At 61.2% G+C, this 538,467-nt stretch overlaps 27 protein-coding genes and 6 long non-coding RNA genes across 85 annotated transcripts in view; 17 read left to right on the top strand and 16 right to left on the bottom strand.

The window, feature by feature from the left end:
• The window catches only part of TLE6 (TLE family member 6, subcortical maternal complex member), a 7,525-nt gene extending 2,237 nt beyond the window's left edge, over positions 1 to 5,288 (top strand). For 2 of the 6 annotated variants that reach the window (XM_082736286.1, XM_082736287.1), the window contains exons 2-13: positions 1,100 to 1,162; positions 1,249 to 1,504; positions 1,584 to 1,612; positions 2,066 to 2,126; positions 2,218 to 2,333; positions 2,430 to 2,467; positions 3,034 to 3,631; positions 3,885 to 4,026; positions 4,228 to 4,322; positions 4,414 to 4,564; positions 4,794 to 4,870; positions 5,030 to 5,287. In XM_082736286.1, coding sequence (XP_082592412.1) covers positions 1,100 to 1,162; positions 1,249 to 1,504; positions 1,584 to 1,612; positions 2,066 to 2,126; positions 2,218 to 2,333; positions 2,430 to 2,467; positions 3,034 to 3,631; positions 3,885 to 4,026; positions 4,228 to 4,322; positions 4,414 to 4,564; positions 4,794 to 4,870; positions 5,030 to 5,134 — 1,731 coding nt within the window. In that variant the 3' untranslated portion in view covers positions 5,135 to 5,287. Of the gene's footprint in view, positions 1 to 433; positions 554 to 1,099; positions 1,163 to 1,248; positions 1,505 to 1,583; positions 1,613 to 2,065; positions 2,127 to 2,217; positions 2,334 to 2,429; positions 2,468 to 3,033; positions 3,632 to 3,884; positions 4,027 to 4,227; positions 4,323 to 4,413; positions 4,565 to 4,793; positions 4,871 to 5,029 lie in introns of those variants that run through there. The other 4 variants (XM_082736288.1, XM_082736291.1, XM_082736289.1 and 1 more) reach the window with 4 other exon arrangements.
• Positions 5,289 to 6,818: 1,530 nt separating this feature from the next.
• On the bottom strand, positions 6,819 to 26,546 carry TLE2 (TLE family member 2, transcriptional corepressor). 2 transcript variants are annotated; one of them, XM_082736832.1, is made up of 19 exons: positions 26,394 to 26,546; positions 26,222 to 26,319; positions 25,735 to 25,798; positions 25,278 to 25,322; positions 23,176 to 23,238; positions 20,983 to 21,057; positions 20,551 to 20,752; positions 17,898 to 18,022; positions 16,682 to 16,726; positions 15,965 to 16,114; positions 14,415 to 14,553; positions 13,178 to 13,338; positions 12,591 to 12,667; positions 11,631 to 11,880; positions 11,129 to 11,376; positions 10,860 to 11,007; positions 8,995 to 9,145; positions 8,396 to 8,472; positions 6,819 to 7,128 (listed from the first exon to the last, which is right to left on the bottom strand). In XM_082736832.1, exons 1-19 carry the CDS (start codon positions 26,415 to 26,417, stop codon positions 7,021 to 7,023), a joined length of 2,250 nt encoding a protein of 749 aa, XP_082592958.1. In that variant the 5' UTR covers positions 26,418 to 26,546; the 3' UTR covers positions 6,819 to 7,020. The 2 variants fall into 2 exon arrangements, with proteins under 2 accessions (XP_082592958.1, XP_082592959.1); XM_082736833.1 differs by having other exon boundaries at positions 20,551 to 20,749.
• Positions 26,547 to 39,579: 13,033 nt separating this feature from the next.
• On the bottom strand, positions 39,580 to 51,296 carry TLE5 (TLE family member 5, transcriptional modulator). 2 transcript variants are annotated; one of them, XM_082736734.1, is made up of 7 exons: positions 51,228 to 51,296; positions 46,702 to 46,799; positions 44,049 to 44,112; positions 42,726 to 42,770; positions 42,148 to 42,210; positions 40,800 to 40,874; positions 39,580 to 40,715 (listed from the first exon to the last, which is right to left on the bottom strand). In XM_082736734.1, the coding sequence occupies exons 1-7, from the start codon at positions 51,279 to 51,281 to the stop codon at positions 40,494 to 40,496; spliced, it is 621 nt and encodes a 206-aa protein (XP_082592860.1). In that variant the 5' UTR covers positions 51,282 to 51,296; the 3' UTR covers positions 39,580 to 40,493. The 2 variants fall into 2 exon arrangements, with proteins under 2 accessions (XP_082592860.1, XP_082592861.1); XM_082736735.1 differs by lacking the exon at positions 51,228 to 51,296 and adding an exon at positions 47,880 to 48,074.
• A 9,130-nt stretch (positions 51,297 to 60,426) lies between these two features.
• On the top strand, positions 60,427 to 65,125 carry LOC309847778. Its single transcript, XR_014302599.1, has 4 exons — positions 60,427 to 60,666; positions 60,955 to 61,107; positions 63,014 to 63,186; positions 64,303 to 65,125. It is a non-coding gene; the product is annotated as an uncharacterized lncRNA (long non-coding RNA).
• A 5,357-nt stretch (positions 65,126 to 70,482) lies between these two features.
• GNA11 (G protein subunit alpha 11) lies at positions 70,483 to 91,532 on the top strand. The gene is made up of 7 exons (XM_082736606.1): positions 70,483 to 70,684; positions 81,953 to 82,137; positions 84,183 to 84,337; positions 84,770 to 84,898; positions 87,647 to 87,776; positions 87,873 to 88,026; positions 89,109 to 91,532. The coding sequence occupies exons 1-7, from the start codon at positions 70,549 to 70,551 to the stop codon at positions 89,297 to 89,299; spliced, it is 1,080 nt and encodes a 359-aa protein (XP_082592732.1). The 5' UTR covers positions 70,483 to 70,548; the 3' UTR covers positions 89,300 to 91,532.
• LOC309862453 (uncharacterized protein) lies at positions 73,979 to 75,832 on the bottom strand. Its single transcript, XM_082726309.1, has 2 exons — positions 74,957 to 75,832; positions 73,979 to 74,683 (listed from the first exon to the last, which is right to left on the bottom strand). The coding sequence occupies exons 1-2, from the start codon at positions 75,395 to 75,397 to the stop codon at positions 74,144 to 74,146; spliced, it is 981 nt and encodes a 326-aa protein (XP_082582435.1). The 5' UTR covers positions 75,398 to 75,832; the 3' UTR covers positions 73,979 to 74,143.
• LOC309867826 lies at positions 89,488 to 94,498 on the bottom strand. 2 transcript variants are annotated; one of them, XR_014313339.1, is made up of 2 exons: positions 94,392 to 94,498; positions 89,488 to 92,227 (listed from the first exon to the last, which is right to left on the bottom strand). It is a non-coding gene; the product is annotated as an uncharacterized lncRNA (long non-coding RNA). The 2 variants fall into 2 exon arrangements; XR_014313340.1 differs by lacking the exon at positions 94,392 to 94,498 and adding an exon at positions 94,085 to 94,378.
• Positions 94,499 to 97,866: 3,368 nt separating this feature from the next.
• On the top strand, positions 97,867 to 117,252 carry GNA15 (G protein subunit alpha 15). Its single transcript, XM_082736596.1, has 7 exons — positions 97,867 to 98,412; positions 104,601 to 104,785; positions 109,070 to 109,224; positions 109,822 to 109,950; positions 112,228 to 112,357; positions 113,417 to 113,570; positions 116,353 to 117,252. The coding sequence occupies exons 1-7, from the start codon at positions 98,268 to 98,270 to the stop codon at positions 116,577 to 116,579; spliced, it is 1,125 nt and encodes a 374-aa protein (XP_082592722.1). The 5' UTR covers positions 97,867 to 98,267; the 3' UTR covers positions 116,580 to 117,252.
• On the top strand, positions 100,961 to 102,590 carry LOC309867849. Its single transcript, XR_014313348.1, has 2 exons — positions 100,961 to 101,195; positions 101,430 to 102,590. It is a non-coding gene; the product is annotated as an uncharacterized lncRNA (long non-coding RNA).
• A 4,880-nt stretch (positions 117,253 to 122,132) lies between the features above and the next one.
• On the top strand, positions 122,133 to 128,708 carry S1PR4 (sphingosine-1-phosphate receptor 4). The gene has a single exon (XM_082736595.1). The coding sequence runs from the start codon at positions 125,674 to 125,676 to the stop codon at positions 126,829 to 126,831; it is 1,158 nt and encodes a 385-aa protein (XP_082592721.1). The 5' UTR covers positions 122,133 to 125,673; the 3' UTR covers positions 126,832 to 128,708.
• A 2,435-nt stretch (positions 128,709 to 131,143) lies between these two features.
• Positions 131,144 to 147,293, top strand: NCLN (nicalin). 2 transcript variants are annotated; one of them, XM_082736337.1, is made up of 15 exons: positions 131,144 to 131,487; positions 135,225 to 135,415; positions 136,153 to 136,297; positions 137,038 to 137,132; positions 139,623 to 139,703; positions 141,421 to 141,524; positions 141,883 to 141,971; positions 142,057 to 142,196; positions 142,347 to 142,525; positions 143,848 to 143,935; positions 144,018 to 144,056; positions 144,136 to 144,296; positions 145,289 to 145,342; positions 145,428 to 145,506; positions 145,683 to 147,293. In XM_082736337.1, exons 1-15 carry the CDS (start codon positions 131,304 to 131,306, stop codon positions 145,740 to 145,742), a joined length of 1,689 nt encoding a protein of 562 aa, XP_082592463.1. In that variant the 5' UTR covers positions 131,144 to 131,303; the 3' UTR covers positions 145,743 to 147,293. The 2 variants fall into 2 exon arrangements, with proteins under 2 accessions (XP_082592463.1, XP_082592462.1); XM_082736336.1 differs by having other exon boundaries at positions 131,165 to 131,487; positions 144,133 to 144,296.
• A 10,275-nt stretch (positions 147,294 to 157,568) lies between these two features.
• CELF5 (CUGBP Elav-like family member 5) lies at positions 157,569 to 359,027 on the top strand (the record flags this gene model as incomplete). 15 transcript variants are annotated; one of them, XM_082736440.1, is made up of 12 exons in its annotated part: positions 157,569 to 157,876; positions 177,601 to 177,683; positions 187,810 to 187,858; positions 189,765 to 189,893; positions 192,259 to 192,338; positions 194,094 to 194,240; positions 194,859 to 195,000; positions 195,096 to 195,242; positions 196,720 to 196,782; positions 197,360 to 197,443; positions 200,309 to 200,452; positions 202,629 to 205,976. In XM_082736440.1, the coding sequence occupies 12 exons, from the start codon at positions 157,618 to 157,620 to the stop codon at positions 202,754 to 202,756; spliced, it is 1,455 nt and encodes a 484-aa protein (XP_082592566.1). In that variant the 3' UTR covers positions 202,757 to 205,976. The 15 variants fall into 15 exon arrangements, 12 of the variants coding, with proteins under 12 accessions (XP_082592566.1, XP_082592568.1, XP_082592576.1 ...); XM_082736442.1 differs by having other exon boundaries at positions 157,571 to 157,876; positions 200,350 to 200,452; XM_082736450.1 differs by having other exon boundaries at positions 157,573 to 157,876; positions 187,810 to 187,861.
• On the top strand, positions 247,297 to 313,118 carry NFIC (nuclear factor I C). 8 transcript variants are annotated; one of them, XM_082736392.1, is made up of 11 exons: positions 247,297 to 247,463; positions 262,557 to 263,088; positions 288,574 to 288,645; positions 292,095 to 292,169; positions 292,933 to 293,056; positions 293,665 to 293,789; positions 298,353 to 298,478; positions 299,881 to 300,065; positions 300,667 to 300,814; positions 302,668 to 302,753; positions 306,873 to 313,118. In XM_082736392.1, the coding sequence occupies exons 1-11, from the start codon at positions 247,461 to 247,463 to the stop codon at positions 306,888 to 306,890; spliced, it is 1,494 nt and encodes a 497-aa protein (XP_082592518.1). In that variant the 5' UTR covers positions 247,297 to 247,460; the 3' UTR covers positions 306,891 to 313,118. The 8 variants fall into 8 exon arrangements, with proteins under 8 accessions (XP_082592518.1, XP_082592520.1, XP_082592517.1 ...); XM_082736390.1 differs by lacking the exon at positions 247,297 to 247,463 and adding an exon at positions 253,347 to 253,614; XM_082736394.1 differs by lacking the exon at positions 300,667 to 300,814.
• On the bottom strand, positions 315,386 to 317,222 carry LOC309862529 (small integral membrane protein 24-like). The gene is made up of 3 exons (XM_082726514.1): positions 317,069 to 317,222; positions 316,836 to 316,947; positions 315,386 to 316,137 (listed from the first exon to the last, which is right to left on the bottom strand). Exons 1-3 carry the CDS (start codon positions 317,202 to 317,204, stop codon positions 316,011 to 316,013), a joined length of 375 nt encoding a protein of 124 aa, XP_082582640.1. The 5' UTR covers positions 317,205 to 317,222; the 3' UTR covers positions 315,386 to 316,010.
• On the bottom strand, positions 318,410 to 322,361 carry LOC309867719 (small integral membrane protein 24-like). The gene is made up of 4 exons (XM_082736786.1): positions 322,194 to 322,361; positions 321,708 to 321,819; positions 321,368 to 321,430; positions 318,410 to 318,967 (listed from the first exon to the last, which is right to left on the bottom strand). Exons 1-4 carry the CDS (start codon positions 322,264 to 322,266, stop codon positions 318,823 to 318,825), a joined length of 393 nt encoding a protein of 130 aa, XP_082592912.1. The 5' UTR covers positions 322,267 to 322,361; the 3' UTR covers positions 318,410 to 318,822.
• On the bottom strand, positions 323,594 to 326,129 carry SMIM44 (small integral membrane protein 44). The gene is made up of 2 exons (XM_082736776.1): positions 324,242 to 326,129; positions 323,594 to 324,088 (listed from the first exon to the last, which is right to left on the bottom strand). Exons 1-2 carry the CDS (start codon positions 324,540 to 324,542, stop codon positions 323,850 to 323,852), a joined length of 540 nt encoding a protein of 179 aa, XP_082592902.1. The 5' UTR covers positions 324,543 to 326,129; the 3' UTR covers positions 323,594 to 323,849.
• Positions 326,418 to 334,803, top strand: DOHH (deoxyhypusine hydroxylase). Of its 3 annotated transcripts, XM_082736683.1 has the most exons (6): positions 326,425 to 329,045; positions 329,261 to 329,729; positions 330,272 to 330,897; positions 331,728 to 331,804; positions 332,844 to 333,084; positions 334,005 to 334,803. In XM_082736683.1, exons 3-6 carry the CDS (start codon positions 330,624 to 330,626, stop codon positions 334,340 to 334,342), a joined length of 930 nt encoding a protein of 309 aa, XP_082592809.1. In that variant the 5' UTR covers positions 326,425 to 329,045; positions 329,261 to 329,729; positions 330,272 to 330,623; the 3' UTR covers positions 334,343 to 334,803. The 3 variants fall into 3 exon arrangements, with proteins under 3 accessions (XP_082592807.1, XP_082592808.1, XP_082592809.1); XM_082736681.1 differs by lacking the exon at positions 329,261 to 329,729 and having other exon boundaries at positions 326,418 to 326,612; positions 330,546 to 330,897; XM_082736682.1 differs by lacking the exon at positions 329,261 to 329,729 and having other exon boundaries at positions 326,424 to 326,586; positions 330,546 to 330,897.
• Positions 342,964 to 364,145, top strand: FZR1 (fizzy and cell division cycle 20 related 1). Of its 6 annotated transcripts, none has more exons than XM_082736241.1 (15): positions 342,964 to 343,189; positions 354,260 to 354,397; positions 354,862 to 354,984; positions 356,088 to 356,213; positions 356,321 to 356,384; positions 356,475 to 356,602; positions 357,109 to 357,191; positions 357,605 to 357,788; positions 358,307 to 358,372; positions 358,855 to 358,957; positions 359,044 to 359,228; positions 359,356 to 359,589; positions 359,855 to 359,959; positions 360,513 to 360,605; positions 361,003 to 364,145. In XM_082736241.1, exons 3-15 carry the CDS (start codon positions 354,916 to 354,918, stop codon positions 361,042 to 361,044), a joined length of 1,482 nt encoding a protein of 493 aa, XP_082592367.1. In that variant the 5' UTR covers positions 342,964 to 343,189; positions 354,260 to 354,397; positions 354,862 to 354,915; the 3' UTR covers positions 361,045 to 364,145. The 6 variants fall into 6 exon arrangements, with proteins under 6 accessions (XP_082592367.1, XP_082592365.1, XP_082592366.1 ...); XM_082736239.1 differs by having other exon boundaries at positions 360,513 to 360,614; XM_082736240.1 differs by lacking the exon at positions 354,260 to 354,397 and having other exon boundaries at positions 342,978 to 343,189; positions 360,513 to 360,614.
• A 301-nt stretch (positions 364,146 to 364,446) lies between these two features.
• On the top strand, positions 364,447 to 367,379 carry TEKTIP1 (tektin bundle interacting protein 1). Its single transcript, XM_082736718.1, has 4 exons — positions 364,447 to 364,756; positions 366,633 to 366,871; positions 366,957 to 367,082; positions 367,177 to 367,379. Exons 1-4 carry the CDS (start codon positions 364,674 to 364,676, stop codon positions 367,353 to 367,355), a joined length of 627 nt encoding a protein of 208 aa, XP_082592844.1. The 5' UTR covers positions 364,447 to 364,673; the 3' UTR covers positions 367,356 to 367,379.
• Positions 366,145 to 376,318, bottom strand: MFSD12 (major facilitator superfamily domain containing 12). The gene is made up of 10 exons (XM_082736557.1): positions 375,888 to 376,318; positions 371,955 to 372,165; positions 370,419 to 370,557; positions 370,141 to 370,323; positions 369,863 to 369,955; positions 369,681 to 369,773; positions 369,169 to 369,339; positions 368,998 to 369,092; positions 368,037 to 368,167; positions 366,145 to 367,933 (listed from the first exon to the last, which is right to left on the bottom strand). The coding sequence occupies exons 1-10, from the start codon at positions 376,183 to 376,185 to the stop codon at positions 367,911 to 367,913; spliced, it is 1,437 nt and encodes a 478-aa protein (XP_082592683.1). The 5' UTR covers positions 376,186 to 376,318; the 3' UTR covers positions 366,145 to 367,910.
• Positions 376,319 to 378,321: 2,003 nt separating this feature from the next.
• LOC309843941 lies at positions 378,322 to 379,200 on the bottom strand. Its single transcript, XR_014300428.1, has 2 exons — positions 379,046 to 379,200; positions 378,322 to 378,665 (listed from the first exon to the last, which is right to left on the bottom strand). It is a non-coding gene; the product is annotated as an uncharacterized lncRNA (long non-coding RNA).
• Positions 379,201 to 384,171: 4,971 nt separating this feature from the next.
• LOC309867841 lies at positions 384,172 to 385,212 on the bottom strand. Its single transcript, XR_014313345.1, has 2 exons — positions 384,956 to 385,212; positions 384,172 to 384,273 (listed from the first exon to the last, which is right to left on the bottom strand). It is a non-coding gene; the product is annotated as an uncharacterized lncRNA (long non-coding RNA).
• A 435-nt stretch (positions 385,213 to 385,647) lies between these two features.
• HMG20B (high mobility group 20B) lies at positions 385,648 to 390,753 on the top strand. Of its 4 annotated transcripts, none has more exons than XR_014299491.1 (10): positions 385,648 to 385,718; positions 386,000 to 386,055; positions 386,394 to 386,502; positions 386,995 to 387,198; positions 387,819 to 387,939; positions 388,212 to 388,255; positions 388,532 to 388,604; positions 388,870 to 389,371; positions 389,602 to 389,734; positions 390,084 to 390,753. XR_014299491.1 is itself a non-coding variant. In XM_082686048.1 (10 exons), the coding sequence occupies exons 2-10, from the start codon at positions 386,018 to 386,020 to the stop codon at positions 390,094 to 390,096; spliced, it is 951 nt and encodes a 316-aa protein (XP_082542174.1). In that variant the 5' UTR covers positions 385,648 to 385,718; positions 386,000 to 386,017; the 3' UTR covers positions 390,097 to 390,753. The 4 variants fall into 4 exon arrangements, 2 of the variants coding, with proteins under 2 accessions (XP_082542174.1, XP_082542173.1); XM_082686048.1 differs by having other exon boundaries at positions 388,870 to 389,085; XR_014299492.1 differs by having other exon boundaries at positions 385,666 to 385,718; positions 388,209 to 388,255.
• Positions 390,754 to 393,314: 2,561 nt separating this feature from the next.
• Positions 393,315 to 400,707, top strand: GIPC3 (GIPC PDZ domain containing family member 3). The gene is made up of 6 exons (XM_082719456.1): positions 393,315 to 393,768; positions 394,569 to 394,754; positions 394,896 to 395,076; positions 396,849 to 396,961; positions 397,197 to 397,278; positions 397,388 to 400,707. The coding sequence occupies exons 1-6, from the start codon at positions 393,544 to 393,546 to the stop codon at positions 397,537 to 397,539; spliced, it is 939 nt and encodes a 312-aa protein (XP_082575582.1). The 5' UTR covers positions 393,315 to 393,543; the 3' UTR covers positions 397,540 to 400,707.
• Positions 400,708 to 401,083: 376 nt separating this feature from the next.
• On the bottom strand, positions 401,084 to 411,399 carry TBXA2R (thromboxane A2 receptor). Of its 2 annotated transcripts, none has more exons than XM_082719428.1 (3): positions 410,812 to 411,399; positions 405,758 to 406,626; positions 401,084 to 401,779 (listed from the first exon to the last, which is right to left on the bottom strand). In XM_082719428.1, exons 2-3 carry the CDS (start codon positions 406,541 to 406,543, stop codon positions 401,534 to 401,536), a joined length of 1,032 nt encoding a protein of 343 aa, XP_082575554.1. In that variant the 5' UTR covers positions 406,544 to 406,626; positions 410,812 to 411,399; the 3' UTR covers positions 401,084 to 401,533. The 2 variants fall into 2 exon arrangements, with proteins under 2 accessions (XP_082575554.1, XP_082575555.1); XM_082719429.1 differs by lacking the exon at positions 410,812 to 411,399 and adding an exon at positions 410,109 to 410,176.
• Positions 411,400 to 415,143: 3,744 nt separating this feature from the next.
• On the bottom strand, positions 415,144 to 428,519 carry CACTIN (cactin, spliceosome C complex subunit). Its single transcript, XM_082735881.1, has 10 exons — positions 428,064 to 428,519; positions 425,192 to 425,672; positions 422,704 to 422,799; positions 422,087 to 422,232; positions 421,060 to 421,222; positions 420,863 to 420,977; positions 417,545 to 417,737; positions 416,829 to 416,951; positions 416,429 to 416,712; positions 415,144 to 416,315 (listed from the first exon to the last, which is right to left on the bottom strand). Exons 1-10 carry the CDS (start codon positions 428,228 to 428,230, stop codon positions 415,825 to 415,827), a joined length of 2,259 nt encoding a protein of 752 aa, XP_082592007.1. The 5' UTR covers positions 428,231 to 428,519; the 3' UTR covers positions 415,144 to 415,824.
• Positions 427,161 to 430,501, top strand: LOC309867844. The gene is made up of 2 exons (XR_014313346.1): positions 427,161 to 427,717; positions 427,979 to 430,501. It is a non-coding gene; the product is annotated as an uncharacterized lncRNA (long non-coding RNA).
• Positions 429,816 to 478,546, bottom strand: PIP5K1C (phosphatidylinositol-4-phosphate 5-kinase type 1 gamma). Of its 4 annotated transcripts, none has more exons than XM_082736197.1 (19): positions 478,335 to 478,520; positions 457,018 to 457,049; positions 455,639 to 455,731; positions 454,525 to 454,655; positions 453,694 to 453,811; positions 450,623 to 450,775; positions 449,149 to 449,448; positions 448,310 to 448,515; positions 446,916 to 446,999; positions 445,200 to 445,248; positions 443,647 to 443,731; positions 441,858 to 442,019; positions 440,923 to 441,061; positions 440,793 to 440,825; positions 439,055 to 439,159; positions 436,882 to 436,996; positions 435,491 to 435,568; positions 432,860 to 432,943; positions 429,816 to 432,633 (listed from the first exon to the last, which is right to left on the bottom strand). In XM_082736197.1, exons 1-19 carry the CDS (start codon positions 478,426 to 478,428, stop codon positions 432,631 to 432,633), a joined length of 2,064 nt encoding a protein of 687 aa, XP_082592323.1. In that variant the 5' UTR covers positions 478,429 to 478,520; the 3' UTR covers positions 429,816 to 432,630. The 4 variants fall into 4 exon arrangements, with proteins under 4 accessions (XP_082592323.1, XP_082592324.1, XP_082592325.1 ...); XM_082736198.1 differs by having other exon boundaries at positions 449,149 to 449,388; XM_082736199.1 differs by lacking the exon at positions 435,491 to 435,568 and having other exon boundaries at positions 478,335 to 478,546.
• A 4,617-nt stretch (positions 478,547 to 483,163) lies between these two features.
• Positions 483,164 to 509,680, top strand: TJP3 (tight junction protein 3). Of its 2 annotated transcripts, none has more exons than XM_082735767.1 (21): positions 483,164 to 483,381; positions 493,945 to 494,001; positions 494,122 to 494,231; positions 494,936 to 495,038; positions 495,281 to 495,605; positions 497,030 to 497,133; positions 498,119 to 498,284; positions 498,555 to 498,663; positions 500,059 to 500,117; positions 500,358 to 500,424; positions 500,651 to 500,807; positions 501,263 to 501,371; positions 501,448 to 501,685; positions 501,801 to 502,012; positions 504,362 to 504,457; positions 507,026 to 507,096; positions 507,380 to 507,590; positions 507,673 to 507,773; positions 507,953 to 508,216; positions 509,011 to 509,057; positions 509,434 to 509,680. In XM_082735767.1, the coding sequence occupies exons 2-21, from the start codon at positions 493,954 to 493,956 to the stop codon at positions 509,534 to 509,536; spliced, it is 2,700 nt and encodes an 899-aa protein (XP_082591893.1). In that variant the 5' UTR covers positions 483,164 to 483,381; positions 493,945 to 493,953; the 3' UTR covers positions 509,537 to 509,680. The 2 variants fall into 2 exon arrangements, with proteins under 2 accessions (XP_082591893.1, XP_082591892.1); XM_082735766.1 differs by lacking the exon at positions 483,164 to 483,381 and adding an exon at positions 489,875 to 490,097.
• APBA3 (amyloid beta precursor protein binding family A member 3) lies at positions 509,639 to 517,465 on the bottom strand. 2 transcript variants are annotated; one of them, XM_082735789.1, is made up of 11 exons: positions 517,004 to 517,465; positions 515,758 to 516,363; positions 515,630 to 515,669; positions 512,460 to 512,605; positions 512,227 to 512,313; positions 511,976 to 512,137; positions 511,361 to 511,537; positions 511,069 to 511,281; positions 510,326 to 510,445; positions 510,077 to 510,217; positions 509,639 to 509,982 (listed from the first exon to the last, which is right to left on the bottom strand). In XM_082735789.1, exons 2-11 carry the CDS (start codon positions 516,334 to 516,336, stop codon positions 509,911 to 509,913), a joined length of 1,737 nt encoding a protein of 578 aa, XP_082591915.1. In that variant the 5' UTR covers positions 516,337 to 516,363; positions 517,004 to 517,465; the 3' UTR covers positions 509,639 to 509,910. The 2 variants fall into 2 exon arrangements, with proteins under 2 accessions (XP_082591915.1, XP_082591916.1); XM_082735790.1 differs by lacking the exons at positions 512,460 to 512,605; positions 515,630 to 515,669 and having other exon boundaries at positions 517,004 to 517,143.
• Positions 517,466 to 517,898: 433 nt separating this feature from the next.
• MRPL54 (mitochondrial ribosomal protein L54) lies at positions 517,899 to 520,880 on the top strand. Its single transcript, XM_082735831.1, has 3 exons — positions 517,899 to 518,029; positions 518,661 to 518,826; positions 519,421 to 520,880. Exons 1-3 carry the CDS (start codon positions 517,912 to 517,914, stop codon positions 519,551 to 519,553), a joined length of 417 nt encoding a protein of 138 aa, XP_082591957.1. The 5' UTR covers positions 517,899 to 517,911; the 3' UTR covers positions 519,554 to 520,880.
• A 792-nt stretch (positions 520,881 to 521,672) lies between these two features.
• RAX2 (retina and anterior neural fold homeobox 2) lies at positions 521,673 to 523,485 on the bottom strand. 2 transcript variants are annotated; one of them, XM_082735806.1, is made up of 2 exons: positions 522,857 to 523,485; positions 521,673 to 522,140 (listed from the first exon to the last, which is right to left on the bottom strand). In XM_082735806.1, the coding sequence occupies exons 1-2, from the start codon at positions 523,328 to 523,330 to the stop codon at positions 521,802 to 521,804; spliced, it is 813 nt and encodes a 270-aa protein (XP_082591932.1). In that variant the 5' UTR covers positions 523,331 to 523,485; the 3' UTR covers positions 521,673 to 521,801. The 2 variants fall into 2 exon arrangements, with proteins under 2 accessions (XP_082591932.1, XP_082591931.1); XM_082735805.1 differs by having other exon boundaries at positions 522,869 to 523,395.
• Positions 523,486 to 526,484: 2,999 nt separating this feature from the next.
• On the bottom strand, positions 526,485 to 533,610 carry MATK (megakaryocyte-associated tyrosine kinase). 6 transcript variants are annotated; one of them, XM_082718878.1, is made up of 14 exons: positions 533,347 to 533,462; positions 532,731 to 532,841; positions 531,931 to 531,990; positions 531,467 to 531,580; positions 531,239 to 531,354; positions 530,916 to 531,135; positions 530,265 to 530,358; positions 528,975 to 529,040; positions 528,144 to 528,243; positions 527,970 to 528,054; positions 527,808 to 527,881; positions 527,507 to 527,702; positions 527,026 to 527,112; positions 526,485 to 526,932 (listed from the first exon to the last, which is right to left on the bottom strand). In XM_082718878.1, exons 2-14 carry the CDS (start codon positions 532,734 to 532,736, stop codon positions 526,693 to 526,695), a joined length of 1,458 nt encoding a protein of 485 aa, XP_082575004.1. In that variant the 5' UTR covers positions 532,737 to 532,841; positions 533,347 to 533,462; the 3' UTR covers positions 526,485 to 526,692. The 6 variants fall into 6 exon arrangements, with proteins under 6 accessions (XP_082575004.1, XP_082575003.1, XP_082575002.1 ...); XM_082718877.1 differs by lacking the exon at positions 533,347 to 533,462 and adding an exon at positions 532,167 to 532,239 and having other exon boundaries at positions 527,979 to 528,054; positions 532,731 to 532,800; XM_082718876.1 differs by lacking the exon at positions 533,347 to 533,462 and adding an exon at positions 532,167 to 532,239 and having other exon boundaries at positions 532,731 to 532,797.
• Between the last annotated feature and the right edge of the window lie 4,857 nt (positions 533,611 to 538,467).

The raw sequence follows: 538,467 nt of genomic DNA, 5'->3' as shown, positions 1-538,467 counted from the left end.
TGCCCATCAGACCCAGAAGAAGCTTGGTCTCTCTGTTCTGGATTTCTGGGGACACTGGCCAGGAGGCTCCCACATCACCGACACTACCCACCGCCCGGCCGCCAGGCACGCGCTGGGCACCTGTGCTCTTGGTGCCTGTGTCGTCCGTGTGGGCGGCCACTGGGCCGACGTGGCCGTTGAGCACTTGAGTGGGGCTGGAGACGCTGCCTTTTTAACCGGACTTCCCTGTATATCCAGTAACCCTCTGCGGCTGGTCGCTGCGTCTCGAGGGTGGAGCGTGTCTTCTAAAGGCCCAGGTCGATGCCTGCGGGTCAGGTTGGGGGGACTTAGAGCCCTCAAGCCCTTCGAGGCCCATGGAAACTCTTCACTTAGATTTGGAATTGCCGCTAGTCACGTGCCCTGATTTTTAAGTATAAAATAAAGGGCTGTGACCCTCCCACGGGGTCCCCTATTGGCCTGCTACTGGCCCTCCTCCCCGAGAAGTGATCGCTGGTTTCTGAGTGTGCTCCCCACACTTAAGCAAGTTCAGACGTCCGCACACAGAGCAATACAGGTACCGACGACTTTGCTTCTCGAAGCCATTTTAAGCGAGGGGTGTTGAAGCTTTTGCTTGATTTCTTTCTAACAATTTTGTTTATTTATCTGAGAGACAGAACATGAGTGGGGGGAGGGGCAGAGGGAGCAGCAGGCCCCCCGCTGAGCAGGGAGCCAGACATGAGGCTCATCCCAGGACCCCAGGATCGTGACCTGAGCCGAAGGCAGAGGCTCCACCGACTGAGCCACCAGGCGCTCCAAGGCTTTAGTCTTCAAACCCCCTAAGAAAAGCAACTGGAGGGGAACCCAGATGGGACCCCACTTTCTACCCCTTGAGGGTGATGGCCGGCCTTCAGGGTTCGGCTGGGGAGTTCTGAGTATGAAGAGCTAACGGCTGTAGGCTCCGCATCATCGTGAATCCACCCCCAGAACCTTCAAGGCAGGCTGTGTGGTGTGTCCCCGGTTCACACACTGGGAGGCCGGCTTGCTTGCTGGTCGAGGAGCGCTCAGGCCTCGTAACAAAGGCTTAGATGGGATGTGTCCCCCCCTCCCCTTCCCCATCCAGATGGAGAGCTTCCTGCGGACAGTGGAGACCTGGAGCCAGGCCCTGGGCTTCCAGCCTGCGGAGGTGGGTGCCTGGGCCCTGGAGGAGGGAGGGACCGGCTCCGAGGCCCAGCCTCCCGTCCCCTGGCAACCTCGCACTTTGTGGGACAGGCCAGCCCCGAGGCTTCCCTGCATCCAGAGGCCGAGACCCCACAGCCCTCCGGGCTCCAGGGGCCACCCTTCGAAGACGTCCTGGCCGCGAGGTCCTCAGACTGGCTGCGGCAGCCCTCCAGAGCAGGCACCGGGCCCCCCATGCCGGACACGCAGTCCCCCTGGGACCCCGAGCCCCGGTTTTGGCAGGACGTTCTGACCGAGCAGCTCTGGCAGATCTTTACGGGGACCCACAAGAGGGACCAGCGCCGCAGAAGTGAGTCTCCTTGGGGGTGGGGGATGGGGGCGGCCTGGGGACAGCACCACTCAATCATGTCGTCCTACCCCACCCCCAGTCCCAGCGACAGAGCGGCTGCCAGGCCTGGTGAGTACCTGGTACCCCGAGGCGGGGATCCTCAGGTTGGGGTGTCCGGGTTCCTGCGAGGTCGTCCATGGCTTCCATCCTCCGTCCCGGGTGCCCTGAGAGGACTCAGGCCAGTGCCCAACGTGGGACTTGGGGCTGTTGGCAAGTCTTAAGAGTCTTATCCACACTGCCTGGGCCTTCCCAAGGTTTTCCAGGTCTAAGACTACTGAACTGGGGCGTCTGGGTGGCTCTGTGGGTTAAGCCTCTGCCTTCCGCTCAGATCATGATCTCAGGGTCCTGGGATGGAGCCCCGCATCGGGCTCTCTGCTCAGTGGGGAGCCCACTTCTTCCCCCCTCTCCCTCTGCCTGCCTCTGCCTGCTTGTGATCTCTGTCAAATAAATAAATAAAATCTTTTAAAAAAAAAGACTGAACTGAACTTGGTCTGAACCAATCAACCCAATTCCCGTGGGCAGGAGAGCCAGGACGCAGGACCACAGGACTCAGGACTGGAACCACGGAGCGGAGATGCTTTGGGTAACCCCAGAGCCGTGAGGGGGCACGGGGGGGGGGGGGGGGGTGCCCCAGAAGCCCGCACCTGCCACTCATCTGCCTTGTCTCCACCCAGTGCCCCGCCCACCCGAGCCCTCCCCCAGTTCCCCCGAGGGCTCCGGAGAAGAGAGCGCAGAGCCAGGCCTGCCAGGCCTGGACACTGACCCGACGCTCTCCCGCCGCGTGGCCCAGGTGAGGTCCCGTCCCCAGCTGCCGCCTCCATGAAGGCTGAGAGGGCTGGGGCGGTGGGAGCTGACACGGCCCCGCATGATCCCGGTCCCACCGCAGGCGCCTGCTGCGAGAGCCTACGGGTTCCTGAAGCCCATGTGAGTCTCTGTGTTGTCCCTCCTGTCACGTAGCTCGGTTCCTGGCAGAGGGGACGGGGAGAGTGTGTCTCCGCTCTACCCCGCCACCCTGCTACTGTCCTCGGTACCCAGAGCTGAGGGGGCTAGTTACAGCCAGGCCAGCGTCACTGTCTCTCCCCACATGACTAGCTCTGGGTTCCAGGGATTTGAGGAGAGAACTCCCACAGAAAGAGGGTGTTGAGGGAGATCCAGACCATCCCAAGCATGTGGTTGGAGGCTGGCGGAGCCCCGGGGGATGAGAAGGCTTTCCTGGAGGGAAGGGGCATAATGGTTAGGGTCTTGACAGATGAGTAGGAGTTTGCTAGGACGGGCCATAGCATTCTTGGTGGAAGGCAATGATGTTTGGTTCTAGGAGAGGGAGAATCTTCGAAGGGGCTTCCCCTGGGGGACGTTGGTGTAGTTGGGAAGCCGAGCCTGAGTGAAAACCCCACTTCTGAAGAATGAAGCTCCTCAGGCTTGGTGGAGGGGCCTCTGCGGGCAAAGAGACTCACAGGCAGGCCGGTGACCCTGAGGCCTTCCCTCCCAAGATGCTGGGACCCTGAGGATTTCGAGGACACGTGGAAGAGACCAGATGCCTTGCCCTGGCAATCCCAGAAGGCAGCCATCCCGCGCAGAGCGGAGAAGATGCGGACGCTAAAGCACGGGGAGCCGGTGCTCGCCGCGGCCGTCAGCAGCTGCACACGACATGCGTTCACCTGCGGCCGCGGCGGTGTCAAAGTGTGGAGCCTGGTGGGCGGGGGGCTGGAGGACCAGCACCCCGAGACCCACCTGCGTGTACAGGTAGGGGAGGGGCTGGCTCTGGGGCAGAGCTCGTGGGAGCCGGGAGAGCCCCAGCCACCGCAGAGGACGGTCACCTGCCCCCGTGCCGCCCCAGACCCCCCAGGCCTACCTGTGCACCTGCCTGCTGTCCCCAACCAGCACGACCCTGCTGACGGGCGGCCACAACCTGGCCGGCGTGAGTGTGTGGGACCTGACCGCGCCCTCCCTGCGTGTGAGCGGCGAGCTGCCCTGCGCAGGCCTCACCTGCCAGGCCCTGGCCTCCGGCCCCGAGGCCCCCCTGGCCTTCGCGGGCTTCACCGACGGCACAGTCAGGGTCTGGGACTTGCGGGACCAGAGCATTGTCAGGTGAGGCCCGGGGACGCGTGGGCTCATCCCCAAAACCCCCTTCCGACCCCCGGCCCCAAGCAGGGATGCAGCGGTCCAAAGGCTAAAAGCCCCTGACTGCTTCGGGTTGCGTTTGAGAGAGTGGGAGGCCTGAGTTCCAATTGTGGCCGCCGCTTCCCCATCGGTCACCTGGGTGTGACTGGCTGGGTGGTGCTCCCGGGGCCCAGGCTCAGAGTCTCGGCCCTGCCCCCTTGCCGGTACCCCTTCTGGCCAGGGACCTGCCGGGGCCCCCAAACGGAACCAAGAGCATTGCTGTCAAAGACCAGAACATCTGGACGGGGGGGCTGGACACCTGCCTGCGGTGCTGGGACCTGAGGACCCCCGGGGAGCCCCTGGAATACCAATTCGAGTCTCAGGTGTGTGGGCTGGGCTGGGCCTTGGGCTAGAGACGAGGTGGATGTTGGGAGGAGAGAGGTAGTGGGACCCCACGTCTGCTCGGTGCTGGCAGGAATGGGGCAGGAGGAATGTCCTCCCCCCAGGCCCCGATAACGTTAGATGTGTCTGTGCTCTGTACTGGGTGCCCGTAGCCCCATTTAGTCTCTGCGATACCCCTTAAGGCAGAGAGGACCAATCCACTTTACAGATGAGCAGACTGAGGCCCAGAGGTGTGAAGTTGCTTGTCAGGGCCAGGAAGCCAAGAAGCTGGCCGGAGGTCAGCCCCCAGGGCGGGTCCCTGTGCCCCTACCACCTCCCAGGCCCGGCCGCGACCTGACCGGCCTCTTCCCTGCTTCCCGCCCCCCCAGATAATGAGCCTGTCCCCCAGTCCCCAGGAAGACTGGGTGCTGGTGGGCACAGCCAGTGGCCAACAGTGGCTACAGCCCGCCCGAGGGGGCCAGAAGCACATGGTGGGCTGTAAGGACGGCCCCATCTTGGGTCTCAAGTTTTCCCCATTCGGTGAGTGGCTGGGAGGGGCCGGGGGAGTCCCCTGTGGCCCCCAGCCTCCCCTGGGGGCCTGCCCCACCCTCCCTAAGCCCCCCTTGCCCTTCATCAGCAGAAACCACTCAGTGAGGCTCTCCATGGGGGCGTGAGAGAGGTGGGGTCTCCCTCTGGGCCCCAGGTCCCCAGAGGCCCTGCCCACAGCTGCCAGGTTTCCCACGACCCTGTCCCCTCCTCCCCCTCCCAGGCCAGTGGTGGGTGAGCGTCGGGATGGATGACCTGGTCAGCATCTACGGCATGCCCGGGGGGACCGTGGTGTTCCAGGTACCACCGCGGCCCAGACGCGGGGCAGGGGGGCCGTGCTCAGCTCTGGGTGCTGGGTGCAGGGCTCCTGCGACGGACCAGGCTTGAGCTGCGGGGCCGAGGGTAGGGGCAGGGGTGGGTGAACTCCCGTCAGCTCATCCTGGCCCTCCACCTTCCCAGATGCCCGAGACCTCCTCCATCCTGTGCTGTGATGTGTCCCCCAACAACCGCCTGGTCGTCACGGGGTCGGAGGACCACGCCTCAGTGTACCAGATCACCTACTGAGGGGCCTGGCCCTGTCGTCCGGACTCAGGACCCTTTTTTTTTTTTTTCTGTCCTTTTCCCCCAACACGGTGGAGGGGTGGCGGGGGCGGGTCTCTTCCCCACTGCACGGGTAGTAAAGCAATTGGAAGAAGCAGAGTGGGTCTGGGTGCGTCCTTCCCTGCCGCCCGCCCGTCCTGTAGCGGTTTGCAGCCCAGCCCGGAGCCCACGGGCACGGAGACTCTCCTCAAGCCGCGGACCCCTGTTGGGAGTGGGGGTGCACGTGCAACGATTTCCCTGTCCCACTTCCCAGAGAGGGGGTTTCCGATCCAGGGATGGGGTCCCCCCTTCCCAAGATATCCCAGTGCATCTCACCTGGGGGTGAACCTATCCCTCAGGGGGGACATGTGGCAACATCTGTGGACACTGGTCGTCATGACTTTAGGGGGTGCTGCTTGGCCCCCCAGTGCCTGGGACGGCCCCCCAGTGAGTGATGGGTCCTTGTTGGCAGTGCCCTGCGGGAGAGGGTCGCCGACAGCTTCTCCTCCAGCCTCTCCGCGCTGGCGGCTCTCGCACCTTTGCTTACCTGTCCCTCCAGGAGAGGCGTCCCAGAAGGCGCCCACCACTCTGCTTTCCTTACCCAGAGAACTACCCTCTCCCCAGAGTGTCTCTAAACCTCCACCCGGGTGCGACTTGTTTCCCCTGGGGTCCCCACCATCTCCCATCTCCGTCCGGGAGGTTCCCAGCAGCATCCTGGCTTCACACCCAGCCCCTCCACGGCGGCCCAGGCTCATGGGAGCTTCCAGAATAGAGTATATGGCTCTGCCCTGCGCCCCGACCCCGCCCCCCGCCCCACCCCCACTAGCCACCCCCCCACCCCTCTCTGCCGCTGCTGGCTCCTGGCCTCCCACTGATGCTGACCGTGCCCCCTGGCTGGCCACGTCCTGTAGGCTGCTTCAGCCTGGGCTGGAGGCCTCTTTCCAGGAGGAGGAGTACTCGGCCCGCCTGGTTTCCACCCGGCCACACTCATCTCCAAACCTTTGCACATGCTGCTCCCTGTTCCTACACAGACCTGCATGACCCCCACAAATGGCCGTTCTCCGGGTCAGCTCTCGCTTACCATCCCCTCCTCTGGGACCGTGGGCTTCACTCAGACCCTCAGGGTGGGCCTGGAATCATCTGGGGGTCTCCAAGGCAAGCACCCCAAGAGCCATGTGGTCCCCTGTGTTCTGCAGCCCCTTGTACGTGTGCAGCATCTTGGGAGGACTCTGTCCAGAGAGCGGCCGGTAAGAGACCCAGGCAGCTCTCTCTGGGGCCAGAGCCCCGAGTGCCCGTGTGACTTCCTCTCCCTGTGACACTGGACCCCCAAGCTGTCTGTCATGACGGCAGGAAGTCCACCATCCTGGAGCCCCGGGTGTCTACTGGGAGCCGAGCCCCACCAGCCCGGGGACAAGAGTGAGTGATCAGGGTCCGTGGTGTTCAGCCACGGAGGTCCGCGGGTATCCCTTAAGCCGTGCTGCCCTGCACCACGCCAGCTGCTCACGGCGCACCCCGCGCTGTTTGAGGCAGGACCGGCTCCTTCATCATCCAGGAAAGGAACGGGAGGCGGAGAGGAGGAAAGCCACTCGCCCGCAGCCACTCACCCCTCCCCAGTGACAGTGCGCGAGAAAAGCCACAGTCGCTGGCTCAGCCCAAGACAGAAAGGCAGTTGTGATAAATACATTTATTTCCCCAAAGTCCACCTGCCCGTCCAGCCCCACATCCAGCCAGGGAAGGTGGGAAGGAGTCGGCCAGAAGGCAGACGGGACTTAGCACTCACAGGTATGAATGGAGAGGGGGTGTCGGGGTCTCTGTCCGGGATGCCCCTTCCCCAGGAGCCGGGCCAGGGGTGCCGGGAGATGGCGGGGGTCTCAGTAGACCACCTCATACACGGTGGCCTTCTTGTCCCCTGAGCCTGTCACAATGTACTTGTTATTTCCGGAGATGTCACAGCTCAGCACGGAGGATGATTCCTTGGACTGTGGGCAGGGACGGGGAGAGGGCGAGAAGGGGGAGGTGAGACGGGGCCCTGCACGATGTGCAGAGGGAAGAGACAGGGCGACTGGGTAAGGGCCTGCCCGCAAGGATGAGCCGAGCCAAGACGGGACATGGGACACCGGAGCCCACGGTGGGGCGCCAGGACTCTCCCAGTTAGGGGAAGGGAGGGTGACACACGTTTCCAGAAGAAGGTCCACTAGAATTGAGCCTCTGGACAGGTGACCGTGCTCCTGGGAAGGGCAGGACCTCTGTGTTCTTGACCCCGAGAGGGAGGGAACTGCAGCCCTGCCCCTTTGGAGGAAGCTCAGAGAGCGTGTGCCGCGGGCTTGAGGCCACACAGCACTGCAGAAGGCCAGCTAAAGCTCACGGCACAATGACCAGCAGCGCCAAACCTTCCCTGTAAAGGGCCCAGCATGAAGTTCTCAGGCTGGTCCAGATCCATCTCTAGCCAGCAAGTCCAGAGGCCAAATCTGTGTCACATGATTCCCCTTTTGTTTTCCTGCCCTTAAAAAATGTAGAAGTCCCCCCCCCCCCCACCCATTAGGACGGCTGGGACCAAAAAAGACTCACTAACAAGTGTCGGTGAGGATGTGGACAGGTTTGAGCCCGCAAGTGCTACGTTTCCATTGACAGGTAGACAGATAAACACCGCTAGGTCCGTCCCCACACGGGAACACGGCCCAGCCTCAGGAAGGGAAGGACCCTGACCCCTGCCATCACGCGGAGGGACCCCAAGGACACGGCGCTCAGTGAGAGGAGCCAGACCCAGAAGGACCCGTCCCGCAGGACCCCACTCCCAGGAGGGCCCCAGAGGAGTCCTGTCCACACAGACCAGAGAGGAGGGGGTGGGAGCGGGGGCTGGGGCGGGGTGGGGAGTCCGAGCTTAGTCGGGACAGAGGCTCCGTGTGGTGGGATGGAAAGTTCTGGAAACGGGCAGTGGGGGAGGCTGCAGGACGGTGCTTATGCACTTAGTGCCACTCAACAGTACACTTGAAATGGCTAAGATGACAAATTCTACGTCTTAAAAAATTAAGTACACAAATAATCAAAAAAAAAAAAAAAAAAAAAGAACCCGGGCTGCAGGCAGGTGCAGACCCTGCTTTAGTGCCTGCTGGCCGGGGTTGGTGGGGGGGATGGGAGGACCCGGGGAAGTTCTCCGGTTTGCCCCCCCAGCGAGGCCACCCTGGGGCCCCAGGCCCGTGGCGACCTGCCCGGCACTGCCCGCCCGCCTGCCCGGCGCTGCGCTACCTGGAAAATGCTGGCCCCGTACGGCGTCCTCCAGGCGTTCAGCAGGTTGTCCTTCCCGGTGCTCACAAACCAGCGCCCTGGGGAGGGGAGGCGGGCATGTTGAAGACCACCGCGGGCTGGCCGCTGGGCTCGTTTCTGGCCCGGGAACACTGGGCCCCCCTGGGGCTCCACCTGGCCTTTGAGAAGGGGGAGCCCCCAGGAGAGGGCGGCCGGGTAAAATCTGGGATGTCCGGTTACGCTTAAATCTCCGAAAAAAAATCATAAATCGCTTTCGGTACAGATGCACCGTATCTTACGATGTATTATTTATTTTTAGCGTATGTGTGTGTCCAGGGCAATCCTCGGGACATACTTACACTAAAAATCGTTTCGCTTTTTTTTTTTTTCCCCAAGTGTAAGTATATCTCACGCACCGTTTAGGATCTATTTGTGCGAACAAACAAGTGCAATACTTGGGAAAAACTTACACTAACAAATGATCTGCTAAGACTCAAATCCCACCGGCATCCTGCGTTTGGCCGTGTGGGCTGTCTGTGGTGTGCTGGTGTTGGCAAGCCCGCCCCAGCGCCCTGGAGCCCTGCCCAAGCCCGAAGACCCACCGCAGGAGGCAAATTTGAGGGCGAGCACGCAGCTCTCGTGGAGGTGCAGCTGGTACTTCTCGGGCTTGCGGACGTGCAAAACCTCCACGTTGCTGCTCTCCATGCCCACGGCCAGCCAGTCCTGGTTGGGGCAGTGGCCCAGGGAGAAGATCTGGGGGGTGCAGAGGGAAGTGGGCAGATCAGAACCCCCTTCAGATGGTGGAGGACGCCCAGGAGGGGAGGGGAGAGGCCCAGCGCTCTCCCGCCGCAGCCCCGCACGGAGAGGCAGCTGGCCCGGGGCCTGGGACGCAGCAGGCAACTGCATGTCGAATCATTAATATTAATCAGAATTACACGGAACCCTGGGGCCTCACATCCATTTTCCGCTCCAAACGCACAACAGCTCCGGGAGGGAGGGAAGCGGGGAGAGCACGAAGCCGGGCGAGGACAGTCGTCGCGTCCCCCCGCCCCCCGCCCCCCGCGCCCCCGCGAGCAGATGGTGGAAGCAAGCTGGGACCCCAGCAAGCTCAAGGTCATGGATCCGTGAAGGATCCGGGCCTTCGGACTTCCAGCTTCGAGCTCTCCCCGCCTGCCAACGCGTCCTCTGACTTTGATCTGAAAGGGCTCAGTGGCCTCACCCTGCCGTGCCCGAGGCCGAGGGAGGCACAGGGAGGTGTAAGGCCCTGTTCCCCCCAGAAACTTCTCAAAGTCTTACTGAGAGGACACTTGTGGGAAGAACCATAAACTGAGAGCAAAGAGAAGACTGGGCGCGCTTACAAGTTCTTTCCTGGCCACATAGATGTGTTCCTGTATAAAGACAGGGGGCGGGGCACCTGGGTGGCTCAGTGGGTTAAGCCTCTGCCTTCAGCTCAGGTCATCTCAGGGTCTTGGGATCAAGTCCCACATCAGGCTCTCTGCTCAGCAGGGAGCCTGCTTCCCCCCACCCACACCACCGCCTCTCTGTCTACTAGTGATCTCTCTCTCTCTGTAAAAAAAAAAAAAAAAAATAAGGCAGGGGACCCCACGGGATGGGAGACACTCACCATGGGATCCCCAGAGAACCACCCATCTAAGTCTCAGGGACAAGGGACAGACACGTCCCCCTGCACCCCAACTTCCTTATCAAAGCAACTTTCAAGCTGAAGAGAAGAGAAGGTAGAACCAAAGGAGTTTGGGAGTTAGCTACCCCCAGTCTTCAAGGAAGGGGGCAAAATGGAGATGGGTTTTGAAGGATGAGTAGGAGCTCACCCATTTGGCAAAAGGAACAGGAACGCATATCAGCTCAGCTAGAGGTCGAGGTGTGGCAGGGCATGCTGTGGCTGAGACCAGAGCGTGGAGGCCTTAAATGTCAAGTCAACGAGCTCACGCCCTGCCCCCAAGGCAGGGGGAAAGAGGATCTGGGTGACTCTGCTCAGCCCTGAGGAGCCCCTTGGTTCTGTTCAGCCCCTTCACCACATCGTTCAGCCTGGACTCCCACGATGCCCTCAACAGAGACCTCTCTGCCCAACTACCATGTCAACCTCTACCTGTCCCCCCAATCAGTGGCTTCCCTATGGCGAGCCCCAGGAGCGGTCAGACACTCTTGGTAGGGCCAAGAGATTGAAGGCCAGGAGGAGAAAGGAAGGAATAGGGGAGTGGCTTGGCACAAGCATCTGGAAAAGCGATCTGAGGGTCTTAGTAGGCCCACAGCTTAAAAATCAATCAGTTCCTTTGTGCTTCCCTCTGTCCCTGGAGAATTTAGGGGGAAGGCCTGTGGATCTGTCCGAAGGACAGACAGCAGGCCTTTGGTCCCACTCGGCCTGTGGAAGTGAGTGCCTTGGGTGGGGAGGAGGGGTCTCCGGATTCCTGAAACTTCTATGGCCCTCCCAGCCAACCCACTGCAGCACCTGGGAGCTGAAGTCGTGCTGCTGCAGCTGGCGGCCCTCCCGCAGGTCCCAGCAGCGCACCGTGTTGTCCAGACCCCCGGTCCAGAGCCGAGTGCCATAGTCGGAAATATCGATGCAGCTGGCGCCGTCGGTGTGGCCCTGGAACTGCCTGCAAGGAGAAGGGCCAGGGTCTTTCGAGGAGCGGGGCCCTCCCAGGCCACTCATCTGCCCCCCGCAGCGTACAAGCCAAGGCGGGTGTGTGTGGGGGGGAGGGGGGTCACGACGCCCACCTGACCATGGTCTGGTTCTGCAGGTCCCAGACCACGATGTTGCCGTCGCTGCAGCAGGAAAAGCAGACCTTGGCGTCGGGGCTGACCGCCAGGGCGTAGCAGGCTGGAGCCGAGGAAGTAAGCTCTGCCTTGATGCGCGGGGTGGGCGCTGCCAGGTCCCAGATGGACAAGGTGCTGGCCTCGCCGCCCACGATCAGACTCCGGCCGTCGGGCAGCAGCTTGCAGGAGCGAATGTAGTTGTCCCGGTTCTGGGACGGAAGACAGCCCAGGGTGTAGGCCTGGCCCTCCCACCAGGCCTCCGGGCGGCCCCCGCCAGGTAAGTTCTCAGAGGCTGCGAGTCCCGCCCCCCCCCACCCCCACCCCCCGTCTGGCCCGCGAGCCCCGCCTCCGCCGGATGAGCCACGCCCCCGTCCCAGCCGACTCCCGGGCTCCGCCCCCATCGGACCAGCCCCGCCCCGCCGGCAGCCAAGCCCCGCCCCCAGGCGGCGGGCCGGGCCCTCACCAGGCAGTCGAGCTGCGCCACCGGGGTCTTGGCGCCCGGCTGCCCCACGTCCCACACTTTGACGCAGCCTTTGCCGCCCGTGTACACGTGCTGCGTGGAGCCGCTGATGGTGACGGCGCAGACCACCTCGCCGTGCGCCAGCGTGTGCAGCTGCCGCGCGTGCCGCGGGATGCCCGCGCCCACCAGCGCGTCCGAGGGGAAGGGCACCGGCTGCATCTGCCCGTCGGCGGACACGTGGAAGGAGTAGGCCCTGCGCCCCAGGAGCAGGAGGACGGCTGTGACGCGGGGGAGCGGCCCGCCCGCCGCGCCCTCGCCCCCCCTCCCCCTGCCCGGTGCCCGGTGCGTTTGGGGAAGGAGCCCCGTGATCACTGGTGACCCAACAGCGCTGTACATGGGGGCGGCGGTCCTAGCCCTCACCCGGCGTCCCACCCAGTGCAGAGTAAGCGCTGGTAGAGGGGACCCAGGGAGATGCCGGGAGAGCTCCAGAGAATGGGACCCAGGGGTAGCCACCAGCCACAGGGGCCAATCAGATGTCAGTACATTTACAACTTCAGTTCCTCCATGGCAAGAGCCACAGGTGGCCGGTAGCGATGGCGATCACTGGACAGCTTACGTCCAGAGCATTCCCACCGCGGCAGAAAGTTCTGGGCACCCAGGGCTGGGTCCATCCCTGGGTCCACGCACTGCAGGGTGGGCAGCCGGACCATCGGCCCCCACCCACTAGGGGTCAGTCGTGGGTGTGGCAACCACAAATATCACCAGAAGTGCCAAATGTCCTGGGCTGGGGCAGGAGGGGGGGGGGGCGCAAAATCCCTCCCCTCCAGTTAAGAAAGAGTGGTCTCCATTTTGCTTGTTACACACCTCTCTCTCTCCAGGGAGCTGCTCAAAGAGACCTTCCGGAAAGGCCGCCAGGGAACCCCAGGCCCCACCCCGCAATGGGGGCCCAGAGCCAATACTCACGGCTTTCCACCAGGGATAGTGGGCAGGGAGGAGGAGACAGAGGACCCTCGGAGATGCGGGTGACACTCAAATGCCATCTGCCAAAATGCCAGAGGGGGTGTCACGGGTCAGGGGACTCCAGCCCACCTGTGCCTTTCCCCAAGCTCACCTGCCATACTTCTCCATTTATCAGAGGATCCCCAATCTGTTCATGGGCCCCTCCCCAAGAGGCCAGAGATGCCCTGTCCTCCACCCACACTGCAGCTAGGAGAGCGGAGGCTTTCACTTGCGGGAACCCCAAAGTCTCTGCCCAGGGATTCCTAGAACCGCAGAGTCATAAGGACCCAGAATGGGACCCTCAGCCCTGTGGCTGGGGCTCTCTGCTCCTTACAAGGCAGCATGCTCACTGTTGCCTCTGCCGGTTATAGGTGCGTCTCTGTATTAAGCTTGTGGGCTACTGAGACCCTCAGATCACCTCCCCACATGCACATGGACTCCCATCCCTTTCCCTAGTCCCTTGTCTCTCCTTACGTAAGTGGTTTCTTGTCCTGGCCCCCAGCCCCTGCACCCTGCTGGTACCTCCTGGTGCCCCCACGCCAAGGACTCACCATGGGAGACCGTCCATACACTACAGAGCCGCTGACCTGGGGGGACAGGTGGAGGCTGACGTAGGAGCTGGGCACAGAGAGGTCCCCGTTAAGGGCGCTGTGGGAGCTCAGGCTGAAGGACGTGGTGAAGGGACCGGACAGCGTGAGGGGGCTCCGCAGGGCTGAGTGAGAGAGAGGAAGGTCTTCAGACACCTCCGGCCCAGATCCCGCTTTCCACAGCCGTGGCTGGTCATTCGGGGCTGCCGTGCTCTGGTCCGGCATCCACCACAGCCTCTCCTGTTTCCAGATGTTTGGGAATATATTGTTCCCTCTGGCTGACATGCTGTCCCCTTTCCTTCCTCAGCGGCGAAACTCCTACTCACCCTTCAAAACCTAGACCCAGGGGTGCCTGGGTGGCTCAGTTGTTAGGCGTCTGCCTTTGGCTTAGGTCACAATCTCAGGGTCCTGGGATCGAGCCCGGCGTAGGGCTCCCTGCTTAGCAGGAAGCCTGCTTCTCCCTCTCCCACTCCCCCTGCTTGTGTGCCCTCTCTCACTGTCTCTCTCTCTCTCTGTCAAATAAATAAATAGAATCTTTAAAAAAATTTTTAAAAAAACCCAACAACCTAGACCCAATGTCCAACCATATCTCAAGAACATCACTGAGCCTCCTCCTCTCACCCCCCCTCTAACCTTGCCCACGCTGGTTCCCTCCCTCTACCCTAGCCACCATCACACAGGACGGCCAGTTTTGGGGTCTGGGTCTCCTTCCCCACCATCTGGGAGCATCTCGAGGGCAGGCTCCAGGGCTGATTTTTGGGGGGACCCCAGGACCAGCACAGGGCCTAGCCATAAGACAGAAAAGGGGAACACTGTCGTCCCAACATTAACGACGGGGAACCTGAAGCTCAGAAAGGTTGAGCCACTTGCCCACGGTCACACAGCTGCTGAGTAGCCAAGGCTGGCCTCAACCCAAGGCTGCCTGAATCCAAAGCCCGTCTTGCCAGGGCTCACTAGGCTAAAGCTCTTGAGTAAATCACTTCCCCTCTAGGGCTCAGTTTCCCCCCCCGTTAACCCAAGACCATAAGGAGAATGAGGTCCAGAGGGAGTCAGTGTTGGGCTCAGAGGCATGGAAAGGTCCAAGGCCAGGCCCCAGCTGGATTCAAACCTCCTGCTTCCCCCACTCCCTACCATTTTCTAGAACCACCCCTCCACCCCCGCCAGAAGAGACCCGTTCTGACAGGCCCCAGCAGAGGCTCACCAACACTGTCCGTGCAAGGCGCTGGCTTGGCAGCAAGCTGGCGGAGGTGCCCGGCTGAGCTGGGCCCGGGGGTGGATGCATCCTGGGGCGGGGAGGAGTCGCAGGACTTGGGGGCAGGAGTGCTGGCGGGAAGGTCGTTCTGGGGAGAAAGGTCAGGACCGATCACCCCCTGGCACCCGGCACCTGGCAGCCCACGAGGGGGTGGGAAACTAGGTGAGAGCACAGAGCGGGGGTATCCGCGCTAGGCCAGGGCGCCAAGCAGCGCCCCTCTGCGGTTCCAGGGGCGCGGGCCCCTCGGCTGGTCCCCTGAACATGGGGACACGTGAGGGTCTGCACACGGGAGCACCAGGTGCACGTGTGAGCGGAAGGGGCGGGCATCTGCCCACAGGGCTGCGCACAGGCGGGGGAGGGGAGCCGGCACCTGCGGCCAGGCTGTGCTCCTGTATAATAAGATACCCGGTTAGGAGTGCGGGTGTAGACTGGCCTTGAGCAGGGGCACGCCTGCAGGGAGAGGGGGACAGGAAGTCAGGAGGTTGTCCCGTCCTCTGGGGACAGGGAATGGGAAACTCCCCGGGGCAGAGGAGCTCCCGGATGAAGGACCAGCACCCAGTACAGGTGCCCGGCCCCTCACCTGCTCCCAAGGGTCCAAGGGTCGGGGTATGCCTCCTCCCACCCCTCCCCACCTGCCGCAGCTGTGGCTCTGGAGGGGAAGCCGGCCTTCAGGGACCAGCCCCCCCCCCACCCCCGCACTCTATCTGCTGCACCTCCTTGGCCTTTCAAGAACTTCCCATTCTTGTCCCCTCTTTCCACTAGACAATCCCACATTTTGTACCCGCCACAGGCGCACGCCCACGATGGGGTGTGGGTGGCGACCACGTGGGACAGGGAGGCCTTGGGGGGGGCGCTTCTCTGGGAGAAGAGAGCTGCCCCTCCCCCTCTGGTCTCCTGGAGTGGAGGAGGTCACCGAAGATGCCTCGGGAGCCCCAGCCTCTGCGGTTGCCATAGCAACCTGCTGGGAGGGGAGGCCTAGAAACCGACACACTGTCTGGGTAAGTGCAGGGCAGGGGTCTGGGGAAGATTTGGGGGAGGGAGGGGGTGGGACAAACGGACCTCGACTGTGTGTGGGGGGGGCGTCCTACAGCTGGCACGGACAAGATTGTTCCCATAGTGATCCTCTTGCCTCTGGGGACAGCTCAGGTGGGGCTGGTGTGTCTCCAGCACCTGGCAAAGACTTTAACACTTGGGGGGCTGGAGTGGCCCTCGCGAGAGCCTCCCTCCTCCAGGTCCCTGTGTTCATCTCCAGGGGGCTTCCTAGTTCTTACGAGAGATGCCTGGCTTCTCTACAAGGCGGTGGGTGAGTGGTCTCTTCCTACCCACAGAGCCAGTCCACTTGGGAAATACACTCAGATAGAGGAGAAGCGGTGTTTCAGAAGGTGGCAAAGAACCTGAGCCGGGCTGCTTTCTGTCCACTCCGTATCCTGCGTGGTGGCATCTGTTTCCAGGTCCCCAGGATGAACAAAGTGAGTTTCAAGGCCTCCCCTGCTCCTTACCAGGACAAGCTCCTTGGCTCTGGGGAGTGGAGAGCCGAGGCTGGAGGCCAAGGACGCCGGACTGTCCACGAGGTCCCGACGGGCAGGGACGCAGATGGGTGCCTTTCCACAAGGGGTGGTAGCTGGGCTGGGGGGCTCCGAGGGTTGGTCCTGGGTTCGACGAGGTGACGTTAAGTGGAGATGAAGTGGGTGAAGGAGGAAAGCCCCTCTCTAGACCCCTTCCAAACCACATCCCACACTCCAGACTGGGCACCTACGGTCCACCTTGAGAGGATTATGATTCCCCTGGCTCCGTGCCTTACTTTACTCATCTGTAAAATAGGACTGATCGTTCCCAGCCCATAAGCACACAGAGTCACGGCTACGTCAGGACTTGCTTTCGTCACCCGCCTCGAACAGATGGGGAAAAGTGAGACCATAGCAGGGGGCGCACTCCCCCAGCCACACAGTGAGCCAGGGCTTAAAGTCACTTCTGCTGCCCATCCTCAGGGTCCTCTGGGCCTCAGTTTCCCCACCTGCACTATGGCGAGGAGGTCGGCCTGAGGTGTCCCCCATCTCCTACTCCCCTTCTCCCGTGCCACCCTCATCCCAGCCATGCACGGTGGGAGGGGGGCAGGACCCTTCCTTCCCCCAGGCCCCCCAGCCCTCAGGAAAACCGGCCGCTCACTGTGCCCCAACCTCCAAGTCCCGGAAGTCAGAGGTCGGACTCCGACTCACCTCGTCCACCACCAGGTTGTAGTCACTCTTGTCTTCATCGCTCTCCTGGAGGGGTACGGGGCGGAGGGAGCTTACCCTGGCCGTGCCTCTGCCTGCCCTGCCTCCCGGCCTCTGACTCATTCTCGGGGGCGGGGGTGTACACAGGGCCAGCCCCCGTCTGACCAGGAGTCCGGGGCTTCAGAGGCCCATGGGCTTGGTTCAGGAAGAAGGCTGCCATTAGCTCAGGTGCGGCGGGGAGGTGGGGGGGGGTGTCCCTCGTGGAGAAAAACAAGGGGACGGAGCTGCGCACCCAAGACTTGCTGCGGGGCCCTGAGCACCCCCAGCCCTCCCTGGATCTGTTTCCTGCTCGTGCAGGGAGGGGAAAGCCAGAGGCCAGGACTCATCCAGTCCTGTCAGGGTGGTCTGTCTCGTCTACCCATCTGCCAGAGACCTCACCCCTCCTTTCTCCCGGCCTTCAGCCTTGCCCTCTCCAGGAAGCCCTCCAAGCTTGCCCTGGAAGGATTTTCTTAACACCTATCCCCACATCTATTCTACCTCCTTCTGCGGCTGCTCCCTACCGCCCTTGCGAGGAACAGTGCTGTCTGGGGCCGCCCTCTGGGCTAGCTGAGAAGCCCAGGAAGACCAAAGCCCGCCTGAAGGCCGCATCTTCCCAGCAGGGGGGTGTTTCTTTAACGGCCCCCCAACCATCCCCAGTTCTCTTCTCTAAGACAGAATGAGTTGCTGACACGTAGAACAAGCTGTGATGATGGTTGAAGACCAAAGGCAGCTCTGGTGGAGACGGCCTGACAGGCGGCGGGGACCAGGGGGAGGCTGTCCCTACCGATGGGATAAGTGTCTCCTCGCCAGCCACAGTCCCGGCCCCCACATTTCCGCGGGGGCCCTGGGTGCTAGAGGCAGAAACTACAGGTGCAGTGCTCCTCCAGTGAGGGAGGGGGTCCGGCCCGGGACAGCCCCCTGCAGCAGAGAGCACTCTGGGCCTCACAGAGAGGCGGGGGGAGGGGGAATTGCAGACAGGCTGAGCCAAAGCCAGGAGGGGGGAAGACGGATGCCCCGTCCTGGGGCTCCAGAGACACAGCACCCAGAGCTGGGCCCGGCCCCACAGGGCTTCCCCGGGCAATGGTGCGCTATGGAAGGCTGCAGAGTGAGCTGGGCTCTGGGAGGCTCTGAGGAGCCAGACTGGGGGCCCACCCCAGACTTCTGCTTGCCCCCCACTTACGTAAGGTCCCGAGAGATCCTTGTCCTCAGGTCGCTGCTTCCCACTGCCCCCTGGGCCGCCCGGTCTTTCCTCTTCCACCACACTCCCAGGGGGTGAGGGGGATGCGCTCTGCAGAGAGACGAGAGCTGGGTGGGTCGAAGGGTCAGGCTCCTGGGGCCCCAGACTCCATCCTGGCTGAGCCAAGACTGGGGGTCCCCAACACTGTTATAAGGATCTGTGCCTCAAGCTTCCCCATCTGGGAAATGGGACCTTCCAAGGCTGGACTCAGTGCTAAGCCCTTGACTTAGAGAAAGGCCAAGGCCGCGGCCACGCGCCGTGCTTGCTTTAGTTCAGTGATACACGTGGCCAGCTTTCCACGTTGCCACGTCTCAACTTTCTTTCTTTTTTTTAAGATTTTATTTATTTATTTGACAGAGACAGACAGATAGTGAGAGAGGGAACACAAGCAGGGGGAGTGGGAGAGGGAGAAGCAGGCTTCCCCACAGCAAGCCTGTGGGCAAGTGATGGTTAATTGCATGGTACAGACAGGGAAACTCAGCCTAAGGGAAGACAGGGCTGTACAGTGACTTAGGGGCCGAGACAGGACTCAAAGCCAGCCCACACACACCAGCAATACGATCTCTGATAATAAAGAAATAAATCTCAAATAAATAAAATGTTAAAAAGAAAGAAAGAAAGGCGCCTGGGTGGCTCAGGCATTGAGGGTCCGCCTGGGGCACAGGTCATGATTCCAGGGTCCTGGGATTGAGCCCCGCATCGGGCTCTCTGCTCGGAGTGCCCCCGGGGCTCTCTGGAGGACCAGCCCGTGTGTGTGCGGACACAGAAACCCACATAGCACACCAGGGTCTCTCGCCTCGGCCTTGTGGGGCCGCCACCGGCACGCTGGGGGGGCTGAGCAGCATCTCGCCCCCCGTCATCCCCTCCATGTCCGGTGCTCCCCGAGTCGCAAGAGCCACAGATGTCCCCATACAGGGCCTGGTGTCCCTGAGGGCATAATGTCTCATTTGACATCCCCTCTTTCCTGTGGGGCACACTTGACAGTGGGGAGAAGCAGCCCTTCACACTGAGGACAGGAGTCGTTTTAGGAAAGGGGACTTGGATGGGGGGTGGGGGGCGCCACGGTCCCTTTCCTGGGCTGGGCAGCATCCCCCACAGTTACGTGTCCAGCCAGAAGCTCTAGATGGGGCCTTATCTGAAAACAGGGTCTTTGCAGAAGTGATTGGTTCCTGGGATGCCCACCGCACGCTATCGCCGTGAGAGGGAGGCCTGGTCTCCCACACAGTCTGTCAAAGGAGCAGGACCCCCAGGGCACCTGCTACCTCCTGTCTTGGACTTGAACATGTGCGAACACGCGTTTTACATGTAACAGAGGGAGGGACAGACGCCCATCCCCGGGCGCAGCCCAGACGGAGCGTCCCCACCGCGGTTCTCCAGAGCTGGGCCTCCAGCTCCGCATCTGCGAAATGGGACCGTAGGAGGGCGGACTCACGGCCGTCGCGGGCACCACGGATGGCGGCGCGGGCCGGGCGCGGGCACAGGCTGGGACGAGCTCTGAGCGCAAAATGCGTTCGGATCTTGGAGCTTCGGCACCACGAAAAGAGCGTGACCCGTGCGGGCAAGAACCGGTGCGCGCCGACGGCGACGGCGGAGACAGCCTGGACACGCGCTGGGCCGACAGACCCGGAACGGACTCCGAGTCCACAGCCTCTGCCTTTTTTAAACCGGGCTCCTGGAAAACCCGCAGGCGCAAACTCGGTTGTCACGCAACTGCGTAGACCCGCCCAGCGCACGCGCACCAGAACAGAGGTGGCCGCAGGACGCGGGAAGCGGAGTCGGTTGCGGGGCCTGCACCGGATGCTGCGTTTTATAGGAGACTGCACCGCGGGGGCGCTGGGCCAAGGGGCTTTTCTTTGCAACCTCCTGTGCATTTATAATTGTTCCAAAATTAAACACTTCCTTAAAAAATGACCCACGGGGCTCACTGGCTCTACCGGGCAGCAGTCCGGCGGATACTCGCGGAGGGAGGTCGGACACACTCCCGGACGGGCGGCTGCGCGGATGCCACCACCGCCCGCATTCGATTCTTCATTGCAAGAAAAGACTCGAGCTGGAAAACTCGATCCCTAACACTCTGGCCTGAGGGGCCCCTCCCACAACCACGAGGCTCCAGCGGCCCAGCGCCTGAGAGACCCGGCTTGGGTCTGCTACCGAGCCCCCCATCAGCTCAGAACCATCGGCTGCAGCCACGTGCCCGTACAAGGCGAAGATCCCCCAAGTTCCCCGCCGTCCTCAACTTACCCTGCTCAGAGCTCTCTCCACTGGCAGGTCGCAGGGGAGGCAGAGAGAGAGAAGACAAGACGAGGGTTTCATAGCCCGTGGTGCCACAGGGCGCACCCCTCCAGAGCTTCTAGAGCCTTCTCCCCCGCTCAGAACCTCCCTTCTCTTTCCAACACCCTGGCAAAGCAGTGGGTTATTCCTCGCCCCCAACCATCCAGATAGATGCCCAGAGACGGGCAGTAACTGGCCCGAGAACACACAGCCGCTGGGGGTCGCAGGCCCTATCGTTCACTCCCTCACGCTTCGGTGCGTCTGGTGCTCTGGACGGGGTGGCCTGCCGTCCCCCTCCCCACCCTTGTCCCCCAGCCCCTGCCACTCTGTGCTGCCCACTTACCTCTGGGTCCCTCGGCCTCCCCACCTGCCCGGTCCTCCTTGGCGGCTGCAGCCAGCTGAGCCTGGGCGGCCAGTGCTCCGGACAGGGCCAGCAGCCCCGTGGCGCTGCTGCCCACCAGGCCAGCAGGGCGAGGGGTGAGGGGCACCGGGGGAGCATGGTGGGACAGCGGCTGGAGCTGCTGCTGCTGGAGAGAGGAGGGGTGGGCCAGGGCCAGGCCGCAGCCCAGCAGCGCCCCTGGCCTCGGGGGCAGCCCAGAGCCCGCACAGAGTCTGCGCCCCAGAGTCTCCGGGGAGGCCAGAGCTCAGGCCGGCTGCCCACCCGGCACCCCCAGCTTGAGCACCCACTGGGTGCCACCCACTGAGGGCCCTGGGGGTGGGGTGTCCCGAGGGCAGGGGAAGGGCAGGGGGGACTCACCCCGATGAGGCTGTTCAGCTCCCCCACAGTCACCTGCTTGGCCCGCTCCACGGCCTGTAGCACCTGCTGCTGATGCTGGGGGGGGGGTATCGGGAAGGGGGTGCTCGGGCTCCCCATCTGCTGACCACCCCCGGCCTCCCAGGCAGAGCCCCCTGACCCCCAGCTCGCCTGCCTGCACCCATCCTTGTCCCCAGCGCTCGGTGTCTCTCTCCCCTCTCTCCCCTTTTCCATTTTAAGTCGTGAGTCAAACACAGAGACAAAGAAAGCATGTACGGGGCAGCGAAAACCAGTCAGTGTAAGTCAGGGCCGAAGGATCAGGACGTCCCTGGGCACTGGGGACGCAGGGTCGTTCTCTGGGGGGCGGGGGGAGTCCCGGGAGCTGCGGGGGGCCGAGCAGCATCCCCAGCCCCCACCCACTCCAGACCCTCGTCTCGGACACTGCCCAGCGCCCCCGGCAAAGAACTGCGGTCTAATCAGCACCAGCTAAAGGACCGGGTCGAAGAGAAGAAACAGGCAGCCCGAGAGCCCGGTGACTCCGCCATGCTGCCGCCCCTCTTCCTGCCTCTCCCTACCTGGAGCAGTGACAGACGGTGCCCGACCTGCGTTGCTGGGTAAGGGAGCCGCCGGCCACACGTGGCCACTGAGCACTGGAAATGTGGCCAGTGCAAGTGAAGAACGAAACGTTTCACTTAATTTAATACAAATGTCCGCAGAAACTTAATATATTGAAATCGAAATACAGACGAACGCATAGCAAGGGCCCACACGTGGCGGGCAGCTCCCGTGGGAACCCACGACCTACGGCTGTTCACGCACACTCCCGAGGCCGGGGATTCGGGTTGTCCCCACCGAGGACCTGTCAGAGGCGACCAGGAAGCTGCTGTGTGTGGCACACCCGTGTGTAAGTGTGTCTAGGCCGAGGGTTGGTCAACTTTCTCTGAAGGGTCCCAGACTAGGTACTTTCAGCATTGCAAGCCTGTCGCAGATTTTCTATCTGCCATTTGATGGGGAACGCTGCTCCAGAGATCACGCACATGAGTGGGCATGATGGTGTACCAATAAAACTTTATTTACAAAACAGACAGAGGGTGGGACTTGGCCCTCAGACTACGGTTTGCTGACTCCTGGCCTAGTATGGAGTCGCCAGAGTACACGTGTGTGTCTTCATTCACTTCCTAGTCTTTTCAACCTCCTTTCTTCCCATGTTGCTGTTCTCACACAGCCACCCTGTCCCTACCCTTGGCCTCAGACATCGTCTCTACAGTCTCAGTCTAGCTGGGATATCCCTCCATCCCAAGCTTCCGGAAAAATCTCAGATTCAGTGGGGTCCAAAGTGAGATAAGCATCTGTTCCCCATCACAACAAAGCCCCCCCCCCCCAGTTATCCCTCCTGCAGTAGAACCTGCCCTCACACCTCTTACAGAGAGAATGCTCCAGACAGAAGCAGGGACAGCTGGTGCAAAGGTCCTGAGGCTGGCAGGTACTTGAATTCTTACAAGGGCGAACATTTTTTTTAAGATTCAGGGAGGTGTTCATACTGCCACCTGCCATGGCTCTATCTTTTTAAAATTATTATTGTGGTTATGGATATTTAAGAGTCGTCACTGTCACGGTCACTGTCTCTAAGGCCACAGCTCAGCGGCATGAAGCAGACTCACTGTCCTGTGACCACCCCAACCCTCCATCTCCAGAACTTTCCACCTCCCCAAATGGAGACTCTGTCCCCCCAAAACACTGACTCCCCGTCTCCTCCCTCAGTTCCGGCTCCCACCATCTCCTCTCTGTCTGGACCATGGGTCTCCTCCAGGGACTTCCTGAGGGAGGAAGTGGACAGTACTTGTCCTCTGGTGACGAGCTGCTTTCACTGAGCACACAGAAGGGCTAACTTTTTACCGGGTGCTTACTTAGCTATCACCCTGCTGTGTTCATTTGTCTAAACATCTCCACAAAGGCACAGACAAGGCAAGCAGCCAAGGGCACACAGCCAGGACTGGGACCCAGCAGGCCTGGCAGCAGGGCTGGACCCCCCACTCCTCACCCTCAGCCACCAGCCCCCTCAGTCCCTGAAGCCCCCTGCTCCAACCCAGTGCCCCCCTCCCCCGGGCCACCCAGCGGAACCAGTGCCCACCACTCTGAGCCGGCCGCCCTCCTCCAAGCCTCCAGCTCCCCTCTGCCCCAGCGGGGCCCACTCACCTCCTGGGTCAGGAAGGGGATAATCTGAGCACAGATACCACTGAGGCGTTTCACAATCTCGGCCTGGCAGGAAACAGTGGGGAGCAAGCTTGGAGGGAGGACCCTCGGTCCAGACCCTCCACTCCAGACATAAGAAGTCTTGGTAAAGCCAGGAGGTAGGGGGCCGTCCCCAGCAGGTGCAAACGGGGGATGCGGCAGCTGAAGAGGCAGAGACTCGGGGCAGACCAAGGGGCTGCCGGGGAAGCAAGCGGTCTACTGAGCAGATGCCCAGGGCAACCGAGAGCCGGAAGGCGGGGACAGATCCACCAGCCGCCAGACTCAATCAACAGATTCCCGGGAAGCAGCCACACAGCCGCCCCACTCAGAGGGGCCTGGGGGTCATCACGAACAAAGGAGTGGCCCTCCCAGGCCGTCTCTCCTGGGCACAGGCTCTCTCTGGGTCTCCTCTGCAGCCTGGGGCCACAACCAGGCAGAGACCCCCCCAGCGCACCACCCTCGGGGAGGGGCTTTGTGGTGGTGGGTTCATAAGAAGAAATCCGTCTTTCGCTCTTTGTCCCCAGTTCCTGGCGAAGAGCCCCTAAAACTCTTGGGATTTCTGTGATGGGTAAGGGACCTGGTGGGGGCAGGACATCATTTGCTGCTCTCAGTAACCCCCTTTCAGCCATACCTGCTTTTACTAGAGGGATGGAGTTAATCACCAGTGGCCGAGGATTTCAGGCCTATGCAGTGAGACCACCATAAAAACCCCTAACAGAGTTGATGGAGAGCTTTGGGCCGGTCCAAGTATGGAGGTGCTGGGAGGGGGACGCCCCCAGGGAGGCCACGGGCGCTGTGCGACCCATGCCTGGTCTCTGCCCTCTTCCGTCTGGCTGAGCTCCGTCCTGTCTAATAAGCGGGTAACCTAGTAAGTCAACTGCTTTCCTGAGTTCTGGGGACTGTTTGGGCAAATGATTGAGCCCAAGATAGGGATTATGGGAACCCTCAATTTACACAGAGTTGGGTGGTCAGAAGTTTGGGCCGGAGACCCAGACTTTTGCTTGGTATCTGAAACAGGCCAGGCCAGTGGGACTGAGCCCTGAAGCTGGGGTCTGTGCTGACCAGGCACACAGGGTCCCAATCAGGCTGGACATCTGCTGGTGTGGGAGCTGGAGAACTGGTCGGTGTGCAGAAACCCACGTGTTTGATGTCAGAATAGGGACTGGAGTGGAGACATTGCGTTTTACTTGTAGGTTTCACCGGGGACTGGGTCTGGGCCAGGGGTACCGAACAGAGAGAAGTGGGGTGGGGTCAGCTTTGCTTGTGCTTGGGTTGGAGGGGTGCTGGACGGGGTTTGAGTTCCCACTGGGAGGGCGGAGACTGGGCCCTAGCACCTGACCACCACTCGGGGCCCTATAAGGAGTTCTATTTCATGGACCCATGCGACCACACCCTACTCCTGCCGGATCACCCCTCTCCAGCCCATACCAGGGTCAACAGAGCCCACATGGACCCAGAAAGGCACCCCCCAGGCAGCCCACACTCTCAGCCCACCCACTACCCCTTCCCACCCACCTGGAAGCCACCTTGTTTTAGGCTCTACCCACCATTCTGATATCCTAAGGGACAGAATCTAAGAGTCCATCAACTTCCCAATCTTTCAGGGCTCCTCTATCAGAGAAACTTGAGGTCCATGTCAGGTTCTTGGGGTTAATCTTTTTTTTTTTTTTTTAAGGAGGCTCTGTGCTGGGTGTGGAGCGCAATGTGGGTCTTGAGTTCAAGGCCCAAGACCAAGATTAAGGTCTGAGCTGAGAATCAAAGAGTCGGATGCTTAACCGGCTGAACCATCCAGGCGCCCCATCTCAGGGTTGATCTTGAACAGCTGGAGTCCACTTCAGGACCTCCTGGTCTAACTTAGAACCTTGAATCCCACACAGAAACTGACAAGAATCTCAGAACCTCAGAGCATTTGGGCCCATGTCACATCCTTCAAAGCACCAACAGAAGCTTGAGTTCCACCTCAGACCATCAGGATCTATCTCCAAACATCAGACTCCCTGAGCTGAAAGGGACCTCCAAGACCCTCGCCCTTCCTACTGGACACTCTGACCCCCTAACACAGTTACCTGTTTGTGCATTTCAATGTTGAGCCCGTAGGACATCTCATAGTACTGCAAAGGAAAAGCCAATTGGGAATGTCTACAGGGCCAGTCCAACGCTGGCTCTTCCAGGAGTCCCCAGGCTCGGGGGAATCACAGAAGGGCACAGAACCTCCCAGCCCCATGGGAGCCCAGAGGGGAAGACCAGGGGAGGAAGCAGGGAGGGGGACAGGAGGAGGTGCCCGGAGACCCTGGGCCCTCAAAGATGCCCACGGAGAGAGAGGACATCCTTGTGTCATTGTTTGTACGAGTTGGGAAGGCCGGCGTAAAGGCAGCCTGGAATCCCAACCAGCCCCATTCACAGACACGCAAAATGAGTCCGGGAGTGGCAGTGTGAGCCGGATTCACACCCCTCCCGCTTTTACTCACAGCTGAGCCCCCCCCCCGCCCCCCTGCCCAGTCCTGGCAATGATGAACTCCTCACCATGACATAATGTCGCTGCATTTCTGTCTTCTCACTGGCCAGCTTCTCGCATTCCAGCTTGAGGCTGGAAAGGAGATGGGGCATGGGGTCCCGCTGGGCCCTGCCTCTATGGCCACCCTGCCCCCACCACACCCCACCCTGTGAAGGACACGGGGACACCCCCTCTGGGCCACTTTCCAAAGTGACGGGTTTGGCTCTTTCCCCTCTCCCCACTTCCCTAGCGCCGCCCCACCTCCTGCTCCCAGTCCCTTCCCGCCCCTTCTCAGGCTCAAAGTGTCCCAGTACTGAGTGTCCCCATGCACCTCACCTGCCTTCCACCTGGAAGCCATTCCTCCCTCCTGGGGGGGGTCCCTCCTCCCCGCTCCCTGGAGGCCCCGCCCCCGCCTGGCTGCGCCCCCGGGGGTCCCCAGAGGCCGGCTCCTCTCCCCCGGGCTCCCAGGTGAGCTCCCGGGGCCCCCCGGGGCGGGGCGCCCCCGCCCCCCCTCACCTGTGGTACTGAGCCTGAAGAAACTGAAATTCCTCTTTGATGCGGTCGCAGATCTCCAAGATCGAGAACTTGAAGGGCTGGCCGGACTGAAGCGGGGTCTGGGGGGCACGTTGGGGTCTGAGCTCCCGGGCGCCCGCGCCCCCGCCCGGCGCAGCCCGGGCCCCCCACTCACCGGGTGCCTCCCCTGGGGGTACATCCTGCCGATCCGGAGGCCCCCCGCGCCGCCGGGGCCCGACGATCCCGAGGGGGGGTAGTGGGGGGTGACGAGGAGGTGGCGGGGCTGCGGGGGGAGAGCCGGGGGGCCGTTCGGAGAAAGGAGGGGGCGCGGCGGCGCGGGGCCGGGACCCCGGAGCGCCCGCGCCCCCCCGAGCGCGCGCGGGGGGCGGGGACGCGAGGGGCGCGGGCCGGGCGGGGGGCGCACGGGGCGGGCGCGGAAGGTCGCGCGAGCCGCGGCCGGGTGTCGGCGGAGGCGCGGGCGGCGGGCCCCGCGCGGAGCCGCCTCCCTCCGGCGGGGCTCGGCCGGGAGCCGCGGGCAGAGCCGCCTTAAGGTGGCGCCGCCGCCCCCGGCCCGCCCACCCGGCCCGCCCGCTGCGCCCCCGCCGCCTCCGGCTGGCGCCCCCGGGAACCCGTCCCGCCCCTCCACCCCGGCCGGCGCCCGTTGGGGAAACTGAGGCTCGCGCCCGGCTCCCCACCCCCCACCCGTCGCCGCCCCCTCCCTCTCGTAAAGGGCCCCAAAGAGAACCGAGAAAGCGTAGAAATACCTGGGGCCCGCTGTGGGGAGCAGCGTGATGGGGTGGGGGCAGCTGGGGTCAGAATGGCCTTTCTGAGGGAGCAGGCTAAGCCCTGAAGATCCCGAGGAGACCCCGAAACCCGCCTCCCAGGGGACCGGGAGGAGCCCGGTGCGGACACCCGAGGAGGCTCCGGAGCCCTAGCCCCCTGGGGTCTCAGTATTCCCATCTGTACAATGGCAGAGACGGGGCCATTTTTAAATGCGATGGTACCTGAGCAGCCCTCGGCCTGGCCCCGCACAGAGCAAACTCCCAGAGACTGGACTTGGGGCTCCCCTTGCCACCGCCAGCGGACTGGGCTGTCTCCCCTCTTGGACTGTGAGCGCCTAGAAAGCAGAATTCCCGTTGACAACGGCCAACTGAACGCCTGCCATCAGACTGTGGTCTCCGAGGCCGAGGCTCTGCTCCCACCTTAGACCACTGACGTCCAGGGAGCGTTGTTTACACTCAGCTTGCCGGTGGGACTTTCTCCTTCCCATCTTGCTCATAAAAAACCACAGGTCCATTGTTAAGTCAATCAACAAGCATGTATTGAGCACCTCTTAGGGACCAGCTAGAGCTCTAGACAGCCCTGGCGCAGCAGAGAACACAACAGAGAGAACCCCTGCCTTGAGCATTAATGCCCGCATCTGGGTCCGTAGGGTGAGGGCACAAAAGTGTACGAAACCCTTTGGGGCTGAACAGCATCGCCTTCCAGCCACTGGATATTTATGGAACATCTATTATACGCCAGGCATCCTTCCAGGTACCAGGAATATTAAGGTGCGCGAAGAACCCATTCCTGCCTCCTCTGCGCTCTGGGAACCAGACAAGATCAGGACCTGCTCATCAGGCAACTCTGTGCGTGTAGGAAAGAAGAGTTTGGGGGCAGGACAGGAGCTGCTTATCTGGGGTGTCTGGGAGCCGCCCCCTGGGAGAGACCTGAAGGATGCCAGGGCATGGAGAGAGAAGAGGCATCCTGAGGACAAGGATGTGAGAGTGTGTGTGTGTGTGTGTGTGTGCGTGTACTGGAGTATTCAGAGGCTCCCTATGGCCATCAAGCTAAAATCCAGATTCTTCCCTTTTCCCTGGGCAAACCCCCTCCCTGTCCTTCCCTCCACGGTTGCAACAGCCTTCACCTTTGCCCGCCTCCCTTCTGCTTCAAATACTCTGGCCTCTTCACCGTTTTCCCAACCGCCCGATAGGAGTCTGCCTCAGGATCTTTGCATTGACTGTTCCCTCTGCCTCACATCCTTCAAGTCTCAGCTCAAATGTCACCTCCTAAGAAAGCCCCCTCTTGGCCAACCGTTTAAGGGGGGGCTCCCTCATCCCACCTACTGCTTCTCAAAACACTGCATCCTGTTTTCTCTCCTTCTAGGTCCCACCAGAGTTTGTTGCCTTTCCTTTTGGCATGATCCCGTTTCTCGGGGGGTTGTCCTATTTGATATTTGTCTCCCTTGCTAGGCTGTGTGCAGGCAGAACCGGTCTTTTGCAGAGCCTTGCATACAGTAAGTGCTCAATAAACGAACAAGCCATGCGTGCCAGGGGAGAAGCAGCAGCTGATCCAGATAAAGCCGGGAATCACTGGCCACACTCCTGCTGGGAACGTCTAAAAAATGAGAGTGTCCAGGCTCTATAATGCCAGGAAGTCCAGGTTCCGGTGTGTGTGTGTGTGGGGGGGGGTTCTGTGAAGTCCTAATTCCAAAACTTTTCCACGAAGTGCCATACCTCCCCAGGATGTCCCCCAGGCCGCTGCATGGAGCACCTCCTCTCAGACCTGTTCCTCACCCCATCCATCCTGCTACCCCAAGACCTCCATCAACCTAGCCTCTTCTGGCCTCCTCACCCGCCCTGCACCCCTGCTCCCTATCCGCACAGTGCCCCCCTCTGGGCCGTGCCAGCTCTCCCGGGTCTCCCCTCTGAGCTCCAGCTACCCAGCTCCCCCATCCACACAGCTTTGACTTTTGCCATCTTTTGTGAGTCTGGCCCTCCCCCACCTAAAACCTTCCCATGGCTCCCTATGGCCCCTTGGGACAAACCCTCAGACCCCGGGGCTAGCATCAGTTGCCCTGCACTGCCTGGCCTGGCCTGGCCTGGCCTCCCTGCACCTGCTCCCATACTGTCCCTGCTCCTGTTGCACCACCTGCTCCGTGTTCTCTCCCGCTTCTGGGCTTCTGCTTGCACGTTACCTCTTCCTGGAGTTCCCTCCTGCTCCTCTCTGCCTGGAGAAAAGCCATTTCTTCAAGGCCCAGCCCCGAAGCCTCTCCGGCAGGCATCTCCTCCAGGAGTCTCACCCTCTCCATGCAAGGAGCAAGGCTGTTCCAGCAGGAAGTTACTCTCCAACCTACCTCCTGCTGATAGACTCTGGGCTCCTAGACAGGGCCCACCCCGAGGCTGGGGGCCCGGGGGCAGGGTTTCGGACTCAGGCCCAGGCCAAGGCCCAGGGCGCTGGGCAGTCAGCTCCAGGACAGAGCAAGCACCTGGAGGTGGACAGGGACTCTGCCTGGTGAGTCCAGAGAAGGCTTCCTGGAGGAGGTGACCTTTACCCAACAGGCTTTAAATGTTTCCACCAGGCATATACCCCCCCCTCCGGGGAGCATGGGGGGGGCAGTAAATACAGATTTGTGGATTGCCTGAGAAGCCACAAGACACACACACACACACACACACACACACACACACAGGATCGTTTCTGTGTGTGTGTGTGAGAGAGAGATGACAGGAAGGAGCACACGCTTTGCTCTGAGCACCGGCTTTGGGAGCAGCTTTGAGAATTTGGGGAGACTCAGCGGAGGGAGGCCCTGAGAAGAGAGACCCCGCCGAAATGCCCCACACAGCCAGACGGAGGCGATGCACCACCCGCCGGGGCGAGTCACAGCCCAGGCAGGCGAGCACAACCTTCTCATGACCCCCGAGAAGGCCTCGCCCAGCTAACTTGGCTGCCCGCCAGGACTTCGCGCCCCACATCTCTCGGCCTCAGTTTCCCCACCTGCCCCATCCAGGAGGAAGCCGCAACGTGGGGGAAGGGGCTTAGCTTCTGATCTCTCTCCTCCCACTGTACAGAAAGGCTCAGCCCCGGTTCCTGGCTGGGTTTTTATGATGTGGGGTTTTTTTTTTGGTTTTTTTTTTTTTTTTTTGGTTTTTGGTTTTTTTTTTTAAAGGAAAAATCTGAGAAGCAGCGCTGGGACCCCGGATTGCTCAGACCACCTTAAATCAGCCTCGCCGCCTCGGCTACTGTGGAAATTCCTTTCTCCGCGGTGGTTGGCTGGGTGCGCCAGCCAATCCTCCGGCGGCGCACCCACATGGGTCTGTGACGTCACGGAGGCCGATGACCAATGGGGAGCAAGAAGCCCGCAACCAATGGCAGGAGGCGCTAGGATGGGCTAGGCCAATCAGAAGGCGGCCAGCGCGGTCTGGAGAGTGTGCCCCCCCCAGCTCCGAGACGCGGAGAGCCTCGTGGACGCCAGAACTCTGTCTTGTTGGCTGGGGGTGGGAGGGGGTCCAGTCCGATTAGTATCCGAAAACCCCGAGGAGCGAGCCACCCCCTGAGCCGGGCGGGTCTCTCTTTAAATGCAAGAGCCCCTGGTCCGCCACGCCACTTTGCGAAAGCTCGGCCAGCTGGCGGGGCCGACCGGGCGCCCTTCGCCCCATTTCACAGATAGGTAAACCGAGGCAGCCTTAAATCACGCTGGACAATCCCCCGCCCCCCGGGAGGGGCGGAGACTCGCACCCGGGACTGGCGGCCCCCAGCACGCGTCAGTTTTCGTCCCCGGGTCGGAGCGGGGAGGGACGAGCCGACGTGTAGGCGGAAGGGAGGGAGGCGCGGGTTCCTGTGCCTCAGTTTCCCCGAGCGCAGACGGGAGAGGAGGCGGGAGCGGGGTTCTCGGAAAGACTACGAGCCCCAGAAGCTCCCGCGCTGCGTCCGCCGGGGCTGTCAATCAAAGTAACGTGGGTCCCTCTCCCGGCCCGCGCTCCCCCGCCCGCCGCCTCTCGCCTGCCAGCTCCCGCTCCCTCCCCGCCGGCTCCGGGCCCGGCGCGGTATAATTACAGCCCATTGATCCGACCCGGGCCGGGAAAGCGGCTCCCTCGGGGAGGCCAAGCCTTTGGCTTCTGACTTCGCCAACCTCTGCCTACCGCTCCCCCCGCCCCGGCCCCCCGGCCCCAGCCGAGCTGCTGGGCCACCAGCCAGGCCTGTCTCCTCCTGCTGGCCAGGGCTCTCAGGTGACCTCTGAGCCTCTGTTCCTGCCAAGGTTGGCGGCGAGCCCCCGTCAGAAGAGTCACACACGTTTCCTTCCACCTGGGAACATGGGGAGCCCTCCCCGGGCTTCTAGCGCCCCCCACCATGACCTTAAGACCCTTGCGGGCTTCTCTCTGGACCTCAGTTTACTCACCCGTGTGGGGAGATGGTTGGACAAGCCTTGTTCTCGAAACCCTTGCTCTCGGCTGTCCCCTGCGTGCGCAGTCTGGCTAGGCCATGCTGGGGATTCAAGGAGGGGTTCCCCAAGTTTGGAAAAGCAGGGGAGACCTGGCAGCACCCTCTCCGCCCCCTGTAGTCAGGGCTGAGGTGCAGGGAGGACCAGGACTGCTGGCCGGGGCAGACACAGAGCAGAAGTGAGGTCCCTGCTCGGGAGGTTGGGAAGGCTCCCTGGATGGCCAATGGAGGTGTGGAGGCTGGGGTTCTGCAGAGCACATAGGAGTTGCCTCCTTTGAGCGGTTCATTTACACCTTCCTAACCCAAAGGAGACTCAGCTGTTCATTCCTCCCCTGGGATGGAGGAGTCCCGGAGGCTCCTCCTTGCCTTTCAGGGGGGACCTCTGACCAGGCCAGGCTGTGAAGTTGGGGAAGGTGGACACGTCCATGACCTGAGAGGCCCTTTCACCTACTTGGCAAGGGTGGCTCTCAGGAGAGAAAAGAAGGGGTCACAGGAATCCACCGGGGCCCCTACTGGGCAGAACAATGGTTGACGACAGAATCTTCCAGAAGTGAAGGCTGAGCAAGTATTTATTTATATATTTATTTATTTTTTAAAGGTTTTATTTATTTATTTGACAGACAGAGATTACAAGTAGGCTGAGAGGCAGGCAGAGAGAGAGGAGGAAGCAGGCTCCCCGTTGAGCAGGGGGCTCCATCCCAGGACCCTGGGATCATGACCTGAGCGGAAGGCAGAGGCTTTCACCCACTGAGCCACTGAGGCGCCCCTGAGCAAGTATTTAAAGACTCCTAATAAACGCTCCACGGGGGGTAGCCACTGTCCCACTGTCAGGCCATTATGGCCCAAAGGCCCTCTCTCCCACCCCAGCTTCATACCTCACAGGGGGACTCTGCGCAGCACTCTCCCTTCCTCCCACAACTCTGACCACTCACTAAAATGGCTCAGTTAGTAGAGTCGAGTATGTGACTCTTCTTAATCTCAGGGTCCTGAGTTCAAGCCCCATGTTGGGCATACAGATTTACTTTAAAAAAAGTAAATACACACAGACATTTATATTTCTTTATTTCAAAATAAATATATACGATCAGACCCCATCCTTCCTCTGCTCAAGAATCTTCCAGAGCTCCCAGTCACCCAAACTCCCCACTCCGACCGCATGATCGGGCCCCAGTCCGCTGCCTCACGCCCCCTCAGCCGATCCGGCCTCTCACTCGTTCCTCTAACACACCAGGCAGGGGCTTGCCCCAGGACCTTAGTATGGACTGTTTCCTCTGCCTGGACCATGACTGACTCTTCCCCCCTCTTCCAGCCCTGGCTCAAACGTCACGTCTTAGTGAGGCCTGGTCTGGCTGGACATACAGCAGCCCTCAACCTTCCTACTTGGTCAGCCTCTTTCATTTGATTTCCTTCGGCAAAGCCTCGTCCCCCTCCGGACACTTACTGCTGATTTCATGGTTGGCCCAGACCCAGCACAGGGCCTGCCCCCCTCTGTATTTGTGGGGAGGACGAAGAGGCAAGCTTAGGGAGGGGCTCCACTGCTAACCTAGCTTGCAGGGACCCTTGGCCACCTGTATGCCCGGGAGCCCTGCCTCCTTCCCTACTCTGGCGCGGCGGGGGGCGGGGGGGAGGGTGCTCCTGGCTGGACCCCAGATCCGCCCAGTCCTCAGTAGGCCTTGCACAGATGTGCGCGTGTGGAACAGACAGTGTGGGCATTTTGGATCTTGCTTTTCCAGTCGCTGGTTTGCTGTGAGACCTTTCATGGGCCTCAGTGCTCTCATCTTGCAAAGGGGCTAACTGCAGGGCCTCCTGAGGCCATGGTCGCTGGGCCGCCAGGGTTATTCTCTTGACTTAGTGTCTGAGGCTCACAACAGGACTGCAAAGTAGGGGACGCGAACCTGCCAGCTGCCTCGGGGCTCTTGCCCTCACCCTCCTCCCTGCCGGAAGTCCCCCCCCCCCCCCGCCCCCTACCAGTCTTCCCGGGCGGGTTCCTGTCATCTGGGTCTCAGCTCCGCGGAGAGGCCCCTGCCATTCTCTTGTCTCCTGCCCCCGCTGGATTTTTCTTTGTAGCGTTTGACTCTGCTTTGAAATTTTCTTATTTGCCGGTTTGTTATCTGCCTTCCCTAGACGCTGTGGGTTCCAAGAGGGTCAAGAGGACCTCTGTCCCGGGTCCCTGCGCAGCCACCGCAGGGCCTGGTACACAGCAGGCCTCCAATAAAGGCCGGTGGCCAGTCGGTCTGGCTTGAGAGCCAGTAGAGTAGAGGCAGCCGAGCCCAGAGACGCTTAAGGGCCTGCCCAAGGTCACACAGCACCGGTGCTTGGGGTGCGCTCACCGCGGCTGCTGTTCGGGGGCCCCGAGGCCATCCCCTTCCCCGCCGCCCGGGTTGGCCAGACCTAGTGCCTGGCGGCCCGCCCCCGAGGCCGGGAAACCCAGCGGGAACCGGGCGGGCCGCGTCCTCTCCTAACCCGACAGGCCCAGTCCGGCCCGGCAGGGCAGAGGGAGCGCGGGCCCCGCCCCTCCCCGGGGCCCGGATCGGGAGGCGGGGAGGGGAGGGGAGGAGGAGAGAGAGGGGTGCGGGGAGGAGGCAGCGCTGGGGACAAGGGGAGGAGGGGGAGAAAGGAGGGGAGGCGGGGGGTGGGTAGGAGGGAGGGGAAGGGTGAAGGGGGCGGAGAAGGAAGGGGCGGGCGGACTGGTGGAGGGGCGGACGGGCGGGGGAGAAGGGGTGGGAGCGGGGCGGAGGGTCAAGGGCGGGGGAGGGGCGGGCTTCCAGGTCTGGCTGGCGCCCAGCTCCTTGGCCCAGGGGCAGGGGTGGGTGGGAGAGGCCCGGCGGAGAGGCGGGGGGTGGGGGGGGAATCAAGGGCAGGGGGCGGCTTCCCGGCGGGGATGGCGGGGAGGGGGCACAGAGCGGGGGGCACACGGGGAGAGTAGGAGGGAGAGATAGGGAGGAGAGAGAGATCTGGAAAGACCTCGAGGACGGTGGGGGAGGCGGGGCGGGTGAGAGAGAGAGAGACGGGGAGACAGAGACTCTGGGACACCGAGAGCCAAGGGCGGAGACACACCGAAGGGCGAAGATACTGGGAGGGACCCTGGCGGGGACCGGGGGCGAGGGGGGGGGGGTGCAGCGGGAGGGCGTCCCTGGCGGGCAGGGCTGAGTGCGTGGGCTCTCCTGCAGCTCCTGCTGTCAGAAAGCGGCTAAATGCACTAGGCGTCCTCCTCAGCCACTGCCTCGGTCTCCCCTCCACGCCCCTCCGTGTCCCTGGGTGTGCCCCTCTTCCCTTCAACACCTGCCATGGCTCCCAGGGGCCTTTTCCTCTGCCATCTTGTCTCTTGCTCCCTAAATCCTCACTGAACACCTACTGCGTGCGGGCGGGGGGCGGTGGGGGTGGCGGGGACGGGGTGGGGTGCTAAACCTGGAGATTTCCCTAATGACCAAATCAGACCAAATCCCTTTTGTCATGGAACTCAGAGAACAAGGGACTCTGTGTTGACTTAAGTCGTGTGCAGTGGTTGATGCTGGGAAGACAGAGCGGACAGCAGGGTGTGCTGGTGATGGTCATGGCAACGAGTGTCCGGCGCTGGGAACAGTGTGTTCCAGGCTTGAGGTCTGAGGCCTGAGGTCCTATCAGGCTTGGTCACCCCCAGGCACAGGAAAGAAGCCAAGAATGGTTAGGATGAAGGCCTCCACAAAGGGGGGGCAGTTCCTCAAGGAGCACCCCGTCTACCTCCCACACCCTCCTCAGCCCTGCCCCCGCCTGCTGTACCCTCACCGGCCGGCCACCTCTATCTAGCCTTGAAGCCCTCCCCTCCAGAACTGGCTCCAGAAGCTTCCTCTTTCTCTTGACCCGCCAAGATCCTGGACCCTGTTGTTCGGGCCTTCCTACATCGGGACCCAGGCTCCTGGTTGTGTGCTCTCGGCAAGTCATTACCTGCCTCAAGCCTCAGTTTCTTCGTCTGTAAAACGGTCCTTCCTTCACAGCTATTTTCAAGAAGTAATTGAGGGATGGGGCACCTGGCTGGCCCCGTCAGAAGAGCACGTGACTCTTGCTCTCTGAGGTGGTGGGTTCAAGCCCCACATTGGGCGTAGGTTTGAATAACAATAAATACATAAATGTCCAAAAAATAATAATAAAGGAATTAACAGAGACTACTCCAAACCCTTAGCCAAGGCCGGTGCGGAACAGAGGTTCAAAGCATAGCCGTTGATGATTTCTGTTACCCTTAGGACCCGCCTGGCCTTCCTGACTATTTCTGGTTGCTCCTCAGTAGGGCCAGGAGCGCCTTCAGTGGCAGCCAGGGGACCTGCCGTGGCTCTGCCCTGTTTTGTGGCCTTGGCAATTTGCCGCAGTTTTGTTGTCTGCAAAATGGGCAGAGTGACGTCATCTCCAGGTCCCAGACTCCACCATCGGTGGCCGCCGGGTTCCTTTCTGCTTCTCCCTCAAGACTGTGTCCAAGCTGCCCAGAGAACTCAGGAAGGAGGAAGGCAGCAGGTGTCCCCGGCCAGCCTGGACTGTGGCCATTCCGTGCGTCATGCGGGGAGTTCCAGCTCAAACCAGAAGGAGGAGGAGGAGGAGGAAGAGGGCTGGCTCTCTGGGGCTGGGGTGCTCAGATCTCGGGATCTATGGACATGCCCCGGAGGGGTGTAAGGGGCCGGGGGCTGGGTCCAGCTCAGACCACTGGGGACTGTGGGACACTGAGGATGTTAGGACCATTGTATGGACAGGAAATGGGGGGCTCACACCCCTGAGGCGCCCAGATCCCCCTGCTAGAAAGACTCTCCAAAGGGGAGTGGGAGGAGAAGGGGAGGAGCTTTTGAGAAGCCGGGACCCCCGAAGGGGCGGTGCCAGAGTGGGGCTGAGGTAGTCAGAATGGGGGTTCGTCCATCCCCACGGCTCCCCTCTCCGCAGGTCCTAGGCCCAAAGACCTGGGGGCTTCGCCCCTCCCCCCTCTCCTCCCTGGGCCCCTCCTCCAGCGTCTCGGCCCCTCCCCCCCCCACCGTCTCCCCGTCTCTCCCGCGCACCACCTTCCCTCCTCCCGTCCTCACCCTCCTCCCGGGCCCTCTTATCTCCTTTCCCCTCCTCCGGCTTCTTCCCCGAACCCCCTCCCGTGCCTTCCCTCCCTTCTCTCCCCCTCCTCTTCTCCCCTCCCCCCGCCCAACCTCCACCGCCCCTCCGTTCTCTCCTCCCCCCACCCTCTCACCCCTCCCTCTCCTCCTCCTCCCGCTCCCCCTCCTCCCCGCCTCGCCCCCACCCCTCCCTCCTCGCCCCACTCCCCCTGCATTCTCTCCCGCCGCCCCCTCCTCCTCTCCGCACTGCTCCCCCGAACCCCCTCCCCTGCGCTCTCCCCACCGCCCCCTCCGCCCCCTCCTCCCGCCTCATTAGGCGCGGCCGCGGCGCGGGGCCCATTAGCGGATCAATTAGCCGAGGTCGCCGGCGGCGCGGTCGTTAAGCGCGGGAGGCCGCGGCGGGGAGGGGGCTCCGGAGGCAGCGCCTCCGCCCGCCCCGGCTCCGCCGCCGCGATCGCGCGCCCCCAGGACCTTCTGGTCCCCATGTCCCACCGGGGGCTCCTGGACCCTCGGGGGAGCCAGCCCGACCCTGCAGGCGGGATTGGGGGGAGGGTCTCCGAGGCCCACAGGAAGACCCCTCAGGTCACACACCCTTCGCGGCTGGGCAGGGCGCCCCTTCACCTTGGTTTAGGGGTGTCGGTTTTGTGACCCCCACCCACCCACCCACGGCGCCCTTCCTCTCCCAGCAACATCAGTAATAACATCAGCTGACAGCCTGTGAGCCCTCGCACGCTTCCTGCTAATTCCTGGGAACAATTTCCCAGAAACAGATCAGACAAGTGACTTCACTTGCCTCAAATCACTAGTTAGGGTCTGAGACGGGTACAAACTCAGGTCTGCCCTCAATAAATTTGCTAACATTTACTGAGTTGCTTCTATGAGGAAATTAAAAAAAAAAAAAAGCAGCCAACACTCCCCATCCCTTCTCTGCCTTGCTGTCTATCAACAGGAGTGCTGACACATTCTGGATTTTCCTAGTTATCTGTCTATTCCAGCCAGAGGGCAGGAATTTCTGTCTTCTGCGTCCCTGGGGCTCAGAGGTGGTCCCAATGAATGAATGAATGAATGAACATACTAGGAGCATTTCTGTGGCTTAAGTAATTTGGTTTTCATAACAATGGTTTGTTCTGAGATCATACCCATTTTACAGATCGGGAATCCAAGATCCGGAGAGGTCAAGAGCCAGAATTTAAATCAAGGCTGGAGAGGCGGCTGGGTGGCTCAGTCGTTGGGCATCGTCCTTGGGTTCAGGTCATGATCCCAGGGTCCTGGGTTGGAGCGCTGCATTTGTCCCGCTTGGCCCCAGCATGGGCCCACATCGGGCTCTCTGCTTGTCCGGGAGCCTGCTTCCCGCCTGCCCCCTGCCTGCCTCTCTGCCTGCTTGTGATCTGTCAAATAAATAAATAGAGTCTTTTAAAAAAATAAAATAAATCGAGTTTGGAGGCCTGGTGCTCACAGCCATCATGTGACATACGGGACCCGGGTGGAGGGATCACGGACCCCTGCTTTAAGGTAGGGTCTGGGGAGGAGTTGAGGGAAGCGACATCTGGAAGTCTTGGAAGCTTACTACCCTGGGGAGGGGGAAAAAAAGAGAGAGAGAGAGAACACTGTTCCAGATAGAGGGAACAGCATATGCAACACTCTCCAAGCAAGGAACAGCAAGATGTTTCGGTCTGGAGTCACTGGAGGAGTGAGAAGCAGTACCACTGCCGTGGACACCCCCCAAATCCACTTTGTAGGATTTTAAAATTGTGAAATGTAACACACCAAAGAGGGCGCACATTGCAAGTGAACCACCAGATGATTAAAGACTGAACAACACACTCACCGGCCCCGAGTTAGGAAACAGCCGGGTGGGAAGCCCCCTCTACCCCTCCGCCTCCCTCTCCAAAGGTGACCCCATGACACCTAACACTATAGGGCTCTTGGGCTTGATTTTGTTCCTTATATAAATGGAATCACTCAGCAGGTGTGCTTTCGTCCCTGGCTTCTCTGGGTCAGCGAGCCGTGGGCAGGATGGCGAGACCCAGGTGTTGAGCAGAGCGGTGCCTCCCTCTTTTTCGTGGCTGCGTAGTGTTTTCCAGGCCTGCCATTCTGCTGTTGATGGGTGGTGGGTGGTTTCCGGGGGGAGGAAGTCAGGAGGGACAGCAGCTCTGAGCACCCTTGTCCCATGCCTTTGTGGAGGACCGGCACGGTGGCTCTGGGGGTGGACCCAGAGGGGAAGCGCTGGGTGCCAAACAGCCTTCCAAGAGGGTGTGACAGTTGGCGGTGTGAGTTTTTACTCCGAGTGTCCTGGGTGAGTTCTGGTTTTGGGCCCAAGGATAAAGGCTAGGCAGGGAGGGACCCCATCACACGGGCTTTTTTAGAGCTCGGGTTGCCGTGGAGGTGCGGTGGGACGCGGTGGGAGGCTGGTGGGACCCACCCAGTCGTGCTCCCCCTCCTCTTCCCCTGCGAGCCATTTCCCCAGAGGGAAGCACTCCATCCTCACACCCCTGTGCCCTGGGTCCACCTTGAGAAGCCACTAGATGAGGCGGGGGCAGGTGAGAATTTCTTGACTTTAGCAGAAGTCCGCAGGTGCCCAGGTCCTTGGGGTAAGGAATCCCAGACTGTTGGGCCTTATTCTCAGCCTGGCCCCCTGTCCTGGTGGGCCGCCTGAGGCATCTTGGCCCAGAGCCAAGCTCTCTGGGGGTCTCTCCTTTCCTTCTGGCTCCCCCAGGTGGCCCAGCTGGGCTGTGGCAGGGAGACCACCAAGAGGTCCTCGCGGGTCAGGTTCAGCTGGGGGTGGGGGTGTCTGTGTTCTCAGATTTGGATGAATTCTGCAGTGTTGAAACCTTCTAAGGAAAGAGAAGGCCACTTGGGAGCCCTCTGGCCTGGCGATCAGAGATCAGCTCTGCTCCGCTGCACGCCCCAGACCCTCTCTGGTCTGCGCATCAAGCTGGGGAGACAGACCACGCTGGCAAGGCGGACTCCGGGGGCGGGGAGGTTCTCACTATCCAGTCCTGTAAGGAGGAGCTCAGACATGAGGGAAGCCCCCTCCTCCCCTGGGAAGGGGGCACCGCGGCGGCAGCCCGCAACACAGAGGCAGGAACAAGGCAAACCAACCTTCTCACATCTTTATTTGAAAGGCACAGCTAAGCCCACCCTCCATACAGCATTCTCCCTTCTCTCCGCAGCGATCAAACGACTGAACACAACAAAAGCTGACAGTCTAAGAGGCTATATACAGACACAGGTGTGGGTGTTGCTTGTTTTTTTTTTTAAACATTTTTCTGTCTTTTTTTCTTTTTTTTTAATATCCCTTTTCTTAAAAGACAAGCTAGTATACTGGAAAAAGGGAAAAAAAATAAAAATAAAAACCAAGACAACTTGAGTACCCTCATCTTTATTCGGGGAGGGGAGAAAGGGAATTCTGGGACGCCCGCCACCCCCACCCCTGCTCCTGGCTAGGCTCACTGTCTCCGCCCCCTCTCCGGGAGAGGACAGGTGGGCGTGGGCTCTGGAACTAGTGGAGGAGGTGAGTGGGGAGGGGCGTGGGGCGCGGGGCGGGAGGGGGCAGCTAGCAGTGGTGTTTGCATGCAGTGCCAGGGTGGGAGGCTGGGGGGCGTGTGCCCTGAGGGGCCTGGCGGCCCTGCGGTCAGGTGCACGTTTGCGGAACAGGGCTGTGCAGAGGTGCTGGGCTTCTTGAGGCTTTGCTGTTTTCTGACCTGGCCTCCCATTTGTGCCTCCAGGCCTCAGCTGGCCTCCTGCGTGGAATGAGCGGGCATTCGCCCACTCAGGCTGCAGGGGAGGAGGATGGGGGAGGGCCGAGAGGAGAAAGGAGAGGAGTCGGGAGGCCGGGAGCTGGGGGTGTGAGCGAAGCTAGGGGTGGCGCGGGCAGGGCTAGGACCCCAGCAGGCGGCTACCATAAATACTACCACGTTCGGCCGAACCCGAGCTACACTGTGTCTTGCACTAAACATTCCTCTCTCTCCGTGTCTGTCTCCCCTCTGTCCCCCCCACCCTCCCTGTCCCCGCTAATCCGACTTCTCGCCGTCATCCTCCTGGTGGGTGTCCCCGTCATGCCCATTCTTGTCTTCCTTGGAGAGGTGGGCCTGGGAGCCCAGCGCCGACAGCGAGAGGAGGCCGGTGCCAGCGCTGACCGCGGGCAGCGAGGGCGGCTGCAGCCCCACGGGCAGTGGGGTCAGGGGCAAGGCCAGAGCCTGAAGCTGGGACAGCTGATGGGCTTGGAGCTGCTGCTGCAGGGCAGACGGGAGGGAAGCATGAGCTGCCTGGGCCTCCCACCCAAGACCCAAGATCCAAGACCCAAGACGCAGACATACCCGGATGATGGAGTTCAGCTCAGGAGCGGTGACCTGCTTAGCCCTCTCGATGGCTCCCAAGACCTGCTGCTGGTGCTGGAGGGGAGATGGGGTAAAGCGAGGAGCCAGGAGCTATATGCCCTGATCTCTGTGAGGGTTTGAGGCACAGAGCCCAGGGGAAAGCCCCCCCCCTCCACTATGGGGCTTTCCATCCCACCAGAAAACCCCTCCCTCCAGCCACTTCTGTTCACCAAGCCAGATTCGCAGAAGACTCAGAGGGACTGGTGCCAGATACTTAAGAAAACGCCATTGTGCGAGTCTGAGAGAAACCCTGGACCATGACCTATTCAATGCCAAGTACAAAGAAGTAAATGTACAGTGCACAACCTGGCCAACTGTACAGGGAAGTCTTGATCCTAAGAACTTACACATTGTGCTGAGATTTGTTAATCTAAGCTCCTCTCCTCCTACAACTGGGGAAGGCCCAGTGGATTCTGGCAGTACAGGGTAAGAGTCTAGGTTCAGGACAGTCCCTCCTGGAGCAATCTGCCACCCACACCCCAGCCCTCCCTATGAGTCCATCTCTCCTGCCCTCAGATGCTGGACTCTGCCAATCTCCCCTTTCGCCTTGCCTTCCAGGAAGCCCCTGTCATGAAAGGAAAGCACAAGTCTAGGTCTTCAGGGCCTCAAGAACCTCCTCCTCTAGGGTTTTCATAGTGTCCTTCTGGGCATGCAGGTCACCCGCAAGGACCCCAAGATAAAGTCAGGGATTAAAGAGGAAACGATGAATAACAGACAGGAAACCTGGCGGAGGGCAGGAATGGCAGCACGGGGAATGCAGAGTGGACCTCACACCAAGACTCAACATCCCAAAAAAACAAAAGCAAAGCTCGGCACGTGGTTCCCCAGGGCACACATGTCCCCGCGGTCTGTGTTGCACCTGCACGTGTCTGTCTGTCTGTCTGCAGACACGAGCTGAGCGCCCTCTCGACACACCTGGCCTCTGGTTTCTGGCCTAAGGCGGCTCACAGAGCCTGGCAGGCAAACCTCGGGCGGGTAAAAGGCAGAATCCAGAAGGGGAAAAAAAAAATCTCAGTACTGTCTTGGGCATATCCGACATTTTTACCCGTGGAATGACTCACTCAGGCCGGGAACTCTACAGCAGAGTGAGGCCCCTCCCTCCAGCGCCCTGAACCCTGGGGTTTCTCCAGCCTGGGGATTCTTCTGTGTCTGGAAGGTCCACAGAGTGGAGGTGTGTGCCCCAGAAGCTGCTGGGGGGGGGGGGAGCGGAGGAGGGGGAAGACAGGCCCTGGGGCAAGTTCATGGTCCAACTACCTCCTCTTCCCGGCAGCCCCAGGGCACCACTCACCTCTTGGGAAAGGTAGGGTAGGACCTGGGCACAAATCCCATTCAGCCTCTTGACGATTTCAGCCTGTAACACACACACACACACACACACACACACACACACACACGCCTCAGCCCAGGGCCGCAGCGGGGGCAGGTGCAGACCCGTCCCGAGAGGCCTGTGAGGTGCTCCCTCCGAGGAGGCCAACTCAGCCCCGGGTCAGACCAACACCCGGAGCCCACGGGCACTGGGTCAGCAGCCAAGGTGGGGTCCAAGGCCAGCTCTCAGCCCCACAGCTAAGAGGGCAGCTTGTGGGTGGGTGGGTGGGTGGGGGGGGCAGGCAAAGAAAGGCCGGAGGGAGCGAAGCAATCCGGGAGCTGGCATGTCCCCCCCCCCACTGCCAGCAAGGGGAGTAAGTGGGTAGGAAAGGTCTGGGCCCCCCCTCAGGGAGGGAGAAACCTCCCAGGGAGGCCTGAGAAGCAACAGGGGGAGGGGCTGGGAAGGTCACAGGATCAGGTGTGGAGGCCTGACTGGCCTTGGGGCACAGCCAAGGGGCCGGGCCCACCTGTCTGGGGTTGCAGGGGGTGGGGGGAGCGTACCTGCTTGTGCATCTCAATGTTCAAGCCGTAGGACATCTCATAGTACTGCGTGGTGGAGAGACAGAGAAAGAGAAATGGGGGTGGGGCGAAGACTGGGCTGTGTGACAGAGGGACAGAGACGCACATGCCCGGGGGGCGGGAGCAGGAGGGCAAGCACGAGTCCCCCACACCTGGAGCAGGAGCCCGGGCACCTGGCGGGGCTGCATGTGGGGGGCTTCGGGGCCCCAGCCAGGCCTGGTTCCCTGGTTTCTGGAATAACTCTCCAGCCCCCTCTCCAACACACATACATTCCAGGACTCCTAATCTTTTATCTTTATGTGTCTTGTCTGCGGGTGGCCCCAGACTCCGGGGAAGTTTGCCTTCCTGGATATAAATAACCAGGATAAACGAAGCCTGCGGGGTCTGGCTCTGGGGTCAGCAGCCCCCCCTCACGCCCTAGATCTGACCCTACCTCCTCCCCTCCTCGAAAGCCCCTCGTGGTTCCCCATCATCCCTGGGGGTGGGGCTGGGGAAGCCAAGTTCATTCCCAGGACTTTCTATGGTTTCTTCTCCTCTGCCCAGCAAGCTCCTACTCATTCTTCAAGACCCTAGCCTCAATGCCCCATCCTCCATGCAGCCTCCTGGGCAGGGTGCCCCCCCCCCCCCCCGCCAAACACGCCCATCCTGGGTTGCTCTCTGTCCTAGCCCCAGCCCTCCAGAGCTAGGAGGGTCAGCGTCTGGCTCTGCCTCCCCGGCAGCCTGGGAGAGCTGGGCTCTGGGCTGGACTGAGGCAGGGGCTTTTTGCTGTAGAACTGCCACTGGTGGGTAGAAATCCCAGCAGGGGATTCTGGTATGGCTCACAGGCAGGGTCTCAGATGTCAAGCAAAGAATGCGGGTGTCACCCCTTCCCTCCCTCCAACCTCAAAGGATGTCAGCTTTCTGCCCGATGCCCCCCCAACCCCCAGGAGTCCTCGTTCTGAAGCTCGGGCAAGGAGGGGTTAAGGGCTGGGATGCCCGAACTGTGGGGGCAGGGAAGGATCCGGCTGCTACCCCAGTCAGTTCCTGGCTTTGGCTTACACAGCGGCTGCCTCCTCTGCTGCCAAGGACAGCCGGGGGACCTGGCAGGCCCGGGCTGCAACCCGGTGGTTTGGCACCTGGGCCACTGCCTGGGCCGGCGGCCAGGCCAGCAAGGCGGCCTCGGCCAAGCCCCAGGGGCCCAGCTGAATGGAGAGCAGACCCCGCAGCCTTGTCCATCCCACAGGAGGTGGCCAGGGTTCAGGCAGCTGCCAGGGCTGCAGGAGGGTCAGGGGTCTCCCTTCCCCTCCCCACGGGAGCCCAGCTTACCATCACATAATGACGCTGCATCTCTGACTTCTCGCTGGCCAGCTTGTCACATTCCAGCTTGAGGCTGAAAAAGAACAAGGGGAGAGGGACCAGGGGCCCATTGTGCGGAGCGGGGGGGGGGGGGGGGGGCACAGAGCTTTGGCGACACGAGGGGGCTGGGGGGCGCGGCTCAGGCTTCCTAGAACAGGCAGACTCCGGTTCAGCCAGGGACTCAAAGAAAAGTCTTCCCTGTCCAGAGACTCGATGAGATCAGTCCTATTGGTGTCACCCTCATTTCCCGATGATGCAATGGATGCCCAGAGAGGCTGAGTAATTAGCTCAAGGTCACACAGCCAGAAAGCTGGCTTCCGAGGCCACAGTCCCAATCCCTGGGGAAAACTATCCAGCCAGGGAGGAAGGAACGGAAACCACAGAAGTGGGGAGAGGGTGGAGGGTGGAAGGCTGGGCTCTGGGTCGGATTCACCAAGGAATCTCCAAGGGGGTCTGGTCCGTCTCGTAAGCCTTGATTGCACTAGGGGATAAAAGTTCCCACTGTTGGGAGCCGCAGGCCTCTCTCAGGCAGGGATGAGCTTAGGCCATTTCTCAAAGCCTACCCACCCCTGTCCCCAAGGAGAAGGGCAAAGAAAGACCTAGAAAGCTGACAGCACGGACTCAAGCCAGGCACACTGGATTCAAAGGTCAGCCCAGACCCCTTGATGCTGTGTGGCTCTAAGCAAACCCCTCTACCTCTCTGTGCCCTGGTCTCTGCATCGCCAAATACCAACCTCCCAGGGTGGGGTGATGAGAAGGAAATGGATTAAGACAAGAAAATCTGGGGATGCCTGGGCAGATCAGTCGTTAAGCCTCTGCCTCTGGCTCAGGTCATGATTCCAGGGTACTGGGATCAAGCCCCGCGTTGGGCTCCCTGCTCAGCAGGAAGCCGCCTTCTCTCTCTCTCACTCCCCCTGCTTGTGTTCCCTCTCTGTCAAATAATAAAATCTTAAAAAAAAAAAAAAAAAGATGAAAAAATCTTCTAGAATGATGCCTGGTATACAGCAAGCACCCAATAAATGCTTGTTCTTAAAGTCCTGCTAGGGGCCTGGCGCTTCACTCCACCAAGCTGACTTGTACGCCCAGAGTCAGAGATGAGCCATAGTTTCTGTTGCTGTGGACCCCCCCACCGTGAGTTTGTTTTCTCTCATTTTCTTTAAAAAACGCTATTTGTTGACACCATTAGCAAAAAAAAAAAACAAAAACAAAAACAAAAAACCAACAACAACAACAAAAACAACAAAACCCCAATCAGGCAATTTCAGCCCAAACTCTGAATTTCTGGCGCTTCTTGAGGGTCTGGCAAATCTTGGGTGTGCCCCCAACGCGGCAGGACCCCTCACTGTCCCAGAGAAACCCAGGCCCAGTGGGTGGAGACCCCAAAGTTCAGAGAAGGTGTCTGGCTTCCCCAAAGTCACCCAGCACAGGACAGCACTCTGACTCGGAGCTACGGGACTGGACCAGCGCCAGTGCTCACTGAGATGGGCCTGGGCCAGGCTGGGAGCGAAGCATCCCCTGGAGGGGCTCAGAAGAGCCAAGTTCGCCAAGCCAAGTCCCTAACCAACCAGGGGCCCAGAACAAAGTTCATGGGGCCTTTCAACTGCCTGTGCCTCAGTTTCCCTGTCTGAAGAACGGGCACATTAACAGGACAACAAGGAAGAGTGAACAAGAGAATGTCAGTTCAGTATTTAGGGCGTGGGGAGCACAGCCAGTACCCCCCAAAAGGTGGGGTTTTTGAAAATTTATCTATAAATCTGTATCTTGTTATTTCTCTTTCTTCTCAGGAGAAAACCCAGGATCCTTCTTGGAACACTTTGGTGTTGGCAAACTGAGGTCCCGAGAGGGCCCAAGGCCCGGTGGGGAACTGTGACTGTGACCAAGGACTCCCTTCTGATTCCCAGGCACAGCCCCCCGACTCTGTAACAGAGCCTTGAGAATCTGCATTCTTCAACCCAGAGATTGGCTGCAAACCTGAGTCTGCCCCTTCTCTGCTGTGCAGCCCCCAGAAAATCTCTAACCTCTCTGGGCTTAAATTTCTTTAACAGTGAGATGAAAATAATGCTAGGTCCTTCCCCTCAGCTCTGGCACGTGGCAAGCCCTTTACAACGCGAGAACCTTAAATTATGGAGGAAGAGCCGCCTCTGAGAATCTGTTAGGACTTTGAGAATCTGTTAGGACGCCAGGAACTCCTTCTCCAAAACTACGAAGAACTCCTTCTCCAAAACTACGAAGAAAGATTTTAACAGGCTACAGAGGGTTTTCTTTTGGGGGTGGGACGTGGCAAGGTCCATCCATTCCCCAACTTCTTGGGAGGTCTTTTAACCAAGGGGGACTGGGGGAGGGGTGGTGGGCTGGGGAGAGGAACTCTGAAGCCACACAGATAGCGGAGTCTCTGGGCAAATAATTGTAACTTTTTGCGCCTCAGTGTTCTTACCTGTCAAATGGGCTGCCTTGAGGTCTATGCGAGTTTAATATTAGAACGTGCTCACGGCAGGGCCTACCACATAATAGGACGCTCTCTACCTACATTTTTTTCAGATGTGAGTATGTAGCTGTGGCCACAACCTCCCCTCCAGGCTGGGGGGTGGGCCGTCCACCATGCCCGCTGGGGGCCCCTGCTCACCTGTGGTACTGAGCCTGCAGCAGCTGAAACTCGTCTTTGATGCGGTCGCAGGAGTCCGAGGTGGTGAATTTGAGTTGCTGGGGTAGGTGAGACGAGCCCTGCGGGGCGGGGGAGCGGCCCCGGTCAGGGCCAGGCGGGGCGGGGCGACCCCCAAGGCAGCGGCCAGTCGGCGCAGCTGCAGCGCGGCCCCCCCTCTCGCCCCACTTCCCGGGCCCGTGTTTACAGCCCCTGGCGCGGCCCCCGCCCTCGCTTCCTGCCCCCGCCTCTCCCGGGGGAAGGCGAGGGGGTGGGTGCGCCCGGAGCCGCCTCGTTCCCCGCCACCCCCTGGGGCTGTGGGGGTGCGTTTTAAGGTCCGCCCTTGGTGGGGGGCAGCGTGCGCCCTCTACCGCCCCTCCAGAGCGCTGGGGGGGGTGCACATCCGAGAACCCCAAGTGCCTCTGCGAGGGGGGAGAAGGCGTCCTAGAGTCCCCCTCCCCAAGTTGGTGGGGGCGCAAGGCCTCCCCGCAAAGTCGCCTTGGGGAAGGATCCTCTCCCAGCGCCCCAAATTACCCGAGGGGGGCCTCCACCCCAGATTCCCAGCACCCTTCTTCCCGGCCGCGCTCTTCCGGGAGGGGTGCGCCTCGGATCTCCCCCACTCCCAGGCCCCAAAACCAGCTGCGGTGCTCGAGGTGCCCGGTGGGGCTCCCCGGGTGCCCCAGGCCCGAGGCCAAGGCCGCCCGAGGCCCGGCCTGGCTGGGGTGGGGGGGGGTAAGCATGCCCCAGGGGCTGGGGGAGGGGGAATCCGGGCCCGGAGCTGGAGGGGACCGGGCCTAGGAACTAGGGGGCGAATCCGGGTCGCGAGCTGGGAGAGGGACCGGGACCTACGGGGCGTCGGTGGGGGAGAGCCCGGGTGGTGGGGGCGGGGGAGTAGCGCTGGGCCGGGAGCTGGAGGGGACCCGGCCCAGGAGTTGGGGGAGGCGCCGAGTAGGGAGCCGGCGGGTGGGGGGGGGGGGTGGCCCGGCTGGGAACTGGGGTGCCAGGCGCCGACCTGGGGGAGGTCCGCGGGGCCCGGACCTGGGTGGGGGGCGGGGAGGAAGGGCCCGCACGAGAACTGGGGGTGCCAGGCGCGGACCTAGGGGATGCCGGGCCCGGACCTGGGGGTGGGGGGTGGGGGCGCCGGGCCGGCGGGCCCCGCTTACCGAATGCCTGCTTTGTGGAAACATCATGTCAGTCGCGGCGGGGGGCGCGGGCTGCGCCCCGGCTGTGCGCCCCGGCTCGGGAGGCTCGGGGCGCCGGGCGGCCGCGCCTTTGTCCCGGCGCCGATCGGCAGCTCCCGGGGCCGCCGCCGCCGCCTCCCGCGCCCGGCCTCGCCCGCTTCCTGCGCCCCCTCCCCGCGCGCCCGGCCCCGGCGCGCCCCGGGCCCCGCTTCCTGCGCGCCCGGCGCCCCTCCCCGCCCCTCCCCGCCGCCCGCCTCCCCGCACGCCCGGCCGCCGCTCCTATTGTCTAATGGCGGCGACGCCGGCAGTGGCCGCGGCCTCGGCTGCGCGGAGGCTCCGGCTCCACCTGCTGCCGCCGCCGCCGCCGCCGCCGCCGCCGCTGCTGCTTCCCGGGCCCCGTGCGCGCCGCCGAGGGGGGCGCGCGCCCGGGGAGGCCTGCGGATCCCCACCCAGCCCGCCTCCCCCGCCGGCCGGCGCGGTGACCTTGGGCACGGCGCGCCCCGCCCCGGGGCCGCGGCCCCTCCCGGCGGGGTGGGCCCGGGCCGCCGCCGGGCCTCGGTTTCCCCGTCCGGCAGAGAAAGGGCCCGGCCGCCCCCATCGAAACCGCCGACTCAGTCATGGCGCGACCTGGACGCGTGCCAGGGACATGCTCTGTAACCTTGGCTCGCCGGCTGTTTTCTCTCCGAGCCTCGGTTTCCTCTCCTGCAGAAAGGCCGCGGTAACCCCGCCGACCTCGAGGGCGCCGGCCCTTCGACACGCATGGATTGAGCGCCTACTGTGTGCCAGGCCCTGCCCCGAGACCTGGGGGTGGCATGGGGGTGGGGGGTATAAAGTCCCAGCGCCCCCGGGGGCCGAGATGACAGGAGACACACAAATGCACAGGCCAAAATCCCTGGCAGGTCAGCGGGTGGTAACGGCTCTGGGGCAAATGAGGCAACACGGAGGTCAAGAGGCCAAGAGGCCTCCTGGACCTGAAGGTGAGAGAGAGCCCCCGCCAGGGGTGGGGGCAGGAGAGGCTTAGTCAAGGAGGCAGGCATAGCAAGTGCAAGGGCCCTGAGGCAGCTCGGGGAGCCAGGGCCAGCAGCTTCATGCCTTGGCCCAGGGGGCCTGCACTCAGAAGGGTCTGTGCTTGGGTTCATGACCTGCCCTTGTGTGCTGGAAATTCCTTAGTTTTTGAACAAGGGGTCTGGCGGTTTTGTCTTCCATTGGGCCCAGCGAATTCTGTGGCTGGTGCCAGGGGCATGAGCAATGATGTAGGGCTTTGGGGAGTGGGGGGAGACTTGGGCTTTTACTCCAAGAGAGGCAAGGAAGCGGAAGCCCTGGACAGGGCCGGCCCAGCCGGGATTTTGATAGGATCTGTCTTGCTGCCATGTGGAGCGCAGGCCCCAGAGAAGCTGGTGAAGGAATGTGCAGTTAACCCGGCAAAGGCTAAAGGCAATCTCTTAATTACCACCACCATCGCCATCATTATCAGTTCCGCCGCGTGCCTCCCCCTCCTCCCCGTGCGTATGACTTCTTTGGGCCTTGGGTTTTCCGGAACTGTGAAACAGAGAGTTAGGACCCCAGACACCCTTCCTGGGCAGATGAAAGGCTGCACAGGAATGAGATGAATATGCAAAATTTAAGGTTCCTCCTATCCCCCCTGCTCCCCCCAAACAAAACCCTTCCAGATAAATGCTACTTGGATGTTTTTTAAAATAAAAATTCCTACAAAAAGATAAAAAATCACTATGAGCAGAATATCAGTGTGTTAATTGAAGATGGCACCCGATGGGGGCAAAGATAAGAAGAAAAATGTGGGTCCCCCTCGTCCCGATGCCATAAGAAAAGAAAGGAAAACCTTTTTGGAAAGTTCTTCAGTATTCCTATTGGGTTCTGGAACACGCAGGCCCCGCAAATTGTACCAGAGTCCCTGAAGCAGATGGGCTATCAAATTTTGGGGCAAGGCAAAATGAAAATTCAGGGTCTCCTGTTGGAAAGTTATTAGGAATTTAGGAATTTTGAGATGTTGACAAGAGCATTAAACAGAGTTCAGGTCCTGTGGGACAGCATGAGTCCCCATGCCACATACCCTTTCTCCCGGGACACCCTCTTTCAGCCCGTGTCTGAGCCTGACGTCGTATTTAGCCATTTGGGGACCAAACTCTCCCATTTTTGCAGACCCCAGGCGAGGCTGGCAGAGGCTGGCAGTGGCGGAGCCGGGCACAAGAGACTGCCCCCGCCCCCCTGCCCCGCCTAATGTGGGGTCAGGCCTGGGCCTCTCTGCAGGCAGACAAGGCCCAGAATTGTGTCCCGGACCATGAGTAGGATTCAACCAATCAACCTCACATGACTTGACTATGTCCCAGGCTCTGCTTTAAGGATTTTAACCGTAGGTATTCGGACCGTTTGAAAGACGGGGAAAGGCAGGCGCCACAAGGTAGAGACCTGGAAAAATCACACAGCTGGAAGGTGACAGGGCCAGGGTGTAAAAGTCAGGTTCGGGTGACTGGGTGGCTCAGTCAGTTGGGCGGCTGCCTTCGGCTCAGGTCACGATCCCAGGGTCCTGGGATTGAGTCCCACATCGGGCTCCCTGCTCAGCGGCGGGGGGAGTCTGCTTCTCCCTCTCTCTCTGCTGCTCCTCCTGCTTGTACTCTCTTTATGTCAAATAAATAAATAAAATCTTAAAAAAAAAAAAAAAGTCGGGTCCTTGGGTCTTTAGCCCTGGGTGACGCAGCTCCTCCAGGTAGGGCTTGAAGCCGGGGCATAGTGGGGTATGTCGGTATGAGGGCCAGGCGGCTGGAGGAAGCAGGACCCTGCATTCTGGACCGAGACGTTGGCTTTTTGCATGGAAGGCACTAGGGAGCCATGGAAGGTTTTAGAGCAGAGTGTCTCAGTCAGCCTCTGCACATCTGGCATTCTGGCCCAGCTCTTTCTCTGTGAGGGCCCATCCTGGGCACTTGGGGTGTTGAGCCGCATCCCCAGCAGCACCCCCCCCGGACCCCGCTCCTGGCACGGAGCCCAGTCTTGACAAGCAGAAGCGTGTGCAGACGTCGCTGAGTGTCCCTGGGGGCCAACTCACCCCCATCTGAGAAGCCCTGGCTTAGAGCAGCACCGAGGGTCTGCCAGGCAAAAGGCGCTGCTGGTTGCCAGAATGGAGGAAGGCAAGGCAGGAGGGGGCGAGGGGGTAGGACGCCCCGCACTGGGGTTCAGGAGAGGGGCCAGGCCCGGCTGGGCCATGCGGGGAGGCGCGGTGGGTGAGGGCAAGGCAGGGAGAGTGCCGCGGCCCAGGACGGAACCGTCTTGACTAGATAATTAATATGGGGGGTTTGGGGCTTCTGAGGACCTTACTGTGTCCGGCAGCATGCCCCTGGGCTCCCGCCGCCCCCGACTCCGGGCCTGCATCCTGCTTCCAGGGCCCTATCTGGGAGCAGGGCGGGGCGGGGATCTGTCTCATGGATCCAACCGTCTGAGACCAGGCTTGCAGCCTGCTTACAAATGAGCGCAGGGCCCCACAGGCTCCGGGGCAGAGCCAGGCACTGGCTGGTGCGTGATGGATGGACTGCGGCGTCATTAATCACAGGCTGGGGAGGAAACAGGTGGCCACCGGCGGCTCGGCTGGGGACCTCCCTCTGGTGGGCCTGGTGGGGCAGGGGCCTCAGCTGTCCGGGCTCTGGGTTTGAGCCTCTGGCCTGCCGCAGCCGGGCTTGGTGGCTGGGGGCGGTGTGAGTCGCCCACCCCGTGCTTCCCCCTCCCTCCCCACGTCCACGTGGGGCTCTTCGTCCTTCCCTCCCTCCCTAAGGATCTGCTGCACCTTCCGGGTACCAAGTAGGGTTCTAAGTGGAGGTTTAGGGCGCTGACTAGGGAGGAAGAAAATCCCTCCCCCTGCAGAGCTAACAGGCCTTAAAAACTTGACTCAAGTCCTGTCTGTCTGTCCTCAGCCTGCAGCCCTCCAGGACTCCGACCTCCCTGGGATAAAAGCCCCCAGGACCCTGCTTCAGCTGGTTCATCCTCTCCCTACGTTCCTCTCCTCTTGGTCTCCCTCACTCACTCTGCTCTAGCCGGGCCTCCTTGCTGTGCCTCCAACACGCCAGGCCTCGTCCTGCCCCAGGGCCTTTGCGTGGGCTCCTTCCTTTGTTCCAATAGGCATCTCCAAATGTGTTTTGGCCAGTTCCTTCCGTGAGGCCTCCTTGTGACTTCCCGACTTCATTCTGGCAGGGCTGGGACTAGGGTAAGCGCCCTTCCTGGTGAGGAACTCCCTTCAGGCATAAAGTCGCAGGGGCCACCAAACATCTCCATCCACGAGACACACTATTTTAGGGCAATCTATTTTTCTGGATTGTGGTAAAATATCCATAAAATTCACCATTAGAGACATTTAATCCATTCACCATGTTGTGCAGTGATCATCTCTACCTAGATCCAGAACATTCCGTCACCCCAAAAAGAAGCTCCATCCCCATCAGCCATCCCCTCCCCAGCCCCCAGCCCCCACGAGCCCCCTTCCTGTCCGTGGAGGAGCCTGGACGTGTCACACGCGTGGACTCACACCCCGTGTGGCCTCCTGTGTCTGGCTTCCCACGTCGCTCACCCCCCCCTGCTCCCGGCGGAGAGACCTCCTCGGCGGGGGTGCGCAGGCCGTGCTTGTCCATCCACCAGCTGACGGACACGGGGGCCGTTCCCACTTTGGGGTCCTGTGAATCCTGTGGCTGTTTGTTTCTGTCTTTACGGGGATGAATCATTTCATTTCTCTTGGCTATACATGCAGAAGTGGGATTGCTGGGTCGCCATGGTAATTCTGCTTGCAATAGTGAGGACTGGCTCACCTGTTTCCCCGCAGGGTGGCCCGTCTCCGGCCCTACTCCGCCCCCCAGGCTGGCAGGCAGGTTAGATTTCTCCACATCTTTGCCAACACTTGCTGTTTCCTCTTTGTTTTTATTTATTTATTTATTTTTTAAAAATGGTTTATTTATTTATTTATTTGACAGAGAGAGAGTAAGAGAGCCCAAGCAGGGGGAGCCGCAGAGAGAGGGAGAAGCAGGCTCCCCTCGGAGCAGGGAGCCCGAGGACCCTGAAATCACGACCTGAGCAGAAGGCAGTCGCTTAACCAAGGGAGCCACCCAGGTGCCCCGTGTTTTACTTTTATTTTTTAAAAAATAAATATAAATATTTTAAAAATATATATTTAACATATATTAGGGTATATATATATATCTAAATAATATGTATAAAATAAAATAAATATTTTATTTACTGATTTGTGAGAGAGAAAGAGAAAAACCAAAAGCAGGGGGAGTGGGAGAGGGAGAAGCAGGCTCCCCACTAAGCGGGAAGCTGGATGCGGGGCTCAGTCCCAGGACCCCGCGATCATGATCTCTGCCAAAGGCAGATGCTTGACCAACTGAGCCACCCAGATGCCCCGTTGTCCTCTTTTATTTTAATTTTTTTTATTTTTCTAAAGGCTTTTATTTATTTATTTGACAGACAGAGATCCCAAGTAGGCAGAGAGGCAGGCAGAGAGAGAGGGGGAAGCAGGCTCCCTGCTAAGCAGAGAGCCCAATGCGGGGCTCGATCCCAGGACCCTGAGATCATGACCTGAGCCGAAGGCAGAGGCTTAACCCACTGAGGTGCCCCTGTTGTCCTCTTAAAAAAATATATACAATAACCATTTTAGTGGGTGTAGAGTGGTATCTCATTGCGGTTTGACTTGCGTCCGGCAATATCTGAACAAATCAAAGTTAATGGAGAAATGTCCATGATGAACAAAATTTCAAAATTTTATTTATTTTTTAAAAGATAGTTATTTGGCAGAGAGAGAGTGGGGAGCAGCAGAGGGAGAGGGGGAAGCAGGCTCCCCACTGAAGAGGCTTCACTGACTAAGCCACCCAGGTGCCCCTTTAACGTTCACTAAGTACCAAAAGCAGGTAAGCTGTTCAGATCCACGAGCGACCCCCTGGACCCCAGTGGGTCCAGCTTCGCAAATACACCGAGAATCAAGTTGTCCCCGACTCTGTCCCCACTGGGTCATGGGATCTGGGGTCCACTCTCTGGCCCCTGCTTGTGGCTCCCGCCCTGCTCCTGGCCTGGGCCCTCTCTCCAAGAGCCTGCTTCCCTTTCCTGGAGAACGGTGTTTGGAAACCGAGAACCAAGAACGGGGAGCTGGGTGAGCTCGGTCTTCAGGGATTGGCTGTTCCCGGACGTCTCTGGGGAGCAGAGCGGAGTTCACGGGTCCACACGCTCCTGTTCTCCCTCGACGACCTGCCTGTCAATCTGTCAGTCATCTTTTGATTTTATCTGTTGTCCATCACGTGGTTAAGGACCACCTCTGCGGCCACCGGCCACTGACCGTATTATCTGTTGCCCGCTGGCCGTCCCTCTGTCGCTCGGCTGTCTGTCTTGGGAACAGCGAGTTCCCACTGCTCACTGCAGTCCTACTGCCCGGCCCCAGGATGACTCCTACCCTCCCTTCCGTAGTCTCACCCCTTCTCCGGCAGGGGGACGAGGCGCCGAGGGAGCGTCTGGAGCACAGAGACGAGGCGGCGTCCCTCCCTGGGTCCCTCCTAGGTTCCATGACTTTCTTTCCTTTTGACCAAATACCTGATTTTGCTGTGAGATTCTCACGGAGGGAAAACGAAATGAATATTTATCGCATCCATTTCATTATACCATGTGTCGTAATGGGCTGTTTAGTGAAAAATAAAGAAACCTATAATTTTTGGCTTAAATTTTTTTTTTTACTTAAATTTTTAAAAATGTGGAACATTTCATGCGTCTGCGTGATGTTCCTGGGCAGGGGCCCTGCTGATCTTCCCTGTATCCGTCCGGTGTTAGTGTGTGTGTTGCCGAAGAGAGCGCCCTGATGTACCTACAGCGAGACCCAGAGTTCTCCCCGCGGTCCCCAAGGCCCCTCAGCACACGGCCCGTCCCCTCCCTGCCTTCGCTCACCCTGTTCCAGCCACTCGGATCCCTTCGCTGTTCCTCCAACCCACCAGGTACAGTCCTGCCCCAGGGCCTTTGCACCAGCTGTTCCTGCTACCTGGGAGCCTCTTCCTCTTGAGATCACCTCGGGCACCCACACCTCCTCACGCAGGCCACCGTGATCCTCCCTAAAATAGCCTGACTTGCATTCAGTCCCCTGTCTCTATATTTCTTTCTTTCTTTTTTTTTTCCTGTCTCTATATTTCTTGATAGGAACAGCTAGCTCTGTCTTGACATTTTCCTGTATGTGTTTACTGTCTCCTCCACGAAGTCAGCTCCCCAAACGGGGGGGTTGAAGCTTTTTCATTCCCCGCACAGAGCCTGTCACACAGTAGGTGCTCAGTGAGTCTTGATCGATAGAAGATCATCTTCCTCAGGATGAGGCCTTGCAGCAAAGCCGGCTGAGTCTCGGTCAGCCTAGGCTGCCCGCGCCCTCCACCCGCCCCCCGGCTGTAACAGAGTGCTGCAGCCCGCCTGCTCGACAACTGTAAACTGATTTCTCACCATTTGGAGCCTGGAGAGTCCATGATCAAGGTGCCTGTGGCCGGTGAGGTAGGTGGAAAACTCAGTCCCCAGGGGGTTCTGCCTGCAGGACACGTTTGGCAACATCTGGGGACCTCTGTGGTTGTCCCCCTGGTCCGGGCTCCTGGCACGACAGGGGTGGGGCCCGAGACGCCGTTCGGCCGTCCCGCAGCCTGGTGTGCGCCCCAGAGAGGGATCCTGCCGGTGTCGGCGGCACTGGAGTGGGGTCCTTGTGGTTCTAGGGAGAGCCAAATTGCAACTGAGCGAAGGGGGCCGTGGGGCAGGGCGGGGGGGCTTCTTTCCAGGAGAGTTTATGACAGTGGAACTGACCTTGGCTGTGGGCTGGAGGTTGGTGGGGAGTGCTTCCCCCAAAATGAAGGGCGTGGGGGTTACGTAGGTGACAAGTGATGGGTTGGAAGAGATGGCTTGTGCCAAGGCCCAGGGGCAGCAGGAAGGCCTGGAGAGGAGTGGGCAGGGGGGCCAGAGAGAGGAGGAGACGGGGTTGACAGGAGAGGAGGGGACAGGCCACTCAGGAGCTTGGACACTGCATTCCTTTGGAGGCTGCTGGGGAGCCACGGAAGGTTTTCAGGTGTCAGGAGGGCAACACAGTCCCTCTGGCTTTCGAAACCTCCCTCTGGCTGCTTCCAGGAGAGCAGGACGCAGGGAGCGGGGCTATCAGGACTTCCGCGGGTCCCTGCCCCCACATAATACATTAAAGATGGTGTTTCATGACAGCATCCGAATATACACAGAAGCAGCCCAGGGCGGATGTGTGATGATAGACTCACGATTACCGTCTTCACTGTTGCCTCCGATTCTGGAGGAAATGAAAGCGTTTTCATAGGCCCCTAAATTCTCATGAGCCCCGGGCACTGCCTCGTGGACCTGCTGGGCCGGCAGGAAGGGCGCCCCGAGAGCAGAGGGGAGCGGGTTGCTGGGGGGGCGGCACAGGGCACAGGGAAGGGCCGGGGTCATGGAGATTCAGCGCGTGCTGGGAGGCCCTGAGGGGCCGGCAGGAGGCAGGTGGCTGGCAGGGACAGACAGACGACAGTCCGAATGATACGGGGGCCTGGGTCTCCTGCGTGCCGGGAGCCTCTCTCAACTTCCCCTCCGTGTGTTAATTCACCCACTAGTAACCCGTTTTGCACGTGAGAGCCGTAGAGGCTCAGGGAGAGTGTGGCCCAGCTGGGGGCCACCCCACCTGGTTGGGGGCGGTGGGGGGCACCGAAGCCTCTAGGGCAGCTGCCACCAGCCCGGCTGCCCTTGACAATGACTGGGCTTTGTTTTCCTGCCTCCGCCTTTCCCTGGAGCTTCTGGGGGCACCCTCGGGAACCAGGCGTAGGCAGGGCCGGGAGCTGCTCTTGGGGTGCTTAAGAGCCTTTAAAAGGTGTTCCCAGCATTTCCCCGGGGCTGTGGGGTAATTAGGCACAGCGATTAGGAGGCTGCTGCCAGGGGCCCGGTCTCTGGGGACCTGTGGGGACATGCGGGGATTGCGGGGAGCAGGAGGCGTGGCTGCCCACCTGCCCTGCCCTCCAAAGGGCCTTGCTGCCTCCCCAAAGACACCACGGGCAAGGGCCACCTGCAGCTTTGCGACTGGTGGGCTGTGTGGCTCTGGATAAAGGTCTGTCCCTCTCTGGGCGTCTTTCTCAGCTACCTAGTGGGTGAGAAGCCAGTGCTTCTCCCGCAGGACCCCGTGCCCCACTCCTGGCTCCCTGGTGCCCAGACGCCCTCCACCCGCCCCCAGCCCGTGAACACCCCCTCCATCGTAAGTGCCCACGTAAGTGCCCGCAGTGTTGTTCCAAGTGCTCGAGGTGGGCACAGTCTTCTCTCCCATTCTGCAGCTGAGGAAACCGAGACCCAGAAGCCCAGAGAATTTGAGCCACGGGCCGGGCCGCAGAGCACACGACTGGTAAATGGAAGAGCCAGGATTAGAACCTCAGTTACCGTGCCAGGCCCACCAGCCTGTGATGCCTACGGAACGTGGTCAGCCGTACACGCGCTGTGTCGTGAATTATGTCCCCCACCATGGGCTTGTGTGGAAGCCCTGCCCCCAGGGGGCTGGTACTTGGAGGTCGGGCCTTTGAAAGGTGCTGAGGTTCAGATGAGGGCATGAGGCTGGGGACCGGTGGCGATTAGCGCCCTGGGAAGGGGATGAGGGACCCCTCCATGTGAGCACACAGCGAAAAGGCAACGGCCCTCTGGGCTCCTTGACCTCCAGAACCAAGAGGAAACAGATGTTGGTTGTTTAAACCACCCAGCCTGGGTTATGCTGGCCAGCAAACTAAGACAACGAGTTATCTGATTTAATCCCCAGAATAGCCCCAGGATCGCATGGTTACAGTTGAGGAGGCCCAGCGGCTCAGAGAGGGCAAGACGCCTCCGTAAGGTCACACAGCTAGGAATTGACAGAGGCGAGGTTCCAACGCCAGTCGGCCTCGTTCTCGGTCCCATGTGTGTACCCCCCCACCCCCACCCTGCGACCTTCCCCAGGGCCCTGCAGACCACTCCAGGGAGGCAGGTAGCGCCATGGTTAATAGACTCGTGGGTAATCCTCCCTCTGGCACTGTTTTTTCTTTCTTTTCTTTAAAAAAAAAAATTATTTTTAAGTCACTTCTACCCTTAACATGGGGGTCCAACTCACAACCCCGAGATCAAGAGTCGCACACTCTTCCGACCACGCCGCCCAGTGCCCGTCCCGCGGGCCTTCTGTCTGCCGAGCGAGTGGGCCCCAGTCTCCCCTCTGCTAAACGGGAGTCATCCCCGTAGCCCCAGAAAGTCGCGGGATGGAACGAAATAAGCCGGAGGGTTAGACCCGAGGCAGGAGCACTCGGGCTGCTGTCCTCTCTGACACTCAGTTTCTCCTTCTATAAAATGGGCGTGTTGTCAGGGCTTATCTGAGTCGAGACGTGAGGTGATGGGAGTTCAGTGCTCAGAACACCGTCTGGTTCCAGGGCGCGCAAAATATAGAAGAATTCCAACACGTGGGTCCAAACGCACGCGTGTCTGCCACCCCGGGACGCCACAGCCACACACACACACGTAGACCCCGGCTGCCCAGGGGTGAACGTCCGCTTTCCGTCTGCTTGGGTCCCCACGGCCCCCCCCCCCCCCCGGCTGTTAGCCCTTAAACGTCCATGAATGGCAATGACAAGAAATTGAGAACTCAGGGGCGCCTGCGGGGCTCAGTTGTTAAGCATCTGCCTGCAGCTCAGGCCATGATCCCGGGGTCCTGGGATCGAGTCCCGTGTCCAGCTCCCCGCTCAGCGGAGTGTCTGCTTCTCTCTCTTGCTCCTCCCCCCTGCTCCTGCTCTGTCTCTCTGTCCCTCTGTCTCTCTCTGTCTCAAATAAATAAAATCTTAAAAAAAAAAAAAAAAAAAGAATGGGGCGCCTGGTGTCTCAGTGGGTTAAAGCCTCTGCCTTCGGCTCAGGTCATGATCCCAGGGTCCTGGGATCGAGCCCCATATCGGGCTCTCTGCTCAGTGGGGAGCCTGCTTCCTCCTCTGTCTCTGCCTGCCTCTCTGCCTACTTGTGATCTCTGTCTGTAAATAAATAAATAAAATCTTTAAAAAAAAATTAAAAAAAAAAAAAGAAAGAAAAAGAAAAGAAATTAAAAGCTCAGTTCCTCAGTTGCCCTGGCCACATCGCAAGGGCTTGGCGGACACGAGAGCCCAGCATGTAGGACAGACAGCCTGGAGCTGGATTATTTCCATCCAGGGAGAAAGGTAGGGGCAGTGGGGTGGGGAGACCCTCCCCAGGTCAGGCCGTGCAGGCGGCGTGTGCATGACTGTCCACACGGGGGCAGCGTGGCACAGCGACCGGAGCCTCCCGGGTTGGCGCAAGCCTGGTGGGGGCTCCATGCTGCAGGCAGTCTGGTCCCGGTCCTCCCCTCTGCACTTGGACCCTGGGGCTGGGCATCCCCTGGGGTGGGCCCTGGGGAGGACGGAGCATCATCGCCCCCCACCGGATGCCTGGAGCACCCCAGTCGTGACGACCGTGGATGTTCCTGGACACGGTGGCCCCAGAGTCCCCAGCGGGCAGAATCAGGAGGTCAGAAGGTCACCAACATCGCTGACTGTCTCTGCAGAGAATCACCATTTGAGTGAGTCAGCCCGTCAGACGCGGGAGGATTAAGTTCTGCAAGAAGAAGCTGGGGGGCGGGGAGCCTCCAAGCTGTTCTCCGCCAGGCCTTCTCCGCTCAGTTAAAAATGTGTTCACGCAGGGGCACCCGGGTGGCTCAGTTGGTTAAGCGGCTGCCTTGGGCTCTGGTCATGATCCTGGAGTCCCGGATGGAGTCCGGGATCGAGACCCGCATCGGGTCCCGCATCGGGTCCCTCTCTCAAATAAACAAAATCTTTAAAATATGTGCACACACATATATACACGCCTATGGGCACTCACACGGGGCGTACATTTCAGCACATGGGTCACCCCAGGAAGAGTTACATGAGACGCCGCTTGCCCTGGTGCTGCTCGACGCCCTGGGGTGGTTTCTCGTCTTATGTCATTTCGAAGAGAAATGGTGGGTCTCGACTCACGACGTATATCCCTTGACCAGCAGATGGACAAAAACGACGGCTCGGCGTACAGGCTGGGACCCCAACGGGGAGCCCAGGCCAGAAGCTCTTTGACTGCAGGAGAGGCCGGCGTGACGGGGCGACCGCGTGGACATGTTCTGCACACAGGACGTGAAGGCACGCTGGCTGCCCCGTGACCCATTCGTGAGGTTCGAGAGCAAGTCGGGCTAACCCGGTTAAGATGCACGCGAGGAACTTTCCTCCAGAGGGATTACTAAGGTCCGAGAAGCACGCGAGAAGATGTTCACTACCATGAGTCCTCACGGTAGGGATTCCACCTCGTACCCACTAGGGCAGCTAGAGAAATAGTAATAATAATAACATGATAAAAACCAGAAAGGATGAAGGGTTGGTGAGCACCCAGAGTCCCGGGGACGGAAAAGCACGCAGCGCTGGGGAAAACTGTCTGGTGGTCGGTCTCTCGAAAGAGTGAGTAAACAGAGTGACGGTCTGACCCGGCAGCTCCGGTCCGGGTGTCTACCCACAAGACAGCGGGGACTTGAAGACATATTTGCACACCTGTGTTCACCGCAGCATGACTCACAACAGCCGAGAGGCGGAAGCAAACCATGTTTCCGTCGACAAGTAGATGGACACACACGGCGCGGTGTATCCCACGCAGGTCCAGCCTCAGAAAGGAAGGGACCCTGACCCCTGCCATGACGCGGAGGGACCCCGAGGACACGGGGCTCCGCGAGAGCGGCCAGGCCCAGAAGGTCTCATCCCGCAGGACCCCACTCCCGGGAGGGCCCCAGAGGAGTGTCGTCCACACAGACAGCAGAGGGTGGGAGCCAGACTGGGGCAGGAGGGGGGGCAGTCTGTGCTTTGTGGGGACAGAGTCTCCGTGGTGGGGAGGGGTGGAAAGTTCTGGAGACGGAGGTTGGGGGTGGTCACAGGACGGTGTGAGGGAGCTCCTCGCCGCTGAGCTGTGCGCTTAGAGGTGGTTAGAGTGGTAAGTTTGGGTGTTTTTTTTTTTTTAAGATTTTATTTTATTTATTTGTCAGAGAGAGACAGCGAGAGTGGGAACACAGCAGGGGGAGAGGGAGAAGCAGGCCCTCTGCCGAGCAAGGAGCCCTATGCTGGGTCGATCCCAGAATCCTGGGATCATGACCAAGGCAGATGCCTAACGACTGAGCCCCCCAGGCGCCCCTAAAGCGGTAAGTTTTACGTTATGTATATTTTACTACAACTTAACAGTATTAAGAAAAACTATCACAAAGAAGAAGCCCAAACCCTTCTTGGGTAGGGGAAAAGAGCTGTGTAGGACTCGGGCTGGTTCGAGGGAGGGGCTGGGGTTGGGGTGCGGCTGGGGCGCGGCTGGAGTGGGGTGCCCGCGGGGCAAGGACTTTGCCCGGGCTTCTGGCTGCCGGATGGGCTACGGGGGACCCGGTTAAATGAGCAAGGGAGGTTCTTACTCGAAAGCATTATTCACTGCTTATCTGGAGTCGCCCTGTAACTGGGCGGCCAGTAGATTTTCCGGGCTCGGGCCAGCGGTCCTCCCGAGGCTGCACTGCGCCCACCCGTGCACCCACTCCGCGGGAGCCCCTCGCGGGCCTCATTCTCGGGCAAGAAGGGAAGACCGGCCGCTGCCCGCGGCGGTCCGCAGGACGAGATGTGGTTGTGGGGAAGGTGGCCGGCGGGAGAGCTCCGGGTAAGCTTGCGACAACAGGGCGCAAGGGTCTGTCCTTATCTGGGCGCCGCCCTGCCCGCGCATGAACCTCGGTGACTTGTAGGGGTCACAGATAAGGAGTCCTAAGGAAGCCCAGCACCGAACGCCTTTGCAGTCACACCCTGGAGAGCTCCCAGGCCGGCCAGCTGGCTGGGGACGGATGCCGGGCCAGGCCCAGGTGCCCCCCTCCGTGCCTCGGTTTCCCTCCCTGGAGAATGGGGCAGGGCGAGACCACTGTGCTCTGGGATGAGCGACGGTTATCCCGGAAGCGCAGTGTTGATTCTGATGCACACGGTGGTGGGAGGTCGGTGGGGGTTTAGCAATTGTTCTGGGTCGTCCCATAGCCAGACAAGATGTAAGTAGGGTCCGTGCTTGTGATTGGCGGCCAAGTCCAGTCGCTGCCCACACAGAATAAGTGAGTGTGGACGAAGAGCTCCAGAAGGAGGTTTGGGGTGTGCTTCCGATGAGCCTCTAGTCCCAACACTTCGTCAACCCATCGATATGGAACCTGGGGTCATGTGTGCGTCTGTTTAAAGAGTCCCTATTTAAGGCGGGTTGTGCGTTCTTAACCCCAAACCTGCGGCCAACAGCGCGGCTGCTCTCCATGAATGGAGCTTGTCTTGGGGTGGCACTTTCTCTGTAAGACAAGTCACAACCTTCTGGAGCTTAGGGACACCAGCTAGCATGGTGGCAGCAAAATCACCCACAAAAAGCAGAGAAATGCAAACAGTTTAGCACTCAGCACCATGAAAAGGAGGCTGGTTTACAGTCTGGACTGGAAAAACAAGGAGGCAGGGGCGCCTGGGGGGCTCTGCGGGTGAAGCGCCTGCCTTCGGCTCAGGTCATGATCCTGGGGTCCTGGGACAGAGTCTGGCATCCCGCTCCCTGCTTGGCGGGGAGTCTGCTTCTCCCTCTGCCTGCGGCTCCCCCTGCTTGTGCTCTCTCTCTTTCTCTGACAAATAAATAAATAAAATCTTAAAAAAAAAAAAAAGAAAAGAAAAGAAAAAGAAAAAGAAAAAGCAAGAAGGCAGAGTGTCACCTTTGCCCACCCCAGGTGGGCATATGCCTGTGGGGCAGCTGCTGCGCTTTGCCTCTCTGTGCACACCTGCAGGTGACTGAGAAGTGCCTTGAGCAGTGAGTTTAGGGCTGCCAATGAAAGGTAGTGAGTAGGCAAATTTGCAAGCATACAATATGTGAATAAGGAAGACCAGCTCTGTATACATTTATTTCCAATGATGTGTTCTCCAGCTCTGTTCACTGAGACGGCCTTGGGAGAGATACCCCAGGACCGATGAGCACCCTGAGTACCCAGAATTTGGGCTCTAAATACCGCCCTCCCACAAAAGGATCCTAGATTACATTAATCGTGTCCCTTTTTTTTTTTTTTTTTTAAGATTTTACTTATTTATTTATTTGAGAGCGAGTAAGCAGGAGGCAGGGAGAGGCAGAGGATCCCAAGCAGACTCCACGCCAGCGCGGAGCCCGACGTGCGACGCCTGAGGCTGGAGAGATTCCACGGAAAGAATGAAACAGTTGTCAGAAGGAGACTGGCAAAGATGATGCAGAGGTCGGTCCATTCAAGTTGGGGTTTTGAAGGGTAAATAAAAGTTCGCCACTTCTAGCTATTGAGAAACCCAAGTCAGTCACAGATGCTCCCAGCTCTGCAGGGTGGGGCCTAGAGCAGAGGGTGGGACTTGGGGCTGGGATCCTCAGGAGCGGACGATTGGGTTCTGTGTGCAGGGGTAGGGAGGGAAGCCTGCCTGGAGGAGGAGATGTGGAAAAGGAGCTATTGGATGTTGGCAAAGCAGGGAGGGTGAAGGGGATGTTCCCGGCAGACGGAATAGCATATGCAAATGCTCAAAGTATGAGCCTGTACGGAGAGTTTGTGGGGACTGTAGTAAGTTCAGTCTAATTGAGAGGAAAGAGGCTAGGAGGGGAGTTTCTGGGGGATGCTAGGGTGGTAACGTTCTCGGGAGCTTGGTCATGCAGGACTGAGGTGGAGGGAGGGTCTGGGGTTTAGGGAGTCTGTGGGGAGGGGATAAGTTTCTGCCAAGCATTTGAGCCGAGGTTTTGAAGGATGAGTAGGAGTTTGCTAGTCCCTCTGAGCAGCCTCTGAACTAGGGAGGAAGTTTGTGTGAAAAGATCCAGGATAGAAAGGGACCCAGGTGGGGTCTGGTAGGGGCAGGCAGGGCTCTGCTTGCAAGAGTCAGGGGACACCTCCCTTCCTGCCGTGCCTCCTTCCCGATACTGGCCCAGAGTTGAGGGCTGGGGACACTAAAAGGACAAAGCTCCGGTCTTTGTCCTCCAGGAATTTGCCTGGGAATGGTCTTTGAAGGCTCCCCAGGAGGCAAATTGAGGGAGGAGGGGTCAGTGTGAGCCAGGTCCTGGGGTGATAGCTGTACCACTGACCTTAGGAGTGGTTACAATCACGATCATTATTATTATTGGAACAGAAACAACACTTGCAGCCTGTTTACTGTGGACCAGGCCTTGTTTTAAGCATTTTGCAAAATTAAATCTCCTGAGATAGGTAACTGCTCTATCTGTTTTGCCAAAAAGGAAATGGAGAGAGATTGAGGTCTCAAGGTCATGGCTCAAGGTCATGGAGCTGCGATGTGGGTCGAGAAATTGTGGGTGCAGAATCTGGGCCATTACTGACCAGTCCACTTCCGGTCGTTCCCAGGTCTCTTCCTGGTCCAGCCTCATCCTCACCAGCCTGTACCAGCAGCAGAGTCGCCTCTATCCTGATCCCACTCGGCGCCACCACGGTGTCCAGCTTCCCTGCAGCAGCAGCCAGCAGAGGGCGCCTGCGGGCCTCTGAGTCCCGTTCCACCCTTCTGTGTCTACAGCCCTCCAGGGCTCCCACCCCTTTGGGTGAAAGCCAAACCCTCCCTGAGGCTCCCAAGACCCTATAGGACCTACCTGGGCCCCTCCCTGCCTGCCCCTCCTACTTCTCTCCCCCTTTTTCACTGTGCTCCTCCCACAGGGGCCCCCTCACGCTTTCTCCAACACGCCAGGTCCAGTCCTGCGCCAGGACCTTTGCACTGGCTCTTTCTGCTACTAGAATGCTCTTCTGCTAGATATACTCGTGCCTGGCTTGCTTCCTCAGAGAACCCTTCCCTAATCCCAAGGATAGACTGTGTCCAAGGATAGACTGTATTTTTAATTATTTATGTTTATTATCTGTGTGTCTCCATTAAGGAAGCCAGCCCCTGGGCGCCTGGGTGGCTCAGTCATTAAGCGTCTGCCTTCGGCTCGGGTCATGATCTCAGGGTCCTAAGATTGAGCCCAGGATCGGGTTCCCTGCTCCGAGGGAAGCCTGCTTCTCCCTCTCCCACTCCCCCTGCTTGTGTTCCCTCTCTCGCTGTGTCTCTCTCTGTCAAATAAATAAATGAATAAAATCTTAAAGAGAGTGAGAGAAAGCAAGCCAGCTCCCTGAGGGCATGGATTTGTGTCCCTAGCACCCAGCTCAGCAGGTGCTTAATAAATATTGGTTGAATTAAAAACCGGCTCCACTCTGTTCATCCAGCCCATCGTAATGGTAATCGTGAGCATTTATTGCGTGCCTTCTGTGTGTGAGGCCGTGTGGGAGGTTTTCTTTTCACCACTGATTTGTATATATATCTGTTTTTAAGCTATCATTTAATATAGTTTACGTACCATAAAATTCACCATTTTATTTTATTTTTAAAGATTTTATTTATTTGTCAGAGAGAGAGAGAGAGAGAGCACGTGCCTGAACGAGCCGGGGGAGGGGCAGGCAGAGGGAGAAGCAGGCTCCCTGCTGAGCAAGGAGCCCATCTCAGGACCCCGGGATCCCGACCTGAGCTGAAGGCAGCCACATCACCAATGGAGCCCCCCAGCTGTTCCAAAATTCACCATTTTCAATAGTACAATTCAGTGGGTTTTGGTATATTTACTATGTTGTGCAACCATTACCAATAATTCCAGCACATTCTATCGCCTGAAAAAGCAGCCCTGTCCCCATTAGCCATCCGCTCCCCAGCCCCTGGCCACCACGAACCCCCTTCCCGTCCATGGAGGAGCCTGGTCTGGGCGTGTCACGGGCGTCGTGGGCTCGGGGTCCGTCCCTGGGGCCGTGCGTGGGGGCCTCGCTCCTGCTCCCAGCAGAGGGGTGTGCCCACGCACGGGGAACCCAGTATTGAGGTGCTCACCCTTTGATGGACACTTGGGGCCCTTATGAATCGCATTGTTGGGGACACGCGTGTGCCCAATTCTGTTTGCACGACTGCTTTCGATCCTCGCGGATAGATGCCTAGAACCGGAGTTGCTGGTGGGACGCTAATCGCGCACATTACTCCTTCTGAAGATCGACCGAATTGTTTCCCGCGTGAGCTCAACTTTTTCCAGTCCCACCAGCAGGTCCACAAGGACTCAGTTTCTCCACCTCCTCCTCAGCACTTGGCGCTATCTGTCTTTTTGATTATAGCTCTCCTCGGGGGTGTGGAATGGTGTCTCAGTGCGGTCCTGATTTTTATTTCCCTGATAACAAATGATATTGGGTATCATTTTTTTTTTAATCACACAAACCAGCATTTATGGGGTGTTTACAGTGGGCAGAGCTCCTTTTCACGTGCTTATCAGTAGGTGGAAATTCTTATCACCACCCCCACCCCCTGCAATGTTAACAGAAGAAGAAACAGACTCGGAGAAGGACAGCCACTTCCCGAGTGTCCCACAGCCCGCAGGGATGGACGGACAGTCTGACTCTCATTCGCTGACCACTTAACGTGGGACGGCCCTGAGGATCCTTGGGCAAGTCTTTGTAGGGACAGATGTGTTGACATCTGTCGCTGGCAAATCGAGGAATGAACCAGTTCGATCCCTTGAGAGGTCAGGGGTCCACCTTTTTAGATCCTACCCAGCCGTTTCCCACGTGGCTCTACCACCTTGCACGTCTGCCCGCTGCCGATGGGATGTCCCGTTCCCTCCTATTCTCGGCGGCACTTAGGATGGTCTCGGCCTTTTGGAAAGTGCAGGGGTTTTTTCTTCTCCAGAGAAAGTGGAGAGCATGCACTTTTCGTCTTAGCCTTTCTGGGAGGTGACATCTCATTGTGGTTTTAATTTGCTTTTTCCTAAGTGCCCCTGGGCCCTCTGAATGTCTTTCTTTGTTAAAGAGCACAAACTCAGGTTTCCGGAGCTGTGCAGGTGCCCTGCGTGCCTGGCACGGACCCGGCCGAGGGTTGGGTGCTGGGAGCACCCACAGACGCAGCGCCCCTCAGTCTTTAGTTCAGTCTTTATTTCAGGCATTATCTTTGGTGGGGGGGGGGGAAGTAAACAAAGCAGTAGTCTCCATGATAGCGGGTTGGGGACGCTGCCGAGGGCATGGCAGGACAAGGATACGAGGCTCCCGCAGGCTCCTCAGATACCAAGTGTCCACGTGATCCGGATGATTTCGTTCATAGAAAGTCAGTACCGAGCCCTGGAGAAGGTCAGGCACCGGGGTGCGGGAACACCTGTCGCCCAATCTCAGGGCTGGCACAGTGAGCCTGGGGGGCCCCAGCAAACTGCCTGCCCCCGCCTGGGCCCCCTCACCTTTGCTCCGTGCCAGGAGACAGGCTGCTCCCCAGCCTCTGGATCCCTCATAAAACTGAACTCCTCAAGGCATGAGAGGCCAACTTCCAAGGACAGAGGAGGCCAGGAGGCTCCAGGAAGGCAGGGCCTCGCAGCCATCAAGGTGCGGCAGCCGCGGACTTTGTGTCCCTGGGCCTCTGGGTGGGGAAGCCAAAGTCAGCGTTTAGCCACTGGCTGGGCCCCGGGCCGGTTCACCATCTCTCCGCAGACCTCTTTTCCGTATCTTACCCATCGGGGCCTTCCTGGTGCCTGCCCAGCTCCCGGCCCCGTGGGAGGCATGCAGCAAGTGGATGAGAAGGAGGAGACACTCCCCAGCCCTCCCAGCCCCCCCAACCCTGTGGATCTGCTCCCTGCCGCCTCTCCCACTTCCTCCTCCCGGTGTCCAGGGCAGAGCTGAGGCGGGAGAGGCTGGCGTGAATGAAAATGCAACGGCTCTCCCTGCTCCTGCCTCAGGATTCATGTAAACATCTATTAAGCACCTACTGTGTACTCTCCAAGTACCACCTCTTCGGACATTCCTTGTTTCTGCAGCGTTATAAAGGTGTAACTGACGGGCAATGATTTGCCCATGTGTAAGAGCCACCGTCAGTGGGGTTCTGCCCTGTGTCGACTCCCGTGCCACCACTGGCATAGTCAAAACGGGGAAAACACTTGCATCACCCTAGAGCGTTCCCTTGTGCTCCTGCCTGTCCCGACTCCCATCCCCAGGCAACCAGAAACCTGCCTTTTAGTCAGTGTGGATGTCCGTAGCGAAATCCACATTTTTCCAGAATTTTGTTTTATTTTTTTAATTTAAAGATTTTATTTTTACTTAATTATTTATTTGATAGAGGGAGACAGAGAGTGTACCAGCAGGGGGAGCAGCAGAAGCAGAGGGAGAGGCAGACTCCCCACTGAGCAGGGAGCCGGATGCGGGGCTCGATCCCGGGACCCTGGGATCATGACCTGAGCCAAAGGCAGACGCTTCACCGACGGAGCCCCCCAGGAGCCCCCCGGAACCCAGAAATATTTGGTCACCCAATCGTTGAAGTCCCATCTTTCATAGTTGTATCAGAAGTAAATCACTACATTCAATCCACATCCTAGCTGGGCAGGTTGCGGGGAGAGGGGTTGGCCATGAATACCGGGAAGCAGGTCTCCCTGTGGGTCAGTCTAGAGGTTACCTACCACCATCCCTTAAGACTGATATATTGAAGCAAACATTAAACTTCTACTACTCAAGAATCTCCTCCTTGGTTATTTACCGTAGCTCTCTCAGCAAGAGCTAATATTATGCCCCACTTGGCAGGTGGGGATACAGGCCTGGGGAAGGTGAGCCGGCCACGTACAGACTGACCCAGAGTAAGCGGCAAAAGGAGTCCGTGGTGAGGTTTAGGCCCTGGACGAGGAGGAGGCCGACCGCAGCAAGACCAGGAGCACAGAAGGGAAGAAAGTACAGTGATTTCTTCTTTTCCAGAGAAAGACGAGAAGCATGCAAGACAGCGGGGCTCCCTCTCTGGTTTCAGGAATGTTTACAGAGCACAAATACGGAGTATTTGCCAGGTGCCGTGTTAGGGCCGGGGACGCCGCAGAGAACGAGACGGACAAAGTCCCCTGCATGCGTGGGACTTGCACGAGGGGTGAGGGGTTCTGCTTGCCTCCCTCCATCTAGGACCTGGTGCTCGGGAGTGTCGCTGCAGAGGGGCAGAGGACCCCTCCGTGACCTGGACCCCCACAGTCGCTGCCCTCCTGGAGCTCATGGTCTGCTGGTCACTAGGAACAACCCTCAACACGTGGAGTTTCTGTTTGTGGGGGGAGCCCCACGCCCCCACCCCCCCGTGCCCTGGCTGTGTGTCCAGCAAGGGGCAGATGCAAGCCCCAGAGGTGGAAGCTTCAAGGAGCGAATCTTCACACACCCCCTTCACACACCCCCGCTCGACTAATAAATGGAGACTTTGACCCTCTTCTTACCTCCTATCTCAAGATAAGCAAGAACAGCAGGTGCAGCCTGGAAGGTGTGTGATGGGGTCTGGGCACGGCCAGGTGTGGGGGGGCGTCCCACCGGGTCAGGGCTGGGAGAGGGGCCATAGCAGAGAACAGTGCCCAGGGGAACCTCAGCTTCCTTGTCTGTAGAATGGGTTTGCTGTCCTAGGAACCCTGCAGGCTCTCATTCTCTTTCCGTCATTCAAAACGCATTGATTGAGCACCTTCTCTGTGCCTTCTCTGTGTCTGAACCTTGCTCCAGGTCGCTTTCTGTGTGAGGCCAGATGGCAAGTGGTTTAGGGCTGTTGAAACCGCACGACTGGGCGGGTCCCGGGTGAAAGCCTCGGGCTCCGTGTGCACAGGGAAGGGCCTGGCGACGTTCCAATAAAATCAGCCGGGTAGTAGGGCTGGTTTAAAGGGCTTAAAGCGGGGCTTGATATAAAGTAGGCACCTCATTAATGCTTGTTCCCCGCCTGGAACACAGCAGGCACTGCACTAATGCCTGGCCCATGCAGGGTTTACAGTAGTCACTCCCTAAGGCTTTGACCGTGTCTGGTAGTTCACGCCTTCACGCCTGGACCACATCTGGTAAATAGCAGGTGCTGCATTAATGCTGGACTCCGGCCCGGTATACAGGAGGCGTCCCCTTAATGCTTAACGGACAAGAGGAAGGTTCATTTCCGGTCTGGCCATGCCAGGGCGCCTCCCCGGAGACCTTGAGGGCTGATGCCCCAGCGCCTCCCGGGGGAGAGAAGCGCGAGGTCCCCCGGTCCCGCTACTGCCGCGGCGGGGTCCACACCTCTCGGCCCGGGGCCGAGGGACCCGAGCGGGGCCGAGCGGAGCCGAGCGCCGCCGAGCCGGCCCGCCGAGTCCGCCACATTCCCACAATCCCGGGCGGCCCCGCCCGGCTCCCGGCTGCGCGTCCCCCTTCCCACGTCGGCGCAACCTAACCCGCGGGCGCGCCCGCCGCGCCGCGCCCCGCCCCGCCCGCGCGTCGCCCCGCCCCGCGCCGCCGCTAGTCCCGCCCCCGCCGCGGGCGCGCGGGCCGCCGGCCCCTCCCATTGGCCGCGCCGCCCGCCCGTCGGCGCTGTCCGGGCGCGGGTTAGGTTGTGCGGCGCTGTCGCTCGGTCGCGGCGGCTGCGGTTGGCGGCGGCGGCGGCGGCGGCGGCGCGGGCGCGGGCGCAGGGCGGCGGGGCGGGAGTGCGCGGCGCGGCGGGGACCGGCGCTCGCAGGCGGCCGAGGTGGACCGGCCGGCGCGGGGGGCCGAACGCCGAGGGCCAGGCGGGCGCGGCCGGGGCGGCTCCGGGCCAGGCCCGGGCCGGGGGGCGGCGGCGGCGGCGGGGGCGGCCGGCGGGCGGCCGGGGCCGGGACGATGACTCTGGAGTCCATGATGGCGTGCTGCCTCAGCGACGAGGTGAAGGAGTCCAAGCGGATCAACGCCGAGATCGAGAAGCAGCTGCGGCGGGACAAGCGCGACGCCCGGCGCGAGCTGAAGCTGCTGCTGCTCGGTGAGTGCGGCCGGGCCTGCCGGGGTCCCGCGGGCGGCGCGGGCGTGGGCGCGGGCCGGGCGCGGCCGCCCCCGCCGTGCTGCCCGCCGCCCGGGCCGCTGCCCGCCCGCGCCGTCCGCAGCGCGCGCCGGGCTCCGGGGGGACCGGCCCCCGCCCGCGCCGTCCCCCGCCAGCCCCGGCCCCTGGGGGAGGTGTGCGGCGGGGGTCGGCCCTGCCGGTGCCGCGCGGGTCAGCCCGGGCGCCTCCAGGGTCCGCCGTGCCTGCGCTGCCCGTGTGGGGCTTCCGGAGTCCCCCCGGGGCCAGCCAGCCCGGCTTCTGTGTGCACAGCAGGCGTGGGCACGGCCCTGCCCCTCTTGCCCAGATTAGGGCCCCCGCACCTTCCACCGAGGACCCCTGCCCCCACTGTCGGGGGTGGGGGCTCCCCAGAACCCTGGAGCGCGGGTCCTATGCCACTTCTCAGCCCGCAAGCCCCTTGCCCGTGCAGAGCCGGCCCTTCCTCCCTGGGCTGCGGGATGTCCCCTTCTCGCTGGCCCCGCATCTGCTCAGGGCCAGACCTCTGGGCTGCAGTCCACCAGCCGTCCCCCTCACCTCCCAGGATCTCGCCTTGGTTCTTCCCAGCAGGTGGAGCGCTGTTCGCACACGCAGGGTCTGTCCCCCCGGAGCACCCCATCCCCACCACCTGCGGGAGAGGACAGCCCTTCCTTCCCTCAGGGCTCCCGTTTGGGGCGGGGGTCCTCAGAGCCGGCCAGCTCATCACCCTTCCCCAAACCCATTCCTTTCGTCTTGCAGGGAGCCCCTCTCCCGGGTCCTCCCCGTCCTGGGGAAGATTCCTGTCCCGGTCACCAGGGTCCCAGTCTTCGTCTCCCCAGGGCACACCTGTTGTAGGGAGCACGTCGGCCCAGCTGCTGGCAAAGTGCTGTCGCCCAGAGGAGGGTTGTTGAAGGACTCTACTGCCCAAGGCAGGAAGGTCGTTTACAAAACAGAAACCCTTGCCCTGCCCTTCTGAGCTCTGCTCGGTTCCCGCACTGCAGGGAAGGCTGGAAGTGCTCACACGCCCTCAGAGGAGCGTGGACGGGCCCAGGGTGGGAGGAGGCGCTGGCTCAGAGGGCTGTGCTGGGGGGGTGGGGACCGTCCAGAGGAGCCGAGTCTGCCTGTGAACGAGCCGTGTCCGTGGCCGCGTCTGCCAGGGAACGGGCCGTGGCCGTGGCCGCTGGTCTTGGCGGGAATGCCTTGCTTCTCCTGGCTGCAGTGGCCCTGCTGGGCCCTCCGTTTGATGAAATATCTTCCTTGTTTTGTGTGTGTGTTTTTTTTTTTTTAAACAGACGCGTTGAGTTTACCCAAAGACTATAAAATACGCCAGCTTTGCAGAAAATCCAGGCAGAGAGTAAGCTCCGAGTTTGGAGGAGACTTGCAGTGGGTTCTGGGGGGCCTCTGGGGAGGCTGGCGTGGCTGTGGCTGGTTTTGCAGCATGACGCGGACTTTATTACGGGAAGGGGACCGGAGAAGTGATTGGCGTGTTAAGGATACTGCCAGAGGGCCTTTTCCTGGGGGCCTGTGAGCCTCTGGATGCCCCGCCACTCGTCCTGAGCACCCGAGGTTTGGATGGACATGGGGTTCCGGGACAGTGCACGGCTCCCGCTCCTGCAGCCTTGGTGTGTGTCTCCAGTCTGCCTGGACTGAGAGACCCAGCGGGGCCACCTGCCCAAAGGGTCCCAGTGCCTGCCTGGGGGAGGGGGTGTGGACAGCAGCACCACCTGTCTCTGGTCCCGCACTGCCGCTGCCCTGTGACCCTAGAGAGGCACATGGCCCTCTCCCTGCCAGCCTGCGCTATGGGGAGTCATGCCCCCGTTTCAGGGGATTGATTGTTCTGAGTATGGGGGGGGCGGTGGGAAGAGGAGGAAGAAGTGAGCTTGCAGGTCCAAAGCGGGGGGTCTGCGGCAGGAAGACGGGCGTGAAGGCTGGAGTGGGGGGCTGAGCAGCATCCCTGGCCCGACCCACTGGACGCCAGGAGCACCCACGGTGGTGACAGCCACAGACGTCCCCGGTACTGCCTGGAGTGCCCTGGAGACAGAATCGCCCCCGTCTGGGACCTGTCCACCCCCACCCCCCCGCCCCCCGCCAGCCGGTGCCCCGCGGGAGTACGGGGTCTCAGGTGCGCTTTGTAGAGCTGGGGTGTAGACCGTGCACGTTGTCTTGTTGGCTGTTTCCTGCTTACAGAGTGGGCACGGGCGTGTGTGTGCAAAGCCGTGTGTGTGCACGCGTGTGTGTGTGCACGGGGTTCGCACTGTGCGTGTGAACATGTAGAAGGCAGGCGTCCGGCTCTGTAGGTGCTGTTGTTCAGGCGGGGTCTTGCTCGGCTTTTGTCTGCTTGGGGACGGGAGTAGAGGGCACGGCCGGGCAGCGAGTGCGCCCTGCCAGGCCCCGGATCTGCGGTCCTGAGAACTAGCTACGGTTCCCCCCGTTTTATGGAAGAGAACTCTAGATTGGGGAGCGGGGGGCCGCAGACCCGGTGAGGAGCTCCTGGACAGGGGTCCCAGGCCGGCCTGGCTGGCTTCTGCCTCCTGTGACCTCTGCTGGGCGAGGCTTTTGCTGTCGTGGGTCTGTCACTTGGTAGAAAACCACGGCGGAGGCGCCTTCTCTGTTCCTTAGGGCAGGCTTCCTGTCTGGAAACCGGTCTTCATGGGAACCGGTTACTGCGGGGGTGCAGCGTGCTGGCCCGGCCGAGCCGGAGGCTCTGGGACTTCTAAATAAAGCAGGGCGGTCAGTTCCACAGGCTTCCTGTCGGCTGCGCCGGCCCCCAAAGCACAGTGAAAAGGCCCGGAATCTGGCATGGGGTGTGGTGGCCGCGGTGGGAAGGGCGCGCCTCCCAGTGCTTGGAGGCTCGGAGGACCGTGCCGCGGCGCTGGCTCTGGGCGGGGGGGGGGGGGGGGGGGGGCACGACTCTGCATCTCCCGCTGCCTGGGAGAGCTGGAAGCCCCCTCAGGGAGCCTCTCGTGCCCCCTTGGCTTACCCCTGGGCTGAGGTAGGACCGTGACCTCCCCCGGGATGTGCCATGTGCCCCTGAATTTAAATTTTGTTTTTTTTTTTTTTTTTTTTTTTTTTAAAGATTTTATTTATTTATTTGACAGAGAGAGATCACAAGTAGGCAGAAAGGCAGGCAGAGAGAGAGAGAGGAGGAAGCAGGCTCCCTGCTGAGCAGAGAGCCCCATGCGGGACTCGATCCCAGGACCCTGAGATCATGACCTGAGCCGAAGGCAGCGGCTTAACCCACTGAGCCACCCAGGCGCCCCTAAATTTTGTTTTTTTGTCCAAATGGTCCTCTTTCTTTGGGGACAGGGTCTGGAAGTGTCGCAGAATTGCCCTGAGGTCTCCCCTCCCTCAGTTTCCCTGCGTGAACCCGGAGGAGGCCGGCGCCCGCGCACAGCTCTCTCCCCGCCTTGCCGTGGGGCCTGGTAGAGGTCAGCTAGCGTGGGGCCCCCTGGGCTCAGCTGCCGGGTGTGTCCTGCCGCTGGGGTCGCTGGGGTCGCTGGGGCTGCTGGGGCCCGGCCCAGCCTCCGAACTCCGCTGGCACAGTGATCTCTCCCTGCTTCCTGCTCTGCCCCCTCCCTGCGTGCCCGGGACCGCTCGTGGGCTGGTCGCTGCGGTGGGCGGTGAGGAAGCGTTCTGTCTTGGATACTCGACCGCAGAAGGTTTCACTTTCGTATTTTTGCGGTGGAGCCCTGCTCTGAGCAGCCCGGCATCGTGGCCCCGGGCATTGCGGCGGGCGGCCCCGGGTGTCTGGGGCGCAGCCGTGAAACCAGACAGAGCTTCTAGGAGCACTCGGGGAGGAGGGTGGGTGGTGTTTGTCCCTCTCCGTCCCAGATGGCGCAGGGTGCAAAGTTCAGCCCCGGGTGGGCGGGGTGGCCAGAGCCTGATGGCCATCGGGCAGCGGGACGAGCGGTCGCCGCGCTCGTGCCCTGCTGGCTGCTGCTGTCCCAGCCGGTGGTGGTGGCCTGTCAGCTGAGGACATGCGGCCTCGGTGGCCTGCTTGCCCGGGGCCCTGACAGCTGGGAGGGAGACGAGGGGCGCCCCTCTGTGGGGGGCTTGGCAGGACTCAGGCTGCTCCCAGAGGACCCCAGCCCCAGCCCCCAGGCTCGCTGGTTCGGGGAGTTTGTGGCCCCACTCACAGCGGTTTGTAGTTGCTGTGCTCCCGGGCCTCCCTGTCTTCCTGGGGGGCCCGTGTGTCTGTCCTCCGGAGGGCGTCTGACCGGTCGTCCTGGTCCCCCTGCTCACCTGCTGCAGGGCTCCTGCTGGTTCCTGCCGCGGTTCCTCGCTTCCGGGTCCCCGCCAGCCTGGCCCCCAGGGCAGAGCTATCCGTGACCAGTTAGCTAGTGGGACTTGAAGCCCCCAGGGAAGTGGGGTGGGAGTGACGTGGACCGCCGCTGCCCCTGCTCGCAGCCCGCCGGGATGCGCGACTCCTTGCGCGGGCATGCCCGTTGCCACCGTGTGTGCGGCGCTCTGCTCTGATGCAAGCAGACGGGGCCGCTGGGGACACAGCTTCCAGCCGCCTTCCTCGCAAGGCCCTCCTGCCGTGGGGGGGGCTGGCTTTGAGGGCTCCCCGTGGAGCCGGCTCGGAGCAGTTCGGGCGCACTCGCTCTGGGGTGAGGCTGTGTCTTCCAGCCTTGCTTCCTGTCCATCCCGTGGGATGGCGCCCTGGGCCCAAAAGACGGTCATGGGGTTAAGTGAGATGGTGCCACGGACGCCCGTGGGCCACGGCGGGCACTCAGCAGGTAGAGGGAGCTGTTTTGTCTGGTCACTGCTAGTGGCAGCCCCTTGCGAAAGCCACCACGACCGCCCTGGGAGGCGTTATGCCCCACCAGGGCCGAGCCAGAAAGTGCTGGAATGCGGTGTCTGCTCCCATCTGACTCCCGTGACATGGAGAGAATCCCGATGACCTTCCAGAATGATTGCGAGGGTCAGTCGGGGTAGGAGGTGCCCCCGGGATGGTCCGTCCTGGCCAGCAGAACCCTCGGTGCCTGAGCAGGGCCTCCTGTCTCGAGCTTGGTCGCCAGAGGTGAGGGAGTCTGGCTGCCCTCCCTCCTCACGGGTTCCGGCTGCTGCCGGCTGCTGGTGCCCAGTGCGGGGCGGGGGGGGCAGCGTAAACCCCTCCAGTGGGGAGCAGCGGGCGGGAGCGGACGGGTCTGCCCGCTCAAGGAGGCCCTTGGGCCGAGAGTGTCAGCGGGGGGCCGGCGGGCTCCTGTGGTCGCGCTCTCTGTCCCTCAGCCACACCTCCGAGGAGGTGTCGTGAGCTCTGTCCCCACGCCTCAGCTGGGTGGATGGGGGTCTGGGCCGGACGGGGGGGGGTCACAGTACCCCGGCTGGCTGGGTGCCCCAGGAAGGGCGGCAATAGGAACCTGGGGACAAAAGTGTGGGCTCAGAAGACATGGGCCAAGTGAAGGACACCCACCCAAACCAGCAGGGACAGCCACTCCCACTTTTGGGCCTCGGGTACAATAGGCGTGGTGGCCTACCCGGAGGGCGGCCGCTGTCAAGGCGGAGGGCCCCCCCCCCCCCCCCCCCCGCTGACACGGATGGGTGTCCAGCGCCCCTCCGTCCTGGGGGGGTTGCCCCCCCGCACCTGTGCTCTCTCAGGAGCTGCTGCCGGAGGGGTGCTCCGCCCAAGCACCCAGGCCAGGTGGCTCTTTGTCGGTCGCTGGTGTCGTGACCTCAGCCAAGCCACCCACCCTCTCTGCATTTCGGTTCCTGCACCTCCCCAGAGGCAGTGCCGTGACAGCTCCGTCACCGAATGAATGAGTGCGTAGGGGCGTGTGACCAGGGAGGAGCCAGGAACCGCCGTCCGAGTCCTGTCGGTGATCGTGATCGCAGGCCTGTCCAGACAGCTCAAGGTCCCTGTTGGATTTCAGGAGTCCCAGGTCCCCGGGGGGCTCTCATTGTCTCTCCATGGTCCTGGCTGCTACTGGCTTCACCCCACACCCCACAGTCATGGGCAGCCTGGCTGCCTGCCCCTGGGGTCCAGGGCTCCGTGGCTTACTTTGAGTCTCAGGGAGATGAGACAAGCTTCCTGCCCTAGAGGCCCCGGCCCTTGGCGTCTGGAGTCCGTTCCCTGCCCGCCTGGGGCTTGGGTTCGGACTCCTTCTCCCCAGCAGCCCCCACCCTGGAGAGGGTGGGACAGTGGGTTTCTGCTTTCCTCCATCTTCGTCAGCTGGTCTCTGCTGGGCACACATCACTCCTGAGGTGGATGTGTCAGAGCGTGCCCAGAGGGCGTCCACTGCCCCTGCTGTGTCCCACTGACCCCGCGGGGCAGGCGCCAGGCTGGGCTGTATGCTAGGGTCCTGCTCTTGGAGTGACGGCCCATCGAGTCCCCTGCCCGGCGCAGGGGTGCGGAGGCCCCGTGGGGGATGCTTGACGAGCCGGCGCGTCGGGCTGGGACCAAGTTCATTCCACTCATTCATAAAACACTCGTGCTGCGCCTTCCATGAGCCGGCCTGCGCTAGGGGCCGGGGGCGGGGGCTGCGAGCAGAGCCCCAGCCCAGTGTGCACACCGGGAGGGGCAGACCTCACGGAGGGGCGGCTGGGCTGGCGTCCTCTGGAGAAGGATCAGGTGCGGTGCCGGCTGCTGGGGGGCTTCTTGGAGGCCGGAGCTTGAGTTTCTATGCAGGAGGTGCCAGTCATGCTGGGAAGGCTGTTTCCCGGTCGGGTGGGGGCCGCGGATGTGTCTGTGAACGCCAGGCAGCCCGGCGGTGGGATGTGCACAGCCGGAACCTGGAGCCCCACGGTTCCCTCCGGGGAGGGGCTGGGGTTTCACCACCCGTCCCGGTGCATGCGTCCCCCCACGGCAGGGGCCCTCCTGTCATCCTTCTCTCCACAGCACCCCCGTCCCGGGCCCCCAGCAGCATGTCCTCCACGCCCTCCCGCATGGCAGAGGCCCCTGGGCCCCATCTGGCTGTCGCTTGTGTCCACGGGGCTCCTTTTCGGGACTGAGCAGCACCCCGCGGTACGGCTGGGCCATAGCTGTGACCATCTGCCTGGACTGAAGGACCCTTGGGCCGACGCCACGTCTCGGGCTCTGGGAACACTGCTCTGACGGTCACACGTGTGCTGGCGTGGACGTCGGTGTTGGCTGAGCGCACAGTTCGGGAGCTCGCACGTCCGGGGCAGCTGCGCCGGCGGGGCCGGGGGCCTGTGCGCATAGTGAGGCTCGGGCGTGGGAGCCTCCCATATCTCAGCTGGAGGGGGCTTGCTTTTCTACTTGTTGGGCAGCCGTCAAGGGCTCTGAGCTGGAAGGGCACGTGGGACCAGGTCTCTGCGGGGGGGCGTGACCGAGGGTCAGGCAGGTTGAGTTGGAGGCCGGAGGCCGGAGGCGGAGGGCCAGGGCCCCACGCGTGTCTGCAGGAGACAGCCCAACGGGAGGCGAGGGCAGGGGTGGCCGGGCCCCAGGGGGCGGGTGAGTGGCGGCTTGCGGGGGGCCCGGCCATAAGGTCCAGGCAGGCCTTGCCCCGAGACCCTTCTGGGCAGGTGGACACTGGGTCACATGTGCGGCAGTTCCCGGGGCCAGGGATCCTGTCAGAGGCCTGAGTCCCAGCTCCCAGATGACTGATATGGCCGTGGTTCAGCTGGCCCGGGAAGCAGGGCATCTGGAAAGCTAACTGGGTTGCTCTGGCCGACTCAGCCTTGCACCGAGCCCAGTCTCCTTGTCTCTCTCCCTCCCTCCCGGACGCTGCGATGGCCCAGCGCCTCGTGGGCAGCAGGCCTGGCCTGTGCCAGGGTGGAGGGCCCCCTTGCCCGCCACGCCCGTGCACCTGGCCTTGATGTTGGTCCGGAGCGTACTCACCGTGAGATGCGCTTCTGTCCTCCCAGGGTGGCGCCTCCCTGCCTCCGCCCCCTCCACGCCCTCCCTTCTCTGTCCTTCCCCGCAGAGGGGTGGCTGCCCCGGGCGGGGTCACTGATCAGACGGGAGACGGGGGCCTGGTGTGCCTGCTGGCATCCTCCGTCCTCCCGCTTGATCGACATTTGATTGACATGAGTATCGCGCGAGTTCATGGGGTGTGATCCACGGATTTGATACGTGGAGGTGCCGGGGGACGGTCACCTCCGTTAGGTCAGGCCGCACACCTGTCACCTCCCACGGCCGCGCCGTGTGTCTGCGTTTTGGTTCTTCCGCAGGCCAGCCGTGGCGGTGGTCTTTGCTGTGGCTACTCTGCCGCGTGGGGGCCTTTGCAGACCAGACGCCGCGTGACCTCGGCCATGCCCCTTGTCCAGGACCCCCTGACATCTCCAGCGGCTGATCCCGCATTTCAGGCTTCAGTTTTAGGGGAGTGCCCCAGACGCCCGTTTTCCTTTGACCCTCTCTCTGGCCAGGCCGGGGGCCGCTTCACAGACGTGCCTCCCACACCTTCCATGGCCTCCTGGGGCCCAGGGCAGGCGTCACGCTGACCGACACCACTGCGTGCGTGTGCGCGACCCCTCCGCGGGCGTGCACTGCCCCTGGAGTGGTGCAGCGGGGGCTGTTTCTATCTCCAAGGTTTCTTTTTCCGAGAGAGCAGCTCACGCACTTGAGGGCGAGGGGCGGACGGAGGGACAGAAGCCCAGGCGGACCGCCCAGCCTGGGGCTCGATCTTCGACCCTGAGATCATGACCTGAGCCGAAACCAAGAGTAGAGCTTAACCTGTGGTGCCTCCCAGTTCCTTTTTGAAAAGCAGGGGTGAGGCCAGTCCCTTTCCCACCAGACGTGCTCGCAGACCCTCTTCGGTGGGTCTTCCCCACCCCCCGTGGCGAGAGCCGTGGCCTGCGTTTCCCAGTGGCGAGTGGCCTCCGCCTGGGACCTGCCTCGTCTCGCCTTCGGCCTGACCCGTGGGCTGCGTCTCGGGGTTTGGCTCGCGTGTGTGCATCTGTTCGGCCGTTGTCTGAGAGGGACGTGGCCTGACGGAGCGGCGGGGTGGTTTCCTTTCTGTAACAGAGTTTTGTCGAAAACGAGTTCGACCCTCGGCCAACCTGCCTCACAGAGGACCCTGGACGGTATCTGGGAAGGTCTGTGTTTGGCACACCAGTGGTGCTCCAGGCGTCCTGGGCTGGGGCTGGGGGCGCTGCTCAGCCCCCCGTAGTACCCGGGACATTCCGCCACACCCCCAGAAGAATGACTGTGCCTGGGGTCCACAGCGCCAAGAGGGACAGACCCAGGGGTACAGACCCGGGTGAAGAGGAAACTGCATTGGAAATTGCATTCCTGGAGTCCCCACAGTGTGGGTCCCTCTGGGGATATGTGGGGTCTTGTGCACGTCCCTTCCACTTCTTCTTGTCCCTGGAACTCTCAGGGGTGTTGGTCAGAGCGAGCAGGTGTTCTGTGTCACCTGGAGAGCAGAGGTGAGTTGTCTGAAGTAGGACAGACAGGGGATGGCGCGAAGGCAGCCACTTTCCTTGATGATGGACCCACGGTCATTGTGCTTATCCCGGGAAGGCCCTGAGGCAGTTGGTGAAAGCACCAGAGAGGCGCGGGCGTGACAGCCCAGGCCCCTGGGGCTCAGGTCTCCCCGAGTGTAGTCGGTCCCTCGGGTGTGGACCGAGTGCCTCCCGGCTGCAGGATCGGGGGACACGTGAGGCCCACGGAACTGGTCTGTCCCGGAGGCCGTGGTCAGTCGAGCAGGCCAGCGGCAGACGCCTGCAGACGGGCTTCCCCTTCGGGCCACGGTCACAACTCCAGGGGCCTGGGAGGGCTGCCTGCCCGCGGGGCGCCGGGGCCTTCCGGAGTGCAGTCCACGTCACGGGTGTGGGAGCCAGCAGCGGCCGCACGGAGGACCCCGCCCAGGCCGTGCAGGGCCGTGGGCTGCCACGGGGCTGATGGGGGCTCGGGGCGGAAGGAAGCCTCGGCAGCAGGTGCGGTGAGGCGGGGGCTTCTGAGCCTGTGAGCAGGGGGATCCGGGCGGCCGTCGGAGGCCACGCGCGCTTGGACGTTGGACATTGTCTCCTGCTCTGCTGTCACTTCGCTCCCCAACTCGGCCTCCGCGGCGGACAGTCTCCGAGGGTCCGGGGTCTGGGCCACCCGGGCTCCGGGGTCCCTCCCGTGGTTGGAGTAGCCGCGGCCCTGTCCCCAGCGCTGCTGCAGTCCTCACGGCCCGGCGCTGCCCTTTCCCATCCTCCTCTGCCCGTGGTGCCGGACAGCGTGGCGCAGGCCGCCGTGCGTCTTGTGACCCAGTCTCGGAAGCGACACCCGTCGTCTGTCCTGCTCTGCCAGCTGGCAGCGAGTCGAGGAGTCCAGCCGCCCTCCCGCGGGGGTCCGTCTCCGCCTGGGCCCAGCGGTGTGGCATGGAAGACCCTGTGCCGCTTGGCCCCTGGACCAGCGTGGGGAGGGGCCGCCGGGCCGCACTGTGCGGGAGCGGGAGCCGAGCAGCGCGCGTGGCTCAGGGCGCCGGCGGGGCTGGGTGAGGGCACAGTGGATGGGTGGCCGCTTTCCGGGCCTTCCCGCCTGTCGGCCGATCCCCCGACCCCTCGAGGCTGAGGTGGGGGTCAGCGTGCGGCCTGGAAGAGCCCGGTGAGCCCCGCACCCCTCGCGCCTGCAGAGGGAGGGGGTCCGACACATGTGCACCGGCGGGCGGGAGGGAGCAGACACCGGGCTCAGGGGTAGCTGGGGGCCTCGTGCGTGGACTGCGGGCCTAGGACTCGTCCGGGAGGGCGGGTCTGTGAGGTCTCCGCTAACGAGGAGGGGCAGCTTCTGTCCTCAGACCACCCTGGCTTCCGTGCAGAACTAAACTCTTGCCCCAAAGTGAAGGTGACCCTCGTGGGGCCCCGGATGAGGAGTGTGGTTGGGGTCCACGGAGACGTTGTCAGACTGGACGTGCCATCCACCGTGGGCGTGGGCAGGTCCTACGGGGTCGGTGGGCCTGACTGTCAAGGAGGCCATGGCGCCTGGCGGAGACGCACGGCGGTGCCTCACGGCGGCCTCTGGGGCGCTGAGTGCGTGTGGAGGCCCGTCGTCTGCCGTGTGACCGGGCTGGACGCCTGGGGTACCCGCCTGCTCCGCACCTCAGTGCTGGGTGCCCTGCAGACACCCACTGCCCGCGCTGGGCCTCGGTTTCCCGCTGGGTCAAAGGGCCGTCCGCTTTGGGGTGTGACCAGGTTGCAGTGGGGACGCCCCTTGCAGAGCGGCCGCTGCTGGCCAAGGGTGCCCCACGGCCCCCTGAGCGCCGAGTCCCCGGGCTCCGACCCCTCGTGACCCTGCTCCACGAGGGGGCGGGGGCGGGCTCCGGCCTGGCGCTCACACGGCCCCGTCCGCAGGCACCGGCGAGAGCGGGAAGAGCACGTTCATCAAGCAGATGCGGATCATCCACGGGGCGGGCTACTCGGAGGAGGACAAGCGCGGCTTCACCAAGCTCGTGTACCAGAACATCTTCACGGCCATGCAGGCCATGATCCGCGCCATGGAGACCTTGAAGATCCTGTACAAGTACGAGCAGAACAAGGTGAGGCCCGGGGCCCGCCCCGCACCCGCCGGCACCTGCCTTCCCCACCGCGCCTCGGGCCTCCGGCCGGGAGCCCTCAGCGCCGTGTCCGCTCCGTGTGCCTCCCGGTAGGCAGGGCCTCTCCCCTCCTGTTTCCAGAGTAACGGCTCCTCGAGACCAGAGTCACTCACGGGGGCAGGTCTCCCCGTAGTGTGTAGTTCACGGCTTTCTGACACACACAGCTGTGCAGCCATCACCTCTGTCTAGTTCCAGAACATTCCATCACCACCAGGCACCCAGGTCCCCGTCACCTGTCAACGCCCCTCCCCCAGCCCCCAGCCCTCATGAGCCCCTTCCTGTCCGTGGAGGGGCCTGGTCAGGGTGTGTCGCACGCGTGAATTCACACTCCATGTGGCCTCCTGTGTCTGGTCCCCTTCCTGTGTGTCGTGGGCTCGGGGTCTGTCCTCGGGGCTGTGCGGGGGCCTCGCTCCTGCTCCGGCTGTTCTCACACGTCTGTCGGTCCGGCGCCCGAGGGCTTCATCACGCTCCGTGTGCAGGTGGACGTGCTGTGCACATCCGCTCGCCCGCGGACGGGCGCCGGGTTTCTGCGTTTGGCTCCTGGACGGCTGCCGCGGTGACGTTCACGTGCAGCATCTGTGTGCACACCTGTCGCCACTGCCCCGGCCGTGTCCCCGGGAGATGGGGACTCACAGGGCAGCAGGGGGTCTGCCCTCGCGAGGAGCCGCCGGCCCCTCCGTGCAGTGTGCCCCCGGCCGGGCGGCAGTGGGCTCTCGCTGGTGGCCCCTCTTGCCTTGGCTTTTGTAGGTCTGATTTTGGGGGTTTCTTGGTCAGCCCTGGAGGTTTGCCCTGGGCTGCCGTGAGGCACGGGAGTCCGTACTTCCACGGGGCGCGTTCAGTGAATCCGTTCGCTTTCAGGCTTAAGAAGGGCCGTCCGCCAGGCCACTGCTACATTTCCACTTGGCACCTTCTTCCCTCTGTCCGCAGGTCGCAGATGACCAGGGACCCCCAGCCGGGCCCGGTGTTGGGTGGGCGGCCGTCTGGGGCGGGGTTTGGGTTGTGTGCTCGGCTGGGGTCCGCTGCAGCGTCCGACCGCAGGCCGGTGTGTGGACCATCCGTGTCCCTCCGTGTCTCGCAGCGGCCGCCCACAGCACCCTCTTGGTCCATACGGTGTTGTGGCTGCACACGGTGCCTGCTCCTTGACGTGTCATGCCTGATGGCATTGGGTCCAGGGACGGAGCTGGGGCCACAGAGCCGAAGGCACTGTCCTCTGGGGTGTTCGAGGCTGTCACACGGCGACAGCTGGGGGTGTCTTCCTGGGCCGGCGTCGGCCTTTGCAGGTCCAGACTGGGGGGCAGGTGAGGGCTGGAGGCCACGGCTGCAGGCACCGCTGCGGGGCATCTCTCCTGGCTTTCAGAGCGCGGGCTAGGGCTCCCCCACTCCCCATTTCGGCTTCTGCCCAGGTGTGTCTCCCCAGACCCTCCACTGTGGCCGGCTGGGCTGCCCTGTCCCGACAGGCACGTGGACAAGCGGGGTCTCCCGAGTCTCGAGCCCCGGAGGTTCCCTGGCCAGCGCCCTGCCCTGCCCCCACTCCCTTCAGAGGTTGCTGGGGTTTGAGGGGCCGTGGGCCGGGGGTGGGGGTGCAGGCCCGACGGACATCGGAGGTGGTCCTGTTGCCTCACCTGCGAAACGGGGCGGGGGGCTGCTGCGGGGGTGGGTTCATTGCGGTGCCTGTTTTGTTTCGGGTCTGACCCTCGGTCACTTTTCGCGGAGTCTGCTTCTTCGTCTACGTGGTTGCTCCCAGCCGCCTGCCGCCCCCACACTGGGGCACGCGTGTGGGGCACACAGCCACGCGGCCCGGTGCCAGGAGCCCCCTCACTCCCGGGCTCTGGCACGGGGACCTCCCACTGAGGGGCGGCCCCTGCGGCTCCCTCTTGCTCCGTGCCCACATGTGTCCGTGCTGCTCTGGGGCGGAGGTCCCCGCTTGGTCGGGCGCCCCGTGGGGCCCAGGCGCCGGCGAGCCCACGGCTCTCCCTCCTTCCCCGCAGGCCAACGCGCTCTTGATCCGCGAGGTGGACGTGGAGAAGGTGACGACGTTCGAGCACCGCTATGTGCACGCCATCAAGACCCTGTGGGACGACCCCGGCATCCAGGAGTGCTACGACCGCCGGCGGGAGTACCAGCTCTCCGACTCCGCCAAGTAGTGAGTAGGCCACGGGGGCTCGGGGACGCTGCTCAGGGCCGGAGGGCCGGGCGTGCTTGACGGTGTTGGTGGGCCCCTCTCTGAGCCCACGCCGGCGCCAGAGCAGGGACGTTCATCTGGAGAAGCGAGGCTGCAGCCCGGCTGCCCGGCCAGTCCCCTTTCTCCGCCGCCGCGGCTGTCCTCGGGTAGCCCCGTGGGGGTCCCCCGGAGCCAGCCTGACTCCTGTCCCATGAGAGCCGGGCCGGGGCGGGGAGGCCTCTGCAGGGTCCTGGGTCCACCTTATCCCGAGTGCTCCCGGCTGTTCCGCCCCAGCTGGCGAGGCTCAGCGCTGGGCCCCTTCCTGCTGCTCAGGGACCACGGTGGCCGGGCCGTCCCCCCCAATCCCCTGCCTTGCCTGCCAGCCCGCGCAACCCGGTGCCTTCTGTGTCACAGCTACCTGGCTGACGTGGACCGCATCGCCACCTCGGGCTACCTGCCCACCCAGCAAGACGTGCTTCGGGTCCGTGTGCCCACCACTGGCATCATCGAGTACCCTTTCGACCTGGAGAACATCATCTTCAGGTACTTGTGGCCTGGTGGCCGTGTGCGGGGGGTCCATGTGCCGGGGTGGCCGTGCACGGGAGGGCCATGCGCCGGGGCTGCTGTGGGTGCCGTGCGCCATGGTGGTGGCTGTTCGCACCTGCGGTGGGGACCACGACAGGTTGGCTGGGTCTCGGTGTTTGCTCTCGGGGAGCTTCCGAACCAGGACGGGAGATAGACTCGTGAATGTCGCTCGGTTTTGCAGTGAGCCATGTCCCGGAAGCGGTAAGGGCCATGGCGGTTCTGGCCAGAGCCAGCCTGGAGGGGAGGGCCTTCTGGGGGACCTCTGTGACGGGCCTGTGGCTGGGGCAGGGCGCCAGGGTGTGTCGGTGGGGCAGGGGGTCTGGAGTTGGGCCGGAGCTGCGGGTGCCACAGGTGGTAGAGGGACCTGGGGACCCGTGCGGAGCCAGGTGACGGGTGGTTGCAGACTCCGGCTCCTGGGCCCGTGGGGGTTCCTGGCATGTGGGCAGGACGGGGCCCCGTCCCGGCAGGGGGTGTGGCTGGGTAGACCCGGGCCATCCTCGAGGACATGGGCCCGCCATGCAGTGAGGCCACGGAGCCGCTGGGTGGTGAGGGCGAGCGTGTCGCCTGGGGCCACCGCGCGTGACCACAGATGGGCGTTTTGAAGCCACAGGCATTTCTGTGGTCCCAGCATCAGAAGCCGAGGATCAGGGCGTGGGTGGGGCCGGCTCCTTCTGAGGCGGCGAGGGGCGTCTCCTGGCTCGCCGGGGTTGTCAGCCGCCCTCCGTGTCCCCTGTCGCATCCCTGCCCCTGCAGTCACACGGCCTGTTTTTGTGTGTCCGTGTCCGGAATTCCCTCTGGTGATTGCAGGGCCACCCCACTCTAGCCTGGTGTCGTTTAACTGATGACATCCGCGGGGACTCAGCCCCGGGTTCTGGGGGCACTGAGTTTGGAGGAAAGGTTTCAGCCCGGTGCCCGGAGGCCCAGGCGGGGCGGGTCCTGTCTGCCTGCCGGGAGGGCCCCGCAGCACCCCATCATGATGCCCCCGCTTCCCTGCTTAGGCTCCCGCTGGGGAAGGAGTTGGTGCTCCTGGAGCAGGGGTCCCAGAAGGGTGGGCAGCTGTGGCAGCTGTCGCTGGCCATGGCCTTCTGCCCTGTGGCCTCGGAGCGCCGGCTCTGGAGAGCACTGAGGAGCCTTTGGCCTGAGACACCCCCCCCACGACAGGGACCTGCCGGGACAGAGCCGGTGCCCCTCTGGCCCCCTGCACCCTCCCTCACCGGCTGGGCCTCTGCCGGATCCCCATGTGAGTCCCTGGAGCCTCGGAAGCCCTGCGCCCCCGCCCTGTGCGGGTGATGTGCGTTTTCCTGGGGAGGGTTCGGGGTTTGGGTTTTCTTTCTTGTCTAATTGGGTCCTTGGTGGGGCTGCCACCTCTGCATTCGGAGCTGAGGCCTGTGGGGCACAGGCTGGGGCTTGGGCCGAGCACGCCCCCGGCCCCCGTGTGGGCTCTCCCCCGGGCCTCCCCCTGACTGCGGCGCCGCCTCTGCCTGCTGGTCCTGTGCCCGGAGTGCCCGGCCCCCGCCCTTCCCCTCTGTGAGCTCAGGCTGTGCGCGTCACCTCCTCCCGCCGGGATTTCCCTGCCGCCCCTCCCCGGTCTGCACTGGGCTCTGTCGTGGGTCCACACCCCCTGGCACTCCCAGTCCCTTGCCGGCCAGTCCCTTCCCTAGCTGGGCGCCCATAGGGTCCCCTGACCGGAGCGGGATTGGGTCATGGCCCAGCTGCCCTGGCCATGTGAGGAGATGAACCTGGTCCCGGACAGGGGACCTTAATTGGAGAGACATGTGGCCCAGAAAGGCCGTGGGCCCAGGGCCTGTCTGCCCCCGTGGCCTGCCCCAGACCGGCCACAGCTGCTGCTCACATGGGGCCCTTGGCCCGTCACCACCCTCTCCTGTCACCACCCAGCCATCCCTTCGGTGTCCCGGCACCTCCCCCGTCCGCCTGTGCTTGGTGGAGTCTCCTCGGGGCAAGCCCCGGCAAGCGGCCGCACTGCTGTTGGCTGTGCCCCAGGCGACCCTGATGTCCACCAACCCCCCACCCTTGGCAGGGCCTGGCTGGGGGGACCCCTGCCTCCTGTGGGCCACCCTGCCTGCCTGCTCTTGGCGTCTTTTAAAAAGTAGCGTCTTCCCACATCGTAGAGAGCCGAGGAACTGCCCCATAGCAGGCGGCAAGCCCCTGCCCGTGTCTGTGCGGCTCCTGTCCCCGGCTGCCCCTCAGCCCAGGAGCCCAGCTCCGGACTATCAGATGGCATGTGCTTTTCGTGCCAGCGGGAGCTGCGACCTGCTGTTGCTCCTGGCAGCAGGGGAAGCGTGTCGCTCCGTGGGCCACCCCCTCGGTGGCGAGGCGGGACCGGCGTGGCGTGCGGGCGTCCTTGGTTTGTCTTGTTCTGCTGCGTTCCACGGATGGTGCTTGGCCGACGGTCATGCATGTAGCCCAGGCGAGGGGTTGGGTCTCCAGATGTGGGACCTCGGGTCCAGGGGTTGGCCTGTATCTGGTCCCCGTAAGCGCCGGGTTCGCGGACTCCCGTCCTGTGACTCCTCCGTCAGGCGCGGCTGCTGGGGGCGGCGTGTCCTCTTGGCTCTGGCACATGCGGGCGCGGGGGCTCTGCTGGCTCTCACAGACTCGGGGGCCTTCCAGGCTCTAGCAGACGCCGGCTTTGTTGGTGGCAGGGGTTGGTTGGGGGGGCAGCGGCGCTGAGCCCCCCGTTTCCTGCAGGATGGTGGATGTGGGGGGTCAGCGGTCTGAGCGGAGGAAGTGGATCCACTGCTTCGAGAATGTGACGTCCATCATGTTCCTCGTGGCCCTGAGTGAATACGACCAGGTGCTGGTGGAGTCGGACAACGAGGTGAGGTCCCCGTCCCCCCGTCCCCCCGTCCCCCCGTCCCCGCCGTCCCCACCCTGCGGCCTGGGCGCCCCTGGTGCTCACGACTTCCTCCCGCAGAACCGCATGGAGGAGAGCAAAGCCCTGTTCCGGACCATCATCACCTACCCCTGGTTCCAGAACTCCTCGGTCATCCTGTTCCTCAACAAGAAGGACCTGCTGGAGGACAAGATCCTGCACTCCCACCTGGTCGACTACTTCCCCGAGTTCGACGGTGAGCGGCGCGCCGCGGGGGCCGGGGCGGGGCCGGGCTCGCCGCCCCCCCCCCCCCCCCCCCCGTGCTCTCTGGGCCTCGTGTGCTGGTGACTGGGGGATGCGGACCCTGGTGGAGGCTGGTGGCACGGCCGGTGGGGGCCGGGGAGCCTCCGTGTTCCTCCGCACCTCAGTGCCGCCCCCACCCAGCCTCGGTGAGCGGAAGGTCTTTGTGTTCCCAGGGGTGCAGCTTCGTGGACATGGCCGCTGGAGGGGTGCCCGGGGCCACTCTGCTCCCAGGTCCCTGCTTGCCTGGAGCCTGGGTGGGGGGGAATGAGGCCCTGGGACTGGGGGGGTGACCCAGGACCCTCTTCCCCTCTGAGTCAGCCTGAGCTCTAACGGAAGCCAGAACAGCACGGACCACCCCCAGCCCCTCTCCGGCACTCTCACTGTGTGGCCTCGCCGCCGCTGCCTCCACACACGCAGGACGGGGAAATGACACGGGACTCTAGGGCAGTCCAGGCCTGGTCAGTCCAGAGCCTCAGGGACATGCCCATGGCCCGATGGCTGTGTGCGCAAGGCCAGGGCAGCAGGGGCACGTGGCTCCGTGTGTGCCCGCGTGTGGGCACCCGTGCGTGTTTGGGTGTGGGGGTTGGGGGGGAAGCCGTGGGAGTGCAGTGGGGGGGCGTGGGGCTGGGCAGGAAGCTCGCGGCAGTTTGGAGGTGGTCAGGGGTGTCTGTGGGCAGCTGCCGGCTGAGAGGCCGAGGGCCCCCGGGTGGAGGCCGGCCGGCGGTGGCAGAGCAGCGGCCTCGGGGGACAGCAGCTCCCCTATGGGCCTGGCCATCAGCCCCGGGGCTCCCACTGGGGAGGCAGGAGGCGACACCCCTGCTTGGCCAGTGCCCTGTCCGTGCTCGGCGAGTGTCAGTCCATAGACCACGGGTGTCAGTCCTCGCACTGCAAGTCTCTATCCCTGTGTCTGTCCGTGCCCGGTGGGTGTCTGTGCACGCGCCCAGCTATCAGTCTGCGCCCCGTGGGTGTCTGTGACCACCCCCCCGGCAGGTGCAGGCCGGCCTCGCTCACCCGCCCCTGCCTCCGCCTCCCCAGGGCCACAGCGGGACGCGCAGGCCGCCCGGGAGTTCATCCTGAAGATGTTTGTGGACCTGAACCCCGACAGCGACAAAATCATCTACTCCCACTTCACCTGCGCCACCGACACGGAGAACATCCGCTTCGTGTTCGCGGCCGTCAAGGACACCATCCTGCAGCTCAACCTCAAGGAGTACAACCTGGTCTGAGCCGCCGCCGCGGGGACAGCTCGGCCGCCGCGGGGACAGCTCGGCCGCCGGCCGCCGGCTCTGCTCGCCGAGGAGTTGATTTTGTTTGCATATTTTTAACAAAGGGTTTTTATTTCACAGTTATCAGGGGACCTACGTCTTTCTTTCTATACACCTCGTGCACCTTCTCACCTGTGTCAGCGGCGAGGCCGCCTTTTCCTGGCCTTGACTCGTGGCTCGCTTTTTTCTATTAAAAAAAAAAAAAAAGAAAAAAAGAAAAAGAAGGAAAAGAAAGACGAGACCAGCGAAGAGACCCACGAGTGCTGCGCCCCCGCCGCAGCCGCAGCCCGGGCCGGCGGCCCCCCGGCGCTCCGCGGGGACAGAGCCACCCGCCGGCCCGCGCCCCCCTCCTGGCCTTCACCCCGAGGCCCCAGGACTGTGACTTCTCTTTCTCTCGCTCCCTAAGTTATTGACGTCCTGGACTCCAAGAAGTGGGGGTGGGCGGCGCCCTCGGCTGCCCGCCCTGGGAAGTGCCTAACCTTTGCTTCTGGTGAGGAAACAAGGCAGCGCTTAGGCTCCGTGGTCAGGAGACGTCGGGGCCTGGGGGCTCTCCTGGGGCCCCAAAGGCTGCTGTCCAGACACCGCCGAGGGCCGTGGGCACCCCGCTGCGCCCAGGGAGCCGGACTGGGAGTCGGTTTTGATGTGTTCTGTTTTGAAGCCAACTTGGAAGCAGTGGGGGCAGGGGCTCTTTCAGAATATTCTCAGGTCAGTCCCCGAGCGGCAGAGAAGGGACTTGCCCGCGGCGGTTCCCAGGCGCGGCCTCCGGCGCAAACCCTTGCTCCCACTTCTGCCCCCCGCGCCCCCGGCCCCCCGGGAGGCGAGCACGCAGCACGACGCGCACTTTGCCTGGAGCCGTGGAGGGCCGCCGGCTGCTGGTGCCGCGGCCCCGCGTGGCTTCCAGGCCTGGCCACGGCCACGCACTGAGCCAGAGCCATGGGCTGCCTTGCCTGGGCCCCCTCCTTCTGAGGGTCTTGGAGGGTGGGAACAAGTGGGGGCTGTGTTTGGGGGGGTGCGTTTTTATCTGACGCAGACTGAGCACTACAGTGTTTTTTGTGGGTTTTGTTTTGTTTTGATTTGCACAACGTAGCGGGAACGAGCTGCCAGTGATGCCTTGCCCCCCCCCAACCTGGTCTGGGCCGCCCGCCCACAGGAGAAGCAACTCGGACAGCAAGCCGGACGCCAGGACGCCAGGCCTGGCCTCGCTCCCTGCGCTCTCCTGACGCTGTCACAGGAAGGAGGGGGCTGGCGGCGACTGCGGGCAGCTTCTGCAGGGTGGGGCGGCGACATTCCTAGTGATCAGTCCTCTCTGGGGACAGTCCTGCAAGGGAGGGGGCGTGCCAAAGTCCGCAGCGTGTGCCCTGGGTGCTGCTGGGGGGGCCTGCCCAGGGACTTCGGGGGCCTCGCAGGGTGGGCACCTCGAGGTCTCAGCGCCTCTCGGGCCCAGATCACAAGGGAGGTGGATTGGGCCTCGGGGGCGCAGGGTGTGACTGGGCCAAAGTATTCATTCTTCCCGGAGGGAGCAGTGTGCCAAGCACCCCAGAGCCAAAGTCTGGCTGGACCGCCACGCCACCCCCGCCCGGCGCTTCTGGAACCCCGAGGGCCCAGGGCCGGAGGATGGGGACACTGCTGTGTGCCATAGAGGGTCGGAGACCCACTCTGTGCCAGTGCCAGTGGGGCCTGGGTGGCCCGGGCCCCTCCCTCGCCCATTGTGTGGGATTTGTTTTTCTCATTTTCCACCTTGGGGAGCTCCTCCCCCCCCCGACTGTGTCAGGTCCCAGCAGAGGGGCCCTGGTCCCCCTTCCCCTGCTCGCCCGAGAGACAGCCTGGTGCCAGCGCCCCCGAGCGACCGCCGCTGGCCCCCTCTGGTTATACTTGTATATTATACAGTCCTGATTTCAGACGGTTTCAACCTTAACCTATTTTAAAGAAGAATATTATATAAAAATACTGTTTTTAAACCTTTTGTCATTTGAAATGCATGTATTGTTGTGCGCGCTGGCGGACAGGCCCGTTAGCTCAGTGCCAACCTCCCGGGGCCAAGGCTGCCATGTGGGGGCGGGGGCGGGGCAGCAGGCTCCGCTCCGCGGTCGGGGCCCTGACCCCTTAATCCAGAGAGAGCTGATGGAAATTGACTTTTCATATCTTTCTCCTGAAATGAATTCTGTTTTAAATTGGAATAAATTTTGTTCCTAAATGCTGTGGCCCCCTCTGGCTTATTTCCTCTCACTGGCCATAGCAGGTGGGCGGTGGGCACTGCAGGGGCGCCCGAGCTCTGGAGAGTCTTGCCTGGTCCCCGCGTGGCCGGCTGCTGTGTGAGCTCATGGGTGCGGCGGCCACAGCGGCCCTGCTCGGGCTCCAGGGCCCCCTGCTCTGAGGTTCTGTGACTTGGCCCCGACTTCCGCTTCATTCGTCTAGACTGCGGGGCTGGAGCATCTGGCCAGACGTGCCTCCTGACTGGGGGTCGGGGACCGAGGAGCCTGCGTCCTGGACATTCTGTATTTACTTATGTAAACTGAGGAGGTTGGGTCTGTCTCGGTGATCTTCTCTCAGACCTTTTTCCTTCTTAAAAAATGGTGAGTACACATAACAGAATTCACCACCTTAACCGTCTCCAAGTGCAATGCCCAGCGGTGTGAAGCACTCCCACACCCCCACCCTCCGTCTCCAGAACCTTCTATCTCCCCCCATGGAGACTCTGTCCCCACGAAGCCCGGACTCCCCACCCCTGCCTGAGTCCCGGCACCCACCGTCTCTTCTCTGTGCGAATGGGACTCCTCTGGGGCCCTCCTGGGAGTGGGGTCCAGTGGGATGTGTCCTGTGTCTGGGTCCTCTCAACAGTGTCCTTGGGTCCCTTCGTGTCGTGGCAGGCACTTATCACCAGGGCTTAATCTATGAAGAAAAGTAGAGTAGCAGGGCAGGATGGGCAACAATAGTGACATGAGGACAGGGCATTCCAGGGAGAGGGCATAACCTATGCAAAGGTCCTGGGGCAACATTGGGCTTACACAGCCAGGGGCCCTGTGTGTCTGGAGCAGAGTGAGCGAGGGCTAGAGAGGGAGGAGGGGAGGGCGGACGGAGAGGGCAGGGTCAGGTCGTGCAGAGCCTAGGGGATCACAGGGGAAGGACTTGGGCCCCAGGAGGTGGGGAGCCTTGGGTGTGGGCAGAGCCGGGGTGCAGGAAACCTGACTCGGGAGCTCGTGGGCGCCCTCTGGTGGCCGCTGCGGGGAAGCCGGACCGGGGGCGAGGGCGGGAGCCGGCGATCCCGGGCGAAGGGGACCGCGCCGGTCCTGGAGGGCGCGGTGGGGGCTGGCCCGGTGCAGGCAGAGGACGGGGCAGGATCCGGGCAGTGGGCGGCGGGGAGGCGGAGGAGGCCCTGCCCCGGCGTCCGCGCACCTGGACGTCATGCCCCCCGCGGCCGGCAGGCGCCGCTCGCCAGCCTCTGGTCTTCCCCGCCCTCCTGCAGCCTGACCGCGTCTTTCCGGGGAGCGCCTCTCCTCCGCTCCAGCAGGGAAACCGAGGCACGGAGGGGCCAGCCGCCTGCCCCGACGGCGGGCCCGCGGTTGCGGGACTTGCGCACCAGCCGCGGCTGTCCCGCCTGGCGCAGGTCGGGGCTCAAGGGCCGCGCGGGGCCTTTGTCCAGCCATCAGGAGAATTTCAAGGCGGGAGGCCTGCAGAGCCGCGTCCCACGCCCCCGAAGCCTGCCCTGCCGGCCGGCGGACGGACACCTGGGCTGCTGGGAAGGATGCTTCCAGGAGCACAGGTGTGCGAGAACCTGTCTTTAAAGTGTAAAACTAGCAGTGGGGCCACTGGATGAGGACTTCTTGTCTCCTCCAAAGAAATGATTCATCCACTGAAAACCTGGTATCCCCCGTTGCCTCTGGGCCACCTCGGCGGCGCATGACCTCAGCTGTGGCCAAGGACAGGGTCCAGGGACGGACAGCCATGGCCCTCAGGGGCCATACACCCAGCATCCGAGGAGTGGGAGGTACTTGGAAATGATGTAAATATCTCATTCCTCATTAAGTGGAAAAGACTTTTTTTTTCCTTCAAAGATTTTATTTATTTATCAGAGAGAGAGAGAGGGAGAGAGAGCGAGCACAGGCAGACAGAATGGCAGGCAGAGGCAGAGGGAGAAGCGGGCTCCCTGCCGAGCAAGGAGCCTGATGTGGGACTCGATCCCAAGATGCTGGGATCATGACCTGAGCCGAAGGCAGCTGCTTAACCAACTGAGCCACCCAGGCGTCCCAAGACTTTTTTTTTTTTTAAAGATTTTATTTATTTTTTTGACACGGAATCAGAGATCACAAGTAGGCAGAGGCAGGCAGAGAGAGAGGGGGAAGCGGGCTCCCTGCTGAGCAGAGAGCCCGATGTGGGGCTCCATCCCAGGACCCTGAGATCATGACCTGAGCAGAAGGCAGAGGCTTAACCCACTGAGCCACCCAGGCACCCCCAGAAAAGACATTTGAAAGAGATTATTTATTTGAGAGGGAGAGGGAGCACGGGGGGGGGGGGGCAGAAGGAGAGGGAGAGAGAATCCCAAGCAGACTCTACTGAGTACAGAGTCCCAGGGCCTCGATTCCAGGACCCTGAGATCATGACCTGAGCCGAAACCAAGAGTTGGCCGCCCAACCGAGCCACCCATGTGCCCCAAGCAGAAAGGACATTTTTAATACCAGAGAAGCAGCGAGGAGTATGTTGTCTATGAGTAAGAGAGAGAGGGAGTAAGTGCAGCCTAAGAAAACTCACCAGAGCCAGTGGGAGTGCAAATCGGTGCATGCACTTTGGCAAAAGATAGTATCTGGGAGGGCGGCAGGGGGCTCAGTGGGTTAAGCAGCTGCTTTTGGCTCAGGTCATGATCCCGGTGTTCTGGGATCGAGTCCCGCATGGAGCTTCTTGCTCGGCAGGGAGCCTGCTTCTCCCTCCGCCTCTGCCTGCCGCTCTGCCTGTGCTCGCTCTCTATATATCTGACAAATAAATTTTTTAAAAAATCTTAAAAAAAAATAGTATCTGGGAAATATCTCATAACCTAGCCCTGCCACACGTCGATATTTACCCCCAGAAAGTCAGATGGAGGACGGTCATCAGACGGTGTGTGCCGAGTGCCCACGGCGGGTTCCTCAGGGCAGCCCCAAGCTGGAATTTAACCAGGAGGAAGGGGAGGAGGAGGAGGGAAAGAAGAAGTGGTATAGAAAGAGGTGGGGGGGGGGGGGAGGAGGAGGGAGAGGAAGAGGAGGAAGGGGGGGAGGGAGAGCAGAGGAGGTACAACAGGCAGGGCAGGGGGGGGGGGTGTGGGAGGAAGGAGAGGAGGGAAGCAGGAAGAACCTTGACCTACACAAAAATGAGCAGGAGGATCATAGATCCAAATGTCACCTGTAGGGGCACCTGGGTGGCTCAGTGGGTCAAGTGACTGCCTTCAGCTTAGGTCAGGATTCCAGGGTCCTGGGGTCCAGTCCCACCCTGGGCTCCTGCACTGGGAACCTGCTTTTCCCTCTCCTCCCTGCTCACGCCCTCCCTCTCCCTCTCTCTCAAATAAATAAAATATTAAAAATCAATTAATCAATTAATTGATTAAATTCATGTGTAAAATGGTAAAACTCCCAGAAGAAAAGAACAGAGAACATCTTCATGGCCTTGGGTTTGGGGAAGAGTTCTCAGAAAAAACACCAAAAGCATGATCCACAGAGTTTAAAAAATGGGTACCTTGAACAGCATAGACATTGAAAATTTTGCTTTTGCTCCACTAAAGACAGGGTTAAGGGGATAAAAAGCCCCCCCCCCCAGACCGGGAGGAAATATTTGCCGACGGCATACCCAATAAAGGACTTGTATCCAGACCATACAAAAACTCTCCAGACACAGTCATAAGACAACAACGCACAAAAGAATCAGTACATGACACGACTAGATCCTTCCGCGAGGAGGATGCACGGATGGGGCCCACACACCGTTAGCTGGTCGGGTAGATGAACTCCCCAAGGAGACGCCATCGCGCATGTCTTAGAAGCGCGAGAATGAAACATGCGCGCCCCACCGCGTGTTGAAGCGGACGCCGAGCAACCAGGGGTGTCCTCCTTCCCGGCGGGCCACGCGCAGTGGTGCGGCGGCTTTGGGAAGCCCTGAGCGGTGCGGGGCAGACCCTGGACCCCCAAATCCCACCTCGAGGGATTTATCCTGGAGAAACGAGCACAGTGTTGGTCGTAGCCGTCTTCATCATTCCGCACGGGAGACATTGCGCCGTCTTCTGCGCGTAAACCTCGCTGGGGGGTGCCCCACGCCCCGCTTGCAGGAGCGAGGGGTCCTAGACGCTTGGAATCTCAAACGCTAAGGGAGAGAAACCAACCTGAAGAGCTACCTAAGACTAGGCTTGCCTTGATACGACAGCCTGAAAAATATTTTAAACATCATGGCCACGAAGATCAGTGGTTTCTGGGGGCTGGGGCCCAGGGTGAGAGTCCGGCGACCCAGGAGGGGGTACCCGGAGGGAGATTTTCAGGGGCTGGAACCACATTCTGGCCACTGTGCAGGTGATAATTCCTATACTCTGACCTTAGTCGAAACTCCTAGGACGGCACACCCAAGAAAGTGAAGACAGTGCCACGTCGATTTTAAAAATGAAGGACAAGAGAAACCTTATTACCAAAAAGTCTTCCTTGGCCACAGAGCGCCATGGAAGTCGGGGCCGTGGGGGCCGTTGGGCAGAAGGAAGGAACTTCCGGGCACCCTCCCGGAGCTGATGACAGCCTTCACCTTCTCCTGGGCGCCGATCACGTGGCTGTCGGTTTCCCAACAGTTTATTAGATGGTACATTCATGTTTTATGCATTGTGAGTGTCTGCGTGCGTCTTAAAAACATGGACACAATTCCCGAATGAACCAAAAAGTGACAGACACCCTGAACGGCGGCCTGCATGGGGGAAAGGAAGCAGCTCGCCTGTGTTAAGGGACCGGAAGGGAGATTCTTTTCAAGCTGGAGAGAGTCACAGAGACCAGGCCCCTGGCCGGCAGAGGGGCTGGGGGGGTTGGAGGAGTTGGGTCGTTTTCTCTGAAGCCCCTGGGAGCCTCGGAGGATGGTAAGCCAAGGCCCCACAGCCTGGTCCTGTTGTGACATGTGGGGGACTGGTGTCCCTTTGGGAAACACTCAGTGGGGGGCCAGGGGGCCCTCCGTGTCCTGCACCTGGCACTTGCCTCCGCTCCTGCTCCCGGGTCCGTGACTCAGCCGGGCCTCCCAGTTTTGCCAAGCTGGTTCTTTCTGTTCCGCGGCCCTCCCAGCGCTGCCTGGCTCAGACTTATTTCTGCTTTTCTTCATCTGCCACAAGACTGGGAAATCAGTTGCTCAGGCCTCCTGCCTCAGGGAGCACCTCTCCTCACAGCCATCCGGTTGTGGGCGGGAGGGCGGGTGAGCAGGGCAGCGCCTAGCACCCCGGTGACCCATTGGGGGCCCCTATCGAACTTCCCATCTGCCATTCGTTATGAATCAACAGCAGAGAAAACCGCATGATCTCGCCGGCCGGGCGGGGGGGAAGGGCTGTCGGCGGCTGCTGTGTGATCCAGGCGCTTGGCTCACCCTCTCTGAGCCTTGCTGCCGCCATCTGAGAGGTGTCCAGAGGCTCCCGATATCTCCGGGGGCAGGGGTTTTCACGAACTTTCTAGAGCTTTCTAGAACTTCTCAAAGGGGATTCTGCACCCAAAGATTTCTGGGATTGGAGACAACCCAAGACCTTCCCTTTTGCTGTGAGTGTCCGTCCAGGAAGCAGCTGTGCACTCCCCCCTCCACCTGTGTCACTGTCCTGCTTCTAGTGGCCCCGTGACCTTGTTGGGCGAATCCCTGAACTCTCCCTGCATGACTTAGACTCCCAAGGCCCCCCTGTGCCCAGGCTGCCTGTCCAGCTCCTTCTCCTAGTGCCGCGGGTCATCCGGTCAAGGTGACCTTCCTTGACCCCCTATTTAACGCCCCCAGCCCCAGCACCCCAACATCCCCTACCCCCTGCCTGCTCTGCTTTATTTCTTGTTCAGAGACTTGCACCATCCGACAGGCTAGAATATGTCTGAGAACTGGGTTGGGTTTCGTCTGGGTCTCTATCTAGAATGTTAGGCGGGGAGGCCGCAGATTTTGTCCTTTTGTTCCCTGTCGTGCATACAAGGTGCATACAACGGTGCCTGGCACACAGTCGGCGCTCAATAAATGTCCTCAGGAAGAAGGAAGGGTCCCTCCCCAGGGCTGCTTGGTCAGCGTCTAGAGCCTGGGGCCTCACCAGCTCCCAGGCCCGGGTGTCCTTCGGCCACTGCCGCGGGGGCCGCCCCCGCAGGGCACTTCCTGACCCCGGGCCCCAGTTCACTTATCCGCACACGGCGGGTAACGGGAGCCCCCGCACATGGGAGCCCCCAGCCTTGACCGCTTTTCAGAAAAGATCGTTATTGGCGTTCTGATGATCTCTCCTAATTGGCTCGGAGGAGGGGAAGAAGGGGTGGGCCTGGGGCCAGCCTGGAGGCGGCGTCAGAGGCCGGGGAGGATGGAGTCCACGCCTCCTCCAGAATGAGGAAGGAGGACCCAGCGGGCGCTGCGGGAGGCAGACTGCGGTCCCGTCCGTCCCTCGCAGGCAGCCCGCCCTCCCCGGGGGCACCCACCCTCAACCAGTTTGGCAGGGCCGGGCAGGCAGTTCTGGAGATGGGCGGGGAGCCCTGAGCCTCCACACCTTCCCGGCTCCTCCTCCTGCCCCCACCCGCCTGTGCCCGGCACTCAGGCCTCGCCGCTCAGGGCGCCCGGTGCCCAAGGCCGGGACGTCAGGGGTCTCTAGGGGTGACCTCCCCCAGAAGAGTGCGCCCCCCCACCCCACGGGCCACTGCCAAGAGCCCTCTCCAGGGCCGGCTGGGCGGGGCGCCCTCCCCGGGGGCCGGGGCCATGCGGCCTCGTGCCCGCTGAGACCCCCGCCATGGCCCGCTCGCTGACCTGGCGCTGCTGCCCGTGGTGCCTGACGGAGGATGAGAAGGCGGCCGCCCGCGTCGACCAGGAGATCAACAGGATCCTCCTGGAACAGAAGAAACGGGACCGTGGGGAGCTGAAGCTCTTGCTGCTGGGTGAGCAGGGCGGGGCCCGGGATCGGGACTGGGACGGGGACACGGTGCCGACCAGACCCCCCCCCACCAGGCCGGGAGCGTCTGGGAGCCCGTTTCTGGGCGAGGAGACAGAGGCACAGAGACATCCGGGTCCGGCCACCTCGAGGGGCAGGTGCTGCAGTGGAGGTGGCCCCCGGGGCAGCAGGCCCAGCCCGCCCTACCGGCTCCGGCTGCGGCGGCCTCGGGGGTGGGGGTGGGGGGGGCATGAGCTCCGCGCTGCAGCCCGCCCAGGCCCTCCCGGCTGCGTCTCCACAGGCCCTCCCGCCCTCTCCCCGGCTGCGGGCCTGCCCCACGGAGGGCTTGACCATCCGCGGAGTGCCCTGGGCCCAGCATTGCCAGGGGCTGTGACTGACGGACGGATGGACGGATGGACTCATTCATTCGTTCATTCGTTCATTCGTTCATTCAAGAGACAGTGAGTGACTCTTGGGGCACAGCAGCCACGGGCAGGGGCAAGGTCCCAACCGCCGTGGACCTCATCTCTTGCCACGAGGGAGACCGAGGTTAGCCCAGACACCAACAAACAGAGAAAATAATTTGCGGCAGCAAGAAGAGTGAGGAGGAGGAGAAATCAGGGTAGAAGGGAGGAGCGACCGGGCTGGCGGGTTGGAAGGGAGGCCCGGGAGAGCTCGAGGTCTCGTCCAGCTCCCGGGTCCACCCCCACAGGCCTGACCCTGCGCGGGCCATCCTGAGCCCTAGCAGGGACGGGAGGGGGGTGGGCTGGGCAGGTGTGGGGTGTCCCGGAGTCAGGGGGGCCGGCCGGCCGGCCCTGGGCCAGGAGGCTGGCCATCTGTGCCGGGGCCTCGCTCTTGCCTGGCTCAGTGGGCGGGGCCCGGAGCGGTGGGGCCATGGGACCCCGGGACGGCACCTGCACAGGCCCTTCTCAGTCTAGGCTTATACGTAGTTCTGGTAAGAGACAATTTAGTTTTCCAAGGCAGCTGGCCGTCCAGGTCCAGCCTCCGGCCCCGTGGCCTCGCGGACCCCGGCTCCTGCCTCTCCCTCCTGTAACCCGCAGGCGGCCACTTGGGTTCTTTGCTTTTCTTCATGGACTATTTTGTTTTCCTTCAATGTTGGTAAAATCGCCAATGAGGCTGTCTGAGCCTGGAAGCTTTTAATTAGGAATTTAATTGCTTTAATAGCTGTCTCGGATTTCTTCAGCCCGGGTAGGCTGTTCCAGTAATGGTAGGTGTCGTACGTGATGTGTGATAGATTGATTACCTTTTAATAATAATATGATTAGGGCTAGCTAGGCTATTTCTTCTCCAGTGAGTTTTGGTTGTCGGTGCCTTTCAAAGCCCTTGCCCGTTTCTTCGAACCTGTCGAGGTTACGGGCGTCCAGTCGTCCACCAAACCTGTCATCATTCCTTCCAGGCCGTGAGCCTTTGGGGCGGTGCCGTCTCTTGGGTCCTGTCTGCCGGCTTCCCTCCGTCCGTCAGGCTCGGGCTTATCGGCGTCGGTGAGCTTGTCCTTGCACACCTGAAGTTCACATACCCGAACCGGAGGGCCTTTGCACGTGCTGTTCTTCTAGAAGCAGAACACCTCTGCACGGCTGGTGCACTCACTCCAGGCAGCATGGCCCATGTGTCGCCTCCTCCGGGAAGTCTTCCCGGACTCACCCGCTACAAAGGCCCCCCACCCTACTCTTTCCTCCACTCGATCCACGTGATCTTTCTTCCCAGCCCTCGCTCACTGACCCTCTCTTAGACTGGTTCACTGTTTTCCATGGTCTGTCTCGCCAGGGACACAGCAAACAGCACGAAGGTGGGACCGTGTCTCTCTCGTTCCTTCCCTGGCCCCCAGCTTCTGGCCCAGGAGCACGGTGACCCCGACAGAGAGCGGATGCCCAGAGCAAACTTTATAAATGAGTAAGGGGATGGGTGAGTCCTGTGTCAGGGCGATGTTCCCCGGAGCTGTGCCAGACCTGGGGAGGAGAGGTCCCCGGCCCCACGCAGCTCAGACCGCTGCCCAGCCAGCCCCACTCAGGAAGCCCCTTCTGCTGGAGTCAGGTGGGGGAGGGGAGGTTGTCCGCGTCCCATGCGCGGCTGGTGGCCCTGTGGTCTGTGATCCTGACCTCCCCCCATCCCCAGCCCTGAGGGCGGCCTCCACACCACCGTCCCTTCTTGAAAACAGGAATTGAATCCAAAAGTTCTTTTTTCCTGGAGGTGGTTGATCTTTTTGAGGAAGCAGGCTGAGGGGCCAGGAGCCTGTCCCTGACAGGGAGCCATTGGCGTGTTGGGGAGTGAGGCACATCAGAGCGAACGAAGCCATCGGAGGAGCTGGCTCTGTCCGCAGCGCCGGAGGTAGATAGGATGGGGAAACTGAGGCTCAGAGAGGTGACGTGGTGAGCCCAAGGTCACGCAGCCTGGATCAGAACCTAGAATTCTGGGTCCAAAGCCCATGCACTCGACCTCCCTGCGAACGTGCCCCCTGGAGAGAAAAGCCCTGATTCCTCAGTGACGGATGGGGAAACTGAGGCCCAGGGAGGTGACAGGATCGGTCTGGGATTGGCAGCCAGCCCCAGCCCGAGTTGGACATGGACGCTGAGCCGCCGGCCCTCCAGCTGCCCAGACCTGACTCCCCGAGCCCCCGAGGCCTCGTTTCCTGGAGCTGCCGCCCCCTAGGGAAGGAGCCGCACGGGTGTCTCGTGATGACCAGGGTTGGCACAGCTCTTCCCGGTGTCTGCAAGGTTCCACTTCCTCATCCGTCCCCAGAAGGAAGCAGCCACTTCCCTTCTGGCCCGCCAGGTGGGCAGAGCTGTCCCTGCGCCCCCCTCCCCCCGCCCCACCAGGGGCTTTCCCGAAGCCGCCCGGGAGCCTGGGGCTGAGCAGTCCCCGCACCCTTCGTGGCTTCAGGACGGTCCTGGGCTGCAAAGAGAGGTTTCCACCCGCTGGAGTTTTCCGCCTGTGACCCATTCATGAGTCACAGGGTCTGGGGTGCCGGTGGCGACCAGGATTTTTTTTTTCCCTTTAACAAACCAGAGGAGAAGAGAGAAACATCAAGTTAGCTGTTGCTTTGTGAGGCCTGGGATTGCTCTCCGCACTCCTGGGGGAGACCGAGACCCCCCAAGCCGGATGACATCACCTGATACTCGGACGACGTCGTCTGATTCTCGGATGACATCATCTAGATGATGTCGTCTGATACTCAGGTGACACCTCACCTGGCTGGCGGGCCGCATCCCGTTTTGTTGGTTTAAGAGCTGTTAGGGCTTGAGTCTGCTGCTGGCTGTGTGGCCCTAGGAAAATCACCTCCCCTCTCTGACCCTGGGGCGTCTTCTGTAGATGGCAAGCCAGTGAGGTCGTGAGAGGACTGGCCGAGGACGGGCACAGGTGGCTTTGGCCCCGGCCCGGGTGGACGCTCGCCGTGATTATCGTGATGGGAACTTCCCGGTGTCCCACTTAAAACCCAGGGGCTCTGGGCTCAGATGGAGTGAGGTTTGCGTCCCAGCTCGGCCACCATCGGCTGCATGGCCCACAGCAGGCCCGTGAGCCCACCTGGGACTCAGTTTCCCCACACGAACAGTGAGCCAAGAGCCGTCCTCCGGTCAGGGGAGGCTCTGGTGCGGCGGTGCGTGCTGGGCTCAGGGCTGTGCTACTCGTACGCTGCCCCACAGGGACATTGGCTGAGCTGGACGCCTCCCTTCGTAGAACCCAAGACACCCCGTGATCTCAGACCCGTGTGGCTCCGCGCTGCACAGTTTCAGCCCGTGGACCCGTGGCGTGGGCTGTTCGGGTGCTCGGGGCGGGGGGGGATGCCTTATTTTGGAATAATTTTACAGGTACAGGAAAATGGCAAAGGTAGGGCAGAGAGTGTCTGTCGACTCTTTAACGGCTTCCCCTCGCGCTCGCGTAGCAGAGAGGGCAGCACGCTTGTCACGGCCGAGAACGGCACTGGTTTTCCGACGGGGCCATTTTCCTGCTCCGCCGCCGCCTCCAGCACCTCACGCTGCACAGAAGCTTCCCACCCGCTTCGCTTTGCAATTTGAGACACGTTCAAACCTCGCGGAAAAGGGGCGCCCGATTCTTCTGCAAATGTTGCCCTTTTACCGTATGGCCTCGGTCCCCCTCTCTCTGTGCACACACTCTTGTGTGTATAGTCGTCCTTTAGATGATGCGTTATTATATCTACAATTTGTTTTATTATGTATTCGTGTTTTTAATAATACGTACTCATGTCTCCCCCGGAACTGCTTGCAAGTAAGTTGCAGGCCTGACTGCTTTTTACCCCTAAATACTTGACGGGCTTGGGTCCCCCCGCCAAGCAGGGAGGACCGGGAGCAGGTGACGGCGGAGGCAGGCACCAGCCCGGCCCGCACACCTGACTCACGGCGCGGTGCTCTCCCCTTTCCCTGCTGGTGTCCCTCGGGGCAAGAGAAAAGCTGGTCTTTCTCTTGGACCTCGAGTCCCGTGGACTTAACAGATACCGGTTTCTCCCGGCCCACCCTTGTTGCCCTCAGATATGTGGGGGTACAGAGCTTCTGGGGGGCTGATGCAAGGCAAAACCTCCCCCCCACACACACCTCTCTCTGCTCCCTCTGCTCCGTTTCCTCTTTCTGGGCTCCAACCAGACCACCCCTTCCTTTTCTGCTGCTTCCTGTTCCTCCTTCCAGTCCGCCATCCTGTCCCTGGAAGGACCCACCGCCAGGGTCCCCCAGGAGCTGGGCAGGGCAGGAAGGTGTTGGCGGGACCTCCTGGTACCACGTGCCCTGCCTGGCTGTCACACTCACTGCACAAAAGAGGAAACAGAGGCACACCGGGAGCGAGGGTCCAGAGCTCGGACAGCGGCGGGGTTGAGCCTTGGGTGTCTGACTTTCCAGCCCAGGCTGTTGGAGATCCTAGTGACGCTGTCGCAAGCCCAGGGCCGGCTTCCTGGGTGTGGGACCAGGGTGGGCCCACAGCGCTCTGGGCTCAGAAGGGCCTCATCTTGCACTTGGCCCGTGAGTCGTGCAGTCGGCCCTGCAAGGACCCTCTGATCCCTGAGCAAGGTCTTGTTGAGTCTGTCCTCCGAGGAGCTCTCAGATGCGCCCTTCTCTCCACCTCGGTCCAGCCTGCCCTTGCCCGCCACAGTCTGTCCTTGCTACCTGGGTCAGGTGTTCCACACCCCACCACCCTCCAGGGCTCCCACCTCCCTGGGGTCAAAGTCCCAAGTCCTCTCCTGGTCCCCAGGCCCTGCACCACCAGTCCCCTTCCCTCCCTGCCCTCCCCCTCTCCCTCTTTCTCCCTCCCCCATTCTGCCCCAGCCAAATGGCCTCTTCTCTGTTCCTCCAAACTACCAGGCCTGATTCTGCCCCAGGGCCTTTGCACGGGCTGCGCCCTCTGCATGATGTGCCTTTCCTCCACATTTTGGCACAAGAGCAAGCTTCCCAGACTTCAGATCTCAATTCTACAAATTACCTCCTCTGAGAGGCCTTCTCTGACATTCAGCTAGAGTCAGCTTAACACGATTTATTCTATTCTATTTCCTTCATTAAAGTTTCTGCCCCCAGAATTACAGCAAATAGTAATAATAGTGATTCCTACTGTAGTCAGGGCTACGACTGCTGCTAACAGTGAACCCTAGCTGACCTAGCTTGCACTGTCTAGGCATCATGTGAGCCAGGGCTCCACGAATTTTCGTGTACAAGCAGACAGTAAATATTCTCAGTCCCAGGGGCCGGACTTCCCACCTACCTGTATCGAGGACACAGCCATAGATTGTTTGTATGCACACGGGCACAACTGTGTGCCAATAAAACTTTATTTGTGGACACTGACCCACGAATTTCACATCATTTCTGTCTGTGACAAAATAGACTTTTTCAAAAAAATTCCTTCCCATCATTTAAAAATTTAAAAACTATAACCGTAAAAAGCGTCTGAGGTTTCAAAGCCGGCCACGCAGAAGCAGACGGCCCGCCCGATAGTTTGCTGCCCCCCCCCCGCACCCCCGGGAGCCCCTCACAGTGAACTCCTTTCCTGGGAGCTGGCAGGCAGGGTCTGTCACAAACCCCGTCTTACAGCGGGGGAGCCTGAGCCCCGGAAGATGAAGGCCGTGGTCCCGGGTCGCAGAGCGCGGCCCTGGCCAAGCCAGGATTGGGGCCGTGAAGGCATGGGGGGGGGCGGGGAGGGCCGTGGGAGCCCCAGGGCTGAGCTGCCCGTCTGCCTCCCCAGGGCCCGGCGAGAGCGGGAAGAGCACGTTCATCAAGCAGATGCGGATCATCCACGGGGCGGGCTACTCGGAGGAGGACCGCAAGGGCTTCCGGCCCCTCGTCTACCAGAACATCTTCGTCTCCATGCGGGCCATGATCGAGGCCATGGACCGGCTGCAGATCCCTTTCAGCAGGCCTGAGAGCAGCGTGAGCATCCGGGGCCTCCCCTCCTGGGTTTCAAGCTGGGGGGGGCGGGGGGGGCTCTGGACCTCAGGATGGGACCACGTCCCTAGAGACTCCCAAACCCAGGCTGTATCCACTAGGACCCCCAGGGCAGGAGTGCACCCTCAGACCCCAAAGTCCAGGACCGTGTCCCCTCGGGCCCCCCAGGTCAGGACCACGTCCCCTCAGACCCCCCAGGTCAGCACGTGGGCCATGGCCGAGTCCTTTGGGCCCCCAGATCATGTTAGGTTCATCCAGCACTTTCCTGGGGGTCTTCCGTGCATCCCAGGCGACTTGGCAGCGGCTCCCCTCTCCTGCCTCCCCCGTGGACCCCCGGCTCGGTCATCTCTGGCCCCCGTGACGGCCAGGGCGGGAGTCCTGAACCAGGCCCTATTTCACCAGGGGGAATGTTGGACTGAGTCCTGCCTGTCCTGCTGCGGGAGGGCCGCTGTGCACGCACATGTCACATCCCTCTCTCGTTAAATTTTATTCAGTGACGCTTCCCACAAGCTCTGCCCTTGCAACCGATCTCCACGTGCAGCAGGCAGGGCTGGTGACGGCAGATCCCTGGGACATAGTCACTTTGCCTAACTACAACTTCGTGCCCCTTGGACGGCAGCTCCCCAAATCCCCCCTCCGCGGCCCTATTCTGCTCTCTGCATCCATGGGGGTTGCCTTTTCTAGACGCCTCATGTGAGTGGGGCCCTGCAATGTTTGTCCTTTTGTGACCAACTTATTTCCCTTAACGTGATGCCCCCACATTCATTCGACCAGTTACCTAACGCAGAATCCCCTTCTTTTGTAAGGCCTTTTGTAATATTCTGATGTGTGTGTGTGTGTGTGTGTGCGCGCACGCTCATGTGCATGTGAGTGTGTGCGCGTGTGCGTGTGTGGGTGCGCGTGTGCATGTGAGTGTGTGTGCATGTGTGGGGGTGCGTGTGTGCATGTGTGTGCGCGCGTGTGCATGTGTGTGCGCGCGTGTGCGGGTGCGCGTGTGCGTGTGAGTGTGTGCGCGTGTGCATGTGTGTGGGGGTGCGTGCACCACGTTTCCGTTATCCATTCACCTGCTGGTGGACACTTAGGTCGTTTCTACACCTTGGCTGCTGGGAATGGGGCTACAGGAAACACGGAGCGTGCTCATATCTTTCCAAGATCCTGATTTCAATTCTTTTGGTCATACACTCGGCAGTGGAATTGCGGGATCCCAGGGTAGTTCTATTTTGATTTTTTGGAGGAACCTCCGTGCTGTTTTCCACAGCGGCTCCACCAGTCTGCATTTCCCCCAGTGGGGCACAAGGGCTCCAGCTTCTCCACATCCACACCGGCACCTGTCCTCTGTTTGCTTTTTATAATAGCCATCCCGACAGGTGTGACATGACCTCACCTTTCTCGAACCAAAAAGCTTCTGATTTTGAATTTGAGCTGGTCCAAGGACTTCGGGAGACCAAATGGGGCTGGTAGCACTTTCCTCACAGGGCTGGTAAAAGACTGTGGTCTATTAAAAGTGATGAAAGCTCTCAAAATGTGCCTGGAATGTAGTAGGGCACAGTAAGCAGGAAACCCCTTCCAGCGGGGAGCCGTCGTCCCCATCTCCTAGATGCAAAACAGGAGGCTCAAGGAGGAGAGACACTTGGCTAAATTTTCACAGTCCACAAGTGGAAGACCAAAGATAAGCACCTGCTATCCACCCCACCACCTTTGCTTACACCGCTTTGCTTTACAGAATAATGTTTTTATTGAGATATAACACACGTGCCAGAGAAGCCCGATGGTGAGCTCAGTGAATCATCACAAACCAAGACATGTGTGTAACCCCTGCCTGGGACGAGAAGGAAAAGCGAGGCCCCTTCCCAACATCACTACCCAACCCCCCTCCCAGGGCTAACCCCTATCCCGTCTTCCATCAGCATCTCACCTATTTTTGAACTTCTCCTACATGGAGTTCGATGGAAGGTTCTGCCATGTCTGGCTTTTGGCACTGCACAGTGCAGCGCGTCTGTAATTCCTCCATCGTTGGTGGTATACTTGTGGTTTTTTCCTTTCCACCATATATATTTTAAGAAAACCTGTGCATTTCTGTTGGGTATCTGCCTAGAAGTCGATGTGGATCAGAAAGTGGATTAGATCAGGAAGAGACACCAAACTGTCTCCAAGCAGGACTGTGTGAAGAGTTCTGCTTGTCCCAAATCCGAGCCAACACCTGATGCTGTCCCCTCGTTGTAGCCATTCTGGTGCATTCTTGGTCATCTTTGATTGTGGTTCTGATTCGCATTTCCCTGGTTAATAAGACGGTTGCACACCATTTCATATGTGTGTTGGACATTTGGATATTCCATTTTTGTGAAGTACCTGTTCAAAGCTTTTGCCCATTTTTGTTTTTGTTTTTAGTTTTGCCGATTTTTTCTTTCTCTCTCTCTCTTTCTTTCTTTTTCTTTCTTTCTCTTAAGTATCAGTTTTTTTCTTACTGATTTGTAGCATATTCTTTGTATGTTCTGGATATGAGAACTTTGTTATGTATTTTGCAAATATTTTCTCCCCATCCGTTCCTTGCATTTTCATGGTGTCTGGATGAATAGCTCTTAATTTGAATGAAGCGTGTCAGTCTTCTGGTTAATAATGTGTTGTTCGTGGGGGAGGGAGGTTGGAGCCAGGTTGAGATGTTTTTCCACTCCAAGGTCATGATAAAACTCTCTATTGCTATCTTTCAAGGGAGCTTTGTTGTTTCATATCTAGATTTACATTCCTGGAATTGATTTTTGAGTAGGGTGTGAGGCAGGGATTATGTTGCTTTTCTTTCACCCCCCCCCTTGCCTTGCTTCCCCCAGGACAGATATTCAATCATGCTAATACCTCTTATGCTTTTCCCACTGTACCACAGTCTCATCTTTGTGATGAATCAGGTGTTCAAATGTGCCTGGACCCACTAATGCTCACTGTTCTGTTCCATTGGTCATTTTATCTATTTTCGAGTGACTATCACTTCATGTTAATAATTGTAGCTTCCTAATATCTAGGTTTCGAGCGTGCTAGTGTAAATCCTGCCACTTTGTTCTTCTCCAGAATTGTGTGGGCTACTCCAGGCCCTTTTGCATTTCTACATAAAGTTTTATAATTACCTTTTCAATTTTTACAAACACACACACACACCCCTTCATACCTTTCTGGGGTTTTAGCAGAACTGCATGGAATCTGTAGATTAATCTGTGGAGAACTAGAAGCTTAAAAAAATGTTGAGTCTTTCAATCCATGAACATGGCACAGCCCTCCGATTATTTAGCTCTCTTAAATTTTTCTTAGCCATGTTTTCTACATTTCAGTGTAGAGGGCTTTCACATCTGTTGTTAGATTTATTCCTGAGTATTTGATATCTTTCAGAACTAACTAACATGTAAATGAGATTTACATTTTTTAAAATTTCCACTGGTTCATGGTTAATATACAGCCACCCGTTTGATTTTTGTTTATTGATCTCACATTCAGGAACCTTGCTAAGTTAACTTGTTTATTCTGACAGCTCATCTCTAGGCTGTTTGGGATTTTCTACCTATAGTCATGTTACCTGTGAATAACCACAGCATAACACATTCCTTCCCAAACCTGACACCTTTCCTTTTTTTCCCCCTGTTGTATAGCACTGGCAATACAACAATATGGTGTTAATTAGAGATCGTGGAAGTGTTAGTTACATTCCCAGTCCGGAGGAACACACATTCACATGCACGTGCCCAGATGCACAACCCCACACATGCGGATTCACAGGCATCTACAAGCCCACATGCACACACACCCACGTGTGTGCACAAACCAGCGCACACACCCGCACATGCACAGGCCAACACAGGAAGTCTGAGAGGCACGGACGCCCTCCTGCTAGAAAGAAAGGAGGAGAGATGGAGTGGAGGTTGCTGGGAGGAAGAAGGGGAAACATGCAGGGCTGCTGGGCAGGCGGCTCAGGCTGCACGTGCCTCCATCTCCCCGAGAGACCTGGCCACAGGGCTTCATTGCACTATCTGGTCTGTGGTGGGGGGTCCCGTAGCAACTTGCCCCCTAGGCATCCAAGAACCAGAACTGATGTCCCCACTGTGTTGTCTGCTGTCTCTCTGCCCTCTGTCTGGGGACACACGGGTGCGGAGCAGAGCAGAGGGGTGGAGCAAGACTGCAGTGTGGGTGTGGGGGGGCTCCCTACCAGAGAGAGGCAGTGACTCGCAGGGATGTGTGTGGCCCTACCCTGCCAGGCTGTCCTGAAGTTCCCTGTGCTTCCCTCCCCAGCACTATGCCAGTGTGGTCATGAGCCAGGACCCCTACAAGGTGACCACTTTCGAGAAGCACTACGCCGTGGCCATACAGTGGCTGTGGAGGGACGCCGGCATCCGGGCCTGCTACGAGCGCCGCCGAGAGTTCCACCTGCTGGATTCAGCTGTGTAGTGAGTGTGGGGGCCTGCAGGCTGCAGGTGTGGGGTGCAGGGCACAGCTGAGATGCAGCCAGGGATGAGCTCTTCCCGGGGATCGCTCTTGGACAGTCAGGGTCCAGGCTGGTGGGCTCCGGCTGTGGGACATGCTGTGGGGTGGGCTGGCTATGGACAGTCTTCCTCTAGAGTGATGTCATTCAGGGGGACACTGACCAGCCGTGACATCATTCCTGGGGTGACACTGCTCATCATCACACAGTGACACTGTCCTGAGTACGATGTTGGGCATCTAGGGTGATTTGACAGTTGAGACTTTTCTTGGGACAGATTCACTGGGTGACAGCTCCCCGAAGGTGACTCCCCCCCCTCCCCCCGCCAAGGGAGACCGTTCTTGAGTTCATACTGTCCTTGAGATCATGCTGCTTTCCAGCTTGAGGGTAAAACTGCTTCTTCCCGATGCTCCTCCAGGTCAGGGTGATGCTCTGGGCCACCTGCAGAGCCAGAGACCCTGGCCCCTCCCTGAGCAGGGGCCTCACTGGGCTTTGGGTGGGGGGGGGTCTGAGAAACAAACTAAGGCTGCAAGACTGGGCCTCAGGGCTCCTCCCTCCACAGCTACCTGTCCCACCTGGAGCGCATCACTGAGGAGGGCTACATCCCCACAGCCCAGGACGTGCTCCGAAGCCGCATGCCTACCACTGGCATCAATGAGTACTGCTTCTCCGTGCAGAAGACCAACCTGCGGTGAGCTCACAGCCCAGAGCTGGGGAAAGTTTCCTATGGGAGGGCAGAGGAACTGGGGCCCTGAAGGATGAAGAGGAGTTTCCTGGTCCCAGTCCTCAAGGGCTTTTCAGGCTGAAGGGGGCAGAGCCAGATCTAGACACCCTCAGCCCCCTTACAGCCAGGTCTGGGGCTGGAAGACCCCAGAGTGGGGCAACCAGAGCTCTCGGAGGGCAGGTTTTCCTAAGGAGAGGACATTGGTATTAGGGCATTGAAGGATGAGTAGGAGATTGTTAGGATAAATCTTGAAGGGCTGCTGGCTAGGGGGAGCAGCGACTTTGTGGTCAGTGACATTCCAGAGGGATTGATTCAGGGCTGGGGGAGCTCAGAGGGTGATCCTCTTGGGGGGTGAGAATGGAGGTCAGGAGACTCAGGAGGGGACAGGACCATGATCCAAGCAGGAAGGGCTGGTAAGGGCAGGCTCAGCGGGCATGGGATGGTATGGAAGGGGTGGTGCAAAAATCGTTTTGCACGTGGAAGGGGCAGGACTAGATGAGGAGAAGAATCTGAAAATCAAGGTGATGGGGTCAATGTTGGGCCATGGTGGTGGCAGCAGCATGGAGGTATTCGATTAGACAGTGAAGTCATTTGGGGCCCCAGGGTCTGAGGAGTCTGGTGCATCTGGCCCGTGGCTGGACACACACAGGCCTTAGCTGGAAGGTGGAGGTGTACGGAGCCAGTGCAACAGGGAATCCAGGCAGAATGATGGCCAGTGTCAAAGACTAAGGCAAGGTGAGGAAGAGTACACTGAGAGAAGTGACTTCTGGGATTGATGACCTCAGCAAGCTCGGTGTCTGTGGGCTCCTGGCGGGGAGCTGTGGAGGGTGCAGAGCGAGGGCCGGACACAGGGGTTGTGTTCACTTCCCCCATGTTGACTCCCACGCTTCCCCGGATGGACCCCTCAAACATGCTCTTCTGGCCTTTTCATAGTCCTTACAAGGATGGTTCATCATTTTCCGTTTGCTGCCGGCCTCCTCCCCCGATGGAGAGCCGCACAAGGCCAGGGGAGGAGCTTGGTTCTCCTGCTTTGCTAGTGGTGATCAGCTCGAGATTAGAGTGGAAGTTGGTGAATGTGGGAGGATGAGTGGACGGATGGAATGAACGAGTGGACGGACGGGTGAGTGTCTGCGCGTGCAGGTGTGCCGAGGTGGGTGCATGGGTGGATGAATGGGCGGATGGGCGGATGCGTGCGTGCGTGGGTGCGCGGGTGATGGAAGGATGGGTGGGTGCGCGGGTGATGGAGGATAGACGGTGGGTGGTTGGATAGACGCACGGACGGGTGCGGGGGTGAGCATGTGGGTGGAAGAATTGGTCAAAGTTTAGGAATGAAAATAGAGGTTGGGGAAGCTCACAGGAGAGCCCGCGCCGAGGTGCTGATTTTCAGGGGGGAAGCCTTGAGTGTGTTCTTAGGCCAAGGACAGAGCTAACCCGTGGAGTGAGGGCTCAGAGGAAGCTGAGACTGTGAGACGGGAGACTGGCAATGGCATCCCTCACACCTGTCTCAGTCCCCAGAGCCCTGCTCTCAGCCAATGCACCCCCCCGTTCTGCTCTGAGGTTTCAGGGAGTCCCAAGAGGGCCAAGAGGGTTTGGTTTGGACTCAGGGATCACGAGCCACAGGCACCAGCCCGGTTTTCCCTACAAAGGGGCAAGTCCCTTCTTGCTCTGGGGTGTCTGGCATTTCCTGTTGGCTGCCTGGGTAACAGTCCCGTCCCCGGGAAAATGACGCAAGCCTTGTTATCAGTGACCCACATTTCTTAGAGGAGAGAAGAGGAAGACGGGAGGGCTCAGGCTTTTGTTGCGGTGTGTGGAGGTGGAGTCTGGGCCCTTGCCCAGGGCCACACACAGACAGGGCGATGTTGGCCCCGACAGAACAGTGCACACGTCACAGATGGGGAAACTGAGTCCTGGACTATTCTGCAGTTGGTTCCAGGTCACCTGCCAGACCCCGGATGTGTCTGGCCTGCTGTCTTCTGCCACGGGGTGGAAATCAGGCATCCCAGAACAGAAGCTCAGCAAAGTCTCCCCTCCCATGCCTCAGTTTCTCCGTGTGTAAAGGACCCAAGAGTAACACCTGCCCCACGGGGCTGAAATGCACTCACACAGCAGAGGCATTGGCCCGGAGCCTGGCCCTGATTCCTGCTGTTATTAAATACGGATCTTGACACACCCCAGATGTGCCTGGGGTCCAGGGTGCCATGGCAGGGGGTCCTGATGAGGTCTGATGGGGGTGATCCTTGGCAGGATCGTGGACGTCGGGGGCCAGAAGTCAGAACGCAAGAAGTGGATCCACTGCTTCGAGAACGTGATCGCCCTCATCTACCTGGCCTCGCTGAGTGAATACGACCAGTGTCTGGAGGAGAACAACCAGGAGGTGAGGGCCACCGCGGGTGCAGGGTGCGCTGCCTCCTGCTGGCCTGGGATGTGGAGCTGAGCAAAACACCCCACCGCCACTCTTCTGTGGTCAGAACATTGAGTCTAAGACACAGATTCATAAACACCCCGGACTCACTCTCTCTCTCTCTCTCTCATCCCGAGACATGGCCCCAGGAAGCACAATGCAGCTGGCCTGGGAAAATGGGTCATGCCCCAGGGAGAGCGTCCTGCTTTTATTCAGAAAGGCTGGGCATTGCTCCTTTGTGAACCCTTCTCCTCATTTAGGACCTGGCTCGCTTCAGACATTTGCGCTTTTAGGGGTTAAAGTTTCACACACCCAGTCTGGGGAATCCAAGGGTCGATGCTAAAATTTTAACTGTCAGACCAAATGCAACAGAATAAATTTGAGGTCATTCTGCCACAGAGCTTGGTCGAATGCAGCACACACCACCCCCACCCCTGCCATGTCCTGGTTTGCTGTGGCTGCTGTGACAAAGTGTGACAGTCTGAGGGTTGGAGCCACAGAGAGACATCTCCTCTCCCAGGGCTGGAGGCCACAAACCCCAGATGGGCATGTCAGCTGATTCTTCCGAGCCCGTGAGGGAGACTCTGTCCCCAGCTCTCCCTACTTCTGGGGGTCGCTGGCTGTCCTTGGTGTCCCTTGGCCTGGAGACACGACACCCCATCTCTGCCTCTGTGGTCACATGGTCTTAGCCCCATGTATCTCTGTCCAAATGTCCCCTCTTTATAAGGACCTCTGCCATGGGAGGTGACAATCTACTGTGACTTGTTCTCAACTAATTACATCTTAGAAAACCCCTATTTCCAAATAAGGTCCCATTCTGAAGTTCTAGAGGGAAATGAACTTGGTGGGGACACTAGTCAAGCCAGTATAGGCACACAAAAGCATGGGCACAGCCCCTCTGACCCACGCAAAAGCTGGGGAGCCCCAAGTTCTTGGACGTTAGGCTGACAGCCCCACCTCCACATGGGGGGGGGGGAGTCGGTGGTCCAAGCTGGCCACTGGAGTAATGACTTACCTGTTCCCCCGACCCAGAACCGAATGAAGGAGAGCCTGGCCCTGTTCGGCACCATCCTGGAACTGCCCTGGTTCAAAAGCACATCTGTCATCCTCTTCCTCAACAAAACTGACATCCTCGAGGAGAAGATCCCCACCTCCCACCTGGCCACCTACTTCCCCAGTTTCCGGGGTGAGTGGTTCTAGAACTTTCTATACCCTTCATCTCCCGAAAGCAGCTCCCAAGACAAATGCTGGTTCAGACTCTACCTTGGCTAGAGTCAGTGGAGTTTCATATGCGATGGGACAGACCTGAGGTCCAGACCCAAGTCCTGAGTCTCAGTGCCCCCCTCTGCAGGATGGGGAGAAAGTGACAGCTGCCACCATTCTTGATGCGGTGCCTTCAAACAGGGGCCTCTAAGGAGGCGGGTGTCATAGATCTCTTGTGTGTGGGTCTGCCGTAGAGTTCATTGTCATAAGCCACACCTGGAAGGCGCCAACAACTATTTCCAGAATCAGCCTAGATCTTGGAGACTTCTTTTTTAAATCTTTCGTAGGCATCTTATCTCTATCTAAGATAGCAGATGCAAAAAGAAACCAGTGCCTGGCCTTTGGACAAGTCCTTCCAAGGCACGGGGCTCAGTTTTCATTGATACGGCAACCGTCTTACACGCGGTACCCGTAGCAACGGTCGTGTCTTGGCGAGGGCGCGTGAATCAGGACTATAACCCTACCCTGGGCAGGAACAGGTTATATTCTAAAGAGAGGGCAAGTGGGGTTTGGGTGCGTCCCAGGAAGGGGTGAATGGGCTCGAACTCTCCTTGGAGGGCCACTGTGGAGGGACTTGTGGAAGTACCCCAGCTGAGCGACAAACGCCCGCTAAATTAGGGCTTAACATAGCCCTTTGACTTCACTCAAGTTTTTGCGCTGCAGGAACTTGGGAAGGGGTGAGGCGGGTGAGCACATCCTTGATGCGCGTGGCATCAGCTGAGGTGGCCGCGAGTGAGATACCCCCCCCCGACTTCCAACACTGTATGTCTGACCCCTCTACGCCCTCTTCCTCCTGCCTCCCCGTCCTTCCCCCTGCTGCTCTCTCTTTCTCCCCCCTCTCTCCCTCTACTTGCCTCCCTGGCCCCATGAACCTTGGGCTTGCTCACAGCATGACTGTTTTGGGGTGACCAGACTCCAGCCTCAGAGGGTTGGCAGGGGGGAGCCTCAGAAGTCCCAGATGGCAAGAGATGCCTCACTCTATTGGTCAACCAAGTCACTGGGGCCAGATCATACTCAAAAGGAGCCAAAGAGACTCCGTTCTCGATGGCCAGATGGCACCCACGTACAGGGAGAGGAGTGATGGCTGCCATCCTGGAGACAAGCTGGCTTCATTTTCTGGGGCCAAAAACCAGGTGGCAGGAAACCACCGAAGTGTATCCCCCTCAGGTAATGAGGCCGGAAGTGCGAAATCAAGACGTCAGCAGGACTGGTTCTTTCTGGAGGCTCTGAGGGGACATCTGAGCTAGGCATCTCCCCTAGCTTCTGGTGTTGCCTGCAATCCTTGGGGTTCCTTGACTTATAGACACAGCATTCCAGTTGGCCTCAGCCATCACACGGCCATGTGTGTGTGTGTTTCCTCTTTTAATATGGACTGCAGTCATGGGCTACCAGGCCCACCCTAATCCAGTATGACGCCATTGCGGGCTAACTAATGACAACTGAAGACTGTATTTCCAAATAAGGTCATGCTCTGAGGTTCTGGGTGGACAGGGATTTGGGGGAATGCTAGTCACCCCAATACACAGGCAACCATGGCAGATGCCGCTATAAACTTGGTGACATCACCATGGGTGTGACCTTTGGCCTTGTCAGGTCTCAGAGCCCACGGGAGCTCCTCTCAGCCCATCAGACCAATCAGCCAATCAGATCTGGGGGCCTGGGAGACAGATGTCAGCTTATTCCAGCATGGCAGACATGGCCAGGAGAGTTTGGGGATGCGGAGAAAGTGGAGAGTTTTGAAGGATTATTTCCTTCACATCAAAGGAAACCTTCATGACTCACCTTTTTCTCCCAGCCATAGGCTGGAGGACGCTTCGCCGACTTCTGGCGCTCAGTCCTTCCCTCTTCCGTACTAAATAACATCTGTGATTATAACAACAGCTCACGCATCAAACCCCATTGGAAGCACCTAGTGCAGCAGAATTCCTTCTTCTCACCACGTAGAGGTGGGGAAACCGAGGCACAAGGAGGTGCAAACACTTGCCAAAAGCCACACAGCCGGGGAGTGGCAGAGGCAAGATTCGAACCCAGGCAGTCTGGATCAGGAGCCGGCGGACTTCCCTGCTGGGGATCCTAACTTTCTGGAAGAATGCCAACAACTTTCTCATTATTGAGTAGAGAGCCCTCTACAGGGCTGCATTGAATCCTCACAACTCTGGGCGGCTGGGGACGGTTGGGATCCCCATTTTACAAGTGAGGGAACTGAGGCTCGCAGCAGTTGCGGGGACGACCGAATAAGGCAACCCAACTAGGAAGTAGCAGAGCCAGGCCGTGGGCTCTGGCTTGAGACAAAGACGCAGACAGACACAGAGAGGCTGAGCATGTCAGCGGCCTCCCCAGGGTGGCCATCCCTCCCCTTCTCCTGGCCTCGGTTTACCCATCTGCCCCGCTCAGAGAGACCTTTGTCCGCAGCTCCAGGTTCCCAGCCCCTCAGTTGCAAACCCAGACACGTGAGCTTCTTTCTTTAACACGGTTCTGCCCAAAGTCCCAGAGCCCAGTCTTATTGGATCATCCCAGGTCATGTGTCACACCGGAATCCATTCTTGAAGCTCCCATTGGCTGGACCTGATGGTCATGTGACCCTGTATAAAGACCAAAGATGGCGCCCGCCTGCCCCGTCCTTGCCGGCCCTGCCGCCCTGATGAGGGAGAGTCCGGCCCGCCCCGCGGGCCGCGAGCCCTGACTGGCCGCTCCTCTCCCCGCAGGCCCGAAGCAGGACGCGGAGGCAGCCAAGAGGTTCATCCTGGACATGTACACCGGCATGTACGCGGGCTGCGTGGACGGCGCGGACGGGAGCAGGAGGGGGCCGCGCTCCCGGCGCCTCTTCAGCCACTACACGTGCGCCACGGACACGCAGAACATCCGCAAGGTCTTCAAGGACGTGCGGGACTCGGTCCTGGCCCGCTACCTGGACGAGATCAACCTGCTGTGACCCCGGCGCCGCTGCCCCCGGGCTCGCCCCGCGCGTGGCGGGCGGGACCTGCGGGCGGCCCGGGGCTCGCGGAGCCCGGATGCCCCCGTCGCTCAGCCCCGGGTGCGGGCGGCGAGTGGGTCGCGGGTCGAAGGCCGGTCGCCGCCTGCTCCTTTCAAGGCCCTTCCCAGGCCCTCCCTGGCCTCCGTTTACCTCCCGGGAGAGGGAGCGCACGGGCCGCCTGGGACGGCAGGGCGGAGGCAGAGTGAGGGGGCCCTGCCCTGGGCAGGGTCTCCCCGGGGCGGAGGCCGGGGACCCCACGGAGGCGACGCGCCAGCCCGGTGTTGGGGGCGGCGGCGCGGGGCGGGGCGGGGGGCGACTTCGGTCCCAGGGACGGACTCTGGCGCCCCCTGGCGGACGGGAGGCGGCGCCTGCCAGCCTGAGTCCGGGCAGCGCGGGGCCTTCCCTGTCCCCGGCGGGAAGAGAGACCCCGAAAACGCTGTCCCTTCCGGAGTCTGTGCCTCCAAGCGTGTCTCGCCCTGTTTACAGACCAGGGAGGCCGAGGCCCACGCGCTTCCCCCACTTCCCAGGCTGGGGGCCCGGCGCTGCGTCTCACGACCTTTCTCTATTTATTCCCCCCACCCCCACCCCCCAGCGGGGCCCCTGCGAGACATTAAAAACAGGACAGGCCGGACACCTGTGATTTCTTGGGGGCGTCCTGGGTCTCACTGCGCGGCCCCTTCTCAGGGCGCCTGTCCCAGGTGGGGTAGCCGCGGGGAGAAGGTGGGGACAAGTTGCCGGGGTCCATCCACCCGTGCAGGGCACGTCCTTGGTGCGGGACCCACGCGCTTGGAGCGTGGAGGTGGCGTCGCATCTGTCCCCGGCCTGGGGCGGCAGGGCGGGTGCGATGGGGGCTGGCATTCGAGCCCAGCCGCGTCGCTGCTCACCCCGAATTCCAGGAGCCGCCATCCACCTCTGATGAAGGTGGAGATGCGGACGGAGGTGCTCCCACTTCCCGCAGACCACGGTGCCCCAGAGGCCTCAGCCCACCTCTGCTGTCAGCTGGGAGACCCACACAGAGACATGCAGTTGTTTAACCGAGGCTCCCGCCTGTGGTTTGGTGACGTCAAGATACTGATTCTTTGCACGCCTTTTTTTTTTTTTTTTAAACTTTCATTTATTTATTTTTTTAAAAGACATTAGGTATTTATTTGACAGAGATCACAAGTAGGCAGAGAGGCAGGCAGGGAGCGGGGTGGGGGTGGGGAGCAGGCTCCCTACTGAGCAGAGAGCCCGGGCTCTGATTCGGGGCTCAGTCCCAGGACCCTGAGACCATGACCTGAACCAAAGGCAGAGGCTTAACCCACTGAGTCACCCAGGCACCTCTTTTTTTTTATTTTTAAAAATATATACTATTTTTCAGAATAGTCCTATTTACAGAAAAAAATGTGAAACTAGAAGAGTCACCCCGTGAAATGACGCTTTTCCCTAAACGTCCGACCTTCACGCGCACCTTTTCTTGATCATCCATGACCCGACATCAACACGCCATGAACTGAAGTCCCCCCGATATTCAGATTTCCTCAGTTTCCCCCTCGTGTCCTTTTCCTATCCCAGGACCCCCGTCGGGACACCACGCAACCTGAGGCCATCACGCCTCCTGAGGCATCTCTGGGCCATGACAGTTTCTCAGACTTGCATCGTTTGTGAGTTTTAGAGAAATTCCTGGCTTTTGCCCTGAGATTCATGAATCGGCGAGCAGCCAGTCTAGCGGGTAGACCAAAGCTCCCGACTTCCTCTGTTTTTGCTGATCCTGGGCGTTCTGAAGCACGCTGGTCTGGGACTGCATTTGTTCCCCCAGCTTCTAGAACAAAGTAAACTGGGTCTGTCAGCTCTGGAGAGCAGAAGTAAAATGTGTGGCTGGGAGGGCCCCTCCCTGCTCCCGGGAGCTCCAGGCACCCCTTGGCTTGTGGACTTGTCTCTCCATCACAGCCTCCATCTTCACGTGGACCCCTCTCTTGTGTGCGTCTGTATCTGTGTCCACATTCTCGTCCCTTATAGGGTCACCAGTCATACTGAATGGGTGCCCACCCCAATGACCTCATCTTAACTTGATGACGTCTGCAAAGACCCTGTTTCCACAGAAGATCACATCCCCACATCCCGGGGGTTAGGTCGTGACCATATCTCCTGGACAGTCCCTTGGTGAAGGTTTGCCTGGCATTCTCCTCACGATTGGGCTCAGGTTACGGGTTTTAGGACCACCGAAGCAGAAGGCCATTTCCGCTGCATCATCAGCCTGCCACCTCTGTGGACCTCGGTCACCTGGCCGAGGAGTCATCCAACTCTTTTGAAAACCTTTCATTTTAAATCATGGAAAATATCAAACCTACAAAAGCAGGGGGAGAGTCAGGGCTGCATGTGGGCATTTGTGGGCTCAACACATGTTGGTAGAAAAGACCAATGAAATCCAGACTGGGCTCATTACGTATTCATGATTGCTGTATTAAGAAATTAAAAACATTTGCACAGATCCCTAAAGGGGAAGTTGGCCCCGAAGCCAGGACGGAGACCCAGCCCTCCTAGGCCAGTACTGACCCCTCCCTGGGTCCACGATGACAGGGTCCCTCGTCACTGATGGGCTCAAGTCACAGACGTTTGCTCACAACCCAGGCCCGCACGTGGCACTAGCTGCTGTAACTCTCTTCCTCGGGAAGCAGCCCCAACCTTTTCTTCTTGGTCATTTATCTGTTGAAGAACCCAGGCCATTTGTCCCGTAGAACTTCCCAGCCTCCGGACAGGGCAAGGGGCAGCCGCAGTGTCGACAGATGTGTTCCTCCTTCCCCGTAACCCCTGCGAACTCACCTGTTTTGAAACGGGACTCCCGGGGGGCCTGGGAGCCTCCACGCTGAACCTCTGCTTGGTTCTCTCCGCGCTGGTCCCTGCGTCTCTGCCCCTCTCCAGGAGACACACAATGGAACATCCAGCTCATTCTCTCTGTCTTCTGTGTTTAAATTGATCCCTGGGTTTAGGGGGCATCAGTCTGATTCATCGATCACGAATTTGCCCACGAGCCTTTCTCCTGATGGTCTTAGCAGCCATTGGGGAACGTTCCTCAAGAGACATCATTTGGGACTGCAAAAATGGTGATATCCTAATGCTTTCCTTTTCTCTGCATCTTTTGCCTGGAACTGTTCTATTAAAACACACACACACACACACACACACACACACACACTTGAAAGGATTGAAAGCAGTGTCTTGAAGAGCTACTTGCACACCCACGTTGCACACCAAGAGGTTGGAGCAACTTGAGTGTCTACCTGGGGAGGAAGGATAAACACCGCGCAGTCTGTCCCCACGCGGGAACACGGTCCAGCCTCAGAAAGGAAGGGACCCGGCCTCCTGCCGTGATGCGGAGGGACCCCAAGGACACGGGGCTCAGCGAGAGTGGCCAGACCCAGAAGGACCCGTCCTGTAGGACCCCACTCCCGGGAGGGCCCCATAGGAGTCCCCTCGGCATAGACAGAGAGGAGAGGGTGGGAGCCAGGGCTGGGGCAGGGGTGGGGAGTCCGTGCTTTGTGGGGACAGAGTCTCCGTGTGGGGGGGTGGAAAGTTCTGGAGACGGAGGGTGGGGGTGTTGACAGTGCTTCACGCCGCGGAGCCGTGCACTCTAAGACGGTTATGACGGTGACTGTCCTGCTCTATGACAGCAGGTGGGCCCCTCAGTCCTTCTGACATGCCCCCGCCAGACTTAAGAGGTCATGTTCTAGCCCAGAGGCATGCTGTGGGCTCACCCTGCCCTGGCCCCGGACCCCGCCATTTCTCCAAGGAGCCCTGCTTCTTGGGAGGTGATATTTAGGGACCACAGTCTGATCACAAAGCTAGGAAGGAAGTTGCAAAACTATTACAATGAACTTCCGGATGCCCCTCATCTAGGTCGGGGATGGACAAACCACCTGCGCCAAGCCTGTTTTTTGCAAATAAAGTGTTAGCGGCATAGCGCCAATTCGTTTACATACTGTCCCCGGCAGCTTCCGCTATGACAGCAGAGTTGAGTAATTGTGGCAGAGACAGTCTGGCCCACAGAGCACAAAATATTTACTATTTATCCCTTTGCGGAAAGAAAATCTAGATCCCAGAGCTGGATCCACCCGGGGTTCACCTTTTGCTTTGTCTCTGCCTGTAAGCGTGATCTAAAAGCAAACACGGTGCTCTACAGACAACTTCTCCTCCTTTTTCTCCATTTTTCTAAGTGGTTTGAGAGTGCGTTGGAGACATCACCAACCTTCACCGGGAAACACCGTGCATTTCCGTGAACAAACACCTTCTGTTATGTAAGCAAAGGGCGACGGACAAGTTCAGGCAATCTCGCGTGTATATAACTTCGAGCCCGAGTGAAAATCCCATCAGTCGTCCTGACACCGTGTTTTCCGGCACCTGCCCCCCCACGCTCGAGTCCCGTCCAGGTTCACTCCCGCACTTAACTCCGGCCCGCAGCGGCTGGGGGAGGGGCGAGGGGTCTCCTTCCGTCCCAGACTTGACACGCAGCCCTGCTCCTTTGTCTTTCCGGACTTTTCCTTGACCTTGACCTTTGGAAGGGTGCAGGCCACTTATTCTGCGGGATGTGCCTCAGGGTGGGTCTGGGGGCTGATTTCCTGGGTCAGATGGGGATACACACTTCCGGTGGGAACATCCCAGCAGCAACACCCCCCTTTCCCGCCCAGGACGCCCATTTATCACACTCCTAGTGATGTAAACACCATCTTCCCTGGGCTTCCCCAAAAGACAGTTTCCTCTTTCTAACTCAAAAGTGATCTGTAGGGGGCACCTGAGTGGTTTAGTGGGTGAAGGGACTGACTCTTGATCTCAGGGTCGTGGGGTCAAGCCCTGTGTTGGGTTCCACACTGGGCACAAAGCCTACTTAAAAAAAAAAATTAAATATTGGGGCGCCTGGGTGGCTCAGTCGTTAAGCGTCTGCCTTCAGCTCGGGTCATGATCTCAGGGTCCTGGGATCGAGCCCGGCATCGGGCTCCCTGCTCGGCGGGAAGTCTGCTTCTCCCTCTCCCACTCCCCCTGCTTGTGTTCCCTCTCTCACTGCGTCTCTCTCTGTCAAATAAATAAATAAAATCTTTTTTAAAAATTAAGAATAGGGGTGCCTCGGTGGCTCAGTGGGTTAAAGCCTCTGCCTTCGGCTCAGGTCATGATCTCAGGGTCCTGGGATCGAGCCCCGCATCAGGCTCTCTGCTCAGCGGGGAGCCTGTCTCCCCCTCTCTCTCTGCCTGCCTCTCGCCTACTTGTGATTTCCTTCTGTCAAATAAATAAATAAAATCTTTTAAAAAATTAAAATTAAAATTAAAAATTAAAAAAAAAATAAAGGAACCCATTGGAAGACACTTTGAGATTATCCAAAGACCATGCTCCCCAACCAACTTCTACCCGATAACTTAACCCCCAGCACTGACCATTGCCTGGGCCCGTCACTCTGTCCCGGCCACAAAATGATGACCGTGGGCTTATTGGGGGTTGCCTCGGAGTGCGATCGCTGGGTCATACAGAAAGAATATTCTTTTTTTTGCCCCCTAATTTGTTTTATTGTGGTAAAATGCACTTTACATAAAATGCACCATTTTAAGCATTTTCAGTCAGTGGCAGTAAACACGTCCATAATGTCATACACCATCCCCCTCCCGCCCCACTCCAGGGCTGTTTTCATCTTGTAAACCTGACCTCTGTCCCCATCAAACACCGATGATTCCCCCCTGCCCCCCTGCGGCGCACAACCGCCACTTCCCGTCGCTCCAACGGTACGGTCACTCAGTATAGATGCCCACACGGCTCCAGGCTTAGCCAGCAGCTGCCCCGCCAGGCTGGCTCCTGTGTCTCTGACCAGTCCCTGCCCGTCTCAGGGCACTTCCTGACTCTCTGGCACACCAAGATGTTCCAGGCCCATCAGGCACCCCGCCTGCCCCGGTCCTGGAATCATCCATTTCTCCCAGGAGCCCCAAAGGTGGTGTTTAGAACCTGACATCTGGGTGCAGGAGAGCTATGCCTGTTGTTCCTGGCTTGTCTCAGCAGACAGAGTGATGCAACAGATTTTTGTTTCAATCATGGGCCCACGCTGATGATACTTTCCATGGGGTCGAGTGATGTGCGCTCCCATTCCGTATTTACATCATGTTTCCTGCCCAGCGTGGACCCGGATTTTTTTTTTTAAAGACTTTATTTATTTATTTGACAGAGATCTCGGAGAGAGAGGGGGAAGCAAGCTCCCTGCTGAGCAGAGAGCCCGATGCGGGGCTTGATCCCAGAACCCTGGGATCATGACCCGAGCAGAAGGCAGAGGCTTTAACCCACTGAACCACCCAGGCGCTGCCAATGGACCCGGTTCTTAGTAAGATCCGTACACTTGCTCTTTTGCTCGTCCCATAATACACACGAGAGTTTCAGAATCACTACACCTCTACCCCTCCTGAAAACAAACCGACAACACAAAGTTCATATTTCTTTTTCTGTAGTTCCTTTTGTCTTTAGAACAAGTGCGTGTCCAAAGTCGCATGGGCTCCTTCTCCTCTATTTCTGTGTGGTCGTGGTTTTCATCTGAAACACAGTTCGGTTCCTCTGTTTTCGGTTTATGACCCACTCTCGAGCTTTCCTCCCTGCACCTTGTGGATTTAATTTTATTGTAGAATACAGAGAGCAAAAACGGAGTTTGAAAATCAGGCGAGCAGGAATGTCCGGAGGCTGTCATCCCTTCTCCACTCCATCTACTACTCCCAGAGGGAACTGAGCTCATTGCTGTCCGGTTTATCTTTTCTGGGTTTCTCTCGAGAAAACAAGCAGCTGTGTATATATTTCTTTCCCCCTTGTTTGTTTCACAGAAAACAACACTTAACAATACGACGTGGAGGGGGATCCGATCCACTCTTTTTCATGGCTGTGTGGTAGTCCACGCTGTGGCGCGCGTGGCTGGTCGGTGTCTTCCCCTGTGTGCGGACGCTCGGGCTGCTTCTGATATTTTGCATTTACAAACAACAACGACTAACCTTTTGGAGGCGTACTTATGCATGGTCAGAGCTGTCCCGGGGCAGGTTTCTAGTGGGGGCATTTCTCTTCTGTAGCGTATGGTAATCGTGAGATTAAATAAGGTAAAATGCGCACAGGGCCTTCCGCCAGGCGGCAGGTAACTCGTGGCATCATTGCTGGATGACTTGGCCTTGCTAGTCGCACTTTGTTCTCTCATTACATCTACTTTAGTCCTGAATTTGCTCTGAGCCTAGAGTCAGGGATGCAGCTGGAGTGGGGGTTGAGGCTCAGTTAGAACCAGGGCTCAGCCTGGGCTCAGGGGTCAGTCCAGGGCCAGGTCTCAGTCAGGGTCAGGGGTCAGAGTTGTGGCTGGTCTATAGTCACACACTCAGCCAAGGTCAAGGTTCAGCCAGGAATCAGGGCTCAGTCTAGGATCAGAGCTCAGCCTGGGCTCAGGGCTCAGTCAGGGATCAGGGCTCAGTCTGGGATCAGGTGTCAGTCTGGGGTCAGGGGTCAGTCCAGGATCAGGATTCAGCCTGGACTCAGGGCTCAGTCAGTGATCAGGGCTCAGTCTGGGATCAGGGTTCAGTCAGGGATCAGGGCTCAGTCTGGGATCAGGGCTCAGTCAGGGATCAGGGCTCAGCCTGGACTCAGGGCTCAGTCAGGGATCAGGGCTCAGTCTGGGATCAGGCCTCAGTCAGGGTTCAGGGCTCAGTCTGGGATCAGGACTCAGTCTGGGATCAGGGTTCAGTCAGGGATCAGGGCTCAGTCTGGGATCAGGTACCATTTCAGGGTCCAGGCTCAGCCTCAGAACACACTGTGTCCCTCTTCGAATGCGCTGACTTGGGTGGTTCCTTGTGAAGTTGAGACCAAGGCACAGTTCTCAGCCCTGCCGGGTGGTACCTGAGAGAGACGTGGCTGCTTGTCCCCCTGCCGCAGCCTCACAGCCCCGCTGCCTGGGTAGCCCTTGTCCACACAGCCTCGTCTCCAGGTCCCTGCTTCTGCCTGGGCACCTCCAGTAACAAGACGCGATGGCTTCTGCCAGGCAGCACCTGTGTCGGTGGTTCCCTGCAACTGTGCTGTTCCCAGGGCTGACCAGTGAGCAAAGGGAGGGCCGCTGCTTGGCGGCCACAGGCAGCTGGGCTGCCCTCAGCCCTGCCCCTGATGGGGATCCTGGAGCCCCTCATGGGACCCCTGTGCCTCCCCCACACAGACTCCTGAGCATGGGCTCTACTCTCACCCCTCCCCCACTGGGCACCCCTCCCCCCCAGCTCCAGTCCTCAGCATCCCCAGATAGGCATGGGGGGAGTGAGTTCCCATTTTTTCTATGAGCCCCTCCCCCTCCAGAGGTGAGGGGTTGTCTTGAGCAGGGTGGGGGGGGTGCTATCTTGGGGGGAGGGGTGACCACAGCAGCTCTGCTCTAGCAGAACCAGCTCGGAGGCAGGGCAGGCCACCCCAGTAAAGAGGGTCCCGGCCGAGACCTACGTGGGTCCCTGTGCAGGTGTTTGCCTCCCGCTGGAGACCGCTGGTGCCAAGTCTCCAGGCCTCAGCCTCCTCTTCTGCGCACAGACATGCAGCTGGGAATGAAACGGGAGGCACCTATGCTTCCAAGGAGGTATCTGGGGGTGCTCGCGTGTGTGCCGTCACTTAACACACTTATTAAGCACCTACTGTGTGCCAGGCAGGCTTGGAGCCGTCCAGGAGAGCAGCTGGGGCCTGGAGAGGGTGGCTTGTGGGGGCGAGGGAGCCGCCCAGCCCAGGGAACAGCGGCGAGCGCCCCGGGGAGGAGCGGCCCATTTCCCATCCCCACCGGTGCCCCCACCCCTCCCTGGGCTTTCTAGGACCACAAGGAGGCAGAGACACGGTTCCGTGGTGGGAGCCGGGTGGAGCCCGGGTGGGAGCCACCGACCGTTGCGATGCCCCTCCCTGTCCACGGCCTCACCCCAGCCTGGGGGGTACCTTGAACATAACAGGAAATTCGAAACAACAGGAAACCAAGGCCGGGCAGGCAGCGGGCGGTGGCGGGCGGCTCCACCCTGCCCCGGGCCCCAGCCACCCCGGGGGCCTCAGTCTGCCCCAGGGGACCGCCATGAACAGCACGGGGTCCTCGCCAGGGGCCCCCGAGTCCTGCCAGCAGCTGGCGGCCAGCGGGCACAGCCGGCTCATCGTCCTGCACTACAACCACTCGGGCCGGCTGGCCGGGCGGGGGGGCCCGGAGGAGGCGAGCCTGGGGGTCCTGCGGGGGGTCTTCGTGGCCGTGAGCTGCCTGGTGGTGCTGGAGAACCTCGTGGTGCTGGTGGCCATCGCGACGCACATGCGCTCGCGGCGCTGGGTCTACTACTGCCTGGTCAACATCACGCTCAGCGACCTGCTCGCCGGCGTCGCCTACCTGGCCAACGTGCTGCTGTCGGGCGCGCGCACCTTCCACCTGCGCCCGGCGCACTGGTTCCTGCGCGAGGGGCTGCTCTTCACGGCGCTGGCCGCGTCCACCTTCAGCCTCCTGTTCACGGCGGCCGAGCGCTTCGCCACCATGGTGCGGCCGGTGGCCGAGCGCGGGGCCAGCAAGCGCGGCCGCGTGTACGGCCTCATCGGGCTGTGCTGGCTGCTGGCCGGCCTGCTGGGGCTGCTGCCGCTGCTGGGCTGGAACTGCGTGTGCGCCTTCGCGCGCTGCTCCAGCCTCCTGCCGCTCTACTCCAAGGCCTACATCCTCTTCTGCGTGGGCGTCTTCGCCTGCATCCTGGCGGCCGTCACCGCGCTCTACGGGGCCATCTTCCGCGTGGTGCGCGCCAACGGCCAGAAGGCGCCGCGCTCGCCGGCCCGCCGCAAGGCCCGCCGGCTGCTCAAGACGGTGCTCATGATCCTGGTGGCCTTCGTGCTGTGCTGGGGCCCGCTCTTCGGCCTGCTGCTGGCCGACGTGTTCAGCTCCACCGACTGGGCGCAGCAGTACCTGCGCGGCATGGACTGGATCCTGGCGCTGGCCGTGCTCAACTCGGCCGTGAACCCCGTCATCTACTCCTTCCGCAGCAGGGAGGTGTGCCAGGCCGTGCTGGCCTTCCTCTGCTGCGGCTGCCTCCGGCTGGGCCTGCGGGGGCCCCAGGACTGCCTGGCCCAGGTGGGCGAGGCCCACTCCGCAGCCTCCACCACGGACAGCTCGCTCAGGCCCCGCGACAGCTTTCGGGGCTCGCGGTCGCTCAGCTTCCGGATGCGAGAGCCCCTGACCAGCATCTCCAGCGTGCGGAGCGTCTGAGGTGGAGCGTGGGGGGCTCCCCGGGGGAGGCGGGACAAAGGGCCCCCAGCTGGCGGTGGGTCCCGGGGCTCCACGGTCCCCCTCACAGCGCCTGGGCCCACGGAGGTCTCCCTGGAGGTCTCCCTGGAGGAGGCGGCTGCTCGTGGGAACGGGGAGGGGTCTGGAGTGGGGGTGAGTGGGTTTGCGATGAATGCCCCCTCCCCCCACCCCAGCTCCCTTGTGATTCTGGGGAGTCTCAGTCCCTGCCCAGCCTCCGGGGCGGTGGAGCTGGACAGCCTGGCAACACGGAAGTTCAAAAACGGTTTGTCCCAGCTTCCTTCTTATTCACCCGTGGGCTTCGGGGGCGACGGTGTGGGGCCGTGGGTCGGCTGGACACGTGCAAGCACGGGGACCCGTGGCTGGGGGCTGTGGGTCTGTGGGGACTGGGGGTGTGGTTGTGCGGGGCAGCGGCAGGGTGTGGGTGAGTGTGTGGGCAAGAGAGACAGAGAGACAGAGAGAGAGAGAGAGAGAGAGAAGGAGGGAGGTGAGCACAGAGTGGGGTGCGGCTGTGTGTGCGCACGTGTGTGAGAGCGGCTGGGGGCTGCCAGGTGGGTCCCTGCCCCTCTCGCCACTTCCCCTTCCCCTCCCCTTCCCCCTCTGCTCATCTGGGGCCCCTGCGGCCTCTTCCCCATCTCTGGCCTCTGCCCTATCAGGGGCCCCATCTGGGGGTGACAGAGTCGCAGCCGCCTGGCCCCCTGGCCTCAGGGGATCTTGCCGCTCCTCTCCTGTTCCCTTTAGCACTAACTGCCTCGATCTCCCCTCCTGTGAAATGGGCAGATCGGGGATGGACCCCGTAGCCCGAGGCTGTGGGCACACACTCAGCGCTCGCCGGGGCACATGGCGTCCTGCATGTCCGACCCACTTCTGACGATGGTAGAGGCTGTCCCCCTCGGGAGCCCCGGAGGCTGCGGTGTGCTTGACAAGAGGCCGGTGCGACTGTCGAGGTGAACTTTGAGTTTTGGTCACGCTTAAATGGCCCGTGGCACTCGTGGTGACCATACCGGACGGCACAGGGATGCGCCTGTGCGCACGGCCGCCTCTCCTGCTGGGAAGCTCACTCCCGCTCCTTCCAGGCAAGCCAGTGCCTGTAAGTCTTGCCCGGGCTCGGGGGGCAGCACCTGGCCCGCCACTTAGGCACAGAGCCACTCTTCTCTGAGCCTGGGCTTCTCTGCGTGACGAGGGGACGCGGCGGCCCGGAGCTGCTCGCCATGCTGGCCGGTCCCGCAGCCACCAGCCACGTGTCCTGCTCACGACGCCGGAAAATGGAATGAAATACACAACACTCACCTTCTTGGTGCATTGGTCGGCTGGAGGTGCCACATCTCAGAGCCACAGAACAGGTGGCTGGACAGAAAAGAGTCCTCTCGCGGTCCTGGAGGCTGGACGTCTGAAACCGAGGTGCCCGCGGGGCTGGTGCACCTGAAGCTCCGAGGTAGAGCCTGTGCCCCCCACTGTCCTGGATTCTGCGGGCGTCTTTGGAGGCTCGTGGCCCCGGGAAGTGACATCCCAATTGCCACCTTCATGCCTTCATGGGGCGCCCTCCCTGGGTATCTGTGCCCACATGCCACCGTTCTAGAGGGATGCCAGGCCTACCCTAAGGAACTCCTTTTTAGCTTGATCACCTCGTAAAGACCCTGCCTCCAAACCCCGTCCCACGCGGAGGATTTCAACATGTGAACTCTGAGGGGACACGGTCCGGCCCATAATGTTTAGTGACCTGGGGCTTGTGACCACTGTCTCGGCTAGTGTAGACGCGGGGCATGTCCCTCATCCGAGAAGTTTGGATAAAGCTCCAGGCACGTGTCCAGGTACACAATAAATTGGGATATTTTTATGTTTTCCTGATTCCTGTCATCATGTTTATCCGTGACAGCGCCAGGCAGGGCAGGGACTCGGTGGAATCGGGGGTCAGTAGAGCCTGGGCCACCCTGAAGCGCTCAGCCTGTGCTCTGGGCCTGTGTGCGCGGGCCCGGCTGCCCCCCCCCCCGCTCTCACAGGCTCTCTTCTGAGTGAGCTGGACCATGGGCCGGGCCCGCCCAGCTGGGGAGCCTTTGCACTTGCTTTCTTGTCCCCACCATAGCGCCCTTGCCTGGCATGTCCCCACCCTCAGTCCTAACTTGCCTGCCCCCCCCCCCCGCCCTTCCTTCGGGTCTGGGCTTTGGCATCACCTCCTCCAGGAAGTCTTCCCTGATCTTCTCCTCCTGAGGTTTCTCCTCGGCTCGCACAGCTGCCTGCGCATCCCGCACTGATGGCCGCCGTGCTCACTTCTGGCCACTCCTCCCCCTCTTCCCCTGGACTAGATGCTCCACGAGGATGGACACCGTGGCAGTTTCTAGGTCACGACTGCGGCCAGAGCTCTGGAAGAACTGGACCCCACAGCATGCCTCCCTACAAGCCTTAGAAACGTCTTCCTCTCCTTCCACTCCCCTGCCCCCCTCCCTGACAGCAGCACAACTGTCCCCAGAATCCTGACTCCTGCTGGTGGGACGGCTCCCATCGCTTCGGTATTAATTCATTTCCTCCTCTGTAATCCGCTAGGAGGAAGATACCGCCATTAACTCCATTTTACAGATGGAGAGACTGAGGACCAGGGAGATTAGGTAACTGACCCAAGGTCACACAGCAAGGAAGGGGCAACACTGGGATTCAAGGTGGCCACGGCAGGCTGGTGACTTCTTCATCCCTGCCAGTTAGGGATTCGTTGAATCTCTCCGCTCTCCAGACAGAAGAACTTGGACGCCAGGGAGGAGGAAGCACACGCAGCTCTAGGGCCCGCACCCTGTGAGCTGAGCCAGGTCAGGCTCCTTTCTCGGGCTGTCTCCGGGTGAGCGTGTGCAGACCTTGTGCGCTCATAGCCTGGCCTGGAAGAACCAGTGCGCGGGCAGAAGGAACAGGTGTGAAGAGAACACGGGCCAGAATGAGTTCTGGTCCTCCCCCCACCCCCCACCTCCCCACCGGCCAGGCCACCCCGACTCCCCCAGGCCCAGGAGCTCCCTGGGCGAGACAGGACTCGGAGGGGTGGGCTCGCTCATTCACTGAACCACCGTCTGCCAGGCTCTCCTCCGTGCAGCGGTTGCGCCTGTCCACAGCTTGCTACCTGCTCCCACAAAGGTCGCACTCTGCTGGGGGTGACAAGCAGCCAGAGGTCATTTCAGTAAGGCGTTACGGAGGGTGTGGGATTATTTGTCATCCTATGCACCAGCCGGGAAACGGAGCTGTGAGAGGTGCAGCCATCTGCCCAAGGTCACACAGCCGGGGAGGGGGGAGGCACAGGGACCTGAATCCAAAATGCTGCGAGTCGGCGCCACCTCGCACTTGGGACATTAGGGAGGCGGCCGTATTGGAGGCTGGACGTCAGCTCACCGGGGTTTTCGCGTTCTGCACGCCCTGGCCTCAGTCTTCCCATCGGGAGGAGGGGGGTGCGTTACTGACGCTCCTTCCGACCCCTGGGCAGAACACAGCGGGTTCTCGGGTTGCCAGATTCGAAAATAGAAGTTTGGGACCCCCAGTTAAATGTGCATTTCTGATGAGCAGCGAAATTTATTTCCTACTATGCCTACGCCCCAAATGCGAGTGAACCTTAGGTATACACGGGTAGGAGGAAGCCGATCACCAGCCCCTTCCCCAACGCCACGCGCCAGACTACAAGTCCCATAACCCACCGCGCCATCCCTTTAGGAAACGTCTATCATGATTTCTTTATTCTTCTTTCATTCATTCTTCCAAAAACGCTACAACCCACTCACTGCGTGCCAGGCCTCGCACTGGGTTCTGGGGGTACACGAACGCAGGAAGCCGACAAAAGTCTTTGCCCTCGTGGAGTTCAGCATCTACGTTCCTTGGGAGTTTTAAGGGATTTCTGACTTCGGCCAGGAAGACTACAGCTCCCAGGAGCCCCTGCGCCGCGTCACCGGACTACAATTCCCAGGAGACTGCGCGCCCCAGGCTGGCCCCACTCGGCTCTCATTCCAACTTCCTTCCGGGTCGCAAGGTTACGTCCTGCCTCCACCTCTCGTCCCGCCCCCCCCGGCCTCCCCCGCCACAAAGACAGCTTTTGAGAAAGTCCCACTCCAAATAGTTGCCTTAAAGTCTCCGTATTTTTCTGACTCGCGTGTTACGTGAAACTTCATCCTCAGGTTTAGCCATACGGTCCTTCACAGCGTCCTCCACAGGGAAGGAACCCCGCGGGCCTACCACTCCCAGGAGGCACCGCGCGCGCCCGGAGGACTACGACTCCCGGGAGGCAGCGCGGCGGGCGGGGCTGCCCGGGGCGGTGCCCGCAGGACCCCGGAGCAGGCGCGGGCTGCCCGGCGCGGCGCCCGCAGGACCCCGGCGGCTACCCATGCTGAGGTGAGTCCGCGGGAGCCGCCGCCGCCGCCGCCGCCGCCGTCCCGTGCCCGCCGCCGCCCCGCGCGGCCCCGCCGCCGGCCAGGATGCTGGAAGAAGCGGGCGAGGTGCTGGAGAACATGCTGAAGGCGTCGTGCCTGCCGCTCGGCTTCATCGTCTTCCTGCCCGCCGTGCTGCTGCTCGTGGCGCCGCCGCTGCCCGCGGCCGACGCGGCGCACGAGTTCACCGTCTACCGCATGCAGCAGTACGACCTGCAGGGCCAGCCCTACGGTGCGTGCGGCCGGCCCCCGCGGGCCCCGGGACGCGCCGCGCCCGCCGGCCCGGCTGCAGCCCCGCCGAGCCCCGCCGACTCACCTGCGTGCCCGCGCCCCGCCACGCGCCCGGCTCTCGGCGCCCCCGGCGCTGCCCCGCAGCCCCCGCGCCGGACAGGGCGGCGCGCCCCGGATCCCCGCGCTGCGACCCCCCGGCCACGCTCCCGCTCTGCTCCGGGCCTCGTCCCCTCTGTCCGATGCGCAGCCGGGCCGGAGGCGCACTGCCCAGGCCCCCTTCCCGCGCGCCACCGGCGTCCGTCCTCGCCGGGTCGTGCCCCCGAGCCCCGAGCTCCCCCTCGGCGAGCCCGGCTGGAGGCCAGCCTCCTCGCTTAGTTCCTGCCAGGCGGAGGCAGCCGGTGGGCAGGTCCCGCCAGCCCTGACCGTCCTCGGCCCCCTGGGGCACCCCGGGCCGTTCTGTTCAGTGCGGGTGTTCCGCGGTCGGGGGCTCAGAGCTCTGATCGCTCACCGGGCCTGGCTCCCGGCGAGGCCCACCTTTCCAGGCTCCCTGCCCTCTGTGCCCACCTCACGAGCCAGGCACCCGTGGCCCATTTTAGTCCCCGTGCCTGTGGGCTCTTGGGGGTCCTCGGACCCTGCGTGTGGACCTTTCCTTCGGTGCACACCCACCCCCTGGTCTCGGCCTCCGGGTCCCGCGCGCTCCCTCTCCCCGGGAGTCCTGGATCGCCTCTGGCCCTTCTGTCCTCTCCCTCAGCCCCCCCCCCCCCCCCCCGGGCCTGGATCCAGCACGAATGTCCCCTCCAGTCCCGTCTGCCGTCCAGGTCCTGATCCCAGCCCCTGCGCCTGGATTCTGACCCCCGTAGCTGTATCTGGTGTTGGCCGACCTGCTGGCCTCCGGCTTTTCCAGCTTGCGGCCTCAGGTCCCTGCGAGAAGGGAGCCCCCTCCCCGGTCCCCGGTCTCTGCTCCGAGCCCATCTGCTCTCGGACGGCGCCCTCCTGTTAGAACATCTCACGCTCAGCCTGAGCCCTGTGGACCCCCAGCCAAGTCCTTGGGGAGCCCCCGTCCCTGGAGGCAGGTCCAGACCTCCCCTCACGTCCCTCCTCACCCCAAAGGCCGTGGCTGTTGAGAGCAGTGGTTGTCAACCCCGTGGTCGGTCATCGGGTGACGACTTCATGGTTGTCACAAGTTGGGGGTGGGTCCTGGCGTTGAGTGGGTGGGAGCCAGGGATGCCACAGCACCCAGGATGCCCCCCACAGTGACCCACCGGGCCCTGCATGCCCACAGCGCCACGGGGCCGACCATGGGTGAGTGATGCCCTGGAACCTGAGGACGCAGGCTCTGGAGGGGTGGGAGGGAGGACCAGGAGCCCCTGATGTCGTGGGCCCGTTTTCACGGGGTGTTTCCCGTTCTCCTGGGTGAGGGTCTTTACCAGCGGCGTCTGGTGGAACTTTCTGGGGTGGTGGATGTGTGCTAATGCGGGAGCTGAAGTTTCGAGTGCTGGGTGGTTGCGACGAGCTGAAGTCGCCCGGTGTGGCCAGTGGCTGCCGTCCTGGTCTAGACCTTTGTGGGTTTCCCAGAGGAATCTCCCTCCCCAAGGCCCAGGTCCCAGGACTTGAGATAACCCATTTCTCGGGATCCGAGCTGGTTTCCATACTGCTTTCTCTTCCTTGTCCTCCCTTCCCTGGGTCCATTGTCCCCAACCCTGGGGTGCCCTCCCATTCCTTTCTGTGACTTGACATGTTCGCCTGCGTGTCCTGGTCCCTTGCTCCGAGCGAGAAGCCCCGGGGCAGCCTGTCTCACGCGCTGCGTCTGTGAAGACCTTGGGCTCTGGGGGCGCGCACAGGGCCTGGGGGCGGAGGCCCACCTGCCCCAGCCAAGGGCTGCCCATGGCCCGGCTCTCCACGTGCAGCTCACACCTCCCGGCCCTGGGCCAGGCACAGCAGGCACGTTCACCTGGGGAGAAGCCGAGGGGGTGCCGTTGCCCATGGGGGAGGTGGGTGGTTGGAGGCGGAGCCCCTAGTGGGGCTCAGGGGAGCCCTGGCCTCTCCCGGATGGCGTTGTCCCCGAGAGCAGCTCTGCTGGGTCATCGTGATTGCGGGCTCCCCTCTCGGTGCCTGCAGGCTCCCCGCCCCCTGGTGCAACCCCTGCTCTGGGTCTCTCTTCTTTCCTAACTTCCTGTTCACTCTTGAGAAATGCAGGCCGACTGGCTGCTGGGAAGAAGAGGGTGTGCTCTGTGCCGCGGGGTGAGCGGGGCCAAGGGTAATCCGCGGGTGCAAGGCCGTGGGGCGTGACCTCAGCGCTCCCGCCTCCGCCCGGCAGACTCTGGCCCTCCCGGGTGCCCGGGCTGCACAGAGCGGCAGCTCCTCGCGGTCTCACCGGATCCCCTGGGCTAAGGCAGGGCCCCCCAGCACCCGCGTTCGCCTCGTCCCCCCTGTTGTTGTGAATAAAGCTTTGCTGGCACGTGGCCTCTCCCACTGGCTGGCCTGCGTCTCAGGCCGTTGAGACCAAGCCCGTGTGGGGTGAGAGCAAGGTGGTCCTCGGCGGAGCAGCGCCCCACCCCTGCTCAGGTCTGGTCCTGTGGAGAGAAGGGGGACTTCTGTCCGGGTGCCTGGTGCCCTGCCCTGTGGCGTCTGCCCAGCCTGCCTCTTCCTGTCCGGACGGGGCGCGGGCTGCAGCTTCCCAGCAGCACGAGAGGGTCTCGGCCCTGAGGGACCCACGTCCACCCAGCTCTGCCCTCCCCCCACTTGCCTCTCCCTGGCTTCCTCTGGACAGCTGAGGCTGCACTCCGGCCCTGCAGGGGCACCCGGCGGAGGACGCACACAGTAGGCCCTGCGGGTGGCCCTCCCTGTCCACACCCCCGCTGATCGGGAGCGCCTCTGGGACGCGGAGCGGCGGGACAGGTGGGGCCCTGGGAGCTGGCTTCCCGGCATTCCAGGAGCTTCAAGGACGGCCTGAAGGTCTGCCGCACTCTCCCTGCTCAGCCCTCCGGGGCTCTCACGGCCAAAGCGGCCTCAGAGAAGAGGCCCCTGGAGGGCTGGGAGGCGAGAGGCAGGGACCACGCCCTCCAGCCCTGGGACCCGTGGCCCACCCGCTCCTGAGATGGCCTGCCCCTGCCCCTGCCCAGCCCCACACCACCCTCCCGCCTGCCTGGCACCTTCCTGGAAAGCAGAGGCGGGGACCTGAGGGGGCCCCTTGGTGACCTTGTGTAGGGCCTCATCTGTGTGGATGGGCGCTGCCTCCCCCCTACAGCCTTGACCTCCAGGACCGCCGGCCCGAGCTCCTCTCAGGGAGCGGGACCTCTTCTCTGCGTCTTTCTTTTGAGGGCTTGTTGTCCGCATCCCAAACTGCAGACCCCATGGCAGTGGGCGGCGGGGGGCGGGGGCGGGGTCCGGTTCCCCAGGAACTCGGGCTGGAGCTCTCTTCCTGATTTTCTGGAGCTTTCTTCAGCCGTGGGGATGTGGAGCAGGGGCTCCCGCCCGGGGTAATACTATCCCAGGGGACCCTGGGTGACGTCTGGGGACATCTGTGGTAGTCGCGCCGGGGAGAGCTGCCGGCGGGACCAAGCACGTGGGGGATGCTGCCCGGACCCCCACAGTGCCCGGGGAGGGGGTCGCGACTCACCGGGGTTGGAGTGGACCCTGCACCGCTAGGCAGTGAGGGGCCGGCCGTGGTGGCCGTGGTGGTCTTCGGCTGGGGGTCCCGGTGCCCCACTGAGGGAGGCCCTCCCTGCCCTCCCGCAGGCACGCGGAACGCGGTGCTCAACACGGAGGCCCGCACCATCGACGCGGACGTGCTGAGCCGCCGCTGCGTGCTCATGCGGCTGCTGGACTTCTCCTACGGGCGGTACCAGAAGGCCCTGCGGCAGTCGGCGGGCGCCGTGGTCATCATCCTGCCGCGTGCCATGGCCGCCGTGCCGCAGGACGTCATCCGGGTGAGTGTCCGCCCCGCCTGCGGCTGGAGGAAGGGCGCGGGGCTGGGGGTGGGTGGAGGCCCTGGGCGCGGCCCTGGTCATCACCCCCTCCCGTCCAGACGGATCCTGTCCCCGAGGGCCACCGGCCGGGTCTGGGCCCATCTGTGCACACAGGGGTTGGGGAGCTCCTGGCATCCCGTGGGTGGGGCTGGGGGCGCTGCTCAGTTCCCCCAGCACCCAGGACACCCACAGAGTGACCTGCCCAATGGCCACAGTGCCCGGGGCAGAGGGTATCCTAACAGGACCCGAGAGTCAGCTCGGATGAAGACGCTGTGGCCGACGAGCAGGTGGCGGGTGGTGGAGGGGCCTTCATGCTCACCGACGTCCTGTTCGGTGCCGGGCACCGTGTGCCCATCGCTGGTGGGGGTCCGTGCCATCAGACCAGGGTGCCGGTGTCTGTCATCTGCCCACAGCGACGGGTGTGACAGGCGGTGGGGCTGGGAGCAGCCCACGGGGACACCAGGTCTGACCCTGACCTGGCTGGGCCCTCGTCCGATCTCCCGACCTGCTTGTTCCCTGATGGGTCCCGCCTGGGGCGGTGGGCGTGCCGCCTCACCCGTCCCTCCTGTCCTGTTTTCCAGCACAATCCTGGCCCTGTTGGCCAACTGCGGAGGAGGTGTGCCCGCACCCTGGGGACAGGCCCCTGGGCAGCCTCTTGCCCAGCCTCGGAGCCCCCTAAACGGGTATCTCTTCCCCAGCAATTCATGGAGACCGAGCCAGAGATGCTGGCCATGGAGACCGTGGTTCCTGTCTACTTCGCTGTGGAGGACGAGGCCTTGCTGTCCATCTACGAGCAGACGCAGGCCGCGTCCGCCGCCCAGGGCTCTGCCTCTGCCGCCGAAGGTAGGCCCCGGCTGCAGGAGCGGGCGGGCTGTGGCCACACCAGGCCGCTTCTGGGGTCCCCTCTCCCGGCGAGCACGTGGCGCGGTACCCAGCCATGCGGGTCAGCGGGCCCGACCCTGGCCCGCCCCGCCCCTGTCTCGGGGCTGCAGCCAAGGCTGTGCGGTTTCCGGCCCCCAGTCCCCCACCGCTGCTGATTCCATGCGAACAGCAGCTTGAGAAATGCTCCTTTGAAGGGAGGGCTGTCCCCGCCGGCCTCCGGCTTGTCGAACCTGTGGGCGTCCGGTGGGTTTTGGTTGTTCTACCTGCTGAGGACAGGGCGTCCCGTCATGCTGGAGCCCGTCGGGACAGCCGTGTCCTCGGGGAGAGGAGGACACAGGTTTCTTCTGCTCCGGGGACCGGGGACGTCCGGGAGCTTGGCGCAGGGGCGGGTGGCTGTGGGGAATGCGCTGGCAGAAGCAGTCGAAGAAACGGCCCAGAGCGGCGGGCGGCACCGGACGGCGGCGCTCGGAGTCCCCCCTGCCGGCCAGCCTGGGGCTGCGCGGTGGGCGCAGCAGCTCTGGCGCCGGACGCCGGGCCCTTCCCCGGGCGCGGTCTCAAGTTGTGCCCCAGGTCACGGGGTCGGTTCTGCATACAGCGGGGCTTAGACCGGACCCCTACCGTCTGAGGCGTGGGGGCCGCGGGGAGGCCGGCTCGGGCCCCGGAAGCCCCAGCACGGGCTGACCTCCCCCACCTGTCCTCAGTGCTGCTCCACACCGCCACGGCCAACGGCTTCCAGATGGTCACTAGCGGGGTGCAGAGCAAGGCCGTGAGTGACTGGCTCATCACCAGTGTGGAGGTGAGTGCCGGCCCTGCCTGCCACACGGAGACCTGGGGAGGGGGGCACCGGGCTCCCTGAGCTGACCCCCACGCCTCCCCCCGGGGGGAACCTCTGATCGGGACATTGGCCCGGTCTCCCACCAGCCCCGCCGCACGTCAAGCCTCCTCGTCCTGCCTCAGGGGCCTTTGCGCCGGTGGTCCGTGCCTGGCAGAGAGGTTTCCCTCGCACGGGGGCTGCCCCTTCTCGTCATGTTACAGCGTTCCCAGTGTTGCATTCCTAGGAACTTTCTGGGGCCGCACACCCCCTGTTGTTCAGAGCTCTGGGTGGGGAAGTAGCGGGTTCAAGCCGCGAGCCAGACGTGAAGGAGCCGAGCCTGCCCTCACGCCCGGTGGCGGTGTAACAAGTGTCGAGGGCACAGGTGTCCCCGACTCTGCCGCTCTCTGTCCCCTGTGCACCTGGGGAGGGGGGCGGACAGCAGGCCGGCGGTGGGGTACGCCCCGGGCGGGGGAGGGCGGGGAGCGGAACACCGTGGGGTGCGCAGTGTCTGCTCCGAGCTGTCCTCCCGTCTGTCGTGTCCGCACACCGGTGACAGGGTCTCCCCGGCCATGGAGGCGCAGGGCTAGGGGGCGAGGGACGAGTACTCGGTGGCGGCCCGCCAGCCTGCTCGTGCCCGTGTGCCCGAGTCTGGAGCGGGGGCGGCCTGCCCTGTGGGAGCCCTCCAGGCAAGGCCTTTGTACACGCCTGGGCCCGGAGCCCTGCGCTGGACCTGCTGTGGCTTCACTTTCTCGAGTGACGGTCCCACCTGGCGCGTCGGGAAGCCGCGTGTCGTCTGTTTCTTTCCCGTCAGCCCGAGTGCCAGAGGCGCTGAGACCGCACATCGCGGCCTCTGTCGTGTCCTTGGAGCCTAACCAGGGTTCTGGAGCACAGGGACTCTCCGCGAGCGCACGTCAGGGAGTGTGCAGGACCCCGGCCGGGTGGCTCACGCCTGATGGTGCTGGCTGCTCTGCTCCCACCTAGTGTCGGCGCAGGTGGGACTCGGGCAGACCCAGGCTCGCGGCCTCCCTGTCCAGGACTGAGTCCGCCTCTCCATGAGCGCCTTCTGAGCTGCCCCGTGTGCCAGCGGCGGCAGCGGGCAAGGTGCCCCTCCTTCCGTGAAGGCCTCACTGGCAGGTGCGGAGGTCTGAGGGCAGCAAACGGGCACTTAGACACAGTGGAGAAGGGCTCTGGCAGGACAGTGGGTGCCGCCCGCTAGCAGCCCCGTCCCCTAGTGGCCCCATCTGGCATGTGCAGGGGCCCTCGGGGACGTCCAGGTTGCAGGCCTATGGCAGTTAGGACCGTGCCCGGCCCAGGGTTTCCTGGGCTGCCCTGCACAGACCGGGTGCAGGAGGAGGGCGGGCGGGTCCGTGCAGCTGGTCGGGCCCATCCAGGATGTGGGGAGGCCACCGCAGCGCCTATGCCGTCAGTGAACCTAGGAGGAATCCTTCTCTTCCCGCTGTGTGAGGGACTGTGGCGGTCTGGGCAGGGAAGGCCCCAGGGACCAGAGGCCTCGTAGTCAGGCTCCCGAAGGTCGGGTCGGGCCAAGCCGCAGCTGGCCTGGTCGGCTGGAGTCAGTAGCAGCTGGAGCCGGCCTGGCTCCTGGGGACCCTGCTCGCCACGAGAGGGTCTGCGCCAGCTGCCAGCCTGGCTGCCTTGGCGTTTACTCCTGGAAACCCCTGCACCGCCCTGAGCCCTCCGCGTCCCTGCTGTTGGCGCGTGGGTGGGGGTGCTGGGCTGGCCCCTGCTCCTCTGCGCCACGTCGGGCCACGTCTGGCCACCCGGCCAGCCCTAGCCTTGGCCCATCTGTTGGGAAAGGGGCCCCGAGCCCCTAGAGGCAGAGGTGTGGCCCCGGTCTCGCGCGTCCACAGTCTCGCGCTAGGATCCGCAGCCAGCATGTGGCTTCGGGTCTCCGGCGGCAGCGGGGAGGCTCGCACCTTCCCTCCGACACGGCCAAGGCCTTCGCAGAGCTCGCCCTCCGATGGGAGGCAGGAAGATGGCCTCAGCCGTGCGCCGGCACAGACCCCTGGGCCGTGCTGTGGGACCCCCTCTCTGTGCCCCGCGAGTAGCTCTCAGACGGGGGGAGGCGTGGAGGCCGAGGCATTGCTGATGGGGGGTCGTTTTCGCTTGTCCCACACGTGACTTTAGCGAGGGCCAGTCCCTATGTGAAGAGACTCCAGCTGGGCCGTGGGCGCCGGGACCTGGACTGTGGCCCCGTCCTGTCCTGCCAGCACCCTCGGGGGCCTGGGGCTCCGTGCTGAAGGGTGGGCTGGGCTCCGGGTGGGGCAGCAGGCCATGGCCCTCTAGACCATTTCTGCAAATCAAGTTTTATGGACACGTGGGCACAGCCATTCGTTCCCGTATCGTCCGTGACAGTCCGCAGAGTCGGGAGCACTGCCCTACCTGTGAGCGTGGCCCGGGCTGCTTCTGGCCTTGGGCCCGGCCGGCAGCCGCTCCCAGACTGTGTCTCCGCAGGGCCGGCTGACCGGGCTGGGCGGAGACGACCTGCCGACCGTCGCCATCGTGGCTCACTACGACGCCTTCGGAGCGGCCCCTGTACGTATGCGCGCGCTCGCCCTCCCCGTATGCGCGCGCTCGCCCTGCCTGGCTGCTCTGGCCGAACCTCGGAGGGCCCTGGGGCCGCGTGTTCTCCTGAAGCAGAAACAGGCTAATCGGAGGCAGCTCCCGTGGCCAGAGTCCCACGGCAGATAGGAGGCCGGGCCGCGGATCGACACCAGGTGTCCCTGTCCGTCCCCAGGCCCAGGTGCGGGGATGTACCGGGAGGACCCCAGGGCCCAGCAGATGGTCGTCCCCACGGCCCTTGTTTGTACGGACAGAGGACAGAGGACAGGAAGCAAAATGAGCTCACCTTGGGTGTGGGGGGGAGCGGGGGGGGGGGAGCGGGGGGGGGACACAGGCCGGAGCTCCCAGAGCTCTCCCTCGGGGTGTCCCACCGGACACGCTTGGTTCCCTCCAAACGAGACAGCACCGTGCGTGTGTGGTTATGGTCTCCAGGGGCTGGCAGAGACCCAGCGCCGGGTTCTCTGCAGGGTCGGTCTCGCGGCCCGTCAGCCCGACGTGGGGAAGGGGCAGGTGCTCAGCCCAAACCTCGCGTCTGCACAGACAGTCCAGGGACCCAAGCCCCCTGGCAGCGAGGCTGGCCGGAGCCCGCAGTCCGGTCCAGACGCCGCGGAGGGCCAGCCTCGCGAACCCGCCTCCTCCGGGCCATGCTCTCCGAGCCCCGCCACGGCGAGGTCAGGGCTCACGCCAGAGCGTGAATGGTGTCTGCTCTTCCTCAAGGAGGTCTTGTTTTGGAAGGAAAACCACCCTCAGGCCAATAGCGGCCTGAGGTCCTGACCAGGGGACCCACAGTGCGGCTGTCCCAAGCGCTACCCCGCCTGGGACGCCAGGGCCTCAGCGGTCCGTGCAGAAGGCTCAGCCTGGTCCTCCTGTCCTCTCCTGTCCGCCCGACCGGCAGCCCTTCGAAATGATTCGTCCCAATTTCTACCTCCTACCACAGAGGTTGTTTTTTTTTTTAAAGACTCTATTTATTTATTTGACAGAGAGAGATCACAAGCAGGCAAAGAGGCAGGCAGAGAGAGAGGGGGAAGTAGGCTCCCCGCTGAGCAGAGAGCCCGATGCGGGGCTCGATCCCAGGACCCGATCATGACCTGAGCCGAAGGCAGAGGCTTAACCCACCGAGCCACCCAGGCGCCCCGTAACATCTAAATTGTTCCTTTAAACCGCGTAGTTTAGTGGGACACTCAGATTTGTGCAACCATGGTCACTGACTTCCCGAAGGTTCCGTCTCCCCTGCACGAAGCCCTGTCCCCATCAGAAGTCACACCATATCTGCGGTCCCCTTCCCGTCCCTGGAGAAGCCTGGTCAGGGCATGTCACGCGTGGACTCACACCCGTGTGCCCTCCTGTCTGGACCCCCCCGTGCACGACCCTGAATTTTTAATAAATCGATGTGTGATATGTCGGCGTGTGGACCCAGACCTTGGGAGGGTTCCAAAGTCCCCTTACCACGTGGTTGGGCACGTTTGGATCGTAGGAGCTGGATGGGTCGGGGTCTGTCCCAGTGGAGGGAACCCGCTCCGAACCCCTCGCGTGCTGCGCTCCTGGGGCAGGTGCTGACTCCAGACGGAGGCTGGGCCGGGAGCCGTCTGGTGGCGAGGCGGGGCTGTCCGGGCCCGCTCTGGCTGCTGCGATGGGGACCCCGAGGTGCCGGGCGGGACCTGGGGCTCATCACTGGCCTTGTCTCCCGCAGTGGCTGTCACATGGTGCGGACTCGAACGGGAGCGGCATCTCTGTGCTGCTGGAGCTCGCCCGCCTCTTCTCCAGGCTCTACACCTACAAGCGCACGCACGCTGCGTACGGCCGGCAGGAGGGGCTGCCGGGAGGGCGGGCTGCTGCCTGTCGGGGTCGCGCACCCCGGAGTAACAGGGTCCGGTCTGCTCCCAGGACCTCCCCCATGGGCCTGGAGCTGAGCCCTGCCCAGATCCTGTCCTGCAGGCCCACAGGGTCCTGTCTGGGGGCATCTGTGGTTGCCACCCTAGGGGTGCTCCTGGCTCCGAGGGAGTGGGGGGCAGGGGTGCGGCCCCACCATGCTGGGACGGGGAGACCCTGCTCTGGGGGCTGGTCGGGATTCAGTACCGGCGGGGGGACCGCCTGCTCGCCGGGGTCCTGGTCCCTCTCCTTCACCGCCGACCCCCTGCTGCCCCCACGCCAGGTACAACCTTCTCTTCTTTGCTTCTGGAGGGGGCAAGTTCAACTACCAGGGCACGAAGCGGTGGCTGGAGGACAACCTGGACCACACAGGTGAGCGGCCCCTGGGGGAGCTGGGGGGAAGGGGTGCCGGGGTCCTTGCTCCCCGCCCGACCCGACCAATGCTGCCATCCTGCAGACTCCAGTCTGCTCCAGGACAACGTGGCCTTCGTGCTGTGCCTGGACACCGTGGGCCGCGGAGACCGGCTGTACCTGCACGTGTCCAAGCCGCCGCGGGAGGGGACGCTGCAGCACGCCTTCCTGCGCGAGCTGGAGGCGGTAGGTGCCTTCCCGCCGCAGCTTGGCCCGGGGCCGCGGTGGGGTCCAGGGCTCGGACGCTCCCGGCTATCCGGGCCCCGTGAGCATCCGAGAGCCGAGCCGGGGCGGGACCGCGGGGGCGAGCGCCAGCCTGACCGCCCCCGCACGCAGGTGGCTGCCCACCAGTTCCCGGAGGTCCGGTTCTCCATGGTGCACAAGAAGATCAACCTGGCGGAGGACATCCTGGCCTGGGAGCACGAGCGCTTCGCCATCCGCCGGCTGCCCGCCTTCACCCTGTCCCACCTGGAGAGCCACCGCGACGGCCAGCGCAGCAGCATCATGGACGTGAGGTGAGCGCGGCCCCCGGGCCTCCCCTCTGTCTGCCACCACGGGGGGTCTCTGCGGGGCCGCGGCGTGGACAGACACTGGAAGGAGCAGAGTGGAACGTGGGTGGTGGGGAGGGCGGCGGGCCTGAGCCCAGTGTCGGGGGAGCTGGCGGCGGGTGACCGAGCCCCCCCAACTAGGGACGGGCACGTGGGAGAGGTTTGGGGTCTTCTGGCCCCCCCACCTGTGACCCTCAGATGCCGAGCACTGCGGTCTGCCCTGTGGCTCAGAGCCCGTGGCTCCTGCCCCTGGGCCTTCGCACGGCCACGCGGAGGCCTGGAGAGGTGCCCCGTCTCCTCACCCCTCCTCGGAGCCCTCCCCACCTCTCCTTCCTCGGGTTAGCTCTCGTCAAGATGCCGGGCTCCTCTGGCTTCTGCCAGTGGAGGATTTCATTTCCCGTCCGTGTCTCCCAGTGGAGTGTCAGCGCTCCGCAGGGCCAGGGTTTATGCTGGCCGTGGGGCTGGGGCTGGGCCGGTCTGGCCATGGGCACTCTCTGGCCCCCTTGGGCCTGGCCCAGCTGCTGGCATGTGTCTGCTGCCGGGTGAGCAGCTGGGCCTGGAGGAGGCGCTGCCTGGCTCCAGGCGAGGCCCAGAGAGAGAGCAGCGGTGGGCAGGGCTGTGGACCGTTCCTGGGGCATCAGGGCGGCTTCCTGGAGGAGGTGATGCTGGAGCTGAGGGGCATGGGCCGGAGAAGGGGGCTCCAGGGTGGAGGGAGTGAGAGCCGAGGAGAGCGCTCCCCCGGCTCCCCCCGGCGGCCCAGCCCCCTCACATGCTCCCGGCAGCAACCAGTGGCCGGCTCTGTTCTGCACCCAAGCCCCTTTTCCGGGTCTGCGTGTCGCCAGCTATACTGGGTGTCCCCTGGCCTGTGGTCCCCCAGTCTTTGCTCCCGCGGTCACAGATGGTCTCCACCTTTCGCATGAGGACATCTGCTGTCCCATGTGGAGCTGTGCTCCGGCACTCACCATGTCCGCGGACGCCTGGCTTCCAAATCAGGCCCCGTTCCTGGGTTCTGGGTCGGGGTGACCGTGGGTAGTGCCGTTCGCCCCCTTGGCATCACCTCAGCCCTGCCTGCGACCACAGCGGACGGAGGTCCCCCAGCCACCCCCACATCCGCAGCGAGGAAGCAGGCCCAGGGCCGCGGTCCTTCCGGCAGACGCGTAGCGGGCGCCCCCCGAGCAGGCCGCGGCCCGTCTCCTGTTGTCGTTGGAGACACGGCTGTGCTCTGCCGGTGAGCTTGGCGGCCGCAGGTTCCAGATGCCCACGCGCGTTTTTCCCACCCCTGTGCTAAGGTCCCGGGTCGACTCCAAGACGCTGACCCGCAACACCAGGCTCATCGCGGAGGCCCTGACCCGCGTCATCTACAACCTGACGGAGAAGGTGAGGCGCCCCCCGTACCCCCCGGCTCCGGCGCCCCCCAGCCCGTGGGTCGGACTCAGGGCCGCCCCTTCTCTCTCCACAGGGGACCCCCCCAGACATGCCGGTCTTCACGGAGCAGATGGTAACGGCGGGGCCGGGCGGGGCGGGGCGGCAGGGGCGGCGGGGGGTGGTGCCCGTGACCTCGGCCCCCCCCGCAGCAGATCCAGCAGGAGCAGCTGGACTCGGTGATGGACTGGCTCACCAACCAGCCGCGGGCCGCGCAGCTCGTGGACAAGGACGGCACGTTCCTCAGCACGCTCGAGCACTACCTGAGCCGCTACCTGAAGGAGGTCAAGCCGCACCACATCAAGGCCGACAAGCGGTGAGTCTGCCGCTGCGCGGCCGGCCCCCCAAGGGGCAAGGTCGAGCTGGTGAAAGCAGAGGACAAAGAGTAAAATGGGAAGTACAGGGATCCAGTTAAACGGGAGTTCCACGGAAATGAGTGTGTTCTTAGTGTAAGTATATCTCATGTAGCATTTGGGATATACTTACGCCAGGAGCCAGTTGTCTTTCATCTGAAATCCGCACATAACCAACGTCCTGCATTTCATCGGGCAGCCCTAAACCACCCGCTCTCTGGTCCTTCTGTGCCCGGGTCCCCCATCTGGCCTATGCCCCTCCCACCACGGGCCGAGCCAGCGCCGCAGGGCCTCGTGGTAGGGCAGGAACCTGCAGGTGTGCACAGGTGGGAGATAGCCCACACTGCTTGGGGCACCTCGTTGGCCCTCTGCCTTCTCCCTACTCGTGGCGTGCCTGGGAGTCCGGACTCTCGGACAGAAAAAGAAACTGAGGTTCAGAGTGGACCCCCAGCTGTGGAGCCAGGGTCTCTCAATACCCAGACGCCGACCATCTCCCCTCGGTAGTAACGTTCTGTGGACCACTAGACTCACACAATGACACTAGTCCTTTTTTTAAAAGATTTTATTTGTCTCGAGAGGAGAGTGTACATGCACACGGTGGGGGAGGGGCAAGGCAGAGGGAGAGAGAATCTCAAGCAGACGCCACACTGAGCACAAAGCCCGATGGAGGGGTCGATCTCGCAACCCTGAGATCGTGACCTGAGCAGAAACCAAGAGTCAGACACCCAACTGACTGAGCCACCCCGGCGACCCCTCTTCCATTTTTAACGAGTACCATTTGACACCCCAAAAAAACAACAGGGAGTAGAGGCCAGTCCTTGCCCCAGGAGGGTCCGCATAGCCTCGTGCGTGCGCACAGATGGGCACACGCGCGGCCTCCCCCTCCTGAGCTGGTGGGACATCTGGGGGCTGCGGCGGGCCGCGGGGCAGCCGGGTGAGCACGCTGTCTCCACAGGGACCCCGAGTTCGTCTTCTATGACCAGCTGAAGCAGGTGATGAACGCCTACAGGTGAGTGGTGCCCCCGGTCACGGCCCGGGGCGCGTGGTCCAGCGGCAGACCCTCCCCCGACTCTCTGGGGCCCCGCTTCCCCCAGGGTCAAGCCCGCCATCTTCGACCTGCTCCTGGCCGTCTGCATCGGCGCCTACCTCGGGATGGCCTACACGGCGGTCCAGGTGAGCACTGCCGCGTAGAGGCTCGGGTGGGAGGCGGGGCCCCTGCGGGGGTCAACCAGGCCAGGCAAGTCCTCGGCCCTAACCCTGCCTAGAAGCAGGCGACCCCCCCCCGGTGGCCCTCGGGCCTTCCTCGCGGTGGCGGCCCGGCCTCACAGGAGCCTCCCCGCCGCCCCCAGCACTTCGATCTCCTGTACAAAACAGTCCAGAGGCTGCTCGTGAAGGCCAAGACGCAGTGACGCGGCCCCTCGCCGGCGCCGAGCCCCTGCCCGCCGCCCCTCCCCGCTCCCGGCCGGCAGGAGGGCAGGGCTGCACCCCGGGCTCCGCGGCCGAGGCCCTGAATTACAGAGCTTTTCTGTGTTGCTCTGGAGGACCTGGGGGTTCTTTCTCTTTTTTGTCCTCGAACTCCCTCAGAGGAGCTTTTGTTGGAGGGCCCGGGCCCCGGCCTTGGACTTGGGGGCAAGTATGCGGATGAGCTCCCGGCCCCGCTGCCCCCGAGCAGGGCTCGCTGGCCGCGGGATGGCCGAGGAGATGCCCCCCACGTCCTCCACGTCCCTCCTCGTGGCCGTGATGCTGAGCGGGAACCGCAGGCTGCGGGGCAGGGGGCCGCCTTCGCAGGCCCCCCCCCCGCCCCCCCACCCCTGCTCTGGTGACGCGGGTGCTCGTCCTGTCTGAAGAAGGACCCCCAGGTTCCGGCCCGTCCCTCGGAAGCATCGCGTTCCGCCACACTGGCCTGGGCCGAGGGCAGCCGCCTCAGGGTGTGGCCTTGGAACGTGGCTCCCTTGAGCCCCAGTGGACGCTGGTGCCCTGAAGACCCGCGGCCTCCCGGTCCGGCTCCCGCGCCGTTCGCCTGCTGCCCCCGCCCCGCAGGGCCCCGGGGAGCTGGGGCCTGTCCCCCAGGAACCTGGGTACCTTCGGAGCCCCTGGGGCAGGAGGCGGCCCTGGAGGAGAGAGAAGGCCCCTCCCCCTCTGCCCCTTACCTCGGGCTCGCTGGGCCTCCGCCGCCTCATTCACAGAAAGGAGGGTGTGTGCTGGGCCCCCAGGAGGGTGTCCAGGCTTGGGGTCAAGGGAGAGCCTGTGCCGGAGAAGGTGCAGCTGCGGGCCCCACAGGGCTGCCTTTCCCGGGGCCTGGGACCTGGGGAGGAAGGTCCAGGCGTGAACCCCACAAGTCAGGCTCCTTGGAAGGGAAGGGGTGTGGAGGGGCCGTCGAGCGCTGCTGAGACTGATCTCAGGGAGACCCAGGCGAACGGATTCATTAGCAATATAATCAATTAGGTGTTCTGTGCCGGGGGGTTCAGGGTGAGGGAGAAGGGGGTTGGGCCCTGCCTGAGCCTCCAGGGAGGCCTTCTCGGAGGCTCTGGAGGAGCAGCGGACTAGGTTCCCCCGTGCGTCCCCAGCCAGCCCTCAGAAGCCAGCTCACTGCGGGGGACAGCTCCTGGGGGCTGCGCCTCCGCCTCCATCCTGAGCCTCCTGCCTTCGGCAAGCCCCGGCCTCCCTGGTAGGGCTGCGTCCAGGCCCCCCAGGCCCCCCAGGCCAGGGGAGCGGGCCGGCACGGGAGCCACAGCCTTTCCTGCCTGTGTCGCTTTCTCCGCCCTGCTGGGTGGCCTGTCTTCCCCCAGACTGTTTACTGAGTGCCCAGCCAGCCCGGCCACCTCTGGGGGGCAGGACGCGAGGACTGGTGTAGGCTCGTCGCCCCCCGTGCGGGCTGCTGGCGAGTGGGTGTCCTTCGGCTCCGGCTGGGTGTGGGACGCACTTGGACGATCAGAAAATAAAGCCATATCGAACGATGAGCCTCGCGTGTCCTGTCCGGGGCTGGCATTCAGGGGCTGGCAGTTCCTACCCCCTCCTGCCCCCTGGCTGCCAGGTGGGGGTGCAGACCAGCTCGTCGTCCCCTGACCGCGCCGGGCCACAGACGGTGCTGCTCCCAGTGCGGGAGGCCAGAAGTCGGGGGGCCAGGGAGCGGGCAGGCCTGCTTCCTTCCGAGGCCGTGGGGCTTCTCGGCGCACTCGGCTCCCGCCTCCGCCTCCACGCTCTGCGAGGCGGCCTCTCTCTGTCTCGCTGGTAGGGACCCCCACATGGTGTCGGGCCCACCTGCGGGCAGCACCGCGTCCTCTCCACTCATCGCACCTGCAGACCCTCCTTCCTGGTCAGGTCACGCACTGATGTTCCAGCGGAGATGGACTTGGGGGAACACTTTCCACCCAGGACGGGGTCAGCAGGCTGTGCAAAGGCCCGCCCCAGCCGCAAACCAGGCTCCAGGGAGGTCGTGGCCAGGGCGCGGTCACTCAAGGTTGGTGGAGGGGGTGTCCGGGGTCCGGCGCTCTGCTCCAGGCCTGGGAGCCCCCACTGCCTGCCCACTGCACGGGGAGGACCCCCATCTGGGGCTTACCCCTCTCGGGGTCACCCTGATCTGTCAGTCCTCCGGCAGTGACCGTGTGTCCAGCTCTGTGACACTCAGAACAAGGAAAGGTCTGTCCTCGGTGCTTACGCTGTAGGTGCGGGGGAGGACAGACCCCGCGTGGTCTCGGGGTTTGCTGGGGTTTCCGGGAGGCGGTAGGGAGACCCCGGGGGTGAGCTGTGCGACGCTCCCCTTGCGGGGTGCTCACGGGCGCCCTCCGGTGGCCGCCGCGGGGAGGGCGCCAGTGGCCGCGCTGCAGGCTGAGGGCCGGGCTGGCCGCTGGGGGAGGTGGGCAGCCTCTGCATTCCCAGAGCGCGCTGGGTGACCAAGGTGCGCGGGCTGGGGGCCTGGGGCGGGGCGGCTTGGGTCCCCTGCCCCCGGGGTCACAGCCACCTCTACTCAGGCCATCTCCCTTCTGACCCCCTGGGCTGGAAGGCAGTGTCGGCCCCCTGCGTCGAACTCCCCAAAGGAAAACCAGCCAAGACCTGCTCGGGTTAACATACACAGAGGTTTCCTTTTTACCCAGAAAGTTCCCCTGACTGACTTCGACGCCAGGAAAACAAGCCACCGGTGACCCCGGCTGGGCTTTTTCCGTCCGGCTGCTCAGTGCCGGTGGGTGTGCGGGATCTCATCTGGAGAGCAGGGCTCCCGCGTGGTTCTGGGTACGGCTGAGCCTTAGCACCGGCTGTCGAGAGCCAGAGTCCGCCTTCGCCCTGGCACGAGCCGTCGGTCGGCCCGTGCGTGACCTGCCGGGCCCCGGAAGCAGCTAGAGAGCATTACCAAACCGGTCAGGAGGAGGAAACCATCCCGGGCCGTCCTGTAAAAGGCCCCACGCCGTCCAAACCCACGTTTGGACCGAGACGGCGTTTTGCAGGCGAGGCGGGCGTGTGGGGAGAGGCATGCGTGTGGGGGTGTCGTGTCCTGCGAGCCCACGTGGTCCCACCAGCACCCCGGGGCGGGGCCGGCCCAGTCGCGCTCGAGCGGTCGTCGCCTCGTTGCCCTTGGCCTCCCCTGCCCCATGCCGGGGGCCACGCTGGGCCCGGGGATACGCGGGGGCCCCGCTGTCCACTGGAGAAGACGGGGAACAAGTGAAAACAGATGGGGTGTGGACAGTGAGACTCCTGCAGGAGGCTTTTGAGTGAAATTGGAATGACAGGGATTAAGCCATGTGGAAATTAGGGAATAGCGGTCTAGGCATCGGGCATAGCCTGTGCAAAGGCCCCGGGGCAGGACTGTGCCTCGTGGGTGTCGCTGGAGCCAAGTGAGCCATGGCGGGAGAGGGAGTCGGGGAGAGGGGAGGGCCGCGCAGAGGCTGGCGGGAACTAGTAGGGCGTTTGCCGCTCACCCAGTGTGATGGGGAACCGTGGGGAGGAGGTAGGCCAAGGGGAGGAGCCGTGTGGCCTGACCTGCATTTGGAAAGGTCAGTGGCTCCTGGACGGTTAGGAAGATGAGGGCCGGTGAGCTTCAACTTCAATGTCATCAGCCCTGGGCAGCGGCAGCAAGTGACTTGGGCCAAGGTGTGCTCCAGCAAGGGCCCCGTGACCTCCATGAGGACCCCAAGGGGGTGGCTTTGACCTCTCCCCGGGGGTCTGTGTTTTAAGGCGATAAAACAAAGTGAGCTTCCTTCCAGACCCCTCTGTCTCTCCCCAGAGACACTGTTCTCCATCTCTGTCTTTTCTGTTCCTTTTTCCCCCCCATACTCTCCAGTGTGGGGCTTGAACTCATGACCTTAAGATCAAGACCTGAGCTGAGATCAAGAATCGGACACTGAACCGACTGAGCCCCCCAGGTGGCCCTTTTTTATTCTTTAAAAACACTTTTAGGGGTGTCTGGCTGGCTCAGCTGGTGGGGCGTGGGTCTCTTGATCTCAAGGTTGTGAGCTTGAGGCCCATGTTGCGGGTCGAGAGGACTTAACGTGTTTTTAAAAAATAAAAATTTAGGGGCGCCTGGGTGGCTCAGTGGGTTAAAACCTCTGCCTTCGGCTCAGGTCATGATCCCAGGGTCCTGGGATCGAGCCCCGCATCGGGCTCTCTGCTCAGCGGGGAGCCTGCTTCCTCCTCTCTCTCTGCCTGCCTCTCTGCCTACTTGTGATCTCTGTCAAATAAATAAATAAAGTATTTTTTAAAATTTAAAAAAATAAAACAAAATAAAAATTTAAAAGACCGTTTTTACATACATCCTTAGGAACACACGGACCGTATTCAGGACTGTTCTGTGTACGGTTTAAACGTTTTGCATAAACATCATACTGTCCTTGGTTTGTATTAACTTGGCTTTTATAGTTTTCCTTATATACACCACCCTTTCCGCCACCGAATGGTATATTCTGTCCCCAGAAGGTGCCTGGAGTTACGCACCCAATTTCCTGCTGACGGACACACCGCTTGCCCCAACTTCCGCCACACAGTCCTTCACAGGGGCCTTTCGGAGCACCGGGAGGGCCCGGACCTGGTCCAGCCTGCTGCTTGTGGTTCTAAATAAAGTTTTATTGGCACGTGGCCCGCCCACCTGGTTATGTCTCCCCTGCAGCTGCTGGTGAGCTGAGCAGTAGGGACCCTGTGCCCTGCCAAACCCAAAATGTTTGCCACCCAGCTCTTTCCAGGAACAGCCTGTGATCCCCCATCTGCGCTCCGGTTTTCCTCTCTTTCATTGTGGAGGGACCGGCCACTGCCAGAGAGCAGAGTGGACCTCTGGTCCTTTGGCAAGAACACACACTCCTGGCTTCCGAGAGCCACTCTGACCCCTCCAGGAGGGGTGGCAGGGGTCGCTCAAGGACGCGTGGCTCCAAGGGGGCGCAGAAATGTCTCCACCGGTGGCCCAGGACACAAGGGGCATCCTGCGTCCACGCCTGGCACCTGCCCCCAGACCGGAGACCTCCGGGAGGAGCAGGGAGAGGGGCTCAAACCAGATGGGCTCTCGAGGGACAGAAAGGGACGCCGCCCGGGGCTTTAAGAAAAATCCCTGTTTCCTAACTTGTTATTTGGCCATAATTTCAGATCCAGGAAGCGTTCCAGGAATGCCCCGAAGAACTCTTCACTCTCTCCGTGTGCTCTGGGAACGCGAGCGCGTCACGTCTGTGTCATCACTTTTTCCCTTTCCCTGTCTGTCCCCACCGGGCTCACTCCTAAGTTTGTCCCGGGGTATTTCCTAAACTGCAGGGCGCCGCTCCCTCCTCACAGAGCACTCGCCCCGCTCAAGAAGTGGACACAGATTAATGACAGACAAGCGTTGGTCGTTGTCCCCAACAGCGTCCTCCGTGGGAAAGAACATTCCAAGGTCACGTCTGCACTCCGGGTCCTGTCTCTTTAGCCTCCTCTACCCTGGAATGCTCCCCCGTCTTTGTGTCTTACGATCGGGACCCTTTTTGGGGTCCTGGTCAGGTGTCTGTCAATGGCCACAGGCTGAGTGTCCCAGTGTGCCCACACGATCGGGGTCAGCTTCTGTGTCGGGGGTCACAGCCCAGATGCCGTGTCATTCCCAGGGCATGAACCCCGCCCGAAACCGAGATGCTCTGATGGCCGACAAGCCGGGGCGCTTCTCCCTCCGTCCCTCCTACGTTTACCTGCTGGATTAAATGCCCACTTGTGCTTCCAGTTTACAGAGGACAAAAGAGAAATTCAAGCCCGGGAAGGGTCTTGCCCTGAGGTCGAACGGCAAATGGGAGACAGGGCTGGCTTTTAGGTTAAATTCAAAACAAAACGGCGTCATAAAGACCGAATCACTGACCGTAAAATTCACCCATGTCAAGGGTACATCGCAGTGGTGTGTAGTATACTCACAGAGTCGCGCCTCCCTCAGCCCTACTTCCAGAATCTTCCATCACCCCAAGGGACGCCCTGCCCCCACCCCCACCCTCCAGCAGCCGCAGGTTCCCCTTCTGTGTCGGATTTGCCGTCGCGGACACTTGCAGGCACAGGATCCTACGGCTCCGAGCCCGCGTGGTTCCGATGACCAGTCCACGAACACACTGGGGCAGGCTCATTCAGAAAAGAGAATTTATTATCCATCTTCCTCATTCTGACTTGGAAAAAAAAAAAAAACAACAAACCCAACATCGATGACTCCCAGGTTCAGCCTGGCGCGCGCCCGGCCCCATAAAGGGCTCCTCTTGCTCACACTCAGATTCCCAGCGGGAGAATTCAGCGGCCCGGTGGGGCAAGTGGCCACCCCCGGACCCAGGGTCTGTGGCCCACTGTGTGGGGGGGGTTGGGGGTACTGGGGGTGTGGAGGGGGCGGGACCGAAGGGCACTGGGGTCCAACGGGAGGAGGTGAGGCTGCCCGTCACCCGCCCGCCGTGCCCCTGCCCGCAGACGGGCCATTTCCCCACCAGCAGAAAGCCGGGATGTTGGCAGCAGGCGACGGGGGACGGGGCTGGGCAGGTACCCAGAAAGGACAAGGAGCCATGTCTCATTCCTCCTCCTGGGGCTCAGCCCTCTTCATGCTCACATGCGGTGAAAAGTCCAGTGGGGAACAGCGCAGACATCGCCCCAGGCCTGAGGCCCCTCCCCGGAGGCTCGTTGGGAATGCAGAGTCCCAGGCCTCGGCAGGCGCGGGCTCCACATGCCGGCAGGACGCGCAGATGGGCACATGGACATTCTCTGCGCGTCGCCTGCTGGCCCCGGCGCTGCCCGGGGAGGGGGCCGCGTGGTGAGGACGCAGCTGGGCGACTCCGTGGGAACGGCAGCCCCGGAGCTTGGCCGAGGGTCTCGCGTTCCGAACGCCGCCCGGCCCACCCGCTCGACTGCAGCTTCGTGAGACTCGGAAGAGAGCCCAGGGGCTCGCTGTGCTCCAGGGACTGGCCCAGGGAAGCCGTGAGACCGTGAACGTGTTTCCGGCCACTGAGTCTGCCGTAGGCGGTCACGCGGCCCTGGCCAGCTGACGCAAGACGAGCAGGTGTCCCCCTCACGCCTGGCATCGGGGTTTTCCTGTGGGCTTTGCTCTCCGCCCCTTAGAAAGCTACTGCGGCGCCTTCCAGCCCCCTCTTGACGTGTCCTTACGGTTTCCAAAGTGCACGCTGCTGGGTGCTCGAGGGACAGGTCCCCAATCAGACGTGGGGGAGTTCTCAGGGTCCACGCAGGGGCCGGGGGCAGTGCTCAGGGCCACCTCCTGCATGTTTGGGGACGAGGAGTTTTTTGTTTTTTGTTTTTTTAAGATTTTATTTATTTATTTATTTGTCAGAGAGAGAGAGAGAGAGCACAAGTAGGCAGAGGCAGAGAGGGAAGCAGGCTCCCCGCTGAGCCGCTGGAGTCAGGAGAAAGTCTCTCGGGAGCCAGGGGGTCTTTCGCGCCTCTGATGCCTGCCGGCTGCCCTTCTGAACCGGGAGTGAGAGCGTCCGCGTCCTGTTTAAACCCACGGATGAGTATAGTTTTCTAATATCTCATAGATCTGATCAACCTCATTCCCTTTTAAGGCAGCAACGTAGTTTTGCCTTTAAGATGAATTTGGTAAAGCTTTAATTATTTGTCGGAAGAGAGAGCGAGCACAAGCAGGGGGAGGGGCAGAGGGAGAAGCAGGCCCCCCGCTGCACAGGGAGCCCGCTGCGGGGCTCGAACCCAGCACCCTGAGACCATGGCCTGAGCCGAAGGCAGAGGCTTCACCCGCTGAGTCCCCCAGGCGCCCCAGCCTTTAAGATCAATTTATGTAAGTTTGCTTTGTTTTGTTTTGTATTTAAAGAGCTGGTGAGGGCCACTGGGTGGCTCATTCGGTTGGGCAGTCCAGTGCTTGGTTTCGATTCAGATCACGATCTCGGGGTCGTGAGATCGTGCCGGGCATCGGGCTCCACACTCTGCGGGGCGTCTGCTTGAGATGCTCTCCCTCCCTCCCCCTGCCCTCCCCGTGCTCACTCCTCCGCTCGCTCTCTAAACAAACAAATAGAATCTTCTAAAAAAGCTGATTGCAGGGACTTGAACAGATACCCACGCTCCCAGCAGCCCAGGCGTCCACAATGTGTCCATCCTCGTGGTGGAAGAGACACCGGCCGCGGCGTGGATGGGCCCTGAAGACCCGTGAGCCGAGTGATTTGCTGGGAGCCCCCCCCCCCGCCCCCTGCAGCAGGCTGTGCTCACATCCTCTGCTTCCCCAGTGATGTCCCAGCCGGCGGGACCCCTGCCGTGATGCCGATGGCGACCACGTTCCGCCTGCACTGGCTGGAAGCAAGTCAGAGAAGCGGCCGTGGGGACTGCAGATGCACCGGCTGCTCTTCCCGCCCTGCCCTGGGCTGAGCTGCGTCCACCCGGGGAAGGGGATGAACTTCGGGGGCGAGCGTGGCTCGGAAGGTGGGTGGCCGAGTTTAAGCTCCCCAGGGCTGTCCGCGAGCTGGACTGGGCTCTCTCCAGCCCCTTCCCTCCCCACGCCAGTTCATTGTGGGTAGAAGCAAGAGGAAAATGCATCTTTAGCTCACAGGGTGCCTGCTGGGTTTAATTTTTGTCCTTTTCACCAACTCTCCTGGCACATCAGAGGCCCACAGGGCTTCGGGCGCCGTGCTCTGGTCTCCATGGAGACGGAACCTGTCTCCAGCCCTGCTCCACCAGCCGGTCCTGGGGCTGAGCCGAGAACCAGGGGCTGGGCAGGGCCGAGGGGTGGGATGCGGTAGGAGGAGACCCCTGACTCACCGCCACCCCACCCCACCCCACCTCTGCCTCTCAGCCAACCCTGATGTCCTGCCCCGTCCATGACGTCCTGCTTCTGTCTGCGGTTGAACAGGGGCTACTGGCGATGATTATGAAAACAGCGGTTCCCTGAGTGCTAAGAATGTCCCAGGCACTACACGAAGCCTCACCAGTTAGCTCACGGGATCCATGCAGGACAGCCCCCTGTTCACTCCTTGGTGTCACTTGGCAGATAAGGAAAGCAAGGCTTAGCCACCCTTAGGGTGAGGGAGACGGTGTGGGATCGTGGGAAGCGGGTGGGCTCCAGAGTCAGCCGGCTGTGCTCCAATTCCAGCCCTCTCTGTGTGACTGGACCTTTCCGAGCCTCAGTTTCCCCCTCTGCAGAGCGGGTATAGGAACAGTACCCCCCTCCTACGTTTGGTTGCTCTGAGGATTGTGCTGGAGGGACCAGGGTGAGCTCACGTGGGGAGAAAGCTTAAGCGTGGGGGCGGGGGGGGGGCTCCAAAAAACCCAGTCATCAAGATAAAGATTATTTTAATGCAATTTTAAAAAGTCTACACGGATGACCAGCAAATCCATAATTGAACAAAATGTCAACCCCTTAAATAGAACCAGTGATCCCGAGTTTCCGTTTTGGCTCACCTTGGCATTGTGACGGGTTCTGTTTTTGTTTTAAAACAGAATTTTTAATTTAAAATAAAAATAAAACTGGGGCACCTGGGTGGCTCAGTGGGTTAATTAAGCCTCTGCCTTCGGCTCAGGTCATGATCTCAGGGTCCTGGGATCAAGCCCCGCATCGGGCTCTCTGCTCGGCGGGGAGCCTGCTTCCTCCTCCTCTCTCTCTCTCTCTGCCTGCATCTCTGTCTACTTGTGATCTCTCTCAGCCAAATAAATAAAATCTTTTAAAAAATAAAATAAAATAAAAATAAAACAAATTAAAAATTAAAACTAGGACCAGTAACAGTGCCATGCTGAGCAATGGGGAAACTCAGTAATACTAATTCTGTGTTTATTTAGAATTATGGTATCCTGGGGGCGCCTGGGTGGCTCAGTGGGTTAATTAAGCCTCTGCCTTCGGCTCAGGTCATGATCCCAGGGTCCTGGGATCGAGCCCCGCATCGGGCTCTCTGCTCAGCGGGAAGCCTGCTTCCCCCTCTCTCTCTCTGCCTGCCTCTCTGCCTACTTGTGATCTCTGCCTACTTGTGATCTCTATCAAATAAATAAATAAAATCTTTTTAAAAATTATGGTATCCTGTTCATTGTAATTTTTTGCATTTTGATCTTTTAAATAGCCCATTAAGTGCTTTTTATTTATTTTTTTAGAAAGGCTTTTAAAAAAGATTTATGTATTCACTCTAGAGAGAGAGAGCTCGCAAGCAGGGGTGGGGCAGAGGGAGAGAGAATTTCAAGCAGGGTACAGAGCCTGACGTGGGTCTCTATTCTAGAACCCTAAGATCATGACCTGAGCCGAGACCAAGAGTCAGATGCTTAACCAACTGAGCCACCCAGGATCCCTTGCATGAAGTGTTTTTTAAAGATTTTTTTTAAAGATTTTATTTATTTATTTTACAGAGAGAGATCACAAGTAGGCAGAGGGGCAGGCAGAGAGAGGAGGAAGCAGGCTCCCTGCTGAGCAGAGAGCCCGATGCGGGACTCGATCCCAGGACCCTGAGATCATGACCTGAGCCGAAGGCAGAGGCTTAAACCACTGAGCCACCCAGGCACCCCTAAAGATTTTTTTTTTAAGTAATCTCTACCCCCAACATGGGACTTGAACTCGTGATCCCAAGATCCAGTATCCCACGCTTCACCGACCAAACACGTCTGTAAGCGTCTGTTTATTTGCACCCACCCAGGGGGTTGTGTGGATTGGATGAGTCCCTAGGCGTTGGGCACCTAGCATAAAGCCTGACACCTGGAAAGAGCTATATGGTTAATTAGTAAATAAGTATGTAGCACATTAGAATTAAGTTAAAAGGGTATGCATGCCACGGAGGAAAAAGCAAGCCAGAGAAAGGAGATGATGATGGCTGAGTGATTTTAGATAAGACGGACAGGGAAAGTGGTGAGGATCCAACGAGTGAGCCCGCCGTGCACCATGCCATGGGAGATGGCATTCCAGGAAAATGGCACAGCCCATGCAAAGGCCCTGGGGCAGAACGTACATGGTGTGCTGGAGGAAGAGAGGAGCCCCGTGTGACTGGGGCAGAGTAAGCGAGGGGAAGAGAGGAAGGTGGGAGAGCAGGGAGTGGAGGGGTCAGGCCCTACAGGGGCTTTGGGGAGGATTCGGGCTTTAATTTGGGGACATCTTTGGAGAGTTTTAAGGTAGGATAACGTGATAGTCTCCGAGCGGTTGGACCCGATGGGTCAACATCCTTCGATATATTTTGAGTGGTACGTGCACATAGCCAGTGTGAGAAAGACCGTTAGTTCTGGTTGCTGTTGGTGGGGACACAGGGTTGCGGTCTCTTTTCGTTCGTTTGTTTTCTGTTTTTGTGTTGAGTGTCTGTGCGCGCACGGGTTTTGCCGCCGAAACCCCGGGCGAGGATGGCTGCTTCTACCCAGTGAGTTATAAACCTGAAGGTGCTGAGCACCGTGCGCGGCACACGGTGTGCGCAGAGGCTTCCTTCTGGGTTTTGTCGCTGGTGCTGTCAGGACCTCCTGTGCCGCTACAGGCTCAGAGGAGCCAAGGACGGCCCGGTCAAGGCCAGGCGGGCGCCCTGGAGAGCTGCGCGCCACGCTGAGTGGTTTTTCCTGTGCTCGGCGGCGGGAGGAGCGGCGCCCTGGAAGCCAGTCCGCCCTGCCCTCGGTGTCCCCGCCCGCGCGGGGCGCCGGGCACGCGGGGGGCGGGGGCGGGGGGCGGGGGGCGCCGCCGCGGCGAGGCGCGCTCCGGCCGCCAGGGGCCGCTGCGGAGCCGCCCTTTTGTGGTCCTGATGCTGGAGCGAGCGGGCGCGCGGAGGAGGGAGGAGGGCGCGGGGACGGGGCGGGAGGGAGGCGGGAGGCGGCGTCCGTCGCTCCAGCTGCGAGTCCGCCCGCCGCCCGCCGCCGCCGCCGCCGCCGCCGCCGCCGCCGGCTCGGTCCCGCGCCCGCCGCCCGCCTGCGCCCGCCATGGCCCGCCTGACGGAGAGCGAGGCGCGCCGGCAGCAGCAGCAGCTCCTGCAGACGCGGCCCTCGCCCGTGGGCAGCAGCGGGCCCGAGCCCCCCGGGGGGCAGCCCGACGGCATGAAGGACCTGGACGCCATCAAGCTCTTCGTGGGCCAGATCCCGCGCAACCTGGACGAGAAGGACCTCAAGCCGCTCTTCGAGCAGTTCGGCCGCATCTACGAGCTCACGGTGCTCAAAGACCCCTACACGGGCATGCACAAAGGTGGGCGCCCCGGCCCCCTCCCGCCCCTCCCCTCCCTCCCCCTCCCCTCCGTCGGCCTCCCCTCCCCACCTTCCGGCATCTTCTCTCCCCCAGCCCTCCCCTCCTCACCTCCTCCCTCTGCTCGCCTCTGCCACGGCATCATCCCCCCCCCTTTCCACCCACCCCTCCTCCCCCCTCTGGGGGTGCAGCTGACAGATCCGAGCTGGCCCCCTCCCCTCCTCCGCCCCCTCTCGCTCCCTCCCCACCTTCCGGCATCCTCTCTCTCCCGCTCCCTCTCTCTTTCCTTTTCTCTCCTCTCCATCTCCCTCTACCTCCTGTCCTCCCCCCCCCCAGCATCCTTCTCTCTCTCTCTCTCTCTCTCTGCCTCTCCCTCCCATTCCCCCTGGACCCCCACCCCTTCCTCCCTCCCTCACCCACTCTTTCCTGCCCCTTTGCTGGGGGCGCTGCCTGAACATCGCCCCCCCTCCCCGCCCCCCCCACCCCATTCATTGGGCCTCCCCAGGCCCCGTCGGGAAAGTTTGCACCTCTGGACTCCATTGCTTTGGTCATTTTCACAAAGCCAGGCCAGTGGGGCAGGTCCGGCCAGCCGCAGGGAACACGGATGCCCAGGACCCCGGGCTAATCGGTAACTACAAAGAAAGCGGGGTGGGGGTATCAGGGAGCTGAGCGAGGCGGGGGTGGCGGCGGCGGTGGCGCCAGCCTCCCCAGCCTTGGGTGGTTAAAACGCTGTGGTGTGCCCTCGCCTGCCCATCCTCTCTGTTTGGATCAGTGTCCCCCCTCCGTTTCTCTGCCCTCCCCCTCCCTGCCTCCACCTTTGGCTCAAGTTAAAACTGGCCTAGCCTGTTAGCAATGTGTTGAGGTCTGAGGCCAAAGACGATGAGCCTGGACCGTCCATCTGGTAGAGCCCAGATCCCAGGGTGGACGGGGAGGCGTGGGGAGGCGTGGGCGACCTGGGAGCCCAGTGGGGGAGGCAGGAGGGGTGGGGAGGCCTGCCCACCTCCTTCCCACCTGACTCTCTCTCCGATGGGGTGCTAGGGGGAGGGGCCGGGGACTGGGGCCCCAGCCCTGGGCTCCCATCATGGGCCCGCTGTCTGAATTACGGTAGCTTTGACGGCTCTCTTTGGCGACTGAGGGTGGGGACGGTGTAGGCTTTGTGCTGCACACCCTCGACAAGACCCTGGAGGTGCCTTGGGGATGGACCAGGACCCATGACCTATTTCCAACCCTGCTTGTCTCCGTCCTGCTCTCTGTCGCAGGCATGGGCAGCGTGAATGCGTGTTTGTTGGATGGATGGATGGATGGATGGATGGATGGACCGACCGGGCAGGCCATGGGGAGAGTCTGGGGGGATGGAGCGAGGGCCTGACACTGTAGTTAGACCCTCCAGCTGGTACCTTAGGGGAGAAAAGAGACCCCTCCCATCCCCCACCTTTTTTCAAATCCAACCATCACCAAAAAAAAAAAAAAAGAAAGAAAGAAAAAAAGAAAGCAAAGCAAAGCAAAGAAAAAAAATCAGGCTTGGAAAATCCAATTCTTCTATGTGAACTAGCAGGGTGGGGGGTTCCATTCATCCATGAGTCACGCTCAGGGGTCCCCGGCTGCGTGAGGGCTCTTTCCTCAAGCCCCTACCCTGAGTATGCCTGGAGGGCCCATTTCTAGAAAGATTCTGATGGAGGCTGGAGGGGGTGTCCGCACGGCCCCCGAATGTTGGGCTGAAAGGCTGTCGGTGAGCTCTGGATCCAGGAAGCCTACAGAGGGCTGGAGACGGCCGCGCGGGGTGGTCCTTCCTTTCTTTCCCCTTGCCTCATTTTTTAAGTCTCCCCTGGTGCCCCCCCCCCCCGCCGCCCCCTGGCCAGGAAGAAAAGAGCGACTGTGGCCGGAGCCTCGGCTTCCCCCACTGTCACAGAGCAAGGCCCCTTGAATGTGCGGTTATGTTTTTCTGACTGGAAATTCTTGGATTAGGGACACCTCAGGGGCCTTCTCAGGTGGGGGAAAATTAGGCAACAGTGTGTCACCTGACAGACACCTGCCTGTCACCCTCCACGTCCCAGGGGTCCTGGATGGAGGGCCTGTGGCTAGGGCAGGCGACCTGTCCTCACATCCACGGCCGCGGGTCAAGGATGAATCTCCTTCCTGATCCCACCTGTGCTGGGCCTGGCTGGGCCTCGCCTGTGGGAAGGGGCTGGGGCGGGGGGCAAGCTGGAGGCGAGGGGGTCTCGAGGACCCACAGCGTTTGGGGCTCTGCTGTGGGACCTGTGGCCTGTGGCTGCCCCTCTCTGGGTCTCAGCCAAAGGGAGGTGGACTGATGAATGGGAAATGGGGGTGATCTGGTTTCGTTCCTGGGGAACCAACAGGGCACAGGACACCTGCTGTAGGTGCTGAGAGTAGTGGGGTGGGGGGTGTGGTCCTGGCAGGGGGCGAAGGGAGGGGAATCCCCCTGCCCTGCCCACCCCCAGCCTTCTGGGCTCCTGAATGCTAGGGGATCCCACGACGCGGGGCAGCAGGGGCGCGGGAGGGCCAGAGAGGGTGAAGTGGGTCCCCGTGCCCCTGCTCCCCATGCAGCAAGGGCCACCCAGCGTCGTCCTCGTCACCCTCGTTCTAAGGGTCATCTCATCCGTAACTGTCATACCCGGGCCGGTTCAGCACCCGCAGAAGGGGTCACCCCTGAGGTGGGCTGTGAGCATCAGCGTGGAAGGGAAACTGAGGCTCGGAGGGGCCGGGAGCTGGGTTCCCCGCTGTCCCCCCCCCCCGCCCCCGTCTCCCTCCAGCCCAGGGACTACAAAAGTCTGTCTGTGTGATGGAGGGGTGACAGGTTCCCCCAAGCCAAGTCAGGGCCCTCCAAGATGGTGTTGGGGAGGGAAGGGGCTGTGGCCTCAGGGACGGTGTGCTGGGTCCCCTGCTGAGACCAAGGGATGCTCCAGCCCGGCCAGCCCCGGGCTCCGGGACAGGGTAGGGCTCCGGGGAGGATGGGAAGGATACAGTCCTCGGAGGGCAGGCGGGAGGGCAGGCCCTGGGGCGCTGGCTTGTCTTGTTTTTAAGGGAGAAAGGAATGGAGACAGAGAGACGGAAAAACAGAGATTCAGAGACAGAAGGAGAGACAGAGAGAGACTCAGAGCAGAGGGAGAGAAGGAGGCCCAGAGACCGGGAGGAGCAGGGGCAGGGGAGGACCCCCCCCCACAGCCAGGGAGAGGCAGGGGGAGGCAGGGAGAAGCAAGGAGAAGGGGCAGCGTGGAGGGAGCAAGGCCGCTTCTCCACTCAGACCTGTGCCTCACCAAGAGCTCAGGCCAGGAGCGGGGTGGGGGTCTCCCACGGGCCAGTGTCCCCATGTCCCCCCACCAGGTCCCAGCCAGGGGACGGCGCCCTCAGAGGGGGCTCACGGAGGTGCCTGGTGTGGCCACGGGGTCCCTCTCTCCCGAGGGGGGCCAAGCATCAGTGCCTACCCTGGCCCCAGCCCGCCATAGGGGCTGGGCCGCCTCCGGGCCCCCCATTTATGGTAATCGTGTATGCATTTGCATTTTAATGACAATATTTGTCTTAAAGCGGAGGTTGCAAGAGGGGGGCCGCTGCAGGTGGGGGGGCCGGGTGGAGGCCTGTGGTTTCCATGGGAGCACCAGCTGCTGGGCTGGCGGCAGGAGGGGCGGCTGGAGCACGCCGAGCTCTGAGGCGTGAGAGCCCAGCCCCCGGAGACGGAGACGGAGGGCTGCCTGGCGGGGGTGTCGAGGAGGAGATGGCGAGGTGAGAGCGGCGCATGGGGGACGCTGGGGGCCCGAGTCCGAGCTAGGCACGCCCCACTTCCGTGCCTCAGTTTCCCCAGCCGCCCATCCTTCCCTGATTTAACAGGCTTTTAGGAGGCCCTGGGGGCCTTCCAAGCTGTGACTGTGGCATCACTTCTGCCCTCATTCAGGCGGAGAGCCTTGACTGAGCGCCTACTGTGTGCCGCGTTTGTGGGGACGTGGGAATCTGGGGGAACCGGAATGGGTCTGGGATTCACAATGGAGTGAATGAGACCCACGTCTCCATCGACCCATATAACCAACATTTACTGAGCACCAGGCCCCGTTCTAGACCCAGGATACGATGTCGAACAACACAGACAGAAATGTCCCCCAAGACCTGACCTGGCAGGAGGACACAGTGAGGACCGAGGAGGTCAAAGGCATTGCTGTTAGGGCTGTGATGGTGGAAACACGCGCCTCCAGGGAGAACCCAGAGGAGCCCTGGTTCCTGCAGGTGTGGAGACCAGGAGGGCTTCCTAGAGGAGGTGGTCAGTGTGAAAGAGCCGTTCCAAGCTTGGCATCGAGATGAGTCTGGTTTCCGTGCATCTTACCGGCAGACCGTGTTGCCCCTACAGGAACGCGAGAGCCGTGGGGCTTCCTACCTCAGAGGGCCGGGATGGTGAGGACCAGAATGGTAGGCAGTTAAGGCTTTTGGCACCGGGCTGGGCTCATCATGTGACCGAGCTGACACCTGTAGGCTGAGAAGGATCTGTTGAAGGGGACAGGTGTTCCTGGCACAGAGAACAGCATGTGCAAAGGCCCAGAAGCAGTGTTAACTCTGGAAACTTCTGGTGGGGGAGGGGCCGAGGTTTTGCCCTGGCGGGGAACGCAGGAAGGGGTCCTCGGAGTCCCAGCTTCCCCTTCTGACATGGGACTTACCTGGCAGGGCTCTTCTGAGAGGCTCTGGCCTTGGGGGCGGGCCCAGGAGCTGTGTCTGGCACGGGCTCGTGTCTCTCTCTGTCACCCCTGACCCTGGCCGATGAGAACGCGGCCGCCAGGGACGCTCAGGAAGGCCGCACGCACTCAGGAGCCCGTTCATTCATTCATTCATTCATTCATTCATTCATTTGTTGGTTCATGCAGCCGACACTTCCTGAAAACCTCCGGGGCCTCGTCTCGTCCTCGGTGAGGCAGGGTGAAGGCCCTCTGGCCCCAGGACAGAGCTGGCCGTGAGCGTCAGAGCCGATGGTCAGGGCCGGGGCAGAGACAGGGAGGCGGCGCGGGGGGAACGGGACAGGGAATCGGGGGCTCTGCTGTGGGCTTCAGGGTCTTTGAAAGATGAATAGGAGTTGGTGCGGTGGGGAAACATCTCATTTGTTCATTCACAGAAGCGCTTACTGTGTCCCGGGCCCAGTGATGCGCGCGAGACACACAGAGAGCGCGCTGGGCAGCCGTCCCTGCGCTCGGGCCTGCGGGCAGAGGCAGCCGGGTTTACCGAGGCCGGGGCGCGTGGGGCACAGAAAGCATTAGGTGAGGCCTGGGAGATGAGGCCAGGGAGTAGCAAGGGCCTGCAGGGCCTGTGAGCCCAGACGGAGAGCACTGGGGAGCCACGGACAAACGTCGAGCAGGGGAGGAAGTCGGACTTGTGTGGAAAGGGCGCTTCGTGTGTCCTTACCTGCCAGAGGCGGCCTCTTCCTGGCCTCACACACAGCCTCGTTCAGGATATGCTGACTTCCCGCACCTGGATGAAAAGAGAGGAAGCTTCCCGGTGGGGCGTGGGGTGGGCCCGCACAGTGGGGGAAGAGGAGTGCCGAGAAGCTGACTCGGGTCCTCAGAAAAAGCTGAGGGTCGCGTGAGGCACGGGGCTCGGAGAGCAGTAGCACTCAGCCCCAAGTCACACAGCAATGTATCGCGGCATCGCCACCTCCCGGACCGAGGCCTGACCCCCTCTGGCAGAGGAGGGAAGGCGGCGGGGACAGAGGTGTGACTGCGGAGAGGAAGACTCAGGGTCAAGGTCGTCGAGGGAGGCTGGCGGTCCTTGGGCCAAAGGCGACCAGTGCCAGAGGAAGGGGCTACTAGGTTTGGAAGACACTGACCCGGCAACGTCCTGTTGGCCTGGGGTCCTGGGGGTCGTCACTGATACATACGCTCTAGGAGGGCAAGGACTGTGTCTTATTCGTCGTTTGGAAGTGAACATGCGGATGGGTGAGGGCGCGGGGGCGTGAGAGGACGGGCCGGTGGGGAGCGGGCGGCCCGGGCGGCCAGGCGGCTGCGATCCGGATAGACGGACGGGCCAGCGGGCGGACCGGCCCCGGCGTGGGTGGACCGGAGCGTGGATGGGGGGCAGTGTGCTGGCGGGTGCATGAGCGGATCGGTAGGTGAACGAACAGGTGGGTGAGTGGAAGCCGGAATGGACGGATGGATGCGTGTGTGGACGATGGATACCTGATACCCACCTTCCTCCTCACATGATGGGGGGGGGATGACCCGTCAGGTTTGCAGTCAGACGGGCTTGGTTTCTGTTCCTGCCTCTGCTTTGTTGCTTCTGGGGGGTCTTCGACAAGCCACCTCACCTTTTGTCAGCCGCAGCTTCCTCGTTTGTAAAAGAGAAGGAATGTTGACAGCTGTCTTCCAGACTAGGTTGTAGAAACCCGAGCTTGCCTGTATCATGTGATTAGTATAATGACTCTGAGTAATGTCCTTCGCATTGTAGGGGTCCTCGACACAGGGCCAGGCGGTCGTATGGTCAACGATCATCTGTCAAGTCTCTGTTGTGCGTCAGGCACTGCGCTGGGCTCTGGGGATGCAAAGCAATCCCAGGCAGAGGAGGGACTGATAACAAATGCGGAAGCCAATCAGTGAGGTTCCGATTGGACTGCGCTGCCACGAAGGCCATCAAGTAGGATGTGTGTTGGAGGGGACAGCGAACCTTGCCTCTCTTGCCTCTCATCTGAATGACAGATGAGGAAGCTGTGGTTCTGAAGCCAAGGGAAAGGCATTCCAGGACCAGAAACAGCACATGCAAAGGCCCTGAGGTCAGAATGAGTGTGCCCTGTCGGAGGAGAAGCGAGAAGCGAGAAGGCCCATGTGGCTGGAGCAGAGCCTGAGGGGAGGGAGGGAGGAGGGGGCAGGGCCAGTTGCGCTGGGAGGGACTGTGGGCCTGTGGACGCTCGGATGGTGGGTTTTACCCTGAGTGAGGTGGGAGCCCCTGAAGGCGGTGAGCAGGGAAAAGACGGGGCCCCTTAGGGAGCTCAGAATCTGCATTTTCCAGATGGGGTAGCTAAGGCACAGAGGGTCTTGGCGAGCAGAGAGAGCTTTCCGCCAGCCTTGTCGTGTTGCCCCAGCCCCGCTGAGGGCCTCCTGAGGATGGTGGGCTGCCCGGCGGCGCGGTCAGCGTGGGAAAGCTGGGAGACGGCGTCCTTGTCCCTGGCCCTCTGCTCGGGGGAAGGAGCGGGTGAGGGACCCCCATGGCGGCTGGGGGGGGGCAGAGCAACCTCACCAGGGAGGGGAGGAGGCCGCCCGAGGCCACGCACGGCCGCACGATCAGGGCTGCGGGCTCCTCTCTTCACCCCCGACCTCCCCGCTCTGTGTCCGCGGGGCGCCCACGGCTCCGGGAGTTGGACAGACGTCTGCGCGGGCCCTGAGGGGTGGTGGTGTGTGCGGGGGGCGGGGGGAGCGGACGAGCTGGGGTTGAAGGTGCTGCGGGAACGCGTGCCAGCCGCCCAAGGAGGCAGCAGCCCCCCCACCCCCGGACAGCTGTCCGAAAACAGAGCAGACAGGGGTGAGCGCCAGGGTGTGGAGAGACCAGAGCCCTCACGCACGGCTGGGGACACGCGCTGGGGCGGTGCTGGGGAAGACGGTCTGGCAGTTCCTCAAAACACGGACACCCGCTGCCGTAGGAGCCGACAGCGCGCACAGACCCAGAAGGACTGAAGGTCTCCGAGAGCTGTTTGTCACGGGTGTTCCCAGCACAGCTCACGGCGGCCGGACGTGCAGAACAGCCCGTGTCCGCCAATGGACGAACCGATACACGTGGCGCGGTCGTCCCCACGCGGGAACACGGTCAGCCTTAGGGAGGGGGGGACCCTCACCCCTGCCATGACGCGGAGGGACCCCGAGGACACGGGACTCAAGGAAAGGAGCCAGACCCAGAAGGACCCGTCCCGCAGGACCCCACTCCCAGGAGGGCCCCAGAGGAGTCCTGTCCACACGGACAGAGAGGAGGGGGTGGGGGCCGGGACTGGGGCAGGGGTGGTGCGCCCGTGCTTTGTGGGGACAGAGTCTCTGTGGGAGGAGATGGAAGGTTCTGGAGCTGGAGGGTGGGGGTGGTCGCAGGACCAGGGGAGTGTGGGCTTAGACATGGTTAAGACGGTGAAGTTATGCTGTGTGTATTCTACAGTGATGTGGGGAGAGCAGGGCTGTGGGGGAGGGGCTGGGATTCCAGGGTCGGGCACCCGAGGCCTGGAGGCTGCGTGTCTGGGGAGTTACAAGTGGATCGGGGTGGGGGGGGAAGGGCTGCAGAGGCCGGCAATCTTGGCTTTGACCTGAAGGTCCCGGGGAGACATAGCTAAAGGGTCAAATCATCAGCTCTTGGTGGGGGAGGTGAGGAAGAGGAAGGAATCTAGCAAAGTGGTTCTCACCTGAGACAGGGGTGCCCCCGGGGGACACTGGGTGATGCTCGGGACGCCTGTGGTTGTCACAACTGGTGGTGCTCCCGGCGTCCAGTGGGTGGGGACCAGGGATGCTGCTCAGCGCCCCCACAGTGTCAGGGATGGCCCTGCTCCAGAGTGACCCGAATCCTCTCTGCAGCCCCCAAGACCCTGCATGGCCTGCCCCGCCCCTCCCTGCTCTCCCCGCCTCCCTCTCTCCCACTCTGCTCCAGACACACAGGCCTCCTTGCCTTTTGTCCAACGCACCAAGCCAGTCCTGCCCCAGGGCCTTTGCATGAGCCATCCCTGTCACCGGGATGCTGTCCTCCCAAAGCTCTGCAGGGCTCCTCTGTCTCTTCCTCTAGGTTGGGGCTCAGAGGTCACCTCCTCAATGAAGGCTCCTCCCCCCAGATACTCGCATCCGCCTTCCTCTCGCCCTTCAACCCTCACCTTCTGGGGGCCGCCTCCCTGCAGACGTGATTTATAAGCACAGCCACCGTCCCCACTCCAAGCCCTGCCTCCCTGCCTTCCTCTTTTCCCTGTGAAAATGGAGACTTCTGACATAACGCAGATCATAGGTTTTGCTTCTTACGTGATTTTGTCTTTCTCCACCCCACCCCCACCCCGAGACTTTTTTTTTAGGGGACTTTTTTTTTTTTTTTTAATTTTTTTTTTTTTTAAAGATTTTTATTTATTTATTTGACAGAGAGAAATCACAAGTAGAGAGGCAGGCAGAGAGAGAGAAGCAGACTCCCTGCTGAGCTGAGAGCCCGATGCGGGACTCGATCCCAGGACCCTGAGATCATGACCTGAGCCGAAGGCAGCAGCTTAATCCACTGAGCCACCCAGGCGCCCCTTTAGGGGACTTTTTTTGCAAACTCCATTAGGACGGAGGTGTTTTGCCTTTTGTGTTCACCGCTATGTCCCCCGGGCCTAGAACTGTGCCTGGAACATAGCAGGTGGGAAAATGGCTGGCTGGCGGACGGATGGACGGACAGGTGGGGGGGTGGGTGTACAGACGGAGGGCCCCGTGGCGGAGCCGTGGGGACAGTCTGTGAGAGAAAGCAAGACGGCTGCGGGCAGGAGGCTGGGGGTGCGTGTCCTGTCGAGGCCTGGGAAGCCCCACTGCGTAAGTCTGGGGCACAGGAGGAGTCAGCAGTGGCAGCTAAGGAGTCCAGGCAGGGAGCGGGGAGGTGCCCCCTGAGCTGGTGCACTGGCCATAGGGGTCCGGGAGCCTGAGCCCATGAGTTTGTACTGAGGGGAGGGGGAGGGGTGCGGGAGGGAGCCTGCCAGCCCCGCTCCTCAGCCAGTGGGGACAGCCCAAGGCTGAGAGGATGGAGAGGAGCACAGAGGGCGTCCAGGGGCAGGGGGCTGGTGGCGGGCGGCCCCACAGCACCGGGGAGTGTCTTCTGTAGCTCTTAGTGGAGCCTCAGAGAAGTGACCCAAGAGCGGCCCTGGGCCGGGCTAGATCACAGAGCCAAGGTTAAAGACCAAGAACATGGAGCACCTGGGGGGGCAGGGGCTTGGGGGCCCAAGGGATTTGGGAGGAGGGTTCGCACAACTAGCTGTGGTCGCGTCCTTGCCGGCGAGGGAAGCAGGAGTTGCTGGTGATCAGCAGCGAGTTAGGGAGTCTCCGCCGTCTGTTTCCGCTCTACAGCTGGTGCATAATAGGTGCTCAGGAAATGTGGAATAAGTCCGTGCCACGCATGTTAAGGAAGGGGAGGGATGAAAGCAATCAAATGTCCCTGCCCTCAAAGAGGTGCCTTGATATCAGCAGGTCAGCTTGAAAATGCAAGCATTCAGCCAACAAGTGTCCATTGAGCACCTACTGTGTGCCGGGTGATATCTAAGTACCCCCCCACCAGCCCCCGAATCAAACATGGAAAAACCTACAAAAGGCCTCTGTGAGTACCTCTTTTTGGTAACCGAAGGAAACCTGACGGGGATTTTTGTTCTTATGCACTGGTTTTGCAGGGAGCTGTCCCGGAGGCTAGGCTCCCCTCTCCCCTACCCCGGCAGCGAGCTCCGCCCCACCGGGCTCCTTCCCCAGGACCACGCTGGGCATCCATGCATCAGTCTCCAGGGCTCCGGGTTGTGTGAGCGTCTGTGCGTTGTCGCGCCATTCCGTGCATCCATTAGCGAGATGTGTCCTGAAGTATCTGAAAAGCCGAAGAGGTTATTTTTTGAGTCTGGGAATGTTCAAGAAGTTTTCCGTGTAAATTAATGGTGGCTGCTTCCTTGCTGTATGCCATTTAGACTGTCGGAAGGTTTTGCAGGAACGCTCAACTTCTGGATAGTGAGGGAAACCTGCGTGCGTCGTGCCGATGGTGATGAGGAAAAATACAGCTGGGGAGGGGGCGATGGAGGGCCGTAACCTTACACAGGGCACTCAAAGGAGGCCTCACTAAGGAGCTGACATTTGAGGCAAGATCTGAAGGAAGGGAATGAACTGTGCAGAGATCTGGCAGAATGAGTTCTGGAATAGCCCGTGCAAAGGTCCTGGGGCAGGAGGGCCTGGCGTGTCGGAGGAGCAGAGGCGGTGTGTGTGTCTGGGCAGAGCGGGCTAGGGGGAGAGAGGGAGGAGGGAAGGATGGGGAGGGGACAAAGCAGGTCATGTGGGGCCTTAGGGACTGTGTGGGGAGTACTTGGGCTTGTACCCCAGGAAGGTAGGAGCCCTGGAGGGCGGTGGGCCGAGGAGGTGCTCACAGGCGCCCTCTGGTGGCCCCCGGGAGGAGGGCCGGTTGTGGGGCGGAGTGCGGCGGCAGCGGTGCCCTCAGGGAGACGGGGGCGGAGGGGCCCCGCAGGTCCAGGAGGGCGTGGATGGGTGCTCGGTCAGCGTGGAGGCCCTGAGCTGTAGCCAAATTCTGCTGAGCACACAGCATGCTGGGCCCAGGGCTGGGCCCTGGGGACACGTCGGTGGCGGCTCACCTGGTTCCCACGCTCAGCTCAGGGACTCCGAATCCAGTGGGACAGTAACTCCTGATGGGCAGTTAGAGACCCACACAGGCTGGGGAGAGCTGCAGGGGTGCCTGATCCCCACCTCTGGAAGGGACCCTGCGGCTGGGCTGCGGGGGTGGAGGAGGAAGAATGGGGACAGAGGGGTGTGCGAACCAGGACGTGGCGAGCTCCAGGGTGGTGGCTGAGAGCCCGAGCGCGGGGTGCCGGGGGACGCGGCCAGTTCCCAGACCTGCCCGGCTCCCCAGAAGTGACAGAAATCCTACACTTAGGCATGAAAATAACCACCGTGACTACTAAGAAGGGAAAAACTTTAAAAACACTTTTTGTTGAGGCCACTCAAGTAGTCCCCCTCACTCTGGGATTTTCTGAGACCTCAGAAGCCCTTTGCCTACCCCCAGGTTGGATTCAGTTCTAGGCCTAGTTTGTGACTTGCTGTGTGACCTCAGAAAGATTGCTAAGCCTCTCTGATCTGGGTTTGCTGCATCTGTAACGCGGGATAGAGACACCCACCAGTTTAGAAGGGGGGTTTCACCTGAGGCCGTGGCGTCTGACCCAGGGCTTGGCTCTGCTCTGTGGGTACTGCCTTGCTGGGCCATTTGGGGGACTTTTAGCCAGTCCTGGTGGGGGGGGCGGTCCTTCCCCTGATGTCCCCCAAGCCCCCAGTTGGGTCTGAGGACCCAAACCAGATTCTGCATCTTTCTTCCAAACCGCTCTTCCTACTGGGTCTCCATCTCTGTGAGCCTCCTGGGGCGTCGGTCACAAATGACCACAAACTTGGCTTGAAACAGCGGACTTCCCGCCCAGTCCTCGAGGCCAGGAGTCCGAGATCAAGGGGCTGTGCTCCCTCCTGAGGCTCCGGGCACAGCTCTTCCTGCCTCCTTCAGCTTCCAGGGGCTCCAGCTTCCCTTGGCTTGCGGCCGCGTCCCTCGATCTGTGCCTCTGTCTTCACGTGGTGTCTCCTCTCTCTGTGTCTCCTCTTGTCTCTTACAAGGACATCTGTCATCGGATCTGGGGTCCACCTTGTTATCCAGGATGGATCTCATCTCAGGATCTCTAATTACATGGACTCAGTCCCTTTTTCCAAATGAGGTCCCACGCACAGGGTCTGGGACGTACGCTGTCTTTCCTGCAGGGCCACCACACAATCTGCTGCACCCTCCCAGGGATGGCCCCGGCCTTCCGCCTTACCTCCACCCCCAGCCCCTCGCCCCCCGGAGACCCCCTCGGAGTGTCCCACCCATCTTTCCTCTCTGCCTCCAAGGCCTCCAAAGGCCCCTCAATCTTCGCCTCCCCTGACCTCTAGCCTCTAGCCTGTGCTCCAGTCCCTCCTCCAGGCTGGTCCCAGATCTTCCCAGCTCACACCCCTGTGCCCTCCCCTGCCCGCACATCTTCTGGGGCTCCCCACTGCCTTCAACTCTGTTCATTCTCCTCACCTGCTGCTCAAAGTCCTTGGGGCCCTGTTTATGCTCCCCGCCCCCCAGCAGCGTCTCTCGACACCTGCCGCACTCCCCAGCCTGCTCCCTACACCCTCGATGCCAGACAGAGCCATTTCCAGTCCTCTGGGCTTCCCCGAGCCCTTTGTCCCACCCTCTGCTGCCCCAGGCTGACCACACTTGCCTCTTCCCAACCTCTGAGTCTTAGGATTGCCTGTTAATGAGGACATTGTCCCCAGAGTGAACAGAGATGGTGCTACAGAGGGACCATGGCCACCTTTGCCCCTCGGCCCCAGAGGCAGCATCTCGGGCTGAATAGAGGAGTGTGGGCTGGTGGGAGAGCCTTGGGCAACGGGGTCCTGCAGATGCTCTTAAGGCCACGTTTGTCTTAACGTATCCAAGGTTTTGAGTGAATTTCAGGGAAGGTGGCAGAATTGGGAGCCCCTGCCGCTCCACATGCACACCCTGGAGATCAAAGCCTCTCAGTGCAGTGGATGGGAGTGAAACCCGTGATGTCAGATGCCCCGGGCTCCAACTCCAGCTCTGCCCTTTCCTGCTGTGCGTCTTAGGCAAGGCTCCCCCCGGCCCCCCCCACTACTGTGTGTAACCCGCCCTGCTGGGTTCCTGCAAGGAGGGAAGGGGGCGAAGGGGGTGCAGCCCAGCCCTAGGAGAGTGGCCACCCTGTCCCGGTGCTCTGTGAAGGAGCCATTGTCACCACTACTACTGTCTTTATAAGAGGGAGACGCTAGAGGTGGAGGAGGAACAGACTGGAGTTAGTCCTCTGGGTTTCTGATCTGGCCTCTGGCCCCGTCACTGTGTTACCCTGGTGGCTGCTGTCTGAGTTTCCTTACCTGTACAACGGAAATAATCATAAATAAAATACCGGGTCCCCTGGGTGGCTGAGTCGGTTGAGCGTCTGACTCTTGGTTTCAGCTCAGGTAGTGATCTCAGGGTCGTGGGATCGAGCCCCATGCCCGGCTCCATGCTCAGCAGGAAGTCTGCTTGGGATTCTCTCTCCCTCTGCCCCTCCCCCACTCCATGCTCACTCTCTCTAAATAAATAAACCTTTAAAATAATAATAATAATAATAAACACAACAATGCAGTTCTCTTGGGCTAGTCTGAGGACTGAGGGTTGATAGCGGTGACGTGCCCCGTAGGATGTGGTGCTCCGCGGACACTGACTATTATTGTCATTCCAACTTTGAGTCATGAAATCCCAAAAGCTCAGATCTCAGACCAGAGAGCAGAGGATCTTAGCATGAGGAAGGTCTCTCAGGATTCTCTGACAAAGAAGTTTCCTCTCTGGGGAGCCCCTGCTGCTTACCTCTAGAGACGGGGAGCTCCCTGCCTCCCAAGGGAGCTGTGATGACACAGAAGTAGTTATTAGGAAACTTTCATACATACATACTCTTGTTCCCCAATGATTCCCCCATCTTGGTCCCTGCTCTGTCTTTGGGCCTAGAGAGATCTGTGGGCAATGACAGCCCCCCACCCCAGGTCTGTCCTGGTCCAGGCTTGGAAAATGGGTGTGGGTGTGAAGGGACGGTCAGGGGCTGAGCATTCTGGGAAGGACCCCAGGGCTTGGCCAGCAGGGGCAGGGGCTACTGGACACCAGGCCTGGTCGCCTTGTCATTGGGGAGGCTGATGTGTGGGTAGGGGTGTCCAGGACTGAAACTGAGATGAGAGGGTCACCCAGTGTAGGCTTTGGTTGGGTTGTGGCTTCCCTCCAAAGGTCTCTCTGGGACTAGGATGCTGCAAATAGACCTTGAACAATTAAAATGGCGTCCATGGCTCTCGACCCAGCATTTGATCCTGGCACTATTTTAAAACTCCTTTTGGGGAGGGGTGAGTCAGGGACCGGAGATCTTCCCCTAGGCCCTGGGTAAATTTTTTAAAAGATGCAAGCTCCAGGCAGTGTACCCCAGTGTGGAGCCTGAGTGAGCACACGCTTACCACCTGTGTGACCCTGGGCAAGTCACTTGTCCACTCCGTGCTCCAGACCCTCATTTGTAAAATAAAGACAATACTAGCAGCTACTCTGTGGGGTTGTTATAAGAACGGAGTGAGTCATTACTGAGTACAAGTTTATTAGTATTAGAAGCCCGGGAACTTTATTAATACCAGTAAAAGTCTGTGCTGGTTGGGGAACGGTATTCATTGGCGAGGGCTGCTGAGAAAATGTACCACAAACCAGGGGGCTTCAAAAACAGAACCATGTTTGCTCACCGTCCGGGGAGCCAGAAGTCTGAGATGAAAGTGTGGCTTGAGCTGGTTCCTTCTGAGATGGAGGGAGAACCTGGCTCCGGTGTCTCCCAGCCTCTAGTGGTTTGTTGGAAGTCCTTACTGTCCCTGGAGGTCCTTACTGTCCCTGGGCTTGTGAATACATTACCCGGATTTCTGCCTTCATAATCCCATGGGCTTCCCCCTGAATGTGTGTCTCGGTGCCCAGATGTCCTCTTTTTTTTTTTTTTTTAAGATTTTATTTATTTATCAGAGACAGAGGGAGAGAGAGCGAGCACAGGCAGACAGAATGGCAGGCAGAGGCAGAGGGAGAAGCAGGCTCCTTGCCGAGCAAGGAGCCCGATGTGGGACTCGATCCCAGGACGCTGGGATCATGACCTGAGCCGAAGGCAGCTGCTTAACCAACTGAGCCACCCAGGCGTCCCAGATGTCCTCCTTTTTAAAGGACACTAGTCCTACGGCGCTGGGGCTGGTCCTCCTAACCTACGACCTCACCTTAACTTTTTACATCTGCAATGGCTCGTTTTCCAAATAAGGTCCCATTCTGAGGTCCTGAGGGGTTAGGAGAGCAACAGATGAATTTGGGGGAGGGAGATCCAATTCAGCCCTAACAGAAACTGAGAATCAAGGCTGTGTTTCCCCAGAAAGTGGTGAACATCACACATTTTCCCCAATTAGAAAGGAGAAACGGAGACATGGGGAAGAGAGCGGGTCAGGAGAACAAGCGAGCGTTTCAGCACCGGGGACAGCGGCACACAGTTGCGTCTTCGCGTCTCTCTGGCTGAAAACATTCTCTGCACCCAGAGGCAGATGGCCTAGGAGGTGGCTTGGGGGTCCCATCCTAGCCTCCCAGGACCAGCGCACTCCATGTTCTGCAAATGAGGCCTCGCAGGCAAGAATGGGCCCAAGGAGAAGGGTTTTGTCTCTATCTCACATCTCCCCGCAGTCCAATTTCTCGGCACTGCCTAATTTCTCTCCGGCCCTAGATTAGTTGTCTTAGCACCTCTCCTTTCCCTGAAGACCTTGGGGGATTAAATTCAGACAATAGAGACACACACACACACACACACACACACACACACACACAAAAAGAGTAGACAGACCAGCCATAGATTGGGGGAAGATGTATGCATCAGATAGAGCCATAAAAGAATACGAAGTCTTCTTGATTTACACAGCACATAAAGAATTCCTACAGTGCACCAAGGTGCCCGGCTTTGTTAATAACTATGGCAATGTATGTTACGTCTCAATGAAATACAGTGATACGCCCACCGTAATGACTAACGTTTAAAAGCGTTGGTGAAAATGAGCATTAATATTGTCAGACCCGTTGATTGGAGAATTCTTTGGTACAACCCACTTTGGAAAACTGTTCGAAGGAATCCTTTAAAGCTAAACATAAGCCTACCTTATAACCTGCAGTCCCGTTCCCAGATATGTCTTTGTGCATCAAAGCACTCATACAAGAGTGTCCCAAAGCAGCTTTGTTCATGATAGCCTCTAACGGTGGACAGCCCAGATGCCCGCCCACAAGAGTACGGATGGCCAACCTGCAGTATATTCACAGGAGAAAATATTACACAGCTACGAAAAGGAATTAACCCCTGATTCCCACAGCCACCTGTTGTGGAGTAGCAGAAGCCAGGCACAAAGTGTACATACGCTCTGATTCCGTTTACGTAAGTTCGAAAGCAGGAAGTACTCAGCTGCACTGAGTAGTGATCCACATGGGGCAGGAGCCATAATGAAAAGCGACGGCGTGGCTATTACGAAAGCCAGTCTAGCAGTCACCTCTAGGGGACGGAGGGGTCTGTCACGGGATGCGAGGCACTGGGGTTTCTGGTGGTTGCCGTGTTCTATTCCTTGACCTGGGAGATGGTTACATGATTTTATATTTACTTGCTACATTGTACACTTAACGTATTCTGCAATTTTGGGGGGGTTATATTTTTAATATATCCCAGTGATGATTTTTTATTGCGGTAAAACACACATAACACCAAATTCACCATCTTAACCATTTTTTAAAGATTTATTGATTTTTAGAGAGAGAGAGAGTGGGGTGGGGGAGGGACAGAGGGAGAGAGAGAATCTCAAGCAGACTCCCCGCTGAGCCGGGAGCCCTGTATGGGGGGCGGCTCTGTCTCACGACCCTGAGATCATGACCTGAGCCAAGAGGAGTCGGACATTTAACTGACTGAGCCACCCAGGCGCCTCCCGCCCTCCCCCCATCCGAACTATTTTTAACTGCATACCTCAGTGGCATTAAACACACTCCTCCATCCTGCAGCCACCCCCACCCTCTGTCTCTAGAACTTTCCATCTCCCCAGACGGACACTCTGTCCCCACGAATCATGGACTCCCCACTCCCTAACCCCAGCCCCGGGTTCCACCATCTCCTCTGTGTCTGCGTGCACAGCACTCCTCTGGGGGACCTCCTGGGACTGGGGTCCTGCAGGATGTGCCCTTCTGGGTCTGGCTTATTACACCGAACATAACACCCTCAAGGTTCATCCACGTGGTGACACGGGTCAGAATTCCCCACTTTTTAAGGCAGAATAATATTCCAGTGTGTGAATGGACCCCATCTTGCCATCGGTGCATCCATCGATGGACACTGCGTTGTTCTACGTCCGGCCGTTGTGAACAACGCCGCCGTGAGTGTGTGCAGTGTCTGTTCAAGATATCTCTCCGAGTCCCTGGTTTCAGTCCTTTCGGGGACAGACCCGGAAGTGGAATTGCCGGATCCTATGGTAATTCTGTTTAACTTTTTTTGAGGAGCCGCCAAACAGCCCCACAGGGGCTGCACCATTTTACATGCTCACAACAAATGTCTTTTAAATGCTAGAAACCATCCTCTGCTCTGCCTGGTGCCCTCCTCCCCAGGGCTCCCAGGGAGCCCGTCAGGCCTGCGGCAGACCCCTCCCCAGCAACCAGACCCCTCCCCAGCAACCAGACCCCTCCCCAGCAACCGGCGGGCCTGTGGGCGGATCGGTGAGCGCATCCCAGAAGGAAGGAAACGCTTTAATTAGCTCCTGTCTGGAGCGAGAATGGGCACCACAAAGCTGTTCCCAGGGCTTCTGCGCAGGGGGTCCGCAGGGCGGGGGGAGGCAGAGGGAGGGAGGTGGGGGGCGGGGTGGACACAGGGTCCCACAGCATCCGAATGGCCAACGATGGTCTCATTCCACACGCGGTGAAAATGAGGCCCCCAGAGGTTAGAGGCAAAGCCCAGGGCTGAGGCCTGGTCCCCTGCGCCCGTCCACGGGGACCTGACTCCCGCCTGCATCCCACGCACACCCCCCCAACCCCCCCCACTGGCCTCCGGCAAACGTCTTTCCGACACCTTTGATCTCAGCGGCCTGTCTCTGGAGACTTCTCGCTCCTGGCTTCTGTCTCTCTCCATGTCTCTCGTCTCTGCAGGCCTCACGCTTCACAACCCACCCCCCAACTCACCCTCACCCCAAGACGTCGTCCAGTCAAACACAGCCTGGCTCTGGCCTGCCCTCCCCGCCCTCTCCTGACTGGCTCTGCGCTTGGCCACTGGGCCACACTCCCGCGAGCTCCCCTCGCCGCCCCTCGGCCCCGGCCTGCACTCAGACCACCCTCGCTGATGGCGGCTACGCAGGCCCAGAGAAGAGAGGCGCTGTCCGAGGCCACGAAACAGGTCTCGGCAGAGCCGCGGTGCCCCTCATCTGCAGCTTTGGGGCGGCTGGTGCCCGGCCCACCCCCTCCCTGCGGCGGCGGCTGTCCCACTGCCCCCGCCACACCTCACCCCGCCTTCCCAGTAGCTCTTCATCCAGCCTCAGCCACGATGTAATCAGCAGCTGGGGCTCGCCTCTCCCCTTCCCTATCTCACCGGTTTGGGGGGGTGGGAGACTGCACGTCTGCTGTCGGCCCCCCCAAAAAAGTAGGCTGCTCTCTTTTTTATTTTTAACCTCTAGTAAAAAGAACATAAAATCCACCATCCTAACCAATTTCTCCTTCTTTTCCAATTTTTTTTTATCGTGATAAGATACACATAACATTAAATTCATCATATTAACCATCTCTGCACAGCTCAGTGGCATTTTTTTTTAGATTTTTTTTTAAAGATTTTATTTATTTATTTATTTGAGACCGAGAGTGTGAGCGGGGGTGGGGGTGGAGGGGAGAGGGAGAAGCAGGCACCCGGCTGAGCGGAGAGCCCGATGTGAGGCTCCATCCCTGGTCCCTGAGATCATGACCTGAGCCGAAGGCAGACGCTTAACCCACTGAGCCCCCCAGGCGTCCCACAGCCCGGTGGCATGAAGCACACTCACACTGTCCTGCAACACCCCCACCCTCCGTCTCCAGAACTTTCCATGTCCCCACACGGAGACTCTGTCCCCACGAAGCACGGACTCCCCAGCCCCCGCTCCCACCCTCTCCTGTCTGTGCGGACGCGACTCCTCTGGGGCCCTCCCGGGAGTGGGGTCCTGCGGGATGAGACCTTCTGGGTCTGGCCGCTCTCGCTGAGCCCCGTGACCTCGAGGTCCTCTGTGTTGTGGCAGGGGTCAGGGTCCCTTCTTTCCTGAGGCTGGACCGTGTTCCTGCGTGGGGACAGAAGGACAGGTTGTGTTTATCCTTCCTCCACTGAAGGACATTTGGGGTGTTTCCACCTTCTGGCCTTTGGGATCAATGTGACCGTGAACACGGGTCTACACATCCCCTTCTCGTAACAGCCCCGTTTCTTTCCTTTCCAGGCTGTGCCTTTCTCACCTATTGTGCCAGGGACTCCGCCATCAAAGCTCAGACTGCCCTGCACGAACAGAAGACCTTGCCCGGGGTGAGTCCGGGGTGCTGTCTGGGAGGGGGGCTGCTCTCAGCCTGGGGAAGGCTGAGGCCCTTCCTGGGATCAGCGGCGGAGCCCACTTGCCTCTGGACTCAGAAAGAGGTACAAGGTGCAGACAGACAGAAGCGATCATCAGAGAGAGCATTTACTGAGTGCCTACTGCATGCTATGCTTGGTACTCCCCACCAGAGTGGTTGTGTGGGGTCGTGTAGGTTGCACACGGCACAAGGGCACCTGGCCCTGCGCGTTACTGTCGTTGTGCTGAGACCTGAAGGATGAAGAAGCATTAGCAGGCAAATGGAGTAGCCGTGCAAAGGCCCTGAGGCAGGACTGTGCCTGGAGTGTTGGAGGAGCCGCAAGGAGGCCTGTGTGATTAGAGCAGAGGGAGCAAGAGGGAGCAAGAGAGGAGGGGAGTGTAGGGAGGGGACCGGGCAGGTCATACAGGGCTGGCCCAGGCTCTGTCCCTGCTGGCTGTCCTTGTCAGCCCTGCCTTCCTGCGGAGAGCAGGAGGTCCCTGTCCCCGGTGAAGGGAAGGTGGTCCCCCTGAACCAACTGAGCCCAGGCAGTGCCTCAAGATGGAGATTGAAGGAACCACAGTGAGATCCATGGCACCCCGTGACCTCTGGGGGTGCCCACCCTTCCCTCTGGGATTCTCGGGGACTCTTCAGCATCAAAGGCTTTTGGGGGCGGCTTGGGTGGCATCTGCAGCCACAAATGCTGAGAATACGTGTGCCGCTTGGTTAGCTGGGTAATCGGGGTGCACCTGCCGGCAACATGAGGTCATGGCAGGGGTTGGCTCGACGCTGAAAGCACCGAAAATGGTCCTGGGGTTGGCCTCGGCCTCATAGTGAAGACTAAGGTGCCCCTCTTTGGGCGAGGGGGGCGTGGAGTGGAGACAAGAGGGGTAGAGTGCCGTGGCGGCCACATCCGTGGACTCCTTGCTTAGTCCCCAGCAATCCTTGCTGCGTGTCCATGAGCCAGTGACTCAACCTCTCTGATCTTCGGCACTGGAAGAGTATAACAGGGGGGAGTGGAGAGAGGAAACTGTAGAGAGCGCGGTCAAGGAAGTCTTCACTGAGGAGGTGACATCTGAGAATTCACAGTTCTCCCTCCCGTGGACGTGGTGCCAGCATCTCCCCACAGCAAGCCGGAACTGGGGGGCAGGTTAGCACTTGGGGGGCAAGGGGGACAGTGGAGTTCTGTGGATCTTCTTAGTTATCTCCTGCTGCCGAACAATGATCCCACATCCGGCATGAGTTCTCTCAGGGGTCCCGGGGCAGGAATTAGGGAGTGAGTTGGCAGCACCATCCTGGCTCAGAGTCTCTCCTGACGTCGCCGTCGAGAGGTCGGTCGGGTCCCCCCAGGACGCAAGGAGGACGCTCAGCAGGCCTGGGCCTCCAGGCGCCAGGGCCCCGGGGGCGTCGGGCACTCAGAGGAACCAACCAGTGCTGTAGTGGGTGCTGTCCCAGGTCGGCGGCTGGCAAACAGCGGAACGGGGATCTGACCGCGGACCCTGCGCGGGCACCCAGTCCTTCTGCGTCCACCGGACCTGTGTGTGCGTGTGTGTGCGTGCGTGCGTGCGTGTGTGTGTGTGTGAGGTCAGATTTGGGCTGGAAGCTCTGACCCTTCTGTCCGGAACAATCCCTACCCTCACGGAGATGTGCTAACAGCTCTAACATGATTTTCCTGAGGGAGTCTCTGAGACCCAAAGCCAGCCTCCCTTGCCCTGACCTGAGCCCCGGCTCCCTCCGTGTTGGGGACAAAGATGGGCTCTGGGCTCCATCAGCAGCTGGGATCAGGGGCCCCTTCAGGGTAGACGCTGGGCTGAGTCGTCAGCTCCCAGTGGTGCATCCAGCAGACACGCACAGAGCACCTGCTCTGTGGCCGGCGCGGGGCCCAGCGAGAGGGCATCCGGTGATGGAGCTACAGGGAACCGAGGAGCAGGGGGACGCTCAGAGGGATTTTTAGACTCTGGATGCAGGTTCTGTTCAGACAGCGTGCTTGGGGACACCGCGCCGCGCAGGGAGCGGGGCTCAGAGGGGCAGCAGGGCGATGTGGTTGCCCGGGAAGCGACTGGGGCAGGGATCTTGGAGGTAGAGGTCTGGGGTTTGCGATGCCTTGGAAGCAAGGGTTCCTGGGCAGGAGTGAATGGGGGGCCGCACACTAGGGGGCTTAGCACGATGGAGACTTACGCTCTCTCAATTCCGGGACCCGAGGTCTGAAATCAAGGTGTCAGCAGGGCCGTGCTCCCTCCAGAGTTTCTGGGGGGGACGCTGCTCCGCGTCTCTCCAGCTTCCGGGAGCTCCCGTAGTCCTTGTTCTCCAGCTCGTAGAGGCATCAGCCTCTGTCAACATGGGTCTATACGTCTCCGCTCTCCCTCTGCCTTTCTCCTATAAGGACAACTGTCCCTGGGTTTAGGGCTCACCCGAAATCCAGGATGACCCCATCTCGAGATCCATGACTTACTGACATCTGTTCCAAATATAGTCCCATTCACAGGTTCTGGGGCGTTAGGACTTGGACATGTTTTAGGGGGCTCCCCATTCAAGCCACAGAATGAACAGTGGGTATGAGGCAGCTGGGGGGAACATCTCAGGGAGGAGACCCAGGGGGAAGCAGGGGGCCCGGCCCACTGCCGAGGACTTGGTGACGGGCAAACAAGGCTCCTTCTTGCAGGACGGAGCGTTTGCGCCATGTCTGGAGAGATGGGGAAGCTGTGGCAGATGGAGGTGGGGGCAGCGTGGGGACCGCGTGTGCCGACACTGGGAGGCTGCCAGTCACATTTTTGAGTGCAGGATCTCACGGAGGAGTTCACATCAGGTCACAAGGGGGTCCCAACCCCGGGGGGGTGATTCTGCGACCCACAGGACCCTGGGCGACATCTGGGGACATTTGTGATTGTCATGACTGGGAGAGATGCCTGGTGTCCAATGGTCAGGAGAATAGGGAGCTGGTGAATGTTCTAGAGCGAATGCTAAGGGACATAGAACGCAAGCCACAAGTGGCATTCCCACTTTTCTAGGAGCAACAGCGAAAAATTAAAAAGAAACAGGTGAAATTAATTGTCATACTAGATTTTCTCTTAACCCAACACCTCTCCAAGATATTATCAGTGCAGCAGGCAGTCAGCATAGTTAAGGAGAGCTCACAGCCCTTTGTCCCTTGGAGGTGGGCCCATCCCTTGGTCCATCTCAATTCAGACAGTCAGTTGTGATCAGAAATGCTCGATCTGCCTTTGCTGTTTACGTTCTATAAAACGGAGAGTTGGAGAAGCAGGTCCACACACCTGCTTGCTCTAAAATACTTAAGAGATTTTCCAAGAATGGAGTCAGAAATCAGTTTTTACATGTAAGTTTATACTTACATTAATTATAATTAAACAAAAAAAATTTTTAAGATTTTATTTATTTATTTGATAGACAGAGATCACAAGTAGGCAGAGAGAGAGAGAGAAGCAGGCTCCCTGTCGAGCAGAGAGCCTGATGCGGGGCTCGATCCCAACACCCTGGGATCATGACCTGAGCCGAAGGCAGAGGCTCTAACCCACTGAGCCACCCAGGTGCCCCTAAACAAAATTTAAAATTCTATTCCTCGGCCACACAAGCCACATTTCAAGGGTTTGATGTCCACATGCGCTGGTGGCCACCATGTTGGACAGTAAAACGTTCGAGGCCGAGAGTTGGCAAACTTCTTTTGTAAAGGGTCAGAGAGGGACCATTTTTGGCCTCATGGGCTCTAGGCCCTCTGTGGCATCACATAAAAGAAACCACAAACAATGCAGAAATGGATAAGTGTGGCTGTGTGTCAGTAATGGAATTGGCAGATCCCCATTCTAGGCCATTGCTGTCCGATAGAATTTTCCAGAGTGATGGAATGTTCTGTCTCTGCTGTCCAACTTGGTGGCCGCTAGGTTAGTGTGGCTACTGAGCCTTTGAAATGTGGCAAGTGTGATTCAGGAAAAACTTGAGCGGAGGGAGGGTCAGAGGGACAAGCAGACTCCCCACTGAGCAGGGAGCCAGACATGGGGCTCGATCCCAGGACCTCAGGATCATGACCTGAGCTGAAGGCAAGCACTTCATGGACTGAGCCCCCCAGGCATCCCCTCAGGAACAATTTCTAATGCTGTTTGAGTTAAATTTAAACTTAAACCGCCACATGTGGCTCGTGGCTACCACACTGGACACCTCAAATCTAGAATGTTCTAGATCAGGGGTCAGCTACTGGGTTAGACCGCGGATATCAAATGTTCTAGACTGGGGGGTCACCTACTGTATTGGTAAGTTCAGACCTAGAATGTCCTAAACTAGGAGTCAGCCACTGTCTTGGATACCACAGATGTAGAATGTTCTAGACCACGGATCCTCTACCATCTTGGTGCAGACCTAGAATGTTCTAGACCCCGGAACACGATTCAGTGTCATCTTATTATGTCTAGATTGTGGGTCTCAGTTTGATACCAGCTCATGGCTAGAGAGGCGGAGGGGGAGGAATGAATTGTCAACAATACCCAGAAACCGTCCCTGCCACGTCCCCAAGCCTGTGCTGTCACCGTCCTGACCTCTGTGGTAACTGACCCCCGATTTTCACATTCTCTGCACTTACGACCAGATCTCTGAAACCCTGGGCTGCTTTTCCCCACTTGCTCTTTCCCCACGGTGGACGGACCCGCAGTACACGGAGTCTTCACCGTCTGCATTTTTCTGTCACTGAGCGCGATGCTGTAGAGGGTCGGCATCCCCTGTCGTGCCGCGCCCCAGCCGCGGGCGCCTTCTCACGGTTGGCTGGCATTTCACTGCACGAAGCCGCAGCTGACTTGTCCGTCCTCCCGTTGGTGGACACCCGCGTCCTTTCCAGCTTTTGCCGTGACAGAGACCCTCGTCTGCGCTTTGTGTCTGGTGGGCACGTGCTATGCTTCCTCCGGCCGCAGCCGGGAGCTCCCACCCCGAGGACACGTGCCTTTGGCTTCTGGAGCTGACGGCCCCCTGCCTAGTGAAGGGGTCGGACTTGCGGGGGAGCCTCCTCTCCCCCCCCAACCCCGAGGGGACCCACAGATCTGCCATCAGCACACTCAGAGCCTCGTTCGTGGCTGGCGGCAAGAGTGCCGGGGGGGGGGCCTGTGGGGGGGGGAGTCCCCCGTGCATGTCAGCCGCATCGGAGCAGGGATGTCTGAGCGCACCCCCCCAGGCATCTCCGCCAGAAGACGGAGCAGCAGCCGCATGAGGGGAGCCCCGTGTGGGAAGAGCCCCCACCCCGGGCGGCTCACGTGCCCCCACACACCTGCACAGGGACCCCGGGGAGTTAGGGGGCCACAGTGGGGTCATGCGAGAGACCAAGGCAGCCACCATCCTTCCTGTCCCCTGCCTCCCCTCAAAAACCCATGTGCATGTGTGTGTTTTGGGGGGGGACAGGGTGGCGTGGACACCTGCGTCTTTTTATCTCTAAACCAGGAGGGGAGGGTGAGCTGGGTCATCTGCCGGCTCCGTGCTCCCCCCACAGTGCAGGGAACAGGCAAGCCCCCTCCACAAATGCTGCTTCTGAAGCGAGTTCCAGCTCCCATGTCTGAGTGTGACAGCGGCGTCCGTGGGGGATGTGGTTTAATCAAATCTCGGCATTCTGGAATAGGATCCTAAATTGAATAACAGAATCCCAGAATAGAACCCAGAACGGACCGCAGGCCCCTGGAATCCACGCTGGGCAGAGGGCTCAGATTGCAGCAGAGGCTTTTTGTGGGGGTGTCAGACCCCAGGATGAGGTTCCTGGAGATGGCCCAGGCCCGTGGGGACAGTGAGGCGGGGGGCAGGTGGCCGGTCCAGCCCTGTCTCTGAGGGGCTGTGCCGTTAGCGCGGGTCCTGTCTCTTTCTTCGGGAGGGTCTTGAGGGGCAAAGGACATCCTGGATCTGGTGTCTGCCCTGCACCCCAGAAAGGGTTAAGTTTGTCTGTCTGGGGGTCCCCCCACAGACCCCTCCTGAAAACCCTTTCTATGTGCACAGGGATTTCTGAAGTGGCCCCCTTGCAAGTCCCCCTCCCACATCCCATGACCTGACTCCGGTGCCAAACGTCCAGGGCTCTGACCCTCCCAGGCCTCCGTTTCTTCGTCTGTGAAATGGGATTGCAGAGGGGCTTTGAGGCTCCTGTGAGGGGACAAGGCACGTTGCTGAGCTCGCTGTGGGAGCTTGGAAAATCCATGCTGAACGAAGGAATGAGTGAATGAAGGAACTGTCCCAGACACGCGGAGCCTGCAGGACTCGGGGCCAGTGGGGAGGAAGGCCGGGGTGCCAGCCCCAGGCCAGAAGGAGCCACAGCAGCACCTAGAGCCGGACAGCGGCGTGGTCTCTTTGGCAGGGAGGCTGGGTTCGGCGCTGGGGCTGCGGGCGAAGGGGAGGCTGCACCAGCGGCCTGGCATCACCTGGCTTTCTCCTCCTCCCTTCTGCCCGGAAACGACCTAGCGGGGGCCTCTGCCACCTCCCGCCATCCCTCCCCCAGTGGCCTCGGTTTCCCCATCTGTAATAATACATAGTTCAGACATGAGGGACCCTGGTTTCTCGATGGTGCGTGGCTTGGTTGAAGTCACCCAGCAAAGGTTGGGGGGCAGGGCAAGGACTGGGTCTCATCTACCTAAAGCATGCCGACCCCAAAGACACAGATGCTCCCCCAGAGCCCCGGCCCACAGGCCCCTTGGCTGGAGGGTTGGCTGGACCCGGAGGAAACCAGGGGATTGGGCCTCTGCTTTGATTTTCTCCGTTCCCTTTCTGATTTGCCCATCTGTAGAGTAAGAAGCTTCCATCTCATGACGTTGTTTAGAGATTAAATGAGTCGGTGGAGGTAGGTATTCCTCCAACGTGAGAAACTGCCCCCCCCCACCAAACTCTTACTCATACTTCAAAACCCCCTACAGACTTTCCATCTTCACTGAAGCCCAGGATAACCTTTGGCTCTCCACTGCTCTACGCTCTCTGGTTTCCCAGGGGCTTGTCCCCACCTCTGCCTCCATCCTGACTGCTTAGGTCTGGGAGTGTCTGTATCTGCCTCTGTCTCCCCTGGTTCCAGATGAGAGGGTCCTCCTTAGGGCTGCAAAATTACTCAGCACGGGGCACACCAGGAATGTTCTTGACTAAATGAAAGGAGGAAGTGGGGGGGGGGGGGCAGGGAAGGAATGCAGCCATGGGGAGCCAGAGAAGGTGGAGGAGGGAGGGAGGCACCAGGCAGAGACCTCGGTGGGACAGATGGAGAGAGGGAGCCGGAAGGAGGTGGGCAGAGCCAGATGGGCGGGCAGGGGCGACAGGAGGGGTGGGTGTGGGGAGACCCAGCTTCCCTCCCCCCCACTAACCCCCTCCCCCCCGCGCCCCGCGCCGCGCCGCCTCCTCCCGGCCTCTGGCGGGCGGATCAACTGCGCCCGCCTGGGCGTCGGGCTCCGGCGCGGGGAGCGAGGCGCGGGGCCGGTGCGTGCGTGCGGCGTGTGCGCGCCTGTGCGCCCAGGGCCGGCCGGGCGGGCGGCGGCACGTGGAGGCCAGCCTGGCGCGCGTCTCCAGGCCGGTGGGTAAGGCGGGCCGCGGGGTGCGGATGGCCAGGCCTCCGAGCCTCGGCTTTGGAGCGGGAGACTGGGGAGGAGGGGACTGCCCGCCTGGCTTCTCGGGACCGCACCGGGACTCTCGGCCCGAGCCCGAGCTGACCCGGGAGGGGGAAGGGGTCTCCCAGGAGGAGGCGGAAGGTCCCAGGCTCGGCAGCGGGCGGGGGAGATGGGGCGCAGGGACCCAGGCCGCGAGAATGGGGCGGGGGTGGAGGGTGCGGTGATGGGGACAGGTTCCCTCCCCGTGGCCCCCTCCCTCGCTCCCTCCTCAGCTCATCCATCTCCAGAAGATTATATTTAAATATCTCTTTTGTGCAAGGCAGGAGCTGGGCTCGCCCCTAAGAGGCGGTTTCCATGGCAACAACAATTGCCAGCTTCCGTGTGGTGAATCAGCGTTGCCATGGCAACCCCATCCTCATCTGCCCAAGGTGCTGGGAGGAGGGAGGAGGTGAGGGCCAGCGGAGGCGGGGCGGGCGGCGAGGGGGCGAACCGGAGGCCGGAGCTCAGGTGCCCCCGCTCCTCCCGGCTCCCTTCACAACCTCAGTCTGCCCCCCGCCCAGAAACGGGTCCCGTCTGGTTAAATAATCCCCGCTCCTGCCTCCAGCTAGCTGGGTGTGGTACCCAGGTGGAGAGGGGGTGTGTGCGTGTGCGTGTGCGTGCACACGTGGTGGGGGCAGGGAGACGTGGTTTGGTCTTTCGCAGGTGGTCTGGGTCCCTCTGAAGGTGTGGCTGAGTGGCAGGCATCGGGAACGCCCGGAAGGCCTCTCTGCTTCTGGGGCTCCCAAGGCTGAATTCAGATTGAGGCAGCCCATTAGGAGCTGGGGAACAAATACTCAGAATGGGAGGGGCGCAGGTGGGGTAGGGAAGCTGCGGGGGGCGGGGGCTCAGGGAAAGAGGGCGCAGAGTGAGGGAGGGGCCTCCGATGGCGTGGGGAGGCTCCGAACTGAGATAGGGTCAAAGACAAGGGGAAGGAGATTTGGGGGTTCAGAGTCGGAGAGGGGTCTCTACTCATAGGACTGGGTAGAAAGATCCTTAAATTTTAAGTCTAGGAAGGCTTAGTGCCTTGACTCACCCACCATGACCTTGGACAAAGAGTCTGGGCCTTGATGTTGACATCTGTAAAGCCCGGTGAAAACTGAGCCTCTCTCCGGAGCTTGCTGGGTGTCTGTACAGCGTCTAGAAAGCTGACACCCCTCAAGCACCTTTTCTGAATGGCCATGGGGATGGTCTGACCTGGGAGGGGGTCTGTTCCAACCCCAGGTCGGGCACAGACATTCCAGCCACCCTTCCATGCTGGCGTGTGCCGGACACTTCTTTCTGGTCAATTCAATTTGGCAAGCCTCTCGGATTCTCCCTGCCTGGTGTGAAGAGAACTGCCTGCTCTGAGAAAGCAAGATGTAGACACTTCCTGCCCTGAGGCAGAGGGAGGAAGGAACCCAGCGGGGTGGAAAGATGGCCTGCTTGGGGACATTTGAGCTGGGTTTTGAAGGATGAATAGGAGTTCACCAGGAGCCACAAGGCTTGGAGAGAGATTCTGTTCTCAAACCAGTGGAGAAGCAATGTCACGCATTTCCCACATCCCTTGAGTTTTTCTCAAATACCCACGTTAGCTCACCCCTATGGCTGGGTCAGTTTGGGGGTGGGGATTAGAGGAGGATTTCTTCCATTAAACATCATTTTCAGTGCTGAGGGGGCAGGGGGTTGGAGAACAGAAGCATCCAGAACGAGTCCAGATTGAAAGCTGGTCCACTCAGGTATGACAGTCCTCGCACCCAGCGCTCAGAGAAGGGACTGAGAGTACCTGCCCTCGTATCAGTTACTGCTGGGTGACAAACACCTCAACCATTTTATTTGTTGATTCTGCAGGTTAGTAAGCTCAGCCTGGGCTCAGCTGGGTGGCTCTTCTGCTGGTTTCCCCTGGGGTCATTCATGCAGTGGTGGACAGGGCTTGCCGGGATGAGCTAGGACTGGCCAGCCTCACTCCCATGCGCTGTTTGGCAGTGGGGCCTCTCAGGGCATGAGGTCTGTCTTCCTGTTCTGCTTGGGCTTGTCACCTGGGCTTGTCCCAATGTCAGCTTTCCAAAAGAGGAAGCTGCAAAGTGTCTCAAGGCCAGAGCCTGGAAGTCCCATCACTTCCCTTCCATGACCTTCCACGGGTCAAAGCAAGTCACATAGCCAAGTCCAAATACAGAAAGGTGGGGAAACAGGCTCCAGTTTTTGATGAGAAAAACTGCAAAGTCAAATATGCAGAGACTAGAGGTGTTGGACAACTTTGCAAAGAGCCTACTACACCTGGGAATACAAGGAGGCTTCCTACAGCAAGAAATATTGTGAACGGGTTTTGAATGTAAAGTTAGAGTTTTCCAGACAGCAATGAGCAAAGCCCCGTCGGTGGGACCATGTGTCACTTGTTTGACTGGTTTGCTGCTGGAAGTTGGTGGGATGCTGTGCCTCGGGGAGGTGGGCAGGGTGCCTGGCAGAGCTCAGGTGAAGCCCTCACCCCTGATGTCCCCACTGTCAGCCTCGACCTCCTCCTCCCCTCTCTCTCCGCAGATGGCGCGGCCAATCCAGGTGAAGCCGGCGGACAGCGAAAGCCGCGGAGGTAGTTGTCATCTCTCCGTGGCCACCAGGCTGGGGGGTGGCAGAAGAATGGGGGAAGGGGGGGACCCCTGATCAGAAGGCTGTACCTGTCCCCTCTAGACTCACATACCTCATTGTGGTGGGAGAGGCAGAGTCTCCTGGCTAGGGTAGGCGCAGGAGAGCGGGGAGAGGGGGTGTCCCCTCTTCCAAACCACAGTGCCACAGGTCTAGGAGTGAAGGAGTTGGGGGGCAGGTGGCTAGGTCCAGCTGCTTGTCCCTAGATCTTAAAATGCCCCACTGCCCGTGGGGTGCAATACTGGAGGGTCTTCTGAGGCAGAGGGGCTGGGATCCCTGAAGGAACCCCTCAGGGGGGATTTCTCTGTGTGTGTGCACGTGCGTGTTTGTGTATATGTGAGCATGTGTACCTTGGCACGCCTGTATGCAGATGTGTGTGAGCAGGGTGCATGTGCACGTGTGTTTCTGTGGCTTATGTGGTGGGGCTTCCTGCTGGCCTGTGTGCACGTGTGCACGTGTGCACGCCTGGCCTGGGCGTGGGCGTGTGTGTAGGATTGTGAGTGCCTGACTGTTCCGGGCTGGGCGTGTGGGTATGTGGGCTGGAGGCCTGGCGTCTGCGTAGGTCTGGACTGTGTTGGGGATGTGACCATAGGAGTATGCTTGGCTGTCCCCAGTGGCACCCAAGTCTAGCCATTCTTGGAGATTTTCCTACCCCCTCCCCAGTTCAGGTGGATTGGGGGCTGAGGCGGAGCATCCAGCCTTGGGGGTGGTGTGTGGGGCAGGGCGGTTAGGACTCCTGTGTATGTGTAGGAGCCTGGTACAGCCCATCTGGGCTGGGACCTGTTTTCACAGTCTCGGAGCAGGCTGCTCGTGTAGGTCAGGGATTGGGACGGGGGGGGGGGGTCTGCATGTCTCCGTCTCTTCTCGTCTCTCTCTCACTCTTACTAATTCCTCTTCTCCTCCTCCTCCTTCTGTCTTTCTGTCTCTCTCTGTCTCAACTTCTCTTTCTCCCTCTCCATACCTCTTTCTCGCCCATCTTTTCTCCTTCTGTCTCTCTGGTTCTCTCTCTACTCTTTGTGTGTCTCTCTTTGTCTCTTACTCTCTCTCTCTGTCTCTGTCTCTGTGTTTCTCCCTGTCTCTCTCTCTGTCTCTGTCTCTTTCCCGGACTGTCAGTCTCTCTGCGTCTATGCCTCTCTCTTCCATCCCCATGAGTGACAGCTGCCAGAGAACAGGTTTCCATAGTAACCCAGCTCACCATCCCTGGGAGATGAAGCTGCCATGTTCCTGATTACAGGGGAGCAGCCCAGTTACCAGAGGGAGCAGGACTCTCGGGCCTCACACGGGAGAGGCTGGCCAGCCAGGCCTCCAGCCAGGCCCCCACCCCCACCCCAGCAGATGGGGGCTCCAGGCTTCCCGCACCTGCTCCTGTGCGCACAGGTGCCTTCACTCATTCAACAGACATGGACTGCCTGGCCCCTGCTGAGGGGAAAGGGGCCATCAGCGGTCACCCCCACTGGGAAATCTAGATGGCAGACAGACAGACAGGGACCCAGGCCAGGCCAGGCGGTTCGTTCACTAGTACTGTGTGGGCTCTCCGCGAGCGAGGAGAGAGACATCTCCGCCCGGAGGGTGGGAGCCGGGAAGCGGTCGGAGGCCCTGAAGGGTTGAAGGGAGGGCGTCCAGGAGGGGGGCGCCGCGTGAGCCGAGGCTTGGAGATGAGCCGAGCATGGCACGTGGGAGGATGGAGAGGCCCAGAGCAGGGAAGCGCGCGGCTGAGTCCTCCCCCACGCAGGCAGAGCAGGGGCCAGCCGTGCTCCCCCCACGCCCTGCTGCCTCCATTCTGCCGGAGGGACCGAGGGACCGAGAAATTCCCGGAGGCCAGGACGCGGCTGAGGGGGTGTCTCCGCCCACAGGAGACCGGAAGCTGTTCGTGGGGATGCTGAACAAGCAGCAGTCGGAGGAGGACGTGCTGCGGCTGTTCCAGCCCTTTGGGGTCATCGACGAATGCACCGTGCTGCGCGGGCCTGACGGCAGCAGCAAAGGTGACCGGCCGGGGGCGGGGCTGGCCCGGGGGCGGGGCTGGGCGCGCGGGAGGAGGGGTTCGGCTCCTGGGGGAGGGGCCTGGCACGGGGCGGGGCGGGGTTGGTTCCCGGAGCGAGGCCCCGCTCTCGAGAAGGCGGGATTGCCTCCTGGGGTGGGGCCAGACCCTTGAGAAGGCGGGGTTGCCTTCCGGGGCGGGGCGGGGCACCTGGGACGGGGGTGGGGGTTCGGCTTCTGGGGGCGGGGCCGGGCCCTCGAGAAGGTGGGGTTGTTTTCTGGGGCCGCCTGGGGATGCGGGAGGGCGGGTTTGTCTCTTGAGAAAACCAGATGGGCTTCTGGGGCGGGGCGGGGCACGTGGGCGGGCGGGGTTGGCTCCTGGGGGAGGGGACTGGCACGTGGGTGGGCGGAGCTGACTCCTGGGGGTGTGGCCAGACACTTGAGAAGGTGAGGTTGGCTTCTGGGGCGGGGCGGGCCACGTGGGAGGGTGGGTTTGGCTCCTGGGCGTGGGGCCGAGCACTTTAGAAAGTGGGTTTGGGGGGCACCTGGTGGCTCAGTTGGTTGGCCGCCTGCCTTGGCTCAGGACATGATCCCGGAGTCCTGGGATCTAGTCCCGCATCGGGCTCCCAGCTCCATGGGGAGAGTCTGCTTCTCCCTCTGACCTCCCCTCTCATGGTCTTTCTCACTCTGTCTCTCTCAAACAAATAAATAAAATATTTTTTTAAAAAAAGCAAGCAAGCAAGCAAGCAAGCAAGCAAGCGGGTTTGGCTCCTGCGGACCGGGCAGGGCCCGTGAGAGGTGGGGTTTGCTTCTGGGGCAGGGCGGGAACGGGGGGGCGGGGTTGGCTCCCGGGGCGGGGCCAGGCTCTTGAGAAGGCGGGACTAGCTTCTGGGGAGGGGCGGGGCACGTGGGGGCGGGTTTTGGCTTCCGGGGACGGGCGGGGGCGCTTGAGAAGGCGGGGTTGGCTCCTGGAGGCGTGGGCTGTGTGGGCGGAGACCGTCCTTTCCCGCCTGGTCCGGCCCGCGCGCCGCCTGTGCCCACCTAACTGTGGGACAGTTTCCCGTGCACCGTCTGTGTGATCCTGGCTGAGCATCTGGAAAAGACTTTCGTGGTCCGCAGAGACCTGTTTCCCTGTCTGCCCACGTGACAGTGCCTGCGAAGGGCATCACTCCACCTGCGTCTTTAGTCTCTGACTTTTTCTGCCTTAGTGTCTAAATGACTATTTCTGCCTAGCTCTTCGTGTGTCTGGAGGTCTTTGTCAGTCTACCTGTCCTACCTTTTGGGGTTCACCTGTCAGGCACCAACTGTTGCCTTGCCTGTCTCTGGCCCTGGAAACTTTTTATCTTCTAAGAACAGAATGTATCCCGTGGTCCCTAGTTGCTTGTCTCTCTCTCTCTCTCTCTCTAATTATTTTTATTTCTAAATGTTTTTTAAAGTTTATTTAATCATCTCTACACCAAATGTGGGGCTCAAACTCACGAATCCAAGATCAAGAGTAGCATACTCTACTGACTGAGCCAGCCAGGAACCCTTCTTTTCTTTTTTAATTGATATTTACATACTGTAAAATCCACCTTTTGAAAGCATACAGCTAAGTGCTTTCCAGTATGTTCAAGAAATTGTGCAACCATTGCCACTCTCTAATTCTAGAACATTCCATTGTCCTACCCCACCCCCAGTCGGCCTGGCTCTTCCACAATATGCCCGTCTGGAACTACGTCTAGTAGCCTCTCCTATGACTCTGTGTCCGAATTTGCCTGTGTCTCATGGTCCCTGGCTGCCTTGGCTGCGTGATTTCTGATTTCTTCCTGTGTGGCCAGCCGCTGGGTCTGACCTGTCTGGTATTTATTTATTTATTTTCTGTCCCCATCTTTCCAACTCTGGTCACATGGGCCTACGTGTCTAGGTCTGAATGTATCTGTGCCTGAGTGTGCCCACAAGACTGTATCTCAGTGCCTCTGTCTGAACATTTGTCACCTTCTCTCTGCATATCTGATTACAACTCGATCTCACCGTGTCAGCGGCTGGTAGCTGGGGGGTGTTCCCTAAGCCCGTGCCCTTCACTTGTTCCAGCGGGCAGGACCTGCCCCTCCCCCGGACTGCACACTGCCTCACAGTGCCTGTCCGGCCATGCGAGCCACCAACACCTGTGAAGCTGGTGGCTTTCTGAGCGAATGAGAGGCCACCGGGCTGACATCATACTCTGTGTGCTCTTCTTACTGCCTGATCCTTTATTGTCCAGCCGTCTGGCTGGCTGTCTGTTCTGACCGTCTGACCCGCCGCCTGGGGCTCCCAGTGCCCTAACCTGTGGCCCCTCCCCACCCAGAAAGACCCTATTACCCCTCACGCGTGCTCCTTGTCTTGGGCCAGGCTGTGCCTTTGTGAAGTTCTCCTCCCACACCGAGGCCCAGGCAGCCATCCACGCCCTGCACGGCAGCCAGACCATGCCGGTGAGTGGGGACCGCCCTGGGCCACGGAGCTGGGCGTGCGGAAGGGGGGAGGGGACAGGGACAAAACCTCTCTCTACCATTCCCGCCATCCCGTAGCCACTTGCTGTTCATCAGTAAGGCACAGGCGGAGAGAGAGGCGGAGTCCCTGATGGTGGTGTGGGCACAGGTATGCAGGTGAGTGTGCGATTGTGCGTGTGTGAGCAAGTCCGTGTGGGAGTGTGCCTGGAGGTACTGCCAGTGTGTGGCTGCGTGTGTGTGTAAGAGAGGATATGTGAGTGTGTGTGGTTGTTAGTAGGTGACTTAATGTGCAATTGAGGTGTGTGATGTGAGAATATGGATACGTGTGTGCTGCTGCACGTGTTAAGTGTGTCGAACGGGTGTGTTTGTGTGAGTGGCTTGTGCAGCGTGCATGTAGGTGTGTGCACATGTGTGTTTCTACATGTGTGTACTGAGTGCACGTGAGTGTGTGGGTCTGCCTGGCTGATGTGGCGCGAACGAGCGCAGCACGCTTCTGTGGGCATCTGTGAGGGCACGTATGTGAGTGTGTGTGGATGGGCGGGGGTGTGTGTGAATATGCGTGTATGTGATTGCATGTGTACACGTGTGATATGGGCCCCTGAACGCACCGTGTGAGCGCGTGTGTGCAACTCTGTGTGACGTGCATGGTGCGTGCAAATGTGTGCACACATTTTGGACTCTTCGTGTCTGAGTGAGTTTGTGTGAGTGTGTCTGCATGTGTGTATGAGTGTACAAGAGGGTGTCCTGGAGGGCGGGACCTGAGGGGTGTTGTGGCTTTGTGAAGGCCAGCAGGGGAACGTGGGGCGGGGGGCTGTGACAACAAGTATGGGGGTGGGGCGCGCAGAGGAGCAGGGGAGAGGGCGGGAGGGGCTGCAGCCCTCGGCCGAGGAGCACGGGGTTCTCGGGGTCATGAGGAGCCATGGAAGGTTTTGACAGCGCAGGGAAGGGGCCAGGTCGGTTGGAAATGTCCCCTGGGCCAGAGCGGGGATGGGTAGGGGGCAGGCCTGCGGCGCGGAGAGGCGGGGAGAGGCGGAGGAGGACGGGCTCAGCGCTGGGAGTAGCCCCGCCCCCTGGGGGAGGGGCCAGGAGCCACAGTCGCGGTACAAAAAAGGCCGGATCTGCCACAGGGGGTACAGGCCCTAGAGAACCATCCCCCCTCTCAGCTGCACTCAAATGGGAGTGAGGAGCAGGGCAGCGTCAGAGCCTCCAGGCCTCGCACGCTGGGCACTCGGGCCTCAGTCGTAGCCCCTGGAGGCAGGATTCGGGCTCACCAGGAGGTCAGGCTTTCTCCCACGCTCGCAGCTGACCAGTGATGGGGCGCATCAGGGAGCGAGCTCTCCAGCAAAGGGGGCATGCCCCCTCTCCGGTTGGGGTCTCACCTGTCCTCAGGTGTGAGTGACAGCTCTAGGGTCCTTCACCCGGGTCCCACCAGCTGGACTCTCCATTTTTGAGAGCGTGGCTGATAGTCAGGGTCCTCTGCTGGGTCCCAGACGCGGCCCCCTGGGCGGGGAGGCCCCACCTGTGCCCACAGGCAGCTGTACACGGTCAAGTGCGAGACCCAGGATGCTGATCTCTGAGCTGTTCTCGCTGTGCGGTCCGTGTCCTGCAGCTCAGCGCCCACGGGCAGGACTGGCCGCTGTGCTCCCCCAAGGGCCAGAGCTGGCGTGGTTCCACGAACCCCAAAGTCCTGGCTACCTCCCTCCTTCTTTCCCTCCTTGCTTGCCGCTGCCCCTGCAGGGTGCCTCCTCCAGCCTGGTGGTCAAGTTCGCCGACACGGACAAGGAGCGGACCCTGCGGCGCATGCAGCAGATGGTGGGGCAGCTGGGCATCCTGACGCCGTCCCTCACCCTGCCCTTCAGCCCCTACAGTGCCTACGCCCAGGCTGTGAGTGACCGCAGCGGCTGCACTTCCGTCTCCAGCAGGGCTCCCCACACCACTCGGGGGGGTCCAGCTCAGTCTCTCTCTCTCCATGCATGCTCTGTTGGGGGTTCTGCCTCTCTGCTCATCTTTCTCTCTCTTCCTACTCTCTGACTCATGGTCCTATCCTGGTCATGGTTGAGTCCCCAGATCCAGGCTGATTCCTGAGCCCCCCCCCACCCCAGCTGAGCCCCCAGCCATGAACTGAGGCCCGAGCTGAACCCCAACTCTGCGCTGACACGACTCCATGCTTAGGCCCTAAATCTAGGCGGGGCCTCCAAGCCAAAAGGAGCCTCTAAATCGAGGCTGACTTCACACTGAGACCCAGCCCTGGCTGAGCTCAGTGTTGGCTGATCCCCAATCCCAGACCGAGTCCAAATTCCTGACTCAGCCCTGATCCTAGACAGACCCTTGATCCCACACTGAGCCCCAATTCCTAGCTAAGCCCTGACCCCAGCCTGAGCCAAGAGAGCCAGGCTGACCCCCTCCCCTACTCAAGTCACTTGAGGACCAGGCCTCCCACGAGTCATGACCTCAGGGCAGGTGCCACCCCCATTGTGCACACCGACTCCTTTCCGCCCCCAGCTCATGCAGCAGCAGACAACGGTCCTGTCCACGTCGGGCAGCTACCTGAGCCCCGGCGTGGCCTTCTCACCCTGCCACATCCAGCAGATTGGCGCCGTCAGCCTTAACGGGCTGCCTGCCACGCCCATCGCCCCTGCCTCTGGTGAGAGTCCGCCAGGGGCCTAAGGATGGGTGGGCAGGGCAGGGCCAGGGCCAGGGCCAGGCTCAGGCTCCCCATGGTGCTCCTCCGTTCTGCAGGACTGCACTCACCCCCGCTGCTTGGCACCACGGCCGTGCCTGGGCTCGTGGCTCCCATCACCAATGGCTTCGCAGGGGTTGTGCCCTTCCCTGGGGGGCACCCTGCCCTAGAGACCGTGTATGCCAATGGCCTTGTGCCCTACCCAGGTAACTGGAGTGGTCCCCTGGGACCTATGGGTGGGTGGGAGGGTGGGGAGGGCGTCTCTGGGACAAGCAGGCGTTCCCATGCCATGGTCCCTGGGAACCAGAGGGGCTGTCAGCTCAACAGACATGAGCTGTGGGCACAGAGAAAGAGACTATAGCAGGGTGGTTAAAACACGGGAACTTTATATCCAGACATATCTGGGGTCAAGCTTCAGTTCGGTTGTCCTGGGTGGTCTCTGTGAGTCCCTGGACCTCAGTGTCCTTACCCGGGAAATGGGTCTGATGCCATCAGTCATCTCAGGAGGTTGCACTGACGAAATTAGCATGTTGAATGCTTGGCACACTGTCTGTACCAAGAACAGCACCATCAATCTTAATTATTAACCGTCACTATTGAGGAAGATATCAGGACCCATATCCACTCCTACATCCAGCCATGCAGTATTCGCCATGCACCGAATTCGGCTGGGCCCTGCTTTTGCAGAGCCGAGGTCCCAGCTCTCCCCATTCTGTACCACAGTCCCCAGGCAAGCCTCCTCCAACACCTTGCTTGGGTGAAGTAAGTCATCTGCATATCCACCATTGAGGAGAATTTGCTTTTATTTTGAAATGACTGGAACTCACAGAGAGTTTCAGAAGTACGGAGAGGTCCTGCTCCCTCCAGCCCAGCCCGCCACCCATGCTAACAGCTTACAGAACAAAGCACATTGTCGAAACCAGGAGGCTGACACTGGTACAGTACAATGACCTCGACGGGAGCTGGACACCTTATGGACACTGTACCACGTTGTGTGTGCACCCGTGCGTGTGTGTGGGGGGGGTCTGTGCCATGTTATCACCGTCAGAGATTTGTGTAACCACCACCACAATGCTCCATCTCCGGGGGGTGATTCATTCATGTGACCCCTTTATGGTCACCCCCCCCACACACACACACCCATCCTGTAGTAACCTCTCTCCGTTGGAGCTGAATCTTTTGGCTGAAATTTCCCCCTGATGCAGCAGCTCTAGTGGTCTGGACAACCTCTCTCCTCTCCTTACTTCCTGCCCTGAGAGCAGCCAGGAGGTCACAGCCACATGGGGGATCCGCGAGGTGTCTGATGAGTGAGGCTTGGGATGGGAGAGAGGGAAATGGATGGGGGTGGGGGGTGGTCAGGAACAGAGGCCTGAAGTCCTGGAAAATCTGGAGAATAAAGGGGAAGAGCGAGGGGGTCCGGATGGGGACAGAGAGATGGGGTTAAACCTCTCTGGAGCCCTGTTCGACTTCTACCATTTCCTATCTGAGTGGCCCTGCGCTGGTTGCTTCACCTCTCTGAACCTCAGTTTTCCTACCTGTAAAATGGGGACCATACCTGTAAAACGTTTATGTAGAGATGAAGCTGGGCGGATGTTTGTTGCTCTCCTTCCGGGCGCTAAGGATCAGGGGTGCATGGGAGATCTGCCGCCCCCGTCCCACTCAGCCCTTCCGTCTACCCCGCAGCTCAGAGCCCGACGGTAGCCGAGACCCTCCATCCCGCCTTCTCCGGAGTCCAGCAGTACACAGGTACGCGGGCAGTCCGGCCCACTCTCGGGCGTGGCCCCGCCCCTCTGCCCCGCCTTTCTTCCTGTCTGGCCACGCCCCCTGGCAGCTCCCCGCTTCTGGCCCCGCCTCCCAGGGGCCGCCCTTTCGTTTGGCCTTCTCTCTTGTACCTAGCCACGCCTCCTACTTCTGGTCCTGTCCTTTCCCAGGTTTTGGCCCCACCCCTCCTCGGCCCTCGCAGCGTCTGGTCCCGCCCCTCATATCCTGTCCCGAGTCCTCCAGGGCCCTGCCCTCAGCCTTGGCCCTGCCCCTCACACTCTGGTCCCACCCACTCTGATCTTGTGCGGCCTTGGCCCCTCCTTCAGGCCCGCCCTCGGCTGTGGTCACTCCCCCTCCCTCATTCCAGACGTTGGCCCCACCCCCTCGAGCCATGGCTCCGCCTCACTCTTCCCTGTGCCTTGGCCCCTCCCCTAGGCCCGCCCTCCGCCGCGGGCACGCCCCGCCTCCCTCCCAAGACCAACGTGGCCCCGCCCCCGCCCTCCCCGCGCCGCCCACCGGCCTCACACCCGCCTCCGCCCTGTCTCGCTCCCGGTCTCCGCAGCCATGTACCCCACCGCGGCCATCACGCCCATCGCGCACAGCGTCCCCCAGCCGCCGCCCCTCCTGCAGCAGCAGCAGCGAGAAGGTGAGGGGGCCGCGACCTCCCCTGGGCGCCAGCCCCGCCCTCTGACCGCCCCCTCGACCTCCAGGACCCCTGGCCTGGCCTGGCGTGGCGCGGGACCTCGGGGAACCGCGGCCAAGAGCACGGCCTGCGGGCCAGACAGACCTGGGTTCGAGTTCTGACGCGGCCCCTGGGTGCTCTGGGGGAACCTCATCACCCTCTCGGAGCCACGGCTCGCTCCTCTGGAAAGTTGGAACCATAGGACTAGCGGGCCTAGGGGTGACCCAGCCACCACCAGCCACCCTTCCCAGGACCGGACGAGCCTCTGAATTTTGGGGAAGGACGCTCATCTTGAGGTCGGGCGCGGGTGGCGGGTAGTAGTGGGATATCTCGGGTGAACTGAAGCTCTCCAGTAAAGCGGAAGGAGGAAGTTGTTAGATTCTGGGGTCGGACAGACCAGGATTCAGGTCCACCCAGTTGTGGCTGTGCATGGTAAGGAAAGCACTCACTGCCCGTGCCTCAGTTTCCTCCTCTGCAACAGGAGCGACCATCTGGGTCAAGAGGCGTCACTGGGAAGGAGGCAAAGCCGTTCCTGACGCACAGTGTGGCTCAGCACCAGGAAGGCCCTTTCCCTTGTCCATCCAGCTAGTAGGGGTCAGGGGGAGGTGACCCACTGGCCCCATGGCTGGGGAGCACTGTGGATGTCCTGGCCTGCAGACTGAATTCTTTGAGGTTCTCCTCCACTTGGACTTGGCCCTTGCCCTTGACCCGTGGCAGGGGGCCCCTTGCCAGGAAACAAGCTGAGCTTTGGAGATGAACTCTAGGCTGAGGGGTCCCCAGCTGGGCCAACCAGCCGCTACTCTGTCCTCCGTCAGATTTTATTCCTCTGGTGGCTCAGTGGGTAAAGTCACAGACGGCAGGCATGAGGATTTGACAGTGCTGGAGCTCCAGTGCGACTTTCAGTGACCTCCCAACACCCCCTGCACCCCCTGATCCAGGGCGGGCCAGCACGGGCTTCCGAGAGGGCCCAGCTGCCTCAGGTCACTGTTCTGTGGACGGCTCGGACCTGTGTCTCCCTCCCTGATCCCTGCTCCAACTTCCCTCCACCAGGGCTGAGGCGGTCAGAGCTAGGGCAGTGGTGATCAGCCCTGCTGTCACTCGCCATGAGCATTTTGGAGAGTCCCCACCTCGGGGGACAATGTACAAGACTCCAGCTCGCACCATTCTAGACCTTTGTCCGCGACACATCAAAGCAAAAGACAAGATAGAGCCCTGATACAAAATGGTAGACAGCGTCATGCCCAGGGGCAGGTTAAAAAAATACGGTCAGGATGGCCCTTTATCCCGGCAAAGACCTCAAGCTTGCACGTGGACATGGCATTGAAGGGAAGGGTGGCGGGTGTGGCTGCTGTCATGCGCGGGGAGAGACGTGTCTGAAGTCAGAGGGGGAGTCGTAACCCCACATGGGGATGCGCGTGGCTCAGACACACGTGGGGAGCCGAGGGAGTGGTCGGTGGTCCCGCTGTGTGCTGTGGGGAGTGTGTGCGCATGTGTTGTCTTCTCACGGGGTGCCCTCAGCTGGGTGCGGCTTTCCGCCTTCACCCCGTGTTTCTCGGAGATGGGATCACACTCTGGCGGCTGTAACGTTTGTGCCGCGGTCGAGATCACGCCGTCCACATCAGTCACGACGATCACGTTGCAACTCGCTTGCATTTTAAAAACAAGCGTTCTTGGGACTGTGGTCCTAACCAGGAAGAGAAGGGTTGGATGTCCGTGGGCAATCCCGGATCTTTATTTCCTGGGATGGAGAATACTCACTTCTGGACCGAGGGGGATTTTTGGTGGTTGGGGGGTTCGTGGTTTTGGGGGGCATGGGCGAAGGTCATCTGTTGGTTTGGGATGAGGGGCAGGTTTTGGTGACTGTTTTAAAACGAAGGTTTTAAAATTTCATTGTTATTTGTAGCTGTTACGTAACCTCTCCATTGGGGATTCTTTGGGGAGGGGATGGTTTTGAGAGTTAGCGGTGCCTTTAAGAAGTTATTCTTGGTTGGTGTAGTATATCATGTTAAAATTCCCAGGTGGGGACGTGGAGGGGGGGCGGCGAGGGCTGCCTGGCCGGCTCAGTCGGTGGAGAACACAACTCTCCATCTCGGAGTTCTGAGTTGAAGCCCTACACTGGGTGTGGAGCCTACTTAAAAATAAATAAAAATGTAATAAAATCACCAGGTGGCTTGGGGACTACAGAATTTTTTTATCTTAATTGAGGTTTTTTTTATGTGTGTCATCTGAGTCTTGAAAATTATTCAAGGCTTGGAGGATTATCCACGGTTTTGAAGACTATCTCGATATTTGGGGTTTGGGACCGGGGAATGACTTGTCTTATTCTGTGATCATCGGACTTGTAAGATAGGAACATCGTATTTTAAAACCAGTTGTAGATTTACAGAATTAGTGCAGAGGTATACAGAGTGTCCGCATACCGCACGTACAATGCATCCGCTGTCATAAATGGTCTGGCGTTTCCGGATTTAGGGATTTTTTTTTTCCGGGGTTTCCGGTTGTCTGGAATTTGGGGACTACCCAGGGTCTGGCATTGAGGGATTTATGTCAGTTTTGCAGGGAGGGACCATCTGAGTTTTGTAAATTACCTGGGGCATGAGGATAATCAGAGGTTCAGGGTACCCAAGTGTGGGATTAGAAAGGCGAGGGTAAGCGCGCCCTGCCTCCCCTCCCCCACGCCGTCTCCACGCCCTGCTTCCTGGTGTCACGGGCGCCCTCCCCCAACAGCTGGAGATGCCAGAGGTGGGCTCCGGTCCCGCGCCCCTCCCCCCGGGGGGGGTCCGCCTCCTCTCCTTGGGGGCTTTATGTCTTTCTCTCCCCTACCTGCAGGTCCCGAAGGCTGTAACCTGTTTATCTACCACCTCCCCCAGGAGTTTGGAGACACGGAGCTGACGCAGATGTTCCTGCCCTTCGGCAATATCATCTCCTCCAAGGTGTTTATGGATCGGGCCACCAACCAGAGCAAATGTTTTGGTGAGTACCTGCTTTGGGCACCCCTTCCTGCTGGCCAGCCCTGTCCCCCTGATCCGCGTGCTGCCAGGAACACGGACGTGGGAGGGCGTGGTTGGCGTGGTCAGCTAGGAGGCAGGTGTGGTCCAAGAGAATCACATTTAGAAGTTGCAGTGAGCGCTTATTAAGCACCTGCTGTGTGCCAGGCATGCTGCTGGGTGCTGGTCAGGGCAGCAAAGGAAGCCAACAAAATTCCTGCCCTCCAAAGCTTGCAGTCTTGCCGCACTGCCCCACAGAATTTTCTCCACTGGCAGAGATGTTCTTCTCGCCTCTGCTGTCTGAGCTATGAGCACCACGTGGCTGCCAGGCACCTCGAGAGGGGCAGTTCAACCGGCAGGATGTTTCTGATGGCCTGGGGGGAGCAGGGCAGGATGGGGGGGGGAGAGATGGGGTAGAGAGACAGAGATAGAGAAAGAGATAAAAGTTTTAGTTTTAAGGAATCCAGATCTAAATGACCACCCCTAGCCAGCGACTGCGGAGTTGAAAAACACAGGCTTACAGGTAGGAGGTGGAAATAAACAAGGCAGGGCGTCCGTCAGGGGGTTATGAATGGCGGGAAGAACACCGTCACCATCTGCTCCTAAGGACCCAGAAGCCGGTGTGCGGGACGTAATGTTTCAGCTGAGACCCAAACGTTGAGATTTCCCAGCCCCAGGATGTCTGGGGTACAGGGTTCCGGGGCAGAGGGAGCGACACATGCAAAAGTCCTGGGGCAGAGCTGTGTCTGGTGTGTTGGAGGGCCAGCCAGGAGGCCCTCGTGGCTGGAGCAGAGAGAGGGGGAAGGTGGGAGGAGGGAAGGCCAGGGAGGGGACGGGGCGGTCCTACAGGGCCTTGGCCTCCAAGTTCACACAGCAGCAAAGAGGCAGAACCCAGATCGGAACCAGTCCGTTTGACTCTGAAGTGTGGACTCGTAATCTCACTCTGTTGTATTCCAAAGGCCAAGTCTTGCCTATTTAGCCAGGGCGTTCCATATATACTCAGCATCCAACCATGAAAGGGAAGAGTGGCCCCGTTTTACCCTGGGAGGAAGGAGAGGCACAGGGCGGTCAAACAGCGCACCCAAGGTCACCTGGATCAGGGTCCTCTGCCAGTGCCCAGGCCCCTCCTCAGCATCCCACTTGCGGGACGAAGAAGGCGGCGTGTGGGGGAAAACCCACTCAATCCCTCTCAACAGTGAGGAGTCCTGTGCCTTCCCTGAGCCTCGGTTTCCTGATCAGTGTAGCGGGGGGACAGGTGTTAGGGCAGCTGGTAGACGTGAAGACCTTATGCCCCCCAGCTCCACCTTCCCCCCTGGCTCCCCAGTGGGCCTCTGCAGGACCGATCAACCCTGCCCCCACTCTCTCTCCACTTGACCCCCCACCCAGCCTCTCACCCAGAGCTCGGGGATCCCCACCTCAAATACTTGGGCATGCAGTCCCTCACCCCAAAGGGCTCCTGGCCCCTGTGGCCTCCACACCCTCCCGGGAAGCCTGCGAAGACCGAGCGGTGAGGGGCAGGAGTAGGGCAGGGTGGCCCGGGGTGGCAGGGGCTGGTGGAAGGTTGAGGAGTGGCCGAGCAGGATGTTTCTGATGGCCTGTGGGGCGTGGGGCAGGGTTGCGGGGGATATGGGGGTAGAGAGACAGAGACAGAGACAGAGAACGAGATAACAGGCAGAGAGAGGAAGAGGGCGAGAAGAACAGAGAGAAGCGACACCAGGACACGCACGCAGAGACAGTCTCTGATCCACAGTCAAGATCCCAGATGGACAGCAGTGTCGGGACGGCAGAGGGTTAGCATGCAGGGCCTGGAAGGAGGCAGGCAGCCAGGATGGGGAGGGAGGGAGAATGGGGCCCTCATGGGACCCCCCCATGGGCCTCACCTGATCCCTCCACCTGTGGGAAGTCTCAGCAGAGCAGACCCCGGGTAAGGAAGCAAGCACCCCGTCCCCGGAGGCATGCAAGTCTAGAGGGTGTCAGAGCCAGGCGCCGGGCTGCTGTGCGTGCCCTGGCGCGCCCTCCTGCCTCCCCGGGCCCACTTGCCCCTGCGAGCGCACCCCCCCGCCCCCAGGACCCCGCGAGCCGGGCTGCCGGGGCCGCAGCACTGCAGGAAGCGGAGGACGCCCGCGTTGCCCACCATGGCGGGTCCGCCCCGGTCTCCGCAGGCTTCGTGAGCTTTGACAACCCGGCCAGCGCGCAGACCGCCATCCAGGCCATGAACGGCTTTCAGATCGGCATGAAGAGGCTCAAGGTGCAGCTGAAGCGGCCCAAAGACCCGGGACACCCCTACTGACCGCGCCCACAGCCGCCCGGAGGCTGCGGGCCTGGCCCAGGTGAGCCGCCAGGCGGCCCCACCCACCCCCACCCCCACCCCGTTTTGGCCAAACACCCCCTCATTCTCTGAGCCCTCCCCAGCCCCCCGGGGACGCTGCTGGAGACCATGAGGGGTCCCCAGCTTGGGTCGCTGTGGACAGAGCTAGACTAGATCACCCCCATCCCCCTTGGGTCGGGGCTGGGACGGAAGGTGGAACTAGGGTCCGGGGGTGGTTGGGGAATCCTTCCAGAAGAAGGCGTTGAAGGATGAATAGAAGTTCACTGAGAGGCCAGGTTTGGTCTGGGGTGGGGTGGGCTGTGGGGAGGGTATTCTGTCCTGACCTGTGAGTCTCGCAGCTGGGCTGGGGTCGTAACTCTTCTCTGGTTCCTGCTCTGTGGGCTGGTGAGAAAGCGGAATGTTTGCCCTGCTCACCAGCCTGCCCCCCCCTCGAAAAAGGTACCCCCAGACACACCCCCAAGAGTGGATTTTGCCATCAGAGAGAACAACTTTATCAACAACTAAACACCTTCTCTGGGGAAGGAACAGTGAGCCTAAGGGGCCAGTGGGGAAACGTAACTGACCGCAAGCCTTGACGAGCCTCATCCGTGGAATGGGTTCGTGGAAGTCGCCTCCCGAGACAGGGAGGACCCGCTTGGGGCTGCGGTGTTTTCCCCACCAAGCCCAGGACCCGCCACCTGGAAAGCTCTTGACCATTCATTTCGGTTTTCTTTTCTCCATCACAAGCGCCGTGGTCATCAAAGCGCCGCGCCTGGGGTCTGGCGCCAAGTAGGTGCTCAGTTAGGGGCTGGGCATGCTTTTCCGACTGTCAAGTCAGCACCCCCAGATTCGCGGGTATCCGGTCACGGGATCAGGCGACTAATGCTCCCTGCACCTGAACGCTCCGGGACAGCAAGTCCTTACTGAGCACCTACTAAGCGCTAGGCGCTGTTCCCCGCGCTTGGGGCCACACCCCAGTGGTGAATGACCTGACACGGGGCGGGGCTTGGGGGGCGGAGCTGCCCCCGTGGAGCTTCAGTGACAGCGAGGGGGCAGGGGAGACCAGAATAAACCCAACTCTTGGCCCCGGGTTGCGGGAGGAAATGGGCTCAGCGGCCCCACGTCCCTTCCCAGGCGGTTTGTTGGCCTCCGGATCTGGAAATGGACTCTCTGTGAAAGGACAGGGGCCCTTGGGTTCCCAGAACCCAGCCTGGCCAGGGCAGGGGGTGTAGGTGGGAGGCGATGTCGTAGGCCCCCCATCACCCCACCCTAACGCCCCTCCCTTCTCCGCCAGGTGAGGGGCCTTCCCACCCCAGGAGGGCTTCCCGCTTCCAACCGATCCCGGACTTTTCCGTAAATTACAACCGAGTTTGGACACCAGCCCTCCCTGTCCTCTTCCGTCTCCCTTGCCCACCCCCCTTAATGTGAAACACTACAAAGGCCACATGGAGCGGGGAGGGGGCTTTGTGATCTGCCCCCGTGCTGGGGGGAGGGGGCTTCTGAGTTGGGGGTCAGGAGGTTCACTGCCCCCTCCTTGGTGGCTCCCCAAACTAAATCACAACTTTTCCTATATATATATATGCATATATATATAGAGCTATAGACAGTATATATATTTTTTGAGTATAGATCATGGGACCAAACTTTTCCGACTTCCTCCCATCCAAGAGATGGTGACCCTGGCCCGGTCACTCAGCAGGGACATAAGAAGGGCTGAGGATGACCGGGCCGCCCAGTGTCTCCCCATCTCCCGCTGTCATGTCAGACCAGGGCGCCGAGAAGCACTGGGAATCAGCTGCCAACGCGATACACCTCCAGGACTTTGGGCCCCTGCTGCCGACGGCTCTCGCAGGCCTTTGGGCTCAGCCAGCTCGAGTGTCCCTGGTCTTAGCTGCAGCTTCCGGACCCCCTAACCCCTCCCTCACCCCAGGGCCCTGCCTTCCCCCGATAGGCACAAAAGAGACCCGCCCCCACCTTCTCCACCCCCCCCACCCCCGTCATAGCCTTACTCATGTGACCAATAGCCCTTAGCTTTCCGTCAGGGGCAGACAGGGGCCGGGGCGCCCCCCCGCCCCTCCTGCCCCCTCCCAAGGGCAGGCAGCCACCCTCCCTGCCTTCGGATCACCAGCCTGGAGTTCACGATCTCATGACCAAGATTGCCAAGCGCGTTGGACAAGCCAACCTGCACCGTCCCAGCACCCCTTTACCAGAAATACCTCTACAGATAATTTTTTTTTTTAATTTTGGTCTTTCTGAGCAGATACAAAGAAGAAAAGAGAACAAAATGGGGAAAAAAAAATCAGATGACTGGATTTTTGTTTCCTAGTCGGGGCGGGGAGGGAAGTCCTTTTGGGGCATCTCTGTATAGCTACTCAAACCGTGAAAACCCACTTTGAAGCACAGAGTCAAGTTCGTTGGACGTCATTGGGGCCTCTTGCCAAGTGAGGCGCCGAAGAACTTAATAAGCTCAAGAAAAAAAAATTTGTAAAAAAAAAAAAAAAAAGCATTCCCTTTTGTTTCTACCAAAATGTGTTGACTGACCCAGAAAAAAACAAAAACAAAAACAAAAAAAAAACAAAAAAGAACACATTGCAAAAAAAAAAAAAAAAGAAAAGAAAAAAAAAGTCTTAATGACCAACTTGTTTCGATATTCCAGAGTTTGATAATTGTTCCGAGACACTCTAGCGTGCCTGTGTCCCGTGCGTCTGCGTGCGCGTGCCCAGGGGCCACGAGGGGGCCTCGTGCGTGTCCCCGGCACCCGCCAAGCCCTCCGCTGGGCCTGCTTGGGAGTGCGTGTGGGTGTGCAGTGGCGTGTGTCCCTCTGGCCCATGTTTACTGGCTGTAAATACCATTTTTATACTCCACATCGAAGACCTGCGTGATTTGTACGATGTACTTTATTTCTGCTACGAGTGATTTCATGAAGTTTCAACTTGCAAACCGACTTTTGGAGACAAACCGCCACACACACACACACACACACACATATACATACACATACACACACACACACAGAAAAGGAATACAAGAAAGGGACTTAGAGGGAACTTTGGGTTGACTTGGTTTGGATTTCTGGCTGGAGAGGTCCTTGTCACTGCGGCGTGTTCAGGTGAGAAGCTGCAACCATCATTTCAATGTCCAAATGCCTCTCTTTGGTCTGGAGAAACTGAAAGTTTATTTAATAAAAGTTTTACTTGCTAAAGGACTGGGTCCTCCCTTATTCACCGCCTCTCGTGGATAGAGCGTGTCTGGCCCCATTGAGTTGCCTGGGCAAGAGAACCCGGATTTCAGGTTAGGAGACGCAGGAGGAGATATTCTGGGAATGTTTCAACACCGAGACTCCCTCTGAGCCATCCAGAAGCAGAGGCGATGGGACTTGTCCTTCTGCAGGAGAGCAGGTTCCCCTGGCGCTGGGTTCACTGGCTCATTTATTCCCCAAACCCCCACCCACCTCCTGTGTGCGGGTCCCCGGTGGCTCTCGGCTCTGTCCTCACGGAGGTGGCCCCCAGAGGAGAAAGACACTCTAAGCGATGCATTCTCTTTAATTCGAGGTAGAATTCCGGAACATGAAATTCCCCATGACACCATTTTAAAAGGTACAATCCAGAGGCATTAAATACATTTACAAGATAGTGCAGACACCACGCGTGCTTAATTCCAGGACATTCAGACCCGCAAAAGCAACCCCGTCCCCTGAGCCGTCACCTCCGCCCCCCCCCACCCCGCCCAGTCCCCACGAGCCCCTTCGTGTCCGTGGAGGAGCCTGGTCTGGACGTGTCACACGCGTGGACTCACACGCCGCGTGACCTCCTGTGTCTGGTTCCTTCCCTGCGTGTCGTGGGCTGGGGTTGCGACCCCTGCCCGGGGGCCTCACCCCTCGTTGGTGGCCGCGGGATGTGCGTGTGGGGGCATGGACCACGTTTTGTGTATGCATTCATCCATCCCCACACATTTCGGGTGTCGCTACCTTTTGGCTATTGCAAAGCGCGCCACTTTACTCAGGTGTGTTTGTGTGAGCGCCTGCCTGCGTTTTCTGGGGTGGGGCGTGGGGGCGGGGCTGCCGGGCTGCGGACGGAGCCACCGCGTTCTCTGCACCCCCACCCATGCTGCCGTCGCGGGACGGAGTCCCCCATTGGACCTGAAGTAGCTGAGGACCCGGCAGTGTCCTGAAGAGGTGAGGCCTGAAGGAGGTGACACTGGAGAGGTGACATGACTGTGGCTGAAAAAATGACACTGCGTGCAGCTCATGAGGAGGCCTTGAAGTTCTAAAAAAAAAAAAAAAAAAAAAAATTAGACCTGGGGCTGGAGACACTGGCCCCCTGAGCAGCGTCTGGCTGGGCGGGGCTCTGAAGGGTGGGGACGGCCACGCCAATGCTGACACCAACCACTCATCCGGGAGCCACTTAATCCCCGGCGGGCCACTGGGGCACAGCCACATCTTTTAGTCTTATTAATAACTCATCCCATTTTGCGATTCAGGAAACTGAGGCCCAGAGACAGCAAGCACCTTGCTCCAGCACCTCAAGCAGAATGAGGCCAGTTGGAGTGGGAGCTGGAAAGCTGAGTCTGAGTCCGTCTGGAAGGGTTTTCTGGATGGAAGGAACAGCCTAGCCGAAGGCTCAGAGGCTGAGATGTTGTGGAGGTTGGATGGCCAGCTAAGACGCAGCACTGGCTGGAGAAGATGTAGGGTGTAGGCCCTACAGAGGTGTAGGGTCCTACAGAGGGCCTCTGGTGATTAAGCAACTACCAAGTGCCAGACCTTGTCCCCACTCTCCCAAGGCCCCAGGCAAGGAGGAAGGTGGGCAAAAACCCGGCCCTGCAGGAAAAAGTAGTTCCAAAGTGTGTTAAAAGTTGTAACCGCAATGAGGTTAACCAGTCTGGGCCATTATCTTAAGGACAATGAGAAGTCACAGGAGGGCTTTGAGCAGGGGACAGACATCATCAGACTGGCGTTGGAGAAGGACACCGGGGTGACCTCTTGTGCTGCTGCTGGGATGCAGATTAGCACGCTGGAAGATAATGTGGCAGGGAAATATTCCTACCAAGCATTTATTAAGCACCTATGGTTTGCCATGCATTGTTTCAAGCCCGAGTCATACACGGACCGCATGTGGCTGTTGACAGTTAAATCAATCTACGAAATTATAAATTCACTTCCTTGGCCAAATGAACCCCCATTTCAGTGGCTCGAGAGCTTCACATCCACCGCTGCACAAAGTTCCTGGGGACAGCATGGGGTGGGGCAGGGGTGCGGTGCGATGTTTTCTGCGACTCAACTCATGTAACCCAGCACCACCCTCTTAGGGAGGTCCTGATGAGCGCCCCGCCCCGGTCGAGCAGTTACTACTAAACCGAGGCCCAGAGAGGCTAAGTGCCTGCCTGAGGCAGCTCCATAGGAAGGGAACTCTGGCCCTCTGGCTGGCTCTCACCTGCTTCCCTGTACTATGCAGTGGCTAAAAGTCAAATATATTAGACTGTAGTTCAAGCTATTATTTATAATACTCTAAATGAAGTTTTTTTAAAAAGATTTTATTTATTTATTTGACAGACAGAGATCACAAGTAGGCAGAGAGAGAGGGGGAAGCAGGCTGCCCGCTGAGCAGAGAGCCCGATGTGGGGCTCGATCCCAGGACCCTGGGATCATGACCTGAGCCCAAGGCAGAGGCTCAATCCACTGAGCCACCCAGGCACGCCCAAGTGAAGCTTTTAAATGTAACTCTGAGCTGTTGAACATTTGGACTGTACACCCTTACAGTAGTCCTGGCTGGGTGTCTCCATGGAGTGAACAGGAGTGTGCATGACACAGCTGAGCCCTGCTGCGATGTTGGCATTCATCCAGGAGGGCTAGACTAAGTAACATGTGGGGTGTATCAGTTAGTAATTGCTGTATAACAAATGCATCCAAATTAGTAGCTTAAAGCAACATGCATTGGTTATCTTGTGGTTTCTGTGGTCAGGAATCAGACCACAGGAGCAGACGTAGCCGGGCGGTCCTGGCTCGGGGTCTCTCATGAAATTGTGGTCAGCCCATAGGTCCCCCTAGGGCTGCCTCATCTGAAGGCTGGGCGAGGGTGGGAGGCGCGTTTATGATCATAAGGATGAGGAGGACTAGAAGCGATTCCACCAGGACGCTGAAGGCGGACCCTTTGGGGGAGTGAGGAACTGGGGGGCTAGAGGAAGAACAGTTGAGCCTCACTTGCGATCTTCACAAGCTGAATACAGTCAAGCATCATTTAAGAAGTTAAAAAATCATTTTAAATACAGTTTGTAAAGATGCAGGAATGGAAAAGGCAGGTATGGGCAGCATTTGGGGAAAAGTGCCAACATTTCACAGGACTGCTCCACATGGCAAAGTCCAGATCCCAGCGAGGAGCTGAGTCCCACCAACAACCACACAAGTTTGGAAGGGGGTCTTTCCCCCATCGAGCCTTCAGATGAGACCCTGCTCGGACAAGCCCTTGAGTGCAGCCCAGGAGAGGCCCGGAAGCAGACGGAAAACCCAGCTAAGCACTCTCAGATTCCTGACCCACAGAAACTCAGATAATGAATGGTTTAAGCCACTAAGGTTAAGACTCCCAATCTTAAAGGGAACTTCGACCCAGTCCAGATCCCCACAAGAGTTTCCAAAGAACTGGGCAACCTGGGGCGCCTGGGTGGCTCAGTGGGTTAAGCCGCTACCTTCGGTTCAGGTCATGATCTCAGGGTCCTGGGATCAAGCCCCACATCGGGCTTTCTGCTCAGCAGGGAGCCTGCTTCCCTTCCTCTCTCTCTGCCCGCCTCTCTGCCTACTTGTGATCTCTCACTGTCAAATAAATAAATAAAATATTTTATAAAAAAAAAAAAAAAGAACTGGGCAACCCGATTCTCAAAGTCATGCAGATGATTGAATTGTAAGGGAAGCCAGCCCAGAATGTGCCAAAACGAATGGCTGGTCATTGGGCACGTTACCTGCCGGGCACGGTTCCCTAATCAGCATGCCATGGAGGCCTGCGGGTTTTATCTCCTTCCCTACTCCCCAGAGCCCAGCACATAGAGGCTGTTGGCCGAATGTCCCAAGAGCACAATAGTTAGGTCTGGAGGTCTTCAGCCTAAGGTTTGAATCCCAGTTATGACGATTGTCTGAACAGAGGCCAGTCCCTTGGCTCAGATCTCTCAGTGTCCCCACTCTGTAAAATGAAGCTAACCGGGCACCGAGTTTTGAGGGCGGTTGTGGGGAGGACTAGTTGATATTTAGAAAGCCTGGAGTCAGACATACACAAGTGTCAAAATCCATCCCTTTGAGTTTCCTTTCCAAAGGCTTCACTCCAGGACACCAGCAGGGGGCAGCAAAGACCCACGCCTCTGTTCAGGACTGGAGTCATCATCTCGAAAGGGTACAAGCATTTATTGAGCACGCACTGTATGCAGCGCACTGCTCTGGGGGCTGCGGGAGGTGGTGGAGGGACCTCCGGGCTCTCTGCTGGGATTCCAAAGCTACCCTGCCCAAATTTCTTAGCTTGTCCCTCAAAGCCATTGTGGTCAGCCCCACCTGCAGTCTGGCCCTGCTCCTTTGCAGGCTGAATGTGGTCCAGCTGCCGGACCTTGGCTCTCCCTCCCGCCCCGGATCCTAAGATGCTGGGCTGGGCCCGCGGCACACGTGATGCTCCGAGCACAGAGAACAGCGGCCAAAGCGGAGAGCGAGGGATTAGCCCGGTCCTAGGGACGAACAGGGGTCCGTTGGCTCGCTTGGCCTCAGAGCTGCAGAGGACGCCAACAGGGTGCATGGCGGGCAAACTAGGGTGACATGGGGCGCGCGGGCCCCGAGGACGTGGACTGGCACACCCACCTCTGGTTCCCAGGACCTGCTGGGGGAGTCGAGGCCTGCTTGCCCCCGGCAGCCTCTCTCTCTCCAAACTTCAGTTTCCTCACCTGTAAAATGGGGCTCGTGAGGGTATATGCACCATGCAGGACTACGGGAGATTAATTAATGCACATAAAAGCCGCGGCCATTTTAATGTGATACTACTAAGACAAGACAGATCCTCCTCCCGAATCAGAAAAGCGAAAACGCAGACATCACTCCTACTGGATCCGGGCGTCGACAGGATTTATTGAGCACCTGCTGTATGCAGCACTCTGGGTAGGGACTGGAGGCCCCTCAGGAATCAAAATGCACAAAATACCGCGTGGGGGCTTCCAGCACGGCACCCCGCCCCCATCCCCGCCTTCTCTCCGCCCCCTCTCTTTCCTGAGCCTACCAGAGGGAGGTGGATGTGGGTAATCTACATATTCATGAGATCATCAGCCAATCCTCATCCGGGACTCGGGCCAGTCTTTAGAGCCTGAGTGAGTGACGCATTAAGTAATCCTTAAAGAGACAGTGACGACCTATAGAGAAGGTGAGTCTGGAACTTAGAGTGAAAAACACCTGCCTCTCTTTGGAGGTCTATACAATGCAGGTTGGCGTGGGCCCGGATTAGAAACCGGCTCAGACCAACAGCACGGAAGGAGCATTGCGGTCCCGGGTGAAGTCCAGGGATAGGTTTCGAGCGCTCAGTCCCTAGCAAGTACTTGACTCCAGCCGCGGGTTTGCAACGCGCAGCTAGAACTTCAGCACCGGGGGTCGTGGACAGATCCAGGGCCCGGATGGACGGAGGGTCCTGTGCCGCTGGGGGGGCTGCGGAGCGCGTGCTGAGGACAGGATCCAGAAAGAACCCCAGGCCCTCATCCCAGGGCCTACTCTTTCTCTGCCTGGCTGCCCCCCACCAAACCCTCCAATGAGCCCAGCCCGTGATCCAAGAATCCACCTGACATCTCCAAGGGGACGGTCCTCAGGACGGAACGGTGTCCAGTCCCGAATTCCGCTCCTCCATGTCGTCCCCATCTCAGCACATGGCAGTGCCATCCTTCCAGGGGCAGGGGCCAAATACTCCATGTTATCTTTGACTTCTTCCTGGCTTGCTCTCTCCACATCTAATCTATAAGCAAGTCCTGTCACCGCTTTCAAAATTCTTTCCCAAACCTGTCCACTTCTCTCCCCTTCTCTACCTCCACTTGGTCCAGCTTCCATCACCGCCCCCCGCCCCTGCCCGGACCAGCGAAGTCCCTTCCGCCCCAAACCCTGCTAATTCTCTTACCCGCCCCCACCCCGAAATCTGTCCGTCCTACTGCGGCCACCAGAGGGCGCCCGTGATCACCCCAATCAGGTCCCGCCCTCCTCTGCCAAAAGCCCTCCAGGACTCCCACCTCCTTGGGATAGTAAAAGCCCAAGGCTATCCTGAGGTCCCCAAGACCCTGCAGGACCTATCCCTGTCCCCTCCCATCCTTCCTTCTCTCCCTCTCACTGTTTCAGCCACATGGACCTCCTCATTGTTTCTCCAACACTCTAGGCAGGTTCTGCCCCAGGACATTTGCACAGGCTGTGTCCCCTACCTGGAACGCTCTTCCTCCAGATACTCACCTGCGAATTATTCTCTCCTTCTTTTCACACACAGGGGTAGCTTTGGAGGAGCAAAGGTGGGGGAAGTTACCAGGGGGCTGACTAGTGATGTCACAGTCTCTGGAGACCCGGTGATGAAACTGGTCTTTATCTTGAAGGCAGTAAGGAACCATGGGAGGATTTTACCCAAGGGAGAGCTGAGTCAAGCACATCTGCGTTTTCAGGTCTTTCCCTGGCTGCTGTGTGGTAAACACAGTGCAAGAGGAGCTAAGTTAAAAGAGGAGGCTCACGCTGGCTTCCACGCAAACTATGATGTAGCTTATAATTCCTTATAATAATAATGAGGCCAGAGCTCCCCAGAGTTCCCCTCATCAGAATTTGTCACCTTTGTCATTTGAATATGAATATATAACGGCGCCTGGGTGGCAAAGTCGGTTCGGCCTCTGATTCTTGCTTTCAGCTCAGGTAGTGGTCACATGGTCATGGGACCCAGCCCTGCGTAGGGCTGAGTGCTCAGCTGGGAGCATGAGGATTCTCTCCCTCTGTCCCTCCCCCCACTTCTGTGCCCATGCACACCCTCTCTCAAATAAATAAATTTTTTAAAAATATAAATTTATTTATTTATTTTAATTATATATGTACTAACATTTAATTATATATTTAGATAACTGATTACATATTGATATTTAGTTTATATGTTAATATATATATTGATTGAATATTCATTTCCCCCAGCATACTGTGAGCACCCCGAGGGCAGGACTGGGGCCTGCCTTGGTCTTGCTATGCTCCCCAGGGCTTGGAACAGGATCTAGCATCACAGCACGTGCTCAGCAGACGTCCTATGGATCAGTGAATGAATGGCTCGTGCCCAGAGCCCTGGCCGGGAGGCATCCAACACCGCATTGGCTCTTCTAGCAAAGCTGCAAAGAAAATGTCATCGGACCCATTTTACGGATGGGGAAATAAAGACTCAAGGAAGGGAAGGGTTTTGCGGGCAGACACAAACAAGTCTTCTGGTGGTCATGGAAGGTCTCATTCCACAGAAGGTGGCATTTGGGTGGGGCCTGGAAGGATGAAGGTCGAGGACCAGAACAAGGGCCCTGGCCCATGACAGGAAGGCATGAGCAAGAGTTAAGCCATGCGGTTGTGAAGGATGAAATCAGCTGGCAACCCGAGGGGAAGATGCTATGGGGCCAAGAGTCAGGGAAGGGGTCCTGAGCTGAGGCGCCTGCGTGGCTCAGTGGGCTAAAGCCTCTGCCTTTGGCTCAGGTCATGATCCTGGGGTCCTGGGATCGACCCCTGCATCGCATGGGGCTCTCTGTTCAGTGGGGAGCCTGCTTCCCCGCCCCCCAACTCTCTGCCTGCCTCTCTGCCTACTTGTGATCTCTGTCTGTCAAATAAATAAATAAAATCTTAAAAAAAAAAAAAAAAAAGAAGAAGTCTGTCCTGCACAGAGAAGAGCGCTGTGGGCAGCCGACTTCACAGATACCCACCTTGGGTCCTTCCAGCCCTTGAGTGCCAAAGCCACGAGAGTACGGCAAAGGTGATGGTCATGGTTAGGTCACTTTCCTCCCTCTTGTGTTTTTTCCTCCAATTGTGGTAAAATGAATGTAACATAAAATTTATCATTGAAACCATTTTTAGGCATACAGCTTAATGGCACTAAGCAGTCATACAAGCTATCATATAAGCATTTAATGCTGTAATTTTTCACCCAAGTCCTGTTTTAGTGGCATCTCATAAACTTTAATATATTGTTTTTTCCTTTTCATTGAATTAAAAGTATTTTCTTATGTTTTATGCTTTCCTCTTTGATCTGGGTTATTAAGAAGTTGGTTGTTTAATTTCCAAATATTTAGAAATTCTTTTCACATGTCTCTTTGATATTCATACTAGTTTAATTTTGTTATGGTCGGAGAACATAATGTGGGTGACTTGAATTCTCTTAAATTTATTAAGGTTCATTTCACAGCCTATGGTCTCTCACAGGGGATATGGTCCCGCTATGAGAGAGACACATGAATATAAATAAGCATGTAAAAGAATATGGTCTCTCATGGGGAATGTTCCATGTGAACTTGGAAAGGATGCGTCTCTGTTGTTGGATGGTGTGTTCCGTACGTGTCATTTCAAGCTGGTGGACAGTGTTATCCAGCTCTTCTGGAGGCTTGCAGACCTCCTGTCTCCTTTTCCTTATCAATTTCTAAGGGAACAGTGTGGAGGTCTCCAAGTATAATTGTAGACTTGCCAATTTCTCCTTTAAGCTCTGTTTTTATTTCTTACATTTCAACTGCCCATTCTTAGATGGTTTGCTGATTGTAGGTGCTGAGATGCACACACTTTCTGGATCAGCCCACAGAGCTCATCACTGCCATATCTACCTTGCCCCAGTGTCTGTTTTATCGGCTTTTAATGTATCCACGCCAGCATATTTGAATTTAATGTTCTCTTATACATTCCCGCATCCTTTAACTTCATCTGTCTTTTTATTTAAAGTGGGTGTCTTGCTAATCATGAAATTTTTTTCAGCATTTGTTCGCTGAAAACTCTGCCTTTCGCCTTCATTTTCAAGTGATACTTTCATTGGGTATAAAATTCGGAGTTGGCAGTCTTTTCCTGTCCTCAAGATATCCCTCCATTGGGGCGCCTGGGTGGCTCAGTGGGTTAAGCCGCCGCCTTCGGCTCGGATCATGATCTCAGGGTCCTGGGATCGAGTCCCGCATCGGACTCTCTGCTCAGCGGGGGGCCTGCTTCCTCCTCTCTCTCTCTCTGCCTACTTGTGATCTCTCTCTGTCAAATAAATAAATAAAATCTTTAAAAAAAAAAAAAAAGATTTCCCTCCATTGCCTTCTTGCCTGCCCACGCTCAGATGAGAGGCCTCTGGTGAATCTTACTGCTGGTCCTCTGTACGTGACGTGTCTCTTTGTCCTCATCCCCCTTCAAAATTTTTCTCTGTATCTTTAATTTTATGCGTTTTGAATATGACATATCTGAGTATGTGTTGGGGGGATCTTTATCGTGTTTGCTATTTTCTAAACTTTGGAATCTGTGATTTAATGTCTTTAATTTCTGAAAATTATTGGCCATTCTCCCTTAAGATATTCTTCTGCCTCTTTTTCTTCTTCTGGGATTCTGAAGATGTGTACTGGGTTTTTTGGTCCTGTCCCACAGCTCTGCGATGCTCTTAACCCATCTGTAAAACCTCTTTAATATTTGGTTATCTTTTTAACAAAGAGAGCAAGCTTTAGGGTCAGGGTCAGGGTCAGGGTCAGGGTTAGGGCTAGATCGCAGTATCTGGTGCATTTATCTTCACTGCTGACCTTGACTCATGGCAGCCCGAGTGGTGAGCTATACTTTTCTATTTAAATACATCTCAGTCTTTTTACTTAAACAGTGTGATCGAAAGAAAAAATGTCTGGTGATACACACACAAAATGGAGAGGGTGAGTCACCGAAGGCTGAATGGGGCCTCCCTAATCTAGCCTGCTCATTTGGCATCTGGGGAAACTGAGGCACGGAGTGGGCAAAGATTTGGGGACCTGGGCCCTCTGCCCTTGGTATTAGAGGACAGGAAGTGGGGGACTCACGGGGTTCCAGGCCCTGGCCTAGCTCAGCTGTGGCTGAGGCTTTGGGCTGGTTCTCAGGGGTCTCAGTCTCCCTAAGTGAACACTGTAGCTGACCAGCCAGGCCCCGGGGGGCTGGGAGTGGGGTGTGTGTGACCCAGCAGCCTCCTGCCTGGCCCATCAGATGGGCCGTGGCTGGTCTCCTGGTCTTTCTTGGTCTGTCCTTGTGTTAATGTCTTTCTCTGTTCAGTTTGTCTCTCCGCCGTCTCTGTCTCTCCCCGTCCCCCACCACCTCTCCCTCTGTCTCTTTGTCTCTGTGTCTCTCTCCCTCCCTTCTTGTTTGAAGATTGCCTCCCACATCTGCCTTCCGCCAAGGCCCGGGCTCTGACCCGCCGTCTGAATGCCTTACTCCAACCGCACATCTGTGGGGTAATTGTCTCCTACGACCACAAGGTACTGAGGCAAATTATAGTTACGGGCGGGGGCCTCCATGTGGGCGAACCGCGTCCGCTGGGCTGGGCTGTGCCGGCCTCGGCTGGGTGAGGCGGCTGAGGCCGAGGGGCGGCCTCGCTCAGCCCCCGTGAGCGGGTGCCCGGCTCCTTGCCCCTCCCCACCCCACTTGCCGGACCTGGATCTCTTGCGGATCTCTTGGGGCAAGATGAAAATGCCTTTTGTGAAAGTCAGCAGGAAATGCCATTGTTTGCAAAACCCTGGCCCCATATTTATTCATTCACTCACCCATTCAACAGAAATATTACTGAGCGTCCATTCTGTGCCAGGCGAGGTTCCAGGAGGTTCCAGACACCCGGGGCCAAAGCAGTGAAGAAGAACGGTGGACCGGAGCTGACCCTCCGCAGGCGGACCCTCCGCGGGGGATGCAGACAGGAAATAAATAATCGTGATAAAGAGCCAACAAAGCCGGGAGGGCCGTCATTTTAAACACAGGGGTCAGAGGGAGCCTCCCTTTGGAGGGGACGTGGGTGCGGAGACCTCAAGGAGATGAGAGAAATCGGGGGTGGGGGCGGATACCCGGCCCTCCCACATCTCAGGGGTGAGTTCTACCTGCCACGTGTCCCTAGGCTCCTGACTGGACTTCTCTGAGCCTCAGTTTCCCCTCTGTAAAAGAGGAACAATCAAAGTACTGCCCCCCCATGGCTCTGGGACAGGTGATCGCACACCTGGCGCGTCGTGCGTGGTCAGTAACAGTCCCGTGCGGGGTGATGCGGGAGTCCCCGTGAGGGCTCAGCTCCTGGTCCTGTCCTCCACGGGCCCCCCAGGGGGACACAGATATTCTCAATCCTGTGTGCTCAGAGCAGGAGCCTGGGCCTGGGAAAGTGTGGACCACATGGGTGTCTTCTGGTGGAGGAAAGTGTGGCTGATGATCCAAGCCCCTTGGGGTGGGAGGTAAGTGTCTGACCCAAACAGTGGACAGGGCGGGCTCTCTCTCTCTCTCTCTCTCACTGACTCTCACTGTCTCTCTTTCCATCTCTGTCTCTCCCTTTGTCTCTGTATCTCTGTCTCTCTTTGTCTCTCCCTGACTCTCTGTCACCCTTAGAGGGAAGAGCGGAATGTTGGGCTGGGTTTTGAAGGATGTGTAAGAGTGCCCAGGTGATAAAAGAATGAAGGGTGTGCCAGGCAGAGGGAATGCAGGGAAGCCAGGCCGTTAAGTCCCCAGGGCCTTAACTGGGGGACACTGGGAACCATGGAGGGCTGCAGGCAGGTGAGAGTAGTCAGAGCCACATTTAAGGAAGAGTGGTCCTGGTCGTTGGGGGACAGAGAGGAGAGGGTGGGCCTGGGCAGCCATGTTCCCCCTGTGCTGCCCTGCGTGTCCACCACTGGGGGCTCAGCAGATCTTGCCTCCTCTGCCCGCTCCTATTCGTCCAACTGCAAGGTCACATTAAAACCCAAAGCCACCTGCTTTCCAGCCAGACCCCCTCCTGGCCATTTCAGAGCCCGTGGGCAGTCCTCACCTGGCAGTCCTTCCTGCCACCTACCTTCCGTTCCCCCTACCACCAGTGCAAGGCCAGGACATTTGACCCACACAGAGCGGGGACCTTCTCATTGAGATTGGGCATACACATGGCGCTCCATAAATGCACAGCAATGATTCCACGATGACCTGGAGAGAATCTCCCTGAGTTGCCTCTTCTCAGAGGTTGGGAGAAGGAAGGGAAAATGGGAAATAAAATGTCAGTAACAGCCCCTCCTATGGGCTCCGGGATTTTGTCTCCGCCCCCCGCCCCCATCCTCAGTGAATCTCTGCCCTTTTCCAGACCGGGAGCCTGGAGCCCAGAGAGGGGCAGCCACTCATCTGCGGGCCCCACAGCCAGAGCTCAGCACCCATCTCCTCCTCCCCAGATCCAGGGCCCGGAGTCCTACCCTCTTCCCACACTTCCAACCTCTCAAACCTTACCGTGGGCCGGCCCACTGCCTCAGGCCTGGGGCCTGTGCCCAGGGCGACTGGGATGGGGAGGGGGTGGGTGGGCCTAGGGCTGCAGGACCCCAGCGCCCTCCGGCCCCAGGTGCCCCTCCCCGATGGAGGATGGAGCCGATGGGGAGGCAGAGAGGCGGGGGGCCGCCCGGACAAGCCACACTCCTTCCGGGGGTGGGCGGGGGGACATTCCCAATCACAGCCTCATTCACAAATCCACGCTCGGGCTGGTCGCTGCCGCACGCGCGCGCACACACACGCGCGCGGCCTGCGACGGCCTCCTGGGGCTGTGGGTGGCCCCTCGGCGGGGATGGCCCGGCGTGTCTCAGATTAGCGCCTCCGCACCCCTCCCGCCCTGCCCGGCGCTCCCCGCAGCGCGCGCTCCCCAGCTGAGCCGCGGGACCCCCTTCGACGCACTCCGGGAGGGCCCTGCGGGGGACCATGGGAGCCCGTTGCCCAGACCCGCACGCCCGGCGGCCGGCCCGGCCCGTGCTGCGCTCCGAGTGAGGCGCCCCGGCTGCCCGCGCCCCTGGCTGAGCATGGAGGTGCCCGGGCCCCCCGTGTCCAGCAAGCCAGGAGAGACCTCGGTCAAATGGCAGCTCTGCTACGACGTGACGGCCAAGATGTGGTGGATGGTGAGTGGGGCGGCCGGCGGGCGGGGGCGGCCGGGGACCCGGCGCTGGCGCTCCGACCTCTCGGACTCGGGGACCCCTGGGCACCGGCGCCGGAGGGCCAGGCAGAGCTGCGGCTGTGCCATCCTTCCCCAGCCGTTTGCAAGATGGGGAGCGGTGGTCACGAGGGGGGAAACTGAGGCCAGACGCCGGAGAACACAGCACTCCCGGGACTTCCACCTGGAACCCTGTCCGGGGCTGCACAGCTGGCGCCGGTGGCGTGGCCCTGGAGGGCACCGCGGGCGGGTCCTCTTGGCAGGTCGGCAGGCCGGAGACCTTGCGGTGGCCCGGCCTTGACTCCTGTCGCCCCCGGGGGCCTGTGGCAGCCAGTTCCGAGGGCAGGGAGGGCTGGGGAAGGCCTGGGTGGGGGCGCAGATGAGCTGGCTGGCCGGGGCTCTGCTCCTTTCTGTTCCCCCTGACCCCAGGGAGGGAGTGGATACCCTGCAGCATCCACCCTTAAAACTGAGCACCCTTCCAGAAGCTTCCAGGGAGTGTGGCCAAGTTCCCCCAGCTAGGATCCCGCAGATGGGGCAGGGTGGGCGGCGGAGGCTCCTGCTGGAAGGGTCTGACGCTCTTGGAGCCAGCATGAGCACACTAGAGGCCAACACGCCATTGTCTGCCTCACTGGGACCTGTCCCTGGGTCCCTCCGGGGCTGGCTCATGTCCCATAGTCAGACCCTGAGCACTTCTCTCAACAGTTGTAGATCCTACAGACCCGGGTTTGGACCTGGGCATGCTCTGTGACCTTGGGTCAGTGGCTTACCCTCTCTGGCCCTCAGGTTGCCCACTGGAAAAATGGTTTAGGGCCTGAAGGTCTGCGGCTGTTCTGCCAGAGCTCTGCTGGTCCCTGAGGAGGTCGGACTGGGGGTGGGGTGAAGGGGAATGACACCCCATGACCTACCACGACCCCCCATACCTGCCACCTCTCGGGTTCATCTGACTTGGTTGGGTTGGGGGCAGTGGGATTTGTTTCCTCATGTCAGTGTCGCCATCTTGGGATGCACAAGGACAGATTTTCCCCGCGTTGCCGCGGAGGGTCATGTGCTGCTTTCCTGTTTCATTCCTCATTTTCAGCCAACATTTACTGAACACCTACTGCGTCTCCAGCCCTGTTCACCGGCCGGGGACACGGCAGTGAGTCAGGCCAAGATCCTTGTCCTCTCTAGGCTGATGTTCCAGTAGGGGAGACAAAAGGAAAATATCAGGGCACGAAGTAAGGCGACCATGAGTGTGGAGAGGGTTGTAAGGATCTGGAGGCTTTGAAGAAGACTGGGCAACCTAGGAGGGCTTCACTGAGGAAGTGATATCTGAGCTGAGCGCTGAGGAGGTCTGAATGAGACAGAAGTCATTCGAAGAGAAGGGGGAATGGCGTTCCAGGCAGCAGGAACAGCCCGTGCAAAGGCCCTGGGGCAGCACCGGGCCTGGCCTGTTGGAGGAACAGCAAGGAGGCCCATGTGGCTGGAGCAGCATGAACGAGGGGGAGAGAAAGGGGAGGGGGAGGGCAGGTTGTGCCGGACCTTGGGGACTGTGCAGAGGCCTTGGGCTTCCACCCCAGGGAGCTGGGTGCCCTAGAGGACTGTGGGCGGAGGAGGCCTGTTTTACATTTTTTAGCGCTCCCTTGGGCTTCTGTGGGGAGAAGGGATCGTCTGAGGCTGACGTGGCAGCCAGAGACCAGGGGGAGCCTAGGGCGGCAATCAGGCCGGTGATGATGGGGGCCTGGGGTGGGAGGAAGAATGGCGGGACCTTGACAATTAACTTGAAAACGCAGATAATGGAGTCCCATGACCAGTGGAGGGCAGACCCGGGTCGAAGGGGAGGAGGCGTGTGTCTCGATGTCAGAGGGGAGGATGGCGAGTGGCCATCTCCAGCGGCAGGGGAAAGTCACACAGAACTGGCAGCACGAGACACATTTCTGTGCAAGCTTGAGGTCTTATCAATAGAGGTAGGAGCCCCAGTACAGCGGAGGTTTGGATCCAGGTGTCACACTGGGGCATATCCTGAAGAGGAGGAAGCAAGGGAAAGACAGAGCGTCTGGGCTTCAGCCTAAAACACAAGAAACTGGGCAAATTCCGTCAGATTCGCCATGTTCTCCCAAACCTTCCTCTGGACTCAGCCATAAGCGGTGTCGCTTGGGATCCCTCAAACGAGCTCAGCCTGAGCCCCACCCATGAGCGGCCCCCAAACACAAGAGCTGGGACAGCCAGACCCCAGACAGGTCTGAGATCCGCAGGCCGGGCCGCCCTTGGGCACAGGAAGTCAAGGAGGGCCGGCGGGAGGGTCCGTGTGGCCCGGAGGGCAGAGCTTGACCTCTGCAGGCCTCAGCTCCACTGCGGTAAAGACTTTCTTCTACCCAGGTGAAAGGTAATGAGGCATCCAAGACAGGAGGCAACCAAGCTTCGACTGGTGGGAATTCCACTCTCAGATGGTTCCGAAGAGGTCCCTTTATGCTCAGAACATCAAAGACCCCAACATGGCTGAGGGCTCCAGGCAACATTTAACATATGGGACCAGAAGGCGGAGGGATTCCAGCCTTGGCCCCCAAGTCCCAGGGAGCCTCAGTGTCTCCGTCGCCAGAAAAGGCCCAGCGCCTGGGCTCCAGAGACGCTCAGGGCCCTAGGAAATGTTGCCGTTTTAACTTCTGGTGCAATCAGAGAGAAACGGTACACACGGTAACAATAACTATAAGGTCATGGCCCGGCCTGGGTGTGTAACAATCATGTTTAATACTTTGATTTTTATGGAGGAGTCAGGAGTGTGTCAGGCCCTCCGAGGTCCCCGTGCAGCCGCGTTCACCGCGTCTTGGTTCCTCTGGTCCAAGAACAAAGCTCGCCACCTCCCTGCCTCCGTGTCCTCCTCTGCACGGCAGGGCGGGCCGCGAAGAATGGAGCCTCCCCCCGACGGCATTCTGCAGGAAATCCGGTCAGCTGACGGCCCGGGAGGTGTCTTGCAAACTGTGAAGGGCTGTGCCCAGGGCACGGGTGGTACTCAAGTAGCTACAGCAGGAGAGACTGTGGTCGGAGTCCAGGAAGACTTCCGTGGCCTCGCTGCCTCTTCAGTGAGTGTGCGCTCCCGCCGCCGGCCACCGAGCACCAGGACCCCCCCAGCCCCGCCTTTCCGGGGCTCTCAGTCCAGCCCAGGAAACAGTAAGAGAGAAAAGGAATAAATGCATGAGACTTTCAACTGGGGAGGAGGGCTACAGGACTTGGGAAGAGGGTCACAGAAGCCGGGTGGGCAGGCTGGGCCTCTCTGAGGAGGCAGCATTACAGTCTGAGTGATGGAGAGCACAGCACGTGCAAAGGCCCTGGGGCAGGACCGAGTCTGGTGCATGGGGGGTGGTGGTGAGGAGGTCCGTGTGCTAGAGCAGAGTGAAGAGGGAGGGCAAGGAGGGGTCGGGGTAGGTCGCGCAGGCCTTGTGGGTCAGGTGGGGTGGAGGGGGAGGCTGGGCTTTACTCAAAGGGCACTAGGGAGCCCTGGGAGGGCTCTGAGCAGAGGAGGGCCTCCCCCATCTGCCTGTCTGTGAGTGCTGCCTGCCATCTCCCCCCGCCGTGTGCCCGGCGCTGGGGTGGGGGGTCGGGGGGGTGCACAGTCTCCCCAGTCCCCAGCCTGTGCCCGCCCGGCCGCCGCCCACTCTGCCCACATCTGAGGCGCCGAGGAGCCGGACAGTCTGCTGCAAACCACGGAATGTTTCCCGGAGCGCCCGGGCCGGGAATGTCGGCAGCGGGGAGGAAAGGGCGGGGAGCCCCGGAGAAGAGAGTCGGGGAGACACGGCAGGCGGGGGCGGGGCGGGCCCCGGCATCGCCGGACACCGATGGTGGAGCTGTCATCCGTGTCCGGGTACCGCGGTGCCCCCCGCTTCATGGATGGGGAAACTGAGGCACAGAGCCATGAAGGGACGCGTCCACAGAGCTGAGGAGAGGCAGTGCTGGGATTCGAACCCAGACCACCTGGCCGGAGCTAGGGTTCCATGGCTGGCCCCTAGGGAAGGGGTCAGGACAGCCTTGCTCAGTGAATGAATGAGCCGACTGTGTGGGCGAATGCGGCAGCAAACTCCACCCGGCCAGGCCCCCAGTTCAGCCGGACACGAACCTGAAACCGGGTGGCGGCCATCAGCCCCCACCCGCTAGCTCCCAGCACTTCTCCAGCTTCTAGAAGTCCTTCCTCGGATGCCACCCGGACTCCTCTTCCTCCTTGCTTCTCCAGGGCAGACAAGCGCCGCGTTCAGATTCTCCCCCGGGGGCCCCCGCGCCTGCCCCTCGGGGAGGCGGATAGACCTGGGGCACCGCTCATTCTAGAAGTCATCAGAGAAGGGAAAGCCGCAGCCCAGAGAGGGTCGGCACCCTCCCCAAGGTCACAGAGCAGCCCGCCCATAAACTCGCAGCCCTGAACAGAGGCAGCAAGACAGCAGCCAGTCGGCGCCCACGGCCGGCGGACCCCCCACCTGCCATCTTGTTCAGTCCTTCGGCTAAGCCTAGGAAGAAGGAACGGCTGTGATCACCATCTTACGGGTGGGGAAACCGAGGCCCAGAACCATACAGTCACTGTATGGGGTCGAGGAAAGTGACCAGGGCGTGTGGTGGTTCAGAGCAAGCAGAGAGGTCAGCGTCTGGCTCTGCCTTTCGGGAATAGGTGTTCTTCTGGGAGGCTGGGCTGCCTTGCCCGGGGGTTTGTGCCTTGCCCCCGCCCCACGCTACCTGCTTGTGAGCCGCGACGCGGTGCTTTCGGTCCCCTTTGCGCTTGGTGGCCTCACAGCCTCCAAAGGGAATTCCCTGAGGGGCGCAGGGAGGCACCTGGTCCTTCGATAGAAACTCAGGGAGGAGGGGAGAGGCCCCTGGTCAGGGGGTCCCTGTTAAAGGCGGTACTTGAGCCAGGCCTAGCCGGATGCTAAGACTTTGACCACAAAGAGATGGCAGGCAGGGAGTTTCTGGCAGAAGGACCCTCTCAGACAAAGGTGTGGTGGTGGGAATGTGCCGGGCACCGTAGGGAGAGGGTGAGGTAGGGGCGGGAGGTGAGAGCGGTGTGGATTCTGAATGCTGAGTTGTAGAGCAGGGGCTTTCTTTCCAGGGCACTAGGGAGCCATGGCAGGTGTGTGAGCAGGGAGCAACACTGCCGGATCTAAGGCAGGGGTGGGATTTGAAATGGGGACCACGGAAGCCATGATCTGGATAGGAGAAAGGAAGACCCGAGCCAAAGTCGGGGCCACGGAATGGACAAGGGAGAGATTACCCGCTGGAGGGACCCCAGGCGGGAGAAGGCACAGAACCTGGGACCTAACAGTCCATGGGGAGCGACAGGGAGGGAAGAGGCCAGGTCAATGCTCAGATTCCTGCCCCAGAGATGGGGGACCACGGTGGAGCCGACCACGAGACGGGGGCGCTAGAGGAGAAGCGGTTGGAGGAGGTCTAGGGAGCCCGGGGGACCCTCGGGGCTGGGAGAGCGCGGAGGAAGGTGTGCAGAAGCCTCCCGGGGCTTCAAGTAGTGCCTGGTCCATCCTTTGTGATCAATAATTGCTTGGCAGAGGCATGGAGGAAAGGAGGAGTGAGCCCAGGGAGGACGGACGGACGGACGGACGGGGGGATAGAGAGAGGGCCGGCTGGCCGGCTGGCCGGGCGGCTGGAAGCTCCAGACAAGTGGTTGTCCTAAGCGAAGGGCGAAGGGTCAGCACAGCCCTAGGAAGCCCCCAGTTTAGGCAGGGGTAGGGAGACTCAGGGTCCCAGAAACCAGAGCGGCTGCCCCCCCCCCCAGTTGTCTCTGAGTAAGGCTCTCCCATTCAAGCCCTTTGCTCTACCCTCACTCCCTGTAATCGGCTCTGGGATTTGATGTTCCCGTCCACACACACACACACACACACACACACACGCACGGCTCAGCTCTGGGGGGCCCACCGCAGGCAAATCAGTGGAAAATTAAAATAGTGCCTGTGCGCCGGTGATCGGCGGCCTCAGCTGGGCCACTTAATGAGCCCTTTCTGGGGATTGTTACCAGCTGGAGGTGGCTGGGGGAGGGGGTCAGAGCCAAGCCACCCAATCTGAAAGGGAGAGGGAGGGGTGGTCTCTGGAAAGAGACTGGGGAGGGGGAAAGAGCCATATGGTGGTTGTAGTTGAGGGCGGGGTAGGGAGAGGGTCAGGGGAAAACATGTCCCTGGGCTCGAGGGATGGACTCCGCTGGGTCCCCACCTCCCCGCAGGCCCTCTTTCCGGATCTTGGCCAGGCAATACCTCCTGCTGACCGGCTCTTTCTCCCCCGTTTTGTCTGGGTAACTCCAGCTCATCTTTTAGGTCTCAGGTTCATGTTGCCACCTCCAGGAAGCCCTCCTAGACTAGGTGCACTCCTCCAGTTGGTTTACTCCATGATGTTATCTTTTGGATATGCAAGGGTTAAGAGCAAGGACTCCGCTTTGTCACTGGTCTGCTGGGTGTCCTTGGGCAAGCCACTTCCCTCTCCGTGCCACACTCTCCTCACCTGGAAGCCAGGATAATAATAATCCCTTCTTCATAAGGCTGTCGAGAGGATTAAGCGAACTATTAAAAGCCCGCTGGCGTGTGCCGAGCATTTATTATGTGCCGGGTAACAGACGGAGTCCGGTCCCCAAACCCTAGCAATCCCATTTTAGGGGTGGGGTCACTGAGGCCCCATACCATGCCCGTTGGCCCGGACCAACACAATCTCTTCTACTCTGGGCACCCCGCTGCCCCTCCCTTCCACCTCCTGCTGCCCGCTGTCCCCACAGTCCTGCCTCCCCACAGCGGCCACCAGAGGGCGTCAGTGAGCCCCTGCGTCAGGAACGGGCCTCTGCCCATAGCCCTCCAAGGCTCCCGCCTCATTCTGGGTAAAAGCCCAAGTCTTCCCTGAGGCCCCAAGGACCTGCACGACCCACCCCGCCACCTCCCTGCCCTCCTGTCTTCCTGGTCATGCCTCAGCCACTCTGCTCCAGCCACACGGGCCACCTGGCTATTCCGCCAACAGTCCAGTCAGGACCTGCCCCTGGGCCTTTGCACAGGCTGTGCCCTCTGTTCCAGTTCCCGTTGTCCAAGTTGGTTTTGTCTCTTTCCTCTGTCGTTCTGTCTCTGACCCCGCTCCCATCATTCTCACGATCGCAATAAGCACACTTTGAGATTATACTCTGTGTAATTCGGTATCGCTCACTTGACTTCCGCCGTGGTCCTCTCTGGGTCCCCAGCGTTCAGCACTGGGCGTGGCGCGTGGCAGATGCTGAATAGATGTTTATTGGGTAAATGAACAAAGGAATGAATGAATATCACACAAGCAACATGGGACAAAACGGTTGCTTGAGCTCCGGTCTCGCAGCGCGGCACCTCCGTTTCCCCCTGCCCTGGCTGACTTAAGGCTTATTTTTAAATAGGACGTCATGGATTCTGCTCTGGTTATTTTAACTTTCTGTTTTTAAGAATTGGTTATATATGGAGCAAGGCAGATCCAAGGAGCAGAAATAGACCCCAACACATTTGGGGGCTTTTCCATTTGGTGGAGAAATGACAGATTCTCCAAATTTTTAAGGAAAGAAAAAACCTCATATGTTTTATTTTGGAAGAATTTTGGATTGAGAGAAAAGTTGCAAAGGTAGCACAGAGAGGTCCCATGTACCCTTCACCTGACTCCCTTAATGCGAACATCTTTCTTAATGGTATGCTTTCGTTTCTTATCTGATACTGAATTATGAGGGGTTTTGCTCTGGTTTTCCTGGCTCTGCTATTGGAGCTGTTTCACAGGGCTCCTATGGGTAGGACGACATTTTAGCCACTGTTGTGGGGGGGGGACATAAATTGTTTCCCTATACCTTATCACTCACAATATGCATCACAAATGGGTCAAAGAGTTGGCTATTTAAACATTAAAACATAAGAGGCACCTGGGTGGTTCAGTTTTTAAGCCTCTGCCTTCCGCTCTGGTCATGATCTCAGGGTCCTGGGATCGAGCCCTACATGGGCTCCTTAATCAATGGGAAGCCTGCTTCCCTCTCTCCCACTCCTTCTGCTTGTGGTCCCTCTCTCATTGACTCTCTGAAATACGTAAATAAAATCTTCTTTTAAAAAATTTTTTAATTAAAACATAAAATGCTAGGAGAAAATATGGGAGAAATGGTTTATGGAATCAGAGTGTGAAGGCCTTTCTAAGCAAGAAGAAAGCCCCAGAGACCATAAAACAAAGATTTAAGTTTCATTACATAACATTTAAAATTTTACACACAGCAACAAGTCCAAAAAACAAAGAAACGTGAGAGAGATATCTGAAACATACTTGCCAAGGATTATTTACCAGACCACAAATATGTAAAGAGCATCTACAAATCAATAAGATAAGATTAACTGGGAAAAAAACCGGGAAGGACATGAACAGACCATCACAGAAAAGACAACAGATAAAAATGGACAAAAGAGGAAAAGATATTTAACTTTATTCATAGGAAAAGACATTCACATTAAAACAACAAAGGGATATCTACCATTCTGATTGAGAAGAGTGAACGTCTTCTTGTACACTGGTTGTATGGGCTCAGGGCGCTGATTCTCAACCAGGACTGACTGCAAGCCCAGGGGATACTCAGCAATGTCTGGAGACATTTTTTACTGTTATAACTCAGGGGAGGAGACCATTGGCATCTAGTAGGGGGAGGTTAGGGATGTTTCTTGATACGCTGCAGTGCACAGAGGGCCTCCCCCTCCACAAAGAATGATCCAGCCCCAAGGATCAATCAGAAAGCAAGCTCTTTTGTGTACCATGTGTGAGGACATACACCTTTTAGAGGTAACTTGGTAACATCTGCCAAAATGTTCAGAGCAAACACCTTTGAACACCATTTCCACGTCTTGTAATACATCTTAAATATCTGCAAATCTGTGTAGGCGAGGGTAGTCCTCCCAGTCTCGTTTATAGTGCCAAGAAACGGGAATTAACAAGAACAAGTCTCAGGGGGGGACTAACTTAAAGAAACTGGGTATGGCCGGTCCTCAGAACATTAAGAATAGAATGACTATATGACCCAACCATTTCACTTCTGGGTCTTTATCCCCCAAAATCAAAGGAAGGGGCTTGAAGAGACATGTACACCCCTGTTCACAGCAGCTTTGCTTACCACCTCCAAAAGTTGGAAGGAAGGCAAGCGTCCATTGATGGATAAATGGATAAAGAAAATGTGGCTCATCCATTCAATGGGATCAGCCATAGAAGGAAAGGGACCCTGACCCCTGCCACACGCAGAGGGACCCCGAGGACACAGGGCTCAGTGAGAGGAGCTAGACCCAGAAGGACCCGTCCCGCAGGACCCCACTCCCAGGAGGTCTCTGGAGGAGTCCCGTCCACACAGACAGAGAGAGGGTGGGAGCCAGGGCTGGGGCAGGGGGTGGAGAGTCCGTGCTTCACGGGGACAGAGTCTCCTTGTGGGGAGATGGAAGGTTCTGGAAAAGGATGGTGGGAATTGTTACACGACGGTGTGAGTGACGCCCCTGAGCTGTGCACTTAAAAATGGTTAATAGGGTAAATTACAGATAATGTCTATTTAACCACAATCTTGAAAAACCGCCGAGCATCCTGCAATGGCCCACGGCAGCTTCCAACGAGGTCCAGCTCCGGCTGTTCTGGCGCAACCAAGACAAGCAAGGAAGGCCGCAGTGCTCGCCGTCCCCACGAGAGGGCAGCCCAGGACTGGGAGACCCGCCTTCCTGCTCGGCTTGGCTCCTTGCAGTTTGGGTGGTTTTCCTTCTCTTGTTCCTCCCTTTTTGTTGTTTGCTGTACGTGTGTCTCTCCGTCCGCTTTCCCCCTTTCCCCATTTTGATCCTTCAGTCCGTTACCTTCCCTGCGCACACAGATGTCTCCAGTGTCCAGTGTGTCTTTTCTACTTCTACGTGTCCTTGAAAAATGCATCTTGTTGTTGTGGGTTACACGGAGACGTAATTTGCGCCGGAAAGGGCTATGTAAGTGAGTGGGTGTGGCCATGCGCCAATAAAACTTTATTTATAAAAGCCAGGGGTGGGCCGTGTATGGGCCGGGGTTCTGCAGAGAAACCCGACCGGCAGGGTGGGTGCGTGCGTGCGTGTCTCCTGTGGATGGATAGAAACGGACATGGAGATATGGACATAAAGAGATAAAGATATTTATTTTAAGAAGTTGTCTCATGGGCTGCGGCAGCTGGAGAGTCCAAAATTTGTGGGACAGGCAAGCATGCTGTACATTCAGGTAAGAATGAATGTTGTGGTCTCCAGTCCGAAACGTGTAGGGCCGGCTGGGAAGCTGGGAACTCAGGCAGGCTTTCTTTTACGGTCTGTGCGGCTGAACTCCTTTCCGGAGTCGGCGCTTAAGTTCTGCAACTGATTGGGCGAGGCCCACCCTCATCGCCGCCATCTGGCTCCCTTACTTAAAGTCAGCTCACTATAAATCAGGGATCACATCTACAAAACAGGTGTGCAGCTAGACAGGCGTTTGCCAGAACCCAGGCAGGAGTGGGAGGGGTTCATCTTGTGAGGGGCGTCAGAAAGGATCTGCCTCCGTCCTCTCTGCTCGGCTTGCCCCCCTTCGAGGTCCCCCGTTCTGTTGTGTTCCCCTTGTGTGTACATCTCTGTCCGCATTTCCCACTGATGAAGACACCGGGCCTGTTGGACTGGGGGTCCCTCCAGCGACCATGCTGTTAGCTTGCTTACCTCTGGGAAAACCCTGTCTCCTTTAGGGTTCCAAAATACGAGTGTTTTGGGGGGGGCGCTGGGTTCCCAGTGGTGAAGCTGCGGTGAACGTTCGTGTGCGCCCGGCCAGCTCACTCCCCGTTCTATTGGGAGCACCTGTCGCGGGACCGGAATCCTTTCCTTTATTGTCAAATGCACACACATGTCGCAAGTTCTACTTAAGAAACCCCTTCTGGTTCCCGAGCCATGAAGCTCTGCCCCTCCAGTTCCTCCTAGGAACTTTCCCGTAAAAGTCCTTAACCCAGGTGGCCCCCGCTTAGGGGGACATCTGTCAGGCGGCCAGACTCCCATACTCTGCAGGTGACAGATGGAGAAACCGAGGCTTGGGGAGGGAGAGTGCTGCCAGAGTCGTGCTGGTGGAGCGGGAGGGGTGAGGCAGCCTGGAAGCCGGGACAGGGCCGAGGGATTTCATCGGTTTGACGTCTCACCATTAATCTAAAGCAGGAGCTGCAAACTGTGTAGGGGGCTAGACAGTCAGTTTTTTCGGCTTCGTGCGCTGGACGGTGTCGGTTGGGACCACTCAGCTCTGCCTTGCAACACAAAAGCAGCCACAGATGACACGAAATGAGTGTGTATGGCCGTGTACTAATAAAACTTTATTAGTGAAATAAATGTTTATCGAGCTCCTACTGGGCACCGAGCCCTGTTCCAGGCACTGGAGATCCAACAGTGACCAAGACAGATGTGCACAGACATGTAAACAGATAGGATAACATCAGACAAGCGGCCAGCGGGGAGAAGGGAGGGCAGGAGAGAATGTTCCTGAAAGATGAGAAGAGGGTGGCATTGGGGAAGGTGTTCCAGGCAGAGGACACAGCCTGTGCAAAGGCCCTGGGGCAGGACCAGGCCGGGTATGTTGGAAGAGCAGCCAGGAGGCCCATGTGTCTGGAGCAGAGTCAGCTACAGGGAGACAGATGAGGACAGGAGGGCAGGGACCCTTGTGGGCCCCTGGAAAAAAAGACTTGATTCTATCTGAAGGGCAATGAGGAGCCACTGAGAATGTAAGAGGCACTTTAGGGATGGGAGGGGGTGTGGGGCAGGATTGAAATCAAGGAGACCAGGGAGGCCCATGGTTGCACCTCTGGGCTCCCCTGTAAAGCGGAACTCAGGGCACCCACCCACTCACACAGCGAAGCAGGAGCCCCAGGGACGTCCTTGGGCGCAGGTCTCAGCCGGATGCAGCCAAGCTCTGAGCTGAGCTGGAGGCGAGATGTGCCCGTGTGCCTGCCGGCGGCTTGCCCTGGGCCCGCGCAGATGCCAAGGGGAATCAGGCCACTGCCCCATGGAGGAAATAGGGTTTGGGGCAGGAGCCTTTCCCGCCTACTGCCCTCCCTGCTGTCTGGTTCCGTGCGGGCCGCGGGGAGGGCCCCAGAAGCTGCCACCCCCACCCCCACCCCAGGCTGCCGTGACTATCCTATCAGGGTCTGGAGACGGTGGCCGAGGTGGGACCACATGGACTGCGGGGTGGAGTGCTGGAGAGAGAGGGGCAGCCCATGGGACCATCGGGGGCATATCTGGGGTCAGGGAGCCTCTCCCGTCCCCTCCCCGCCTCCAGGGGCGCCAGACACCTGCTGGGGGGCAGCCCTGGCCAGGCTCCGAGTCAGGGCCGCAGGACTTCTGGTCGCTTCCCGGCCCAGTCCGGCTCTGGGGACTGGCAGAGGGGAGGCGGTGACCTTTCTCCCAGATCCCTGAGCTGAGTAACGGTGACTGGAAAAGTAGCTGCACCCGCCGAGCGGCTATTGTGTGCCCTCGGGAAGTGGGGTGCACGGCCTTGGCCCCCAGCCCGGCCGCTGGAGGCGGGGGCTGTGGGACTGGGCTGAGCGTCTCCTCCATTGCCTCCAATGCACCCACATGCCCCGTGTCCTGCGGCAGGGGGGCCGTGTGGCAACAGCCCCCCACACCTGGGCTGGGCCAGGCCTGGTGGGAGGGCGCAGAGCAGCCCTGGGCACCCCCGGCTGCCCCATGGCCCCACAGGTGCACCTGTGTCCTGGAGCAGGCAGTAAGCGACGGGGCCAGGAGCCTGGACATCGAGAGGCTCTGGGGTTAAACTTGAGCTTGAGCTGGGGGCCTCCCCACTTCCTGAGGCTTGGTTCTCTCCTCTGGGAAAGGGGAGCTGTGAGACCGCCCCCGCCACCTCCCTGGGAGACTCTGAGACAGTCGGTGTGGCCTGTGGCACTAAGTGGCCAACACACACACACCAGCGTTTCAGCCACCCGCTCCCCAGACACGGGCAGGGTCCTCTAGGGGAGCAGGTCCTGTTCTGGACCCTGAAGGCACCTGCCTTCGTGGAGGTGACATTCGGGGTGGGGGGGAGGGGCGAATGCAAAATGTCCAGGAGCGCGGAGCACAGCCAGGAACGGTCTTGCGTTGTTCTGGTGTTGTTGGCCACCCCCGATACCCTCTCAATGCATCCCCGTGCCCACAGCCTTCCAAGGCACGCGATTATTTAGCGCTGACTGTATGCCGTGCTTTGGACACGTCATCCCTCGAGCCCATTTCCCGGAGGACAAAATGAGGTCTCGGGTCTGTGCAAGGGCCCTCTCTAGCTGGGCAGGCCAGGCAGGAGCGGATCAGCTGGGTGCGAGCCTCTGGGGCCCCACCCCCTCCCAGGCGGAGCCAGCACCCTCCCAGCTGCGCCCCGCCCTCCACCCGGAGCTTCCCCGAGCCAGGGCCAAGGTGGGCGGCGGTGGGCAGGGCCGGAGCCGGGTGCCAGCCACCCACCCCCAGGACTGCTGGGGAACGCCAGCGCCTGATCCTGCCTCAAGAGGACACATCGTACTAGAGATCAAGTAAACCGGCCTCTCACTTTGTTTGTTTAATTCTTGCAGGCCCCCATCCGTCCCCCCACCTGCCCCCTCTCTGGCCCCCCCATCTGCACCCCTCCATCGTCCTGTTCGCGGGGCTGCAGGAGGGTAGCTCGGGCTTGGTCTCTTCAAGGAGGAGGGTCTGCAGCCTGACCGGCCTTTCCCCGAGCCCCGGCCACCCTGTTCTCTCTCCGTGGAAATCAAGTTGGGGCCTTGAACCCCCCAAAAGATGTGACCTGCCTGGTTTGAGGCGCAGCCTCTGGTGGTCTGGGCGAGCGTGTCTGAGAGACGGGAGCACGAGGGACCAGAGCCAGGGCACCGAGGTCAGGCTCCGGCCCTGCTCTGACCCTGGCCATGTCTATGTGCCTCAGTTTCTCCCTCCTCCGGAAAATGGGGGTCCCGAAAGTGTCGACCTCCTGGTGGTTGAAAGGAGGGAGCAGGCCTGGCAAACCATAGGCGCTTACTCAGTGCTGGTTGTCCACTCATTATGAACCCCGAGAAATGTGGATGCCGCCCACACCCACCCTGGGGGCCCCCAGCCCTGGGGGCCCTCACTAAGACTCGTGGTTTCCATCTGCAGAATGGGGAAGCCAATATGAAACCCCCCAAGTGTGAGTGCCAGGCGGTCTGGACAGGGCGGTCCGGGTTTGGATCTCAGCTCCTTTACCAGCCGGGCCGCCCCGGGCCCTTTGCCACTCAGTGTCCCTGTCTGTTATGGGGGGATCGTGAAAGTGTCCCCTTCACCTCCAAGGTCCCTGAGAAATCCACAGAAAGGGTTTAGAATGGACGCAGGCAGACAGGAGTGTGCTAACAAGAAGAAAGTTAGGACAGATACCCAAGTAAGTAGATAGGCCGGGCCCCCTGGACAGATGGGCACACAGAGGCTGGTTCACGTGGCCAGTCAAAGGCAGGGCTGGGAGCTGAGGAACTAAGTCGGCTGACTTCACTCCTCCAGGAGGGATGGCGGGTGTCCAGCCCCAGTCGGCCGGATTCAAAGCCCTGCCCTGCCCAGTGGCCCCAAGACAGTAAGCCTTTTTTTTTTTTTTTAAAGATTTTATTTATTTATTTGACAGAGAGAAATCACAAGTAGATGGAGAGGCAGGCAGAGAGAGAGAGAGAGAGGGAAGCAGGCTCTCCGCTGAGCAGAGAGCGCGATGCGGGACTCGATCCCAGGACCCTGAGATCATGACCTGAGCCAAAGGCTTAACCCACTGAGCCACCCAGGCGCCCCTACAGTAAGCTTTGACCCTGCATTTCCCGCCTTGGGCAGATGGGCCGGGCGGGGCGTGGGTGGCGATGTCCGGGGGCCCGCCCCCCACCCTGCTGCCCCGCCCCTCAGCAGCCGGAAATCACAGTGCCAACGACTCTCTCCCTCTTTAACCCACTTCCTGCCGTTACTGACCCACCTTGGGTGCCCGCCCGCCGCCCCCCACCCCCTCCCTGGTCCCACAGTGGCAGAACAAGGAGACACACCCCCCCCAGGGGCACAGCCACCTCGTGCCTGTGGATCGCCCAGCTCCCTTCTGCCACCTGGCCGGGAGGTCGCTTGCTGGCTCGCTGCCTTCTCCTTGCCACGGGAGGGTAAAGGGCAAAGGGCAGGAGCCCCCTTTGCAGGGGGAGAGAAGCAGAAACTGTCCCCCGGCTTGCAGAAGGGAACATGGAGGCCACCAGCCCAGTCCTGCCAAGAGGGAAGGCCATAGTCTTCATGTGGCTGGGCCCGTTTTGCAGATGGGGAAACAGGCACGGAGCGAGCAGGCTATTGAGCAGCCTGCCCAAACCCACACGGAGCTGGGGTTTGACCCTCCCAAGCCCTGACCACCCTGGACATGGGATTGGAGTCAGGGAGGGAGGCCTTGCGGGGGCTCTGTGGGGCCAGAAACCCCAATGGCAACCCCCACCCCACATTTCGGCCCAGAAGCAGATCATTCTCTCTCCCCTACGGCAAGCCCTGCCAGGCTTGTTAGCGAGTTCCTGTTGGACAGATGGGGAAACTGAGGCCAGGAACACAGAAGCTACTCGCCCAAGTTCCTGCCACAGAGGATCCCCAATCTGGGCAGTAATGGGGACACGTGGAGGCAGGGTCCCCGGGCCCCATGTCTTCTGTGGCTCCCACCTGTGAGGTTCTGGCACGCTTAGGCCTCCGTTCCTCCCTCTGAAGGTGCGCGCGGGCCTCGGGAGGCCGGCCCGGGGCTGGCGTGTGCGGGCAGGCTCTGCCCTGCCAGGCGGTGCCCGGGCCCACACCCAGGTGCCCACACCCAGGTGCGAAGGGGCTGGGCGGAGGCCTCTCCCCGTCTCCTCCACGGAGGTCTGGGCTTGACTCTGGCAGCGGGCTGCTCGGCCTTGCAGCTGGTCCCGAGCAGCCCGAGCTCTGTCCCACACAGCAGCAACCAAATGCAAAAGCAGCTCAGCCCAACTCCAAACTCCAACGTCTGCAGAATCCCAAGGAATTCAGGGCCCCACTCCCAGGGCTGCCGGCGAGGGGCTGCACCTGCCTGGGCCGCAGTCTCTGTATTTCTCCCCAACGTGGCCTCACTAACCTGCTCCACCTTCAAGGGCGTGAAATGTTTCCACAGGGGGGAGAAAATTTGGGTACATCTCCTGCTCCATGGATCTGCAAACCCAGGAAGTGCTGGCAGGTGTCTCACGGCCGTCTGTCTTGCTTCTTGGCTCCCCCTCCCAGCTGTTCGGAGCGCCACGGAGTGGAACCCCGAGGCCCTGGGCACGGCACCAGCAGTACCTCCCGCCTGCGGGAAGGGGTGCAGAGAGGCTGCAGGAGCCCATCCTGACAGAGGCCCGGGCAGCCCTGCGGCCTCTGGGTGTCCCATCATGGGACCCCGCAGGGCCTGGGGCAAGTCAGAGGTGACATGGGAACCCATGTGTCGCAGGAGGCCGCAGAGCCCCAGAACAGGTGCCTGCCTGGCTGGGCCCTAGCTCCCCATCTACAACATGGGGTCCGCGCGGTAGATCCTGTAGAGGATTTAGCTCCAGGTCTGGCGTCCAGCAGGCTTTTGGCAATATTCACCATTGATATTCCTGTTATGGTATGAGTAAGTGAGTCTGTCTACACAGCTTGGTGCCACCCAAAGCATTCAACACCCACCAGAGCCCAGGCTGACTGATGAGAGCAGATGCTGGCTGCCGCCGCTGGGGACGGGCCCCTGGGGGTCGAACGGCGGCGCTCTCCCAGGCAAGCAATAGGGGCCGGACCACAGGTGCGCCTGCCCCATGCTCTTGCCCAACGCCCGGCAGGGGTGGGGGGCAGAGGGGAAGACAGTGGTCACCAGGGAGGGGACTGAACCCCAGGCAGGAGGCAGGACCTGGCCTTGAGGTGGAGGGCTCCTAAATTGGCTTCAGGCTATTTGCACAACTGAAATAGGTTGTGCTGGGGGGTGTGAGACGAGCTCCTGGGCAGAAGAGGCAGGCGCGGTGCCCAGCAGGCACGTAGTAGGTGCGCGACAAACCTGGTCTGCCCCTCCCAGAGCTCTGACGACAGGAGACCCGGGCTCCCTGGCAGCAGCCAGTGCTCCTTGAGTAAATAATCAGGCAGCGCCTTTCTCGCTTGCCGTGTTTTCCTGTCTCCTAAAGGCTAGGCCGCTCCTGCACGCGCTCCCCTGCTCCGCCGGTCTGACCACCCGCAGGGTCGCTGCGGGGCGGCCCCAGAGGCCGTGGTTGGGGCTTGGGGGGGGGGGGCAGCAGCATCCCTAGCCCCCTCCTAATCCAGCCTGGAGCACCCGTGTTGTGACAGCCAGAGATGGCCCAGTCCTGGGGGGGGGGGGGGCAGCACCGCCCCCTCGGAAACAACTGCTCTCTGGCTTCGTTAGCGCCCCGAGCAGCGCGGCAGGGCGGCTGGTTCCGAGAGGGGCCGCGCCGCACCCGGGGAGGAGCCAGCCCGCCTGCAGCCTGGGGCGTCCCCACCGCGCGCGCGACTCTGGGCGCACCTGGGGAGGGGTGGGCATCAGCACCCCGGCCATGCCTGGGTTCCAGGAACTGGCAGGAGGAGCCCAGGGCATGCCACCGTTGCAACATCGGAGGGCGGCATGCCTGGGCAGGGCCACCGCCTCGGCCCGCGGGCACCGCCGGGAAAGAAAAGGCATCTCGGAAGCGGGCGGCAGGACAGAGGCTGGAATCCCAGGCACAGGCTGGCAGGGGGAGAGGCGGGGCCCGGGCGGAGCCTGCGCCCCGCTGCGTGGCCTATGGGGAGAAGCTGGGTACGTCCTGGCCAATAAGAAGGCCCCAGCGAGTCAGGCCACACCCCCGGGGGAGCCCACTGGCGCGGTGAAAGCGTTGGAGGCGGGTCCCTTAGGTCCCCCACATCCCCCAGTGTCGGTCCCTTTCAACTGTCCTTCTGCTAGGACTTCCTAATACGGGGCCACTGAGGGTTGGTTGGAGGGAGCACTCGCAAACCTCATCTGTGATGTTTAAAAGTTCATTAAGTCATTCATACTCCACAATAGAGGGAGAGCGGGTCCCGGCAGAGGGCACAGCACGTGCAAAGATCCTGGGGCAGCTCCCGGCAGGACGTGTTGGAGGAACAGCCGGACGACCCCTGCGGCGGGCAGAGAGAGAGGGTGGAGGACAGGGAGGGGCCGGGGCAGGTCTCCCTGCAGGGCCTGTTGGCTGTGGGGAAGGCTTTAGACTGTAGATAGGATGCGCCGCCTAGGCCCTGTGGGATTTGCGGCAAAGGCCTTTCCGTCTCTGGGCCATAATCTCCTCGTCCATCAGAAGGGGGAGCAATAATGCCTGTGTGGGGAGCTGACGTGAAGAGAGGCTCAAGTGAGGGGGGCTGGCACATAGTAGGAGCGCAGCCTTCATCTGCACCAGCCCTGTCGTCGCCCACCTGGAGCAGTGCAGTCCCGTGGATCCGGGTCCCTAGGCTCCCGCCCTCGCCTCCCACAGCCCGTCCTCCCTGGAGCGGCCACCAGAGGGCGCTCCTGAGCCCTTGAGTCAAGTCCCGCCCTTCCCTGCCAACGCCCTCCAGGGCTCCCACCCCGCTGGGGGTAAAAGCCCAAGTCCTCCCCACGGCCCCCAGGACCCTGCACGACCTACCTCCCTGTCCCTCTCACCACCTCACTCACTCTGTTCCAGCCACTTTGGCCTCCTGGCTGTTCCTCCAACGTGCCAGGCCCATTCGTGCCCCAGGACCTTTGCATGGACAGTTCCCTCTGGAACCCTCTCCGCCCAGACATCCCCCTGCCACCTCCTCCTCCACCGCCCAACATCTCAGCTCCTTCAAAGTGCACCCCCAAGCCTGTCCCCCTCTTCCCCCTCCCTCTGTCCCCCAGCAGGGTTTGTCCTGGGGCATGCCAGCCCTCAACCCTTCTCATTCCACTTCTCCAACTTGCGCACGTCTGTCTCCCGCCATTGCACCGTCAGCTCCACGAGGGCAGAAGTGTTGACTTTTTGGTCCCTGCTTCATCCTCAGGGCCCAGAGCGGCCCTTGGCACCCAGCAAGCGTACGACAAATGTTGAATGAATTCGTGAACGATGACCTTAACTATCCCTGTCCCCCCATCTCACGCTCCAGTCAGTATCTGGGCCCCTTCCCGTCCTGCCCCACCCCCCAGCCCCAGGGGAACTCCAGGGGTCTATTGGTCTACAAGAGGGAGAAGCAGGCGTGGCACAGAAAACCAGGCAGGGGTCCCCCCACTCTGTGCCTCGAGAGGCTGGACAGGACCCCCATGTGCTGGCAGGCTCCGGCCCCCTGGTCTAGCACCGCGGTATTCCTGTTTGAATCAGAGGTGGGGGAGGAACTGAGGCGGCCTCCGGCTTGGGTTTGTGGGGAGGTTCTGCGGCCTGCGAGGCTTGGCTAAGCCGTTAGCTGGGCCTTGGTTGTGGCCCGTGTCAGAAGTCCTCCAGCCCGGATCCCGGGGAACAGAGCCCATGGGTCTGTGTGGGTGTGTGTAGACAAGGGTGGGGGTCTCGAAAGCCCACCCTGCCCAGAAGCCCAGCTTGGACCCAGGCGGTCAGGTGGCTGAGGCCTGGGCCAGCCCTCTCCTCCTCCACTTTGGGCCCAGGGCTCCTGGCCCGCAGCTCCAGAATCTCTCTGCCAACGAAACCCCAGCGCGGAGGTTCTCAATGATGAACAGATGGTCTTAGGTCCGGGAGGAGGAGATTGGGGGGTGAGGGGCTGAGCCCTGGAGGGGGCCAGGGGGTCCCTGGAGCAGCCCTGCTGCCTTCCTGGAGGGAAACTGAGGCAGGGGGCACCTCCACACGCCTCTGTGCCCAGGGTGGGGGATACCATCGGCAGAGGGTCCCCTGGTTTGGCCACGTTGCACTTGGCAGAGGACAGCTTGGGGGAGGGCGGAGACCCGGGCCCTCTGCCAGGTCAGATTCCTCCCGGCAGCGGTTGGGGGGGGGGGAGGAGGGAAAGTTTTTTTTTTTTTTTTTTTTCCCCAACAGAATCAAAAGGAGGCGAGAGAACCTTTGGCAGGAAGAAGGGATTGGAACGAAGCCTAGGCTGGGCTCACCCTGAAAATCACACTCCTGGCCTTGCGCTTGGCGGCTGGGAGTGGGGGTGGCGGGAAGGCCATTTGGAGGCTCTCATCATCCACACGCATCCCTGCATTTTGCAGAAAAGGGGGCAGCCTCCTCAAAGGACCGTGGACATGACCGTGGACATGACCTTCAAGGCCCCCCCAGCTGCTGCAACCCCCCCTCCCACTGGTTACTCAACAGACTCAGCTGCCTCCATACCTTTACTTGGACTCTTCCCTCTGCCCGAGCTGCCTTCCCGTCCACCGCAGGGCACCCCTCCAAGCCCCCTGGGGTCTGGTCTTCCAGCCCCCCGGACCTCCAGGGCTGAGGGGTGCTAGGTGCGAGCCTGAGGCCAAAAACCACCGATCAGTAATTCTGACCTTGTCTTCATCGAAACGTGACCATTTTGATTCTTAACAAGATTGTGTCCAGAGGTTAGTCATCTTGAGGACTGGGTTTTTGGTGTCTCCCTCCCTGCAAGGTCATAGCCCCCTGATAAGTGCCTCACCCTCATTTCGGCTCTGAGGATCTAGCTTGTGCCGGGCCCAGCCCAAAATGTAGACGAGTGTAAGGGTCGGCAACAGCCAGGCTGAAAATACGGAGATCTCGGGTCTGGCCCCCAGTCCTGGAGACAGACACCGGAGAGGGGAGAGCCTTGAGAAAGGGGTCCCAGGCAGTGGGGGTCCCAGTGGAGACCCCTAAGTGGGTGATGGGCTCCTGCACTGAGAACTTGGACACGGAGCGCACAGGGCCATCCCTGCCTCGGTGAGGGAACAGGACTCCAGCAGACCTGGTCACACCAGCGTCCCCACCGTGTGACCCTGGGCAAGTCATTTCCTTCTCCTGGCCTGAGAGATGCCTCTTGTACCAAACATACTAATCAGGGCTCCCCTGCCTGCCACCAAGGGCTGTTTGGGCACTAAATGGGTTAATAGCCGGAAATGGCTGCCTACACAATGAGGGTTCTTATTAGAGCCCCAGGGCCACCTGTGGGCCTCAATTTCCTCATCTATAAAATGGGGGTTGGCAGGCGAACCTCCAGGGTTCTGGCGGATTGGCGGGGGGGGGGGATGACGAGGCTTGGCGAGGGGGAACCTCTGAGGGCTGAGAGAGTTCTGCAAAGGTGGGGGGACACTGGGTTCCGTTGCAAAGTGTGAATCCTCCTCCTCTCCGTTATAGGAACTCCTCCTATGCAACATTGAAAAGGAGAGTTTAGAAAAAAAAAAATCAGCTAACACCATTGTTGCGATTGTAATCTCTTTTCTCCTGGTCTGTTCCCCCCTCCGCCTTTCCCTCTCCTACCCTCTTACCCAGCTAACAGCCAGAAGCTAAGACTGGGGGGGGGGGGGGTAGGCAGAGGGCCCTTGTGACCAGACTGTCCAGCTCTAACTCCCAGGTTTCCTACCTATGGGCTGTGTGACCTTGGGCAGGTCTCTCAACCTCTCTGTGTCCCAGGTTCCTCATCTGCACAGTGAGAATGGTGACAGTTATCTTTCACATGAGGGAATGCCGGCATCAGCAAACTACATTCCAGGGGCCAGATGTTTTTGTGTGCGACACGGGCTAAGAATTATTTTTACATTTTTAAACGGTTGGAAGAAAGCTAAAGAATAAGGTTTTGTGACATGTGAAAATTATGTGAAATTTATGGTCTGGTATTCATAAATAAAGTTTTATTGGTACACGGCCCAACGATTGATACGGCATCCTTGGTGGCTTTTGTCTTTCAAGCGACAAGGGCCAAGCTGAGTCGGTGCGTCTGGTTGGCAAAGTCAGATGTATTTAGTCTCTGGCTCTTTACGGAAGTTTTTGACCCCTGAGTAACTTTAAACAGCGCAGGGCACAAAATGAGCTTAGTAAACTTGTACTTGCTATTGTTATGAAATATGTGATTTGTACAAAAATCGCACGCTACTTTTCCTCCTTTAAATGTCACATCACCAGGGCGCCTGGGTGGCTCAGTGGGTTAAATGTCACATCACCAGCATTTTCCCCACACCACTGACAATTCCGGGAAGCCTGCCTGACTGCCCCGTCCTGCGGAATTTCCGCTACAGCCCCCCACCGCTGGGCACTCAGGTTATTCCCCGTTGCTGAGGCAGAGCTTGGTGTCGCACAGCCTCACACCTCCAGCTGGCTTTGGTCTCACGAGTCAGACACTCCCCTATAATTTGCTGCATGCTGGGTCCAGTCCAGGCACCTTGCAAATAGGAACCTATTTAGTCCTTGTGCAGCTACTGTGATCCTCCCTCCGGCTTCACAGATGGGAACACAGAGGCTCAGAGGGTTGCCGTGACTGGCCCAGGGGCGCACGGGCAGGATTCAAACCCAGGCGGTGACTCCTGTCTGTACCTTGACTCTTGTCCTGGTTCCTTGAGGTAGAGAGCCAGAAGCCAAATCCTTGTATCAAAGGCAGACAGGATTGAAAGGTTCTGGCTGTTCCCTGGCACGCTGCCCCTCCCCCACCCTACAGGGTATACATATGGAGGTTACTTAGGGCCAACGTGAGGTTTGACGCTGGAAACCCAACATGGGCCTCCCAAGGGCAGGCCCTAGAATCCCAGCGTCAGGAGAATGGGCCTTGCCCACCAAGTGGGGAAGCAACAGTCCCTCGTTGCAATCCAGGCCCAGTGGCTGTGCCCCAGACAGGCCGCTGCTTCTTTCATGGGGACCTGGAGGGCATGGCCAGCAGGGTTCTGCAAAATCAGCCCCTGCTCGGTCCCATCTGTCATCTTGCCTGCTACCTACCCCCCCCCCCCTGCCCCTTTCCCCTCCATTTGCCCGGTCTGAAAGGTCCCCTCTGCTTCTCTGCTCCAGCTCAGCTGCCCCACGTGGGGTGGCGAGTAACCCCCGTCCCTGCTGGTGGGCAGTGCCACCACGGGATCCAGCATCCCAACCCCGGGTCTTAACCCAGGAGAAAGGAAAGCTTACCGCGGTGTGTGCACTTCTGCACCAGCGCCCCAGCCCGGGACCACTCCACTCCCAGACATGCACCGGGAGGAGTGAAAGGGAGCACTCACAAGGCCTTGCTCCCGCTGGGTCCAGCAGCTTCACGAAACCGTAACAGTGCGGAGACACTGCGGACCCCTGTGGGCAGGTGAGCCGGGTGAGCAAGCTATGACCTCCCCCCGCACCGCGGAACGCTGGCCCACGAGAGAAATACGTGAGCGGTTGGGGTATGTGACAGATGGTTGAACCTCCAAATAGTGCTGCAGAGAGAGAGAAGCCAGACGCATGGCTGCGCCCCTGGGCTTACTTATTGTCCGGGGCGGCCTCTGTGTTCCTGGGGGCAGGGGTGAGTAGAAGGGAGCTTTGGGTAATCAGTAACTCTCTGGGTCTCAGTTCCTACAACTGCAGAATGGGGCTAGGCACGGCTCCTGCCCCACAGGCCGGGTAGCGGGGGCGGGGGTACCCGCTGCGTGGCCCCCACAAGGCTCTGGCTCTGATCTGGCATAAAGAATAGCTTCATCATTCAGTGATCTGGCTTTTCATTTTTTCCCCACCCCTAACAAAAAGCATCTTGGATATCCGTTCACGCTGGGGCTGTGATTGAATAACCCGGGGGGTGCGGGGGAGGTGTGTGTGATTCCTTTAAATATGTTTAATTATTTAATTAACATATTTAATAGACACACATACATAATATATGAAATGCATTATAGAATATATAACAATACATAATAGTTTCAAATGCACTTACATTTCACCTAAGATATGTTGCATACATACGTAGGTATTCTACATAACATATCTGAACCATAGACATTTTATATAAATACACTATGTAAATAATACATGAGTTTTGTATACATATATAATACATAGTGCATGTCAATATATTATATACTCATATACATGTGATTTGGCTTTTTCTTTTCTTTTTAGAGTGGGAGGCAGAGAGGGCAAAGGGAGAGGGAAAGAGAATATTTTTTTAAAATATTTATTTATTTGACAGACAGAGATCACAAGCAGACAGAGAGGTAGGCAGAGAGAGAGAGAGAGAGGAGGAAGCAGTCTCCCTCTGGAGCAGAGAGCCCGATGCAGGGCTCGATCCCAGGACCCTGAGATCATGACCTGAGCTGAAGGCAGAGGCTTAACCCACTGAGCCACCCAGGCACCTGGGAAAGAGAATCTTAAGCAGGCCTCACGCCCAGCACGGAGCCCGATGTGGGGCTCGATCTCACAACCCTGAGCTCATGACCCTAGCCAAAAGCAAGGAGTGCCGGACGGTTAACGACTGGGCCACCCGGGTGCCCCAGTGATACGCTTTTAAAATGGGATTCTACAAAGCCTTGGGTCTCTCTGAGGCTTTCATTCACGGAACAAAGATTCACTGAGCACGTACTATGTACCAGGAACTGTTGTCAGGCTCAGGGACGCAGCTGGGAGCGGACTAGAAGGACACCCTCTACCCCCCGCCAACCCCGCCGTGGGATGCCTGTCGTCTCTCGCACACTCCTCTGAGCTAATGGTTCAGCATGTTGTTTGGGCTGTAGATGTGGGCATGAGCTGAGCCCCAGTCTGACTCACAACTTACGCTCAGCACCGTTCCATGTATCCGAAGTTAAACTTGGCTTATAGAACACATACCCACCAAGTCAGCACCCCCTGGATGCGGAGAATTTGGGCAATAACCCCGTCCTGCTGTGTGGCTTCTCCCTCTGGAAGGGACCCCACTCCCCAGTCTGGGATTCATCCTTTCCCCCTGCTTACAAATAAGTGTATCTCGATGGTTATTCCCCCACCCAAAAAAATATCATTTCATTTCAGTACTTTAACTTCATAAGGAGGCCATCCTGCTCCGTTACATGCTCCGTCATGTAACACTGGGGACTCCTTTCCCACTGGATGTCCTGTGGCTTCGTCCTTCCATACTGTTCGCCTGTGGCTGAGGACACCGCTGGACCCCTGATTAATATGCCAGGAGGTGAATTTCCCACAATGCATCTCTCCATTCTCTCGGCAATGGGTGTTCAGGTGGTTCCTGGGTCTTTGCCTTCCTTCGGTGCAGCGAAGACTATTGTGAGGGCATACTTCCTGGAAGCAACAAGCGAAGGTTTCTTGTGGATATGTCTCTGGGAGAGGAAAGGCCATGGTACGTGGCTTGTGGATGGCCAGAGGTGTGATTCACATCGGTCTCTTTTCCGGAGCGGAGTGTGGAAATGCTCTGTGTGCCCACAGCCTTGTTGACATTTGGTATTGCTGGACATTTTTATTTTTACTTATTTTTATTTTTTTAAAGATTTTATTTATTTATTTGACAGAGAGAGACCACAAGTAGGCAGAGAGGCAGGCAGAGAGAGAGGGGGAAGCAGGCTCCCCGCTGAGCAGAGAGCCCGATGCGGGGCTCGATCCCAGGACCCTGAGATCATGACCTGAGCCGAAGGCAGAGGCTTGACCCACTGAGCTACCCAAAGTGCCCTGCCAGACATTTTTAGTTGATGGCGATGAACTGGGGGGCCTGGGGCCTTGTTATGGCCTGACCATGCATTCCCTTGATCCTTAAGGAGATTGGACAGCGTTATTCCCTTGCTGGTCACTCCTGTCTCCTCATTCACAGAATGACTCTTTATTCCTTCTGCACGCTTTTCCTTTCCAGTGGTTGTCCTGATCTTAATGGAATTTCATTCTTTTTAAAGGACCGTATCACATTTCATCAGAAGGCGACATCACGATTGGTAACGCGCCTTCTCAACATGGGCAAAAATGGGTTGCATAAAATCGTACTCTCCTAAGGTACGAAACACAGATATACAGAGAGTATAAAAACAAAAATGCAGTATATACGTGGTATAAAATTCATGAGAGGTGACCAGGAAAGAAAAAGTCAAGAGGGACTATCACGAATAAAAGGGCTGTGAAACACAGTTTTGGAGCAATTTGCGCAAACATAGGGCAGGGGACATCTCCGGGGGCATCCGCATGTTAAGTTAGAGACAGACTCCCAGAAGCTGGACCGCAAGGCCTAAACTTGTCTTGGGCGTCTGCCGTGCATGCCAACCTGCTTTCCCAGTTCACCTCCAAGCACGTTATGAAATTGCCTGTTTCACCGCATCCTCACCAGCACTAGTTTTTATCAATGTAAAAATTTTCCCTAATTTGATGAGTGCCAGAGCATGGTATTTTCTTAAGGGTTGTTATCCTTTCTTCGGTCTCTGTAAGGTTAGATACTTTTTGTACATTTACTACTCAGTCTGTCTCCCAGGAATGTAATGGAGTCAAAGAACTCCGGGCCAACACATCTGGAGGAAAGGGGCTGGGAAGGGGGGGGCGGGGTGCTTGTTCTGCAAGAGGCAGAAACTCAGGCAACAGGAGTTGATGACTGGAGAGATTCTCAGCCTATTCAGATCACAAAAGAAGCTAAAATTATGAGGAGGTTAGTCAGGAAAGTGACCTCCAGACCAGCTGGGTGACCTTGTTTATACCTCTCTGGGCCTCGGTTTCTCCATTCATGAGCACCGTTCCCGCAACCCAGGGGTGGCCTCTGGGAAAAATGATGGGTGGGGCTGCTTCTGTCCTCCCCCGCCCCCGGCTGTCCTCTGGACCCCAGTTCCGGGGGTCTGGCAGCTATCAACCCATTCCTCCTCGCTCCCTCTCAGGTCTCTAAGAGGGAGGGGCGGAGGATTCAAGCTGGAGATTAACAGAGGCAGCTTAGAGATGGTGGGGGGCGGGAGGAAAGAGGGAGAGTAAAAGAGACAGAGGGTGGGGGAAAGGGTCTATCCACTCAATCCTTCCCTCACCACAGCCACCCTACTTCCTCTGGCTTCAGGTTTGTGAGAGGAAAGGCCACCTGCAGAGCCTTCCCCTCCCAGCCGCAGAGAGCCCTGGAGAAGGAGCTGGGGTTAGGGTCCTCAGGCTTTCAACGTGCTGGTTGACCCGGGGAAGATAAGGCCCCCTCTCTGGGCCTCAGTTGTCCCTTCTGGAAAGCGGGGAGAGCGAGCGGATGTGATCAGCTCTGCCCAGACTTACTGAGCACCTACTGTGGCAGGCAGGCCTGCTGTCACATCTTATTTGTCCGAGATCTCCCAGCCTCTGGGACGCCCAGCAGCGCACACAGAACTGCAGATCAACTTCCAGAAGCCCCCAGAGTACTCCATGGCTCCAGAAGGGCGGTCCAGGGCCTGATTCTCGGCCTGAGATGCCATCGGCCCCCACGCTAACCCCAGGCGTCCTCCCCGGGGGAGCTAGGAACCGCTTCTCCAAAGGGGTCCCTGAGTCCTGGAGCCCCAGTGAGGGGAACCAGGGTCGCAGGCTGAGAGAAACACAGACAGTAGGACGATAACAGAATCTCCTCCACCCGCCGGGCTCGGGCAAGACCCCTCCCGTCGTCCCCCAGCTGCGCCAGACGCAGAGCTGGGAAGGGGGGGGAGGGGGCGGCGCCTGCTCTGCGGCTGCCGGAGGAGGGGGACTGCGGGAGAGCGCTCAGGGGTGGGGTGGGGGGGCGCTGCGGCACGGCGTCCCATCTCACCGTGGCCGGCGCGGCAGGGGCGGGGGGCGGGGGCTGACCCTCTTCGGCCCCGCCCCTCCCCCCGCTGCAGAGGCACCTCCATTAATCCTGACCCGGGGAGGGGGCGCCCGCTCACCCCCACCTGTGATACCGCAGCGCACTCTCCCCGCCCCCCCGCCCCGCTGGAGCCCCTGAGGGACCCCCAGGGGACCCCCGCCCCCCAGGTCTGTCGCCCTCGGTGTCCGAGTCTCTGTCTGTGTCCCCATCTGTCCCGTCTCCCCGCTAGGCGTGCTTGTTGTGACTGCGTGACTGCGGGACACCTGCACTCACGGGCCCGGGTGGCTGGCGCGATCGCCTGGGGGAGGGGTCCTGGGGGTCCGTGTGCAGGTCGGTCCGAGGTCTGGAGTGTCTTTCTAGGATTGTCCATCTGCGTGAGTGTCCAGGTGACACCCTGCAGGCTGTAAGTCTGTGTATGTGACAGCGTAGAGGCTGTGGTTGTCTGGGTGACACCCCCCAGGCTGTGAGTCTGTGAGTCCCCGAGTGTCTGCCTGGGTGACACCCGCAGGCTGTGTGTCTGTGTTCGTGGCATCCCGCAGGAGGTGTGCGTCCCTTGGCTGTGAGCGTGGGCCCCGTGTGTCTGGATGAGCCCGCAGGCTGTGTGTGTCTGGAACACGCTGCAAGTGCGACTGTGTGGGTCTGCGCGCGTCGGTGTGCGTTGTGTGTCCGCGTCGGAGTCGAGGAGGCCCGGACCGCGAGTGTCCCTGAGCCCTCTGCGCGTGTGTGTGTGTGTGTGTGTGTGAGCGCGCGCGCGCCGCGGCGAAGGTGGATCCGCTTCCTCCGCAGCCAGCCCGACCTGGGCCCCACGACCCGCCGCGGCCGCCGCTTGTTCGGCCTCCCCTCGCGCGGGCCGGGCCGGGGATGGAGCCGCAGCGGGAGCCGCCGCAGCCGGGGCCGGGGCGCCGAGCGGCCTGAGGCGCGGGCGGCGCGCGGGGCCGGGGGGAGGGCGGGCCGAGGGGAGGGTCCTGCGGGCCGGGGGGGCGGGCGCGGCGCGCCCCCTCCCTCGCGCGCTCGCTCCCTCCCCCGCGCGCCCTCCCTCGCCGCCTCCTCCCGCCGCCTCCGGCCCCCCCTCGCCGGGGACCGAGCGCGCTCGCTCCGGCGCCGGCCTCGCCTCCTCGCAGCAGCGCCATGGTACGTCGCCGCCCCCACTTTCGTTTTCGCCCGGGGAGTTTTTGGGGTGGTGCGTGGGCTCCCGGCGAAAGTTGCAAGGTCTGGGGGGGGCGGGGGGCGAGGGCCGCCCAGGGGAGGGGCCCGAGGCGGGGAGCCCCCCCCAACACAGCCCGCGGCTGCGGGACCCCCGCCCGCCGATCTCCCCCCCCCACACCCCGCCCGCGGCTGGGGGCGGAGCTGGCGCGCGGGGCTCAGCGGGGGACCCCAAGTGGGGGGCGCCTGGCGGGCGCAGCGGAGTTGGCGGGGAGGGCGGGGCTCCCGGGAGAGGGTCCCCCCCAGACCCGGCTCCCGCCTCCTCCCTGGCTGCGGCCCGAGGCGGGAGGGCGCGGCCGGGAGCGCAAGACCCCCGAGAGCGCAGCCCGCGGGGGAGCGTGGGTCGAGGAGGGGGCGCCCGCCCGGGCCGTGCGGGGCGGGGGTCGCGGCGGCCCCCGCAGGGTGCCCCGGCCGGGGCGAGCGCGGCGCGCCAGCTAGCGGAAAATGGCCGCTGCGGAGAGGGGCGGAGAGCGCGCAGCGGCCGCCGCCGGGCGCCTTGAACTTGGAGCCGGGCGGGCGGCTGCGCTCGGCGCCGCGCGGGGGCAGCCACCCCGCCTGCCCTTGCGATGCCTGAGCCCCGCCCCTGGGCCGACCCCGGGCCCCTCCGCAGCGCGCGCGGGGTCCCAGCCGGGAGGGGTCACCAGGTCTCGGCCCGGCGCGCCCCAGGCCCGCTAGCGTCGGTGGCTGCACTTGAGGGTTCCGGTGTCCAGTCCGCGGGCGTCGGTGGCATCCGGCACTCGAGGGGTGCGTTTGGGGGCTTCTGTGCTCCCAAACGGGTCCGCACGGGATGCCGGGGATGCGCCCGCGTGTCTGTACGGCTGGGTGGTCCCGTCGCAGGCCGTGGGTCGGTGGGTCTCGGCGCGTCGAGTCCTCTCCTTTATGTGTCTGTGTGCGCATCCACGTGGCTGTGTGTGTTGTGTTGCGTATGTGTTAGAGCATTGTGCGGCTAAGGGACAGTGTGTGTGTCTGGGTAACCGTGCGTCTCTGTGGGAAGGTGTTGTGAAGCTGTACGGCAGGGTTGTGTGTTCCCGAGGGCCGTGATGTCCCTGGGTGACCCGTGGGGTGTCCCCATGTGAATGTGTGGCGGCCTGGGGGTTGCTGGTGAGTGGAGAACTGTGTCGTATGCCTGCGTCCCGGGGGACAGTTGGGTGTCGCTGTGTGCGTGTGATCAGCACAGAGTGACTATTCCTGGGGATGGGTCTACACTCTTCCTCGCCCCCCCTCCCCCAGGTTCCTTTTTTCCTGTAACCGGGGCTGCCGAGCGGGGAACGGGTGTTTCCTCTACCATGCCCAAACTCTGTCCCCTCATCTCACCACCACCCCACACTGTCCCCTCCACTTCCCTCCGACTCGGGGTACCCCATCCGCGGGGCCGCAGGTGGTCCTGGCTTGAAGATCGGGCGCGAGGTGGCGCCGGGACACGGTCGCACGGTGGCGGCGCCTTCTCCCGCCAGGGGCTGCGCGTGCGCGGGGGATCTGCCCCAGAGGGAGGCGGGGCGGTGGGGGGGGTGTCCCCCGACTCCGCGGCGGAGGAGGTCCCGAGGGATGGCTGGTTACAGAAGCGCACGGGGCAGCTCGGGCCCAGGAGGGTGGCCGCGGAAACCCCCTCAACCCCCTATGCTGGGAGCCCCCCCCTCAAGTCCTGCCTCCCTGCACTTGCCCCCTACGAGGCCAGACGGGGCGGGCACAAAGTGTTGTTTTCTCCCCTGCAGGGGAATCCCCGCCGCACCCCCACCCCCACACCAGGGCACTTTATATAATTTTCTAAATATAAAAGCACCAAGGCCAGGCCGGAGTCTCTGCTTTTCGCTTTGAACCTGCATCCCATTGTGGGGGGGGGGGGCGGTTTGGGAAAGGGAAAAGGGCGTCCTACATGGACACGGGGATGCTTTGGTCCCCATCCCTCAGGGTCTCATTGTCTGCTAAACTTCCCGCCCCCTGCCAGTCCTCACCCTCCCCTGCACCGGCCCCCCCCCCAGCCCTACCCCACTCCTGAGCAGTGGGACACCTGGGCTGCCCGCCGCTGCAGCAAGCCCCTCCCCTTGCCACCCGCCCAGCGCGGTGGCACACACCGGGAGCAGGAACATTCACAAGCACACACCCACGACACAGGTGTATGTAACTCCACGTGCACACAGAGGTCCACACACACAACCACATGCAGTGTCCCCCCCCCCCCCCCGCCCCCCGGGCCCCGCAGACATGGCTGTGGCCAGGCACCTGCATTTGGGAGGCTGGAGAGACAAGCCACCCCGCCCCCCAGCCAGACCTGGAGAGCTCTGAGCCAGCTGGGGGGGGGGGGTTGGGGGGGAAAGGGATGTGGTTATTTCACGGGTATGTGCCCCCTCTGCCCGTGCACCTGCATAGGGATACTGGGAGGGGTTCTGCTTGTGGGTGTGTGTGATTGTGAGTGTGTATGGTTGTGTTTGGGTGGAGTGTGTGATTGTGAAGGAGTGTCTGTGTGTTGTGGCCATGTTTGTGTGTACACTTGAGTGGGTCTGTGCATCTCCTGTGTGTGTCCATGTCTGTGTGTATATGCGTGTGCTTTGTGTGAGTTTGTGAGTCCGTGAGCCCCCGGGTGCCCTCTGTTGTGATGTCCGAAGCCAGGTGTGCGGAAGGCCATGTTTGTGGGTGGGCCTGTGCTCAGGGGAATCCCTGTGTTTGTGTCGCTAGGTGTGTGACATGGGCATCTGTGTGGCATGGTGTGTATGCCTGAATGTCGCTTCGTGGCACGTTGTATGTGCTGTGTGCGTCTCTGCCAACCTTGGGTTCCATCCTCCCTTTACTTACCAAGACCAAAGACCTTCACATCCCCTTCTAGAACCTCAGTGTCTCCTCCATAGAATGGGAACACACAGGGGCCGAGGAGTGGTGATGCCGTCCCAAGCGTGCGTTCCCAAGGCCTGCCATGGTGCTGAGCCCTCTGTGCCCTGGGGGGGGGGGGGTGGTCGCCCTGGAGTTCCTAGGTGGACACCTAGGAGGTGGCCTTCCCCTGCCTCAGCTGCTCCGTGAATGCCACACACTTTTTTAAAAGTTGGTTTTTAATGACACAAACCATTCGTGAACGTCTGAAGAGTGTATACCGAACTACCCCCAGTGGAAGCCAACCCACTTCCTCACCCCTACCTGTGTGGGACCCCAGGGAGACACTTCGCCATGTCTGGGGACGTTGCTGGTGGTCAGGACTGGGGGTGCTTAGCACCCCTCCCCCACAGAGTCCAGGATCCCTGGGCAGAGAATGGTCCAGAGCACCCTTGTGGAAGAAGCCCTGGTCTCCGGCTTGTTTCCCCCTGTGACATCTGCAGATGGGAACCTCTTATTCTTTTATGGAGCTGCGTAATAGTCCGGCCTGTTCCCTCACTGGCGTTACTGACCTGGCCCCCTGCAGAGGGACGCCCTGGCTAGTTCCAAGGCTGTCACCAGTAGTGGTAGAGAGTGGTAGTCGACACGCTTGTGCGTCTGGGTCACAGACAGTTAGAGGAAAGGCAGAATGAATGATTAAGGAGAGTGCATTTTTAATTTTTTAACCAATGAGCTCAACTGTGCTCCCAAGTGCCACTGCTAAATCACGTGGCCCACTCCCCTTCTGGACCCTCGCACAAACAAGGTCCACATCTACCAGTCGCTTTGTTAAGGCAACTGCCTGGTGCAAAGCCCTCTTCTGACCTCAGCCCAGTCAGAACTCTCCGGGTCACCCATCATAACCCAAGGGGTGGGAACTCCCTTCACCCTTTTCCACCGAGGGGAAACTGAGGCACACAGGAATGTAGCTGCCGCTGGAGGAGACGTAGACCAGGCTGCAAGCCTGCGCTAGAGCTGGCTGGCAGCTGTGGACCTACTGTGGCTGCCACAGGGCCCCTCCCACCCGAACTATAAAATATGCACATTTGTAACAGTCCAGCCGCGTTCGGAAATTTGCAGAAGGTTCTTCTCTCTGCGCTGTGTCCACAGCGTTCACACGAGTCACCTCAGGGTTCCCATCTCCAACCCTCCTCCAGGCGTCCCAGCACTGTTGCCATTTTACAGATTCGGCAACTGAGGCCCCGAGACAGACGGGCAGTCTGTGCTCTCCGGACCTCACCTTGGAAAGGAGCTCAGGTGGCAGGCTGGGCGGGAGTGAGGGGGCCGGGCTGGGGGAACCGTCTGCAGTCAAGTGGAACTTTTAAATGTCTGTGAATTTGGAATCTTTGCTCTCTGTGTTCCTGGCCACTTTCAAATAATAAAATCCTGTTGTATGTTACGTTGGCATCTGGATTCCTAGAGACCTGCCTTCCCCATTCATCCCGGGGTTTCAAGTGCACCCCCCCACCCGCCTCACAGCAGCCAGGGGCTTTCAAACCTTTGCGAAGCGCTCCTGATATGCTAAGCACTGTTTGTTTGAATTCAAACAGTTTGTTTGAATAATAATAATGCAATGGGGAATCGGAGTGGCCCAGGATGTACGCGCCTTCCGCCTTCCGTAGGAACCCTGCTCCCTCCTAGTCTAGCCCTGGGACCCTGAGCCGGTTTCCTCCCGTAACACGGAACAATAACGGGATTCCTGGCCCCTCCCATTACCCTGGGCACAGGGTAGCTGCCCCATGTTGGCAAGAGGGTATCATTTGGCATCAGGACACAGGAGAGACCAATGAAAATCACCAGGCTTTCTAAGAATGTCTTGCTGCGCATTGGACAGAAGGTCAAGGCTCTGCTCTGTCATTACCCTTATGCCCATGGACCCCATGGGCGGGCACTGTTAGTGCACGTTAGAGGGGACAATACCAAGGGGCAGTCTGTGGGGTGGGAATGGGAGCTTTGGCAGTGGAGGCTGAGAGGATTCAGGGGGTGAATGGGGAAGGCTTGAGGTCTTGGTCATCAGGAACCCTGGGGGCTTAGACTGGGGGAGGTCAGGTCTGCGCCCCCTTACTCTAGAGGGAGAACAATGGAGCTTTAGGAAGGTGGGTTCTGGGGCTCCAAGCCACTCCCAGCGTCTCAATTTGCAGATCCGTGAAAAGGGCATGCTCCTAGTCTCCATAGGAATTACTGGACGCCCAGGGAAGAGGCTGCGAGGGTTTATGAGGCCAGCCTGAGGTTCTGTACCTACCCTCCTGGGATGTTGGGGAGACTTATGGGGGATGCTAGAACACCCCTACCACACACACCCAGTTCCCCTTTGGTGCTAACTGAAGAGGTGAGAGCAGATTCCTGGAGGCTCTGGGGTTAGTTGGGACTTTTGGGGCCTGTGGGGTGGTGGCGGAGTGCACTTGGAGCCAAGCTCCGTGCCCAGGGAACTGCAGGCGGTGTCTGGGGGGCAGAGGGAGAGGATGCTGTGGGGCCCCCCCTCTCCTGCCCTGCACCCCGGGTCGTACATCTTTAAGGGGAAAGACGCGCGCTGGCGCTGGGCCTCTGCACACGTCACTTCTTCATTCTTTCCCTCCCCCCCCCCCCAACTTGGCTCTTTTCTCCAACTTCCCGGCCAGCGCGGGGAGGTTTGAGGGGGGGGGGGTCTTAAAAATCCACCTCCGGCCCCAAAGTGTCCAGCACCAGCCCAGCACCCCCTCCCCACTGGACTCGGGTGGGCGGTCCTGGGAGACCCGCGGCTACCGGGCGCTGCGCCGCCGGTGGGTCCCCGTCCGGTGCCCGGGACCGGGGCGGTTCGTAATTCGTAATAATAGCTATGATGGGGGTTCATGGGGCATGGGGGGGGCGGCTTTCCTTCCCCGCTCGCGCTCTTTTTTCCCTCGTTTCTTTGAAAGTTGGATGTTGAGAAGTGGGAGGCTCGGCCGGGAGGGGAGGGAAACTGGGGGGAGGAAGGGGGGAGGCTGCCAGAGGGAGGAGAGACAGAGACACGGAGAGACAGAGACGGAGGAGGAGAGAGGGAGGGGGGACAGGAAAGGAAGAGAGAGGGAGAGCGAGCGAGCGCGGGAGGGAGGGAGGAGGGAGACCGAGGGAGGAGGCGGCGAGGAGCGCGCCGGCCGCGGCCGCGGGGGGGGGGGGGGGTTTGGAAAAATGACTCAGTAAGTTCAGCGCGCCCGCTCCGGCCGGCCCTGCGCCTCCCGCCGCGCCCGGGATGTATTCGTCCCCGCTCTGCCTGACCCAGGTACGCCCCTCGCCCGGCCCGCGCCCCCCGCGCCCCCCGCCGCCCGGCCCCGGAGTCGCGAAGCCGGAGGAGGCGGGACGGGAAAGGCGCGCGTCCCTCCTGCCGCCCCGCCAGGGGTGCCCCTGCCGCGGGCCAGGGGCCGGTGGGGGATGGGCTGGGCCGGGGACCCCCTGCCCCGACCCACCCTCGGGACTCCCGCCCCGCCCTGGGCGCCCCGGCCTCTTCCCCACGCGGACGCGGGACTCGGGAAGCGGGCTGGCGGGACGCTGGCCCCCACCCCACCCCGGAAGGTCTGGGGGCGCTCCCCCCCACCCCAGGGCCGGAGCCGGGCCTCTGCGTGACCACCCCCCCCAACCCCGACCGGGCCTGCCCCTCGGAGGAATCGAGGGGTCCTGACCCGGCCCCTCGGCCCTGTGGAGAGGATCCCTCGGATGTGCACCCCAGACAGCGCCCCCCCGCCCCCCGCCAAGGTTGTGCCCCGCCACCCCAGCCCCGGGACGCCTTTCCCCCCCGTTACTAGCCCACGTGTGCTGGGGGGGGAGGGGGCGCGCGGAGTTGAAGGCGCCAGCAGCGGGGGTGGGGCGCGCTGACATCCCGGCTCGGCCTCGCGCGCCCCCCGCCCCCCCCCCACCGATCTGATATTTTCGCCGCATCGATTCTGGATTGTTGCGCCGCCGCCGCCGCCGGGAGGAGCCGGGAGGCCGGGCGTTCCGGGGTCTGGCCCCGGCACTGCGGCGCTGCGGACGCCCTCGCCAGCCCGGCACCCGGCACCTGCCCCTGCCCCCCTCCCGTAGCCTCTCACCCCTGGCGGGGCTCCCAGACTGCCCCGGGCTGAGCCCTTGTGCAACTGGGAAGGGGGTGTGTGGGGAGGGGGCGGCTGCCCCTGTCCCAGGCCGCACCCCCGGGGACTCCTTGCCTCCTCCAGCTCCTTCTGGGACACCCCCCACCCCGGGGTTGGTCTCCTTCCAGCTCCCCCATATCCTCATGTGTCTTCAGGCCGGTGGGGTTGCGGACTCAGTTTCTCCTGAGGAATAATCAGGTTCTGGACACGGGGCAGTGCGGCCTCCAGATTGCCAAGTGCAGGACTCTGGGAGGTGGGAGTCCAGCGGGAGCCTGCTTGTCCGGTCTCCCTCCCTCTCCCTTATGGGGGAGCACGTGGATGCCTAGCTTGGGCCCCAGGGACCGCCGGTTTGTGTGGGAAAGGGTCCGCTATTCAGGGCTTGGGAGCCCCCTCCTTTGGGGTACAGTCTTTCTTGCTGCACTGGGGAGTTCCCGGCTCCCGCCAGAGAAGGAGAGGGAGGGTGCGGAGTTGGGGGGGTGGTCTTAGAACTTGTCCTACCCATGATCCCCTGAGTGACCTTGGGCAAGTCCATGCCCCTGTCCAGGCCTCAGTTTCCCCTTTTGAACAACTTTGGGGGCCCCCCCGGAAGCTGTCCTTGCTGCCCCAACTCTGCCTCCGAGCTGTCCTGAGGCTCCCCGCAGGCAAGTAGGGTTCTAGGGAGGGTTGCCCTGTGACCTTGGGCCTCCCAGTCTCGGCTTGCGGGGCAGCCTGGGTGGCTGTGGGTGCCCCCGCCCCCTCTGCCCTTCCTGGGCTTGCCAGCTCCCGAGAGCCACACAGGGGGGCTGAGCCAGGGAGGCTATTCCAGGGGAGGAGGTTGGAAGGCCGTCTTTTGTCGCCGAGCCCTGGAATTCCCCCATCAGGACTCCTCGGGAGACAGGCCTCCATCCACGCTGCTGCTGCTGCTGCTGCTGCTGCTGCTGCTGCTGCTGCTGCTGCGAGAGGCTGTGGCAGCGAGAACCTGCGTCCCCGTGTGAGCCTGTGTGCTCCTGGGGTCGGGCTCCGGGCTCCCCAAGAGGAGGCTGATCCCCAGGATCAGCTGGGCGGGCTCCTGGTGGACAGGACCGTGAACGCTATCTGAGGGTGTCCTGGGCCAGTGATGGGGACACGGGAGACAGAGATAGACAGAGGCAGCCCGAGAGCACCCCCACCCCGCTAGGGTGGGGATGGAGTGGCCCAAATGCGGGGGGCTGCCCTCTCCTGCTGCACTCCTGCGTCCCCCGCCCAGGAGCAGAGCCCTGGGACCCCACCCCACCCCCCGCCACCCCCAGGCAGAGCTCCTGGCAGACCCAGCCTGGTCTGGGGTCTTCGGCTGCGGGTCCCCCCTGGGAGGACCCCGACTGCCCTCTCAGGACCTGCGCTCCTGGCTGTCCGGGCCACCACCCCACGTCTCTCTGACCATCTCCACCTCCCTGGCCGGTCCCTCTGTTTCTCCTCCTCCGTCCCTCTCCGTCTCTGTGCTCTGCGTCTCCCTGTCTCTGGCTCCGTGTCTCTCTCCGTGCCTCCGTCTGTCTCTGCGTCTCTCTCCCCCATTCCGTCTCTCCCGCGTGTCTCCCCATCTCTGGGCCTCCGTCTCCCCCCTTTGCCCAACTAATTTTACAACCTGAGCCCATCCAAAAATAGCTCCCTTTTAGCTGATCCGACCGGGATCCTCGTCGGAGGGAGCCGCCGGAGAGTGGCAGGGGGGAGCCGAGCCCCGGTGCCAGCGCCCCGTGCCCCCAGCCCTGCCCGCCGAAGGGGGGGTGGCGGCGGTGGCGGCAGCCCTGGAGGATTCTGGGAGCCCCGTCCCTGTTTCAGTGGTGACTCAAGAGCTTTTTCACTTTTACTCTTAAGAGGAACTGTGTGGAGCAGCCGTTACTTCCATAAATCCTGGCGGCGGGAAGGCCGGCCTCCCCGCGCTGGCCCTGCTCCGGGCCTCCCTCCCTGCCCCCCCCCCCCCGCCCGCCGCACCGCCACGTTAGTTATTCCGGGTTTGGGGCCAAATCCCTCTTGGCTGCAGTGCCCAGGATTCCCCGGGGCCGAGGCCGGCCACGCCAGCCCGCCAGGGCCCCTTCCTCATTCATTCATTCCTCCCTTCATTTCTGCCCCGGGATCCCTCTCAGCGTGGCACCCCTTTCACGGCCCTTTCCCCAGCGGGGAGACTGAGGCGGGAAAGGCAGCCCTGACTTTTGATAGGTTTAGTAGGTTTTTTTTTTTTTAAGTGCCTCTGTGGAGCCTAGGCCTGGCCTGAGCTTTGGGGGGTGGGGGTCCCCCAGCATCTTGGGGCTAGGAGAGGAACCAAGACCAGAGACGGCCAGGGCCTGCCCAGGGTAGCACAGCACTGCGGCTGGCGAGGCTGGGTTTGGGACCACTTCCCACTTGGCTTTTGAGGCCAGCCTGGACAGGCGGGCGCTCCCGGTGGAACACCCCCCCCCATCTGGTGGCCTCCACTTGGCTCCTGCAGAAAGCACAGCCTCGCTCCAGGTCGCGCTCCCTCTCTCCGGCCCTGTGTCTGGGTCTCTCCCTCCTCCCTGCTCTGCGGAGGTGCCTCGGTGAGCCAGGGCCAGGCGCCTTGTAAATCACGAAGCGGGGATTCTGGCCGAGTCAGCGTTCTCCCTCTCTCTCTCTCTCTCTCTCTCTCTCTCTCTCTCTCTCTGTCTCCCTCCCGCCTCCTCTCTTCTCTCCCTCCCTCTGTCTCTGTCTCTCCCCCCCAACCCCTCCTTTCTCTCCTCCTCCTTCTCTGCCCCTACCCCACCCCCAGCCTGAACCGTTCGCCCACCCTGTTCTCACACCAAACGGATGGGCACACTCACGGCATCCCGGGTCCTTCTGCCCCGCACGGCCCTCACACGCAAAGGCACATGTTCCCGGAAACCCGCACACGCGTGTGCCCCCTGCTCCCCTCGCTGGACCGCTAGTGCCCCCGGGCAGGGGCTCCCCTGGGACTGAACCACACCCATGCACATGCACGCGCGTGCTCACTGACCCGTGGCCCTGCCCTGCTTCCGATGGGTCCTGACGGGGGGCACCAAGGCAGAGACTGAGCGCGCCTCGGATATGCCCATGGGCCTTGCTCAGGAGGCTCAGGAAGGGAGTTGTTGGCTTTCCGGCTGCAAGGTGCAGGCAGGCCCCCCCGCCCCCGTTCTCCCTGTGAAATGAAGCCAACAGTAATCTTTGGCTGCCTGCGCCGCCGGACAGTTTGGGGAGGCAGGACCCCTGTGAGGTGCTCAGCGCAGGGCCTGGCACGTAGTAGGTGCTTACTAGTCTGTGCGAGGAAGGAGTGAATGGACGGTTCTGCCAGCCGAGAGAAGCACCTCCTCGGAGCCTCAGTCTCTGCCCACGTGGCCTGGGGAGGACAATCACGCCTTCCTCCGAGGCTTCACCCTCGGCGTGGTGCCTGGCATACAGTGGGTGCCAAATAAATGTGGCTGTGATTATGGCGGTCGCTCAGCTAATGATTGGGTGAAACGTCCCAGAGGCATTTCCAACATACCGTCCTCTTCAGTCACTATCTGGGCTAGGGGACAGGAGCAGCCATGAGTCCTGAGGGTTTTGCTCGGGGCTCATGGCCCCTGCCCCTGCCCAGTCTTGTCCAGGGTCTTCCTGAGTGTAACCAAACCAGTGGGGGGGGTGCCAGCATCCTCTGTCGGGTGGGGTGCTTGGAGGTGTCACTTAGACGGGATGGAATTGCGCCCCCAGGGATCCAGACTGGCAGTGAACTGGAAGGACCAAATCCCTGTCCTGGAGGGGCCGCAGTCCAGCGGCCCGGCCAGGCTGCCACTTTGGCTAAGGAGGAGATGGCCCGTGACCTGGGACTGAGCAGGGGAAGGGAGTCACACGGGATTTGGAGATGCATATTCTCTGGGGAGTCCCAGTGATGGGGCCAGACCACGTGCTTGAAGGGCTCAGGAGGGGGGCTGAGGAGTCCGGAGGTCCACAGTCCTGGGGACGTGGGTTCAAGCCCCAGCTTGGCTCCTTCCTGGCCGCGTGACTTTGGGTGGGTGGTTTCCGTGCTCAGGGCCTCAGTTTCTCCCTCCAGAAAGCAGATGCAAGGCTAGCTAGTCTCTATTTTGCAGAGTTGATAGCTCAGTAAATGCTCAGCCTCTGAAAGGTATGACCCCACACCCTCTCTCTCTCTTCCTGGCCCTCTGGGTCAACCCCCGTCATCCTCCTGGGACATGAAGGCACCGAGAGGAAAGGCAGGAGATCCAGGGTTCAGACTCCCTGGTCAGCTTGGTGGGATGTTTTCACTCCCACCACTCCGTGTACGCAGATTCCTTTCTGGGGCCCACAAGGCCCTTCACATCCTGCCCCGGCACCTCCCGGCCCTCACCCCCTCCACTCTCCTTGCTCACTCTGTTTCAGCACACCACCGTCTTCACCATTCTTGCAAAACGTGGGGCACAGTGCTGCCTCAGGGCCTTGACACATGCTGTTTTCACTATCTGGAAAGCTCCTACCCTGGCCCGTCAATTTTTAGGTCTTTGTTCAAGTGTCATCTCCTATGAAAGACCCTCATGGATCCCTGCCAGTAAAAAAACAACCCCAAGGCATTCCCTCGCCCTCCCCCAAACGCCTTTAAGGTTTCTTCAAGGTGCTTTGTTCCACATGTTTCACATCCTTCCCTGCCCCAGATCAGGGTCCAGGTGAGGACGGAGCCTGGGTCACTGCTGGGTCCACAGCACCATGCCTGAAGCCGGCCCAGCAGGCACACTCAGTAAATGTTGAACAATCACACTCATCTCGCCCTTGTTAGGTGGGTGTCATGCCTAAGCTGTGATGCTCTGAGCTGGAGGGGAGGAATTGCCTGAGGTTAGGGACACCGGGCTCTGGTGCCAGATAGACCTGGGTTTGAATATGAGCTCTGCTATTTGCCACTTCATCTGGCCTGAACCTAGTGGAAAAGACGTTGGAACCGGGGCTCTGAAGGATGCGTAGGAGTTTGGGATACGAATTTAGGAGGGGCTAAGATAGTTCTCAGTATCGTTTGGTGAGTCATTGAACAAATGAGGGAGACAGAATCCTCCCGGGAAAACTTGTGGCTTGTGAATAGGAGCTTCATGACCCAGCCCATCCAGCAAGTGCTCGGACCCAGGTGTCCACCATCTAGCTGCTGCTGCCCTTTTTGGCCAGGAAGTCCCAGGGAGCCAAGTAGTGTTTTTGGGAAAGGCCTGGCCTTGCTCCCCCTCCCTCTAATATTGCCTCTCTGGTTACCAGGAACCAGAAAAAACCCTCAACACCCTGCAGCTGCTGTATCTCATTCTGCCCATTGTACAGACTGAGAAACTGAGGCCCAAAGCAGAGTAGTGATTTGCTCCAGGGTCAGGCACGAGTGCTTTAGCCCTGGGCCTCAGGTTTGGAGGGTGGGAATGGGTGGCAGTAGAGCCTGACTCAGAACCCCAGCTTGTATGGTCCAGGCTAGGTCTGGTGGAATCCCTGAGGGGAGCAGGAAAGACTGCCTGAAGGAGAAGGAACACTGGAGACCGGGCTTTGAGGGATGCGTAGGAGTTCGGGAGGATTCTCGGCAGCTGGCTTGCCTTGACTGTCTCCTTTGCCTGGTCAGCCAATGAGGGCATTGGAAGGTGCCTGAGGAAAATGCCTTGGCCTTGGCAGGTCTTGTGGGACAAAGAGAGTGAGAGACCTGCCTCTCACCTGGGCTGACCTCCCAGGGAGAATGAGGGAGGAGAGGGCAGCAGGTCCCTGACCCAGTTACAGACTGTTTGTCTTCCTTCCTCCCGGACCAGCTGGGGTCACTGGTGACGTGGGCTCCCGCCCCTGCCCGCCTCCCTGGCACCTTCGCTGAGAGTGGACCCAGAGGGGTAGGGCCCAGAGAAGGGGCGGGGTTCAGAGAGAAAATGGTTCGAGCAGAGGAGGCTGGGGACCTGGCTGACCGTCCAGCTGCCCCTTCCCAGCCACCTCTTATCGCTGTCCCAGTAAAGCACCAGACCTTGGGCGGCAGCCGTGGCCCAGCGTCAACACCACTGCTTGGCCTCTGGCTGCCCTGGCGTCCCCGCCATCAGGAGCAGCGACCTGGGCCTCTCTCACTTCCCCACCCCCAGCCCCTCAGGCCAGGCAGCCCGGGCTCTGGTCCCAGCTCTGCTGCCCAGCTCTGTGACCCTGGGCGAGTGCCTCCCTGTCTCTGGGGCCGGCAGGCCAGGTGGCATTCAGGCAGTGGAAGGCCCTGTGGAGGTTGGACACGGACCAGCCTAAGCTAGGCCCCTCCATTCTCCCTTGGCCTCGGCAGACCGGCCAGGGTGGAGGAGTGGACACAGGAAGAGAGCCCTGAGGTCCAGTCCCCCGCCACAGCTGTTATGATGACTCACACTTGGGGGACATTAGAGTGGGGAGCGGGGCTGGCTATCCTGAGCCCCATCCACCCTCCACCCCGCTGAGGGTGGGAGGCTATTTTCAGAGCCTCAGTAATAGGTGAAATCTGAGGTCATTCCCCTCCCCCTCCCCCGGTACCCCATGGCCAGAGAGGGCACTGGGTGGGGGTTCCTGTGAGTGTTCAGCCTGGAGGTGGGAGCGTCTCCCCGAGACCCCAGGCTGCTCTGGGAGAGCAGCTGAAGGTCTTCACGGCGCCCGGGGGCCTGGGCTCCAGCCCTCACACAGGCCCGGAGACCCTGTGGGACCCCCCAGGTTAGGTCTTCGCCCCTCTCTGGGCCTTGGATCCCATCACGCATTGGGGAGCAGAGCCCCAGCCCTTCCCTGCTCCTGGCAGATTGTAAGCGACCGAACAACTGTGACAATGTCAGTGACAGTACCGAGAGTCTAGTGCAGGCTTTCCAGAGCTGGGCGAGGGCAGGGCTCGCCTCCCAGGAAGAGACCGCAGCGCTCCCGTTCTGGAAGCCCGCACGGGCCCCAGGTTCTCTTTGTCCTCCCTTTAACTGGAGGCTGAGAAACCAGGTCCCAGACGTTCTGCAGACTCAGTTCCTCTGGATGAAAAATGGAGAGTGAGACAGCCCTCCCACCCCCACAGGAGGGGACAGGGGTCTCCACGGCCCCATGTTGCTCTCAGAGGGAGCCTTTCCGCACAGCTAGTCTATAGCAATGACCCCTGGACCTCATTTTCTCATTTTTGTTTTCTTTGTGCCTAGGGCCCGCAGAGGCAGCCCTCAGACCGCCCCCCCCCCCAGTGTCAGCTTTCTTTGGTGTTGGGGACACTCTCTGAGCCTCATTTCTCCTGCCATCCAGCACCTGCTGTGTGCTTGGCCCAGCTCTCGACACTGGAGCTCATACTTTATTTTTATTTTATTTATTTATTTGTCAGAGAGAGAGAGCATGCATGTGCACAAGCAGGGGGAGGGGCGGGGGCAGGAGCAGGCTCCCCGCTGAGCAGGGAGCCCGATGTGGGCTTGATCCCCTGGACCTGGGGGTCCAGGGGATCTTGACCTGAGCTGAAAGCCGGCGCTTAACGACTGAGCCCCCCCCCCCCCAGGCGCCCCTGAGCTCATACTGGAGTGCAGGAGCTTGCAAACTGCAGGCCTGGGACCCAGTGTCTGCACCTGTTTTTGTAAATAAAGTTTTATCGGAACGCAGCCTCACCCATCATCTGTGTGTCCTACCTAGGGCTAATGCCGCACTGCGCTGAGTAGTTGCAACAGAATGAAATACTCACTATTGTTCTTTAAGGTGCTCTCAGACTGTGGTTTGCTGCCCCTGCCCCCGTCCTAGTAGTTCTGTTCCATAACATCCCCCATTCTCCTGACCGTACTTTCCCCCGTCTGTACAATGGGCTAGCCCCCATCAAGCATCTGGGGACCCTCTGTATACCGGGGTTCAGGACAGCCTCTGCTTGACCTGTCTGTATACTGGGGTTCAGGACAGCCCTCCATGAACTTCTGCTTGGCCTGCACCTCCCACACAGTCCAAGCCCTGGTCTCCCCATTTGGGCAAGGGGTTCGCGCCTGTCCCCCATGCACTTCTGCTGGGTCCCCTCCGGCCTTGAGTTTCCCCCAGAGGTGACTGGGGTCTGCAGTGATCCCCCGGCCCACAGGCGTCTGGCCCTCCCTGGGGTGGGGGGGACGTATCTTCCTGGAGCTTCCTCCAGGCCTCAGTCTCCCGGGCTGGGCAGTGGGCCCACGGTCCCCAGCGCCTCCTGACCTCTGGCTTCTCGGGCCTGCAGGATGAGTTCCACCCGTTCATCGAGGCGCTGCTGCCGCACGTCCGCGCCTTCGCCTACACCTGGTTCAACCTGCAGGCGCGGAAGCGCAAGTACTTCAAGAAGCACGAGAAGCGCATGTCCAAGGACGAGGAGCGCGCGGTGAAGGACGAGCTGCTGGGCGAGAAGGCCGAGGTGAAGCAGAAGTGGGCGTCCCGGCTGCTGGCCAAGCTGCGCAAGGACATCCGGCCCGAGTGCCGCGAGGACTTCGTGCTGGCCATCACCGGCAAGAAGGCGCCGGGCTGCGTGCTCTCCAACCCCGACCAGAAGGGCAAGATGCGCCGCATCGACTGCCTGCGCCAGGCCGACAAGGTGTGGCGGCTGGACCTGGTCATGGTCATCCTCTTCAAGGGCATCCCGCTGGAGAGCACCGACGGCGAGCGCCTGGTCAAGGCGGCGCAGTGCGGCCACCCGGTGCTCTGCGTGCAGCCGCACCACATCGGCGTGGCGGTCAAGGAGCTCGACCTCTACCTGGCCTACTTCGTGCGCGAGCGAGGTGAGGCGGGCGCGCGTGTGGGGAGATGTGTGCACACGTCCAGTGGCGCGTGGAGGCGGGGGGGGGGGCATGGCGGCCCCCTCACGTGCCTCCGGCTGGGGAGGTGGTTCAGGCTGGGCTGGGAGGGGAGGCAGGTGTGGTGGGCGGGGCCGAGGGGGCCTGTTGGCCTGCGTTAGGCTAGGACCGGCACCTGGCACCTGTGCTGTGAAGGTCTGAGCGAGATACAGTTGGAGGAGAGTCTGCGTGGGGAGGCGGTCTTCAGCCCCTAGGGGGTTGAAGGTAAGAGGCGGGCTCTTGAGATCTCAGGAGGTGAGATCCTGGCCCTGGAGGCCCTAAGGGCAACTTAAGGCCTTGTTGGGAATAGAGGTGAGGTCCACTGGGAGAGACTGTCTGAGAGAGGGCTGGCCTTGGGCACTGTGAATGCTAGTGGATCAACTCTCAGACCTTCAGCGGAGGTCCGGTGGGTCCCAGCTTCGTGCGGAGGGGGAAGATGGGTGCTGTGTGACTTTGGCTGGATTACCACCCTCTCTGGTCCCCTGTGTTCTCGGCTCTGTCCGTTCTAGCTGGTGTGTGCTGGATCCAGGCTCAGCGCCCCACCTGGAGGCCAGCAGCACCTGTGAGGGTGGGGAAACCCAGGGCAGCTTCCTGGAGGAAGCGCGGCAGAGCTGAGGTCTGCGGGGTGGCTGGACAGTGCTGAGTGTGGGGTGTCCCAGAGGGTTGGCAGCCTGACCAAGACATAGAGGCCAGAGGGGTGGTCTGGCCTCTGGAAGTCAGCAGGGCCCGGGCCCACCAGCCACCCCCACCCTCACCGGGGCTGAGTCTGGGACCCATGTGGGTACACACCCGGGGGTGGCCTGAGCATGTCAGGTGGGTGTCCCCAGGTTGTAAGCCCAGCCCTGGCGGATCCCACGGAGCACACTCTCAGAGACAGACTGAAGGAAGGCAGGCTGGGGGCAGGGGGTGGGGGTGGGGTCTTGCAGGGACCTCCAGAGTCTTGCCCCTTGCGGGCTGGGTGACTTGGGACACATCACTGTTCTGTTTCCTCTGTGAGTGGGGGTAACAGCAGCGCCTCTGCCAGTGATGGCATAAGGATTCAATGAGGTTGTAGGACTCCCGTCTCCAGGGCGTGGGGCTGTTTCCCCGTCTCGACCTTGATGCCTTGACCTTGACCTCTTCTGCCCCCCCTCCCCCGCCCCCATCCATCAGCCACAGACCCACTGGGGGCTTGGAGCGGAGCTGCCTGAGGGCCCGCGGAGGCAGAGGGGTGGACAAGGTGACCGGCTGCCCCAGGCGGGGGGCAGGGTGGCCTCGGCGGCAGACGCATCGCCATGCCGGTCCAGGCCTCTCCCACCACGTCCATCCTCTAAGCCTGTCCCCGCCCCCACCTCCTCCGCGCTGAGCTGATAAAATTTTGAAGCGAGTTTTCTGCCGGTGTCAGCACAATCTCCAGGCGCCTCCCCTCCCCCAGCCACCCCCTTCCCCCCTCGGCTCAGCAGGCAGGCCGGGCCTCCAGGCTTCCCCAGACACCTCCGAGTCCAGCTGCCCCCCGGCTGCCATGCCTTTGCCGGCCAGCGGCCAGCGTGATCGGCCTCCTGGCTCGTGGGCTGGGGAAGGTCAAAGCTGTACCCGCCCCTGCTTCCCGCGGGCTCCCTCATCCCCATGGGAACCCCTGCTCAAGCTGGCCCAGCCGACCGAGCCGCAGCTGGCTGGGAGTGAGGCGAGGGCTGATTCCAAGCCCGGCTCGGCGGCTGGCCAGCTGGGTGACCCGACACAAGTCGCCTAGCCTCTCTGTGCCTTCTTTTTAAAATGGGGCGCTCAGATGAGCTGCCTGGTTGGGTCCTCGTGGTAAGTGCTCAACAGGCAGCCCCTGGGGGGGCAGGGGGAAATGCCAGGCTTGGAGCTAGGGCTCCGCGGGCCCCTGTTCTTACCCCGTCCTCCCCCCGCCCCAGCCCCGCTGCCATCCTCATGACGGTTACCAATCGCTGATTCCACCCTGGGCCTCGGTGCTCCCCGTGCCAGGCAGGCCTCTCCCATATAGAAAACTCCTATGTATGCTTGAGAGCCCTGACTCCTGACTCCACTTTCTCCCCCCACCCCCGGGCATTTTTCCTGAGGGCTTCGGTGTTCTTTCCCATTCTCTCCGCGGCCTGGCAGGATTCACGGTTGTACTCAGGTCGCAGGTGGGGAAACAGGGCCCTGCCTGCCCGAGGTCCCCGAACCCAGGGCGGACAGAGCGGGTATGCGAGTGCCAGCAGCTCCTGTTGAGGACGGCCCCTAGCCCTCCACCCTGGACAGTGGTGGGAGAGGAGGGACGTAAATCCTGGGGTACAATGTTGGCAGCCTTGTTGGCACCCCGGGGCTGGGTCTGTGTTCTAGGCTCCCATGGGCCGGGGTGCCCTCCAGCCTCATCCTGGGTCCCAGCGAAGTCTCTGTTCGTGGTCGGGCAGGTGTCCGTCTGACAGCAGAGAGAGCCAGCGGCCGGCTGCCCTCCTCCTTCCGTCCGGAGGGTTCGTGGCCTGACCCCCTTCAAGGAGCCCCTCTGGGAAGCCAGGGATTCAAGGAGGAGGCTGAGGACGGAGCTCTGGGGGGGTGGGGCGTGCCTCTCCGGGGCTCAGTTTTATTTGGGGGATGGAGGGCTGGGAATGAGCGTTGAGAAGGCCTTTTCTCTGCTGGGGCTGCCAGGCGGGTCAGAGCCTGGGGCACCTCCTCGGGCTAAATTGGGCAACCCCAGGTGTCCATCGGGCACCTTAGGGCCCTGATTCCAGGTGCTGGACTCCGTGTGCCCTGGGGGCAGCCTAGGGGCCAGCTGGGGGGACCACGATGAAAGGGTGATGTGAGCTCTGCTTTGGGGCACAAGGGGGCCACCTGCTACATGGGCGCAGGGGGGTGTGCAACCGAGTGGGGGACCCGGAAACCGACAATTTGCAGTTCAGTGACCAAGAACAAGTGCAGGAAAACAAAGCAGGGGCAGAGTGTGGAGAGGGGCAGGGAGGGGGGAAGCCCCAGACTGAGGAGTGAGGAGGGAGGGAGGCCCAAGGAGGTGGCTCTTAGGATGAGGCCTGAAGGACTCAAGGGAGCCGCAGAGGAATTTGCGTGAGTGCAGCAGGCACGGGGCTGGGGGGGTGGCGCACAGCCAGTGCAAAGGCCCAGAGGCCAGCATGGCCTGGAGCCTGAGGCACAGAGCAGGAAGGCCTCCGGGGACTGTTGGGGGCAGCGAGGCCTGCCGCGTGGCTTCCCGGTGAGGGTGGTGGAGAGGCCAGCAGCGGGCAAGCCCGGCACTCCTCCACCTGCCTTGTGTTTGGGAGGGAGCCTGGAGGAACCAGGGCCCAGAGAGGGAAGCCGCCTGCCCAGCCCTGAAGCCCGGCCAGGCCTCCCCACCCCCCTCTGGCGGCCTGAGAAACCTGAGGCGCGGGCGGGCGCGGTGCCAGGCCCGGGCGGGGGAGGGGCTGCCAGGCCCGCCCGCTCCGGCAGCTGCCAGCCCGCCCCGAGCCGCCAGCCCAGATGGTGCCCATCTGGTGACGCGGCCGCGGGCTGGCCTCCCGTTCCCGCCTTGTGCAGTGCCAACCGCCCAGAATGGCGCTGTGGGCAGGGGCCGGCTGGGAAGCTTGTGGCTGCAGGAGGGGCTCCCGGGGTGCCCCAGGGAGGGTCCCGAAGCCCTCCTGGATGGAAGCGGGAAGCAGGCCGTCGCGACAAAAGTATCGGTAACAGCCAACGTGTGCCGCGTGTGACAAGCACTGCGCACCCGGTTCTGAGCTTGTCGTATGTTACAGCTCGTTCCGTTCTCTCCACCGGCCTGCCAGCGCGGGACGGTCAGCTTCTCCCATGCGACGGGTGGGGAGGCAGGCCCAGAGACCCTCCGCCGGGGGCCCAAGGTCACACAGCCCCTGCGAGGTTGAGCAGAATTCAAACGCACAGAATCCTGAGTCCTCAAACCCTGAAAGGAAGAAAAAAACTGGAAAACCCTCTGGAGGAAGTTGGGTGGCACCCACGCCCTCCCAGTCCTGCCGCCCACGGGAACAGGGGGCGCCGGACACACGGGGAATGAATGAGTAAGGAGCAGTGAGCCACCTCCCAGAGCCCACAAGTGGCCAAGCCTGGGGGCCAAGGTCACCATCAAGCGCAGCCCGGGCTCAGATGGCAGGAGAAGGAGCCGCAGTCTGCACCAAGGGGCCCTGGCTCAGCCACAGGTCTGCCCCTGGTGTGCTGTGTGACCTAGGGCAGAGCCCTGCCCTCTCTGGTCTGACGGCAGGAAGGTGGGGCCTTGTGGGGCACGGAGAGGAGAAAGCCGGGCCCCGACCGAGGGCCCCCCTGCCTCCTCCACCCTCCTTAATCTTCATCCGAGCACTGGGTCCTTGGGAGACGGAGGGTGGGAGGACCCCATCTATGTGGGGGTCGGGCACAGTTTATGCCCGTGCTGGCTGCAGGCCCTGTGGGATGGGTTCTCGTCTCGAGCCTCGGTTTCCCGTCTGTAAACGGGGAGTGTGAGAACCGCGTCTACCACCCTGAGGACCCGAGTCAGTGCCCTCAAAAAGCGTACAGGAAGCGCTTCATAAATGCTCAGTCCTTTCTTGGATCCTCTTCCCCAGCTCCAGGAGACAGTGGGGGAGGGGGGCACCTCCGTTCTGCTCCAGCACCCTGGGCACCTGTGACCCAGGACGGGCTCTCCACTGGCAGCAGGCCGCGTCCCCCGCTCCAGGTGTCTGGGCGGCGGAGGGGTGAGGGGCTCCCGGCAGCCTGGATTCCTCCCGGGCCGGGCAGCCAGGTGTACGGGCCGTCTGTCTGTGCAGGGAAGGTGCCTGCACGGGGGCCCAGGCCCAGACGCCAGCTGACAGTGTATTTATAGTGGTGGCCGGCCGCCGGGCTCATGGTCAGCAGCGAAGAGACAGCCAGCAGGTGAGGGCTGTGCACACAGAGCAGGCCAGGAGCCCGAGGGGGGCACTGGCAGTGTCGGAAGAGTGGGGATGACCTTGGTAAGTGACGTCACTGCCTGGGCCTTGGTTTGCTTCCCTCTGCGGTGCGCGTGATGAGAGCAGGGCCTGTGGGGTTAAATTAGGGAATGCATGCAGAATGCTAGGACACGGGGGTACCACGCAATAAGCACTCAAAAGTGATATGTTGCCTTAGGACGGAGGGGACCCTGACACCTGTCACCACATGGAGGGACCCTGAGGACACGGGGCTCCGCGAGAGGGGCCAGACCCAGAAGGGCACATCCCGTAGGAGTCCTGTCCACACAGACAGAGAGGAGAGGGTGGGAGCCGGGACTAGGGGAGGGTGGGGAGTCTGTGCTTCGTGGGGACAGAGTCTCCATGCGGGGAGGTGGAAAGTTCTAGAAACGGAGGGTGGGGTGGCTGCACAACAGGGTGACCGTGCTTCCCGCCGCCGAGCTGTATGCTCAGAGACAATCGGACGGTGGACATGGTGCTGTGTGTATTTTGCCCTCATGGAAGCAATGATTTGTTGCTGTTCCTGAGGACTAATAGCGTATTCTGTGGGTGTCTGTCACGATAAATAACTCATAAAAACGTCCGCTGTCGTCCTAGAGTAACGGCGATTGTTACCCTCAACGGGCTGGCGGCTCCGGTCCCGGCTCTGGCCAGCACCCGGGCACCCTGGGCCGAGTTGGCGCCCGCCTTTGCGCTCGGGTTTTTCTGCGCGACGAGTGCGGGGGGGTGTGAGCCGCGGAGACGGAGAAGGCGTCCGCCTCTGGCCGGTGCTGGCACGTGGAAGGGGAGGGCGGCGCGCCCGTGAGCAGGTGCTCCCTCCCGGTGTGGTACCCCTGTGGCCCGGGCAGGGGTGAGGACGCTCCCGAGGCCACCCGCGGAGTGCTCCTGTGTGTGTGTGTGTGTGTGTGTGTGTGCGCGCGCGTGCACACGTGCTTGCACGTCCACACGGCCCCCCAGGGCCGGGCTCCCCGAGGAGCCAGCAGGAGGGGGAGCCAGCCCACTGCACCTGTGGCGGCCATCTCTGGCACAGCGAGGCTGCAGTTGCCCCCTTGGCCCTCCGCCCAGGGAGCCCAGGGGAGGCCGAGGGCAGCTAGGGACATCTCGGGCACCCCCCCTTCCCCAGCCAGCTGCCAGGCCAGCCCCTCTTCCTCCAGCTGGGTGTGGGCAGGAAGTCACAGATGGTCAGAGTTGGTGACGGATGGGGGAGGGGGCACTCGGGGACACTGCATGTCTTATCCGGATGGGGAAACCGAGGCCCGGAGAGAGATGGGGGCAAGGCCCCGGGCTTCCCAGGAAGGGTTCTGCGTTCGGTCCATCCTGACCCGTCTTATGCTCCAGGCTGACTTGGAGGCTGTTGGGAGGTAGAAGTCGGAGGGACCCTCAGGCCTTAGGGAAAAATGCCTTGCATGGGGGGGGTGTTTCAAGACTGGGGGCAGGGGGACTCTAGAATGTCAGAGCTGAGATGGCTCCCAGATCCTCCAGGAGGCAAGTTCTGGAGTTCCCAAGGCTGGAGTTCTAGAAACTTCTAAGCTGGGCTCTTCACCATCCCGGCAGTTCTGCACTCCTCCTAGGTGGGGGGCGCCCAGGGGGCTCAGTCGATTCAGCGTCTGACTCTTGATCTCAGCTCAGGTCTTGCTCTCAGGGTTGTGAGTTCAAACGCTGCATTGGGCTCTGTGCTGGGCGTAGAGCCTCCTTGAGAAAAATAAAATAAAATTCTCCTAGGCGGGCTTCAGAACTGCTCCCTCCAGGAGAATACAGAGTGGGGGCCACATCGATAATTTCTTTTCTTTTTTTTTTCTGGTATCTACACTTAAAAGTACAAATGTACAGGGGAAATGAGTTGTAACAACATATTCCGTTTGGCCCAGGGCATCCAAAATATTGTCGTTTTGACACATAATCACTATGGACAAATTATTGAGATGTTTGCCCTAATCTTATTTGCTCTCCGTTTTTGACTTTCAGCGGGTGTGTTACACTCATGCCCCGACTCTGACCAGCCGCGTGTCGGGGCTCGGAACTCTGCTTCAGAGTTTCTGAAGTCTAGACAATTTCAAGGCCGCTCTCAAATCTGCCCCCAGTTGGATACATGAGAACATGTAAGGAGGGATTCTAGAATTCCCCAGCTGGTTTCCTGAAAATCCAAGGGGAAGGTTCTAGAAGGTCTCACCTTGGGGCTTTTGACTATAGAAAGGCAGGGTCTCTCCTTGTCAGTGCTGTCATCGACAAACCCCGTGATGCCAAGAGTGCCCCACCCCCCCAGTTGTGACAACCAAAAATATCTCCAGATGTCCCTGGGGACAGAATCACCCCTGTTGAGAACTGCCGTGTTAAGAGAACCCTTACAATTCTTTGAGGTTGGGTTATTTAACGACCCAGGAAACCGTTCTAGAGCCTTGATCTAGAACCCTGATCAGCAAGCTGGTTCCTTGATGGAGAATTCCTCCAGTGTGTTCTTGACCGCCAGGGAGCAGGATCAGGAATTTCCTGAGGTGGGGTTTCTGGGTGTCTAGAAGCAGGATCCAGAATGTTTTATGTTGGGTTTTGCTAACCGAGGGACGAGCTCCAGAATTCTGCAGGTTGGGTTCTGGAACAACTCGCGCAGGTTCTTGCATTCTCTGAGGGGAGTTTTTTTCAGCATCTGGAAACAGATCTCACGAATCTCAAGCTGGGTTCTCAGGATTATGAGGATTCCCAAACTGTGAAACCTAGCAGCACTTCTCCAACCAAGTACTGATTTCATCAATACCCAAGAAACCTGTTAAGTATATTTTTGAGCGCTGAGGGCAGGCCCCAGAACTCCTGACATTGTGTGTTTGCATGCCCAAGGATGGGCTCTGGGATTTTCTTGAGCTGGGTTCTAGAGCTCCCATGGGTAGGTTCTAGAATTCTCTGTGTCAAAGATCTGGAACGCTCGGGTCGGTTGAGGAAGCCTGTCCTAAGACCAGGGTACCGAGCAGAATGTTCCAGAAAAGATGTGTATGGAGGGGAAGGAGGCGGGTTTTCATTTCTTTGAGGTTCCCTCCAGACTGGCGGAGGCAGGGGCTGCCTTCTTAGGGGCAGCTGCTTGGCTGGCGGCCCCAGTTGGGGGCAGGATGTTTGGGAGAATTTCTTCGTATGACCAAGAGCGTCTAAAACCAGGCAGTCCCAGGAATAGGAATCGAGATTTCATTTGATCCCCGGTAGGTGTCTGTCGCTTATTGGATGTGGGGACACGGAACCCTGGGTGTGTTTCCGGAGGCCATTGTGGAGCCAGGGCACACCAGGGCAGCTCCTGTCCGCAGCAGGAAGGGTGCTCAGTACGTCCTCAGTTGAAGGCAGCGTGACATCCGATGGGAGCAGAGTCACACGCGAGTGTGTTGGTCGGCGGAGTGCACGTACAGGGCCCTTGTGGGCGGCCCGAGGGCTCACCAAGTTACGATCTCAGCAGATGTTCAGTTCTGTTAGCTCCGTTTCATTTTATCATAATCCCAGCGAGGTAGAGATGGTCGTGAACAGCATTTAACAGTTGGGGAAATTGGGGCGCCTGGGTGGCTCAGTGGGTTAAGCCTCTGCCTTCGGCTCAGGTCATGATCTCAGGGTCCTGGGATCGAGCCCCGCATCGGGCTCTCTGCTCAGCGGGGAGCCTGCTTCCCTCTCTCTCCCTGTCTGCCTCTCTGCCTACTTGTGCTGTCTCTCTCTCTAATAAATAAATAAATAAAATCTTAAAAAAAAAAAAAAAAACAGATGGGGAAATTGAGGCCCGGAGAGGGAAAGCCAGTGGCCTGAGGTCACATAGCTAAGAGACTGAGTCGGGACTCACACCCAGCTCTGGTAGATCTGAAGGCCCACAGTGGTCCCCTGGGAAGGGGCTGTTTGAGGTGTGACAGGGACCTCCCCAGAATGTTCCAGGATCCCCCCCTTTGGGCTTACAGGACTTCAATGCTAGTGAGTGGGTGCCAGGTTCAGTGGGATCAAGGAGCACCTTTGGGGGCTGCTCCTGGTTGGGAGTTGGACCGGCCTCCAACTCTCAGTTCAGGGGAACCAGGGAGGCAGGAGGCACAGCCTAGAGGCCGGGTGTCTCTTTCTGGGTCCCTGTCTCTTCGTCTCTGTCTCGTTGTCTCTCTCCTGGTGCCTGTCTCTGTCTCTGCTCACACCGAGTCTGTCCCTGCCTTTGCCAATCTCCTCCCTGCCTCCCACCCAGGCCAGCCTGTGGGCTGCCCGGAGGTGGCAGCAGCAGCTGAATGGGCCCCTTGTTCCTGACCACACCCGCCCCTTGGGGTAACCCCGGGACAAGCCCTGGCAGCAGCTGCCTTAAAGGGCCAGTGCCCAGCAAGAAGGGGAAGGAGAGAGGCCGCCTCCACTCCCAAGCCACACCCCTCCCAAAGATGGCAGAACCGATATGTGAGGGTGGGAGCCTTGGGGGGGTTCCATACCCAGACACCCCCAGGCTCTCGTAGTCAGACAGGTGGGCCGGGGGCTGGCGGGGGGCCGCCCGGGGATGGAGACCGTGCGTGCATGGTGGGGCTTGGGTTGACCTCAGACGAATCCTGGCTCTCTGAGCCTCAGTCAGTTTCCCCGTCTGTCCGGGGCTCCTTGCGTCTACCCCGGGGCTTGTTGGGCAGACAGAACAGCACCTGGGCCAGAATCTGGTATACAGTCGGCACTCTAACGCAAGCCTGTGGGGCCGTCCTGCGGTACCCGAGGCTCGGGCATTCGCCTCTCTCCTGGCCTGTGGCTTCGGGGTGAAGGCCAGTGGCCGTGTGTACTTTCAAGAGGCAAGCTGGTGACTAGAATTAAAAGGCTTTTAAAGTTTGTCCCGCGCTGAGCTGAAGGCTCAGCATTTATGGAGTACCAGCTGCATACCAGGCCCTGCGGAGAATCTTCCCATTTTCAGCCCCGTTTCACGGAGGAACTCAGAAGCAGAGGCTCTGGCTAGGGCCACACCGTCTGCCTCTCACCACAGGTCTGCCACCTCCGTGCTCTGCTCGGGCCTGGGAAGCGTGGGGCTGCCCACTTGCCCTCTCTGGGGCTCAGTCTCCCCTTCAGAGCAATGGGAGCGGCCCCCCGTCTGCCTGCAGACTAGAAGCCTCTCGCTTGCCCGCACAGAGGACGCTGAGTCTGCGGGCCCGGGGCGTCCCCAGGGGCCCTTGAATGGGGCTGCACCCGGTGGCCACTCTGGGTGGCCTCAGCGCTCCTGTGCCCCAGGCCAGCCCCACAGACGGCCCGGGACAGGTTGCTGCCGGATGGACAAGCCTGTTCCCTGCTTCCTTATGTAAGCAGGTTATGCAAGGGCAGCTGGCCTGCTTACATAAGGGGAGGCCGGGCCAGCGCCCAGCTGGGGAGGGGGAAGCTCTTAAAGGGGCCGGTGTCCCCTGAGTCTCCCCTCCGGGGCTCCTGCACTAGCCCACACGGGGGAACCTCGTCAAGGGGCTGATTCCGAGCTCGTCGCTGCCCTCTTGCCCTCGTTATTATTACTGCTGTTGGTGTTGTTTACGGTCGACTCCAGTCCCTCGCAGCCGCCGCAGGTCAGCGGCTGGGACACAGAGCCCTGGCTTGGCCTGCTCTGCTTCTGACGTTGCTTAGCGCCGTCTGTCTCTGAGCCTCAGTTTCCCCACCTGTAAAATTCGCTTGCCTCGTGGGGTTGCCAAGGGAGCAATGAGTTAAGACCTGCGAGAGGTCTAGGCCAGCTCGGAGCACATACAGGCTCCGCGCTCAGCCAGTTGGTAGTCAGGAAATATGATTCAGTGCTCAGGATGGGCCAAGCACAGCTCTGGGGCCTGGGGCCCCGCAGGGAACCAGACAGATGAACCGCAGCCCTTGTGCGGCTCACAGTCACCAGGAGAAGCAGACAGAGGACAAGAACAAAATGTCAGTTGGTGATGAGGACTATCAAAAAAATAAAGGCAACAGAATAGAAAGGGGGCCGTCTGCAGGTGGGAGGAACCACCTGTGCAAGGGTCCTGGGGCAGCACTGGGCTGGAGGAGAGTGGGTGAAGGGGAGAGGAGGGCGAGGGGAGGGGAAGGAGGGGACGGGGCAGGGATGACGGGCGGGGCCTTGGGGGCCTCTGGGAGGACTTGGGCCTTTGCCCCAAAGAGGTGGGAGCTCTGGAGGGCTCACAGGCGCCCTCTGGCCACTGTGGGGAGCACACACACTGGTGGGAAAGAGAGGTGCTGAGAGTTGAGGGACCCAGGCCCCTGCACGGGTTCAGGAAAGGGATAATAGAGGCAGAGGCAGGAGCCCTGTTGCTCCTTGGTTCCCTTGGCTGTCAGCCTGGGCTCAGCGCGGCCGTGCAAGTTGGGCACCTGCATCACCTGGCCCTTCTGAGACTGGTGCCTGCCCCCTGCCTGCGGCCAGGCACCTGCCTGGGCATATGCAGGGGAGAGAGGTCTGAAGTGAGGGCCGGGCCCCCCTGACATGCTCAGGGGCTCTCCTGGAGCCGGGCGCTGCTGTCAGACAGGCTGGATATGATCTTAGGAGGCCCATGGGGGTTCTGGGTGGTCAGGAGAGCTGCTGCCAGGTGCCCAGCCCCTGCACGGTGGCATTTTGCCCATTTTCATCCCCATTCTCACTGTGGGGGACCTCGGCCCAGCTCCTGCCTGGCTCAGTGCCTCGTTTCTTTCTCCGCGAAATGGGAGTCGTGACCTTTAACTGTCAAGTGGGGTGGGTGAGCATGGAGCATACAGCAGGCGCCTTTCCAGGGACCGGCAGCAATAAGTCAGGAGACCCGGAAGGGAGAGAGCCCGCCGGCACGGGAGATGTGCAAGTGGAGACCCACCATAGTCACCGAGATGGGATGGGCCAGCAGATGGGTAACTGACTTGCCCTCTCTGAGGCACTGTTTTGTTCCAATAAAATGGGACCACAGACCCAGAATCCCCACTGTGCCTGGCCACATTCCAGCAGAAAAAGGTGCCGAGGCTAATGCTATGCTCCCCAGCCCCTATATGACAGCTAGGGAAACTGAGACCCAGAGTGAACAGGGGGCAAGGCTAGAGTCACATAGCTGAGCTGAGGCAAGACGGGGTGGGGGTCATCTCATCGTGTGGCTCTGATGCCCCAGGAACAAGAGCCCCTGGCTCCAGTCCACTCACCGCACCTCAGTTTGCAGATCCGTGAAATGGGCACACTCCTGGGCTCCATGGGAATTACTGGCCACCCAGGGAAGAGGCTGCGAGGGTTTACGTGGCCAGCTGCCACATAAACACCCTCCTGGGGTGTTGGGGCGACTCACAGGGGGATGCCAGCACAGCCCCCACCACACCCGGTTCCCCTTTGGTGCCAACTGAAGAGGTGAGAGCAGATTCCTGGAGGCTCCTGAGGTAGCTCAGGCTTTCTAGCTGATAGAGGGGCTGTTGGTGTGCTCCCTGTGCCCGGGAACCTCAGCCCCTGCCTGGCCCTGGGGCAGAGGGCGGGGGGCTGACCTGGCCTCATGCACTCTGTAGAGACACTGGCGCAAGACCGTCTTGCCCACTGTGAGCCGGCAAGGGCCAGACACGTTGAGGGAGGCAGAGGGTGGTGAGGCGAAGCCTCCCTGCACAGGTCGGAGGGCGGCCTGTATCCTTCCCTCCCAGCCTAGCTGCCTGACCTCCCCAGGCACCGTCAGCCCTTCTGTACGGAGCTCCTGGTGTATAAGCACTCAATCCGTGGAAGTCGTGATGATTCTCTTCGTACACTAGTCTCACTCCCCAGAGGCCCCTTCTGTGCCTGGCAAACTCCTACTCATGCATCAAGGCCCCAGCTGCAATGCCCCCTCCCCCCAGGAAACCTTCCTGGGCCCCCTGGGACAGATTCCAGTTACTTCCTCGGGCTTCTCCAGCTGCAGGTCCCCCCCTCTGATATTTAGGACCTGAGCAGTCGGGGGACCTACTCAAGAGAGGATTTTTGCTGCTCCTCAGAGGACCCAGGCCAGTGTTTGGGTGACATCCCATGCTCTGCCCTGGGCAGAAACCTCTTGTGTCACACCGATGGGAGTCTGTATCGCCCTCAATCTGGCTTTTCCCTCTGAATATTGGCCCAGTCTTCCCAGCAGTCTTCCGATGCCTTTAACAAGCATTTAGTTTGTGCCTGCTGTATACCAAGCCCTATCAGGATAGTTGCAGTCATCCAGGCAGCAAGCGTGTATTGGGTACCTCCTGTGTGCTGGCCCCTGCTGGAATGGTCATCACTGGTCTGCAAGCATCAATCAAGTGCCAACTACATGCGAGCATTGATTGAGCACCAACTGTGTGCCAGGCTCCCCGAAGAGTGGTCTCAGGAAGGCCAGGGGAGTAGAAGAGTCTTCCCACTGCCTCTCCCTCTGACCTCGGGCCCTCGAGTTTCCAACCTCTGCCTGCATTCGAGGCAGTGGGTTTAAAGCGTGGCCACCGGAATGAGGGTCCCTGGGCTCGGATCTGCTTGTCCGCTTACTAGTGGTGAGATTTGGGTCAAGCCCCTGCCCATCTCTGGCGCTCAGTTTGCCCCTCCGTCACACGGAGTGCCCAAGGTCTGAGGTGTTTGCACCTGACGTTCACTTTGTACAGGAAGGGACAGAGGATGGGGCCCATTTTACTGACCCCTCTCCAAGGCCAGGGTGCTTTCCCGGGAGGCCCAGAGAGGGGCAGCACTGGCCTGCGGCCACACAGCCCCCAAACAGGACTCTGCCCCCCCTCTGAAGCCCTCCCTCGGTGCCCGCCTCCCTTGGCAAGGCTGCTGGCCTCCGGCCTCCTGAGTGCTCCGGGCTGGCTGTGTGGCGCGGCCCAAGAAACATGTGAAGCAGGGGTGAGCTGGGAGGGACCGTGGCCCCTCGGATGCCCCCCAGCCTGGCCAGGCGGCCCCCACCCCGGCATCCATTTTTGGGAAGAGCGTGTTCCCTGGGGCTCCCTGGGTTTCCCGCCCGCCGGCGCCGTCCACTCTGCGGTCACAGATGTTGCCGGGGCTGGCCATCCCCTCCCGGGCCCGCACATGTGTGCTCAGCCCGGGCCCATGTGGCCCCCGAGCTCCCCCGCCAGCTCGCCCCCTGGTCCCCCCACAGCGGCCGCCGAGGCGGGCCTGCCAGGGAGGCGGGCGGAGGCCCTGGCTTGGCTGCTGGAGGAGCCAAGAATTTGCTCCAAATGTAAACAGCAAGTTATTTTAAGTCTGCCCCCTCCCCGGGTGGCGTTGACACATTTGACATTGGAGGGGACCGGGCTGGGGGGGGGAGGCCAAGCGTGTGGGTATTTTTAACCTGTTTTTCCCGGCCCCGGTGCCACCCGGAGTGCGGAGCGCCAGTGGCAGCCAGGGCCGCCCGGCGGGCGCGCGCTGCACCCCTCGGAGCCCCGAGAGGCCCCCCCGGCCGCCCCACCCGCCCCAGCCCCGTGCCAGCCCGCGCCTCCTGCGCGGACAAAATGGCCGCCGAGGCCGGCAGAAGCATCTGGAACCCGGGGGAGGGAGAGTGGAGAAAATGGCCGCCAGAGAATGATGTCATAAGGTGGCGTGGCGGCCAGAAGCGTCCCGGGGTGGGACTAGTCCCGGCCTGCAGGCCTCCGGGGGGGCCCTCGGGCCTGCGGGGACCTCCCCACCAGGGGCTCAGGCCGGGCGCCCCGGAACGGCCGGGCCGGAGCTCCCGCGGGGCGTCCGGGGACGGGGCGGCACCCCCAAGGGCAGCCCAGGGCCTCGGGCTGGTGCTGGGGAGGCGGCGGGGGCCGGGGGTGGCGGTGGAGGGCCGTGACCCTGACCCACTGGCCCGCGGTGTCCACGGGCGCCCGGCGGGGCCGGAGCCAGACCACGGAGCAGGCCCGGCGGCGGGGGAGCCGGGCTGGGTGGGAAGAAAACAGAAACTTTTCTTTGAAAGTGACTCCGAAGCAGGTTGGCTCGGGCCCAGGCGGCCGCGGCGGGGAGAGGAAGAGGGAAAGTGTGGTCCAGACTCGAGGAACACGCGGGTCAGGAAGCACCAGGCCAGGAGGCCCCGGCGGAGACCGGCGTCCCCGAGGTCACCCGGCCGGGCCCTCCGTCGCCTCTCAGGTCCCCTGCTTCTTGTCGGCGTTTCCCAGACGATTCCCCGGGGGGCCGAGGAGAGCATTGCCTTGGACATCCGGCGTCTCGCTTTTTTTTCCCTTCGATTTGTCCAAGTGGCCCCTGGAGAAGGGGTTTTGGATCCTCTGGAGGGAGATGCGAGGGCTCAGAGAGGGAACGCACGTCTGCGGAGGTCACACAGCGCGTCGACTTCACTGTCGCTGAGTTTGGGAGTCTGTGTTCTGGAACCCCCCGGGGCTCTGCTGGGGGAGCGGGGATTCGGGCTGGAGTTCCTTACAGCCCAGGGCGGTCTAGCCTCTGCTCCCCCTGCCACGCTCCCAGCGAAGTCCAAGTTTAGCCTGAAGCTCTCCTTCTGCCCCTCGACCCCTGGCCCTCCTTGGGATGCTGGGCACAAAATCCTCGACCGTGAACCTTGTGGGGCAGGACTTTGGGTCTGTTTTGTTCGTTGCTGTGTCCGCAGAGCCTAGAACAGTGCCTGGTGCACAATAAGGGCTCAGTGCGTGTGTTGAATAAAAGGGTCACAGTTTCGTCTTGTGCTGGGATTCACGCGAACACTAGTGTGGGATGGGGGTGGAGGCTCGGGGGCACGAAGCCGGTCGTCACATAACTGGACATGGGCGTCTGTTGTCACACTTCTTGGGAGGGACATGAGGAAGTGGATTCCTGAACTTCTCTAACGTCAAGCCCAGAGCCTGTGCCCGGGGGCTGTGGACACATAAACCACATTTGAGCAGAGACTTGAGTAAATTGAGGGGAATGAGCCAGGCAGGCATTTATGGGAAAGGCATTCCAGGCAGCTGGCACAACCTGTGCAAAGGCCCTGGGGCAGCACCGGGCTTGGCATGTTGGAGGACCTGTGGGGAGGGGTGTGTGTGTGTGTCTGGAGCAGAATGAGCAAGGGGAGAGAGGAAGAGGGGAGGGCAGGGAGGGGACGGGGCAGTGGGGGGAGGGCAGTTTGGGCAGGGCCTTGGGGGCCACAGGGAGGGAGGACTTTGGAGCTGCATATATTTATAGCCCAGACTCCGTCCAGTGTGCTGGGGACTAGGGCACAGGCTTGGACAAGGGGCCAAGGGAGAGGGTGTTCGGAGAAGGAGCTCTTAGAACGGGGCCAGGGAAGGTGGCTGCAGCCTGCCCGAGGGGGAGGGGCAGGAAAGGCACAGGGCAGCGGGGACGAGGACAAAGGCCAGGGTCGTGTGTGCGGCATGGCCTTCCAGGACGGAGAAAGTTGAACCTGAGCTGGCTAATGTTTAAAAATGGCTGGTGAGACCCGGGAGCTGGGAATTCCAGGGCCTGGCTTTGGTTTCCTCTCTTGCTGGCCGGTGTCAGGAGGCCGACGTGGCAGCCGCCAGAGCCAGCTACGTTTGGAAGCCCGCGAAGGTTGGAACGTAAATCCGGCTCGCTCTCCGGGCAGCCCATCCCGGCCGGGTGGACACGCCACGGGGCCCAGGCGGGAACTCTGGGCTCTCCCGCGTCCTGCCGGGTTTGAGAGAAGTGTCGCTCTGGGCTCCTCAGGTCCTGTCCTTCTATGTCCCAAGGACAAATTAACAATGACCCGTCTGTCCGTCCCCAGCCATCACCCTGGGCCGGGCTCTTACGTCCACCGGGACACCTGCCTGGGCTCCCAGCCCCCCAGATTCTAGAATTCGCCCAGCACCAGAGTCTTTTTTTTAAATGTGTGTGTTTTCTTGTGGCTAAAAAAAAAAACATATAACGTAAAGTGTACCACCTTAACGGTCTCTAAGCGCACAGCTCCGCGGCGGGAAGTACTCTGACACCCCCACCCTCCGTCTCCAGAACCTTCCATCTCCCCACACGGAGACTCTGTCCCCACAAAGCAGGACTCCCCACCCCGCCCCAGCCCCGGCTCCCACCCCCTCCTCACTGTCTGTGTGGACAGGACTCCTCTGGGGCCCTCCCGGGAGTGGGGTCCTGCGGGACGGATCCTTCTGGGTCTGGCTCCTCTCACTGAAGCCCGTGTCCTCAGGGTCCCTCTGCGTGATGGCAGGGGTCGGGGTCCCTTCCTTTCTGAGGCTGGGCCGTGTTCCCGTGCGGGGACAGACCGAGCTGTGTGTGTCCACACACTGAGGACCCTGGCGTGACATCCATCTGCGGCGGCCATGAGTCCCTCTGCCGTGCACACGGGGCTGTGAATATCCCCGGGGAGCCCCTGCTTTTCCCTCTTTGGGGTAGACATGCGGCAGTGGAACTGCTGGGTCACGTGGGGTCTCTGTGTTTAACTTTCCGAGGGAGCGGCTGCCCCATCTCACGTTCCCGCTGCCACACTCCAAGCTCCCGGCTTCTGCTCGGCCTCCTGGCTGGTGGTGCTGTTGAACCTACCAGAGCTGAAGTCACATCACTCCACGTGGCACGCGAGAATCGGGCCCGAGCCTCTCACAGCAGCCACGTGGCCTGCGCGGCCCAGCTCTCTCCCCTGGGCTCACCATGTTGGAGCCACATGGCCTCAGACATCCTAGGTTTATTCCTGCCCCAGGGCCTTGGCACTTGCTGTGCCTCTGCCTGGCTCCTAGGACGCCGTGGCTGAGGTCCCCTCCTAGAGGCCCCGCCTGACATCTGTGTCCAAAGTCTCCCCCAGAGCCACTCTCTGTTCCCTCACGCAGCTTTCTGGCCTCACTGGAACGTAGAACCGGGCAAAATTATCTCCATCTTCCTCTATGTGTTCACTTCCTGCCTGTCCCTCCCTCCCTTGGCGCGCTGCCATCCCCCCCTGCCAACGCCTGGCGAGTAGTAAGGGATCGCTAAACGTCTGTGAGGTGACCGTCCGGCTGTGCCTTGATCTCCCAGTTATGAGTGGCGGAAGTCGGAGCCACCAGGTTGAAGGGAGTTGTCTGGTGCCAAGGGGTGGGTGCTCCCGGGGCGGGAAGGGCGGGACCGGAGGCCCGGCGGCGCCTTTGTCCCGGGCTGGGACAGACCAAATTTGGGCTCACGGCCATGGACAGGAAAGAACAGTTTGTACACTCCGTCAGTGGGTTCCAGTGTACATTTCGACTGTCACCACGGTCATGTGCTTGTTTGAGCAAAAAGCTCCAGGAGGTGGTGACGTTCTGGCCACACGTGAACGCCTGCAGACGCAGGACGTCGGGAGAACGGGGCCCAGGCCGGCGCAGGGGCTCGCTTGCAATATGGCTGCAGTCGGTGGCCAGAGTGTGCCTTCGACACGCACGAGTGTGGTTTACTGTTTCCTATGGGAGCCAAAGTGCCCTCGTGTGGGTCGTGGAGAAGGAGGCCCTTGAGGAAGGTCCCAGAGTGATGGGAGAGGGTTGGCCATGTAGATGCTGAAGGAACAGAGTTCCAGGCAGAGGATACAGCCCGTGCAAAGGTCCTGGGGACAGTAGCTGCCTGGCGTGTTGGAAGACCAGCCAGAGAGGCCTGTGTGGCTGGAGCAGAGTGGGCGACAGGGGAGGTCTTGCAGGGCCTGGGGGACGGGGCGGGGGCGTGCAGGAGAGGGGGGCCCTGGAGGGCGGTTGGCAAAGGAAGGACTCAGTTCACTTAAATTCTGAGTTTGGAAAAATACTGTCACCAAACCCCTTATCTGCGATGGGCCCTTCCTCTTCCAGAGTGCCTCAGGTTTCCACCACGTGCCCGTGCAGGAAGGCACCCCTTTGAGAATATTCCCTTCATTGATGGGGAAACCAAGGCTCAGAGTGGGGAGATGTGACTAGTGCCAGGTCACACGCCGCGGCCAGGACTGACTGTGTGCATCTCTGGCCTCCATGAGGCGCCCGAGGCCAGCCTGGCCTGGGAGCTGCCCGCCTCCCTCGGGCCTCCAGTGTGTTTTAAAAGCTCTGGAAAGGGGCGCCTGGGTGGCTCAGTGGGTTAAGCCTCTGCCTTCGGCTCAGGTCATGATCCCAGGGTTCTGGGATCGAGCCCCGCATCGGGCTCTCTGCTCAGCGGGGAGCCTGCTTCCCCCTCTCTCTCTGCCTGGCCATGTTCTGCTTCAGTTTTCACACAGGAGACACGCCTTGTGTTATCCTCGTGTGGAGAAGACCTTCTTAGCAACACTGAGTGCCAAGTGGGAAGGCCGGGTGGGAAGTGGACAACAGGAACCGTGTGCTCAGGGCGGTGGGAAGTCGACCAGGTCCTGAGGAAACTCACTACACAAGCGAACAGCATTTTAAAGCTAGTGGTGGATGTGGTCTGAAACCCAACAAGATGTTTGCGTATATGTGTTTCTAAGAGAAGAGAGATAAAACCAGTCTTGCTGTGTGGCCTTGGGTAACTTGCTCACCCTCTCTGAGTAACCCCATCCACTGCCACTCTGGGTGTCAGCCATATCACCTGATGTCTCGCGTGTGGGGGGTCGTCTGGCACGTGGGGAGCCGACCCTGCGAGGCAGGTGGTACCACTGGCCTGTACAGTAGGGTCTGGGGGCTCTGCTGAGCCGAGCTGGGACCCCCAGCCAGGGGCTTTATCTGACGGGTCAGAGACCCGAGTCCGGACCCCCCAGGATCACTGCAAACTATCGACAAGAGAGGGGACTCCTGGAACAGGGCCTCCGCCAGGCCTCACCTTGTCAGCAGCACGGGAAACGACGAGGAACCTGCTTCCGAGCTATCTTGTGCCTCAGTTTCCCTCTCTGGCAAATGGGGATGAGAATTGAATGTCCCTCCCAGGGAAGTTGGGTTTTTTTTGTTTGTTTGTTTGTTGTTTTTTCAGTCAGGGTAGACTTTTTTTTTTTTTTTTTTTTTTTTTTAAGATTTTATTTATTTGTCAGAGAGAGAGCGCGAGCGAAAGTGAGCATAGGCAGACAGAGTGGCAGGCAGAGTCAGAGGGAGAAGCAGGCTCCCTGCGGAGCAAGGAGCCTGATGTGGGACTCGATCCCAGGACGCTGGGATCATGACCTGAGCCGAAGGCAGCTGCTTAACCAACTGAGCCACCCAGGCATCCCAGGGTAGACTTTTAAAATAAGTTTTTAATTTTAATTCTGATCTAGTTACCCTGCCGTGTTGGGTGAGTTCACCGCAGTTTCAGGGATACAATATATGGTGAGTCAGCAGTCCGCACGTGACCCCGTGCTCGTCCCGATAAGTGCAGTCCCTAATCCCCGTCACCTGTGTCCCCCACCGCCCACCCCGTCCCCTCTGGTGACCACCTGTTCGTCCTCTACAGTCCACAGCCCGTTTTCTGCTTTCTCTCTTCCCCACCCCCGCCACTGGCTTGTTTATTCCTTCAGTTGCACATGGGTGAGATCCTATGATCCTATGATCCTATGATCCTATGATACTTCCCTTGCTCTGACTTACCTCCCTCCCTGTTCTGCTCTCCAGCTCCATCCATGTTGTCCCCCCCGGGGGAGTTTTGCTGATTAAATAAGTCAGTGGAGGTGAAACAGGGCGGCCCAGTATAGTCAAAGAAATGACTCACTAAGTATTAACTCCCGGAATGGACCATTTCATGCAGAGTGGCCTTATCAGCCCTCCCAGGAGCTCTGGCCTAAGCCCCCTCTCCCTCCCGGTGGTTTGGCCTCCCTTGCACTCTGCACAGCCCGAGGTTCTCCTCCCGGCGTATTTGCTCACTTAGTCATGGCCTGTCGCTCCCCCTCAGGACATGAGCGCCACGAGGGCAAGGCCTTTTGTCCATCTTGGTCACTGCTGTGTCCCCCAGGAGGTGCCCAGCAATCAGCTCCTTTCAAAAGGAAAGGAATACGTGTCATGTGGTTCACATCCAGTTTAGGCATGAGGGAAAGGGAGCTCAGAGATGTCAAGAACTTGCCGACGACACACAGCGGGAAGTCGGCCGCCTTTCAGTAAAGGCCCAGAGGGTCAGTATTTACGACCCGGCAGGTCTCACCCAGTTTCGGTCACATACTCTCCTCTCTCCTTTTACAGTCCTTTAAAAATTCCCTAGGGTAGAAAACGTACCCCCTCTTTTTATCATTGCTGCCCCAGCAGATCCTTTGTAGACATTCTTTCCTTTAATCCCTACACCCCGTGCAGGTTTCCTATCACAGGTACATATCTCTTCCGGTGCCGTATTTATACTCATGTTTTCATGCTTTATACACAAACGAGCAAAATTGTCTATAGCTCCTCCATCCCCCGCCCCCCGCCAAAAGCGCTTTCACCCCCACTGAAAATGGGTGTGTCCAGACCAGGGTCTCCCCTCTTGGCACTGCTGGCTCTGGGCCGGTCGTTCTCCGCAGGGGCAGGGGCGTCCTGGGCACTGGGGGTGGAGGGGCACTGAGCAGCATCCCTGGCCCCACTCAGCTCCGTGCCAGGAGCACCCCCGTTGTCATGACGACCTAGGGATGTCCCCAGATACTGCCCTGAGCAGCAAAGGTACTCAGTGCTGGGCACACAGTTTCTTTAACTTGACATCCGCTTTGGGGTATAGACTTTCTGAGTTGGGACTCAGTTTACCAAGCTCACCGGCCAGGCAGGTTGAATCCAACGGTGCCGGAAATTTTTCACCCAGTGAAACTCGGCTCGTGAAAGCTCCTAGCCTGGGGCCTGGGGCGTCCTGGGGCGTCAGACACCAGCCGTCCTTTCGACATTGTCCTTTCTGGGCACATCTGTTCACACCCGAGGAGAGTGCGTTTTAGGGCCGGTTGTGTGCGGAGATGGGACAGGAGGGCTTACCTGTGCCCCTTTGCTCTGGAATTTTCATGGAAACCTCCAGGGGCCCTCAGCCCGGTGGAACTTTCTGTGCAGATGGCGACATTCGGCGCCATCCAGTTCGGTCCCCGGCAGGCTCGTGGGCCGCTGAGCATGGAGAGGTGACCCGTGCCACGGAAGTCTGGAAGTTCTAACTCAGTTTCAGTTTGGCGGGTGTGAATTTCAAGTCACACGTGGCTAGTGGCCTCCGTGCTGGATGGCGGCTGCGTTCAGGAGCCGAATGACAGGCAAACGGCCCGCAGATGGATGAGAAAGATTCTGAAGGGGAGACGTAATTAAAACTAAGATGGCATCATTAAAAGGAAGGACATTCTTTCTTTTTTTTAAAGATTTTATTTATTTGACAGAGAGAGATCACAAGCAGGCAGAGAGGCAGGCAGAGAGAGAGAGAGAGGAGGAAGCAGGCTCCCCGCTGAGCAGAGAGCCCGATGCGGGACTCGATCCCAGGACCCTGAGATCATGACCTGAGCCGAAGGCAGCGGCTTAACCCACTGAGCCACCCAGGTGCCCCAAGGACATTCTGATCCCTGCCACACGCGGAGGGACCCCGAGGACACGGGGCTCAGCGAGCAGAGCCAGACCCAGAAGGACCCGTCCCGCAGGACCCCACTCCCAGGAGGTCCCCAGAGGAGTCCCGTCCGCACAGAGAGGAGAGGGTGGGGGCCGGGGGGTGGGGCGTCTGTGCTTTGTGGGGACGGATGGAAAGTTCTGGAGACGGAGGGTGGGCGTGGCCACAGCATGGGACGAGCGTGCTTCATGCCACTGAGCTGTGCACTTAGAATTTTTTTTTTTTAAGATTTTATCCATTTACTTGACAGGGAGAGAGAGACAGCGAGAGAGGGAGCACAAGCAGGGGGAGTGGGAGAGGGAGAAGCAGGCTTCCCGCCGAGCAGGGATCCCGATGCGGGGCTCGATCCCAGGACCCTGGGATCATGACCTGAGCTGAAGGCAGACGCTCAATGACTGAGCCGCCCGGGTGGCCCTTAGAAATGGTTTAAATGGTAAAGTGTATGCTATGTATCTTGAAGCACAATCTAAAAACTAAATTAAAAAAAATTTAACGAGACAGCATATAATTAGAGCATCATTGTTTAGAAACTACACTTATTTCATTAAAAAAAAAAAAGGAAAAAAAAAAAGCTCCTGGCACTCTAGGAAGAGAAGAGAACCCCCGCGGCCCAGTGAAGTAGGCAGAGAGCCATGCCTACCTTTGCACTCCGTGGTGAGAGACTGAGGGAGCCCCCCCCCAGATCAGAAGCAAGAAGGCACCCTTGCTCTCAGCCCTTGGTACTGTGCTGCCAGAGCAATAAGGCAAGAAAAGTAAATCGGAGGCATACAGAGGAGGAGGAAGAGAGAAAGCAGCATGTGCTTGTCAAGGACCTGATGGCCCTGAGCTACGAAAATTCCAAGGAAATCTCTACAAACATAGTATCTCCTAGAACTACCGAGTGTGTCCAGCGGGGCTGCGGGATACAAGATGGACACACAAACCCGGGCCCCGTTCTCCGCGCCAGCAACGAACCCTTGGAAACCAAAATTAAGAACACCATTGTTTTCGGCCGCTCCCCAAAGCACCATTTTTTGAATGTCAGTCCATGCCAACCCTTTTGCACGTCTTATTAGCTGACTGGGCACCCTGACAAAGCCGAGGCGTGGGTTTTACTGTCTTCCCCGTTTTACTATGAGGAAGCGGAGGCTCAGAGAGGTCGCGGTCAAGGTCACAGAGTGAATGAGCACTGGATAAGGGCTCCCAGTTGGAGCCGGCCGTAGCCTAGGGCCATTGCTCTCGGTGGGTGCAAAGTACCAGCGCCCGGGACATAAACGGGGAAAATCGCACTGATGGTATTAAGACGCCCCCTTCCGATTGCTGAGGTGCTGACAGTGAGCCCCCCACCGAATGAGCCAGCCTGTTGCCCCCATGACCACCCTCTGGTTCAGCGCAGGCCCTGAAAGAGGAGCTGGAGTTGCGCCCACTTGCCGGATGAGGAGAGTGAGGCTCAGGGAGCGGTGAGTCCCAGCCCCAGCGCCCTGATTCCCCGGCATTGGCTTGCGGGCAGCCCTCGGGGAACAGCACCCGCGTGCCAGGCGGGCACTGCCGCCTGCTGAGTCCACATGGGCGTCCGTTCCACAAGAGGGTCCTGTGCCCGAGGCCCGCAGCCCGACGGCCGGCTGCCCAGGCTGGGCTTTTCCCAACGCAGGGGTCACCCGTGCCCAGCCGCATGGCCGTCCAAGCAGGAGTGGCCGGCGCCAAGGGGCCACTGGTTGCCCAGCCCGGGAACAGCCACAGGGCATGGGGCCGAGCCGGGCACACTCCCCTCAGCCGCTGCCCAGCCGTGCCCGGCCCAGTGGGTCACGACTGTGGCTGCCCTCGACCGTTCCCGTCGTGGGTGGGAAAACCAAGGCACGGATCCTAGCTCTGGTGCCGTTTAGGACCCTGCCAGTCTGGGCAGCCCGGAGGTGCTCAACGCACAGTGTGTGCAAAGCCACCGGGCAAAGGTGAGGGCTCATGGCTGCTTTGGGAGGCATCAGCACGGGCCCCCAGGGTTGCTGCGGGGCCCCATCCTCGCCGCTGAGGCTCCCGGAGCTGGGATGGGCACCCAGCGTCCGAGCCCAGAAACCAGATGCGTCAGGCACGGCCGCACGGGGATGTCTGGGCGCACGTGCAAGCTAATGCAGGGGGATGTCTGGGCGCACGTGCAAACTAATGCAGATCAACCTCCTTAGGGAGAAGTGGGCGCTCCTTCATTGTTTCAACCTCAGTTTTCCTCGTCTGTAATATGGGTCCAATGACGACGCCAGATGTGTGGCTCTCTTAGGGATTTAAGGGAACATCTCAAATGGGAACAGTGAAGCATCACATTGATGGTGGTAGGTCGTGTTCGGCATTGAAACGTGACACCAACAATAATAGCAACATGCGGACAGCCCCAGGGAGCCAGTTGTCGGCAGTCTCTCTTTCCTGCCTCTTGGTGCTTGCACCCGTTTGAAGAGAGAACTGAGGCTCAGAACAGTTCAGCAGCTTGCCTGAGGTCACACAGCAACTGGGTCTGGCTCTGGAATGCAGCAGGTGGAAGGGGCTGATTCTCTTTCTTTGGCCTTCGATGGTGATTCCCACCACCTTGGTCTTTGACCTGAGAGACGACTAGGTAGGGCCAGGGGTTCCGTCTGGCTGGGCTTGACCATGGGCCCCCCCCCAACCCCTGCCTCGGTCCTGGGTGGACGTGGAGGGAGTGCAGAGGGGGTTGGCGCTGCTTGCCATCCAGTCCGCCGGAGCTGATAATGCTGAGCTCAGCGTCTGTCTGCTTCGCCCGTCTGCCAAGGAGCCTGATTATTTTTAGATAAGATGGAGAGGCGGGCGCCAGGGTGGGAGGGAGCCCCCCAAGCCAGGGGGGTGGGCGGGGGGTCGAGTAGCTGCAGGGGGAAGCCCCTCTGCCCCCTCCTGGGGGCCCCTGTGTGACAACCCAAGACCAAGGGCTGGACCCCCAGGACCTCAAAGGCAGAGGCCGAGCAGGGGTGGGGGGCTGGAGGGCTCAAGGACTCATCTCTTTGGCCCTCAGTTTCCCCATCTGTAAAGTGGGCATAACCATAGCTCCTGCCTCCTGGGTGAAGGCCAGGTGAGTGAGTTACCCTCACGGCTTAGGAAATGAGCTCCTTTCATTTCAGAGATGAGGAAACAGACTCAGGGAGGGGAAGATCTCCAGCCTGCCACTGAGCCAGGCCCTGCACACGGGTTCTGCTGCCGAGGGGACCCTCTGGACGCCCTGACCCCGTGGGCAGCAGCCAAGGGAAGGGGCCAAGCGGAGATCCCAGGGCCCAGGCACATCGGGGACCACTTTTCCACGGCACTACCCAGCCTGGTCCAGCACGGGTGTCACCTCTCCCCCTGGGGTGGGGTTTCCTGCACTGTCACCACCTCCTCCCCTTCTCTCTGCAGACGCGGAGCAGAGCGGCAGTCCCCGGGCAGGGATGGGCTCCGACCAGGAGGACAGCAAGCCCATCACACTGGGTGAGTCTGGGGACGGCGTAGGGTGGGCGGGAGGACCCCGTGTGCTCTGCGTGGCCCTGCATGGCCCTGCATGGGCACCTCACAGACCTTCCTGGGCTCATTCGCCACAGCCGTGCCCTGGACAGGTGCCACTGTTGATCCATTGTGTAGATGGGAAAGCTGAGGCTCAGAGAGGTTAAAGGGCCTTCCTGGGGCACCCAGGAAGGTGGGGTGGGAACCCACGACCCTCAGCTCCCAGTGTCTGGTCCCTGAGGTGCGCACCCCACAAGAGAGGCCCCGGGGGGCCCTGCAGTCCCATGAGACATTTAACAGAGGTCTATGGTGGTGGGAAGTGGGAGGGCCTCGGGCAGGGCTGGGAGCAGAGCCCCAGGGAACAGAAAGGACTCAGAAGCTGCAGAGGCCCGGCTTCTGCTCTGGTCTGCTCCCACGGTTGCCCCCTGGACCAGAGCGGCCGCCTCCACCCTGGCCGCCTGGCTTCTGTCCTCCCTGAAGTAGCCAGAGAGCACCTGTGAGCACCTGGGTCAGGTCCTGCCTTCCTCTGCTCACAGCTGTGAGGGCTCTCACCTCCCTGGGGGTAAAAGTCCTTCCCTGACCCCTAAGGACCTGCGGGACCTGCCCCTCTCCCCTCCCTGCCCTCCCCTCCACCCTGTCTCCCCCTCACTCTTTCTGCTCCAGCCACATGGGCCTCCTGGCTGTTCCTCCAACGATCCAGGTCCAATCCCTGCCTCAGGGCCTTTGCATGTGCTTTGCTTGCTATTTGGACAGCGAACTGTGCTCTCTCTCTCTCTGTCTCTCTCTCTGGATCTCCCGAGTCTCACCTCACATGCTCCCCTCCCAGAGAGATCTGACCTCAAGCAGCCGTAGCCACTCTCAATGGCCACCTTCTGTTTTATTTCCTTCTGAGGGAGTTAGTGATTGCATATGTATTTGCTTAGTTGCTTAGTGACCGCACACGTGTGTCTCTTTCCTAATGCAGCGTCACCTCCTTGAGGGCAGAGGCTTTTGTCTGTCCTGATCACTATTGTGTCCTCAGAGCCTCAAATAGGACCTGGTACACAACAGGTGTTCAGTAAATATTTGCAGAAAGAAGAAGAGAAAGGGAGGGAAGAAGCGGAGAGAAAGAGAAACTAGAGAGGTGGCATATGGGGGGCGAGGAGGGGGGGGAGATGAAAAGGAAGGAAGGAAGAATGGAAGAAAGAGCCGGTGGGTGAGGACACCCCTGTAGGAAGGACCAGCCTGGGGAGGCCGGATGGTTCCAAGAGGTTCACAGCCCCCCAGGCTGCTCACCACCGGGCGTCTGTGACCCTGAGTCCTCCTTGGCCTCCTGTGATCTCCAGGCGCCTGCCTCCAAGCCAGATGTTCACAGTGGGCGGGGGCAGCGGCGCTTGGCCTGGTCCCACGGGGAGCTCCAGCGTCTGGCAGAGGAAGACACTTCCTCCCACCCGCCAGGGAGTCCCCAGGAGACGGAGCTGGGCGAGTGCTGCACAAACAGGAAACCCCGGTGGGGGGGAGGCGGAGGGGTGTGCTGACACCAGCTGGCCAGCTGGGTGGCAGGAAATGGCCATGGCCACTTCCCCTGGACACTGGGGGGCCTTCACCCTGTCCTCCCAGGGATGTTGTGGCCCTGAGCCCCCCCAGCACGGGGCTGGGAATATAGTAACTGCACAAGAAATGGTGTTCGCAAAGCTCCTAACCAGGGAGGCTGCAGTTTCTGGACGGGCCAGGGTTTGGGTCTCCCACAGCGGGGCGGGGAGAAGCTGGGCACCAAGGTCAGCTCCCTGTGGCCCGTGCTGCCCCCTGGGGGCCTGGAGAAGAACTGCTCTCACCACCCCAAAAAGCTTAGAGCTCCCCACCTGCAGGTCTGGTCCCCACTCTGACCACCCTTCCTGGCTCCTTTCACTCCAGCCCTGTTGGCCTCCAACCCCCGGGGCCTTTGCATGGGCCACGGGTGGGAATATCGTGGCGCCCGGGGAGGCAGCAAAACAGCACGTTTAAGATCACTCCAATCATGGCAACCAACAATTGCTGTTCTGTGCCATTTCCTCAATTTTAATGCACCCGCTCCTCTTATCCACCCCTACCTGGAGGTCCTGGCAAAATGTCACCCACAGCAAGGCCTCCTGAGAGTCCTTTGTGTAAAGCAGCTCCCCTTTCCAGCAGGCCCCCCAGCCCTGCCCGCCCACCACCGCACGACACGTGGTGCCTTGGACTTCATGATCCTAAACTTATTTTTATTGTGGTTAAATTCACATAACAGCAAATGTACACTGAGTGGCATTAAGTGCATTCGCGCTGTTGTGCAATCATCACCGTCTAGTTCCAGAACATTCCATCACCTGAAAAGCAACTCCATCCCCTCCCCCCAGCCCTCACGAACCCCCTTCCTGTCCGTGGAGGAGCCTGTTCTGGACATGTCACACGCGTGGGCTCACACCCCATGTGGTTCCCTCCCTGAGCGTCATGGCCTTGGGGTCCATCCCCAGGTGGCATGTGGGGCGCCTCACTCCTGCTCGAGGCCAAGGGACGCTCCCCGTGTGGATGGGCCACGTTTTGTGGCTCCGTGAGTATGCTGATGGATTGTTTCCAGTCAGGGCTGTCGTAAACCACGGCTCTGTGCACATTTACATACAGGGTTTTGTGCCTTACTGAAGTCACGTGGTGTCCACTGCCCACACTGGACAGTGAGTCCCAGGAGAGCGGGCCACTGTGACTGCCTCGTTCCCACAGTGTCCACAGCGCCTAGCTTGGAACTGGACACTGAAGGCACTTGGTCAGTGCTTGTCAAGTTGAGTCCTGCTCGAGTGGACCTCTGGGGGCACAACAGGCTTCCCAGCTGTCTGAGGTCAGCCAGGCCTCCTGCCCTCTCGGAGCCAACCTGTTTCCAAACCCATAAAATGAGCCCTGGCCACCCTACACCGGAGAGGCAGGTCCCTCTTCCTCTATCATTAGGCAGAAGTGGTTCTGGGGACACTGGGGATTTTTAACTGCTGCAGGGGGACCCTCCATCCAGCCTTTGGTTCTGAGCCGCTGCTGCTGGCCTGGCTCTGGTCTGGGCGCTAGGGACACTGTGGGACCCGGGCACACAGAACATCACAGAGCTCCCAGTCTGGAGGGGGAGGGGTAAGAAGATGGGGCATCGCGTGTTGTAAGGAGTGACGGGAAGAAAGCAGTCCAGCCGCTCCTGGGCAGCTGGTTTCTACGTGTAAGCCTCCCTAGGTGGCGGGGTGTGCGGCCTCCACTTCCGAGATTAGGGAGCAGGGAGGCTCAGGGATGGGCAGTGACTTGCCCAAGATCAGATCTGGACAGCAGAGCCGAGATTCGAACCCGGATCCAGCTTCTACCTCCCTCTTGCCGCGGGGCTGCAGGGGGTAGACAGGGCGACCTCTCCAGCGCCTGGCGTGTCGAAGAAGGAAACAGATCCAGTGAGCCCCGTTTTCTCCCTGTTCCAGACACCACGGATTTCCAGGAGAGCTTTGTCACCTCCGGTGTGTTCAGTGTCACGGAGCTCATCCAAGTGTCCCGGAGTGAGTGTCCCCGCCCACCCTGTGCTGGGATCCGGAGGGGGAGGGACCCCCACAGGGGAGGGGCACTGGAGAAGGAGAAGGGGCTTTGGGGGGGGGGCATGGCTCTGAGAGAGAAAGGGTCTCAGGGAGAGGCGAGGAGCCCATCACCCTGCCCCACTCCCCTGTCACCAAGCCAAGGTTCCTAGGAAGGGTGGCTTCCAGGCCCTCCTAGAGCCCAAGGTCAGGGCCACAATTGTGCTCCTTCCCAGTTAACAGACTCCACATGCTGGATGGAGGGTGCTGGAAAACCTGCCCCTGTGTCCTTCCCGGGGGCCTCCCGCCCCCTCCAGAAGGAGATCCCAAAGGGCCCCATCCCCTTCCTCTCTCTGCCTCCTGTTCCCTTACCTTCCTAATGCACCTGCTGGGGACCTACTCCTGGGACACCCCGACTGAATTCCACCCCAGGGAGTCCTGGGCACTGTCCGGCCTTCACCCTGACCGTGGTCCTCCCTGCCCATCAGCAGAGCCTGGCCTCAGGGAGCACTCAGAAGCTTGGCCCCCAGCTCTGGCTTTGCCTTGCAGCGTGCCCCTGGCCTCTCTTGCAGGCATTGCTCTTCTGATCCATAGGATAAGAACAGTTTCAGCCAAATCAGGAACCACGCCGATCAGGGAAGGGGTTCCCTTTGGGACTGGCTAGCCCCCAGATGGTTCTCGGCACCCTCCAGGGCACAGGGCAGCCCTGGACCTTGCCATCTCTCACTCTGCTCTTTCTTGCCCTCCGCAGCCCCCGTGGTGACTGGGACAGGACCCAACTTCTCCCTCGGGGAGCTCCAGGGGCACCTGGCGTATGACCTGAATCCAGCCAGCACAGGCATGAGAAGAACCCTACCCAGCACTTCCTCCAGCGGGTACGTGCCTGGTCCCCGCTTTGGGGGCATTCAACGAACCCTCCCCCACGCCCATCTGGGAGAGGATGGCTCATTCCTCTCCCAGCAGTGCCTGCCTTCAAGGGCCACGTGGTAAACTCCTACTGATCCTTCAAAACCCAGCCCCAAGCGCTGCTTTCCCCAGCCCCGACGCCCCAGGCAGCGTCCCCCCAGCCTTGAGTCACCAGAAGGCAGACACCGGGTCTCGCTCTGCAACCTGGAGCAGGTCACACCGTCTGCGCGGGCTTCCCCATCTGTAAAATGGGACCGTGGTCCGGCCGCGAGGTTCTAGGGTCCACGGCAGGCCCCGTGACGAGCCAGGCCTCCGGGGTTTCCGTCCGCAGCCCGCTAGCTTGCCGCCTGCCCGGCCCGAGCCCCTCACCGCCCCCGGCCGCGCGCGTCCCGTCGGCGCAATGGGCAGGTGGAGGCAGGTGGAGGCAGGTGGAGGCCGGTGTTCACGCGGCTCCCGCGACGTCTCGCGAGAGCACCCCGCTCGCCCGCCCTCCAGGGCCCGGAAGTCAACGCCGCCCGCCCGGCACCCTCGGGTGGCCGTGGTAACGGGCTTGCTCTCTCCTTCCCTCACCCTTTAGGAGCAAGCGGCACAAATCGGGCTCGATGGAGGAAGACGTGGACACGAGCCCCGGCGGCGATTACTACACCTCGCCCAGCTCTCCCACGAGTAGCAGCCGCAACTGGACTGAGGACATGGAAGGAGGTGGGGCTGGCGGCGGGGGCGGAGCCGGCCTCGGCGTCGGCCTTACGGCGGCGGGGACTACATATTCCGGCAGGCACTGCGCGGGGCCCCCCGGGTGCGGGAAGGCTCGGGGGTGTGGAGCCGCGGAGCCTCCTGGGAATTGTAGTCGCGCGGGCGGTTCGCCGCTGGGAGTCCGGGCTGTGGTTCCCGAGCTCTTTGGTTCCGCTGGGACGCGGAGAGCGGAGCGTGTGCGCTGCCCGGTAAGGTTCCATCCCCGTGGGGTCCGTCTCCGCGGCTTCCGCAGCGGACTCGGCAGCGCTTCCGATGAGCAGGCGCTGCCCCCCGGGGTCGGCCACAGACCGTCGTCAGCGGGGTCCCCTCTGCCTGGGTCCCCGCGAGGGAGTGCCGCGCCCTCGGGGCCCCGTCGCTCTTCCCCCGACGCCCTGGTGTCCGCCTGCCGCGCTGCTGCCTGCGTGGGCTCCCGCTCGGGGCGGCCCGTTCGGCTCCCCAGGGCCCCGGCGCGGCTTTCCCTCCCCGGGGGTCCCCGTCTGCGCCGCGGCTGCTCTGCAGCGCGCCGGCCTCGGGGATGGTCGCGACCTGGGGCGCAGGGCGGCCCCGCGCTTGCCTCTCCCCGGGCACGGCGTCCGTGGCGACGCGCGGAGCCTCCGCGGGCCCCGCGCCGCAGATGTCGGAAGCCCCGCCGCGTCCCGACCCTGGCGCGCAATGGGGGCTCGCGCCACGGAGTAGCCCGGGGTCGCCGACCTGGGCGCCGGGCAGCCGCTGCGCTGAGCCTCGGTCTCCTGCTCTGCGAAATGGGGTTGTTGGTGCCTGCAGCCCCGCCGGCGGTTGTCGTGGGGGTGACGTGAGGTAGCGCATCTGGTGCCCCTAAAGCGAGCCTGGCACAGCCTGCGCACCCACCAAACCCGAAGAGGGCCTTGCTTGTCTCCTGTCCCCCGAGGGCCTGCTTGTCTTTAAAACTCCGTCTATGCAGAGTGTCCGTCGCACCTGCAGGATTCCTGGAAGGTAGTTAACGTGATCGTTAGAGCAGAGACCGGGATTTGACATGCGGCTGGACCGCTGCCTCGCTGTGTGGGCTGTGTAACTTTGGGCAGGTGACTTGACTTCTCTGAGCCCCCCCCCCTCCCCGGTTTCCTTGTGTCCCAAGTGGGATTGATGAGCTAACTGTTCTCTCCTGGAGGTGGAAGGAGGCACGTGATTAAAGCCACTTTCTTGAAGTACAGGGTAAGTGCGGGGGCACAGTTCATTCTTTGTGTCTTTATAAAATTCTCATCTCTAGGAGTCGGTCTCTAGGACATCTGGTTGTAGCATTCGAGCCCCGAGAGTCCTTGCTCTTCGCTTGGGCCGGCTCTCAGAGCAGCTACCTAGCTTTGGGAGGATCTGCTCTTTATAGGCTCTGATTTATGGGTCAGAGAGTCTCTGTGACTCGCTCTCTCTGTGCATTCCCTGTTTCTGTCCGGTTTGCCTCTGTTAAAGTCCTGCATTTAATAAGGCTTTAAGTTTGATTGTGAGAAATGAGAATTACTTTCTCTCGAAAGTGAATGTTTAGGGACGTGTATCGTTGTGCAGGACTTGGGCTCCTGCCTTATGCTCCAGTGAATGTGGTTTTCGTTCCCACCTCATGGTCCAAGACAGCTGCTGGAGCTCCAGCCATCATGTCTGTTTTCCAGCCAGCAGGAGAGAAGAAGGGTCAAGTCTGAGCATGTCCTTGCCCTTTAAGAATAATGCTCAGAAAATGCACTTAACCTCCCTTGTTTATCTCTGTGCCCCTGAGTTGGTGGTATGGCCACACTGTGCTCCAAGGGACTAGGAGATGTCGTTTTCAACAAGTATGTGCCCATCTCAAATTTAAGGGTTCTGCTACTAAGGAAGAAGGGTACTGAGGAGACCGTTAACTTCTGCCCCGCCATTTACTGTTTGGAAGCTGAGAGCACTCTTCGTTGGCTCTGATTAGCGAGACGGACTACATATGAACATGCTGTTTAGAGGCAGAGGTCAGCCTCTGTGATGTAGCCACCGCAGCCCCGAGAGGAAAAATTATAGCCTTGAGTCTGTGGATGAGAAAAAGTGAAGGGGTGGGAGTCAGAAAGCTAGCTTTCAATGCAGGAAGCACCAAAAAACCCAAAAACATTAAAAGGAAGGAAATGTTTGAGAGAGTCAGTGGAGCTTGGTCTGAACTTCCTGCGTTGAGCATGAAGTGGCAGCCGTGGGGCAGGACGGGGCAGGGCAGGGTGGAGCTCGCACCCGCTTTGGCTGGGTACAGGGCAGGGGGGGGGGCGGGGGCGGTGGGGATGTCGGAGGGGATCTGCCCCCTCTAGCCTCCGTTGGTTGCCTCCGGTGATGGCAAACTGGCTCCTCCTTCGAGGCCCTCAGTATAAACCCCCGCAGTGTGGGTGCCTCCGGCCCTGTGGGTGCTCCCAGCCTGGTGGGGAAGATAGATTCTCATCCTCCCCCACCCCTCCCCCTTCTGCCCTCCTCCCCCCTCCTCTGCCCCGCCTCGCTCTCCTCCCCTTCCCATCTCTTCCCCCCTCCCCCATTTTCTCCTCCTCCTGGCTTCCTCCAGCTTCCTGTCTAGACAGCCCCCAATTAGCTGCTCGTTAAGAGGGCTAAGCTGATTAGAGCACCCTCTCCCTTCCTCTGCTCTGGCCACAAGGCCAGGGCTCAGCTAACAGCCCCCCCCCACCCCACCACAGCATCCCTTACCTGGGCGGCAGAGGCCTGGGAGTGGGGGAGGGCTCCTGTCCCCCCTGCCCCCGGCAGCAGCCCCACAGCCCCACCTCTCAGGCCTTTGCCCTGTCTGTGCCCAGGTTAGGAGTGCCTTTCCTCCTCCTGGCCACCCCTCCCGAGGCCTTCCCTGATGACGCGCCTCTGAGGGCCAGAAAGGGGCACCCTCCAGACCGCTTGGTTCCTGCTGCTCCTGGGGCCGTCCTGCCAGGGGCATCCCCCCCCCCATACAGTTATGGTACTGGGTGAGGCAGGCGACTCCCTGCTCTCTCTGTCACGTGGGGGGGCTTCCCTCCTCTCCTGGAGCTGCGGCAGGGGCAGGAGGGGTGCAGGGCGTGGCTGGTGGGGGTCGGAGTCAGTTCCACCGCTTCTCCGCTTGGTGGCCTTGAGCCAGGGCCCCCATCTGTGGAGTGAGGGTGACTCCTGGGAGCCCTGCCCGGGGCTGCTGGGAGCGGTACCAGACGTGCCCTGCCCACTCTGCCCGCAGGGACCCCAGGCCGACATCAGGACAGGGCTGTCGCTGCTCCAGCTCTGGGAAGGGGCTCCTGGCTCCGAGGTGTTGGGGCTGGGGACACTGCTCAGCGCCCCCTTGGCCCCTCCCAGAGAGGGACGGTGACGGGGCCAGCTGGTGGCTGTTCGGGGCAGAGCGGTTCCCTGGGAAATCGTGGCTGCCCAGCGTCCAGGCCCACCGACGCAGGTCCCGGGGCTCGCGCGCTCCCCGCCCTGCGTGCGTGCCGGTCTAGTGAGCGGGGTTGTAACAGCGGAACCTCCGGGCTGCCCCCGTGGCTGTGGAGGGGGGCGCTGGTTCCCAGAGCTGGTCACCACCAGCATGGCTGTGGGAGGGACCCGGAAAGGCAGGACCCCACAGCGTGGCCAAGGGAACACAGCGCAGGAGGGGGCTGGGGGGCCTGTGTGACCGGATATCCTGGAAACTGAGTGGCTCCCGCTAGGGCGACTCGGCCCGGGGACCCAGGGTGTGCTTGCCACACTGTGGGGGCTGCTAGGGGGTGGCAAGGATGCTGTCTGGCCTGCAGCAGGCGAGAAGGCCCCCCCCCGGATGGCCGGCCCCTACGTCCGCAGTGCTCGGTGGGAGGGAAGGCGCACCCCGACGTGCCTGAGTCTACTCTGGGTCTCTGTGGGTACATGTCACTCTGGGTAATATTCTTAAAAATCATTTCTGAGCAGAGCTGTCTGCAGACCCTGCCCCTCGAGATTCTGGCCGCAGGGGTGGAGCCGGGCCTGGGACTCTGCCCTTAGCACCTTCCACCGACACATCTGGGCGATGGCAGGGGTGGGGGCGCAGGGGGCTCGCCTGTTTCTGGAGGGCCCCCAGGTGCCCTGGGGAGACGGTGAGGCCCCTGGGCTGGGGCTGCAGGCCGGGCGGGTGCCAGGCCCTGGTCTGACAGCTGTCGTGCCCCGCCTCCCTTGCCCCTCACGATGGCCCCACAGGAAATTCTGTCCTCACCCCAGCAAGGATGAGGTCCGCACGCGAAGTGCCGGCTCACCTCTGCCAGGCGGACCTTCCCGAGGGACCCTGTGGCCTTCTGTCCAGGGCCCTGGTGGCCCAGGGGGTCAGGGCAGCCCCGAGCGGACCTGCCTGTGTCCAGGAGAGAAGGTGGGGGCCAGGCCTGATGTCCGCAGCCCTCCGTGGGCCCCAGGCGCCTCGCTCCACGGCCCACGTGACCCTGGGCGACCACCCCCTCTGTGCTCGGAGCCCCGGTTTCCCGCCCCCCGCTCCCGGACAGTGGGCTCCCGGGCCCTCGCCCCCCGGGTGCTGGGAGAAGGAAGGGTCGGGCTCTGGCTGCCTGCGGCCCTGTGACCTTCGGACTCCCCCCCACGCAGGCATCTCGTCGCCGGTAAAGAAGACGGAGATGGACAAGTCACCTTTCCACAGCCCGTCTCCCCAGGACTCCCCTCGCCTCTCCAGCTTCACCCAGCACCACCGGCCTGTCATCGCCGTGCACAGCGGTGAGCACGCGGCCGTCCCTCCGACCAGGTCCCGCTCGGCCAGGGACGCCCCTCGGGCCCTCTGAACTTGAGTCCTATGGCCGTCGCCTCCCGGCCAGACAAGAACACCTGGACGTGCCATGGTTCGGGGCGCCTGGCCCTGATCGCCTCTCGGGCCTCAGTGTCCCCGTCTGTACCAGAAGGGGCTCTGGGCTGTGCTGGCCCCTCCGCCTGCTCGTCTTATCTTACGCTCTGCCCGCAGAGGGTCGGGAGATCCCAGAAGGGGGTGGACACAGGCCAGGCCACGTGGAGGCCACCCAGGGGGTACAGGGGACTGTGTTTAGGACCAAATGAGCTAGATCGAGGGCTTGAATGTCGCCGGGGAGCCAGTTTTCACGATGATGATGCTCTGGTGCCCCACGAGGGCAGACGCGCACGCGGGTTCCGGGGCTGCCTGGCCGCGTCCACCCGTGGACACGCCGTCTGCGGCGGCTCCCAGGCGGGGGTGGGCAGAGCCCAGGAGCTGCAGGAGGACCTGGGGCCCGAGCAGCCAGACGTCCACCCTGTTCACTGGCAGCGGGAGAGAGGAGGGGAGCGAGTGGGCACGGAAGCAGGGCTGCGGTTGGGGGGTGGGAATGTTCTAGAAAGAGAGCGAGCATGCGAGGAGTTGCCGGGTGGTTTCGAAGAAGGAAAGGAAGCAAGTCCGACGCAGGCCCGTTGCCCACCGCGCGCAGGAGCGAGGCGCCCTCACGGGCGGACCCCCAGCCTGCGACGCTTGGGGAGGGAACCAGACACTGAAGGCCATACCACACGGGGTGTGAGTCCGCGCGTGTGACACGCCCAGACCAGGCTCCTCCACGGACGGGACGGGGGCCGGTGGGGACTCGTGGTTGTTGGGGAGGGGACGGGGGTGACCGCTGATGGGGACAGGGTTGCTTTTCAGGATGATAAGAGTGTCCTAAAAGGAACTGTCATTCTGGTTGCCCAGAGAATGTGCTAGAAACCAGTACACGGTCTACAGAGAGCGGGCTGAGCCCTGGGGTGGGCTGTGGGGCAGCCCTGGGTCTGCCACCTGCCGGCTACTCGGTCTGGGACGGGGAACATAACCTCAGAGAGCCTCCATGTCCTGTCTTAAAACCAGACAGAACCGGGGTGCCTGGGGGGCTCCATTGGTTCAGTGTCCGACTCTCGACCTCAGTTCAGGGTCGTGAGTTCAAGCCCCACGTGGGGCTCCATGCTGGGTGTGGAATCTGCTTTAAAAAATGGTGACCCCCGAAACCCCTGGGCGTGTGGTAGAGCCGCTCAAGCTTGAGCGCGTGAAGCCGGGACTCGCTTTGTCGGGGGCTCGCGCCCGCAGACCCAGTCGCAGAGAGACCGTGTCCGCAGCCCGAGCCTGCACTGACCGCCCGCCCGCTCTCCGCAGGGATCGCCCGGAGCCCTCACCCGTCCTCCGCCCTGCACTTCCCCACGACCTCCATCCTGCCCCAGACGGCCTCCACCTACTTCCCGCACACGGCCATCCGCTACCCGCCTCACCTCAACCCCCAGGACCCGCTCAAAGATCTCGTGTCGCTGGCCTGTGACCCAGCCAGCCAGCAGCCTGGACCGGTGAGTCTGGGGGGCTTGGGCCTCCCCTCTGCCCCACGGGGCCACCTGCCCACACGGGGCTCCAGGGGACCTCCCCGGGGGGCCCTCCGTCAGGCAGCCCCCGTCTTAAATGGTTTCGTGGACGGCGGGGCCGCGTTGCCCTACCTGAAGTGCCGGGAGCCGGGCCAGGTCAGCACAAAGGCCGTTCCAGGTGCCGGAATGGACAGCACAGTTTGCCCCCCAAGTCACACACGGTCTGGGGCCTCGGCGCAGGCCCATCTTTTCCAGACTAGCTTTCGGGGTTCAGAGCCCTCTGCATTTTGGAGCTGTGGGCGAGGTGGACGAGGGGAGTGTACAGCCCCACCCGTGGGGTCAGACCCCGGTCAGGTCTAGGTGGCGTCTCGTGGAAGGAACAGATGGGTGAAGAGTGGCTTCAGGAGGAGACACAGGGTCCCAGGATGCTTCTAGAAGCCTACGGGGCCAGGCGAGGGGGCGGCAGCGGTACCCACCAAACTCGCCCGGTCACGCCAAGCCCGGCCCTCCCCCGGCAGGGCCGTCGCTGGCCGCCCGAGGCAGAGGGGGCGCCCGCCGCCTTAACCACCTGTCTCTCTGTTCCTCCCAGTTAAATGGAAGTGGTCAGCTCAAAATGTCCAGTCACTGCCTTTCTGCTCAGATGCTGGTACCCCCGCCCCCTGGGCTCCCGCGGCTGGCGCTCCCCCCCGCCACCAAACCCACCTCCGAGGGAGGAAGCACGTCGCCGACCTCGCCCTGTAAGCACTCGGGAAGCGGTGCCCGTGGCAGGGCGGGCGTCCCTGAGGGGCCCCCTCCTCCCCTCTCCCCGACTGCTGGGGTCAGGGGTTCGGGCCCGGCCCGCGGGGTACCGGTGAGTTTGGTGGGTCCCCGGATAGAGGCCCCGGGGGCCATGTGGTCGGGCCCACTTGGGGCCAAGGCAGCCCTAGGGCATGGCAGGAGAGGACCAGAGGGGCGTCTGGGGTCCCTGCGTGCCCGCTCCCGGCCCCTCCGCCCTCTGTGCAGCAGGCAGGTGGCAGTAGGTAACGATCTCGGACTGGTGGCCGAGGGCGCAGTGGTGGCCCCCAGATGCCCTTTGTTGGTGGAAAAGGAAAATTTGTTGTTGTTTTAGAGTCAGGACAGTTCACGTGAATATTTCAGAGTTGTGGGTTCTCAACAAAAAACACGCAGCCCCGATGGGCTCCGTTCCTGCTGGTGACCCGGGCTGGGCCACACCTCTGGATGGGATAGTCCCCACCTGTCCACCTGACCTTAGAAGGCCTTGAGTTTGACTGCCTCGCCTTCTAGAACTTTCCGTCCTTTGGATGTGGTTCCAGATGACCATTTGCTGGTCCTCCTGCACCCCCCAGGCCGGGGCTGCTCCAGGCTGGGAAGTGGCTCCGAAAATCGCAGTCCTGGAGTCCACCCCCATCAGGAGTGGCTCTCCCTGAACCCCCGTGCAGGCTCAGGGGGGCCATGCACGCTCCTCCGCGCTGCCTACCCTGGGCTGTCCCCGCCACGCCGTCTCAGTTGTGTCCCAAGCAGGTGATCTCCGAAACCCCAGACCTCTCAGTCTGCCCGTCACACTCCGAGCATCTCTCTCACCACACCTGGCCGGGGTACGGGGGGCCCCGCAGGCACGCCCCTGTCCCCACCATCCGGGGCCAGCCAGGACCCAGGGCAGCTGCAGGAGTGGAAGGGCTTTCTCTGTGCTAGATGTGGCGTAGGCGCCGGGTTTGAATCCCGTCTCTGAAGCTCAGTCCCCCTGTGTCTTCACGGAAACGTCCTTGCCCTCTGAGCCTTCTGTTTTCTCAAGACGTAAAATAGCGAGGTCGCAGGGTACCCAGTCGGCTGGCGGGAAGGGAGGGGAGGAGCGAGACCGGGGACAACATTCAGCGCCGTGCCAGGCGGGGAGCAGAGGGTACTGGCCCGGGTACCCCCCGGCCTGACCACTCTCATCTGTAAAACGGGACCAGCCGTCACGCTCGCTGGGTAGAGGCCTCTGCAGGTCCACAGGGCCGGGCCGTGAACTCCCTCTTCTCCTTCCGCACCCGGCTCTAGGGGCACAGGCAGCTTGGCCGATCCCACGCAGGGACCCTCCCGCCACCCTGGGCCCGGCCTGTCCCAGGCCCCCAACCTCCCCGGCAGCCTCGGGCTGAGAATTATTCCCTCACCAGTGGCACGTAGCTGGGGGAAGACACAACTCTAAACGTGAGCGTAACTAGAAACGCGTGTGCGCGTGTGCCGCAAACACCCAGCCTTGCCCGTGCGGCCTCCCAGAGGAGGAGGAGCCAGTGACGCGCCCTCCGTGACGCACGCGCCCCGCTCGGGGTGCAGGCCGCGGGAGCAGACGGCCCTGAGTCACGCACGGTCGGTCTCTGGTTCTGGATCTCATCTCGCGCCTTCCATCAGCAGATGCCCCGCCTGCGGGACCCCAGGGCCCGGCACTGTGGGCTCTCCGGGGCGCCCGGAGCGGCCGGGGAGGGCGGCAGGTTTGGAGACGCCGGGTGCGGGGTGTGGAGGCCGGCTGTGTGACCCTGGGCAGCGGCCACTCTCTCTGGGTGCTCCCGCACAGCCCCCTTTGCTAACGGGCTCTCGGTCTCTCTCCCCGCAGCCTACTCTACGCCCGGCACGTCCCCTGCAAACCGTTCCTTTGTGGGATTAGGACCAAGGGATCCAGCGGGCATTTATCAGGCACAGGTAGGGGCCGAGAGGCCGGCTGGGGGGGGCGCGGGGCGGGGCAGGGCAGAGGGCCCCGCCTGGGGGCGCAGGGAGAGGCCGGCCTGCTGGTCCCACGCCACTCCGGCTGTAACCCTGGCGCAGTGGCCGTTGTGCGTGGTAGGGGGTCCAGCTGCCCGTACCCTCCCAGGGCCTCGAGCCCGTGCCCAGGGACGTGGTACAGCCTCCAGCCCCGCTTGCCGCTTCCCAGCGGGGAGACCCTCATGGCCAAGCTGCCACGAGGCCGGGGCTGGTACCACCCCAGGCCCATTTGTACAGATGGGAAGACTGAGGCCCGCAGAGGCGAGGGGATCTGCCCAGGATCACACAGCACGTCCGCCCAAGCTTGCAGCCCCCAGCCTTCGCCCCCTTCCGTGCTGCTGGCCAGAGGGGGAATGAGAAAGGGGGACCGAGGGTGGCCACGGACTCGAGGACCCCGGCGCAGCCAGGGAAATGGAGGCAGACGGGGGACGGGGCCCCCCAGTAGAGCCCGCGCCCGGGGCCGCGGTCTCTGATGTGCAGAGGGGGGCTGAGGCTGAGTGTGCCCCATGGGGCCGAGTGTGCCGCAGGCTGGTGGGGGGGAGCGGAAGACCAGACCCGGGGCCTCAGAGAGGAAGAGCGAGTTGCCTGAGGCCACGCAGGAGGGGAGAGCAGAGCCCTGATGGGTCCAGAGCTAAGATGCGTGGCTCTCAGCTTCCGGGGTTTGGGGTCTGGGGTCTGAGTCCACGCCGCTGCTGGCTGGCCGTCTGTTGGCAGGTGGTGCCCGGGGGTGGGGTCTGGAGCCCGGAGTCCCTGCTTCCCAGTATGTGTCGGGGAGGGTGTGGGAGGTTGTCAGCCAGGCGCTGCAGGACCCCGATGCCCGGATCCGCAGAGCGAGCAGCCCGGGCCTCCGCAGCATCTCCAGGTTGCCGGGGTCGCAAAGCCTGTGTGTTTGTGGGCCCCGAGGCCGCATGTGGTCCCTCCAGTCCTGGGGGAGGGTTTCCTGCCACAGGGCATGGGCAGGGCTTAGGAAGGAGGTGGAGAAGTGGCTTCGACCTGTCCTTAGCTAAGACAGAATCAGCTGGGGACCGTCCCGGGCCGACCAGGCGGCTGCTGGCAGCTGGCAGTGGCTAGAGTGTACGGGGGAGCTGTTGCCTGCCCTCCCTGCCGGGGCCTCAGCAGTGATGCTGGGGTCGGGAGGCCGGGGCTCACACCTGGCTCTGCTTTACCCACTCTGAACCTCTGTCTCATTCTCTGGCCTCAGACACCTCCCAGGGAGCGCTCCTTCAGGACCAGTTTTCTTTAGAAAGGGCACCCGGGGGCAAAGACAGCCCCACATACCCTTGCTCCCTCCGAATGTTGAGTACTCTGCCTCGGCAGAGCTCTGGCTAGGATCCAGACAGGGACCCCTTGGTCAGGGGCCCTCAGCAAGCTGGGGCGACTCCAGGACTCCGCACATTGGGTTTTGGGGACCCCGTGGCCACCCTCTGTCAGTCCCAGCATGGACACCCCCGCTCCCCAGGGCTCCGGAGCCCGTGGTTCCTCACCTGCCCCCAGTTAGAGGCTGGGAATGTCCCATCTGCTTCGGAAACCGAAGTGGCTGGGGGACGCCTTGCCTGCTTAACTCTACTCCGGGCTCCCAGCCCCCCACCTCCCCATGCTCAACCTCTGCCTTCCAGCAGATGTTCTGGAAGAGGAGGGAAACCGAGGCAGGCCAGGGCATACTTTGGTTCTCTGCTTCTCGTGGCCGCCCCTTGGCCAGCGGGCCCCAGCTGGTGTGGAGGAAGCTCAGGAAGAGGCGCCTCGCGCCCTGCCTGGGGAGGGAGGGGTTGGAGCCGCTACGAAGGCTGGCCAGCAGGAGAGCAGGACAGGGGTGCCCAGGCAGGGGCTTGGCACTGACAAAGGCTGGAAATGCTACAGAAACATCCTGAAGGCGGGCTTCGTCCTCAGGGCCGTGGGGAGCCGTGGAGGGATTTTAAGTGAGCGAGGGGCACAGCTGGGTCTGGAAATGAGAAAGAACTTTCTGGGGCTGGTGTTGCTGGAGCCCCCAGGACATGGAAGGGAGGTGCCGGCCGGGCGAGAGGCTCCCGAGGGGTCTGGGCTGTGGGCAAGGTGGGGCCCCAACCTGGGGGAGCGGGGACTGCCGCTCCCGGGGAGCCCCTGCCGCCACTGCGCCCCTGGCCCCCGGACTAAGGGTGCCCCAGTTCCCTAGTGGGTCAGGCGCCTGCTCCCTGCCCCCTGCAGACCCTTAAGGGAAGGGAGCGGACCATGAGCCCTGCTGCAAAGGGCTCGTAGCTTCGAGGCCTCTCATTTCTGACCCAGTCAGCACTTCTGCCTCCGCCATCGTTATTCCTGGGACGTTGGCTTTCCTGTCCCCCGCCAGCCCCCAGCTCCGCCCCCCCAGCCTCCAGCAGCTTCTCGCCCCCCACACCTGTCCATCTTCTGTCTTCCTCTCCCCCACATCAGTGCCCTCCCCCAGCCGATGTCCTCTTCCCCATCAACAGCCCCTCCCTCAACAGTGCCCCTCCCCCATCACCGTCCCCCTCCCCAGCATCGCCTCTACACCCCGTTAATTTCCCTTCCCAGACTAGTACCCCTCCCCCTGATCAACATCCCCTTCTCCCCATCCGCGCCTCTCCCCCTCGGTCAGTTACCTGCCTCTTCATCTCCCCCCACCAGCCCCCCCCAAGTCCTGAGCCGTCCGTCACTTTGGTCCCCAGACTGGGGCTCCGTGGGCCCATACACCCCCACCCACTCTCCGCTGTGATGGGGACCCCCCCCCGGGGGCCCTGCTGACATGTTGTACCAGGATCCTTTCTGCCCAGAAGCACACGACTCCCACCCAGCAGACGAGTAAGCCGGGACCAGAGGGGCTAAGCCACATGCTGGAGGCACACTGGTGGCTCCAGACAGGCCGGGGGGGGGCCCAGAGCTGGGACCTCACCAACCCTTCCCCCGCACCCCAGGCCAGGGGAAGGATGTTAAGTTACTGGGACCAGAGGCCTGGGAGGGAGGAAGGAGGAAGGGCTGAGGGGAGGCCACCATGGGGGAGGGTCACGCCCAGAGTCTGTCTGGTTGCCAGCAGAAACCAGACATGAGGTAATGGCCAAGATGAACTTGAACTTGGCTGGAGGTGGGGGGCTGGGAGCCAGGGCGCCAGGTCACTGGGATGGCCCACGGGGACAGCCCGATGGAAAGCACAACTGATTGATAGCAGGGGTGAGGGACTGAGGGACGCCGCCGCGGCAGCCTGAGTTGCGGGGGGTGGGGGCTCCCCGGGCCGGCCTCCCGCAGGTGGATTGGACGCTTTTCCAGAAAGGGCTGTTCTGTGGCTTCCCTGTGGAGACCCAGGCTGGAACCGTCCCTGAGCCGGTGCCCCAGTCCCTCGCACCCCGACCCCTACTCCTCCGCCCCATGGAAAGTGGAGGTCATGATCTCTCCAGGGCCAGGTGGGGGCCAGGCAAGGGCCAGAGCCACGCAGGCCGAGTTGGAATTCCCCTCTGGTGCCCCCGCGCTGGTGGCCCTGGGCAAATTCCTTGACTTCTCTGAGTCCGTATTTTCTTCTTTGAAACAGGATGGCTGGAGGCATAGTCCCTCCTTCGTGGGGAATCTGGCGGGGGGAGGGGGGGGGCGTTTTAACATTTGTCAAAAACAAAGTGAACAGCTCCGGTCGCCTGGACGGTGTGGCACTTGGTACAGATTCGGGGTGCAGAGGGAAACCGGGTCAGAGCCACAGCCTCTCCCCACTTTGTAGACTTGTAAGCAGAATCCCAGGAGGCTCCCATAGATTTAAATCCCAGACAAACAAGTGATAAAAATAAGTTTCAAAAAATTGGTGCAGCATAAGTATAGACCAGAAGTTGCACCGTAAATGGGTTTTCTCTGGGGTTTCTCCAGAGATCGGGTGTCACTGGGCACCCTGCATTTCATCCAGCAGCCTTGTCTGAGGTCCCCTAGCAGGTTATGACACGTCTGGGACACAGGAGACATGGGTCCCAGGGAGGCGGGTGCACCGGGCAGCGGCCAGTGCGGTCCGTGGTGGGAGCCTGACCCCCATCTCTCTCTCTCTCTCTCTCTCTCTCTCTCTCTCCCTCCCTCCGTGTGTCCCCATTGGGCACCCAGTCCTGGTATCTGGGATAAGAAAGATTTCTTCCCACGCCCTGCTCCTTCGTCGCGGGAATCCCAGGGGGCCGCACTGCCGGCCCCGGCCCACGTTTTCAGTGGAAAGTTAGAGCGAGCGAGACGACCCTGCCGACTCCCAGCCTGGCCGGAAAGACAGAACAGACACACACACGCAGGAGGGAAACAAGCAAAAAGGAAAAAAGGCAAAACAAAAACAAAAACAAAAACCCCACCAACAACCACCACAACAAAGAAAAGACAAAAGGAAAAAAAAACCACCATGGAAATGAACCCACCCATCCAAGACGACGAACAGTAGAGACGGCCGCCCCTCAGAACTCTCGGGACGCCGCGGCCGGACCCGAGGGCCAGGCCCCGCCACCGGTCCGGTGCGCTCCGAGGCCGCTGGCCGCGCCGGCGCCGACCTCCGTCCTCACTCACTCATCTCCGCTGCTGCTCTCCGAGGGCGGGCGCCCGCCCCCCGCCTCCGCCCCGGAACAGGTGAGCGCGGCCCAGTGCCCCGGCCCGGGCCCCCCCCGCCGGGCAGGACACCCAGCAAGGCCACCTCTCCCTGTGCCCCCGCCGCCGGGACACCCGCCGGGCCTCTGCCACGGTGTCTGCCGAGTGGGGAGACGGGTGCTTGGGGGGGGGTCCTTGTGGAGGGGGGCGGGTGGCAGGCAGCAGAGGCCGATGTGGAGGCCCGGGTGGGCGGGGACACGACAGGGGCAGAAGAGGGTTGTGGGGAGACCCTGGGTGTCGCCGGGGCACTGGGACGCGTGGCGGGAGCATTGTCAGGGGCGTCCCTGGCTGAGGGACCTCCGCCCGGCCCCCGCCAGCCCGACTCGGACTTGGGCTCACAGCCGCGCGCCTACCCTGTTTGGGAAGAAAAGTCTCTATGCAATTGCCCCCCAGCTCCACCCCCGGCAGAGGAGGCCCCCCACCCCGCATCCCGCCGCCGGCCCTGCTCCGCGCCCCCCACCCACCCCCGGGAAGGGACCCACGTTGCACACACTGTAAGAAATGCACTTTCCGAGGAAGGGGCGGGGGGGGCGGAGTGGAGAGACTCAGAGCTCCCGGGGAGGGGACACCCTGTCCGGAGCCTCATCCGCCCGAGCCCCGGGACGGAAGGACCCCCCTGCCCCCCGCTTAGCCCACGGAGGTGGGAGGTGGGAGCGAGTGGTTTAAGTGCCTGATTCCCACCGCCCGCCCCCCTTGTCCAGCTGGAATGGGAAGTGGCCGCGGGCCCTTCCGTTCCCTCCCCCGACTCAGCCACCTCCAGTCGCTGACCCTCACTGCTGTGCTCCCCTCAGAGCTAGAGAGATGGGGACCCCCCACAGGCGGCCCGAAGGGCAGAGCTAGACTCCTCAACCCTGCCGCGCTCGGGCACGGGGTGGGGTCTGGGGAAGCCAGCGGGCCCTCCCTCGCCGCCTCTGCCAGTGCCTTACATCCTGGAGCGACACCCCTCCCTGGCGCCTCCCAGCCCAAAGGGGGGCCACGGTTTGCACTTTCATCTTCCCCCTGCCGAAGTGGGGCACAGCCGGGGTGTTGCATCAGAGCCGGGCCTCCGGGCACCCACGGTGCGCACGAGCCCGGGTGGGGGGATCGGGGGCTTCTGTCTGGGGCAGGGGGGGGGTCGGCACCTGGGGGGGTCCCCTGTGCCCATGTGGGGGACCTCCCATCTGCTAAACGTTTTCCGTTGAGCCGCTCCAAAAACACTAAGCTAGGGACCCCGGGTGCCCCCCCAACCCTGGCTCCCTGGCCCCATCCCCACCCCCACCCCAGGATGGCCATCTTGGGTGGGGGAGTCTGGGAGCGGGTGTTAGGTGTTCTTGGGTCATGAGGCCCGAACACAGGGACCCCTCCCACCCCATCCATCTGAGTCCCAACCGGCCTCCTTCACGCCTGGGCCTGGGGAAGACCTTCCCCACCACGACCCCCGACCCCCTGGCCTGGGCCAAAGCCATCGCCCTGGGCTGGGCCTCCACCTCATCTGCTCCCAGCCTGGCGCCCCTGGCCCTCTCCTGGTTCCCCAGGCCTGGCCAGCCTCCCCCCCCAGCCTCCCCAGAAACTGGACTTTCCTCCCAAACCAGGCCAAGGGGCTTGGCAAACCCACTCAACCATCAAGAGAAAGACCCTTCCCCATCCATCCCCCTCCCATTGTCCAGAGGCATTCGAGAACCCTTGGTCCGTCCGTCTGTCCCCAGGGCCCCCCTCCACGGGGTAGCTGTTGGGGACCAAAGCATGGGCCGCTCTCCGGGAGGGCAGGAGGGGGTGGGTCGTGCAGCTGGGGTATCCGGAAGCTTCTCCGCCGGGAACCTTAGGGTGCGGGTAGGCAGGGTAGGGGAGGGCGTCTGACGGCCCCCAGCTACCTAACTTTGCATGGTGCTTCGTCGGGGATTCCTGTGACCTGGCTCCTGAGGCCAGCTCGCTGCGGCTGACCCTGCATGGCAAATCGTACCTGGCTCTATCCCCCTCCCCCCGCCCTTCCCCCCCCAACACTACCCCCCTCCTCTTTAAAAAAAAAAAAAAAAAGATACAAAAAAAAAAACCTTAAAAAAAACTCCATGTTTCCTAATTTGCACGAAATTTTCTACCACATGATGTGCCTTGCCTTCCGAGAATAAGTATTACCTTTAAACAATATCAGCGCACAGATAGCCGCATGCTCTGCTCGTGTAGTTCCAAGACAAAAAGACGAAACAATGACATGAAATAAAAAATAAAAACCGAAGGGGGATGTATTTCTATTTGTAAAAAATAAAATAAAAATTAAAAAAAAAATAAGAACTGAAAACAGAAAAAAAGGAAAATCCCACGCTTAGAAAAGCTATCCACAGAACAGTGGCTCCGTGGCCGGCCCTGTCCCCGCCCCCACCCCACCCCACCCCGTCGCCACGCCTCCCGCTGCAGTGGGGGGCGCGCCCTGGTGCTCTGCCGCCCCCACCCCACCCCTGGGCTCCAGAGGAGGCCCTTCCGAGGCCCCTGCCCACAGCAGCGGGCGGACCTCAGGGGTGAGCCCTGGCCCCACAGGGTGGCCGTCCTGCAGGCTGGCGTCCCCCTGGCTCAGGGTCACATTGCCGCCTCCCCCAGGCTCCCTTCCTTCTCCCAACCCCTCTTCCTTCTTGCCAAAGGACTCCCCAGCCACCCCCCATCCCTGGAGACCGGCCGGGGGCGGCGCTCCTCTCCTGCCGCAGCACCCACTCTGTCTTCCAGCTGTCAGGGGCCAGGAGGGGGGCGGTTATCTGGGATGAAACAAACAGAAAACAGAAGCCAAACCCAATATATGCAATATCTGTCTGTCTGTCCCTGTAGACCTAGCTTGGCCACCCCAGGCCCGGCCGGCGGCCCGCGGGCGCGGGGACGAGTCTGGGCGCAGGCCGCTCGGTCTGGTGGCTGTCACACGGTTGTCTTGTCCTCAACTCCACATCCTTTTCCTTCCTTTCTCCGTTGTTGTTGGTTTGTTTGGCTTTTGTTCTTTTTTTTTTTCCTTCTCTCTCTCAATTTCCTTTGCTTTTTACTCGACCAAAGCTGAGACAGTAGCAGCCGGTTAGCGGGGTGTCAGAGGGCTGGGCCCTTTAAGCTCCGGCACCCCCGGCACCCCCCATCTCCTGTGGGGACACAGTAGGCAGATGGCCGCCCCCGGAGCGGGGAGGAGCCCCGTGGGCCAGCCCAACTTCCATCCACCATCAGACGCTCATCCCATGCCTTTAAAAAAGATGCCTCCACAAGTCAGGGGCAGGGGGCAGGTCGCACTCCCAGTGGCTGTGGCCGTGGCCGTGATTTGTCCTTTCATCCGAGAGCTCAAGGCCCTGTGTGTCATGTTTCATGCGGTAGATTTCTGGGTTTTATCCCTTTCCCTCTCCCCCAGAACTGGGGAGCAGACACCCAGGGGAGGGGAGGAAGTGTCCCCCCCGGGACCCCTCCCCGAGGGTCTTCGCGGGGGCCACGTCATCCCTCCGCAGCCCGCCCCCAGTTGTGTGCCCCGCTGAGTCGGTAGTGCCGTCCTGGGCCCGTGTGTCCCCCACCCCATGCCCCAGGAAAGCAGAAGGCAGAATAAGGCGGGGACACAGGGACCCAGCCAGACCCCTTCCCCAGCCCTCAGTGGGGCTGGTGCTGCAGGCACGGGGAGGGGCCGCTGGGCCCGGCGTGGTTTTTCACGTGTGTGAAACTAACATGTTCTCCAACCCCGCCCCCTCCCACGCCTGCTGCCCCCACCACCCGTGGTCCTTCCCTGCCCGTGGGTGGCCCCCCAGCCGGACCCTGGGCTCCAGCCATGCCGAGGAGAACAGAGAGGCCTCCTGGATGTATGCACGTCGCCCTCACGCCTCTCTGGCATGAGGGCACGGGCTCGAGGGCACGGGCTCCCGACGAGGGTGGAAAGGAGGTGCGGACGGGCGGGAAGACCAGTCCTGTCCCGCTGCGGAGAGGGGGGTCTGGGGCCCCAAGGCTCCGGCCAAGTTCCAAGCCCAGACCACCCCCAACCCCTGACCCTGAGCTAGACAATCAGACCCAAGAGGAACCCCGAAGGAGACCTGGGGGGTGTCTGCACCCCCCAAGCAGCAGACAAGTCCAGCCTCAGCCCCACACGTCCCCGTCTCTGCTCTGGAACCTTCTGTGCCCGGGTGTGGCGACCAGTGAGGTGGGAGCCTGGGGCCGGGGAGCACCTCCTGCCCCCCGCGAGGCACCGCTCGAGGACCCTCTCCCCACTCTGGCTCCTCCCACGGTACTCTGACCCCCCCCCCCCCAGTTTAGGGCTATTCTGTACACACACACGCATATATATAAATATATATAATTTTTGGAGTTTTTTTCTCATAATACAGGTTCTACAATGGCTACTTTTTATTTTAACCTGGATTCCCTCTCTGAGACCCCGGTTTCTCCTCTTCTTTGGGGAGGCTGTTGGGAGGCGGGTTCCAGAGACCCGTCCTTACATCCAGCTTCCTCCGCGGGCCCCCATTTTTCCCCCCGCTTCTGCCCCTCCGGACCCCTGAGGCCCCCACCTCTACACTGACCCGCCCCTCCCCCATCCACCCCCCTGCCCCCCAGGCGAGGCAGGGGGGCCAGACCCAAAGCTGTGCCAGCGGGACTTGTTGCCAGCGATACCAAAACAAGACTTTTCCCAAGCAGTGCCTCACATGTCTGCTGGTGTGGTTTTGGGGTTCTCCTCCCCTGTTCCCCAGGGCCCCCCCCCCAGGCCTCAGAAAAGAGGCAGTAGGATCCAACAGGAGTCAGGGCTCGGGGCCGGAAGGAAGTCACGCACCCCCAAGCTTCTGCCCTCCCCGTAGCCCTCCATTCACACCTCCTGGCTAGAAGGGGACCCCCGGGAAGGGGACGGAAGCGGTCCCAGCCCCCTCTGGCTGGGAGCCCCTGAAGTCCACTCCCCACCCCATCCTCCCGCTTTGGGTCCCAGCCAGGCCTCCAAAACCAAAGTCCCTTCGAATCCGGGGGGCCCTGGCCTCTGCCCCCAGCTTCCTGCCCTCCCTCCCCCAGGACCCTACATGCGGGAAGACGAGAGGGTCTGAGGGACAAGAGCGCACAGGGCAGAGGAAGGACAGACCCCCCCGAGTTTCCTTGTTCTTCGCTCTTTTCCTTTCCTTTCTTTCCTTCCTAACTTTCTCTCTGAAAAACTTTGTGGTGGTGTTGCTTTTCATTTTCATTTTCTTTTCCCTCCGAGATATTTTTTGAGGTCCCCCCCCCCATTTTGTATTTTACTGATATTACCAGGATAGTTTACTCTGTCTCTCGCTTCCTGCTTGCCACACACACCGGATCTCTCTCTCTCTCTCTCTCACACACACACACACACGCACACACACACCCCATGCTCGTGAACCCCGGTCGGGAGAAGGTCCCGGCTGGGTCTGCCGCCCGCGGCTCCCTTCCCCTCGGGGACGGGGACCCAGGACGCGCTGGCAGACCGGCCAACTTCCCCCGCGCCCGCCCGCCGCCGCCGCCGCCGCCCGCAGCATATTCCGGTCATAACCTTGTATATTACGCAGTCATTCGGTTTTTGCAGACGCGCCTACCTACGTACCATTTACAGAAAGTGACTCTGGCTGTTATTATTTTGTTTGTTTGTTTCCCTATGCAAAAAAAAAAAAAAAAATGAAAAAATGAAAAAAAAATGAAACAAGGGGGGGTTCCATAAAAGATTGAATAAAAAGCAAAAAAAAAAAAAAAAAAAAGACAAAAGAAGGAAGAAAAAAAATGTATAAAAATTAAACAAGCTATGCTTCAACTCTCGCTGACTGTCCTGGGTCCTCCTTTCTGTGCCTTATGGGTTGTTCTGTGTGAGCGCGAAGGGAAGGGGCCGGGGCTGCGGGGCGATCGGGCAGCGCCCGAGACCGTGGCCTCTGTCCAGCAGCCTCCAGGGACCGTCCACAGTGCCTAGGGACATTTGTTGATTGCGGGGAGGCTCCTGGCACTGAGTGCTGGGGCCAGGCACCCAGGGCGCCCGCACAGAGCAATCTGGACCCACATCCGTGTCCGCAAGGCCCGTGGGAGGGACACAATTTCCATGCTGACGTCGGTGAGCTCAGGGGCCAGGTCCTTCCTGCAATGCTCCTGGTGGCCTGTGGTCTCCCCGCCCCTACACGGGTCTGTTTCACAGCCCTGAACCTTGGTTCCTGCTGTTGTTTTGCTCATCACTGCCTCCCCACTCTAGGCAAACCCTTCAGGTCCCACAAGGACATCCTCTTCCTCCAGGAGGCCCACACACCTTTCCCCAGTCTAGCTTCCTCCCTGACCAGCCTTGGATCTCCCCAGGGTCTTCAGTCAACAAACCCCACGGGCATCTGTGCAGCACCTGCTCTGTGCGGGGGAAACCCCACCCCCCTCCCCGGCTCCAAGGACAAAACCTGGCACACAGTCAGCGCTCCGTCAATGCACAGAACACTTTCCCTCTTTTCCACCTGGCAAAGTCCCATTCATTCAGCAAAGATTTCCTGAGCATCTGTGAGTACCAAGTATTGGGGACACAGCAGGGAACAAAATGCCCAAAATAACCTGCCTTCATAGCTCTTACAGTTCCAAGATGGGAAGACACATGGTAAACAATAAGAATAAGTAAGATATGTATCAGGAGGGGCGCCTGGGGGGCTCAACGGGTTAAGCCTCTGCCTTCAGCTCAGGTCATGGTCTCAGGGTCCTGGGATGGAGCCCCGCATCGCATTGGGCTCTCTGCTCTGCGGGGAACCTGCTTCCCCCTCTCTCTCTCTGCCTATTTGTGATCTCTGTCAAATAAATAAATAAATGAAATCTTTAATATATATATATATTTCAGAGGAGGTAAGTGCCAATGAAGTAAAGTAAGGGAAAGCAAAGTGGGTCTCGCGTAAGGAGTTAACATTTAAACAGAGATGAATAGGAGGGACACAGCCCCCTGGAAATCTGACAGAGGAGTGTTTCAGGCAGAGGACACAGTCTGTGCAAAGGCCCTGGGGCAGGACGCTGCCTGGCTTGTTGGATGAACAGTCAGGAGGCCCGCGTGACTGGAGCACTGTGAGGGGCCCAGGGAAGAGGGAAGGACACGGAGGGAACGGGCCGGTCCTGCAGGGTCTTGGGGGTCTCAGGGAGGACTTGGGCTTTTTCCCCAAGGAACCGGGAGACAAGACAGAAGGACCAGCAGGCACAGTGCCCTCCACTACACGCCGATGCGCGGCCCCACGCCGCCGCCCAGGCAGGAACAGACGCCAGTTGTCGGGACGGGGACGGGGCGGTCCGAGGCCCCCCAGATCCCTCCCGTCCCCTTCCTGAGTCCCAACCCCGACAGGGCTGGGCGCTTCCGCCTCAGCAGCGAGGTTCTGGCGCCCCCTCGTGGACGGGCGAGGCCCTGGACCCGGAGCCGGGTCTCGAGGGGAGGGGCCCGCAGCCACCTGCGCCCCACTCCCCGCCCCCCGGGCCAGCCGCTCCCCGCGGCCGGAAAGGGGGCGCCAGCAGGAGCTTCTTTGGCGGCGTGAAGGCTCCATCTGTTGTGGGGGCTCGGGGTCGGGGGCTCGGCCGGGGTGGGGGTAGGGGTCAGCCGGCGCCCTCAGGCCGGCGGGCGGGGCTCGGCCGGCGCGGGGCGGGGGGCAGCCGGGCCTCCACCGCGCGGGCAGCTCCGTGTTCCGCAGTCGCCGGCGCCTCGGGGGCGGTCCCGCACCGCAGGCCGCTCGCCGCCCTGGGCCTCCGACTCCAGGCCATTAAAGGGGTGCAGGCTTGTGACAGCCACGCGACCCCAACAACTGCGGAGAGGGCGGAGCCGCACAGCCCCGCCTACTCCCCTCCCCCGCGGCCGCGGCGCCGCCTCCCCCCCCCCCCACACTCCGCACCCCTCCTCGGAACCGAACCCGCGCCCCCCGCAGGGACGACAGGCGGAGGGGCGCGGGGGCGCGGTCTGGACACGTCCCCGGTGTCCTTCCAGATCCCCCACCCGGAGCGGGAGCCTCCCACGCGCCGGCCGCATCCCCACCACTTCAGCCTCCCGAAAAGCTGACATTTATTAGACACCTTCGGGGTTCTGGGCTCCGTGCTCCGGATTTTCATGGACACTGTTTCGTTTAATCCTCGTGACAATTTATAAAGGATCAAGTTACCCCCCGCACCCTTTTACTGGACAGGAAGCTTAGGCGCAGAGAGGTTAGGTTACACGCTGAGGCTGCACAGCAAGGACGCTGGGAGTTCAAGCCTTACCGGGAGCTGCCCCGGGGGTGGGGGGAGGGCGCTGCGTTCCCTCCCAACCTCAGCACCCGCACCCAGGAACGGCTTGCAGACAGTGACCAGCAAATCAATGCCCAGAGGGGGGACCCTCCTCTCCCAGGACGCCGCCATGTGCTGGGCCCATCAGCGGGACAGCTGGGCCCGATCTGGGACCCGCAAACACTGCAGGGCCTTTGCAGTTTCCTCCCACTGTCCCTCTTACCCCTGAGAAGGGGCCTGGGGAAGGGGGTGTATTAAGGCCCAGGCAAATGCAAAGCGGGGGGGGGGGGGCGGGGGGGACTGGGGCGGGACCTGAGCCCTCCTCATTCAGGGACACTTCATCTGAACCCCACATGGGATCATTTCACGGGCCCCAGGACCAGCTCTTTGCTTGTAGGGTGCAGAACAGGCATTGGGCATCTCTGGGAGGCCTGCCTGGAGGAGGCAGGTGGGAAGCCTTCATTCCGAGGAGCTCTCCACTCTCTCGAGGTTTGGAGGCCCCCCTTTCTCCTCCAGCTCCAGCCCCTGGTTGCCCTCGGCTTCTTTCCCCTCTTCTCTCGCAGTCCCCTCTTCCTTCTCTTTCTTGCTGCGGAAACAAAACAAGGTTCCAGAAAACCCCACGTCATAAGAATCTCGTGTCCAGGCCTCGCGATCCCCCCTGAACCTCTGAGCCTGCACGCCGGTGGCTCCCACCGTGCAGAAGCTGAGCTGAGCTCAGACAGGTTAGGGCACCGGTGCTGTTTGAACAAGAAGCACGCTCGGGAGCCCACGCGGGAGCCCGAACCTGGCTCTTCACATCCGGCCGCCCCGGCCTCCTGGGTCTCAGGACCGTGGGTGAGGGAACTGGCAGAGAGCCAGGGAGACAGGCCGATCCGTGGGCGGCTGGGCGAATGAGCGGATGGGCGGACGGATGGACAGATGGACGTGCGGATGCAGGGTGGGTGGGAAGGTGGACGGAGGTGCAGACAGCGGGATGGACACACACACAGGACCGGACGGAGGGACGGATAAATGCGTGGGGTTTGAGGGGAGGTGATGAGGACCTTAGGGATCCCATCTGACACACACATGAGCCCTGGGGACTCAGGGAAGCCCCCTTGCTTTTCAGGCAGAGTCCGGAGGGAAGACAGTGAGGTTCGATGAGGCCCCCTGGGTTCTGAATCAAAGAATTCCCCCCCGGGGCCCTGCCCTGCCTCCTGGGAAGCTCTGGAGGGAAGGGGCTCTGAGCCCTGGGGTTCCACAGCGGAGGGACCCAGGCAGGAGCAGGGCAGGAGCAGGGCCCACCTGTCACGGGACTGGCTGCACCAGATGGCGTAGACCACTGTGAGGATGAAGAGGAGGAAGAGGGCGGCCAGCATGGCCCCCAGCCCCACCAGCCACGGCTTCCTCTGGGCAACTGCGGGCCGGACGGGGCAGGGTCAGCAGCTGGGCCATGCGGGGCGGGGTGGGGGGCGGGTAATGGGGAATGGGGGGGGGGGGAGCTCGCTTCCCACCTCCTCTCCCTCCCGAGGCCTTACAGCAGGGTTGGGCCTGAACCGGCTGCAGGACCAGAGCCGCCAGAAGGGAGACTGGGCCAGCGGTCACCCGGAATCTGTCCATCCTTGTCTGTCTGTCCTCGCCTGTAGCCAGCGGGTTCTGGGGATGCCACCCCATTAGAAGAGGAAGTGGCCTGCCCAGGACACCCCAGGGCAGGGTGTGGCCAGTGCTGCAGGAAGTAGGGGGATGGGGCCCCCTTCCCGGGGTTCTGGGTCTGCTGGGGAGGGATCCGGCGTCCAAAGCATCCCAGCACCTTGTCTCCCTAAGGTCCCCCTTGGCCCCCTCCCCCCACAGCCAGAGCTACGGGAGAGGCTCAGGAAAGGTGGGGACGCATCTCCCGAGAGCCTACTGTGCGCCAGGCCTTGCCATGGCTCTTGAGCCCTGGAAGCTGCTTCAAGCCTCCTAACTCTTGTCCTCAGGGTGCAGACGAGGGGCTACCTTGCCGGGGCCACACAGCATTCCAGAGGGACACCGTGCTCCCAGCTAGGATCCACAGCCAGGAACGGTCCCCCCAGCGCTTCAACCCTCTCCCATCCTAGGGCATTAACCTCCAAACCCAACCTCAGACTATAAAGAGCCTATAAACTCCCTCATCACCCGGGCCGCCGGGCCTTCATCCCAGCTCTGCCAACTGCAGCCCGCGAGACCTGGCCGGTGGCGTTCCTCTCTCTACGCCTCCCCATTTTCAGCTGGGAAACGGGACTAATTGTGCACTGATGGAGGCGGAGGAAGGAGATGCCCAGGGCTCCCTGGGAGCATCTCTAAGGGCCTGAATTATCTTGACTTTATTTATTTATTTATTGCACCCCCTGGTGGACGATTCTGGAAGTGTTCTAGCAGCCTTGGTTACATCTACCAGCACCCCAGCGACCAGACCCAAGCCCGGATGCGTCTTCGTCAAGGTCCTTATTAAGAAATAGTTAACATCCAGGGCAAGGTCCAGGGCCCGGAGAAAGTGAGGTGAAAGGGGAGGCTGGAAATTGGGAGGAGAAAGTACTTGTCCCTTCCCAGGGTAACGCAGAGCGCTGGGGTACACAGCCTCCCCTACCCAGGTCCCGGGAATGGGGTCACATGACCCCCAGAGGAGGGGTGGGGTAGTGAGGAATTCCTAGGATATGGTGCTCTCAGGGCTCAAAGTCCAGGGCTCAGGGAGCAAAATCAAGATTGCCAGGAGAGGGCCGGGGGGGGGGGGGGGGCAGGGGCGGCATCTGGGCACCGTGCAGCCTGCTCTCCCATACCTGCACGAGCATTGACCCCAACCCCAAAATCTGCCTCCCCCAGGAGGAATCTGAGTCCAAGAGACAACAGGAACCCTTCTGAACGGCTCTTATCAATTCTTTAATGCAGGTCTCGGAAAAGCAACCCCTACCCGGTGTTGGTCCCTGAGGCTGAGTGGGGCAGGGGAGGTTCTGGCCAACAGATAGCAGGGAGAGGGAAAAGAAATCAGGCAGCGGGGAGAAGTAGGGGGAGCCATGAGATGGTAAGCTTGGGGCTTTCTCCACAACCAAGAACGCGCTCCAAGTGCAAGAAGAATCACTAGCGGGACAAGTCAGGAAGGAGCCCACACATGCGCACACGGAGCCCTCCTGGCGGGGCGGGGCACGTCCCACGCTCTTCCCTGGGTGCTCTCGGTTCTACATGAAGTTGCTATGGTGGCTTCACGTCCGGGCCGTTGCTTACACGGTATGGAAGGGGCATCTCTGGGCAGCTGCCTGGAGGAAGCGAGTGTGACTCTTCACATGGCTGTGTTCGCGACCTTCCCATGGCCTCCGGACTCCTCCTCCTCCAGCTCCAGCCCTGAGTTCGTTTCTCCTTCCTTCCCAGCCGTCTTGTCCTTCTGGTCCTTTGTCACCCCTTTCCTCTCCCTCTTGCCTTCCTCACTGTAAGGATACAAAGGGCCCAGCCCACAATGAGAAACAGTCACTCCCACTTAATTGGCACCTACCTGGGCCAGGTGTTCTGCGCCTTCGCTGAATTCTCAAAACAGTCCTCAAAACGGAGGAAGCCTCGCTAGTTCCATTTCACAAAGGCAGAAGCTAAGACTCAACCACCCCAGGGATGGACAGGTGGATGGAGGTGGGTGGGAAGATGGATGAGTAGGTAGATAGGTAGAGAAGTGACCAGAAGGTTGCAGGGGAGGGTTGAATAGATACACAGCGTGGGAGGTTAATTGGAGAAAGAATGAGGGGCGGACGGCTGGTTGACAGGAGTGTGGAAGAGTGCATGGATGGATGGATCATTGGGCTCTTGGGCGCGGGAAGTGGATCGGTGGATGGACGGGTGGGTGAGGAGGTCGATGGGTGTAAGGGAATGAATGGTCGGGTGGGCGGGTGGGCGGGTGGATGGGCGATGGGCAGGTAAGTGGTTAGGTGAATGGACAGCTGCGTGGAGAGACGAATAAGTGAATGGGAAGATGCGTGAATGAGCAGGAAGAAGAGAAGGACAGATCAATGGATGGGAGTGTAAGTGGGTGGGCGGATGGCAGTGTACAAAAGATGAATGGGTCGATGGGTTACTGGGTAGGGAGACTGATGGATGAATGATGGATGGTTGGAAAGTGAGGCATGGGTGGGTGGGTGGGTGGATGGATGGATGGGTGGGTGGGTGGGTGGGTGGATGGATGGGTGGGTGGGTGGGTGGGTGGGTGGATGGATGGATGGGTGGGTGGGTGGGTGGGTGGATGGATGGGTGGGTGGGTGGGTGGGTGGGTGGATGGATGGGTGGGTGGGTGGGTGGGTGGGTGGATGGATGGGTGGGTGGGTGGGTGGGTGGGTGGATGGATGGGTGGGTGGGTGGGTGGGTGGGTGGATGGATGGGTGGGTGGGTGGGTGGGTGGGTGGATGGATGGATGGGTGGGTGGGTGGGTGGGTGGATGGATGGGTGGGTGGGTGGGTGGGTGGGTGGATGGATGGATGGGTGGGTGGGTGGGTGGGTGGATGGATGGATGGGTGGGTGGGTGGGTGGGTGGATGGATGGGTGGGTGGGTGGGTGGGTGGGTGGATGGGTGGGTGGGTGGGTGGGTGGATGGATGGATGGGTGGGTGGGTGGGTGGATGGTTGGATGGATGGGTGGGTGGGTGGGTGGATGGATGGATGGGTGGGTGGGTGGGTGGGTGGATGGATGGATGGGTGGGTGGGTGGGTGGATGGTTGGATGGATGGGTGTGTGGGTGGTTGGGTGGATGGGTGTGTGGGTGGGTGCGTGGATGGATGGAGGAATGAACGGGCAGGGAGAAAACTACCAACACAGGAGCTCAGGTGGGTTCAAGAACCTCCAGCACATCCTGGGAATGAGAATCACATTTCATAGGCCCTGCACTGGGTCTCAGACAAAGCAAATAATTGGGATTGCATCTCTCCCTCAAAATACATCTTGGGCTTGGCTGAGAATCTTCTGGTCAGGTTGGCTTCCTCCCCTCTCCTGCACTCCTATTTCCCAACCCCCAACTTTGCCCAAGCTGGGATATTACACTAAAAGGGCCCCCAGCCCTGCCTCCTCCCTGAGCCTTCCACCAGAATCATGTCTGGAACCAGTCGGGACCATAGAAAACACGGAGTCCAGGAGAGTCACCCATCCCAGATCGCATGCTCGTGCACAGACACCTACTCAATCTGACACCATGGTCTTGTTTAACAGACCTACCGTGTGCCAAGTCCCATGCTGAGCCCTGGGAACACAGCTAGGACCAAAGCTATGCTCTATTCATCTGTTGGAAACTACCAGCTAGCGTCAAGAAAGGGTGTAATGACTAAGATAATTTCGGGGCGCCTGGGTGGCTCAGTGGGTTAAGCCGCTGCCTTTGGCTCAGGTCATGATCTCAGGGTCCTGGGATCGAGTCCCGCATCAGGCTCTGTGCTCAGCAGGGAGCCTGCTTCCTCCTCTCTCTCTCTCTGCCTGCCTCTCTGCCTACTTGTGATCTCTCTCTGTCGAATAAATAAATAAAATCTTAAAAAAAAAAAAGATAATTTCAGCTGGTGGTAAGTGCAAAGAACGCACAGCTGTGGGGCACAGTGTCAGGCAGGCTGGTGGCCAGGGTGGGCTTCTTCGAGGAGGAAATATCTGAACAGGGACTGCAGGAGGAGCCAGCCAGAAGATACAGGAAAGGCTGTTCCAATCAGTGAGAATAGTGTGTACAAAGGTCCTGGGGCAGGAATGTGTTTGAGGAGTTTAAGAACAGAAAGAGGTCATCTATGCACACCCATCTCTCCTCACCCCCCCCAAGGGGGCTCCCACAAACCCCCTAGCCCTGCACACACCCACACACACTCACACAGGCAGTACCTCAGGGCTGTGTCCTGATAGGGGTTGGACACCACACCGAATGCAAACTCCTCATCCTCAGCTCTGCAAGAGATGGGGGGTGAAGGTGAGTGAAGGGCAGGAGGTCGCCTTCAGAGTCTCCCCTGGCTGGGGCACATGAACCCCACAAAACAGGGTGCCTGGGCTGCACGGCTGTCCCAGACCGTGAGGCTGTGAGGCCTGTGTGAGCAGGAGCAGGGAAATGGGGGGACAGGAGGGAGAGGACCAGAGAGAGTCAGGAAGCAGGAGGGGTGCCCAGCGCCTTGCAGAGAAGAGGAGGACAGGGACAGTGGCTGTGGGGAGCGGGGAGAGGGGCTCCCACCTCTTTTTGGAGCACCAGATGCGGTTAACCAGCATGAGGACGAAGACGATGAACAGGAACCCCACGACGGCAGCCAGGCCCACCAGCCAGGGCTTCAGGCGGTACTGCGAGGCTGTCCGGACGTAGAGCAGGTGCGACTCAGAGCTGGGGCCAGGCCAGGGGTCTGACCCCCCGGAAGGGGACAGGGGAAGGGTGCTGGGGAATGCGGATGGGGTGCTGGGTGTCAGAGACCCGTTCTAGAGAACGGGAGGGGCCCGGGAGCATCTCACGGATGCGGAGAGAGGCCCCGAGAGAGTGTGGGTACTGGGGGGGTGCTCCAAGAGGGGTCTGGCCCCCTTCCTCCTCTGCCTGCCTCTCCTGTCAGAGGTCTTGGTTCCTCATCATGAAAAATGGGGAGACGGTGAGCCTGTGGGTGAGTTCCTCCCAGGACTCTCCCCACCCCTGTCCCCCTGCCGACCGCCCCACCAGGTCCAGATCGGGTCCTACCCTGCTGAGCTTCTGCAGGTGACAGGAGCAGGGCGCTGAGTAGGAGAGGGATCTCCAAGGTCTCCATGGTCATAGAAGAGCCGCGGCGGTGCACGGTCAAGGCTGGCTGGGTGAGGCCCTGCCCGACCCCTGATAAAGCAGCAGGCAGGCCTAGGGGCGGGGCCGGTCCAGACCTGCAGGTCAGACTCTGGACCTGGTATAACAATTAACGCAGGAGTCCGGCCCCTCCACCCTGTGCCTGCCCCAGGACCCAGCCTCCAGGTCCCCCAGGCTCCGTGCTGCAGCGGCCAGGCTGAGATGGGCCTGGGCTCAGGGCCACCAGGCACCGTTATGTCTCCTTCTCTGAACACCCCACAAGAGGTCTCCGCCCCCGTTTTGCAGAGAAGGCCAAAGAAGCCAGGAGAACGGACATCACGCAGGAACAGCTGGCGCTGGGGTCTCCCCCCCCACCACCAGCTTCTATGGCCACGTCCTGGCTGCAGGACCCCTGGGGACCCACAGCCAATACTGGGATGAGCACAGGGACAAGAAGTGACGGCCACGTGCCCACTATCCATCTCCAAGCCCAGCCACGCCTTGATGGTGGGAGAATGGGGCACCCAGGTAGCTGGTGACTCAGGCTCCAGGCTCTCCTGTCCATCAACCTTGGTCCCTGGCTGATTAGATAGGGAACCCTGCCCAGGAGAAGGAGTGCCCCACCCCAGCTGCCACTGGACAGCCATGGCCCAGGCACGTGGCAGGAAGCCCCTACACCGGGAGGGGGGGCTCCCCCTCCAGCCCTGCAGGGCCCTCGGGGGCTGGGAGGGGTGCCAGCATCACTGCACACAGCTTTAAGGAGCACCTATGCATACCTGGGGACTCCCCCACTCTGAGGTCTGGCTATCATCATTGCTCAGTGGGCCATCAGGAGCGGCGGAGCTCAGGCAGCTGCCCGAAGCGAGCCTATCTCAACCCCCCAAGTGGCACCTGTGAAGCTCTGACCCTGTGCCCAGTCCTGTGCCCCCTCCGAGGGGAGGGAGGAAGCCTCAGGCACTGTCCTCCAGGAGCTCTCACGTTAGCTGGGAAGCTGGGGACCCCCTCCCCCGAGACCAACAGGTCCAGTGAGTAGAGCAGCAGAGCCGGGGAGTCTAAGAGAGGAGGTGGGGGTTGGGACTGGGGCAGATTCGGTGGAGCAGGGCCAGAACCCCATCCTGGGGCTTCGGCTTTCCTTCAAAGGCAGGTCGTGGAACTGGCCTCTTTCTGCAAAAAGTTCGCTCTGCTCCAAGCAAGTCATCTCCGGGCTTTGTGCCTCCATGTTCCCACCTGGTAAGTGGGAGTGAAAAGTCCTGGCCAGTGGGGATTAAACGGCGTAATGCGTGGAAAAGGCTCACTGAGCACAAGAGCAGGGACAGATGAAGGCCTCGGTTACCACTGTTACTCTTTGAAAATCGAGCACAGGTTGGGCGGAATCAGGCTCTGGGGCTACTGGGTCGGGGTGCGCAGGAGTGCAGAGAGTGCCAGGGATCAACCATGGGAACCCGCCAGCCAAGAAAGACAACGTTCTCTGCCAAGTCCGGCTGCTCAGGGGAGCAAGCGATCCCGCATGCACAAGTCCTGTCCACACAACTCCCAAAGGGGTTCAAACCCAGGTCCCGGGGCCAGAGGGCAGGGCCCGGCTCAGCCCAGCCTCCAGAAGGAGCTCCGAGCAGGCGGGTCCTTGAAGGCAATGGAAGAGCGGCGGGGAGGGGGGGCGGGGGCTTCTGCAGGGGCCGTATCGCCACCCCCGGCAGGGTCCTCATCCCCCCGCCAGGCCAGGGCCAGCTGGAGGTCGAGCTCCTCCAGATCCTCGCCCTCCAGGCTCGAGCGCAGCTCCCGGGGGGCGTCCTCCTGGTCTGGCTTCGGGCCAAAGGCCCAGTCTGCAATAGGACACTGGTGAGGAACCTCCCAGGGGCTCGTCCACCTTCTGTCCCCTCCCCTGCTGCGAGGGGCCCTGGAGTGCTCCCCCACACACCCGAGAGTGGCCCAACACTGTCCCAAGCCAGGCTCATGGCAGACAGCAGCTCACCCACCGGCCAGGTCATGGGCGAGGTCCTTGATGAGATGCCCCACAATGGCATAGGCCACGGCCACCACCAGGAACGCCGCCAGCAGCAGGTACAGTGCATACCTGGGCAGGCGGATGGTATCCAGAGGTGGTGGGCGGTACTCCTCATACAGCGGTGGGGCCGGGCTCCAGCCCTCCATCCCCTCCTCAACCGCCGGCCCTGACATGATGGCCACCCAGAGCAGGAGAGGCCCGGAGGTGACCCGCGTTGCGGAAGTATTTAGGGGCTTTGGGTAAGAGGATTGGGGCTCCTCCAAGGCCACCATCTGCCTGGATTAATCACAGCGCAAATCGCTTCCGCCCAGTGCCCCCCCCCCCATTTGGCTACTTTGCATATCCATCCCCACCCCAGGGCCTTTGCTTGAGCTGTTTGGTCTCCTGGGAAAATCCCTACCTTCATGGAGATGACATTCAAGATGATCTTAGAGTAAGTGATGTATTGGCTTAGAAAGTGAAGAGTGTTACTGGGGTGGCTCAGTCAGTTGGGCTTCTGACTCACGATTTCAGCTCAGGTCATGATCGTGGGTCCTGGGATCGAGGAAGAAGTCGGGTTCCGTGCTCAGCAGGGAGTCTACTTCTCTCCCTTCCCCACCACCCTGCTTATGCACGTGTGTGCATATGTGTGTGCACAGTCTCTTTCTAATATATATAAATAAAATCTAAAAAAAAAAAAGTGGTATTGGAGCGGTGGTACCAGGGTCTAAGGGTTGGGACTACTAAGAGGGGAGTTCAAGCTTAAAATAGGGTGTCCAAGGCCATATAGAAATACATGTGAGCAGAGACCCAGAGGGGAAGGGAAGCAGGTATGGGAGTACCAGAGGGAAGAAAAGTCCAGGCAGAGGGCACAGCACGTGCAAAGGCCCTGGGGAAGGACTGAGCCTGGTGTGTTGGAGAAGAGCAAGGAGGCCTGCGTGCCTGGAGCAGAGTGAGCAACAAAGCGAGAGGGAGGAGAGGTCAGGGAGCCCCCCACCCCTCCTGCAGCATCCAACCACAGTTAGGAATGATGCGGATTTACCCTGTGTATGAAGAGCTTCGTACCATGGCTGGTGTGCAGCGGGTGCTCAGTTCACTCACATACAGATTGGGCACTTCCTGCTCGAACTCACAACCTGGCAAGTCACGCAGGGCCTTGAGGGGCAGGGGAGAATGTGAGCTTTTATCCTGACCGAGAGGGTAGCCCTGGAGGGCTGTGGGCAGAGGAGGGCTCACTTGCCCACAGGTGGCCTCTGGTGGCCGCTGCGGAGACGACAGACGCTGAGGGGTGAGGACCGCAGCCAGGACGGCAGGCTGGAAGGGACTGCGCCGGTCCAGCTGAATGAGCGGGGCTGGACACCCCCCACCCCGAGGCATAAGAGGGGCTGCCCTTTACTGTTTTGTCCGATTTTTTTCCTTGCCATTACAAACACTGTTGCGACCGGCGCTTCTTTTCCACTTTCCGAAGTTAGATCACTTCTCGCGCGGGCTTCCCTGCTGTACTCCGCGTCGGAGGACAAGCCGAGTCCTTCTTAAGCGGGGCGTCTCTCCCCCAGCCATGCCCAGGGCGCTTCCCCGCACCTGCCAGGTGTCTACTCGCACGTCACCACCTGAGCCCCTGGCCACGCCTCCTAAGACTTCACATCGCCCTTGAACCCTGCGGCTTACCAGGTGTCACCACCTGTCGCGCATTTTCCGTATTTATTGCTTGTCTGACTCCCTCAGACAACCAGGTTGTGAGGTTTTCGAGGGTAAGGATGGCAGGCTGTCTCGTCCTCAGCCCCCATTAACTATTTGTTAAGTGAACGATGAACGAACGACTCCATCGGGTCGGAAAAAAAGGACCCGCGTCCTCCCTTCCCCGGCTGCAGTCCAGGCACCTGACGCCATCGGCCACGCCCCCCGGACTCGACCACGCCCCAGGACCGCGGCGCCTGCTCCGCGCCGGGCTCCGGACGGAATTGGCACAAACCATTTTCACGTACCTGGGGGGGGAGAGAGTGGGAGGGAATGCCTTCCGAGGAAAGAGTGGACGTTGCCCTTCCCTTCCCTGAGGGACGCCCTTAGACGCCGTCTTCTGTGTGAGTGTGAGCTGTGGCACCGATGCCGACTCGTGCTTCCAGACCTCCCTCCTGCCGCGTGGACACCCCCCCCCAGCGCTGCGTTGGTGCCGGCCAGCCCGGTCACGTGGGCGAGAAAATGGCGGCCCCCAGAGGGCGCCGCGAGCGTCGCGGTTGGTGAATTGAAGGTAGCGGCGGTGAGAGCGGGTGGACTCGGCGGTCTCGTCCGTCTCGTCCTCCCGGAGCGCGTTTGGGCGTTTCGGCGGCAGGGAGCACGGTGCGTGGCCTGGGCCAGGCGGGCAGGTACGGTGGGGGGGGGGGGGCCTCGTGGGGAGGTCCCGTCTCTAGGATTGATTGGTTGGGGGGATCGGGGAGCATCTTCCTGAGGGGTGTCGAGTCCCGGCGAGCTCTTTCCCCAGGTTCTGGGGACCCTGTTTCGCCGGGGATTGGATTCGCAGGTTGGGGGGGACCCCGGGAGCCAGCGCGTGTCGGAAGGGGTGATCTCTTTCTCGAGTTTTGGGAAAACCAACGGTACGAGGGATCCAGTACTTGGGGGCCCGCGTAGACAGATCTTGAGGCATCCGGTAACTCGGGGTCTCTTCCAAGGGGAGGGATCCTGCGAGCATCCCTGGGGGAATCCTGTGTTGGGACGACCCCTTTCTGGGGGAGAGTTGGTTCCCAGAGATGTTTTTGTTGGGAATTCTTACTTAGTTTAGACAGGTCTCGGGTGGGGGCGGGAGGTCAAGGAGCCCAGTCTCCCCTTTCTCCGTCCCTTACTGGCTCATCAAGAGGCTTTTATAGGAGTGAGCGGATTCCAGATTCTGCTTTGGTTAGGGGCTGATCCCCTCAACCCCACGCCCACACCCTTGCCCTGCTTCCCACTGAAGAACGTGCTAAAGGTATGAGCCGTGGGCTTCCAGGAGGCTAGGGGAGCCCTCCTTGGTACAGAGAGGTAGGTTTGGGGCTCTCTGCAGGAACATTTAATACTAGCTCTGGTTTGTCGAGTGCATACTAGGTGCTCCGTGAACACGCTTTTTTCTTTCTTTCTTTCTTTCTTTTTTTAAGATTTTAACTTTCTTTCTTTCTTTAAGATTATAGTTTTTAAGTCATCTCTACACGCAATGTGGGGCTCGAACTCACAACCTTAAGTTCGAGAGTCAAATGCTCCATGGACCCAGCCAGCCAGGCACCCCTCCGTGAGCACACCATCACTCGCAGTAACTGTGAGGTCCAGGTGCCCCTCCTACCCACCTTGCGAATGCAGTGGGTGTTCAGTTCACTCAAAGACAGTTTGGGCACTTCCTGCCATGGGGACAGATCCCAGGCTAGGCCGTGAGGACACAGCAGTGCACAAAGTAGCATAGATACCTCTGGGTGTGTGTGTGTGTGTGTGTGTGTGTGTGTGTGTGTATACGTATGTACATGTGATTTCTTTATTTTTTTAAAAAAATTTTGTTTATTTATGTGACAGAGAGGACACACATGCACAAGTGGGGAGATAGAGAGAAGCAGGCTCTCCACTGAACAGGGAGCCCCATACAGGGCTCAATCCCAGGGCTCTGGGATCAAGACCTGAGCCGAAGCCAGATGCTTCACCGACTGAGCCACCCAAGTGCCCCCAGATTTCTCTTTAATTATATATATAAGGTCCTGTCCTCCAAGCACTGATTTTCTAGAGTAAGAAACTGATCCGTGAAATACCCCGAACTCCGGGTGCTGTTAAATGCGCAGGGAAGCCGAAGGGGAGTGTGGCACAGAGAGGGCTTACGTGGCTACAGCCGGGTGCTCAGAGAGTTCCTGCCTCCACAATGAATATCTGAGCAGAGACTCGAAGGAAACCCAACTTGTGAGCTATTTATAGTTTTCTTCCAAATGCAGAGACCAAGCCCAGAGACCTTTGCCCCAGTTCGGGTCTAGCCCTGGAGATCTGCAGCAGATCCCATAGCCGGAGCTGCCCTGTCGGCCAGATTTCCCCTCGTTCCCAGGAATCTGAGGACTCTGGGGCTGGGTGGGCCATGAAGGGCCTTTTCCGCGTGTCTTGAAGGTGATCCTGCAGAGCCCGGGAGTCAGGAGTCCTGGGCCCTATTTGCCCTTGGCATGCCGTGTGACCCCACGCAAGTCGCTGCTCATCCGTGTAGCAGGGTCCAAGCTCGGGGCCCCTGATGCCCGGCCGGCTCACTCACTCCTGGCTTCTGTGGTTTCTGGTGCTCTCCCTGGATTGCTCAGGCAGCTTCCCCTCCCTCCCGAAGCCCGGTGCTGGCGCTGCAGGGAGCCAGGGGCTACGGCGTGCCACGGCATGCTTTACGAAGCGTCCCCTAGGTCTTCGCTGGTCCAGAGGACAGAGATGGCGCCCCTCCTCCCAGCCCAGGCTGTGTCATTTTGTCTCCGTCCGTCCACTCAACCTAGTATTTGTGGCCTAGAGCTTGACTGTGGAGCCCAGCTCCCTGGATTTATGACTCCTCGCTCAGCTTGTAAGCGAGTTACTAACCTGCGTGTCTGCATTCTCGCCTGTAAAAAGGTGACAAGCCTGGTGCCCATCTCAGAGGTTTATGGGGAGAGGTAAATGAGTTTAGGAGTGTGAGTGGCTTAGCAGAGGGGTCTGGCACATAGTAGGTCCTCTGTGAATGTCAGCTGCTGTTACTGGTAGGACTGGTTTTTATTGAATGCCTACTAAGTGCTGGGAATATAGTGGCAACAAAGATAGTCTCGGTCCCTGCCTTCAGAGTTCTGATGAGGGCGCCTGGGTGGCTCAGTGGGTTAAGCCACTGCCTTCGGCTCAGGTCATGATCTCAGGGTCCTGGGATTGAGTCCCGCATCGGGCTCTCTGCTCAGCAGGGAGCCTGCTTCCTCCTCTCTCTATCTCTGCCTGCCTCTCTGCCTACTCGTGATCTCTGTCTGTCAAATAAATAAATAAAATCTTTAAAAAAAAAAAAAAAAGAGTTCTGATGAAGGGTAAGACCCACTATAGGCAGCTGAGCTGGTAAATGTCCTATATGGTATCTCGTAGGGGTAAGGGCTCTGAAGAAAAGTAGAACAAGGGAAAAGAATAATAGGGATGACTGTAATCAGGGAAGGCTTCCCTGAGAAGGTGACATTTGAGACCCAAAAAGTGAGAGGGTGAGCATGGGGGGGTAAGCATTTGGGGAGGAGTGTTCCTGAGGATGAGAACATCCCATGCAAAGGTCCTGGGGTAGGCCTAGTATGTTGGAGGAACAGCCAGGAGGCCTATGTCACTGGAGCTGAATGAGCAAGGGGCAAGGGGTAGAGGGGGAGGAGAGGAGAGGGCTGGCAGGGGTCAGGGCAGGGCCTTCGGGACCGTGAGGGAGTTTGGAATAACGAGGTGCTGTAGGAGGATTGTGCAAGGGTCCAGTTTACGTGCGGAAAGCATTCGTGCCTCAGTTTCCTGTCATGTAGCGAATTGCCCCACAGTTAGCAGCTCTGAGCAACAGCAGACACGCTCTCCCACAGTCTGTGCGGGGGATCTGCGCCTGGTCACCAGGAGCTTCCGGGTCTGCTCTCTCGTGAGGTCGCAGTCGGGACACTGCTGGGGCTGCCTCGGCTGGAGGCTGGACAGGGGCTGGAGGAGCTGCCCTCAGCTGCCCGCTCGCATGTGGCCGGGGGCCAGAGGCCTCGGTCCCTCACCCCGTGGGGCCCTACATAGGGCAAGGAGGACACCGCGGCGTCTCTCGTCACCCGCTCTCAGAAGCCGGCCCGTCACTGCTTCCACACCTGATGGCTCGCACCGGTCAAGCCTCTTTGGTATAGGAGGGGCTGCAGGGAGCGGGGGCCGTAGGGGCCCCACAGCCCGTCCTGTGACCATGTGGAGGGCAGGACAGCAGAAGTCATTGCTGACGCACAGGCGAGAGGGCCAGGGAGGGGACGTAGCAAGTCGGAGGCCACGCCGCAGGTGGCCGGGCCAAGCTGGGCCTTCAGCCCAGACGCCCGCCCCACCTGGGTCCGAGCTCTTAAATGAACGAATCCGCCAGTGGATGAAGAACACCCCGCTCGGGGGCGCCTGGGGGGCTCAGTGTGTTAAACCTCTGCCTTCAGCTCAGATCATGATCTCAGGGTCCTGGGATCGAGCCCCGCATCGGGCTCTCTGCTCAGCGGGGAGCCTGCTTCCTCCTCTCTCTCTGCCTGCCTCTCTGCTTACTTGCGATCTCTCTGTCAAATAAATAAATAAATCTTTAAAAGAAAAAGAACACCTCACCCAGGCTCCTGGCTTTCTGCCCGTAGGTTCTGGCACCCGGGAGCCCCCGCTTTCAGCTCAGGTGGGGCTGCGGAAGGCCCGTGGGCAGGAGGGCGCGGCGCGCCATGGTGACAGAGCAGGAAGTGGAGGCCATCGGCCGGACGCTGGCGGACCCCCAGCAGCCCCTGCAGGCCCGCTTCCGGGCGCTCTTCACCCTCCGCGGGCTCGGGGGTCCCGGAGCCATCGCCTGGATCAGCCGGGCCTTTGGCGACGACTCCGCGCTGCTCAAGCATGAGCTGGCGTACTGCCTGGGCCAGATGCAGGACCCCCGGGCCGTCCCTGTGCTGCTGGACGTGCTGCGGGACACCCGGCAGGAGCCCATGGTGCGCCACGAGGCCGGTGAGTGGCCAGGGGTGGGGGTGCGCCGGACCTTCTGCCTCGTGTGCCCCCTCTCCCTCCCACGCGATCTAGAGCAGGGCTTGGTGGCCTTTGCCTGGAAAGGGCAGGTGGCAAGGTGTCCGTGGGCCGGACAGCCTCTGTTGCCAAGACTCACCTCTGCCCTCGTGATTAAGTCGCCGTAAACTGCCGTCCGCAGAGAGGCATGGCCACGTGCTGGTGGGACTCTGTGGGCTCTATGGACTCTACGGGTTTGAATTCCGGAGGTTTCACACGGCAGGAAATATCCCTTTCATTTAAAAAAAAAATATATATATATATATTGTTTTTTTCAAGATTTTATTTGCAGTCTTCCCTTTACCTGACATGGGACTCGAACTCAGGACCCCAAGAGTCGCGTGCTCTCCTGACTGAGCCAGTTGGGCGCCTGTAAAGACATTTAACAACGTGAAACAGGGCACCTGGGTGGCTCAGTGGGTTAAATGTCTGCCTTCGGCTCAGGTCATGATCTCAGGGTCCTGGGATCGAGCCCCGCATTGGGCTCTCTGCTCAGCGGGGAGCCTGCTTCTCCCTCTCCTTTATTTTGAAAGATTTTATTTATTTGGCAGAGAGTGAGTGCGCACAAGCAGGGGAGCGGCAGCAGGAGAGGGAGCCCGGTTCCGTGCTCCGGCTCCAGTGCGTGGGTCACAGATAGAAGCAAAGCTGGAGGACGGGTGGGCACAAAGGAGGTGGTGTTGCTGGTTCCCCCCTCCGGCCCCCCCATCCGCACCCCACCCCAACCTGTCTGCAGCACTTTCCAACCAACCGTGAGCTGTCTGTGTGGTTCTTCTCAGGCGAGGCCCTGGGGGCCATCGGGAACCCCGACGTTCTGGAGGTCCTGAAGCAGTACTCCTCCGACCCTGTCATCGAGGTACCGTGGCCTGACCCCTGGCCCCAAGCCCCCCCTCCCCCACGGGGACCAGCCTCCCCCTGTGTCTGGTTGCCAGGGCGATCGCTCTGCCAGGGTCCTGGTCAACAGGGCGACAGCCAGGTGGTCGCGGGCCACTGCCCTGCTCGGCAAAACCAAACCGATGCCCTGCCCGGCTGAGCCACCTCGCCTCGCCCAGTCTCCCCACTGTCTGCCTCCCTTCCTTCTCCGCGGACAGCCTTACTGAGACAGAACGCACATAACGTGAAGTTCGCCCTCTGAAGGGGTACGCTTTGGTGGTGTCTAGAGCATCCACAGAGGTGTGCCACCCTCTCCTAATTCCAGAACATTCCATTGCCGCCAAAGAATCCCCATCCCCATCAGCGGTCACTCCCCGTCCCCTCCCCATCCACGGTCCCCACGAGCCCCCGTTCCCGTCCGTGGAGGAGCCTGGTCTGGACGTGTCACACGCGCGGACTCACACCCCGTGTGGCCTCCTGTGTCTGGTTCCCTCCCTGCGCGTCGTGGGCTCGGGGTCTGCCCCGGGGCTGCATGGGAGGGCCTTGCCCTGTTCCGGCTGATACTCCCGGGCCCACATCTTGTCCTGCTGACGGACATTTGGGTTGTTCCCCCTTCCCGGCCCCCTGAACCATGCTGCTGCGAGCTGCGTACCGGTTTCCGCGTGGACGTGTGTGCCCGCCTGCTGCTTCTCGCCGCCAGGCCTCAGCCCCAGACTCCTCTCGGCCCCAAGAGCGGAGGTCTCCTAACCTCAGACCTAAAGCACTCACGTTTCCTAACTACCTCAAGGACGGAGCCCCAGGTTCTCGCCGCCTCTCGCGGGGCTGAGCAGTCCGGCCTGGCCTCGTCCTCCACACGGTCCCGAGGGAGGGACTCCGCGCCGCCGCCTGCACCTGCAGCGGTCCCCGCTCCTGTGCTCCCTCGTCACACACGTCCCTGTGGGTTTCTCTCCGGCCAGAATGACTAGAGCCCCCGAGGGTGGGGAGGGGGTCCCCATGGCCACCGGGCACCCGTGTCCCCGCAGGTGGCGGAGACGTGCCAGCTGGCCGTCCGGCGGCTGGAGTGGCTGCAGCAGCACGGCGGGCAGCCAGCGGCCGCAGGGCCCTACCTGTCCGTGGACCCCGCTCCTGCCGCCGAGGAACGCGACGTGGGGCGGCTGCGGGAGGTGTTGCTGGACGAGGCCCGGCCCCTCTTCGACCGCTACCGAGCCATGTTCGCCCTGCGGGATGCCGGCGGCGAGGAGGCCGCCTTGGCGCTGGCCGAGGGTGAGTTGGGGGCGGGCGTCACGGGCAGGGCGCCGGGGGGTGCTCAGGAGCTGCGTCTGTGAAACGGGGCAGCAGGGTGACCAGGGAATGAGCGTCCGGGCCCTGCGGGCGGGCAGCCTTCCCTCCAGCTCTCCGTGGGAAGCCGAGGCCAGAAAGGCGGGGGAGTGGCCAGGGCAGACGGCGGCTGGGGAGCCGCGGACGTGGGAGGCGACCCCTGGCAGCGCGGCTCCGGCTTCCTGGGCCCGTTTCTGCTACTGTGACTTGAGTCGCCCTCATCCCGGCTCTGCAGGGAGCTCTCTGCAGGCCTCTCCCCGGACAGTCGTGGTCCCCTGTGCCCCCTGCCCGGGGTGTGCCCGCAGAGGGCTTGGAGTCCTCTCTGCACTCCCAGAACTTCCTGTTTGGAAGGGAGATGCCAGCTGGTCAGCTGGCCCCTGGGCCGCGGGGTGGGGGTCCCAGGGGTTGCCGGGCAGCAGGAACACAGCGGGGCTGGGTGGTGTTTGGGAGTGGGGGCCACAGGCAGGTGGCCTTGAGCCCTGGCCCAGCCTCAGGGTTCTCTGGTCCTGAGCAGTCACAGCGCCCCTCCTGGTGGTGGTTTCCCCTTCAGCATAAAGCATGACCTGTCTTGTGCCTCTGACAGTTTCCTCATTAAACACTCAAGAGCATAACAGAGGCTCAAGGAGAGGCGGGAGCCGCTGTCAGGGGACCTTGGGCCCGGGAAGGCCACACCTGCCCGTCTGGCCTTGCTGTGTTCCCAGGGCCTGTTGGCGGGAGCTTACTACCCGGCTCTGCTCTCTCCGGCTTCTCCTGCCGCTCTGGCTGCCGGTCCCTCCCCCCGAGCCGCACTGACCACCGGGGCTGGGGCGGGGTTTCCTGGGCACAGGGTGCCCCCGTCCACCTCTCCTGGTCCTTCGTGCCCACAGGCCTGCAGTGCGGCAGTGCCCTCTTCCGCCACGAGATCGGCTACGTCCTGGGCCAGCTGCAGCACGAGGCGGCCGTGCCCCAGCTGACGGCGACCCTGGCCCAGCAGGCCGAGAACCCCATGGTGCGGCATGAGTGCGCCGAGGCCCTGGGAGCCATCGCCCGGCCTGCCTGTCTGGCTGCCCTGCGGGCCCACGCGGCCGACCCGGAGCGCGTGGTGCGGGAGAGCTGCGAGGTGGCCCTGGACATGTACGAGTATGAGACCGGGTCAGCCTTCCAGTATGCCGACGGGCTGGAGCAGCTGCGGGCAACCCCTCCTAGAGCCAGCCGCCTGCCCTGAGGGGCTCGGCACGAGAGCTTGTGCGACTAGGTCCGGCTTCCCCGTCCCCCCAGCTGTCTGCTTGGCCCGATCTGGCTGCTTTTGCGTCCTGACTCCCCCGAGGCCAGCCGGAGGTGTCCCATGTCCCCCACGGAGGGGGGCCTGGCAGAGGGCTGCACACCCAGGTTTCTGCTTATGGGATTGGGGTATCAGCATGGGAGCGGGAGTCTGAGGGGTTGTTGGGATTGGGGTTGCCCTGACCCAGCCTCTCGAGGAACCAGGGGTGCCCTGAAAGGCGCTGTGGGCAAACCCAACCCCACTGGGCCTGGGCAGAGGCTGGGGCTTCCAAGGGTTGCCCCTGGGGCCTCTGACTCCCCAGCCCGGGACAAGGCAGGGTGGGGAGGTTGTTAGAGGCTCAGGGGCTGGGGAGGGACAAGCAGATCCCAGGGTCCAAATGAACAATTAAATTATTTTGACCAAGACGTGACTCTCAGAAAATGTGGGGGGCTCTGTAGCAGGCTCATGTCAAGGACCGCCTCGGGGAGGGGGTCGGGGTGTTCACAGAGCTCCAGGCCCATGCTCTGGTTTCCTCTCCAGCCAGCCCACTCCCCGGGTGCTGGGGGAAACAGCCCCCAGCCTGGCCTACCCGCCCCCCTCATTCTCACCCAGCCCTGTGGGGGTTTAGTGGTATGGCTAAGAGCCCGGGCGTGGGTCCCCTTCCCGGCCACCCGCCTCGTCCAGTGAGGCGTGGAACACCCTCTTTGACGGTCATAAAATGGGTGTGGCCATAGGGCCTAAGCTCACGTGGGACACATTCATCTGCTGCTGTCTGCCGGCCGGCGACATCCCTGACGGGTCACACGAGGGCGTAGATGCCCAGAGTGGGGGTCCTTGGGCACCGTGATCGTGAGCTGGGTCTGCCACACGGATGCCCTGTGCCCCCGGGCCTTCTGACACCAGGCGCACCGGGTCTCCGCCCAGGCAACTCACGTCTCCGTGGGTGTCCTGCAGGTCGACGCAGTTCTGCCGCTCACCGCCCGAATTCACACAGGCCCCCGGGCCCCTCCCCACCGGTGATTTGCTGGCGCAGCTCCCAGAGCGCAGGAAAGCCCTTGACTTGCCCGCTTCATAGAAAGAATGTCACAAGCAGCCGGACGAAGTGTCCTGGGTCTGGGGACTTCCTCCCGTGGAGTCTGGGGCACAGCCCCTCCGTTCCTGGGGGCGCTCACCCACCCCGCAGCTTTCTGAGCCCCTCAGGGGTTTTGTGGAGGCTCCGTGGGCCACAAGATTGATTCAGTCGGTGGCCGTTGGTGATTCCCTCTCCTCCAGGGTCAAGGATGTGGCCGGAAGTGCCTGCACTGCTAGCCCCATCCTGAAGTCACCTGGGAGCCTGCGGCCCTGGCCTGGTTGGCGAGTGCAGGTGCCGTGGGCAGGCCTTCCTCTGGCCCTTGCCTCTCTGGAAGTTACGGGCTTTTTTAAAACTTCATTTTTATTTATTTTAGAGAGAGTGGCGGGGAGGGGCAGAGAGAGAGCCCCAAGCCGACTTCGTAATGGGCACTTAGTCGATCCCGGACCCCAAGATCACGACCTGAGCTGAAGCCAGGAGTCAGTCACCCAACCGACTACCAGGCTCCCTGGAGAAGTTACAGACTTTTTTTTTTTTTTTTAAGATTTCTTTTTTTTTTTTTATTTTTTAAAGATTTTATTTGTTTATCAGAGAGAGAGAGAGAGCACAGGCAGACAGAATGGCAGGCAGAGGCAGAGGGAGAAGCAGGCTCCCTGACGAGCAAGGAGCCCGATGTGGGACTCGATCCCAGGACGCTGGAATCATGACCTGAGCCGAAAGCAGCTGCTTAACCAACTGAGCCACCCAGGCGTCCCGGAAGTTACAGACTTTTAAAAGGGGCTGGAGCCCAGAGCCTGGGACACACATGCCCCACTACCTCAGTGTCCCGGGCACCTTGCCCACGGGCCCACCAGCCACCCTCCCTGCTCTCGTCAGATGGACCTGTGCCCAGCAGCAGAGACCAGTGGGAATTTCTTAAAAACAAGGGAGAATCAACTGACAGCCTTCCTGACCTCATGGCTTCGCCAGGTTCCGTCTCCCGCCCACTTTCTGCTTCTCTCCAGCAAGAGGCCCAGAAGAGCCAAACCCTGACTGCCGCCCATGGCTCGCCTCCCCCACTGCTGCAGGAGGCTCTGCTCTCCTGTCCCCAGACCTGTCACAGTCTCTGTCCTCCTCCCCCTCACCGTGGGGTCTCCTCTGGCCAGCCCCCAGCCTCCTGGAGCTCCTCAGGGACCAGGCTCCTCTGCCACCCCTCCCCCATGCCCAGGCTGGGCCCTCGAGCCTCAGTGGTCAGCTCATGCACTGCCCCCCCCCCAGCCCCATGTCTACAGCAGAGTGATGCCCAGCGCTCTCCTGGGCTCCCAATGTGGGGTCTAGCTGCCCCCCTATGTCTCCACTTGGATATTGGCGAGGTACCCCAAACATAGCGTGCCCTCAGGATTCCCCACATTACCGCCCAAAGCTGTTCCCACAGGAAGTGAGAACGCTCATTCCGGGGTTCAGCCTAAAAACATCCGGGTTGGATCCGTTTAATATTGGCCCCAGATCTGTCCACCTCTCCTCCCTCCTGTGCCCCCAGTCACCATCGCCACCTGCCTGGACCCGCACCACCCCCTCTGCACCTCCCCCCCACCCCCATTTCCCTTCCCTGAGTCCGCCCTCTCCGCAGCGGCCGCCAGAGGGAGCCGGAGAGCACTCAGGGCTGCCCTCCCCGCGTGGGCGGGGGCTGGGGAGCCCAAGTCCTCCCCAGGGCCCTCAACCGGCCCTGCCCGGTCCCTCCCCGTGGCACCCTCTGCTCCAGCCAATCAGGCCTCCTCAGTGTCCTTGCAAGGGCCAGGCCCAGTCCTGCCCCAGGACTTCTGCGTGCGCTGTTGACCGGGAACCTTTTTCCCTCCAGGTACCTCCCCTCTCCGCGAGGCTCTCCTGAGCACCTGGGTTGAAATCCTGACCTCACTCCCAGTGTCCCTGTGTGCCGTTCCCTGTTTTCTTTGCCTCCATAACATCTGTAGTTGCCGTACCCTTTTCTTGATTAGTTCATGGCCTGGTTTCTCCACGGCAATAAGAGCAGCGGCTTTGTCTGCGCTGTGGCCGGGATGGGTCGGAGGCGTGGCGGTGCAGCGGCACCACGGAAGACACCGATGAAGCCACCATCTATAGCGTCCACCGTTCCCGGAGCGCAAATCTCCCCGCCGAGCACCAAGCATGCCGCTGCTGGCCGTGACTTCTGTAGTCCGCACCCACGGGCTCCGGCACAGCCTAAGTGGGTCCCCAGCCCCGAGACACCCCAGGTGAATATTTAAGGAGTACCTGTCCGCAGGGGTGAAGCTTTTTTTTTTTTTTTAAAGATTTTATTTATTTATTTGACAGACAGAGATCACAGGTAGGCAGAGAGGCAGGCAGAGAGAGAGGAGGAAGCAGGCTCCCCGCTGAGCAGAGAGCCCGATGCGGGGCTCGATCCCAGGACCCTGGGATCATGACCTGAGCCGAAGGCAGAGGCTTTAACCCACTGAGCCACCCAGGCGCCCCCGCAGGGGTGAAGCTTAAACAGTGGTGCACGTATCCGTTAGCAATCCGAGGCTCGGATGGGTAGACCCACCTGTGGTACGGGAGGGCAGTCCAAGGCTGACCTCCAAAGTGGAACCGGAGAAGCAGAATCACGTGATGTCGTTTGTGCAAATGGAGCGATGTTTGTAAATTACATACGGGCAACGAGTTTGAGAAACACCCAAGCACTTACCCAAAGTACTTTCAATCCTGTACCTCCCTGGGCTACTTGGGATGTTTTACCATGATATTTACCTCGACACTTGTTTGGGTCGGGGACGGTGGCCCCTTCAGAGGGAGCAAACAGCCTGCACGAGGGGACAGGTTTCGCCTGGCCACCCTGGTCCTGCTCTTGGCTTCCTCTTGCTTCCTGGGCCACGTGGAGAGCACAGGGGAGGAAGCAGGTGCGCCCCTGTGGCAGGATGTTCCCATTTTTAAAGGCAGACAGCAATGGATTCCGCGTACCATCTCTTATTTAAGAAATATGCACGGGGAGGGGGGTGCGCCGGGGTGGCTCTGGGTGAAAGCCTCCGCCTTCAGCTCAGGGTTGTGATCTCAGGGTCCTGGGATCGAGCCCCATATCGGGCTCTCTGCTTAGCGGGGAGCCTGCTTCCCCCCTCTCTCTCTCCGCCTGCCTCTCTGCCACTTGTGACCTCTGTCTGTAAATAAATAAAATCTTAAAAAAAAAAATAAATAAATAGATGTGCGCGGGCGTCCCTGGGTGGCTCAGTCAAAGAAGCGTCTGCCTTCTGCTCAGGTTGTGGTGATCCCAGGGTCCTGGGATGGGGCCCCACGGCGGGCTTCCTGCTCAGCAGGGAGTCTGCTTCTCCTTCTGCCTCTGCCACCCCCCAACCCTGCTTGTGCTCTCTCCCTCAAATAAATACATAAAATCTTTTTTAAAAATTTTTTTAAAGTATTCTTCACACCCAGTGTGGGGCTTGAACTCACAACCCCAAGCTCAAGAATCACATGGTCGACCAACTGAGCCAGCCAGGTGTCCCCAGTATTATTTTCTTCTTGTCTTCCTTTGTGTTCGAGAGTTGACTCCGACAGACTTTGCGGTGACCTTGGCTGGCCAGCAAGGACACCATCTCCACCATGTTCTGTGACTCATGCTAAGATTCGCGCATGGCCTCACCAGGGGCCGGGCGTGGTGCTGACTCTGGAAGGCTCCCAGGCAGAGTGCCAGGTGTGACTGGCCCCCAGGATGTGCTGGGGGAAGGAGATAGACCCAGGGGTGCAGGAAGCAGATATGGGAAGCCACGCCCAAAAGCGAGACGCCTGTAGGTCAGGGAACTTGGAATCTCGAACCTCCAGACCTGTTGACAGGCTGATAGCAGGACAGGCATCTGTGCTAAACACAGACCCCCCACACCTTCCATGCTGCGATTCCTTTACACCTGAGCAAGTCCAAGCTCAAAGTGTCAGCAGCACCCTGTGACTGGGGCGCTGGGGAAGGGTCCCCCTGTCTCCTCCAGCTTCCTTGGCTTGTGCACACACCTCCCCGGGGTCCGCCTCGTCCCCACGTGGCCCTCTCCTCTTCCGCTACATCTGTGTCCAGATGTCCCTCTTGCAAGCACGCCGCCGCACTGGGGCGTATAACCTTGTCCTAACTTGCTGACTGCAGAGACCCCACTTTCCAAGTAAGGGTCCATTCCCAGGGACGGGGGGGCGGGGAGGTTGGACTTCCAACACGCCATTTTTGGGGGGACACAGTGAAACCCATAAGCCTTTGTCATACTTCTGATGTCAGGCCCGGGGTCGGCCCCACACTGCCCCCAACGCAGGCTGAGTGGGAGAATTCATCTGGGCCCCTGCACGGCCGGTTTTCAGTGCCCAGGACCGGGCTCCGCACTGACGCATGGAACGTCTTCCAGGCTCTCACCCCTCTGGATTTCTGGTTTGTCAAAAATAGGAACATCTGCTTTAAAAAAAAAAAAAAAAAATTAGGAGCACCTTGGTAGCTCAGTCAGCAAAGCATCTGCCTTCGGCTCAAGTTGTGATCCCGGGGTCCTGGGATCGAGTCCCACATCCTGGGAATCCCTGCTCGGCGGGGAGCCTGCTTCTCCCTCTCCCTTCGCCCCTCCCCCCACTTGGGCGCGTGCCCTCTTTCTAAATGAAAACAAAATACTTGTTTAAATAAATACTCGAATTAAGTAGGAATTCCATGATGCCCTCCACAAGTGGAACCAGAGAAAGGGTTTGTTCAGTCGTGGGGCAGGTGAGCCCCAAATCAAAGGGGGGCCCCAAACCTCAGCACGTAAATCAGCAATATTTTAAGGCTTTCTTTTTGTAAGATTTTATTTATTTGACAGAAAGATCACAAGTAGGCAGAGAGGCCTATTTTTTTTTCGATTTTTTTTTTTTTAATCGACGTGTAGAGGCGCCTGGGTGGCTCAGTAGGTTAAACCTCTTGCCTTCAGCTCAGTCATGATCTCAGGGTCCCCGGATCAAGCCCCACATCGGGCTCTCTGTTCAGCGGGGAGCCTGTTTCTCCTTCTCTCTGCCTGCCTCTCTGCCTACTTGTGATCTTTGTCTGTCAAATAAATAAAATCTAAAAAGAAAATACAGCATCTGAATTGTTCCCTTTAGCTCCGCTCTTCCATTGGAGCTGGAATACTGACTGTGTGGAGTGAGAAGCAGCAACGCACAAACACGGTTATTTTTTTTTCTTTAAAGATTTTATTTATTTGACAGAGATCACAAGTAGGCAGAGAGGCAGGCAGAGAGAGAGAGGAGGAAGCAGGCTCCCGCTGAGCAGAGAGCCCGATGCGGGGCTTGGTCCCAGGACCCTGAGATCACGACCTTAGCTGAAGGCAGAGGCTTAACCCACTAAGCCACCCAGACGCCCCCAGACATAGTTATCGAATCTGGTGGTGGGTCTGAGGAAGGATGATTGGACCTTGTCTGGAAGGGTAGATATTCAAGAAGTTTCTTCATTTGACATTTGTTTGATTTTAAAGTTTTTTTTTAAACTTTTTTAAAGAAGATTTTATATATGTATTTTTAAGTAATCTCCACACCCCACATGGGGCTCAAACTCATGACCCCAAGATCAGGAGTCTTGTGCTGTACCGACTGAGCCAGCCAGGCGCTCCGCTCATCTGATGTTTGATCCGTCCTGTGCCAGGCACTGCTCTGCACCTTTTTTGTTCAGTAGAATTTTCTACGACAAACATATTCTATATCTGCACCGTTAGTAGGATAGCTACTAGCCAGAGGGGCTGGGGGCTATGGAGCATTTCAAAGGTGGCCAGTGTAGTTACAGAAGTGACTTTAATTTTCAAAATTTAATTTAGGGGCATCTGGGGGGCTCAGTCGGTGAAGCATCTGCCTTTGGCTCAGGTCATGACCTCAGGGTCCCAGGATTAAGTCCCGCATCAGGCTCCCTGTTCAGCGGGGAGTCTGCTTCTCCCTCTCCCTCTGCTGCTCCCCCAGCTTGTGTGCACTCTCTAATAACTAAAATATTTAAAAGAATAAAAAATAAAATTTAATTTAAATAGAGGTGGAAAAATCTGATACTTGATTCAGTTGTTGGAAACGTGTGAAGCACGCTTGTACGTGAATTTACTTGTCCCACTGTCAATTTTATACATTGTAGAGATCAAGGTTTAACAATGACAATTAGCACCAAACGGATGGGCTGTGAGCGCACACATCCGGGGTTTTAAGACAGGGTGAGCAAAGGAACAAACGGTATCTCACGGGTAACTGTTGATTCTGATAAAACGTTGAAATAGAACTACTTTGGACATATTAAGTTAATTAAATATATTAGAATTAATGACACTGGTTTCTTTGTATTCTTAAAATGCGGCTAACAGGAAAACTTAAAATCTACTTCGGTGGCTCGGGCTCTGTGTTTATTGGATGACGCCAGGTCCCGCGCTGTGGGCGGGGCTCACTGAAGTCCGGTACAGGTGCGTCGCCTAAGTGTCTGATTTCCTACAAACATCCAGAAACCGGGCACCACGGCCTCTTTCCTCCCTTCAAGCCTTGGCCCACGTGTCCCCGGTGGGCCGCGTTAGGGACCCATCCTCCCTGGTTTTATTACTCCGCCGAGGCCGTCCACCGGCCGCCCCGCGCCTCCTCCCCGCCAGCCGGGGCGCCGCGACGCGGACGGACGGCGCTCGGCCCGCGCGACCCCCGCGGGCAGACCCCCGCGCCGTCGGCCCTGCTCGGTTACTGTGGCCCGTGCTCTGGGCCTCCGTGTGCGGACGCGGCTTCGGCTCTCCCGGGCAGACGGGCGCGCAGGAGGGGACTCGCCCGCGTCGCCGGGAAGCCCGCGGGGGACCGAGCCTCTGCGGGGCGGCGGCACCGTCCGCACCGCGGCTGCCCACGTCCCACCCCACCCGCCCGCGGCCCCCGCACTCGCCCTGCCTCCCGCCCTTTCCTCAGGGCGCCCGGGCGGCCGTGAAGGGGCCGCTCGCTGGCTTCGACTCGCTCTTCCCGGCGCGTCCCGGGGGCGAGCCCCCGTGCGCTGCTGCTCGGCCCGCCCTCCCCTTGCCCTTTGGAAGATGCCGGATCCTCCGCCCACGGGGGGCGGCGGCGTGAGGCCGAGACGGCCAGGGCCCGGGCGAGCACGGGGCGGGAGCGCGGTAACCTGCGCCGGCCGGACGGAGGTCCCGCCGCGGGCGGTGCGGTCGTGCGGGCGGGTCGGGCTCCGGCCGCTGCGCGCACCCGCGCCTGACCACGCAGCGCCACCGCCCTCCCGGGGTGCGGGCCCGCCCGTGAGGACCCGGGCCTGGCACCGTCCCCTGCGGAGACCCACGTCCTCAACGAAGCGGAGCCATTCCCGCAGATCCCACGCAACGGGCTCCGCCCGCCCCCGAGGACCCCGCGGGCCTCGGTCGCCCGTGGCAACGCGTGTCGCCGCGCTTCCTGTATTGATTCGAATCACGGGCGACGTCACGTCCTCCCGAGATGCCCGACGCGCGCAGGCGCAGTCGTGCAGGGTGGGCGGGGCGGGGCGCGGCCCCCGCGGGAGGCCGGGGCGCGCGGGGGCGGGGCGGGGCGGGGCGGCCGCACGCAGCGCGCCGGCGCGGGGGCGTGGCTGGCCGCGGGAGCGCGCGCGGCGGAGGAGGGCTCCGGGAGGCCGCGGAACAGCGACCGCCGCCATATTAGGGTTCGCGGAGGCCGGGGTCCCGTCCGCGGCGGCCGCGGCCGGACCAGTGGAGCTGCGGGCGGCTGAGAGCGGTGCGGCGCGGCGCCGGGAGAGGCGGGGTCGGCGCAGCCAGCGGGCGACCGGAGCGAGCCAGGTGAGGCGGCGGGGTCTGGGGACCCGCCCCCCGGGCCCGAGCCGCGACCCCCCGAGCCGGGCCGGGGCCTGACGGCGGCGCGGGCCTTCCCACCGCCCGACCCCGGGCTGGCGGCCCCCACGCTCGGGCCCCTCCGGGAGCCGGCCAGCCCCCCTGAGCCCGCCCCCCGGCCGAGCTAGGCCCGGGGTGACCTCCGCACCTCCCTCGCGTCTTCACCCCCAAACCCGGCCCTGCGTGAGCGCCGCAGCCCGAGCCAGCGGCCGCCCGAGACCTGCGCCGCGGCTCGCATCCGCGGTCCGCTCGACACGGGCCCGAGCCGACCCCCTCCCAGCTCGGCGCCTCATCTCCGGCCTCTCGAGCCCGCCCTCCCAATTGGGGCCATCCCGGCGCAGGCCCTGCGCGGTCGAGCCGGCCCCCCATGGCTGTCAGGACGCGGCGGGGCTCGAACCGGGCCCCCGCGGCGAGTGGACGCCGGTGTGGGGACCCTGTGGGTGTGGGCGCCCCTCGGGGTTCCTGGCACCCAGAAGCACTTGGGCATTGCCGTTGGGGCGCTTGACCCGCCTCGCTCCCAGCCCCACAGCCTTCTGCTCCCCCGGCCTCCCGGCTTGACCCTCTCCAGCTGCCGGCCCGCCGTGTCCAGCTCTCCGTGTGGGCCCTGACCCCACCGAACTCGGACAGGGCCGGGCTCTGCGCAGCCACCCGCCTGCCCCGCAACATGCCGCCTCTTCCTGGAAGCCCCCGGCGGCTGGGTCTGCTCTGTCTAGACTCGCCCCCAGCGCAAAGCCGGAGACCCTCCGCTCTGCAGCTGTCTAGCCTAGACCTGTTTTGTTCTTCTCTGTTTTCCCCGCGAAATCCGCCCCTCTTTCAGGCGCCTGTCATGCTGGGCACGAGCCCCCCCTTCCCTCCAGTCCACAGCGTGATGACCTCATGCCTCCCGCTGGTGAGGCTGCACCACGCCCTCACCGCCCCCCCGCCCCCAGTTTCTTACTATGCTTGAAATGGGGAGCATTTACCAAAAACAGCTGCTCCCCCTACCCCAGATTGGGGGCAGGTGAGGGGGTCTTCAAAACGCAGGAGGTTGGGTGGTCTCTCCTGGCAGACGATGGCGGTGGGGGGGTTTGCACACTAGAGGCTGATGAGATCTTCTGGGGACAGTCCCCAGAGTGGTGCATTGTCCCCTAGAACGCGTTCTAGGCTTCTGTTTGTGCCGGATTTCTCGTGGGCCGTCTCAGCCTGGGAGGTCACGCGCCCCTTCTGTTCCAGCAGAAACCACTGGACTGCCGTGACTTCCAGGCCCCAGAGCAGGCAGGTGTGCTGGCTGTCGGGGCACTTGCGGAGGGAACAAGGTTCCACTGTTCCGGGAGGGTTTTGTTGAGCATTCTGGGCTCGCCCCCTCTGAAAACTGGGCTTTTGGCCCTTGGACAGCTCTTGGTTCAAAGGACGGGTGCTTTGCTGGGTGGTGGGCAGTGTCCAGGGAGCGAGCCATGCTGGCCGTTTTGGAGCACCTCCCACGCCCCGTGACTGTTTTCCGGGGGAAATCTCAGACCCACGTGGCCCAGCCGGTGGCAGTGGCTGTTTGGGGCTAGGGGGGACGTGCCTGGAAGCAGATGGGGAGGCGACGAGTTTCCCGAAGCCGGTCTGCCTCCACTCTCGCACGAGGCTCTGCTTCAGCAAAGTCTCCCAGTACTGCTTGTTGGGGCCTCTGGCCTGGCAGGTTTGGGGACCAGAGTGGGGCTGGTTGTGGGGACCTTTGGCTTGGTGGCACTGAGCAGGATGAGAGGGTCCCAGATGGTTCTGTTCGAAGGGTGGATCCTGGACCTTCAGGTCGGGCGTCAGGACCAAGTGACTTGGTCTTTTAGGAACCAGTGAAATGGCGCTACCGTCGCCACCCTCTCCTAGAGGTTCTCAGCTGGAGATGTGGGTGCTGTCTGGGCACATCTGTGGTGATCACAACTGTGGGCCCTCCTGGCATCGAGTGGGTGGGGTCAGGGATGCAGCAGCCCTGCCCCGCTGTGCTCAGGATGTCCCTAAGTAGTAACGGTGTGGAGGGACTGGAGTTGAGCCCGAGAGCCCTGTGAGGGCAGGGACTCTGTCCCCAGAGCCTGCTCAGTGCCCCATAAGGCTGGAGCTCAAGAACACTGGCTGGAGTGGGAGCTAACGGGTGGGGACAGCCAGAGGGTAGGGTCCACCTGGGCCATCCTGGGAGTTGGCACAGGGAGCAGGTGGCTTTCAGAGCTGGGGAAGGAATATTGAGCTGCCCCTCTTCTGCCCCGAAGCTTCCTGCCGTCCGGTTTCTGATCCATCCCTGGCCCCAGTAGCCTCCCCCTTGTCGGGGCCACTGGTCACTGCCCTGGCCACCCCTCACTCCACCTGCCCGAGCTTTAGTGCTGGCAAAGTGGCCGCAGGTGGCGGGCGGTTTGGAGTTGGTGCGTCCTGCAGCTGCTTCCTTCTGTCGAGCACCGGGACTCGCACACAGAGCTCCTTGTGGTGCGGCACTAGCGCTCCGGACACTTGTGCCCCCAGCCGCCGCGCATCCTTGGGTCCTTGGCACCACTGCTTTCTCCTGCGTGGCTTCCTCGCCTGAGACCGGAACAGGTGCACACGGCGTATCCCAGCAGGCGCAACTGGTTTGGTCCTCGACCGTCGTGCCGAACGGATGACCCCCGGCCCCCGAAAAGTGGACTGTGGATTCCACCTCCCCGCCAGCGAGCAGCCTTTTTTACTGGCCCTGCTTTTCCTGATTTGCTGAATCTTTGTTGGTAACAGATCGATTTGGATAGAATTGCCATGTCATGTGATTTACCGATTTAAAGTATACAATGCAGAGCTTTTCAGCTTTTGCGTCTATCACCTTAATTCCAGAACATTCTCATCACTCCAGACAAACCTTCTTCTTCCCTTTACCCATCAGTCCTGCACCCTCCCCAGCCCCAGTAACCACTGCCCCATTTTTTCTGTCAGGCTGAGTCTGGTCTGGGCGTGTCACATGCGTGGACTCACATCCCATGTGGCCGTCTCTGTCCGGGTCCCTCCCTGAGCGCTGTGAGCTCGGGGTCTCTTCCCAGGGCAGCATGTGGGGGCCTCGCTCCTGCTGCCGGCTGCCGGCTGCTCCCGCACGTGGGGGGCACGTGTGTGTCTCCTCCCCAGCTGGCAGATGCTTGGGCCGTCACCACCTTTCTCCCGCGGGGACCAGAGCCGCTGCGAACAGTTGAGCACAGGTTCTCGCGTGGTGACCCTCGTGTTTGATCTGAACTCGGGTGCGGCTTTGCTCTCCGCACACCTTCTTGGCGGGCACTGGCTCTGGAGCTCCAGGCCCACGCGGCCAGTTGTCTGGGTGTCCTGCAGGCGTCGGGCTGAGTGAGCCCAGGAGAGGTCACTCTTCCCTTGAGCCTTTCCCGCCCTGGCCTCCCGTGGGCCCTCGTCTCCATCCCCCATGCTCTCAGGACCGCCCGCTTCCTCCCCTGTGGCCTGGGCAGGCCCAGTCTGGTCCCCTTGGTCCCCCCGCTCCCCGGTGCTCTGCCCAGTCTCTGCGGGACGCCACCTTCGGTGCCTAGAGGCACAGCTCCTGCCACTCCCGGTCCCCCTGTCCTGCCGTCCACCCCAGGACGCGGCCCAGGACAGTCAGCCTTCCCTGTGTCTCTTCCTGCCCCCAGCGCGTTCTCACACCCGGCCTCCCTGAGCCTCTGGGTGGTTCTCTGGGACAGCAGCTGCTCCTACCAGATCCCGTGCCTTTTCGCTCGTGCTCTGCCCAGAGGAAGGAACGCTGGGTTTGTGCGGGAAGGGTCCGGCTGTATTTGCACGGGCTCCTACCAGAAGGGGAAAGACGCAGAGGCGGGCTGGGGCGGAGGGGGCAAGGGGAGGGGCCGATGGCTGCTGGGAGCTGTCTGTCTGTCTGTCTGCACTTACGGGAGGCTGAACGGTAAGAGACGGGTCAGCACTGGTGTCTTGGGCCTGAGGGAAACCGCTCCTCCCCCTGAGGAGTCCCGAGGGCTCGGAGTTCGCTGCGGGCCGCGTCTGGGGATATTTGTGCTTGTCGGTGCGCGTTCTGGCGTTGGGGGTGGGGGCCAGGGATGCTGCTCAGCCCCGGGCCGTGCCCACGATAGCCCCCTACGGACAGTGATGTGGCCCCAGTGCCAGCAGGTGGGGTTGGGGGTCCTTGCCCTAAACATACTAGGTTTTAGGGTTTTCTTCTGCCTCCACCTGGGACCCAGAGGTGGGAATCCATGGAGAGACATAATTGAGGAAGCACTTTGTGATGCTCAAGGCTACCTGTGAGGGGTGAGTTCCCCATCCCTGCAGGTGTGCGAGCAGATGCTATTGTGAGGGGGCTCGCCCTGAACCCCTTTAAGGCCTATCCAGCCTGTGGTCAGGTGCTCTGACATAAGCCATAGCTGCAAACACATACCCGAACATAAATCGCTTGGGGCTGTTGCCAAGTCATCCTTCCTTTGCGGAGGAGGGCGGGTTGCGTCCTCTGTGCTTGTGCGGACCCTAACGCCCTCAGGGGCTGGATGTCTCACCCCATCTTACTGGAGAATGGGCGCCTAGCTGGGAGACGAGTGGCCTCACCTTGGGCACATTTCTGGGGCTTCACGCAGCTGTGCTCTCCTGGGGAGCTGGCCATGTCTCCCGGGGCCATTGTCACAGGCTAGGAAGGGGAGCCTTTGGTCCAGAAAGCCTGCCAGGCCTGGGGCACAGGACTGCTGACGAACCCTGGGGCCTGTGTGCACAGAGGTAGGTCAGGCGTGCTGGAACACGCTCCTCAAGGGCCCTGGCCCGGGCCTCCCCAGAGACAACTTGACCCTCGTGCTGACTCATACCGGCCCCCGGGGGAGGTCTGTCATCTCCCCGTCCTGTGTCAGGCGCGGTCCCTTTGGATTCTAGCTCTCCCAGGCCTGCCTTCTGCGGCCGCGCAAGGAGAGGGACCACTAGCTCATCGCGCTCCCTCCACTGTTGAGGGGCGGGAGATCATGGTCTGAAGTCCCCGTTGTGCCCCAGCTCTTGGCAGCCCGGGAGCGTGCGATCTCGCCCATGTCTGGGGGCCACGGCCAGGCCTTCCGCCCCGGAGCCCCGTCTTTACTGACCAAAGTTTTCCCTCCTCTGGGGCAGGGGCAGGCCCTGGGGGGATGGGGCGAGGGGCAGGGAGCAGGCCCGGCTGGAGTCTGGTGCACCTGTCCCTGAGCCCTCGGGGCCCGCCGCCACTTCAGCCTCTCCTCTGGGTCAGACCCAGTTTGGTCGCTGCGAAGGTGGCGTCTCCAGCTGCTCGGCCAGGGCTGCCGGGCCAGTGGGAGCGGAAGCAGAGGCTCCAGGCCAGGGGTGTCCTCCTCTGAAGCCCCCCTTTCTCCGGTAGATCTTTCCAGGACCGTGCGGTGTGGGGTGGGGTTGGGGGCCTGAGCCAAAGCAGAGGCAGCAAAGCCAGAGGTTCCCACGTGAGCAGAAAATTGGACAACTCCCCCTCTTCTGGTTGGGTCTTCCTCATGTGGAACTTCCCCAGCGTCTTGGAGGATGGCTGAGGAGAACGCGCCCAGGGCCCGCAGGACGCCCTCCTCTTCCTCACACTCTCCCGGGTCTCCTGCCGCCCCCGCCTGAGGGCCTCTGGACGGGCTCGAGTGCTGGAGATTTCAGGGGCCCCGCGGAGGCCTGTGCCTGGGTGACGGTGCCCAGGGAGCCCCCAGCCGCGTAGGAGCCTAGTTCTCACGGGCAGGTGGTCCCCCCGGAACTGACCATGCGACTTGACGCCCCACTCCAGAGCAGGCCTTCGGTCTTTGGTGGCTGGTCCTCGGGGGCTGGGGCTGGGGACCCTCCCCCCTGAGGGAGCGTCGTGATCTGAGCGGCCACGGGCAGGAGGGGCAGCGTGGGCCCCGGAGCCGGATTTCCCGGGGAGGACCCCCGCAGCTTCCTCCTGCGTGAGCGCGATGGCATTGCCCCTGGGGCAGACGCAAGTCCGGGACCCGGAACGACGGTGCCTGCTGCCAGCCTTGTCGCACGGGGCCAGGTTCACCGGGGGGGCTGGGCGCACGTGGGAGGGGCAGCTGGTGTCCGCGGGCTCCTCTCTACCGTGTGGTAGCAGGTGCCCCCGACCGCCACCCGCTGGCACGTGCGGCTTCCCCTGCAGAAGCTGGACCTACCCTCACCCGGCACGGTTCTGCCGGGGGACGCCGGGTGGTTCCAGGACCTCTGCGGTCCTCACAACAGGGAGGGCCTCGGTGTGAACCGTTTCCCAGGCGGCCACCTGCAGACCATCCTCACCCTCGAGACACCGAGTCACAAGAGCCCTGTTGTGGGCCTGTTTCCTTCCTTCAGCTTTTGCTGGGAAGCCCTCCAACGTCAGAGCCAGGAGGGACTGGTTTTTCGAGATGGGCAGGACCGTGAAGGACTTGAAATTTGGTGAGCGCTCCTGGAAGCAGCGTGCTCCGGCCCAGGGGCCCGGGGCCCGGCGCGAACTTGGGAGGAGCTGCGGTGCGTGCTGCGCTGCCCCCGGGCCTGGAGGGGAGACCGTCGTGTGTCCGTGCCGCCGCCCTTGCCGGGCCCCCGCAGCCGCACCCCCACTCCAGGGGGATGGGCGACGGTGTGGGAGTCGGTGTGCGCGGTGTCGCTGGTCCTTGCTCGCACCGGGCGCGGCCTGTATTCCGTCATCTCCCTCATCTGCTGGCCTCCAGCGGGTCTGCCCCAGGGCACCGGGAACATTCTGGCCAGACCTGCTCTCGGTGGGGGCATGTTCCCAGCACTGTGGGGGGCTGAACCGCGGCCCCAGACCCCACCCCTCAGTGCCAGGAGCACCCCAGTCACGACAGCCACACATGTCCCCAGACGCCGTCCAGTGTCCCCGGAGGGGCAGGATGGCCCCGGAGAGAACCGCTGGGTGGTACCTGCAGTGAGAGCATCTTTGCTGAGCGCTCGGCGGGCGGAAGCCGCGTGAGCAGCACACGGCGGGGCTGGGAGAGCTCGGGGCTAGCGGGGGCTGCAGAGGAGCTGGGCTCTGCTCCGTGACTGCGGGGGTGATCGGGGCCCTGGGTGGGCGAGGAGCGGAACACGGCCCGTGTGCGGGGGGGCAGCCCTGGGTGTTCGGCGACCTCTGACCCGTGCAGACCAGCTTCCACTGCGTGGGGACCTCATCATGGTCCTCTGAGGTGACTGGGGTGCTGCCCGTCTCCCAGAAGAGGGGGCTCGGGGGTTGGAAGCTTGTGAGGCAGTGGCCTGGGGTGGGTCTCCTGGCTCCTCAACCTGGGGGCCACGTTGGCAGAAGAGGTGACCCCCTTCGTAAGGGTCGGCTTGTTGGGAGGGCAAGTCTGCCAGTGCGGCACCCTGTGGCGGGGACAGTGGCAGCGAGTGGCCGAGGACTCCGGCCCCCCTCACGTGACCTGGACGCCAGCCTGCTCGTCAGCAGGGCGAGCTTGGGCCAGGGGGGCGCTCGTTGCTGCCTTCCGGCTCCGTCTTGGGCTCGGCCTGGGGGCGCGGGGGGCGCTTTCCGCTGCAGCCTGTGGACAGTCCGGGCTCCGGACTGCCCGCGGACGCAAGTCGCCGCAGGCTCTCAGGGTTTCCTTAGGAAGTTCTCAGGTGTGCAGTGAAGGCGGCCAACACGTGGTGCCCGCCCTGGGGCCGCCGGGGCCGCAGCGGGGATCCAAGCAGCGCAGGCTCGCCCCGGGAAGCGGGCGCCTTCCTCTCCCTTCCCGCAGCCCCTTTTCCTCTCCACACGCTGCCCCTTGCCGCTGGCTTCTCCCTCCGAAGGTGGCTTGTTGGCTCGGAGCTGCACTCCGTGTGTGGGGCCCGCTGGCCCTCCCGCCGCCCTGGCCGCTGCCCTGTGCCCCGGTGGGGACCGCAGCCTCACGTCACTGCGTTGGCCCTCGCCTTCTGCTGCACACGCGGCCTGCACGAGCATCCTTGTACACGTGGCTTTGCTCACACGGGGCTGTTACGGGCGGATTCTTAGAAGCAGAGACGCCGCACGGGAGAGGACGTGTGTTTTAAATTTGGAAGGCGACTGCCAAATTGCCTTCGTCGGAAGTCAGGTTTCAGCTCCTGCCAAGAACCCGTGTGCCTGCTGCTCCGTTCTCGGGGGCGTCAGCCGGCCGGGGAGCGCAGGGCTCGGCGCTGGGGCCTTGCTGCCCTCCAGCTGCGCCGGGGTGGCCGTGGGCGCGCCCGCCACCTCCCATGGCTGGCCGGTTTCATAGCCCCCCCAACCCCCACTTGTCTTGTCTTTTTAAATAAAAGCATCTGTGGTCTGTCTCGTCTTGCGGACACTTTTGGTTTCTCTTGGGCCCCGCCGTCCATGTAGCACATCAGCCTCGCCAGCTTCCTGGGGAGTCACCTGGGGACACAGGCGTGGTGGCCTTGCTCTGTGAATAGGGGGCTCTGGTTTCCACGTTCACCTGGGCTGAGAGGTTTAGAGCCCGCAGCCCACAGGGTGACCGCTGCTAAAGCCCTCGTGCCCCCCAGAGCCCCACCATCCCTGAGCAGCCCTGTGTGGGGAGAGCAGGGGGGGACATCTCTTGAGCATTGGGACTGAACATGGCCTTCACCCGGCCCCCCAGGGCTCACTGCCTGGGCGGCGGCAAACTTAGCAGAACGGAGCCATTAGCGCTGCTCTTGGTGTCCCTGACCTCTGCCTTCCCGGACACAAGCCCCCGGGGGGAGTCGTCGTTCTCCCAGCAGTCGCTGGCCGCCTACAGCTCAGGCCTGGTTTGCGCGGCCCAGGCTCACCGTGGGGGAGCCCCAGGCCTCCGGGTGGGTATCTCCAGCCTGGACACAAACTCGTGTGGCCACACGGCCCAGGAGTCGTCCCTGTGGTGACGGCACACAGGGTTCATACGGGGGCGGGCCAGTAGGTGGACTGGGAGCTGGATGGGAAGGGGCCTCGCCCCCAGAGAGGTGGGGGAGGCTAGAGGGGCAGAGCCCACTTCCGGACTCTGTGACAATGGCCTGAACCAGTCCGGGTACCTCTTGCCGGGGCATACAGTGTCCATGCAGGGTGGGGGGCGATTGCCAAGAAGGGGGTGGCTGCTCCCCCAGGTAAACCCCAGAGGGAGGGCCTCAACCCTGCTTCACTCAAAGCAGGAGGCCCTGTGGGGATGATGGGGCTGGGGGAGCTCGGGAGCCCCAGGCGCCCCGGGGGCTGGTGGGCACCCACGTCCGGCCTCTGGGCAGGAGCCCCTGTCCGTACCCCTACATGACCCAGGGCCTTGCTGCCCCGACTCCGCCGTCGTGGGTTCACGTGTGTGTGAGCGTGGTGCACGCTGTGGAGCGCACGGTGGCGACTAGTGGCTGCACGCCTGTTCCTCCAGGTCTAATCCAGCTGGTTTGTTTTTGGCTGAGTGTCCGGCTTTGGGCCTGGACTGCACCAGGCCAGCGCTCTGTGTCCCCTCGTGACAGGTGAGGGTCCAGGACTCTGGGGTCTTGCTGGTCCTTCAGCCACGCGCTGTACCCGGTCTCTCCACCACAGGCCCGGGAACCCACAGAGAGGCCATGGGGGGATGTCGAAGGTGGGGCTCAGGCAGGTTGGCCGGGGTATCTTGTGTGGCCCCAGCTGGAGGGAGTGCTGAGTGGTGGACCCCCAGGTCTGTCCCTTCCCAGGTGACACGAAGCTAGTACTCTCCTCAGGTGTCTGTCTTTGAAGATTTTCTTTATTTGAGAGCGAGGGAGAGAATAAGCAGACGGAGGGGGCAGAGAGAGGGGGAAGCAGGCTCCCCGCGGAGCAGGGCGCCCGATCCAGGACTCGATCCCCGGACCCCGGGGTCATGACCCGAGCCGAAGGCAGACGCTTCACTGAGCCATCCGGCCGCCCTCCGGTGTCTTTGCAAGGGCAGGTGTTCTCTCTGGTCTGCCTCTGTCTCTGCGGACAGGACCGTCTGGGGAGCCCCCGTGAGTGGGCTCCCGCAGGATGGGTCCCGGGTTGGCTTCTCTCCCCGAGCGGGGGGGCTTCCGGGTGTGCTCGTGGTGTCGCAGGGCTCAGACTGCCCTTTCTTTTCAACGCCGAGAGGCGTTTCAGCGTGTGGGAGGACTGCGCTGGGTTTGTCCTTCTCTGGGGGCGGACACTGGGGAGCCTGTCTCCGGCTGTCCGGAGTCATGCCAGTGCGGACGCGAACGCGGGAGGGCTTGGCTGGGTGTGGGTCCGCCTTTCCTCCGGGACACGGACCTAGAAGTGGAATTCCTGGCTCCCCGGGCTGTGTGCGTGTGTGTGTGTGTGTGTGTGTGAGAGAGAGAAAGAGAGAGACACACACACACACGCGCACACACACAGAAGCTCGTGGGCTCGGGGTGGGGCCTGTGCTTCGTGGGGACAGAGTCTCAGTTTGGGAGGGTGAGAAGGTTCTGGAGCTCGCTCTGGAGCTCAGGGTGTTCGCGCGGCGCAGCGTGAGTGCTCGACTCCGCAGAGCTGTGTGCTTAAAGCCGTGCTAACACTACGTGGTTTTTTGTTTTGTTTTGTTTTGTTTTTAAGATTTTATTTATTTATTTGACAAACAGAGATCACAGGCAGAGAGACAGGTAGAGAGAGGGGGAAGCCGACTTCCCGCTGAGCAGAGAGCCCGATGCAGGGCTCGATCCCTGGACCCTGAGACCATGACTTGAGCCGAAGGCAGAGGCTCAGCCCACTGAGCCCCCTCCCCAGGTGCCCCCGACGCTCCGTCTTATGTTGCGTGTCTCTTATTGTGGTTTTTTTCCTTAAACGCAGCTGTTGACCTCCGCAGGGCGCTACACTTCAGAACTTATAAACTTAGAGCTTTGGGCCGGCTTCTGCTTTTCAGTTGGTCCTTCCCTGTCATGGCCGCAGGGCTCCAGCCGGAGTAGTGGGGACGGTGGAAAGTGAGCGCGCCGCAGGAAGCTCCCGTCCTCCGAGCAGCCCCTGTGCTGGGCTCTGTCCCCCACATCCTTGCTCCGGCCTCCAGGCTCTGCACAGCCCCCAGGGGAGGCACGGCTGGCAAACGTTCCGCATTGGTTTCTGGAAGCAGCCCCTGCAGGGGGCCTGGCCTGCCCGGTGGTGAGGAGCACCCTCCTCCCAGAGGTGGCCGCCGGCTCCCCCTTCTGCTGGACAGCGCTCAGCCCTTTCTTCCCTCCATGTGCTCCTCCTTCTAGAACATTCTCCGGCTGCCTCCTCTCTTCTCACTCGTCTACCGAGAAGTCTTCTGCGGAGTTGAGCGCAGTGGGAAGTGGGTGTGAGCTCTGCCACGTGGTGCTGTTGAGCCCCGCCCGCTGTGCACACCGGCCAGCAGGGTGAGGACTGTGCCCCCCCCCAGTCTTGCTCTAGGACACAGAACCTTCCCCGTTCAGGGAGGAACCCGTGCTGGGACCACTTGAGCCCTTGTCCAGCCCCTCATCTCAGGGCTGGGTATGGTCGGGGGGCAGCTTGTGACCTCAGAGGGTCTGAAGCAGGAAGCAACGTGGTGGGCTGCGTGGCTCGGAGGGGTGGCCCTGGGGCGAGCTCCATGACCCAGAGACAGAGGAGAGACTTGCACTAACCAGGACAAAGGCCGGGGGAGAGCCCCGGTCCTCCCCGTCCCAACCCCCTGTGGCCTCCATAGCCTGTGGGTGAACCAGGCCCCCACCTCAATGTCTCGGAGGGAGGCCCTCCATGTGGTGGGGGTCCCGGCCGTCACCGCGCAGTTCCTCGCGGCCACCAGACAGTGGCGGGGGCTGCTGCCGGTGGTGTGATCCTGGTCTTGCCCTTCCTGCCCCAGGCTGACCTCGGCCAGCTGACCTCGGCCGGCGGGCTGGGCCTGCCCTGTGTCGCCATGGACCAGGACTACGAGCGGCGTCTCCTCCGGCAGATCGTCGTTCAGAATGAGAACACCATGCCCGGCGTGAGTTCCCGGCGCCCCACCGCAGCCGGCACTGGCCTGGCACTGGCTTGGCACTGGCCTGGCTCCATGCGGGGCTTGGGGCGGGCTTGGGGCGGAGACTGCGGTGAGCCCCTGGCTCCAGCTCCTAGAGGACGGAGCGGGGTGGGGGTGTCGGGTGGGGGAGGGGCACAGCCACACCAGGGAGTCTCACTCCTCCGGCTTCCCACGCCCTTCCTGCTGCTGGAACCCGCGTGGACCATCAAGCTTCCAGACCCCTGTTCCCGTGGGGCCACGCTCAGGGCTGAGGAGGGGGACGGGGGAGGTGCTCTCCGTTTCCAGAGAGGGAGGCAGGGAGCCCAGTGTCTCGGACCTGTGGGCTGGCCTGACCGCGCACAGCTGTGATGGTGGCATGAGGGAGCCCGGTCCTTATATGCTGGAAGCCAGCAGCATTTGGGGGTGCCTCTTCCCTGTACCCCACCCGGTCCGCCGTGCTGCCTGTGTCCCGGGCTCCTGACGCGTCGCAGGCCATGCTCGCTGCTCGTCTCTGCGCTCCCTGAGCTCCGCAGGCTGTCGAGGCCTCAGCCCCTGGTGTCTCGGGGCCACCTCCTTCTGGGGGCCCTGTGGGGGAGTCCTTCCTAGGACTTCTGGTGTGGCCAGCAGTCCCTGGTTTCAGGGCCAGCCCCCCCCCCCCCCCCGTCTCTGCCTTGTCTTCGCGTCCCCTTCGCTGTGTGTCAGCATCTCTGGCTCTTAGGAGGACACGGGGCATGGATTTGGGGCCTGTCCCACTCCAGCGTGGCCGTCTTAACCGGCTTACACCTGCGAAGATGCTGCGTCTGAGTAAGGTCACATCCCGGTGCCGGGTTAGAGCTTCGGCGTGTCTTTTTGGGGGACAGGAACAGGGAGGCCAGCCCAAGCCCGCGGCTCGCTCACCGGCTCACTGCTGCCGCCCGGATTTCTGGAACCAATGCCCTGGCTCAGTGACCAGAGGCCAAGTGCAGGGAGGCCGGCCTCGGCCCTGCGCGGTGGGCTCTGAGGCACTTGCACCGCGGCGGGCTCTGAGGCACCCGCACCGCGGCGGGCTCTGACGGGCTCTGAGGCACCCGCGCCGCCTACCATCGTTGCAGGTCGCGGAGATGCGGCGAACCCTGACGCCGGCCAACTCGCCCGTGTCCTCTCCCAGCAAACACGGGGACCGCTTCATCCCCTCCAGGGCCGGTGCCAACTGGAGCGTGAATTTCCACAGGATCAATGTGAGGGGCTGCCCAGAGGGCGGCGGCCGGGGCTGGGGCCGGGGGGAGCAGGGGCCCCGGAGGCTCGCTCCAGCTGGCCCTGCCTCCTCCCCCTCCCTGTCCCGCAGGAGAATGAGAAGTCCCCCAGCCAAAACCGGAAAGCCAAGGATGCCACCTCCGACAACGGCAAAGGTCAGGAGTCAGGCCACCCGCGCCCCTGCCCCCACGTCCGTGCCCCCACCGCCCTGCCCCTCCGTGGCTCACGGAGCCCGCTGTCCGCAGACGGCCTGGCCTACTCTGCCTTGCTGAAGAACGAGCTGCTGGGAGCCGGCATTGAGAAGGTCCAGGACCCGCAGACGGAGGACCGCAGGCTGCAGCCTTCCACGCCTGAGAAGAAGGGCCTGTTCACGGTGAGCCTGCGGCCCCTCCCCACCCGCGGCCCGCGCCGGGCCACCTGGCTCGGTCCCCGCTCGGCCCCCGCTCGGCCCCCGCTCGGCCCTCCTGCACCCAGCCGGGCAGACACGTGGCTCCACGCCACGAGCCGAGGCTTTGCTCTCTTGCTGCCGTGAAGGCAGAGCTGGGGCAGGGGCCAAGTGCACCGTCCCGAACCTCAGGGTGGCCCCGGCAAGAACTAGAAGGAGCCTGGCTTGGGTCTCCCGAGAGATGGCCAGGGGGCTGGTGGCCGTGGGGACAGTGGGGAGGCTAACACAGGCAAGTCGCTGTCCAGACAATGCCTCAGGCCTGAGACCTGGTTTACTTTTCGGAATCCCTCTCCCCAGAGCTCCTCCGGGTTCTGTGCACACCCTGCACGTCTGCCCGGCCTCCAGCAGCGCGGGGGGCGCCGGGGCTTCGGGCCGGAGCTCCCTGAGCTCGGGCGGAGGCTGTGCTCACCCGGTCCCCCCAACCCCGCCTCCAGTATTCCCTCAGCACCAAGCGCGCCAGCCCTGACGATGGCAATGACGTGTCTCCCTACTCCTTGTCCCCGGTCAGCAACAAGAGGTGAGTCCGGGCCTGTGCGCAGGGAGGGGGCTGGGACGGGGCTGGGACGGGGCCGGGCCGGCAACCACGTGCCGCCTGGGAGACAGGGTTGGTCCAAGACCTGTGCTCGGGGTGCAGGAGAGGCTCAGGGGGCCTCCCGCGCTGGGGACACTGCAGGCTCAGCGGCTTTAGGCCCAGCAGGGGAGTCAGGGAAGGCGCCTGAGGAGGTGCTGGGCGGAGGGCCTGGTGTGGCTGTCAGAGCCCAGGGAGACGGGTAGCCGCTGGGCTGCCTGTAGCCTTGGGATCACCTGGGCGGCAGAAGGCAGGGCCAGATGAGCAGGCGACCCTGTCGGGCTGCGAGGGGGCGTGTAGGGCTGCAGGGGAGAGCAGACTGCGGCTGCTTTAGGGCCGGGGGCGGGCTCTCCCTCCTGCAGTCAGAAGCTGCTGCGGTCACCACGGAAACCCACCCGCAAGATCTCCAAGATCCCCTTCAAGGTCCTGGACGCCCCGGAGCTGCAGGACGACTTCTACCTGAACCTGGTGGACTGGTCGTCCCTCAACGTGCTCAGCGTGGGGCTGGGCACCTGCGTGTACCTGTGGAGCGCCTGCACCAGCCAGGTGGCCCCGCTGCACGCGTGGGGGCGGGTGTGGGGGCGGGCGTGGGGTGGGTGGGACCGAGCTGGCCCCGCCCTGCTGAGGAGCCGCGGAGGAGCGCCGGGGTTCAGGGCCTGCTGGGCAGGACGCTGGTGAGCTCGGGGCGGGCCGTCTTCGGGAATAAAACAGACGGGTTCCAAACGAGGCACGTGAAGCCGCCTCAGAAAGGGCTGCCCCTGTGCTCCTGGCAGCCTGTGGCCTGTGCCTGCCGCACGGTGCCCTGGTCACCCGAGCACCCCCAGCCCCACCCCCTGGTCGAGGCTCTGTGCACACTGTCGTCCCCATGCTGGTGTGTGTCCCCCCCCCCCCCCCAGCGTGCAGCCTCCTGAGCCCCGGCTCTCAGCCCCCACACCCATGGGCACGGACGTGAGGTGTCCCGGAGCGAATGAACGGGGACAGACAGGGATGAACGGATGGGGCAGGCCTCGGAGGCCAGGCGGGCAGCGCGTCCGCTCACACTGGCCGCTTCCCCTCTCCCCCAGGTGACCCGGCTCTGCGACCTCTCCGTGGAAGGGGACTCGGTGACATCTGTGGGCTGGTCTGAACGGGTCAGTACATGATCCCGGACCCCAGCTAGGCAGGGCTGGCACGGGGGAGATGTGACCCGGTCTCGCGGGTGGGGGCCCTGCACAGTGCTGCGGGGGCTTCAGAGACCCACAAGGACCGGGCCCCAGCTTGGCGGTCACTTGTCTAAGCTCGGGGAATGGCCTCGGCACTCCTGCCTGTCCCCAACCTGGTCGAGATGGTTACTCCTCCCCAGAGATTCGAGGCCAGACATGGTCCCCTGCAGACTGCCCTCCTCACTGCCGCAGCTGGCGCGGAAGCCACACGCGGAAGCACACGGATGCTTGGCGCGTCGGCTAGAGTGCTTGTGTGGCCTTTTTCCCAGCGGGCTCTGAGGATGGCCGTTCTCCTGGCCCAGAGGGACTCGCAGAGAAGTGGCACCTCCCCCGGAGGGAGAGGAGAGTCAGGGCCGCCCGTCAGGGAGAGGGCCTGACGCCCGCTCCCTTCCCTGTGTGATCGGTCCTAGGGGAACCTGGTGGCCGTCGGCACGCACAAGGGCTTCGTGCAGATCTGGGACGCGGCTGCGGGAAAGAAGCTGTCCATGCTGGAGGGCCACACGGCCCGCGTCGGTGAGGAGCCATCCGGTCCCTGGGGGACAAGTGTGATTCCTGGGGGGACAGGTCTCAGCCTCCCTTGCCCTCTGCCCGGCCCACAGGGGCGCTGGCCTGGAACGCCGACCAGCTGTCGTCCGGGAGCCGCGACCGCATGATCCTGCAGAGGGACATCCGGACGCCGCCCCTGCAGGCCGAGCGGCGGCTACAGGGCCACCGGCAGGAGGTGTGTGGACTTAAGTGGTCCACGGACCACCAGCTCCTCGCCTCAGGGGGCAACGACAACAAGGTAGGTGCCCTGGGCCCTGCCCTCACGGCTCAGGCTGCGCCTTCCGCTGCAGGGCGCGGCGGGGGCGGGTGCTGCCCCGGCGGGGGTGCTGAGGAGCTCGGGGGCCTCACAGCCGCTGCCCCCACAGCTGCTGGTCTGGAACCACTCGAGCCTGAGCCCCGTGCAGCAGTACACGGAGCACCTGGCGGCCGTGAAGGCCATCGCCTGGTCCCCGCACCAGCACGGGCTTCTGGCGTCCGGCGGCGGCACGGCCGACCGCTGCATCCGCTTCTGGAACACGCTCACCGGGCAGCCGCTGCAGTGCATCGACACGGGCTCGCAGGTGTGCAACCTGGCCTGGTCCAAGCACGCCAACGAGCTGGTGAGTACGGGGCCACGCGCACACCTCCTGCCTCGGCGCCGGAAGGCCTTCAGAGCCCAGGGCTCCGGGCGCTCAGTTGGCTCAGACAGCTCAGTCCGGCTGTTTCCCGGAGCGCGGGGAGCAAGGGCCGTCACCCACGGCCTCTGTGCCTTGCCTGGCAAGCCCGAGATGCGTCCTGGGGTGGGTGTGCCGCACCGCTCGCGTCTGAGCCCCCGGCTTGCAGAAGGGGGGCTCTGAGTCCCGGCAACACCCTCTCTGCCCCCAGGTGAGCACGCACGGCTACTCACAGAACCAGATCCTGGTCTGGAAGTACCCGTCCCTGACGCAGGTGGCGAAGCTGACCGGGCACTCCTACAGGGTCCTGTACCTGGTGAGTGTGCTTCGCCCGGGGTCTGGAAGAACGCCACTGCCCCGTGCCCCCGAGAGGCGGTGTGCAGCCCGTGCCTCCGTGTCCCCCTGCCTGGGCGGCCGCCTTCCTGCAGCCCTGGCCTTCCTCCACTCAGCCGTGTGTCCGCGCGCACACAGAGGGCCTCCGCCGGTAACTGGGTCCCGGCGCTCGCTGGTCCCTGAACGTTTCACCGGACTGCCACGCGTGCTGGCTCGGGGAAAGGATCCCTCTTTCCAGATGTGCTCGGTTTTTTTCCTTGGCGGAAGAGAACATTTTGTGCTCAAACCCACGCATCACGTATCTGATTGTCCGGAGCAGTGTCTGGCCTTGAGGCAGGTGGGGGCGGCCGCGTGGCCTCGCCAGGACGCTCTGACCCAGGCTCTGCCGGCCCCCTCAGGTCTTCCCCGTACGGGCCGGCGGCCTCCTGGGGCCTGCCCCCCAGCCCCCCGGCCCCTGGCCGCCTCCAAGCAGCTCTGTCCGAGTAGGGCTGCCTACGGGGCATAAGGCCAAGGGGGGGGTCTGTCTGCTTCCACAGGCCATGTCCCCTGACGGAGAGGCCATAGTCACTGGTGCTGGGGACGAAACCCTGCGGTTCTGGAACGTCTTTAGCAAAACCCGTTCGACAAAGGTAAAGTGGGTCGGTATCAGTGCCAGATGTTCCCCCACGCGCGTCCCTCAGCCTGTCCCGGGCCCCCACGAGTCACCCGGCCAGCGCCGTTTACCCCGTCAGCTCTGGTCTCCTCTGGGACCCCCCATGTCCCCTTTCTGCTCCCGTATTGCCACACAGCCCAGGCCACATGGCCCACGGTGCTCAGAGTCTCGCTCCCCTACACGCCTCAGGGTGCTGGGCACGGTGCCCACAGGCTCCCCTGGCCCGAAGCCTCGCATGCCCTCCAGGCAGAAGTCCCTTATCGTGCTGGTGCTGCGGGGGACCCGGCCCCAGTGGTCTGGCCCAGCGGCCCCCGATCACCGGGGAGGCCGCCCCAGGGGCTGCGGCTCAGTGCTCTCTCCCGTGTGCCCCGCAGGAGTCGGTGTCAGTCCTCAACCTCTTCACCAGGATCCGGTAAAGTCTCGGGCCTCACCGTCCGTGTCGGCAGAGTCCCACCTCTCGTCAGCGTGCATGGACCCTCCCCTCCCCAGCACACAGTCCCCCGAGGACGCAGCCGGGGCGGGCGGGGAGTCGGGCCTGGAGGACCCCGAAGATTCTCATTAAAGCCTGATTGCGAACCCTGGCAGCCGGTGTTTGGGGCGGGGACGTGGCCGGGCCCCAGCAGGAGAGGGGGCCCCGGCGGGGACCCATCTGTTGGGCTGCTCTGCTGGGAGCACGACGGACGCCTCCTGGGACCCAGCCTGCTTCCGTCTCCGTCCGCCGCGGCATCGCCGGGGCCCGTGCTCCTCCGAGAAGTACGTGCTCACCGCCGCCATCGCCACTCACGCCTGCGGGACAGACGGCGGGACGCCAGGCCGGTCAGCTGGGGCCGGGCGGACGGCTCGGGTCGGCCCACGGAGCAGAGGGACAGACATCTGATGGGTTTCTCTGCGGCCAGCACGGCTGCCCTTGCCCCGGCGTCCGTGCCGCTGACTTCTCTCGGGGACATGGCGCCACATCTGGAGCGGGCCCCGGGCAGTGTCCGGGCCGAAGGCGGTCATCAGGAGCCGGACTTGTTGTCTGAGGAGAACGAGTCAGGTCCGCTTGCTGCGTACCTTGTGCGAACCCTGATCCCGCACCGTCCTTGTTGCTGACGGGGTCACGGCCCTGTTTCATCCCCAAGCCGGACTCGGGCGCTTGTGGCCTGCTGGGCGGCCGGTCAGGGTGACCCAAGGGCAGACTCGACCCCAGAGGCTGTGTCCTCTGGGCATCTGGCTCCTGCTCCGCAGCCCGTTCCCCTTCCCCCAGGCCACCCCATCGAGTCCTGTCCGTCTGTGCCATTGGCTGTGGGGCAGCCAGGGAGGATGTACCCATAGGTCCTTCCCGAAACTTCCTGAGCCTCCCCCAGCCCCCCTATGGTTCTCGGGTCTGTGCCAGCTGCACGTGGGCCCGTCCCCTCCTGCCTCATCTCCAGACCAGGAGCCGGGGGAGGAGGGAGGGGCGGCCTGCGTGTGGTCAGGGCGTCAGCAGCCCCCCCCCCGCCCCCTCAGCTCCCGGGCGCTGCAGAGTGGATGGGGTGGGGCAGAGCCCCTCCAGGTCCTCCTGGCCTCGTGCCCCCGCTCCGTTGGTTGTGTGTGTGCACGTGTATATACGTACTTGTGGCTCTTCGGATTTGCTTCTGTGTCTTTGTAGCTTGGTCCCAGGAAAGTTTAAGGCTGGAGGGGGCAGCAGTGGCTCACCCACTACCCACCGTGGGGGGCGGCGCTCACCGCTCCCGATCAGCGGAGCCCGCCTGAACCGGTGGGGAGTGGTGGGCGCCCGCCTCCCGGGCCCTGGGCCACATCTGCCTGCCGCGGGGCAGACGAGGGACCGTGTACATAGATGTGTGTATTTTGATGGGTCGAGTTCTTATTTTTGTGGGAGTGTTTAAGAAACCAGGCCTGACTCAGCCACGCACTCGCCTTGGGCAGTTGCAGGAGCCCAGGAGCTGCGGTGCCCGCGGGGCCGCCCCCCGCTCAGACCCGCACCAGGGATTTGGGATGGCAGGGTGCGGGTCTGCATGGGGCTGACGGCAGGGCAGGGGACGGAGGGGCGCCTAGTGCAGGGCGAGCCCTGTTTCTTGTGACAGCATCGTCGTCATTACACCAGTTGTGGGTTCCTGCACTGGCCGGCTGGCCGGCTGGTCCCCAGCTGGGGTGTCCAGATGTCGCACGCAAGGGGCAGGCGGCTCGCCCTGGGGGAGCTGGTCATGGAGAGACTCACAGGCTGTCCGCAGGAGGTGCCGGTAACCCCAAATTCAGAGTCCCCTGGGGCTGAGGACGGGTATGGCCAGCCCTTGTGGCCCAGCGAGGGTGTGGCCCTGCCGTGGGGAAGGAACTGCCTGGGTGCCCTGTGGAGGGGGAGTCAGGGCAGGGGTGCGGTCTTTGCGCACAGGAGGCGGGCTGCGGTGGGGCCGGGCTGGGCTGGGAGCAGAGAAGCAAGCAGAGGAGGATGGGGGTGCTGGGTTCAGGGGCCCCGCGGCAGCTCTCGGGCGGGGTAGGCGTTGCTGCCTCCTCCCCTGACCGCCAGGGAGACAGGCCGGTGGGTGCCCTCCCTGGCCCAGCATCTCACACGGGAGGCAAGATTTGTTTCTGTGGATCCTTGAATGTAGCTTTCGTAAGGGAAGGGGAAGGGGATGAGTGGTGGTGGGGGGTGAGGCCCAGGCACGGGGGGCAGCAGGCCCGGGGCTGACGCCCCCGTAAAGGCTGTAGGAGAGAGGGCCTTGAAGCGGTTGAGGGGAGCAGACAGTCGGGGCTGAAGGGAAAGCCAGGCCAGAGGAGTGGGGACTCCAGCCGGACGTGGCAGGTCAGGGGCTCCTGAGAAGCTGGGCGAGCCCCCTACAGTGAGCAGCTCGCCAGCCTCGAGGTCCCTCCCTGCAGATGAGGAGCCCTGTCCGGGGCAGCGGGGACCAGAGCCCGGACTGCGGCATAGCTGGTTGCGGCGGGCAGCAAGGAGCACGTGTGGCTGGGACGGGGGACAGGTGGCGGGAGGCCCTGGGGAAGGGCACCCCGGAACCCAGAGCCCCAGACGGGCCTGGAGAGCAGGGAGCCCCTGGTGCGGGGGGCGCTGGTGGCGCTGGTGGCAGAGGCTCCGGAGCGACGTGGGGGAGGCACAGGCAGGGGCTGGGGGCTGCGGGGGTGACTCAGGCTTCCACCCCCGAGGCGGCGGGCCCTGGGTGTGCGTGGCTGAGGGAAGGAAGCGGGTGGCCGTGAGACCCAGCACAGGGCCTGGAGGAGACGAGGCCCAGGCCACCAGGAGCAGGTGCGAGCGAGGGGTGGGCGGGTCTGGGCGATCTTGTTCCCCGTTACTGCGATGACATACGCGGAACACAGTTGACCATCTTCACGCGTGCAACTCAGTGATTTTTAGTACGTTCGTGAGGTTGTGCTGCCACCGTCTGTGAACGTTCCCTGACCCCAAAAGCAACCCCGTCCGCCGTCACCCCCCGCTCACCCTCCCAGCCCTCGGCCCCCCGCGAGACCCTTCCCGTCCATGGAGGGGCCTGGTCTGGGCGTGTCACATAAATGGACTCACACCCTGTGTGGCCTCCTGTGTCTGGTTCCCTCCCTGCGCGTCGTGGGCTCGGGGGTCCGTCCCTAGGGCTGTGCGTGGGGGCGCCTTGGTCCTGCTCGTGGCCACAGGACGCTCCCGCACCTGAGGGACCGTGGTCCGTGTGTCCCTCGTGCAGCTGAGGGCTGCGAACCGAGCTGCGGCGTGTGCCCGCAGGTCTAGCTCCGAACATATCCCAAAAGCAGAGGAGGGGCGGCTGGGAATGTGGGGTCCCAGCCGGAGCTCCTGGAAGGGTGCGCCTGAGGGAGCGGCCCGGAGCGCCCCCGGTGGGCTGTTCTGAGGGGCCCGAAGGGGAAGAGGTGGGAGCCCCGTGCCCGGCCCTGCAGCAGGGCTCACACGGCTCCTGCCTCCCACCACCTGCCCGCCGGCCTCTGCTGGGGGAGGGGGGACCAGCGCTGGCCGGGACTGTTGCCGGGACACCGAGGGACGCCTTTGTCGCTGTCAACAATGGCCCCACAGGCCTTCTAGGCACGAGCCCCTGGGGACCCAGAGGCAGACATGCAGACGCTGCGGCGGGAGGCTGCCCGGCCCTATGTCCCCCGGGGGACCCTCGAAACCGATTTCCCAGCACCTCTGTTCAGGTGAGTCCCCCCACGGCCCCGCGCGCCGCCTCTGCGCCCCAGGCCTCGCGGCATTCAGTCCGGCTTCTCGTGTGGACTCCTCAGTCCAGGCACCTCGGTGTTCAACCCTCGCCCCGCCTCACCCCGCCTCGCCCCGCCTCACCCCGTCCTGACCGCCTGCCGCCCGCACCGCCTGCCGCCGTCTGCCCCGGTACTGCCCTCCCCGCCCGCGGCCAGAGCAGGGTGTGCGAGAGCACCGCCGGCCGGGGGTCTGCTGCGGGCATGGGCACAGTCCGGAGCTGACTGGGTCTCCCCAGGAGTCGCCCGCAGCCGCTCTCACAGAACCAGGCCGGGCTTCTGTGACCCAAAACCACCGAGCTCGGCTCCCTCCCGGGTCTGGAAGCCGGAGGCCAGAGATCCAGGGGGTCTGCAGGGCTGGTCCTTCCGGGGCCTGAGGGGGCAGCTCTGCTGGGCCTCCCTGTTCTAGCGCCTTTCTGGTTGTCCTCGGCCCCCCCTGAGGACAGGTCACCTCGATCTCTGCCCCGGTGTCACATGCCTTCTCTGTGTCCAGGCTCCCCTTCCAAGGACACCAGGCCGCGCATGAGGGCCAGCTCAGCCCGAGGCCCACAGCTTAGAAACGCTCTCTGCTGAGCTCCCCAGGGGGGTGCTTGAGACCAGGAGGGCATGGATTTGGGGAGCCCTCTCACCCCGGCGGACTGGCTAAGGCACCAAACGGGGGGCTGTGCAGCTGTAGGAAGACCGGGGTGTGCCCCTGGGCCGCCCCGCCCCACGTCCATCCTTTGCAGTGCCCGCTCCGGGGTGCGGTGCGGGGGCCGGGAGCACACGTGCGCTCTCTTAAAGGGCAGGAGGCTCTGGATCCTGGACCGAGCAGGCATCGCCTGGGGTTTCTTCCGGGTCTGACCTGCTGCTCCCAAAGGCCCACCTCCCACTATCACGGTAGACCGGCAGCCTTGCGTTTCACAAATGCTGAGCACGTCGGGGCTCAGAAGTATACCCTTTGCTAGGACGGGACCCAGGATTGTGGGCGCTTGGCAAAACCAGTGTGTGTCAGGTTCCCAAGACCGATGTTCCAGAACATTCCACGCTCACCTCACCCTCAGGGAGACGCGTGGGTTTCCAGTTTTCCGTGATCTCTGGGCCACACAGGGCACAGGTCCAAAGAGCCTGTGGTCAGCAGTGCCCCCAACCGCCAGGGCGAAGGGCCCGCTGGACCCTCTGCAGGGCAGTGGTGCTCCCGGCAGGCCTTCCGGGAGAGGAACGGCCAGCGAGGTTTCTGCCCGACGAGGTCCCTGCGGCTTGAGCAGCTCTGGGGGTGTCTTTCACTTCTCAGCTTAACTTCCCGCTTCTGGGGTTTTCCCTGTCATTTTTAACAGTACCACACAGCGACCTGATTTTCAGATTTTATTTCCGAGTTCTCTCCACACCCAGCATGGGGCTCGAACTCACGCCCCCGAGGTCGAGTCGCACGCTCCCCCGACTGCACCACCAGGCACTCCCATCTCTGCACTGCGGTCCCGTTCCCTACACTGGTCCTGGCTGCCCCAGGGCCTCTGGACACCCACTGGCCCTGGACAGCTGCTGCCTCCCTGGGGAGTCCGTCTTAGTGCCCTGCCTAGGACGGGTCTGGCAGCAGAGGCCTCATGCTGTAGGCGCACCCCCCCCCCCCGCCACCCAAGGTCCCTGGGGGGATGGATCAGAAGTGCTGAACAAGGAGAAGGTTTAATGCGGGGCTGGGGGGTGGGGGGGGTTGGAGGGAAGCAGGCCGCAGGGCTCCGCGCCCGCACTCCTCTGCCGGCCAGGGCCAGGGCTGTGCACGCCAGCAGTGCGGGGCAGGGGAGGCGCCCAGGCTCAGCCTCTGCTGCCCTCACCCCCCCAGCGATGACTATCTGTCCCTGGAGGGTCCCCGCTGGACACCGGCCATCAGGCAGGCAGTGCGCTGGAAGTACGCCCCCATGGGACGCGACGCCGCGGGCCAGCCGTGGTACACCGGCCTGACCAACTCTGAGTCTCGGGAAGCCTGGTACACGCTCCCGCGGGCCCTGGACAGCCCATACCGGGAGGCCTATACCCACTGGCACGGCTGCCACAGCCACAGGGAACGAAGCATGCCCTCCGGTGAGTGTTGGGCCAGCCTGCCCCTCCCAGCCCCAAGGGCAGGGCCAGGGCCACAGATGACCTACCCAGCCCCTTCCCCCTACAGCCTACACCCAGCGCCTCCGGGAGACCTCCTGGTGCGACCCGGTCCTCCCCGCCCAGTACAGGGTCCCCAGCACGAGGTGGGGGAGCGCGCTGTGGACAGACAGACCCTTCCGGGGCAAGGAATACGGTGAGGAGTGGAGGCGGTCGGGGGGACCAAGGCCACCTCGGCTGGGGTTCAGAGTGGCCGGGGATAGGAGGTGACCTGGGTCCTGGCCCCACAGTGGTCACCAGGCACCAGTACCAGACGGAGCCGCCATGGCAGGGGTCTGACTACGTGTCGCTCCTGTCGGCGCCCCAGCGCCCGCGCTACACCACGCAGAACCACAGGCAGTGGGACCTGGAACCCTACTGCCCCTCCACCAACCAGCGGCCCCCACCCGTGTACACACCCATCCGCTGATAAAGTTCATGCTGCCCGACGCCACCCTCTGCAGCCCCCCTCCGTGCACCCCTCCACCTGGTTGGCTGGGCGGTCCAGCCACCAGCCAACACCCCGGGGACCCAAACTTGGGCCAGAGGTAGGCGGACTTCAGGGCGTCTCAGCTGCCCTCTCCCCACTCTGGACTGCGGGGACACAGCTGAGGCCACAGCCCTCACCCACGGGTGGCTCTTTATTCGTGGCCAGCAGTAGCCTGGGCGCAGGGCATGGGACTTGCTCCTCCCCAGCCCTGCCTGAGGTTCCCGTCAGGCCCAGGGACCGCACCATGGCCGAGGGGACCTGGCGGCACGTAGGAAACCACAGCCGAGCCCGGGGTGAGGGGTGAGCCAGGCGCGCGCTCACCTCCATGTCTGGGAACCGGACCGTCCCCCCCCCCCCGACCCCCCGCAGCCAGCAAGGGTGGGGGCAGGGATGGGAGGAAGGGCCAGCCCAGAGGGAGCGCTGCTCCGGGCCTCCGCGGGGCCTGGGACCGAGTCCCTGTTCACAGGACGGCGACAGCGACAGGCGCGTGTGGCATCAGGGCTGGGCTCCAGGGTCCCCTGCAGAACAAGGGGGCGGGGGTGCAGTCAGTGCGGGGGCGCTGCTGTGGGCCCACCCCGCCAGCCCCTGGTCCCTGGGGGTGGGGCGCAGCTCGGGACTCACAGCTCCGCAGGCGGATGGGCCAGAGGAAGAGGCTGCACAGACAGAGGGTGGCGGCCACGCCTACGCCGCCGGTGGCGGCCACCATCACCCAGCGGTAGAAGCCCATGCAGGCCCTGCAGCAGATCTCCAAGCTGTGGGGCAGGGGAGGGCAGAGGCGGGGGCGTCGCCCTCTGTCAGGACCCTCCAGCATGGACCTGCCGCCCAGCTACTGGGCCACCAGAACCGGGGGAGTCACCCCCGCCCCCGCCCCTACCCACATCTGCCCCTCCTCGCCCATTCTCTGTCTCCTGCGGATCCGGCCCCATCACCACCACCTGCCTGGACCACCACCGCCCCCGAGGCCCCCGAGGCGCTGCACACCTGCCCCACCCCTCCGTGCTCCAGCCGCGCGGGCCTTCCCCACACGCTTTCCTCCGACCCCGAGCCCAGTCCTGCCCCAGGACCTTCGTAGGGTGCTTCCTCCGCATTTGCTTGGAACTCCCTGACAGGCGTCAGGTCCAATGTCACCTCCTCAAGGAAGCTCTCCCTGACCTCTTGCCCCAGACAGGCCTCGCCACTGGTTTGGGTCACACGGTTCTGTGCTTACGAAAGTAGCTGGTGTTGCCCCCAGGCCCCTGAGGACAGGGGAACAGATGGGCTTTTGTTCCCAGACCCCAGGCTTCTACGAGTCTCCACTCAGTGGTCTAGAACCATCTGGGTCTAGAACTAGGTTCTGAGGGTCTGAGCAGATCCCGGCTCTGCCGGGCCCTGCCCACTCCCACTGCCCCGGTACATCCGGGCGCCGTGTCCCCGGCGGCCAGCAGCTGGCGGCGTGCTCCAGGTCAGGAACAAGTGGGGCCCCAGTGTGCGAGCCCCACCCGCGGGCTGTCCTCTGTCCGGGCCAAACCTCCAGACCCGGGGCAGGGCCTGGCAGGTGCGCAGCCCCCACACACTACCCCGTGAACAAACGAGCGGCACTCACGAGCAGGGGTACAGGCTCTGGATGGCCATGACGGCCAGCCCGTTGGCCACTTTATCCGAGAAGCTCATGGCCCCGTACACGAAGGCTCCGCTGTGCTGGGGTGCAAGAGCAGGGGCTCAGCATCCGCGGCCCGGACCCCAGCCCCTGCCCCACCCCGCCGCTCCGCCTCACCGTGTGGGGGCCGATGAGGTCGGCCGTCATGGCCAGCGAGGTGACGAGGATGGTGGCACAGCCCATGCCCAGCAGCACGGCCGCCGCGTACACGGCCACGCCCAGCCGGTCTGCCAGCGCCACCCAGGCGGCGAAGGCCAGGATCGCCAGGAGCCCCGCAAAGTAGGTCAGCTGTGGGGGCAGCGGGGCCGGCGTCAGAGCCGCCGGTCCGCGTGCTGCTCAGCCGGCCGCCGCGGGGAGGGCGTCCGGCTGGACTGTCCCGCGGTGCCCTCGCTCAGGCCCCGGGGGACCCGGAGGCCCGGGCGCTAACGCCAGGTGCCGCTGAGCCGTTAAAATCAAACACGGTGACGGGCAGTGTTTCTTGGCCGCACCGGCCAGCGCTCCACGGCCCCGGGCAGCACCGAGTCCAAGAGCACCGCAGCCCCGAGCCACGCGGAAGCCAGACGCGGGACAGCCCCGGTCCGGAGCCTGCGCTTCTGGGGCCCCCGCCCCCGCCCGACCTGGCCACTCACGTTCCTCCCGATGCTCCTGTTGACCGGCTTCATGAGGAAGGAGGAGCAGAAGCCGCTGACATACATCAGCAGCGGGATGGTGGCGATGAACTTCTGCGGGGGCAGAGCAGCGTGAGCTCGGCGGGCTGGGGCACTGGGCGGGGCACGGGGCGCGCTGGACCCAGGCCCGCCCCCCAGCTCACCTTGGGCAGGTTGAGGGAGTAGGTGAGGTACATGGCTATGTAGGTCTGGGACAGGTTCACGATGAGCCTCGTGCTCATGTACAGCAGACCCACCTGCGGCAGGGGAGCCGAGGGCGCGGGTCAGCGGGCATCGGGGGGCCCAGGGAGCCCTGCGGCGGTGCCTGAGCCACTCGCGGTGACCGCCTGGCCAGCGGGCAGGGCAGACCGTGCCACCGGAGGACCGTAAAGGGACTGTCTGCCCCCGTGTCCGCCGGCCCCCTCCCCGGCCAGCCGCACACCTGATAGAAGGCCGGCTCCCGGAGCCAGTGTTTCCAGAGCAGCAGGGGCCGCGCAGTCGTGGGGGCCAGCAGCGGGCTGTGCTCGTCCGGCGCCTCCGCCGGGGCCCGGCACCCCTCCCGGGTGCCCAGGTGGAACAGAAGCGAGAACACGGCTCCGACTCCTATCACCAACAGGGAGAGGTTCTGGAGGCCGGGCGGGAGAGGGGTCAGTGGCAGCGCTCTCGGCCTGAGCCCCCGGGGTCAGGGCCACGGGGGTGTCCGGCCTGGGCCCCGCTCACCTGGAACACCTGCACGTCTTGGACCCCCAGCTGGTCGGTGACATCGCGGGCCGCCTCCGTGCTCGGGGAGCCCTGCAGGTGCAGCAGGAGCCAGGCGGCCCCGTACACGGCGATGTTGGCCACCACGGTGAAGGCGTACCTGGCGGGGGCAGGGGGGGCTTCGGCACGGGACCCGGGGCATCTCCGGCTGGCGCAGCATTCACCCCCAAACACAGGGTGGCCCCAGGAGAGCCCTGGTGGCACGTTATCTGATGACTGACACCGGCCCCACAACTCCACCCGGACAGCCCAGCCGCCCAGGCCAGGGCCACAGAGACTCCAGGAAGACCGGAGACACTCAGAAGCCAGGATTTGGGATTACTGGTTCCCGGACCCTGGGCCTCGACAGGGCTGGGGCTCTGTGGTCTAGAAGTATCTGAGTGTCCCTCCAGGGGCTGGGGGGGTGGGGGCCCTGGAGGCCGGTCTCGGCACCGCCGCCCCGCCAGCTGGGGCCCGAGGGCTGTCACCGGCCCCGCCGGGCTGTGCCTGTGCCTGTGCCGTAATGCAGAACCCAGGGGCAGGGCTGGGAGGAAGCCAGGCCGGGCAGCACGGGCCCAGCGGGCCGCCATGGGGGCGGCAAGGCCCCCCGTGAAGATGCCACCACGACCAGAGCCGCAGAGCGCGCGTAGCAGGCGCCCCTCCCCCGGGGCCTCTCCTGGAGCTCCAGCCGTCCGTGCCAGCCCTTCCGGAACTGGACCCACTCTTCCCCGTCCCTACCGCACACCGTCCCGCAGGGGACACTCTGCTCAAGCCTGCAAGGGGGTCTGTGACGATTGCCAGGAGGATTAAAGACGGTACTCCACGTGAAGGACCCAGAAATGCGCCTGTACACAGCCAGCACTCCATAAATGCTCCTAGGTTCTCTCCAGGAGAACTTCCTGTCTGTGCCTCAAGCAAGGCAACGGGCTGACCCTCTCCACGCCAGGCAAGCAGAATTCTAAGATGATCCTGGTCCCTCCCAGTCCAACCTCTCCCCCACGGGAGGGGACCTGTGAATACAGGTAGAGGTAAAGGGATTCTACAGCTCAGGTTAAAGGAGGTGGTCCTGGGTGAGCCAGACCTCATCAGGAGATCCTTAGGACCGCTGAGACCCCAGCCCTAACGCGTGCCCTGATGGGAGCCCCCAGACAGACCAGGCAGCATCAGACTTGGGTTTCTGCTCTGGTCATGCCTCAGGGTCACAAGATCGAGCCCCGTGTCGGGCTCTGCGTCTCTGCCCCTCCCCCCACCCTCTAATAAATCTTGGAAAAAAGAAAATACAGCTGATCTGAGCCAGATTCATAACCCATAGAAACCACGAGCCGCACGGGCACGCTGTCTAAGGCCGCCAGCTTGGGGCCATGCATTACTGCGGCAACAGCTGATCAACACACCACCCGCAGGCCCGGGAGCTGGGGCGGAGCTGGGGTGCACCGTCCTGGGGCCCCCGCGGCTGAGCCCAAGCACGGAAGGGCTCCCGCTTCGGGCCGGGGCCTGAGGGCTGGGCGGAGGCCGTACCTGAGGGCCGTGAGCTCCACCTTCTCGTGGTCACTGGTGGCGAGCTCCGGGATGAGGCTGAGGTGGGCGATCTGCGTGGCCGCCCAGCCGAACTGGAAGACCACCACGAAGGGCCCATAGTAGAGGAGGGCGGCCCACTCCGGCGTGGCGGCCGCGCAGCCCAGGCACGGGCTGAAGATGAAGGGGAAGGACAGCAGGACACAGACGGTGCCTGTGGGTGGGCGGAGGGAGGGGGACGTCACACTCCAGGACCTCACCGGCGGGGACCCTCCCACGGTCACGGGGGGGCAGGGTGAGAGGCCACGGTTCCCGTGACAAATGAGGAAACTGAGGCAGAGAGTCCTGGGGCGGCCCCGAGGTCACGCAGCCCAAGAGGACAGGGGGGCCCCCAGTGTCTGACGTGGAAACTGAGGCACACCGCGGGCCGTCGTGTTCCCGAGGTCACGTGCTCCCAAGTACAAGGCAGGGCCAGGATCTATGAAAAGACAAGAACGGGGCGTCCCCCTGCCAGCATCAGCGTCCCCAGGGTGCTGCCTTGGTGACAGGTGGGGACACGGAAGCACAGAGCACCTGTGGGGTCCCCTGGCGCGCTGCCCGCCACAAATACCCGGGACGCCACAAACACGCCATCTATGCGCGCACCTTCCCTTCCGTCCTCCCGCCGGGACCTCCGCCAGCCCCAGCTCCTGCCAAGCGTCCCACCGCGCTCCAGGCAGTCAGGAGGCCAGGTGACGCTGGGTCAGGCTACGGTGGACCCTGCCCTTCCCGAGCCCCAGTGTCTACCAGCTCATGGGGGCGGGGGTTCTCTTCCTGGAAAAACCCGATATCTCAGAAGAAGCCCGAGTCTGTGGGGGCGGCCAAGAGGCCCTGCACGACCCGCCCCTCCACCCCCACCCCTGCTCCAGCCACACAGGTTCAGTCCTGCCCCAGGGCCTTTGCACCAGCTATGCATCCTCTGCTCCCTCCATCCTTGCATGCTTCAGGACCCAACCCAAATGCAACCCCCTCAGAAAAGCCCTCCCTGACCACCGCAGTCCCCAGCAGTCCCCTCCCTGTGCTGACACAGTCTGGACATGGCTTTCTTCTCACATGCCTTAGCATACACAGGCACTCTTTTGTCTCCACTTGCTTCCTGCCTGCCTCCCCCACCAGACGGGCGCCGGGAGGGTGGGCAGTCGGTCTCCCGAGGTCACTTCTGGGGCCCGGGCCGCCAGCACAGAGCCTGGCGCCTACCTTTTGGACAAGTGAATGATTATACTAGTGTCGTCCACTTACAGGCCCAAGAGGTGGGTGTTACTATTCTCCCCACTTTCCAGATGGGGACACAGGTTCAGTGGGTGAGGCCCCGGGCCCTGAGCCGTGCTCCTCCCTCTGCCAGGCCCGGCCCAGCTCGGCACCCGCTCCCCCCCATTCCCTCCCGGGCCAGCAGCTGACCTCCCCTCCTCCCTCCAGGCTCTGGACCTCATGCCCCAGACCTTACGGCCGCCTCCATCGTCCTGGGATGGAGAAATGAAAGCAAAAGCACCCTTCCTTGCGATTTCCCTGGAACTGGAGCCTGGGAGGAGCGTCCTGAGCTCATGTCTGGACGCCCCAGGGGCCGCCTCGGGGCCAGGCACAAACTATGTAGACTCTGATCAGAAGAATGTGCTGCTCTGGCCAGAATCCACCCCAAAGCTGGCCAGGCCAGGTTAACCATTGCCTGGCCAGGGGACCTCGGGCAAGCGACTGTGCCTCCCTGGGCTGCAGTTCCCAGAAAGTATGGACGTTGAAATACCCGCCTCCCAAAGCCAGCATGAGAACCAAGGGTTACCGTAGAAAAGCGGGAACTCCTATGGCTCTCGGCCACTTCCTGCCTCAGCAGCTTCCTTCGAAGCTGGGCTAGGTCACACTTACACAGCTTTTTCAACAGGCTGGCATGCCCCCCCACCACACACGCTCCTACACTCCTACTCATCCTTCAAAACCCCAAAGCTAATGTCCTCTTCCTCAGACCTCCACTTCTCCTTTGTGAAACCCACTCCAGCCACACGCTCCAGCCCAGATCCCACAGGAAAATCCATGTGTGGCTCTAAGGGTCCTCTCTGGGCTAGAGCAGGGGAGCCCAGAGGGTCTGCTAAGGGGGAAAGTGAACCCATAGACTTGGGAGCAAAAGAAAGATGTGGGCCCTGTTTCCAAGATGATTTTCACTCAAGCCACCTCATCAGGCCAAGAGGTGCTGCCCCAGCTTCCTCTCTCCACAGATCCTCCTGCAGCTCCCCACATGCTCCCCCCGAGGTGGAGACAGGGTGCAGTGGAGGTCTTGGAGGCCAGTAGGGGCCCCTTTCCCCCAGGCCTGTTTTACAAAAACACGGAAGCCTTCAGTTTTTTATTTACAAGGGTGCCTATCTCCTGCCTCTGCTGGGGACTGGGATTCTCCCTGAGGGGTCAGGCGGACCCTCCCAAGGATGAGAGAGGCACACCATCAGGCCTGGGGGCACGGGCAGTGTCCGCAGCCCCACTCGCTTCCCACAGCTGGCTGCATCCCCTCAGGGGCTCAGGGGCGGTCGGTCAGTCTCCCCCGCCCAGCCCGGGGAAAAGACTGCCTGGTTCTCTCACCTATCAGGCCACGGAGCTATCCTGTCTGTGTGTCCATGAGTTTATCTATAATGAGCAAAAGTGCCCTGAGGACTGGGCCCAGCTCTGTAAGTCATCCCCACATCAGCCCAAAGGGGGGCAGCTTTCACATCTGTTTTTCCAGAGGAGGTGATCGCCAGGCTCTCTCTCCCCGCTTCCCTCCCTGGCGGCTACAGTCTCAAGGGACCCGGTGCCCAAGAAACCTGACATCCGGCCACTTGGAAGTCCACTGCACCTTTGCAAAAACGCCCTCTGCCGCTCCCCCCCCCCACCGCGAGCCCAGAGCGGATCACTGCCTCCCCAGTCTCTGCCCCCATCAGTCAGCCCCTCCGACCTTCTAGAAAGCTGCTACCCAAAATTCACAGGACTGGGCAGGATTCCGAGACCTGCTTCCCAAAATGCCCAGCTGGCCCCCGACGCCAGGATGCGGCAGGCACTCCTGCCAGCGAGAGAATGGCAGAGAAAGTGGCTGGGCTCATCTCCCGGCCCAGGATCCGTGGCGGCAGAGAAGGGGCGCTGGGAGGCAGGCCTTATCAAGGGTGCGCACTGGGCAGGACACCCTGGCTCCCGGGGCACCTGCCTCCTCCCCGCAGCAAGCGGAGGTGTTCTGGCGGCTCCCCCAGAACACGGGTTGACCCTGTTAGCTTCGCAGATCCCACCCCTCAGCCAGACACACGGAGACCCCTGCCTCTTGGGTCTTACCTGGCCCCCAAGCCTGGGCTCCCTAGCGCAGCACCCCTGAACCGCCCAAGCACCGGGTTGCCTGTGATGGAGCCCAGGGCGGGCAGAAGGGCACTGGAGACACGGGCAGGCTGACGGCGGGGGGCTCCAAGCAGCCTGCCCCTCACTCAGAGCAGTCCTGGGTGGTCACCCACACAGACATACGGAAAAGCCCAGCCGGACCAGGCCAACTGACAGCGGGGGCACCAGCAGTCATACCCAATCCAGAGAGGGCTCGGGATGCCCATGGGAGTCAGACAGAAAAACAAAGGGAAGTGCCACTGGAAGGTCACATGAGTGGTCAGGTGGCAGACAGAAGGAGTCCAGAGCCGTTAAGCAGACAGATGGAGGAGGTCAAGGATGGGGCAATAGAAAGGTACGGAGCAGCGGAACAGGGAGGTTCAGGCGGTAGGACTGGCAGGCAGGCAGAGGCGGGAGGCTCAGGCCAGGCGCAGGCAGGCAGAGCGGGGAGGCTCAGGCCCCGGGGCAGGCAGGCAAAAGGGGAACGCGAAGGCCCCGGGGGGGGGGCAGGCAGTCGGAGAGGGGAGGCTCAAGCCTGGGGTCAGGCAGTCGCAGGGAGGAGGCTCGGCCGCGACTTACCGACCAGATGCCAGGCCTTTCGGGGGCCGCAGCGGACGCAGCGGCCGGCGGCGCGGTCGGCCTCGTAGCCCACGAGCGGCGTGCACAGCCCGTCGGCCACCTGGCCGAGCAGCAGCAGCAGGCCGGCGCCGCGCGAGCTGTAGGCGCGCACCGAGTGCAGGTAGAGCAGCAGGTAGGTGAACCACATGGACGCGCACAGGTCGTTGAGGAAGTGGCCCACGGCGTAGCTCAGCCGCGCGGCCAGCGACAGGGACTGCGGCGGCGCCCCCGCCCCGGCCGCCGGGGGCCCCGGGCCCATGGCCGCGCTCCGCACCCGGGCCGGGCGGCCTGGCAGGGCCGGGCGGCCTGGCAGCGCGACAGACGGACCCCGGCGCGCGAGCCGACTGCGCCCGCCTGTCCCCGCGCCACCGCCCAAGCCCGCCCGGCCGAGCGCGCCGGCGGCCGCCGGGCCGCGAACCTAGACTAAGGCCCGGGCGGGGCGGGGCGGGGAATGCTGGCGGCCGCCTCCACCAATCGGGGCCGCGCACCGGGGCCCGAGAGCCAATAATAGGGCTGGGGGCGTGGCCTCGGGGGGCCCGGCCGGCCCCCGCGCCCCGCGCTGGCGGGATGAGACGGTCCTAGCGCCCGACGGCTCCCCTTGGCGTTAGCGGGACCCTCACGAGCTGGGGGGCGACGCAAGGGCGCCCACACCCAGACTCCTGCCTTCGGGCCCGCGTCACCCCGGCCGGCCTGCAGCTTTATGGGGCCTACTCTGTGGACGGGGGAGGACGAGGTGGGCTGGGGGCTTGCGGCGTGGGCTGGGGGCGGAGGGGATGGGGGGGAATTCCGAGCCCGAGCTGCCACTCCTCGGGGTCCGGTACCTTCCCAGCCCGGAGAGACCCAGTCGGACGCGGAGAGGACGCATTAGTTCTAATTAATTAGTTATTAAGGATAATAATGGGGGTAATCATCATAACAACACCAGCTGGGATTTAATGATCGCGGACTGTGCCAAACGCCCCACGTGGGTGTGCTCACCCAAGCCGGGAGGGACGCGGAGCGACTGTCTCCCATTTCACAGGCGACCAACAGGCCCGGAGAGCGGGCAGGGCGCGCTCGGGGGCGCAGTGAGTCAGGTGCAGGCGACACCACCCGAGGCCTGCGCTCAGAACCCCTCCCCACTCTCCTCCAACGGTCCTCCCACCACTGGGGCACCACACCAGCGGTTTCCAGTTCCTCCTAGCCCTGCGGGCAGTCGTCCCCCACCCCTGGGCGCCTCCTCTACCAGCGGTTAAGCACCTGCACTCCCGAGCCGGAAGCTTGGGGTCCAGATCCAGCCCCACTCCCTCCTAGCTGGTCCAGCTCAGACAAGTCCTTTAACTGTGTGGGGTCTCAGTCTTCCCAGATCTAGAATGGGTATAATGTGCACTACTACAAGTCATACGGGGCGCCTCGGAGCTGGGCCCATAGAGGGTGCGACTCTTGATCTCAGGGTCCTGAGTTCCAGCCCAACATTGGGTGAGAGAGTCCTTTAAAAAATAAAATATTATTTTTTTTTAAAAAGTGATACAGGAGCACTTGGGTGGCTCAGTGGGTTAAGCCTCTGCCTTCGGCTCAGGTCATGGTCTCAGGGTCCTGGGATCAAGCCCCGCATCCTGCTCTCTGCTGGGCGGGGAACCTGCTTCCCCCTTTCTCTCTGCCTGCCTCTCTGCCTACTTGTGATCTCTCTCTCTGTGTCCAATAAATAATTTTTTAAAATTTTTTTAATTTTTGTTTTTTTAATTAAAAAAAAATAAAATAAAAACCTGATAAAATTGCTAGCTTTTTTTTTTTTTGTAATTGTTAGCTCTTAACAGTCTCAGCCAGAAAGTTTTCTCATTACCCCTCCTCCCGTGTAAGTCATACAGTACTCTAGACTGCCCCCCCCATCACAATCTTGATATCTGCTCTCCGCCGCCAACCCCAGCTGTGACCCTGTCTTCCCCGGAACTATGATCCCCATGAAGGCAGGGGCTGATCAGTTACACACACAGGAGCTCAAGAAATACCTGTACAAGGATTGTGTGGCGGGCACGGAGAGAGGTTGAAAAGAGCAAGCAGGAACTGGGAAACAGGAACCCACTAAAAGAAGCAGAGGCTCAAACAGCCCAACGGGGTCCCAGCCCAGACGCCCACATGGATGCAGACCACCCACCCCAAAGCCCACTTTTTTAATGAAAAGGAGCCTGAAAAATGGGTGTGGGCGGGGTCATGATAACCCCGCCGGGGAGCGGGGAGATAAGGGGTCACTGCGTCGGAGGGATAAGGAGAGACAAGAATCTCAATTCTTTCCTCCCTGCTGGGCGCTCCCGCTCCCTTTCTCTGGGGCAGCGAAAGTGACAAAGTGACGTAAAGAAATTCTTGCCTCAGCTCTACACGCCGTTTAAAAATGCTTGCCTGTATTTCTTTAACATTCTTTTAAAGTTCTTATTTATTGATTTCAGTCCTCTCTACTCCCGAGGTGGGGCTCGAACTTGCGACCCTGAGATCAAGAGTCACACAGTCCCACGCTGCGCATCGGAGCCAGCCGGGCACCCCTCACCTAAGCTTTGTGTTCACATTTCTCTTCTCCTTTCAGGCCCCGTCCCTGGGGGACCTTACACCGCTACTTGCCCATTTTGCAGAGAAAACAGGCTCTTACAGAAGTCCCTTGCCGGAGGGCACGCGGCGAACAAGAGGCAGATTCAGGATCCAAACTGGGCTCCCCTCGTGATCGGCAGCATCTCTGAGTTCTTTATTCTCGGGCAGGGGAGGGCCCACCTGAGGAGGAAAGGTGCCCTGTGTTTACTCTTCCCGGCACCCCCGCAGGGGTCTGGAACCCACAGGGGGCATCCCTCGGGCAGACCCAGCACAGGGGGGTGTTTGGCAGAAACACCAGCGTATCTCGGGGTCTCCCCGCCTGGGGGGAGCAGGCTGCTTCTGACCTGCGTCCTTCCTTCCTTCCCCCCTGGACTCCCTCACCCAGCAAATCTGGCCCTCACGCTGAGCAGCGCAGGAGCCCCAGAGATTCTGAAGCCCCAGTCAGTCGGAAGTGGGGACAGAGCCGGCCGCGGCCCCTCCTCGGTGGGTGCTGGCGCCGGAGGGGTCAGACACCAGACACGGGAGGGCTGGCTGCACGGCCGGCAGAGTCTGGACGTTACCTCCAGGTCACTGGGGAGCCGTGGAAGGCTTGGGAGAGAGGGCTGGGAAAGTCAGGCGGGGGTGGGGATGGGGGCTGTCCATTCCGAAGCAGGCCTGGGCCCCGGTGGCGGTTGGGACAGCAGTGCGGAGCACCCACGCCCCCGGGAGAGCAGGGGTGAGATTTGCGGGGAGGATCAGAGAACGTCCTGCCATGAGAGAGGATGTGAGAAAGGAGACACGAGTGCCTGCCCTCAGGAGCAGGAGAGAGACAGGCTTGGGGTCCCGAGAGATCCAGGACAGACTTTGATGTCCCCAGAGCATCCCAAGTGCCCCCAGCCCCAGAGCATCCCAACTGCCCCCAGCCCCTGCTGGGGATCGGATGTCCTGGTGGCTCCAGTCCTGCTTCAGGTGGGAAGGCGGGGGGGGGGGGGGGTGTTGGGGTAGGGGGGTGTTGGGGGGTGTTGGGGGGGTCACTTTGATCTTCTCTCAGACCAGGCTGGGAGGAGGGGGGCGCTGGGTGGAGGGAAGGGGAGGGAGAGTTCTTAGAAACCTGGGAAACCTGGGAAAAACAGCCAGGAACTTGGCTGAGATCCCAGGGTGGCTGTGAGTGAAACCCAGGTGGTCCCCAGCAAGCCCGAAAGCATCAGTTTCCTTTTCTGTGAAGTGGGGCACAAGCAGCCCTGCTGAAGAGGGTCACATGGTGGCCTACGGGAGATGGGGCAGGTGCGGGTTCGGCCTGTGGATCAGGGTTTACCAGCCTGGGAGGGACTGACACAGGCATCGGCTCGTTCTCTGGGCTGGGGGACTGTCCTGGGCATCACAGCCCCCAGGCCTCCAACTTCAGAAGCCAGGGGCACGCCCTACCCTGACCATGAGTCGTCACAACCAAACATGTTTCTGGGCATTGTCCAGTGTCCCCTGAACTACCCTGGGCGGCAGCCACTGTACTAGAAAATTCTCTGAACGGGGTCTGCAGCTGCCCTTAACCAAGCCAGCTACCACTCCCAGCGGCACTGACCCTGGTTCTAAGGGAGAACATCAGTCAAGCGCCTTAAATCCTCCCCACGACCTCCTGAGGTCAGACACAGTTATGGTCCCACTTTGCGGAGGGGCTGACTGGGGCACAGTTTTGGTCGATGGCTCAAGTCACACATCTAGGGCTCAGGGCACCTCTCTGACCTTGTGAGGGTCCTGCAGCAGCCCGGGGTGCCCCGTCCTCAGGGGCCTGATGCCCCTGCCCAGCCCCCCTTTTGGGGGCAACTGCAATCCCTGCTTCCCTGCTGTGTCCTCAGGCCTCCCAGTGGACCCCTGTGTTACATCTGTCCCTAAAAATGCCAGAGGAAGGTTGGGGTGTCCCTGGTGTGCCAACTGCATCCTGATTCTTCCTGGGGGTTAAACTACCTCCTGTAGAGAATAAGAATCACATACTTCAGCGGGAGGCACAGCTACAACCCAGCCATTCCGTGTCCTCCGACCTCTCCTGGAAAAGCAGGCGATGGTGAAAGTCCTAACCCCCAGGACCTTGGAATTCAACATTTGGAAATAGTCATAGCAGAAGTGGTGAGTCAAGACAATGGCACGCTGGGACAGTCGCCCATGGACTCAGCACAAGGGGAAAGCTGGGCGCACACACTCGGGGAGAAGCCAAGGGACAATGAAGGCAGAGAGATTGTGGTGACCCTGGGACCAGCCAAGCAACACCTGGCAGGGCCAGCAACCCCCCAGAAGCTGGGAGCGCCTGGGGCGGATTCTCCCCTAGGCCTGCAGAAGGAACCAGCTCTGAGTTCCTGTGTGTAGGAAGAGTTTTAGTAAGAAGTGGAATATTTGCATAATAACAATTTCAAAAGTGAACGTTTAGGCCATCCTTAATGAATCTTGTACTTCTGGGACTGCCGGTTGGGATTCTGTACCTGGCTTCCTGCTGGACAAGATTTCCCAGGGAGGCACAGAAATGATGCAAAGAAACGAACAGGAAATTGACGACTTTAGACAGCTGGGGTCATTAGGGAGGGCTGGCTTTTATTTATTTTTTTTTTAAGATTTTATTGATTTGAGAGAGAGAGAGAGATCATGCAGTTGGGGAGAGGGGCAGAGGGAGAGGCAAAGGGAGAGAATCCCAAGCAGATTCCATGGTGGGTGCGGAGCCCTTCACCAGGCTCAATCTCATGATCCTGAGATCATGACCCTGAGATCATGACATAAGCTGGAGTCAGGAGCTGGTCACACAACCAACTGAACCACCCAGGCGCCCCCACTGAGATCTAGGTATGGAGAGAACTTAATGCTGCTGAGAAAAAACAAGGGGCGCCTGGCTGGTTTAGTGCCTGGAGCTGGTGACGCTTGCTCTTGGAGCCATGAGTTCAAGCCCCACATTGGGTGTGGAGCCTACTTGAAAAAAAAAGAAAAAAAAAAGGGGGGGGGCTTTAAAACTTCAGGGCAGAAAGGATCTGCTGTTAAATGCACGAAGGATATAAAGTCAAATGGTATAAATGCTGCTCCTTATAGTGGCTTGCGCGGGGTGTGGGCATGTACGGGCTGTGTGGACCGAAGACGCTTTTATTCTTTCTAGAGACTAACCGCGCAGCAAGATACTTTTCTTGATGTCAAGGAGCTGCAAATTGCTCTCAAAATCAACCTCAGGAGCGCCTGAATGGCTCGATCGGTCAAGTGTGGGACTCTGGGTTTTGGCTCAGGTCATTATCTTGGGGTCCTGGGATCGAGCCCCGCTATGGGCTCCCCACTCTGTGCGGAGTCCGCTAGAGATGGTCTCCCTCTCCCTCTCCGCCTCCCCGGCTCCACCTCTCGCTCTCTAACACAAATATATATATATATATATATAATCAACCTCAAAACACTTCCTTTCTTTTTAAAGTATGGGGAGACCCCTGGGTTTCTCGCGCGTGCGGGAACTTGGGAGCGGGGAGGATAGGTTCTAGCGCAACCCTTGTCAATCAAGCCAAAGAGGCGGGGCTTGGAGGGGAGGGCTTGCCCGACCTCCCAGCGGGACTTCTCACCTACAGTGTTTTAAGATTGCAAGCACAGGCGAGGGTGGTGCGTCCCGCGAAGCAGCGGAGCGGGGTCTGGAATCTGGGTCTGTCAAGATTCCTAGTCTTGGGCTGCCTCTTACAGAAACAGGTGTATTGAGACTGAATTCACATACCATACGATGTACTCATTTAAAGGGTGCAGTTCTGGGGCACCTGGGTGGCTCAATGGGTTAAAGCCTCTGCCTTCGGCTCAGGTCATGATCCCAGGGTCCTGGGATCAAGCCCCGCATCCCGCTCTCTGCTCGACAGGGAGCCTGCTTCCTCCTCTCTCTCCGCCTGCCTCTCTGCCTGCTTGTGATCTCTCTCTCTGTCAAATAAATAAATAGATATCTTTTTTTTATTAAGATTGTATGTAGTTATTTGACAGAGATCACAAGCAGTCAGAGGCAGGCAGAGAGAGAGGAGGAAGCAGGCTCCTCGCTGAGCAGAGAGCCTGATGCGGGGCTCGATCCCAGGACCCTGGGATCATGACCTGAGCTGAAGGCAGAGAGGCTTTAACCCACTGAGCCACCCAGGCACCCCAATAAATAGATGTCTTAAAAAAATTAAAAAAGTAAAGTGTGCAATTCTGAGTTTTTTTTTTTTTTTAAGATTTTATCTATTTATTTGAGAAAGAGAGAGATAACAAGCTGGGGAGGGGGAGAGAAAGAGGAAGAGGGAGAAACAGACTCACTCTTGAGCAGGAAGCTGGACATCAGGCCGATCTCAGGACCCCAGGGTCTTGACCTGAGCCAAAGGCAGACACTTAACCCGCTGAGCCACCCAGGCGCCCCCTGAGGCCTTTCACATATTTACAGTTATGCAACATTAGAACATTAGAGCATTTTGATTACTCAGAAGGAAACTCCGGGGCCATCTGCCGTCTCTCCCCATCCCCCGACCGCACGAATTCCCGAGCCCCAGGCAACCGCTCATTTGCTGTCTCAATGGATTTGCCTGTTCAGGACCTTTCATGTGAACAGAGCCACACACTTGTGGTTCTTCTGTGACTCGCATCTTTCACAGAGCCTCATGTCTTCAAGATTCACCCCTGTTGCAGCATGAATCAGCAATTTAGTCCTTTTCCCTTTTTTAAAGTTACACTTAACAGGGGGCTCAAACTCATGACCGGGATACCAAGAGTCCCGGGCTGCTCTGACCCAGCCAGCCAGGCGCCCTTAATGTATTGCCTTTTTTTTTTTTTTAAGATTTTATTTATTTATTTGACACAGAGAGATCACAAGTAGGCAGAGAGGCAGGCAGAGAGAGAGAGGAGGAAGCAGGCTCCCTGCTGAGCAGAGAGCCCGATGTGGGGCTCGATCCCAGGACCCTGAGATCATGACCTGAGCCAAAGGCAGCGGCTTAACCCACTGAGCCACCCAAGTGCCCAATGTATTGCTTTTTATGGCCACTAACATTCCAGTAGCTGAACGGACCACATTCTCTCTATCTGCTCATCCACAGACGGGCATTTGGGTTGTTTCTACTTTTTGGCAGTTGTGAATCGTGCCAGCTGTGAACATCCGTGCGCAAGTTCCTGCGTGGACACATGTTCTTGGGTCTCTTGGGTATATCCCTAGGCATGGGATTTCTGGATCGCATGGTAACTTCATGTTCTAGGTTTTGAGGAACTGCTTAGCTGTTTTCCAAAGCCCTTGCCTCTGAGATATTTACTGTATTTCCTCATTTGTTTATTCAGCAAATCTGGTTGAGTAGCTCCTAGACGTGCTGTTCTAGGAGCTTCGGAGTTAAAAACCACGGGCCCATAAAACAGCCACTTAGGCCACATCATCAAAGCCGGGCTTAGTACCGAGTAACTGCAGCTTCCACCTCCCCCAGAGACGTGAAGTCTTGATGGGTCAGCTGGGAGCTTTCCCTCTACACCCCAAAGGAAAAGGAGAGACTCTGTGTTGATTAGACCTCCGGCTCTCCCCCCTGCTAAGGGAAGGTGACCTTTCAAGGAGGAACAATCCTTCTTCTCTCTTGCTAGGAACGTCCTTGCCCCTTCTTCCATCCAATATAACCTTCCATTTTGTAGCGCCCGTCTACTTGCTGCGTGGAATGCTGTCCCAGCCGTGAGTCCCTCGACAGAGCCAAGGACATCCTCAAATCTTTTCCGCCAACTGTTCTTTAGTGGTGCCTGGCTGGCTCGGTCATACAGAGCATGTGAGTCTTGATCTCAGGGTAGGGAGTTCAAGTCCCCACATTGGAGGTAGAGATTACTTAAATCAAGGAAATAACAAAAATTTTTAACAGAGGAGACAAACATATGGAGAATAATTAAGACAGGGTGTACAGGGTAAACCTCATTGAGAAGGTGACATTCGAGCAAAGATCTGAAAATTAAGCAATGGGCCAGGCAGGTAATCAGGAGGAAAGGGCACAAAAAGTGCAAAGGTGGGGCGCCTGGGTGGCTCAGTGGGTTAAGCCACTGCCTTCGGCTCAGGTCATGATCTCAGGGTTCTGGGATCGAGTCTGGCATCGGGCTCTCTGCTCAGCAGGGAGCCTGCTTCCTCCTCTCTCTGACTGCCTCTCTGTCTACTTGTAATCTCTGTCTGTCAAATAAATAAATAAATAATTAAAAAAAAAAAGTGCAAAGGCCCAGGGGCGGGGTGTGTGTGTGTGTGTGTGTGTGTGTGTGTGAGAGAGAGAGAGAGAGAGAGAGGAATGAAATGGACGTGTCTGTATTTGAGGAATATCAGAGGCAGAGAAGGGAAATGAGGCAGAGTGCTGATGTGGGCAAGTCGTTTGGGGTCTAATAGGACATCGTGAGCATTCAGTGACCCCAACTGTCACCCTGAGAGTAGGGGAAGTCCCAGTTCAGGCCCTAAGACCACACTGCCGCGGTGAGGTGGGGGCGACGAGCGGCCCCTCAAATCCCAGAGCAGAGCCTGCCGCCCCTACATCTTCACGAGCTCCCTGCAGCCTTCTTGTCTCACTTCCTCTTCCCAAATGCTTTCGGCCCAGTTCTGGAGCTCAGCGCCGCAGCATCCCAGCCTCCCCGTCCGAAACATGGTGCAAGGTCTCCAGAGCACAGGGGAGAGCAGAGCCCCCAGGGGGAGAGCAGCCCGCGCCGGCTCACAGCAGGGCTAGGCACAGCGCGGGGCCGGGGGCCCTAAATTCAGTGAATAGATGGCCGACTTCCCCGCCAGGTTTGCAAGACTCGGAGACAGGTCCCACCTTGTCCGGGGGCGGGGAGACCTTAACCCCCTTTCCTAGCAACTGGCCGCCGTCTCCATGACAACTAGGGAGGGGCCCGATCTGGCCCTGCCGGTCTGGGGATCCTTCAGGGGCGGGGAGTCTCGCCTTTACTCGGAGAGGAGGCGTCCGAGCCGCGCCTTCTGGCCCTTTAAGGGGCTCCGCCCGGCGAGGCCTCAGAGTGCCCCGATTGGTCCCGAGAGCGGCCGAGCGCAGCCGAACTTGACGCACCCGCCCGCACCCTTCCCTATCCACCTCCCACGCGGCCCAGCTGTTGCCCCAGCCAATCGCCGGCCGGCGCGCCAACCTTCATCTGCATGGTCACGCCCCAGAGAAAGACTACACCCAATCCGAACGCTCGCGGAGGCCTTATTAGCATGCCGGGGGCGGGGCGAGAGGCAGGGGCGGGCTCGGGGCGGTTGGTTGGAGCGGCGCAGCAGCAGAGAGGTCCGGGAAAGTTTCTTTGGAGGTGAAAACAGCCGCGGAACTCGGGGCCCTGCGAGGGGGTGGGGACAAGGGGGGGGCCTGGGGCCGGGGAGGGGCCCCTCCCGGACCGGGGGAGAGTGGGCCGGCCCTTCCGGGGGGCGATCGCCCAACAAAGGATCCCCGGGGCGGCCGCCCTCGAGGGCCTCCCCGCCCCTGGATCCGGCCCCCCCAAACACCCCGGTCCCGGCATTCCGGAGCTCCCCCGCCGGGCCACCCCGTCGGCGGCTCAGGCGCCCCTCACTCGGCCACACGTCTGCCTTCCAGGTGGGGCCGGGAGCGGCCATGTCCCACGGCTCCAAGCAGCCCGGCGCGGCCGCCGCGTGAGTGCGACATCCCCTCCCCCAGCCCACTCGGGGCTGCAGCCCAGCCCCCGCCCGCCCTGTCGGAGCTCCTCGCCCCGCGCCCCCCGGGGTCTTGACTCCCCGCACACTGCCGGGGCAGGACCTCCCCTTTGCGTCCTCACGGGCCTCTTTCCCCGCCACTCCCAGGCTCAGTTCCTCCCAGAGGTCCCTACGGCCCCCCTAGTGCTCCGGCCCCGTCCCGCGGGTTAATGACCCCCACAGACTCCTCCTCCCAAGACTCCGGCCCCCTCCGTGCCAGCTCCGCGGTCGGGGATGGAGGTGAGGATGGGGGTGACCCTGGCGTCCTGTGGCTCCAGGCCGGCGGGCGGCAAGGCTCCGGGGCAGCATGGGGGCTTCGTGGTGGCTGTCAAACAAGAGCGCGGCGAGGGCCCCCGGGCCGGCGAGAAGGGGTCCCACGAGGAAGAGGTGAGTCCCTCGTCCCTGCGAGGTGGTGGGGGAGGCTGAGGGACTCGCCCGTAGCCTGGAAGCCCCACCCCGGGCTAGATTTGAATTCGCTGTGGCCCCGCCCACAGTCCAGATTTTCCTCGGGATGGTGAGGTCCCACCACATGCCACGCCCCCAAGGGATCCTCTGCCACTAAGCCCAGGCTCCGCCCATCGCTCAATACCAGCTCCGCCTACTACCCTGTGGGAGGCACCTTCCGGTGGTCCTGTGGGTCCTTCCTCCAACGGAGAGGCGGCGCCCACGCCAGGGGCCACGCCCACAAGCGGGGCTTAACCCCGTCCGGGATGACCTGCTCCCAGGACCTCGTAACCCTGCCCTCTCCCAATCCTGGGCCTTGACCAAGCCATACCTACAGTCCTTCCCGGCCCTGTTTCCTGGATAGGCCCCGCCCACCCCCTCTAGCCCTCTCCCAGCCCTTCAGGCCCCTCCCAACGGCGTGGTCCGGTTCTGCAGCCGGTGAAGAAGCGCGGCTGGCCCAAGGGCAAGAAGCGTAAGAAGATCCTGCCAAATGGGCCCAAGGCACCGGTCACCGGCTACGTGCGCTTCCTGAACGAGCGGCGTGAGCAGATTCGCACGCGCCACCCAGACCTGCCCTTTCCGGAGATCACCAAGATGCTGGGTGCCGAGTGGAGCAAGCTGCAACCGGCCGAGAAGCAGGTGTGCAAGGCGGGGGCTGCCCCAGGACCACTGACCTTGGCCCGACCCACTCGGACACTTGCCCTGCAGCTACATCCCCCAAAGGACAGAATATGGAGGGTCCTTGCTCCCACCTGGTGAACTGACCACTCGTGGGCCCTCCCTAGCAGGCTGAAGCCAGGGGAGGCCAGCAATAGGCAAGAATCGACGTAAAACTTAAGAATCAACGTGGATAGGTGTGAGGAAGTAGGGCTGGGGGCCGGATTTTTATGGGCTATCTTCCGGTTTTCAAGTCCTGGTCATTAACTTAAAATTGCAAAGATCTCAAGGAAACAAAACAGAGCAGTAGTCTGTGCCCTCTAAGTGGGATTTCAGCAAGCGAAATGGGTGCGCGGGGGGGGGGGGGGGGGTGCAGTCCAGCCTGGAAATGGGCGCCTGCGGTCAGACAACAGGGCGAGGTTGAGAACAGCGGGAGTTTGCGGGGACGGCCCTGAGCTGTGGGCCGAGGAGGCAGGTTTTGTCTCCAAGGCCAGTAGGGAGCTACGGGAAGGTGGTGCCCAGTGAGCCAGATGGGGTGTTGGTGGCGGAGGCCCGCCGCCCCTGCCCCTGGGCCGGGCCGAGCCTCCCCGCTGCCCCACCAGCGGTACCTGGACGAGGCAGAGCGGGAGAAGCAGCAGTACATGAAGGAGCTGCGCGCCTACCAGCAGTCAGAAGCCTACAAGATGTGCACGGAGAAGATCCAGGAAAAGAAGATCAAGAAAGGTGGGAAAGGGACCCAGCCCCCAGGCAGCTGGGCGCGGGCTCAGAGACGGGTGGCCCCAGGTGGACCCAGCCGCCCTCCTCCGTGGGACTCCCCTAACCAGACTGAGTGCTGACCTGGGGGCCAAGGCATGAGAGTGCCCCAGGATGAGTAGGGCTAACTGGGGAGGTAGGGTATCCCAGACAGAGGGGAGGGCGCTCGCAAAGCACTGTGTGCGCTCAGAGGAGACCCACCAGGCGGGCTGATCGTGCCCTCCTCCCTCTACCCCCAGAAGACTCGGGCTCTGGGCTCATGAATACCCTCTTAAATGGACACAAGGTAAGTCCTCCTCCTGCAAGGACCACGGCTGGGCGAGAAAGGTCTGGAGGTCATGAGCGCCCCCCCCCCCCGCCCCCGCATGCGCCCCCAACTCATGGGCGCAGGCGAGTGCCCCTCCTCCAGGCATGCCAGCAAAGGTGGGGCCGCTTGCACGTCGTGGGATGTTGTTAAAGGACTTCAACCCAGCTGACCAGAGGAATCCCTCCCAAACTTGAGGGACGTCCCGGAGGGGTTTTGGCGCCCCCCCCCCATTTGTCACCTGTCCTGTTGTCCCAGGGTGGGGACTGTGATGGCTTCTCCACCTTCGACGTCCCCATCTTCACTGAAGAGTTCTTGGACCAAAACAAAGGTGAGCACTGACTAGGGGTTCCTGGGGAAGCGGGTGCCAAGGCCGGAGATGGTGGCGGGGGGCGGGGGGGTGACTACTGGAAAAAGCAGAGGCACCCACCTCTCCCCCCCCACCCCCGGCCCGCCCCGGTCCCCGGAGCTGGAGGCAGAGCGGTGACAGCCGGCCTGGCGCGGGGTGGGGCGGGGGTGGGGGACACAGCTAAGGCAAGGTCGGCGAGGGGTAGGGGGGACGCGCCAGGCTCTGACCCGGCTCCCCCACGCCGCAGCGCGGGAGGCAGAGCTGCGGCGCCTGCGCAAGATGAACGTGGCCTTCGAGGAGCAGAACGCGGTGCTGCAGAGGCACACGCAGAGCATGAGCAGCGCGCGGGAGCGCCTGGAGCAGGAGCTGGCGCTGGAGGAGCGGCGGACGCTGGCGCTGCAGCAGCAGCTCCAGGCCGTGCGCCAAGCGCTCACCGCCAGCTTCGCCTCGCTGCCGGTGCCGGGTGCGGAGGCCCCGCCCCCGAGCGCCGAGGCCCCGCCCATTCGCCCCACACCCTCGGTCGGGCGAGCTCCGCCCCGCCGGCTCCACTTCCCGGCCCCGCCCCCAGCCGCTCGGGGGTCGGAGCGCGCACGCCCCGGCCAGCCCCGCCCCAATGGCCCCTCCCGCGCGTGAGCTGAGCCCGCGCCCGCCCTCGCAGACCCCTGCCCTCGCCGGCACTGCCCGTGACCCTACTCCTTGGCCTTCCGCGCTCTGGCCTCAGCTGACCTTGGCTACTTCCTCCCCAATTTGTAAGCCGGACCCCCCCGCGACCACCCCCTCATCCCCACCCCGGGCCTCGCCCTCCCCACTTTCCGTCTTCCGCCCCATCCAGTGCCGCCGACGCGCCTCGCCTCTGGCCCCCTCCCCGGGACCCTGGCCTTGGAGACCCACCCCGCGCCTCTGACCTCTGCTTCTGTGGGGTCCTGGCCGCGTCGACTCCGCCGCTTGGCTGGAGTGACCGCTCCCTGTCCTCCTCCAGGCACGGGCGAGACGCCCACTCTCGGCACCCTGGACTTCTACATGGCCCGGTTGCACGGCGCCATCGAGCGCGACCCCGCCCAGCACGAGAAGCTCATCGTCCGCATCAAGGAGATCCTGGCCCAGGTCGCCAGGTGTGTGCCGCGGCGGGTCACCCCCGGGACTCTGCGCGGCCCGCGTGGGGCCGCCCTGCGCGGGGGGCTGGGGGGTCACTTGGGGCTAGACCTGCCTTGGGCCCCGCGGAAATGACTGGATTTCGCCCTCCAACGGGGTTCCGGGACTCGGGGCGCTGCCGGCTGGGTGGGATCGGGCTGATGGATCTTATTCCGAGGGCATCGCCCACACGCGATCTACCAGGTGGGTCTTATTTGCTGCGGGCGGCCAGTGGCCGGACCGCTGGGGGGCGCCGGTCCCGGGGACTTCATGAATGCTGCTGGGCGGGATGTGCTCCCCATCACGAGCCCCCCTTCTCTCCTGTCATAGTGAGCACCTATGAGGGTGTCCGCGACCCCACGGATCCAGAGAAGACTGCCTTTGGTCACGGCCCCTTCCCCACCCCATGGAGGAGGATTGGGGGTCCACCTTTTGGGGCCAGGCCCAATCCTGCACCTTGGGGGCTCCAGCCCCCCAAAATTAAATTTCTACAGCATCCCTCTAGCTTTCGATTCCCCCAGCAGCCTGACCCCAGAAAAATCACCTGCTGTACATGAAACGCCTAGAACCCAGAGCCCTGGGGCCCAGCAAGGTGCGCTCCCCTTGCACAACACTACAGGGACATGGGAGCACCACAGGGGCTGGGGAACCCAAGACACAAGGGAACCTGCAGCTGCTGGCATGCTCAGGGTGGGGAGGGTTATACCTGCTACACTGGCTCTCCTGGACCGGCCCCGGGACAAGGTATAAAACCCCACACCTGTCATGCTGGGACCCCCAGAGGTGCTCACCGCAGGCTCCCCCCTACCCTGAGGCAGGCACGCTGCAGGGACCTGCTCTTATACTCGAGGTGGGGCCCTCTGCTTGTGGCCTGCACCCCAGAATTCGGGCGGCTGGTACTGACCGCCCCTCCCTCATCCAGCCGAGGGACCCTTGCCGAGGCAGCCTCTGCCTTTGCTCAATCTGGACTTTTTAAATAAAGTGGAATTTGAATTTCCAAGCTTGTGAATGTTTTTTGGGGGGGTGGGAGGTGGGCTAGAAGGTGTGCCCAAGGCCCCCAAGACGCCCCTGCTGGGTGTCCTAGGCCCGCCCTCCACCAGTGCCTGGCAACCACTGACCCCCCCCCTTCTGTCTGGAGGAGCCTGGTCTGGGCGTGTCACACGCGTGGATTCACACCTGTGCGGCTGTGTCTGGTTCCCTCCCTGAGTGTTGTGGGCTTGGGGTCCATCCGCAGGGCAGCGCGTGGGCGCCTCCCTCCTTTTTGTGACTAATACTCCGATGCGTGGATGGACCACATTTTATTACCCCTTCTCTGCGCATGGATGTTCTGGTGGTTTGGGCACCCGGGAGGCTAGTGTGACACATGTGCGGCCATTGGAACACCGGCTCTCAGTTCTGCAAGCTGTCTTCTCCGCGCGGAACCGCTGGTCCGGGGACGTTCCGCACTGGGCTCCGCAGGAATGCTCTCTGCGACTTTCTGTGTAATGCACTATTCAAGCCATCTTAAAATTTTTGGAGAATAATTTGACAAACGGGATGTTGAATCATGTCCCCTCGAAAGATATGCTGAGGCCCTAAACCCCAGTTCTCAGAATGTGACCTTATTTGGAAATAGGGTCGCTGCGGATATAATTAGTAGGGATGAGGTCATCGGGAGTAGGGTGGGCCCCTGATCCAATGTGACTGGTGTCCTTATAAGAAGACAAAGATGCGAAAGCAGACACAGGAGACAGCCATGTGACCCCAGAGGCAGAAATGGGAAGAATGAAAGCTGCCAACAAGCGCCAAGGAGGGCCAGCCACCACCGAAGGGAGGACAGGCAGGGAAGGCCTCTGCCGAGGTCTTGGAGGGAGCATGGTCTTGCTGACGGGCTGACATCACACTTCGGGCCCCTGGAAACAAGAGAGTAAATCCCTGTTTGAAGCCCTACGGCCACCCCAGGAGACTACTCTAACCAGATACTCTCACCTCCCCACCCTAGCTCCCTTGTCCCCCCCCCCCTTCCCGGCACAGGTACCCCTGTCCCAAATTTAGAGTTTTTCAGGCAAGCCTTTCTGTAACTTTTAGCACATAAGCCTATCTTCCCAAAATAGTACCGTTTTGGTGGGGTTTGGTTTTCTCCTTCAGTTTGTAAAGGTTCTGAAGTGTACAATTGTGTGGTTTCTAGTATATCTACAGAGTTGTGCAACCATCAGCGCAATCTCATTCCAGAACATTCCCATCCCCCCAAAGAGCAGCCCTGTACCCCTTAGCAGTCACCAACCCTCCCACCTCCCTCAGCCCCGGGCAGAAACGAATCCACTTCCCGTCCACGGAGGAGCCTGTTCCGGGCCTGTCACACACGTGGGCTCACACCCAGGGCGGCCTTCTGGGTCTGGTTCCCTCCCCGAGCGCCGTGTGTTCAAGGCTCATCAATGTCATAACATCCAGACTTTTAAACTTGACACGATGTTTTCTTACAGTGTCCAAAGCCTTCTGCAACTTGGCCCTTTCCATTAGCGCTTGGTTTCTGAGATTCTCCCAAGGCGAACACCCCTCCCTGCTACCACTATATGGCATTCCATTGCTCTGTATTATAGGAGCCAAGTTTTTTTTTTTTTTTTTTTTTAAAGATTTATCGGAGAGAGCGAGTGAGAGAGAGCACACAAGCAGGGGGAGCAGCAGGCTGAGGGACAAGCAGGCTCCCCACTGAGCAGGAAGCCCCACACCAGCTCCATCCCAGGCCCCGGGGATCATGACCTGAGCCAAAGACAGACGTGGAATGCACGGAGCCACCCAGATGCCCCCCAGAGCCAAAATTCTTGTTGTTGGCTGCCTCCGTGCTGTGGTCCAGGAAATCATTATGGATCTTCCTGGTGCCCCCAACCCCTTCCCTCTTTCTTCATCTGTAACCTGGGGGTTCATTCATTTCCTCACCAAAGATCGCCTGAGCGCCTGCTGTCTGCCAGGCACGGGGCCCCAGGATATGCCGGGGCAGGGGGGGCGATGAGACCAGATCCCCCGCCCTCTTACAGCTGACATTCTAGTCCTGGGGACAGCCAGGATACAAGAAGAACAGCTGATCTCTCCAGCAGTGCTCGATACCAGGGAGAAAAATCTGGGAAGAGATTGAGAGGTGGAGGGAGGAAGTAACATTTGAGCAAGTAGCCGAGGGAGGTGTGGGAGGAAACCGCATGGATGACTGGGAAATGACTTTCAGGCAGAAAGAACACATGTGCAAAGGCCCTGGGGCAGGACCCAGCCTGGCATTAGAAAAAAGGCAAAGGGGCCAGTATATATGGGGAGATGGGGAGGAAGGGAGGAGAGGGCGGGCATGGGGCAGGTTGTGCAGGGCCTGGTGGGCCTCAGGGAGGACTCCCCCCACCCACACACCCCAGGAAGGAGCAGTGGAAGGATGTGGCTGAGGTTATCCCCGGGTACCTGTCCTGCCCCCTTCCAGGGTTGTTGCAAGGATTAAATAAGCACCTGGATAGAGGACAGTGAGCACTAGGCACGCTCAGCTGTTTTCATCCTGATCCCTGTTCTTCCCCAGTCTGCAGCCCAGGGCCCGGAGGACTGCCTGGGGTCCCCTGGGAGCGCGCAGCTGGCGCTGGCAAGGCCCGGACACCTGGGGCCGGACCCCCCTCCGCAGCCCGCGGTGTCGCCTTCCCGGGCGGCTCGGGTTCCCGGATCCCCTTACCCCGGCGGCTCGACTGTCGCGCCCTGGACCGGGGGAGGGGAGGCTGCAGGAAGCGGCGGATCCGGCGGCGACGGCGGTGGCGGTGGCCGGGGTGGCCCAGCTCCTCCGGCCATGGAGAGCGCCGCGGCCCAGGAGACCCGGGGCGCAGAGGCCCCGCGCCCGGCCGCGCCCCCGCCCTCGCCTGCGGAGCCCCCAGCCGCGCCCCGCGCCCGTCCCCGCCTGGTCTTCCGCACTCAGCTGGCGCACGGCAGCCCCACGGGCAAGATCGAGGGCTTCACCAACGTCCGCGAGCTCTACGCCAAGATCGCCGAGGCCTTCGGGATCGCGCCCACAGAGGTGAGGACCCCCGAGCCCCCGCCACCCCACCCCCCGCCAGCGCGGGAGGCGCACGCGTCCGACCGGGGATAGGGTGGAGCCTGGAGCCAGGGACCGGGGGCGCCGGATTCCCCCTCCTCGGATGGAGGGGGTCCGATCACCGGATCTCAAAGACACACCCCTCAGATCCTGGGGTGCCCACAGCCTAGAGACCCTCTTCGCGCCCTGCGCAAAAGAGGAGCCCGGGTTAGGGTTAGTGGGTCCCCAGGCGGTCCAGGAGCCCACTGCGCTGAACCGGCGGGGAGTGGATCCCAGCCCTCGGGGAAGGGGAAGCGCGTCCAAGGCTCCTGGGCGCCGCCGGGGCAGGGGTTCCAGGCAGCCGCCTTCCAGGTGCGAAGTCGGAGGCCCCAGGGGTCAGGGGCTGGGCGGCAGGGCTGTGTGACTCGGAGCCCCCAGGGGGCGCCAGTAGATTCAGAATCGACTGGAAAAGTTGGGCTGGAGTGTCAGGACACCAACTGGAAGACTGGGGATGGAGGAGGGGTCTCTTCCTGCCCACAACCCCCGTATCACCCTGCTCCTGGTTAGGAGGGTCTCAGACTCCCTCTTGCCCAACCCCCCCCCCCCCCCCCCGCCCCATCCTGGTCTCACGTGCAGCCTTCTCCCCGAGGACTGGGATCCTGGTGGGTGGGTGACCAGACACGTTTCATGTCTCTTTGTGCCTCGGTTTCCCTCTCGGGCTGCCGAACCCATCACCCTGGTTGTCTGCACAGAGGGCAATGAGCGTTGTCATTAATTCTGGACTCCCCCTCCCCTTGGGACAGATCTTATTCTGTACCCTAAACAGCCACAAAGTGGACATGCAGAAACTCCTGGGCGGCCAGATAGGGCTGGAGGACTTTATCTTTGCCCATGTGCGCGGTGAGACCAAGGAGGTAGAGGTCACGAAGACCGAAGACGCCCTGGGACTGACCATCACGGACAACGGGGCCGGCTACGCCTTCATTAAGGTGCTCGAGGGAGGGCGGGTGACTTCCTGGGTGCTCGGGGACCTGGCACGAGGCGCTGCCCCTCTCCGGTCTAACCTGGGCTCTGGGAAGCCGAGGGGTGGTGGCTGGGCTGGCCCCGTGAGTGACTCTAGGTCCCCGCAGAGGATCAAGGAGGGCAGCATCATCAACCGGGTCCAGGCCGTGTGCGTGGGCGACAGCATCGAGGCCATCAACGATCACTCCATCGTCGGCTGCCGCCACTATGAGGTGGCCAAGATGCTCCGGGAGCTGCCCAAGTCCCAGCCTTTCACCCTGCGCCTGGTGCAGCCCAAGAGAGCCTTCGGTGAGGGCCACCTGGGGGCCAGGGGGCAGGTGGGGTGGTGGTGAGGAGCTCTTCCAGAAGCGGGTTCTCCGGACGCCAGTACAGTGGAGCACGGGCGTATATGGGGGGGAATGGGACAGGATGGAAGGTTCTAGATGCCTCTGATGCCATGACGGGGGCTTCTGGCACTGTGTCAGGAATAGGTAGGTAGTTTCTAGATTGTCAGAGTCCATCCGGGGGTGGGGACAGGCGGGTTTGGAAAGATCAGGATCGGAGAAGGAGGCGTCTGGACCTATTCTGGCTGTGGTTCTAGAGAAGGTTTTTCCAGGTGTGTTCTAGAACCGCATTTTTAAAATGTATTTATTTATTTGTTTGTTTGTTTGAGAGCGATTCGGCATGAGCAGGGGGAGGGGCAGAGGGAGAAGCAGACTCCCCACTGAGCAGGGAGCCAGATGTGGGGCTTGATCCCAGGACCCTGGGATCACAAGGTGAGCAGAAGGCAGATGCTTAAAGGACGGAGCCACCCAGTTGCCCATAGAACGGTGCTTTCCACAGAGAGGTCTGCGAGCTGTCCGTGCATGGGGTAAAGGACTTGCTCTCCAAGAGGTTTTCCCCAGTTCAGCACTGGGACATCTGGCCCAGCTCATTCCCTGAAGTGGGGGCCACCCTGGGCGCAGTAAGATGTTGGGCATCGCCCCTGGCTTTGACCCAGCAGATGCCAATGGCAACCCTTAGGTTGTAACAACCAAAATGCCTGCAGATATGGTCAAGGTCACCTGGGGGTGAAATCACTCGCCCCTGCCCCTGGGGTCTAGAACCCTGCGTTAGAATGCAGGCTTCGTGTTTAACGGGCAGAGGTGTTTTTTTAATAGCCAAGACTTTCTCAAGGAAGAATTCAACACACTGCTTTCCATTCCAGCACCACCTTCTTATTTTATTATGGACTGGCCCTTTGATCTGTGTTGTTCTCCAGCGAGAGGTTCTAGAAGCACCCAGGCACATCTGGAGGGAGGTCCCAGGGAGAAGGGGTCAGGGTGGGCTTCCAGATCTGCCCTTTAGCACAGCAGTGGACGCTGAGAGCCGTGCCCAAACGTTAGATGGATGAGTTCTAGACAGTCTTATCTAGATGGATCCTCTGGCTACAAGAGGGTCTCAAGCAGTCCCTTCTAGAAAGTCATTTTAAAAAGAGGAGGGGGCGCCTGGGTGGCCCAGTGGGTTAAAGCCTCTGCCTTCAGCTCAGGTCATGATCTCAGGGTCCTGGGATCGAGTCCTGCATCAGGCTCTCTGCTCAGTGGGGAGCCTGCTTCCCCCTCTCTCTGCCTGCCTCTCTGCTTACTTGTGATCTCTCTCTCTCTATCAAATAAATATAGAAATAATCTTAAAAAAATAAAAAATAAAAATAAAAAGAAGAGCGCCTTGGAGGTTTGGTCGTTAGCCATCTGCCTTGGGCTCAGGTCATGATCCTGGGGTCCTGGGATCAAGCCCTGCACCGGGTTCCCTGCTCGGCGGGAAGCCTGCTTCTCCCTCTCCCACTCCCCCTGCTTCTGTTCCCTCTCTTGCTGTGTCTCTCTCTGTCAAATGAATAATAATAAAAAAAAAATTTAAAATAAATAAAATTTTTAAAAAGGAGGGAGATTTGGAGGAAGCAAGAATTCTCAAGCAGGGTCTCTGAGGAGTAACCCCTGGATGTAAGGAGGGCTTTGAAAGACAAGAAGGTTCTAGAAAGGCTCTGCACTTACACAGATGCGGACCGCCCAGAACACGTGCCCCTCTCCTGGCTCTGTCCCTTCCAGATATGATCAGCCAGAGGAGCCGCGGCGGCAAATGTCCCACGGAAGCAAAAATGGCCAGTGGGAGGGAGACCCTGCGTCTTCGTTCTGGGGGGGCTGCCACAGTGGAGGAAATGGTGAGTGAGGGGGACAGGAGCCTTCGGGGGCTCTGCACCGAGCACCCGGCTGACTCAGTGGGACCGCGGGCAAGAACCTCTCCTTCGGCAAGCCGCTCCCCTCCCTGCGAGATGGGGCGTCGTCGTGGGGAGGCAGGACAGGAGCGGTGGCGCAGGGGCGGGGCCTGCGGAGGGGCTGGGCTGGAGGGATCCCAGGCTTTGACCTTCTGGGCCGGGCCCTGCCCCCCTCCCCCAGCCCAGCGAGTTCGAGGAGGAGGCGTCGCGGAGAGTGGACGACCTGCTGGAGAGCTACATGGGCATTCGGGACCCAGAGCTGGGTAAGGGGCCAGGGTAAGCCGGGTGGACCCTGGGGGGGAGGGTAGCCCACCGGGAGGAGTCGAGGCCCGAGGAGCCCCCTCACCCGCCTTCCCTCCTGCTCCGCCGCAGCAGCCACCATGGTGGACACGTCCAAGAAGACGCGGAGCGTCCAGGAGTTCGCGCACCGTTTAGATTCCGTCTTGGGCGAGTTCGCCTTCCCGGACGAGTTTGTGGTGGAGGTGTGGGCCGCCATCGGCGAGGCCAGGGAGGCCTGTGGCTAGTCTGCCCCGGGGCCGAGCGCAGCCCCAGCCCAGAACCCAGCCCCCCGCCCCAGCCCGCCGGGCCAGTTCCTGAAGCCCAGCTCGGCCCCAGGGCCCGGCCCGGATCTGAGACCCAGCCCTGCTCTAGAGCCCAGGCAGGCTCTGGGGCCGATCTTCCCGCTAGAACCGCTACCAGTTCTGAGAAGTCAAGTCTCAGGTCTGAGGCCAAGTCTTGCTCTAGAACCAAGCCCAGCTCTGAGACCAAGCCCTGTTCTAGACCTCAGGCCAACCCTGAGACAAAGTTCATCGCTAGAAGGCAATTCAGTTCTGAGACCCAACGCAGCCCCGAAACCCAGCCCTTCCCTAGAACCCAAGATAGCTCTGAAGCTAGACCAAGCTCAGAAACCAAGTTAAGGTCTGGGTCCCAGGTAAGTTTTAAGACACAGCCCGGTTCGGAGATCAATCCCAGTTCCAGAAGCCAGCCCAGCTCTGTATCCAAGCCCTGCCATAAAACTCAACCTGATGGGGGAACTCAAGACAGTCGCATGACACAGCCGTACCTAGATGCCCTGTCTAGCTCAGGAACTCCCGTTAGTTCTGGAGCCCAGATCAGACTCAAGAAACAATCCAGCAACAGTAGCCACCCAGGCTCAGGACTGGAAGACGGCTCCCAAACCCAGCCCTGCTCACCAGCCCAGATGTTCGCTGCAGCTCAGTCCAGACCCAGATCCCAGCCTGCAACCCAACTGCCCTCGAGTACTCACCAACATCCTGGGGCCTGGTCCGGCTCCAGCGATGAGTCCAGCTCAGAGACCGAGCCCAGTTCCAGACCCCAGTCTCGGGCTACTACCAGGCCCAACTCCCGAATTCAGACAAGCTTTGACACCCCATCCACTTCTGAGGCAAGGCCCCCCTCCAGAGCTCGGCTGGATGCGAAGCCCCTCTCTCCCTGCAGAGCGCAGACCAGCTCTAGAATACCATCTAACTCTGGGACCCAGACCGGTTTCAAGACCTGGACCATTTCCAGAGCTCAGTCCAGCTCAGGCAGTCCACCCAGCTCCAGAACTCCGCTCCAGTCTGAGGCGCGGACTGGGTCTGAAACCCCATCCAGCTGCCAACCACAGTCGGTTGCTGAGAGCCCACTGAGCTCCAGAATCCAGCTAAACTCCAGAATCCGGCCTAGCCTCGGGACCCAGACAGAGACAGCAACAGACTTAAGCCCCACAATTCTGTCTGGCTCTGAAAGCGGACCCAGCTCCAGGACCCAGACTTGTCTGGGAGCTCAGTCAATCTCTGGGACTCAGCGTACCTCGGAAACGCTATCCAGCTCTAGACACCAGCTGCAGGCCACAGCCCAAGGCAGCTCTGGTGTTGAGCTGGATTTTGGGAAGCAGACCAGCTCTGGAACTCAGCCAAGCTCCAGGATTCACTCCAGCCCAGAAACCCAGCCCAACTTGGAAACGCAGAGTGATTCCAGAACACAGCCTGTTTCTGAAACCCAACCCTGCTCTAGAACCCTGACAAGTTCTGGAACCCAGCTCAGGCCTGAGATCCAGCCCACTTCAGAGACCCAGCCCAGTGCAAGATTTCAGCCCAGCTCTAGGATTCAGCTCAGCCCTGAGACCCAGCCCAACTCTGGAACCCAGAGCAGTTCAGGAACTCAGCTCAGCTCTGGAAATTACCTTAATTCTAGAACCCAGCCTGTTTCTGGAACCCAGTCCAGCTCTAGAACCCAGACCAGTTCTGGAATCCAGCTAAGCTCCAAGACACAGCCCAGCTCTGGGACCCAGAGCAGTGCAAGAATTCAACCCAGCTCTGGAGCCCAGCTCAGCTCCAAAACTCTGTCCAGTCCTGAGACCCTGCTCAAATCTGAGACCCAGCTCGGTCGCGGGATTGAGTTCAGCTCAGAAACACAGCCCATCTCTGGAAGCCAGCCCAGGTCAAGAATGTTGCCCAGCTCTGGAATTCATCTCAGTTCTAGAATCCAGCCTCTTTCTGGAACTCAACCCAGCTCCAGAACCCAGAGTAGTTCTGGAACCCAGGCCAGCTCTGGGACCCAGAGCAGCACAAGAAATCAACCCAGCTGTGGAGCCCAGCTCAGCTCGAGAATGCAGTTTTCCTCTGAGATTCAGCTCAGCTCTGAAACCCAACCCAGCTCCAGAACCCTGATCAGTTCTGGAACCCAGCTCAGTCCTGAGACCCAGTCCACCTCAGAGACCCAGCCTAGGGCAAGAATTCAGCTCAGCCCTGAGACCCAGCCCAACTCTGGAACCCAGAGCAGTACAAGAACTCAGCCCAGCTCTGGAAGTTACCTTAGTTCCAGAACCCAGCCTGTTTCTGGAGCCCAGTCCAGCTCCAGAACCCAGACCAGCTCAAAGATCCAGCTCAGCTCTAGAAATGGACTCCACCTACAGACCTCTGGCCTTGACCCTAGAGCCCAAGCTGATCTCACTCCCCCAGCCCAACATCAGCTCCCAGGCCCACCACCCAGAGTCCTGACTCTGGCCCCTAGCATAGCTGCTCAGCCCCAGCCCCAGCCCCATGATCTGGTACATGGAATGCAGGCCAACAGCGGCCTGGGCCGAAGCCCACCAACTTCCCACCTAGCCCCACAGCCACAGATCCCCTCAGCCCCCCAGAAACCAGCCCTCTTCCCCAAGCCCCAGCTAGGACCCCAGAAGTCCACCGCACCCACCAGATCTATCCTCTCTAGTTCGGCTCCCGGGGTGGCCCTTCCGCACTCCCAGCCCCCTGAGTCTCTAGCCGAGAAGCCTGTCCCCTCCCCCACACTCAAGGAGTCAAGGTCTGCTCCTATGGGGTCAGAGACCCTTCCCCACCATGGGGAGCTGTAGCTTGAGGGCAACACGGTTTTGGCTCCCATAATCCCCCCACAATCCCGTCTGCTGTCCCTCCCAGCTGGGTCCCCTGGAGGCAGCAGGTGACCCCATTCCCCCAGCAGGGAGGTGTTGGGGGGGGAGGAAGAGTGGAAACAGGGACTTTAGTTTCACTCGGGCCTGGCTCAGGGCGGTGTAAGCAGATCCCAGGTCTGTGGAGTGGAAAGCTGGGTGTGCGTGCGTGGGGGGGGGGGGCATGTGGGCAGGAGGCAGAGAAACGGGGGTCAGGGGGCAATTGTGTCCTCATGTACCTTGAGGGCTCATGGGGAATAAAGGCACCTCTCCCACCCCTGCAGCTGCGTGTGTCATTTTGGGGGGAGTTCACAAAGAGGACAGACAAAGGGGCAGGCATGAGGGTTTGGAGGGGGTGCACCTGACCTCACCGGATGTTTTCTAAGCCGCTGTTCTGTGCCAAGCCCTTTACTAAGTGCGAAGCCGGCCTGCACAGAGCTTGCGCTCCGCAAAGCCTCAATCATCTGTCCCTTCAACCGATGTTTACTGAGCACCTACTATGCGCCAGGTGCGTTTGCTCGAGGCCCTGGGCACCTTCAGTGTTGAGCGAACGAAACAGGCACCCCCTCGGCCCCCCGCCGCCAGCTTTGCTCTGGCTGCCGCGGGCACATGGTCCAACGCGATCCAATGCACAAACTTTAAAGACTGATGACTTCAGATCCGAGGGAAATTTTGGCCTAGGGGGCCATGATATATTTTGGCAAGGGAGGGGTCTCACCGGTGCACACTCAGTATTTCCTAAGCAGAGCCTTTGTGGGTTGGGGTGTCCAAGGGCATCAACCGTACCCCAGAAAGCAGGTCATAGTCAGGGGTCGGAGTCCCCCATTCGCAGAGGATTGCTGGAAGGGGAGGCTTGTAAGTGTCCTTTCCTCGGACACCCCCTGACCTGACATCACCCTTCCTGGGGCCGGAGGGGGCCAGGAAAGGGGCATCCGGGGAGCGTTAGGGGGTCTCCAAGGCTGCGGAAGAACAGACCACAATCCTGCCACTCCAAGGCTTGGTCCTTCTGAGACTCCGGGCTGCCGGGACCCCAGAACAGGCAGCTGTGTCCTCGGGAGGGACGCGCCAGCTGGGGGAGCCCCCCCCCCCCCCCCCGCAGCCGACCGGCTCTAGGGCACCGGGCGTCTCTGGGTGAGCTGCGGCCTCAGGGACAGCGACCTGGGCCTGGCGCTGAGGCGAGGGTGGAGGCGGCGGATCACGGCCCGGCGGAAGAGGATGTACACCCAGGGGTCGAGGATCTGGTTCCAGGTGGCCACGCGCAGGTAAATGAGCAGCTGCTTTTCGGTGGCTCGCGACAGCTGCCCGCTGGGGCTCATGGCGGGCGGGCTGCGCAGCACCGTCTGGGCGATGAAGACCTGCGGGGGGTCAGAGCAGTTAGCCCGGCCGCCCGCCAGCCCCTGCCCCGCGGCCCACGCCCACCCGCGAGACCCTCGCCGTTCCTGGCCCTGCCTTGCTGTGTGACCCGGGGAGGGCTGCCCGGCCTCTCTGAGCTTCAGCTTCTTGCGCGTCTCCGGGCGCGGGTGGGAGGGAGCCCCGGAGCCGGCCCGCCTCGCTGGGCCCTGAAACCCCCTCCCATTCTGAACATGTCAGGATGAAACTTTCCCACTGCACCCCAGATTCCTAGTTCTTATATTCTATGTTCTATTTAGCTTAATATTTTTAAAAGATTTTATTTATTTATTCACAAGAGAGAGAGAAAGAGGCAGGCCCCCCCCACCCCGCGGAGCAGGAAGCCTGATGCGGGGCTCGATCCCAGGACTCCGGGGCATGAGCTGAGCGGAAGGCAGAGGCTTCACCCACTGAGCCACCCAGGCGACCCTGTATGTTTTATTTTAAATAACTTTATTTTATATTAAAATTTATATAATTTATGACATGGTTTTACACGAAATAATTCTATATTAAATTTGTATATTGAATAATTTATTTTTAAGATTTTATTTATTTATTTGACAGATCACAAGTAGGCAGAGAGGCAGGCAGAGAGAGAGAGGGGGAAGCAGGTTCCCCACAGAGCAGAGAGCCTGACTTGGGGCTCGATTCAGGATCCTGGGATCATGACCTGAGCCAAAGGCAGAGGCTTTAACCCACTGAGCCACCCAAGCGCCTCTGTATGTTTTATTTTAAATAACTTTATTTTATATGAAAATTTATATAATTTATGACATGGTTTTACACGAAATAATTCTATATTAAATTTGTATATTGAATTATTTAAATATATTTTGTCACTATTGAAATTTATGTTTAGTATGATATATATGTAAGTTATTTACAAATATGGAAAAAGGAGTTATTTAATAATTCACATTGTAAATTATCATTATACTAATATACTAGAGGTATATATTATATGGTATTTAAAATTACAGAATATTACAATTGTAATTATATAACTGTATAATTTATATAATTAAACATAAATTATAATACAACAATGTGATAGTCATAATGTATATTTTATAACTATAATTAAAATTCATATTAAGCATAATTGTAATTCATATTGTGTTAAGTTATTACATTAAAGTAAGGTATTATGGTGAAATATTCATACTGAGGCACTTGGCCGGCTCAGTCTGTGGACCGTGTAATTCTCGATCTTGGGGTTGTGAGTTCAAACTCCACGTGGGGCAGAGATGATTTAAGATCTTTGGGGGACACTCGGGTGGCTCAGTTGGTTAATCTTCTGCTTTCATCTGCCTTCGGCTCAGGTCATGATCCCTGGGTCCTGGGATCGAGCCCCGCATCGGGCTCCCTGTCCTACCCACCCAGCCACGCCCATTTGTTTCCGGTGGCTGCTTACCCATCCGGTTGGGACGGCAGAGCTGAGTATCTGTGACAGAGGCCATGTTTAAATATTTACCTATGGCTCTTTATGGAAAAGTTTTCCCACAAAGGGGACTCAGGAGTTGTTGTTGTTGTTGTTGTTTTAGTAGTTGTTTAATGATTCAGTGATTCTACCTAAGGGAAGGGACACCTTTCCCCTTATGTCCAGTGAGTGAACTCCTATTCGTGCTTCAAAGCCTCAGCTCCAATGGTTCAGAGCGGGACAGAGCCCATTCTGGGCATCCCAAGAGACTGGAGGCTGGGTGGCCGGGAGGAGAGCAAGGCACAGCAGCATGGACGCGTCTGCTAGAGGTGAGGGTCCTGGGAGGTGACATGTGTGTGCACCTCACGCAGGGGAGGGAAGCGGAGAGCCAGCAAGGAGCCAGTTCCTGGGGTGGGTCCCAGCTGCTGGCACCGATGGGGTCCCACGGGAGCAGCAGCCACAGAATGCTGCTTCTGGCTGGAAAATATGCTCTTGTTCTGCCCTGAGGTGCCCTTCTCAGGCCTGTTCTCATGGATATTACCCTTCATATTTATTGGGCAGCACCCGAGTCAGGTCCTCCTCTGTCCACAGCCCTCCAGGGCTCCCATCTCCCTGGGGGAGAAGCCCAAGTCCTCCCTGCAGTGCCCCCTAGTCCCCTCTCCGCCCTCCCCTCCTCCGTTTCTCCCCTGCACCCACTCTGTTCCTCCTCACTGATCTTCTAACATGCCAGGCAGGGTCCTGCCCCAGGGCCTTTGCATGTGCTATGCCCTCTTCCTGGAATGCTTCCCCCCAAGCCAGATCTCCACATAGTTCACTTCTTCACCTCCACCATGTCTTTGCTCAAATGTCACCTTCACTGAGAGGTCCCTGACCACCATCGGGCCCAGTCTCTTGGGACATCCAGAATGGGCCCTGCTCTGCTCTGAACCATTCCAGCGGGGGCTCTGGAGCATGGGTAAGAGTATCACTGCTAAATAAAACTCAGGAAGGCATTCTAGACAGACTCTCCTTGAATTGTTAAATGACTCCTGGGGCCCCTTGGTGGCACACTTCTTCTTCAAGGACGGTGTAATAACTTTTGTAAACACAGTCTCGGCCACAGCTAGGCTCTGCAGCTTCCGAGCAACGAGGAAGCACGCGGGTGTGGCTATGTTCTAACAGGACTTTATTTCTAGATGCGGAAATTTGAATTCCGTGTCATTGTCACGTGTCACAAAATGTCAAAATGTGATGCTCCTTTCTTTGCGGTTTTCCTCCGACCACTTACATTTGTAAAAAATTCTCAGCAAAACAAAAAAGACAAAGCAAAAGCAAAAAAACAAATTTGTGATCTTTCCATTTGCAGGGTTTTTTTTTCCCCCTAAGATTTAATTTTTGTCGTCTCTACACCCAGAAGGGGGCTCGAACTCACAACCCTGAACTAAAGAGTCACACTCTCCAACAGCTGAGCCCACCAGGCACCCCTGCAGGTTTGGTTTTTGTTCTAGCTCTTTTCACTTCCTACTATGGACCCCTTCCTGCATCCATACACAAGGTTTATGGCCCGCCTTCCCCACTGGCAAGAGTTCCAAGAAGGATCTCTGTCACTTCTGTTCTCTGCTGCGTCTTCAGTGTCTGGACTAGAGCCTGGAACATGGGAGTCACTCATGAAATGTTTGCGGAAGGGCCAAATGATTAATGGGTTCATTTCCGTCTCACTATAACTCGGAAAGGCAGACGCTCTTTAATCCCCCTGATCACCAAGGCTGGAGGAGGGGGAGCCCAGAACCAGAGTCACATAGCAAGTCCTTGCTGGGCATGAGTCGGACACCAAGTGTCTGACTTCAGACTCCAGACATGTCCTGATCAAATCAGAAATGGAAAAAAATACCACCCCAAATGGGAACCACACTGACAGTGGAAGGACTTCAGCCAAGCTTTCCCCCGAGTCAGAAAATCTGGCCAGAGCCTGGTTTCAGAACTAGTAGGCTTGGGAAATGTTTGATGATTCAGTGATACTACCTAGAATGCCTTCCTTTTTCTTGTTTAGTAGGTAAACTCCTATGTATCCTTCAAAACCCTAGCTCCAATACCCCTTCTCTGGAAAACTTCCTCTGATACCCCATACCCCAGATAGAACATGGGAGTCCCTCCCTGGGCAACCGAGTCCTGACCCCAGCTGGGGGTCGTCTGTGTCTCTTTGGGAGCTCCTCAAGCAAGGACATTCGAACACTGGGGTCTGTGCCCACATTTTCTTGGGTGGATGAGAACCTGAGGATTTAAGTCCCCTGTGGAGGGGCGCCTGGGAGGCTCCATCGGTGAAGCCTCTGCCTTCGGCTCAGGTCGTGATCCCAGGGTCCTGGGATCGAGTCCCGCGTTGGGCTCCCTGCTGAGCAGGGAGTCTGCTTCTCCCCAGCCCTCTGGCCTTCCCTGGGCTCTTGCTTGTGCTCTCTCCCTCCCAAATAAACACGATCTCTAAAGGTAAGTCAGCAAAGCCACTGAGGGTGGTGGGAGCCCCGGGCAGGGCCCCGGCCGCACTCACCAGCAGCGGCATCCAGCAGATACTGGCCACCACCATGATGCCCATCAGCTGAGCCATCATCTCCACCTCGCAGTCCCGCGGGCGCTGCTGGGTGGCCTCCCGCCCGTGGTAGACGTGGCACAGGGTGGCCACGCTGATCGTGTTGAGCAGGAAGGACAGCCCCACCGAGAAGCTGCCAAGGAGGGTGAAGAGCAGCCCGAAGGCCACGTCCCCGGGCTGGGCGCCGAGCGTGAGGAAGCACCAGGAGCCCGGGTACTGCACCGTGTAGCGGCCGACGCCCAGCACGGGCAGCAGGCCAAGCGCCAGCGCCGACGCCCACACCAGCCCCACCGTGGCCCAGGCCCGGCGCTGCGAGGCCCCCGCGGGCCGCGAGAAGGGCCGGGTGATGCCCAGGTAGCGCTCCGAGGCCATGGCGGCCCCCAGCAGCAGCGGGCAGAGGCCGAAAAAGACCATGATGACGCCCATGAACTGGCAGAGGCGGCAGCTGGGGTCCGCGGCGCGCCAGTCGAACAGGACCACGTGCTGGGACACCACGATGGCGCCGGTGACCAGCAGCCCCAGGAAGTCGGTGAGCACCAGGCCGCAGAGGAAGGTGAGGAAGGAGGAGCGCGCCTGCGAGCTGCCCTGCCGCGCCCCCGCCAGCACGCTCAGGGCCAGCAGGTTGGACGCCAGGCCCACCACGCAGAAGGAGGCCGCGAACCAGGGAGAGGCGATCAGACGCCGCTCCTCCAGGGTGATGTTGGTGGGCCGGAAACAGGGCCCCAGAGAGGTGCCATTAGGCCACATGGCGCCGGAGCAGGGAGCGGAGGGTCACCACCCCATCGGGCCAACGCAGCGGGTGGGGAGAGCTGGCGCTGGCTCAGGCACGCCTGGGGGAGCAGAGAGAAGATTTGCTGGTGAGTCATTGTGCATTTTCCCTGGAGGGGGCCTGGTGAACTCCTACACCATCTTCAATACCCACGTCAAATATCCCCTCTTTCAAGAAGCCTGTCCTGGCTCCTCTCACTCCCCACGCAGTATTACTATGACTAAGAGCGCTGGTATCATGGCTCCCACCGCTACTACCACCAGCTCTGGCCCTCCCCAGACTCAGTGACCCACCAGGGTGAGGACCCGTGCCGTCTGCTCTGAGGCCCCTGGAGCACAACACCAGGAGTCTTTTCTCAGTCACAAAGAAGAACCAAGGAGCTGTGGCCGGGAACCACCAACCTGGTGGCCCCTGTGTGAGTCCAGGCAAACGGTCTCTTCGCCCTGGGCTCCGTGGCCCCGCTGGCTCGTCACCGGGCTGAGCCCTCAGCCCACTGCACAACCCAGGGCAGATTTCAGCCGCTGTGAGACGGGATGTGTGCGAGGTGAGGAGGGCAGCAGGTGGGTGGCCTGAGGCCACCGGCTCTGAGGTCACCACTGCACCTGCACGTACATGGGAGGCCTGACACTTCCGGCGTTTTTGGAAAACGCTGTCTTGCCCATGGTGGGATCGTGTGGGTTTTCCCCCCCGTTCTCATGGCATTTAAAAAAAAAAAAAAGATTTTATTTATTTATTTGACAGCGAGAGACACAGCGAGAGAGGGAACACAAGCAGGGGGAATAGGAGAAGGAGAAGCAGGCTTCCTGCAGGGCAGAGAGCCCGATGCTGGGCTCAATCCCAGGACCCCGGGATCATGACCCAAGCCAAAGGCAGAAGCTCAAAGATTGAGCCCCCCAGGCGCCGTGTGGCATTGTTTTCATAATGAAGAAATAAATGCAGAAATCTAGTTCCATTCTGGGAACAAAAACAGAAAAACCCAGCTCATCTGGAGCAACAGACTCCCTGGGGACGAGCTAAAAATGGCAGCGAGAGCGACCTGTTACCCTCCGGGGCTGCGGGAGGACGTCGGAGACTCCGGGCCTAGCCGCCGCGAGTGGGGGTGGACAGACCAGACGTGGAGATGTCGCGCAGAAGCGAAGCAACAGACCATCCCGAGAACAGCTCCCAGTGCCGAGAAGGACACACCAGGAAGGGCGCGGGGGGCGCTGGGGCCTAACTGCTGGGTCCCTGGGCTCCTGCCCTGGGTCTACACCGCAGGTCCCCCTGTGTGGCCAGTGAGGCTGCCCTGGGGGCAGGGCAGAGGGGGCGCAGGTGGGTGGGCGTGGGCAGGAGGTAGGGCCGGCGGGCAGTTAGAACTCAGAAAGCTCCTTCCGTGACCCCCATTTTGCAGAAGGGAAAGACAGAGGCGCCAGAGAGGCCGAATCTCTCCTCCGAGGCCCCACAGCCTGGCCTGAGTGGATCTGATGTAAATCCAGGCCTTGCTGTGGGCAAGCCCGTGTAAATGATTCGCAGGCCTGCCGGCCGGAGGAAACCCTGGTGTGGGGGGTCCCCATCACCACAGTTTGCTCTAAGGGCTGGAATTTTCTAGAAAGTGGGTCTGGCCAGATTGGAATCCGGGTGTTGCCATGAACTCCGTCACAGGCCCCCGCTGGGAGCTCCCAGTTCCCTTCCTGTAGAATGGGCGGACAGGAGTGAGCTAAGCTGGGTACAGGGCTTAGTGCCCTGTGGGCGCTCACTTCGCGCCAGCCCTGGCTCCCCGTCCTGCTAACTGGTGTGCTGGCCTGGCCCCTCTGCTCAGCAACTCCCTATCACTGCTCATGAATTATCCAGTCCCTGGCAACCGCACTGAGCTTTGCTCCCAGGCTGAGAGCCAAGGCCACGGCCATGGCCACTTTGGTTGGGGGGTTGCTGCGGTGAGAAAACGGGGTCCAGAGAGAGGAGGGCGGCTGTGCAGGGGCTGTTCACAGTGATCACGCCCTTACCCTCCACTGCAGAGCAAAGCAAGGGGCGTGCTCTCTGCAGTCACAGACTTGGCCTACATTTGGATTCCTCTTAGGACGGGGCACTCGCTCCCTCGAGAGCTGCTACAAACTGTTTCTGAACCTTGCTGGGGACTTGGGCTGTGCCTGCGACCCCTAACCCGACCTCAGCCTGGAGGGACCACCAGCTCCTCCTGGGGTTTCATGGCACCACCCTGCGTGGGAGCTCAGGCACTTCTCATCCGCCGTGGGGCCACATACCCTGAGACTGCCTCACGTCTCCCCTGTCTGGGAACAAACCTATGACCCAGAGCCCTTGGCCGTGGGGGAGGCTGGAAACTGGCGTGACTCTCTCTGGGCACAGCTGGTGGTTTCCACTGCCCCCTCCCCCCAACAGGTTCAGGTGATAGCTGCCATCTCAAGTTCCCTAGGCACGCGGGCCAGGCCCGTAGGGACCCCTGGCAAGGCCTCCTTTCCCCTCCGAAGTTGGCTGGGAGGCACGGCAGGCCCTCCCCTGCAGGAGACTGTTGACACAGTGCGAAGTCCAGAACCAGTCCTGTGTGGCCCTTGGGGGAATACGCCTCCCTCTCTGTGCCTCGTGGGAGGCACGGACCCCCGATTCCCACCCCAGATTTGCTGCACAAACCCAGGCTTCCATGGCCCAAGAGCAGGGAGGCTTGGGCTTTGACATTCTAACAAAGGCTCTGGCATTCTAACAAGTTCCTGGTTCTGGAACTCAGGAGGCCTCACGTCCAGAATTCCAAGGGGCCGAGGTTCTAGAACCTTGACGGGAACGAGGCTGGGTCCTGGGATCCAGAACTTCCATCTCAGCTCCTGGAACTTCTTGGAGGACATCAGTCCACCTGGGTAAGGCCGGGCCATGGCAGGGCGGGGGTGGACCGCTCCATCCTGCCCCAGAGGCACAGACACCAGGCTGGGCCTTCCCAAGCCCAGCCGCCAGTGGAATGCGATCCCTGGTTCCCAAGGGCCAGGCCCCTCCCCTGCCTGCTGGTGGCTGCCAGCTGGGCTCTCCTCCGGCTCCGGAGCCAGCCGTCTCTCAACACATCCGTCTCCGCTCAACACTTCATGCCCCAGCTTGCCGGGCCGCCTGTCTCCAGGCGCATCCAGACACCCTGCAGGGGCGAAGATGCCCTCCCACCGGCTCGGACTGGAGTCCCTGATCTGCCACCGCCAAGCTGCAGGCCAACACCGCCAAGCCTCAGTGTCCCCCCCTCTGCGAAATGCAGAAAACGGGGACACAAAGTCGCCTACTGGTATTCTGGCTGATCTACCCAGGCCTGACCTGTCCCCATGGCCCTCCGTGCCCCCACCCCATGCCTGAAGAGCTTTGCTGGCTCCTGGGGTGCTGCGGGCTGGCCGTGTGTGCAGGGGACAGCCCCGAGGTGGCCCCCTTCATGTCTGCTGAGTCCTCCAAGCTCTGGCCAAGTGAAGGCCGCCGCCCTTTGGTGTAAAGCTGCGGGGGCCAGGCCAGCCCATGCCTGGGCAGCCTCGCAGGCCCTGGACCAGGACCCCTCCGCAGACACCCCGGGAGATGCGCACTTACGGGCAGGGCCCCTGTCGGTCCCAGGCCTGCTCTTGTCTCCCCTCCCCACACCACAAGGCTTAATTTCCGGGACCTTTTCCTGTTTGTGACAGGACCGGCTCCCACCTCAGAGGGGGCGGGGTTGGGGGGGCGCCTCCACGGTCATTCCAGCTCCCCCTGGGAGCCTCATTCCCTCATCTGTACAATGGGTGCCCTCGAGGGCTCACCACTCAGCGGCCGGTGTGGGGGCCGCACAGGAGGGCAGGTGTGGTGTGCGGTGAGGGGACCAGCCCTAGGCCTTTGGCCGTGGGGACGGATGGACCCCGAGCGATGGACCCCGAGTTAGAGAGACGCTGCAGACCTGCGCGGAGACCCTCCGCTGCGCCCGCCCAGACACACGGACGCACGGCCACGCTTGCTCGCGGCCGCACCCAGCACCTACGCACCCTTCCTGCCACATCCGAGGACCCTGAGCGGCTCGGCGCCCACCCAGGGAGACGCACCCAGAGCACATCCTCAGCCACGCTGGGACGGGCCCAGGGCGTACAGTGCGGGCGCGACCGCCCCCTCGGGGCACAGACCGGGTCTCAACAACGCCCCCGCCCCGACACCCAGCACCTGGCTGCCCGGCCGGCGCGGGGACACACCCACCGCGGGGCGGGCCTCCGCGGGACACACCCGCCCGCTCTCACGCCCCGCCCCTAACCTGGCGGCCCGGCCTCACCTGGAGACGGTGACCGGTGGGACGCGCGGGGGTCGCGCCTGTCGCGGAGCCCCGCGGGCGGGCCGGCGCCGGGCCCAGGCCGGGGAGGGCGGAGCGGGGAGCAGGGCGGTCCGGCCTCCCGGAGCCCCCGGGGAAACCGAGGCACGGCCAGGGGCGGGCCGCCCAGAGAACCCCCGGCCTTTCACGTCCCCGCAGGGCACAGATGGAGGGCGCGGCAGCTCCGGACGCCGGGGTGCGTGGGGTCCGTCGGGGCTGGAGGAGGGGCGACGAGCCCTCGGGGCCCGAAAGGGAGATCCGCGGGGGCTAAAAATAGCCCCGGCCCGGGGCTCCGATCCGCAGCCGGCGCCCTGTCTGTCCTTGTCTCTCTGTCTCTCCGTCCGTCTTTACGGGCCCCTCCCCCTGCACTGGCCACGCCCCTGTGGCCCGGCCCAGCTGATGGGGGTCAGTGGGCAACCCCAGCGCGTCCGGAAACCCGCGCAGTCGCCTGGGGGAGTGGGCACGTCCTCGCGGGCTCAGGGAAAGGGATGCGGGTGGCCGGGGTGGTCGGCGCCCACCCGGGAGCCTTTGGCCCTGGGCCACCAGAGCCAGGCCCCGAATTATTCATCATCTGGGCAGCACCCAAGGGCAGCCGGGGAGGGGCGGGGCGGCGGGCGGAACCGGCCCGGGAGGCTCCCAGACCCCGGCCCAGGGGCCCAGAGCTCCAAACTGGGGAACTGATGGGCTGGGGCCTGGCACACAGTAGGTACCTAATAGATGTAGGGTGTGCTTAGAGGGGAGGAGCGCCAACACTCAGGGAGCAGCTCTGTGGGCGCCCTGCGGAGACAGCCTTCCCCGCCACCCCCGCTCCCGGTCCCCCGCCCCCAGCAGGTCAGCAGGCCCTGGTGGAGGTTCTGGGATTCCAGGAAGGGTGTCCCCTGAGGTCAAAGGCTTGGAGATGGCAGTGGGGCTGGAGGAGGAAGGGAAGCCCCCAGACAGCCCCTGCCGGTGGGGGAGGAGGTCAGTCCCCATCCCCCTCGTCCCCAACCCCGGTGCTGGGTGCAGAAGGAAGCCCCAGCCAGTCACTCGGGGAGGGAGTGAGAGTGAGCCCAGGGAACCGGGAGCCGGGCTTGGCACAGGCCGGGTGGGCTTCCTTGAAGACCCCAGACCCAGGGCTCTGGGCCAGGGTCTCATCAGCCACAGAAGCAGCGGGTTACCAGGCTGGGTGTGGCTGGAGAAAAGCCAGGTTAGGCCTCCAGCGGGTGAAGAGGGTCCAGTAGCTGAGGTCAGCCTTTGAAGCCACGTGGACAGCAGGATTTGGGTGTGAAGGGGTGACCCTGGGCCTCACTGGTCCCAAGTTAGGGCCTGCATTGGGTCAGGGTTGGCTGGTTTGCCTTGGCCCTGCCCCAGCCAGTCCTCGGGAGCTTGGAAGGACACGGGAGGTCTGGCTCTGAGTGAGGACATGCTTTTCTGCTCTCTCCTGCTCTGCCTTGCGTGTCCCGACACCCCTCTTCTGGCTCCCCACCCCACCATCCGTCCGGCCTCCAGGACCCAGCGCACAGCCAGCACCCCCAGCGTCCTTCCGGACGGCCTCTCCCGTCCTGGCCCAGCGTCCGAGGTGTGGAGGATTCAGAGGTTAACTCTGACTTCTCCTCCTTGGTGTGGGGTCTCCCCAGCTCCTAGGCATCTGCCAGAGCCCTGGCTCCAAGGCCCTGCTTGTGTAAAGCCGTGTTCTCCCAAGAAGTCTCACACATACCCACCCCCCCCGCCGCCACCCCCACCAAAACCTCTTCGAGAGCAACTCCGCGTCTTAGTCCACGTGGTGGGACAATTCTGCATCGGATCTGCCCTTGAGGATGCCCTCCTGCTGGAGAGACAGAGTTGGACAGAGTCCAGTCCCCTGCGGCCAGGCCGGGGGCCAGAGGAAGTGAGAGGGCTTAGGGTGGCCCAGAGATGAGCCAGGAAGGCATCCTGGGGGAAGAAGGTGAGAACTGAGAACTGGGCTTTGTAGGATGAATAGGAGTGCCAGGGATCAGAGACACACGGTCGTGGCAGAAATTATGTTTAAAGCTTTGGGGAGGAAAGGGAGCACGAGGCTTGGGAAATTGCGAGGAAGGCAGATGGCTGGAAAGAGGATGTGGAGCTGGGCTCCAGATGTGGGGGGACTTGAGGGACACGGCTCCCTTCCCACGTCCTCTGCCCGAGATAACAGGGACCAGCGTCCTTTCTGGGAACGGGCCACAGCAGGCATCAGAGAGGGGCACTTGCCCCGCACTGAGTCCAGGCAAGGCATTGTGGGAACCTGATGGGCGCCCGGCCGGCTCCGTCGGTAGAGCACGAGACTCCTGATCTCGGGGCTGTGAATTTCAGCCCCATGTTACATGTGTGGAGAGCATGGAAAAACACAGAATCTTGGGGCACCTGGGTGGCTCAGTGGGTTAAAGCCTCTGCCTTCGGCTCAGCTCATGGTCCCAGGGTCCTGGGATCGAGCCCCACATTCGGCTCTCTGCTCAGCTGGGAGCCTGCTTCCCCCTCTCTCTGCCTGCCTCTGCCTGCTTGTGATCTCTGTCAAATAAATAAACTCACTCTTGAGGGAGGAAATGAGGCATCTAAGGCCACATGTGGGTGAGATTTGCACACAGCTCTGGCTTCCGGTACCTCCAGGCCTCCCTCCCAGCCCCGCCCCTGGCAGTCGCTAGGGAGGCTCCGGAGGACCAGATGGTGAGAACAGAGGCCAGGCTCAGGATGCGCCCCCCGGGGCTGGTTTCCGGTGGGGGCCAAGCAGGGAGGATCTATTCTTAGCCTCCGCAGCCCAGGGCAGGAAAAGGATGGGGTGGGGGTTGGGGGCAGCTTAAGGCATCGCCTGGACCCTGGGTCAGGAGGGTGGGGGCCAAGGGGTGCCTCCATCCCGCCTCAAGGGTCGCCCCTGACCCCAGCTCACAACCCTGTCCGGATCACCTGCCCTCTCTGGCTCCCCAGGGCACTGGGAAGAGTCCAGCCCCTGGGCTTGCTGTCACCCCACTGGCCCCCTTCCCCGGGAGCACCTGCGGGCCTGTCCTCTGCCCAGCAGCCCCGCGCCGCCTCGCCCAGTCCGGCTCCTGCGCCCCATCTCTGGGAAGCCTTCCGCGTGACTTCTGGGCCCCTGAGGCCCAATGCCTCCCCCTGCTGCAGCCTAACCCCTTGGTCTGGGGTGTCTGGGCCCTTCAGACCGGGTATCCCGGCTTAAACATGCACCTGGTGAGCCACACGGTTCCCCCTCCTGGCGCAGCTGCCTCCCTTGGGGTCCACACCCTGCGGGGACTGCAGAAACAGAGTTGGGACTCTCCCGGGAGCAGGTGGAGAAACTGAGGCCGGACATGGGCGGCGAGCTGGGAGGTGGGATTCCCCCGGCTGCAGGCTCTAACCCGACCACCACTTTCTAGGCTTGAAGATGTGGGTCTCTGCGAGCCTCAGAAGCCCCAAACAGACATAGACGACGTTGCACAGAGCTGGACGGTGCCGGGACACAGCTGCCGCCTCACCCAGCCGTGACCAAGCGCCGGGCTATGCTGAAGGGCCTCCTGGGTGTGCTCCAGACCCAGCCCCGCACCCGGGGGCCTGCTCTGTGTGCAGTGACAGAGCAGCGGCCCAGAGATCACCTGGTACCAACTGTGTAGACACACGCAAGATTCGAAGGTGGTCCGGGCAGTCAGAGATGGACGAGCGACGGGCGTCAGGGTGGGGCAGGGCCAGGACGTGCTCCGCGCGCCGTCCTGCCCCGCACCGGGCTGCTGCGGGTGGGCGAGCTGCCGCCCCGGCTCGCGGCTCGGAGGCTCCTCGACCAGACCCACGTCCCCGCTGCTGCCGTGGGTGCGTGAGGTGAGGCAGGCCAAAGGAGAGGCCGGGCTGCGCCGGGGGCTCCTGGGATAGAACTAACACAGGGCTGGCGGCGCCCGGTAGCCCGGGGACGGTCAGTCTGGGCCACGGACACCGGGCCGGACGGTTCCCTGTCAGGAGGGCGGCCTAGACAGCGTCCCCGCCCCCCTTCCTGGCCCAGAGCTCCCGTCCACGTGACCACAGACCGCCATCCCCTGGCCTGGGACAGCAGCCCCTCAGCCCCCAGCATCTGCGCTCCAGCCGGCCGGGCACCCCCAGGGGGACGCGAGGCCTCGCGCAGGCAAAGCCCAGGACACCTGCGGACGGCAGGAGGCTTCCCGAGGGACGGCCACGGACGAGTTTTAAGCGCTGCGGTTAAAGATCTTCTCGCCCCGGCTGTGCTGTGTCCTGTGCCCACAGAGGACGGGACAATGTGACCGCCTGTGGCGGCAGGGCCTGGGACTCCAGACCGTCTGCGCAGCATTTCCAGAACTCTGGAAATATTCTAAAATAAAGTGTTTATTAAAAAACCACGCAACTTCATGAGTTCAAATTATTCAATGAAAATAAGACATTTCCCCCCACCTAAAAAAAGTCATTTTAGAGAAACAACCTAAAATGTTTCCAGACGGAAAAGGGCACGTGGGTGCGGACCCCAGGGGAGCCGGCGCCGGGGGTCACCCCCCTTCGGGGGGGGGGGAACCGTCTCTGGAACCAGGTGTCAGAAGCCACGGTCCTGGGGCCGCATGTGGGTGTGGGGGGGCCGCACCTGTCAGCCCCGCAGCCGAGCTCGGCCGCCCGCAGGACGCCGGGGCAGTCTCCGGCCGGCCGGGCGGCGGCCTCCAGGCACGCAGCTGCCCCGACCCGGGGGAGCAGCCAGGCCAGGTGGGGGTGCTGGCGCCTCGCACGGAAAGCATCTCCGCGGGTCCTGGGCTGCTGGGCGCGATGGCAGAGGGGTCGTGCATGCCCACCCGGGACGCGTGGGGGACACGGACCCGTGGCAGCACCAGGCCAGCCCGGGCAAGGGCCGGGGGCAGGGTCAGCCCTGGACACGGGTCCCTGCCCCCTCAGCACTCCGGGGCAGGTTCTCTGGGACTCCCCTCCCCACCCCTCACCGCTGGGAGAGGAGAAGGTCCCGCCCGGGCCCGGTGCGGGCAGCAGCGGCCAGGAGAGGCCCCGCGGTCACCGGCGGTAGCGGTAGCGCTTGAAGTGGAACCAGAGCTGGAAGATGCCGTTGGCGAACTGGCAGCGGAAGCCGTGGCGGTGCGAGTACTCCCACTCGCGGCTAACGATCTTGAAGGCGATGTCCTCGTAGGGCGGCCCTGCGTGGAAGCGCAGCGTGGCGAAGTCCTTGTTGTCGGCGCACGCCTCCAGGAAGTACTCGGGCGTGGAGCGCTTGTCGATGAGGTCGGGGTAGAAGATGTTGAACTTGTAGCCCTGCACGATCTTGGGCGGCGGGTTGTCGAAGTCGTAGTGCGTCTGGTTGTACTTGTTCCACTCGAAGCCCGTGTGCACGCGGTTGAAGAAGCGCGGCTTGCGCGGCCGGTACTTGTCGGCCCACAGGTAGGCCTTGCCCGTCAGCGGCATCTCCACGCTGAACTGCGCCTCGTCCTGGCCCATGCCCTCCTTGGCCCGCCGGAAGAAGATGTCCTCGGCGCTCTCGCTGGCGTCGCCTGCCGGGGGGCGGGGGGGCGCAGTGAGTGGGGCTGGGGGTGGGGGGAGGGCCCTGTCCCTGCCCCAGCCCCGCCCCCCGGGGGGCAGACAGCGTGGGCCCCCCCGGCCGCACCTGTGACCTGCAGCTGCTGGCGGGACAGCTGCAGCCGCTGCGCGTCCTCCTCGGGCTCCAGCACGTGCGCGTCCAGCGGCAGCTCGTGCGCCGTGAGCAGCCGGGGGCTGTACTTGCCGGCGTCGTAGTCGTCCAGGCTCTGCTGGATCAGGTCCTCCTCCATGAGCACCGCCTCCCCGTCTGCCTCGCCCTCCGCCGGCGCCGCCCCTTCGGCCTCAGGATCCCCAGAGCCGCCCTCCGAGGAGGGCCCGGGCGGGGTGGGCGCTGGGTCCTCGGGCTCCAGGCTGCGGAAGGGAGAGGCCTGGGCTGGGCCGGATGGCAGCCGGTTGGGGACCAGGCGGCCCGGGGCCCCAACGAGGTCCTTGGCGGAGGAGGGGCATGAGGACAGGAGGCCGCGTACCTGTGGCCGGGTGACGGGGGCTCCTGCTTGAGGATGGGGAAGAGGGGCTCGCTCTCCACGCCCTGCTCCTGCTTCAGCTTGTACAGCTTCTGTCGCAGCACGTCCTGGTGCCGCTCCCGGAGCCTGCAACACCGCCTGGCGGTCACCCCCCCCCCCCCCCCCCCCCCGCCCCAGCCTTCGTCCTGATCCCCTTTCAAGGCAAGGGTCCTGGGCGCCAGGGAGAGCGACAAGCGGCGCCTGCCCAGGCTGTGTCCTCATGCTCCCGGCTGCGGAGCACAGAGGGTGCTGGGGGCTGCACAGGTCTATGGCTGCGGAGGGGGGGCGGCTGGGGGCTGCGCTTCAGCAACGAGAAAATGGGACTCAGGTCACAGACCCTGCCGGGAGCTGGGTCTGGGAAGCCCTCCAAGGCCGGCAAGGGAGGGGCCCCACAGCAGGGACGCGTGTGCCCTGGGAGCCACCAAGCCGGGGCTGAACAGGACCCGGGAGGCGGGCAGGGGGGAATGAACGCGGAGCCGACAAGCGCTGTGTTTACACAGAGCGGCCAAACTCGCAGACAATTTGTACACAGAGGGTGTGGGGTGGGCAGGAGGCGGGTGGCCTCAGGGCCTGCGTGGTGTCTCCTGACCCTGGGGAGACAGGGGCAGATGCTGCTGGGGGCCGGGCCCCCCGAGCCCCACCCGGGGCCCCCGATCCCTGCAGGGCCGGGCGGTGCTGACCTGGCCCGTGCCATGTGGGCGCGGAGCTGCTGCAGGAGGCTCTCCCAGTAGCCCATGTCCAGGTTGGGGCCCCCGGCCCGGATTTTGCCCTCGATGCCCTGGAAGATGACCCGCAGCTGGCCGTACGTCTTGCCCTTGAAGACCGACTGCACGTCGGAGCTGACTGAGGCGTTGACCCCCTCTCGCCGCTCCCCTGCGGGGGATGGGGCGCTCAGCTCGGGGCAGGGGCCAGACCCTGCCCTTTGCCCACACTGTTCTTCCTCGGGTCCCGGGGGCCTGCCTCCTCCCGGCCACCCCCGCCTCTGGCTGGGTCCTTCTAACACGTGATGGGTACTCTGGGCCACAGACCTTCCCCGGGGATGGTTCTGATTCCACGGATCAGGGGAGCCAGGCAGGTGTTTCCAGCCTCTCCCTGGTCCGACCCTCGGGCCAAGTCGGAGCGCCTCGGCCTGCCACCCCCACCCGCACTGCAACAGCAATGAGGAAGCACCTGACCGCCTGACCCCGGGGAACTCAGACCCTGCTCTGTCAGCCTCGGCTGGTGACCTTGGGGAAGTGGGTCACCATTTCTGGGCTTGGCTCTTCCCTCAGTAAGGGGAGCTGGTCATTTCCTGGGCTCTGCAAAATCCTAACACTGCCCCAAGGCAAGCGTGTCCCCCTGTCATGCATCCGTCGCGGGCTGGGAGCCCAGGGACATGTCCTGTGCCCTTGGATGGAGAGGTCCCTGAGAGGGGACAGGCGTAGCCTGACTCCACCTGCTCTGACACACCAGCTTCCTTACTGGTCAGCAGACACCAAGCCCTGCCACAGGGCCTTTGCACGTGTGTCGCTTCCCACCAGCAACATGATCCTCCTGGTCCATTTTGCCTCCCAGACTGCTCCCCTTGGCCTGGAAGCCTGATTTGTGGCTTCCCCAGGGCAGGGACCTCGTGGGGCTTCGGAACGCTGCCTCTCTGGCACCGAGCCGGGCCTGCAGCTGATGTGCAGCTGCTGACGAATGCAGGGGTGCACGAGCAACACAAGCCCGGTGTTCAACAACCAGCTTTGGCAGCCCTCCCACTGGACACAGGGTCGCAGCTCGTCAGACGAGGTCACAGAGGACCCAAGTCCCTCTAGCCAACCAGCACGGGAATCAGCACCTAGAGACCCAAACCCCCTGCCAGACAGCTGCGGGTCCCCAGGAGGTCCCGGACTATGGCTGAGTCTGTGACAGGCACAGAAACATTACGGGACCAGAGGACTGAATTCAGCGACCACTCCCACCTGCCCGCAGGGCTGCATCCCGCATTCACACACATGGAACTCACGACCCAGCCAGCAACTGCCAGCACGGCCCCCGCAGGAGCCCCTCTCTGCCACGCGGCTTGAAGAAAGCCAGGTCCCGGGTCCCGAACGCACAAGGCCCGGCTGGCTCCTGACAGGGGTTGGAGTGGCTCCAGCGCACTGACTGGAGACTCTGGGACAGTGCTCGGGACAGAGGGCAGCACCATGGGAAGCACCCACAGCGAAAGGTAGTGGGGGGGCCCGCCGCAGACGCCCACTCTTATCACACAGTTGGAACGTCCCAATTACCGACAAGAAAAAGAAAAATAAGCCCAACTTGATTTGTAAAGATGACGCACAGTGTTTGGCGGGTCTCCAGAACAGAGGAGCAGAGACCTCTCGGAAATCATGCTGAAGGGAGACGCGGAAAAGCAAGCTCGTTTCTGAGAACAGCCAGAGCCCGCTGGGACCCCTGCTGTAGCAGGCGAGGAGGGGAAGCAGACGGCAGGGCCTCGGCCATCCCTGGGAGAAGAGAAGCGGCCACGCAAGGGGGCGACCAGCAAGGGAGCCCAGCGCAGCGGCAGCCGGCCAGAGACCCGGGGGCTCGGGGCAGGGGAGCTGTGCGCAGGGAGACACACAAGAGGCGGCCCTCGCTCTTCCCCAGCTGGGGGGGGAGTGGGGTCAGGTGTTCGGCGTCTGACGGAGAAGGCCCTACCCCCCGAGTTCCAGCCGGGGCCCTGCTGCCCGCAGCCACAGGGGAGGCGAAACACGTCTCCTGATGCGCGTGACGTCCAAGAACTTCCCGCTTTCCGCCAGAAACTCCGGGAGGATGCGCCCCACCGAGACGAGGGCACCGAGCACAAGAAGGGAAGATGCGGGGTAGCACAGCTCCAGATCAACAGAGTGAAGGGAAGCCGCGGGAGGCGGGGCGAGGGACACAGAGGACACAGGGACAAGGAGAAAGGGGCCCGAGAAGGCCTGGGGTCCGCGGCGGCCACGAGCGGCCACGAGTGCGACACCGCCGGGCACAGGGGCCGGCTTGGCTTCCGGGGCACGACAACCACTTCCTTGCTGCGTCCCACCTGGCACTCCTGAAGGAGTCTTATCATCCCCAGGGGACAAAAGGGACAACTGCGCTCCCAGGAGGTCGCCGAGCCGCCTGGTGGGCTGGATCCGCACTCAGGGCCACACCTGCCCTGGTCAGCGACCTTGGGAGCAGAGTTCTAGACCCAGGCCACTGCCACCAAAGGAAATGCCTCCTCATACATCTCTGAGAGCAAACAATTCCCTTTCCTTTCTCCTGAAGTCACCACAGGACGTGTCTTGCTGAGAGGACAAGGACGCAGGAAAACAAATCACCACTTACAGAGATGATGAAAAACATTCCTCCTAAGAAGAGGAAACCAGCCCCCGACCCCGTCTGAGCAAATAGGCCTGGGGGAGGGGAGAGCGCGTGTCCTCAGCCACCACCAGGCCTGAGAGACGGTGGAGCCTAGGACAGCCCATGAGGCCCCGGGAACCGGGTGCTGTTGAAGCGGTGGCCTCGAGGGGCAGGAATGCAGTCGGTGTAAGCCTCGGGAACAGTGGTTCTCACCCAAGGCGAGTCCGTCCCCAGGGGACGTATGGGGACACCTGCGACTGTCCCGACTGGGGGTGCTCATGACGCAGGATGGGTGGGGGCCCGTGTCTGCCTGAGAAAGTATGAGAAACCCAGCTCCTGGGCTCACTCCCTCAGAGCTCATTCCCAGACGGGCAGAGCTGAGCCCCAGTGTTGCTCAAACACACCCAGTCTCCAGCAAAAACTTGACACCCAAACAAACAACCCCCGGGGGCGCCACTCCCAGGAAAGCGGGCGGTTAAAGGAAGCCGATGGGCCACCTGCTGCTGCCCCCTGGTGGCTCCTGGAGAGGCCTCCAGAGAGCAAGGGACACCCCACATGGGGAAACCAAGACGCGCAGGGAGCACTGGACCAAGGCAGCTCCCTGCAGACGCAGCCCCATGTGCCCAAGAGCCCGCCCGGCACTTTCTGGCTCCCCTGCCCCAGCCCTGGGTTACCGGGGCCCTTGCCCGAGGCCTCCAGCTTGCGGAGCTTGGCGATCTCGTCTTCCGTGACGGTGGTCATGTCCCGCCAGAAGTCGGCGTTCTTGCCCTGCTCCAGCTCCATGTACACCTGGGGAGGGACGTGCAGGGGGCTGAGCGCGGCCAAGGGCTGCTCCGGGAGCCCGGGCGCAAGCAGCGGGGCCGGCCGGTACCTGGATGTCCTCCAGCAGGTCCTCCATGTCCGCTACGGTGAGGCCGTTGAGGAAGGTGTACGGCTCATGCATCTCCACGGCCAGGTCATCGTCCTCGGCGCTGATGTACTTGGCCAGCAGGTCGATGGGCTTAGCCCGCCCGTCCCGGATGCGGATCTTGGAGCTGCCAGGGAGCAGGGAAGTGGCGTCTGAGCCCAGGGTGCACGCTGGCCCCTCCTGAAGACCCTGCCCTGGAGGAGGGGCCTGTGTGGGAGCCGGGGGAGGGGCTAGGCCTGCAGCCGTGGTGGTCAAAGAAGTCTTCCTGGAAGAGGGGGTACCAGGCACAGGAGCGAGACAGGTGACAGACCCAAGCCCGGAGCCCGGCAAGCGCGGCACGTGAAGAGCAGCCGGTGGGAGCGGCGCAGGGCGGGGAAACACGGAGGGGCGGGCGGGACACCCCCTCCCAGTGGACGGGCTGCCGGGGCGGGCAATGAAAGCCTCAGTGCTACACCGTGGAGAGGCGCATCAGAGGCTGAGGCTGGTCCAACCCGAGGGCGCCTGGAACCAGGCAGGTCCGAGCCCTGGGTGCTGGTGCGGCCAGAAGTGGCAGGACAGAGAGGGCAGACCGGGTTCCCCGGGCACACACGCCAGGCTTGGGGCTCAGACGCCCGCTGTGTGGCCTCAGGCGCTCCTGAGTCCGTGTGTGATGGGGCCTGATGAGCAGACACTCCGGGGGCTGGGGGCGGAGAGAGAGGACCACACCAGCTCGGGGTCTAGCACCTGACGCTGGTGCAGCAGCACTATGCACGGCAGAGACCGCTCAGACGTCTCCTTCGCACGCGACTCGACAGGGGAGACGGGCTCGAGGGAGGGACTCTCTGAGGAGGTGATCGGGGGAGACCTGAAGGGAAAGGGGGACCAGCCAGAGCGGAAGGCTCCAGGCACGGGAAAGAGCATGTACAAAGGCCCTGGGGCACACGGGGCCCCTGTATTTGGGCCCATGAGGGCGGGGGGTGGTGGAGGCAGCAGCGTGTCTGCGGGCGCGTACCGCAGCTTGGCCTGCTGCAGGTGGAAGTTGTCCTCCTGCTCCTCCCACGTCTTGAAGTGCTCCGCCTCCTTCTCCCGCTGCAGCATCTCCAGCTCCTGCTCCCGCATGGCCTTCTCGCGCTCCCGCTCTAGCCGCAGCTGCTTCACCTGGGGGCGCCGGGGAAGGATGGGGGGGGGGGTAGAGTCAGGCCAGAACCGCCAGAAGGGGGTCTCATGGGGTCCTACCCTGTACTCTCTTGGTGATGGGGAGATGACCCAGGCGTGGCCCCAGCCCACCGGCCCCAGGCTTGGATTGGTCAGGGAGGCCAGAAGCTTCACACAGACCCTAAGACAGAGGAAGAGTCCTTTTGTGGGAGACACAGCTGCCTGCAGCAGCCAGGGTCCCTCTGGTGCCCATGAAGGCAGTGTCTGAGAGTAGAGCCCAGGGGTCAGCAGAACGGAGAGGTGGAGGGAGACAGCTTGCTGGAGGCACTGCCCAAAGCCCTGGATCCAGCTGTGCCTGAAGCCAGCCAGTTCCCCTGGACTTTCTGTGTAAGCCAATTAGGTCTCCCCTGACCTTCAGGCCCTCGCGAGGGAAGGGCTCTGGACCCCGCGGAGACAGGCCAAGGGCAACTCCACCTTCTGCAGCTCCAGGCGGTTGTCCTCTTGGATTCTCTTGTTCCGCTCCTTCAGCTCCTTCTCCTCCAGGTGGCTGATCCCCTTCTTCTCCAGGGCCTGGAAGCGCCAAGCACACGCCCACTGAGCGCAGATGCCTCCCCCCTTCCCAGGTGCCCCTGCAAGATCCCGATGGAGACCCAGCAGGCTGGGCGGTGTCTCTGGAGACGAGATGAGAGAAGTAAGCCGCCCACGGCCGCGCCTCGCAGACTACCGCCGAACACGCTGCCCCCCTTAGTGCCCCCAGACTGGACACGAGAGCGGCCTCCAGCATGGGTGAGGCGCGCACTGCCGTGCAGAGGGGAAGCAGCCGCCCGCCCCAGGGGGCTTCCGGGGACCGCTCGCCCTGGTTCACAGGGAAGCCCTGCTGGGCCAGCTTGGGGCGGGGGGGGGGGGGTGGAAGCCCCCAGCAGCTCAGACGTGCCCCACGTGTGGGCGGAGGCAGGACAGCAAAGGAAGGAGACGGACTCAAGGCGCACTTGCCCAGGGCGGCTCTGGGGCCGCCGCGCATCACAGCAGATGGCTCCTCCCTGTGTGTGTCCTCGTCTGGTGGAGGGTGCTCGGGGCACGGGGCTGGAGACCCCTCAGGCCCTTGGACAGTCCCCACAGTCCCTGCCTGAGCGGGCGCTAAGCCTGCACACACAGATGAGTGCTCCCCCGCCCCATCCGGGCCCCCCGGGCTGTGTGAGGACACCCCGGGGCCCAGGAAAACGTGCCTCTGGTGGGACACAAGCCTGCCCGGCTCAGGGCCGCCTCTGGACGCCTGGGCCGCTCCTTGGTCTCCCCAGCCTCAGCCCAGGCCGCTGTGTTAACGGTAACCGTACTTGTCACCTACAGCCACACAGAAAAGCAACTAGGGCACGGGCGAGGAGCCAGGCAGCCTTGGTTCGGGTCACGCTCTGCCACCCGTGAGCAGGGGACCACGGGCCAGCAACTCGGTGGCCTGACGCAGATGAGGCCGCGTGAGAGAGAGTCGAGGTGCGCAGAGCACGCGGCACGCCGGCCGGCACGGAGCGCGCATCACCGTTCCTGCTGGGGGCTGCCCACGCTGCCGGCCGGCGGCCCCGGGAAGAGGGGACAGACGTGCGATGCTGCCCAAACCATGGGCCTGTCTAGAGAGGCCTCGGGGCTGAGCGGGGGCAGAGCCCCCACATGCTTATCACCGGAGGGGCTGATGATGCTCTCCCTGGTGAATTCCCCAAAGCCAGCGTGGGCTCCAAGAAAGACTTGGTGGGGAAATGCTCAAGCACGTGTGTACAAACCACCCCGAACCCACTCATTCGACACTCGCCGACGGCCAACCACGCGCCAGCTCTGGGGACAGAGACTGCCCCGTGGGGCTCAGTCTGGCAGGAATCGCACATTAGGAATCAGACTGTTTAGATGCTCGCTCCGCAGCAAGACCTTTCTGGGCCTGCCTAGTTCAAGCCACAGCCGCGGCAGCCCGACGCCTGTCCGCCTCACTCCTCCGCACGCTTGGCTCTTCTGCTCATTTACAGTCTTTCCCCCGGGAGGCTGCGGGCTCCACAGGGCTCCGTCTCTCCAGCTCCCTGACGCAGGGCCGGCCCCCACGGCCCCCAGCACCAGCAAGTGCACAGGAAGGCGAGCCAATGAGGTGCGAGGAGGGGCCTGCGGGACCGCGGGAAGGCGGCATGGGCTCGGTGTGTTCCAGACAAAGGTCCGAGTGCACGTGGCGAAAGGAAAACGTCACGGCGCCGACCGTGCCCGGCTGCTCTCGCCACCCCAGGCCACCCGCCTCCCCGCAGCGAACAGGGCACGTGTTATAGTTACACCGTGTCCTCTGGAAAGGGGAGTCGCCGTCCCAACCTCGGAACCCGGGAAGGGGATTTTACGTGGAAACGGGGTCTCTGCAGACGGAATGAGTTAAGACAAGGTCACAGGGGGTGAGGCTGGGCCCTAAACCAATGGCCAGTGACCTTACAAGAAAGAAAGGGGGACACACAGGCAAGATGGCCATGTGACGAGGACAACACAGGGTGGGGTGAAGCAGCCACAAGCCCAGAGTCGCCAGCAGCCACCAGCAGCTGACCTCCACAGCTGGGCAACAAAACCTGCAGCTTTCAGTCCTGGGCACGGGACCGCCGCTAGCGGTGAGTGACCCGGGAGCGAGGCGTCAGCATCGAGGTGGCCGAGCACCTGTCCACTGGGACGCTGTCTCGGGCGTGAGGTGCCGAGAACCTGCTCTCCAGCCACGGTGAGCCGAGCCCCGTATTCTGGGCACAGCACCTGCGATTTTGGCCGACAGGAACGTTTCCGCAGGAAAAGCCAGCGGCCGGGAGGGCACACGCGCACGTAGATGATTCATACACGAATGAAATCTTTAAACTCTTAGCAGCCAAGCAGCGCCTGGGAACGCGTGCTGTGAGCGCCAACTCCCATGTTCTAAAAAGGACATCACGACAGGCGCACGAGCGCACCGCGATGGGCTCACCTTGTTCCAGATGAAGGTGCCCAGGAGGTTGTTGTCGCCGAAGGGGTTGTCGGTGTTGGTGTAGCCCATGTACTCCTCGCCCCAGCCCATCTTCTCCCGCTTCTTCCGCTCCTTGGCCTCCTTCTTGGCCAGCCGCCGGGCCCGCTTCTCCTCGGGGGTCTCGAAGGCCTTCATCAGCTCCTCCTGCTGCTTCCGTTCCTCCCGCAGCCGCAGCCGCTCCTGCAAGCTCTGCTGTTGGCTCAGGGCCGCCGCCGCCTCCCGAGGGCTCTGGGAGCGGGCTGGGGAGGCCGAGCTGGATGCCGAGGAGCCGGGGGACCAAGAGCGCGTCCGCCGCCGGCGGGCCCATCGGCCCCGCTGCTGCTCCTGCCGCCCGTCATCGGAGTCGGACTGAGAGGACCGCTCCTGTGAGCGCCAGCGCGGCGGCAGTGGGCTCGGGCTCTGCCTCTTTCGCCGCTGCCACCTTTCTTCCTCCGAATCTGACCTGTGGAAGGAATCACAGGTCTGCTTACTGCCTGCCAGTCTTTCGTGTGACAGATGTTTCCACAGCATCTGCTGTGCCGAGGAAGGTTGTAGGTTCTGGGGACACGGCAGTCACGAGCAGTGATACTCACGGTCCCTGCCTTTGAGAGGCTCACATCAACAAATAAACACAGAGCGAGACACAACATAGTGCAAAGAAGAGTGACGTAGCATTAGGAGATGGAGATCTGAGGAGGCAACTCTGGAGGAAATGCGGAGGACGCTACAGGGAGAGAGTGCTGCATGAAGAGGGCATAGCTAGAGCAAAGGCCCTGGGGCAGGAATTTACGTGGCATGTTCAAGAAGCAGCAGGAGGCCCAGGTGGAAAGTGTGAATGAGGGGGCGTGAGGGCGGGAGTGAGGGCAGGGAGGTAGGCTGCGGCCTGGTGGTGCCGGAGCTATAATTGTAGAAACCAGAGGACCTGATCTGTTCAAGGTGACAAGAAGGAACTTATAGGACAAGGTCCCACAGGATGGGCAAGAGTGAAATGGAGTAAGACGCGCAGGACTGAAACGCCAGGCAAAACCACTGTGAGCTGGCAACGGAACGCACGAGCCATAAGGACAAATTCTGTAACCGCTCAGGGCCCTTCGAATGTGTAGAGGAACAAGTCTCTGTATTTCGTTAAGTGTTCCAGCTGTTGAGCTCATATCAAAAAACCTATACCATGGAAACCAATTATTCTGGAGTCTCTGTAAGCAGACTATACCTTTGACCCAACTTTCACTAACACTGCCAACTCAAATTACCCGTCTAGGGCGGCTGATCACAAACATCAGGAAACAGCAGATACAAAAGATGCGCGGATGACCACAGACTGCTGCTGTATGTGAGCCCACGTGGAAAACAGTGGGCCAGGGGCTCACCGCAGAGCCAGCCAACTTGCCCTGTACAGAGCCAGACGGCCAAGGACATGAGCCTGCTGCTCCGCCGCTGCTGAGCAAAAGCGGCTCTGGACAGGTGGGAAAAGCTGGGCATGGCCAGACCCCAATAAGCTTTCACGTCCGCACACCAAAACTTGGGACGTATTCAAGAATCTCATAAAATTTTGACATGTCAGGAAATACCGTTCCTCTTCTGACTTTGCCCCTCACCGACTAAAAATGTAAAAACCAGGGGCGCCTTGGTGGCTCAGCTGGTTAAGCGTTTGCCTTCAACTTAGTCAGGATCTCAGGGTCCTGGGATAGCATCCCACATTGGAGGGGGGGTGGTCCCTGCTCAGCGGGGGGCCTGCTTCTCCCTTTGCCCTTCCCCCTTGCTCATGCATGCGTGTCCGCATGCTCTCATCCGTGAACGAAATCTTTAAAAAAAAAACACATTAAAACCATTCTCGGCTCACAGGCTGCAGGCTGCCAAGCCGTGGTTTAAACCACATCTGTGTTATTTCCGTTTTGCTTCTTATAACTTCTTGGAAGTCCTGGGTTGCGATGACCCCTTTCTCAAACACAGAGGGCAATCAACTACAGCCACTGTGGCCACGGTGTGAACAGGCTGACAGGGTGGGAGACGATGTGCCAGGAGAAGCCCCAGGGAGGTCATGAGTACACAGAGGAGCAAACTTGGACCACAGGGGGTCAGGGGCTGGCCAGAGGGTCACCGCCAGTTAGGGGCTGAGTCGGCACAGGGACCTAGGTCTGGAAGGCAGTCCCTGGCACTGTCTGCTCCCTCCGTGCTGGAGCAGACTCAAGCCAAGCCTGGACAGGTGTCCAAAACGACACGACCGTGGGCCGTGGCGAAGCTGAGACCCAGGTCCTAGGAGTCAACCCAGGCCAGCCACCTGTCACCGAAAGCGCCTTCCTCTGACTCCCACCTCCAATAACAGGTGTTGTCGCCCCTACTTAGAAAGAAAATCTGCCCTTTCCCCACTGCGCCTCCCACTGCCTCTCCGCTCTGAACGCCACCACCATCTGTTGCCTAGACAACCGCGCCATCCTCCTCCTGCCTGTTGTCACTCCTGCCAACCTCCTCAGTCCCTTCCCCACGCGAAAACCGGAAGAAGTTCCACAGGTAAGCCAGACTACATCACTCAGTATCCTCCCTTGGCTTCCTACTTCCCTCCGAAGAGCGGCCAGATCCGGGCCCGCGGTACACAGAACTGCACCATCCGCTCTCTTCTCACCGCCCCGACCTCCTCTCCAACTTCCCCTCCGCCCCGCCTCGCTCACTACGCTCCTCTACTGCCCCTCAACCACCGGGTACCCTGCCTGGAGCGCCTCTCGCTCTCCTCGCTGCCTAACGGCGACTCTCGGCCGACGCCCCCTTCTCCAGGAAGCCTTCTCGGACTAATTCGAGGATCTCTGGCTCCCCGAGGGCGGGAGCCGGGTCCCCAGCGCCGTCCACGCAGCCACCCTACCTGCGCTCCCGGCTCTGCCTCCTCCGCCTGCGCCGTACTTCGTCGTCCCGGCGCCGGCGGTTTCGCCGCCCATGGCTCCCGCTCCGACTTCGGCTCCGACTCCCGCTCCGTTGCCTGCGGCCCCTACGACCAGCCGACCGCGAGCGCGAGCGTGTATCCCGACCCATCAGCTGAGACCGCGGCGGCAGCGCTGACACAAATATCCGGGGCCCGCGCCGGGGGCCTTCCTCCCCTGCGGCGCGCGCCGGGCTGCCCCATGCGCGCCTGAGCCGGGAGAAGGAAACCCGTCTCGCTGCCCCATCCCGCAGGGGCTCCGACGCCCCGCAACCTCTCCACTGCCCTCAAACGTGGCCCGTGTGACGGACTCCGGCCTGGCTCTCGTCTCCAGAATTGGGGCCTCGGCCTCCAGGCAGTACTAGGGGCAGCCCCATGTCGGTCCTCGCGCCTAGAAGAGGGGGCCCTAAGGGCTGTGGGCGGAGCAAGAGAGAACCAGGAACAGCGAGTGGGGCGGAGCCTGGGGAGGCGTGACCCAGAAGAAGAGGGTTCCAAGGGAAGTGGAGCCGGCGTGGGCGGGGCCCACAAGGCGGGATCAGGAGGAGGCGGGGCCTTGGGGCGGGGCCAACGACAGGCGAGCAGTGCGGCCGAGGTCTCTGGGCGGGTGCAGCCAGGCGGTGAAACTTTGAGATCGTGGGTTCGAGTCCAGACCGATCAAAAAGTCGGCGCACGGAAGCCAGGTGGGAGACTGAATAGCCTTGAGGCTGGACAGCCTTTCACAGTCACCACCATGCTGCATCGCCCGCAAAGATGGGGAAACTGAGACCCAGAGATGGAAAGTCACTTTAATAAACAGTCCCCTCCTCCCACAGCCCCACTGAGGCAACATGGAACTGGGATCTGAACCGGGTGGTTCAGCTCTGTTCTGCGGGTGCTGGGGAGTCACGGGAGGGTTTTTAAGCGGGAAGGGGGGGCTGGTGGTTATGTGGAGTCCCTGCTGGGCTGGTGGCCAGGAAGGACCACAGCGGGTAGAGCTGGAAGATCCCAGAGTCGCTGTTCAAAGCTCCTCCAGCCCACCCCAGAGGATGGTACTTCATGTTCCAGTTCAAGCTCTTCAAGTGTTTGATCACACAACTTCACGACCTCACCCTGAAGGTTAGGTGCGCCCGCTGCTTGGTGTGGAGGCCACTGTGGCACGGACGGATTTCCGAGGACCTTCTCTGCCGCCGTTCATAACAAGCCAGCTTGTCACGGGATGTGGATAAACCGACAGGTGGGGGTGGGCCCTGTGGTTTTCAAGACCCAGACGTGCGGATGAGAGCACCGTCAGGTGAGTGTGGGATGGTAAGCACATTCCAGATCATCTCTGCATGGCCGGCCTGTAAAGGGGCTGTGCTGTTCCTCATCACGACAAAACCGGGTTTCCAGGGGCCAGCTTCGGGATGGGACCTCACTGTCAAAGCAGCGTTTCTCCAGTCGGAAATCCTGGGTTTTCCCCTTAAAAGGGGTCCACTTTGAGCAACTCTGGCAAAACCAATACAAAGTCTGGGCAGTGTTCTTTCGAGCCGGGCTGCACTGATGTCAGAGATTATTCAACGTTTTCTGAACTCAACTGGAACCTGGAGGTGGCCACAGCTATCAAGGCATTGGGTCCCACTGTTGTTATTTTAAATCTGACCAAGGTTTCTTTCTGCCCTCATTCAGTCCTTAAATTCCCAAGCAGACCCCCAGAACGCACAGAGGCAAAGAGAAAGAAGGTTGATGCTTATTACCCGATTTTATTAGAGAGAACTCTTCAACGTAAAAAGGAGGAGGGGCGGTGGGGAGGGAGAAGGGGCCCGAGGCTGCATATGTTACTGGGGCCAGCGGGGTGCACGGTTACAGAGGTGCCCACAGCTCTGGGTTTGAGAGACGGCATTCTGTGCCCGATGAGGCCGCACTCCAGATTGTCACACACCAGACCACGGAGGCTGAGCACACGGAACCCCCGGAGAGAATTAAGACACACAAGGTTTGCAGTTTTGTTGTTTGGAAATCAGTTCGACCATAAAAACGACATGGAGGGGCGGGGGGGGGGGCAGGCGATGCAACTGAGCCACCAGAGAAAAGGCGGTGGAGGGTGCTGGCCCAGGGTGCGGACTGAGGGGCTGCAGCGACAGTACCATGGCAAGGGACCCCACTGGAAGGGGACTATTGCACTGAGCCGAGTGGTGGAGGGAGGGGCGAGGGCAGGTGGACAATGGAGGCTGGTGGGGGCTCCTGGGAAGCTGCAGCTTGTCAGTCTCGGAACTTTTCACAGCTCAGCAATCCCAGGCTCTCCGAGATGCCATCTGAGACGCACCAGGAGGGAGACAGGGTGTCGCCATGAAGGAATTTAGATTTCTATGCTGGGGGTGGGCGACAGCTGAGTGGGTCCAGAGCCTTCCTGAGGGGGCGGGGACGGAGGGGGGGAGCCTGGGAAAGGCCATGGGTTTGCTACACATTATAAATAAAGTCTTGCCTTCTGACCCCTGACCCCCCCAAATAATAAACCAACAACTCCCATCGGCACAGTCTGCAGACCATGCTGGCATCCATGTGACAGTTCTCTGAAAAGGGACCAAGAATGCCACTCACACAAAACGGGTCCCCCAAGGGGTCTCAGCAACTAGCACAAAAATAGAAACGTCATGATATCCGGGAGGCTTGCAGACTTCTCTGGCAAGTCAGCATCCCAGTGATGCCTGTTCCGTGATTCGCTCCGGAGAGCCCGAGGGAGCCAGCAGAGCTCCCCTCCTTGCTCCTCAAGCTCCGAGTGGCTGCAGGTGCTCCGGGCACGGGCTCACTGTGCCAGGAACGTGTGCACGGCTCTGGTCATCCCCGACAGAACTTGCAACGTGCCTGACTATCTGGCCTTGGGGGCCTGAGCGGGGGGACTCCAGTGCCAGCTTGTAGGTGACACAGTTGTCCCTGTCAGTCATCAAGGCCTGAGACGCACCTCTGGACCTCCGCCTGCTCAGCGGCCACCTCCTCGGCGGGAAGGGGTGGGACAGACTGGCGACTCAGGGCACGCAGACAGACAGCGCCTGAAATCGGGTGAGGACGCTTCCCGCCATCTGGTCAAAGCCCCCTTTGACAAGATGGAGAAGATGTCATTTTGCTTCTGATTTGGGACATCCACAGCCTTGTTCTGGTGGCTCCTCTCAGGGCTGCCTTCCCCGGGCCCCACGCTGGCGCGTCCCCGGCCAGCCTGGACAGACAGCAGCCGGCCCCACAGGCTCCCTCCAGGTGCACAAAATGAGCTGTGCGGGGAGCCAGGGGGAGGGGAGAGCAGGCGAGGGACCCAGAAGAGGGACTCGGAAAATCAAACTCCTGACCCGTGGGTTCTCCACCAGGAAGGCAGGGGCTGGAAGAAATCCTTCCGGCTGCAGCTTCTGCTCTGAGCCAGCTCCCCCTCCTCCCATGCAAGCAGGCCAGTGCGAGTGGGGAGGGGGGCAGAGCGGGCAGAGGGAACCATCCACGCGGGGGAGGGCATTTCTGTGGGGGCAGGACAGACCCCCACTCCACCCCCCGCCAGACTGTCAGTTCCCATAGTCCCCTCTGGACTGAGTAGGGTCTCTGAGCCCAGGCGAGGTTGCTTCCTGTCGAAGATGACAAACCAAAAACATTTTTCTTTTCCACAAAGAATTTTGTCACCTATCCTGTAACTTGCTTACATGTCACCACCTTAAACAAACAAAACAAAACAGAGAAAGCCCATCCCAGTCCTGAAGGGGCTCGCTTACTGGACATCTGAGCAGCCTGACTACTGGAGCGCCCCTGCTCTCCGGAAGCACCCCCGGCCTGAGGGCCCAGCGCTCCTCCCTTTGCCTGGGCCCTCTCTTCGAGACACCAAGCGGGGGCGTGGGGAGGGCAGAGAGGCCCACAGTCCTGAGCTCCATCGAGAGGGGTGGCCTCCTGGCCTTTCCTGCCTCTCAAGTCTCCTGGCAGGTGAGGTGGTGGGAAGCAGATGCAGAGAGATCACGGGCACCGGCAGGGTGGAGGGCCACCCCCAGACCACTGGCTGGCCACGTCCAAGGACATGCGTCCAGTGCCTGGCCCGGAACACCTGAGCCCGGAGTGCCTGCCGGCGCAGGGGCCCTTCCCTCCTGGGCGGCAGCCCATCCAAGAGGAGAGAGGCAACCTCGGAGTGTGGATTTCAGCCGGGGTGAGCAGGCCACGGGGCACAGGTCCCCAGAGCCAGCAGGCCCTGTCCCCTCAGGGAGACACACGCAAACACAGCAACAAGCCCGACGTGCGGCGGAGTGGACTCGCTTCGCTCTTCCTGACACGTCCTTTTTTTTGTTTTCTTTTTTAAAATCTTTTTGTAAAAAAGCACACCTGTGATGCGGTCTTTGTGCAAAGAGTAAGGACCCAAAATAAATACGTGATCGGACACTCAGGGAGGTTCACAGTCTCACAGGCATAGGTAGTCGACGGGAGCGGCGGCCGGCGGTGAAGCCAGGTCCTGCGGGCGGGCAGCGCCTCCGGGAAGCAGCCAGGGCGGCGGCGGCGGCGGCGGGCGCTCGGCTCCGGGTCGGTGACTGCATAGACATTACTGCGGAAGGTAAAGTGGGCGGCGGGGGGGCGCGGGTGAGCACGCGGGGGGCGGCCTGGCAGCACCCCAACCTGCGCGGCCTCCCGGGAGGGCCCCGGCCCCGCCGCCGCCCCGCCCCCGCCCGCGCGCCCCCGGCCTCCGTCTCCCCGGCGGTCCCGGGGCAGGTGCGGCCGAGCGGGCGGCCCGAGCCCCCGGCCAGGGCGCGGCGAGCCGCGGGCGCACTTACGGTGTCGCTCTCGCCGTCGGAGGCTGGGCGGGCGTGCGCGCTATAGTGAAGCGGGGAGTACACCCAGCTCCTCTCATCGGTGGGCTGGGCGGGCGGGCGCGCGGGCAGGAAGCGCGCAGAAGAGCAGGGGTGCGAGGAGGCGCGAGACAGGCGAGAGGGAGGAAGGAAGAAACAGAAATAAAGGAGGCGGACCCCCACGCGGACGGCGAGCAGGCGGCTCGGCCCCCGCGCGGCCCTCCCCGGACGGGCCCGCCCCCAACCCGGACCGCTCTGGGGCCGGCGGGGCGGAGCGGCGGCAGCGCGCGGGGTGGGCGGCAGGAAGCGGTGCGCGGAGCGCAGGCGGGGCCCGGTGCAGCGGGGCGGGCGGGGGCGGGGTCGCTTGCTGTCCCCTCCCCTCCTGCTCGGCCCTCGGCACCGCAGCCTCAGATCCCGCCTGCTGCGTGGCCACGGTGGCCACCGGGGACGCGGGCTGGAGCAGGGCACGTAGGACCCTCCCCTGAGGGGCCTGGGTGGTGAGGGCAGTCGGGGGCGCAGGGTGGGGCCCATCTAGTGCCCAAACGCATAGATCCGCCGGGGTACACTGAGGCCCCGGCCACCCAGACAGCAAGTAACAGAGGCCCGGCCAGAGGGTGGGCTGCTCCTCCTCCAGCTGCATCAGGGAAATGGGCCCCATTCTGGGTCAGACTCGCGGGCGGGGAGCGCACGTTCCTCCAGCACCTGTCCCTCCTGGGGTTCTCACCGCAAGAACCCCCACAGCCCCCTTCTCATTCTTCCTCTTTCCCCGGGATCCCCATCACCGCCCCCCCCCACCCGTCTTCACCGCCTGTGCACCTACCCCCCTCGCCCGGCCTCTGTTTGGAGAAAGCAGCCTGAGTAGGCACTCACCCTGACTAGAGCCACGGAGGCCACACCTAATGAGACCCCAGATCTGCCCCTCCTCCGTGGGATGGCAATGCCCAGCCTCGCCTTTCCACGCACGGGTGGCTTCATCCAAGCCTCATGAAGGACTAGCACCAGTAGGCGGACTCGGTGCTCTCCCCGTGAACGCAGGACCCCTGCCCTGGCTGCCCCCTGGGGCCCCCACCGGCTCTCCTCACCTCTGTGCCCGCTCCTCCCTGCCCCTCCTACAGCTCTCACTGCAGAACCCACCCTCCCGGGCCAGACTGCCGGCGCCCGCACAAGGCCCCTGACCCACTGGGTGTCGTGGGCAGCTCACTCTCACCTCAGCACCTGGCCCAGGGCCACACACATCCCGAAGGCCGTCCATCCACGGACCGACCGGTACCAGGGCACAGGGGCCCTGCTCACAGCACAGGGGTCACAGCACACAAAAACCAGAGCTTGCCTGGAAGTCCGGGGATGGGGCCTGCCTGGGGCCGCCCACACCCCGTGTCCTGCACCGGGCAGCCACAGCACGTGTGTAGAGCCTGGTAGCTGCCCTTCTGGGGCCAGAACTAGGACAAGAGAGTCTCCACCTGAATTCTGCAAGAGCCAGCCCGACAGACAGAGGGATCGTGGGCAGCAGGACGCAGAATCCCGTGCTGACCCAGACACATGTCCCCAGTACTGCAGGGCCTCGGGCCGCTCGCACTCACCCAGCCTGCACACTTGCTGCTCCCCTGCTCCTGTAGGCCTCTGTCCGCCCTTCCTTCTCCCACCTCCCCACACCGGGGGCGGGAGCAACCCCTCTCTGGCCGCCTTTATAAGCCACTCCCCCCGGGAGGGGCCCTCAGGACCTGCTGTGTGTCCCCAGCTCTTGGATCATCTTAGGGGAGTGGCGTCCCTGTCTCAGTGGGACACAGCACGGTGGGAACGTCTGGGGAAGTGGCTTCCACTTCTTGGGTTTGCTTGGCAAAGCTGGACACCCAGTGACCCTCAGAGGCATCTGGGGTTGGGGTGTGAGCCTCCAAGGTCCCTCACCTTGAGAAGAGAAACTCCTGCTCCAGGCCTGTTCTGTTCAACCTGTTCTGCCTGCTTGAGTGCTGTGTGGCTCTGGGTAGCTTACCTGGCCTCTCTGGGCCCCTCATTTATTGCTCATGAGGACAATAACGGGTTCTGATAACACCACTGCTACATGATCTCCACACAGAGTCCCAAACACAACGGGCAGATGGGTGTCTGCGGGACACAGGGGCGGCTTGGGAATTCGGACCCATGTTTTCTCCAAACCGTGCCCTCTTGTGGGCTTCCTGGGAAGCTGAGATCGTGGTTTCCCCACTGTGAAGTGGGTATGGAAATACATCTCCTCTCTCCTGCAGTTAAGAGCTAGGCTTTGCTGACCCAAGGGCAGAAGCCCCTTGGGGAGCCATCGGCAGTCAGGTCTGAACACAGGACAAGTGTCTACCAACTTGTCCCTGACTCAGGCTGGGGCTGCGGTCAGATGCAGACCCCACCACCACAGCCAGGTCCCCTTAGCCCCGGCTGTAAGCCTGCAGGCCTAGCAATGCCCACCTCAGGGGACCTAAGTGATGAATGACATCACTGGGGGACACGTGACCAGCCTCGGTCGTGATGATTCTTTCCCCAAGTCCCTTCTCAGAGGACGAGGGACAGCCAGAACCTGCAGCTCCCTGCTGCCCCGGGTGGTGGAACGGGGGCTGGGCTCCCTGGACGCCTGCTGTGGTCACTTACAGTCCCTGAGGAGCTCAGCGTCACGGCCCGCAGTCGGCGATGCCGGGGAGAGTAAATCCAGTACCTCCCATCGGTGAACTGGGCGGGCCGGGCGGGCGGGGGAAGAAGCAAACAGAGGACAGGATGAGGCGACAGGAATCCAGCGGGGGGTTGGGTGGGGAAGGCGCTGGGCAGGGGCAGGTAAGCAGATGGCCAAGCGGGAGGGGAGTTTGGGGGTGGAGGGATCCCACCGCAGCCCGTGAGCTCCGCAGGGCCTGGCCGCCCACTCCGGAGTCAGGACCCAGACGCACACGTAGGACATGGCCCCCTGGGGCCTCTCACACAGTGATCCACAGGATGGGACACAAACCAAGCCCCCAGGGACGGGGAGCTGACGGCGGGTGTGGGGACACATGGTGTGTGCACCTGTGACTTTCAGGCCAGACAGAGGCCCCAAGACAGAGAGCAGGGTGCTGGTACCTGTAAGGCAGCAGTGGCCTTATAGCCTTATTGGGCCCCCCGCAACCCGGCCACGGGGGCAGAGACAAGACTGAAGGCCGGGAGGAGGACAGGCAGTCCCCTTCATCGGATAAGGCCATGTGACCCCGGAGCAGGGCCATCGAGGAAGGCAGCCGCAGGACCCACTGTCCGGCGGCGGTGGTGGGGTCACCGGATGGAACCCTGCAGGCTCCCTGGCCCCCCTGCACCCCCCGCACCAAGCTCCCGGCCCAGCTACCCTGGCTGCCTGCCGGAGATGCAAGGTGGGGGAGGTGACCCCTGCCCTGGAAGAGAGGTCCCGGGTCCCTGGGGGCAGGGCCCCTTCCAGCTGTGACAGACCCCCACCCATTCCCAGAGCAGCCATGAGTCCTCGCCCAGTGAGGACGGCAGCGGAAGCGCACAGTCCCCTTGCCTCCTAGAGAACAGACCCCACCCAGCTGCCCCCGCCCCCGGGTGGAAGAAGAGCCACACAGTCTGCGGCCCTTGGTGGCTGACCCCGGGTCTTCCCAGGACCAAGGGGGTCCCGGGGGAGCTCAGAGCTTGAGGACTCCCAATGCCTCCTAAGGGGACGTGGTGGCACGGCTAGAGCCAGGACCTTGACTGGTGGCCTGGCGGTGGTCATGAGTCCTGGGGAGGAAGGGCGGGGCAGTTCCCTGGCCTCGGAGTGGCCTGGCCCAGATGGCAAGGGGCAGGGCGCTCCCACACCGTGTACGCGTGAGTGAATGCGTGCAGGGGCACACTGGGTGTGCAAGAGTGTGTGGATGTGAGTTGACCAGTGAGAGCACTGTGTCCACAAGAGTACCTTGTGAGTGTGCATGTGTGTATGTATGCGTGTGTGTGTGCGTGTGTGTGTGTGTGCACAAGTGGGTGTCCGGCTGAGGGCCGGGCGACAGAAGGCGCCGTGGGGAACTTACAAAGTAGATGTCTGTGGCGGGTGCGTCCTCCTCGTCCGAGGCCTGGCTGGCGGGCTCCGAGGCCTGGCTGGTGGTTTCTGCTTCCGCAGCGGCAGCGGCTGGGGAAGCCTCCACCCTGGGGACACGCGCGGACACAGGAGTCCTGGGGTGGGGCTCTGAAGAGCATCCGGGGCCCCAGCCCCTCTCCTCTCTCATCAGGAGGTCATCACAGAGAAGCCAAATAAAACAAACCTCCCCCCGACCAAATACCTCCCCGGCAAAGGGGAGGGAGTTTCTGCCCCCCGGCTCAGGTGCGAGCCTGTCCCCACTCCTGCTTGAGGGCACGCCCCGCTGGGTGGGTGCCGGCCTCACCACTCACCCCCTGGGTGACCTGGAAGGTCCTTTCCCATTGCTCAGCCTCAGTATCCTCACCTGCGAAGCGGGGACCCCTGGCCCCCGCGCCCAGAACCTCTATAACCTTCACTGAGCACTTACTACATGCCAGGCCCTTTCAAGAGCTCGGCATGAAATTTCCCCGCGACCGTCCCCTGGGCCGGGAGCTGCCGCTGTCCTGAGCTGCAGACGGGGAAACAGGTTCTAGATGGAAGGTGAGGCGAGGCCGAGGCCTCAGCAGGTGGCTGGGTTCTGGGGTGCAGTTTCCATCTCACAAGCAAAATGCCCAGCTCCGGGGATTGGGTGGGGCACCTAGAACCACAGAAAGGTGGCTCTCTAGCCGCAGGGAAGGGGGCTGGTTTGGGGAACCCCCCCAAATAAGTCACACCGCAAAAATCCCGGTAACAGGGAAAACACGGCGGGTGGCAGAGCCCACTGTGTGCGCAGGGACACCCGCCTATCTGTGATGTTACCCTTGCCGGCAAGGTGCGGGCTGGGCACATGGTGACCACTAAGGAAGGTGTCTTGAGATCGAAGAGAAATTTTAAAGACCCGTAAAGCAGAAATCCCAAGGGAAGCAAGAGAAACTTGGTCATAGCGCAAACACTGAGCCACCCGGCCGAACGGGACCCACCGACAAGGGTGAGGTGCAGCAGGGCGCCGCCGGTCAGTACAGCAGACCCAGCCAGCTCCCCGCCAGCCCCCCGCAGGGAACACACGGTTCCCCCACATGCCTGATGACCTTAAAACAGGAATTCTGGGGTCCCCGGGGGGCTCAGTTAAGTGTCTGCTTTGGCTCAGGTGGATCCAACCCCACTTGGGGCTCCCTGCTCAGCGGGGAGTCTGCCTCTCCCTCTCCCGCTCCCCCTGCTTGTTCTCTCTCTCTCTTTCAAATAAATAAAATCTTAAAAAAATGAATTTATGTTTGACTGCGAAGGCTTTGATCTGGTTTTCATATATACATCCATTTTGAGCGGCCGTTTTCTTCAACTTAAAACTAAACACAGACAGACACTCCTAGCCAGGAGCCGGGCTCTGAACTGCTGGAAGCTCAGACGTGGGTAGACAAATCCTTGAGCAGGGTCTCTGCCCGCGCCCAGGGCCGTGGCCTCCATGGGGCTCTGTGGGGGCCTGGGCGCGGGGAGGGGGGGGAGGGGGGCGCGACCCTGGCCCCTCCCCAGGAGCCCCCAGTGCGACGAGCGCAGTGGCCCCAGCCACCCACAGGATAAAAGCGCCGCCTCCCACGGACGCCATCGCGGCAGGATGAGCACCCGGGACCCCGGGGCCCAGGGCGGCTCCTCACGGGACAAGAAAGGAGCGCGAACCGCGGCGACCGTGCGCGGGGACCAGCCAGGAGCCGGAAGGCAGGCACTGAGAAGAGCGGCAGCGAACGAGGACACAGAACAAGACACAGTCGGCAAAGCGGGCTGCGTCCAGAGGTGGTCCCCGACGACCCAGAGGCCGCCTCCCGCAAGCCCCGGGTCAGGACCGAGTGGGTGGTGCGTGAGAGCCCCTGGACGCACGCCTGGCTCGCAGCTCTGCCGCAGATCTGAGGCCCCGGATGAGGCAGCCGTCCCAGCCCCCCCGCCCCCCGGGCCCCTGCGCAGACGGCAGGGTTCCCACGCCCTGCATCCCCCACTTTCCAGGGGGAGGCCCCCTTCGCAGTCTCTCCCCCTACCCCTGCCCAGAACGTGGACTACATTCCCCAGCCTGCCTTGCTGCCGGGTGGCCACGTGACTGCACTCAGCCAATGGAACCAGAGCAGACGCCCGTTGGCCATGTCCCGCAATGGGACACTCACCCCGCTTCCTCCTCCTTGGGGACCACGATCTCAACGCTGCACGCCGGCTCCACCTGCACCGTGATCTGCTGCAGGTCCTCCTCCACGTGGGTCTCCTCCTGGGGCCTGGAGGCAGTGGGAGGCCACACTTCACTCTCTCTCCTAACTCTGTCCCCCAGGGCCGCTAGCCAAGCTCCAGGCCAATGCCGGTCTCCAGCCCTAGTGGGAGCCTCCATGGGGTGCTCTCTGGGTGCATCTGACCCGTGCCCTGAGCTGGCCCAGCTCACCCCTGGTCCCTCAGGCTGTCCTGCCCACCTGGGGCCTGCACAGGGGCAGGGACTGCTTGTCCACCTGGGGCCATCCTATGACTCTGGTACCAGCAGGTACAGGGGAGTGACTGCTGGCCTGGATCCTGCCCACTCTCCTGGGGGTAGCTGGGCACAGGCCTGGAGGCAGTGGGAGGCCACACTTCACTCTCTCTCCTAACTCTGTCCCCCAGGGCCGCTAGCCAAGCTCCTGGAGTGGGCTGGAGTGGGCTGGTTCCAGGGCTTTCAAATGTTCGGGCCCCTGGCGTAGGTGAGTCAGAACATTCTAGCAGTCTGGCAGACTGTCTCCCAGTGACAGCCCCCAGCAGCAGAAAGGTCGCTGGGGCGGGAGCAGGCAGCAAGACGGAGGGAAGTGCATTCTGCCAAATGTACTATATGCATCACTTTTTGTTTCCCAAATGGCAGGAATAACGGCCCCAACACTAAGGGAAGCGAGGCCTGTTGGTCGTGTCGGCAACAACGGAAATGCGCCCGAGGGCGGCCCGTGGGGACGGGCCCCAGGAGCTCCCTGCTCACGGGTGACCTCCATCTGCTCTGTGCCCAAAGCAAAGGGCACCGAGCTAGGCTGGTGGCAAGACGAAAGGTAGAAAGAGGCCCGTATGTTGGTTTTCTCATATATATTCATAAAGTATTTCTAGAAAGACAAAAAACCCGTCCAGGGCGCCTGGGTGGCTCAGTGGGTTGAGCCGCTGCCTTCAGCTCGGGTCATGATCTCAGAGTCCTGGGATCGAGTCCCGCATCGGGCTCTCTGCTCGGCAAAGAGCCTGCTTCCCTCTCTCTCTCTCTCTCTGGCTGCCTCTCCATCTACTTGTGATTTCTCTCTGTCAAATTAATGGATAAAATCTTTAAAAACAAAACAAAACAAAACAAAAAAACAAAAACAACCCGTCCAGGGGTTGCTCCCAGGGACGGGAATGGGCATGGGGCAAGGGAAGGTGTTTTGCTATATTCTCTGTGTACCAGTTAGAATAAAAATATTTAATAAAAAAGGATCAGGGGTGCCTGGGGGGCTCAGTGGGTTAAAGCCTCTGCCTTCAGCTCAGGTCATGATCTCAGGGTCCTGGGATCAAGCCCCACATCAGGCTCTCTGCTCAGCGGGGAGCCTGCTTCCCCCTCTTTCTCTGCCTACTTGTAATCTCTCTCTCTGTCAAGTAAATAAAAAAAAATCTTTAAAAATTAAAAAAAAAAAGAATTTAGTTAAAAAAATAAAAATTAAAAAGGATCAACAAGCAGGTGGACGGGTCTTCTGCCTGCCCCATACCCCACGGGTGTGGACTTTGGAGAAGACTCCAGTGACTCAGGATTCTGTGCAGTTCAAGAGCCTAACTTAAATCCGTGCCCAGGAAACTGGTCAGAGAGGCTGGGCTCTGGGTGGGCAAGTCCTGGGGCTGCGGTGGGGCGGTGGGGCGGGGAAGCTGGGGGTCTCAGCTCACCGGCCATCCTGTCCCGAAGACTGCGTGCGCCGCCTGCAGAGAGAGAGACCAGAGCAGGTGCATCAGGGGGCTTGGCCTCCCGCCCGGTCCCTCCCCCTGCCGCAGGGACGCTGACCCTCCACACCCTCACCGGTACCGCGGCTGCTCTGATGTCTCCGAGGGAGACCGCTCCGGGATGGAGAGCGACGTGGAGGACAGGGTTGTAGCGATGGAGGCGGTGGTGGCCTCCTCGAAAGATGGCGGCGTGCAGGGCAGGAGGTCGGGCCGGCCTGCGGGGGGAGCGGGGGCTGTGGGTGCCGGGGCAGCCCTGCCACACCTCTCTCTGCCTCCACCTGCAGCCTGCCTCGCCTGTAGCCACCCAGGTCCCCGCCCCACCTGTCACCCAACACTCTGTTCTGCTCCACCGCTTTAAGAGGGCAAATACCTTCGAAGTTACCCTTGGCACAGAGGCTTCCCATAACCCGCTGCTCTCAAACCGCAGTCCAAACCCTGCTCAAGCCCACAGGTCCTGCGTGAACAGCCGCTTCCGCTTTCCTCACCCTCCCTGACTTTGCTCCAACCGCAGGCCGCCTGCTGTCCCTCCAACACACCAGGTCCCTTGCTGCCCCAGGGCCTCTGCATGTGCAGTCTCTCCCTTCCCTGATGCTATTCCCCCCAGCCCCTCGCTGCCAGGAATCTTGGACTCGGGGAACTGGGAGGGATCTTTCAAACCATCACACCCAACCCCATCAAACGCTTCCTCCCTCTAGGTCTCAGGACACCTGGCAATGGGGTGGGTCACCTCCCCGGGTGGCATCTTCTGTTCAGCTCTCCCTGCGGCCATCCTAGCCACTCCCCGTCCCCACTCCCTGGATGGCTGCAGAGCTTAGGCTGGGACTGGGGTAGGGAGGTGACTGGGACCCAGGACCCTGCCATCCAGGCCACCAGCTTCTAGAACCCCTTCCTCAAACCGGGTTGCTTCCTGAATGCCCTCCCCTCTCAGCCCCGCAGGGACCGCACCTTTCCCCAGCAGACCCCTTCTCTCTCCTGTCCCCAGAGAACCCTCTCCCCAGCCAGCCCAGTCACCTTCGTCCTCTAGCGTGGGGTAGCTGCGGGCCCCACGGAGATCGTACTGCGCGTCCTCACGCTCGCTGGGGATCTGGCTGGCCGAGAAGGCAGCAGTGGGCCCCAGGGGCTTGACGGCCAGCAAGGCACCACGGCCCTTCTTGGATGGTGAGGACTTCAGGGCTGTGGAGAGAGGCGGACTGGTACTCGGGGCAGCCTGGGAGCCCCGTGGCCAGGCCCCACCAGCCCCCATCCCTCCCTTGGATGAAAGCCTGCTGCCCGCGTACACAGCTCCCACTGCCCGGCCTCCAGCCCAGCCCTCAAGCCTGGGCAAGAAGCAACATCCTTTGCAAAGGAAACCCTGTCCTGCGTCCTACCCAGCTCTGCCTCAGGAGGTCCCAGAGGCCCCTCTGGCAGCCCGCTCCGGCCATGGCCTCCACTTTCAGACATGCAAACAGAGGCCTGGGACCATGCAGGGCTCAGGACCGAGGCCCCGGCTCCTGTCCAGGATGAGTGGCCTGGGCAATGTGGCTCAGCCCCTCTGAGCCCCAGCAACCTCGTCTGCAGCAACAGGGTCAGACAAGGGGGGTGGCCCCCTGACGCCCTCTGCCCCTGGCCTTGCCCGTCAGCGAACGTCACCAGGTTCCCTCCCTGCTTGGCCCCCAGGGTTGGCCCGCACAACGCCAAGCACACAGTAGGTGCTTAGTTCGCTTGGTGAGCAGCCATGCTCCCATCCCCGGAGGCTGGCATCCCCCCCGGCCGCAGTGAGTATGACACCCAGGAAGGGTTCTAAGAAGTGAGAAAGTAAGACGCTGATGACGGCTCACTCTCGGGAGACAAAGGCCAGAACCGTGGGGTTTGCCCATTTCCGCGATGCCAGTGACCCCACTGCCATCGGTTTCAAGCTACTGGCTCGACATAGGGGAACGTGGCGTCGTGCTGGCTCCACGAGCTGGCTCAGGTGACTGGGCGGGGTCACCGCCCACACAGGCCTGGCCCGGGCTGGGACAGCAGGTCCCACGCCAGGCGTCGGCCCTGCCCGCCCCTGCTGTCTCTGTGGACCCACCGGGATTGGAAGGTGCACGCTGAGACCACTGCCACCAGTGACTCTGCCTGAACACCCATGGCGTGCTGGGCCCCGGGCTGGACACTGGGGACACAGAGGCTGACAAGCACCCTGTCTTCTGGGCGCAAAGGGAGCCGAGGGCAGATGGCCGACAGACACGTGGGGAGAAACGACCCTTTCGGGCAGCTTATGGGATCCTGGCCTGGGGGGTGCACCCCGCTCTGGCACTTGAGGCCCAGCACAGAGAGGGGACCCTCTGGGGACACCCACGGGGCACGGGCTGCCTCTGTCCGGTGCCCTCCTTGACAATGCCTGGTCTGGCTGATGGCCAGCTGCCTCTGTGTCCCCCGAGGCCACGTTTCCCTGCTGAGGACTCAAGGCCACAGGTGGTCCCCGTGAGGACCGGCATAGGCCAAACGCACCTGTCATGAGGGTAAACACATCTTGCCCTCTGTACGGATGGGGAAACTGAGGCATGGGGCAGGGCGTCTCCCGCTTGAAGTCACAGCGGCAGGACTCGATGGGGCCAGAACTCAAGCTCAAACAGCGGGCCCCAGTCCCCCAGCTGGGCCCCAGGACTGTGGCGTCCTGACTCCCCTGTTCTCTGGACCAAGTGCCCGACCGAGGCCCACGGACGGCCACATGGCCAGAGGAGGGGCTCTGGGTTTACTGCACTCTTGGCGACCCCACCTCCCCGCCCGCACCCCTAGGCGCCCTCCTGGCCAGAGGGCCTGGGAAGCTCACAGGAATTCTTCCGGAACACCGTGTTGCTCATGAACTTGAAGAAGCGCTCGGCATAGAAGCTGGGCCGGTGGACAGAGACGGTGTCCTGGGGAGAGAAGGGGGCCCGCAGGCAGGAAGGGCTGAGTGTCCCCACGCCACCAGTGCTCCCCGTGTCCCGTGAGACAGCCCAGGCCATAGAGAGGCAGTCTGACTGAGAGACGGGTCTACGGCACGGGGCTGGCGGGTAACCCGGCAGGGAGGGGCCTGGGAGGGACATTTCTTCCTTATAAACCCATCCTTTAATCCTTCGAACCACGTGACTAAAACAGCAACCGCAGAGAAGTAAGTGAATAAAGAGCAAAACATGGAAACCAGAGGAGTCCTCCAGATGTCCCCAGACACGGCCTGGGTCCTCTGCCTGCTGTAATGTGACAGATCCCATAGGGACACACGGCCTCCAGAACGCACACTACATTTCCCATCCTCACCGCAGTGAGGCAGGACTGCAGGACCCGGTGCTGGCCGAGGGCGTGGGAGCCAAGACCAGGACAGAGTTCCCACCCCCTCCTCTGCCTGGAGTGCCATCGGGGGCCAGCCACGTGGGCTGGGGGCTGAGGGCCATGCCCAGAAGGACCTGGGCCTCTACTCCACAGGCCACCCTGCCTGCCCCAGACAGCTCACGCCTATGACGTTACTCTGATTAACGTCTGGACCCCCAAGAGCTGAGCCAAAGTTTACTCTGGGGATTACATGTGGCCTCATGGGGACTTGGCAACTCTCCCTTCTGTGGCGGCTTTCTAATGCCACGAAAGGGTTTCCTGCTGACTGGCTGCCCCCTGGACCATCTCGGTGCACTTTCTGGAAGCTTCCATCTGGACCCCCGCCTCCCCGCCCCCAAACAGAGGGGAGTGAGGGAGGCTTTTACAAACTACATGAACACATACAGCCCTTAGCACTTTAGTAAGAATTGGTCTGCAGGTGGCCATGGGAGGAGAGGCGTGCATCCAAGGCCCCAGCCAGCTCGTCAGCACAGCCGGTGCCTGGGGTGCCTGGGGCCCCCAGATGGGCTGTTTGCTCCCCTGCAGCTGGTCCTCAAAGTCTTTCATATTTGCAAATAACCTACTGCCAAGGTCCATGCGTTGGCTGTGTTGCAGGAAAAAGGTGCATTTTAGCCCATTCTCAAGTGGCAGAGACATGCTGCAGCAGTCCTCAGCCCTCGAGGCAATGGGTCAGCGTTGTGCAATTGGACCCAGGCGACCTCCTATCACATGTTTCCAGAACGTTCTCTGCCTAGCTGGCCCCTGAGGCTCCTGGTCCGGCTGCCTTTGGGGACTCCTTCCAACTCAGCTTCCAGCTCTTCTCTTCCAAGAAGCCTTTCTGTCCCCCTCCCCCGTGGAGATCAGACCCCCTCACTGGAGGTCCAGTTGCCTGTGTCTTCCCTTCCTGACCCTGAGCCCTTGGCCCGTGACTGCCGGGTCACACGGCCGCCCCCAACGGAAGGAGGGAACATGTCTCTCATCACGGCGCCGGGGGACCGCTGTTTGTGGACTCAGGAACGCATGAGCGACACTCACCCCATCATGCACGAGGGCCTTCCAGGTGTGCTCCAGCTTCTTGATGAACCTGCAGAGAGGAAAGCGCTGGGCACGTGCCTCGCTTCCGGCAGACACTGGGCCGTGTCTGGGGACACCTGTGGTCATCACGACAGGGGCTGCTCCCGCACCGAGCGGGTGGGAAGCCCCAGTCTAGAGGAACTGAGGCTGCCTGCGGCACCAGCTGAGGCCACCTCCCTCTTCCTGTCCCCTCCGTTCCCCATCCCGGCAGCTCCTACCACTGCTTCTGTGGGGGAGGAAGTGAAAAGGCTTCACTGCTTGACCCCATGTCGGGGACTGGAGACCAGTGCCTCCCAGAATACATCCCTCCCCTGTCCTCATGGCCTCGGCTGAGCCCCGGTCCTCTCAGCTGAAATTATCGGCTGGCACTGTGGCTCTAACGAGGTCCCTGCACACCTGGGCTGAGGACAATGGTGCCTCCTCCAGGCAGCCTTCCTGGACACCGCCTCGTCCGCCACAGGGGAGGGTCCTCTCCTCAGCACACACCCCCTCATGACACCCCTGCCCCAGGATGGGTTTGTGGCTGCCTGACATGTGCCAGGCCCCTCCTTGCCGCCACTCAGAGCCTCTGCAGAAACCTTAGTTTGCTATTTGATAAACTTCTTAATCCTGCTCTAAATCAGGAGGGACGTCCTGCGGCAGAGGTCTACCCAGGTTGGAACGCAGGCTGTGAACACCAGCGATGGATGGGCAGGAGCCGAGTTTCATACGTAGGAAAGGAAGACACACAAGGGAGAAGTCACCAGTGCTGGGTGGACAGGAAGTGGGGACCGCCGCACCCACAATGCCCCCTCGGTCTGGTCCGGATCGTGCAGGAGGCACACACGCTACTCTCAGAATAAAACACTAATGATTAAGGGGCGCCTGGGTGGCTCAGTGGGTTAAAGCCTCTGCCTTCGGCTCAGGTCATGATCTCAGGGTCCTGGGATTGAGTCCCGCATAGGACTCTCTGCTCAGTGGGGAGCCTGCTTCCCCCGCTCTCTCTCTGCCTGCTTCTCTGCCTACCTGTGATCTCTGTCTGTCAAATAAATAAACAAAATCTTTAACAAAACACTAACAATTAAACCACGCTCACGGCCGAGACCTCGTAGAGGATGAGCACGGGTAATGGGGCTGCCGACACCGCAGCTCTGAGCTACAGGTAAGGCCTCACTGTCTGCTCCGGGGCTCCGCCGTGCTCGAGACCACACACCGTGTGGCTGTGGCCATGAGCGTGTCTTCCTGCCCATGAAGATGAGCTGTCCGGGGATGCCGTGCCTCGTGGCCACAGGGCGCTCCCATCTTGCTGTTTACCCCAGCACATAGCACACAGTAGGTGCTCAGCAGACAGGACTGCATGGAAGATGGGCTGGCGACACCCTCCCCGACCCCCCAGGCCCCATGCCAGCCCCAACCTCTAGCTGACAGGGGATCTCACCACATTCTTAGCACAGATCCTGCAGGTGGTGTCACCGGGCTGGGGACCAAATGCCTCCCCTTAGGACCTGGCAGCCCCCTGGGAGCCTTCGGTGTGTGTGGGACTCGTGGGGGCGGATGGTGACTAAGGGAAGTCTGGACAGCAGAGCACATGGCTTCTGGGAGCAAGCGAGTGCATGGGGGAAGGGGGAGGCGGGTGGGGGGCAGGCAGGGGGAGATGCGGGGAGCCAGGGCGGGGTGGGGGGGGCGGGCGGTTCGCACCTGTAGGACTGCAGAATGTCGATGATGCCGATATGCAGCAGCAGACGCTCCCCGCGGCCGTTCACGGCGGGAATGCCGCCCATCCTGCGGGGGGAGCGCATTCAGCACCCGCCCCCCCAGCCCACTCACTCTCTGCGGGGGCTGCCCTGTTGGGACCGGCCAATCTCCGCTCGTCTCAGACTGGCCACCGTCAGTGGGAGGCTGCGGACAGGCCGGCCCCGCCCCCCCCACGCGCACGCACACCCATGCACGCGCACACACACGCTCAGCCCGGGCAGGACCCCCAGGGCTTCTGGGTGCCGTCTGGGGGGTTAGTGGTTTCACTCGGCTCCCCCATTCCCAGCCCAGAGCAGTTAGTGAGGTCACACAAGGCAACGACTGTCCTCAGGTCACCAACGACCCGCCAGGCTCAGGCCCCGCAGGCCCCTCTCACGGCACTGCACGCCCTGGTGAGCTCACCTGCGCACCCCGCCATCCCCTGCCGGGCCCTGCGCAGACCCTACAAACACCAAGACGGCGGGAGGTCGGGCCAGCTCCCCACCAGGCTGGCCCCGTGGGGGGCTGGCGCCTGCTCCCCACCCGCCCCCACCACGGCTGGCCTAGAGTGGCAGCCCCCACCCCCCGGCTGTGCACCAGGACATCTGCTTCTGCTTCTGCCTCCGAACCCCCGCTTCCCCAGCTGATGATGGGGGGTGAGGCGCCTTCCCCCCTCAGGCCCCCCACCCCAGATTGGTTCCCAGCAGTTCAATGCACAGAGACAAGAAGCCAACCTCGAACCTGACCATGGCCGCAGTTCCCACCCAGACCACCTTCCACGAGCTCCGGGTGGTGTCCCGGGACGTCCGTGGTCCTCATGACTTCAGGGGGGCCTCCTGGCACCAGGTGGGTGAGGGCCGGGGATGCTGCTTGCTCAGTCCCCCCAGGGCCCAGGACCCCCCCCCCCATACAGAACAACCCCGCCCAGTGTCCACAGGGCCAGGAGGGTGGGTGGGGCATCCACAAGTCTGTCTCCCCACCAAGCCCCGGGCCCCCGCAGCAGGACCGGGTCAGCCCGCTGCCTCTGAGCCTACCACCTCGCCCTCCTGCACAGTGGCCTGTTGTCCCAGGGACTCTGGGCCTGGCATCCTGGTCCCCAGCGCCACAACCTTCAACATTGTCTGTTGCAGACAGTGGTGTCTGAACCCGCTCGGGGCTCCAGAATGTGGAGGGGCCCGTGTCCCCCTACAGATGGCCAATGGCCTCCATCCACTGGCAGATTCATCCGGAAGGCCCTGGTTGTCACACAGCCGGGTGTCTGTGTGTCCCCCGTGAGACCCCCGGGGGGTCCCAGCGCAGACCAGGAACCTCCGGGCCAGATCCCCCAACCCCCGCCCGCCTCCTGCCCCGCCACCTACGTGTCATCCGACTCGATGGCCTCGCCCCGCGCGGCCCCGCCCTGGATGGACTCCATGGCCGTGGAGTAGAGCGCCTTCTGGCCCAGCGGCCGCTTCTCGTCCGCGCTGCTCTGGGCGCCCTCGGCCTGCCGCTCCCGCTCCTGCTGGTCGATGTTGTGCACGCCCAGGAGCAGACTGTAGTCCATGATCTTGAAGCTCTCCAGCACCTGCCGGAGGGGGGTCAGGAGGTCACGCTCCCTGTCCCCTCCCCACAGCTGGCTCCGTGTGGTCCCAAGCTGCGTCTGGGTCTGTGCCCGCCCTGTCCCACAGCCACACGGGGGCCTGTCCTGACCCCCCACTCACGCTTGGTGAGAAGACCAAGGGGGCGGGGCCAGGCCACGCGCAGGGTGGAGGGCACCTGGGGGGCCACCTCTCCGAGTCGGGACTGGGTGCTTCCTTCCTCCTGTCAGAGCTCTGGCCTGCCCGGGGACAGCTGGGGAGCCCGGGACCCCTCCTGGCCCCAAGGGCTCTGACACCTGGACACAGGGAAGCAGGTCCAGAGAAGTCTGGGGAGACCGGGCACAGTTTTCAAAAAGGCCTGGGGGCCAGCAGTGATGGGCCGAGGGGCCAGGGACGCCGCAGAAGGCTCTGGAAGGCCCGGGATGCGCCTCATCTTTAGAGCCGCAGGCACGATGCCCTCCGGGCTGCAGGGGTGGAGGAGACCACAAGGACCCGCCTACAGGTGCTCACGCGGCGGCCGCTCATCCAGCGTCCCCGTGTCCCGGAGGGGACCACGGAGGCTGGAGGCCGAGGGCCCGCCCCGCGCCCCAGCCCTGCAGAGGCGAGCCCCACGGCCTCACCAGGCAGTCCCGCTGCAGCGTCTTGACGAGCGCGGAGAAGGTGTCTGCGTCGAGCAGCAGCCCCTCGGGCATGTCCTGGATGAAGTCCAGGTCCTTGTAGGTGGGGATGGTCTTCTCCTTCTCCTTCTTGCTGGCCCGCCGCTTGTACGTGGAGCCCTTGAGGTCGAACTTGAGGTGCATCTTGACGACCCGCGGCAGGACGTTGTTCATGACCACCACGCGGATGTTCTTGCCGCCCGACTGCACACAGTACAGCCCGTAGAACTTGGGCAGCAGCGTCCTCGGGTTCTGGTTGAGGTTCTGGGGGCGGGGGAGGGGCAGGGTCTGAGGAAAGCAGCGGCCTGGGAGCCGCCCCAGGAAGCCCGCCCTGACCACCTGGGCCCCGGGCCGGCCCCTCCCTCGGCCCTCCCTGTGTCCAGACGTGTGCCGGGATCTGTGTCTCCCAGACGAGAGGCTCCAGGAGGGCCCCCGGCCGAGGTGTCAGGGCCAGACCAGCTGTCCCACTTGCCCACCCTGGGGTGACAGGCGGGCCCCGCCTCTGGGCGCCATCCAGGGCAAGGGTCGGCAAACTCCAGGGGGAAGGCCGAGTCCAAACACCTGCTTGTTCTCCCGCCGCAAGCTAACGGCTTTGTGTTATAAAACACTGGGGGGTGAAGAACAGAAAACTAGCGTCTTGGGATGTGAGGTTTCCCTGAAGCTGACATTTCAGTGTCAGTAAGTGAAGGTCACGGGCGCCGGGCCACCCCGGGCTGCTCCCTCGAGGCCCTCGGGGGCCCTCCCGCTGCAGTAACGGGCAGAGCTGGGACAGGAGAGGTTGATTGGCTCTTTACAGGAAGCCTGCCGACCCCCGACCTAGGGGAGCCGGGGGTCCACCCCAGCATCACGTGCCCCAGATGAGACCCCCAGGCGCAGATGGCGCACAGTCCACGCAGAGCTGCCCGGGAAGGCCCAGCAGGGCAGGTGGGCACTCAGGCGGAGCCCACCCCCATCTGTGCCGGCAGCAGGACCCCGGCTCCCGTGTCCACCTCCGCCCGGGGGTCCGTGGAGCCCTTCTAGCTTGTGAGTCACATGGGGAACAGGACGCACCCCAGCAGCTGGGCCTTTGTGACATGCCAGCTGGTGGCCCGGCCCCCCTCCCCCATGCCTGAGTCACCAGCTCCAGGAGCCCCACGAGACATGATTTCTGGGATCCGTGACTCAGGGCTGGCGGGGGGTTGGGGGGGGCCTGGGGAGCGAGGGCGGAGCGGGTGCCCAGCCCCCAGCCCCCTGCACCCCACCCGGCTCTCAGGGAAGGCCCCGCGGGCCTGGATGGCCATTCCTGCCTGCCGTGTCTGGGGAGGGCGGCCGCGTGAGGGGGTCCTGAGGGCGAGGCTCAGTGGCTCAGCAAGGCTTCCCGACCCTAGGAGGAGGGTGGGCGTGCCCTGGGGACAGCTGGGCCGCTGTGCCAGAGAGCAGCGAGGGAAGGGCCGCTCACCATGTAGTAGCCGGGCAGCAGCTTCTGCAGGAACTCGGCTTCCTTGTGCATCACCGTTTTGATGATGAACTCGTCGTCGCTGGTGACGTAGAACAAGGAGCCGCTGGCACCAGGGTTGGACAGCTCGATCAGTGGCTCGTTGCACAGCGAGTACTGGGGGGGCAGGGAGTGGGCAGGTGGGTCGCTGACACCCCACGGGCCCAGCGGCTAGTGGACAACTCTGGAACAGGTCCCTGTGTCAGCCTCCTTTTACAGATGAAGAAATAGGCTCAGAGAGGGAGACTGACGTGCCCGAGGCCACACAGCACAGATTCGAACCCCGGGCTGACCGGCAGCCTGGGTGCTGATCTCCTAGGGCCCAGTCCCTCTCCTGTGAACAACAGACTCCCGGGTATGTTGGGGGCTGACACATCGGGCCAAAACTCCCTCCCCAACCTCCCCCGCAGCTAGGTTAGGCCACAGCCCGTCGACTCGGGCTCAGGAGCTGCGTATGGGAGCTTCTGAGTGGGGATCAGGGAAGGCTCCCTGAGTGGGGGACTAGAGCTGGGGCACCTCGGGTTTGTGCCCTTCCCTCATCCCATCTATTTCCACCTGGAATGCTGATGTGAGAGCTGGAACCCCAGTCACCATGCTGGCTCAGGAAGTGACCTTGAGTACGGAGGCCACGCACCAGAACAGCAGAGAAAAGGGGAACCTTTGTCTCGGGGCGCAGCCCCCCAGCACCTGGCACCCCTACCTCTCTTCCCACTGACATCTGCTTCACCCCCGGGTTTGCTGCCCAGCAGCCCCACACATCCTCCCCACCGGCAGGACATTCTTGGACGCAGGGATTTCTAAGGGTTCTGATCGCGGAGGGTCCCCAGCACCTAGGGCAGTGTCCAGGCCAGCTAGAAGGCCAGGTCCTACAGGCTGTTCTCCCTGAGCCTTTCCAGCTAGTGAGTCCATGAACAGCTTTTCAGGACTAAGGTTTTTGTGGTGAGTTTCTGTCCCTTGAGCCCCCCCCCAAGGCCTGATTACCACCGGTGTACAGCACGGAAGAGGCCACAGCATGTTCCCCATTGGGCGGAGGGTGCCAGTCCTCCTCGGTGAATTATAACACGGGGGCTGGCAGATGGCGGCAGGGGGCGGGACACAGCTGAGAAGCGGGGACGCCCCCTCCCCAGGGGGGCCGCAAGTCCTGCCCACCCACAGCCACAAGCCACCAATCCCCACGGAATCACAGAGGCCCATGCCCAGCTGCCCGTGCTCTCCCTCCTCACCTCCCACCTGCTCCTAGGACCGCAGCGAGGGGCAGGCAGGGACCCCACAGGGGCTGGTGTCCAGCCTCTGGAGCTCATGGCTACCCCAAAGGCCCTGCAGCCGACCCCAGCTAACAGGAGAGGGGAAGTGCGGGGAGAAACGAGTAGGGGAAGGGGATTGTGCACTTTGTACAGAAGGCTAGGAGCAGAGAATGTTCTAGAACCATGTGGCTAAGAGCAGCTGCCCTCAGGGAGTGTGCCTGGTCCGCGCATGGGGTCAGGCCCAGGCTGCCGGGGTGACATGCACAGATCTTCCAGCCAGGTCACCATCCGCCAGGGTGGGGACCCCAGATGTGCCGCCTTCTCCCTCAGAGCCCGGGGGGGCACCTGGGGCCCAAGGCTGATTGACTACCCATGCCCCCTCCCCCGGCTCCCCCCTGCTTTCCCTAGCTAAAGCTAACATGGGGCAGCACAGGGCTCTCACAAACAGGGACAGTGGGCATGCCCCCACGAAACTCAGGACCCCACGAAACTTGCAGCGACGGTGGCCCCAGAAGTCTCTAGAGCCAAGGCAGTGCCTGTGGCCCCCGGGAGCCCCTCGAGAAGACACAGGAACCCCGAGGGGGCGGAGCTGACAGGCAGGGACGATCCGGCCGCGTCCGAGCTCCCCAGCCCCACCGCGGGAGGGCCTCTCGGTTCCAGGGGGCCTCGTCACCCCGTCACAGCAGCAGGGCAGGTCTTAAAGAGGACAGAGGACACCTGCTGAGTACCCACTCGAGGCCAAGACAGGACCTCGGCTGCCTTCGTGTGTCCACTCTGGGGCCAGCACCCGCCAGCTGGTGTCTGCACGCTGCTCACGGGCCCCAGGCCATCCCGTCGCTGGCACGACTAATGCCGTGGGCCTTCGCTCTACCCCTGAGACCCAAAATCTAGGGTCACTTCCACTCTAGAACCATCAGGCTGTTCTCCCTCCGATAAGGTTGCGGGACCACAGGCAAGGTCAGAGGGGGAAGCCATGGAGCCTGCCATGGACGCTGTGGTCTGAGGACTGGACCTTGACCTTGGCACCTGGACAGCAGGACAGCTGGAAAACCCCTGGCTGGATGAGGGCTGGGCCCCCGGGAAGGACAAGGTCACGGCTGAGGGCACAGGTTCCCGCGGACCAAGAACCCAGCGGGAGCATGCAGCCGAGGTCGTGCCAGCACACAGGGAAACAAGTCACCACCGGGGAGAATCAGCAAGACCACGGCCCCAGGGACGGCAGATGGTGGGGGGACTGGGCAGAGCAGACCAGGCGGCTAAGGCCCTGCTCCCGTGCAGGGGCGGAGGTTTCCGGAAGACAGTCGCCGAAAAACGGAAGTGCAGACTGGTCCCCGTCTACACACGCCCTGTAACTTCCAGGAGCCCCACTCGTGCGTTGTGAGCTCAAAGGGTTAGGGTTAGGGTTTTTCTCATCTGAGAGACTGAAACCACACCAGAACTGGGGGCACATGCTGAGCTGGTCCCCGCGACATACCTCCCCTCAAAGGGAGGCAGGACCTGTGATATGGCCGGGGTGACAGGACAGTCCTGTCGCTCGTGCTCCGAGGAACAGGCCCCGGTCAGTGGGCGAGGAACAGGGTCCCCCAAGACATGAGCTTGGAAGCTGACCATCCCCCAGGCTGGTCCTTCTGAGTCTCTGGCCCCAGCCTACCCTCCACCGCCACACTGGGCAAAGTGTGGCGAGCTGCACCCAAATTCTCGAGCCACGGAAACCACGAGGTAACAGACACACGTGTCTCGTGCCTCTCAGAACTCGTGGCACGGCAGTAGCGGGCTGACCACGGCTCTCACCAAGTAATCGTCAGGTCGGATCCCGAAGAGCTCCCGGAAATAGCGGAAGGCGACGGGGGCGTAGGTCTTGAACCTGAAGTCCTGGAAGTGGTGGGCGGGGGTGAGGTTGCTGCCTTCGCTGTGGGGCAAGAAGGGAGGCTGGTGAGGGACAGGGACGCTGTGGGCACCTCTCCCACTGCCCGGGCCCAGAGCAGCGCCTGAGGCCTCTCAGTGTGCAACCCAGCAACCAGCACAGAGCTCCCCTGCGGCCAAAGGGCGTGGCCGGTCTGGGGCAGCATCTAGTATCCACTCCCTCCCGCGCTAAGTCCACTGCCAGCCTCTCGTGACTGCTCAGCCAATGCCACGGGCGGGGCAGAAACAACACATGTCATTTCCAGGCCCTGCCCCAGAGGTCCTGTGCTCCCAGTCTCCTTTCCCTCCTGCAGGTGGAACGCAGGCGTGATGGCAGGATCCCAGGCAGCCACCTGGCAACACTGGCTGGAAAAGCTGCACATGAGAATGGAAGAGCCCCTAGAGGGGACAGAGGACCCCAACACCGGGGCGCCGCCTCACAGCCCTGCACCGCCCGGCAGTGTACTTCACGTGAGAAAAAAAGAAACTTTATGTTTTCTTTTCCTGTTTTCTTAAAATCGCTGTTACGCTGCATCTCTCTGATTCAGCAGAGAGCTAAGAGCATGACATACGGAGTCCGACCTCCAAGCCAAGAAGATGGCAGGAGAGGCCCGAGCTCTTCCCCGCAGAGAGGGGAGTGCGGGGAGCAGCAAGGCTGTCGAGCACCCGATGGCCGCTCCGCACCCGACCGCCGCTCCCCGGCACGGGGCCTGGGCCTACCTGGGGAAGAAGATGCTCTCCACGACGTAGAAGTCCTGCATGAGCACGTCGCGCTCTGGCTTGGAGCTCAGATTGCCCACGGTGTAGCCGATGCCCAGCTGGATGGCTCCCTTCAGGGTGGACGAGGTGGTCTGCGGGAAAACCCCACTGCATCAAGACCCTCGGCCCCCAGGGTGACAGACCCCAGGGCAGGAGATCGGGGCCCCTGCCCAGTATGTGTCACAGACGCGCTGACCTCTGGGCTGTCCCTGAGCTCACACGACTACACAGCAAGGAGGTGGCCTGGTTGAGACTCCAATACCACCTCATGCGGCCCCGAGGCCCATTTCCCATCAAGGTTCCAGAAGGTTCCAACTTCTCAAAACCGTCCCGACTCAGCTGGAGTCTACCGTCAGGATTTTCTTTGTGAGGGGCACACAAATGTGCCCGATGACAGCCAGACTTCATGTCTGCAACCCGGGGTCCTTCTACCCACTCTCCCGGTGATTAGCACTGTTGCGCTGGGCCAGCAACACTCTGCTCTGTGCCTCAGTTTCCCCACCCACAGCTGGGTGTGGAGATGGAGGTCCTGGCCACCTGGGGCTGCTGGCATTATGTGACCCAGGCGCCTGGGCTGAAACCTGCCCAGACTTGAGAAGTAGGCGAAGGGAGCGACAGGTCATGGGACGGGGGTGAGTCTGGGCTCACGGAAATCTTCTGGAACTGACTGTGGTGACAGCTGGACACACTGAGAACACGCTAGAAACCATCAAACTTTGTGCTGCCCTCATGACCTCTCGGCTGGCTGCTCCGTTAGGAATGCTCCCTGGGCCCCGCCTGGCCTGGCGTCCCACGGGCTTCCCATCAGCTCAGCCTCGCTTTCCGGGGGAAGGAAGAACTGCATTTCCCCCTTCCCCCGACAAGCCGGCAGGCCCAGAGGGGCCGGAGGCTCAGACAGGGCTGCCGGGGACGCCTGTGATATCCGTGACAGGCAGCCAGGACCTCACCGGGACCAGGGGCCTGTCCCGAGAGCATCTGCCTCCAGCTGGACACGGGCACGGAGCATCCCTGACCCTGTGTGGGGGCCCCGGGACGGCTGGGAGTCCCCCCCAACCAGCAGAGGGCAGAAGGGAACCTTCTTGTAGGTGGTTTCGCCAGAGGCGTCCACGCCCCGATGACCCAGCTTCTTCCCGTGGCCGGGACCCGGCTGTCCAGTCATCAGTGGGGCCTGGAGAAGAGGAAGCAGGAAATCAGCAAAGGAGGCGCCGCCGGGCCAGTGTGCCCTGGAAATCCTGACCAGACGGGCTGAGTCAGTGTCCTCACCAGGCATGTGGTGCGGAGGCTGCTGTGCGCAGGCTGTCACCCGCAGGGGCCACACCGCCCAACCCTGCACATCCAGAAGGGCCCACACCCAGACCGGCGACTTCCAGCTCCTCGAGAAAAGCAGGAAGATCGGCAACCCCAGCCCTTCCGCGTGCACGGGGGGCAGCAGCCTGGCTTCAGGGGCTCCCCGGCACTGCTGGCACTGGGCCGGGTCATTCCCAAAGGCCCCACCCCTCAGGGCAGCCTTCCCCGTCCCAACAAGCGCAGATGTCCCCAGACATCACAGTATCCCCTAGGGCGGAGTCGCCCAGCTGAGACCCCTGGGGTGGAATGGCTGTGAACTGAGGGGAGGGGTCCCACCAGCCTGGGCCTCCTACGGGGACAGCCACGCAGGCATGCCGAGGTTCTGTGTGAGCCACTCCCCAGAGGAGAGGGGTGGCAGGGGCCCAGGCTCAAGGCCCGGGTTGGCCAGCAGAGGGAGCTGGTGGCCCTCCAGTCCAGAGGCTGGAGTGTCACAGACGTTGACATGCCCCGTGCACCTGCGCCATCCACAGGGCCCATCTGCCCGTCCGGCCCCCAGCTGACAGTGCTCAGACCCACCTGACCCCCACAGCCCCGCTGCCCCACGCCAGGGTCTGGGCAGCCCCACTAATGCCAACTACCCCCCCCCCACCGCCCCTCAGTTCCACGGCCTGTATTCTGCGTGCCGGCCACCAGGGGGTGGGCTCTCCTCAGCAATGGGAAGGCGCACGCCCTCACCAGCTCCCCACTGCCCTGTAGCTGCTCCCTCCAGGAAAGCCCTCCCCACAAGGACCCCACGTGCCAGGTGGCATCTAGGGGACATGGAGGTCTAGGGCTCGGCGGCCGGGGCGCAGGCACCGGGATGCCACACCAGGGCACATCCTGGGCGGCTCCGGGAACGCAGGACTCCCGGACACGCTCCCACAGGCTCCTTTCAGCACCAGGGACAGTGCTGACCCCCCACCGGCACTACCCCAGCCGAGGGCAGCCCATGGCACATACTTGTCCCGCTTCCTGCCCACCTCTCCGCCCCCGGTCTCCTGTCCCTCTGTCCCTCGCTGTCTGGGCCGGGTCCCACCCACTCCCCTCCCCGAAACTCAAGACACTGGCCAGACTCAGGGAGGGACCCAGGGAGGCACAGTGAGCTGCCCAGAGCCACAGCACACTCACCTCCGTCGGGGCCATCTTCTTCTGGGCCAAGCCTGCGGGAGAGAAGGGAGAGGCTTCAGCCCGGAGAAGGGGCGGCCTGCCCTGCCTTTGCTGCACACAGGTGCCTGCGGCCTCGCTCAGCTCCCCAGGCCCCTACAGAGGGACGCGTGGATGCAAGGTGGGAAGTGGGCACCGACCCCGAAGACATCAGGTCCCCAGTGGCAAGCGACTCGCTGAGTTGACACAGTGCTGTCTACACCCACGGGTGGGAGCTCCCCACTCAGGCCACGGGGATATCAGGTAACCCATGGGGTCAGCTCCTGTCCACACAGTCCCTGGGGAGAGCTGCTCGCCACAGGGAGAGGCTCACAGTGAGGGTGCGGGTACGTTTGTCTGTCCAGACCCTTCCCTCTCATCCCGGCTCCCTGTGAAGCCACCCGCTGACCTCTCCGAGCCTTAGCATCCTCGCTGGGCAGGCGGGCTTCTGCTGAGGACTATCTGTTCAAGGAGTGCGGACGGCCGCTCCCCACAGATAACGGGCTTTGCGGGGGAGGGGGGCAAGTCAAGGCCCCGGAGGTGACCCTGGGTTCCCAGGAGGCCTGGTGTCCTCACGAGAGGGAGGCAGAGAGTGGGGGTCCCAGAGACAGGCAGACCCGGTGCTGCCGGCGGGGTGGATGGGGGGGGGCGTGAGCCTGGAGGAGGCAGGAGCCGGGTCTCCCTGAGACCCCGGGGGGGACCAGCCCTGCCCGCACCGTGGTTTCAGCCTGTGAGACCATTTCAGGCTTGCGACCTCCAGTGTGTGCTAGTCAGCGTGTGTGGGTCCGACCCAGCTGCGCTGATGTGTCACAGCTGGAACAGACGCTCCTAACCCTGGGGGTCTACCACGGGTCGGGCTGGCAGGAAGGCAGGGGGCAACCAGGACAGACATGCTCAAGGGCTCCCAGTCGGGGTGGGGGCCGGAGAAGGGCCGGGACGGTGGAGTGAGAGCCAGGAGGATGACGTGGGAGGAGGGGTCAGGTCGCCCAGGGAGGACTTGGGCCTTTCCCCCAGGGAGGTGGGAGCCCTGGAGGGCTGTGGGCAGAGGACGGAAGGACCTGACTCGACTGCTCGCGGGCGCCCTCTGCTGGCCGCTGCGGGGAAGATGGACTGGGCGGGGTTGGGGGCGGAGGGTGAAGGCAGAAGCCGGGAACCAGGGTGGAGGGAAGGTTCTGGCGGTTCTGGTCCAGGTGGGAGACCATGGGCCCGGCCAGGTGGAGGCGGGAGAGAGAGGGGTGGGCAGATTCGGCAGGTGGGAAGCCAGGGCGGACGGGCTCTGCTCACTGGAGGCAAAGTGAAGAAACCAGCAAGTTGAGAGCCCACGACTCTGGCCGAAGTGACGAACAGGGCAGGGCGGCCTCAGTGAGACCCGCGTCGAGGCCGGAGCGGGCGTGGGGACGGTCAGGTGCCCGCGGCTGAGCTGTGTGAGACCAGCCGGACCCCCAAGTCCAGAGCTCAGGGCAGGGCCAGGCTGGACACAAGGCGGGGCGTGGTCCCACCAGTGGGGGGTGGACGAGGCCGGCCGGGAGCGGAGCGGGTGGGGAGGGCAAGGCCCGAGGACCCCGTGTGGACATTGGGGGAGGCACCCCGGGCCAGGTTTCCCCCCAGCAGAGGAGGGGCCCCTCCACTTCTAACACCAGGTCGGGCCAGAGGCTGGGGGCAGGGGAGTGACTGCTGATCCCCTTTGGGGGATGAGAATGTTCTAGAATCAGTGTGGTCAGCTGCACCGCATTGTGAATACACTAAAAACTAAACTGTAAGCTTAAAAGTATGAATTATGGTTTATGAATGATACTTATAGAAAAAACGAACCCAAGAGGACCCTGAACCTGGGGTAAGCCTGGGGCAGGCAGGGTGGGGGACGGGTGTCCTCTTTTAGGCGGAACCACCACTGCCCTGGGTCTCGGCCAGATGCCGGCGATGGTCCAGAGGAACAGGCTAGGTGGGTGACTGGCCGATATCAGGGTCATGGTCGCAGGGACCACCAGGGGCCACCCTAGCCAGAGGTCAAAGCCGACAGACCGAGGCTGGTCACTTGCCCAAGGCCCCAAGTGCCCACCCGCAGGCCAGTGTGGGTGTGGGACTCCCAGCCTGGGCGCCCTAGACTCAGGAATGAGCCTGGGCCTATCCTGAGGCTTGGTCAAAGACAAGCAGGCAATGGAAGGTGCTAGAAAGCTGACTTGTTATTTGTTGGTTTTACATCTGGGGTGTGGGGGGAGGAGGAAGAGAGAAGGACTGAGGCCAGAGGTAGAGCACGCAGAACATTCTGGACATGGCTTGGGGGCCCCTGCAGTCCCCTCCCCTTCCTGGCCAGCCTGGGGGCTCTGGGCCCTGGAGCCCAACCAACCGTGCCCACCTGTGACCTCTGCAGCCCCCAGCCCTTGACCCTGGGGCTCTCTGCCTGGGTGGTCCAGCCCCCCCAAGCCATTTCCCTGCCCCTGAGTTCTCCCAGCTTGTCAGGACGGCCTGGCGGCTCCCCTGCACGTCCAGGCCACGCCGGCCCCAGCGTCTGTCAAGAAGTCCTGCCCGGGTCGGCCTCACCTGGGGATGCCTCAGGGTCACCTGCTTCACACCCAGGGTCCCCACCTTCAGAGGGCGGTGGCTGCTCTGGGCAGGCGGACTGGGGAGGCCCCGCGGCCCAGCCATGCTCCCGCCAGCCAGGCCAGGCACGGCAGGCAACGGGAGCTCCTCCCAGCCCAAGACAAGACCCGTTCTCTTCCCAAGGAGCCACCCCATTTTGAGGAAATTAAGTTTTAAAAATAGCCTGGGGAGGGAGAAAGGGCCAGGCTGGGCCAAGACCTGCCCTGGGACATGGCTTCCCAGCTGCCGGGCGGAAGGCAGGGGGCAGCCAGGCCCAGAGAGTTCAGGGTGAGGGGGTGACCTGCCCTGAGCAGGTACCTACTAATGTTTGTTGACTGACTGACAGATGGACGGACAGACAGACACCCTTTCCTCTCCCCTGGTCTCCAGCCCAGCCCTTGCCCCCAGGCCATCCTCCCTGCACTGGCCACAAGAAGGCACCCGTGAGCCCCCGAGTCAGGTCCCTCCCTCCCCTGCTCACAGCCCTCTAGGGCTTCCACCACCCTGGGGCAAAACCCCAAGTCCTCCCTGGGGTCCCCAAGCCCTGCGTGACCTGTCCCATCTCCTCCCCTGCCCTCCATTCCTCCCTCTCCCCAACTCTGCTCCAGCCATACAGGCCTCCTCACTCTTCCTCTGACATGCCTGGGTCTTGCCCCAGGGCCTTTGCACAGTTTGCCCCTCCCCCAAACACCACTCCCAAGACACTTGTAGGGTTTGCTAACTTGCTTCATCCAAGACTCAAATGTTACCCCCCTCCGAGCTGTCCCCCAACCACTTCGCCCAAAACAGCCCCTCTGAGGTCACTCTCCTCACCTCCTTGGCTTTCTCCGTCTCCCAGACACAGAGCAGCACCCAGTACCTCCGTGTTATGTACCTCCCACCAAAGGGAGACCTGGTCTGCTCGGTCACCCCCGACAGACACCTTCAGAGCTCTCTTGAGTGCAGAGTCTCTGCAGGACGCGGGCGGCAGGTGGGCAGGCATGAGGTCTGGCGGCTCCATGCAGGGGATGTGCCCCTCCCTGCCCAGGAAGGGTGCCGGCTCTGCGTGACTCAGAGCCACCGAGAGAGCACAAGGACAAGGCAGGCAGGGCCAGCAGCCCCAAGAAGCCAGGAAGTGGTGCTGAGGCCCAGCCGCAAATTCGTCCCTGATCAGCTGGAACCATTGGGCTGCCTCGGGCCTCCCGTGGCACAGGCCTGCAGCGCGGGGCCCTGTGGGGAGGTGTGGGGAGGCTGGGAACCCCAAGGGGCAGTGCCAACCCTCAGTCCTGGGCAGCCTCGGCTGGCCAGGATGCTCACGAGTCACGCTTGCAAATCCTCTCTCTGAACAGGAAGAAAGGCTCCCGGGGTCGGGTGAGGACAGCCAGTTCTCTGCAGCCACGAGAGACTCTGTGCTTCACAAGGAACCGTGGGGCGCAGGGAAGGCCGGCGGCCTCCGATTCTGCCCTCTACGATCCCTGAGCCCCTGGCGCCCAGAGACTGGAGACCCCGCGTGGAGAGGCAGGCCGCCCCCAGCTGAGGGCTGGGACCAGGGTGTGGGAGCCTGCTGGGTCCCGGGGAGCCTGCTGACCACGGCTGCGTGACCGAGCCCGGGCGCGGCCGGCCCAGGGGCACGATCCCAAGCGGACTGGCAGCCGTCTTCTCCGGCACTGAGCTCTGCGCAGTCTGCGGCGCGGCCACGGCTGACGGACGCGGGCACCCACTGACACGCGGAGAGCGTTTCTAGAAGGGATATGAGGATCTACTGCCAAGGGCTTCTTTGGGGACGGAAAAAAGAAATAGAACTTTAACTCCTCCGTCCAACTCCGATGCCTTACATTAAAAAAAGCATTAAATATATTCCAACGCTGGATTGTTCCGTCTTACAAATAATGAGGTGCACCCCCCCCCCCCCGCCCACCGCGCTGCCCCGGGACGGACCCCGAGCCCACGACGCTCCGGGTGGGAACCAGACGCAGACGGTCACAGCGGGTGTGAGTCCACGCGTGACACGCCCAGACCAGGCTCCTCCACGGACGGAAAGGGGCTCACAGGGGCTGGGGGACAGGAATGGCTAATGGGGACGGGCTCCTCTTGGGTGACGGAATGTTCTGGAACTAGACAGTCGTGACGGCGCGACACAGCTAATGCAGCAGCACCCACGGAATTGTGTCCTTTAAGAGGGTGAATTTATTTATTTTGGAGAAAAAGAGAACAAGTGTGCGCATGAGCTGGGGGAGGGGCAGAGGGGGAGACCCTCAAGGGGCCCCCGCTGAGTGTGGAGCCCCGCGTGGGGCTCGATCCCGCGTCCCTGAGATCGTGACCTGATCCAGTTCAGGAGTCGGGTGCTCAAGCGACTGAGCCACCCGGGCGCCCCAGGAGAGGGAGTCTCACGGTTCTGTGAACGCGTCTCAGAAACGAGTCCCTTCAGTTGCAAAACCACTGCCCAACGATGCGCGCCAACCGGAACGTTCTCCGGACACCCCCCGCCGGCAGGCAGTGCTGCGAGTGAGCGGACAAGCGGCCTCGGTCACGCCGTCCCCCGCACGGAGGCCAGAGGGGCCAGACGCCACCGACGTCGCGATCTTACTCTGCGGCCGTCATCCTAGGGGCAGCGAAACAGGGGTCGAAGACACTCCCCGGGGTCGAAAGTGAAAAGCCTACGATCCCATCTCAGAATCCAGAAAGCCACTCAGCCAAATGCAACCCGAGTTTCACGTACGAAAACTCTGAGAAACCAGAGAAACGGACAGGAACGGGAAAACGCAGAAGGAAGCGAAAGCCCACGGCAAACACACAACGTGCACCGCAAGGGGAGGGGTGCGGCCAGGAGCTGCCGCGGCCGTGGGATGCCGGCCAGCACGGCAGGACAAGCAGAGACGGAACGGAGATCCGAAAGGAAGACGACCTTTTAGAAAGTCCAGGAGAACCGAAGGGCCAACCGTCGGCGCGAACCCCAGCCGAACCCCAGCCGAACCCAGCCGAGTGGGCCAGGGCAGGAGTGCGGGGGGGCGGGGGGGGGGGGGGAGGCGGCCTTTGGGAGTTCCCGCCCTTTGCACCCACCCCTGCTCTTCACACGGCCTCGCCCTGGTTTCACGCTCGGGTGAATTTTCATCTGCCGAATGCTGATGGCCCTTCCCTGTGAACACACGTCCCCCAGGGGCACCGAATCCCCAGAGCGGGGAGGGGGTGTGGGGGTCCGGGTGCGCGGCGGGAGGTAAGGGGGGGACGCATCACGTCGACACAGCGCCATGCCAACGCTGGGCTCCGGGCGGTCTGTAGTGAGCGCCCCCCGCCCCCCGGCCCATTCTTTCAGCTTCTCCCAACAGCTGGAAATTTTCCTCATGAGGTTTTCTCCCAGGTTAAAGGTGAATTTTGACCTGCGCGGCCTGGTGTTTTCAAACTTAGGAGATACGCGTTTCTTGAGTGGATTCTGCCCGAGGAATGTGGGTGAACGTGTGGGAAACAGCGGCCGACCCGGAACTCGGACGTGCGGGGCGCTGTCACGGGATCCCTGCGTCCACCGGCCTCAGGGCCTTTGTGCTGACCGTGCCCCGCCCGGAGGCGCTATCCTATCCCTCCATCTCCCTGCCGCTGGCTGCTGCCCTCCGTCACTCGGGTCTCAGCTTGAGTGCAGCCTCCTAGAGGGGCTGTCCGCTCCCGCCCTCTGCCCCACCTGTCTTTTTGGTTCCTGACACGGGTCACTGTCGGAAGCTGACTGCTCCCTTGCCCTGCTCCTTACCAAGTGGAGCAGAGACCAGGACCGTCTTGCCGACGGACGTTCACCCCAATCCTGGCACATGGTCTGAGCGCAGCAAGCACAGGTCGCGTGGAGCTGGGCGGGGGACAGCGGGAAGACGAGGTGGGCACGGCTTTGGGAAGGACCCCGGAGGGATGACAGCCAGGACGAGGAGATCCCGGCTCAAGGGGGGAGGACTGGGGAAGACGCGGAGCCCGAGGCCGGGTCAGGCGCACAGCGGGCCCTTCACCAAGACAGGGGCTGCAGAGGAGGGGCACCCAGGGCAGGGCACCACGCCGGATGGCGCGTGGAGGTAGCAAGTGCAGAAAACAGGGTCCCGCATGTGGGACGTCCCTGATCCACGTCTCTGTGGAGGACTGGACACACCATGGGGAAACGCGGCTCTCCAGCTCCCCTGTGCCCAGCGCATGAGGGAAACCCATCCGGGCTCTGAGCCCGCAGCCCTAGGAGAACAGCCGCCGCGGCGCCGGGCAGCCACGTGGGGCCTCGCAGCGGCAGGACGAGGCAACAGCCGAGAGCTTCGCCAGAGAGGGCAGCGCAGACCAAGGCTTTGGGACGCGCAGAACTGTTCTCGTCCTCGCATGGTCTTCTCGCCCGCGGGTTTGCATTTTCACTCTGAGCCCCCGGGAACGATGAACGGTGTCAGGAAGGAATTAGAAACTGTCCCTAATAAGCAGCTTCCCAAAGAATATTCTGTTCATTCCCGTCTCCCTCAGTAGCTCATCGCGAACTGCGACCCCCTCCTGCTGGCCGGGCCCTGCCGCGGGGACAAAGCGCTACGGAGGGTCTGTCTGCTGAGTAGCAGATTCCAGCACCGGGAAAAGCACAGCATGCTGTAGGAGATCCCAGCAGGTTAGACAGATCGGCCAGTATCTCCTGTGAAGGACCCGAGGGGACCCAGCAGACGCAGGGACCGTGACCGGGGGGGGGGGGGGGGGTGTGTGACATAAAGGTGGCTCTCACCCAGGGCAGTCCCGCCCCATCTGGGGACGTCCATGGTTGTCTGTCACGCTAGGGGGGGCTCCTGGCGTGGAGGGTGTGGGGCCCAGAACGCCACTCAGCCCCCAGTGTGCTCGGGACGCCCCCCAGAATGACCCAGCCCTGTGTCCGCAGTGCCGGGACGGACTCCGGAGCCGCTGCGGGGGGGCGGGGGGCATGGGGGCGGGGAGGACGCGGGGGGGGGGGGTCGGTACTCCCTAGGTAGTAAAACCTGTCACGATACAAACGTGCCCAAGTGTACTAGCCTGTCTACTTCGACTTTTGCCTGCTGCCCCCATGGCAGAGCGCCAGTGTGTACACACTCCCAGGGCTGGGCTGCTGCCCCAAAAGCTGCACCCCAACCTCTCACCCTCCCGGGAGGCAGCGCTCCCTGGCCAACTGTCCAGCTGGGGAGACTGAGGCTCAGAGGGCTGGGCCCATTCAAGGCGGCAGAGCCTGCACCCGAGGCCCTGCGGACCCTCTCCGCCGGCCAGCGCCGGCTCCAAGCTGGCTCAAGGCCACCCGAGCTGACCTGTCCTCATGAGCCACCAGAAACTTCCTCGCAGAGCCCTCCTGCAGCTCTCCCAGACCCTCAGGGACCAGCTGCGGCTCTTGACTGTGCTCCCAAGCACGCGGCCTGGGAAAATTTGTAATTCCTTCCTGACACCGTTCACTGTCCCCTGCAGCCATCAGGTCACCCTGTGACCCCCCTCCCCACCCTGTGTCTGGGCCCGGCAGGAGAGCTCTACACCACTCTCCCCTGCCCCGGCACAGACACTCCGGGCTGTGCGCTCCCTGAGCCGGCGCCACCTTCAGCCAACTGGTGGCACGCAGCCGTCACTGCCCAGTGTCACCGAGACTCCGAGAGCTCCGGAGGACGGGCCACTTCCCTGCGCCCCTGCCGGTCTCCCTCAGTGACTCCCGTACCGCTCCCTTGCACAGAGCCGACCTCAGCTTCACAGAGTGAGAAACCCTGGAGGGCTACGAGGAAGAGGAGGAGGCGGAGGGCAAGCACCGCTGCGAGCCTCAGGGGAGAGCGGGGGGGGAGGGGGGGGGGACGGAGCTCTCACGTGCTCCCCGAGCTGGACGCCTGATGAGAGGCTGAGGGCCCAGCAAGGCCACGAGCTTCCCACCAGGCCTGTCCTGGGCAACACCTCCCATCACTTTTCTCAGAGGGAGGCTGAGGCTCAGAGGAGGCGCGTTACGCTGTTTTCTGCTGGGACGGCGGCCCGGCCCTGCTGGAAGCACAAAGGTGTGTGTGGAGAGGACACACGCCGAGCTGGATTCCTGGGACTTAATCCCAGGGGCTGAGAGCAGGACCTGAGCCCAAGGCAGACCGGAAACTGACTGAGCCACCCAGGCTCAGGCTGTATTTGAGAGAGAGAGCGGGAGGGATACCCATTAAGATAACTCAGGCCAGCAAACTGTGCCCTGCAGACCCAACCCGCCGTCTGTTTTATAAATAAAGTTTTATTGACACGCGGCCACGGCCACTCATGTGGAAATATCTACAGCGGCTTCCGCACAAGGACGACAGAACCGAACCCTTAGAAGCAAGACCATCTGGCCCTTTGCAGAAAGCTTGCGAGCCCTGACCTAAGACGCGTGGTGAGCTTCAAGTCTTGCTGCGCCTGGGGGCCTGCGGACCGTCCCCTGTTAAGTCCCCAGGCAGGGCCCTCCAGGTCAGGAGCCTGAGGCCTGGGTCCCCACCCATCCCCGGAGCCAGCCGCACCCTGCAGAGGCATGGGGGGCATGGGGGTGGGGCTCCTCAGGGGGACACCAGGCGGCCAACACGGGACCTGCCACCACAGACCTCCACCCAACATGGGAGGCGGGGCCTGTGCAGGAGCAGATCTGAGCACCCGAGGGCAGGAGCGCCCCTGGAGCGAGCCCCGCCCCCAGCAGGTGCCCGACAGAAGAGCACGCGCTGTCTCAGGACCAACGTGTGAGGTTTCTTGGCCCAGTTTCCTTCCCAGATATATTTTTACTCCCCGGAAGCCAGGGCTGGGCTGCAACACTGCACTTGAATTCTAAAATGCCAGGAGCCAGCGAGGCAAGCCAGGGCTGCTCAGATAGAAGCCCCTCGGCCTGGGTCTTATCACCTGTGCGGGTGTCTGCTGGGCGGGCTCTAGGGAGACGGTGGGGACCTGGGTGCTCTTCTGACCTGACAATAACTTCCCAGCGTGGGCCAGTCTCCCCAGCATGGTGGGTCTAGGCTTCCAGAATCCTAGGGGGCCGGATCTGTTTTACAGGGAGGCGGGGCGGGGCGGGGCCAGGATGTGGACACAAGCCAAGCTCGAACCAGGCCTCAGTGCCCGCCAGGCTCCAGGGTTACCACAGGAGCCCCCGCACCTCGAGGGTCCCTCTGCGTCAGGCGTGCACTGACGGCTCAACTCGAGCTCTGGCTCGTGCCTGCGGGGAGAGGGCCGCGCCGGCCCCGCTCTGCAGCTGAGAGAGGGAGGCTCTGAAGCCAAGCGAGCTGCCCGTGGTGGGGGGAGCAGCCTCCAGGACGGGCTCCGGTGGGCCCCGGCCCCTGGCATCCACGTGCTTCTGCAGCAGCCGTGGGCGTCACCAACAGGGTATGGCAGAAGCGAGAGCGTGTGAGTCCCAACATGGGTCAGACACTGCCGTGTCCCCTTGTTCTTGGACTGGGCACCAGGGGACAAGTGGCCACCCTGCTCTGAGGACAGGTAAATAGCCTGGGAAACCGAGGCCACCTGCCACACGAGGGAGCAGCTCAGGAGCGGCTCCTCCAGCCCCGGTCAAGCCTTCGGATGAGGCAGGAGGCTCGTCTGCAACCTGATTGAAGACCCCATGCCGGAGCCCCCCAGCTCGGCCACCCCTGGCTCCGGACACACAGACGCTGTGATCAGAGACCCCACACCAGAGCCCCCCGGCTTCCAGACACACAGATGCCGTGATTGGAGACCCTGCACTGGAGCCCTCCAGCTTGGCCACCCCCAGCTTCCAGACACACAGATGCTGTGAGATACTAAATGTGTCTAAAGCCACTGCATTTTGGGGTAATTTGTTTCAGAGCAATTACTACCTGATAAACGTGGGGTTTCCCCATGGCTCCTGAGTACAGACGAGGAGAGTGGATTGGAGGTGTCTACGCGGGAGGCCTCCTAGCCCTCCCCTCCACCTTTCCTCCCCTTACTGCACTCCTGCCACATGGCTTCCTCACTGTTTCTCACATGCGCCAGGCACAGCCCTGCCCCAGGGCCTTTGCACACACTTCTCTGGTTGGGGTGCTCTTCCCCATCTCAGCATTCAGGTCCGGATCAAAAGTGTCCTCCTCAGATAGACCCTCCCCACACGCCTGGCTGAAGCTGGCTCCCTGAGCCAATCTCCATCCCCATGGTAACTCCTACCCCTGGTCAGTTCAAGTCTTCTCTTTATTCCTTCGGTCCTGCAGTGGCTGCTCTCTCAGAGGCTAGGTGCCTCCCGAGGCAGAAGTCACGACTTATTTCCCTGCTACGGCCCAGGGACGCCTGTGCCCAGTACGGTGCCTGGCCACCAGCACCTGCTCCCTTCTCCCCGGTGCTGACACCGGGAGTCCCGACAAGGTCTGGGCCCAGGGCACTAAGGGCTCGGCTCAGGAGGCAAATGGGGGAGCAGGCGCCTCTGGGCACAGCCTGCTTTGTGTCTCTGAGCCACCAAATGAAAAGCTCCTGTCAGCTCCAGCAACCGGCCAGGAAGTAGCACGGACACAGACACGGTAACGAAGCGATCAGCCCAGTCTGGTCCCCCTGTGGTTCATCAAACCCTCCCTACAGCCACGTGAGGTTGGCACTATGGCTGCCTACATTCAAGTGGAAGCCGGGGCTCCAAGAGACCAGCCAGGTCACTGGCCTGAGCTTATCCAGAAAACAGTGGGACTGGATGAACGTGATTCCAGGCAGTCAGGCTCCCGCCTGAGCCCCAAGCATGAGGGAAGGAGATGAAGAAAGACCTGCCATACTAGAGCCAGCAGAGCCTCCCAGGCAGAAGGAAGAGCCAGTGCAAAGGCCCTGGGGCAGGACCATGCCTGAAGAGTTGGGGAATCAGTACAGAGGCCCATGGGCTTGGAGCAGAGATGAGGACAGGAATGGGACAGGCCGTGCTGCCACTGTCACCGCAAGGACCCACGTGCGGCGGGTTATGACGAGGGTCTGTCTCCAGCCCTTCCCAGACTGGGGGCTTCCTGGAGGCAAGCCTGGGATCCACCTTGGCCGGTGCTCCGACTGGAGGCCAGGCTGGGGCTGGAGTCCAATCTGGTTCCTGAATGAGTATCCGTGACACCCGCAGGCTCAGGAGCCCGGGACGGGGTAGGGATCCTCGCCCACCCAGCGCCGGCCTCCTCCTACGCTCCTTCTGGGCTCCACTGGCGACGGGCTCCCCTCCAGGCCGGGCAGACGGTAAGTGCGCGATAACGAGCTGACGGGCAAGCAGAACGAGTGACCAGCCCGTGCACGGTGGAATATTATACGGGATTTAAAGGAACACGGTGGCTGTGAGCTAAGCCGACAGGGACTGAGAGCCAAGCCAAGCCGAAACCGAGTCAGACACCAACTGAGCCCCCTGGGCGCCCCTCACGTTTCCCTGTTTTAAAACCGACCACGAAGCCACAGTCACTGAGATGGTGGGGTCCTGCCGTAAAGCCAGATAGAGACGTCAGGAACTGGTCCCGAATACGTCTGTGAGAACCCCAAAGTCGGCGTGCACGTCACGGCCCGCGGATTTCCGCGAGGATGCCGAGACCACCCCCCGGGGAAAGACGGCCTGAGCCAGCGGCGCGGGCACAGCTGGAGTCCCACGCACGGAGGATGAAGCCGGACCCCACATGCCGAAGTGGCTCAGAACCCAGCGGAATCTAACCGGGGCAACAGACGCAGCCCTGAAGCTCTCAGGAGAGAAAAGGGCGAAGTCTCTGTGGCGCGGGGCCGGGCCGTGGTTTCGTGCACGTGACAAGTGGAGCACGAGCCACCGAGGGAAAATAGCCAGACTTCCTCAAAATTCGAAACGTTTGTACTTTGGGGCGCCCAGCCGGCTCAGCGGGTGGAGCCGTGACTCTTGATCTCAGGGTCATGAATTCAAGTCCCACGTTGGGCATGGCGCCTGCTTTAAAAATAACTAAATAGGGGCGCCTTGGTGGCTCAGTGGGTTAAAGCCTCTGCCTTCAGCTCAGGTCATGATTCCAGGGATCTGAGATCGAGTCCCGCATCGGGATCTCTGCTCAGCGGGGAGCCTGCTTCCCCCTCTCCCTGCCTTTCTGCCTGCTTGTGATCTCGCTCTCTGCCAAATAACTAAATAAAATCTTAAAAATATATAGTAAAAAAAAAGATACCAACTTACTAAATGGTACCTTATTAAAAATAGTAATAATAAAAAATAAAAATAACTAAATAAGATATATTTTTAAAAAATGTTTGCACTTCAAAGGACACCACCAAGGAAATGAAGAGATGACCTACAGCACGGTACAGAATATCTGCAAATCAGAGATCTAAAGGGAAAAGTATCTAGAATACATAAAGAACACTTACAATTCAATAAAAAGAAAAATGGCCCAAATGAAAAATGACCAAAGGGTCTGAACGTCTCCAAAGAAGATGTACAAACAGCCAACAAGCCCACAAGGAGCTCCACATCACTGATCACCGGGGCAACACAGATCAAAACCAGAGTGAGAGCACTTGACGCCCTCCAGGACAGCTAGCGTCAAACACAGAGGAGCACGCAGCGTCCAGGACGGAGGGGTCAGAGCCCTCACGCACAGCTGGTGGGAATGGAAAGCGGGGCGGCCGCTGCAGAAAAGTCTGGCAGTTCTTGAAACAGTTAAACTTAGAGTTTCCACACGACCCAGCACGTCCACGACAACATCTGTCCACACAAAAACCTGCCCATGCGCATTCGTGGCCACTCTATCCGCAACAGACAAAACGTGGAAACGACCCAGCGTCCACAGCAGATGAATGGAGACACAAAACACGTGCCATCCGTGTCACCGAATGCCACTAGGCCAGAAGGGGACCGAGGCACCCACACGCACTACCACATGGAGGGACCCTGAGCACACGTCGGCCAGTGGGGGAAGGGCAGGGTGAGGGCCTGCTAAGGGGGAGAGAGCACAGGCAGAGGTCCTGTGGGAACAGGATGGGATGGTTTTAAGGAACAGCACAGAAAGGATTTGGTGTGGCTGCAGGGGACCTAGGGGTGCCAAGGCTGGAGGCAGGGGGCAGTCAGGGGGGGTGCAGAGCCCTGACCAGCAGCCCCCCCCTTCTTCCCCCATAGTGAGATCTGTCCTGCTCCCCCACCCCAGCCTCACTGCACAAAGCAAGTGCATTTCCAGAGGGGTAAACAGGAAGCCTTGCAAAGGATGGGGGGAGGGGTGGCCATTAATCCAGAACTCAGTTTTCCAAAGCCACAGCATTCAAGAAAAAGGGAATGAAGATTCCAGAACTCTGACCACCCTTGCCACAAACACGGTTACGCACATGTATGGGCCAGGCGCAGGCCTCCACCGAAGTCCAGGGCCTGAAGCTTGAGGGCATCAGGTGGCTTCCCGAGGGGGCAGGCGGAGGGCCGAGGCTCGCTCCCGAGGACTCAGGCAGAAGGGCTCAGGGCGCCGCCGGCCGGGGCAGACAGCTGGGAGGCGGTCTCGTGTAATCGGGCCCTGGGAGACCAGCCGCCTGCGTGCTGGAGGGGGACCCTGCACTGAACCCTAGCAAGGGAACAGGACGATTCTGGATCAACTGATAAAACGTGAATCCTGCCCGTGGACCGTGGACTGGACCGTGGCCTGGATCGGGGCTAAACTTCTTAAACGTGACCCTCACACTCCGCGAAGAGGACACCCTTGCTGACAGGGCACAGAGCTGCTCCTTCTCCACAGATCCCGCACCCGCACATTCACCCACTGGCCACGTGCCACCCCAAATCGATACTCGTGAGCCTTGCACGGTCCCCCGTAGACCCACGCGGGGGAGCGAAGATTCTGTCACCTCACACCTGGGTGTCTGGCCGACGTCGCTCCGCCTCCGGGTTTCACCCCTGGACCACACACGAGGACCCTCCCCACGGCCTACTAAGGGGCATGTTTTAAATTTTTGTGCTTTTGGGGTGCCCGGGTGGCTTAACTCTGCCTTCAGCTCAGGTCATGATCTGGGGGTCCTGGGATCGAGCCCCGCATCGGGCTCTCTGCTCAGCGGGGAGCCCACCTACTTGTGATCTCTCTGTCAAACAAAAAAAAAATTAAAAAAAACAAAAAAAATCTCAAAAATAAATAAATAAATAAATAACTTTTTGTGCTTTCTGCTGGTGGATTTTTGCTGTTTAACACCCAGCGCTGCAGTGGTCGCCCAGAAGACCGTGCGTGATGTGCCCTAGACAAGCTTCCACCGGCCACGAGCTCAGTGCCAGTGAATCAACAATGCGTAGTTTACTAAACAGAAACACACACACACACACGACACAATGTCATAACCAGGGGTTCACGGGGACCTAACCCTGGGTTCCCCCAGGAGCCCTGCTTCAGCATTTGCGAACTCCATGTTTGCGGCCACGTCACAGGTCAGAAGTGCCGAAAGGACACACACACGCACGCGCACACAGGATAACATGCCCTCCGTGAAAAGATAACATGACGCCGTGAAGCGTCAGCAGCTGGTGAATCTAAGGGCCTCGTGCTGCCGTACGACTGCATCTTTTCCTACGGCCATGACGTTTTTGAAAATGAGATGTTAAAAAAGAAAAGGTAGGTATGAACCCAGAAAACCACCTGGAATGACCGTTCTCTGCTCCTAGAGACAGAGGGGGCGAGAGAGAAACCTTCCCTTCCTCCTGACCGCAGGTCTGACTGTTGCTTTCTCAAAGGAAACATGTTATTACTTGTAGTTACAGACTTGCCTGCTGCAAGAACCAGGCAGCTGAGTGGGACAGAACAGAAAGTCCAGAAATAGACCAGCCATGTGCAGCAAGCTGGTATGTGATCAGGGGGCATCTCAAATCAGGGAGGAAAGCAGATTATCCAGAAAGCGGAGTTGGGACAACCCTGAGCCACCTGGAAAAACGTGGAACAGTCAACTCTCTTAACACCTTGTGTGAGGACAAATTCCAAATATAGCAAGACCCTAAAGGCCTTTTTTTTTTTTAAGTGAAACTACAAAAGTACTAGAAAAATTATAACCTCGGAACAGGGAACCCTTCTCCAGCCGTGACACCACAGAGACACCATAGAAGGAGAGACTGATAAATTTGAACCACATGAATACATCCATCCCCGCTGGAAGAGAAGATGGGAAAAGACTGCTCACGCTGTGTCATAAGTGAAAAACAAAAACAAAAACAAAAGCCTTTCACAATATGTAAAGAGCTTCCACAAATCAATAAGAAAAAGACTGAAGAGCCCGGTTGAATACGGGAAAGATACAACTACCCGGTTCCCAGAAAAGAGGGGGAACTCTAGGATGTGAATTATCCAGCAATGAGAAGGGGACCAGCCCAAGCCCACCTCGGGGTGTCCTTCGCACACGAATGTCCGAACCACACCCCACTTCTTAAACCTTTAGCGGCAAACCCAGGCAACCAGAATAAAGGCCAAGAAACACATGTGTGGTGCACACACGAGACAGAGAACAACTGTGACAAATGTCAGGAGTTCCTTTTTCCAACCCAAGCCAGCAACTAGGTCCCCCAAATGCCATCACACTGCCTTAAGCACGTGGGGCCCCTCTCCACGCCCTCCAGGGTGGCCTGGGGGAGGAGCGGGGGCAGGGCCCCGTGCCTAATCCCCCACGGCAGTAATCCCCACACACGTGGGCGGCCTGCTGCTTCTGGCCCCACAGCCCAGCTGATGGCAGCAGGCGATCCCCAGCGGGGTCTCAACCAGGCCCGTCACGAGGGGTGGCACGTGGCTCAGTCACGGCTGCCGGTGGCGCGAGCAGGAAGGCTTGGTAGCCCAAGACCCCCCGGGGCCTGGGCCTCCCCCGCTATGAACATCGCCATCACGCAGCTCTCATCCAGTGAGCGTGACCCCAGGGCCGTGGGCCTCCCCCGCTCCGGTCCCAGGAATCCTTGCGACCCTGCCATCCTCACCGTGAGATGGGCTGAGATAGGGAGCAGCGAGTTCATCCGCTCAGGGGCACAGCGTTCAAGGTGATGGCAGGGTCAGCCCTGGGTCAAGACCCTGCCTGCCCCTCCCACATCAGCCCGAGCCCACTGGAACACGCTCCTTCCGGGCCCTCCCCATCGCCACCCCCCCAGCTCCAGGGCACAGGCCAATCCCTGCTGGGTTCCTCAGCTCCCCCGACCCCCTCAACCCACCCCCCAGAGCCTCCATCCAGGCCCCAGCCCGGCTCAGCACAGCTCACCTGCCTGCCCCAGGACACTTCTTCCCCATCGACTGGCCAGAGTGCTGGGCCACGCCAGCCACCTGCCACAGCCTCCCATGACTGGCCCTGTCTGTTTCAGGGCCCCCAAAACACGGACTTTGTTTCCATGGATCAAATGAGTCAAACTCGTTCCTACCTCGGGGCCTTTGTACAGGCAGATCCTCTACCAGAACACTGGACCCATGGCTGCTTTCCTCCCGAGGTCACTTCCCTGGCAACACCACGACACTGATTTCTTTCCCCACTACGTGCTCGCCACGGACCAGCACACTCTCACCCAGGCGAAGGCAAACATTTCCCATAAAGCATGAGACCATGAGTATTTCTGACTCTGCCAGCCATAAGGTCCACAAGCAAAAGTGCTCACCGACAAGTTTGTGAGTCTGCGGGTGTGGCTGTGTGCAAATATAAAAATTTTTAAAAGATTTTATTTATTTATGTGACAGACAGAGATCACAAGCAGGCAGAGAGGCAGGCAGAGAGAGAGAGGGGGAGAAGCAGGCTGGCTCTCCGCTGAGCAGGGAGCCCAACGCAGGGCTCGATCCCAGGACCCTGAGATCATGACCTGAGCCCAAGGCAGAGGCTTAACGCACTGAGCCACCCAGGTGCCCCGTGAATAAAATTTTATTGATGAAAAAACTGGGGCTAGATGGGCCTTGGCCCCCGCGGCCAGGCTGCTGACCCCGACCCGCTCTGTCTACTTGTTCTCCGTGACAGCCGCGAGGGAGCCGCCCGGCTCACTGCACCCAGAGCCCCGCTGGCCCCCAGCAGGTGCCCGATCAGTGCTGAATGAGCACTGTCTGAGGACAAAGGAAGAGGCACCCACACGTCCTCGTGCAAACAGAGTCCGACAGCAGACCCTCGGCGGTGCCGGGATCTGTGCGGAAGCAGCGGCCCACGTGTGGCCTCCTGGAGCTCACCCATCTGTCCGAGGAGGGACGCTCCCCGTGCCCACACGGAGCTGGCTACCTGCCGGGAGCACTTCGGAGCTTCCAGGTCTGTCCACGCTCATCACACCCATCTCACAGGTGGAGACACTGAAGCGGCGTGTCCCCGGCTAGCCAAGGGCTCATCTGGGATGAGAACTGGGTGGTCGAGTTCCAAGGCCTCTCCGCAGAACGGACTGAACCATCAGAGGTCCAAAGGGTCCCTCTACCAAGCAGTATCCAGGACAGAATTCCAGCTGGGAGATTCCGGCCTCCAAGGGGAGACCACTGGCCCACAACTACAGAAGAGGCCTCCGCCGACAGGCCTCACCCAGCCCTGCGCACCAAACCTTCACGCAGGGCGCGCCGTCTTCCTTTCTCTCCTTCCGTCCTCCCGCCAGTGTTGGCGGAGACGTCACTAAGAAGCAAATAGTTGCAGAAACTGGACAAAGAGCAAAGGAAGCAAACAACATAGATATGAAGGATGAGGGCACATGTGCAAAGGCCCTGGGGCAGGACCAGGCCTGGTGTGTCGGAGGAACAGCCAAGGGGCCCATGTGGCTGGAGCAGAGTGGGCGAGGGGGAGAGAGGGAGGTCATGCAGGGCCTCATGGGCCTCACGGAGGACTTAGGTTTTTACCCCAGGAAGGTGGGTGTCCTGGAGGGCTACTGGCAGAGGAGAGTGGGACCTAAGTCAGTTTTCTGGAATGAGCTGCTGGGAGCATGGAAGAGATGGATGACGGGACTAGACCAGGTGGGGCAGAAAAGGAAGAAGTAGGCAGACTCTGGGTCCATTCTGAAGACAAAACCAGCATAATCTGCCACCAGATTAGATGTGGGAGGGGGCGGGGGGGGGGGACCTACTGGGAGGGAAGCCAACTGTTCTGTGATATCAGGGAAGCAGGAAGAATGGGAGGGAAATGGGAAATGGAAAAACCACACCTCGGCTCAGGCCAAAACCCCCGGGCAGATCACAGGTCCCAACAGCCGACCTCGTGAATGCATCCAAGCCCCCAAAAGCCGGCAGAAGACCCCATCCGGCCCTCTCTGGACCAGACCATTTACATAACCAGATTCGAAACACACAGTGTTTATCATTTCACCTCCATCAGACTGGCCGAAACAAGGAGGCTGGTAACATTCAGAGTTGGCAACACTGGGGCAAGGGTCTCTCTCGGCCCCTGCCAGACCTTTCTGGAAAGCCGGTGAGCATCAGAGAACAATTTTCAAGCTGCTCGCCACAGCCCAGCCACTCCAAAGCAGAGACTTCAACTGCCAGGAGTTCAAGTGCCACAGTTAGAGGCCAAGTTCAAGGATGTTTACAGGAAAAGGTGGACTCCAGAAGCAGCCAGAATGGTCCTCAGCAGGAGGCTGGCTGAACCAGTAATGGGCTGTCCCAAAGGTTCCCCAAGCACTCTCACAGGCTGCCTCACACTAGCTCAGGCGAGGCTCACCGCCAGCCCCAAGCAGGCACACACTTCACTCCATTTCACAGACGGGGCTATTGAGGCTCCGAAAAGTCAAGGCATTTACCCTTCAAGGTCACGCAGCAACTGAGTGGAAGCCAGGTGGTTTGACTGGGCTTCTCCCCCTCTTAACCATGGCCCCATATTCTCTCCCTCTGAAGAATGTAACTGATAGCAACAGCCGGGGTGGGAAATTCAGATTCCTGCGGATAAAAAGCCAGCCAAGTTATGGGATACCATAGAGTGAGGTCAACGGTTGTCACCAAGGGTGGCCATGTCTCCAGGGGACACTAGAGAGGTCTGGAGACATTTACTGTCATCACAACTCAGGGGCGGTGATGCAGGCACTGAATGGGCGGGGCCAGGGATGGCGCTCAGTCCCCTCCGGGGCGCAGGACACTGCCTCCACACAAAGAATTTTCCAGCCCAAAACACTAATAATGCCAAGGCGGAGAACCCCTAGTGGGGCATGGAACCATCTTGGCGAAGGAGAAGCAGACGTTCCTATGAGCAGGAGGAAAAGCTTGGACGGTTATCACCCACACTTAGGATTTACATCAGAGACATGAGTTTGGAAAGGGAGCAGCAGCTCTTAATTTTAAACTGAGTGAAATAAATGATTTGCTGGGGGAGTCAGATTTCTGTGGATCTTGGTGACAGACCGCCGGGGCTGGACCCTTAACTTCCGGGTCGCGCACAGCCAGTGCTTAGAACCAGCAACCCCAGGTGCCTGGGACCTTATCTGCCCCCATCTGAGCCCTTAACAAAACAAATGTTTGCTCTGTGGCTTCCTCATCGTCACTGAGTCTTGGGCTGTTTTGTCTCTAATCAGCCCTGGTAGGAGGGCTGATGGTGGAGGTCAGGGGTCTGATGAAACAGAGTGTGTCTGGGTCGCCGAACCATGTCTGAGGCTAGCGAGGCCGGGGCACGAGTGCCCGGCCAAGAAGAAGGGCGAGGCCACCGGATGGCCGAAGGAAGCGGGTCAGAAGTGGCGGGAGGCTTCCAGAGCCCAGGGGGGAAGCTAGCCCTGGGCTCTCTCTCCAGATACTTCGCCCAACCCCCCCCCCCCGCCACCCCCAGCCGCACAGCATAGCCCGCCTGCCAAGGAAGCTTCAGGAGGCCTGGGGGAGGAGGAGGACGGATGCCCGTGTGGGTGTCTGCAGGGCCCCCGCTAGCGACTGCCTGAGGAGAGCAGCCGATCCTGCAGATCCGGAAACTTCTGTCTGGAAGCTGGAGAATGTGACCCAGAAGGTAGCTCAGAGAAGGGGCCATTCCTCCGGGCAGCAGCCGGCTCTGCCCAGGGTATAGCGGGCTCGCCAAGAGCCCACGGGGTTGGGCCAGGCCACCTGGCCCCACACACCTGCTGTTCTGGAGGGCGAGGGAGGATTAGGGCCCCCACATGCCAACAGTCGCCCTCCAGTGTCCAGGGAGAAGGCTGGAGGGGGGCGCCTCTTTCTCCTCCACCTGCCTGCAGAAAGAGCCCTGACTCTGAAGGCACCCCCAGATGTCACTGTCCTCAGTCCCCTCCTGTCATAAGGAGGTAAACTGAGGCCCAGAAAGACAATGAATGGCCAGTGCGCTAGGAACCGGGTCCAGTGACTCCCACGGAGACAGACGAGACAATCAGGAGGCTGGCCCAGATGGCCTCAGAGACCCCCCCAATCCTGGCAGCTTCTGCCCTTCACCACCCAGAAGACGTGCCCCCAGGGGTGATCCCAAGAGCTGACCTCAGCAAGCGGGCGGCCCCAGCAGACTGTCTAGGAAGGGGGAGGCACACCTGGGGCGGTATCACCTCCCCTGCTATGCCCACCTCGGAAGCATGGCCCCTCCCCAGAACGGGGGTGCTACACCGTCCCACACACGGAGAGCAGCCCCCCGCCGACAAGACCGGGTGCGACGCCGTTCCCAGGCGCCCCGGGCCGGAGGCAGTGCGCCCACCCACCGCGTGGCCTCACCCCCCCACCCCACGCGCCTCCGAGGGGGGGCTGCTCGCCCCTCGGCCTCCCAGCTCCGGGCTCCGCACGTGCCCCCGGTACCCCCGGGAAGGGCGGCGCCCCCGCGAGCCCCCCGCGCGGGGGGTCCCATCCCCCCCCCGCGGGCGCCCCCGAGTGGAACGTTCCGGCCTCCCCGCGGCGGGTCCCGGCGCCCCTCTGGCGCTCGGGCGGCTCCACTGGGCCGCGGCGGGGGGAGGCCGGGCGGGCCCACTCGGGGCGCGGGGAGGGAGGGAGGTCCGGCACCGTTACCTGCCGCCGCCCCGCTCTCCGCGGCCCAGGCCGCCTCCGAGGTCACGGCCCCCGCCTCGGCGCTCTCCGCCTCGTCCGGCACCTCCAGCTCCATGGCCGCGCGCGCGGACCGGCCGGACGGCGGGCGGCCGGAGGCTGCACCCGAGCTGCGGCCGCCGCCGCCGAACAACAACCGCCGCCGGCTGGAGGGCGGAGGGAGGGGGCCGGGCCCGGGGAACGGGGGGCGGGCCCGGGGGCGGGGCCAGCGTGCGCCAGCGTGCAGCGCGCGCGCGCCGCCGGCCGGGACTGGGGCGGGGCGGGGGTGGTCGCCGAGCGGGGGGGCCTGCGTGCATCCCCGCGTCTCGAGCGCCCCCACGCGCCCGGGGGGTGGAAGGACGGCGCCGTGCGCGTCGGCTGATCCTGTGGCTGGAACTGTCACACGTCATAAACCCAAGCACCGTCTACAATTAACCAACTACTTACCATCAGAGCGCCCATGACACCTACGTATGGTGCGTGCTTGGTCATGAGTGGTCCTTATAATGACGTAATAAGTGATGTAATAAGCCAAAATAGATTTGATTTGTGCTAGCAAGCAAGCACGGTATATAAAGTACGTGAGGTTAAGGTCCAGGCATATTAATACCATTACTGGACAAAAGTATGATATTACTAGCGTAGAGATAATGTTGACAGAGAACGTGCAAGCGTCATATATAAAACATAACACAATGTGTAACATACGGGCAAGTACAAGTAACAATGTAATTAAATGTCAGGCTGGATGTGAAAGCTTCCGTGAGCAGTCTCTCCCGAAGTCAGGGGTCTATTCCTTGTTTGCCCTTTTTTTTTTTTTTTTTTTTTTAACTAATAATACTTATCCAGTATCTAATATAGAACATAACACCTAGAAGGAAATAAATATTTGATAGAATTGATCAACCAGATGGGGACTATCATCACTCCCGTTTTACACACAAAGAAAACAGGATCTCGGAACGTGGAGGTCACTTGCTGGAAATCACAAAGAATCATGCTGCCTGTCAGTGTATTTATGAACTGGGTTAAGAATAACTGTGTTCACATCATCGTTTAATGGTGTATTTATTGGTGATATGGCTTGGTGGTTACTAATTCTGAGGTCATGATTCAGGGGGTAATAAACGTTGTTATTACTAGTTTTGTTCATGACTAACGATTTCAGCTAGGGGGGGCACGTGGAGGGATTTGGGTCTCCATATGGTAAGGGACAGACCTAAAATGTTTTCACCCAACCCTGTCTGACTCTGGAAGCTTGGTCCCTCACCATTGTCTGGGGTGTGGGCAAGGTAGGTGGGAGACTGTGCTCTGGGGTGCTTGGCAGTGGGACGATGGGGAATCAGGAAGAGGGAGCAGGTCACAATCATACCCAGAGGTTAGAAAGATGTTTCTGAAATGTTTTCCCATCAAAATAAGGAGACAAGTGAAGAAAGGGAAGGGATAATGAGGTGGAGGTTGGGGGACCCTGGCGGTAGGTATGATGGAGGGCACGTGTTACATGGAACCCTGGGTGTGGTGCATAAACAATGAATTCTGGTACACTGAAAAGAAATTTAAAAAATAAATTTAAGGGGAGCCTGGGTGGCTCAGTGGGTTAGGCCTCTGCCTTCGACTCAGGTCATGCATGATCCCAGGGTCCTGGGATCGAGCCCCACATCAGGCCCTCTGCTCAGCAGTGACCTGCTTCCTCCTCTCTCTTTCTCTCTGTCTGCCTGCCTCCCTGCCTACTTGTGATCTGTCAAATAAATAAATAAATAAAATCTTTTAAAAATGAATGAATAAATAAATAAATAAATTTTAATAAAAGGGAAGGGATGGAGAACAGGACTCGGGGTGTGGCAAAAGGGACCCCCAGCTTAGCTGTACCCAGTTAGAAGGGAGCCAGTGCAGAGTGGAGTCCAAAGACTTAAGGGATTCAAAGGATGAAAGAGGAACAAAATGTGGTCCATCCACACACTGGAATGTTATTCAGACTCAGGAAGGAAGGGACCCTGACACCTGCCACGATGTGGGGGGGCCCTGAGGACACAGGGCTCAGGAAGAGCAGCCAGACCCAGCAGGATACCTCCCGCAGGACCCCACTCCCCGGAGGGCCCCAGAGGAGTCCCATCCACACAAAGAGGAGACGGTGGGAGCCGGGGCTGGGGCAGGGGGTGGGGGTCCATGCTTTGTGGGGACAGAGTCTCCATGTGGGGAGATGGAAAGTTCTGGAGACAGAAGGTGGGGGTGGCTGCAGGACAGGGTGAGTGTGCTTCGTGCCTCTGAGCTGTGCACTTAGAGATGGTGAGAGCGGTAAATTTTATGTTGTGTGCACTTTTACCATCATTTATCAACAATAACAAAAAGCCTCCAGGAAGAGCCCTTTGGACATATGCCACGATGGATCTTGAATCTGTTTTGTTTCTTTTTTAAGATTTTATTTTTGTTTTTAAGTCATCGCTACACCCAATACGGGGCTCAAACTCACAACCCCGAGATCAAGAGTCGCACGCTCCCCTGACTGAGCCAACTTGGCACCCCTCCTTTAAAATCCATTTTTTGGGGGCGCCTGGGTGGCTCAGTGGATTAAGCCGCTGCCTTCGGCTCAGGTCATGATCTCAGGGTCCTGGGATCCAGTCCCATATCGGGCTCTCTGCTCAGCAGGGAGCCTGCTTCCTCCTCTCTCTCTGCCTGCCTCTCTGCCTACTTGTGATCTCTGTCTGTCAAATAAATAAATAAAATCTTTAAAAAAAATAAAATCCATTTTTTGAATGGTTAGAGGGATGGGTCTCAAAGCGTGGTCCTTGGACTGGCCGCAGCAACTTTACCCAGGAGCATTTTAGAAATGCAGATTCTCAGGCAGCCCCAGACTTTGTGTATGAAACACTCCATAGGTGGGACCTATAATCTGGGTTTCAAGCAACACCCCCTACCCCTACTCTCGGCAGTTTAGAGGCCTGAATTTGACAACCACTGACTCCAACTGGAGAAGGGCTGGGTGGCTGGGCCGATGATAAGGTCATGAAAAGGAACCAAATTAAAAAAAAAAAAATCAACTTTCAGGTTGATTCTGAATGTCTCCTGGAAGGAAGTCAACACTAAAACTGGAAAAAAAAAAAAAAACACCAAAAAGTGGCCAAACTGGTCTTATTTAGACATGCGGAAGTGAATGTCAAAATCATCAGTTAAAAGACGCTCAGGAGGGGGGTGCCTCTGGGAGGGGAGAAACGGTGGGGTGACCAGGGCACCGCCGATTTTAGCAAGCCTGCATGAGAACTTGACCCTTCTGAGTGCGTGCATTATTGGGAAAAACAACCCCAATCTGGCTTTGTGGGAGGCCAGAAAGTTCGGGCAGGGAACGGAGAGGAAGGGCAGGGATCCCGGTGGGGCCGCAGCTTCTGATTCTCCTACTTCATTCTTTCATGGGGTCCTGCTTCTGGATTCCCATTTTGCAGGCTGGGAAACTGAGGCTGCCTGGCTGGGGTCGGTTACCTGGTTTCTGGCGCCCCCTGGCGGCTGTTACCATTAGCGCCAGGTGTCCCTGGAAGGACTCCTGGTCCTTCCATCCCCTTCCCTAGAATCCACCCATCCATCCATCCACGCATTCATTCAGGCCACAAAATTTTATTGAGCACCTACTGTGTACCAGATACTGTCCCAGGCCACAGGAATGAACAAGACAAGAATCCATAACCTCAATTTGGCGACACCCTAGAGAAGACAGATTAACAGGCATGAGACACAGAGCAGTTTCGGTGCTAATAAATACTTTGAAAAGAACACAGATGCACTACAACGACGACAGAATGTGATGGATAGTACGCGTTAAGCCCCTGCTCCCCCGTTGTCCAATAGAACGACCACGCAAGCCAGTTTAAATTTAAAACTTTAAATGTCATTTTTAGGGGCACCTGGGTGGCTCAGTGGGTTAAGCCTGTGCCTTCGGCTCAGGTCATGATCCCAGGATCCTGGGATCGAGCCCCACATCGGGCTCTCTGAGCTGCAGGGAGCCTGCTTCCTCCTCTCTCTCTGCCTGCCTCTCTGCCTACTTGTGACCTCTGTCAGATAAATAAATGTCATTTTTAATTTTCCTTGTGACCACATTTGGAAGCATGAAAAGTGAACAGGTAAGATTAATTTTAACAACATATGTGACCTGACCCAAAACATTCTAGGTGTGGGAATCGAAATAAAAAACGAGTTATTTTACGTTCTTTTTTTGCATGCCGAGCCTTCCAGATCGGACGTGTGTCTTACATCTACCCGCACCTTCTTCTTTCTGACCTGTGGATGGATAGTGGATAGAGGGTGTGGACCCACTTCGTACCCTGCACGGTTCTGTAAGCACTGTCCGGACACCCATCCACTTATCCAACTTCTGAAACAGTCTTAGGAGGCAGCGGCTGGTGGGCTCTTGCCATTGTTCAGCTGGGAAACCTGAGGAGATGCAGCAACTTGCCCGAAGCTGCCCATCAAGGTAACAGTTGAAGACTCCTAGGGTAGGAATCCAGGAATCCAAGCAGGGGCAGAATTTGCACTCAGATCTGTCCAGCGGGAAGGAGCCAGGAATCCGTAGTCAGCTGTGGGATGGCACGCCTGCTGGAAGGGCTTGTGAGCCCCAGGTTCCAGGAGGGCCGCGAGGAGGGGAGCCGAGACGTGCTTGTTTTCCCGAGGACCCGCGTGTGCGTTCCAGTCCCTGTGCTGAAGCCAGGGCCTGGCGCTCAGTGGCACGAACAAGGCAGTCAGTCCCTCAGAGTCCCTGGCCTCTGGGCAAGCAGGGGTTAAGGCCGGCTGCTCCCACGTGAGAGCACCTTGCAACAAAGCCACACGCCCAACCAGCGGCTGGTCTCTCTCTGGCGTTGTGCACCTTGTCCTGCTGGTTCCACCTGCCACGGGACAGAACGCTGCCTCCACAGGGGAGGAAAAGTTGGGGAACCAAGTGAGGAGGACAGAGCTCAAACCTCAGGGCCCCTCCCTACCCCCATGCCAGGCAAGCACCCGAGCCCTGGCTGCCGCCGCCTGCCCAGAGGCCATCCTGCCTCCTAGACAGGTAAGTCCCCCCCTCCCCAGCCTGCTCTGCACAGAGCAGCACCAGCTCCCTGACCACGGGGTCCTGGGACCCCCCCATCATCTCCCCTCAACTGCCCGGAAAGCAGGAGACGGACACTCCTGCGCGGGCATTTGACATAGTTTCTAAGGGATCATCTGGCTGGCAGTTACGGCCCCTGGCGACCTGCCCAGGACACCGGAGCCAGAGACTTAAAAGGGTCATTGTTGCCCCAGGTGGTGCCAGGCAGGAAGAAGAGGCAAAGGCTGGCTTCTGAGCCCCCAAAACCGAGAAGGGGAGGCCTGGGTAGGGAGGCGGCAGGTGAGGCAGCACTTCCTGGAACCCCCGAAGAGACTCCCAAGTTTCCAGGCTGTGGCACGTGCCTCCCCCACTGCTGGGACCCGCAGCGGGCCAGGGAGGGGTCCCACAGCGGGCTTATCTCGCCTGTCTCGATTCCTTCTCTGGGCAAAACTTGCCAATGGAGAAAAGCAAGATGGGGGGGCAGGGCACGGGCAGAGCCTCCTGTGGGCAAGGTGCTGGGTGGTCCCCAAGTCAAAAAAGCTCAGAACCCGGAGGGGACAGCGTGGAGAGGAAAGAGGATTTTCTGGGTCATTTGCTCCCCAAAGCGCAAGACAAAGCTTCCTGGCCAGTCGGGTGTCTGATTGCACTTCAAGTCTCTTTGTCTGGGACAGAGAGGGCCCTCTGGGGCCAGGGAGGCACAGGCACATGAGTCTCAGGGTATACACCAGGTCTGGAATTGGGGGTCACTCCCAGGGAGTGGAGAGGCTTCAAATCTGGAGTCTGTGGCATTGGAAGGGGATATAGTTTGACTGTGAGAATCCCACCTGCCTGGGATTTGGAGAGAAAACCCACGGAGTCAGATAGATCTGGCCACCAGCCACTTTGCCTATCAAAACCTCAATTTTCCACTCTGTAAAATGGGTACAGTTCAAGTCAGCATGACCCAGGGCTGCTAAAAGCAGCAAAGGAGAGTGTAGGTAATCGATTCTCAGTCGGTGGTGGTGGGGTAAACGGTCCCACCGCAAACCAGAACTCAGAATGCCAAGCTAGTTGCCATGTCCCATCCTCCTTCCTAATAGACAGAAGTTGAACTCAGGCTCAGAGAGGGACAGCTGTTTGCCTGCAGCTGCACAGCAAAGTCAGGATTTCAGGCAGACAGGAGAGCAGGAGGTTTCTCCTGCCTCTGACCACCCCACCCCCAACAACCAACACTCCAGGCTCAGCATCTTATAAAATTCCTTCCTCCATGGTGCAGGGCTTCCGCATGGCCCTGAGTTCTGGCGAAAGTCCGCAGATGGGTGCCTGTTCTTCCTCCTCAGCCTGGCCTTGAGCCAGGGGAGCAGTGTTTGCTCAGGGAGGAGCCTGACACCCTTTGGAATGGGCTGAGGTTAGTGGGAGATGCCGCTGGGAGGAGGGGCTGCCCAGGGAGCAAACTTGCTTGAATGAGCACCTACTGTGTGTCGGGTGCTCTTTTGGGCCTTGGCGATTCAGCAGGGAACCAGACCAATGAAGATCCCTGCTCTTGTGGGCTTGTGTTTTGGCAGAGGAAGACATTCAAGAAACAGGATATATGATAAGGAAGGAAATTGTATCCGGGGTTAAAGACCGGTCAGTGTCACAGGGAGGGAAATGTGGAAAAGCAGCAGGGACAGGAGTGAAACAGTCAAAGAGGTATTTTACAACCCTCAATAGGAAGATCAGGGTAGACTTGCTGTGAAGGTGACATCTGAGGATACATGAAGGAAGTCACTATTTGGGGAATGAGCGTTCCAGGCAGATGGCACAGCCCATGCAAAGGTCCTGGGGCTGAACCGGGGCGGGCATGTTGGAGGAACAGCCAGGAGACCTGTGTGACTGCAGCAGAATGGGAGAGGAGGAGAGAGGGAGGAGGGGAGGACGGGGAGGAGACCTGGCAGGTCCTGCAGGGTCTTGGGGGCCACACAGAGGCTTTGACCCAGGGAGGTGGGAGCCCTGGAGGGCTGTGGGCAGAGGAGGGTGGGACTGGACTCGCGAGCTCCCAGGCACCCTCTGGTGGCCACTGCGGGGACGACAGACTGTGGGGGTGAGGACCAGGGAAGCCAAAGGCAGAGGCCCTGCGAAGTGTGGGTTTAGAACAAACATTTTATTTTGAATCATCTAAAACTGACGGAACAGCTGTAGATACAATTCAGAGAGTCCCCATATGACCCTCACCTGGTCTCCAACACTAACCCGTCCCGACCGCGGGGTGCTGTGGCCAGGACTGACACACCAACACCCTCCCTCACCAGGAGCTGAGCGCAGGCTGTCCTCAGAGCGCAGGGATTTCCTTTTCTGCCTCGGGGGCGGGGTGGGGGGGGCCCATCTAGGACCGAAGAGCCCATTCAGCTGTCAGGATTCCTCTGCCTCCTCCCGGCTGTGACCTTGTCCCTTGACCTTCGCTACCGGGAGGGGATGATCAGGGTTTTTGCAGAAAGCGCCTCGTTTGGGGTTTGTCGGGTGCATTCCTTATGCCCGGGTGGCAGGGGGGAGGGGCAGCATCGGGGGCAGCATGTACAGGAGGGTGGAGGTATGTCCCAGGGCTTGGCAACGTGGGGGGTCCCGGGGCACCTTAAGGAGACCACTGTGGCATAGAGGGGGAAGGAAGGTAAGGAGGGGCATGTAGACTCTTCTAGAAGATTGCAATGCGGGCTGTGGCTGGAGGGGGACTCAGAACGAACCCCTACCTGGCCCTCCCCCTCCCCACCACAGGAGGAAGACAGAGCTCTGGGGGGGGAGTTCTGCTGCAGGGGAGGAGCACAGCCTCCCCCACGACTGCCACCTCCACGTTGCCAGTCCTTATGGGCTCTGTGGCTGGGCCCGCTGCAGTCCCCACTCGGAATGTGCCCCCCCCCCCCGCCCCAGGGCACACAGCACTGGCCTTTCTCCTCTGGTACCTTAGGTGGCTCCCCAGGAGCTATTTACTCATTCATTAAGCACTTCCTGCATACCAGGCACTGTTCTAGGTGCCTGGGATACTCTGAGGGTAGAGCTCGTAGGCCAGTGGGAAGAAGAGATCTTCCAAAAATCGTCCCATAAATAAATGTGCAGTTAATAAGCTGCGACCTTAGCTCAAGAACTTTCAATGGCTCCCTAGTGTTTGTAGAGCGATTGAGCATCCAACCAATGCCAGGCTTTGGGGTGGCCTCTAAAACTATCTGCGCTTTCCCTGGCCTCGAAACTGTTTTCCCCGCCCTGTAAGTTAGAGGAAACTGGAGGTGGCGGTGGCGGCAGCATACCAGACCATGCAGGTCCATAGAAATGCAAACGAATTTTGTCCAAGGGAGGCTGTTGATTACGGCCCTGTGGCAATCGTCAGGCTTACTGTCCATCTGTAAGTTCACGTCAGCATTCTGGGTGTGTGCGTAGGCGCGTGTGAGCGCACGTGGGTACGCGTGAGAGCAGTCTGCAGTTCGGTTCATGGTGACGTAGAATGTTGGTGTCTTAGTTCTGACAGTACACTGCGGTTGTGGAAAATGTTAGTGCCGGAGGAGACTGGTTGAGGGTCATCTGGGGACTTTCTGAATTGTACTTACAACTTTTCGGTCAATTTTATTTTATTTTTAAATATTTTATTTATTTATTTGACAGAGCACAAGCAGAGGGAGCAGCAGAGGGAGAACCAGTCTCCCTGCTGAACAGGGAGCCTGATGAGGGGCTCGAATCCAGAACCCTGGGATCGTGACCTGAGCTGAAGGCAGATGCTTAACTGACTGAGTCACCCAGGGGCCCCTCGGTCAAATTTTTTTTGTTTGTTTTGTTAAGATTTTATTTACTTATTTGAGAGAGAGAGAGATCACGAGTAGGCGGAGAGGCAGGCAGAGAGAGGGGGGAAGCAGGCTCCCCACAAAGCAGAGAGCCTGATGTGGGGCTCAATCCCAGGACCTTTAGATCAGGACCTGACCCAAAGGCAGAAGCTTAACCCACTGAGCCACCCAGGCGCCCCCACTCGGTCAATTTTAAAGTATTCCAAAATAAAACGTTTGTTTTAAAGCCACACCTTGCAAGGGCCTCCAGGTTTGACCTCCCTAGTACCCAGCTCCTGCCTTAGCCCCCCACTGCCTGTCCTCCCCTAGTGACCACGAGGGGGCGCCTGCAATCACCCAAATCAGGGTTTGCCCCACTGTGCTCACTGCCCTCCAGGTCTCCACCTCCCTGGGGGTAAAAGCCCAAGTCTTCACCTGAGCCCCCAAGCCCCTGCATGACCTTCCTCATTCCTCTTCCTGCCCTTCCCGCCTCCCTATACCCCCCACCCACTCTGCACCAGTGCCTCCTGGCTGTTCCTCCAATGTGCCAGGCGTGGTCCTGCCCCAGGGCCTTTGCACAGGCTGTGCCCGCTGCCTGTAACACCTAGATCTTTCCACGGCTCCTCCGTCATCTATTTTAGATGTAATTGTTCCTCTGCTTGGATCCCTCTGGCCCAGGGAACTCCTCCTAAACTCGGTTCTTATTTTGAGTGCCATTCCTTGGGGAACCCCTCCCTGAGCCCCCCAGCCTCTGTCGTGTCTCCCTCCCGATGCTCTCACAAGTCTCAGTAGCACTTTCTATTTATGTTACATGACGATTCGAATATCATCTGGCTCTCCTGGGTCTGTCACATCAGCCCTTGGTGTACACCCGGCCCCAAGCCCCCTCCGTGGGCCCCACCCCCAGGCTCTCACCCCTCCTGCGGCCACCACTCTCAGGGACCTCCGTCCAGCCCCGGCTCTCTGTCTGAGCCTCAGTTTCCCCCCTAGGCACTCGGAAAGACGGAGCAGGGTCATCCCAGGGTTAGTTCCGGGACCCCACTGTCCAAAGCATGCTCCCTCCCCCCACTCCCTCACGCCATGCCCGCACTGCCCCCTCCTGGTTGAATTTGGCACTGACACTTCAGATAGGAAGTCAGTTGGGTTGGGTTCCCGCTTAGGTACTTGGTGTAGAGCAGGAGACACTTTCTTGCGTTAATGACTGAATAAAAACTATGAATGCAAGAATGAAGTAGATTGGGGAAAAGCAGATTTTTATGTCCTTAAAGTGATCCGGCTCGGGGGTGGCTGGAATAGTGGGCTTAAGGCCCATTATTATGTGTAATTGCAGCGAAGCAAACTCTCGATAAACGCGAGCCGGGAGCCTCATTACCGCACATTGAACCCCTTTAGTCCATAGATACTGGGGCTGAGGTCTGTAGTGAAGCAGGAGCTTGGGGTGTTCCCCACACGCGGGCCACTCCCGGGCACTGACAGCCACCAACACCCACGGACGCATGTCAGCGGGGAGCTCACTTATGTTTTCCTATGACTCATTAAAACAAATACACAGCTATTAAAAAAAAAAAAAAGTTTGACCTTGTTCTACCTAAAATGGTTTTGTGTACAGCCTGCTGGTGGCCAAAGATCATATTGGGGAAAAGCGGAGCTCTCCCCTCCAGCCCCGAGGTTTGGAGTCGGTCCTCAGATGGGTTTCTGCCAAGGCTTACCGTCTTGGGGGAACTTTGGAGATGCTTAGAGGCCCATGCTGGCGGGCTGGGCTCTGCGGACTCGTGTTTTGGGGAGAACTGAAACGGGGAGGGGTAAGAAATCATGGGGGGGGGCTCGAAGATTGTATTATATCATCCTGTTCCCTTGGCAAACTCTTACCCAACCTTCAAAACCCCAGCTGCAATGCTCCCTCTTCCGGGAAGCATTTCCTGATTCCCCAGTTTCCTCGTTTCTTCCCTACTTTCTGCGCCACAGCGTGGGTGGGATTCCTCTCTGCCAGCGCGGACTGGATGAGGCTGGGAAGCGTGTGCCTTGATTTGCCCTTTCGACCTTGGCATGAGGTGCCACCCAGACAGCTGGGTGTCCAGGTAAATCCAGCTGGAAGGAAGGTGTGGGTGGAGCCACCGTCAGCCCCGCCCACCCAGGTGATTCCTCGCTCCCTCACCTTCCCCAAGAGAGGTCTTCCTGCCCCCGCCCTGTCCTTCCTAGATCTCACCTTCCGAGGCTGAGGAGGAAGCCTGACCTTTGCTCCCAGAATTTCCTCCCACCAGCCCCGCCCTGCTCGGCTGGGGGCCCGGGCCCGTGCTGAGTGGCGGCTCCCGCGCCCCTCCATGCATCCTAAGTCCCTGCCGCTGATGTCATCGGGCCTCAGTTTCCCCTCTATGTAATGGAGGTAAAGCTCCCGGCGACGGGGCGCCCCGAGAAAGGCTAGCGCTCCGTTCTGGACGTCTCCGGCACTGAACCTGCTCCTGCTGCCGTGGTCCCACCTGATTCCTGAAAGGGGCAGTGTCCACCGATGTTGAACCGCAGGTTCTGTTCGGAAACGCGGCGGAATTTTTGCCGGGTCTTCGCGGCAGCCTTGCCTGGCGGGCCTCCAGCCCCGACGGCCGGCCGTGGCTCAGCCGGGTGGAAAACCCGGCCTGGCTCGCCCGCCCCGGCGCCTGGATCCCGCGATCAGGGGCGAAGGCGGCCTCCCTCCGCGGCGTCCCGGAGGCGTGTCCGGGCGGGGGCGGGGCTGGTAGGGGACGAGGAGGAGGAAGAGGGGCAGGTGCAGCCGGGAGCCGCGGAGCGGGCTGGAGGAGGCCGAGGGCCGGCCACTCTGCCGCCAGCCTCCCCAGCCTCCTCCCTCACCCCAAGGTGGGGACCGAGTGACCGTTTCCAAGGCCCCCCAGGGGCAGGGGCGCTGGAGAGTCCCGGGGGTGGACCATGGCCGTGAGATTCCAGGCGAGTAGCCCGCCGAGGGCGGGAGGGGGAGGGGAATGTAGCCGGAGTGGGGGCTGCGACCTGGACCCAGGGCCCCAGATCACCCCAGCTTACAGATGGGGAAATTGAGGCCCAGAGGAATAGCGTGGCTAGCCGGAGGCTGCGCAGCGAGGGGCGTTCACGCCCGCTGGTGTCTAAAAGCTGTCTCTGGGGGCTTTGTCTGCCCCAGGGTCCTCGTTACCCGGTAGACCTGGGTTCAAATCCTGACTTTTCTGTATAACTCTGGGCCCGCGAAACAAAGCTTCTCTGTACCTCGCCTATAAAATTGGTGACCGTTTTAAAAGAAGGGCGTAGGGAGGATCCAAGGAGAAAAATGTGCTTTAAGCTCTTGGCACATGCTGGGTGCCTTGTGAAGATGTTTACGCCGGGCTCCCGCGGTGTTCCCTCAAGTTTGAGCCACAGTGGAACGGCAGCGATCACTTCTTGTAGGCTGGGGTGGCTTCGGTGAAAGCGAGGAAGCTGCTGGAGAAGCAACCGCCATGTATTGGGCGCTTGCTGTATACTGGGACGGCAGAGACGGGGATCGAGATGCCCCTTTTCCACAAGAGCGAACCTGCTGGGAGGGATCTCCGTGTCTCTGTGTGGGGGGGCCTCGCCCTCCAGGGATGGAGCTTACACCGATTCACAGCGTCTGCACTGGGTGGGAGATCGCGCGGGGGTGGGGGTGGGGTAAACTGAGGCCGGGGGGGAAATATGGCTGTCCCAGACCACACTGCTCGAGCCCTAAGGTTCCCGCCAGCTTTCTTATTGGCTGCGGGGAAACAGCTTCCAGAATCCCCCCCGCCCCCCCCCCCCCCCCCCCCGCGAACTGGCCTGTTTGTGGCCCCCTTTCCCGCCTCCCCCACCTTTGTTCCCGGAGCTGGGGGCGGGGCGGGGGAGAGAGGACTGCGGTCCCAGAGCCTAGTGCCTGGGGTTGTGTGACTTGGTACCACCTGACCTGCCTGCTCTGGGCGACTCCTCCTCCCCTCTGCTGTTTGTCACCGGCCTGGGGCTCGGCGGGTGGGGAAGCAGGTGCGGCCCCGCCCCCTCAGAGCTCTCCCAGATGGGTCACTGGCTGAGGGGTCTAGGAGTTCCCAACACACCCGTTGATCTCCTGGCTGAATAGACCTTTCCCGCCACCATTCACTCGTTCCCCCAAACTCTTGTCTCCCTGCTGGTGTTGTGGGGACGATGCTGGGGTCCCTGGGCCCCCAGCCCTGCCCACCAGCATGCCCCCAGACTAGAGGGGTGTACGGGACATAGTGCACAGGGACATTCCAGATTCCAGTAATTAAGGATGTGAGATGTGTGTATGGGGCCATTGAAGACTCATTTCCTGAAGGAGGAGACAATGGCCCTGGGGCTGTGAAGGTTGAATAGGAGTTTGCCAGAGAGTACCATTCGTGCTAAGGCTCTGAGCAGAGGCTGATCACAGGGCCCAGGAGGTGCCAAGGGCCATGACCAGAGTGTGCAAAGAGACAGGCTCACCCAGCCTTCACAGCCCGGGGGTTAGACCAGAAACTTGCCAACTGATGATCACACAGGATATTTTAAGACGATTTGGATGCCATGAATAAAACATAATGAAACACGGAAGAGTGATAGGGAGTCAGGGAAATTTGGCTAGCCAGGGCCAGCTCCCTGAGGAGGCAGCTTTGGAGCCGAGACCCGGAGCGGCAAGGGCTAACCGTGCGCAAATCCTGGGGTTGTGTGTTAGGCACAGGGGGCCATCGGGGAAAGCTGTGGATGTGAACTGGGCTGAGGGGGCGCCGGGGGGGTGCTAGGGTTGGGTCTCTGGGTTTTAGTCGAGGCCTCTGACAACCGAGGAGGCACGAACCCGTGCAAGACAGGACAAGCCTGGGCCACCTGCACCTGTCCCCTGGGGGCCCTGGTTCCCTGGGGCTGTTTCTCAGAAGAAGGCCAGGAAATCCAAATTCGGGGGGCCAAATTCAGCACAAATCTAAATTCAGCACAAAATCAAAGCCAAGTAAAAAGATTCTGTTTTGAAAAATAAGTTTCTAGAGAAAAGATGCATGGAGCAGAAGAGGGCTGGGGTCTGTGGCGGGGAGCAGGGGTGTGCGACGGGCTGCCTGGGTCCGCCGTCGGCTGTGTGACCTCAGGCGTGGTGCCTCTCTGGCCGTCCTCTCTCCCTTTGGAGGAGGCCACATCCTAGGGCCCCTCAGGATTGAGCAAGTTGGTGTGTGTAAAGCCCTCGGAACAGGTTTTCTTATCAGTGTGCAGAGGAGGAAAGAGACACCTGCTGCGTCTGGGGAGGGGGGCAGAAGGGGGGGCGGAGGCTCTTTCTGCCTTTGGCTTGTGGCTCCTCCGTGCCCCGCTCCAGGGTGCCTCAGCCCTGAACGACCGGGCAGCGGGGATGGAGGCCAACCCATTTCACAGGAGGGGAAGCCAAGGCTGGGAGTGGCTCCAGGACCACCACCAGCCAAGGGGGCTGAGTCTTCGTTGTGAGCGCTGCCCTCTCCCTCCCGGGCTCCCGCTCCGGCTCCCGGTAGCAGAGCCTGGAGTGCCTGGGAGGCCCCGCCCTGGGCTTTGTTCCTCTCTGGCCCCACTCCCCTCTCCCTGGGAGCCAGGAATGCTGCTCTCCCGGGAACCGGCAGCAGCCGCCAGCGCAGGGATTTTCTGTTGAGAGAATCACCCACCTGCGGTGCCGGGCTGGGGAGGGAGGTCCTTTCTACCAGGCCCCAGGGAAATTGAGCCACTGAATTGGGGGTGGGGGTCTTCCTTTCTGCTTTCCCATCCATGATCTGGTAAGTCCGCATTCCCGAGCCGCCACCTCTGTCAGCTCTATTGGCTTGGCAGGTGACTTTGCCTCTCTGTGCCTCAGTTTCCTCCTCTGGAACATAGGGGTAATAGATAATAGAAGCTCCCTTCAGTGAGTGGACTAAATGAGATAAGACATGCGAAGTCCTCGGCACAAGGAAAGCCCGTCCTTCCTTCCTTCCTTAAGCAGCTCTTGAACCCCTGCTGTGAATCAGGACCCCACTGCCAATGAGGCAGACAAAAATCTCTGCCTCCGGATTTGGTTTTCTCGAGAGGGGAGGTGGACAGAGCAAAAAAATCTAGAGAAGGTGAAGGGGTTCCAGGTTGTGTGAATTGGGAAACCGTGTTGGGGCAGGGTGGCTAAGGGGGTCTGTTGTGGAGTGCTAGGGCTTATTGTTCTCAACAGGGGGTTGGGAGGCCACCCCAATAAGGTAACACGGGAGCCAAGATGAACAGGAGGCCAAGGGAGGACTCAGGCAGAGATCTGGGGGAAAGAGAGTTCCAGGAGGAAGGAGCGGCGGGTGCAAAGGCCCCAAGTATTGGAGGAACAGTGAGGAGGCCCCGGGGGGGCTGGAGCGGAAAAAATGCCCTCTGCCTGGCCGAGCTGGCTTAACCTGCAGGCGTGGGTCCCCCCAGACCTGATCCCCCAGGCATTGGCCTTCTCCGCTCTTACCATTATGGTTCACTTAAACCGGGGTCTCAGCTTTGGCATATGACCATTTGGGGCCAGGTTGTTCTCTGCCGGGGACTGCCCAGCTCTGCGGGGGTTGAGCAGCACCCCTGGCCCCCACTTGCCCGGTTCTTGGAGTCATGATGTCCACAGATGTCTTCTGATATCCTCTGGGGGGGCAGAGCGGTCCCTACTGAGAACCCTGACGTAGACATACTTCACAGATGCAAAAGCTGAAGGCCCCCGGAGAGGCGGCCACTTGCCCACAGGCTTGGATGGTGGGAGTGTCAGACCCGGGTTCCCCACCCAGGGTAGGGGACCCCCAAATGCTTCAGTGGACCTGCCGTGGCCTCACCCCTACCTTGCGTCCCCTCATTCCAGGTGCTGGACATGGAGGAGCTGACCATTTGGGAACAGCACACGGTCACGCTCTGTAAGGTGAGGCCTCCCTCTCCCCGTGTGGGCACCAACAGGAATGTCCGGGGCTGCTTGACTGGATGGGAGAATCTTTGTCCCCAGGGGAAGCAGATGCTCATCCTACGTCTCCTCATCTCTTAGGACCCCCAGCGAGGCTTTGGCATTGCGATCTCTGGTGGCCGAGACCGGCCCAGTGGGTCCGTGGTTGTGTCTGATGTGCTGCCCGGGGGACCAGCGGAGGGCAGACTGCGGTGAGTAGGGAGGCGGCAGGGGTGCTGGCTGAGGGACCCGTGTGGGCCAAAGCGAGGAGCCAGCACAGTGCCTGCTGCCTTCTAGCTCCAGCAACACAGGGCTTGGAGCTGGTGGCAGGACCGAGTTAGCGATGTGGCCCTCCCTCTCCCCAATGCACTTTCTAGTCCTCCGATGTAGCTCTGAGGGTCATAGTGGCCCCAGGCATTCCTGGAATGAGAGGACTGGGAAGGCTGTTTTGGCTGGAGGGAGACCCTGTGTCCTGAGCCTTTGGGGGCAGGAGGCTCTGGGGAGTTATGTTGGGGAGAAATGGCTCAGGGACCTGAGCGACTCATGGGTGATCTGGTTCAGCCCAGACTCAAGAAACAGCTTCAGAGAGAGAGAGAGATGTTGAAACCCAGACAGAGGAAGAGGGGATGCACAGAAGAAATGAGGGGTATGAAGACACCCATTATAATCATAGCATTTTATTATTATAGAAGCATCTATGATTGGCCCCATTTTACAGATGAGGAAACTGAGACCCAGAACAATTCAGGTCTTTATGAGACATGGGACCCCAGCGAATTAGAAGCAGGCCTTGCAGAACTGGGGGTGCCTACCCCAAAGTGGGGCACTGGGGGAAGTGTTAGGAGCCCCCAGGGAAGGCCTGGGGAGAGGGCTCCCCTGTGAGGGCTCCTCCCTGAGACCCAGCCCCCTCCCTCAGGTTGGGGGACCACATCGTCATGGTGAATGGGGTCTCCATGGAGAGTGTCACCTCCACCTTTGCCATTCAGATACTCAAGACCTGCACGAAGTTGGCCAACATTGTGAGTGGGGGGGTCGGGAGGGGCAGCCTCTGGGCCAGGGGCCGCCTCTCCCCCCAGCCCGAGCCCCACCTGGTCCTGTAGCCCAGGGGCAGTCGGAGTGTAAGCTTCTCCAAGCAAGTGGACTCTTGTCCCCATTTCACAGCTTGGACGCTGAGGCCCAGAGAGGGGGCCAGGGTCCCCCAGGACCACCCAGTGGATGGGGGCAGAGCCTCGAGCCGGCCCCCCGCTTCCTCCCCTAACAGACGGTGAAGCGTCCCCGGAAGGTCCAGCTGCCCGCCACCAAGACCAGCCCCTCCGGCCGGGGCCATCGGGACTCCGACGAGGTCGACCACGGCCGCGGCTATGAAGGGGACACGTCCAGTGGCTCCGGCCGCTCCTGGGACGAGCGCTCGCGCCAGCCAAGGGCGGGCCGCCGGAGCCGGGCTGGTAGCCACGGGCGCAGGAGCCCCGGGGCGAGCTCTGAGGCTAACGGGCTGGCCCTGGTGTCCGGCTTCAAGCGGCTGCCGCGGCAGGACGTGCGCATGAGGCCCGTGAAATCTGTGCTGGTGCGGAGGCGAGAAAGCGAAGGTGAGCCTGCGGCCGGGGCGCGCTGGGGCCAGCGGTGCAGCGTTCCCACTGATTCCCGCTGAGAGGCACCACCACTGCGCTGGCCCCCATCCTGCATGGCCTGTGGTCAGCAAAGTAAGGGCCCCCACTGATGTGCCTGGCCTGGACCCCGCGACCTGTGGATGTGTCCCCTCCTGAGACAGAGGGGACCTTGTCACGCCTTCCCAGGTGGGGGTGACCCTGGTTTCTTGGGGACCTGGCATCCCCATGAGGTCCTCATGAGAGGGACGCAGAGGGCGGGGGGTCCCAGAGACGGGCAGACCCTGCGCTGCTAGCGGGGAGCTGAGGGGACAGCGCGCGGGCCAGGTAAGGGCAGGAGCCGGGGCTCCCTGGGGCCCCGGTGAGGACCAGCCCTGCCTGCGCCCAGGTTTTAGAACTTCGAGCCCAGAACTATGAGACTGCAGATCGGTATCATTTTAAAGCCACTAGGTTTGTGACGATGTCGAGCGGCCCCAGGAAGTCCACATACTGGACGTGGATGGAGCGTCACGATCACTGGATCCCCTTCGTGCCACCAACGGGGTCGTGACCTCCAACCCTATCTCGAGTCCATGGCAGCACTGGGACTTTAGAATTCTAAGTCTTTTTTTTTTTTTTTTTTAAGATTTTATGTATTTACCTGACAAAGAGAAATCACAAGCAGATGGAGAGGCAGGCAGAGAGAGAGAGAGGGGGAAGCAGGCTCCCCGCCGAGCAGAGACCCCGATGTGGGGCTCAATCCCAGGACCCTGAGATCATGACCCGAGCCGAAGGCAGCGGCTTAACCCACTGAGCCACCCAGGCGCCCCTGGGACTTTAGAATTCTAAATGTAACGATGTGACAGATGGCACCAGAACATCTGTCCCCACCTTGGAATTTTATTTACCATTATTACTATTTTTTAAAGATTTTATTTATTTGAGAGGGAGAGAGAGAGGGAACACGAGAGCAGGGAGAGAGAGAAGCAAGCTCCCTACTGAGCAGGGAGCCCAAAGCGGGGCTCGATCCCGGGACCCCGAGACCATGACCTGAGCCGAAGGCAGACACTTCACCAACTGAGCCACCCAGGGGTCCCCCACCCTGGGATTTTAATAGCAACGGTCACATCCTGAACCCTGGTGGTGATGTCATTAGTAGCATCCGTGGGGTGATGGAGCAGGGCGCTGGGGAGCGGGGACCACGGCGCTGTTCCTTCCCAGGCCCCCGGCCGTGACCTTCTGTGCTGACATCACGATCCTGGCTGGTGGGTTGTCAGAACAGCCCCAGGGTGGCGTGGAGGGGGCCAGGCCCGAGCTCTCCCTTCAGGTGGGTGGCCCGGAAGGCCGGCGGGAGGGTCAAGGGCAGGTGAGAAGTCTGAGCATGAGAGGAGCCAGGCCCTGCCTCAGTTTCCCTCCTCCCCCTACAGAGTTCGGGGTCACCCTGGGCAGTCAGATCTTCATCAAGCACATCACCGATTCGGGCCTGGCCGCCAGGAACCGTGGGCTGCAGGAAGGTGACCTCATCCTACAGGTGAGCCCAGACTTCCTGTTGGGGACAGGACAGGGAGACCCGGCCACAGACAAGGTCAGCAGAGCCGGCTGGAACCAAAGGTTAGAGAGGACAACGCGGGCTCCCTCCTGCCCCCATTCTCTCCTCTAACACGGCCAAATATCGGGTTCCAGTATTCCCAGAATCCCATGGGCTGGCCACGGCGCTCCTTCCAGAACTCGCCCTGGGTGTTCGGTGCTGACGGTCCAGAGGCCAGGCTTAGAGGCGCAGCTCTGCCTTAGAGCTGGTTTCTTTCCAGACTCTTCTTCTGAAAACCTGTTTCTAGTGATTCCTGGTGTTTGATTTCCAAACCGTTTCCAGTGGATTGCTTCAAGAGTCTCTTCAGAGTTACCTGTTTCTAGTGACCCGGAGGAATTGTCTGTTTCTAGTGGTTTGGGGCAGATGCTAGAAATCGGTAACCCAGCAGGGAGGGATGAGAAACTCACAATCCCCGGGTAGATGGAAACAGACACACCACTGGGGAAATGTTGGAAAGGGATTCCCGGAGCGCCCCAGAGAGGACCTTAAGTCCTTCCCCAAATTATGTTTCTAATGCACCTCTAAATGTCTGTTTCTAGTGCCTACTACAATTGTCTTCTTCTAGTATCTTTGGCTATCTACTCCCTGTTCCCTATTTAGACTTGTTTCTAACAACTGTTCCTTGGGTCTCCTGAGAAGTTCCCCTTCTAGGAAGATGGGGAGTCAGCCTGCTTCTAATTTTCCCCTAGTGCCACCCTGCCCCTCAGAATATTGGCCGATTCTGGAATTCTTGTGGGAGGTACTTCCGGGCATGGTCTCCTCGAAGCAAGAGGAGTCCAGTTCTATTATTTCCTCTAGAGATCGGCTGTTCTCGTGAATTCTTGGGTATTAAGTGTTTCTAACCAACCCACACTGCACAGACTATCTGTTTCTGGTATCCCCGATTTTGCATTAACTCCCTTCCTGTCTTCTTCCCGGCCCCTTTTAGATCAATGGTGTGTCCAGCAAGAATCTGTCTCTGAGCGACACGCGGCGGTTGATAGAGAAGTCGGAAGGGAAGCTGACTCTCCTGGTGCTCAGGGACCAAGGGCAATTCCTGGTGAACATCCCGCCGGCCGTCAGCGACAGCAACAGCGACAGCTCCCTCCTGGACGGTGAGGGGCCGGAAGCAGGCCCTGGGGGTTCAGTGGAGGGCAGGGGAGGCACAGAGTGCCGGGCAGAGCCTGGCGGGGACTGGCGAGCCTAGCTCCGGAGAGGCTCGGAGAGGGACAGAAACTTGTCCAAGGCCACACAGTAAGTCAGAGCAGGCGGGTAACTCGGTCGGGGCCCCTCTGCTGCAAGGGGCCTTGATGTTTTGCTCTGTGAAATGGATCCAGTCTGGAAGGTGTGGGCCGAGGCCTGAGGGGTTGTGCTCTGCCCTGCAGACATCTCGGACCTCGGCTCAGAGCTGTCCCAGGCGCCGCCCTCCCATGTCCCACCGCCACCCCGGCACGTGCGACGGAGTTTGGACGCCAGCCAAACCGACTCCCCCGAGTACGTACGCCCTCGGCCAGAAGGGTCGAGCCCGAGGGGAACATGGGCACATACATCTTTTGCACCTGGCAGCCTGCCTGGAAGAGGCTTCCCCTGTCCACCCATAGTCCTCCCTGCCCCCATGACTGGCTCTGGTTCTTGGTCCTGCTGTGACCCAACTTTAATGCAGAAGGAACTGAATTTCACATCACAGCCCAGAAGACTCCAGAACGCATCACGTACCTTTAGGGATTTTCTCTCGGGGCACAACAGCCATCAGCCATGGATGTGTGCTGAGGTCTGAGGGCTCCTGTTCCTTATGATGTTGATTACAGATGGGGAGGGGGGGGCGGTGACCTAGCATTGTGTCCTCTGGCGGCTATGACAAGACCCGAGGGCTTAGGACATCACAGGAGGGCGTGGGTGGGGCCACGCTCTCTCTGGAGGCTCACCGGTGGGGGTGGGGCTCTCTCCTAGCTTCCGGTAGCTTCCAGTAACACCCCTCCCCACCACCCTTCTCCGTCTTCACATCATCTCCCCTCTGTGCCCCTCTGTCTATGTGTCCAAGTGTTCCCATTTCGTAAGGACACCAGTCACAAGGGATCAGGGTGCGTGCGCCCTGCTCTTACTGGTAGGACCTGCTTTCTGCTCGTTATATCCACAACGACCCTATTTCCAAGGACTGTCCCACGCAGAGATGGGGTGGGGCGTTAGGACTTCAGCAGATGAATTTTGAGGGGACACAACACAATGCCTAAAAACTTAAGTGCCCAGGGGCATCTGGGTGGTTCAGTCGTTAAGCATCTGCCTTCAGCTCAGGTCATGATCCCAGGGTCATGGGATCGAGCCCCCCGTCTCGCTCCCTGCTCAGCAGAAAGCCTGCTTCTTCCTCTCCCACTCCCCCTGCTTGTGTTCCCTCTCTCACTGTGTGTCTCTCTGTCAACCAAATAAATAAAAATCTTTAAAAACCTAAGTGCCCGACAGGTGGGGATAAGCAAGTGGGCATCCTGCTTAAGCATCCGCATCTGTGAGGCAGGGGGTCTCTCTGTTATCTGTGGCTGTGTAACAAATTGCCCCAAAGCCTAGCAGCTCCACACGCCAGGAAATGTCCTCATGCCGTGTCCAAGATTCCAGAGCTGGGGCGGCTTGGCGGGTCCCTTCTGATGCGTGATCTTTGCGGGTTACAGCCACAGCGCCCCCTAGGACTGTCGGGTTTGGGGGTGGGTGATCCCCTCCCCAACTAGTTCACATGGCTGCCAGAGCCATCCCCGGGGCCCAGAGAGAGCAGCGGCGCCTGTGGTTGCCAGCTGGGAAGGAGCAGAACCAGGAGTTGAACCCGGGTGCAGCGAAGTCAGAATTCCAACAATTGCCTCTCAGCGTCCACCCCCACTTCACCCCAAGTCTGTTCCCCTCCAGGGAGAGCCCCCCACCTCATCGGGAAAATTCGGTGGATTCTAGAACCGTCTCAGAACCAGGTGAGCTGATTGGGGAAGGGTGGTCACTCTGAGCGTCCCTCTGGTTTTTCTGATCCCAGCCAGTAAGTCTGTGCCAGGCAGGGCAGGAGAGGCTGGCATGGGCCTCAGAGGTCAGGGACGTCTCCCTGGGGAGGGTGGAGGGCTGAGTGACAGCACTGTAGGGGAGGGAGGCCATCCGGCAGCGGGATGGCGGCTGGACCAGTCCGTGTGCTTTGGAAAGAGACTGCTGTTCCCTTTCAGACTCCCCAAGGCCAAGTAGCTACGACATCTACAGGGTGTCCAGCAGCCAGAGCGTGGAGGACCGCGGGTATGTCCCCCAGAAAGAAAGCCCACTGGCTCAAGGCCCACACATCCAGGGGCCGCCTCTCTAGGACACATGGTCCTGCCTTCTGGCCCCAGTCTGTTGATGCGTCTACCATATGGCGCCGTTTGGGAAACTGAGGCCCGGAGGGGGTGGGGGCTCTCCCAAGGACGCCCAGCATACCCCCGCCCTGCCCCCTCCAGCCTGACGCGGCCTCTGCCTCCCCTGCCAGGTACAGCCCCGACTCCAGGGTGGTCCACTTTCCCAAGGGCCCAACCATCGGGCTGCGGCTGGCTGGGGGCAATGACGTGGGCATCTTCGTGTCGGGGGTGCAGGAGGGCAGCCCGGCTGACGGGCAGGGCATCCAGGAGGGAGATCAGATTCTGCAGGTGACTGGGGACAGCTGGCAGTGGGTGCAGTTCCTGGGTCTGTTCCTGCCCGTGTGTCCTCCCCTGTGCTTGCCCCACGGGCTGGTCACACCCCCCGCCACGGACATTTGAACATTTTTAAAGCCTCCCTGGCAGCGTCATGACCTTGTTGGCCGATCACGACCTTGCTGCCCAGGACACGGCTCATCTGGGCCACCACCTCAGCGGGGTCATGCCTTCCTGGTGCCTTTCCTGCCCCTAGAACCATCGCCTCCTTCAGCCCATTTTATAATCTTAACCGCCTTGAGTGTCCTCCTTGTCCCGGGCCCCCTTGCCCCTGTCAGCGGGGCACCACGTCTAGTCCCCGCTGTCTTCCTCCTGGGAGGGGGCTCTGTCCAGGGGCGGAGCTGGGATGCCCAGCGCGGGCAGGGGAGGGGGCTGGGGCTGTGTCCCATCTCGCGCCCCCTTCCTGGCAGGTGAATGATGTGCCATTCCGGAACCTGACCCGGGAGGAGGCCGTGCAGTTCCTGCTGGGGCTACCACCGGGCGAGGAGGTGACGCTGGTGACACAGCGGAAGCAGGACAGTGAGTGTGTGTGTGGCCCAGAGGGCTGGGGCCCGGTGGCGGCCCCAGGTGCTCACAGAGCCTCCCCTGTCCGCAGTCTTCCGGAAAATGGTGCAGTCCCGAGTGGGCGACTCTTTCTACATCCGCACGCACTTCGAGCTGGAGGCCAGTCCGCCGTCGGGCCTGGGCTTCACCCGCGGGGACGTCTTCCACGTGCTGGACACGCTGTACCCCGGCCCTGGGCAGAGCCGCGCCCGCGGGGGCCACTGGCTGGCGGTGCGCATGGGGCGCGACCTCCGGGAGCAGGAGCGGGGCATCATCCCCAACCAGAGCAGGTGCGCCCCCCCTCGGCCTCCGCTGCTCCGCCGCAGACGGGCACGGCCTCGCCGCCCACCGTCCCCGGGCTGCTTTTCTGCCGCCCTCGGTGACCAGCCCCCTGCTTCTCCCCAGGGCCGAGCAGCTGGCCAGTCTGGAGGAGGCCCAGCGCGCCGTGGGGGCCGGGCCGGGTGCCTCCGGGGGCTCCAGCGCGCGGGCCGAGTTCTGGCGGCTGCGGGGCCTTCGGCGCGGAGCCAAGAAGACCACCCATCGGAGCCGCGAGGACCTGTCCGCTCTGACCAGGCAGGGGCACTACCCGCCCTATGAACGCGTGGTGCTGCGAGAAGGTGGGTCTCCAGGGGCCGGGGGGGGGGGGGGGGCGGCGGGGGGGGGCGAGGGGGACCAGGGGCGGGGGCGGGGCTGGGGCCAAGGGGTGGGGCCGGGAAGAAGGCTCCTAAGATAGTCTGAATTTGTGGACCACGTGTTCTTCGGAAGCCCCCATCCTCATCTCTCTCCTCCCACCAAAAATACCCATTTGGGGTTATTGTGGGGTGCCCGAGGAAACAGGAGAGGGCTTCTTTGCTTTAAAAAATTTAATTCCTATTTCCAATCGAGTTAGCCACATATATGATCAAAAAAGAAATGGTTACAGATAGTTTAAATAAGGTGTCTTGTTAATGTATCCAAAGTATCGTTTTAATCGATAATACAATTATAAGTTGTCAGGGAGATACTTCGCATCTTTTTCTGTGCATGCACCGTGTTAGAAATCTGGTGTGTATTTTGCACTCAAAGCACATGTTGGTTCAGACCAGCCGAGTTGTAATTCTCCGCAGCCACACGTGGCACCAGTCAGCACAGCGGGGGGCGGGGGGGTTGCACATTCCGTGGGTGCTGCAGGCGCCAAACAGACACCCTTTATAATACACGCGTAGGGCGAACAGGTGTTAGACTGAAACGTGCACGCGCATGTTCGCAGCGGCGTGATTCACCACAGCCCAGATTTGGAAACAACCGAATGCTTAGCAGATGAAGGGATATAACACAGCGTGTCCCCCCACGCGCGGGCAGGTCCCTCGGCCCGAGCAGGAGGGAGATGCCCCAGCGCACCACCCTGGGGGCAGACCTCAAGCCTAGGACGCTTAGGGAGGGAACCAGACACAGAAGGCCACAGGGAGTGTGAGTCTACCAGCGTGATACGTCAAGAACAGGCTCCTCCAGTGACGGGAAGGGAGCTCATGGGGTCTCGGGAGGAGACGGGGGGGGGGGGGGTGACTGCTGATGGGGTGATGAGAATATTCTGAAAGTAGGCGTGGTGGCCGCACAGCTCTGTGAATATACTGAACGCCCCCGAACTGCACACCTTCAAATGTAGAGTAAAATGTAAATTTTAGGTTATGTATATTTTAAAAGGTAATTTCAAAAAAAAAAAGAGCTAAAAATCGTAAGAAATTAATCAAATATTTGGAAATACACACAAAAGCAGCATGTAGATCATAGATCCTTCCTCTGAGCACCGGGCTGGTGCAGAGACGGGCCCATCCAGATTGCAGCGGGGGGAAGCGAGCCCTTGCCCACAGCTTTGGGGGGTGCGGAGAAGGAATTACCGCAGGGGCAGAGACCTTTAAAAGAAAAACATCTGGGGCGCCTGGGTGGCTCAGTGGGTTAAAGCCTCTGCTTTCGGCTCAGGTCATGGTCCCAGGGTCCTGGGATCAAGCCCCGCATCCGGCTCTCTGCTCAGCGGGGAGCCTGCTTCCCTCTCTCTCCATCTGCCTCTCTGCTTATTTGTGATCTCTGTCTGTCAAATAAATAAAATCTTAAAAAAAAAAAGAAAGAAAGAAAGAAAGAAGAAAAAAGAAAAACATCTGCTAGAGGGATGGGAATGGGCTGAGCTGCTCCGCAGTTGCCCCTCCAACGTCCAGGAGAGGAGAAACACTTATATTTTGAGAAAGACTAAAAAATAAAAAGCCACCAATTTAATTTTGACCAAAGAATGTTTAGAAATCTGAATGTATCGAGGTTTTGAGAGAGAGAGAAAGGCCTGGAGTCCGGGAAAAGAGAACAAGAACAGAGTCACGGTACAAAGGGGGGTGCTGGTTACCCCCTTTTCTCCTGTCAGGGTGCCCTCTGCGCCAGTTTCCTCCTGGCTAAAATGGTGCATCCATCCGTCCGGGGGTTGGCAGACTCTTCCTTGTACAAGGTCAGAGACGCACCGTTTTAGTCTTTGCGGGCTGGGTAGTGTCCACCAGAAGGACTCAGCTCTGCAGGAAGGCAGCCAGAGATAATACCTAAAGGAGTGGGCGTGACCGTGTTCCAATAAAACTTTATTCATAAAACAGGTGGTGCGCCAGACGTGGCCCCTGGGTTGTAGTTTGCTGACCACTGAGTTAGCTGGGTTCGGCGGCTCTAACAGATCCCACGTGACCCCTGCAGACACAAACAAGACGCCTCTTTTTAAGTAACAGACAGGCGGGTAGGCGAAGAGGGCTCCTATCCTTCCCGGAAGGATACAAGCCGGCACCGCACCCATCAACTGTGCTTGCACCCTATTGGCCGGGATACCGTCACATGGCTGTCCTTGCCCGCAGTGGACGCTGGGAGATGTAGTCTTTAGCTGAGCGGCCATGGGCCTGGCTAGATCTAGCAGACTTCACTACACATGGGACCTTGATTGTTTTCATTTCGCTGCCCCTCAGCCAGCTTCAAGCGCCCGGTGGTGATCCTGGGGCCTGTGGCGGACATCGCGATGCAGAAGTTGACTGCTGAGATGCCTGACCAGTTTGAAATCGCAGGTGAGAACACAGGTCCTACAGCGGCCTTGTTGTGGGGGGCGGGGTCATTTGACAAGACTTTCCCCCGCCGCTGGGGCCAAAGCAGCTTGATGGCTGGGCTGCTGCGACTGCTGTTTGTTGGCAGCCCGTGGAGATGTGAGCACACGAGGCGCCAGCACACCTCTAATGCTGGGGGCCGATGTCCGGAATCAATCTTGGCGCTCTTTGTCCAGATAGAGCCTCAGAATCCTTCTTAACACAGCTCACCAGGCAGCCAGCGTGCCACCCGGTCCCTCGTTTGTGGGTGAGATATTTACTGAGCCATCGACACAGCTTTGAACAAGAGAGACGCTCCCCTGCGGAGGCCCCAAATTAACGACTCCAGAAACAAGCTAGCTTAGGGGGTCAGCAGATTAAAGCTCCTGGGCCAAACCTGGCCCATCAGCTAAACTTTAATACAGCCTGCTAACTAACAATGGTATTTTCACATTTTTAAAAAGATTTATTTATTTTTACAGAGAGAGAGAGAATACGCACCTGCAAGGGGGGAGGGGCAGAGGGAAAGAGAGAATCTCAAGCTGACCCCCCCATGAGCAGGGAACCCATTGTAGGGCTTGATCTCACAACCGACAGATCACAGCCTGAGCCAAAAATCCCCAGTCGGACACTTAACCCAACGAGCCACTGAGGCGCCCCGTACTTACACATTTTAAATGGTTGAAGAGAAGTGAAAAGAAAAATTTTGTGACACGTGAAAATGCTAATGAACTTCGAATCTCGGAATCTACAAATAAAGCTTTATTGGGAGACAGCCACGCCTGCTGACTTACATCCTGCCTGCGGCTGCTGTCCAGCAAGAAACGTTTGCAGAGCGCATGCACTGAACACAGAAAGCCTCTGCTCAGAGCCCCATGGGGCTGAGATCCCAGGAGCCCCCACAGGAGGGGGAGAGGCGTTTGCAGACACAACAGCTCATCGAGCTCCTGGAGGGTCCTCTGATGGAGAGAGGCCGTTAGACGAGCACCTGTCAGCTTGAAGCAGTGCTGGGGAGTCCGTGTCCTAAACCCCTTCCTGCTCGTGGCTGGGTGGCCCCGAGCTGGTGGCTTGCCCTCCCTGAGACCTCCCTTCCCCGTCTCTCGGATGGGGCCTGTTGCGCTCACCAGATGTATCTGTGACAGCGGCTCATGGCTGAGGTTCCCGGGTGTGGGGTTCCCGCCGAGGGAGGTGTGAGCGTCTCAGGAGGTGTCCGTTTGGCCTTCTCACTGCCCCCGGGGCTCAGCAGCCTTCCAGGAGGCTTTTCCAAGAGCAACCTGGGACGTAGGGTCTGTGGGACAGGAACTTGGCCGCAGGAGGGGGCTCCGGGGTCCTGAGGGCCATAGTGTCAAAGCCAACATGAATGGCCAGTGTTCATGAGGATGTGGGAAGTTGGAGCCCTCGTGCGTGGCTTGGGGAACAGAGCGGGGCGGCCACTGGGGAGGACAGTTGGCAGCTCCTCAGAAAGTCAAACACAGAGTCATCATCTGACCCAGCCGGTGAGTCCACATCTGGGTCTACACCCCAGAGAAGTAAAGGGCAGGGGTCACGCTGACCGCTGACCCCTGCCCCGCCCTCCCCGCCCCTCCCCCCAGTTCCTAGCGGCATTGTCCATGGAGGCCAAACTATGGACATGACCCAGGGCCAATGAGTAAACACGCCTCGGTCCATCCCCACGTGGGAACATGGTCCAGCCTTAGGAAGGAAGGGACCTTGACACCTGCCACCACATGGAGGGACCCCAAGGACACTGGGCTCAGCGAGAGCAACCAGACCCAGAAGGACTCATCCCGCAGGACCCCAGGAGGGCCCCAGAGGAGTCCCGTCCACACAGACAGGAGTCGGTGGGAGCCGGGGTCAGGGCAGGGCTGGGGAGTCTGTGCTTCACAGGGACAGTGTCTCTGTGTGGGGAGATGGAAAGTTCTGGAGATGGAGGGTGGGGATGACAGCGTGAGTGTGCTTCGTGCCACGGAGCTGTGCGCTTAGAGAGGGTTGAGGTGGTACATTTTATGCTATGCACATTTTACCTTATGCACATTTTATAACAATTAAAAAAAAGAAACCGCCTCCCCTCCGTGCCCCAGGGCAGGGCACGTCTCCTCCTTCAGCTGCCTGGCTTTGCTAGAGGGCTTCCTGGAGGAAGCAGTGCTCCCTCTCAAGTCCTAGAGGACTGATGGGGGGTGGGAGACCAGGCTCCTTCCACAGTCTGAGCAAAGGCCTGGAGTTGGGGGTCAAGTCTGGCAGAGGCAGTGTCTAGAACACAGACCCCAATTCAGGCTCCTCCCCCTGCCCCTTGTTGGCTTCGTGACCCTGAGCCAGTGACGTTCTGTCCCCGAGGCTGTTTCCCAGTGGGTCAGTAGCAGTGTGGGCCGCGGTCAGCAGGGAGACTGAGCGCCGTGAAGCGTCAGGCGCGAGGCTTGGGGAACTGCGGCCGTTTTGCTCTCCGGGCGATGGGGAGCCAGGGTGGGTTCTTGAGCGGGGGAGGGGCAGGTGGGCTTGCATATGGGCTGCTGGCGAGCGCCCTTCCGAAGCCCCCGGCTTCTCTCCCCGCCACAGACAGTGTGTTGAGGGCGGACAGACCCTCCAAGATCATCAAGCTGGACACCGTGCGCATGATCGCGGAGAAAGTAAGCGGGGACTCCCCCAGCGCCCCTCGGGGAGGTGCTGTGATGTGGGGGCTTGGGAGGGACAGGCGAGCCCTGGGCCATCTCCGCCCTGCAGGACCTGCGGTGCGAGGCCGGGCTCCACCTTGACCTCGCCCCGCACACGCATCTCTGATGAGCTGTTCTTCACCTGCCTCTTGACTCTGTCTCCACTCTGTCTCCGTGTTTCTGTCTCGGCGGTCTCTTCCTCTCCCCTCCCCCGCCCCCACTCCGCCCCCGCCCCCGCCTCCACGTGGCCTGGGCCCAGAACAAGCATGCGCTCTTGGATGTGACGCCGTCGGCGATCGAACGCCTCAACTACGTGCAGTACTACCCCATCGTGGTCTTCTGCACCCCCGAGAGCCGCGGGGCCCTCAAAGCTCTGCGCCAGTGGCTGGCGCCCGCGTCTCGCCGCAGCTCGCGCCGCCTCTACGCGCAAGCCCGGGAGCTGCAGAAGCACAGCGAGCACCTCTTCACCGGTGGGCTGGGAGCCCGGGAGCCCGGGCAGGCGATGGGGCTGGGGCAAGGCTCTCCGCTGCGCTGATGCCCCCCTCCCCGCAGCCACCATCCCCCTGCATGGCACGAGTGACGGCTGGTACCAGGAGCTCAAGGCCATCATCCGCGAGCAGCAGACCCGGCCCATCTGGACCGCGGAGGACCAGGTGCGGGTCAGGGGTGGGGGCTTGTCCGCGGTCCAGCTTTGACCTGAGGTCAGGGTCATGACCTGGTTTGGGACTGAGATCGAAGGCTGGTGTCTGGGGTCAGGGATCTGGTCTGAGATCAGGGAGGGCCTGGCTGGTTGGGGGGTGTCTTGGCTCAGCCTGGGCGCCCTGCCCCACAGCTGGACAACTCCTCGGAGGACAACCTGGAGCTCCCACACCGCGGCCTGGTGGACAGCTCCGCGGATCTGAGCTGTGACAGCCGGGTCAACAGCGACTATGAGACAGACGGCGAGGGCTACACAGACGGCGAGGGCGGGCCCCACACGGACGTGGACGAGGGTCCCCCAGCGCCAGCTCTGGCCCGGTCCTCGGAGCCGGTTCTGGCGGATGAGCCCCAGAGCCTGCGGGATCATGGGAGAGCCTCCAGTCCCCAAGGGGCCCAGGTGAGCAGGGACCCGGGGTGGCCCTGGCAGGGGTCTTGGGATGGGGCTGAGACACACCGCAGGGTGGGGGAGGGCCTGTTTCCCCCCAAGATATTAACAAACAGAAGTGTCTCAGACCCAGACCTAGGCCATTTGAACCCATGAGTCACTGAACAACTTTAAACAAATGTTTTAACCGCAGTGTTTCCTTATCTGGGATCCAATGGAACAGATCAATCTCCACGTCACAAGGTGGTGGTTTAAATTGAATGTGCTTACCCAAATCCCAGCCCATAGGACTTGGGTGTTTACCAATAACAAATATTTACATATAGTATTCTTTGTGAGGCTGCCTCAGCCCCCAAAGTGCCTTTCTGTAAATCTGACAAAGGAACCCCTTCCTCCAGGCCCTTTTTAATTAAATGTGAAAATGTACACATCTATGATGTACTCCCAGGAGTTGAGCAGTACCCGACCTGCTCAACTGTCCATGGAAGCTTGCTTATGGGCAGGCACTATCCTGAGCACTTTCCATACATGATTATGAACTCCTAGCAACCCTCTGAGGAATTCTGGAGACAGGAAACCCAGCTCCTCCTGTGCTGACAGGCTAGCGGATCTCAGCCAAGGTCTTCCCTACCCCCATCCCAGCGTATCTTCTCACTAAAAATGAGAGAGGAGTTGCAGGCTTTGTGAGCGAGGAGAGCCTGTGGGCAGCACTGCTTGGGCCAAGGTGGGGAGCTGGGAGGGGGCGCATTTCATCCCAATTTTCCTCACTTTGGGGGGAGTGCTGATCTCCTTTCTTCCCCTTCTAGGTGGACAGCCACCCCCACCACGGTCAAAGGCGACAGGACAGTGTGCGGTAAGAGCTCCTGTACTCCAGACTGGAGCCCCTCAGCCCTTTTCCTGGGACACAGCCTCAGGGGATGAAGGGACCTGGAACCAAGCTGTTTTCACGTGCTCCCAGCCTAGTGGGCGAGATAAAAGCAGAAGGGCCAGTTCCACCCTAGGTAGTCAGGGCCCATTTCCTGAGAGGAGTGGGAAAGCTTCCAGAAGGACAAGACATGAGATGGGGCTTTGAAGGATACGTAGGAGTTCGCTAATGAGGGCTGACCCCTAAATCCACAGTCCTGCTCATCTCTGTCCACACACACTGTGCCTGGCAGAGAGTCAGCCTCAGGTAAGGGTAGTTCAAGCCTCCCCACCGCCCACAGCCTTTCCTGTTTCCTGATCCCCAGGACATATGGGCGGGAAGCCCTGAAGAAAAAGTTTACACGAGCTCGAGATATGGAATCCTCCGATGAGGACGGCTATGACTGGGGTCCAGCCACTGACCTGTGATGCCTTCCCCGGTGGCCGGGCTGACCCATACCCCCCCTCCCCCCGGACGGGCCCAAACCCAGAGCTGGGACTCAATTTCCCATTCAAAACCTAGAACCCAGCCTCCTTCTGCCAGTCTTTTTAATAAATAGAGTATTTTCACAACACTGGTGTCTGGCGATTTTTGGAAAGGACGCGGAGTGAGAGTTGGTTTTGTCTTTCTTCTCTCGACCCCTCAGACTTCAAGCCAAGATTTCGCCCATTTTTTTTAGCATTTAATGTTTTCCGTCAGAAAACAACAGGGCACTGAGAAGCCTTGGAGTCTCCACAGACGGGCTCCCAGGGCCCCCGGGGCTAAGGCACGGCGGTGGGAAGAAGGGGACGCTGGTGGCTGCTCACAGGTACACGGGCTGCTCCTGGCCGGTGAGCAGGCGGTAGGTGGCCGCTGGCATCGTTTTGATGTGGACCTGTGGGCGGGGAAGGCAGAGAGGAGGTGGTGACTCCTGGGGGGCGGCACATGGGCAGGAGGCCCCGCCCCCTCCCCGCCCACTGCCCGCCCACCTCCGTGTGGGCCTCGGTGAGCAGCTCGATGATGCGGGCGTGCGGCGTGGCCACCACGCTGTGCCCGTTGATCTCGATGATGCGGTGCCCCACGCGCACGCCCCCGCGCTCTGCGATTCCGCCCCGGAGCAGACTGCAGATCTGCAGGGCGTGGGGACAGAGATGTCATGGTGGCTCAGGAGGCCGCGCTCGGGGCCACCAGCCCCCACTCCGCCCCCCAACCTCCCCGTCCTGGGGCCAGGGCCTCACGATGCCGTCTTCCACGCAGAAGCCCAGCTGCTCGCGGGCGTGTGGCCGGCGGATGATGGCGGTGGTGACAGGCGGGCAATGGATGATGCTGAGGGTCACTGAGGTCTGTGACTTCACCTCCTGCGCGGGACGGGGGCTGTTGGCCTAGTGGGGCCTCCAGGGTGCCGTCGGGCCTCTCGGCACACTGGAGCACCCCAGGGCCTCAGTTTATCCACTCGTGAAATGGAGCTTCGGAGTCAAGGCTCTGGATTCTAGAAGACCCCTCGAGAAGCAGTTAAGAACACAGACTCAAGCCAGGAGGCCTTGGGACCAAGCGGTGACCTCTCCCCTCCCCATCTCTTCCTATGGTTCTAGAATATCCTCTAGAACATCTGCAGTCTCAGCTTCCCCGTCAAGAGCACGGTTCTAGCAGCATCTGCCACGCTTGCTCAGTAACATGCTGGACGGTATGGGAAGTCCTCCCCAGCTCCGGGCCTCGGTTTCCCCAGCTGGCAACAAGGGTCAAGGCTCAAGAACACACTGGCAGCCTCGTGGCGGAGAGGAGGGCTCCTGGCCCTGCAGCTAAACTGCCTGAGTTCATATGCTGCCCCCACACCATCAAGGTCCCCCTGGACCAGCAGCGCCCCCTCTTGGAGGCTCTGTCTCCCCAGCACACCGGGGTGGGTGGGACCTCACACTCTGCCTTGCCCCTTCCAGAGGGCACCAGGGAAGGACACCCCGGCCACCCCACGGCGTGGACTCACGCGGACAGCGGCCTGGCAGGCGGCCAGGGGCAGCCCCACCAGGCTGGTCCCGTTGATGGCGGTGAGGCGGTCCCCAATGCTGAGGGCCCCCGAGCGCTCAGCGGGGCCCCCGTGCAGCAGGTTGGCGATGACAGCCGTGGGCAGCAGGGAGCCCCAGCCCGACTCCACCAGGGCCACGCCCAGGCCCTCGCCCCGGCGCTTCTCGATGCACACCTGGGAGGGGGGACACGGGGCGGGGGGCATGAGAGCTGCCCCGGGGGAGCGGGGAGGGGCCCCCATCCCGTGTGCTCACCTCCCTGCAGTTCTCGCTGTTGGAGAAGTGGTCGAGGTCCCCGTTGTGGAGGTGGCCGGGGCCCGCGGCCTGGCTCTGCTGGGCGCCCACCTGGCTGGGGTCAAGGCCGCTTTCCCAGAGGAACTGGCTGTAGGCCACGGAGAAGGCCTGGCCGATGGCCTGAGCAATGAGCTGAGCCTGCACGCCGATGGGTGACATCTCTTGGGGGGTGCCCCACCCACCTCCTTCAGGTCCCCCAAACCCTCTGGCATCCTCAGGGCCGAGCCCTCCCGCCCCCTTGGCAGGGACATGATTCCCAGGCGGCAGTGGATCCCCTGTGGCTTCTGGAGACTGTGAAACCCAGCCACTGTCTTGGGGAATCTCTGGGGGGAGGGGAGGGGAGGGAGAAGGGCCTGGAGCCGGGAAGGTTCGGGGTCGGGCGCCAGTCTCCGGGGCTTCCAGGAAGGGCCAGGGGCTTTGGGGGTGGGGAGGGAGACAGCGGCCAGCACTGGGGACCAGTGGGAGGACACTGTGGGGACAGCATGGCCAGGAGGGCTCTGGAAGAGGGTAGAGCCAGCTTGAGTTCCCCCCCCAACGCCAACCCCCCACCAGAATGCCCGGAGCAGGGCTGCTCACGTCTTCGGAATGGAAGACGTGGCAAAGCATCTTGTAGAGCTTGTGGCTGGGGGCCTGGGACGCCGGCCGCCGGGCCAGCCGCCGCCGCGCCATGAGCACCAGCACGCTGCCGATGTCCGCGATGTAGGAGATGGTCTGCAGGGCATGGTCCATCATGGCCTCCTGGGAGTGGGGGGGACACCGGGCCTGGGCGGGCTGTGCGGGCCCTCAGCGGGGCCCCCATACCCCGGCAGCTGGCCCCGGCCCCATACCTGGGAGTCGGCCGTCAGAACCTTGACCCTCTTGGTGGACACGAAGAGGTCCACTTCCGTCATGGGCTGGGTCTCCCCGTCGGGGGCCTGTGGGTGGGGGGGGGGTGGGACGTGGAGGTCTGCGAAGACCCAGCCTCTGCTGTGCTGGGCTCCGAGGGCCTCGGGGGACCTGGCCCATCCGCCCACCCGCCCACTGGCCCCGGGGAAGCCCACCTGCCCAGCCCTGGCTTCACCTTGACGCGGTCCATCGCCTCCCGGGCCTGGGCCATGCGTGTGCTGGGGGGCGGGTTCCGCTCAGACACCAGCTGGGTGGAGCCCAAGTATTTGGCCCCAAATATGACACCGTCTAGGAGGTCTTCGTGGTCACAGGGACCAGGGACTGAAGGCAACAGTGGAGGACGGTCAGCCCCTGCGAGCCCCCAACCACGCCTGTCCAACCCCACGGGCGCTGCCCTGGGTCTCGGCTCCCTCAGGGGTCTGGAAGCACAGAGTTCTACCCCGTGGTTTAGCCCCCCTGAACCACACGCATCCGCCCACTGTTCCAGAACCATCTCATCTTCAGGAGCCAGACATCTAGAGACCTCTTGTCTGTCTACAGCCAGCTCGGACTCTGTCCATGGGGCAGTTTCAAGAGTCCTCCCGGAGTCTAGAACCGAGGCCAGATCCCAGAAGTACTCCAGCACTCGGGCACCTCCACCCTGGCTTTCTAGAATTCTGTCATCCAGCTAGAACCAGGCACTCCCATTTCTAAAACCAGCAACCTTATAAAACCACAGACAACTGCTCTCAAAGGTTCAGGAATCCCCCGAATCAATCCGGAGCCAGTCAGCTTTCCGGCTGTTTGAGAACTCTCCCTTCTCAGCCCAGGACTGCAGGCAACTCCACGGTTCCAGAACTCCCCAATCAGAGCAGGAAGAGATGACTTCCCCCATGTCTAAAATTCTCACACTATCCAGAACCCCAAATGGCTCCTCGTGGTTCCAGAGCTTTTCCACAGGTCCCACCCCACAGGATTCTGCAGGGTCTAGAAATCAGCACCCCTCCAGAACCAAATTTTCCTACTCCATGACTCTGTAACTTCCTAATCGTAATGGCATTGGCCATCACGGCCATTGGCTCTTCCTATGGTTCTGGAACATCCTCAAATGGTCGGAACACCTTGGCTGATCCCAGCGAACCTAAGAGGATATCAGTAGTCCAGAAAAGAGCAACTCTGCGTGTAGTTCTAGAATTCCACCAACCTAGCCCAGCACTGCACGGGAACTCTGCAGTCAAGGCTCCGTAATTCCTGAGCAATCCAGAACCAGCCAGTTCCAGAATGTCCTAACAAGGAGTGGTTGCTTTTCTGGTTTAGAACTGCAGGTGAAAGCCCCAGCTTTGGATGACCTGAAGTGAGTTTTATCTAAAGCCCCTTCTGCCCACTATCTTTTGGGATCTAAGCATTCTGGAAAAACAAACAGGTCCACTCAGGGTTTCTAGAACCACACCACCTAGTACTCTAGCGGCCACACACGTGTAGGGATTATGCACCTCAGAAATGCAAACTGCATTTTAGAAATTTAGTATGAAAAAAAAAGGTAAAATAATTGTTAAGATGTTGATTATACGTGGAAATGACACCTTAACTCGCCTGAGTTACTTAAAATGTTATTACTTTTTCCGTTTTTTTGTTTTTTTTTTTAAGTTTTTGCTTTTTGTTTAAGCAATCTCTACACCCAACATGGGGCTTGAAATCATGACTGTGAGATCAAGAGTCCCACGTCCTCTGACCAAGCCAGTCAGGTGCCCCGTGTTTATTTTTGTTAAAGCAGATAACTAGGAAATTCAAAGTCACACACAGGGGCACCTGGCTGGCTCAGCTGGTTGAACATCTGACTCTTGATTTCGGCCCGGGTCCTGATCTCAGGGTCATGGGGTCAAGCTCTGTATCGGGTCCCGCACTGAGTGAGGAGTCTGCTCAGGGTTTTCTTTTTTAATGTTTCATTTGTTTATTTGAGAGAGAGAAAGAGTGAGCACAAGCAGAGGGAGCAGCAGAGGGGAAGGGAGTAGTGGGGAGCCCAACGTGGGGCTCAATCCCAGGACCCTGAGATCATGATCTTAGCCAAGGGCAGATGCTTATCTGACTGAGCCACCCAGGCACCCCTGGCTGGGACTTTCCTTTCCCTCTGCCTCTGCCCCTCTCACGGCTAACATGCACACACTCCCTCTCACACTAAATGCAATTTTTTAAAAAAAGTCACACATCACTCATGTTATGATTCTATTGTACAGCACGACTCTAGAACTTTCTGATTACTCTGGAATCAGACAGCCCTGTCCACAGGCCTAGAACACCCCCTGGTCTAGAACTATAAGCAGATAAGCTCTATTCACTCCATGATTACCAAACTCCCCAGTCTAGACAGCTCTGTTCACCATTCTAGAACACGTTCAAGCCCAGGTTCTTTTAAACCTAGAACCACGGGGCAAAATGCCAAGTTCTGGAACTCCCAAGGTAATTCATTGCTCCACCCATGATTCCAGCACCTTCTTGGAACTCTAAGTCCAAACGAGCTTCACCTTCCGACAGCCATAAAACTTGCTCTTTGACTTGCAGCCCTAGGTAGTCTAGGGGGAAATCCTAGAACATTCTAGGTGCCCAGAACTGGTTCTTCCCATGTTTTCAGGGCAGAGATTGACAAATTTTTTCTTTTCTTTCTTTCTTTTTTTTTTTTTAAAAAAAGCACACCCTGGAGCCTCCACACCCAGCCGGGAGCCCAACGCGGGGCTTGAACCCACAGCCCAGAGATCAAGACCTGAGCTGAGCTCAAGAGTTGGACGCTTCAGCGACTGAGCCATCCAGGCATCCCAAGATTGACAAACTTTCTATGCAGGGGGCCAAACTGCAGACAGTCTGTCTCTGTGGGCCAGTCGGTCTGCACTGCAACTACTCAACCTGCCCGTTGTAACATGAAAACCACCATAGACAATATGTAAATGAATGGGCAGGACTGTGTCTCAATAAAACTTTATTTGTAGACACGGAAATGGGAGTTGCACATCGTTTTCACACATCAAGAAATGCTGCTCTGTTTTTCTCCAACCACTTAAAGACATAAAAGCCCCTGTTAGCTCATGAGACAAGCCCAAACGGGCGGGTTGGATCTGACCATAGACGGTAATTTGCCAGCCCCTACTCTAAAACCCAGCGCCATGAATGCCACACCTGCCCCTCCTGTCCCCATCCATTCTAGAACATTCTCACCACTCTCTCCCACACCATCTGGAATCTACTCAACCAACCTCAGAGCCTCTCTAGAAGCAACTCCTTACTGGGAAGCTTTGTGCCGTTTTTGGGAGGAGCCTGATTGGGGTGATTCTGAAATTGCTAAACCTCTGGGGCCAGGGTGGGCGGGACACTCACCCTCCTGGAGGGCAGGGTATGGCACCGGGGTCTTGGGGCTCTGGAAGAAGATAGAAGAGGGGTAGGACTGAGTGTCCTGGCTTGGTTCCTGGCAGCAGAGGTCCCCTGGGGGGCAGGACAGGCTCTACCTGGGTACTGGCACGTGGTTCTTCGGGAGCAACCAGAGGAACCGTTTCCAGCCAGGGTTCTGGGGAGCTGCTGGAGCTCCTGCTGCCACCCTGCTCGGCAGAAGCTCCCTCCGCCCATTCCGGGGCGCTGGTATCTCCGTCTGGGTCCTCAGGGGGCTGCAGTGGGCGAGGGGCAGGGTCCGGAGGTTCCTTGGGACAAGACTGGGAAGGAGGGCATTCCTGGCAGTGCAAAAGGCTCAGCAGGTCGTCCCGGCCGGCCTCGGCAGACAAGAGCCCATGGCCATCAGCAATGTCCCCAGAGGCCAGGCCGTGGCCCGTGGCCACGTGCAAAGGGCAGGGAGGTCCATCCGGGGACAAGCCCACCAGATCACCAGGCAGAGCCTCAAACTGGGGTACCAGGTCCTCAATACTTGGCCCATCGAGTTCCATCTGTCCCAGGCTGCCGGAGCGTCTCGGCACGGGGTCCCACTGGCAGCGGGGGGGTAGGTCCTGAGAGGGTGAAAGTGTGTCCCTGGGCTCCTCCTCCAAGTCCATAGCTGGAGGGCCCGCGGGAGACTGGGAAGCTGTCAAGAATTCCATGCCTGGACCCCAGGCTCAGGCCAGCATCTGCAAGAGAGATTCGAAGATAAGACTAACCGAGTGCCAGCATGGTGTCAGGCTCCAGGTGGGTGCTGTCCGTGTAGAACACAGAATCTAGCCCCCATCATACCCTGCAAGGACCGGCCGCTATGACCTCCAATTTACGGCTGAGGAAATCCAGATGCCAAATAGGCAGTGGTAAGAGAGTGGCTTCATAGGCTCGGAACCTGGGAGTACGCCCCTGGACCTGTCAGCCCAGGCCTCTCCCCACCCGTGGACCCTATTCCCCCAGACTTGGTTCTTCCAAGTCTCCCCTAGCGCGACCTGTAACCCGGGCTGGAGACTCAGCCTGACTACACAAACGCGCTGGGTGCAGGTCCCCGACACCTCGCACTCAGGACCTCAGCCTAAGACTAGATCCAGGACCCCAGACTCAATTAGAGATCTAAGACGCCAGAAAGCGGAGCCTAGTCTCAAAACCTCCAAGGCCACGCTCAAGACCAACCCCGGACTCTGACCCGGACCTCAGAATCCTGCCTGAAAACGTAAGTCCACCTAAAGCTACGAGTGAAGCCCCCAGTCCCCTCGCGGACCCCAGCCTCAAGATTTCAGACCCCCTTCCCCAGCCGCCGCCTCCGGACCCCGCTCTGCCCACCGAGGCACTCACTTCCTAAACCGAGGTGGCCTCGGACTTCGAGGCCCCCCAGCTTGTCCCCAGCCGAACAGTCCTCCTGCGGCCGCCGCTCCCGGATTCCTGGTCCCGGCGCCGCCAGGTCTGTCCCGGCAGCGCTCGCACCCACTGGGCTTGCGCGCGTGTGCGGAGCCTGCTGGGAAATGTAGTTCGCCCAGCCAGCCTCACCGCGCGGGAGCCCTGGGTGCCGGAACCAAGGGTTCGAATCCCGGGCCTCTTCACGCAGAGCGGAAGTCGGGCTGCCCTCTGGACCCGTTTCTTCAATTACAAATTGGGGTTAGTGATCACTGCCTGCCATGGACGGCTGTGGGCATTATGCCAATGGATGGCAGATGGGAAGAAATGGGACCAGGAAGTATTAAGGTGAGAGGCGGTCTCTTTCGACCCTAGAGACACCGGAAGCAGCGCAGGGACCCTATTGTAGACGGACTTCCGGTTTCGCTCCCAGTTGGGAGGCGGAGGGCACGTCCTGGTATAACTTTCCGTCCCTGAAGCTGAAGCTAATAATAGCGCCTACCTCCTACTTGTGAGGACTAAAGGAGATCGCGCTGGGAACGGATTGGGCAAAAGGTCTGGAATATAATGAGTCTTAGGTATTAGCTCCTTTTAGGCTTTCAGTAATGGCCCGTTAAATAGAATCGGGAATGTATAAAGCGTGACCTTAAAGTGATAACGGAAGAAGGGCAACAGGTAAATGAAATACTTTTTGAAAGTCCCCTCTGAACAGTAACAGGGTATCTAGAAAAGATTAAAGAAGGCACCGTGGACGCCCAAGACTGGAATACTACATTTCCCAGAAATCTGTAGGAGCCTACAACTCCCAAGCACCCCTTGCCTGCTGTCGTCTCCCGGAAAAGTGCACGTGCCGGCAGTCAGCATACGTCATGGCGGCCAGACGCCTCATTGGGGCTACGTGGACCTGGACCTGCTGGCGAACCCTGGAGCTCCCGGTGCCTGCCGAGCCTGGAAGACTCCTCATACGGGGCTATGCCAAGAGACCGGGTGAGCTGGGTTGAGAGGGACCCAGAAGAGAGAAGTTTGGGACACTGGGGAAATAGTGCGCAGGCGCTGGGTTGGGAGGGGCTTCCTAGAATCATTGCGCAAGCGCAAAGAGGCAGGCGCTGAGCGCTGTACGCAGGCGCAGTGTGAGATTCCTGGGAAGGGATTGCTCTTAACTGCGCAGGTGCGGGGTGTTTTTCTTGCTTGGGGGGTGGGGTTGTCATGAACTTGGGTCCCAGTCTTGTTTGTGGCCTTAACGGCACTGTGTGATCTTGAGCAAATCGCCACTGGAAGTTTGAGGACGACTGGGGCCCATCTGAGCATTAGGCGCTTGAAACAAAGGCAAAACCTCCCGGGTATGGCCTGGCCTGCTCTGAGTTGGGAGGAGGGAGCTGACGAGGGGTTGGGGCTTCAGGACGCGTGCCACCCCTTCTCTGGGAGAGGAACAGAGCTGGAGAGCAGTGATCGGTCGCTGCAAGCGTCAGTGTTCGATGCAGGCCATGTCCCACTTAAAATCGTCTTGGGTGCAGCAGACGGTCTAGTCGGGGTGGGGGGCACCAGCGGTAAGAGGGGCAGAAGGGAAGGCGGGCCTCCCGCGGCCGCCGCTGGCAGAAATGACTCTCCCACCCCGCAGTCATGAAGGGGGGCAAAGGCGGCAAAGGCGGTGTGGCCAGTGAGGCCCTGAAGGACCCAGACGTGTGCACAGACCCTGTCCGACTCACCACCCATGCCATGGGTGTCAACATCTACAAGGAGGGCCAGGACGTGGTCCTGAAGCCAGACTCAGAGTACCCTGAGTGGTGAGTGAGCCAGGCTGGAGAGCCCAGAGAGCGCGTGACCGGGTGAAGAGGGTCTGGCTGATCAAATCTGAGGCTTCCGTGGGGCCTCCCTGGGGGAGGGAGGCAGGACTCGAGACCCCAGTGGGTGGAAGGAGCTTTAAAGGTGGAGGGTATAGTCAGTGCAAAGGCCCTGGGACAGGACTGCACCCAGTTTGTTAGAACAGCGGGAAGTGAAGGTGGAGCATAGAGGGAGATGAGGCAGGGAGGTGATGGATCTCGGCCCTCGCAGGGCCCCGGGGGATGCAGGGAAGACTTTGCTCTTGTCCTAGGACCAGTAGCAGGACATAGAAGCCATTGACTGTGCTGATCCTTAAAGCTTAGGGACAGTTCAGAAATTTTGAGTGAATGGGTGGGGAGGTGTTCCCCGCGGACATTACAGACAGTGACCAGGAGGCAGAAGACTCAGGGCATCCCCAGCTCGGGGTGGGGAGGTCACCACCACCACCATGTGGCTGGGCTGCAGGGCCCAGGCTGCTGCCACCTCTGCCCACGGCGCCCCGGGTGGGGGGCCCTCTGGGGCTGTGCCTTGCCTGATTCCTGCCCATGCTACGGCAGGCTGTTCCAGATGAACGTGGGCCCCCCCAAGAAGCTGGAGGAGCTGGACCCCGAGACCCGAGAGTACTGGCGGCTGCTGCGGAAACACAACATCTGGCGTCACAACCGCCTGAGCAAGAACCGGAAGTTCTAGCGGGCCAGCGGCCGGCCGGTCGGAGTGCTGGGACCTCGCCAGGCCCCGGAGGAGGACCCTGTGGCACACCTCGGCTTCTCCACCTGGCCTCCACGGGAGACTTTATCTTCCTGGAGAAAACGGGGTTTTCTGAGGACAGAGGAGCTCCCTGAGCTGGTGCCTATTTGGTCCCCACAGCAAGGCTGGATCAGGGCGCTGTCTAGTGCGGGTGGGCAGGGTGGCAGGCCTGGGGGCCGGGGGATGAGAGGGTGCCTCAGGCCTGTGGCTCCAGGGGGGAGGCTTTTCTAGACACGCCTCTGAGTTGTAGGGGATTCAACGCTGTTCCCAACTCTGCGACCATGGGAGAGGGACTGACGCATCTGGGGCGGGCTCTCCCGGTGTGCTGGGCTCGGGGGCTCCGGTATCCCGATGGCCCACTCCCTCTGGCTCTGGGTCCTTGTCGCCCGGTGGGTAGTTCCTGGACGGGGGTAGCTCCAGGACTCCTGGCTGACACCCCCTACCTGGTTTGGCAAGCCCAGCCAGAGGGACGGGACGACTTCTCCTTCCTACTAAGGTCACGTGTTCTCTGCATTGCCCATTTGAGCCCCGGGACCTAGGTCTATCCACCGTCTTCCTTTCACCTCACTCGTGCCCAGGGCTCAACTTCTCCCGCGCCCACCCCACTAGGAAGTGCATCGGGAGTTTTGCATTGGGCCCATGAACCTGACCCACAGCCTGAGTGAGAACCAGCTCCCAGCGGCCCCACTTCTGTCCTGCCTGACTAGGGGCAGGGGCTCCAGGGCCGGGTCGGAGAGGGTGTGTGATTGCAGGGATGGAGTGGCACGATGCGGGTACCACCTGGGGGGCTGGACCAGGGCCCTCCAGGCCCCTCTGTGCTGTCTTGTCTAGCGGGGTGGGCAGGGCTGGGGGCTAATTCTGCCTCCTCCCAGGAAACCCAGAGCCCTCATCCGCTTAGGAGGACTGCGCCAAGCAGATTACCTGCCCTCCCTGGTGGCCCGTCCAGAGCAGGTCCCAACCCTCCCACCTCGGGAGCTCCGGGACTCTCAGGGTAGAAACAGTTGTAATGGCCACAAGGCCTGACCAGACCTGCCTCCTGTCACCTCACTGCCCGCGCCTCGCTCATTGATCAGCCCCAGGGACCTCCTGGTGGTTCCTCCCCTTCACTGGGCCCAGTCCTGCCCCAGGGCGTTTGGACATGCCATTCCCTCTGCCTGGGTGGCTCTTCCCACAGGTGTCCCCATGGCTCGCTCTTTTACCTCCTCCAGTTCTCCGATGTCCCCTCCAAGAGGCCCACGACCGCCCTGTTAAACTTCAGTCCTGCCCCACACTCGATTGCCTCTTGTCTTGCTTTCCCTCAGCACTTAAAGCCAGCGGGCGCTTCGCGTACGTGTGTTTATTCGGGTGTGCTGCTCGTCTCCGGCGGGGCTTCGCCAGGGCAGGGGTTTTTATCTGTTCGCCAGCGTGTCTGCACTGCATGGCGGGCGGATGGATGCGGGGTGGGCGGACGGGTGAGCGGCCCGGCTGCCACAACGTACAGAACACGCGGCCGTGGGACTCGTGTATGAGATGCCAAGTGAGCTGAGCTGAGCTGAGCAGACCCGCTCGAACCCCAGCGGGTATGTGCTGGCATGAGGACCCAGCAGTGCGCCTGTGGTCCCTTCACGGACCGAGCTCACACAGGGTGCTGGTCGCCTGCAGCTTCTGCCCTTAGCCCCTCCCCTCCGTCCTGACCCCGGCTGCCGCGTCCGATGGGGAGGTCCCCTGTCGTGCGGACCCTAGGCCAGTCCCAAGCCTGGTCGCACCCTGTTCCTTGCCCTCCGCGGCCTCCTTGTCCTGGGGTCCATCTGAGTTCTGGGAAGGCTGGTCGGCAAGCCTGGCCTCTCTGGGCCTCGGTTTCCTCCCCCCACAGAGCAGCCGTGTGAGGGGTGAAGCGTCGGGCCCCGGTGGGCGCACGGAGTGAAAGCGGGGGTTTCTCTGCGGGCAGGAGGCCCAAGGGCTGGGGCTCAGCTGTGAAGGGCGAGCGCGGGCAGGGGACGTGGGTGCAGGAGTGCAGCTCGCCATGGCCTCGCTGTCCCAGAGCCTCACCGTGCACCCCACGCCAGTCTGGCAGACGGGGAGACCGAGGCCTGGGGTCAGGCTATCTTGTTCCTGAGATGGTGCCCGTCCCCCTGCAGGGCCGGCTGGGGGTGGGGGCTCCAGCACGGGTGGCCACGGACAGGCGGAGAAGACAGGGCTGGGTGGGCCCCACTCAGGCTGGGGGCCAAGCCCTGTCCAGAACCTGTGCGTGCTCTTTGGCCAGCAGCCGCAAGGATGCCTCCTCCAGGGGGAAGCCCTCCGTGAAGGCTGGACCAAAGGCATGGGGCCCAAAGGGTGACTGCAGCCCCGGGCCTGGGCCCAGGAGGCGCGGGAGGCCTGGAACGGCCGGGGGCCCGGGGCCCAGCCAGGGCTCCAGGGGCAGTGGCATGGCTGGGGGGCGGGCAAACGGCAGTCCTGGGGCCTCGGGGAGCCTTGGGGCTGCCACAGCCCCGGAGCCTGACTCCAGACGCTCCTGGCGGCGCCACTTAGCCCGGCGGTTCTGGAACCACACCTGGAGGTAGCGAGAGGACCAGCTGAGGACCCGCGAGGAGGAGCCAGCCCTCTCTTCCCCACCCCGCTGTGGCCTTCGGGGCTCCCAGCTCTGCAGGGTTCTGCCTGCCGTCTGGCCTGCCTCCCACCTGCAGTGCCAACATACCGTTACCTGTCTCGAAGGGTCCCCCAAGCCCCCCACCAAATCAGCCCCAAGTCTTCCGAAGCTAAGCCCTCCTCGCCACTCCGCCGAGCCCCTCAGGCTCCGCAGCCTCTCTTGGCCCCGGACACCGGGTCCAAGCCGCTCAGCTCGGCAGTGGACGCCCTTCACGACGAGCTCACTCTCAGCCGCGCTCGGCCTCCGCGGCCACCGGCTCTGCACCAGCGGCAAGTGGCCCCCGTGCAACCTGTCCCACAGCTCAGCGCGCACTCCTGGATGCCTAGAGATCACCCGTTCTCCTTTCTTTCTTTCTATTTTATTTTAACGTAATCTCTACACCCAGTGTGGGGCCCTAACTCACAACCTTGAGATCAGGAGTCACGTGCTCTAGCAGCCGAGCCAGCCAGACACCCCAGCCTTTTCTCCTTTCTAACTGGAAAACTCCTACTCAAACGCTAAGGTCCCAGTCCCACTTCCCCTCCTCTGGGGAGCCTTCCCAGCTTCGAGATCTCACGCCTACACACCGGGAGGGTCCCAGTGCGGCTCTGGCCCCCTCCCCGGCCCGTGGCCGCCCTCACCTGCACGCGCACCTCGGGCAGGTGCACCTTGGCCGCCAGCTCCTCGCGGCTGTAAACGTCTGGGTAGTGGGAGGCCTCGAAGGCCCTCTCCAGCTGGTGCAGCTGGTACGTGGTGAAGGTCGTGCGGTTCCTCCGGTGCTTCTTCTTGGGGGCCTCCTCGCCCGGGCCCGGCCCCCCGCCCTCCGCCGCCGGCCCCTCACCGGGGCTCAGGAACATGGCTTCTCCTCGCCCCACCTGGCCGGGCGGCAGCAGGACGGAAGGCGGTGAGGCAGCAGCAGGGACTGCCAGCCGGGGAGGGCAGGGGAGCCCCCGGCATCCGCTGGGCCGGGGTGGGGGATGCACCTTCCTTCCGCCTCCCCGCCCCCCTAGCCTTCGGGATGCTCTTGCTGTCCGTCCGTCCGTCTCCTCTCCGTGCGTCTGTCCTTCCACCTCTAGTCCCGCTTCCCCGCCTGAGCCCTCCCCGACGGCCTCCATCAACCTACAGCTCAGCTTTGGTTGGTCTGTCTGTCCATCCCCCTGTGAGCCTGGGACCCCCAGGAAGGCAGGAGGCTGGGAGGCTGCCCCCGCTGTCCTCCGTCCTGGGGTGGGGCCTCTCTGGACCTCCAGCTGCCACTGTGCCCACCTGCCCTGTACTCACCGCCCCCAGCAGCCCCGCGACGGCCCCAGTATCCACGCAGCTCCGGCCCCAGCAGGCCCAGCACCCCGTCTGCTGCTGGCCTGGCCCTGCCCGATGGGGCGGGGAGCGGGCTGGGGTCCAGCAAGGGGAAGATTAGCGCGAGGTGATTAATTGAGGCGGCCCCTCCCACCCGGGCACTGGCTGCTCTGAGCTGCAGAGGGCGGGCACTGGGGAGGAAGGCTGGTGTGTGTGTGGGGTGGCCACGGGCCTGGGTCCACTTCCCCTCACAGGACACCAGCAAGGGCCTCCCCTTCTCGGGGCCTCAGTTTCCCTAGCTGTAGAAGGGTGATACCAAGACTTACCTGATGGGGCTCTCACGGGGCAAGGAGGGAAGCCAAGTAGAGAGCATTGCACAGCTACGGGCACACAGCAGGTGCTCAGTGTCCACCACTACTATGTTTATCAGCTGGGGCCACAGAAATTTCCTCTCAGACGCACAGGTGGTGACAGGGGTGGGGGAAGCCAAGGTCCTGACAGGGGAAGGCCGTTCCAGTTGGCTCCCCCAGACGCCAAGCTGGCCAGGGAGTAGGGGGCATTTGCGCTGGGTTTTGAGGAATGAATAGAAGTTCACTCTTCATTCATTCAATGAATGCTACTGAGCACTTACTGTATCCTGGGTACTGTTCATAGCAGTGAACAGAACACATCTTGGAGCTGACATGCCAGTAGGGGAGACAGACAATCCGCAAAGAAGACAGAGCATGGCAGGTGCTTCCAAGGCCAGTGAGAAAACCCCAGCAGAGGAGGGAGGGGGAACAGAGGGGGGGTTGCTCTTTTAGAGAAAGTCAGCAGAATGGGGGGTGGAGGCCAAGGCTGAGATGCGAGACACAGCTCTGCATGAAGGGGAGGTCACCAGGGAACCACGGACCGTTGTGGAGCAGGGCGGGAGGCATTCGGATGGACGCATCCATTGTGGGCAAATGGGAGGCCGGGAGACGGCTGGAGGCCCGGTCAGGGCAAGGGCTCTGGGGACGGACAGAGGAACAGTCCTCCGGGAGAAAGCTGGAGAACAGGGAGGCACTGGTGATACCCAGGCCCCCATTTTGGGGACAGGGGATGACAAGATTGTCCCAGAGGCAGTGGCCCAAGAGCCAGAGCTGGTCCCAGGGGAAGGCCCTGAGGCTGGCTTGCCCAACCGTCCCCTGCCCACCCAAAGAGCCTGGTGCCCAAGAGGAGGGGAATCTGGGGTTGGGGGGTTAAGGTGAGGCCAAGAAAGTGTCTGATGGGTTCAGAGACCTGGAGGACAAGGAGGGAGACTGTCTCTGCGGAGGGCGGCGGGAGGCCCAGGCCCGGGTACGGACCAGGAAGCAATGCAAGGAAGACAGGGGGCCCCTGCCTGGGTGTTGGCTCTGGAGGGAGGGGGCGCGGGAAGGAGAGACAGGCTTGTGGGCACCCCCGTGAGCGGGGCGCCAGGCCCCGGAGGAGTGGGTCCACCTGCGCGCACTAACGGCCTTGGATGAGGAACCAGCTGTGGCTCCTGCTGAGGGCCAGGAAGGGGGTCGGGCCTCAGCGCCCAGCAGTGGGGGAAGTCGGGCAGGGGCCCCCAGCCACCCTCAGCCCAGGCGGGAGGCCTGGCTGGTGCTTCCCAAGGCTCCCCGGGGCCCTGTGAGCCCAGCTGCCCTGTCTGGAGCCCTGAGGTGGGCTCCAGGCTCTGGAGCGGGGGACACGAGGCCTGCAGTAGGAGGCGGGGGCGGGGGGGTCCCTAAGTCTGTAATTGCTTCATTACTAACGAGCTGCTCTGTTCTCAGGCCCCAATTAGCTAATTGGCCCCGGGTGGGTTAAGAGGCTGCAAGAGGGATCTGGGCCTTGGGCGCTGGGGCTTTGGTGGCTTAGCGGCCTGGGCTGAAGGTGCAGACGCTGCGTCAGCTTAGAGGACAGGATTAGGGGCGGGGCGGGGCCACGCGACCCCTCCAGCGGGATTGCGTGGTCAGGCCACGCTCAGCCCCACTGGCCTCCCTTCCTTGTTTCTCCCCCAGGAAGAATCCCGAAGCCCCTTCAGGTGCTGGTGGGGAAACTGAGGCCAGTGGGTGGGGAAGGCTTCTGGGGGGCACCACAGGCGTTCAGTGTGACCTTGTGAAAGTCCCCGAGCCTCAGCTGGAGGTGGACCAGCCAAAGGGGGAAGGTGTGCCGTGGTCTGGCCCATCCCTCCCCAGCCCTAGCTTCGGGGGTTTCTGGGGTGAGAACCACCCCAGCCTGGCCAGAGACCCCTCGAGGCATCCTAGAAGCTTCGCTGGATGGAAACACCAGTTGAGCTGGGGGTGACAGTCAGTCACAGCAGTAACTGAGCCTGTGCGCGCAGAACCCTTGGCCGGTGTGAGCCTTCAGATCCCCGCTGCCACCCCAAAAAGATGCAGGCTCATAGCGGGGCTGCTGGAGCCCAGGCTGGGGGACCCCCTCCCCCGCTCACCAGATGCACTAACGTGTAGCACTAATGTCCCCCTCATCCTGGAAATGCTCTCAGGTCGGATGGTTGGTCACCACCGGTCAGGGCCACAAGGCTCAGAACCTGGGGGTCCAAGCCCGAGTCCCAAATTCTGCGTGGGGTGTGGACACAGGGGCAGGGCCACACTTGGCAGCCAGTCTCCCCCGGAGTCACTGGTCTGGAAGCACCACGGGGTGAGACCCTCCCGGGCTCCCGCTTGCCCACCCTGACGGGCAAGGGCTGAGGCAGAGGCGGTGGAGGAACCACCCCAATACGGTGGCCGTGGGGGTACCACAGCAGGAATCATGGTCCTAAGTAGGTCCGGGGGTGGTCGTGATAAGGGCCTGGGGGGTCTCCGGGCTCCATCCCTGGAGACCTGTGTCCCTGCAGTGGCTGCAAGATCCCGGCTGGGCAGGGCTCTCAGTGGGTAGACACCGGGCAGGCGGACGGCCCCGGGCTGAGCGATGGTGGCAGGGGGTCCCATGGGGTGCAGGACGCCAAGGGCCGCAGAGAGACTCAGACACCGGCTGTCCTTGGAAAGCAGTCTTTATGGAGGGCTGACCCCTCGCCTCCCCGGTCCGCGGTGCCCACGGGCTGCCTGGAGTCCCCTGTGGGTGCCTGCCCCTGCTGCGAGCCAGATGGGCCACTCACCGGACCTGACCCTCTTCAGGCCTGGCCGTGCCCCCACACCGTGCCCTTCACTCTCTCCTCTGGGGCCCGAGGCCCCAGTGGGCAGCGTCAGGGCTCCTGGCCTCGGGGCAAGGGACAACTGTCCGCGTCCTGGGCCCCCGCTGGGGCCAAGGCACCCGCGCTACGCAGTTCCCGGGCCAGCTTCTCTGCCAGTTTCCGGAAGGGTGGCCGGCGGGCAGGCTCAGCCTCCCAGCAGCTGCCCATGAGGGCATGGATGGGGCCCGGACAGCCCTCGGGGGGCTCCATGCGGTACCCCTTCTCCACGGCCTCAGACACCTCCTTCAGCGACTGTGGGAAGAGGGCACAACGGCGTGGCTGGGGTCAGGGCTACAGTCGTCAGACCCGCAAAAAGCCCAGAGCCTCCCCCCAGGCCCCACTCACCATCTTGGGGTATGGAGCCCGGCCGTATGAGAACACCTCCCACAGAAGCACCCCGAAACTCCAGACATCCGACTTGCTGGAGAACTTCTGTGGGGCCCAGGATCAGGGTGAGGAGGGGCCCCAGCTTCCTCCAGGCAGTCCTCCTGGGCTCGCCTTCACTCTCTGGTCGCCTCCCAACAGACTCCCTCTGAACCTCCCTGAGCCAAGTGGGACTCAGACCCAGTGCAGGGAGGGGTCCTTGGTATTCTCGGGCCCAGGAGAGAGCCTGTCTGTTTCAGAAATGGGGAAACCCGGGCCCAGAGGGGTTCACACAAGGGAGAGGCCAAATGTAAGCTAAAAGGGGACGACCGTGGGTCAAGTGCTCACTGGGGCGGCAGAGCCATTCCCTTAAGAGAGGTCCAGAGCAAATGAGAGCTGTGCCCAGGGTCACAGAGCAGGGCGACCAGGGCTTTGAGGGTCGCAGGGGCGGTGGGGGGCTCACCCCGTGTTTGAGAGCCTCCGGCGCCGTCCACTTGACGGGCAGCCGGCTTGCGTCCAGCCCCTTCCGCTCAGCTTTGGCCAGGCCGAAGTCGCTGACCTTGGCCACCAGGTCCTCGGAAATGAGGATGTTGCGGGCGGCAAGGTCTCGGTGCACCAGCTTCTTGCTCTCCAGGTACTCCATGCCCTCGGCCACGTGCCTGGGGAGGGGGCGGAGCCCGAGGCGGGGGTGGCTCCGAGCCTCAGTGTCCCCTTGACCTTGGAGGCCCCCCCCAACTCCACCCTGCCCCGGGAGCCCCACTCACAAGGAAAACTGGAGGAGCTGGGGGGTGCTCACGAGGGCCCGGCCCCGTGTGCGCAGAAAGTTCACCAGGTTGCCCTGCGGGGGAGGGAGATGGGCCTGGGGGGCTCGAGGCTGCTCGGCGGCCCCCCCCAGGCCCCGAGGGCACCTCAGGCCTCACCCACACCTTGCTCACGTGCTCCATGACGATGTAGAGCCCCTGGTGCAGGATAACGCCCAGCAGACGCACCAGGTTCTTATGCTGCATCTTCCTGGGGGGGCCGGCAGGTGGGCGTGAGAGCTCGGCCGAGACCCCGCCCCCACGACGCTCCGCCCCCACGACGCCCCGCCCCCGCCTCACGTCATCACTGCCGTCTCGTCCAGGAAGGCCTGAGCGGTCACGTCACACTTGATATTCTTCACGGCCACCTTCTGGCCCAGGTACTCGCCCTGCAGGACCGCTGGGGGGAGAACGGGCGTAGGAATGCCCACCCACCCCGACCCCACGCGCCCCAACACCGCTGCGGGGCCCCAGGCCCCGAAACCCTTCACGCCCACAAGCTGATCGGAGACAAGCGCGAAGCATGTGCCGCTCGGGGACCAAATCCTATCCTGTCAGAGGGCACCCCGCTTCTGCCAGGCCCCCAAGTTCAGGGACGCCTGGGCGGCTCAGTCGGTTAGGGCCCCCAAGTTCTGGTGGCTTTTAGTGTTTTAAATGTTTGGGGAAAAAAATTGAAAGAAGAATACTACTTTGCAACAAAGGAAAATTACAGGGCGCTCCCGTGTCAGGCCGCAAATAAAGTTTTATTGGTACACGGCCCTGCCCGTTCATCTACCTGTGTCTGCGGCTGCTTCCCTGCCGCAAAGGCGGAGCTGAACACGGACTCAGACTGTCTGGCCCCAAACGCCTGGAATAGGTGCCCTCGGGCCCTTTACAGAGAAGGGAAGCCGACCCCTGACCTCAGTAAGCCCCAGAGCCTTCCAGGGGAACAGCTCCCAGGAGAGGCGTCCAAGCACAGGGCCTGGACGGGTGAAGGCATCACGCACCACCGCCGAGCGCCTCCCGGGGCTGACCTCAGCCCCTCACAGAGCAGATGCTAACGGGGGGAAGAATTACTTCACCCCCCAGTGATTCCTAAACCTGAACACGCCCCCCTCCCCCCTTCAGCCTCTGACCGAGGCCTCCACTTACCTCCAAACTCACCCTCTCCAATCCGTGCGCCCAGCGTCAAATGCTGCAGGTTCAGTAACCAGCCAGCTGTGGGGGGAGGGGGTGGGGGACGGGGTCACGGGGGAATGGGCCCCACCTGCCGAGAAGCCAGGTGCGGTCCCCGGCTGCGTCCCAGCCAGGGCACACATACAGCTGCTCCCAGCAACGGCCTGAGACCCCCCCCACTCCCAGCCCTGTAGTCAAGTGCTGGAAAGCAGCCGAGCCAGTCTGCCCCGAGGGGTGGACCCCAGGCTTGCTCTCCAGGAATGCCCCATCAGGTCCAGGGGGAGATGTTGACAAACCCTTTAGGGCTACCCTTCTCACTTCTACCTGAACACTGTGTCCCTCCAAATATCCAGAGGCTCTTCCCTTTAAAATCCTGTACCTCTGGCCACCCAGGATACACACCAAAAAATACAAGAGACACGGGGACCAGTAAAGCTTCTGGAATCTTCTGGCAACGTTTCCAGAATCTTCTAGAATCTTCCAGTGCTCTAAAGTGCTTTAAAGGGTCTGGGGTCCAGCCTCCCTGACTCCCTGTCTCAAACATGCCTGTGTTCTCCCGTTCTCTCTCCTCTAGTAGGTTCTTTAGTCCCCTTCCCCTTCCTCCCCAAAGCCCCCCCTCCAAATCACGAGCCCTTAGTCATGGCCATGGACAGGGACACCAGCTTCCCCTTGAGGCCATCCCCGAATCATCCAGATTTCCCGGGAGAGACAGACACCATCATCAGGTTTAGGAGTGGCCTTGGGAGGGGGCATTGCTCAGGGCCTTGAGCATGGAAGATCTCATTATTGGGGGGTAGGGGAGCACTTCAGGTGGAGGGAACAGAAAGCACCATAGCAGAGAGGCCAGAGAGGAAAACCAGGAGGCAAGCAAAGAGGAAGGGTTTGTAGACGAACGGAGAAAGATGGTTCAGCCACAAGGGAAGGTTCTGGAAGGCAGGAGAGCGACGTGGGTGGACTTTCATGGTAGAAAGTCACTTCTGGGGGCCCAGAGGCAGGGGTCCCATGGAAGAGGTGGTCTGGTGGGATGGTCTGAGGCCAGGCTGGGGCTGGGGTTCAGGTCTTTGGCCCAGGCGACAGGGCGGATGATGGGGACACAGAAGCAGCAGCAGGGGTGGGAATTCGCTCCTTGTGGGCTGGTGGGCGTCTGTGGGTGCCCTTGCCTGACCTGAGGGCTGCCCCAGGTCTTTCGCTCACAGTGCCAGCACAGCAACATGCTCATGCAACGTGGCCTTGGCTGTGGGCCCCTGGGGAGGGGGAGGGCCCTACCTTTGGCCAGCTCCTCCTCTGCCGACTTGGTGCCCTGCTTCCTCTTGGGTTTCACTAGCTTCGTGCAGATGGCCCCCTTGTCCTTGCTGTAGTGCTGTGGGGTGGGGTTGGGGCAGAGGCAGCGGTGAGCCTGGCCCCCCTCCACGGGGGGGTGCGGGGGGGTGTTGGCAGGGAACCCCTGCCTTCTGTGCCCTCCCCAGCGGGGGCTCTCTGAGTGGGGCGGGCAGGAGCCAGGGAGAACGGCTTCGCTTCCCACCCGGGGAGTTGGACTGGTTTCCATGGGAACGGAAAGGATCCAAGCTAGGAAACAGGAGGATCCTGGGGAAGGTGGGGCGGTGGTCTGTGGATTAGTGTCGACAGGGAGGTTCCTAGGGGTGCCCAGAGGAAGCACCCCAGATCCTCCCTAGAGGTGGACCCGGAGACCCAGACCAGCTGCAGGGCTGATGGTCTGCGGGGAACAGCTGCTCCTTCCCGCACTGGGGCTGAGCAGGCAGCTTTGGGTGTCCTGGGCCAAGCAGTTCCCCGAATCGAGTGGAGGTTGTTGCGGGGTGCGGGTCCCTCGGCCTCCACGGTGCAGACCGTGCGGCTCTGTGGCCGGGTGAAGGGGCGGGGTCCCGGGGCCGGAAGGGGCGGGGCCTGCGGCAGCCACACCTCCACCATGTCCATGAGGTTGCAGAAGCACACGGCCTCGTCGATGGTCAGGTGACCGTCGCGGTGCAGCACGCGGTAGTGGATGACGTCGCGGCCGAAGCTGACGCACAGCACGTAGTCGCCGGGGTGCCGCGCGGACTCGCGCACCAGGAACAGCCCGTCCTCGGGCGGCTGCAGCTGCTGCACGGCCTCGTGGCCCGAGATCTTCCCGTGGAACCACCTGCGGCCGGGCGGGAGGGCACGCTGGGGCCAGGCCGCCCCAGCCCTCCTGCTGCCCATCCCGGGCGGTCCCCAGACCCACCCCGGGCCGTCCCCAGACTCACGGCATGAGGCTGAGCTTGGGGTCGGCCGACAGGGCCTCTCGCTCCCGCAGCGCCCCTGCCGCCAGCAGGCCCTCCTGCCCGCTGGCGTGGTGCTTGGCGCGGTACCAGCTCTTGCTCTGCAGGGAGGGAGCCAGGAGTCGGGGCTGGGGGCATGGGGGCATGGGGGGGCCGGGTCCCGGCAGAGACACACCCCACCGCCCGCGCCCAGGCCCTCCAGTCACCACTCACCTCGCAGGCCTCCAGGATGGTGACCACGTCGCCCTTGCGGAAGGCCAGCTCTCCCGGCTTGGGGCGCGTGTGCTCACACTTGGTGATGCATTGGGTGCCTGGGGCCCAGCGCCTCTGAGAGGTGGGGGAAGGGGTGGGGGAGGGACAAAGGGGCATGAAGGAGAGGCCCAGGGAGGGAAAGAAGTAGAAATTGGGCAAAAGACAGCAGGGCAGAGACAGAATCCAGAGGGAGCAGCCAGGGCAGAAATCTCACTCAAAAACCCCGGGTCCCAAACCAGAAGGTCAGGAAGAAAAGGTGACAGAAAGGTAGCATCAGGTGACAGTGAAAAAGTGTGCAGCACTGGCTGAAGGGGCCTGAGTCCCAGAGGACAGCCCCCACCCCCCGACATGGGAATGAGGTCCCGCAGCTGTGGGCCTGGTGGAGCATGGCCCAGAACCCCAGCGCCTGGCTTGGGGGTACTCACCGTTGGCATCCTGGCTGAGATGAACGCCCGACGCCAGGCACGGAGGAAGCAGGGGCTCACCTGGGGGCGGGCAGAGAGCAGCTGGAGAGCCCCAATCTGAGGCAGACTGGGGCCCAGGGCCATTACTAACTAACCACTTCCTGCCCAGGCCAGGGGGAGGCAAGGGCGGGAGGGCATCCCCATCGGGGGCTCCAGGGGGTGGCTTCCCAAAGCCTCTCTGGGGAGGTGGTCTTTACCCACAGGAGTTCCTTATCAGTCACGGCCATGGAACATCAGCAAGGAAACCATAGAGTCCGGCCCCGCCATTGTCCCGAAAGGGCAACGGGGCCATAAGGTGGGCCCAGAGTGAGTGGCCATAGGGTGGGGAGGGGAGAAGTGCCTGCTGGCTCAGGCCCCAGTGGCCACACAGTGGGTGGGGACCGGGTGCCACCTAATTGAGCTTGGCTCTTCCTCTTTTCTGATAAGTGGGCAGGGGCACGGTGAGGAAACAGAAGGTGATTCAAGGTCATTCCCAAGTATCTCTGAACCTAGGGTGGGGCCGGGAGGGCATGGGGGAGGGGGCATGTAGCCCTACTGGGCTCCTCTGGCCATCCGCAGAGACTCTCTGATGCCCCCCAGTCCCAACACCAACCTAGGACAGACAAACGGTCTCTTACTGCTGCTGGAGAAGGGGCTTGTCCACCCCCTTCCTCCTCCTTGGACCCTACAGCCGGTGGCTGGGCAGTGGGGACGGTCGAGGGGGATGAGCCTCTGACCCTCCAGTATTACCCCCATAAACCCCCAGCCCCATGTGTACTCACACGCATACTGATCCATGTACACACGAGCACACACAGAAACACATGGGGCTTGGACACAGGTGGACACAGGTACCCACAGGCACGCGGGTATGCAAGCAAAAGCACGTTCACCTAGAGACAGGTGTGTACACTTCTACACATGTGTACACACGGGCAGACTCTCAGACATCCAGAAATGTGTGTACCTGTCCCCCACCCCCCCAGCGCACACAGAGACCCACACTTGAACACCTGGGCACGGAGCCGCGGGGCGCCGGCCACTGGGCCACCCCCGCACGCAGAGCTACACGCAGGGCCGCGCACACGCATCTCGGCCACACGCGAACATCCCTCCACGTGGACGCGCGCATACACACACCCGGGAGCTTGCAGACGCGCACACTCGCGCCCAGAAAAACACCCCCACCCTGCGCCCGATCGCCTCTAACCACCCGCTACCCCAGCCGCGTACCCGCTGCGCACGCCAGACGCGCACTCTCGCGCTCACACCGGCCTCTCCACCGCACGCCCGGGACGCCCCCGGAGCCCTCGGGGTTCCCCCTGACACCCCGCCACTGCCCCGCAGTCTCTCCCCTCACCCCACCCTCCCCTCCACCCCCCCAGCCACCGCGCTCACCTGTTCAGGGGGCGCCCCCGGGCCGCGCCCCGCGCCCACACCCAGGAGGGCCCCCGCGCGCTGGCTGCGCACCCCGAGGCAGCCCTGGCTGCACAACTTGGAACAAGTTGCTCCGTTTCCTCATTTTGGGGTGGGGGGAGGAGGGCTGGGGGAGCGGGGGAGCGGGAGGCGCCGCGGCCCAGGAGGCCCCCGCAGGTCCTAGCGCCGGCCGCACTGCGGTCTGCTCCGCGCGCCGCCGCCGCCGCCACCGCCGCCGCCGGCCCCTCCCCTCCCCGCCCCGCCCCTGAGGCCCCCGGCGCGGCCCGCCCCACCCGGGCGGGGGCCCGGGGCTGTCGCCGGCTCCACGCCGCTCCCTGGCACCGTGCCGCGGGGCGCGTACCCCGTCCACCCTGGGAAACAGGGGCCTTGGAGCGCGGAGCGGGTGCAGCGCACAGGGCGGAGGAGTTGCGGGCAATAGGGAGAGTGAGTTGCCCGTCTGGGGCGATAAGCAAGCCGCAGAGCCCACACTATGCCTCGGACACTTCGGACTGCGATATGCCCTTCTCATCCACCTCCTCTGCCAAGAAGGTTGTTGGTGCTGGCGTCTGGCGCGGAGCGATTGCTCAAGAATGTCACTGGTCATCGGTGTGTTAGGGTCACCAGCAACATTAGGGGGACCCGAGGAACCGGAGGCCTCCTGCTGGAGCCTGCCCGGGGTCAGCCCCGCTCTGCCCGGGGTTCTAGGGCCGGCGGCGCAGGCTTCGACCTCAGACGACGGTTTGATGAGCATTTGCTGGGCGCCGGACGGGCCCCCGGGGCACGCAGCCCAGCGATCGCTCCGCTTCTGCCGGCCGAGTCCGTTGGACAAGGGCGGCTCTCGTCAGGAGGTGCGTGAGGGCCCAGGACGCCCAGGGAGCCTGAGTCGCGTTCAATCTTCTGTCAGCCCCAAAGGCTAAGTGTCCGGCTCCAAGGCATCATGTGACTTCTCAGAACAGAGGCCCAGTTACAGAATTGCAAAACATACCTATGATGGAACATTCTAGAACAAAAACTAGGAAATTGTATGTATTGAGGTTCTAGAATCCACAGTTGTCGAAACCCACCATCAACACTGTATGACTCAACCCAAAGGGCAGTCCCCTCCTATCTCTCCGCTCCCTTGATACTGGAGAGAATAAGCCCACAGGGAAAGTTCCAGAAGGGGACCCTCCCAACAGCTCCGATTATCCCCAGCGAGGCCGGTGGGCAGGAGGAGAGGGAGGGAGAAGACCTCTTTCCTGTGAGGTGGTGGAATTCACCGTAGGGGCTGATGTCAACTGGGAAGATGTCCCAGTGGATTTCCAGTAAGCAGGGCTCCCGGGCTGGGCTGTGGGAGAGTCCCAGTATGGCCACACCTCCCAGCTATGGGCCTTGCTGTGGACCCAGGGCTGGGGGACACTGCAGCCAGCATTCAGTTGGGTCAGAGGCCACCATATATGGCAAACCGTCATCACTTGCCTGAAATAGAAACATCAAAGTGGCCACAGGAAACCCAGTAACACCAGTAGTTTCAGACCAGAGGCTGCAGACAGAGGTCCCATGATGGAGGCCTGCCTGCTCTGCTCAGCAAGGACAGGAGCCTTATGTGTAAGACCCTGGGAAGGCCCCAGCACCCGGAGAGACGTTCTCTCTGATGCAGTCGGGGAGACAGGGAGAGGGTTGAAAGGGGCTGGTTTGCCCCCCTGTGAATTCATACTTAGTGTCTGAGTCATACCCAAGTTTTCCCCAGGACCCCAGGGATCCTTGTCCCACACTCTGGAAGGCCCTACCCGAGGAGGAGGGATCAGAGGAATCACAGGTGCGGAGAATGGAAAGCGACAGACGTCAGCGGACGGCTCCAGGTTCCCAAATCTCCAAGGGTTAACCTGGGGCACGGGGGTCCGCCACCCCTCAGCATATGGGCACGGGCCCCTGAGCTGTTCCTGCCTCTGGGGAGATAGGTTTGCGTCCTTGGTGTCTTTGGGTCAGAGCTACAGTAGGGGTGAACTTCCCATTCCTGAAAGCATTCAAGAATTGGCCCCTTGCGGGGCGCGGGGGTGTCTCAGCAGGTTGAGCCTCTGCCTTCGGCTAGGGTCATGATCTCAGGGTCCTGGGATCGAGCCCTGCATGGGGGGGGGGTCTCTGCTCAGCAGGGAGCCTGCTTCCCCCTCTCTCTCAGCCTGCCTCTCTGCCTGCTTGTGATCTCTCTCTCTGTGTCAAATAAATAAATAAAATCTTAAATAATAATTTAAGTGATAGCAATATCTGTGATTCTTTGTAAACTCATTACATAAAAATCTAATGAATATCATCATTTAAAAAAAAATGAAAAGCATTGGCCACTGGGAATCTCAAAGACTAAATGGGTATTGCAGATCCCAGAGGTGGCAACCCCCGTTTCTCCTCCTCCTCCCAGGAGTTGGGGGGACTAACCCCTTCCTTCTGCGAGCCTGAAGCCAGCTGGTAGCCACACCGTCAGACAGGACTCCAGGAGGACCCAGTCCCGGGCTCCTCAGCCTCCAGACTTCTACCCTGTCCACTTGACTCCAGAAATTCTCTGATGCCCCAGGCCACCCGCCTGGTGCAGGCTGGGAACCCAGAAGGCCCTCCCTGCTCCTCCAGCTGCCTCCGCTTTTTCTCCCTGCGACCACTCACCTTCCCCTGCGTGGCTAAGGGTGAAAGGGTGACCGAGGCCCTCCCCAGCTCTAAATCCTTCCAGAGCTCCCTGCAGCCTGAAACGCTCGGTCCGGCGCCCCGAGCTCTTCCGGTTCGGCTGCCAGCTTCCCCAGCCTCGTCTCCTTCTGCTCCCACAAAGCACGCAGCGGTCTGGCAACTCTCCGCTGCAGGAATGTGCGTGCTTTGGGGCCCGGCTGTCCCTTCTGCCGGGAAGGCTCTCCCACCTTGTCCAGTGCGCATCTCCAGCGCCCGTGCGCACCGCAAGCGGCACCACTTTTATGGAGCCTTCTTGGGTGCCCGCACCTTTCTCAGAGCCAGACCCTGCTCCCACGCCCCACAGAGATGCCTCGCTGGAGACACCAGCTCTCCTGTGTCTGTGTGAGAGCTGTGGACCGGGTCTGGGTGACCGAGCCCATCAGCCTGCCTGGGAAGGAGGCCAGGCCCAGTGACGTGGAAAACAAATCAGAAGAAAAATTATTACATTTCCTTACTACCTATAGCCCCCTGACAAGTCCTTGAAAGAGGCAGAGTGACATTCCTCTAGGGACTCAATGGCCTTGAGGGTGACACTTGGCCAAGGGCAAAAAAGTCAATCCTAGCCCAACCCCCAGGACCCTATAAGCCTACTCTAACATACAAAAATTCTTTTGGAAACTTCTTTTATCTCTACCCCCCAAGATATAGGTTGGCAAGCATCCCCCAAGACCCACCGATATACATTTGAAGGTTTTCGTGGCTCAGGATTTACTAAATGGTAATGAACGACCCTCCCCACAATAGCTACACCCTCAGGATCTGGGAGCCTCATTTCCAAAATACCTGGGAGGCCTACACTATCCCTGACCCCTTCCCAACTTGAAAATATATAATGGGTCCCTCCTAATGGCCCCAGAGGGCAGCTCTTTCTGCCCTGGGGTCCTGTCCCAGGGCTTTAATAAAACCACCTTTTTTGCACCAATGACGTCTCAAGAACTCCTTCCTGGCCTTGGCTTCAAACCTAAACACCCCCCCCACACACAAGAAAGCAGGAACAGAATCCTGCAGGAAGAATTCAAACCCTTGCATGCAGCAGCCATGCCTCGAGCTCACACTATGACTAGCGCTGGAAGCCACTCGTTGCTTTCTGGTTGCTTCCAAAGGGGTTTCTGCCACTCGTAAGCAAAAAGATTCCTAATACTGAAAATGGGTCCACATGTGGGAGGATGAAATAAATAGACTAAGACGGATTCGTGAGTCAGATTAGGGCACCCTGAACCCAGCTAGGAAGCAGTATCTCCTGGGCGTCCCCTTCCAAGAGCCGACAAACCTGCCTTCCCTCCACGGGGTCTGCCAGTGCCGTTTTCCATCCCGTGCAACAGAAGAACCCAGAGGGCCCCACTTCCTCTCCCTCCCGAATGCCAGTCCTTGTTTATTCAAATCTCACTGCTCTTCCCATCCTTTCTTTCCCTAGGTTGGCCGTTCCGATGTGTAGGACACCCCCTTCTCCTAACTCCGGGCAGTCTGGTGGGAGCCAATCCTCTCGTTTTAGGATTAGAGCGGCTGAGTTCCCGAGAGGCAAAGCAACTAGTCTGTGGTCACACAGCTGGCTGGGGCTGTTGATCAGGCGTGTGGACTCACTCAACGCAGGCAAAGAACAGAAGGAGTCGTGTAACAATGCACTTCACATATCAGACAGTAGGATGGGCTGCACAGGGACGGAAGACCCCAAGTGCTAGAGGCTTGAATTAGATAGAAATTAATCTCTGAGGGATGCACTCCTGGGCAGTGTCAGGAACCAAGGCTCCTGACGTCTTGCTGCTCTGCCTTTCTCAGCATAGGAACGTTCGTCTCTTGAGCAAGAATGGCTGCTTGAGCTCCAGCCCTCCCATCTGCATTCCAGCCAATGGGAAGCAGGAAGCTGGGAGAAGAGTCCCTTTAAGGACTCTTCCTGGAAGATGCATGTGACACCTTTGCTTCATTTCATTGGGTAGAATTTAGCCACATGGCCAAATTTAGTAGCAGGGGAAGCTGGGAAATGTAGTCTTTACAGCAGGGGTCAAGGAAGCATCCTCAAAGCTCCCAGGCCTGTTCCTACCTCAGGGCCTTTGCATCAGTTGTGCCTTCTGCTTGGGATACTTCCCCAGACCTACCCAATATCCCAGCACCCTAGAATATTTCAACCTGCTGACACTTCCTATCCCCTCCCCCTATAGCTCTGGAGAGCTACGATGGTCTAACTGACCACATGCTTTACTTCTTTTTCTTGTTTACTGGCTGCGTCCTCACTAGAACATCAGCTCTCCAGGGGTGGGGATTTGGGACCGTGTCATTCATTGCTGTGGCCTTCGTTCCTGGCACACAGGAGATGCTCGGAACGTATTTTTTTAAGCCAGTGAATATTGGGGAAGGGTGGGGGTAATGAGCAGTGACTGACATGTGTGAAGGGAAAGAAACACTGTCATTGTACCC

This window comes from Mustela nivalis (genome assembly GCF_964662115.1).
Source record: "Mustela nivalis genome assembly, chromosome: 1".
NCBI lineage: Eukaryota > Metazoa > Chordata > Mammalia > Carnivora > Mustelidae > Mustela > Mustela nivalis.
The sequence above is the reverse complement of the archived record's forward strand: the minus strand, read 5'-3'. Positions and strand labels throughout refer to the sequence as shown.

Excerpts from the sequence above, each read along its gene's own strand:
- TLE2 (XM_082736832.1), bottom strand. The coding sequence starts at position 26,417 with ATGTACCCCCAGGGGAGGCACCCG. Across the intron at positions 25,323-25,734 it reads TGCAGCGACATTATGTCATG|TACTATGAGATGTCCTACGG; the intron begins GTGAGGAGTTCA and ends TTTCCTTTGCAG. Across the intron at positions 18,023-20,550 it reads AGGTAAGTGGGCAGCACAGA|CTCTCGTCTCTCTGCAGAGC; the intron begins GTGGCAGGGGCT and ends CGACCCACCCAG.
- TLE5 (XM_082736734.1), bottom strand. The coding sequence starts at position 51,281 with ATGCAGGCCCGGAGTCGGGGGCGGCGGGAGCCCAGGGGCATGCTGCCG. Across the intron at positions 44,113-46,701 it reads CTGCAGGCTCAGTACCACAG|CCTCAAGCTGGAATGTGACA; the intron begins GTGAGCAGGGGC and ends GTTCTTTTTCAG. Across the intron at positions 42,211-42,725 it reads ACATTGAGATGCACAAGCAG|GCTGAAATCGTCAAGAGGCT; the intron begins GTACGCTCCCCC and ends TGTGTGTTACAG.
- GNA11 (XM_082736606.1), top strand. The coding sequence starts at position 70,549 with ATGACTCTGGAGTCCATGATGGCGTGCTGCCTCAGCGACGAGGTGAAG. Across the intron at positions 70,685-81,952 it reads GCTGAAGCTGCTGCTGCTCG|GCACCGGCGAGAGCGGGAAG; the intron begins GTGAGTGCGGCC and ends CCCCGTCCGCAG. Across the intron at positions 88,027-89,108 it reads CTACTTCCCCGAGTTCGACG|GGCCACAGCGGGACGCGCAG; the intron begins GTGAGCGGCGCG and ends CCGCCTCCCCAG.
- LOC309862453 (XM_082726309.1), bottom strand. The coding sequence starts at position 75,397 with ATGACCGTCTTTTGGGCCCAGGGCGCCATCCCACGGGATGGACAGGAA. Across the intron at positions 74,684-74,956 it reads CAGCAGGAGCCCTGCAGCAG|CTGACAGGCCACCACCACCG; the intron begins GTGAGCAGGGGG and ends GCATGTCCTCAG.
- GNA15 (XM_082736596.1), top strand. The coding sequence starts at position 98,268 with ATGGCCCGCTCGCTGACCTGGCGCTGCTGCCCGTGGTGCCTGACGGAG. Across the intron at positions 112,358-113,416 it reads TGGAGGAGAACAACCAGGAG|AACCGAATGAAGGAGAGCCT; the intron begins GTGAGGGCCACC and ends CCCCCGACCCAG. Across the intron at positions 113,571-116,352 it reads CTACTTCCCCAGTTTCCGGG|GCCCGAAGCAGGACGCGGAG; the intron begins GTGAGTGGTTCT and ends CTCTCCCCGCAG.
- S1PR4 (XM_082736595.1), top strand. The coding sequence starts at position 125,674 with ATGAACAGCACGGGGTCCTCGCCAGGGGCCCCCGAGTCCTGCCAGCAG.
- NCLN (XM_082736336.1), top strand. The coding sequence starts at position 131,304 with ATGCTGGAAGAAGCGGGCGAGGTGCTGGAGAACATGCTGAAGGCGTCG. Across the intron at positions 136,298-137,037 it reads CTCTGCCTCTGCCGCCGAAG|TGCTGCTCCACACCGCCACG; the intron begins GTAGGCCCCGGC and ends ACCTGTCCTCAG. Across the intron at positions 141,972-142,056 it reads GGACAACCTGGACCACACAG|ACTCCAGTCTGCTCCAGGAC; the intron begins GTGAGCGGCCCC and ends GCCATCCTGCAG.
- NFIC (XM_082736389.1), top strand. The coding sequence starts at position 253,585 with ATGTATTCGTCCCCGCTCTGCCTGACCCAG. Across the intron at positions 253,615-262,556 it reads CCCCGCTCTGCCTGACCCAG|GATGAGTTCCACCCGTTCAT; the intron begins GTACGCCCCTCG and ends TCGGGCCTGCAG. Across the intron at positions 293,790-298,352 it reads GACTGAGGACATGGAAGGAG|GCATCTCGTCGCCGGTAAAG; the intron begins GTGGGGCTGGCG and ends CCCCCCACGCAG.
- LOC309862529 (XM_082726514.1), bottom strand. The coding sequence starts at position 317,204 with ATGGGGTGGCATCCCCAGAACCCGCTGGCTACAGGCGAGGACAGACAG. Across the intron at positions 316,948-317,068 it reads GGTTCAGGCCCAACCCTGCT|TTGCCCAGAGGAAGCCGTGG; the intron begins GTAAGGCCTCGG and ends TCCGGCCCGCAG. Across the intron at positions 316,138-316,835 it reads TGCAGCCAGTCCCGTGACAG|CAAGAAAGAGAAGGAAGAGG; the intron begins GTGGGCCCTGCT and ends TTGTTTCCGCAG.
- LOC309867719 (XM_082736786.1), bottom strand. The coding sequence starts at position 322,266 with ATGACCATGGAGACCTTGGAGATCCCTCTCCTACTCAGCGCCCTGCTC. Across the intron at positions 321,820-322,193 it reads ACCTGCAGAAGCTCAGCAGG|CCTCGCAGTACCGCCTGAAG; the intron begins GTAGGACCCGAT and ends ACGTCCGGACAG. Across the intron at positions 321,431-321,707 it reads ATCTGGTGCTCCAAAAAGAG|AGCTGAGGATGAGGAGTTTG; the intron begins GTGGGAGCCCCT and ends CATCTCTTGCAG.
- SMIM44 (XM_082736776.1), bottom strand. The coding sequence starts at position 324,542 with ATGGTGGCCTTGGAGGAGCCCCAATCCTCTTACCCAAAGCCCCTAAAT. Across the intron at positions 324,089-324,241 it reads CCTCGCCCATGACCTGGCCG|ACTGGGCCTTTGGCCCGAAG; the intron begins GTGGGTGAGCTG and ends GTCCTATTGCAG.
- DOHH (XM_082736681.1), top strand. The coding sequence starts at position 330,624 with ATGGTGACAGAGCAGGAAGTGGAGGCCATCGGCCGGACGCTGGCGGAC. Across the intron at positions 330,898-331,727 it reads CATGGTGCGCCACGAGGCCG|GCGAGGCCCTGGGGGCCATC; the intron begins GTGAGTGGCCAG and ends GGTTCTTCTCAG. Across the intron at positions 331,805-332,843 it reads CCTCCGACCCTGTCATCGAG|GTGGCGGAGACGTGCCAGCT; the intron begins GTACCGTGGCCT and ends GTGTCCCCGCAG.
- FZR1 (XM_082736237.1), top strand. The coding sequence starts at position 355,728 with ATGGATTTGGGGCCTGTCCCACTCCAGCGTGGCCGTCTTAACCGGCTT. Across the intron at positions 358,958-359,043 it reads GGGCCACACGGCCCGCGTCG|GGGCGCTGGCCTGGAACGCC; the intron begins GTGAGGAGCCAT and ends CCCGGCCCACAG. Across the intron at positions 359,590-359,854 it reads CCAAGCACGCCAACGAGCTG|GTGAGCACGCACGGCTACTC; the intron begins GTGAGTACGGGG and ends CTCTGCCCCCAG.
- TEKTIP1 (XM_082736718.1), top strand. The coding sequence starts at position 364,674 with ATGCAGACGCTGCGGCGGGAGGCTGCCCGGCCCTATGTCCCCCGGGGG. Across the intron at positions 364,757-366,632 it reads TTCCCAGCACCTCTGTTCAG|CGATGACTATCTGTCCCTGG; the intron begins GTGAGTCCCCCC and ends TCACCCCCCCAG. Across the intron at positions 367,083-367,176 it reads CTTCCGGGGCAAGGAATACG|TGGTCACCAGGCACCAGTAC; the intron begins GTGAGGAGTGGA and ends CTGGCCCCACAG.
- MFSD12 (XM_082736557.1), bottom strand. The coding sequence starts at position 376,185 with ATGGGCCCGGGGCCCCCGGCGGCCGGGGCGGGGGCGCCGCCGCAGTCC. Across the intron at positions 368,168-368,997 it reads CAGAGCCTGTACCCCTGCTC|CTTGGAGATCTGCTGCAGGG; the intron begins GTGAGTGCCGCT and ends CCTGCCCCACAG. Across the intron at positions 367,934-368,036 it reads GCCCATCCGCCTGCGGAGCT|GGGACCCTGGAGCCCAGCCC; the intron begins GTGAGTCCCGAG and ends CTTGTTCTGCAG.
- HMG20B (XM_082686047.1), top strand. The coding sequence starts at position 386,018 with ATGTCCCACGGCTCCAAGCAGCCCGGCGCGGCCGCCGC. Across the intron at positions 388,256-388,531 it reads CCCTCTTAAATGGACACAAG|GGTGGGGACTGTGATGGCTT; the intron begins GTAAGTCCTCCT and ends CTGTTGTCCCAG. Across the intron at positions 388,605-388,869 it reads GTTCTTGGACCAAAACAAAG|CGCGGGAGGCAGAGCTGCGG; the intron begins GTGAGCACTGAC and ends CCCACGCCGCAG.
- GIPC3 (XM_082719456.1), top strand. The coding sequence starts at position 393,544 with ATGGAGAGCGCCGCGGCCCAGGAGACCCGGGGCGCAGAGGCCCCGCGC. Across the intron at positions 395,077-396,848 it reads GCAGCCCAAGAGAGCCTTCG|ATATGATCAGCCAGAGGAGC; the intron begins GTGAGGGCCACC and ends TGTCCCTTCCAG. Across the intron at positions 396,962-397,196 it reads CTGCCACAGTGGAGGAAATG|CCCAGCGAGTTCGAGGAGGA; the intron begins GTGAGTGAGGGG and ends CCCCTCCCCCAG.
- TBXA2R (XM_082719428.1), bottom strand. The coding sequence starts at position 406,543 with ATGTGGCCTAATGGCACCTCTCTGGGGCCCTGTTTCCGGCCCACCAAC. Across the intron at positions 401,780-405,757 it reads TCTGCTGGATGCCGCTGCTG|GTCTTCATCGCCCAGACGGT; the intron begins GTGAGTGCGGCC and ends GACCCCCCGCAG.
- CACTIN (XM_082735881.1), bottom strand. The coding sequence starts at position 428,230 with ATGGGTCGGGATACACGCTCGCGCTCGCGGTCGGCTGGTCGTAGGGGC. Across the intron at positions 417,738-420,862 it reads GGCCTCGGGCAAGGGCCCCG|GGGAGCGGCGAGAGGGGGTC; the intron begins GTAACCCAGGGC and ends CATCCCCCGCAG. Across the intron at positions 416,316-416,428 it reads CCAGCAGCTGCAGGTCACAG|GCGACGCCAGCGAGAGCGCC; the intron begins GTGCGGCCGGGG and ends GCCCCCCGGCAG.
- PIP5K1C (XM_082736197.1), bottom strand. The coding sequence starts at position 478,428 with ATGGAGCTGGAGGTGCCGGACGAGGCGGAGAGCGCCGAGGCGGGGGCC. Across the intron at positions 442,020-443,646 it reads GGTGTTCCGGAAGAATTCCT|CCCTGAAGTCCTCACCATCC; the intron begins GTGAGCTTCCCA and ends CTCTCTCCACAG. Across the intron at positions 440,826-440,922 it reads TCAGAGCAGCCGCGGTACCG|GCGGCGCACGCAGTCTTCGG; the intron begins GTGAGGGTGTGG and ends CTCTCTCTGCAG.
- TJP3 (XM_082735766.1), top strand. Across the intron at positions 494,002-494,121 it reads ACACGGTCACGCTCTGTAAG|GACCCCCAGCGAGGCTTTGG; the intron begins GTGAGGCCTCCC and ends CTCATCTCTTAG. Across the intron at positions 504,458-507,025 it reads TGACCAGTTTGAAATCGCAG|ACAGTGTGTTGAGGGCGGAC; the intron begins GTGAGAACACAG and ends TCCCCGCCACAG.
- APBA3 (XM_082735789.1), bottom strand. The coding sequence starts at position 516,336 with ATGGAATTCTTGACAGCTTCCCAGTCTCCCGCGGGCCCTCCAGCTATG. Across the intron at positions 512,606-515,629 it reads ATACCCTGCCCTCCAGGAGG|TCCCTGGTCCCTGTGACCAC; the intron begins GTGAGTGTCCCG and ends TGTTGCCTTCAG. Across the intron at positions 510,218-510,325 it reads TCTGCGTGGAAGACGGCATC|ATCTGCAGTCTGCTCCGGGG; the intron begins GTGAGGCCCTGG and ends CACGCCCTGCAG.
- MRPL54 (XM_082735831.1), top strand. The coding sequence starts at position 517,912 with ATGGCGGCCAGACGCCTCATTGGGGCTACGTGGACCTGGACCTGCTGG. Across the intron at positions 518,030-518,660 it reads GGGCTATGCCAAGAGACCGG|TCATGAAGGGGGGCAAAGGC; the intron begins GTGAGCTGGGTT and ends CCCACCCCGCAG. Across the intron at positions 518,827-519,420 it reads GACTCAGAGTACCCTGAGTG|GCTGTTCCAGATGAACGTGG; the intron begins GTGAGTGAGCCA and ends ATGCTACGGCAG.
- RAX2 (XM_082735806.1), bottom strand. The coding sequence starts at position 523,330 with ATGGAGGCCGTCGGGGAGGGCTCAGGCGGGGAAGCGGGACTAGAGGTG. Across the intron at positions 522,141-522,856 it reads TGCCCGAGGTGCGCGTGCAG|GTGTGGTTCCAGAACCGCCG; the intron begins GTGAGGGCGGCC and ends CGCTACCTCCAG.
- MATK (XM_082718876.1), bottom strand. The coding sequence starts at position 532,196 with ATGGCCGTGACTGATAAGGAACTCCTGTGG. Across the intron at positions 531,581-531,930 it reads TCTCAGCCAGGATGCCAACG|AGGCGCTGGGCCCCAGGCAC; the intron begins GTGAGTACCCCC and ends CCCACCTCTCAG. Across the intron at positions 527,113-527,506 it reads CGGAGGCTCTCAAACACGGG|AAGTTCTCCAGCAAGTCGGA; the intron begins GTGAGCCCCCCA and ends TGGGCCCCACAG.